General features: G+C 39.7%; 3 protein-coding genes across 4 annotated transcripts; 2 read left to right on the forward strand and 1 right to left on the reverse strand.

Annotated features, from left to right (window-relative positions):
* The first annotated feature begins 9,612 nt into the window (after window positions 1–9,612).
* Window positions 9,613–15,894, forward strand: LOC120495991 (zinc finger protein 91-like). The gene is made up of 3 exons (XM_039696006.1): window positions 9,613–9,737; window positions 9,962–10,564; window positions 11,203–15,894. The coding sequence occupies exons 1-3, from the start codon at window positions 9,647–9,649 to the stop codon at window positions 13,842–13,844; spliced, it is 3,336 nt and encodes a 1,111-aa protein (XP_039551940.1). The 5' UTR covers window positions 9,613–9,646; the 3' UTR covers window positions 13,845–15,894.
* A 1,440-nt stretch (window positions 15,895–17,334) lies between these two features.
* CDC5L (cell division cycle 5 like) lies at window positions 17,335–48,526 on the forward strand. Its single transcript, XM_039696002.1, has 16 exons — window positions 17,335–17,644; window positions 20,788–20,891; window positions 21,720–21,881; window positions 22,710–22,837; window positions 23,707–23,806; window positions 23,890–24,108; window positions 25,258–25,402; window positions 25,523–25,711; window positions 27,089–27,237; window positions 28,967–29,129; window positions 30,172–30,336; window positions 31,954–32,034; window positions 32,340–32,585; window positions 35,365–35,562; window positions 46,561–46,773; window positions 47,886–48,526. Exons 1-16 carry the CDS (start codon window positions 17,600–17,602, stop codon window positions 47,988–47,990), a joined length of 2,412 nt encoding a protein of 803 aa, XP_039551936.1. The 5' UTR covers window positions 17,335–17,599; the 3' UTR covers window positions 47,991–48,526.
* Window positions 48,527–226,893: 178,367 nt separating this feature from the next.
* On the reverse strand, window positions 226,894–483,455 carry SUPT3H (SPT3 homolog, SAGA and STAGA complex component). 2 transcript variants are annotated; one of them, XM_039696034.1, is made up of 12 exons: window positions 483,325–483,455; window positions 472,917–473,011; window positions 356,346–356,430; window positions 312,527–312,613; window positions 311,273–311,363; window positions 309,495–309,631; window positions 283,405–283,480; window positions 280,656–280,768; window positions 279,868–279,975; window positions 279,198–279,386; window positions 276,642–276,752; window positions 226,894–228,633 (listed from the first exon to the last, which is right to left on the reverse strand). In XM_039696034.1, the coding sequence occupies exons 2-12, from the start codon at window positions 473,009–473,011 to the stop codon at window positions 228,592–228,594; spliced, it is 1,134 nt and encodes a 377-aa protein (XP_039551968.1). In that variant the 5' UTR covers window positions 483,325–483,455; the 3' UTR covers window positions 226,894–228,591. The 2 variants fall into 2 exon arrangements, with proteins under 2 accessions (XP_039551968.1, XP_039551969.1); XM_039696035.1 differs by having other exon boundaries at window positions 228,203–228,633; window positions 483,177–483,441.
* Between the last annotated feature and the right edge of the window lie 16,804 nt (window positions 483,456–500,259).

Below are 500,259 nucleotides of genomic sequence, written 5' to 3' on the forward strand. Positions count from 1 at the left end.
CAAGATGATCTTTATGGTCCCATCCAACCCAAACCATTCTGGGATTAAAGAGAGCCCAGAGAGGTGTCCTAAATAAGCCACCCAGTTTGAGGTGGCTAAATTTGGTTGATTTGAATCCTGCCCTGACAGACATTCTAAGAAACAAAATAAACGTGTAATAAAGAATGAACTGGAACATATGGTCTTAAATCTTGAGTTAAGGCTTTCAACTGTGTTATATTCCCCTTGTTTCCATTACTGCCAAAACTGAAATTCCTCAGAGCATGCAGTGATCATGAAGCCTGCTTGCTATTTAAAACATAACAAAGTATTTTAGCTGTCCAACTTTAACATTATTTTCCAAAGATTTTTAATTACCAGTTCCTTCCTGTAGAAACATGACCAGCACAATGATGTTATTAGCATTTGGATGATCTGGGTTTGACTGTGAAAGTCACATCACACTGACCTGGACAACACAGTGAACAAGAGTTTGCCCCTCTTTTGATGTAGAGAATTGTTTGTACCTGTAAGGCTTTTCTGGTAAGGCAGTACTGTGTTCCCTGAAGCACTTTGTGGACCCTAAAAGAATAATTTTTCCCAGATGCTAAAAAGGATGTTGAGGCAGTGGGGTGAGTAAAAGTATAAAGTATTGCAAAAGCACCCACAATGCTACAAAAATAAAACAAATACTTAAACTCTTCTGTTTTCTCTCTGAAGTCTTCACTTACCCCAAAAACTGTAACAGCTTTTCAAGTTACTTAATTATTAATTAATGAAGTTTCAAGCTTCAGTTATACAACTCAATACTGAATTTTCTCTTAATAGCTTTCCTTCAAATAAGCAACATCTCTGCCTGCCTGGCAGAAAGGAAGAACATCCAGTTTTTACTCCAAATTTTTTTGTCTATCTTGAATTCTTTTCAAAAGTACTTCCAGCCCCCTCTTTTTTAGAGGTGATTTGTTTAATCCACCAGACTTGCTGAGATGCAGCTTCAAGGTGGTCAAAGGCTGAAAGGACGGAGATCACGTCAGGGAGTGGGGATTGGATGGGGAGGCTGTTCTTTGTAAACCACAGAGCACTGGCAGCCTTGGAGGAGATGGACAAAGGGATTAAGTATGGATTTCTATGATGATGAAGGCTATGGACTAGATAAACCAAAGCAGAGGAGACTCAGGTACCAAGGGAAGGAATATTCTGTTAGGAATAGCACATGCACAGCCTTTATGACCAAGTGAACTGCTATATTAGTCTGTGGCTAACTTTGGTCTGCTAGCTCTGCTGTGAGTGCTGACCTTTGGCAAAACATTGATAATAAAACCCAGGAGAATGATTTTATCTTAAATTGTGGCACCCGACTGCTAAATTTGGGGTTTGTAAAGCCCATTTAAGCCAGTGGAAAGATTCCCTTTGACCTCAGTGTATCATTCTCAAATGGAAATGGAGCTTCGGTTCCAGTGGCTGGTCTCACCTCCATGCAGACTTGTCCTGGGAGAGATCTCATGTCAGCCATGGCATTTTCTGGGTGATAAAGCTATTGCTGATAAGGCCAAACGTATCCTGAAGTGAGGATGGGATGAGTTCCTCCAATCCCATCAGTCACCTGCATCTCAACTAATCCCCCTCTGGCCCTCTAGTACTCACTAGGGAGAAATCAGCATTTCATCTGCAACTCATCACTCCAAAATGGACATCTAAAATAGGTCAGATGACTCACACTCTAAATTCCTGCTTGTTCCCATCAACAATAAAGGGAATAAAGCCTGAAGTAATTTTCTCAGATTCAAACATGTGGTTGGAAGAATATCACTCTAAGTATCTTCATTAAACTGGCTTTGAAAATATTGTCTTTTACAGCTGATTGCTAAATCCAACAGCAAAATCAACACAAGAACCTAATGGAGACAGGTTCAGATGAACTCAGTTGGTTTTGAGTTGTCTTGCATGAACTACAGAGCTTTGTCTCAGCAGGATTTTTTATTACCAACTAAAACATATTCCAGTGACAAGACAGACTTTGAGGTACCCTGCTCTGGTTACATGTTCTGGATCACAGGCTCAAAATGGTCTTATGCACATTATAAATACAATAACTATAAATGGACAAGAGGCTTCGAGTTATTGGCAGTAATTAGTTATCAGAAAGCTCTCATCCCACTGGTGAACAGAACAGGGGGAAATTCAGCACCAACTTCAAACCTAAATGGACATGGCTACAACAGTCTAGACTCCCATTATGCTTAGTGGAGAATCACTCAATGCAGGCAACGGAGACAGGAAATCACTTGTGTAAGTAGAGGTATGTAATTTAAGACTGACTTGGAATACACATTTCTGGCTGTAGAAAATTCCTCTCCAAATCAGTGATTTGGCCACCAAGCTCCAATGTAGTCATGACATAAAAAAAAACCCACCTAAAATCAGTTAATTGCTGATGAATCTCATCTACTAGAAACTGCCCACGTGGCTGCCCAGCAATAGCATCCTTACCTGGTTCTTACCCTGACAGGACAGAGTGTGATGAGCTGGGCCACATCCTGAGCCATTAGAACTGTTGTGTCAGGAGAGAATCCTTGAATCACAGAATTGTTTAGGGTAGAAAAAGCTCTAAGATCACTGAATGCAATCATTAACCCAGCACTCCCAGTCTGTCATTAAACTGTGTCCCCACGTGCCACATCTACACATTTTTTAAATTCCCCCAGGGGTGGTGACTCTACCACTGCCCTGGGCAACCCATTCCAATACCTGGTAATCCATTTAATAAGGAATGTTTTCCTAATATCCAATCTAAACCTCCCCCAGTGCAACTTGAGGCTGTTTCCTCTTGTCCTATCACTTGATCCTTGGGAGCAGAGCCTAACTCCCACTTGGCTGCACCCTCCTGTCAGGGAGTTGTAGAAAGTGAGAAGGTCCCCCCTGAGCCTTCTTTTCCCCAGGTGAGCCCCTTTCCCAGCTCCCTCAGCTGCTCCTCATCAGACCTGTGCTCCAGACCCTTCCCCAGCTCCATTATCCTTCTTTGGACATGCAACAACACCACAACCTAAGATTAGAAACTAAACAAAATAAGCTTTTAACTAGTAATTGAATTTTGAAGTGAAGTTTCTCTATACATATTTAATTTTTAAACCACTTTTCTAAATGGGCAGGAAAGGTTTTATACTTGTGGGTGTGTTCCCACTGAGAATGAAAACATAGTTTGAAACTTTGACATTTGCCATGAAATGGATATGCTGAGTTTCAGATAGCTCAGGAAAATTCAGTAATGCCCTGCAAAGTGTTCAAAATCTTTAGCAGAACCAAACCCATAGTGTGGCTCCACAAGAGGACATGTGAGCACCACTGCCAGTCTTTGTTGTGCCAGTCTGATCCTCTTCCACCAGATGTTTCTGGGATGACAGTCCAGACAAATTACCTCAAACATAACAGACCCCTTGAGTATTTGAAAAACTCTATTCAGAATCACAGCTTCTAACTTGGCACTTACCTAAAAATATTTCTGTCACCAGCTATTAAAAACAATAATAACAATGGTTATTTCCATAATAGCTGTATTTTGAAATCTCAGAGCACTTTGTGAACTTAACAGACATATCTAAGATGTATGGATTCATAGCATCTATCAGGGAATGCAGATCTCTTTGGGCAAGATCTGGATTTCTGTTTTTTAAATATTCCATAAAGAAATACAGATAAGGAATGAATACAGACAAGGAATGAGATTCCTGAAGGTAGGAACACCTTCCACTATCCCAGGTTGCTCCAAGCCCCATCCAAACTGGCCTTGAACACTTCCAGGGATGGGGCAGCCACAGCTTCTCTGGGCAAGCTGTGCCAGGGCCTCACCAGGAAAAATATAAATACAATGCCTTTAGACTGCTCAGTCACCCTAGTAATGATCCTAGTTTAATGAGAAATCCAAACCACTTGGTGAATGTCTCGATCACTTCCAATGTGCTGTGTAACTGCCACTTGTGCAAGGTAAAATTACAAAAGAAACCCCAATGTTTTGCACTTGCAAAAAAGTGCAAAAATTACCTAAAATATTTTAAGATGGAATAATCTAAGCTGGAAGGAAATACAAGAATAATCCAGGAGGGACTTGATGTGTTTAGCTGAGGAAAAGGTTTCAAACACCAATAAGCTTTGGCTTCTCCTTTTCCATAATTTTTCATTATTTTCAATCTTGTCACCATGAATAATATTGTTGATTTTTGCTGTGATTTAGAAGCAGTTGCAGAATACAAAACAAAGTTGAAAATCAGTTGAAAGACCATCCATCTATTTTGCTTTTAGCTGAAAGACTCCTCCCAGCTGCAGACAAGTAACCAGACTGACTATAATTCCATAAACTACATCTGATCACCATATAGTTCAGGTTTGGGGGGACTTTTTAAGAAATCTTTTGAAACACACAAACAAAAAGTGACTTGCATGTTATAGCAAACATCTTTCTAAATGGCATAATGAGTTTTAGAGGTTCTCATCTGATTTTGTACAGGCATTAATCTTCTCTGCTCATTCCTTCTGTTTATTTCTGCTCTGGGAAATTAGCCCTGGCCCATGCTAACTCCTAAACTGTACCTGGAAATTTTGTTTGCCTGCATCCAAGTCAGAGTCACCTGGCTAGTGGAAGGTGTCCCTAATCACCCAGTTTGGGAGGGTAACAGGAATTCACAATAGGGCATGACCAGATCACACCAACCTGCAGAAAAGCCCTGCCGCACAAAATCATAGAGTCATAAATGGTTTGGGGTGAAGGGACTTGAAAGCTCATCTTGTTTCAGCCCCTGCCATGGACAGGAAAACCTTCCACTATCCCAGGTTGCTTCAAGCCCTGTCCAACCTGGCTTTGAACACTTCCAGGGATGGGGCAGCCATGGCTTCATTGGGCAACCTGTGCCAGGGCCTCACTGCTCTCACAGGGAAGAATTTAATGCAAAAACCATGTGAAAAAACAGCTAAATAATCAAAAAAGTAAATAGAACATTCTCTGTTTTGAGTGAGGCACTTTTGCCGTGCTCGTAAAAAAAATAAAAAAGTTTATCATGTTTCCAGGTTGGTCTCAAACCTTGTGCCTAGGAAGCACATTTTCCAGAAATTAATTATGCTAGTTTATCTTATCTAGTGTGGATGTGTCATTTTGAGTTAATTCAAGTCCATTATGGATATAGAAAAACTAATAAGAGAACTTTTATTGTTATTCATATTCAGACAACTGAATTAAGCTTGCAGCCAATATTATCAATGGAGTCTAGAGACAGTTTAGCTGGTCAAATGGAGCTGCTAGACTCCATTGTCTAAATAAAAATCTTACACACTCCACTGAAGAAAATCTCACCCAGATGGTGAATCATTAAATTCCTGCCACTAAGCAAACACCCTTCCCTTCACCTGTGGGTTACCCAGCAACTGGCAATTTAGCAGCAATACACTTATTTTTATGATTTACCTTGTCAATCCAGAGACACTTGCTTCCCCAAAGAGCTGACCTTTTCCTACATATTAGTTTTGACAAGCAATGGCTCATTACCCTCTGTTATTGTCAGTATTTTAATGTACAGTTTTCAAATTATTATAGAAGGCAGAGGCACTAATACTCTCTATTAAGATTTCCTCACACTTTCCACAATGAGGTCTTGCTATGCGGAACTTTCAAGCTGAAATTTCCTTTGTCACGTTTGTTTCTCTCTCAAATGGCAACAAACTCCATAACTCAGTTTTGGGCTAACTTTGTTCAGATCAGTGTGGCCTCACAAAAAACAATCATTTTTGATTCAGAAGTTCTCTGTCTGTCACATAAGAAAGGCACAAGAGAACTTCCCAATCCCTGGAAGTGTTCAAGGCCAGGATGGAAGGGACTTGGACCAACTTGGTCTAGGGGAAAGTGTCCCTGTCCATGGCAGTGAGGTTGGATTCAATGACCTTTAAAAGGTGCTTCCATCTTAAACTATTCCATGATTCTATGAAGACAAAAAGAGCTAAACCAGTGGAATGGACTATGTCCAATTTGCCAGAGAAAAGACTCTGTAATTCCAGGTTTTCCTGAGTTCTACCTTAGATATATTTGTCTCTAGATTAAAGGAAATGCTCCATATGGCAATAAATCAAACTCTGCTTCCAACAGTGAGAGCTGAAAACACATAACAGCACTCCTCTGTTCTCTTATAGCAATGTGAAGAGCTTGAAACACTCTGCAAACAATAGGGATTTTCACAAACCTGCAGAAAAAACAGGAATGCAAATCAAAATTCTGGGTTCCTGTGCCCTAACCATAAGACTGAAATTTTTCCCTAGTCGTGTAGTTTCCACAAGTTCAAGGTGAACTTAGTGATAAGGAGATCTGCTTGGGACAGAAGGTATTGGAAAGAAGAGTGTGCTGGTATTTTGTGTGACTCTCAATCCTCGGCTGCATCTCTCTGTGGGCATTTGGTGTGAGAAGGCTCTGTGCCTAAGTGCTGCTCAGCTCCTTGTCCTCACTGATGTGTTTTCTTCTCTTCCCTCTGGAACAGACTTCAGTGGAGCTGTTTTCAAAAAGGGGCAAAAAACAAAAAAAGAGTCAATGGCAGTGTGAGAAAGAGAAAAACAAACCAGCAGGTTTTACAGTAAAGGAATCCATTTAGTTACTAAGCCTTGATTTGTTACTGCAACATCTGGGCTCTTAAAAAGCTTCCAATCCCTGTAGTTCACAGTCCTAATACAGCTGAAACTGGGCTGAGCAATCCTTCTGGAGATATTTGCCTCTTTATATTAGCTGATATTGACCAATAACTTCATTTGCAACTTATCCAGATCCTTTTCTATGCTTTTCCAGCTGGATTTGCATTCAGCTACTACTTCTTTTATTGCCAGACCATGTGCACTTACGTTATGCACCGACACAGTGTAAGCTTCCCAGGAACAATTCTTTTCCTCTCCCTGTCTAAAAGTGACATTATCTTTTATCACTCAACTTTCAGGCTTTTTTTTCAATATATCCAGCTTGACTTCTTGTTATGTGCCCTGGCTGGTAAAGTGAAGGATACTTGCAAAATTACTGGCACAGGACCTTCCAACCTGCAGGATTAAATCCAAGAGGATAAAACCCACTTGCAGGCTAAGGTGACTACAGTCTCAAGTTACACTTTTTAGGTCAATATCTTATGTTAGTTGAGGTAAGTCTGTGCCACCACTCTGGCCATAAAGATGTCAAAAATCCATACTTCAAATAAGCACAATTTATTGGGGTTGCTTCAATTTCTCATAGTATCTAATATTTCACATGATCACAGAATGGTTTGGGTTGAAGAAACTTTAAGTATCATCTCATTCCAAACCCCTGCCATGGGTAGAGACATCTTCCTCTAGACCAGGTTGCTCCAAGTCCTGTCCAACCTGGTCTGGAACTCTTCCAGGGATGGGGGGATCCTCTGGAAAACCTCTGCCAGGGCCTCACCACCATTAGAGGGAAGATTTTTTTTTTCCTAACACCCATTCTAAATCCACCCTCTTTCATCTTAGAGCCATTTCCCTCCATCCTCTTCCTTACAAGATACTTTCCATCACTTTTTTCATGCAGGAGTGTGGGCACAAGCACAGTTGCAAGCAGGATCAGATCATTCCATTGCAAGCTGAATTTGCAAAACGTAGTTTTGTGCAAAGGGCTTGTAATGAAGAAGGTGAATTTGAGACTGACCAGATTCATTCCTCAGCCATTTCACAGTCACTTTGTTCACTGCATGATGGTATCATTAAGTACTAGGCTGAGAGTAATAGTCTGTTCCTTTAAGAAAAAGAGTAGAAAGAGCCACTTTTGAAATAAAAGGCTTGAATTAACATCTTTGTAAAGTTTTTGCAGAATTTTCAGGTTTTCTAGTGAGGTAGATATCTTTCAAATGAGGTTATTTTAAAGTTAATGCTTTTAAAAAAAGAAATAACCAGTATTTCCAGGTTCTTCCCTTGCAGAGCCTGTGGCTGCAGAGCCATCTTGTGGGAAGATTCAGACGGTTCTGCCAGGAGGAGACTTTTTTACTTTTGTTTTTTTCACGTTGTGGCTTGCTCAAGCAGCAAAAAGCCTATGCAAGATTTGCTGCTCAGCCCAGCACCTGTTTCACTCACCTTGAAGTATCAACAAGTCTTCTCACTCTGTAGAGATTCCCAAACTCCCTCTGAGCTGAAACACAGAGACCAATATTCCTCTCGCCTGTTCCTAATTTAATACTCCCAGTTAGGAGGATTTTGGAAATGCTCCTCCCTTGAGGTTTCATCAGTTCTACTTGAAAATAAAAAGATCCTACCTAAATTTCACAAGCTGAACAATTTTTCCTACAAATGGGTGCAGTTCCATACACAAGAAGTGCAAATTAATCTGAAATTAAGGCAGATAAGTGGTTCCATGATTTTTACGGGGGGAAGAAGACAGGGAATAGGGAAAATTCCTCTCATTGGAGAGGCTAAACATTCCACCCTCTTCTGGAGATATCACTACAGAGTGCTGAGTCTGGAAAATGGAAACTGGGAATCCTCTAGCAGTGCAGAATGTGGGATCACAGCTTGGGCGGGGATAAAAAAATGTCAAGGTGTTGGGAGCTGGGGGGATCCCGAGGATGGCAGGACAAGGAGATACTGGAGAGGCCACAGAGATGATGAGGCCTCTGGAGCACCTCTCATGAGGAGAGACTGCAGGAACTGGGCCTGGTTAGTCTGGTGAAGAGAACATTGAGAGGCGATCTCAACAATCTGTGTAAGTATCTCCAAGACAGGTGCCAGGGTCTTTACAGCGGTGCCCACCAGCAGGACGAGGAGAAGTGGCTATAAAATTAAACACAATTTCCACCTAGACATGAGGAAGAGTTTCTTTACGTTGAGGGTGACAGAGCACTGGAGCGAGCTGCCCAGGGATTTTGTAGATTGTCCTTCTCTGGAGACATTCCAAACCCACCTGGACACATCCCTGTGTCAGCTGCTCTAGGTGACCCTGCTTTGCCAGGGGGTTTGGACTGGATGATCTCCAGAGGTCCCTTTCAGCCAGCCCCAAGTCACAGAATTACAGAACGGTTTTTGCTGGAAGGGACCTTATAGACCATTTCATTCATTATAGACCCTGTCATGGGCAGGGACACCCTGCATGTATATAAATTTCTGTATGTATAAAAAGACCTACATCTCTATAATGTAAATATGCATGCACACAGGTTCATATATTTTCCACTCTCAGCCTGAACAGCCAAGGAGAACAGGATGAAACCAAAGGTGTTGGTCTGTGTTTCCATGAATTTTGTGACTCCTGCCTGCGATTATTTTATTATTCTTTCTGTACCCAGCAAGGGACTGCCTTATTGTTGGCACAATTCCGTTCTTAAGAGTACCATCGGTATTAGCTGAGATCTAATTTTACAGGAAAAGAAGTAACAACCGATCAAAATTGCTTAAACCGGGAATAGGTTTCGCGGAGCATTCGAATAATTCTGCCCAGGGCTGGGGGCTCCCTAGCCCAGGTGGGAGATTAAACGGAGTTTTTAAACTAACTTATAAGCACGTTTAAATCTGAACTTTAACTCATATTTAAAAACCCGGAATCCCAGGCCGCGCCCCCGCCTCTCCCCCAACACCAGGAGGCGCCGCCCCCGCCCCCCTGCGCAGGCGCACCCGGCCGCTGGTTCGAGTCTCGTGGCGCAGCGGCCCGGAGATGCCGACGGAGCCGGGAGTGGCGCAGGCGGGCGCGGGGGAAACCCCGCAGGCGGGCGCGGAGGAAACCCCGCAGGCGGGCGCAGACAGCGGTGGGTGCCCGCAGGCCGGGGCGGGGACGGAGCGCGGGTCCTGCGGGAGCGGCGGTGCCTGAGAGAGCGCGGAGAGCGGGGCCGGGGGGACGGCGCGGAGCGGGCCCGGGGGACGCCCGCGCATGCGCACTGGGCGTGCGCGGGGATTATGGTGGACGCGGCGCCGTCAGGTGTTCGGGGTTTTTTTGGGGAATTACGATATTTGTGTCTGTTTCTCCTCGCAGAGCCCGAGGAGTTTGAGATTGTGCTGCCAATCACTATCTTGGTGCTGAGCGATGAGAATTTTCTCCAGGATGATGATGATAAGGACCAGGAAGTGTCCATTCCCGAGGTGGAGCAGGAGTTTAAATTAAACAACAGCTTTTGCCTAAAAAATGAAGTGGAGCCTTCAAATGACAGCAGCAGTTTAGGGAATTGGGATGCAAACAAGACTGTTTCAAATGAAGATAACTGTATTAAATACTCTGAGGAGAAATGTTTTGCTGAGAGTGTGTGCAAAACATCAGAATTATCTTTAAGTGGTGGGTGTGATGCAGACACAGATAAATATGGTGAAAATTGCACGTTACCTACATTGTCTTGCAAAACAGAGCTTCCAGAGGTGAAATACAGGGCTGGAGAAGACTGTGTTGATAATGATGGCTTTCAGAAGATTCCTCCTCTCCTCTCCTGTGCTGACAGTGACAGAGCTGACACTTTGGAGACATTGGTGGTGGTACCCAAGCACGAAGAAGAACCTGTCAGTATTGCAAGTGTTCTTTTTGATGGCAGTCCACAGACACAACCAGAAATCCACAAGGAGTTTGAGATCATTGTTAAAATGGAAGGTAATATATTAATAAGATTCTAGCAAGAGTTTAAGAAATGTGGTAAACCTCAAGTTTTTTAAATAAAAAATTGTATAGAGAAGCTATGAAATAAATTTATTTTGGAGTAAGCATTTTAAATTAGATTCATAAATGCAACAGAAGGAAAATATTGCCTGGAGTATGCTCAGTTCTGTCACAGACTCCTGCAAAAGGCAGTGAAACTATAAAATGTTGGTACTTTGTCATTCTCCTCTAATGAGAAAAAGGGTGTCCTTTCATCAGGGAAATGTTCTCAAAATAAAAACGCAGAAAAACTGTGGTATTTGTGAGAAAGGAGCATTAGAAAAGTATGGTGTTAGTACTTTGGTAGGAATTCTGCCATAAAGGTGTTCTGGATGTGGTGTTGTCTTGTGAAATTCAGAGTCTTGAGTGAAAACAGAAAGTAGGAGAGAAGGTGGCTTCCAACTAGGAACAACATTTAAATGTTGGGGCAGAGGGGAGCATGAAGAGAGGCATTGGGGAAAAAAGTGGAGAGAGGGAAATAACAAGGAAGTAGAAGTTATGAAGAACAAGCAAGTCATTAGGCAATTCAAGATTATTACTGTGAATTAATATTTGTGAGTGTATGAAAAGTGACTTTTTATATCTCCTTGTAGATCCTGATTTCTCAAATAATGGAGAGCATGAAATTGATTACATGAAAATAATCAAATCTGAAGATGAAACTCTGAGTTCTCCTTTGGAACGTGGCTTGAAAGAAGAGGAGAAATTTACCTATAACTGTTCTGATCCATTAGTTAATGGATGTTCTACTTTTAAGGAGCATCTAGAAGATGTAGGGAAACCTGACATGAATGCTTCTACTTCTGCTGAATCAAATACTACTGGAGAGCATATTTACAAGATGTTAACACCATTCTCTAAGAAGAGATACCAGCAACAAAAAGTTGTTTCCTCTCATGCAAGCCCAAAAGAGTTCCAGAGCCAGGAAGAAGGTTTAACATGGCTGAATGATAGTGTGACCATCACCCCTCTTCCTAAAACATCTTGTTTTACAAAGGAGAATGAAAGATTTCGTTTCAAGTGCAGGTTTTGTAGTTCTGTGTTTAAATGCAATGCACACCTGAAGAAACATATTTATTTAGCTCATAAAGATAAGAAAATACATAAATGCTGCTTTTGTAAAAAAACTTTTTTCTTTTCTTTCAATCTCAAGAATCACCTTAAATTTCATAAGAAGGTTGCTAGGTTGCAAAAGGCAAGAAAAAATAGAATAAGTGCAAGAAAAGGGAGGCAGAAAAGATCTGAAGGAGAATCTGAGACCAAGAAAAAAGAAAGTAAATACGAGAAATTTTTCATGAAAATTGAAAGGGACTTCACACCCCTGGATGTGCCAGTTAGCTTTTCCTGCAGAATTTGTTTTTTTGTTTCTTCCAGTCCTAGGAGTTTTATTCATCACATGAAGGGACACAAGGAGAGACCACCTTACCAGTGCCCTCAGTGTGATTTCTCCTGCAGCAGCTTGTCCTACCTGTTAAATCACATGTACTGGCATGCTGGCTATAAGCTCTACCAGTGCAGGTTCTGCACCTTTTTTTCACTGTATTTTGCAAGCATGGTGAGGCACAGCCACATCCACACAGGGGATAAACCATATTGCTGTGAGCTCTGCCAGGTGGCATTCACCAGCACCTCAGGTTTGGAGAGACACAGGAGGACACATGCAGAGACAGAAATGTGCCAAGCACAGCAACCTGACTGCCTGAGTGGGAGAAAGAGAACTGAAAGTTCTCCAAAGACTTACACATGTGATGAATGTAACCTGGTGTTCTACACTAAAGGACATCTCAGCTTTCACAAGAAATTTCATGAACCATTAAAGGCTAATGGTTGCACGAGTCAGAGCAATAAATACCATACAAGCACAATAGGCAATGCTGATGGTGATTCTCAGGGCCGTGTTTCTCACTCTTTTTTTGGTGGAGAAAATGATTCTCTGGGTGGGGGAATCCTGGCTTCAGAAGTGGAGTTTGAGCAAGAAGGTGATGTGTGGGACAATAAGAAAATATGCTCTGGAAAGAAATTCCTTGAAAACAGCCAAGGAAGCAACAGCTTTGCTGTTACTGGAAACAGACCAGAAGTTCCTTGGAGCTCTTACCAAATGGACACTGTCACTCCTCACAAAGATGCTTTCTTCAAAGCAGAGACCTCTCATTCACAAGTGCAAGATGATGCTTCATTTCATAACTTTGTGGAAAACTTGAAGGATACATACCCTTCTAATTTAAATACATTCCAAACTTACAGATGCCAGCACTGCAGTTATGCTACTGCTGTTCCTAACAACTTCAGGCTGCACCTAAAGATACATACGGATGAAAGACCATTCGTATGTAAAGAGTGCAATGAGACATTTAAAACATCAAACCATTTGCAGAAACACAGCCTTCTTCACGTGAAAAACGGACAGGAGTTTGGAAGTTGCCTCTTTGTAGAGAGGTGTTTAGAGAATCTTGAATTGCATCGTGAAATCCAGAGAGGCACGTATCCAGAAAGGGATTTTGATTCCTGCAAAGGCTCAAACAGCTCCTTGCTTGGTTCAGAAGTTTGGGGAGTTCAGCAAGGTGTTCAGAGGGGCACAGCGAATGATGTGCTAGCACAGAGTCAGCCACTATTATATCAGTGTTCAGAGTGCAGCTATGCTACTGGCATTTTAAGCAACCTGCAGCTCCACATCAGAACTCACACTGGTGAGAAGCCCTACAGCTGCCCCGTTTGTCAGAAGAAGTTCCGTACTTCCAGTCACCTGAAAAGGCACAGACTCACACATTTGAACCTGGGCCATTTCAAGTGCATGAGCTGTGATTTCTCAACCAACAAATGGCTGTCCTTGAAGCAGCACCTGGCTTCGCATACTGAGGAGGGAACCTCCTCTCCTGGCTGCCTCTACGAGCATAAGGAGCTGCCTGTGAAGACATACAGGTGTGAGGAGTGTGGCTATTGCACGGCCCACAACGGGAACCTGAAGCTCCACCTGAGGATCCACACGGGGGAGAAGCCGTTCCAGTGCGGGCAGTGCTCCCTGGCTTTCCGCACCTCCAGCCACCGCAAGCGCCACTGGCTGACTCACCTCAAGCTGCACTGCAGGAGGTGCAGGTATTCCACGGTGGACAAACAGGCTTTCCAGAAGCACATAAAAACACACAGAAAGAAGTACAGGTGTCCAAACTGTAATGTGGTACTGCCCACCAAAAAACTGCTGGAGAAGCATAAGCAGCAGCACAACGTTGGAATGTGAGGTTGAGAATTGGAAGTTGGTCTTGGTTTTGGACAGGTTTGCATGTCCTGAATTTCTTCCTGCTTTATGTTCCTTTGCTGTGCCCAGAACAGTGGTTGGTAATGGATGCATCCAGCATGTTGGTGGAGAGAGTGACACTTGGGGTATTGGTTTGCTGCAGGTGTTTCTGGGAACATCAATTCTAGCACAGGCTGTGCTGAAGATCTTGGAGACACTTTTTCATCCCTGAGTAACCACTTCAGTAGAGGTCAGTTATTTTGGCCAGTGTTCATCTGTGTTTAAACAGTTATTCTGCACCACTCTCCTGTAAAAATTTAATAAGAAAAAAATTTCTCTTTTCTGACCAAAAGAATGCGTAATGGAAGGGAAGGAAGGGAATGTTATATTTTGTAATAATAACTTTTCATATGAAGTTTGTCAGTGTACATGGAGGCTAAATGCTACCTCCCATCTGCTGAAAGTTGCCTCCTTTACTTCCAGGTGCTTTTGCAATACTTGTAAGAAAATGGAAAAAAAATAGTATGTCACCAAATTACAGAAGCAAAATATGCATGTCATCACTGGATAATTGTGACATTGAAATGTTTTACATATGTCTGTATGTATAAGATGTTTATTAAGCTGTTACCTTGTCTGTAGTTTTGATAATTTTTGAGTAGTCTGGCAGAAATGGTAATGTCCAGAAACATCTATTTTATGATACTGGGAACCTTTAAATCTTCAATTTTATGTGAATGTCTAATGTTAATCTAGTTTGAAATGCCTTACCTTTTCTCAGGTTGGTAGTTACTGTGTTGTTTGTTAAAATAGATTAAATACTTCTCAAATAAATTCTGATAATAAGAGCAGTTGCTGATAATTATGAATGTTATTTAGGTACATTGAAAACTTAGCAGTATCTGAAACTTTACTCTTAGTCTAAATTTTTGTGTGTAAGAACCATTGTACTATGCAGCAGCTGGTGCAGGGAATGGTGAACCCGAATGGATGCTGCTTCCAATTTATATTCAAATCTAGACAAATGTTTGTTTTGGAGTTTTACAGTGATAGGAACCCTTGAGTGTGGTAAGTGGTTTAACAACAGTCTGGTATCCCCTTGTGTGAGGAAAGACAGCAGCAAAGGCCTGGTGCAAACTGTCCCAGTGCTACAGCTCAGTCCATGGAACAGCAGAACAAACCTGTGGTTTAATTTAGAGAATGTAAATGTGGAACTCAGTGCTTTTTTTTCTGCTTCTGGATGTGTGTCTTTTTGTAGAAATACAGATAATGTCTTGTAGAGGCTTTCTGGTAACACAGGAGACGGGTTGGGAAGGGCTGCCCAGAGAGGTAGTGGAGTTCCTCTCTTTTTGGATATTTAAAAGCCATTTGGATGTAATCCTGGACAACCAGCTCTGGGTGGTCCTGCCTGAGCAGGGGCTTCTCTTCAGAACCCCTGCAGCCATTCTGCAATTTGGAAGACAGTTTTCCAATAATGGGTTGATACTCATGGACAGATGAATGTATTTAATGCCAGATCAGCAAAGATATTCAAGTGATCCAGTTCTTGGCAGCTTCAGTAAAGTCAGACAAGTATCTGTGCCTGAACCATGGTGGTTACAGATAAATGATTTAGACCTTGGAGCCACCTAATCCATTTCTGAGAAAGAAAAATGTTCTCCAGTATAAAGAAAGAAAAGCATTTCTGGGAAATATTACAGGTTACTCAAGCTTAGAGGCATTTTTACCTGTGTTACATTATAATTCTGATCATTTATTTGAAAAGAACAGGTACAAAGAGACAACAATAATACTGAAGGAATTGTAAGCCTCTGTATCAAATGAGACCAGAAAGGCTAAATCTGATAGAGCACTGCTGTTTAAAAGCATGGTGTACAGCAGTGATGAAAAGAGCCTGGCTTGGGATAAATTAACTGCTGTAAATTTTTGAAAAGGTTTGTAAATACAAGTTTCTTCAAGTTTTAAGTAAGAACAAGAAGGTACTTTCAGTTAGAGCTTGATTTTATAAAAATAATTATTCCTACTCACTGCCTCCAATAAAAAATAAGCAGCTCAATGACTCCTGACGTTGCTTTTTGTTCCTTATGCATTGCACTGAATTTCTGTGGTTTCAAAGGTATTCTCAGTCTAAGTCAGTGAAATTTAAAGGTTGAGGCATATTCAGTTTCATATAAGACATGGGCTGTTGCTGGATTATTTTTTTTTGGTAGCTAGAAGTGTAATATGTTTTATTCCTGCAGTTTAAACAAAAATCAAAGCCTTTCCTAAATCACACTATGAAGTTTCCTATTTAAACCAAAAAAGTTTCATAATTTTCTCCATGAACATATCCTGAATTTGGACAAAACAGGGAAATGTACCAACACAAATTGAGCAAGAGGCTGTCACTTTACCTGCTGTGCATCTGCAAATTAAATGAATGCAAGTTAAACTGGAGGTGATGTAAATGAACAGTAGTGAGTCAGACCTATATGGTGTGGTGGTGCATCCTCCTGTTTGGGCCACACTGTGGTCTCAGAAATGCTCCTTAGGGCTTGGCCTTGACAAGCTGAGCCAAGCTTCTCTTGAGCTTATCCAAAACACTGTGCTCCCAGGAACTTGTGCTGGCTAAGGTGCTCCCTGGCTTGTAAGAGCCTTTGGGCACTTACTTTTCTTACCCGAATAACCACCCAGGTGGAACAACGTTTTTGGTTTTGAACTTTAAGAGAAAGTTACCAACTTGAAATGCAGCCAGGCTGGAAAACTGCTATGAGCTAAGTGCAGTCTGTTGTGACTCTCTGAGTAGTGGTATTTTGGACCCTCGGAGCTCTCCAGACTGCAGCGAGCTGAGATCAGCACCTCCCTCTGAGTGGGGCCTCTCTGAGGCACACAGCTCCAGGCTGGAGACACCTGTGGGAGCACAGCTGAGGGACAGTGACAGATCCTGAGCTGAAATCCCCACTCTTTGAGACTCAGCCCCTCCTCTGTTGAGAGTGACATGAGTACCTGCCTATGAAAAGTTCCCAAATTGGGGTATATACCTTGTACACGCTCCTGCAGTGTGTATGTGACTGTTAATATGCAAATGCACTATCAGTGTTGCTCTCTTGTAGAATCATAGAACAGTTTTGCATTGGCACTTTAAAGATTATCTCGTTCCACCCCTTGCCATGGGCAGGGACACCTTCCCCCAGACCAGGTTGCTCCAAGCCTGGCCTTGGGCACCACCAGGGACGGGGCAGCCGCAGCTTCTCTGGGCAACCTGCGCCAGGGCCTCACCACCCTCACAGCCAAGAATTTATTCCACACAGAAACGCATGGGGCTTTTTCCTGAAATTAACAAAGTATCTTGGGAACACTGTGGAGATGCGATGTCCTTCCGCTGTCCCTTTCCTCCCTCATTTGCGTCCCTTGGGGGAATTTGACGAGTTTAATGAACTCAGTTCCTCTCGGCGCCGGCCGGGCCCCTCCGCCGTGCGCTCCTCCGGCCGGCAGGTGGCGCTAGCGCGGAGCGCCTGAGGAGGAGCTGCGCATGCGCGAAGCGGCCGGACCCGCTTCCCTGGAGGAGCAGCGGCCTCACTTCCCTTGGAAAAGCCGCCGGTCCCGCTTCCCGCTTTTCTGGCAGAGCAGCCGGCCCCGCTTCCCTCACCCTCGGCACCCGCCACCGCTGAGGGCGAGCGTGCGCCGTCTCGGCAGGCCCCGCTGACGCCCGTGGCGCTCCCGCCCCCTCTCCATTCTCTCGCTCCAGGGGTTCGTCCCCACCTCCCTTCGCCGCCAAGATGCCGCGGATTATGATTAAAGGCGGCGTGTGGCGGAACACCGAGGTAAGACTCGGCGGGGTTCGAGCCCCCGTCCCCCCTCAGGGCCGGGCAGGTGTTGGGGGGGGAGCTCTCCCTGGTGCGCAGGCGCGGGAGGGGGGCGGGCGTCGTGGTGCGCCTGCGCGGGCGGCTCAGGGTTTGGGGTAACCCGGGGCAGGTTCGGGTCTGCTGGAACCGCTGTGCCGGGACATCAGGGGGTCTGGGGACTGCAGGAGGGAGTGAAGGGCCATCAGAGGGTCTGGGGACTGCAGGGACATCAGGGGGTCTGGGGACTGCAGGAGGGCGTGAAGGGACATCAGAGGGTCTGGGGACTGCAGGAGGGAGTGCAGGGACATGCAGCACAGCTGGGGAAGGCTCTGGAGCACAGGCCTGATGAGGAGCAGCTGAAGGAGCTGGAAAAGGGGCTCATCCTGGAGGAAAGGGGGCTCAGGGGGATTTTCTGGCTCTGCACAACTCCCTGACAGGAGGGGACAGCCACGTGGGGGTCGGGCTCTGCTCCCAGGCAGCAAGCGACAGGACAAGAGGACATGGCTTCAGAATGCACCAGGAGAGGTTTAGGTGGACGTGAGGAAGAATTTTTTCACAGGAAAGGATGATTAAGTATTGGAATGGGCTGCCCAGGGAGGTGATGGAGTTGCTGTCCCTGAAGGTGTTTAAGGGATGGCTGGATGTGGCACTGAGTGCCATGGTCTCACTGACATGGTGGTGATGAGGTGTAGATTAAACTCAGTGATCTGTGGCCTTTTCCAACCTAAGTGGTTCTGTGATTCCTTGACTCTGTTGGTCCCCAGTAACCTGTGCCTTCCTCTTTCCTGCTGCCTCAGTGGGCAAAGGTCAAAGGTCACGCTGGTGTTGTTTTTCCATTGGGCTGCAGATTGGGGAGCTCAGCCATGTGTGTGTTGTGTCCCTCTGCCCCAGAGAAACTGCTCCCACTGCCACTGGAGTGGAAGCATGGGCTGTGCTGTGCTTGGAGATGTGCTTGTCTCAGGCTGGAGTGTGACCTGTACTGCCTAGGCAGGTTTCTTATGTTCTAGGGGAATGAGGCAGCAGGCATCTCTTGCCCTTAAACATATTTCCAAATGTGGAAATGACAAAAGCAGAGTCATACAATTTTTAGGATTGGAAAAGACTTAAGATCACCAAGTGTCCAGCCATCAGCATATCTCCAAATGTGGAAATGACAAAGGCAGAGTTTCCAATTTTTAGGATTGGAAAAGACTTAAGATCACCAAGTGTCCAGCCATCAACCCAGCACCACCACCATGTTCACCATTTAACCTGTCCTTAAGTGCCACATCCACATGGGTACCTCCAGTACCTCCCTGATCAGCCTCTTCCAATGCTTTACCACCTTTTCCATGGGAAAAAAAAATCCTAATAACTAATCTAAACCCCTGGTGCAACTTCAGTCTGTTTCTTGTCAATGTGTGCGGGCTCTTCATCTGCAGCCCCAAGAATCCTGTACACAGAAATAACTGTTCCAAGAAAGAACAAATCCCTCCAGTTTTGCTGGCACAAGCTTTCAGAACCACAAGTGGCCATGAAAAATAAGTAAATAACATGAGGAATCAAGGATGTCAGTTTTATTGGATGCATGGTTAAAGCAAAAGGATGTACCTGGCACTGTAAAATACAGAACTCTGTTACTGCACACTGTGAACACCAGGCATCTACGTGGTTCCAGGAAACAGTGAGGGAAAAGTAATAGAAGATAAAATGTGTTGTGTGTGCTTTTAAGCACTTGTGCTGTATCAGTGGTCTGCCAGGAAGCAGCTAAATTTGGGGTCAGCAGAAGACAGGAGAACTCACATTGTCTTCACCTCATCCTGAGGGTCTTCCATACTTGATAAATTTTGCTGACAGTTGAAGAGAAAGAGCAGTGCATTAAAAGGAATCACAAAATATCCTGAGTGGGAAGGGACCTACATGGTCCACCAAGTCCAGCTCCTGCACAGACACCCCCAAAAATCCCACCCTGTGCCTGACAGCATTGTCCAAATGCTGCTTGAATTCTGGCAGGCTTAGGGCTGTGGCCACTGCCCTGAGGAGCCTGTTCCAGTGGCCAGGTAGATCCCTATTTCACCAGGCTTTGTGTACCAGAGATAAGAGAGGTGTTGGATTTTTTTTTGGACATTTTGATTATACATACAGCATTAAAGACAGAGTGGAACCAGGTGATAACAGATTGTTCATAAAATGACCCATTACACACAGAAAAAGCCTGTTCATGTCACCAGTACAGCTCCTGTGTGCCACAGAGCACCAAGAAGTTAAAAAAAGCACACAGGGGAGGATTTAGTATTTATTTCAGAACAGTATTCATATGAATTGTTGCCTGTAACAGCTCAAGCCAGATCAAGGGCTGATCATAAGCTCCCAGTTAAAGCTGTTGTTCTCTGGGAGGTGTCAGTGGAGACAGTGTCAGACTCACTGAACACTCACTGGGTGCAGAGGAGGGACATCTGTGGTTGACAGGGCTGTAAGAATAGCTTTAATGCATTTAAAATACCACTTCTTCTGAACAGACCAGAAATAATGAGCTCATCTATCAAGAAAGGGAGAGAAGGATTAATGGATGGATTGACAGACAATTGGTAGCACTTCTGTCTTTTGATCAAACTCAGTGCACACTTCATTGTATATGAACAACCTGGCTCCCAAGCTGAATCTACTACATTTTTATTCCAGTTGTATTAAAATGTGAAAAATATATAATTTTATAGTATTATTTAAAACAAGGCAGCCAGGGATATCTGCCAATTCTAATTTTTTCCCCAGTTGTGGTGTCGTTACCAGACAAACACTTCCTTACCTGTGTTTGTGTTGCTGTCCTTCAGGGAAGACATACAGAGCCTTTAAACATGAGTGCATTAGAGAGCATTGAAAATAATAATTTGGGAAGTTCTGTTGGCTATATGGCATTTGGAACAATAATCATGTGCCTATTTCATCTAGTTTTTATGGATTTAATTGACCTTTGAAATACAAATCCTCTTTTTTTTGAGAATAAAATGGAACAGAAGTAGCAGTGTTATGCTGTGTTAGGTTTCCTCTAGGACAGCCCATGAAATTTACCATGTTCTTCTTTGCTTGAGCTCAGACTTTCTGTTTTGCAGTCCATAAAGGTATTTATTTATGGTTTTTTCAAGGATGAAATTCTGAAAGCAGCTGTTATGAAATATGGCAAGAACCAGTGGTCTCGAATTGCCTCATTATTGCACAGGAAATCAGCAAAGCAGTGCAAAGCCAGATGGTAAGTGAGAGGTGCTGTGCCTGGGAATATGACCTTCATAATTAGTGGAAATTCAGGAAAAAATGTTACCACAGACTGACTTATGTCCACAGACCAGCAACAGTTTTAACACTGTTTGATTTTATCATGGAAACTTCAAATTCTTATTGCTTGAAAGTAGTTGAAAAAAAGTAGCCAGATGTTCTGTTTGCCAGTGACTGCAGTGTTAGCAAATGCAGGATCACTTTAAATTATAAACATTAGTTTTTCCCTTTATTTAAGCATGTTTTAATTGGTGGATATTGCCAAAGAAGTAAAATTGTAAGATACTAATCTCTCTTACATATAATTTTCTAATTTAATGTAATGGAAGTTTGACTTGAGAGTAAATGCTAAGAAATTGCACTGTGAAATTTAGTATTTTATGAAAAATAGGAGCTTTAAACTGATGCAAATACTGATGCAGCATAAATGTATTTGAGAATCAGACTTATTTGAAATACTGAGCTACACATATTTAATGGAATACTTCTTGTAGAGACAACAGTAGTGGCACAGTTGAGGATTAGTAAGATAAGGTTGAAGGTTAAAGGTTGAAGACAAAGAAATTCTACCGTTTCTCTTTCTTTGATAGTTGCAATTTTTACTTTTCTTTTTCAGGACTAATTCTGTGACTCTTTACATTGCCAGAATAGAGATGGGAAAAGAAAGGCGATGTAGTATCTGTATGAAAAATGCTGGATAAATAATACATTTTAAAGCTCAAATACATATGTCATGAAAACACTCTTGAAGACAAATCAATGGATAACTTGGATCTGTCATCCCTAATTTTTTCCCTTACTACAGGTACGAATGGCTGGACCCAAGCATCAAAAAGACAGAGTGGTCTCGGGAGGAGGAGGAGAAGCTGTTGCACCTGGCCAAGCTGATGCCAACCCAGTGGAGAACCATTGCCCCCATCATTGGGAGAACTGCTGCACAGTGCTTGGAACACTATGAATTTCTGCTGTGAGTTTCTGCTTGCCTAGAGGAAAATCTAGCCAAGAATACCCAAAAAGATCTGTGGAGTTGTAGCAGTGTGTCATTCCCTTCTTCTGTGGTAAATTAGGGTGGTTTCAAGTTGACTGAGTCCTTTTATGAGCAAACCTTTAAAGATTGTTTTCATTCACTTGTATCTAGCTTGAAAGAAGCTCCTGGAACCTGGAGAGCAGCTTCGATAGAAATAAGTGTATTTCTGCCTGCTCCTGGTCATTCTGGCTAAGGGATCACCAAGATTTGTGCTTTTATTAGGCTGTTTGGGCATTTTTTGAGTGGCTGATCGGCAGGAGTGGGTGTGTGAGAAAGAGAAGAGACATAAAACACGTGTTGAAAAGGCTGAATGTGCAGATATCATCTCTGCTATAAACAGTTTCTTCTGGCCACGAGAACAGAAAGAATGTGCTGTTTTCCCTTGTGAGCATTCTTAATTCTGGTGCAATTGGTTGAGTAGAAAAAACATGATATAAAACTTGATTTTTTAATTTTGTCACACTGCTGGAATTCTTGTTTTTATTATTAAAGATTACCTGAGGGGATTTCTTTACTAGCTGTATTAGTATTGTATTTTATATAATATTTTAGTGTTGTAATGTAATACCGTGTTGGTTTCTTTCTCTTGTCTTGTTTAAGATTGTGGAACTGTACCACATTTGTGAATTGTATAACAGATTTACTGTATTGTACAGAGCACAAGGTTACTGCTTCATAATCAGTCTTTGGAGACATTTAAGGGGTGGTTATTATGAGTCTGGGGGGAAACAAAGAGCTGGAAAACAAACACCTGCAATGTGTTTTCAGGGACAAAGCTGCTCAGAGAGACAATGAGGAAGAAACTGCTGATGATCCTCGGAAACTGAAACCTGGAGAAATAGATCCAAATCCAGAAACCAAACCTGCCAGGCCAGATCCCATTGACATGGATGAAGGTGAGTTTGGAGTGTGTTTACAATTTTTGACAGAAAACTGATCTGTTTGAATTTTCTGTTTGTACAGCCAGTGTACCTTGGTTTCTTCTTTTTTTTCCACTACCGTCTGGTCGTGATTTACTTGCACATTTTGTCTTATTTCTGTATCTGGCCAGTCAGTTATACTTTTCCAGTTTTCCTTTTCTTGGTGTGTTTTTTGCCTCCTTACCTGTCACCTTCATCTGTTACAATGACTGGCTGTTCTTTACTTTGACAACTGCTCTGCTACTTTGCATTCTTCATGATTTTCCATTAGCTCACACCTCTCAGGTGAATCCATGCTGAATTCAAGCACAGAAGGATTGCCTGACTTCCTTTTTTTTCTCCCTTGCACAAAGCAATGTTATAAACTGAAAAATGAACATTGTTAAAATTCCATGAATGGACCATTGATGGTTTTGAACAGTCACAGATTCACAAAAACAGCACTTTCAGCTCTGGAAGTACATGCAATTAACAAGTTCTCAAGATAATACTCTCAGATAAAGATGAAAATGAAGATTTACTTTCATTAATGTGGTCAGTTGGCCTCTTTATGTAAATAGTTTGATTTGGTGTTGATTCTTATTGATACTCTTTTCAACATGACGCTTTTTTTCTAAAAGTCTTCATTTCACCTGCTCAGTGATTCAGTAAATACATTGGGGTAACTTGGAGATCAGTGATTTAGTAAATACATTGAGATAACTTGGAGATCAGTGATGACACAGAATGCCTTTGATTGATTGATTCAGCTTTTAAAGATGGTTTTCTGATCTTAATGTAATCTTTTTCCTGACTCTCATCTTTTAAGTGCAGATTCATTGCTGTATTTATCTGTACTATTGTAGACGAGCTTGAAATGCTGTCTGAGGCTCGAGCACGTCTGGCAAATACCCAGGGAAAGAAGGCCAAGAGGAAAGCCAGGGAGAAGCAGCTGGAAGAAGCTCGGTAAACTTACATTTGATTTCATATCCTGGGACTTCTTTTCTTTACTCTACACTTTAAATCATGTAGTGTTACTGTTTCTTTAGACGTCTTGCTGCTCTCCAGAAAAGACGAGAACTTCGTGCTGCTGGAATTGAGATCCAGAAGAAAAGAAAAAAGAAGAGAGGTGTGGATTACAATGCAGAAATTCCATTTGAAAAGAAGCCTGCCCCTGGTTTTTATGATACATCAGAAGAAAATTATCAGTCCCTGGATGCAGATTTCAGGAGACTGCGTCAGCAAGACCTGGATGGAGAACTAAGATCGTAAGTGTGTGTCGTAATAAGGAGGGAACAGAGTATTTGAAAAAAAAAGCAACCCATATGTATGTGTGTTAAGTCCTGAAAACATGATGTGGGTGGGAAATGTATTTTCCATGGGACAAATATGAGTGCAGGTGGCCTCTGCCTTTCCAGTTGTCTGTGTTTTATCTTTCCAGACCTTGCAGAAGGTCTGGTTCACCTATTGTCTATGATCACCTTTTTTCTTTCCTCTTGTTCACCTTTTATCAGAATAATGTTTCTCATGTGTGTTCTTGCTCTTTAAGTTGAAATGTTATTTTTTTTGAGGTTGTTTTTTAGCAGTTTATTTGCTTGTGCATTTAGTGTCCTTTAAATAATAATCTTATTATGATTGCTTATAGTAGATTTGTAGTATTACTTCTGATAGAGTTGTTCTTAAGTTGATAAGTTCTTAAGTTGTTCTTAAGTTCTTAAATGCTTAATTTCTCCCCACCCCCACCAAAAATCCCCAAAAGTGTAGTTGAGAAGTTAAATGCCACTCTTGAGTATATATTTAATCATACAGTTGCATTTCCCACTTCTGCCAAAACTGCTTTTAACTGAAAGAGTCCAGTGCCATGTACAATTTGGTTTATTAACTCATGTGGTGTTACTAACTCATTGTTCTGCATGGCTCTTTGTTCAGAGGTTCAGGTAGAAACTTCAGACTGAAGTTTATGATTTCACTGACTGCCTCCATTGCTGTTTGAAGGAAATGCCATTTTTATTAAAGACTGAAGAGAAATTGGTTCCCACTTTCCACAAAAGAAAATGTTCACCTTCCCTTAGCAGCTGCTGGAGAAAAAGAGACTCTTCACATTCCCTTGTTACTATCTAAATTCTTGGCCTGACATTTTTTTATTGATCCAGTGATCCTGTTGTAGTTTTTCAGCCTAAAAGCTAAATCTGTTGGCTAATTCCATGATTTAAAAGCATTACACTGCCCTCTGTAGTAGGTTCTGCTGCAAGACCTGCAGATCACATCTAATCACCCAAAAGGTGCTCCACTCCTCCTGCAGTGTTTTATTTCAGCATATCCAGTGTTTGAAAAGGGCCTTTTTGCTCTTGGCTTGTTTGCTTTGCTTTGTAGCTGTTCTGTGTGTTCTGTCCTGATCCTGTTTTCCATAATAACAGTGAGAGGGAGGGAAGAGAGCGCAAAAAGGACAAGCAACACATGAAACGGAAAAAAGAGTCAGACCTGCCCTCAGCTATTCTGCAGACCAGTGGTGTGTCAGAATTTACCAAGAAAAGGAGTAAACTGGTGCTTCCAGCTCCTCAGGTGAGATGTTTTACTGATGATAAACAACTTATAAGGCTACTAAAACAGTGCTTTATTTTATCAAATGGATCTCATAGTTATGTTGTATCTTACTGTGCCTTGGGATTTTCTCTTTCAAAGATATCTGATACAGAACTTGAAGAAGTTGTAAAAGTTGGCCAAGCAAGTGAGATTGCACGGCAGACTGCTGAGGAATCTGGAATCACAAACTCAGCTTCCAGCACTCTTCTCTCTGAATATAATGTAACCAACAACAGCATAGCTCTGAGGACTCCCAAAACTCCAGCAGCCCAGGACAGGATCCTGCAGGTACAGTATAAGTGTACAGGATGGGTTTTAAGTTTTGGAGCAGGAGTCAACTGAGTAGAAGGTTTAAGTGCCAGAGAAACACTCCTTAGATCATGTTCAATATTGGGATTTGAAGCAATCCCTATCTTCAGGACACACTGAAGAGCATAGAAGCAGATCTGCTTGTATTTGATCAATTGTCAGTGTGTTTCAAAACATTCTGATTATTTTTATTTTAGTCATATATTGTGTGAAGCTTTTAACCATGCTCCTGGGGTCTTGCATAATTTTCCCTTCTCTTGTGTCTCTCAGTGCTGAAGATGTATGAGTTCATCTCCTTAAAACAGTGCATTTTTTGTTGTCCAACTTTTATTTCAAATAACAAGTAGTAATTAACTGTGACAATACAAGAACTTTTTCACAGCACTTTATTGGCTTAAAACTTAGGTTTTGGCCAACCTGCCTTTGCAACCTCTGATTGCCTGGATTTTTCAAAGACTGGTTATGTTGAGTAACATTTTATTGAGCGTGTGGAAATGGATAAATTAAATCAGTGCAGCTAGTGTGTAGGACAAAACAAGACCCCAGAAATCCCACTCCAAAACAAAAAATCCAAAAACCCTCTTAGCTGGCAATGAGCTGTATTTCAACAGTTTCCTATTTCAATAGGAGAAAGTTCCTGGCTCTGCAGATCATAACCTAAGTCTGTACAATATTTGCAGGAATGGTCAGGTTCACCTTCAAATGGAGTTTATTATAAATGTCACAGCATTATCCACATAGGTGGATTAGTGGTCTTCTGGGAATATATTTGCTATTTGCAGTAGTATAATTAGCTCATTTTCAGAAAGACTTAATTCTTCCCTGTAGTAAAGAAAAATGAAATAAAGAAGGGGGCTGTTTATAAAAGCCTCAGTTGAGTCATTGACCAAAAATCTGAATAGTAACCATCTCTTTTGGAACATTGTCTTTGAAGTGTAGTTTGGATAAAAGTTGATTGAATTCAGGTTTCAGAGTTCAAGTGTGCTCTTCCCTTTTAAAATCAGGATTCTTAAGATTACTTGAGTGTTCAGTCACTAACAGATCTTGGAGATTTATGGAGTCTGGCAAACTGAAGGAAGCTGAAACAATAAGTAACACACTCAGTTTTGCAACTCCAGTTTATAACATATTTTACTGGAAATGAAGGTCAAATGTCTCTCAATGGAACAGTAGGTTTTATAAATACCAGTGTATGGGTGTTGAAGCTAAGAAATTTTAAACATTTTCCACAAACTGATATTCAAATTACTCTTCAGCTGTTCTTGCTGTTCTGCTGCAGTAGCTGTTCTGCTGCTGAATCTGTTAACATGACTGTGAATGTTTGGTGAAGCACTGCTTGTGTTGTCTGTTACACAGGAGGCCCAGAATCTGATGGCTCTCACAAATGTGGATACTCCCCTGAAAGGAGGTCTTAATACTCCCTTGCATGAAAGTGACTTCTCAGGGGTAACACCACAGAAACAGGTTGTTCAGACTCCAAATACTGTGCTTTCCACACCTTTCAGGTAAACAGACTCCTTTTCTGATGGGTGCCTGGGTGGGCATGTGTTTGTTTGGAGGTGGGTGAACAGAGCAGATTTTGATGTGTAAAATACTGTCATGATTAGAGCTTCAAAAGAAACTCACTTGTATTTCAAGCCCATGTTGTACAAGTTTCTCCTTCTCTGTGTCTTTAGAAAGCTCAGCCATGTCCTCTTCATCTGTGTTCATACAGCTCACTGGAGTTTTGATCCAAAATGTGGCTTTCTGTGGTCTGGAGCAGTATAAATTATTCTGGAGTAATGCAGGAGTATAAATAGTAAGCTGGAGTGTCATTCTGTATGTGGATCCTGGCCTTTCCAAAGTATTACCTTGGAGTCAAAGATGTGGGAGGTCCCTCAGCCAAACCCACACTGAATTTTTGAAAAGCTGGAGTAAATATTTTATAAGCCATATATATCCAAAATAAAATATTTCTTATATTGCCAATCTAAATAGTACAGAATTGCTGGTTTAACTCTTACAGTGAACAAATATATATCCCACAAATGTCAAATACCATACAGCTAAAACATGTTACAATTGGTACATTTTGCATGTCAGGTTTTTCCACTTAGGTTCTAATTTTGCTTGTATTATGTTAGTACGAAAAGTGGAGAATGAAATAAAAAGGACCTTTATGGCAGCTTTTCCAAAGCAGCTTTATTTTGTTCAGAAACTGATCTTTTAATTAAAAAAGCAGTTCCAGCAATGAGTGCTTTTTTGTAAGATCTGTTGGTGTCAGTGTGGTGCAAAATGAATGTAGAATTTGACCTGGAGTGATCTGGCTGTTGATTTGCATTATTTTATATCTTAAAAAGTAGAGATGTTCTAATTTTGTTATTTGGGATTTTTGTGGTGGTTTTTTTAGGTTCTGAAGTTCAGGTTTGCACATATAAATATGTTACCTGTGGGTCAACTTGGCTTGCTTGCAGAAATGCTCTATCAGTGGGAAAATCCACGTCCTTGAGCAGAGGGAAAAATTAATCAACCCATGAAGTATTGCCTCATTCATGTAGTAGCTCATTGGGATAGAGAACAATATTCCTTCCTAGTCTAGAGGAGAAGCAATTGTGGCCAAGAAAATTTAAGACTTAATCCCTGTTGCCTAACTATAGATGCTTAGAAGTAATTACTATAATGTAATTACTTCTTCAATAGTCAGTGGAAGCAGAGGCATTTTGGATGATCCATTCAATTGCAGCATGGGACAGCTGTTGGGCCAGATGATTTCAGAGTGAATGATTTGCCCAGGTGGTGGGGAAATCAGAGCTTGCAATTCAACCCTGATTACTGTATCCCAGAATAATGCCTGGTGACTGGATAAGCTGTTCTCTCAAAAGCAGCAGTGGGAGTTTGTGTTGGTGGAGTTCCTGAAGCTTCTCTTAAAATGATGATGTGCCTAGATTTCAGCTTGACAGGATCTTGGTTGCACCTTGACAGGCTTAAACAATTTGTTTTTAGTATTCTTGTAATTGCACTTTACAGTTTCACTACCTCCCAAGAACAAAAGAAACTAGATTGAATGTAATAGACTGTGTTTATGTAACTTTTCCCAACATTCAAACTTCTGTAAGTCACAGTTTCACTGCCTCCCAAGAACAAAAGAAACTAGATTGGATGTATAGACTGTGTTTATGTAACTTTTCCCAACATTCAAACTTCTGTAAGTAGAGTTCTTTAGTGAAAAACTAATGACTAATTGCACTTCACTAGAACACCCTCTCAGGGGTCAGAGGGCTTAACTCCTCGAGGAGGACTGACTCCCAAACCTGCACTTGGCACAACCCCTGGGAGAACTCCCCTGCGGGATAAACTGAACATCAACCCCGAAGAGGGAATGGCAGATTACAGTGACCCATCCTATGCAAAACAAATGGTAAGTAGTACTTCAGAAGTGGAAAACTGTGCTCTATTAATTTTCAGGTTTTTAGTTCTCATCTGCTGAAAATAATTTTATTTTATAATTAATGTTTTTTCTTCCACTTGTCTATGGGTCTGTCCTCATCACATAATAAAATGCAATCTTTATTTAAAAGAACAAAAGTCTTGCTGCTTAGAATGGCTTTCAGTGTGCTCAGTAAACACACTAAAAACTGTTTTTTGGAGAAGACATAGTTAAGTTTCCATCCTGTTTCTATCTTTGAAGCTGAGTAGGAAATGCATCTTGAGCAAAGATTCATTTTTCTTGCAATCCTACACAATCCTCAAATTCCTCATCATCTTGACTTCCTGATTTACCTACAGGACCTTTTCATCAGTCTGCCGTGTTGACAACACTGAGCTAAAGGAGTTTAATTTTTGCCATTAGGAGCTCTGGGATTTGAGATGTTCAGAAATCCGAGTCCCATCCAGACTCTTTCATTACCTTTGGCAACAGATGTTTCCATTCTTGGAGATTCAGCCAGATGGGCCCTGCCAATTAGACATGGTATAAAAGGGCATATACCTAATAGGTAGCACCTTGGGAACTCCTTTTATGTGGCTGATTCTGCAGCCTCCACTGTGGCTTTGAGATCTCCCACCTGAGCTATTGGCAGTTTTCTTTTTGGCCTAGCTAAGATATGCCCTCCAAGTGTTTGCCATGTTCTCACAAAAAAAAACTCTTCAAAATTCCAGAGCTTCTCTTAGCTTGAAGGAGAAGGTTTATTTTATGTAGTTATTCTTTGGTTCTCTCTTTTATAGTAAAAAGACTTCTTACTGCTGGAAGGGAAACTGAGGCTTCAAATCCCTGGTGGACTCCCCTGGTTTCCAGATCTGGTGCTTTCTGGCTTTGCAGCAGACTGAGGTGGCCAGGGAGTAATTAGTGTGTTGTTCCTGTCTGTTAATGCAGATTAATGGAGACTGTGTTGCACTCAGGGCTTTGCACTGCATTCAGGGTATGAATCCAGAAGCATCACATCTCCCTGCTCTTCCCACAGGAGAGGGAGTCTCGGGAGCACCTGCGCATGGGGCTCATGGCCCTCCCTGCTCCAAAGAATGACTTTGAGATTGTTCTGCCTGAAAATGCAGAAAAGGAACTTGAAGAACATGAAGTAGATGAAACCTTTGTAGAAGATGCTGCTGATATAGAAGCCCGCAAGCAGGTCAGTGTGTGAGATGTGGATGGTGCTTTTTGTGTAAAATAAAATGTGTTCCTTGTATGGTTCCCATCGTTTCACACTCCCTCTTCAATGGGAGAGGTACAGCTTCTACAGGATAGCAAAGAGAAATTTATCTATTTTTTTTGTTGCTATCAGAGTATACACACACAGAGGCCAAATCAGTTTTCTCTCTAAATAATTTTCTTAATTTCTTAATGCTATGCATTACATCGTTTTCTAGCATGAAGTCTCTAAGAGTGGCTGTGTCCTACCTGCTGTGTTTGTCCCCCCAGAAGATAAAAATTTAATTAAAAGCTTTTTTCTACAGTGGCACTTCCTTGATTTTAAGCACATAAGAACTGTGCCTTTTTTTCAGGTTCAGGTTATTCTCTCAAGGTTAAAAGTTGCTGTTTGTGAAAGGTTGGACAGGTGTATGCAAACTTAAGCAAGCTGGTAGCACACAGATAAAAATCTGCCATGCAGGGAATTGGCACCCGTGGCCACTACCAGAACATTACCCAGACAGCCAAGTTGTGAATGGGTCCCTGTTGTTTTGGTTTGGTTTAGAATCAAGGAAGGCTGGATAAAGTACAAGCCTAAATTCTGCCAGTTAAATGGCTGTACTGGCCAGTAACCAGAGCCACTTTAAATCTTTCTAAAAACAGTTCCTTTTCTATTTATTGCTAAGCCTGAATTTTGTGTTGCAAATCTCTTTCCATTATATACCTTATATAAATATGCATTTTTAATAAAAATAAATGAGATTTTTTGCTCCGGAGAACTTTTTAACAGTGGCTGTGCCTTGACAAGTGAACAAAATATTTTAAAAAATCATATGCTTTGTTTTTTAAATGGGATAAGCATTTCTCAGAATTTGATTCCTCATGAGTCCTATTTGGGGAGGAACATGTTTTATACATGTATTTGTATGTCTTGTGCATACATACCCTAATAAAAAGTCTGAGTAAATACAAGTAATGTATGTGTGTAGAGTAGAGGAAAGAATCTGAGTTATACCATTATACAAGAGAAGAGCATCCTGCCATCAAGTGAAGATGTGACATGCTGGGATTAGAACATGGAAGATGTTGGTCGTTGTTCCTGAAGTTCCTGACAACACTGGCTTTTCATGTCATTTATTGCTTGAAAGTGTATTGTAAAGAGAACTAGCTCTTGTTTTTCCACTTTAACAATATTGTTTTAGCAAAATACGTACTTTAAGTCATTGAAGATGAGAAACAGTCATGGCTGCTAATTTAGGAGTCTTCCTCTTCCTGGTGGATTTAATGTCTGAAGAATTAGAGCAGCTGTCACACAAAGAGAAATGTGTATAGAACCAAATCTTGCTGCAGTTGAGATGGAAGGAGAATTTGATGCCTGGAAGTGACTTTTGAAGATCTCTTTTCTCTTGGAGTTAATCTGCTGTACTCTTCCCATTCACTTTAGAGACAGTGAATTACATTGTCATCACATTATTTAGCTGTGGCTTAGTAACATAAAGTCTGTATACTGGAAGGAATCTTTGCTGCAATAATCAATTAGTTTTTCTATCACATACATTCTTAGGCAGGATCTGATTGTGTTACAGTGGCTGGAATAACACTTGGCTTGTTTGTTTAGGCTCTCCGAGAAGCAGAGCGTGCCAAGGAGCTGAAGAGAATGCACAAAGCTGTGCAGAAGAATCTACCACGGCCCTCAGAAGTAAGTGGAAACAAAATTCACTGTTAAGGAACAAAAATTAAAAATAAAGGCTTTAACCATTATAGGAGGAAATACAGTCAAAGGAAATCATGAGAGAGTGAAATCTTTGACTATGCTGATTTTGAGGAAACTTTCCCAGCAGAGTTGTCATGTGGTATTTTGTCTGCACAGATGTTGAGATTGCTGCATGTGTCACAAGGGTTTTGGCACCTCCACTGGGGTTTAACTAATACATAAAATTCATACTTGAATATTTAATATTTTTGTTGTATATTATATTTACAAACTTTTTTATTTCTGGACAGGTTAATGAAACAATACTGAGACCCTTAAATGTGGAACCACCCCTAACAGACTTGCAGAAAAGTGAAGAACTCATAAAGAAAGAGATGATTACCATGCTTCATTTTGACCTTTTACACCATCCATTTGGAGAACAGTTTACTGGTAAGAAAGGCAAAGGCCCAGGATTTGGAAGCAACAATGCAGAGCACATGGCTTACTTGGAACAAAATCCTTATGAGAAGTTCTCCAAAGAGGATCTCAAGAAGGTGAGAATTGTGTGGCCTAAGGAGACCTAAAGTCTCCTTAGGGCATAGTTCTGTAATACTGGGGAAAAAAGCCTGCACAGAATTCAACTGAGGGTTGTATGAAGGGCTGTAATCATAAGAGTTGTTGGGGTTGGAAAAGACCTCTAAGATAATCAGGTTTGATCATTAACCCAGCACTGTCAAGCATTAGGTAAGGATTAGTTAATAAGTAAGGATGATTTAAGTGCACATTCTGCTTTCTGTGAGCTGATGTTAATCTGGCCTTTCAGCAGAATGATGAGGATGCTGTATTTGCCCATAGACGTTGTCAGTGAGATACAAATTTGAATGTTTTGTGGTTGCTTATCCTTTTAAATAAGGGTAAGAGCAATAATATCCCAACAGTTACCAAAGCTCTACTTTCCCATTTCTGTAAATTGCTGTTAAATCATTGGGGCATTAACCAGGTGTGATACCCACCTTCTGCTGCCTCTGGATTTGAATTAATCCAGAATTACAAAGCATTTTCTTCAAAACAGTGCAGACCAAATAGGACAATGTTAGTCACCTTGTACCTCAGAGCAGCAAATCAGGTTGTTTAATTATGTTGGTCAAGCTCAATCCAGGCAAGCTGTGCTGGTGCAGAGCCTGCTGGGCTGTGGCAGCTGATCTTGCAGCCATACCTGGTGCAGAAGTGCTGAGCAGGCAGATTGGGCCATGGCTGGCTGCAGGGAGTGGGCGGCCTGGGCACTGTGTCCTGTTTTGCATTGTAATCCCAAGTTAAACAGCAGCTCTGGACCAGGGTTCCAGTTCAGGGTGTTCATTTATTTAAGCAGCTACAGATGTTGCCTTTTGCTGCCAAGTGACAGATAGGCAATTCTGTGGTTTAGCTGTTTCAAAGAGCTTCACCTGTGAAGCTCTGCCAATAACCTTTGACCAAATGCCTACAGGAATAAAAATGAGTGAAAAGAGCAAAATCACATGCCACCAAGTTATCTGTCTCTTTAGACTTGTCCTCTGACAATACCTGTTGTATCTCTGCACCTAAATCCCTTACTCCTTTATGACTCTAAAGATACACAAGCAGATTTTAAATCCACATCCATGACCATATCTGACCAATGAATGTAGAGCCTAAAAGGAGAAACACTGAACAGTATGTACTTCCAATTTGCTGTGAAATGAAAAATTATACTTCAAGATCTCTTACCAGGAGACGTTAAAGATGGAAAATACAGTTAGATCATGAATTTCACTGTCCTGCCAGTGTCAGATTGTTCCCTGAGGAATGTTCTCCAACTGCTTTCTCTGGCTGTTTTGAAGTGCAGCAAGAATCAGGTTTGCTATCACTTCCCTTAGAGACTATTACACGGTCCAGTAGTTTTTGTCTGGAAACTTTTTTTTAAAGTCCCTGGAAGTTCTGTCTCCTAACTGATGGGCAGAAGTTTTTTTTTATCCCTGCTCCTACTTGCTCATTAACATTCAGCACAATATTCCCTCTTGTCTAAAATCCAGTTCAAACCAGAAATTTTTCCTATCTCTGTGATCTCGTCCTGAGGCTTTTTTATTTTGCTTTACTTCATTTGTTTTTAGAACATCTTCATCCTAAAACCATTTCATAAAATACTCCTTTCTTTTCCTGATGTGCAGTTCTCTTTTGGGAAGGATTAGCAGTGGTGCTGGGCAAGGTGTGCTGAGCTCCTGGAGCCACAAGTAAATACCCTCAAGTAGTTCCTCACAGTGTACTAATCTTAGCTAATTGAAATTTATAGCTTCTTAATTAGCTAAGATTAGTTCCTCACTAATCTTAGCTAATTGAAATTTATAGCTTTAGCTTTGTCAGGTGTGGTTGTGTTACTCCTGTTTTATCTGTCTTGACCATCAAGAACAAGTAATTAATTTTCTTTTCCCCAGTATCTGTGGAATCATCTAATCTGGTGATACCTGAATTTCTACCTGGTCAGTGTGCAGTTACAAAGCATAACAGCTGTTTGCAGTAAGATAGCTACTGCTGATAGGGAAATTTGTGCTGCACCTGTAAATGCTGTTGAAAGAGAAGACATGGACATGCTCTTAAAACCAAATGAAGTCTAGATTGGCAAAGATGCTTTAGTCTTTTAGTTATTCATAAAAATCAGAAGGACTTGGGTGCCTGTGTAGTTTTGTGGGCCATGCTCTTTGTCAGAAATATTAAGAGTTGTGAGACCAACAGGAATCTTTTTGGTTCATTGTAAACTTTGTAAAGTTAACTGGAAGCAGCAGAGTGCTCATATCTCACCAGTTCTTCAGCCACAGAACCTGTTAGTTACAGTCAGGGTTGTGTTTCCTGCAGCAGAGCTCACCCGGGAATGTTTAGACTTGACTTTCCAGGTTGTGTGGAGAAGGGCAAGCAAAAGGAAATGAAAAGTGATTTTTGTTTCATAGGACAGCTGCTTCTGTCTGTACAGTTCTCCCTCCCCTCAAGGTCCCTGCTTTTATCTCTGTTCTTGTGCAGCGAGATGAAGTATCTTGCTGTGCCACAGCTTTCATTAGCCACGCCACAGTGATGTCAGGTTTGGCCAAATTATTTGGCCAAATTAAAATGAGGGATAGTTGTGCTGTGAGGAGCCTTCTAGCCTGGGGTTCATTTGTAATCCACAGCATCTGTGTTCGATTTCATAGTTAGCTTAACCTGATGGTGAGCTTTGAGTATGAAAAGAAAAGCTGCCCCCATGAATTGCACGCTGAAGGTTTGAAAAGGAGAGAAATTTCCTTGTATCCTGTGTATTGTAACTGCAACTTCTCTCATCCTTTCCAACAGGCACAGGATCTCCTGGCACAAGAGATGGAGGTGGTAAAGCAAGGAATGGGGCACGGAGAGCTGTCAAGTGAAGCTTACAACCAGGTGTGGGAAGAATGTTACAGCCAAGTGTTGTACCTGCCTGGACAGAGCCGCTACACAAGGGCTAACTTGGCCAGCAAAAAAGACAGGATAGAGTCACTTGAAAAGAGACTCGAGGTCAGTGTCACTTTTTTCTGCCTTTTGTACCTCCTGGTTTTTTGAGTTTCCTTGTGTGTTTTTTTATGTTTTCCTTTGTAGGAGTTCAGTCAGGTCTTTTGAAGGGATTAATTTGAAAAGGTTGGTTGTTGAGGAATTTTCCTAGGGAGTTTATAGATGTTGTTGAGGTGCTTAAATCACCTTCTCTCATCTTCCTCCTTACAGTATCCCCACACAGAGTATTCCCACACAAAGTTTCTCTCTGCACTATTAGCCGTAACACGGTTCATCCAGTCCATTCTCTACTGGAGAGAAGATCAGGTTCTGCTGTCTGTTAATTACATGTGGATTTTTTTTTATGTTTTCTTAATCTCTGCTGTGAGTGGATCAGATCTTTCTCAGTTTGCACTTGATTGTGGCCAGTATGAAGAGAAACCTCAGAGAAAGATGCTTAAAAAAAACATCTCTGTGCCAAAGTTCCTCTCAAGTTCTCTTTCCAACTCAGTGTTTGGTTTCTGACTGACTGTTACATACATGAAGGTTAGATAGTCTTGGAATTCTTGCCAGGCTGGCATCTTTTCCCAGTTCCAGAGATTCCCTCCAAAAAAGAGAACAATGGATGTTTGTGATCCCATTTCACTTTGACACTGATTTCCCTTGCCCAGTCCTCCCTCTAGATTTTCACCCAAACGCTCCATACAAAAAACCAAAAATAGACAACATTTTATAATAACAAGTAAGCTGGTCTGAAAGTTTCTTCCCATAGAACATGTTTGTTCTGACTTGCAGTAAGACATAAGTGTTTTCTAAAATACTGCTTTAGCCTAAAAAGTCTCTCTAAATTCTGCAGGAATCAGATTATTTTTTTTCCTATGGTAAAAGGAAACTTTTCAAAAAAAGGTTTTTTGTATTTAACATTAACATAGCTACAATAGCTAGAAGTAAACCTACCCAAACAGCTGCTACCCCAGAAATAACTAGAGAGGCCAGAAAGGCTGAATTTTCACTTGATTCATACACGTGAAATACAACGTGAGTGTGTGTTTTGTGAAGTCTGTCAGTCAAGAGCGCTGTCCAGGTGCAGATCCCTCAGCTGTTAGCCCAGCCCCGGGCCAGGAGCACTTCACCTGCGTGTAGCCCGGTAGTAGGGGTTAAGTATGAACTCCAGAGCTCCTGTCGTGCTGCTGCTCACCCAGCAGAGAGCACCATTGCCCTGCCCAGCGCTGCCTGCCAGGCTCCCACTTGCTCTGCTTTCCCAAACCCGTGTGGGAGCTCAGCAGCAGCCTGGCCCTGCATGGCAGCGCGCCAGAAGTCAGAGGGCTGCACCTAATTTGTGTACAAATCCTTTTGAAATTTAAATATCTTAGGTCCAAAACGACATTAGAAGGGCATTATTAAAGTTGCAAAGTCAAACAGTCCAAGTTAGGGAATGCACGAACAGCCTTAATTTGCCTGTGCATATGCTTTTTAAGACAGTCTTTAATTTCATGATTGCAGCTTAGTTTTTCCACAGACTCATTTACTGCACAGGGTGGATGGTACTTGCTTAATGAGTAGCTCTTGAATATTTTGTTTTCTCTTAATTGTTTGGTGTGTGGCCCTGTGTCTTTATCCTGTGCACTGTTTCTGCAGTCTAAATTGGTTACTTCTGTGTGGGCTTTCTTGTGCTGTTGATTTCTGTCCTTCTCTTCCCAATATTTGAATGAGAAGTTGGTGGTGGAATGCATATGAAGGATACTGAAGCAAAGTAAGGTCAAGTTTATCATTTATCAATCTCATGTATGTTTGTTCTAAATGGTCTTTGCTCTGCAGTCATAAGACAGTCACCCAGGAAGCAAAATACAAATCAGAGGTCTTGCCAAAAAAAAAAAAGGAAAGGTTTTATTTTCTGCCAGCTTTGCATGGGACTCTGTGAAAGACAGTTAACAAAATCCTGTTAGCTGTGTCCCATCAGGCTGAGGAAGGAGATCCTGCCCCTCTGGCTCATCTGGTCCAATCCACCCAGGGGGATTGGACCAGATGAGCCACTGTGGTCCCTTCCAGCCTGACCCCTTCTGTGTCTGTTATCAGTCACTGCAGTCATGAGACTCTGGCTAATGTAGCTCCATCCCCTGGGAGATCAGAGTGCTGCTGGATGAGACTGATGGCTTGGTACAATTCCACACACAATCCTGCTTTCCCATTTTCCTGTGTTCCAAAATACCACCCCAGTGGGGCCAGCAGAGCCCTGTGCCTGCAGGTGCAGTGAGCACTGTGCTGCCTCTCACAAGTCACTGTTGTTGAGTGCAGGTGGACTCTGTGCAAAGTTAAATTTGACCTGAAAATCTCTCCCAAGTGTGTGCAAAATGCAGTTTAGTGCAGCTCTGTGGCTTGACCCTAAAAGGCCCTTCCTAAAAGGAAGATATACAGGTTTTTTAAGCATAGCTCACCTGCTGAATCAATTCTTAAACAATAAATAAAAAGCATAGCAGTTTAATGAACAAATGAATATGCAATAAAAAAGCACAGACTTTTTTTTCCTACCCCATTATCAGCAATGAAAAACCCACCTTCATTTTAATGTTTTTCCAATTAAAATTGTCTGAAAGCAATATCAGTTGAAATAGATATTTTAATGGGAAGTATCAGACAAGCTTAATGAAAAGCAGGGATATTAGATCAGCTTTCGGTACCCCAAGACACTTGCTTGTACTCTTAGCTGTCTTTGTGAGAAGAGAAGAAACTGTAAAAGAGAGTTTACCAGCAGCAGCAACTGATGTTGGTCAGTTTTGGGGGCTGCTTCTTCCCATTTATAGTGCACTAAGATTTTTAGGGCGAAAAAACCATGAGAGTGTAGTGATATTTGGCACAGCTGCACATGGGGAAGTCACTGTCTAATACTTCCATATGGGGCTGCTGACACCCTGCAGATCCTGTGCAAAAAAACCAAGCTGTTTCTGGGTCTGTCTTTGTCACTCAGAGATTCCTGGCTGGATTGATGGTGTGGACACACACTCATCTTCCTCTAATTGTCCTGTTCTCACTGCCTGAGTGGTTTAGTCGTAGCAGCCTATGTTGACATGACATTTATCTTTCTCAAATGGATGCTGATATCACAAACAGATTTGTGCTGTTATTGATGAACTTGAGGAGGCGAAGTGGAGCCGTTGTGGAGAGCTTCTGTTTGGCTGGGTATCCTGTCCAGGATCATCAGTAATGCACAGCTCATCAGTAGTTCTGATGTTGGAGTGTACTGCTGTGTATTAGTAATACTTTTCATTGCTCTGTTTTGAGGGTTTTGGACTCCTTGAATGTATTACTTGATGTGGGTTAAGAGTGTTAGAGGATTAGTATGTGAACTTTCTTGCATTACAGATGGGGAGTTTCAGGTCTATGCAAGTGAGTCCCTGTGCCCTCAGTATACCAGTGTCTCTGGTACACCTTAGCTGTGTGGAATTTTCTGAGCTATCCAGTAGCTTTAAAAATCCAGAGTATTTTTCCAAGGCTAGGCTACACTGCAGAACAAGTGATTTCAGAAATTGAAGTTGTACCATGCTTGCAGTTGTGTTGAATAACTTTTTCAGTTCCCTGCAATACCTTTTACTTCCTTCTCTTCAAGCAATACATTTATAAAGAAAAGCATTCCTACTAACATATGTTAAATTGGGAATATAGAAGATGAAATGAGATAGTAAAGGCATCTATTTAACAAGCTAGTTGCTTCCCTTTGTAGTTCACAACATAGAAACTTCCTGCCATCTTTATTTTTCCTTTGAAGACAGTTAATAAAGTTGGCTTGCAGAATACAAATACTTTAATTAAAATTGTGGTAGTTAACGTTATCATTTCAGTTGATTACTAAATTATAAATGCTGTTGGAAGCCTACAGAGGAAAAGTTCAACATACACTGTGCAAAATCTATGTAAATTAACATATGCAAAATCTAGTAAATTAACTATTCTTTGCATTATACAAGATACATCAAGGTGATGATTTATCAAAGTGTTGATGTTTGCCTTTAATTGCAGCCCAAGTCCTCTGAATTAATTCAGATTAAAACCAACTTGCTTAGGTGGAGTTTTATAGGGTACATGATACACTCTGCTGCAGGGTGTATCACTTTAGTTTATTGGACATTGTCTTTTAATTTTTCTCTAGTTTATGTGCTAAAGTTTGCAGTTTCTTTTGCATTTTCAGGTGTGCTGGTACTCAGCACCCATAGAAAACAAGAGATTTTATAGGACTAGGAACACAGAATCACAAAACTAAAATATGGTGAAAATCCTGAGTAGTGTTGCTTTTATGGTCACATGTTTCATTGTGTGTTAATGTCTTGGATTTGTGAAATACACTTCTTTCAATAAGGTCTGTTGGGAATGTAGTTGGCACCAGAGGATCACATCAGAGAGGTATCAGGGATCTTCTCTGTCAGATTGTTCAGAATCTGGTAACTTGGTCTGCTTAGAAATAAAGTTCAGCATTGACAAAGCTCTCATTGCAAAGGCCTTTGCACACCCTCACTGTCCAGAACTGAGTGCTGCAGGATCACCATGGAGCTTCTGCTGTTTTGGGAATGAGCCAGGCTCTGCCAGGCTCTGTTGCCTGAGCTTCCACAACCTTGTCAGCCTCTGGAAGAAGCCAGTGCAGGCACTCTGGTTGTGCAGGAGTGGTGTTTGAAGGTAATTGCACTGTGCTGGCTGCCCTGTGACCTCACCAGACACTGCAGTAGCCCATGTTTGCTTGTGGTTAATCAAAGCTCTTGGCCTCTGATGGGTGTTGCTGTCTGTGATCTTAAGGCAAGGTTTTTCTTTCCCAATGAATGGTAGAGAGTTTCCAAAAAAGTTTAGTAAAAATAAATTATTCATTTTTCATCATAAACTATGCTCTTCCAGACATGCTTCTGCTCTGATTGAGACAGGATCCTTGAATCATTAAATTTGGAAAAGACCTCTAAGATCACCAAGTCCAGCCATCAACCTTATACCACCATCTTGTTCACCTCTAAACCATGTCCTCAAGTGCCATATCAGCACAGTTTTTGAACAGTTACAGGGATGGTGACTTTACCACTTCCATGATCAGCCTGTTCCAATGCTTGGCAACCCTTTCCATAACAAAATTTTTTCCTAATATCCAGTGTAAACCACCCCCGATGCAATTTGAAACCATTTCCTCTCATCCTGTCATTTGTTACCTGGGAGAAGAGACTGACACCCACCTCAGTACAAGCTCCTTTCTTTGTAGGGAGCATACAGGGTATCACTCATAAAACTGCTGGTCTTACAAGCAGTTCTCAAATAAAAATCTTCAAAAGTGGACTTTAATGTCATGGCTGTAGATCAGCAATGTCTACTGACTTACACAGTAACTTTCCTAGATTATTCTAGTTCTGGTTGGATGCTGTGAGCCCCTGTAGGAACATTTGCTTTTCATATACCCTGTATTGTTTTTACTCAACAGTCACACCAACTCATGGTGTTTAAAGACAAGTCATTATAATTTCTGGAGCATGCTTCAGGGGGAGCATGCTCTTGGGTCATTAGATTTGGCTGTGAATAGAGAGAGCAGCGTTCTGCAGATATCAGTAAGTCACAATGGTACATGATCTACGTGACAAAGTACAATATAGGAGTTTATCTGGGGCTCCCCTATTAAACTGGGAAAAGGCAGCTTTATATTGCTATGCAAGCTCTGAACATCTGGTCTAGTTTCACTTGGAAAGTTGTAGTTGCTTACCAGCAATGCCGTAAATTGAGGATTTTTTTCAAGTGAATCTTTCCATAAAAAACTTTTTGTGATCCCAGTCAATTAGAATTAATTTCTTCTTTTCATGTCTTGCCAGCTACAAGCTCAGTCCCTCTTTGACTGCTCTGATCCTGATCAGCACCTTTACTTCATGATCCTCATTCTCCCTCCTGCATTAAGTAGAGCACCTTAGTGGAGATGAGGTGTTCAAGGCCAGGTTGGGCTTGGAGCAGCCTGTTCTAGTGGAAGGTGTTCCTGCCCATGGCTGGAGGGTTGGAATGATTTGATCTTTCAGGTCCCTTCCAACCCAACCCATTCTCTGATTCTATGATTTTTAGTGCCACAGTAGAAATGTGAAATTGTGTCAAGCTCATGGAGTGGTTCTGGTTGATGAGCAGAGCTAATGTTTAATAGATTGAGGCCTTATTGTTCTACACTGGACATGCAGCTTTGGTTTAATACCAACTACAAGCCTCAGTTTCCAACAGAGTTGACTTATATTGTACTAACTTGGAGGTAACTCAGGCAGGGCTCTACAGAGAGTTTTTGCCTGGTCAAACTCTAGACAGATATAGGAGTGTTTCAAGCCAAAAATGGAGAATTCTATCCAAGAGCTTGGAACTGAAAAAGCATTTTGAAGTAGAGAAATTAATAACTTTTTTTTTTAAACATGCTATTGTTGAGTGCACCATAAGCTTGTAGAGGCAGATGACCCCAGCATGGCCAGACTATTCTGTAGTGTGGGTGTCCTTGTCCCTGTAGTGCTTGGAAGTGCCTGGCCTGGAGCACAAGCTGCTGTCGAGCTGCGCGCTCTCGCCCCAGACACTGCAGCTGAGCCAGCAGGAGCCAAGCTCACAAACCTGCCATTCCAATTAAGTCAATCCACCTCCTGCCAGCAGAACTGAATTTGGGAGGGCCACGTGTGGGTCTGAAGTGAGGAAGGAAGTTACAGTAACATTTAGAGTAGTCCTATGTATGTTCCAGGAGTACTCTGCTCAGCCGGCGTAGCTGAAGCTGGCAGAGGATTTCTCTTCACAAGCGAGGCAGCTTTGTGGTGATGTTGATTCTCCAAGGTCACGGAACAGGTTGGTTTACTTTGTGCCTCTCCTCTGAACATGCAGCAGTTTTTCTTCCATGTTTGTTTAATCCATCCAGCGTGATTAGGAAGATCAATTAAAAGACAAGAGAGCTTAATGCTGTTCAGGGATTACCAGAAGCTCCACATTAAAGGGAAGGAAAACAAACTGGTCAGTACAGCGAAAAAACCCTTGGAACTGAGGAGGGGTGTCCTCAGTAGACCTGGTGAGATGAGAATTCTGAAAATGCAGTTTTTAAGGCAATTGAGCTCTTCCTTCCACAGGGTCAGTTTTTCTTAAATCTTTCCCAGTGGATGTTTGTTCTCATAAGGAGTCCTTCCCTGTCCTTCGTTGTCCTTAGTTCAACCTTGCAACTAACATCTAAAATTTCCTTCCCAAATTTAAGTCCATCTTCCTTTCTCAGTAGCAGTAAGAACAGATGGATTTTTCACAATTAACTTTGGGATATTTAAAGCAGAGTGTTGTGTCTTTCTTATTTTTCTCTTTTTGTTTTTTTGTTAGGCAGAGGAAAAACAAATCAAACAAACCCTGGTTTTCCCGTCAGTCTCCCTTTTCTAGATCATGTTTTATAAACCTCTGGTTATGTCTGTTGCTCTTTCGGCTCTTTTGTCTGCTGCTTGTTTTGGTTTCTCTTCCTTGGTTCTCTGCTGCAGTACTGAAAACTGAACACCACTTTACGAGTCATGAGGGAAGCTTTTACATCGGAGATTTGGGATGGGATGAGGCTCTCACACTTGCCTTAACATCATATATCATCTTACCCTGTGTCTGTACATGCTGTTCTCATTTTGCTATTGCTGGTATAAAAGTCAGCAGAACCAAGGCTGTCCAAGGAACAGTACAAAATAAATAAGTGGAGAAATCTTTCAAATGTCTTTGCCCTTTCTGTTAGGTTCAGGGGGAAATGGTTGTCAGATTTTACTCAAATCTATTTCTTTGCTTTAAGCAAATAATGGTGACTACTGTTTAAACACACCTCTTCATAACTGCTTGGAATTTTTAGCTTGGTATCTGAGCCTTAAAATTTTATGAAGCTTGAACTGAAATTATATGCAGTTGTTGGCACTAATGCAGCAGTCAGCAATTTTTAATAAATAGTATTTGTTACAAAAGCTGAGACCTCCTTTTGACCTTCTCATAGTAGGTCCTAAAATTTTGTAGTTGGGAGGGAGGGGAAAAGGTGGTGAGTGTTCATATTTCTCCCTAAACAGAGAAGGAAGAAGGGGCTGTTATTTCTGGTTTTAGAAACTTGGGAGGCTTTTTTATTTTCTTTTTCTTGTTCTTGTCTTTTCACAGCAGTGAGGCCTATCGTAATCCAAGATGGGACAAGGAACTGAGTAGAAAAGCAATATAGGAACATATAACCTAAGGAGCTCTAGTAGTTAAGAGTCCAGTATCCAGACCAACTCAGAAGTATTAAGTCCAATTCTCTGAAAATTTCAAGAGTGCTTAAATCACAGTCTGATACTGCAATAAGTATTAGACTTGAACTGGCTTTGTTAGAAGCTTTGAATTTTAAAATGCTTTATTATATCTTAACACCTTAAGATAGTACACACTTGGGGTGGGGTTGATCTACCTGGTCTTGGATAACATTGTCTAAACCAACAGTTTGTGCTCCCATCACCATCAGTGAAGAGCTCTTCACTGAGGTGTTTAATCGTGTCCTGAGGCCCTGGGTCAGACAAGCCATGCCCTGGAGTTGCCAGTTTCTGTCCTGATGACAGAAAGATCTTCTGTAACAAACTCAGATGTTGATGTCTAAAGCCAAGCAAAGTGAATCCCAGCTGAAGAGTGTAAAAGTGTGAGACCAAGTCAGTACTGCCATTGCTGCTGGTGCTGCTTGGAACATGGGGATAATTCAGGGCTTGTGACCAGTGCCCTGATCCAGTCTCTTTTCTGTATGGTGGGGATAGTGCTGATAACTGTACTTATGCCCTCAGGTACTCAGTGTTTAACATTTTATTAGAAAATTAGGTTTCTGACAGATCATGGAGTCACAGAATAGTTTGGGTTGAAGGAGGTTCAAGCTCAGCTCATTCCAGTCCTCTGCCATGGACAGGGACACCTTCCACCAGACCAAGTTGCCCAGAGCTCCATCCAGCCTGGCCTTGGATGCTCCCAGGGATGGGACAGCCACATCTCTGGGCAGCCTGTGCCAGAGACTCACCCTCACCCTCACAGTAAAGAATAAGATCTTCACCCAAGATGACAGAAGAGAGGAACTTCTCTAAATGGTCTTTTTTAGCTCTGAAGAGTGACATTGTGATAGGAGTTTCCTTCATACCATCCATACTCTACATTGTCTGTAATGCTGGGAGCAGCATGGACAGTTGATCTTTGTGCCATTAGGCCTCTGTTACAAACAAATTCTGTTTGCCTATGCATCCATCTATTCCATGATCTCTAAATGTCAGTGGTGCTCAGCACACATTTTTCATCCAAGAAACAGTAATTGGAAAATAGTTCATTGACCGCTCAGCTGTATTTGTTGTTGCAGTAATAGCATATTATTTACCAGTGAAGACATTTAAAGCTTTCATACTTTTTCATCAGAGACTATCCTCACAAATTCCTAATCTATTTATTTAATTTTCTCTAGATTTATATAAATATTGAAAAATAGGCGCCTTTCTGTATGCTTAAAGCACCTTGGGCATAGCTTAAGTCTACATTGCCAACAGAGTTTGAAAAGCATAGCAGTCTGCATTGCTCTCCCCAGGAGCAAACTAGACAGCTCAGAAAGTCAAATTTCTCTTTCACTCACCCATTAACAGTTTGCTCCCTTGACCATTCACTTTGTTTATCTCTGCACCACCAACTAAAACTGTTCTAAATGAGTGGATAAATTGTTAAGGAGTGGGAGGGCACGTTACAGAAACCTGCAGCTGTGTAACAGAGGGTACTTCAGTACAGTTGGAAAGCTGATGAAATGCACTTTGCAGTAGCTTGGAGTGTGAGACTGTGATGGCTGACTGTAGTTATCACTGTGAAGGGCAGATCCCTCTTCAGTAGTTCCTTCCCAAAGGAGTTCTGTTTCATTGGTAATAAATGATATATTGGGTAATTGGAGCAATGAAAGATGCTGCATTTTGGTTGATTATTGGTAATTTCTTTGTATGTGAGAACATTCACCAGCAAAACTTTGATTTTTAAAGAAACAAGGCCAGGATTGGTGACTCAAACATTGTGGTTCTGAATTAATCTTTTAAGCTTTAATACTTGAGAAACTTTCAGATCATATTTCATGTCCTGCACTAATATATCATTAAGTGTGGCAAAAATCAAAATATGAGATTTTCGATTTTTTTCTTGAGCTTGGCATTCTTCACACAGTCCTTTCTAAAAAATAATTTTGTTTTGTTGGGTTATTTTTTTTGAGGAAGTAGCATTAAAAAAAGCCTCAACAAGGAACCTTGTGTCCCTGTTCAGAGATGTGAGCTGTTGCACTTCTCCACAGTTATGCTCAGTGGTGGAGGCCTTTGTTCTTTCTTGATTTCATAGGATCATAGAATGGCCTGGGCTGGAAGGGACTGTAAAGATCATGTCATTCTACCATCTGCCATGGCAGGGACACCTTTCAGTATCCCAGGTTGCTCCAAGCCCTGTCCAACCTAAACTTGTACACTTTCAGGGATCCAGGGGCAGCCACAGTTTCTCTGGGCAATCTCTCCCTCCCCACCCTCACAGGGAGCAATTTCTTCCAAATATTTCATGTAATCTAATCCTCATCTTTAGTCCATTTGTGACTGGGATTCGGTGTTAAAGATTTCTTTGATGCCTGGTGGCTATTTCATTCTTTTAGTGCTCCTATAATTTTACCCCAGGTGGAAAAATACACAAAGGCTTCTGTTACCTTTGGTATTTATAAATGTTTTATACAATATTTGTAGCATATTAACACAAGTATGTTCAGTTATTGGTGTTGTGTCCCAGGTGACAGAATTTTGTAATTTGTGTCACTTGTCTGTTTATGGATTTTGTCTGGATTACAATTTTAGAAATGTATTATGTCTGTTATAAAGATTTTAATCCAGAAGTGTAGATTGTTGTAAAATGTGCAATTTGATTATTTTAATAGAAGTGAAAGAACGTGATCAACTCAACACCATTCCACAGATACATTTTTACCTTTTTTTTCCCTCTTGGCTTTTGAATTCTGGGTAACTAAAACAATTCTTGGGTTCCTTCTGGCAGATCAACAGAGGCCACATGACCACTGAGGCCAAGAGGGCTGCCAAGATGGAGAAGAAGCTGAAGATCCTTCTTGGGGGTTACCAGTCTCGAGCCATGGGGCTCATCAAGCAGCTGAATGATCTGTGGGACCAGATCGAGCAGGCCCACCTGGAGCTGCGGACCTTTGAGGAGCTGAAGAAACACGAGGATGCTGCCATCCCTCGGAGGCTGGAGGTGAGATTCCAAAATCCAATACCTGAGGTCAGACACAGGTACCTCGTGGAAAAGATGTTTTTACAAGGCATGAGCTCTGACCTTTACAGCCTGACTTGGTATCAAGTTTTAATGCTCTCTTAAAATTATACTTTTGGCTGTTACCAGATTCATCTGTTTTTTACTTCAATATCAAAGATTCTGTGATACACTTATTAGAGGCTGGGACTAATCTGGCAGTGTGTTCTTTAACTCTGGGTTTTTTTTATTTCCTTGTGTGGTTTATTTTATAAGTCTTCTGCAATGCATATCAGCACAACTTCCATCTCTCTCTTGATTTGGTTTGTTTCTTTTTTTAGTTTGTTTTAATTACTGTTAGAGCTTTGGGTAAATTTAAAACTTGTCTAAAATCTCCTTCTTCCTTAAAAGCCAGCAGATTAAATGCTGGTATATACCTGAAATCACTATCTTGGAGCTACTTTTCTTAGTTTAAGGATCTCCAGGATATTCTCTTTTTATTCAGCTAATGAGACAACCCTTAATCAAGACTCAGTCCTAGGTTTGAATCAGCACCAGCCTTCCTTTCCAAGGAATAAGTGTTTACCTGAGCACAATTTTTATTGTAATGTGGTTTTCCTCCAGAAGAGAGGCTTCCATTGAGGCTTAGATATTCTCAACCACTTGATATAAAAAAGATAAAATGCATCTGTTCTTAAAACTGATTTTGTGACGATTATTTAGAAATGCTGATAGATGTGTCTACAAACTCAGAAGTGATTAATTGAAATATAACAGTTAAAACATATTAAATCACTTGATAGCTGCTAATAGCACCTGTTTTAGTAAATGACAAGGTTCCAATTTGAAATCTCTCCTTTTGAAGCATTTGATCTTAGCTGCTGCCAAAACCAGGGTGAGCTACCTGACATTTGAAGTAAGCTAACTGTGATTCTTGATATTTTACATTCACTGCTCTGTTTTATATTTATATTTAAAGTAAGTAATTTCAGCAACGTTCTGTCTGAATTCTGAGCTCTTCCTCTGGAGGAACTCAAATACAGCCTTTGGTAATGATCTTCATGGGTGTGACTGGTGGAAAACTGACTGGTTGTTTAATGGTGTTTTCCCTACAGTGTCTGAAGGAAGATGTGCAGCGACAGCAGGAGAGAGAAAAGGAGCTCCAGCAGAGATTTGCTGACTTCATGTTGGATAAAGAGACTTTTCAAGCAAAGTATTAAAGCACAAAATTCCATCTGTCACTGATGTAACATTTCTAAAGTGTACGGATACTTCTCCAGCAGCTTTTGCCAGCAGTTGCAGAAATCAAATGTAGTCTGCTGTTTCCATCTTGTCAAGTTTTGTTCCTTCAATGGACTATTCCAAATGCTCTGGGTATGAATAGCTCTGGCCAGTGTTAAAAATGGGATTGAAATGTCCAAACCTTTATTGAAAGAGAAGAAAAATCACTCTGGTATGATTTTAGCCATGTCTTCATTTGCTAGGGTTATCACGTTATTCCTGGTGTTTTACCAGTCTTAAGACCTGTAAGATACATGCAGAATAATGTCTTTTAAATAAATCTGGAATGTTAAAAAACAATGAAGTAATAATGTCTGTCTTTTAACTAAAATTGAATCTTCACATATCCCAGCCCTCCCTTGTGTTTCTGGTCTTCCCTTCCCCCTGCTGCTGCCTTTATTTTCCATGACTGATTTGTAATAGGAATTACCTGTGCAGGGTAGTTGATGTCCACATAATAAATACCATGTTCCCAGCTCTTCTCTGTGCCTGTGAATAAACACTCCCAGTTTTATCTTGGTGCTCTAATGGTCATACTGGCATAATCTCCCCATCCTGGAACCATGGCAGGGATAAATTTTATAAAGACACCCAGCATGGCCTAATGCCTAATGGAACCATAGATTTCAGCTGAAAATGTACTGTTAAATTCTCTAAGTATTCATTTTTATAAATCATCTGCTGCTTTGTTGCCTATGGTGTGGGGTAGGAAAGAAGCTCTGTGTTTTCTTCTCCTTTCACCACATCCAAATAGGATTTAAGTGTCTCATTGCTTTGTCTTGGAGGTTTAGGATGGAATTAGGGAAAGGTGGGAATGTGCCTACACTTTGGATTTTTTTAGCTATAAAAGGTACAGAGAAAAAGGCAAAACTGCACAAAATACAGCAATTAAATACATCCAGTAACATGCATCGTGCAATTTTGCTTGGATATATTTGAAATTTAGATGGGGATGTTGCTGTTTGGAATTTTACCAGACTGCAGTGTCACTTTGCTTAGGCCTTGGAAATGTTACTGGGGAACACTGTCAGGGTTGTGCCTATGTAGCTCTGTCAATGCCGTCCATGGAGATTATTGATTATAAGATTTCTTTAAATGTAACCTGAGTGAGTCCTGCTGTCACTGACAGGAGTAGGGACACAGCCAGCCTTGGAATATCTCTCCCTTTACTCACCAGGACATCATTCTTCTGAAGTATTAATGCAATTATAGACTACATTCTTCTAGAAATGTGTTAAATATTTAACTAAGCCAGAACACATCTGGAATGAAGTATTAAGCATCAATCTTGTAGCATATGGGGTATTTTAGCTTGGATGGTTATACCCAAAAGGAAAAATCATGGCATATCGTGTCAGTTCCTGTGGTTGTGTGGTAGCTGGAGATATTAACAGAGAAACCCTTGTAGGTTTACCAATACCACAACTACAATTGTTTCTTTTCTTTTTAGGGCTGCAGCAGAGCCTCTTTGATGTGCCCTGCATTTTTGACAGCTTTGGAGCTAGACAGGTATTCAAAGTCTGCCTTAAATTGTTTAAATTAAAAATTCAGGACTCATCATTCACAAAAGACTTTTCTTTCTTGAAATGTATGCAATTAACCAGTCGTTAATTGCAGCAAGCACAAGGTGGTTCTATTTGAGAAGTACCTGCCAGAGGTTTGCTCAGTGTTTCTGCAGTACAGTTTGTTCACACAACACTTAAGCTAAAGTTCACAGTTTTCCCTGTCTTTAGTCAGAGTTTTTGTCCTGAAGTTTCTATCTCAGTAATGAAAGAAAACGAATAAAGTCTCTTTCCTTACTTAGAGCTTGGCTATCCCCTGCTTTAGCTTTTTACCTGCCCTCAGCTGCCTGTTCTAGGGCAGCTATAGATCACTGAAATTACCCCAAAACCTTCATGCAGGGTGCTCTGTGCATTTGTTAGCTCCAGAAGGTGTGAATGGGGCAGCAGAGCCTGGATAAAACATCCTGAATTCATTCAGGTGAGGGATCTCAAACTGGAGTGCTCAGGAAATCTGTCCAAGCAAATTTGGATGCTGGTAGATGTCAGTGCTTCCAGCTGCAGGTGATGATGGAGGTCGGGCTTGCCAGATTTGTTTCTTGGGCTTTGGCCCAGTTTATGTCCTGAACAGCACTCCCTGAATCTCCTTCTAAATGGCTCTGTAGGTAAATATAGATGTTGGACACAAGAGTGACCAGCACACCTTGACAGCAAATTTTTATTTTAAAATTCGGCAGCCAGACACTGATTTGATATTTCTTCCCAAGAAGAATAATAAGTGTAACCATAAACAGTGGAAACTTGTGAGCATTTCACTACAGTGAGGAAGCTCTAACCTGTGTGACAGAGGTGGGTTGGAGGCTGTGCTGTGTGTGCTAACAATTATTTTGAGAATTATTTAACATTCTCCCCGAGAAATTCCTCCATTTCCATTCAGCATGCCAAGATATATCTGCAAGCCTTTAAATAATTTCAGTTGATGATTTTCCTCCCTTCCTGGAATCAGACTTGGCATTTATGTATTGGATCAATCCCGTAGCTGGAGCCTGCTTCCAAGTCTGTGGAGTTGATAAGGCTGTCATTTACTTCAATTGAGTTGGATTCCGGTACCTGGGAAAGCCAAGGGGACTAAATTATAACAGCTGGGTGTCTCATCCATACCCGACAGATAACAGAGATCGTGAGCTCCGGGTAAGGGGGAGACTCCTTGGAGGCACAGGAGGTTCCCTGTGAGAAATCCAACAGAGCTGAAGCCAGCTTTTCCAAATCTGGCAAATCTCCAGAAAAAAAAAGCACTGTGTAATACTGTAATTAGTCACAGAAGCCAGCAGTGGCCAAGACACACCAGAGCTCTCTGGCTGCCTTAAAAAGACACTTCCAGTGCCAACAGGAGCATCTTGTCTTTGCCTGTTGCTGCTTGTTTGCCTTTTGCACCCTTGTTTGCTGAGACAAGCATTGGGGCAGCACGTTTGGGTTAAAATATATTAATCCAGCTTGATTGTCCAATCCCCTGTACAGGGCAGATGTGAGTTGGGCCACATTTCCAGGTTGGAAGCATAAGTGAAGGTGGAAGTGGGGCAGAATAGTCCAAAGAGGGGCAATGGAGCTGGGGAAGGGTCTGGAGCACAAGGGAGCAGCTGAGGGAGCTGGGGGGGGCTCAGCCTGGAGAAAATTTGGAGGCTCAGGGGGGACTTTCTGGCTCTCCACAACTCTCTGGCAGGAGGAATCAGCTGGGTGGTGGTCAGGCCCTTCTCCCTGGTAACCCATGATAGGGCAAGAGGAAATAGCCTCAAATTACACCGAGAAGGGCTAAATTGGGTATTGGAAAAAATTTCTTCATTAAAGGGTGATCAGGCATTGGAATGGGCTGCACAGGGAAGTGGTGCAGTGACCACCCCTGGAAGTGTTCAAAAACCATGTAGATCTGGTGCTTAGAGACCTGGTTTAGTGTTGGGCTTGGCAGTGCTGGGGTAATGTTTGGACTTGATGATCCTAGAGGTCTTTTTCGACCTCAGTGATTCTGTGATTGCTTCTGTCAGAGGATGTCCCACTTCATTGTCTGCCTAAAGTGAGTGTGAAACATGGGCTGGGTGCTCCAGGGCCAGTAGCTGACATGAGGTAACTACCCACAATTAGGTCCCCTGGCAGACTCAGCTGGATCTGTGCCCCCGATGAAAACTCTGGAAATTCATTGTTTTTTGTCATCATGGCCTGAACATAGATTTCTAAATAAAATGCATAAAAACCCATGTTTGAACTTTTGTTTTGGCTGCAGACTTGCTAACAGTATCATAAACCAGTGTGTGAACTTTGGCTTGCCTTCAGTATCCTCGGTCAGTGATGTTGCTGGAGAAGAGAGATTATTGTGGTCTGGACTTAATCTGCCTCACATTCATCTCTGGAATCCAGCTTGCAGTTATCTTCCATAATGTGGGTTCAAAGCAACACCTGTCTCCCAAGCAGATTTAAAAGTGGAGTATCAAATAGCATTTCCCCCATTTTCCTAGCTGAGTGAAAAGCACATTGAAAAATAGCCAGATACTCATCTCAAGGCAGTGTCCCTGTAACTGATTCCAGACCTGTGTGCTCTTGCCTTTCCAGGGCTCCAGTTTTTTCCTTTCCTTACCAACAAAAAATACCTGGTTCTGCTGATCTTGAAGACTTGCACTGACATTAGGAGTGAGATCAGACCCTGAAAAAGACTTCAAAAGACACATTTGACACAAACCTAAGCCAATGCAGCCCTGTATCTCCACTAAGTACATGCAATTGTCTCACCGTTTGAAAGTTCCACACTAAGCACTTTTGAGACTTTGATATTTTGAAGCAAAAGGGAGTAGCTGTGGATAAAAATGAGGAGCTTCACTTTTTTAGTTTCATACAGGACTTTAGGTGAATCATCTCCCCTCCAGCAAGCCTCATTAGCTTTTTATGTATTTAAATGAGGTGGCTTTAACCAATTCCTGCTGCCTCAGGCATGACTGTGATGCACACAGTAGGTGAAAAGGTAAAGAAGTGGGTATGGCAGTGTTTTACAGCATCACTTCTGCTGCTGGTCTGATTACTCATAGTGGGTTTGATGGTTTGCCAGTTGTTGGGGGTGTTGTCTGGGTTTACTGTGATTCACTGGGAGATGCCTTAGTGTCAGGGTTAGAAAAGTCTTGCTTTCAAGTCAGAAGTTTTTCATAGATCAGATTAGACAGGGTCTGCCTCATTCGATGACTTTCAGGTTTCCAAGTCACAACCGTGGTGCTGATGTGTTTGGATTCCTCAAGGATTCCTCAAAGGAAATGCAAGTTCGTCTTTTAGGATCATTTATGTGCATCGAAAGCATTTACGAATTGCAACATAAGGAAACACAGACTGTTTTGTTATTTATTCACTTCATACATCACATCTTTTGCCAAGTACATGCTACTGGTAAATGCCTCACAGGATCAGAGTGATGTGTGTTAGGTTCCCCTCTTCTCCTCCCTCTCCCTCTCCCCTCCCAGGACAGAAATGTGGGGTCGATTTTGTATAATTATCAGGCCAGTAGCATTTTTAAGTGTGTTATGCAGTTTAGGTGAGACTGTGGCCCCAGTGAATTCAATGGGAGATTTGGCTTCAGCTTCAATGGAGCTGAGATTTCCTTTCCTCTCCTCTCCTGTCTGTATTTGATGAGAAAGCCTTTCTGTGAAGAGAAGAAAGAGATCCTGTTTTGAAAAATAGTCATGATGTTTAATAAAGCTGAATGAGCCAGCCAGGATTACGTTTTTAGCTCCATAGCCAGCAAAATCTATTCCAGAACTAATTCTGATTAAAAGAATCCACTGGTTGAACCTCAGACACAAAGGCACCCCTGGAGTAATTCAACTGTATGATATATTTATTTTTTTAAAAAACCTAATTATTGCATTGATCTTTGTAATATCTGGCTCTTGTGTAAAACATTGATTTCAAAGCTGTCTCTCTCTTATCTATAATTGTTCATGAATTATCTTGAGGCTTGGGCAGGACCATCACTGCAGCTGAATCTTAAAAAAAGAGTGAGTTTACTGACCACATTAATTAGACTCCATGGCAGACCATAAAATAACTATAAATAAAAGTTGAATTATTCCTTAGATTGTGTTCTCCCACTTTTTTTTTTTTTTTTTTTTTTTTTTAAATTCTGATTCAACCAAATCAATCTGTATCACAGAACAGACTTATCCCTTCTTGATCTATACTCCTGCCAAGCGCTTCCAAGGGTCTGGGAAGAGGTAGGGTCTTCTATTAGAAAGGTAGAAAGCACAGATATTTACAAGACCCTGAACTCTGAAACTCACCTCCCTGTTCCAGCTGGTTTATTCAAAGATATTCTCCCTTCAAACTGCTGCTTCTACATCCTTAGCTCATTCTGGCTCCAACAGTGACCTCCAGGGTTTTTGTTCCCCATTTTGCTGGTGCTTTAATTGAAAAGAGACACTGCTGATCATCTTGCTTCCAATTTAGAGGAAAACAAGACAAAGCCAGGAGCAGCAGTTTGGTGGGAACACCCATGAGGTGTTTTCACCCCACATAATAAATGGTTGGGCATTGCTTTAGAGGGCCCTGAGCAGTTTCTGTCCCTGTTGCAGCAGATTTTAGTCACACAACTGTGTCATTTTGCTATGACAAACTGCATCCCCCCCTTTCTGGGAGAGATGCCAAACTTTCAGCCATGTCATGGACTGGAAGGTCTGGACCTTTTGTCACACTTTTGCCAGTCCCAGAGGTCAACCCCCCAGCCTGGAAAACACCCAAATTCTGGTGAAGGCAGATTTTTTTTGTGTCTGGCTTCCTGAATGGTCCCTAGAGAGGAAGATGGGAGTATCTGGCCACTTTCTACCTCATGGAAGGATTATACAGCAGGGAAAAAACCCTATTTTATGTATTTAATACTTGCTGTAGCACATCCTGTGGATTTTATAGAGTCACAGAATCATCAAGGTTGGAAAAAATCTCTAAGATCCTCCAGTCCAACCTGCACCACAATCACATTCACCACTAAACCATGTTCCACAAGGCTACATCCACACAATTTCTGAACACTTCCAGGGATTGTGACTCCACCACAGCCCTGGGCAGTTCCAGTATCTGACCACCCTTGCTATGAAGAAATTTTTCCAAATGTCTACTCTAAACCCACCCCTGTGGTGCAACTTGTGGCCATTTTATATGCCATTAATAATGACAATTTTACCAAAGTCCAGGAGAAAAAAAAGGGGTCCTTGAAAGTAAAATCAATATAAAATATCCCACCTAATCCTAAATCACATAAATTACATTAAGCTGGGGGTGAACTTAATCATGTGGGTGAGGATAGAACAGTGAATTTGATTTCCTAGCAGGTCCTGTAATGTGTTGTTAGCAGCAGAACAACCCCTCCAGCTCTACATTTAACTTCCTTTCATTGCAGATGCCTTTTGGTTAACAGCAAGGATCTGATTTAATTTTACAGTTACCCGGTGACCACAGGACGGGGATTGTGCATCACCAGAGAATGCACAGACGTCTGCCTGCCTCCCCTTCTTCCAGCAGGAACCAGGCGTGGCAGGAGCACAGCCAAGCCCCTGTGGCTGTGACTGTAATTGGCAAAACTGCTGAATCAGCCAGAAGGACAAGGGTTCACAGAGGAACTTGGGCCAGGCAGACACATGGCCTTGGAAGCACCAAGCAAGAAGTGACCACAAACAGTGGCGTGGCCAGGAGAGGTTGAGAGACGTCAGCTGGGTGGGAGGCACCTTCCTATCCACTAGGACAGTGGTTTGCATCTTCCTCAGGGGAGGAAGAGGAGGGGCAGGCACTGATCTCCTTACTGGTGACCAGTGACAGGACCCGAGGGAATGGCCTGACACTGTGTGAGGGCAGGTTTAGGTTGGATATTCGGAGATGGTTCCTCACTCAGAGGGTGTCTGGGCACTGAACAGGATCCCCAGGGAAATGGTCACAGCACCAAACCTGAGAGAACTCCAGGAACATTTGGACAGTGCTCTCAGGCACAGGATGGGCTCCAAACCCAGAGTCAGGCGACTGCTGCAGAAGGCAGGCAGCAGCAGGGATCAGCCTTTCCCCACCCATCCCCTTGGTTTGGGGAGCAGGAGCCCGGGAACAGCTGCACAGCGGCTGAGAGCCTGTCACAGCACACAGCTGGAAGCAGTTTTCCTGCAGAGGCTGAGCGCAGCTTCCAAGCCCCAGGGTGGAAGGAGGATACTGCAGGGAAGCGGGGCAAGGCAGAGGAAGGGAGGGAGACAAGAAGCTGTAATGAAGTGCACACATGTGCATGTGTGAAGGAACGACCTGACACGCAAGACGTGTGCCAGCAAGATTTTTAAAAAATAATGAAAAGTGAGTCCTGATACTTCTCTGCTCATGTAACACATGCAGGGCTGACCTCAGATGCCTTCTGTCTGGCATCACCACACTCCCAGGGATGATGGGACTCAGGTGACGTATTTGGTCTTTGGCCATCTCTGGCTCAAGCTCCTCAACGGAGAACTTGGCCCAATAAAAATCAAGGGAAGGGACAAGCACAGCTGGAAGAGAATCATCATCATCATCATAACTCTGCTGCTGAGCAGTGCCTGGACCAGGAGCTGCCCAATTTTGCACTGTAGCAACAAGGCACTCAACTTCTCTTCACCCCTTCCCAGGCCAGACAGACAAGAGCACTTCAAGGAAGAGGTTGGGAGGCTTCAGTCAGATTTGTCTTTATTAGATCCAGTCACTGTTAAATGAAAAATATCTGAGCAGTCCTCGGGCTTGGGTGTGGAGTCCAGAGCTGCTCCCTGCTTGCTGGCTGTCCCTCCGAGGTCACAGGGAGCTCTGTGCAGGACATGGCCACGTCTGGAGCAGCTGAGGTCACTTGGTCTGTTCAGCCCTGGGAAGAGGAGACTGAGGGGAGGCCTCATTGCAGTTACAAGTTCCTCATGGGGGGAAGAGGAGGGGCAGGCACTGATCTCTTCTCTGTGGTGATCATTGACAGGACCTGAGGGAATGGCCTGAAGCTGAGTTAGGGGAGGTTTAGGTTGGACATTAGGAAAAGGTTCTCCAGCCAGAGGGTGGCTGGGCCCTGAACAGGCTCCCCAGGGAATGGTCACAGCACCAAACCTGAGAGAGCCCAAGAAGCCTTTGGTTAATGCTCTGAGGCACAGGATGGGATTGTTGGGTCTGTCCTCTGCAGGGACAAAAGCTGGACTCAATGATCCTTGTAGGCCACTTTGAACTCAGGATATTCTTTAATTCTGTGATTCTACATTTCTATTCTACAATTCTATGATCTATGCCAGGAAACTAAACCACACCTATCTCTGTCTCTTGCATGGATTATGTCCATGACCTTATTAAACTGGCTCTCCCAGGATGATTACTATGTCAGAAATTTGCCCTGGCCCCTGCTAACATCTGAGGAAAGCCCAGGAATCCATGCTGCAAAGGGAGCACACAACACAGACCCTGGATGCAGCACACTGGTGACACATGTGTGTCATGTTTATGAATTTCATGCTTATTATAGCACATCCTGTGGATTTTTATAGAATCATAGAATCATGAAGGTTGGAAAAGACCTGTAAGATCATCGAGTCAAACCATCAACCCAGCACCACAATCATGTTCACCACAAAACCATGTCCCACAGTGCCACTTCCACACAATTTCTGAGCATTTCCAGGGATGGTGGCTACACCCTGGGCAGCCTGTTCCAGTGTCTGACCACCCTTTCTATGAAGAAATTTTTCCAAATGTCTGCTCTAAACCTCCTGTGGTGCAACTTGGGGCCATTTCTTCTTGTCCTGTCCCTTTTCCATGGCTGCACCCTCCTGTCAGGGAGTTATAGACACTGAGAAGGTCCCCCCTGAACCTTCTTTTCTGCAGGCTGAGCCCCCCCAGCTCCCTCAGACCTGTGCTCCAGCCCCTTCCCCAGCTCCGTTCCCTTCCCTGGACACTCTCCAGCCCCTCAATGTCTTTCTTGTCATGAGGAGCCCTAAACAAGACCCAGGATTGGAGGTGTGGGCTCACTCCCCAGCCTGCAGCAGGACAGCCTCCCCTGAACCACGTCTGCGTGTCCCTAAAGGCAGTGCCAGGCACTGGCTTCTCTGGTTGTGCGAACACCACCAAGACACTGAAGATACTGCCATTCCTCAAAATCATATCTCTACTTCTACACTGAAGCTAGAAAATGGCAAATAAGATGCAGAATTTGGCTCCACAGTGTTCACTGTTGTCATGACTCATGAGTTATTTTTATCTTTTTAGTAACAGAAGAAATGGCTGCAGTAATTAATCTCTGTCAGTTCTGACAATGGCCTGGCCAAAACACATTATGTTTTTGCAGACAGTGTAAGAAGAGAAGCACAAAGCATCATGTGTGTGAGTCAGTACTTTAAATATTTTCCTTAGGTTTGCTTTTTTACATGCTTTAAAATATGCTTATATACTGCATTCAATGTATTAAATAAAGTGAAAAGGAGCAACAAGTGCTGTTGCACAGGTTAGCTGCACAGATATAAATCTCTGTTTTGAAGCTCAACTACATGTGAAACAAGATCTAATCAAATCATGGCAACAGCAAAATTAATTTGAGTCTTTTCAAGGGGATCCAATCCCAGTGGAGGATTTTACTTTGCCAAGCTCCTTCCAACTTTATTGGATGATAATTATTTCTGTAGAAAGAAATGTTGCAATCAAACGCTCTCCCAACAGTACTTTTGTTTTCTGCAGAGCTGGTTGAGCAATGAAAAGATTTATTAGTGGAGAATGTATTAACGAGGAATTTGTGGAGAAACGACCAAAAAACCAGTGAGTGGAATTTCCACGAAATATCTCCAGGGTGTGAGTTTGCCAAGCACAGTTTGCAGATGCCCAGCGCACCCTGTGGAGTAACAATCATACCCCAAACTCTGTAAACAAGTATTTTTACCACCCAAAATGCCTAAGGGAGAATACCAGTTTACAGTAGTATCACAGAATCACAGAATTATTGCAACTGGAAGGGGCCTTACAGATATCTTATTCCATCCCCTGCCATGGGCAAGGACACCTTCCACTATCCCAAGCTGCTCCAAGCCCTGTCCAACCTGCCTTTGCATAGTCCAGCTCTACAGAGCCCAATTCATTTGTGAGCCCACAGGAGCAAGAACTTCATCTTCTGAGTTCAGACTGTCCCTAATTGTTGGCTGAACTAAAAAACTGCTCATCCCATAAGCATAAAGTATGGTTTCTTGTCCCTTGTTATGAAGCTCCACATTCTCATGGTCAAAAGGATATGAGCCAGACAAGCGTTACACAGGCTTACACAAACACATACTAAAATAAGAAATATCCATTTTCCATACCCATTATTCACTTACCATGTACTCTCTGAACAGTCCTGCCATCCTCCTATTTAATAGATTTTTCATTGTCGTGATCCATTAAATAAGACAATAATTAGGCTTGTCCTTAATCATTTGAAGCCTGTTGCCCAACAGGACATTTGTATAATACCATCATTTTGGAGATCTCAGGGAAAAAAAAATCTCCAAGTCTCTTGTAGCAGCAAATCTGCTGCTTTGCTTCCTTCAGACTTTGTAAAAGTGAGAGGAAAGCTTGTTTATGGCATTAATTAAACCTTTCATTTTTGTTTATCAATCAAATAATCTTTTCTGAACTTGTCTTTTTTCCCCACCTATAGGAAAAAAATGCAGGCTACATATCAAAGTTCTTCCAGTGCTGGAGTATTTGTGTTGAAGATAAACAGTGACAAATTTATCTTCTTTGTAATTTACAGAGAGTTTAGACTGATGTATTTTCTGGAGTTTAATGGAACTGATGTGTTTGATAGAATTCAGGGGATATTTTTGAACCGTTAAAGGAAAATACACAAGTATTTCCTGAATTTGTTTCTTCTTATCCCATAGTTTACATGAGCTATTCAGCAAAGGGAAGCAAAAGCTGAGCTTCAACCAAACCCAGACCAAAGCAGAGCTTCTGGTAGAAACCATGTTGGGATTAAATGATTTCCTTTGGTTTCCATCCAAATCCAAGCTGAATGTGGATTTCTGGGTTGAGTTTCACTTTGAATTTTTGGTTTTATTCAGTTATGAAGAATTAAGTGAAACTTGGGAGGTTCAAACCCTCATTGAATGATCCTGAAAAATGATCTGCAAAACCCCTTGCTATGGAGTCCAATTTCATACCTTTGATCTCTGTGGATGCTGGGAGCAGCACCAGTGTCTCTTCCAACCTATAAAAGACAGACAAGCGAAGCCATTTTTTTAATGTAGAGATTTAATTCAAGAGACAACATCCAATCTCAGTCATCACTCTGGGCCAGCTGGAAAGCAGGAAATCCCAGAATTTGCCCTTCTCCCAGACAAGGTCCATCAAAGCCAGTAGGTACCACCCTGAGCAAGCCAAGAGCCTCCCAAGAAATATGGAGACGAGCACAATAGTCTTACTGACTTTTTCCCTGGAAAGAGGAAAGGATTTACCTTCCTCAGTTCCCAGCCTGTGCTGCAATCACAGGCAGTACTCTTTGGGCTCCCCATCATGGTCAGGATGATCCATGAGATCCCATTTAAGTGCTGTAGCTGTCACTGAGCAGCACATCCCATGCAACGGGAGCAAAAGGGCAACCACTGAGCTGGTGGCCATCCAATAATGACCATTTTACTTCTGCTTATCTACCCAGCTACACTCAGGGGAGTAATCCCATGTGCGCCAGCTTTGGCAGGAGAGATGGTGCAAGAACTTCCTGCCCCCAGCATTTTGAATCTTCATAGCTTGTTTTTTTTTAATGGGAGTAATTTCTATGATCTGACTTCAATCCTGACCCACACAAGTTGGTGTGATGAAACTGGCGATGGGGTAATTACATCTCAGGCAGAGAATCTTTTGGGGAAGAAGAAGCCTTTGAAGCTCCTGTCTCTCCCAAAATATCCTCAGGTACTCCCGTTAGACCCTCCTTATGGATGTGTGACACATGTCTCCTGCTTAAGTCATCTTTATGGAGCACGTATTTCCTGCTCCCTCATGTTTTTATTTTCTTCTCCCCCTTCAAATACTTCCTGCCTTTGGCTGTCTGTGGCTGAACTCCCTGGAGCCTTAATAGTCTTGGAATCTCTCCACTTCTATAACTTGATTTTACTATTTAGGAGAAAGTTTGATTCATCCCCCCAGACCAGAAAGAGAATAAAGGGGGAAAAAAAAATCCTGTTCACCCACCAACAAAGGGGCAAAATACAAAAAGACAAGATTATTCTCATTCATCTATTCCTGGCTTTGGAGTGCATTTCATTTCACTGTCTGCACAGGCCTTTGTAGCCACCATCTGATTGAACATTACTTATACTGCATATTATAGGCACTAATGAGAAAATGATTCTAAATTGCCCCTAGGGATGGTTATGATTAAACTATTTGCCTTTGCTTCCTCTAGTAAATTAAAGCAACCAAAAGTGGTTTGGTAAAGTTCCTGAATTCCTAGGAACATTTTTACCCCTAACCTGGCGATGGGCTGTGTATTTCATGCTGCAATTTGAATCTAAAGCTGTGACAAATATGTGACACGGGGAGGCATTTTGGAGGGCTGAACTGGGCATGATTTTCTGTGTTGTCAACCAGCTCGAAGCCCTGATCAGCTTTAATTGCAGCCAACTGAAGCCGCTAAACCCCTCTCTGCCACCAAGGAGCAACTCCAAGGCGTCAGGCGTCTGTCTCTTAAAAAGAGCATTTCAGAGCCTCACATACTCAGAGCCTCATTCAGATGTTTTATTTAAACTCTTAAATCTTTTGAGCTTCGGATGAATAAACAAGTCCCTGAAATGCAATCCATTCTTGCCGGTCAGGGTTTTGCAAGTGTTTTTCACGGGGAAGAAACAAAATGTCATTTGTGTTTCCTTTGGCCATTTTAAGCACGGTGGGGTTTGGGGAGCTGGGAGCCGCATTCCATTGGATGTGCCTGGGCCTGTGTGTGCTCATGCACTGGGATTTCAGTGGGACTTCTATCTGTGACCATCCACGGCTGTTGAATTACCTGAGGAATTAATTAAATGTGTGAGAACTCAGTGGGGCGAGTTGCCAGGTCACACATCTTCTGCTGAAGCACTGGTTAAAATATCGGCACTGGCGGGCCCCAGACAGGAGCCCACACCTCTCTGGTGGTCCCCAAGTCTCTGCAAGGTGGTCCCCATCATCTTCACACTCTCTAGCCCGGACAGTCTCACTTCCATCACCCAACCCAACACACTGGAGTCAATTACTCCTTGTGGTTTGTGGCTTTGTGGGTTTGTGGGTTTGGTACCAGTGACTGGGAAAAGCCCTGAGCTGACCTGTCTGCCAACACCCCAAAGCACCTCAGATTCTGTGCTACAACCTGAGACATGCAGAGCCCCAACAGATGCCTTGGGGGTTCCTCAAAAGATAACAAGGTGCAGAGCTTAGAGACCCAACAGAACAACCAAATGCTGCATTGTTGAGTTTTAATGTAGAACTAATGTAGAACTAATCCAGTGATTCTACCCCGGATTTCAAGAGTGTGTCCTAGGTTTATTGTCTATATATCACAGGGACATGAAGGAAAATTATTGTGAGATTATCTGCATGATACCTGAGGTCAGATGGAGCTCCAATTGCTTGGGATGAGAGGAACCTGTTCTTCCTTTCCTCTGGACACAAAGAAGGGATCACTGAGAAATTCAAGTGCAGCTGTCTGCACCAGCAACCTCTGAAGCTGGAGGATCTTTGTGGATAAGCTCCATTTTGCTGGGGTAATGGAGACACCTCCAGGCTCAAATGGTCTCTGAGGCTCAAATGGTCTCTGAGGTACCAGGCAAGACCTTGGCCCAGTGCTTGTGTTAACACAAGCATGAGATGGTCACTGGTATTTGTTCATACAGTTTAATTTGGGATCCACATCACTTTGCCCCAGTGTGTGCCAAGGTTAGAGGTGTCTAATTAATTGGTTTCCTTAAAGCAAGACCTTTCTGCCCACACAAAATCAGTGGTGAGGGTGAAAAAACCAAACAATTTTTTTGAAGGTTTTTTACGGAACACAAGTACCCAACCTACCTGCTCACACTAGCCAAGCTTTTCCCTTTAGAGACTCTCTAAGGTGCTCGCCATTAACTCCCCAAAGAAATGTGGATCATGGTGGCAGAAACATCTCAAATTTTGTCATTTTTTGGATGTCCAAATAAGACAGGATTTGGGCTACTTGTCTTACTCCAGTGCTTCACTAGCCCTCAGAGGAGAGGGCTAGTGGTGAGACACTGCCAAAGGTTGCTCAGAGAAACTGTGGCTTCCACATCCCTGGAAATGTTCAAGACCAGGTTGGATGGGGCTTGAAGCAATCTGGGATAGTGGAAGGGATCTCTGCCTGTGGAAGAAGGTTGGAAGGGGTTGATATTTCAAGTCCCTTCTAACCCAAAACTTTTATGAATTTATACCTCTTGGTAAACATGGATAAGGTCTAATTTTATGTATTTGGCTGATATAAGTATCTGCATCACCAGGTCACCCCCGTGGAGTCTGGACACGTGTGTTTCTGTGCACGAGTGCAGTGGGGTGGAATGAGAGAGAGGAGGAGACAAGACTCTTCTGGACATTGTCATAACATCCCAGAACTGTCACTTCAGTGTCCTGTCCCCTTGTCCTGAAGGACTGTGGCTTTGTTGGCAGAAATGCATTTCCAACTGACCCCAGGCTCAAACCTGAAGGCAGAGTGTTCTTTGTTTCCTGCACACACTGCTCCCTCCCTATAACTGGAAGGTTATGTGTTTCTTAGCTACTGGTCAGACTGGTGGTGCCTGCCAAGAAGCTTTCACGGAATTTCCTCACTATGTAACAAATTTATGAGTCATATGAAAATCTGGGAAATGATTCAACCAGCTGTCTTTCGTTGACTCAAAGATTTTTACAACACCTCGGAGCCTCATCTTTGATTTGAGCCAGCAGAATGGTTTATTGTAACATCAAATGGTCTTATTTTCACTGGAAGGATGCTTCCTACTACCAAAAAAAAAAAAAATGCTGTAAAACTTTTGAAGGCAGGCTGTCATTAGGTGAGGGATGCACAGAGCAACGGTGGTCATTCCCTATGAACTGATGAATGTGGCTGGATTGCTGCCTCCCTGCCACAGGTACAGCCTTTCTGCATGGCAGAAATCAGACTTGCAGATACTTTTGTTAATATTTGGGTTTCAATGGCTATTTCAGTGAATTTTAGCAAATCCTTACTGAGCAGCAACACAGCTAAAGCCAGGGAATGTTATTCTGTTACGTAGCCTTTCCAGGTGGGAAAGGCAGGAAGTGGACCAGGACTTTTCATCACCATGGAAGATGCTCACTGCAGGAGGTAGGAACAAAGAACATTCTTTCCATCTTATTTTTTGGACAAAACCACTCAGAGCTGTTCTTTGTTGTGCTAGAATCATTGGCAGCCCTGAGCAGAGATGCAATGGGCAGCCCCATCTTACAGGTGATACTGTGCTTTTTAAAAACCATGTAGGGGGATAAATCCCTGGCACTAGAGATAATCAGTGAGTGGGAAGCAGAAGTAGAACAGAAGCAATTCTTCCAGTAAGAGTTAAATTGCTGCAAACAGAAGAAGAACTGGAATTTATTATTACAAAGCTAAACTGACACTCTACATAAAATATCCAAATGAATTTAATTATTAAAACCATGTTTCCAGCATGAGTTTCCATGTCCATGAAAGCAATCCGCCACACAAAGAACTGCTCCCACTAGCCTCAAATCCTTTGTTTTAGACACTCAATTTCCCTGCCAAAATCACAGAATTATTTGGGTTGGAAGGGCCTTTTAAGATCTCCCATTCCCAATCCCCTGCCATGGGCAGGAACACCTTTCACTAGACCAGGTTGCTTAAAGCCTCATCCAACCTGGCCTTGCACACTTCCAAAGATGGCACAGCCGCAGCTTCTTTGGACAACCTGTGCCAGGACCTCACCACTCTCACAGGGAAGAATTTCTTCCTAATGTCTAAATCTAAATCTACATAATCTATTCCATACAAATGGCTGTAGCCAGCAGCTCTGAGCAGAGCTGGAACAAATGCACCTCTCACAGCTGTCACCAGGCACTTTGCAGGTGCAATGTGGCTTACAAATCTCGAAATGCCTTGTGTCAGCACCTGGAGAATCCAGTGTACCAATGGGGGAAGGCGAATAAAATATACTTGAAAGAGACAGGACAAGAAAGGGTTCAGAGGAGAGCAGTATTACTGTGATTTATTGAGGGTCACAGCCTGTATTCAGTGAACTGAACCACCTTTCTCAGTCCAGGGACTTAATGCAGCTCTACTCTTTGGTATGCAGGTAAGCAGTATAAATCCTGGTCAAAGTTTCTATCCATATTACAGACACAGACATGCTTGCGTGAAACTCCTGTTTCTATCCATTTCCAAAGGATACAAACCTGGGAATTGTGGAGGATGAGGAAAATAGAAATTCAGGGCAAAGAAAAAGAGATCCTAAATGGTGATATGGTCTCGTGACTATTTTCTGGTTGTGAATTCCCCTTTCATCTTCCCATCCCCTTCCCATTGAGCGGCTTTTTAGCTTCCATTTGTAACAGGCAGAGAGTGGAAAAATATCTGACTTCGGGGGATTTGGCAAAGGTTCTGGCCTTGAACCCAGCAGCAGATACAGAACACTTGTAACATTCAAAACAGGCCCTCTCTTTCTTGACCTCTGTGATTTTTATTGCTTATCTGGGTATACATAATCATTTTAAGATGTCTCCCCTTACCATAAAATAACCATGAATTATTTTTAAAAAGGTAGATAATAAACTTCAGAATAACTCTTAAATGTACCCAAGCAGACAAGGGGAATGTGAGGTTGCTGTCATGAAGGATAGCTTCTGGCAACTGATCTGAGGGAGCCACTAATGATTTTAATTAGCTTTTGGAAGCACAATCCACCCATTCTGAAGCCAGTGCCCTGCTGGCAGCGACGACGCTTTGGAAGATCGACAGCATAAAACATTTTCTGTAATGAGCCTTCGTACAACTCCATGTGTCAGGCAAGGAGTGATCTGTCTCCAGCAGAACTGCAGTAGGAAAGCTGTAGCTGGAACGTTTTCCAGGCTGAGGACTTCCAGCAGGTAACACTCATGCTCCCCTGGGGAATGGGGGATTAATGACCAGGCACCGAGACCTGGCGCCGTCAGGTGCAAATCCAAAAATCAGCTTTTCCTCCTGGCAAATCACTTCACCTCCTAATTTATTTCATCTATTTAGGTTATAGGCTTCTCAGAGAGATGTTAATCTCTGACTACATGTTTGTACAGAGTTTAGGATGTAGCAAGGGATTAATCACTGTTGGGGCTATCATCCTACAGGAACAGGAAGGGTGAAGTAGCAATAAATTGGGCAAAGCAGCAGTAGATGCTGATGCCTTGGAGGCGGTTGGAATAAGAACCAAAGCTGGATCACAATTCAGCCAGGAACAGGGAATCTATTCTAGTGAGGAAACTGCAATAGGAAAAGATATTTAAGCTATTAAAAAATAAATTTAAGCCTACATCAAAGATCTTTACCTACATGGATTTAAGATGTAGGAGGGTAATTTAGATTATATGTTAGGAAGAAATTCTTTACTCAGAGGCTGGTCAGGCCCTAGCATAGGTTTCCCAGAGAATCTGTGGATACCCCATCCTTGGAATTGTTCAAAGCCAGGTTGGACAGGGTTTGGAGCAACCTGGTCTAGTGGAAGCTGTCCCTTCCCGTGGCAGGGGGTTGAGATGAACCTTCTGGCCTTTCTCAACCCAAACCATTCATGGTTCTGTGTCCTTGTGTTCAACAGGTAACAGCTGCTGCCCTCCCAGCCTCTGGAATATTTGAAGTATTTCAGAAGAGAGAAGGAAGAATCAGATCCTGAGGTGTAGTCATCAAGTATTTCAAGCTCAACATGAATATATGCTGAGTGATGAAATAATAGATAGGTAGATATTGGACATACTATTTAAAACAAATCAGATCAAAGAAAAGAGGGATTGACCAGAATTTTCACTGAAATTGCAAATGAAATCTGGGCTTAGTTTTTTTTACAACTTAGAAGAAATCTGGGTTCCTTTTATACTTTCTATTATAAATCATGAGTCCCAGAGCACATGTTCAACTACTTTGTTGAATCAGGGTCATTATGAATTAGAGCCTGGCAATGCTCCTCTGTTAATGAGCTTCCAGGAAATGTACAATTGTTTTTAGAAGAAGTCTAATGAAGACAGATTTGCAGATCTCATTTGATGCAGCCAGAAAACCCAAACTCATCAACCAAACAAAATCATGGGAGTAATTTTTTTTTGTCTGTGTGTGTATGTGTGTGTGTGTGTCTGATTATCCTTCCAGGAGTGCTGGTGTGTAACACTTTCAAACTTTCATTGAACTTTACTCTCTCGCTCCAGGCGATTATTTTTCCTTCATGTCTGATGTTGAATGATATACGTGCACCTGTGTGATAATGGCTGGTTGGATATATCTTTACTGAGCTGGGAAAGCCCAGGACCTCACCTCCACACTTAACCATTTGATTTCTTTTATGGCTCTGGTACAGATCCTTGTACTAAAAGCTACCGGTGGAGCTTACATTTGTCAGGGGAAATGTGGGTGTTTTATCATACCAGCTGTTTAAAGTCTCCTACAACTTTGCAAACTGCTTTAAGAGCCCTTGCTTTTATCACTGCTCAAACTTCCAAGCAGTCACCAGAACAAAGGAAGGAACAGCTGGGAAGTTTTAAAAGCAGCAATGTTTGCCATTGCACTCAGGTTTAAGTACGATAATTAATAAAACTTCCCCTCCTCTTCCACATCATCTCAGTGTGCAGCACATCAGTGCACAATCATTTTGGAACAGGACTTCTCACTGGCCCCTTCTGCTGAGTTTCAGCTGTTATATTTTCCTTTTCCAAACCAGCAAACTTTTTTATTATTATTATCATGGCACATCCATATTGCTCTAGTGTCCTGCATCAACCTGCTAAGAGGCAGCATGCTTGGGGCAATTTTGTATTAAGCAAAAACAAATCTGGAATTTCATTCATCTGAAGGAGAACTGATGCAGATGGTCAGGAATGCAGCACCCATGGCCAGGAGAGATGAGGAATCTCTCACCTATCTCCACTACAGCCATAAAGAAATTTGGAATCTCACAGGGGTGAATCATATGGGCTCCACCTACAGAGCTGGGCCTCTGAAGGGTGATTTATCCTGGCTGCCTCAGACACCTCTCCTAGCATGGGATGAATCATCCCCTGACCCCCTCCTACTCTCTCCACCAACTAAAAAAATATATCTGGCATCAGCCAAGCTTGCAGGCAGCCACAGTTAGGTCAGGTGAATCCTGCCGGGGCAGCACAGTGGTCTGTCCAGCCTGGTTTTCTGTCAGCCCTTCCATCACTGGATGGTGATGGATGCTCCTCAAGGATGCAAAATAAAGAGCAGCCCTGAGATCTGTAAGTATGGAGCTGCACAGTAATAAAGTGTGAAGAAAATTGCTTCCTTCCCCTCTGTGGTGATTAGCGTCGGCTCAGGAGTACGAGCACTGGATTGATGGCAGCTGTAATTTTATCCAAACTGAAGCTGCTGGAGTAGATTTGAGGGGTGGAAATAGTGCTGCTGATCCCTGCAAGATGGAGCTGGACCCTCTGAAAGGACCCAGAGGCTTGAAACAGTGGTTGCAGAGAAACCAAATTGTGGGATTTGAGCAGAAATAGCAGGCATCATGCTCTCACACAGTCCATGCTTGCAGAGGTAGCAGCAGAAAGTACAGTTCTGAGTATTTCTCAAGGTCATTTAGAAGTCCTACTTCCCACTGAATACAAATAAAGAGATTGAAATGACTGGACATTTCCTTTCTCTAGCAGTTAATGCCAGGATTTCTGCCTTTGGCTCCTAGTTCAGGGCATTCCCATGGCAACTGTTCACCATCCCAGCAGGACCCTCTCTGTGCCATGAATTGAATCTCACCTCTGGCAGGTGGGATGTGTCCTTTGTTCACACCACAGCACATCCAGCTGCAGGTGCAGCAGGGACCTGCCAGGGATTGTCCTTGCTCAGAAAGGATCTGGTGAGTTCCCCAAGGTGTTCACCTCCCCAAATCCCAGGGCAATGCCATCTGCTCTCCTCAGTGACACCCTTATGCCACTGAAGAAATGGATGTGTGGATGTACCACAAGACCATGGCCATTCAGCTGAGCATTGTTCCACTGAGGCCACACAGGGCCGGGGCACTGCAGGCATTATTGGAAAGGAAAACACTCAAACACCTCAGCAAACACAGGGAAAACACCTCAGCAAACACAAGGTAGACATCTCAGCCAAAACAAGGTACCTGTGTTTCCCAGCAGAGGCTTCTCCAAGATAGTGGCATCGGCCCTTCTGAGAGACAGCATTTACAAACCATTATTAACCAAACAAAGCTCTTTAAAGACAGTCACCCCAGGGCACTCTGGCCTCTGTTAAAACAGACTTTTCAAAAACATTTATGGACTTAAATAAAACTCATTTCAGAATGCCAGCGAAATTGCCTCCAGGTTGCACTCTGGCTTTGCTACCAGTCTAGTCCTAAAATTATTCACCAGGAAAGATTTTTTTTTTTCCCAGCTAAAGGGTTCCCGTGTGTGCTGCTCAGCTGTGAGAGTCCTGCCAGAATGTAGCTGGCCAGATGCAGGTGGCTGAGATTTGATACAGTATATAAGCCAGATTTTCATTATTATTATTATTATCATTATATTATTATTATTATTACTAGTATTAGTATTAGTATTTGTATTACAGCTTTGTGTGTAATTTTGCATAGGCAAAGGACAGGAGTTAGAAATGTTGTAGCAAAGGGACTGAGGCACAGTAAGCTCAAATGGTTTGCCCTGGGACACACGGGAGGTTGGTGGCAGAGCTGCGAAATAAACTCAGCTTTCCTAGAACCAAACCAACCTTTTTAGGTCTTACTACAACATTTTCAAGGTGTCCATCACACTGACACCCAAGAGCCAACCTACACAGAAACTACTGTGCTGTGGAAGCTGTTCCTTATCCTTCTGCCAGTAAATGCAAAAGCCTCATCAATAACAGGGGGAGAAATGGTTGCAGAAATGCATTTGCTGGTAACTTTCACTCTCTAGCTCATATTGTTAACACACACAACTCCAAATTCTGGATGGCAGATGGAAATACTCATTGGCCTGATGGATTTATGGATGTCTGAAGCCTTGTGGCAGTACATATTGCCTTCAGAACAACATTTTCTTCACAGTGAGCCAAGTCCTGGTGCAGTTGAAGTTATTGAAAGTTTTGCCACTAACGTTAATGAGATCAGGATTTGGATTTGTGTCTGCAGTGACAAAAATAACACACTGTTTCAAATTGGAAAGTAAGAGTTGAATTAAATGGGGTGAGGCTGAAAAAAAGAGAGACACTTGCTCTGGTAAGATTTAGGATGCAGTTTTGCCCCATCTCTCTGTCTCCTTGTTCTGATGAAGGCAGTCCCACAACCACGGAGATCTGCATATGGCCAAGGAAAAAATGTTTTATCTCCCAGCAACGAGATGTAACCCCAGCCCCACCACTGGTGACCAACACTGTCACTGGTGTGGCATTTGCCTGGTGCCCTGTGTGAAACCAGGTGTTGTTCTCTGCCTCACTTACACCATGTAAAAATTCTTAAATCCAAGTATAAGATGGATACACTGCTGGATCATTCCAGGTAACAAGTGATGGGAAAAGAGGAAACAGCCTCAAGTAGTGCCAGGGGAGGTTTAGGTTGGATATTATGAAATGTTTAAAATTTCTTCACTGTAAAGGTGCTCAGGCAATCGCAGGTGAGGCTGCCCTGAGAAGTGGTGGAATCACTATCCCTGGAATTGTTCAAAACACATGTGGATGTGGCACCTGGTGACATGGTTTAGTGGGGACAGTGGCAGTGCTGGGGTAATGGTGGCAGTCTTAGCAGGCTTTTCCAACCTTAATGAGTCTCTGACTCTAAGATATAGCAGGGGACTGAACTGAACTTTGCCCTAAGAACAGCCCAAACACTTTCTTTGAAATAAATATTTAGAAGAGATAAGAGAGAAAAGCAGAGACAAATGACCAAAGCATCATGACCCTGCCTGACTCACCTGTAAGAGCTGCCCTGGGGAGCATTGCTTACTGAGCAGATCTGACTGGGAAAATAATAAGGAGCACAAGGCATTCCAGACAGCTGACCCTTCTGGGGTGATTTCTAGCCAATTTGGCATAAAAGCAGGGTTGTAAAACTCTCAGCAATCTAAACTGGTGTTTGCTGGCAGACAGGGAGGCGAGGATGCTGCTTGGGTGAAGGTGGGTTTTGTAGTCATAGCAAACAAACAGGAGCTGAGAACAGCTGGGCCCAGCTCCTGACAGTGCCTTGGTGATTTTGGGGCTGCTCTGAAGCCAACAGAAGAGCTCCACAGCTGCATTTTAGGGGTCAGGGTGCTGTGTTACTTCCTGCAGGCCACCCCAAGGGAAGAACACTTCACCTAAAAAAACATCAGAAGCTGAAGCAAAGACCAAAGACCACCAAGTTCACTGAGCACCTTCAGTCTAGCTGGAGAGGAAAAACCCATCAAGTGCAAGTCTTTTCACAGCTCTGCCTTGAAAGGAGAGACAAAATCCTCCCTCCCGAGCTGCTGGGCTCGGCCAGCTCCAGCTGTGAGCTCGCAGCCGCCCTGATCCTGGCCAGGGGAGACAGCGCCGCGGAAATCCCGCCCGTGGCTCATCACAGGGGGCAGGTGTGATGCCAAGAACGTCGTCACCCCCCCTCACTTGCCAAGTACCTGGGTGCAGCATGAGCAATCACATCCTGCAGATAGCTCCATCAGCGATGAGCGCATCCCCCTTGGAGATAGGATGGCTGGACATGCGAACTAATGTTCCTGTGAGCCTTTCATGTGCAGAGCTGTAACAGATGTTCAAAGATCATCCTCTGGCACTGGGAAAGTGTCTAGGAGGCCCTGGATAGGAGTTTTCTTGGCACACTTTTTTTTTTTTTTCTTTGAGATGAGCTGGAGGGGAGAAGTTCCTGTTAGTGATTATTTTCTGTCTGTGAGCAAAGCGCTTACAATGAGCGTCCCAGCTCATACATCACGGAATGCCAACTAGATAAATTCAGCTTTCCTCTTCCCTGTGGGTCCCTATCTCTCCCTAGGCTTTACAAAGACCCAGAAGACATTCTTTTTGGTGACACCAGCAATTAAAAACTGCAGCTGGAGGCACCTCACACTTTTTTTCTGACACAAAACTGCGAATCTCGACGCAAAACTGCAGATCACAGGGGATGCCCACAAGAATCTCAAACAACAGCAATGGGATGCCCCATGCAGCAGGACCTGTTCTTAGAGCTTGTTAGGGGTGAAAACACAGAATCATTGTGGAAAAGACCTCAAAGATCATTGAGCTGAAATGGAGACCATGACCCTGCTCTGATTTGTAAGTGTGGGCACCTGAGCACCACCTTTTTGTGACACTTGTGGCCATTCTGTGACACTGGTGGCCAGAGATGATCACCTCAGGCACCAAGGATTCAGAAAGCATGGCCACTTATAGGAACACCTAAAGGGTGTATGCCACTGGTGCTGGCTGTGGAGCTCATTGCAAATCTGGCTGGATGTTCCTCTGACCCTTTACCTACGTGCAGAGGGGAGATGCTCACAGCTCTTCTCTTAGAAGCACAGAATTATTAGATCATTAAGGTTGGAAAAGACCTTTAAGATCATCAAGTCCAGCTGCCAACCCAGCACTGCCAAGCTCACCATTAAATCACTTCCCTGCTGTCACATCCAAATTTCCTGGGATAGTAATTCCACCACTTCCCTGGATGGCTGTACCAGTGCCTAAACAACCTTCCAGTGAAGAAATTTTTCTAATATCCAGTCTAAATCTTGCCTGGCCCAACTTGAGGTTGTTTCATCCTGTCCCTTGGTACCTGGGAGCAGAGCCTGACCCCCCTGGCTGTCCCCTCCTGTCAGGGAGCTGTGCAGAGCCAGAAGGTTTCCCCTGAGCCTCCTTTTCTCCAGGCAGATCCCCTTTCCCAGCTCCCTCAGCTGTTTCTCCTCAGACCTGTGCTCAGGTTGGTGTTGCCCATCTCCTCCCATCTTCTGCTGTGCATGGTCTCGCTCCAGCTGTGGATATATCTGACTGGCAGGTTGATGAGGTTTTGAAGTCTCTATTTACTCTTTCAACTGAGCAGTAAATGCCTGGCACAAGCAATCAGGATCACATCCAGGGCGAGTCTGTATTCCTGCTGTGAACCCCTGTAGCAACCATTTCAGCTGCCTTACCAAGGGCTTCCCATCCCACCACGGGATAGTGCCTGCAGGGCACAGCTGCATCCTGCAAACCTATGGGAGCCAGTGCTGTTTAATTAATGAGGGCTTCTTCATTGGGCAGCTGAAACATCCTCAGCTCACTCAGCGAGTTTGGCCAGCTTACTGCAGAGCTACCTGACTTTAAATTAACTAAAAAGGAGGAGGATTTATCCTCAGGGTCTGAGCTGGAGCCACTGCAAAGCATGAGGACTCTTTTAACTGATTACACAGAGCTGGGAACAGCCCCCGACTGACTGCTGGAAAATGTAGGCCCTTCTCTTTGTTTTTGAGTAGAGACAGTGAAGACACAGACACAGATAAATAGGGCATAAAAGACATTTTTTTCTAGTATAGATCAGAACACCACAGGAAAACTCACCCACTCCTCCTTCATTTATCAGTGGTATGTTTTGAACACCATTTTGGTAAAGGGATATTTCACTATTAAGTTGTAAGGGGAAGCCTAGCATTGAAGGGACATCAAAGTTAAAGGGAGTTTTGTCCCCGGTGTCCAAAGAAGGACAGAGCCACACAACAGGCCTTTTATAATTTCTAATAAAACTGGGCTGGTTTGGGCTGGTAAAACAGGGATTTCTCTCCTACTCTTCTGGATTTCTTTCTAGAAATGGGGCTATAGCACTGTAAGCTTATGCACCTTGATTGAACACGGAATTTAATTCATTAATGTTTACACATTGCTTTAAGATCTGCAGCTGGATAAGTGCTAAATAGTTTAATTGCTGTAATACAGATGAATTTGCTTATCTCCCATGTAGATCAGCTTAAAACATTGCCCTGAAATTAACAGCTCTGGGGTTAACAATGGGCCCAACCACGCACTAGACTGCAGCACTTATCGCATCACAACTTTGCCCTTATTAATTACACACCCTGCTGTGGTTTTTGGACCAAGATCAGCCACAGTTCAGATACGGGCAGGCGGACAGCGCAGGGAGGAGAGGGTTTGTGAGTGCGCGACACACGCGCTAATCGTGAAATTAAACAGATGGCCCACTCACTCATCAGTGAAAGTCCAGCAGGGGCTGTAAGAAAAAAGGAGATTTCCTATGTAACATAACAATTTGGACATCAGAAGGTTTCGGGTTACGAGATTTTTCTTTATCCTCCACCTGAAACTTTTAAGGGGAAACGTCAGGGAATTCCATCCGGTCTTCAGATACTAATCCCTTTTTATGCTGGTTTGATCTGTCTGCTGGGAGCTGGCAGCCAGCTCCTCTGACTCCACGTAAGTGAACACCAGGCAGCAGATGGACCAGCCCTCTGCAGCCACTGAGAAGTGTCTGGGGCTCACAAATCCCCGCTGTCTCCAGAAATCCTCACGTGTGATGAGCTCATAAAGGAGCCAGACCCAGCACTCACTGCATCACATGCTGGCAGGATGGGTTTAGGGACTGAGATGCAGGGCAGAAAGAGCAAATATTCACTTGTTGCTCATCCTTGCATCTCCACTGAAGCCACGAGGATCAGATGTGGTATTAAAGCTGATTTCAGGCTGTGTGACCACTAAGCTCACACCAAACTCACTCTGCAGGTTTTGCTTACTCTGAGCAGGAAGCACTAGTTATACCTGCTGCCTGATTGCCTGAAATAAAACCTCAAAAACAGGATAATAGGACAACTTAAGTTGTCCTATTCTATAAACTCAGTTTATAGAATTATTTTAGTAGGAAGAGACCCTTAGGATCATCAAATTTAACTGTTAACCCAGACCTGCCAATCCATCACTAAACCATGTCCTCTGAACCCCCCCTGCAGTTCTGTATCCAGGTCTGGGACCCCCAAATCCAGAAAGACATGGAACTGTTGGAACAAGTCCAGAGGAGGCCACAAGTTGATCAGGGGAGGAGCTCCTCTCCTGTGGAGGCAGGCTGGGAGAGCTGGGATTGTTCAGCCTGGAGAAGAGAAGGCTCCAGGGAGAACTTGGAGCCTCTTCCAGTGCCTAAAGGGGCTCCAGGAGAGCTGGAGAGGGACTTGGGACAAGGGATGGAGGCACAGCACAATGGGGAAAGGTTTCAAAGTGACAGAGGGCAGGGTTAGATTAGCTATTAGGAAGAAATTCTTTACTCAGAGGCTGAAGAGCCACTGGAACAGGTTAAATATATAAATATTTGTTTGTATCCTGGCATTTAAATGCCTACCAGTGTTTCTGAAACTTGACATCTAATTCTCTTTGAAAAGCTGTTCCAGATTTACAGATGTGGTCAGCTCTCCAGAGCTCTATCCTCTCTGAAGTTATTCTGGCATTTAAATGCCTACCAGTGTTTCTGAAACTTGACATCTAATTCTCTTTGAAAAGCTGTTCCAGATTTACAGATGTGGTCAGCTCTCCAGAGCTCTATCCTCTCTGAAGTTCTGTTTTCACAAGAGCTCAGTTGCTGAGGGGAGATCACTCAGACAATGGGCAGATTTTCAGAAGAGCCCAGTGTGGGACTTAGAGATGTTTTGGAAAAGGGGAATAAGAATCAAAACATGAACTCAGGGTGTGAAAATCCAGATTTACACATCCTTTATCAGTTGCAGCCTCAGATTATACATTTGGACTTAATAAAAAGTCTTTCTATGAAAAAATTATTCATACATTTTCATATGTTCAATTAAGCAAGTATCTACCATCTTCCTCTTCTGCAACACAAAAAACCATGGATAGTCTTTTCTTCCCGTGACATCCTGATATCAAGTTTCCTAAACAGAGTTTGGAAACAAGATATATTTTCTCTCTCTGTTTAATATTTACAGAATGGAAATTTTATTTTATTTTATTTTATTTTATTTTATTTTATTTTATTTTATTTTATTTTATTTTATTCTCAAGTGATATGAATTTTTTTTCTGAATCTTGAACATCTTCACTTTTCTACATTACTTCTAAAACTGACTGGTATTTAATGGAAGCCTTAGAGGTTCTATTTCAAAAATATCAATGAGTATGAAAAAATGTTTATTTTATTTATATTTTCCAGGCAGGATAAAATTATTTCTCAATAAGCCCAGAAAACAGAGCTGCAAAAAATAAGCTCTAGAAAATAAGCTCTAGCTCAGAGCTGCAAAATGCAGAAAAAGACACATCTGTGTGAACTTTTTTTCACACACCCACTACAGGCACAATATTGATTTGAATTTTTGCTATATTTATTTCAAGTAGAAAAAAAAAAGCAGAAAGATCTTCCTAATGAACAAATCAGATGTTCAACACAAATATTTCACTGAGACAATTTGTGCCATAAGAAATATTCCCCCTTCAGATGGCACAGAATTAGTCATAGATGGTTTGGGTTGGAAGGAATCTAAAAGATCATTTACTTCCATGCCCTGCCATGGGCAGGGGCACCTTCCACTATCCCAGGTTGCTCCAAGCCCTGTCCAGCCTGGCCTTGGACGCTTCCAGGGATGGGACACCTGCAGGTTCTCTGGGAAACCTGAGCCAGTGTCTCACCACCTACACAGAGAATTAAATAAAGAATATTTAATCTAAATATCTTTTCATTTAGTTTGAAACCCTTCCCCCTTGTCCTATCACCCCATGCCTTTGATAAAATTTCTTTTCCATTTCTCTGTAGCCCACTTAGGCAGTGAAGGTGCTCTAAGATGGCCTGAGAGCCTTCTTTTCTCCAGGTGAACACCCCTGGCTCTCCCTGCCTGCCTCCAGAGCAGAGAAGCTCCAGCCCTTGGAGCATTTTCATGGCCCACATATGTGTTATGCCTTCACCTGACTGCCAGCTGAGAGGGAACAACAACTGGACACACAGTCAGTATCACTGCAGCTTTTGTTAAGCACTTTATATTTTCCCCTCCTTCCCCTCTCCTTCCTCATTTTTCGCTTGCAACACCAAAAGGTGTTGGAACAAAGGCTCTCTGATGTTGTCACATGGCAGAGGGTCAGATAAGATGATCCCACGAGGTCCCCTCAGCCCATTTATCCTCCACTTCTGTGATATGACTCAGTTTCCTGGGGATTAATGAGCAATGGTGCTCAGCTGCAGCAGAAAGCCCCCAGCTCCTTTTAGATGGTCAGTGTTCATCCTTGCATGTCAACCATGCATGTAACTTCTGGCCTCTGGGTTTCAGAGCCCTGAAAAAGCCATCAGGGCTTTCCATGGCCACCTGGGAAGACATCCTGCCCCAGAAAAAGGCTGGGACCAAAGCCCAGAGGTAATGACTTCTGGACAAGCCCTGCTGCATGTGGTTCTTTTATGTTTTGCCCTGCTAAGTGAGATGTTAATCAAAGCCCAAGTGCTGCAGTCATGGGCATCTTGCAAAGAATTTCTTGTTGTTTGGAGACATCTTATTCCTGGGAATGCTGAGACAGCAGGTAGCATCAGTCCTTTCTCAGCACAGGGAATTCTTCCTGGCACCTCACCATCTGCTGAAGGCAGGGCTTGGCTTTCTGTGCCTGCACAGAGCTGTCCTGGCCATCAGCACAGCCTGGTGCCAGGGTGTCAGCACAGGAGTCCTGAAATGCCCGAGCCTGCAGCTCAGTCACTGGATGGGGACACAGGAGGATGGCTCTGGCAAAACTGGGATGCTGGGATGGAGCCTGCAGACAAAATACCCAGGAGGCAGCAGGGATCCCACAACACAGGGAAGACAACACGCCTCAGCAGTTCTCAGTAGCCCAGCCTGGAGAAAACCTTCACTAGATCTGCCTCAGCTGACCTGGAACTGAATAAAACATTTGCTGTGCTCAAACCTATTATTTATCAGGGTCCAGGGTGCTGCCCTCATCCTGGGAATGTGTGTTCCTACCTTGTCCTTGTCCTCCACTCCTGCAAAGTGCACCCATCACTGGGGAAAAATGTTCCAGCATAGAATCAGAGAATCAGAGAGTGGTTTTGGTTGGAAGGGACTTTTAAAGGTCACCTAGTCCAACCCCCCTGCACTGAGTGGGGATGTGTTCAGCTAGGCCAGGCTGCTCGGAGCCCCTGCCAGCATCCCACTCACCTCCTGCTCTGGGAGCTGCTCCCAGCAGGAGCCAGGATCTGAGTGGGATGGGGATTTCTTGCAGCAGGAAAACCAAAGCAGGGCCTGTGCCAGCCCCCAGCAAGCCACAGGCACAATTCCTGATCTTCATGAAATCATCAACCCTGTGTCCTGGGAATAGGGGCTCAGATAAACCGCCCAGAGGAGCTGCTGTGCAAACAGCAGGGAGGGGGAATTTCTCCCCTTTAGTAGGCAAATTACATAGTTTATAAGAAAGATTATTTACCTAAAGGGATTTACCTATTTCAAACCTTGAGATGTGGAGCATCTGGGCCATGGAGCCCCATTGCCCTGCATGCAGGCAGGGGGCACAGGCAGAGACACCCCCCAGCAGCTACCACGGCTCCTGCAAGGCAGGACAGCTGCACGTAAATGTGCAACTCATAAAGCTGGAGGAGCTCTGCAAGCTATTAGGTAATTAAGCAAAGTGAGGGCTCGGAGCGCTCGGCTGCTCCTTCCAGCCCATGGCTGTGCTCTCTTTAGAGTCTGATTGGATGAAGGATTTTTATTAACTTCATATTTTTGCTTCTAATTTTCCTCTCTTTGCCTTTCATATTGCAGGCCCTGAGCTCCTCTGGTCTTGTGGTGATGTTTATTGGCACTGGCAGGTTGCAACACCCTGCAGGCTTCCCACAGACAGACCCCAGAGTGCAGACCACGAACCAAGGCAACTTCATATGCTGCCTCTGCTGTGAAATTGCTCAGGCACTTCCCTCATGGTTTTCCTCTCACCCTCCCCACCTTCCCAGCTGGAGCCTCCTCCCCCCAGCTGCGCCTCTCCTTTTCCAGGAGAAGAGGCAGCAGGCCCAGAAAATCAGCTGGTTCTCAGGGCATCACCAAACTCATCTCTTTGCTGCTCCTTGAGGCTGCGGCTCGAGACAGAAGAGTCCCTGTGGGCTGCAGTGGGCACCACCTCTGTGAGGGCAGCACAGACTCCAGATGAAGGAAGGATGGAGGAAAGAGGCTTTGAAACATCAGCAAAAGCCTTGGGCATCTACTTTTGACTCCACCCTGCCTCATCTTCAAGGTTGTGTAAGTCCTGGCACCAGAGGGGTGGCAGTTTGCCCCATCCCTGGAAACATTCAAGGCCAGGTTGGACGGGGCTGTGAGCAACCTGATCGCATTGAAAGTGTCCCTGCTCCTTGCAGGAGATTGGACTAGATGATGTTTCAGTGTCCCTTCCCAACCCAAACCACTCCATGATTCTATGATTTTTCGGTCAACCCCATCCAACCTGGATACATGGGTAACTTCACTTTGATCCTTTAAATGTACTTTTCACTCTCATTATCTTCCAGGTGAGCTTAAAAATGCAAAAGTTTATTTTTGTTGCCACAGTGCCAGTGTTTGAGCACCTATTATTTGCTTGGAGATCTCCCCAGCCTCTCTTGCAGCAATAAGCACCTTCCTGGAAGCTTTCCCCAGCCTGAAACAGTTGTGCCCTGGGATTTATTTAACCTCCTGCAGTTGCTTGTTGTGCCCCATCGAACAATGGGCTCCACTTTGCGAGGAGTCTGGATCGGCTAAATTGGCTTTTTCTGCGATGCTCACAGGCACATCTGGCAGCAACAGCTGGCTGCCAGCCCAGCCTCCCCTTTTTAATATTGCCTTGGGGTTTTACTGGTAGTGTCTCTGGACAGTAGGAGGCAAAGAAAGAAGCGACAAACCCCCAGAGTGCCACCAGTGAATCCCAATAAAAGGCAAGCGGGAAAGCGCCTGTTTGGCGAGCATGGTGCCCGGGTTTGGTGGCCCTCCAGCTGCTTGTTATAATAGCAGGGGAGTGGCTGGGTCACTTAATTATTTATTCCAGCGCCTTGTCCTGGTTGCAAGGAGACATAAAAGATGCTTTGTTTCCACGAGCAGGAGGTGGGGAGTGCTCCAGCCTCCAAATCTCCCGCCTGCCAACAGAGCCTGATGCACTCCCCCCATGTGGGATCCATTTGAGCCTGAAAACTTGACAAGGAATGCCATAGGAGCACCAGGATGTTCCCCCGTCCAGCACAGCAGCAGCTGCTTATTTGTTCAGCTCTCAGCTGCTGTGCACAATCAGTGCAACGCGGGGCGTGCGACGGGCTCTAAAGACGTGTGGGCAACCTCTGGCTGTGCTGAAAGGATGGGCTGGCCACAGGGAGTGCTTTTGGAGCCACACTCCGCATTGTTTAAGCTCCCAGGCATCTTGTCTGGCTCTCACAAGCCCTCATTCCTCCCAAGAACTTGTAAAACTTTCAAGCTGAGCCATTTCCACCCTTTTGGGGCTGCCGTGCTGTTCAGTGGGAGTGCTCCAACCCAGACTCCACAGCCTCTTTAGGTTCCTGCCTTCTTAACAGACTGGATTTAGGGCCCAAAAGGTGATGCTGCATCTGGCTGACACATCTGGGATTATCTGCTGCTCTTTATGGCTGCAAATAAAAGGAGCATAGAGAGACATAAGCAATGCCTTTGGCAGTTTGGGAGCAGCCTGGAGCAGTAGTTCTGAGCAGCAGTGGCTGCTGCCTTCACCCAGGGAAGCAGACAGGTTCATCTTTGGAGAAGGGCTTATCCAGGGTCCCTTTCATCACATTTGTGCTGTGGCACATGCACTCAGAGCAGCCACAGGTGGTTAACCCTATGCAGTTATACATTTCCTTAAAAGAAGTTTATGTTGAGAAATTCAGTGTTTGGGGGTCTTTTAGAGGATGTGCACTGGCAGCAGTCTGCTTTATTGCAAATATATGTGTATAAATAATTCAAATAACTTTTAAAGTTTATTGGGCAGAGATCTGTGTATCAGGATCTGATCTGGATTTTGTTGTCACTGGTTTATTCTGAAGAGACACAGGGTGTGGTGTGAGATAACTCTGAAATATGGGATTACCCCAAGAAAGTAATACATCATAATTTAAAACCATTTCTACACAGTCCTTTGCAATCTCTGGACATTGATACTGTTCTCTCTGATCTGCACATTACTTCAGGGAGGCATTTTCTGCATTTACTGAGGCTACCTGGTATTGTTACTGATACTTTCCAAACGGAAAAGCCCTGACAGGTTAAAAGCCCACAGGCCTACCCAAGTCAGGTACATAAGAGCTCAGAGGTGAATTTCAGGTTCTGACTTAGGAGATAACCCCCAAATCAATAAATATGTATTGAAATACTAAAGTGATATGTTTAGCTGCCTGATCTTTTCTTCATGCCATCCATCTCACGATGTCTTTGCCATAGAGAGTCACTATAATGAGAATTTTCTCTTACCTGCTGGAAGAAACTTTTATTCTGGAAGAAGGGAAAAGGCTTTGTCCTGTCACAAGGCAGCCCCCAAGGGAACAGGCTAAAGAATGTCTTGGTGAGTGAAAAGCTCTGCTCAGAAATTACTCAGTCCATGCTGGAGAAGACAAAACTGAGTTTCAGTGACTTCGCTTTGCCATGTAATGCTCATTCATCCCGGGATGTCATTTGGGATTTCAGGTTGGATATGGCCCTGAGGAATCTGGTCTAGTGGAAGGTGTCCCTGGCTGTGGCAGGGGTCTGGAATGAGATGATCTCTATGGTCTCTATAGCCCAAGACATTGAAGGATCCTTTTTTTTTGTGGTTTATCAGACTGGGCAGAGCCAAGGGACATCCACATCCTTCCTCCATCCTTGCTTCCAGGACAGCACCGGACACTGATGGGCAGGGGTGCCCAAAAGCATGCCAGCCTTTCAGGATTTTGGTTTTCTACTGAAAAGGAGCTGCTGTATTCCCATGGTTTCAGGATCACCAGCCATCACAGATGACCCCAGCACCACTAGCGTTGGTCCTTCTTGGTCACAACTTCTGTCACTGTCATCAAGGCTCTGTCCAAGCAGTAGGGTTTTTTGCCCAGATTATAGAAAAATCCTTGTTGGTTATGGGACTCCCTACACCAGCAGACGGTCAAGCCCAGGCTCCAGCTGACCTCACCATGCCCATCCAGGTCATCCTTCAGCTCCCTTCCCTATGGATATTTCCACCTCTGAAAAACTGCCACCCTCTGACAAGCAGGAACTCAAATGAGCTTTAATGACAAAGGGAAAACCCCCCACTTTAAAAGCACCTTTTTATTGTTGCTGTTTCCTTTAGTATTTCCATTTTCTTGAACTACCACCTGGTGCAGCCCAAAGATGCTGTGTGGCTGCCTGGAATGTGCTTAGCTCTCTGGAAGCACTGCCATTAACAACTAATAAATGTCGAGATAAACCCCATAATCGCCGATTGTTCCATCCAGACCTGAAAACTCTCTGGATTGCTTTACCTTTAAGCAAAACCACCGCCTAGATGGATTGACACATATTTTAGGGCCAGGAGGCACTATTACATTTTGAACTTCAACCTCAAGGGACAGATTTCAGGCAGAGACATCTTATATTCATGGCTGGCTTGATGGTAAGCGGCCAAGGGCAGGGCTTGATGTGTTGCTATGACCTGCCCATGTTCATGAGCTGATCACCATCATAAGGTGACTTTGGAATCCTGGTCACCTGCTGGTCCAGTTAAATTATGGACATCTGCAAAATATAAGTTGAGAGACTCCCCACGTCCTTGTGGCACACCAGTTGTGTTTTATAATGATTCCAAAACAGCTCTGAGTGAAAATAAGCCAGCCGGCACAAGAACTAACGCAGGCAGGGTGCAGAGCTGGAAAAGAACTGGAAAAAATTAACTTCTGGTATATATTTCCTATGGTTCCTTTCAGTTAACTCACTGCAATGCTTGAAATGCTTCCTTGCCCTATGAATCTGCTGGGGTGTATTTAGCATATTACCAGTATGAAATGATGCAAGTGCGAGTTTCTTTTATCAGCAAAGTCCAAACTGCTTCCCTCCCTCTAAACCAGGGATGGAGCTGAACCAAAACCACAGATCTGATCACTCCCTGAACATTTGGGCAAAGCTGGATCTTCAACCTAGCATCATGTGCATTCCTAACTTGTTAATAGGCCCACACCTATGTCCTAAATCAAAAAATTTCTTGGATGTGGAGTTTGTTCCTTTTAACAAAAGTGATCCAAAAATTCATTTCTAGGAGACAGGCTATGAGGGAATTTGGTCCTGACAAAAAAGTTCATTACTTTCTCTAAACAAAACAGAAGGGAAAAATTGGAACTTTACCCCTTTTGTGTTTGGACAGAGATTTCATTTTATTCCAAAATTCTCCTGGCAAACATCATAGTTTGGGGCAAACCAGTGAAATTTTACAAGGTGAGGAAATTATATATGTCTCTGGGGATTTATCTTAAAAGGACCTTTTTTTTTTTTTTTCTTTTTTTTTTTTTTTTTTTTTTTTTTTTTTTTTAAATAAAGGAAATTGTACCAGGGTTTGGGTGTATTTCTGACAGGTACAACCATTTTCTATTGGTTTTGGTATCAGCAGAGTGAGAACTAATGGAGAGAGATGAGCAGTCACAGGACAGTTTGCTCTTTATCTTGGTCACATTAGGGACAGCCAGGTCTTTGGACAGATCTCCCTGGTGGTTTCCGTGTCAGTGGCCCTTGCCAGGTTGCCATATCTCTCCCACTGCTCCCAAGGACAGTGCAGGGAACAGGCACACTTCTGGGGCCACTTCCAATGTGGATGCAGTTTTAAAGCTGACAGAATTTCATAGAGCGGAAGTAACCAGAGTGTCAGTTTCCAAGCACAGGAATGAATCCTGCCAGTGTTTGTTTTATTAATAGAGACGTAACCTTTGAGGTCAATGAGACAAACTGGAGAGATGAAGGCTGGAAGAAGATAAAAGTCTGATCTATAAATCCTCTGCTTTTTTACTACATGGGAATAACACAGCAGCATCACTTAATGCTGTAGCACTAACCCAAAATCATAATTCTGAGAAAGATACTGAGTTTTTCCTCTGGCTTCCAGACCCAGTCATTTGCTCTCTTTTGCCAATGCTGTCAATGAGACTCATCCAAAGCTCTGGAAATCCCTAAACTCTGAAAGGGAGCAAGTCAAACACATGCCACAGAGTCTGACAAAAGAGATCCTTTCTGTCTACTATGCCTTGTGTTATGATCATAGAGCCATGGAATCATGGAATCACAGAATCATGGAATGGTTTCAGCTGGAAGAGACCTGAAAGCTCATCTCATTCAACCCCCTACCATGGGCAAAGATACCTTCCACTATCCCAGGTTGCTCCAAACCCTGTCTAACCTGGCCTTGGACACTTCCATGGATGGGGCAGCCACAGCTTCCCTGGGCAATCTGTGCCAGGGCCTTGTGGATATTCTCAATTCAGTTGAAGAAAGAACAGAGATCATTTCTCCCAGGCTGAGCTTGGGAAGCTTAGAGAAAAGTATTAAAACAATTATCATCTCTCTTTCTGCACCTGTTGTTTATAGATATGACTCTCCAGAGTGTGCTATTCATAGTTCACCAGTAGTGTGAGAGGTTTCCACTTTGAGACCAAACAAGTCTCAGCTTACTGAGTTGGGCTATAAAAGACACACTACTTTCCATTAAGCACCTTCTGCTCACCTTCTGAAGAATGAAGTCTTTCCTTCCATCCCTGACTCAACAGCAACAGGGCCTCACCACTCTCCCAGGGAACAATTTCTTCCCAACATTTAATCTAAATCTCTCCTCTTTTACTTTAAATCCATTCCCCCTTGTCCTATACAATCTGGGTAAAAGTGAGTCAGTTTGTACTGACTCACCAAAATGAGCTGCCTGAGAACAAGAACAGACAGATGGAAGAGCAATATTTTAAACCTCCTTGCACAGCTTCCCAGAATAGGCTTGTAAGACTCTAATCTTTATGATTTAAAACTCAGAGTAATTTCTCACATCAGAACACTTTCTGCTCTTGTTTGCAGTACTCAGAACACTGTGGGTTTCCAACAGGTTCCACAGAAGCCAGAGAGCAGATTTTTTCTGTGACATGTTATTTTTGTGCACCTATTTAGCAGAAAGGACCTACTCCCACAAATAACCTAACCTATGCGTGGAAATCATGATTCTGCAAACCTGGCTTCACGCCTGTGCAATTTTTGTGCACCCAGAGCCTATTGGAAGAGGATGCTCAGCTTCTGATGGCAGATGGGACCCGCTTTGAATCCTCTAGGTGGAAGCCAGACCTCAGAGGGGTATCCTGACCTGATTTCAGAGTTTCTCCTCATCTGTTCCATCTCAGATCTATAAGACTGAGACAAAGAAGGGAGAAAACTTTAAAACAAATCCCAAGTAAGACAACATTACTGTATTTTAAGTTCCTCAGTGTGCTCCCCATGGCAAACCCTTCTGTGACAATAAAATGCCCCAGCCTCCCCAGGGCCTGTACAAACAGAGGCATCTTGCTGTGTGCAGGTCACCAAGGCAGTGCTACTAATATTTCTGCTGGATTTTTTTGCTTGTTCCTCCTTTTCCCCTCTGAGTTCCCCTCTTGTTTTCAACAGCTTTCATCTCCCTCTGTCTCTTGAGCATTGTCTCACTGTGCATCTGTTTTCCCTTTGCATGATCTCCCTTCCCCCTCTGTTTACTTTTATAAGCAGACTGTTGTTTTTATTCAATTCCCCTTGGTTTTCTTTGAGTTTTTCAGTTCTTCCAATCTTCTCTGCAGCTCTCCTATTCTCTCCACTTGCCTTCCAATCCAGAATGCTGCTGAGGGGGCCTGTTTCCAATTAGGTCTGTTTTGTCTTGTTTACTGGAGTTTCCTTCTCCCCTATGTTTTACAGGAGCCACCTTTTTTTATATATATCTTTTTCCATTTGCTGATCAGAAGCCAGGACACTACTTCTTCTTCACTGCTGTTGGGTTTATTCATTTAGGTATTTTTCCTTCCCCAATAATTAGAGTAGATGGTTGTTCAAAAATGTGTAGACTCTCATTGTAACAACTGCTGTGGAAATTACTTTAATGCATATTAAATTGGGGGAAAAGCCCATCTTGGTACCCTTTCACTTTCTTTTTCACCTCAAAAAACCTCATCAAATACAGACCTAGTCCTATTTGCCACCAGATTTCCTTTCTGACAGACCCACAGACAGTGGTCACTGAGCACCACAGTCCTCATCAAGCCTTCTTAAATCTGCAACTAAAAAGTAAGAAGCATCCTTCTGAGCCAAGAGAAAATACACAAATTTCAAGTGCAACTTCTTGTTTAGGTCTCCTGCAAGATTTGCCAAAACCAAACCACCTCCAGGAACCATTCAGATAGGAGCAAACCTGCCTTTTCTAGCAGGAAAATGATCTGAGGGGAGAATTTCTCACTTGGTCTGGTTCATAGTCAGTGTTACCTTGTCCTGGGTAGTGCAGCAGGGAAAAGTGAGAATCACAAGGGAAGGAAAATTTCATTAAAAAGAAAAAACTGAGGGAGCAATGTGCATTTCATCTGCTCATTTCCTTTTATTTTCAAGGAAAAGGAAACGAAATAAAAGTTTCTGCACTTGGCAGCCTTCTGTCCCCTTAGAGCTTAAGGTCTCTTTTCAGCCTTGGGGGCTAAAAGTGGGGCTGACCAAGATGCATAATGGCAACAAAATCAAATTCTACAGTAATAAAATTTGTGGGGAAAATTATCCACCAGTTTAGAGAATTCCAGCAGTGCTCAAAGCCATAAATGTTTGGCAATACAAGACGTTCAAGAAATCTGAATGGGTGATGTTGGGCTTGGTGCTTTGAAAGCTTTTTTTCTCACTCCCCTTTGTTGTACTCTTTTTGTGCTTGATTCTTATGAGCAGAAGTGGTTAACTCAGGAGTTTATGAAACAAGAAACTTGGCTTCCATTCCTGGCTCTTGCATTCACTTTCTTCCTACTCTTGGAAAGTCACTTAGAACTAGATCTGTGTGCAGACTCAGGCTGTCCCAGGCATCAGACACTCAGGATCTCTGTAAACAGATTACATGAATGGATAGGATAAGCCCAAAACAGAAAGGAGAGCTTAAAAATATCTGGGGAAACTGGCAGAAAATAGGAAGATGGGCAAGACTCAGGGCTCTGAGATTCCTGGTCCTGGATGAAGGAAGATATGGTGTTCAAAAGCTAATTGTTAAAATTAAAAAAAAATAAAAATGTGTCATTTTGTGATATGATTTAGGGGTCCTGGTGGGATTTGTTTGAAGGTTGGACTTGCTGACCTTGGAGGTGTTTTCCAGCCTTAGCAATTCTGTGAATCTATGGTTCTATGGCTATCTGGGAGTCTTGAGCTGGGATATTCAGCTATGAATCTTCTAGATTAGGTACCTGCATCACTCTAGCCTAGTTTTATGGAAACCTTCAGGACAATTAATTGGTTTTTTGACAGTGAAAGAAGACTGTGAAGAATTGTCTTCTCAGACATCCCCTGCACTCCTTTGAGGAACATAAACCCACAACTTGGCTTTTGGGGTAGTTTTTTGAGCATCTCTTCATTGGGGTGGGCAAATGAGCAGGAAACCTGTCCAGCTCAGTCACCGGCCTGTGGGGTATGGTGAGGCACACGTGGCAGGATTAGAAAGTTCCACTACTTCCTTCTGGTTGGGAAAAGCCAAGCATAACATCTGTTCCCAGAGAACTACAATAACTGTGCTCAAAGTACAGTGTTCCCTGGAGCAGGTCCTCGAGGAAGGAGCAGCCTGAGAGCTCTGCTTTGCCTCAGATGTGGCACAGGGGGCTCAGCAGGACGACAGCTTCAAGGCTGGTGTAGTTTCTCTGGTGGAGACTTGAGGCCCACGGGGCTTTGCCAGCGCTAATGTGAACGTTCATAGCCCTCGGCCACAGGAATTTGAAGGATCCATGTAAAATACCAAGTTGGAAGTAGCACTCAGGTCCTTTTTTAGCTTTAGCTCAGAAGGCTGATTCTGTGATCTGTCTGCACCCCTGACTGCTGGAATGCTTTATGGAAGACGTGGATATTCATACAATCCAGTTGTGTTGAGGAGGTGAGCTGCAGTCAGGCAATTGTGTAGTGTGTGTGTGTGTGTGTGTGTGTTTAAACATTTCCTCAGAAGTTTGTTTTGGAAAGCCAAAAAAACCATCTCAATGTTAATAAATAATCCTATCAAATGTTTATGATGCCAAAGCCATAATATAAATCAATATGTTTAGATTTGAGTGTGATAAATATGCCTTAAAACAAATGAGTTAGAAATAATTTCCTTATTTCCTTACCTGCCAATTTTTCTGTAGAAAGGCCTTTGTTTCTCCAGCTACTCCTGATAACATCAGAGCCACCTGAAACAGCTCTTGGAGCAGACCTCAGAAGCAAGCCAGACCTCATGAATCATGTAGACATGTGTGCACAGAGAGAATGGGCCGTGCGAAAATGCTGACTAGTAACAATCCTTATTGTTTTAAACTGGTTAAGGAACAGGGACTTGTGTGTCATCCACTGGTTGGGTGACAAGCCCAAAATCTTGGCGACCAGCTGTGCACAGGCTTGTTTACTCTGCTGACCCCCTGCAATGGGATGAGGATAAAATGAGAAAAAATAAAGAAAGAGAGAATGGAAAAAGCAAGATGTTTCCAGTGACTGGTAAAACAATTAAAGGTAAAACAATTAAAGGTAAAACAATTAAATCAAAATTAAATGGTGTCTTGCCTCAACATTAGGGGCTAGTCATGGGGCTAGATGTCTGCTTTGCCACTTTCCTACACAGCTTGCTTTTGTTTCTGAGTACAGAGCCAGGGTTACACGGCACCCACAGCCTGACTGTCCCCAGGTCACATCTACCAGGGCAGCAGTGGGGATGCAGGAGAAGGCACGAAGGGTAGACCTCTGTTTTGTGAAGAAACCTTCTATAATTGCATTTTTGGAGTCCACACCACAGTTCTATCACTTTATGCCAATGATCTTCCAGTCATTCTGTCCTATGGCCATTGATTGCTTGGACCAGAGAGCTGCTCCTTCCTGTCTGAAAGCATTGCTAGACTAGAATGACCCCTGTTTTTCCAGGATGACAAGCAGATGAAGTTCATGTCCTAAAGCTATGATGGCTTTTCCTTGTTTTAAAAACATCCAAGAGCAGATATTTTGCTCACTCAGTATTTTAGCTACTGGCAAACATCTTTAGCCATGCTCAAGATTTGATCATATCCCTCTCAAGCTTCCAATTTGGATGGAAAAAGCCCTAGTAACAGTTGCTAGCAAAACATTCTGGAATGGATTTGTTGATAGAAGATGACTGCTGTGCTTTCAGAAGGAAAATTAAACTGAAGAACAAGTATATTTAAGCATAATTGCTTTAAAAACAGAACACATGCTGTATTATAATCTGTACTTCACTGGAAAATGGAATAATCCAGAAGGCTGAATTCTGTATGGTACACTGGAAATGTTAATTTGCAATGAGAACTGGTTTATGTTTTTTATCAGAATATGTGCATAAAATACCTCAGCACCACTGGAGGACAATCTGCTTGGACTCTGATAGCACAGTGCAGTAAGACTCAGATGTAATTTTCAAGAACATTATTTTGCAAATCAAGATAATCTTACCAAAACCTGTTTATTAAACAGGATCCAAATTCATTTGGTGGCTGGATAACTTAAATATGACACGTATGGTCCTGACTCAATACTAATGACCTTGTCTGTGGTGCAGCCTCTCCTCGTTGGGCTGTCTTAGCCATGACACACTATTAGAGTTGTAATAAATGCTAATAACAAATCTTTCCTGGTGAAGCTTTTATCTTCCATCTGATACTACCAATTTTCTTCAATTCTGATTCTCAAAAAGAGGGTTTTCATTCTGGAAAACTGAAGCTTCGCCACTTTGTATGTGAAATACAGGCAGACTCAGACAGATCCATTTGTCAGCAGGTCTGAGCCCTGAAGGTCTCAGACATGCATGAGCCTAAATATTATTTCAAACCTCCAAATACTCACTGATTGCATAGCTCAGAAATTATTTACTGTAGCAAACAAATAAATAAACCATGTCAATCAACTCAGCAGTATTTTGCTTGCCTTTTACAGTTACTTTTTTATCCTTTTCTCTTACTGCTTATTCTTCATCGTATGGTTCTTGTGCAAAATGAGGCTGCCTCACAGGAATGGACATTGTAACAACTCTCAGTGCTCTTGTAGGTCAAAATTAGCACTTTCTAAACAGCAAAACCAGATGTAAGGCCTGACAGCAACAGCAAACTCCATTATGGACCTGAGTGCAGGAGATGCCAGCAGGTAAATGGGCCTGTGCTTGTCAGACTTCACCACACTGCAGCCTCACTGTGCTAAAAGTAAGCTTTTGCAGTGAAATGTCAAAAGATACCAAATCATGAGCAACTCCAGCCTTCTTGTAGCTCTGAAGGAAGGAAATAATCCATCTCAAGATGCTTTGAGCCTTCTTGTGTATAATAATCTATGTCAAGTCTCTTTGGAGCTTGTAAACCAGGGAAGAATAACAAACAAGTGGAGGCTGAAAGGAGTTAGAAGGAACCTGGTGTATATAACAGGAATTCAGCTTTGCTGCCACCAGGCTTTCAGCAGGCCTGTCATGACAGCCTTACACTTACAGCTCATTTCTTCTCAGTCCAGCGAGTTTTGAACAATTTTCCAAAATTCTCAGATGTAATTTTTGAAAGGTGCTTTAACATTACATAGCACACATCACGCTATTTGTTCCCACAGGGAACTGCAAATGTTCAGGTTGGAGGGGGCTGTGAGCAACCTGGTATAGTTGAAAATGTCCCTGTTCTTTTTCAGGGAGGTTGGACTAGTTGTCCCTTAGAGATGCCTTCCAACACAAGCTATTCTATGATTCTAACTGCATAATTTTTTTTTTTACTACCTGTGGAAACATCCTGAGAAAATCAAGATACTCAGGGAAATCAGTGCACCAGCTATCTCAGGCAGATCTGTCAGTGAGTCTGAGACTGCTCCCTGGGTGATGGAGGGCTCATTCTCTTCCTAGGAACAGTGGTGCTGGGCTGGCATTAGATGAGGTGTGCTCCTTTGGGACCATGATGGCTTGGGGACAGTGCTGAGCCATACCCTGGGGACATGTTTGACTCCCAGCTTTCCCCAGTGTTGAATTTAGGTGGCAGCCATGTATTCTGTGCTGCACCCAAAGGCCAGCAGGTTGAGGAGAGGATTGTCCCTATGTATTCCATTCTTCTGAGACCATGCCTGGAGTACCAAATCCAACTCTGGGATCCCCAGAACGTGAAGGACATGGATCTGTTGGAGTGAGTCCAGAGGAGAACACAAAGATCTTGCAGGGCTGGAGCACCTCTGCTCTGGAAACAGGCTGGGAGAGATGGGGGTGTTCCCCAGGAGAAGAAAAGTCTCCAGGGAGACCTCAGAGCCCCTTCCAGTGCCTAAAAGAGGTCCAAGGGAGCTGGAGAAGGGCTTGGGACAGGAGCTTCAAACTGACAGGGCAAGGGGAAATAGCTTCAAACTGACAGGGTTAGATATTAGGAAGAAAATGTTCTTTGTATGGATGGTGAGGCACAGATTGCCCAGAGAATCTGTGGATGTCCCATCCCTGGAAGTGTTCAAGGCCAGGCTAGACAGGGCTTGGAACAACCTGGAATATGTCCCTGCCCATCACAGGAGGTTGGAATCAGATAAAGTTTTTTTCCAATTCAAACCATTCTGTGACTCTATGATTGTATTCATATTTGGTGGAACTCCACCAAAATTTTGTAAGCACTCAGAGGTATTTCATCCAGGACCCCAAGGTGTTCACTGTGATGAGCTTTGTTCTGATTTGAGGGAATGCATGAGATTAAATGCTTAGATATTCATTGGCATGCTAATTAAACCCAGGAAGCTGTATGTATTAGTATCACATTAGAGTGATGGGTAAACTGAGGCACAGAACAGTGACTGGGCTTGCTGGTGCCATTCAAGAGGCTGGACCTGCACCATGGTCTTTTTTGCAGTTGATCCCTGCTGCCTGGCCCTACAAGTTGTAGCAGGGAAGATCCCTATTGCCAGCAGCAAATATCCCAAGGGTGATAAGTTTATTACTGTCAGACTTCTCTTACACTCCTCGTGTATAGAACCCCTGTCCAGTAAGACCAAGGATTATTTTGATAAGCAGCTGGTCTCAGCCAATATTAGTTTGTGGGAAAGTTTCTTGGATGCAGCAAGTCTTCTCTACAAGGCTCATTAAATTGCATTTTGCTACATTTACTTCACGTGAGCAGTTTCCCTCATATGGATTGACTGTTTATGCTCATTTCTCAGCTGTGTTTATTGGTTAAGTTTCACAGCCTTAATCACAAATGCATAACATCCCTAACCAATACAGAGCATCCACCATTTCTAGTAACATATGGTCTGACCACTCGATAGTTTGGATGCCATGGTTCATTAATTCTCCACAGGAGTAATAAGCATTTGGTATCGTCTTGTATTTTAAGCCAATTTATTGTTCCAAAGGGACAAGAAAAAAGGACCTGTTATAATCTCAGTTTAAACAGCCCCTTGCTTAGTTTTTCCAGATCTGTGCTGCTGTGTGACAATGAAATCAGAGCCACAGAACTTTTGTCTTGGTCAAATAAATGTCACTCCCAATTGATTGAAAGCCTCCAGAGGCAGGACTCTGGTTAATCTCTAATGTCATTCTGATGTGGTTCTTTCCCTCATCCTATTTTGGAGAAGCCCCATCCTTAGCGTAAGAACACAAGAAAGAAAGAATTGTAAATTTAACAACACATAAATTTAGGACAAAATTAATTGCTGCACTACACCAAAAGCTTGGGGAAATCCCACTGTTTGAAATAAAAAACTCAGAATGGTTGAACCTGAACTCATGAGCCTCATCGGACTCCTAAAGTTATGGAAGGAAGATTTTTAATGGGGAGGAGCACTGACTACATCAGTGGACAAGGGAAGCACTATAAATGTTATCTTTCTGTACTTTTGAAAAGTCTTGATGATCTTTCACTTGTCTCTTATCAGTTCAGTGAGATTTGAACAATTTCCCAAAATTCTAAAAGACCTGACTTCTGAAAGAAGTTTTCACAAAACTGAGGACTCATCCCTTTGCTCCCATAAGAAACTGTGGAACTGGAAACATTCAGGGAAGGTGTTTAAACTGACAGAGAATAGGTTTAGATTAAAGTACAAGTAATGAGGAATAAATTCTTCCCTCTGAGGTTAGTGATGCCATGGCACAGGGTGCCCAGAGAGGCTGTGGCTGCCCTCTCCCTGGAAGTGCTCCAGACAAGGTTGGACAGGGCTTGGAGCAACCTGGGATAGTGGAAGGTGTCTCTGCCATGGCAGGGAGGATGCAACAAGGTGATTTTTAAGGCGCCTTCCAACCCAAACCATTCTGTGATTCCATGATATTTGTATTGTAATCAGGCTTCCTGAGGGAATCTTGATTCTGGCAAACTTGAGGAGTCATTTCATGGCACAGCCAACAAGGTGAAAGAGGGAGGGTTGTGTCCTCCTGTGAAACTTTAGTGACTGAGACTGAACAGCCAACCTGATCCACTGGCAGTGGGATGGGTGTAAAGAATCAGCTAAATTGATGTTCAGTACTTGGGCCTCCTTGTCTGGTTCATTGTCAGTCTTCTGCAGTTGCTTCTCATCCTCCAAGGACATCTCCCACCATAAACCCAGAGGTGCAGTCTCCTTTGCAAATGCTTTCATGTGGGGAGGTTGATTCAGTCACAGACCAAGAGGATGAGACATTGTATGGGCTGTGGGCCACACTTTTGGGTCAGCCCACAAGATATGCAGGACTGCAGCCAGCTAATCCCTAAAGAGAATATTATTGTTTGGGTTTCCTAAATTAATTCCTGAAATGTAAAGTACCAATAGAGATGTGGTGATGGAGAATGACGTCTGGTGGCTCCAGTCCACTGCAGTCTTTAATTGACTCCAGTCTGAGTCTTTCTCTGCTGGGCTTTGTTTGTTAAAATACCCACTTGTGCTGCCCCTGGTGGGAGCAGCAGTGAGATCAAACATCCAGTACTCAAACAAGGTACTCACAACCACCAGAATGTTTAACCCTGATGAGGGTGAGGCTGCCTGGGAAGGGAGGTGATGGGTGGCAGCAGGTTCATAATGGTGCTTAGACACCTTCTGCCCCAGAGTAACTTCAGTATCTGTTTCAAGTGTTTCATAGGAATTCTTAGGGACAGGCACTGGGCAGAGTTGTTTACTATAAATATCTCACTTATGGAGGTATTATATCTTCCTCTTTCCTTTTTTTTCTCCCCCTAATTTATGAGGGAAGAGCTGGTAAAATTGAAGTCTATTTGTTCTTCAGCCTTCTACTGGCATTGCTGACCAGAATGAAAAACATCAAAATGACAGCAGATCAGAACTGAGATGAAGAAAAGACAAGGAAAGTTAATTTTTACTTCAAAATATCTTGTTCAGACTTAACTGACACTTTTGAAAAGTAATTTCTCTATCTTGGCAACAGTTTAAAGCCTTAGTCTGAAAGACAACTCTGCTTACTTGATTTGTCTTAAGTTATGTTCCATCTGGCCATAAAAAGAGCTGCTGCCTTCCCTTGAGAGGTGTGAATGAGGTGAGATGTTTGTCACTGTCTGTGTGCTGCAAGACTTGAGGGGTTGCCTGAGTCCTCTCTGGTCTCTTTACCTGCACAACACCCCTCACCAGAGAAACCTCTCATTTCCCTCTCACAGCAAGTTTGTACTAGAAAAGCAACCTGGACACATGGCTGAAGGACATGAGATGCTGCATCCAAGCCTTGAGCCCACTGTGCCCCATTTCTGCTATTAAATGATGAATGAAAATAGAATCATGGAATCATGGAGTAGTTTGGGTTAGAAGAAATATTAAGGATCATCCAGTTCCACTCCCCTGCCATGGGCAGGATACCTTCCACTATCCCAGGTTGCTCCAAGTCCTGTCCAATCTAGTTTTGGACCCTTCCAGGGTTGGGGCAGCCACAGCTTCTCTGGGCAACCTGTACCAGTGCCTCACCACTCTCACAGGGAAGAATTTCTTCCCAATATCCTGTCTTATCTAAACCCTAGCCAGGCTGACAGATGTTGGCCTGTCTGTAGCATGACATCCCAGAATTCTCAAAGGGATGCTGGATGTATCCTGTCTGTGGGACATGGTGCCTGCAAGGTCTTGATTCCAGGCCATGGAGGGACACTGCTTGGGCACTGTCATTGGTCCCAACCAAGAGCAGGCAGGGTGAGTTCCAGCAGTGCAATGAAGAGATGATTGCACTCCCAGGTGCCTTTTGGATGGCTGGTACCCTTGGGATACCAGGCTGTGAAGTCTGTGGTGGGGAATACCCACCCTGCATTCTCCATGTTGCCCTGAGGGCTAATAAAAATCAAAGCAAATAATTCTGTGGAAAATCCTATCTGAGGAAATAGGACTCTTCTGAAGTGATGAGTTCCTTTTTAGTGCATCATTTCTAGGGGCTCTGCTGGAGACAAAGCAGAGCAGGCAATTTTCAGGGAAAGTGTTCTCAGTGCTCCGAGTTTGAGTGCCTGGAAAATAGGCTGGGTTTGGCCTCCAACAAACTGCAACACTCAAAATCACTCTTGAAAACCCCAGCTACAGGCCTGCCTCCAAATGTTTTGCAGTTTTCAAGTACAGAATGAGTGGCTGTGATAGTACACCTGCATGGTGACCTTGAACAGGTTAAGATGGTGTTCCACAAAGAAGGAGAAAGAAAAGAGGGCAAACTACTACTGTTTGTAAAAATATACTAAAGGAAGTAAGAAAAGTAAAGGCTAAATCTCTGAAAAGATACTACAAATTCTTACACACATTGGCATAACTCTAAAGTATCATTGTATCACTCTGGAACTTGTTGATCTTTAAAATGTGTGTTTCAGGACAGCAATGCACATTGATTAGGCTGCCGGTTCTTTTTTAAATGCTGTACAGTGAACCACAGTGTGAAAATTGTCACCTTTCTACTCTAAAGGTTTTGCATGGTAGCCATTTATTTTGAATTACCATAATATTTCACCAATCTTCTTGGCCAGTGAGAAAAAGTGTGTAATGTGTGTTGCTTCTTTGCATGAACATTTAAGCCTTTAAAAATATCTCTCTGACCTTCTTCAACTCTACGTCAATAATTTCCTGTGTCAGGGAATTCCTCAGGGTGATTATATGCTGTAAACAGAAGTATTTATTTGCATTTTGACTTTGTTGCCTGTGAAATGGACCCAGCAAACTCCCCTGTTTTTTGCTTTATGGGGATGGATGCAGAAAAACTTCCCAATGGTTTTTCCACAAAACAGTCATTATTTTGTATTTATTCATTATTTACACATAAACATAAAAACAAAAAAGAAACACACAACAACAACAACAGCACACTTATATAAACAGGAATCATCTAAAAGTTTTTCCAGAACCTTTCCAGTCACTTACATGCAAGGAAGAAAAAAATTCCAGAAGATTACTTCAAAATGTTAGGTGAGCCAAGTGTAAACAGTAAATGGACAAAAACTAGGTGGGCTTCCTCTTTGTTTTTCTTTTCTTTTCTTCTTCAGCTCAAAGTGTATTTGTCTGGGCATCTTTCTCTGACACTGAGAGCTCTGGCTGTCAGGTTTCTCTTGCCTCCTGTGGGTCTCTCCCAAACCTGCCACCACCACCAGCGAGGTTGCTGCTGGAGTACCATGCTTAGGGAGAGCTCCAGTAGCCCAGCTGTGAGATGTGTTTTCATGTCAAGATGGTTAAAGAGGTTAATAAATAGTTCAGCAGTGGAGTCATAAACAGAGCTGACAGCCTTCACCTCAGCCTGCTCTGTAAGTCTGGTGGCTAATTGTGATTAGCAACTGTGCAATGAAATTTACCCCTGTAGGTACGCTAGACGTCAGTAGGTGGGTGAGAGAGCATTGGATGGGTGGGATATGGGCCAGGGAATGGATGGGAAAAGACCTGTGGGAAATGAGTCCTGCTTTACCTTTACTAAAGCTTTTAGCTTCAGTCCAGACCACAGAGACTCCTTAAAGGAAATGCTGGAAATCTACTGAGGAAATAAAAATTATGAAGCAGGAACATCTGACTTCCTCATCAGGAAACATATAATCATATCCCTCCATGGGGCCACTCTGGAAGATCCATGAAGTTGTGTTGGAGAGGACTGGCCTGTTGTGCCAAACAGAAACAGTAAACACACAGTTATAGAATTAGAATGGACTGGAGTTTAGTAACAGACTACTAACTCCCAATTCACCTTTCATCAAGGAAAATGTCTATCATCCCAAATCAGGGATTTCAAAAGGCTTAGCAACTGGGAAGTCTTTCTTCACAATCTCTTCCAAGCTTGTCTCAAAGGTTTTGTGTTTGAAAATCAGAGCCTTTACAGAAAAAAAAAAAATTTTAGCCTCATTCAGTAGCTCAGCTGAACAAGAACCCATCAGTTCTCTGAAGACCTCAGAACTTCAGGATTAGCCTTGTGTCCACCCTTAAGTTGCAGAAGCTTCCCACCATGCCATACTTGCATCAGCATATATGTGTTTAATCAGGCTCTTGACAGGTAAAGACTGTGAAAAGAGGACAGTTTGTTCTCCCAAACTGTTCACTCTCTAAGTCCCCTGTTTATTTTGGAGGTGAATGAATAACATTGTGCTGGAAAAGGAAATTAAAAAAGCAGGGTTGTAATTTACAGTAGAGAAAAGAACAGATTTAGGGTCCTTTTTTTTTCCCCCTCTCCTTCTCCCTCCTTCTTTCCCCCTCTGTTCACTGCCCTAGTTCCAAACATCCAAACGTGCTACAGCTGAAAAAGAGGACCTCAAGCTTTCCTTACTGCTGGCAACAAGAAGTGAGTTACAATTGCCAGTCTCTGTATTCTTGCCAAGAGAACAAACTGCTTCAAGGCAAAAAGAAAAAAAAAAATTTAAAAAAAAATTTAAAAAAAGGAGGTTTATCAAAACCAAATGCCACTGGAAATCCTAACGCTGCGAAGTCCAATTCAAGATGTACATTGAAACCTATCCCCAGCCATTTAAGGAAAGAGAAGAAAATGGATTCTTTAATAGAATATTTAAAATATAACAATTGCTTTGGAGTGAGGAATTCTACTCTCTCTGGTTCTTATAAAAGCTCTAATTTTTTTTTCTTCATCTCTAAGTAAACTCCCAGCAGTTTTCTTTGAAAGTGGATCCTAGGCAGGCACCTCTTTTCCAAAGAGTTCAACATTGTTCTAATGAGATGTGATAGGTGGTTTGGAGTAGGAGCTGGGCCAAAGAATGGAGGTATTGCTTTATTGTGTGTTTGTTTTTCTTTTAAAATTCAGTGATCTGGCTACTCTTCATTTTCACTTTAATGCTTCTTATTATTTTGTTTCTAACCTGTCCCTTGGATCCAAATCAGAACCAGTCTCCTTCTCCCTTCCAAGCATTAACTGCAGAATGGAAAGAGGGAAATTCAAGGCTTTTTATTTTTAGACTAGTGACAGTTTTGAAGACCAGATGGCATGAGCCATTTGGATCATCTATTTAGATTGCTGGACACTACAGACCATAGCATTTCATGCAGTGATTTGTCCATTTTGTATGGAGACTGGAAAACACTTTCTGGGAAACCACCCAAGCATCCACTCCTGCAGGAGCCATCACAACCTTGGTCATACAGACCTAAGGAGTAGGTCTCACCCCTACAAGATGTGCCAAGTTTTTGCCTAGAACTCTTTCAAGTCCTAATTCAAGACATTCTAGCTTGCCATAACTTTAGAAGATACTTTCTGATGTGATGTGCTTGTCCTGAGTGGTACCTTCAGACCACGGTTGGGGCTCCTAAATTTCATTTGAGAAAACATTTGATCTGGCCTGTTATCCTAAGAATCCACAGATGTCAGCTGAGAGGCAGGTGGCATTGGCTCACAGGGGTGCAGCAGTCATCAGCAGATGCTACCTTTGTGTGAGACCAGAGTCTGCAGCCAGGCCACCTGACAGGAATATCCCAAAACTGTGCACAGGCAGAAACTGCAGAGTCAGGCTCTAGCTTCAGATGAGAAACAGGAGAGTTACTGGTGCTTCTCTACATGAAAGCCTTTCCCACCTTAATCCTGCCCCTAGGGAGAAGTGTGTGATTGTAACCCAGCCTCAGGCAACAGCACCATTCCCCATCAGGGATGACAGCTGGGAAAAGGCAGCTGAAAGAGGCAAGGCAGTGGAGAGTCACTTCCCAGGCTGGCTGTGAGCTCAGAAGCCATTGCCCATGGCTCATGTTGGAGCTCAGAGCAGCAGGCTGAACCTTCTGGGTGTATCTCACTTCCCAAGGCTGGCTACAGGCACAGGGGTCTAACAGAGGACACCTGGCAAAAGCCCAGGGTGAGACAGGCCAGCTCCACCATGTAGATACAGTTTAAATCCCCCCCTAGTTTCCCCATAGGCAAAGTAAGCAGCTTCACTATCAGATCCATTTTTCAGATCCTGAATGACTTATATAAATTTTTTAAAATCTATTTACTCAGTCACTTCCTTGAAATTCACCAGATCTGCAAAGCAGCAACAGCCCTTCTAAAACAAATACAGATACAAGGCCATCTCCTATACACTATTTTCCTGCTTATTGTTGAGTATTTTTCCTGATGGGTGCAAGCACATTGTTTATCTGTGGCATTTTAACTGATGTCCACTATCCACTCAACACCTTTAATGTGTGGATGCAATCATTCTTCCATTATCCCACTGAAGTTAATTGAAAACCAAATCACCTGGTTTCAAAGGTTTCAAAACCTTTTTGATTGGTGCTGAAGTCTTATTTACTCCAACCCTTCACTGTACAAGTGAGTGTCTGCAGAGATTCCTCTGCACGTGTTGCCTCTCCCAACAGAAACACAATGAAGCAATCACAGTGCTTTCCTCCACCACCCAGCCTCATGGCTCTGGTAGGGAGAATGCACTTGAGACCCAGAGAGGAGAGTGCCAGAAGAAATAAGAGGTTCTGGATGCAATCTTGGGGCCTCGTACGTTGACGTGAGTTCCAAGTTTTGCTTCCTCTGTAATTGTTACCCTGATGTTTATATTTTCACTTATTAAATCTGTGTCACGTAATAAAATGTGCTATAAATTAAAGGCAGAGTAGGGGCTTTTTCATCTGCTCTCTGCTCCGTGTCAGCACCAGGATGTTGCATTGTGGAGCCTTTCCTGGTTCACCAAGCCTCCTGCTCCATTATGTCAAAAGCGAAACCGGTGAAACACTCCCTTGTTATTAACTGTTAATGTCTGATTTTTTTAGAAGAAAAAGACTTTTTTAAAAAAAACACAATGCCCCGAAATTGAAATCAGAGCTGCAGCACATTAGCAGCTGTTAACACGTCTCCCTGAGCTTGTCCACCAGCCATGGAGCAGCAATTCCTTCTGCTTCGTAGCTGAGCCGCCCAGCTCTGTTTCGAATGAAAGCGCAGCTCAACTTCAAAGTGGGCATCCAGAGCAAAGCTTCCTCAGCATCAGAGGTGTGGACAGGCCCTCACCAAGAGGCACATCAGTCTCGACATCCAGATCCCAGTGAGGTTTCCCCAGGAGCTGATCAGGATTTGCATGAAAGCAAGAAATCAAGGGAAGGGCTTGACGGGATTTACGTGCTGGATTTGAGCGTTATCTGTTGACTTAGCACAGATTTCCACCCTTCCATCCTGACTGGTTTTCCCCAGATTTATGGAGATAGGACCTGAGAGAAGGACATGAAGCTGTGCCAGGGAAGGTGTAGGTTGGAAATTAGGAAAAAATTCTTGATCCAGAGGGTGATCAGGCACAGAACAGGCTCCCCAGGACAGTGGTCAGAGCCCAAACCTGCCAAGGTTCAGAAATTGTTTGGACAATGCTCTCAGGCACAGGCTGGGATTCTTGGGGCTGTCCTGTGCAGGGCCAGGAGTTGGACTTGATGATCCTTGTGAATCCTATCCAAGTCAGGATATTCTGTGATTCTATGACTCTATGACCAACACAAACATTTCCCATGTCTGTGGGTGCACTGTGGAGGTGGTGTAGAAGGGTGGCTGGCTTGGGTGGCACCTTGGGATGGGAGCTGTCTCCTCAGGAACTTCCATAGTGAAGGCAATCATTAAGTGATCATGTATCCCCACTACAATCTCTACAGAGTTTAATTAGGGTGCCAGCAGCAGAATTTCTTCAGGAGTTGAAAAAACTTTAAGAAACTCAGGAGACCATGGAAACAAATATTAGGACATCCTTGATGGCATCTCAATAGAGATTTTTTTATATGTTTAAACTACATGTCTTTCCTGGATCCAAATTCAGATCTGGGTACTGATCAGACTGCGGAACTCCTAAATTCACATTGCACTAGGTCCCTGCCTAGGCTGTGAAACCCTCGAGCCCTTGGGAAAGCTGACTTGCTTCTCATGTTTAGTTTCAAGCACAGGTGCATTACAGCTGAGAAGGGCATGGGAAGCTGCTGCTAATTATTTCTTGGCTGCTGTCCCTCAGCTGATATCAAGATCCAGGAATGATGGGGAGAGAAAAGGAAACAATCTTCTCTCCATTTGACCTGTTCTCAGGGCCCAGCTTTAGGTGATGGTGACACCTGACCTAGAAATACAGGGAAGGAGGATGAGGATTTCTCTTTTCTTCATCTTTTGTGTCTCTGTGCTCTATTCCAGTGGCACAGCTCATACCAGAAGCCAAGACTGCAAAGAGGTATAACCACAAGGTGTGGATCTGAGCTGGGCTGGTGGGACCTGTGCCTCACTGCACATGAAAGATCAGCAAATTCCTTGATAACTTAACAGATTCACAGTGAAATTTGATATATGGAAAAGCTGTGACAATTCCACATCACCTCTGAAGAGACAGTGATCCATACCATCCATGGAGGACAGTGTCATCTTTCTCTGCCTGGCCTTGAACACTTCCAGGGATGGAGCATCCACAGCTTCTCTGGACAGCCTGTTTCAGTGCCTCACTACCCTCACAAAGAAGAATTTCTTCCTAATAGCCAATCTAAATTTGATTGTGATCTGAAAAACTATCAAGCAGCAAAGAGGTCACAGGATTACCTGTTCATTCAGCTGCAGGCTCCTATCACATACACACACTATGCACAATGATTTTTTTTTTTTCTTTTCCATCCCTGAAGATGCAGTTTTGGATCTGACATGCAAGAAGTTGTCTCCTTTCCTGTGACATTATTTTCAAAAGTGTTTCTATAGAATAAATTATACCCTTATTTTCTATGTACCTTACAGCCATGGAATGAAGCATTCAGGGATGTGTCCAACTCATTAAACTCCAGTGGATTTGATGAGAAACAAGTGAAGGGAAAATGAATAATTTTATTGACTGCACAGGGAGTGAGAGGCAGCTGAGTCTGTCTTAAATATGCTTGTTCTGCAAGCCTTGGAAGACTGGAAGCCAATGGCTCTGAATACGTACAGGGGGAGGAATTCAGGCTAAGAAAATGTCATTTCCTATTAGCTTTTCAGTGTAAGAATCACAGCATGGGAGAAAAATATCTGCCTCTAAATCAGCAGAAAGAATTCCATTGGAGTTTAAAATGAATCCGAGCTGTGAATCTGGGATGCTGGGTATGGAGAAAGAGCAGGTTATATAAGAATTTATATTAAAGCCAGTTAAATGTGTCTTCCAGTGCCCAGACAGTGATCAAGAATGCATGGTTTTAAATTTGTGAAGGAAAATTCAGCAGGTACTGCTATAATTAGGGTCTGGGTTTAAGCACTCCTATATTTATGCACAACAGAAGTGTGGTGTTTTCAGGTAAAGCTTAATAAAATTAAAAAAAAAACAAACAGGAGACAAAACAGAGCAAAGTGAGGCTAGTGTGAGTTAGAGACACTAGCAGAGACACAGAGAAGTCAAAGGCCTTTTTTTCCTGTTCCTTTTGGTGCATTATTCTTCAACTATAAAAAATAATAGGGAAATTCCTTCTCTCAGGGCATTTTTATGGAGAAATCTGAATGTGGTCTTGAAAGAAACTCCAAGTTTCAAAAAAAACAAAACAAACAAAAAAAAGGCAAAAAAAACCCAAAAAAAAACCAAAATCAAAAAACTGGGGAAACCTGAGAAGTTAAGGGCAGTAAATCAACAGGAGTTGATGATCTTCACCCAAGGGTATAGAAGGAAATGAAGCGTAAAATAGCACAGATCTGAGTTTATGCAATAAGGGACCATTCCAGAAGCCACTGAAATCAATGGAAAGACTCTCCATACTTGTCTGAAAAGTGGATCAGACCTTCCCAGATTAATTCAGAAAAACAATGAGCACCCAGAGGAAGCTGTCCACCATCCCCTCAGGCCAGGTGTGGGAAGCACAGTGGCACGAGGAGGGCTGTGTTGAGCAGGACCAGCCAGACGAGGAGCAGTCCAGACCATATGGAAAGCTCCCTGTAATTAGAGAGCTCCAGCTCGGCCAGTGCAGTGCGGCTCGGCGGGAGCTGGCCCTGTAATACCGGGAATGCCATGTGACAGAGGGAGCACCGAGCCAAATCCTGCCACCCACACAGCTCCGTGGATGCTCTCAGGCCCTGGCCCATCCCGGTGGCACCATCGTGTTTGCAGGACCATGGGCCCTCAGCCTGCACTCCACAGCCTGCAGGATGGGGGAGATCTGAAAGCTGCTCTTTCTTCCCCAAAATCACCGCTGGCAATCATTTTTCACAGCTAAGGACAACATCTCCTGCTGCTTGGCGATAGGGCCTCTGCACAGGCCATGCCTTATGGACAACTTCAAGTTTCCAAAACAGCATGAGTGCAGAGCACAGGCCAGAGCTCCCTTTGCAGAGACTGGGAAGCAAACACTCCCAGCTGCCAAGGGTTTTTCTTTATTGTCATTTAAGTTGGCTCCTTCGGCACAAGTCGCTGGCGGTCTCACAGTAGCAGGAGTTGAGTAATAATAGTATTTCCAGTGTGCTCACCTCCAAGCAAGGCTTTAGACGGCTGGGAGAACAGGATGAGGACAGTTTGTATTGGCTGTTCCTTCTCTCTTTCTCATCAGACTGTGATTCAAACGAGCATCAAACTACAAACTCCATCACTCATGTCCCCCCTGTGGATTTTCCATGTTGGCTCCTCAGCAAGTGGGGCTAGACTACCATTCATCAGCCCTCAGAGGTGCTGAGAGGGTCTTCTCATCTTGGAAATTTTGAAACAAAGTCATCCACCAGCTTTTCAACAGTCCCATGGCTTTGCTACACAGGGGCTGGGAATTGATATATTTTTTTCTGAGATTTTTTCCAGGAAGCTTGCAAAACCTAGACTCACTAGACCTCTCTCAGCTGAATACACGACACTCCCTCTTCCTGAAACTTTCCTCATGCTCAGAGATATGCAAAACAAATCAAGGCAAGTGTCTGGAAACAGGGTAATGCTACAGAGTTCCAAAATCACCCCCAAAGTCATCAATGTACTCTCTGAAACTACCTCTAAATGCACTCTTAATATATCCCCTGACTGCGGAGATCCAGTGCTCTTTTCCATTTGCTGCTTTGAGAATGCCAGGAGATCCTCCCCCACCTTGCTCTTCCTTAACATTGGCCTCCACATTTCCAAAATACTCCTTTTCTAATTTGGAGGCAAAGACATGCCATTGTTTTTGCAAGCAAGGATGTTTTCTTACTTTTCTGGGAGCCTTTACCTGGAATTAAATCAAGTTGTCTTGCATTTAATTTCCTAGACTGTTCTAAAAAGTAAAGAGAAAATGAAGCATTTCTTATGGTAAATAATAGTTCAGTCAATACATTACCCTGATTAGGCATCAATCCTCACAACTTGAAGAGAATTTGGAGAGAAGGAAAGGACTTATCATTGCAGCCCCAGTTTTTGGGGTTTTTTTGTGGCTGGAAATAGTTTTACGAGACAGTGGAATGAAAGATCAGTTATTGCCTTGTTAGTTTGATAATGGTTTTCTACCTCATAACAAAAAAGAGTAATGAAAATTTACACCACTGGACTCAGTCTTAAAGTTTCCAGGATTTTTTGGATGAAATTAGTGAGCCTGTTTGATGAGAAAGAAGCAGAGACTTCATGCAGTCCATTGGGAATTAGGATGAAATCTTTACAGTGTTGTTTTGGGTCTGGCTGAGCTGCAGTTCATTTTCCCACAGCAGCCCTCACAGTGCTGGGCTTTGCACTGGGAGCTGGGAGGGTACTGAGAGCACACCAGAGTTTTGGCTACTGCTGGGCAGGGCTGGCACAGCATCAGCTCTGCTTCCCCAGAACTCTTCCCATCAAGAGGCTGGGAGTGGTCAAGATCCTGGGGGAGAACAACCAGGCCAGTAGATCCAAATTATCCAAAGCGATATTCCAGAGGACATCAGCTCAGATATAAAAGCTAAGAAAAGGAGGAATGGGGGACATTCATCTTTACAATGTTGGCCTTCCAGAGCAACTGGTCCATCTGCTGAAGCTCTGCTTTCCCAGGAAGCATCTGAACTTTGCCCAGATAATAAAATTTTTGGGTTTTCTCTTTGCTTGTGCGTGGTCATAATTTTGCTTTCGCTTCAGTAAACTACCTCAACCTCCAAGTCATCTTTCATCTTATTATTTCTCCCCTATCCAGCTGGGAAGGGGAGTGATAGGGCAGCTTGGTGGGTCAAGGTCCACCCACCCCAAGCGTGTTTCTGGATCTACAGAAATTTGCCTTGCCCCTGGTTTGTAATGACAGTGAGCAGTTGGTAGCGTGACGTTTCCCACCTGTGGAGTGGGATATCTGGATCCACCTACAATCTCAGTCTCCAGAGCTTCAAAGCCACTCATCCCACCTCCTAGAACAAATCCCTGGCCTGCAGGCTCTCATTTGCACCATGCCACAGACATGAGCCACAGAGTTCTACCCTACGAGAGACTGCCCAATGCACTGGCTCTTCTGGCACTAAAGATCTATTCAAATTCATCCAGGGAGCTTTCCAAGAGGGACAACCCCCACACAGACCCACCAAGATCAAATACTCCTAGAAAGCTTTCCAGGTAGAACAGCCCCTGGGTAGACCCACCAGGAAGATTTCCCCAAAGCCAAGGCCTTCAGCTTTACAGAGTCTGAGGCTGTAGAGCAGGGAGTGATGCCAAAATTTCCAGACAGTTTCTCCTGGAGCCAAGAGCCTGGAAGAGTAGATATAATCTGGGCTCAGCTCCCAGGTCCACAGCAGGGAGCCTGGAAGCTCAGAGAAGCCTGGCCAGAGCCAGAGCTCTCCAAGCACGCTGGTTCCTTGCTGAAAGGCTGTGACTCAGAGCCTGAGCAAGGGGGACAACCTCTAAGGGTGGGGAAACATCCCAAATGCCAGTTGTCCTCATCTGGACCTAGCTGGACCAGATCATGACGTAGGGATCTGTATGCCAGCAGGATGGCATGAAGCCCTGTTGTAGTAGCACGGCTTCAAGTGGTCTCTTCTCTTAGAACTTGCTGGGACAAGGAGAATCTCTGTGTCAAAAAAATCCCATTTTTGCTCAGAACCATCATGTTTTGGGAGCATTGCAAGCAGAAGTTGATTTGAATTTCAAAGTACTCACTGAATTATGTCCAGCTTAGCTGGAAATCAAATTTAAAAGATAAATAAATAAAAGTTGGAATTGGAAAGGAGAAAAAAAATCCCTAAAATTTTGAAACATTACCTTTTGCCAGAACAGTATCTGCTCTAGGCATTGATGGAAGGAATTGACTAATTTGAGCAAAACAGCCTTTTCACTACTTGTTTCTAAATTACCTGATCTAGCAATCCAAAGACAGAAATGTGGGCTGGGTTCCTCACCAATGTGTGAGTCCAGTTCCACTGACTTCTGGCAGGATTTCCTCAAAGCCAGTTATTCAAGAATGAGTGCAAAACCCACCAGCTAAATTATTCACAACTACAGTCCCTGCTTTATTAGGAAAAAAAAAAAAAAGAGAGAAAAAGAATAATTTATTTTGACTAATCACAAATTCAAATCACTTCTCTAGAAAATTACATGCAAACAGCTCTAGTCAGCTTAATAAGGTTTGGGAGGGAAGCCAGGCATTGATTTGGCCTCTTGGAGCTCTGATTTTATGCTGGCCACAGTGCAATGGTTAGAGGAGTCAGAGATGCAACAAGCTGGATTTTTAGAAACCCCTGCCAGTGCAGACAGCTGCCCTTGGGACTGACACCCCCTGAAGTCTCACTCACACAGAGGAGTGTGTATTCACCTGACAAGTGGATGTGTTCACTCTCCCCACTTGCTGCATTGGCTCTGACACGTTGTTGTGTGGACACAGTGCTCAGCAAGCTGCAAAAAGTGCCTTTCAGATAAGGTGAGTCCTTCCCTGATAAGCTCTGTATGGGTCTGGAAACTCTTCCCTTCAGCAAGGAGGGATTAATGGTAATGACTAATGCGAGGTGGGCAGGGCAGGCTTCCCTTCATGTTTTTGTGTTTAGAAGTTTTTCCCTCCTGCTCTTTGACAGGTCTCCACCACACTGAAAAATTGTATATTTAGTGGAAATGCAGGCTCCACCAGCAGAAAAGAAAGGAGATCTTGTGGGACAAACACAATACTAGGAGGCAGGAGATGTTAGTACAGGTTCTGGCTCTCCTACAAGCTGCCTGTATGATCCTTAACAATTCATCCCATACCTCTGTGCTTCTGTTCTCCTGGTAAATGAGAAAAACAAATTGCAGACTTCCTTCCTCTCTTCAATTTGTTTAGCCTGAAAGACTCCTTGGAGCAGCCTGTGTCTCCTATTACACACTGATGCAGGGCCTTCCCCAACAGGTTGTGGACTCAGAGAAGATTCCTAAGTGCTACTGTAATAATGAGTCATTCACCCCCAAACTCCCTTAGCAGGTTATTGTAGATAATAAATAAGGGAAAGACTGACCTTTACTGAAAGCTGAAAACTTTCTGAAGGTTTAAAAATCAGAGCATGCCAGGACAGGAATGTCAATTCAGCTCCCTACAGAAAGAAAGACAATTATCTCCACTTCAGAGATCGAAAACTGGACAGCAAGAACAAATTATAGTTTCCCAGTTCCCAATCCCCTGTGGAGTTTCTGGGAATTAACCATAAATCTCTGTTACAAAGCTCTTACTAACTGTTTTTCTTCTTTGTATTTCAAAACAACAACAAAAAAAAGCCAAGCATTTCTCCCAGGTTCCCAAGTCAGAATGACAGGGTGAAGTGGTTTTTCCAGTCCTTCAATTATTTCTTTTTTTTGAGAAATATTTACAAATTCTAAATCTAGTCAATCATGGGTCATTTTTTATTAAGAAAATGCTAATTTTCTTAATAGCATTCTTAGCCCAAACACTGGGCTACTCTTCTATTACTCAATGAGATTGTGATTAACAGAAATGCAGTTTAAAGTCTCTTACCTCACCATAGAGTCTGGGCAGAGAATGGATTGAAACCAGCCCTCCCAAGAAGGACTTGGCAGTGCTGGTGTTTGAGAAGCTCAACATGAACTGCAATGTGCACTGGCAACCCAAAAAGTTCATCCTCTCCTGGGCTGTGTCAAAAGCAGCAGGTCAAGGAAGGGGATTCTGCCCCTCTGCTTGTCTCTGGTGAGATTCCACCTGCAGTTTTGCATCCAGCTCTGGGGGCCCCAAAGCAGGACATACAGAGGAGCCATGAAAATGCTCTCAGGGCTGGAGCACCTCTGCTCTGGAGGCAGACTGAGATTTGGCATTATTCAGGCTGGAGAGAGAGGGTTGAGGGGAGATCTTAGAAGCCCTTCCAGTGCCTAAAGGGGCTCCAAGAGAGCTGGAGAGGGACTTTTTGCAATGTCATGGAGAAAAAGGAGGAATGGCTTTCAGGAGGCAGGGTTAGATGAGATTTTAGGGAGAAACTCTTCCCTGTGAGGGTGGTGAGGCTCTGACACAGATTGCCCAGAGAAGCTGTGGCTGCCCCATCCTTGGAAATGTCCAAGGCCAGGCTGGATGGAGCTTGGAGCAACCTGGAATGGTGGAAGGTGTCCCTGCTCATGGCAGTGGGGGGGAATGGAAGGGTCTTTAAAGTCCCTTGTAACCCAAACCATTCTGTGATTCTGTGATCCCAGTTCTATAGTACAATGTGTGTATATTTCTATGCATGTCTATACTGATAAACTTATACACTCTGGGTTGCAAATATTTATCAAGCACACTAAACATTGTAAATGAGAACAGCTACATCATTCTTTCCAAACACATGAATAGCCCTTGCAGGATAATATATATGAATCTTGCCTGTGTGCTTAGGCTTCTCCTGCAGATTAATTTCCTGAATAGGGCATCATCTCTGTAGGAATCACAAGGCATCTTTTACACTGCTAGGTTCCAGCATTATAACGTGGTCAGGAACCATGAATTTTTTAGGTACCATTCAGGGGGCATTTTATATTCATTATTCATGAGAAGAGAAGGTGGGAATAATGTTTTTTGGCAGACACTTGCCAGGATATGGATTGGATTCAAGAGAAGATGACTTTTCATACAAGTAGTCAACTCCACTCAATTTAAACCATGGCTCTTGGGAAGCATTTAAAACACAGTGCTTTAATGGAGCTGCACTGTAAGCAGTACAGAGCAAACTGTCCAGAGTGTGTGTGTGTGTGTGTGTATAAATATATATCTATATTTACATATAGCCTGATGCTCAAGGTCAAAGGTACAGAGGTAGCCCCTTGGGGACTGGAGCTATGAAAATGTTTGCTGAGACAACTGGCAGCTCAGAGTTCTGCACCTCTGAGAGGCTGCTCCAAACCAGAATTTGTCCTTGGAACTACAAACAGGCTCTAAGACACGGCCTCAGCACCCATGGCAAGGCACATCTGAGGAGCTCAGGCAGCACATGCAGAGAAAACAATGGTGCAGGTGGATTGGGATTTAAACTGTAAAGTCAGCTATCCCTGTACAGCTGCCCAGGACCTTTCACACCAGGACACCTCCTTCCCAAGGAGCTACAAAGCTCTGATCCTTACAAATGGTGCATACACAACTTCATGCTCAGCATAAGGGCAATCATCCATCTGTGTCTTGAGGCAGCAGCTTGTGAGCGAAGTGGGGGGAGAAAAATCCCTCCTGTACAAGGCACAGTGCTCAGTGAGAGCACTCAGAGGTATCTCTGGTGCATGGCATCAGACAGGACTTGGTGGTGGCATTGAGAGCTGGGGGAGCTCAGCCTGGACAAAAAGAGGTTGAGGGGAGACTTCATTGTTCTCTACAACTCCCTGAAAGGAGGGTTAGTTTTTTCTCCCCAGTAACAAGTGACAGGACAAAAGGAAATGGTCTCAAGCTGCACCAGGGGAGGTTTAGATTAAATATTAGGAAAAAAATTCCTTGTACAAAGGTTTGGAAAGCATTGAAAATGGCTGTCCAAGGCAGTGGTGGAGTCACCATCCCTGGAAGTGTAGGCCCTGAGATTGGCTTGGTTGGTCAGAGCATTGTGCTGATAACACCAAGGTAGGGGTGCAATTCCCCCATGGGAATATATTGACCTTAGAATTGGACTTGTTGATCCTTGTGGGTCCCGTCCAACTCAGACTATTCTGTTATTTTGTGAAAAAAAGTGTAGATGTGACACTTTAGGATGCGGTTTAATGGTGAACATGATGGTGATGCTGGTTTGACAGTGGACCTTGATGGTGTTGGAGGTTGTTTCCAGCCTTGGGGGTTCCATGATTCCATGCAAGTTGAAATCAGTCTTGTCTTCTTCAGGTAGTCAGTAGAAACCAGAGGGATGGAGAGGCAGACACATTTCATCACCAAACCAGAGGCAATGACTCCTCAGGACACTGCAAAGCTACAGGAATTCTCATAATCCAATTCTCCTGACCTCCATGTCCAGACTGCTTCCTATCTGCCCCAGGCACTTGGCTTCTGGCTGGCCCTGAGCAGACTTAGCTTTGTCTTTCAGAACATTTACTATGCAGTCAAGAGGAAGAAAGACATGAAACAGCTTGGCAGTCTGAACTTATTATTAACAGATTAATATGTTATTAACAGATTTTTAAAATAAGTAATCTGAATATAGTTCCAAAACCTATATTTTCCCTGCCTAACTTTAGATTCACAGTGGAGCCACAAAAATTAGTAGCATAATTGCCTTCAGCTCCTGTCTAATTGAAGAGACAAGCACAGACAGAGGTGATCTGACTCTTAACTGGGCCGGAGGTTTATGCTCTCTGCTTTTCTTCTACAGTAGAGCATTTTGAGTGATCATTCTGTGATTGTTTCTCATTTCAGCCTTCTTGAATTTCCCCAGCCCTGTAAGAAAGTACATCTTGGATGCTCTGGGCTATTTCTTTAAAGATTTATCTCTCTTAAATACTTGGACTTATTTTCACCTCTTCTCCAATCATCATCTTTACTTCATTAATGCTCTAGATCCAGCCCAACCCTTTCCTTACCCTGACCAAATCCAGTTTAAGCTCTGTTATCACATCCAACTGTAATTTCTGTGTGAGATAGTAATGGTTTAGCAAATCTGCTTTATTTGTGTGGCTTCCCTGAAAGAACTGGGAATGAAAATTCTCTATAAGGTCAAATACACTGCAAGTCAGCCACACATCCTTGCTTTGTGGGGCATTTTTTTCCTCCACAAATTCACTCTCAAAAAGATAATGAAAGCAAGTTCATGGGAAGAGAACAGATAAGTGCATTACTAAAATGAGTTGTTAAGATTAGTCCTGTACACTTGAGCTTGTTGGTGAGAGCTCCCACCAGCCCCCTCCAGGAGCAGCCAGAAACCAGAAAGCATCTGCCTGGGGACCAGTCAGTCATGCTTCCATCCGATGCTGGCGCCTGTCCTGCTGAGAAAGGGGGCTTGTCTTCACTAATTTCATGATGTCACCATTAGAGGAGTGGGAAGCACTATTTCCATGAATAATAATATGCCATGAAGGGCAATCAGTGCTCAAGAACAACGTCCTTGATCGCTGTCCAGCCAAGCAACCCAAAGAGCTCTCTCCTCTTTGTGTAGGAAAACGAGTTATTGATTTGCACATTGTTGCAGAGGGCAGTTCTTAATCATAATTAAGCCACTGTGAAAAGTCAAAGCATTCAAATCATGCAAGGGCTTTCACCATTGCAATCTGGCATCCATATGTTCAATGGCAACTCAAACAGACTGCTTTAATTTTTCTGTAGGTTTTTTTTTTTCCTCTCTGAAGACTCAATATCATTTACCCCTTTAAATATGTCAGTTCTGTGATTTTGGATATGCAGGCCCATATTGTCTTTCAGAAGGCTAAGTTAAAACATAGCACTCTATTTGATGCACTGTACAATAAGAAATCATTCCTTTAAGAAAAATAAGGCATGACAGTCACCATTGTGTTGTGAGATATTCCCACAAACTTCCATATTTCAATCGCAATATGGGTTGCTTCAGAACCTGACTAAGTTGCTTAAGTAAATTCTGAATAAAAGTAAGAGAAGCCAAAATTTTTTTTAGTTGATTGTTAATCTAGGGCACTGGATATATCCTTCAGATATTTCCAGGCATCTCTCAAATACTTCTAGCTGAAAGGTTTAGTGTTCATATTCATCTTGGGTTCAGTCAAGAAAGTTTAAAAAAAAAAAACTAACTAAAATCTCCTCCTGAAAGGAGTCCAAAAGCAGTTGAATTCTGGAAGTGAAGATCAGTCCCTCTCATCAAGAAAAAGAGCTAATGAGTGAAAGAGGAGGTTCAAGTGTAAATAGGCTTCTCTTGGCTTAGAGTGAATTTACAATAAAAATTATATGTATTTTTCAATTTTTTCAGATAGCTGAGCTGAAATCATCTTACAGTGGGAATGGTAGCAAAATAACTTGGTGGTTTTAAGGAGGAGGACAATCAATTTATTTAAGACTCTTCCTGACAGAAGGAAGAGGATCCCTGAAACTCTGCACCAAAAGTGCCTCCTTATGCTAACCATGGCAGTGAAGGACCTCCTCTAGCTGGTCCTCCCAGCCTAAAGAGATGTTAAACCAGGCCTCAGAAATCACTTCCTGGACACACAGCTTCTTTCCACTGTCTCCTAAGTGATCACAGTGTGTCTAGGTTATATGGACAGAGGCATCCAGAAGAGTTAGATGATCTGAATCCCATCAATGGGACAATATTTAATTTTTCTCTATTGGATATATCAATTTTCTATCCAAATATGAAATTGGAAAAAAAGTCCAGGAATTTTATCAGAGGTTTCAGAGCACAAAGTAGAACTGAAGATCATGTATTGTATGTATTACAGAGGAAAATGTGTCTTAACTTTTCTGAAAATCACTGGAATACATCAAATTCATCAGTTCCGCTTTGGGTCTTTCTGTCCTGCTTTCCTTCAGTTCCCAAATACCTCCCAAGGTGTCCTGCAGAGCACGTACCCCAGGTCCCTTGCTTGCAGAGCTAGCCAGCTTTTCCTCAGCAGCACATCACTCAGCAAATCCAGTAGGAAACAGGAAAACAAATGTCATTTTTTGGTATATGCTCTTGAATCCCATCCCAGTGAGGATCTTCTATTGCCTCTATAAGCTGTGTGAGCAGGGCTGAAATAAGGTCATTGAAAGGATAAGAAAGTAGAAATAAGCCCAAAAGCCCCTGAAATTTCATTATTTAAAATTGCTAAAATGTGAGAAGATCAAGGACACATTTTCAATGCAAGAGAATGTTTAGTCATCAAAAGTCTTAATTAACAACAAAGGGGAGAGTTTTAAATCATCTTAAGCTACATATGAATGGGTAAAATATTAAAAACTTTCCACGTTCACCATCAGTTCCTTAGAAAGTAGAAGCAGGAAATTTCAGCAATGTGAGACCCTAGGGTCACTGAAGGATTGAAGAGCCCTGAATTAAACTTAAAACCAAAACCTCAGTTCCTTGGGTAGGACTCATGGCAGTGTCTGTTTAGAGAGTGATGCTACGCGACATCTCTCCAGTACATCTCCAACTCCTCATGGTGATGAACTTCACAAAATAAAACCCTCTCCCTAGCACAAAAAAGGAGATAGCACTTAACATAACCACACAAATTCCTATATTTATGGTGGTGCCAGCCTGACTTAGATGATGTCTTCATGGCTCTCCAGCAGCTGACAGACCATATGTCTCACCAGAAGAGCTCTTTACTGCAGAGTATTGGCATGACAGAGTCTTACAGGACAGATTGGAAGGACCACCTCTTTCATAAGGCCTTAGCCTTGCAAAGTCTGGAAAGGAAAAGCTGAAAATGCCTAGTTCTCCTGAAATCCCTAAGCATTTAACAGCATGGATAACCAAATTGCGTTCCTGATTTCCTCATGTGAAGCCCAAGCAGGCCATGGAAATAGAAAAGCCTCCTCCTGTGTTTTCATAATGAATTACACTTGTTAAGCCTGCTTTAGCAAATTAATTGATTTGATATGACTTAGAAGGACAAAGTTTTCACTTTCTTTTGGCATTTTACAGCCATGCTGCCACATCTAAAAGACTCATGAAGGGCAGAGTTAAAATGAAGGACAGGAGAACTGGCAGCTCCTCTGGCTTCCCATTCCCTGCAAAAACAAGAACCATTCTGCATGGCAGAGTCCTCTGTCTTACCCCCAGCCCAAAATACTATGAATAAGGACCACAGTTCTCTGTTCACTCAGGAATGCCAGATATGAAACCACAATCAAGCTTCGATCTCTTCAGCACAGCATGCTCCACATGCCAATCTACGTTTGTTGAAAAAAAAAAAGATTCTGCTGGAATAAGTTTCTATTATAAGCTCTCACTGTGTACATTTTTTGGAGTTAGTATATAATTCCTGCAGCAGAAACCAATATCTTTTCTGTTTTACAACTGCACATAAATACAACTGCCTTCCATCTAAAAAAAATAAATATTCACAATGTCTGTTCAGTTTGCCTTCTCGCAGCATCTCTCTCCCTCTGCCCAAATATAATCACACTTTCTAACCCAAATCACTCATGGTGGGGGGAGAGCCAAACAAATCTCACATTCATAAACTCAGATGACAGCCACCCTGAGCCACAGGAATAGCACGGAATTTATTGGAGCTGTTAGCCCAGTACAAAGCAACTGGAGTAAACAGCGGCTTCCAAAGCAGGCAAAGTTATTTGGAGCAGCTCCAGCAGGCAAATGATAGAGACATTGATAGCTGGGGCAATTATTATTTCCTTTCCCCACACCCTTTTCCTTTTTGCAGCTTGGCCAAATGAGTTTTTCTGCAGATGCTGGAGGTGCTGGAATCTGATGAAAATTATGTTGTTTTCTATGGTCGCCCTCAAGTTGTTAATACAAGAATGAAAAAATTTTCCAGCTTGCCCATCACCATGAATTCTTGGTGGGAGTAGTGTTTACACCTATAATAAGTTCACTGGATCTTTGTTTCTTTTTGGAATTGTGAAGCAGGTTGTTGACAAAGTGATTTGTCTGTCTGGAGCAAACAGGATAAGGGCCACTTTGTCTGGAATTAATTTTTTTTAAAAAATAACCAAGCACCCATAAATAAGACCTGAACCCAGATGAGCCCAAGTTTAAAGCTTAGACTTGAAAAATAGGATAATTACTACTATTGGTAATGTTGTTACTGTTCTTAGCAGCCTCACACCCACAGTTACAATGAGAAAGCTGTTACAATGAGAGTTGTGCAAAAGCTGAACAAAAAAGTAGTCTTTGCCCCAAATAACATACAATGTTATGCAAGAGACTAACAGAGAAAGTTCAGGGACACGGGGAGCAATTGTTAGCCCGAATGAGATGAAATAAGGGGTACCCCAGAGTCACCCTTTTTTTCTTGCTGGTTTCTTTCCCCTAGCAGACCTCTGTGCAGGGAGTCTCTCTTTCTGCACATTCACAAAGCTCCAAGCATCAGCTCTGCTCTGCCTGCAAATCTGAGGAGGCTTTCAGCAAGTTTCTAAGTGAAAGGTATGCAAGTGGATAAGACAGACATCCTGGCCTTATTTGTGCTCTTTATTCTTGTGTTGAATTCATGTGTACGTGGGACTGTGCCATGTGTTTCCAGTCAGCCCTCGGACATGGGATTCTGCACAGGCAGGGAAGTGAGAGGTTTCAGCAGCAAAGGGTGCTGCAGCAGGTCCTTCTGGCTCCACTGCTGATATTGATGGCTTCTTTTGTGCTGGGAAGAGGAGGAAAGCTGCCCTGGCAGGACAAGCTGAAAAATTGTTGGGTTTGATGCTTTGGACACAAATCTTGAGGGTGAACCAGTGGGCAGAGCACTGAACCATGACCTGCCTGATGCTGATTCAGTTTCTAACTCCTATTGATATCCTTTAGGAAGTTCGGGAATACACATACACATTCCCATGGTGTTTTGCCCTACCTGGTACTTCTGTTCACCACATTCTGTAGTTTTGCTGCAACCCAGACATCCCTAACCCAAGATCTGTTGCTCAGTTGGAACATTTCAAAGACTTTTGGGCCAGACACAATTATGCAATTGCTTCACGGATCAAAGAGCTAATATGCATTTTTTATTCCCTTTGTAATGCATTATTAATTGACAGCCTAAAAATTGTCCCTCACACAACAGCAAAACTCTCATTCCTTAAACTATCATAGAAGGTATATGACAGCACACAATCCTGTAACACATTTACTTAATGCAATGTGAACTCACAGAATAACTTAATGGACATTATGGACATCATTGGTAATTCCCCAGCATTCTGCAGTGCCAGCCCTGGTCTTGCATCAAAGATTTATAAAGACCAGACTGTTTGATTTTTCCAGGATAAAGGCCAATATTGTGCAATCCAGTACCTACAGGGGCAATGCAGTCGACGGAGGCAGAACAGAAGATTTCTACATCAAAAGGGTCGTCAGCACCTGAGCAATTGTCATGCACTCAGTTTCTTTTATACTTTTCCCAGGTCCAAATTTTATAATATTTGTCTGTTCGCAGGAGGCATTTCAACTATGAAATCAAACTGATCTCTTCTGAAGCGGTCAGGAATCCAGTTCAGCTCACCATCACTAACTGGTTTTATTCAAATTTTAAAACTGGACTTAAATGTATTCTGATAGGATTTGTGGCTTCAGGTTTTGGGGAGTTTTTCAACATAGAAAGCTGCTGTCTGTAATTCTCAAAGCTATTTATCAGCTAGATAAAAGCCAGAAATATGGCACATGGTGTCATCTGGAGCTGTTGGTATGTTGGAAGTCTTCTGGAACCATACTTGTGGGCTGCAGCAACAGTTGATAGCAAAAACCACAAAAAATCTCCACCTAACAGGGAGAAAGACTTACAGTGGCTGAAGAGTAACTTCAGATCAGATCATGCCTTTCAAGCACCTATTTTATCTCCCGGGGCTGCAACGGGAACTTGGCTCAGATGCCAACATTCCCACTGTGGAGCTAAACAGATGAAATGAATTCCAGGATCAGGGTCAGGCTGTCTCCCTGTTTGTCATGAGCAGCCCTGAGAGGCCTCTGAAGGCTGAGAGTCACCAGCCACAGCAATGTGGACCCTATGAAACCATGATATTCTCAGATGGATTCACAAACCTCAACCTCCTCAGCAGAGCTGTATCCTCCCTGGCACTGCCAAGCCTGCCCCTTTCACATGCCTGGGCACTTTTTCCTTATATCTCTGCACACAGTCCCAGTCTACATATCAACAGTTTATGACTCAGGCTCAAGCCATTCCTAATTCCTTTCAGGGTTTTGGTCCCATTTTCCTGGAAGTCATAGAGTGAAATGCTTGGGGTGGAAGGGACCTTAAAAATCACCTCGTTCCAACCCCCTGACATGGGCAGGGACAGCTTCCACTATCCCAGGTTGCTCCAAGCCCTGCACAACCTGGCCTTGAGTATTTCCAGGGATGGGGCAGCCACAGCTTCTCTGGACAACATCTGCCTGGGCCTCACCAGCCTTGAGTATTCGCAGTTATGTTCCTGGAAGCTCTGAATCTTCTCAATCAGTAAAGTTCTGAATTTCTCTTCTCAGCTCCTCCACCTATATGTCTGGTTTTGGGGTTTTTTACACCTGAAATGTTCATTCCCACTCTGTCTTCATGTCAGATCCCTACTGGATCTCAAACTCAGTGTTTTCCATATCTAAAATTCTTGTACTAATTTGTTCTTAATCTCTTCATTTAGCCCTAGATTATGTTCTCTTTTTGCTTTTACGTGACAGCCTCATTGCTAAGTCTGAATTTCACACAAACAATTCCCCTCTTTACTTCCACTTCTTCTCTATTTACTTTCAGAAATACAAAAAGTATTTTTGACAAAGCTTAAAATAGAGATTTCAGAATTTCAAGAGGTAAAGCATGAATGAAGCACCATAAAGCAAGGCCATGAAGATCAGTCAGCTTAGGAGTCATGTTTAGTCATATTTATCTTGACTAATGCATCCCTAAGGACTGTAACACACATACCCAGAGCCTGGCTTTGCTCAACAGGCTTAGAAAAGGTGGCTAAAAACAACCTGACTGGCTCTTGTCCTGCAGGTGTTCAGGCACTGTTTTAAAGCTACCTTTTACACACTTGCAAGAGGAACTGTTTTAATCAGACCAATAATGCAAGAAATAAACACGTCCTTTAACCACTAAAAGGTGGTTTGTAAAAGTCACCAGCACCTTGAAACCATTTGAAACTCAGGCTTCACCACGTTTCCCCTTCAGCAAAGTAGTTGCTGAATTAATGGACACGATTGAATCCAGTCTGGGGTGGGGAATATGAGGAGCTACACTCCTCAGTCAGCAGGAAGCAGGTCTTCCAAGTGTATTTCAGATGAAAATTCTGCTGAAAATTCCAATCTCCATATTAACAATCCCCATGTACTGTGACTCCATACACAAGTATTAAATTCTGCACTCATATTAAAAAAAAAAAAATTGCTTTCAAAAATATCAATGTTTTTATAGTAGCTTTGTGCTATTTTTATTGTCTTGTTCTGGTCACTAATGTCCCTATACCTTAGAAGCCATTAAAGTCTGCAAAATATATCAATTTGTCCTCACTTCAAGTGAAAACTCTTTCCAGCAGGAGTAGAAAAGGTGAACTGCACTTGTTTCCAGAATAATCTTTGCACTGGACTGTTAAGAAACTCTGTTCTTTTGCCGACAGGCTCTGTCATTCCATCTTCCTTTCTCATTTCCAGAAGCCCATGACTCCTACTGATAAATTCTTCACAAGCACAAATGTTTGGGCTCAGTACAGGAATAACCAAGCAAAGTCCTGAAGATCTTTTATGCTGAGCTGTTCCTCAGGATTTCCACAGGAAAGAGACAATGTGGAACAAGCATGTTGTCATCTCTCAGCTTCAATAAATATTTGGAGCCAAACTCTCATGAAACAATAAATTCAATATCCAAACATTCTCTTATTCTCTTAGGTTAATTCCAACTGAATGTCATCCCTACCTTCTACTTTCTAGTAATTTTCCCCATTTTAATGTTATCCACAACCTTGCTGAGGTGCTCCCTGTCCCATTAAAACCCTTTAATGACAAGGTTCAGCAGTATCAGTCCCACTATTCACCACAGAAGAAAAGTGCCAGCAACTGGTCCCCAGTTGCACATCCTGCTGATGCCCATTGTTCCACAAGCTCAGTGGCCCAGTTTTCCCACCAAATTTTCAGCCCATCCATCCAGTTCACATCGCTCTGAACTTACAGTCATCTCACCACAGTGTCACTGCTCCCATTTGTTCCCCATTCTTGTGTTGCTTTAGGGAAACTGGAAAACAGAGCTCTCAGGTAAAGCAAAGCAGAGCAGCAGCAGTTGGTTCAGCTCACATCCAGACTTCTGAAGCATCAGAAGCTATCAGATACCTTGCCTGTTGTAAAGATGCTTGGCATCCTAGGAAGTCAGGAGCTGGCTTTAGATGACTTGGGGTGTCTTTACCTTTGGAGTTTTCTTTTGTGATTCCAGATGTGCATCTGATAAGCATTAGCTCATATTTTCATACCTGTCAGTCTCAAGGCCTGGCAGTGAGCTGTGCCAGAAGAAAGCAGTTCTGCACGTTTTTTCAGTTCAAGGGAGAGCTCTGGGGAGCACTAAAGAAAGAAGTAATCCCAGGAGTCCTTTGGCCAGAAAAGATGATGCTTCAAGTCCAAAATGCATCTTGGGACAACGTCCTTTGCTTAGTTAAATCCAAAGATCAAGGTCTGTGGCATTTCCCTATCATTTTGCAACAGCAAAAGCCTGGATCCACTTTTTCTCCTGCTGAACTAACAGCACTGGGGGTTCATCTCTGTAACCTAAACACTGCCAGGGGACACTCTGTGACCGTGAGATTAACTGGCACACTCTGGTCACACCCCTATTGCTAAATTCCCTTAACTGTTACACAGGGTGGTTGCCTCATCTTGCCCATAGGAAATGGATCACAGACACAAATGTTGTGAGTCTCAAGAGAAGTAAAAAGGCATAAATCTTTCTTTTTCACATGGTACATCTGTATGTACATTACGTACAGATATAAAACAACCAAAATCAAGAGTCAAGGCTTTGGATGCACCCAGCATTGCTGATGATGCAGCTGACTTCAGCAAGGGCCATTAACTTAATGCTGAGCACTTTTGCCTCAAATAAAACAGCTCGATACAACTATTTTGGGAGAAAATGCAGGCGTAGGACTCAAGCACTTTGGAAACCTATTCTAGGCTTCATCTCTTCCTGTGACAAGGAACAAATCAGAACATTATTTGATGATACTACTTTTCCACTTAGCAAAGCACTATTAGTATAATAATCTACTAAAATATATAAAGAACAGGAAAAGCAGAAAACACTGGCAATGCTATCTGCTGTTGCTATTATTATTTTATTATATAGGTATTAATTTTGGATGTGATCCCCAGGAAATGAAATTTAGAAGCACAGATAAAAATGGCAGTTTGACCAGTTCATTCTGGAAAGTTCAAGAGCAGCAAATATGAGACAACAGCTATCAGGCATTATCTCCAATAGTTCCTGAGATATAGGTGAGCTTATAGACAATTATATCAAATTCAGTGCCTATCTCTGAAAACAGGGGGGAAAAGAATTCTTTGACACATGAGTTGGGCTCAACATAAAATTCTAGGACAACCCTAAAATCTTTAACATTTTTTCTTCATTTAAATGAAGCCTATGAGTGGTTGTATCTAAATGTGGAAATTCACATAAAAGTGCAACTCACATAGAAGAATTTACAAGAACAAATCAAAATAAATTAATATCTGTTGTCATATCCAGTTTAATCAATTTTTGACAGTGTTTTATCTGAGTCTCTCATGTATAACTTAAAGTAACATGGACAGAACTACAGTAAAGTGGTTCTGCTGCTGTTCATAATCACAAAGCAGTTAGTAACTGTCACAGTCAAAGTGGAAAAATATATCCAGTAGTTTTCCTCAAGTATCTGATCTGGCTCTGTACAATGTATTCGTTAATGACCTGAATCCTGAACCAGGCTTGTAATTGCTAGAAAGTTTGTAGTTAATCCTGGTTTGAGTTTGGGAGTGGACAGATGACCAGCTTGCTAATCTTTGCTATTCATCTCTTTGCTGTAATACAACCCAGATGATTATGGCAGGAAAAAAAATTCTAAAAATAAATGTATTTTAAATAGGGTATGTAATGCTACCCAAATGCAGGGTTTGAGGCTTATTCTGCAAAAGTATTTGTTCTGTCCATTTGTTATATCCTGAATAAACACAACTGGTTTTCTATGCTGCAATACTTTTCCCCTGAGATTTACAGGGCACTCTTCAGAGCCAAGCAGTTTTGCAAACCCTTCACAGATTTTTAAAGCTGAAGGGAACCATTTTAATTATGTAGCCTTATCTCCAGCCTAATACATGAAATAGATGAATACATGAGAAACAGGTTCAAGACATCCCAAATTTTTTTTAAAAGAGCGGTAATTATCTGGAACTGATGTATTCATCTTCCTCTCAGGCCACCACCCTGGACTCTTCTTCTGCCATTTCCAATTTACTGAGCTGGGCATGGATTTAAGCCATTGCTGACCCTGGAGGAAAACCACAGCTACGCCACAGACTGGTTTAGATTTAGGCCAGGGAGTCCAGGCCCCAACTTGAAATGCAGAGGTCAAACTTCAGTAACCAGAAATAATCTTCAGAGCTTTAAAATGGCAGGGATCCAAGGATCCAGCTTTCTCCTTGGTTTGATAAATGCTGCCCTGAAGTAAATCCTGGAGGATTTGTGTGCTTCTCACATGTCTAGAGGTATTCAACATCTTTGTCAGCTTCTAGCAAAAGCACTGAGGCTGCAGAGTGGGCATCTTTGGAGAGGTGGAGATGGGATTTAGTGCTCTGTTACCATGATGGACAAACTCAGGAGGTACCAGAGCCCTGTCCCTCTGTCTATTTGCACAAGAGATTGTCAGACACCAATCATGCCTCACATTTTCCACATGCAGGGAAGAGGAGAGGCCTGATGGACTCCAGCTCTCAATCCCTTTTATATCCTCGTGATCACAACATAAATGATAAAGAAGCAGCAAGAAAATTTTATGTTTAAGGCAGGTTTTAATTATGAAGGTGGGCAGCACTAAGTTTTCTTTGTAAAAAAAGGAGGGAAAAGCCTTTTTGGATGAATCCTCATAAAGGGCAGCCTACAGCAGGAGAAATCCCTGTTCCCCTCCATTCCTCATCATCCCTCCTACCTTCCCACAGATTTCTCCCTAGTTAAAATGCTCACTGCAGGAAAGCAGGGTCTCAAATTTATGTCTCATCTGAGCTGTGGCTCTTCCGAGCACGATAATGCTCAGTTAACACTGTACCATAACACTAGATCAGGTATCACCTGAGGGGGAAAACGTGCCACCTCTGGAGGCACAAATGCAACTTCCTCAGCACCTGGGCGTTCTTGGAGAGCTCTTAACTTACTAATTTGTTTTTTAATATATACTGCTATTCAATAATGGTAGAGGAGGCTGCTGGGTCTGGGAAGAAAATAAGAAACCTTAGCTGAGCAGAGATGTGGCTTCAGAATGGATATCCAGAGAATCATGTCACACAACCCTCACAAAACTCAAACCCTGCTGGGATTTGTTTTCCTCTCTGAGTAAATTATGTGACATGGAGGGAGTGTCCTGCAGGAAACATAAGCAGGGGATTCCAACTTCAAGTCAAGGGGACAGCATGGAAAAACAAACCCAGAGAGAAACCTCCTCTGTTTTCAGCTGTAGGCTTGAAGATACCTTGGCTCTCCCCAGCCTCTGACAAGAATTGGTTTGGTTTCCTGGCTTCCTTCAGAGCTTGATATGAGAGACAGTGCCTCTATCCCAAAGGAGAAGCTCTGCTTCCTGTTATTCCTGCCTCTGTCAAATCCTCATGCTGTGTGTCTACACACACTGCAGAACAGCAAATACACTGCAGTAACCCCAAAGCACCTTTTGGGAAGAAATTGATTTTTCCTATTATCCATTTCATCTCCAGACTCAAACAAGGAAGTGAAAAACCAAGGAAAATATAAAAATCAGTCAGCCTTGCTGTGGATACACATGTGGGACTCCTGTAGCCTGAAGTGGGATGTGTGTCTGTGCATATCTGGAGCCATAATAAATTTTTGTGAGATGCAAAGCTTGCACTGAAGAGCTTTAATCCAGAGCCAGTTTTGGACTGAAACCATCAAATTATCCAAATACAACAATTTTTTGCTTTGGCTAATTACACAGCTAGAAAGCTGCTAGAAGGTTTCCAGGGTCTGGAGGTGTTTGAGGCAAGGAGCTGCTTACCTCAGTACTGATGATGTGGGAGAAGGAAGGGAGAGCCTTGTTCTTGTTTGCCTCTGGACTTCCCATTTTACCTGTGACTGGAGGCAGAAATGCTGTGCTGCAAAAGATGTTCTTCACATTCATTTCCTTCTTAAAATGGGATATAGTAGCCCTTTCCAAAACAGAGAAAAACTCAACTAAATTCTTTCAGCCACCTCAAAGTTTGGTTCAAGGCTTTGACAAGGACTTTGGGTCAATTCTGATTTCATCCAACTGTATTTGACCAACATTAATTGCACCAGCACATCTGGAAATGCTACACTAAGGTCCTGCCAGCACTTTCATTTATAAACCCTCCTGTTTTCCTGAGTTTGTAACTTTTTCCTGAAGAAAAAAATAAAGGAACAGCAGAAGGGATGAAACTTGATATAAAAACTTGTCAGCTGGGGAGCAATTTTTGTATGTATGTTGCAATATTTCAAGGAAATCAAATCAACCCATTTTGAAAATGACAAAAGAATTAATAGGAAGGGGTGAGAAGGTAGAAGAGAATTTTCTTGAGTTTGCTTTTTTCTTTATTTGAAGTACATCGGGAAAAATATTGCAGCTATAAACCATTTCTCAACTCTGACCTGTGGCTTGGATTAGAGGCTTTGGATGACTCTTTCAAGGGACAGCAAAGAAAAAGAATGTCTGCCCACAGCACCTGCTTAGAAATTACTCTGAGGGACAAAAACCATCAGTATGTCCCTATTATTTGGTGCAAGGTGATGTGAATTGCTGGAAACTCTGGAAGCAGCTGGGATCTCTGCTGCTTAAAAAATAATATGGGCTTGTTTAGTAGCACTATTTGATAGAGGAATTGCTAGAGCACCATCCTTCCAGACATGGAGAGAAGCACTGAGCTCTCTTTCCAGACAATCCTTCCTGGGGTTTACTCCAAAGCCCCTGGCTCACTCACCGAAGCCTGCTTGTGGTGAACACTGAATAATCCACAGGGTGACACTGAGGTGAAGATAAATACAAACATCTATGAATCAGTCACAGGATCATATTACAGGTAATGAAGTTCGACTTTCACAGTTATAAAATGGATTGGTTAAACAAGAAAAGCACACAGGAGCTGGGTCCTGCAGGACATTAGGAAGGTAGTGCTGAGGTGCTTCAGAGAATCACAAAATGGTTTGGGTTGGATGGGACCAAAATTTATTTCCAACTCCCTGCCATGGGCAGGATACCTCAGGTGGCACTAAGCAGCTGAATCACACAATATTTATACATATTTACTACTAACTGAAGAACTTCCTGGACTTCAGTATTTCCACAACAACTTTGTGCCTTCTGACTACAGTGAGAACTCAGACACCTCCACCCAGCTACCTAAATTACCTAGAGCCTCCATCCAGCAGTCTGCATCAGGAACCACACAGTCATAGAAATTACAATTCCTTGGTCTCAAGAAGCAGGAGAAAGGAGCACAGTGTTTTTTCCTGCACCCACTACACTGACACAGCACACATTAAAAATACTTGCAAAAGTTATTACTGCAGATGACCGTTGATCTACAGATCAGGTTCAGCTTCATCAAAACCACATGAAGGCATATGTGAATTCTTCTATTGTTCCAAATTATGGGGCAGATTGTAAACCAACTTGGCTGAAGATAAGTGGCATAAAAATGTTATTTGCAAGTGACCCCCTCTCTCTATTGACTATTGACAGCGCCTCTGCCTCAGAGACAAAGGTCCAGCTGAAGACATTCTCTATTCCATCCCTTTGTGACTGTCCAGACACACATTGCCTGTAACAGAAGCTTGAATGCATGTAAGCACTAAATCTGGGTGTCTTAGTCTGGAGCTTATCAAAGTTAGTAGTTTTATGGAGATGACTTCCAATCCTCATCCACTGCATCCAACAGCTTCTGCAGCACAGCATCAGCCTCTGTGCTGGATTATATCACATTTGCAACAAACACAGCCAACGGTGGCAGGTCAGCTTGCAAAAACACAATAATTTGCTTGTGTATCTGAACCACAACCTTTAAAGAGCTCAGATGTAAATATGCAGTTTGTATTCTCACCATTTCAAAAACACTTAAATTCTCATATAGTTTGATAAGAACTTGATGGAAGAAGGTTTTTATTACAGTTTTTTTAAGCCTGTCACTTGTCTTTATGGAGTTGAAAGCACTATGGAAGCACACTGGGAATTGTATTCATTACACAAACCAGCCTGGCTAAAATCAGAATCTTATTGACATGTCTTCACCTGGGTGAGCCATATGGAAACTGTGGGTTTGGTGACAACCATTGCACAAGTACAAAACTATTTACTTCTGGAATAATAGTCACAGGTCAGGTCATCTGTGACCAGGAAAGATGAATTGGAAATCAGGATGGTGCAGAGAAGGGCACTGGGATCATCTAAGGAACGTGGAACTTCATACAGGGGAGGAGATGCTTGTTTTAAGTATCAGAACAGAAGCTGAAAATTGATATGACTATTTAAACTACAGGACAATTTTGGCATGAGGACAAATGGGTACAAACTGTCCATGAATAAATTTCAGATGGACATTAGAAAAGAGTTTCAAACTGTCAGAAGAGTGAGGGTTTGAAGCAGCCTTCCCATAGGAGTAGTTATGGCATGAAACCTAACCCCTTTTATGAAGGAACACACCAAATTTATGAACAGATTATGTTACATGGGAGGCTGAGGTAGCATGTGGCTGAATTTGTTGATCCACAAGGCTCCGTTCAGGCTACCTCTGAAAAATTTTGGAATTCAATTTTTAAATGCCCTTTATACTTTTTGTATGTAATACTGACTGTAGAAATACTTTCACTTTGCAGCTAGAGCCCTCTATTGTGTTACTTCTACCTTGGACAAATAAAGGAAGTAATTGGAATACCACAGGAAAAGCTGATTTTGTGACGTTACAGACATTAAAACAGAAAGATAAGGTAAAAGCAATCAGTCCATGTGCATTCATGGGGTGATTAACACCCCTCTGTCAGATTTTGGTATTAGACCCTCAGGAACACCTTTTTTTTTTTTTTTTTTAATACCTGGACCCTGAGCAATGTGTGCCAGATTCATATTATACACAGGGAATGAGCACAAGAATTAATGCACAATTCAAAGCATGTCAGTGGCAGGCAAAGCAGCACAGAGGAGAAATAGTCTAGTTTCAGAAATGAAGGCATTATATCTGCATTAGCCCAGGACAGGTGTCTAGAATTAGTCATTCTGGAATGGGACCCAGTTCATTTAGATCCCAGTTCTGTGACAGATGACAAACCAGTCCATATATTTTCCAGAACTGCTCATTATACAGCCCATAAATTCATGAAATGCACCTTTATTTAATCAGAAACTTTTCTGGACTCTTACATGTACCACTCAAATTCTGTTGTGATCCAAGTTCAAGGCTTTCCTAAGGCTATGTGACTTTGTTTTCACCAAAGTTTTCTCAAGAGGGCTTTAGAGTCAGAGGTAACAAAGATAAGGTAGTGTCTTCCTCCTAAGAATCTAGAAGCTGCAGTTTTATAATCAGCTCTTTCTCTGTGGTTATGCTATGCACACCCCTTGGAGGAAGGTACTGGAATTTTTCAGCCGGAAACACACAGACTGATCAGACAGAATTTTGGGTTCCCCACCTCCCAGGTCCTACAGGTTCCTGGATCTGAGCTTCTGTCTTTACGTAGCTCAGCAGCTCTCTCCACAACTGAGAATCATCCATGGTTTAAACAGCCCCTGCAAAAAAAAAAAAAAAAAAATTGTTTTCAGGCTACTTAGGGACCCCAGTTCAAAGCAACAGCATGTCCTGGGCCTGTGCAACAAGAAAACTGACAACTGTTAGAAATAAAAAGAAAGGATGATGATCTAATTCAAAAGCATGAATGTACAAAATAGAATGGAAAAGACCATTCAGATCAGATTTGGCCTTTGGTCATTGCCCTCCAATTTTCCTGACAGCTTTGCTGCCTGAGCATTCTTCAGGAACAAGATTCAGGAAGCAGCATAGTCAAACTGGGTTGTTCCATAAAAAACTTTTCCTTTTTAATCTGTCTCTTTTGCCACTTTGGTCTACTCCAGATTGTGGTGTAAGGCTTCTATTTATTTCATGAAGATGTTCACCACCGTTGATCATACACAGCTATATCCACTGGCTGGGAAAGTGCTAAGGACCATCTTAAAATTGTGAAGAACGCAGAGCCCATCATGTCACTTCTCATCTGCCTCCAAAAATTCCATTCATTTTGTCAGACATGACTTTCTGTTCCAGAAACTCTCCCAATTCCTTTATATCAACTTATATTTTTCCAGATGTTTTGTGATCTCATCCTCTGCTAATGTCTCCAAGACCTTGCCTACTGTCAAAATCTAACTTTATTGCAAGCCTGCAACTCCCTTATTTCATCTTAGTCCTCTTCTTTAGGAATGGGTTTTCACATTTGCATTGTTCTTGTCCCTTAGTACTCATCCCTGTTACAATAAGCTCTTAAGTTTTCTTTAGCTAACCAGTATCCTCTTCCATCATCTCTTTCATGAGATTCAGGTGTGACCAGCTGAGCCCAACAGCTGTCTCCTATTCCTGGTGATTTTTTTTCTTTTTTTTTTCCTTTTTTTTTTTTTTTTTTTCTCCTAAAGATGGATCCTCAGATTGCTTTGGCTTTCAGAATCTTTTGTTTTAATTTCTGGCACTGTATTTTGTTTCTTCCTGGAGACCTACTTATCATTGATGGTAGAGGACTAAGGCTGAAGTAATGATGATACATTAGCTAAAACAATCCACAGACTGACCATTGTTTATAGAGCTTTTTATGTCCAGACAAGACTGGTAGTGATAAAAGATAATGAATATCAGGTGTCTTCCTACTGCTTTATGTGCCAGTGGAAAACTGCTCAGTTTACTGAAATTTTTATCTGGAATATCAGATGTGGCAGATTGTTCTGTGGTCATGTGTGCTGGCAGAATGTGTTCATGTGGATGAGATGGTCACAACTAAGGATGCAATGGCTGAAAATCAGCTAATTTGTCCACCATGAATGTGTCCAGACCCACGAGGAAAGGGAATAACAGATTTGCACTGAGACATCCCCTCTTCTCATCATGGAGGTGAAAAGATTTGGGCCAGTCTTGACCTAGAGGAGTGATTTGAGTCCAGGTGCCTTGCAGTCCTCTAACATCCCCAAAAGATGTCACTCACTTTGGAAACCTCTTGCAGAATATAAAAATAGTCAAACCCAAGGGGATACACAACAACTTCAAAAATGCTTAACATTTAACAAATTGTATTGCCCATTTGCAATTCATCCTATGAAATTTTGTGGACAAGATGTATTTCCATTTTAATATTATGTGCAGTTTTAAGAAACATAGTTACAATTACATAAAACTTATATTTTTTTTACAGGAAAAAAAATAAATCTCATTTTAAAATCAAAAAAGACAGTATACTTGTTGAGTAGCCTTATAATTCTTCAAATCAGGCAAGGACCCCTTCTCATCAGGCCAAACAGGCTTTGTGCTTTGGAAATGGTTTGACTGGGTGCAGGGATCATTGTCTAAACAAAAATCAAGGAACTACACAAAGCTCTTGTTTTCTCTCTTCCTTAACTAACTGTAGGGCTTAGTTTATCATAGGCTTATTATAGTTAGCATCTTTCCTGTGGTTGCAAAGATGAGCAAGTTAAAGATAGAGAGATTGCCTTACAATGAGGGAGCATAAATATTTTTAATATTCAAGCACTCGATTTATTTAAGAAAACCTGAATTCCTCCCTCCAAGATTTTAGTCACAAATGGTGGTTACCACTCTCTTTGTCTTTGCTCTGTTCTCTCAGCAGAAGAGGCTTTTGGGTCATTGTGGTCACATGGAGTCTGATGGTGCAGATTCAAGTCTACTTAGCAGTAGACTTGGACAATTCACAGGGGCTGAGATCCTGCCCCAAAGGATTTAGGGATCACAGCTCTCAGAGATGTAGGACTAAGTTTGATTCATTGCTGCTCTGCTTTGTAGGAAATTTCCACAAGGACTTGCACAAGGACTTTTTGTTTCTTTGTTTGCACTCCTTCTCTCCACCCAACAAGCGTGAGGTTCCTAATATAGCTTTGAGGTTCCTAATATAGCTTTGACTCAGCTTCCTATTCCACCTGAAAAGTGGGGATAATGGCACTGTCCTCCTTAACTGGTGTGATTTAATACAAATGCACTGAGGGCTTTCAGCTGCCACTTAAGATAATGGAAGTTGGTGGCAATTTGGTAGCAATAGACATAAATAACCAGTAGATGGGACCTCACAGGCTTTGAGATTTTAGTAAATTATTTGAACAGTTTAGATTATTCTACCACTCAAATGAGTGACAGAGTTTCCTTGGTTGGCAGCAGGATAAGAATTGTGTAACAGATAAGTGTCCTTGAATAAGAGCCCCATGTATCTACAAGCATTAGTCATTTTTAGCACAGGAGTTATACAGAGTTGAAACTGGTGATAACTTCCCTTCTTGCTGAGTTTGTGCAAACATTTCCTGAGGCTTTCAGTTTTACCACAATAGAAGGCTTTTAAAGCTTGAATGGGGATAACTTGAGTTATTAGCATTGGTCCCCCAGCCCAACCACAAGCATGTCTGAGCAGCTCTTGCTGATAACACACTGCAACAACTCAACTACATTTTCCTCACACATACCCATAAAATAAGCTGATACTCGTGATCACCACCACGTAGGAAATCACTGGTTTGATGGGACTGCTGCCCCCAAATAACCTTTCAGCTTCTTCCCTCCATTTTTAGCCTGACCATTTCAACATATGGTGCAAGAAATTTCTCAGCAAAACCACAGGTTAACAGGTATTAACCACTTTTTTAGCAGGTATTGAGGGCACCTGAGGCCAGTGGAGTCAGTGGGTCTCTGTGATGACTAAAGCAGCAGGTTTGGTGCTCTGTGGCTGCACTTCAGGTGGGGGGGTTTCCTCACACTCGTGGCATGCACGAGTGGCTCTGGAAGCCATTCCACTGCTTTCACCCTGGATTTCAGCATCCATAGCCAGAGGGACCCCACAAGTACAGGAGAGCAGGCTGTAAAACAGACACTTCATTTCCTTCCACCCGTGAGCAGAGCAATGCCCCATCCCAGCTGAAGGCCAGCAGCATGTTCATAACTCAGTGACCTTTATATTTCCTTGCCTGATACTGACTCTCCTCCAGTTTCTCTCAGTGGCCAGCCATGGCATTCTCCTCCCATATGTACACAGGCCATCAGGAAATGCTGACTTCTCCCTGGCAACCCCCTTCCTAGCCCAGCAATTCCCTTTTCATTATTCAGTTATCCCCCCATCACTTTTCCTGTACAAATTCCTCCACCTGAGCTTTCATCTGCTCACATATCATGACAGCAAAGGTGTCAATGAAAGCTTGGCAGATTTCTCAGTTTAGGCTTGAGCCAAGTGCAGAAATCTGTTCAAGGAGCATTCCTTAAGGAACCTCACTGCTAACCCCCTTCCTGGCCCAGCAATTCCATTTCATTATTCAGTTATGCCCCCATCACTATTCCTGTCCAAATTACTCCACCTGAGCTTTCATCTGCTCACATATCATGATAGGAAAGGTGTCAATGAAAGCTTGGCAGATTTCTCCTTTTAGGCTTGAGCCAAGCACAGAAATGTGTTCAAGGAGCCAGCCCAGGTTTGCTAAGGCCACCACACATTTATATGCACCTCTGTGTCCATGCAGCAGAGGACACCAAGGGACAGGTTGCAGCCACAAATGTCACCCATTATTTGTCATTCTTTTCCCACAGAGGTTTCCACATACAATTCCAGGCTTCACAGAATCCTTAAGGGTGGAAAAGACCTCTAAAATACTGGAGTTCCACCATTAACCACGTCCCCAAGTGCCACATCCACCCACCTTTTGAACACCTTCATTGATGGTGATTCCAGCAGTTCCCTGGGCAGCCCATTCCAAAGACTGGCCAGTCTTTCAGTGAAGAATTTTTCTCCTAATATCTAATCTAAGCCTCTCCTGGTGCAGCTGGGAAAGCTGTCTTTCAATTTAACTGAGAAGGCTGAGAAGAGTTTCATATTTGAATATTTTTTCTTTTATTTTTTTCTCATTCTGCTCTGAAGAAAGAGAAAAAAATTAATATTTTTTTCAATCATTTTCTTCTTAAAATATTTATTTTTCCCAAATAGATGCTCTAAAAATCATCATTACGGTGAGCATTTCTTTCTGTCCTAAAAAATTATGGATAATGTTTCATTTGCAAAAACTTCTACAGTACTGCTGTAAAACAGTGGGAGTAACAGGAACAACTGAACACATTTGCTTAAGTCTCAGCAAGACACAGCATCCATAATGCAAAAAAGCAAGGGTAAAGGTATCTGCCACTGTAATGTTTAACTTTAAGAATGAAACCACTTGAAAATGAGGAGGTAAGGAGATTTTTAAGAAATAAAAAGGCACAGCTAAAAGGCTCAAATGACAGCAGTTGCTATGGAGACTTTTAAAAATGAGGTACTGTAATGATTTACAATATTGATCAACTAAAATTCTCCTTAAAATTTCCTCTGATTTTATCTCATTTTAAAAGATCAGGAGGTTTTTGGGTATTTTTTTTTCTTTTTTTTTTTTTTTAATAAAAGGGAGGAAAAAGAGAAGAGCATACTATATTAGGTTAAATATTAATATATTAATAAAGCAGGACAAGAAATAATTTGAGGAAAACTCTGCCAAAACCAATAAAAACACCTTAAAATGGTCTAAATACTTTTATTTGAAAACTATCCTATCAGAGAGCTCAAAGGAATAACAACTGATTCAAAGAAAAGACAGTTCTCAGACAAGACACAGCAGAAAAGCTCAACACTTCTTTGTCAAGAAGCAGTGAAAGGTTCTTGCAACAAAACGTTCCTCTGTGTTGGATTAAGCTCAAGGACTGTGTCAAGATGAAGTGTCATTAGCAGAAATTTTAGAACAAGCCAATAAAATTTAGCAGTAAGAAATGGCCAAGATCAGATGTCATTCACTCATGAATTCTGAAGAAATTCACGTACAAAACATAAAACTTATTAATTGTGATATGGGATCCAACATTTACATAGGACCCTGTGTTAGAGGAGAAGACTACAGCAGCCATAAAGATATCTCCAAAAGCTCCAAGCATCATCTTGGGAATGCCAAATAATATTCCAAGTTCTCTTTAATGCACCTTGGTAGACACTGTATTAAACTTCCCTGGAAACATTCAAGGTCAGGTTGGACAGGGCTCTGAAGAACCTGATCTTGTGGAAGGTGTTCCTGTTCACCACAGGGCTTTGGACTGGGTGACCTTTAAAGGTCCCTTCCAACCCAAATCATTTTGTGATTCCATGAGATAGCAGAATTAGTAGACACTAGATCTGATAAAAGGAACACAGCACCATGTTTCTCAAAAGTCAGGAGTCATAAATTTATTAGAAACCTCTGAGGGAATAAAAGGAGATGTAGAGTTGGGAAGCCAGTCGGACCACTCAGATTTTTTGAAAGTCGTCAAAAAAACCCCAGAGCAAAGTATTTTTAAGAAATTAGGCTATAAAAAATATCTTGACACAGACTAATGGCTGAAAAGTTGAAAATCAGTTTGGTGGAATATTTTTGTTTGCTTGCTTGCTTTTTTCTTTCTTTTTTTTCTTTTTTTTCTTTTTTAAACAGGGAAGGAATTTTTTCATGTGGTCAAAATGAGAAGGCATCTGAATCTTGTTGCTTGTTTTCCCACTCCCTCAGCACCAGATTTTGCTTAAACTTCTCTGTGCCTTAGTTTCAGGGTACAAAATGGAGACAACATGTATTCCCTTTCCTTGGGGCTCCTTATCTCATTGCTCTGTTCAAAGCTGTTGTAAATCTGAATATTAAAAGTGCAAAGAATTACAGTTCATTAATATTAGCTAATACTGCCTTCACCGCACATAACAATTTGACTTTGGAAAGTCAAGTCTACATAAAAAAGAGAAACCCTTCTTTGTACTTGGTGTGGATGGATTATGATCATTCTAGGACTCTAGTTATGTTTGTTGGCATAAACTTAGACAAGTTTCAAACAGCCAAAGTAAAAATAAATCTTATTATTGTACATTTATACTAAGCAGGGTTCACAGTTTCCTCTTTATTTTTTTTAGATTGCTATTTTGATTTTTTCCCCTGAAAAACAAATACTGGAATATAATGTTATTTTAACTTTGAAATTTATGGTCTTCCTGACAACAGGTAGTCACAGTTGCATTCTTGCAAAAGAAAACAAAATTAAAAATATAGACACAGGAAATAAAATTAATTTAAAATATATGAAAACATTTATTCTGTGCATCAGCCCAAGTGAACAGACAAGTCTCTGACTGATACCCACCACAGACTGCAGTTTCTTGAATTGATTGATTAATAGGACAGAAATGAGGAGGTGTGAATTTATTTTGGACTTCAACTGGGTTGAACAAGGTTTGGCACAGTTCAGCTGGACTTAATCTGCATTTTAAAGTCTATGAACAGTGACCACCTACTGGCACCCTTCAATGTGTTAGGTCCCATAGAAAGGAAACATTTTGCACCAGACTTCATTTCAGCTAATGTTCCTGGATTTATAAAGGTACTAAAAAGGCAACAGCAATCTGATTTCAAACTAACAAAATACTCCTTTTCCCTTAGCGGGATCGAAACTCAACAGAAGACCCAGGGAAGGAGGAGGAGGGTAGGTGGGATTGGAGAAACAATTTCTCATTGTTTGGAGGTAGATTGTTCTTTTGAGGGCAACATTACCCTGAAAATAAAATTAAATTCCTTTCGGTGTTTTCACCATTAAGCATCAAGATTTTCATTTAACTGCATGAAAGGTAGTAAAGAAGTAATAAATAACAGTTCAAATGGGAAAAAGCTGCAGAGGAGAAAAAAAATGCTGAAATGCTGAGAATTTTATCTGAGCTAAAAAAAAAATGGAAGCAGAAAGATTTCACTGTATTTTGCAGAAAGGATAATTAAAAACAAAGCCGTCTTTTAAGGCAGAGCACACATTCTCCACCATCTCCTTTTTTCTGGCAAAGCCAAGAAACACCCTCTGAAGTAAAATAACCATAACAAGAAAAGGCATCTTCTTGAAGAAATTTTGACTCATAGTTTACTGCTTTATAAGCAGTTCAATAGAAAGATGTTCCACGCCAAGGCAACAAGTCAAGAATTCACATTTTTAATGCTAGTTTAGTCTCCTATGTGATTATTTTTACAACATCTGCAATTAAAGACAGATTTTTCAGCTCCCTGATTGTGACTGGATAGAAAACGGTTTGCACACACACAAACACAGAGGGAAGGAAAACACCACCTCTCTCTGTAATGGTCTTCATTAAAAACAGCTTTCCCCAGCTTCTGTTTTATTTCATTTTGATGATTTAAATTTTTCCTGTCTGGTAAGTGGTGTTTTCTTTTTCTTCCTTACACTTCACTGGTCCAAAGGAAAAATCTGATAGTCCAAACTCTGGCATTTTCAGTCCTTTTTTCAGAAAAGCGTTGTTGTGCTTATAGGGGAACGATGGGGCTGGGGTGGGAGGGAGAAAAGGAAAACTTAAAACCTGCAGAATCACTGCTCAAACTGCAGGTTACTGACACACAATTTTTGGGGGAATTTTACGCAGGTCCCAGTAGCACCAGAGACTGGGAGTGGTAAAACTGGTCACCCCTTTGCACCCTATTGCACCTGTTGGAGAATTAATGGCTCAAGGCACAAGTTCAGCTTTCAGGCTCCCTTAGCTGCTCACAAGCCTTTTTCTACACTGATCTGCAAACTTTGTCCCCGTGTTTTTCTCAGTTCTCCAGCATGATTTTAAAATAAAAGTATGTCACTGACCATGAAATTACCTACTGTGCCTTTCAATGCTTCGGCACTTGAGTTGCCAGGACTTGCATCTCTCTTTGCTAACCAAAATTGCTTTGTAGAAGAAAAACAGCAGAAAAAAATTACAGGAATCATTTTGTCAATTCATTATAGCATTTTTATAGACATTGACTTGATTCCAGGTAAAATATGACCTTACAAGAAATTATTATTACTATTAAACTACACTCCAGGTCAAAATTTCTGTGAATCCATTTCTTTCAGCGGGGGCTCTGGAGATAAATTTGTTTTCCTGTGATCTAAAAGAGAGGGACACATAAAAGTTATGTAGCCTTGAAGGTTGCTTCTTTTATTACCCTTTCTAGACAAATCTGACTCCTTTCAAGGGATGTGTTTATTCCAGTGCTGGATTGGTGTGGACAGGAGCCTGGCTTCAATTCTGTTGGAAATATCCATGGCACTTCAAGGTGGTTCAGGGTGGGCAAATATATGGGGGCCAGGGAGGGGGCGCATTTGGAGTTCCCATCCTGGTTGCTTGCTAGGATGGGAGTAACCCAGAGGTTTGGCAATGTGTCAGGTGGGAATGAGGATTTTGGGGCTGTGCTGGGTGAAGAGGAGTGGGAATTGGCAGAAAACCTTCAGTTTCAGACCCCAACACCCCTGAATGCCACCAAAGAGGAGCTTATCAAGACATTGTATTTTTATCAGCTGGATCAGCCTTTAACTTGTTGGAGTGACCCAGACCTCAGTGTTCAACAATTTAATTGGGTTTTTTTTAAAAGAATAAACCCAAACCACCAATTGCCCCTTGCTCCTTTAATGCCAAAGTCTTGGAGCCGTAGGCAGCACGAAGCAGGACTGCCATGCTGCCCAGACCTCCTTTCCTGGGCTGGGTTTGGATTTATAACTTGCTAACCCACATCCCAGTGGGAAGGTGGGAGGTTCTGTGTCCACGTTTGTGTGTGTGTGCGCACATGCACGTACGCGGGAAGCGCTGGAGCTCCTGGGGCTCTCCAGGACCCTTTGGAGGGGAAATCCAGACCTGGAGACAAAAAAGAAGGTAGCATTCATGCCCAAGCACATAGTGGGGTAAACATATTTTGTAAATGGAAGTTTGTGACTCACATTGTATGGCGGGAGCTGCTGTTTACCCACCGCTGGTCAGATGCCGGCGTTGCCAGAGGCTGAACGATTCAGCGGTGATCACTTATAAATAGTGCTGACCAGAAACAGAAACAGTGCTGAGTTTTCATTAAAAAAAAAAAAAAAGTCTTGACTATTTTTCATTTTATTTTAGGGGTGGAGTTAAAACTACTGGAGCTAAGACATGCTTTTTTTTGATATTTCCTTTTTTTCCCTCTCAACATTTTGTATCCCTCTAATAATTTTGGTTTTTGGTTTAATTTATTTTGCTTAATTTTATTTTTAATTTGTCTTATTTTAATATTTTATTTTGTATTCTATTTTACCTTGTTTTGCCACTGCAAAAAAGCAGCAAGGGCAGGAGAAGATAGAAGAAAAAAGAAATAATGAAATGCAGGTAGAACCTAGCATTTGGGCATATGTTGAACACTCAAATTCCCATTTTTAAATTAAAAGAGGCTTCAAATTAAAATTAACATATGTCAGAGAAAAAAAATTGTTATTAAAAAAAAGGTTTTAGAATTCCTGATAATAATAATTTCTGGGTGTTTAGAGCCCACTGGTAGATATAAAACCTAATGCCCCATTTCCCTGGAGAGACAGAGTATCTCAGGAAAGCTAAAATTTAATAGAAAAAGCAGAATAACCCCTCCGTGCATGAACATTTTCTGAGAACCTCCCTTAAATTCCCCACTCCGCAGGTCAGCCCTGGATGCCATAAAAGAAAGAAAGAGGGTAAAGATGTGAGGAATCTGGATTTTGCTCTTCAGCCAGTGAGAGCATCCATGATGGAGCAGCTGCCCGTGGTGATACTGGTTTGCATCCTCCTGCCAAACACAGCCAAATCTCTCCATCATGTTGTTCCACACTGAAATGAAATACTGCGAATTCCAGGTCAGGCACTAGCTCTTTTTGAAAGCTAAAGTGATCGTTTCCCTGTGCCCAGTTTTGATTTCCTGAGCATAAAAGTGATGTGTGTTCTCCAAAGCGCTGGCCCACACAAGCTGGGCATGTACCCACAGGTTTTGAAGGTTTCCTTTATGAATCTCACAGAGCAGTGTGGCTTCAGAAACCAGACAAAAGTCTGCCCTAAGTCAGTGGGAGCTTTTCTTGTGCAAGGACTCAGGACCACAGAGCATAAAAGCCAGGGGATATTTCTTTTTCCTTCTTACAGGATGATAATCCATGGAACTTTAGGAAAATTACAAGTTTTGCTTGCAAGACAGTAGGCAGATGAACAGTCCTTGAGAAAGAAAAAAAATCATTGAGTGCAGGCAATGGGAAATAAAAAGAAGAAAATTAAAGACAATATATTTATTTCTGAGAATGAGCAGTGGAGGTGTGGACTCTCCAATTCCAGCTCCTTCCCAGCACATCCTCAGCCCATCGGCCCCTTTCCTCCTAAGGCATAGGACTGTTCTTTCTGATTTGGCAGAAAGTAAAAGGAGGCAAAGCTGGTAATTTTTTTCCCCGTAAAGGAACAAAGTTCTTTCCTGTTCCACAAGGTGGCAACATCGCTTCAGAGCTTGCAGCATCCTGCAGGGTGCAAAGAGTGAGAAACTTCCTACTTTTTAGCTATTTCAAACATGTTCTTTTGGACAATTTAAAATTAAGGAGGTAAAAAAACCCCATTGTTATAATTTTCACCGTCTTTATGTTTTCTAAACATGTGATATAAAATTATATCTAACATCTTTGGTACATTTTATTGTGTGTATTACCTATAGGATCCAATTTGCTTTACCATTTTCTTTACAACACAGCAGAGGGAAAGGCTGGTTTAACACTTTCACTGAGTGGAGGCTCAAATCTTAAAAAAAAATGGACAAAATAAGAAATGGAATAAAGCCAAGCTTTGATCTTCAAGGTTGATAAGGAACCAAATTTTATTTAGCATTTTTAGGCAGAGTTTAACTTTTCATTTAAGTAACTTCTTAGAAGTCAAACTCTGTGTCTTACAGACTATCATTTCATATCTCTCCTTCTTATGTTCCTAACCCCTATTTCTTTTCCTAAACAATCAGTTCTGTTGTCTTAAACAACACCTCTGCATTTCACTAATGGGTGCATGCCTATTTCTTCTGTGGAAATTGAAAGGGAATCAAAGAATCTTATATTCCTAAAAAATTTAACTCACCCCTTCTTCTTGGTCTGCACAGTAATAAGGATATAAAAGCATGACAGATATGAAAAATAAAAGACAATGGATGTTGTGAAGTTCAAGGCCCTTTTTCCCCGACTCTGGATCATGCCAGCTCTGATATAAAGGGTGTGAATAATTTGCCATGTGTACCTAACATTCTATTAGCCCTCTAGTCAGAAGGAAAATGACTTGTGGCCATTCTGGATATCATCAGTCAGTGAAGACCAGGAGAATCAATCCAAGGATCCTACCATAATGAAAATGGTGTGCCCAGGTGGCCAGGAAGGCCAGTGGCACCTGGCCTGTACCAGCATTAGTGTGGCCAAGAGGGCCAGAGCAGTGATTGTCCCTCTGTGCTGGGCACTGGTGAGGCCACACCTCAAATGTTGTGTGCTGTTCTGGGCCCCTCAGTTCAGGAAGGACATTGAGGGCTGGAGGGTGTCCAGAGAAGGAAGCAGAGCTGGAGAAGAATCAGGAGCACAGGTCTGATGAGGACCAACTGAGGGAGTTTTCCAACCTGAATGATTCTGTGATTCTATGATCCTGTCACTTCACCATCTTGTATCTACTTCAGCTGTGGATCCCAGCAAGGCTCCTGTAACATTCCAACCAACTCCCTGCCTACTACTTCAGCAGCCATTTCTTTTACAAGCTCTTCAATCTTTTCAAGTGTATCTGCATTAGAGCAGCTCAAGAGATGTCCCAAGACCATGTTATCCAGCTCTGGGTACTCCACTACTTCAGGGCACCTTCCTGGCCACCTGTAGAGCCAAATGAACCTGCCGTGCCACCTCTGTGCACACTGCATTGCTCCCAGCTGCCCTTGCAACCACGGTATCAGGCACTTTCAGGAACAGTTGCTCCCCGAAATTACCATGTCCTCTGCTACCAGGGCAAATGGGATCAATGGGTAAGCAAAACTCAAGTTGCTTTTATACTTCTCATACTTCTCTTAAGGTCCCTTCCAGCCCAAACCATTCTGTATTTCTATGGTGCGTGGTACTGACTCTACAGAGCAATGTGGCAAATGTGTGCATAATGTATTCAGAGATGAGGTTTATCGTGGATACAGGCTCCAGGTGTGGGTACAACCCTTCCTTCCACAGGCTTATTCCACAGCGCTGTTGGCAGTATCAGGCCTGGTGCTGGTGAAATGTTTCTACCTCTCTGTAGATCATTGCTGCTGATACACCCCTGAGATGAGAGGTCAGTGCAGACTGTGTCTTTCATTAACGCCTCTGCAATCACCAAGTCTCCTGCTGCTCAGAAGTGGATTGGGAGTGGGGGCCTTCCTTTGGCTATGCCTGTCTCTTCCTAAACCAAGTTTCTCCACCATTCCATGGAGAGCAACATATGTTTGTTTTTAGTCAGGCTGCTGGGCCCAGAGATGCCTTATTAATGGACAATCATTTGATTTGTGTATCAATGAGTAACTAGAGAGGGCAACTCAGCTCTTATTTTTTACAGCCCTGGTTTCTCCAAGGAAACCTTGGACACTGCTCTTGATTAACAGCACAGATTGGAGCTCAGAGTTCTGACACAAGGCTGCTCTGCTGTTAGCAGCTGCACAGGCTTTAACTTTTCCTTTCTTCCTCCTCTCCTCCCCCCTATTTTTTTTCCATTGTAACTCAGAGTGCATTTTTGCAAGATATCCCTGAAATTACTATTACTACATCACAATATTAGATCAATGCAGTGGTAACACAGTCCAGATTGTTATGGCATTTGCATCTTGATGCCTTCCATACTGTCTTGTGGAATCTAACCTAATACCACGATTAAAATGCCTTTTCCATTTCTCTAAGACACTCTGCCTGCTGCCATTACATAAACGTCTGCCTATCTCGGGTTTTGTACTGGCACCCAGCACTGGGGTCTTTGGGAGCCTAATGAAAAGAACCTCCACTCATTAAAGGGAGATGGAGGTTCTTGCCAAAGCCTGGGATTAAATTAGAGTCTGCTTGGTTTCTCTTCTCACTGACATCATTATGAATCAAGAAAAACACTCCATTCAAGTTGTCTTAGAGCAGTGCAAAAGCAGTGCGAGTTCAGAATCAAACCTGTTCAGTTTAACACCAGCCTCCCTCCATCACCTCTGGCAGCTTGCTTCCATTCTGCAACTCACCTGCTGAAAACAGCAACTCTTGGTATAATACTCTTCCTTCTCAAGGGAAAGCAACAAGCTCAGAGACAGGAACTTTTCAAAAGCCACCCTCAGGTGGGATGGGAGAGAGGATAAGAATTACCAAAAGGATGAAAAAAGACACATCTGAGCTCCAACAGAGGTAGTGCCACAGACTTGGAGGGTGGCAGAAACCACCTTGGTTGCTGCTGACAAGAAGAGTGGGCTTCAGATATTATGCGACCTTGGGCTCACTGCAGAAGAAGAAGCAGCATCTCTGGTGAGGCGCTGGGACACGCCAGAGAACTTGTGGACACTCCATCCCTGGAAGTGTTCAAGACAAGGTTGGATGGGGTTTGCAGCAGCCTGGTTTAGTGTAAGGTGTCCCTGCCCACGGTGGGGGTTAGAATAGGATGATTGTGAAGGTCATTTTGTACCTAAACCATTCCATGATTCCATGTCCCTTGCTGAGAGCTCCAGCCCCAGTCTTGCACCCCTCTTCACATCCCTGTGAGGATTCAGACAAGCAAAGCAGATGCACAGGGGGAGGCACCACTCAGACCACCAGATTTTCCAAGCCTTTTCTCCAAAGGACTGTACTCAAAATAGCTGAGAATTCTCACTCTTGACCCACCATGAAAGCAGATGAGAGCAGCTGGCAGAGGAGCCTTCATTTTTTGGTGCCCCAGGGGTAGGAATAAACTTGCCATGATATTTAATGTCCATCAGGAGCTGTACTCCTGTAGGCACGACATCCACAGGCTGTAAGGGCATTTTGACACTATCTTGTTCAAGAAGCTCCCACCACATTGAGAGCCAAGGAAGAAAAAAAGAAGGCCTTGATGACAACCCAACAGGTCTTAAATCCATTTTCCACAAATGTGGAACTACTGGCTTCAGTGGAATCCCACAACACAGTTGGCATTCAACTAACAAATCTTTGTTGGTGGTACAATGCCAAGGTTTCCTGCATCACCAGTGAAGAAAAATAAATACTTTCAAGGGGCTGTTTGGGTCTGAGGTGGAAAAAAAGGCTGTTCCAGAGGGGTGGGATGAAGCTGGGCCAAGGAGAAAAAGCCATTTGGGAAATCAAATGGAATTAAAAGACCTGTCCATTAAAATGTTTGTGTTTGTCCACAGATTTTCAAAAATGCCTTCCAGAAGGATCATACTAACATTCCACACAACATCACAACAGCCATCCTGTGCCATTTTCACTTTAAAGCTGAAAAAACTACCTGAATTTCAAGACTGACTCTAGAATGTCTCCTGTCTGCTCTTCTGATATTTTTAAGTGAGGTCAGGTTTCTTATTTTTTCTTAATAAGGGCAGATTTCTGGGAGAATTTTCAGTTTGAGGGATGTTTGTACATCTGCTGCCCATGGCAGCAGTGCTGGCTCATGGAATCTTGAATTATTTAGTAAACTGTGGTGTGGTTTTCCAAGTGGTGGCTCTTGCTAGGTTATCTGTGAGTATTCTCCAAGTGTAACAAAATGGAGTGGGACACTCCCCTGCTTTCTGGGAACCCTGCAGAGGCAGAGAATCTGTTTAATTTGGTTTATGGCAAATGGAAGCAGTGGGACTTACTTGTGCATTGATGTTGGGCACTGGTGATGGGCTCTGTCCCATGCATCAACATCTCTGTGATGCAGATGTTAATGCCAATCTTCCTTGTAGAGCCACAAGAAAAGCCATGAGATACAGTGTAAAAACCAGGGGATGTGGAAAAAAATCACTGTAATGATCAGAATTATTTGTTATTGTTCTGTAAAGGGAAATTAATTCACCTGTGTAAAATGAATAAATGAATAAATTTAATGAAATAGATCTGCAAAAATCCACATGCAAGAACTGCTATGTCTCTCTTTTGTGATAAAGAAAATGGTTTGTTAGAAGAAAACAAAGAGTTCTCATGGCCAAAGTAATATTAATATCAGTGCTTGCAGTAATAATATAAATCATCATACAGATAATGATAATTATAATAGTAGTAGTAATCATATTATTTCAATTGCACCTCAAATTGAGAAAAGCCATAACAAACAACCAGCCAGCAAATCATTCTCACTAATAACCTGCATGGAAAGCTGGTTAAGTTTAATGGAATGGCTAAGTTTAATGGAATTAAATCCTGGTTCTACCTTGAGTCACTACAGAATGCCAACATCTTGTCCTCAGTAATTAAGCATGTAGAAGAGAGAAGCTATTTTTGGCATTACCCACAGGCTACATGGAAGCACTTGGACACACCAGAAAGTCAAGGGCAGTGCAAAGCTGACATGTGTTGTAAATTCATCAGGTGGGGGAGGAAACTGAGGCAGAACTGAGTTGTGCATTGCAATCACACTGCAAATCCACAGTGCTCAGACCTGCACGTTCTCCAGCACCAGCCCTTACCGCACAAACATCAGTCCTCATGCACAGCAGCATTTCCAAGTAAAAGCAACAGATCAAAAGCAAAAGACAGCCTTTCAGATATTCCATTTCATCTGTAAAGGCAAGCGTAGGAAGATTGAACTGATTATTTCTTTTTTCTTGCCCATTCGATTAACATATGTTTGTCTGTGTTTCAGTATTTTACCACATATTTATATGAAATCCCTCTGCCTGTTTTATTTTTTTTTCCCTTGGCCTCTCAAAGGCTTTCACTCATCCTATACCACTCTAAGAAACTTGCCCACAGCACACCATCCTCATCTGCACAACCTCAAATGAGTTCCTACACCTCAGTCAGGCAGCACTGAGTGCATCTCAGCTGTCTCCAACAGGAGCAGATGCTTCTACTTTAACCAACCCACAGATAATCCCCAATCTCCTCAATGAGCTCAGGAGTGCTCAGAAGCATGTGCCACCCAGTTGCAGCCATGCCCCTGCCTCTTTTCCCTCTTGGGAAGGTGCAGTGAGTCACAGCAGATGCCGCTAGGCTCCTCTGGCCAGCTCTTAGGATTGTGGTTTCCAGCGATAAATTCAGCCCGTGGGCAATTTACTGAGGAATTACATCGTGTCCTTCCACCAGTATTCAAACCCCAGGAACTGATGAGGTTCAGTGCAGAGCATTCAAATTTGGTTTCTTTTTAATAACACTTACTGAACGTGAACAGTGTTAATAATCCCCAGCAGTCATTAAAAGCTTTTTATCTTCAAAGTGCTCTACATATGCTAATTAATGCTCACAACCATCCTGTGATGGTATTATTAGACCCATGTGGCAGCAAGGGAAATGGAAGCAATGAGGTTAAGTAATTTGCCTGAGGTCAGAGGGAGCTGATGATGAAGCCACAGGCAGAATGCCTCATCCTCTGCTCCACCATGCATCTTCCTCCCACAACCCTGCTCTGGTTTGTGTTGTGTGAGCATGAGACAGGTACCAGGAAAAGGGTGAGAAATGACATTTTGTCTTGCATCCCCACAGGCTCTGGCTATGCCACCAAGCCTACATGTGTACCAGCCTACATGTCACATTGCTGTTGCGTGAAATGCCACCAGCATAGGTCAATTTTTAGTATAAAGTTACTGGTGCAGCCTCCTAAGCCAACAGAGGCCTAAGCCTTCTCCTCATGTCCTCTAGACCTAGTGGCCCTAAAGTCAGGCACCCCCCAGCTCATCCCACCACCAAATGGCCCATGTTGCCTCTTTTTAACCAGTCTGTGGACATTTTGGCTACATTATTTCTACTAACTAAACCTAGCATTGAAACCAGCTGAGACAGTGGGGATATACTTTTGCTTCAAGTCTCAACTGCTAAGTCATAGAATCAGAGAATCTCAGGATGGGTTTGGTTAGGAGGGACCTTAAGATCATCTTGTTCACTCCCTGGCATGGGAAGAAACACTTTCTACTATCCTGGATTGCTCCAAGCCCCATACAACCCTTGAACCCCTCCATGGATGGGGCAGCCACAGCTTCTCTGGGCAAGCTGTGCCAGGGCCACATCACCCTCACAGTCAAGAATTTCTTCCTAATATCTAATCTAAGTCTTGTTTTTTGTTTAAAACTGTTCCCTCGTGTCCTATCACTACCTGCCTGTGTAAAAAAGTCTCTTTCACACTTTTTTATAAGCTCCCTTTAAGTACTGAAAGGAGACAAAATAAGGTTTCCCTGGAGCCGTCTTCAGTCTGAATGAACATGGGCATCCAAAATGCCCATGGGGAGTAGTCCCTGGCCTGGGCTAACTCCTTAACCATGTGTGAAAATTGCTGATAGTATTTTTCTTCTAGGCCAAAAAGTCTGCCAGAGGCAATTTCAACACTTTAATGGCACAGCCAACCAAGTCTAGTGCTTAGGCCAAGTCTTGATGCCACTCTGTTTTCTAGTCCCTATGCAGTCCATGTGGCCAAAGTGCAGCTACAGCCAGCAATGTGGATACCTCATCCTCAAGGATTTTCCAAGACAAGCTTCACCATCTCTCAACTATATAGAAAAAAACTCAAAACCCAAAAGAATGAGTCATGATTTAGTTAGGATCATGCATTATATTGGTGCCACAAACAAGACCCACTTTGACACGCTGGCCCAAAATTCAAGACCAGATTATTTGACAGGTACCTGACCATTAACCTGAGCACACCAGCTTGTTTTACATCCAACCCCTTTATGATGGGTCCAGCTGCCAAGGATTTGCTTTTAGCCCACATGATTAGAAGCTGATGAACTTCTCCTTCTATTCTCTACCCATTGAAATAAACACAGAGCTGTGTTTTATTTTTAAAATAAACAAAGGCAGGCTGGACTGAAACCATGGTGGGAATGGCCCTAATTCTGCTTTTGGCTGAACTGCCACTCGTAGAAGGTTGTTTTACGCTTATAGGGAGAAATGACTTATTAGTATCAGAATAATAAACTCCTTCCTTTTATGCTTCAAATCAAACTGCAATCTGGCCTGTGCAGAACACATTTCCCACTCCTCCTCCTCATTCTCTTCTTCCTCTACCACAGGCTTCAAACACAGAATCCAGATGCAAGCTATTTTTCCCCCAGCCGAAGGATCTGACTTTTTGGCAAGCTGTGCAAGCTGTTGTGTGGGTGGTTTCAGACTTCCCTCTGGGCCTGTCATGTGGTTAGGGCTGTCTGGGTTGCTCTGAACTTCTGGACACCATTTTCCTTTGACTCACCTTTTATTCCAGCAGAAGCTGGGACCAAGTGTGCCTAGCAAATGGGGCTGCACAGAACTGCTCTGTGCAGGCAGGGCTTGGGCACTTTTTCTTTGCTCATGTGAAGTCCTTTGGCCGGGTTCACTAGGCGATGCTGTCAGGAGGAAATCCCTGCAAATAGCTGTCTCCCTGACTTCGCTTTGAGCCACTTCCTACTCAGTTTCTGAGTGTCTCTTCCATGAAAATTCATGCTCTGTCATGTGCTGCTAGTTAAGTCAGCAGCAAAGTCTGTTCCGAGTCTACCAGGAAGGTCAAATTGCAGCCATCAGGGCTGCAGCTCTGCCTTTCCTCTGCACCAGCCAGCATTTTGTTAGATGGTGTCCAAGCAGTGGTTTGCTCCTGCATCTTTAAACAGATGCAGAGATGGCCCCAGTGACTCCACAGTATCAGAACTCACCACTTTAATTTAAATAATAATAGTGTTCTGCATCTTCCTGGTTAAGAGAAGATACAGCTCTGGTAAAGCAGCCCCAAATATCCAAATCTGCAAGCAGTGTGCTCCAACTGAGCAAACCACCACCTTCTATCTCATCTGGACTCCATTTGACATCAAGAATTCTGGGTAGGTCCCAACCACCAGGTGGGTCCCCAAAAATAGCATTTCAGCACAGACCTCTGAATGTGTGGATCCCTTACCTGCTGACTTCCAGCTTTACAAACACAATCTCTACAGTCAGGGTCATCTCCACTTTAACTGCTTCTGAAAGCAGAAGGGATTATTCCTCTGTGAACAACTTTTTCTTCTTCCCAGAGAAAACCACTGGGTAACCCAGAACTGCAGGGCTAGGATGGCTGGCACTGCTCAGAGAGGGTGCCCTGCATCCTGTGACAGGGCTGGGAGTTGTGATCCAGGGCAGGGCTGTCAGTGCTGATACATTTAGTATATAATTAGTATATATTGGCAGTGCTGAGTTAGTTAACAGTTGGACTTGGTGATACTGGAGGTCTTTCCAGTCTTACAGATTCTAGAATTCTGTGATTATATGTATATAATGGATCACTAACTCACCATTGAGAGTACTGCAGGCAGATGAAAGTAGGTGTATTTGACAAAATACCTCTTCCCTATGATCAGCTGCCTCTAGATGCTCACAAACCTCCCTATGAGTAAGCACAGGCTCTTTTGAGGGCACTTCAAACCCTCAAATGTCCAAAATTATTAGAGCTGGCCGAGTAAAATATTTAAAACCTTGAAATGGACTTGCCCTTCACGTGGAGAAAGATCATTTTCTAAGAGAGGCTGACAATGTGTGATGCAGAAATGAAAAAAATCAAATTCACCAGATCACACAGTCATTATAACATAAAAAAATGTAAACACTGGCAAACAGGCCATGACAAGTTATTCCTGCAACATGCATGAGCAGGAAAAGTTGTTATGCTTTGGAGTAGCTCAGAAGCCATGGAAGTCAATTCAGGACATAAAATATAGAAATGAGCATCTTCACCTTAAGTTATGTTCAAGTGAAATACATAACTAACCACAAATCTTTGCCCAGAGCTTCTTAAATGGTGCCAATCCCATTTTTTAAGGCTCTTAAAATGTTTTGATTAACTTCTCTCAGTCTTCAGAAAGCACACTGCTATCTACTGTGCCCATCCTCGAGCTCTGGGCTCCCAGGAAGATGGTTCTTCCCAGGTATTTCTACACAATTCAGAAGCAAGGTGAGATTCTAAGGGGATTTTTATGTCACTACTGAGGTTCCCATGGTTTAGAGAAACTTCAAACACATGCCTGCATACTAGAATTCAAGTGCTTGGTACGTAGTGCTTGTCTCCACTGATTTGTAAAATCATGGAATCACCGAATAATTTAGGTTGGAAAAGACCTCCAAGATCATTAAGTCCAGCCTTTTACTGAACACTGCTGTGTCAACTAGAGCAGAGCACCGAGTGCCACGTCCAGTCATTTCTTGACCATTTCTGGGGATGTTGACTCCACCACTCCCCTGGGCAGCCCATTTGAATGGACTAATTGTTAACAACCCTTTCCATGAAGAAGTTCTTTCTGATGTCCAGCCTGACCCTCTGGTTCAACTTGAGGTTATGTCTTCATGTCCTGTCCCTCATTCCCTGGGAGCAGAGCCTGACCCCACCTGGCTGTCCCCTCCTGTCAGGGAGCTGTGCAGAGTCAGAATATTCCCCCATGAGCCCTCCTTTTCTCCAGGCTGAGCCCCTTTCCCAGCTCCCTCAGCTGCTCCTCATCAGACCTGTGCTCCAGACCTTTCTCCAGCTCCGTTCCCTTCCCTGGACCCGCTCCAGCCCCTCAATGTCCTTCCTGAACTGAGGGGCCCAAAACTGAACCCTGGATTTGAGGTGAGGCCTCAGCAGTGCCCAGCACAGGGGACAGTCACTGCCCCAGCCCTGCTGGCCACACTGGTACAGCCCAGGTGCCACTGGTCACCTCGGCCATCCCAGCACACCTGGGTCATGCTGTCGCCAGCACCTCCAGGTCCTTTTCCAGTGGGCACTTTCCAGCCACTCTGGCCCAGCCTGCAGCACTGCAGGACATGGCACTAGGCCTTGCTGAACTTCACACTGCTGGTCTCAGTCCATCTCTCCAACCTGTTCAGATCGATATATCAATAATATAGGTTATAGAATTACAGAACAACAGAATGTGTGAGGTTGGGAGGCACCACAGGGATTACCTGGTCCAACCTCCCTGCTCAAGCAGGGTCATCCTAGAGCATATATTTTATAATAAAACATTACATATATATAATATTATATTAATTATATTTATAAAATATAAATTGCTCAACGGGAAGTCTGGATTTGGCTAAGCACAGATCCATTCCCTTCAAGTCAGCTTGACTTTATAGATTGTGAATGCTTATTTCAATGCCTTGTTTTGGATTCAGAAGCTTAACTGGTGGCACTGAGGTTTGAAATCTGACCACAGCTCCCACAGTACTTCCATTTCATCACCTATAAAATGGAGGATACCATTTCCCTACAGGTGTTTTATAAAGCTTAACTCATTCATGTGTGCAAAGTGTTGAGACACTTGAATGAGCAGCACTGTACCAGAACAATGTCTCATTTTGTGAATACAGCTTCCAAAACTTTTCACACCCTCTTAGGCCTTCCAATACTTCCTGCTTCCCACCAGGCTGGGACAACTCCTTTCAGGACACTTATGTGCCCTATCCTGGCTTTGGAAACAGCAGGTGATGAAAGGAACAAAAATGAATAGAGGTGGGAGGAAAAGTAATCCAAATACAGTGGAACCTTGGAAGATGCTTCAGACAGGGTTGGAGTGAAACTGAGAAGATATTTTCATTTTTCCTTTTTTTTTTTTTTTCCCTAGAAAGCTGGTTATCAGTTCCCAACCACAGCAGTGGCATCTTGTTCCCCTTGACCACATCATTTTACACAGGAAGAACCAGAGCACTGTCACCACCTCTCTGAGAGTGGGGCAAAAGGACCTGCAGAGCTGCTGAGATGATTTTGTGTTTCTGCTCCCTCTTGGAGGCTCCAGGAGACAGAAAGAGGAGGTAATGGCTGAGGCCTTCCTGCCAAAAGTCTCTCTGGCTGTTTTAAAGCTCTCTTAGCTGGTGGAGGGTTAAACCAGAGAAAAGGCAGATGGGGAATTTGAAAGGCACAAATGTGGTTTCAATCTGGTTCATCCTTTCTGCTCAGCTTGCATCAAGCGCTTCTGGGGAACAACGGCAGCATCCCTCTAACTTCCCCCATGCCCAAAATGCTCTGATCCTTCTCCCTGCTCAGACAATGTAAGAGCAAGTCCAGAGCAGGAGACAGTGAGTGAATATAAGTACTTTCCCTCACCCCCCTTCCCAGCCCTGACATAATAACAAACAGCTCTCCAAAAAGCACTTAAATTTACGAACAGTTTATAAATTCACAGACGTTGATTTATAGACGTTGGCTTGACCCAATATTAGACACTTTGGTTTCTTTTCTGTTTTCAAAGTGCTGCTGTTATGGCTTGGGTTCTGAGCGCCGTCACACACCAGGAAAGGCCTCCAGGTCCTCCCTGTGGGCTCTGCTTCCCCACAAGGACGGGCTGGAGCTGGGGCTGGGCTCCCACCCTGCCAGGGGTGGCTCTTTCCCTGCTCGGCAGGATGGCTCCCAGCTGGTTAGCAGCAGTGATGACAGGCTTTCTAGGCAGCTTCATTCCGCCTTCCCTGTCTGCAGGAGTGGTGGCTGCAGCACGGGGTGTGAGGAGGAGCCCGTGCCTCTGTGTGTGGCATTCCCTGCCTACGAGCCCCAAGAAGGAGCATGGAATTAACCAGGGGGAAAAAAACCAAACACACACTTCCCCCCTCAAAAAAAAAAAAAAGCCCAAAAAACCCACTCCATACCCTGCCTGCAGCCACTGTTAATTGGCTAAAAGAAATAAAAGTGAGCAAATTTTTACTCCAGGAATGTTAAAATTCCGCCCTGAAAAATCGCAGGGCTGGTGTGTCCAGATTTCTGCTCCTATGGCCACCCAGCATGAACAGAAACCCCCATGTGCAGACCATGCCACCAGGTGAGATGAGGGTGAAGGATAACCGCCTTCCACCCTGTGGAATTTCACAGTCATGTCTGGCTTGGAAACCCAAAATTTGTGGTAACATGCAGAACTGTGGGTTTTGATGGGAGCCATGAGGGCCTGGCTGGGGGATTGCAACATGTTGAAAGGCAAGAGAGACCAATTCCTTCCCACCCCCTCTACACACACACACACACACATGAACACAGAAATAAAAGATATTACATCTATCAATGCCTGCCATTTCCTACTTTCTGCCTCTGAGCAGGTCACCCAAGTTCCTCCAGCTGTGACAAAAAGAAGTGATGGTTCATCCTACATCCTGATCTCAGAGCTACTGATAGTGGAGAGAGCCACCTTTCTTTATTGGTGAAAAAGAGGGCAATTTTAATTACCTGAAAAAAGGCTGTAGCAATGGGGGGATTGGTCTTTTCTTCTGGATAACAAGAGGCAGGACAAGAGGAAACAGCCTCAAGTTGTGCCAGGAGAGGTTTAAATTAGATATAAAAAATGTTTCTTTACTGAGGGGGTGGTCAGGAATTGGAACATTGCCCAGGGAAGTGATGGAACCACCATCCCTGGAAGCGTTCAATGAATGAGTGGATGTGATGCTTAAGGACATGTTTTAGTGGTGGCCTTGGCAGTGATGGGGTGTTTGCAATTTTGCCTCACTCCTTACAGTACCTCAAGTTGCTCACCTTGGTAAGCATCCTCTCATTCACTGCCTGACAGACACTTTGCACACTGCAAGAAAATCTAGTGGGGTTACCTGGAGTGCTGCATCATTTTCAAACCTTTATCCTGGAGTATGGAGTCCATTTTACTTTATTTCTTTTTCCTCATACAGATCATTTTACAAAAGGCTTCACTAAAAATATTTATTATTGGCATTTTAAAGCCTAGGGCTTACCACAAAGATAGAATTTTAATGTAAAATTAAAATTAAAATGAAGGAACCAGTCTACATTTTTCTTTGAGAAACCCATGCATTTTTTAAAAAATTGAAAGAAAACCAGAACACTTTTTTGTTTTGCTTTTAATGAAATAAGACCAGTCATCACCAGGACTTCTATATCTTAGGAACCTTCTTTTCCTTGAGAAACAAAAAAAAGTGCTGGGGAAACTGAAGATTTAGAAACAGGTTGAATTGACCCTGCACAGGCATGGATTGTTTGCAGCAATTTTGCCTCTGAGTAGCCCTTCTCCATTGCTAATCCAGCCCCAGCCATGCTTTGAGGATGTCTGTCACCCTGCTGAGGTTTTGTAACCAGCAACCAACCAGAGATGCACCATGCACCCATGTTAAAAGTGCATTTTAACTTGTGATTTAATACAGGGTCTGAATTCCAGGCCACAGTTTCCTCCAGAGTCAACAGAATTGAAACCTTCACTTTCACGGCTTTGCCAACCCATATTTACATCAAATATCATCCAACCCACCTCAGGAACAGGATCTGTGGCCAAGACAATGGACTGGCTTCCAAGAGACCTGAAAGTTAACCCTGAAAGCAGCAGCTTCTTCAGGTTAAATTTCTTGGGGAAACCACCCCTTGGGAATCAACCCTGTCTCACCTTAACATTTTTTCAATGTGGGGAAGGATGTAGTGGAGCAGTAAAAAAAAAAAAAAAAGTCCTTGTGAAAAAGTGCACATAAACTAAATTGCAGCAGCTCCCATTCCTAATTGAAATAACTCAGCTCTTCTTTTCGTGTGTGCCTGTGTTTAAAGAGAAACCTGAAAGGCACAAATTCATATTATGGACTAATAGCCTGGAAAATTTCAGTTTAAAAAACAAAGCTGGCTTTGAGTTACACAGGAGAGGCCTGAAAAAAAAAAGCATCTGAAACCACTAACTTCTATTTTTTCCTGCACTCTTTACAACATAATGTAGGTGAATGGATTTTATTTTATTTTATTTTATTTTAAAAACTTGTTTTAAAAAAATAATCAGCACAAAAATCCTCTCTCTGGCCTTCATGTGCCAAGTTTCAGCCCAGGGCAAATTTTTTACAGCTGAATTATACACCCTGAAAAATAAGGGGCTTATAATGACAACATTGAAGGTCCCCTAACTATAGTGGTATGAATGGGGAGGGAGGTATAATAAGAATGGTCCATAGTGTGTAGCAGCAGCAATAAGTGAAGGAGCTCTTACTCAGCATGAGGAATTCTATATATCTTGGAAGGCTTTCATGAACCTAAACATTATTGCTAAGAAAGGAATAAACAGTTTGAACTGCTGTTGCCATTCATCCAGTGCTCACACACTGAGGAATACACAGAGTTGTTCTCTCAAAGCTGGAGTGAAATATTCCAGACATAATTCTTTCTTACTCCAGGGCTGGAGAGGATTTTGAGCTGCTGGAAGGGAAGTTGGACAAATACTCTTCCTCTGGGAGAATTATATATTTTTTTCTTATTTTTTTTATAGCAATAATGATAATAGACTGTGTGCATACAGGACACAAAGGATCATTATTGGCCAGGGCTGGTACCTGTAAGTGAAGTGAAACCAGAAGAAAGAGGTGAACAAAATCACTTTTGTTTGCTTTGGGTCATTCCATCTTGAACATGGACCAAAACTGATGGCCCAGAAAACATACAGAAAAGAGTTTTAAAAATTTTTACATTTTTAAGACTCCTACTTCCAAAATCAAGTCATCCATCAAGTTGGAGGCAGAAGTGGGATTTAGGCAGAAAAGGGAAACCGGGTGTCTATGCCAGCACAGCTTGGGCATCTTCTTACAAAAGGAGATCAAATGTCAGGATTTCCACACAGCAAATCCTTTCTCTGCAATGCCATTTTTCCTTCTGCCCTCTAATTACATCAACTCAATCAAAGCATTGAGCTTCTGTCATTCATCTTTCATTTTAATTGCTGCTCATCTATGTCTGAAGAGTTTAAGTTATAAACAGCTGTACCTACATTTATCTCTATATTAAGCATCTCCCCACTGTATTTTTATTTTCTGTTCCTTCACATTTTCTATATCAAGGATCATTCATTCATAGCAGAATTTTGCAATTTTCTGAAAGGAAAATTCATCTGAATATTTTTTAACCAGCTCAGTGACTCCAGTCGTATTTAACTACAAGACTTGACTTTAACATGTGATTCTCATCTCAAAGTGGGCATCTAGAAAAGTTGTCTTAAAAATATATTTCCAGTGTTACTGACTTCCTAAGAGCCTATGCATTGCTAGCTTAATTCCACACGTCTACTTTGGAACTACCTAACATTAAATAAGAAAATTTCTACTTTAAAACTATTTTTTATGGTGCCTGTACCCCAAAACAGCTGCTGCCTTTCCCCTCTCCCTCATTAAAAAACATAATTATCATCAACCACTGATAATCTGGATTTCACACACTTTCATACCAATATGACATAATTTCAGAGTTGTTGTCAAGACTGTGATGGAGATTAAACTTGTGTCTCTTAGCACAGAAATTAAGATTATACCATGCTTCTTTCCTTCTTTCTGTATTACTTAATGAACTCCTCTTTTTTTCTTTTTTTTTTCTTTTCTAATTTACTCCTGCTGGAAATCAAGTCCATGAGAATAAATTGAACTTGCAAATAAGTGTTTAACAGAAAAAGTAGTTCATAGTCTTAAATTCACACTGCTCAAGTAAATTCAGCCTTTAATCTCTGGAACCCATCTTGGACAAACGTTTCTAGAGTAAGTGTCAAGTTTCTGGCAGTAAATTTGGAATAATAAACAAAAATCTCAGGTGAAGAAACTTTCTAAGTCCCAAAACTGCATGAGTTACAAAGTTAATGTTATTAAGAAGAATTCCTGAGCATGATATTTTTTCCATACCTGTGAAAGAACTAAAGTTTAATGAGTTTGTAAAAAGTTTGGACTTCGAAATAAGTAAAAATTACACATAGGTATGATCCTGAAGGTTTGGACATGGAAATTAGCAAAAACTACATACATGAATAATCCTAAAAGCAATTTCCTTGAAAGAGAAGTGAATGAGTAGCCAAGCATTTAATTCTAAATTTTGAGAAATTCCTCCCAAAATTTGCCCTAAACTAGGACAGAGATTTAAGAAGATGCTGGAAAGCTGAAAACCAACACATCTCTCTTGAAAGTTTTGTGAGTTATTTTTTACTTTGTCTCTCCCCACAAGACTGTTAAAAGAAAGTAGGACTGAAGGGGAAAAAAGAACTTTCAATGCACTATCAAAGTCTTTTCATCTTTATCTCATATAAGCAATCCCTTTTTTTTTCATACATAGCAGGGTGAGGTATACATTTGACATAATAGTCCACTGTAAAGTTATTTGGATATAAATTATTTTCTATTTATATCTCTGCAGTAACCAGAAGATTGGTGGATATAATTTTTTTTTCTATAAAGACGGAAAGGCTGAAAGCTTGCAAAATTATGCTGTATTTCTGCTCTTCAAAATAGTGGCAAATTTTAGTAGCAGATATTTTGGTTTGAAACTTGTATACTTAACAAAAAATATGGGGATTTCCCTTCTAAATGAAGTGGAGCAGGATATATGTGCATTGACAATATGTTCCAGGTTGTATTTAACCAAAAAAAAATTTTTCAAAGCTTTTCAGTGAGGCAAAAATATTTTTCCTGAATGTCTGAAAAAATCTTGGAAAGACATTTTGGAGGGGAAGGAAATGTTGTGAATTGAAATGCTGAAAAATGTTTGGAAAGATCTTATGAACAGTACCCTGTCCATGTAAAGTCAAATGTCTTTGTGGAGGCTCAAGTGAAGCCTTACACCAGCCAAAAAGACAGTCTGGGGGCTGCCCAAAACCTCTCACAGCTTTCTCTGTAGAAAGTGGCTGCTGCAATAATTTTTAAAACCCAGGTCAAGCTGTCCATCTTCCCAGGCCTCCATGAGTGGTGGGTCCCCTCTAACCAGACTCCAAAATGACATTCAGCAGACCAAAGTCAGCTTTCATCTATCCACAAAAAGAGGATGGAACAGGGAGGTTAAATGTACATAATCGTGTTCACAATGAAAAGTCATTTTGCTAAAAACTGTCCATCAGGCCTTTGTGTCACAAACACTCTTGTTTGGGTTGTCCACTTTGCCTTGCTCTGCACATGGTGCTGAGAATCCAATCCCCCAAAAAATCAGGTCTTCTTCCCAAGCTGAAATTTTTCACAGTCTTGGCCTCATTTAGTAGCAGTGCGTGCCCACAGTAGCTCACAGGAGCTACTCAATTTCGTTCACCTCCTTTTCTTTACACAGGGATTTTGACTGGTCTCCTTCCTCTCCTTCGCAAGAAAAGTGATTTTCCTAACGACACAGGCTAGACAGATGACAGATTGTCAGGACACAGCACATGTTTTCTTTAAGTGAGATTTTTATTTGTTATTTTAAGGTTATTTCCAGATCCCTGACACTTATTCCAAAAACTCAGGTAACCAAGACGGAGCTCAGAAACTGAAGTTATTCTTAGACTAATCAGCCACTGATCTAAATCCACGACACTAATCTCATAATTTGGCACCACAGAGCTTAACTGGTCACATCTGGATAAGGTATTCCAAGCTAACAGCCATATTAGGCCCCAATGTTTCTAACTTGTTTACCCTGGGAAGTAAAACACCCAGGCTGTTTTATTCTGGACACAGTGAGACCTGCTTGGGTGGAGAGAGGACAATAGTGACCCTCAACGAGATGGGGCTGAAATCACAGCTGCCCTTGGAACATACAGCTCTGTATTATTTTGTAGCTCCATATTATTTTGTAGACTGCACTTGTCTCTTAAAACCTATCACACCCTTCAACGGGGTGTTACAATAGACTGGTGTCCAACAGCCTCTGCTGGGTTCTCATGTTCAGCAGATTTCTGCATGACAGGGTCCCACAGCAGAAGAAATGAAGCTCCTTCCTTTTGATTGCACCCACTGAAGACCCTAAAAGAAACCCCCTTATGGCACCCACTCCATCCTTTCAACACACAGTCCTGAGAGAAAACACGGTTGCTATGATTGTTGCCATTACAGTGGAGCAAGAGGGCTGTGCCAAGCCCAGGTCCCAGCCGTGTCAGGGCTGTGCAAACAAACACGGGGGGCATTCATGCTCCAGGCAGAAAGAGACAAAGGCAATATTATTACCTTGCCCATGAACTGAGGCACACTCAGATTATCCAACTTGCCCAAGGTCACGCAGGAAGTAAGTGGCAGAGCTGGAAATTGAACCCAGATTTCTTGAATTGCAGGCCAGGATTGTAACCACAAGGCCATCTTTCGTCTCTCTCTCTCTCTTTCCTTCCCTGCCCCTCCCCAATCTTTCCATTTTAGCACACTTCTGAAAAAAATTGCTTTTAAAAATCCATTCGGCAATACTTTAGGTATGCTGTGGCCTCCACAACTGTATTTAGCACAATTATAGGCTAAAAGGAACTCTTGCAAATTATGTGCAAATAGATACGTCTTTATGTAAATCCAAGTTCTTGGAACAGAAATCTGCAGCCAAAAAAATACAAAGGTTTAAGGCAGGGAGGAATTAAGCTCCAATTTTTTTCCTCTTCGAAGGTTGGTAACTGAGGTACAACTCTCTCCAGCCAAAGAATGGAAGGCACAGACTGGATGCTTAGGGAGTAGTAACACCAGCTCTAAAAAAAACTGTGATTTCACCTATGGAAGTGTGAAGGTAACAGACACGTGGTCATTGTGTGAGAGATTCTGCCATGTGTATGATTTTTTTATGTACGTGTGCATCTTCTAAACCAGTTACTGCACAACTTGTGCAAGAACACCGACAGCCAGGCAACTTCCTGACAGTGCACAGCCCCATAGCAGACAGGGGAGCTGAGCATTGGAGGGTCGTTTGGCCCAAACTGTGCATCAGGAACAGTCTGTGGCTTGTGAAAACTTTAGGAGGCATTAGGTATCCACTACATACGCCAGGGACTGCAACTGGGTCTCCATGCCCAAATCTCTTTTTGGGCAGTGTTAGATTTACCAGCTAGAAAGGAAAATTCTCAGAGACTATATATTAATTTAATGTCTTAGGCTCAAAATCTTTAAGCTTGGTCCACATGGTGGCCAGTGTCAGTATATGAGAATTACTTCATTTATTTGTCTAAACAAAGCTGGATTAGGTTGGGGCAGCACCAGGAGCAACTGGGGAAGAGGAGAACCATGAGGTTGAACAAGGAATTTTGTAGGAAGAAGACAAAGAAGGGACAATAATTCATTCCCTGCCCAGGACACTTTTCCTGACACACTTTTACTTGAATATATGTATGGTTTTCTGGAAAATGTCAGAAACCAAAGAAATATAGCATCAGTCTGGTTGGGAGCTGGGGGGCAATTGCATTCCAGGACCACTTGTTGGGTGCAGCACTGGGTGGAGTGCAGGATCAGTGGATCTACTCAACTAGCAGCTTTCCTGCTTACACCAGTTCAAATGAGCATCGTGGGCTGTGTTTCTAAGGGAGAATCACCTGGCACTCTCTGCATGGTGCACATGGCATCTGCAAAGGGGGCCAAATAAGAGTCAGCAGTGCCCTGGCAGCCAGGAGGGACATCCGTGTCCTGAGGTGCATCAGGCACAGCTTCACCAGCCAGACAAGAGAGGGGATTGTCCTGGTCTGGTCTGGGCTGGGGCAGCCTCACCTTGAGTCCTGGGGGCAGTTTTGGGCACTGCAATGTAAAAAAGATATTAAACTGTTGGAGAACATCCAAAGGAGGGCAACAAAGATGGTGAAGGGCCTTGAGGGGAAAGTTCATGAGGAGCAGCTGAGGCCTTTGGTCTGTTCAGCCTGGAGGAGACACCTCATGGCAACTACAATTTCTTCATGAGGGGAAGAGAAGAGGCAGGCACTGATCTCTTCTCTGTAGTGACCAGTGACAGGACCTGAGGCAATGGTGTCAAGTTGTGTCAGGGGAGGTTTAGGTCAGATATTAGAAAAAGGTTCCTCATTCAGAGGGTGGGTGGGCACTGGAACAGGCTCCCCAGGGAATGGACACCAAGCCTGACAGACCTCAGTGAGCTCCCAGGCACAGGGTGGGATTCTTGGGGATGGTGCAGAGCAGAGCCAGGAGTTGGACTCTATGATCCTTGTGGGTCCTTTCCACCTCAGCGTATTTTGATTCTGTGATTCTCTTCACAATGAGGATCACTCAGGAATGGCATCAGTGGCTTTAGCAGAGCAATCCTGACCTGCAATATGGTAACCTTTGGCAGTACTTGGACACAGGCAAAGGCTGTGGAGTTTAATTTCAGACTGATCCAGCAGCAGGCAGGAGTACCAGCAGTGCTGGCTCAGCACTTCCACCAGGACTGGTGCAACTCACTCTAACTCATTCCTTCTGGGCTCTTTTTTAAAGTGCCAGCTGGGACCGTGCTGCTAAGCTGTCCTCTGAACAACAACACTTAATAATAATAACAATATTCAGGTCTTACATAGCATTTTTCACCTTTAGATCTTGAAGTGATTTACTATGGAAGGCTTTGGAGGGCTTTAAGAACAGATTATACAGACATCTGTCAGGAATAAACCAGATTTCCTGACCCTGCCACAAAGCAGTGGAATATTTCGATGTTCTTTCCAGCCCAGAATTTCTATGATTTCCCCCATTTTGTAAAGAGACGATGTTAACTCATGCAGCAACAAGGTGACCTCTGTGGATAACACAGATGCTGCTTTCAAGCCCCCATGGCAGCCCAAGATATCATAAATGGTAAAAGAAAAGAACTGAAGCTCTCCCCACCCTAACACTGTGCACAGCAATTGTGGGTGGTCTCTGTGGAAATGCACCAGTATACCTCAGATTGGGCAATTATAAAAAGATAACATTTCCAGTGGTAGGAAACCAGATGTTGTGAGGGAGCCTTGAAGAAGGCTCTTGACAATGGCAAAAGTTGGATTCATCCTTCGGGATGGGGATAGACAGCCCCCATCTCTCTCTTCTGACAAAGGGGAGCTGGGATAAGTAATTAGACTGGACACTTGACTTTTTGGTTGCTTAAGATAGATAAGAGACATCAAAACCAACCTGGGAAGGGGGAGCAGGACACTCTCATGTTTTCTTTGCAGAAATAGACCTCCCATGAGCACCCAGACATCTCAAGGGGTTAATTTCAAAGTCAGGCTACAATGACTCTGAAACAACACTTTACCTGTATTCTTATAAACGTCAGGAGAGGCCAAAATGCTGTCAGAGAAACAAGTTAGCAGAGAAGTTTGAAAAATGCACCTTGGCAGTGGCAGAATGGAGATAATGACAGCAGCCTATGCATTGCTGGTGATGGTTTTGTTACAGTGACATCCTGATGATCTCTGCCTGCAACTGGAATAAAAGAAGCAGATCTCAGTGTGCTTCAGAAAACTGCACCTTCCAGGTGAGGAGCAGCTGGACTGACCTCAGAGCTGCTGTGAAAGGGTCCCAGAGATTCTCCAAATGTCTAACAGTAAAAAATTCAATATTTTTTTTAAATGTTGGATCTTAGGGATTATATTATTCTGATACAGATTTTTGTGGTTTGGGTTTTTTAAAATCTTTTCTTGTTGTTGTTGTTGTTGTTCTGGTGGTTGGTTTTTTGGGGGTTTTTTTGGTTTTTTTTTGTTTTTTGTTTTGTTTTTTTTTTGGTTTTGGGGTGTTTTGTTTGTTTGGGTTTTTTGTGATTTTTTTTCCCAACAAAGAACTTAACTCTTTTGCTTATCTACAACAAAACTTGACTCTGGTTTAAGTTTCTCTAATGTGTAGAGTGGTGACACGGCTACTGAGCATTTTTAGGAGCAAGGGATCCAAGCACATTGAAGGTGCAAACATGCCCCGTGGACACTCTGCAGAGCAGTACATATTTAGTGGCCCTCAAGGGACTGGAATTTCTTTGTAAACATCAGTCTAAGAAGCAAAACCAGCAAGTGCCAACAAAAAGAGGAGCATTCTCAAGCCAAGCACGACCTCATGTTCTTTTGCAAGGGACACAGAACAGTGATGAGAAACGAGAACATTCTGAACTGCAGGAATAAACTCCTCATTGTCACCATTCAGGGTTGGAGTTTAGTCATCATGTACTTCCATACCAGCACAGACCAGCACCTAAAAGGCCTCTGGGAAAGTCAAACAGCAGAACAGATCTTAGCTGAATAGCTGTTCCATTCAGATTTCATGATTTTAAGAACAATTTTATGAGATGGAAATTTTTATAAACTCTTTTTTCAATAAAGAAAGTATTTTTAGTGGCCTTTTAATTTTCATCCAAATTTTGTTGTTTTCTCAAATAAGGAAATATAAAAACAATAAACATCAACCTCTTCTATTCTGCAGATCATTTTTCTGCTTTTGGGAATGTTTTTTATAAAAAGTTTTCAGTGCTCAGTAAATAAAGTTGATGCATTCTTTAAAATCTTATTTTTCCAGGGAAAATCTTCATTTGTGACAGAAGCCCGCTTTTTGTCAAAATCAGGTTTTGGTGGAAAAATTCTGACCACCTGTGGAAATGAAATCTGCGAACGGCGTGTAATGTAGGAGTCGGATGAAGATAAATCCAATGGACTGATTTTTAGTTTCTCATGTTTCAGAGCAAGGCAGGGATCCAGCCCCTCCATGCCAGCACGGCCGCAGGGTTGGACTCTTATCAAAGCAGTCGCCCTTGGGGCTCTCACGAGATCAGGTTTTTACTCAGGGAGAGCTCCACGTCTTCGAAGGGAGCAGGAAGGCCACAGGAACAGCCTCATTTCAGCATTGACCCCAAGGAAAACCAGGGAAATTGAGGGACTTCAGAGTTTTAAGAAATGGCAAACAGAAAACAAGTCCTTGTTTTCCCCATGGATATAGGGAAAAGACGTTCAGACATAGTTTAAAGTTTTTTACCAGTTAAAAAAAAAAACAACAAGGAAAAAAACTCCAACAAAACCCATGTGAACTTGTTCACTCATCACCTTGAATAAAAAAGGGCAAACCCTCCCCATTCCATGAAGCTATTCTTGGCCACTGCAAGCTGAAAAGCAGGGAGGGCAGTTTGAAGGGGGCAAATACAATTAATGCTCCCACTTTTGCCATATTTCTGGGCCCAGGGGACAAATCAGGAAACTTTATGTCAGCAGGAATGTGAACAATAAAGGCAAAGTGGGTTGCATGTTAGAAAACCGTTTCACTCCCTTTTTATACTTGTTTTATTTTATTTTTTTGCCCAGCAGTATGATGTGTTAACAATTTTGTTGGTTTAACAGTTCACACTTCCAGCACATTTATCCATTGGCACATGGGGGTTTTATGCATTTAACAGTTTTCTTCATTAAAGTGGGTTCCACTGTGTCTTAAAAATTGTTTTCCTTAGACTGCGTGTTTGTTGTTTTATATGGTGTGACTGAAAAGCAGGCCAAAATTTTGGCCTTGGAAAATGCACACTGCAGAGAGGAGCCCAGTGCGGGCAGCAGGATTAGCCTCCCTCAAAGCCCAGCACAAATTCTTTTAAGAACTGCTGATTGCACTTTGAAGCTTTTCTCCCCTAATTGCTGGAAGATTCTTAATTTGTCCTGAGCTTGGAAAATAAATTGCAGATGTATGTGCTGCAATCAAAACCCTCTCTGCACAGGATCTTTGTGCCTTGGTGTGGAGACGTCCTTCACCCCCTTCCGCAGCGCCTTCCAACCACCTGTTTTTTTACAAAAACAGTGCCAGCATTTCAATTTCTTTTTTAATTTTTGAAGGGAGGGCAGGGGCTGGGGGAAGGGAGAGGGCGGCTGTTATTTCTACAGAAGCAGAACTGGTTCTTAGAGGCATAAGAGACACCCAGGTGTTTTCACAGCGAGCCCTGTGCAGGGCCCTTTTGGAGCCCAGCTCGATTCCTGTTTGCCAAACTACACTTTCAAGAGGTGTCAGATATCCAGAACCTGTTTCAAATGCCAAGTCAAGCAATGGAGGGGAAAAAAAAAACAAGGGTAGGGAGGAGGGAAGAAGGGGGATGTGGGGAAAAAGGAAAGGGGGAAAATGTTCCTCTTCGAAGAAAAAGGTAGTTGTTCCAACTTGGCTGTTTCTTTTAAAAATAATTAGTTAAGCAGTGCATAAAAACAGGTAAGTCTGTTCTGCATTGCTCATAGCCTTGGCAGGCCCTGTCCTTCCCCACGTTGGAGGAATGCCTGTGAACCACCGCTGCACAGGAGAAGGGAGGGGAATTGTATCGCTGTGACCTAAGGCAACCCAGCTTGTAAGGTTAACCATAATTTTTTAAACTAACATGACCTCTGTTAACCCCTCCACTCCAATCCTGAAAAAAAAAATAAAAAAAACAAAGGTAAGAGAGAGAATCATGTTTACAAACCACTAGAAGAGTAAAGGGGGGAGCAAGAAGCTGAACATCTTGTTCCTTTGGTCTCCCCTCCATCCGTCCCTTACTTGCTCCTTTGTCCCTGTGTGTCCCCAGCAGTACCTGGTGTTTACTGGGCCATGATGCAGCATGTCTAGGGACTTTGCTATTTCTAATGAGTCACAGAATCATAAAATTAAACCATTCTGGGAAGCCAAAAAATCCAGCTCCATGTGTGCATTCAGGGCTTTGCAGGAATGTTCATGTCTGGATGTCTGAGTCGCATGCTCTCACGGTAAACGTGATACATCCTCTTTTTAATGACACCATTGGACTGATTTATTTATTCTGTTTCCCTCTCTCATCCCTCTCCCCTCATTCTGCAGAAGAACACAGGCTATTTCCTCCAGCTGGGATGCCAGGTAAACCCACCTCAGGCACTCTTTGCCCTTCTCTCTCCTATAGCTGCCTTCATTCGAGCAGCCAAAGCCGATGCCAACCCGGCTCTGGGCCAGCCAGAGGTGGCATGGGGCCATGGTCTATGGTGTAGTCAGCTTTTGTGTCAACATTTGGATGCTGAGTTCATCTTAACCAGAATGTGCCAAGCTCAAAGGAATCCAAGTCTGCCACAGAAAATACATATGCAACACACAGCCCACACATAGACATTGGCTCGGGGATGGGACTGATTTATTTCTGGGTCTCAGCATTTTCTCTGTGGCTTATTCCTACCTCGATTCACTGCTGGTCAGTCAGAGTCAGATGTGGCATGAGGAGAAGGGTGTAGGTACAATATGGAGAGACCTGGCTTCATCTCCCACCAATGCACAAGCTGCAGATGCTGCCTGGCTGCTCTTGAATACTCAGCTCCTGTGTGCTCCACCAGTTGACACCAAACTGACTTCACATGGGAAGTGAAGTTAGGCCCCTCTTAAAATATTTTTTCTTTGAAATGCTTCCTTCCTTGCTTAAACAAGCATAAACAAACACTCCTGCTTATGTATTTATAATTATTAAGCATGGAAAATCTACCAGTTAAGTAAAGCTAATGTACAAAGTAAGGGGGACCAGGCCAAATTCTCAAATGCTACAAACTGGCAGACGTTCAAGCCTTCACTGGAAAAATGGGCTTGAACTACCACTCATCCAATATGTAGTCCAGCCCTCCATCCTAGAACGAGCTCATGTACAATTAAATTTTTGTATAGAAACATGGAAAGGGTTGGGTTAGAAGGAACTTTAAAGACCATCTGGTTCTACCCTCCCAGGGTCAAGTGCAGATAAGGTTGCTCAGGCCCTATCCAACCTGGCCATGAACACTTCCAGGGATTTTTAGTCCTGTTGGGGTGCACCAAACATAGGAAGAACTGTATCTACTATGGATCACTCACCAGGAGATGCGCTGAGCTCCACTCTCCCCAAACCCACTTTTTGGAAACAGTAAAAATGGCTGCTGTCAGCCAGTCTTTATGGGTGGTTTTCCTTCATAAAAGATCCCTGTCATCCAAGAGAAGACAAACACCTGCTTCCAAGGATGAAGCTGAGTACCAAGTTTCAGCACCTGCTTTCTGGAAGTACCTCCATCTACACTAAGTGACAGGGAGATCTGCATCCTTATGAATTTAAACAAATTCCTCTCACCTCATAACTGCAGTCAGCAACATGAAGGAAGTGCAGGTCTGAGAGCCAACTTCCAGCCAAGGAAGTAGCTTGGGAGTTGTGTGAGGGGTAGAAATTATCCCAGAGAAAGTCTGGGGTCTAGCTGTGTTGTCACCTTTTTGATCTGAGTACCCAAGGAAGGTGGGTTCTAAAAGCCTTGTAGATGTGAACCCTGTGCTGCTCCTGTGTGTGCCAAGAGGGTCCCATCCAAATGTTGAACAGTCTGAAAGCAGCTGTGACTGGACATGGAGAGGCTGACTGGGAGAGCATCTCAGCCTTTGGCAAGTCTTGAACTGTGTCCTAGGAGCTGCCTGGGGGAGTAATAGCTGGCCTAAGCCCTGCTGGGACCCTTCTAGTAATTTAGCAGTATAACCAGCCAAGCCTTAGGACCAGGTCTTAATACAGAAGCAGCACATCAGGCCACAGCCAAAATATCTCAGTAGGTCCCACTGGAGCACTTTGTAAGGCAGGTCCAAGGATGGGGCTGCAGCCCATTCATCTGTACTTGCATGTCAGCAACTCTTTCCATGGACCATGTGCTTATGATTTCATTGTCTGATTTCAAGAAAACAAAACATTGGAGACTCATTTTCTAAACTAAGCAAAGGGGAAGAGAAACTGCTGATTCTGAAACTGGAGAAGAACAAAATTGTCTCACGCTGTCTCACGCTGAGAACTACAGTTCCTCCAGAAAGGCATCACTGGCACACGTGTATTTGCCCAATTCCCATCCTTACTCCAACCTGCTTTTTCTATTCTAAAGTTGTTTGGAACATACTGCAATTCTTATTCTTCACAAATATTTAGTGTCTCAGAGTTTGAATGAACCTTTGCTGCTTTTACAAATTCACTTTGAGTGGAAGAAAAAGAAACCAGTAACTTTTTCCTGCCTCATTCACTTACAATGTTGATTTATAGTGGTCTTCTGCAGTGGGGAGTTGACTTCATCATCTTAATTGATGGTGAGCAACAAGACATCACTGAGATATCTGTGTTAACAGAGAAAAGAGTTCCTGAGTCTATCTGTCATAGTAAAATAAAAAGCCTTGTTTCTGATACAGTTAATGCAATGAATAATACATGATCATCTATCTGAATATGACTTCCCGGTCTCAAAAAAAAAAAAAAAGTTCTGATAATGAAGTTTCACCCAGGTTTGAACTGTTTTTCAAGGTTTGGGTTTGGTGGTTTTTGTTGGTTTTTTTTTTTTTCATTATTCCTATGTACTATTTACATTCTTATTCTATAGTTGTTCCTATTCTATATGAGATCTGGTGACTGAAGAAAGGAAAGGGATAGGCAAGGGGCTGGGAGACCTGATAACAGAACTCAGTGTCAGTTTCTCATTCCTGGGCCACATTCTCTGCCTCACTGTCCTCTGCCTTCTAATTTCTTTCCAGATTTCTTCCTAATTCACAGCCTTATTCCTTGACATTGTCTCTTGAGGTTTTCTCAGCCAGAACAGACAGCAGTGCATGAAAGATTCATTTGGTCTTAAAACTATTGCTGTAATGAAAAAAATACTCTTTTTTCCTCCCTTTCCTGGAACACCTTGAGATTACATCAGAGCCATGAGGGAAATGAGAAAGAATCTGGGTCATCTTTCCTCACTCTCCCTTTCTGTACATTTTTGCCTGATGATTTAGGTGAAACATCCAGTATGAACAAGAATATGATGGGATTCTCATTCCTACTCCTCAGACTCCAAACTGATGAACAAAAAGCACTGTAATTTGTTCCAGTCCTTGATTTGGACTACTATTGCCTATATGTATTTTGTAGATTTTTTTATGTACTAAAAGGATATAAAATAAAATTTGAGAAACTTTAATAGTACCCAAAACTATTATTAATTTCTCAAAACTTTAAGAGATTTTGTGAAGCTGCTAAAATTATTTTAGTGTTTCAATTTAATTAATTTAAGTTTAAATTGACTTCCTGTAATCCTGCTTAACCAGGCCACAGCTATCAGTAACTGGGCATCTGAAATGATGGTCTAATTTGAGGCAGGTTTTACCTTCACTCTCTTCACAGGAACATTTTAAAGTATCATAAAATACTTTAATGTTAAATAAATATGTGGGTACCACTGTGATGGATACCATGGAAGTTTCTACAAGAGTGTGAAGTATTTGCTCCCCAAGCCTGAAATAAATAGAGCCTGATGTTGAACATCAGAGGAAACCAATCAGTAGGAGCAGCCAAAGCACCCTGAATAATTCAGGGACAGGTTTATCCACTACAGGGCTTTTGCTCCTCTGTAACACCAAGAGCCTTCCATTGATGCCATCAGACTGTCACCCTCACCTTTCCTGGCTGCCACTCAAAGCCTGGAGCTCCATCTCACTGTCCACCACACAAATTTTCCACACTCCCTGCAAGTTCTCCTTCCAGTCTCTTCCTTTTATCCACTACAGGCCTTTTTCTCCTCTATAACACAAAGCACAGAGCCTTCCATTGATGCCATCAGACTTGTCACCCTTGTCACCCCCACCTTTCCTGGTTGCCACTGCTATCTCAAAGCCTGGAGCTCCATCTCACTGTCCACCACAAAAATTTTCCACACTCCCTGCAAGTTCTCCTTCCAGTCTCTTCCTTCATTATGTTGGCAGGACCCTCACCATCAGATTAAGGAGAATTACTGTGAAGCTGCTTCCTTCTGTGCTCTGTATGATACTGGGATGGTGAGTAATTAAAGCATCATAATTAAAATCTTTCAGCTACTCTACATGTCACTGAAATGGATCCACATGGGAGGTGAGAAAATCAGGATCTTCCACTCTAATTCTGAGCTGGATGCTGGTAAATGAAGAGGCACTCTGGGAAAATCAACTGCCTCAATCCTAATAAGCAGCCCGTTGAAGAGATTTTCTGAGACATTTGCCAGATCTGGATGGATTTTCTCTAGAACTGCCAAATCCAAACCGACTTCAGAGAATCTCACACCTCCCATTTCAAATCTTTGCTCCACAGACCAAGTCTACTGGAAGTTCATCATAAAATTTGGTGGGTTTTTTGGTGTGGTTTTTTTTTTTAAGATAGCCTAAAAATATTATTTTTTCCTCTGACATTAAGAATAAATTTAGCTAAAATTTTGCAAAAGAAATCTGCTTATGAAAAGAAATCAGTGATGCTATATACGCAGCTGAGAGCAGGTATGGTGTTAGAACACGTTGATCAAATAAACTTCAGTGTCTGATATTTCCAGTTTGATTCAGTTTGCATTTAGTGATCCAGAAGTGGATCTTGGTTGATCATGAACCCAGTGTGTTTCCCTGTGAACACACAGAATTTTCAGTCCTTTCTGGAGTCCCAATAAGGTGCTGTTAAAGAACTGAGGATGAAAAATATTCCCACTGAATTAAATTGGTAGGAGGAAGAAGCAATCCCTATGGAAAACAAATGAAAATCAAGTCCTGATTCATCTGAGTGGAACTGCAGATTGTGAAAAATGAAAAGAAAGGACATTGATTTTCCCCCCACCCCGAGTAAAAGCAATCAGCAAAACCAAATAATTTCAGCTCACATTCTGCAGAAGCAAAGAAATAAATCAGCACAGCCACTAATAGGATTCCTCTGAATGAACTTGAGCCCAACAGTAGCATATAGGCAGAAGCCTGGATCCCAAAATAGAAACCTCTTGGAATCCACAGCTCATCTGGACAGGATTAGAGAAACACTCCCTGAACATTTAGTGAGCTGAATTGAACTAATTTACAGCAGTCCTGGAACGTCCCAAACACAGAAGCTCTGAAAACAATAGGATAAGAAGGAATTCTTTGTCCACTGCAGCATAAATCAACTATTTCAGGCAACAATATCAGTGACTTTAATGACTGCAACACAATCTTTGGGTAGCTCTGAAGGCACTTCTGAAATCTGTGGCTGGTCCTTGGGTACAATGCTGGAATTGTACCCAAATGAAATTTTTTTTCACTGGTTTCACAGTCTCAGGGGAGATTAGTCAGATTTGCCTCTGACTTGTTTTTTGGTCACCCTGAAGCAGAACAATGCATAACATGATGACAGTGAGGTTTGCTGTGGGGAAATTAGGGTTTTCTTTCAATGGGGTATCTGGAAGGGAAGGGAGAGAGAATTGTCAATATAGCTGAGTTGCTTGCACCAAAAAGCTCCTGAAAAAGTCACTCAAATATGACAGGACCAAGATTTAAATACTGAGAAAGACCAAAGTAATCAATGCCTGTAAAGTAACACAGAATGTTCCCTTTTTCCAAGGCACAATTCAAGCTCACTACCCAGATCCCAGCTGCCATTCAGGGAATGTGCTTGGAGGGGCTGGACTGCACAACTTGGTAGAGCAACACTCTTCTATCAGTGTTACTCTTTCAAAAATTATCCTCTGTTTAAGTAGACTGTAAGTGAAAAAGGGACTTTTCTTATAACTATTGTTTCATCAAGGTGTTATTTGGTAGCTGTGTATCGATATGAAACAGTGAACATCTGTCTCCTGGGAAAGACAAGCAGCCCAGATGTGCTCCTGAAGGAAAGACAACTCACAGGAGCCACACTGCTAACACTCAGATCATGTGAATGAGCAGAGTATAAATGCCTAGAGAGGATGGATGAAAATATCAGGGATGTATTTGATCCCAGGTGGTGTAAATAATGTTCCAGATCGCATCAAGTGGACAAGCTGGACTCTTAAACCTCCTCCTCCTCTGCACTACAGAGAGGCTGCAGCCACTCCATCCTGATCCCAATTAAAAGCTGTCCAGGTTTATCTCCAGCCCTGGGATTTTTAGATTGCATGTTCTTACCAAGAACTCTTTGAAACTGACATTGAACAGAGTTACTCCTGGCTTATGTCAGAGCAGGGAAGATTCAACCCCTAAGAGATTCAGCGGCTCTTTTAAGCTTGTTTTGCTTAGGCTCTGGATGAGGAGCCAATTGTAGTGAGACCAAGAGTGCAGCATGATAAACAGAATATCCAGAGTTTTCATACCAGGGATTAGGAAAAACCAAAGATTTTAGAGGGGTTAAAATTCATTTAGTTGGCAAAAAGGGGAAGGGCTGCCCCATTTCAGATACCAAAAGTCTGATAGTGCAGGGCAGCAATTTGTGTGAGTCTCTAGCTCAAAACTGGGGCCTGGATACCTGCAATTTCCATAGAAACCTTCCAGACTTGGGCTCAGCAGGCTGCAAAATGTCATAACTTATGCCATGAGAGTTTTCCTCAGACAAAAACAATCCTCCCTTGTGGGAAGAGGCTCACTCAGACACACTGAGTCATTGTCTGTGTTTCCCTACTGACAATCTTCACATTGAGGGGTTTTAAGCATTTCAATCAAACTTTATAACAAGTTAGAGGTCTTAGATGTATTACATTCTTTCAGTTTAAAAAAAATAAAAATAGGTGGCTAAGTGGAGAAGGAAATGCCTCTTGATTCTTCTAGAGAAGAAAAGAATCCATTGTGAGCCCAGTTTTTATTAGATACCTGAGACTTCATGTAGGGGATGGTAGGTGCAGAAATGCCAAATGTGCAGAGGCTTCAGCCAGCATTCCTGATGGAGAAGACATCAGCAAACCTGCATCCCACATCACTGGTTTGTTGTAATGTGGATTCTCTGGTGTTAATGCAGGGTTAGTTTACGTGCACCCTCAGTACCACTGAGTTTAAAAGCAAACCAATGCGACATACAAACCCTTAGGAAAGCAGGAGTAACCAGGGCATGTACTTGTGGGTGTCTAGTCTTAATGCAAACAATTGGACAGATAGATGATAATTATTTTTTCTAGAAATTTTTCAGAAATACAAAAAAACCATAGCAGAGAGGAATAACACTTGCAAAATAATCAAGATGATTTTCAGGAATATTATTTTTGTTGAACTCAGTTATGGGCTAAATACCTCAGCTGGTCTTATATGTATTGACTCAAACATCCTTAAAATATACAAATATGACTATAAAGTCACAATATTTACAAGAATAATTTTACTGAATACCTGTGAGATGAAGACACATATAATTTTCTGATGAGCCAGATAAAGTAGCCACAGCAAACACTAAAGATCATTAGAAACACATTGCAGCTTTGAGAAATCACTTCCTCCCTGGCATGAATAAGAGGTCACCAGACATGCATTCAGAAGGTGTGATGCATCATTTCTCCCATGGAAGAAAGGAAACCACCTCAGGGAGGGCTGAGTTGTGCCTGACTCTATTTGGCAAACAGTCGAAATATTTAGAAGCATAGTATTTCTGTACAGAAATTTCTAGAGATGTATGTTTATCTTCTTATTCTTTGCAGTCAGCTTAGATCTCACAGAGGGAAAATTATAACTTTCATTGATAGAAATGACTAGTGCAATGGATTATTTGTTGCAGTTTTGTTCAATGCCCAAAGCTTTCCCATGATTAGTGGAAAATCTCTCACTTGTACACTGTATGGGTGACATTTTGATATTCATCTGGTCAAAAACATCTGCTCTGGCATTGATTTTCATAGGAGGGATTTATTTTAGCAATTAGTGAATTCTTTGGTATCCCAGTCCCAATAGGTCTTCAGCTGTCCAGGCCCTCCATTGCTTAGCTTGCAATATGTGATTTTTGCCCAAAAAACATCACTCTGGAGATGGTCTTGTCTTGGGACTTTCCATGTATCCTCTGCTCTTAGATTCACATGAACAACTGTTTGCTTTAGGATGAATCATGTCATGTTTTTACGATTTCTGACACTTACAAATATTTTGCTTCCGCCTGGCGGTGAAGTCAGCCACTTACTATTATTAAATGTCGTGCTGCGTTATTCCCCTTTTTGGGTGATGATCTCAGTGGAGCCCTGACCAAACCCAGCTTCACACTCTCAGATCTCACAGAAATGCTGCTGCTGTGTCTCCCATTTGTAACATCCCTGGTTACCAGCTGTGTTGAAAACCTGTGCTAATATGTTGGAATTGCTTGTCCTCTCGAGCTGATTCCAGACCTGTGGTTTATGGATTGCCTTTGTGGTTTGCTAAAGGTCAGGCCCTGGATGGCTCTAAATTTTCTGAAGTGGAATTCAAACACTGCAGATGAGTATGTGTTCAAAGGAGCTGTCCTGGGTGGTATGGATTCAGATTTGGTGCTTGTGCTCAGGAGTGGTGCCTCTCCTCTTCTCTGGGGCAGTGATCAGATGTGGGTGCAACATCCACCCACTATCGTTTGGTCAGATCCCAACTGCCTCCAAAATTTCAGGCTCAGGCTAGACCCCAAGTCACATTTCAAGTTGTGCAACCCCACTCCCACCCCATGCCCACACTGGTGCCACCCCTGCCTTTGGCCTGACTCAGTAAGTGCAGTTCTCACTCTCTTTTTGCTGTCTCACAGGCAGTGACTGCATCAGCCATAACTCAAAATTGTGAACAGATGAGTAGATTACTTACTTGAACTGTACTCAATCATTACATCACCCTTGTACTGAAAATCACAGCACTGGCTCCCCATAAGATTTTGCATTCACTTTTGGGTTTGGCTCCAGAGCTACTGGAGTTACTCACTTGCTCCAGTTTACCTAAAAGAGCTGCTTGTGCCTCACAGACATCCTCAGACTCTGAGATCAGTCAGTGCCGATGTATTGATCATCCAACACTCTGACTGAAAACTGCTGGTGTTGAAGCCTTGGTCCCTCCAAATGTATTTTGTGGAAATCCTTACAACCTTCATCCAAGAAGGGAAAGGGAAATAAATCTGCAAAACTGTTCAAACCCAAAGAGAAAACATTTTCTGAAGCCGACAACAGATTGGCTTCAGCGAAGGGAGAACTCAAATATTTCTTTTTTTATATAATTTTCTTTCATAAAACCCTTTCTGCGTAATCCTTGCATTCAGAAATTTTCCTGACTCAAGAATAGCTGTGGATGCTAGACAGGGTGCAGGTAAGAGCAGTGAGGAGCCAGAGAGCTGTGGCACGTAAGTCTGCCTGCCCAGCCACGATGGGCAAGCCCCTGGCAAGGCCCCCAAAAGCAGCAGCTCCTGGGCTGGGAGCTCAGTGCTCCAGGCACTTCCAGCACAGCCATGACTCAGCACTGGGCAGTTTTAGCAGTGATCAAAACCCTTTTGGAGGTGCTTTCCCCACTGTGCTGGCTGACTCCACCTGTCCCACTGTCTGTCAGTGACTCGTTTGCTGTGGGTCACCCTGCTGGCATCAGAACATTGGCCATGATACCCATCTGCTCTTCTCACCATCATGGTGCTGTTTGGAAGTCAAGCCTGACCTATGCTGAGCAATGAGTTTCCTCTCCCTTGGTGAAAATCAGCTCAGGACAAGATCAAGGGTGTGCAAACCATGAGTCAGGGCACCAGAGAGGGCTTTCCAGCCCCCCCGCTGCAATGAGGGGCACTGCTGCTGTCACTCAATACAGAGTGAAATTATCCATAAATATTGCAAACTGAACCTTCCTGGGGGTCACTGCAGAAGAAAAAAATCCACTAAATGAAAACCAACATTTACAACCAATTGGCACCTCCCTAAACAGGCTGACCTGATGGGTCAAAGTCTGTGTGTTCAGGACTGGAGAAAGGGATGATGTCCTCAAGGCAGGTCAGTTCAGCCAATGGGTCAGTGTCTCATCCTGACAGCCCTCACTGTCACACACCATAAATCCTACAACAGAAGGAAAAGGGAGGAGAGGAGAGGAGAGGAGAGGAGAGGAGAGGAGAGAGATGGCTGACAGCTATGGAACACATACCTGAACAAGGGAGCCAAGGGGGAGAGGTCTCCAGCCGCAGCTCACAGGTAGGGGATGGGGGTGAGTTCCCAATCATCACTGAATCATAGAAACATAGACCCATTATGGTTGTAAAAGTTCTCTAAGCTCTTTGAGCCCAACCATTAACCCAGCATCATCACATTCACCACTAAATCATGTCTCCAAGGTGCACACATTTTCCTCTCACCAGCCCCTGAGGACAGGGCTTGGCTCAGTGGCATCAATGGCAGCAGCCCCAGAATCCCAGCCCTTCCTTGCTTCTTGCCAGGCTGAGTTTCAGGGCTTGCCAGCATGGCACAGCTTTGGCACAAGCCATGTGTGTGTCTGGACCTACAGGTTGTCTGCTCCTTTATTAGCTCTCCCCTCTTCCAGACTTTGCCACATGTGCTTTTGTATTCTCCCTTGAAGCTTTCCACAGCAGGGCTGCAGGGAAGCCTCAGGAATGGCTTCATAAGCACAAGATGTCACACAATAAATGCCAGATGTTGTTATCAAACACAGCTCCTAGGCACATGCAGGATTGGCAGAGGTGCTTAACTTCAGGGAGGGCCCCCAAACAGGCTCTGGACATGTTTAGCTGCAAGGCTCCAACACTGCTTCACACAATCCTGGCAAAAATTGTGATAGTGTCTTGGCTCACTCAGGGAAAGACGGGTTTCAAGTTAACTGCTTGGGGCTTGCTGTGAGCCTTCATGTGATCCCCGGCCCATCCAGATGCAGCTCCATTCATTCCCACTCTGCAGATGGCCAGAGCAATCCACTCCCTGTCATGTGTAATGAAGGGCAGGAAGGAGAGAGGATTTTTGACATGTTTAAATATTATCCAAAACAAAGAAATATCTCAAAAGCCAGGGATGCATTTAAATAAAATAAAGCTGCCAGCAAAATCCCATATTTGTTACAGCTCATTCCAATTCATCCTCAGAGCCATTCCTCTGCAAAAATGGCAGCTCCACTAGTTTGGTGTCCAGATGTTCCCTGTCATACACTCTGCACTGCATCAAGAGTTTTTTTTCCTGATGCGACTCCTTAAAAACAGTGAACTCTGATTCTAGGACAACCTGAGTACACTTTTCCATAATGAGGGGCGATTGAAAAAACACGGCTGTTGACTTGGCTAGTGAAACACGGGCTTTTTTGTTCTTCTCTTCATCTTTTTTAATCATCCAGCTGGCTGCTAATCCAGCATCATCAACATCTTTTTGCATTTTATTCCTTAAGCCATTCATATTATACACATTCCTGTTTTTAAAATACAGATTTTAAAAGTTGATTTGATGTGGCTTGGAATAGTGACATGCTTACACATTTATAAAAATTCATTAACTTAGGGGGAAGAAAAGATTGAATCTTTTATTTTCTTTCCTTCCCTTTTCTTCATTTCCAGCATACAAAATTATTTGCTGGTCATTTAGGAACCGCAATGTCAAAATGTGGTTGCCCCATAGGGAGGAAAAAAGACAGTTCATCTTTGCAGTATTCAAGTCAGTTGTTAAGAAGTAGCTTTGGCAAAGGCCAAAGCCAAATTGATCCTTGAGCTGCAATGTGTAAAGCCTATGTTAGCAATTCTGCTCAGTTATTGAGAACACCTCTTCCCACAGTCCTTAAATCTGCCAAATCCTAACCAGAAGATGATGCTCTACAGAGCCTTTGTTCCAACCTTGTGAAATCCCAGTCTCCAAGTTAGAGCTGCCAGTTGCTCCTGTCTCTAAGCTCAGACCATTCCTGGACCTCCAGTGAGATCAGCAAAAAAAAAAAAAAAAAAAAAAAAAAGCTAATTTGGAACCCTCCTCAGGAATACTGAAATACCTAATTCATCAAAGCCATAAGGTGATAACTTGGTGTCCAGTTCATAGAGGGATTTAAGTGGCTCAACTCTCACTGAACTCAGCTGGAGTTTAGGCACCTAAAGGGGAAATCTGGAGTGCAGAAGAGAGTTCAGTGTCCTGTGCTCTTATGTAAAAGTTCTGCATCACTTTTAGAGTATCCTTCCACATCCCTGTGCCATCTCCATCCTTGAGCTTTATTGTGCTTTATACAAAAACATGACAAAATCATATTTAAGGTTGTTGGGTGTTATTTTGTTGTTAATGCCAGGACACCTCACAAATGGAGCAGTATTAAGCTTGATAGAAAAATTTAAAGCAAAAAACATTAGTTCTGTTCAACTTATAATGTATGCAGGCCTCTGGCAAAGATACCCTTAAAACATGGGCCCAATCTCACTAGCAGTGGGGAAAACCCCATTCCAGGTTGATGGTTCCTATGGAAAAGCTTTTAGCAGCTTATTTTATTACCACTGTATTAAGCCATATTCTCTCACCACTACATAAGAAGTATAAACTACTCCTCTCCCACACCAGAGGAAATTTTTTTGATGTTGGAAGCAGTGAATGATTAAATGTTCTGCCAGTTTCTGGATATGAAATATAATTTTTTTAGTTTCCAGGCTAATTTTGTCTTCAGACAAAAACCCCTAAATTCCAGACTTTGTCCTCTAGAAATATTAGAGCCTGATTTGTATTTTTAATTACTTTTATTTGTTATGACATAGTTAAATCCCATGTGATGTTCATATTTATATCCAGACTTATACTGAAAGGAAAATCCACAGGATAAAAATGAAATCTTATCTGACTTTTCCTGTTAATCTGGTCTCTTTTGTTGGAATCCCTGTGTTCTAAACTTGTTATGACACTGGATTTAAAGGACAATGGTGTAGAAATTTAGTCTCAACCCATTTTGATAGAGTGCTGCCTACAACTCAGGTGCACAAGACTGTGAGGAATAATTCTGACTGCTTTGTTTGTGGCATGAATGTCATACCAGCATCAAATGGAGGCCAGGCAGAACACCACATTTATAAAATATTTAAGCACATGCTTCAGTTGAGACCTCAGGAATTCAAGATCGACCTGGCCTTCAAGACTTTAATGTGCTTTAGTTATTTAGTAAATAATATAGAATTATAAAGATGTCCCTTTTTCCCCTGCTGGTGCAGCTGTCAAAATCAAAGCATGAAATATTGCACTGTCCTGTAATATCTGTACCATTCCAGTTTCAGGTCTAAACCAGTATTTTATGCAAAGATTTGATCTCCAGCAGTTTGCCTCTAAAGTGACAGAGATATTGTGTGGAATACAACTTGCATTCAAACAGTATGAAGGCTGAAAGAAAAGAATATAAAACAGTCGTGAAGTCTTATTTTTCATTCACACACAAGGCAGGGTTTTCAGCAATCAGTTATCACTAAAGTGTATAATTTAATATCCAGTGTGTGTAATGATTTCAAGCCAACCTGAAGTAGCAGGATCTGTCATTCACTGGCTTTGAGCCCCTCAGTGAGATGGGGAGAGTCCATTGATTTGCTTCCAGGCAGGGTCTGTGGTTGTCTCACGCCTGTCTTAGATTGTTCACAAGATGACAGTCTAACACCATAAGATATTAATATTTGAACTATCAAAAACTTGGGGCCGTCAGTTTTTGTTTCAGCCTAAAGATGCCTTTGAGATTTTTATTTTTCAGTCCATCTGAAGTCATCCAAAGATGACTTTGAAGATCACATGAAAGGGACACAGAAAGGACCAGCTTTGATCAGGACAACACAATGGAGCTATTAAGGGCTGAGGACAGGGTGAGTGACCCACATGCCATATAGTAGCAGTAACTAATAAAAACAATTAATAATAATAAAGTCAGAGAGCCAGTCAGTGGCTCAGTGACCTCACATAGGAGCAATCATCAACTGGATTGACATTTTGGGCTGCCTGGAGTATAAAGGCTGAAAGAAGATTATCACTAGATTCTTATAATTGTTTTATGAACCCCCTGGTGAATGCAAACAGGGACTGAAAAAGAGCCTTTCTTACATAAGTTGACAATTAAAGCTTTGGCAGGCCAAACAGTAGTTTCTAGTCTTTCAGCAATGAAGCTTAATGCTCAAAGCAGATCTCTTTTTTTTCCTTTTTTTTTCACTATTTGGTCATGTTTTCTCCAGCTGGTAAACATGAGTGAGGATTTGTTTCTGGGGGATGGAAGAACTGGCTGCTTAGACACCAGCTCAGTCTAAAGCAGGACCTCTTCAAGCAGATAAATGTCAAGGAAAGCTCATCAACTAACATAGTTGATGTTACCTCTGACTTTGCAGAGCAGCTGCTCCTGGAATGGGATGAAAACCAGGCCAACCCTGACCACTCAAATAACACCCTGAGTGGTGACCTTTCCACCTGAGTATCTCAGCTGCTTGCAGCCAAAGAAACCTGGTCTTCATTGTAGACCACACACCTACAGGAAAGCTACCCCATCCCACCCTACCCACCTATTTTTCTATATTTTCAACAAATAGTAGCTGGGAATTGCAGTGGGAACTGCAAATGCTTCCTTCTTCTTCATCATCTTCCTCCAAATGAAGCACCTGAAACACTGAGCTTTCTGATATGAAACCTTGTGTGAACTTGTCTTACCTCATGGCTGGCCCTACTCTGAGGAGGTTTACTGAGGTCCCTTCCCACTGCAATTATTTATGGTCCTGTGATATAGATAATCTGACCTGCATAGCCCTTTTCTTTTGTTGTTGACTAGAGAGTCACAAAACCACCATGAACTCCTGACTTTTCTTAGTCTTCCTGTAGCTGTTACACACATTTCTTACAACATCACAAGAGAAATGAGCCCTTAGGCAGTACCTGAAATAGCCGAAGGCAATGTCTTTGTGGTACAGCCATACCACTTTCAGGCTCATCTGTTTGCCAGACAGCTTAACAATGCTTCCTGGGCTCCCAAGGAGCAGATTCAGGTTCTTCTGAAGGTTTCAGAGAAGGAGTATGGCTTAAGGATGATCTGTCAGCCCATAGAGGAGTTTCTGTTAACTGCAGAAGCAGTATGGAAAGATCTGTTGGCTGACTTGGGAGACTAAAATTGGGTAGGGAAAACATTTTACTTTACTACATTTGCTGAGCTTCTTTCCCAAAAATTATCTGCAGGAAGGAAGAAGGGCTCACAGGCAGGAGTGGGAAAAGGAAATGAGAAAACATCTGTCTAGGAGAACTGATGAAGGGAGGCAGTGGAAAAACATGAATAGAAAAAAATATGGGGGTATAAAGATAAAAACTACAGATATGACACAGATGGCCACATTTGTTATTTTCTTGAAGCACAGGGAAAATTTAGGAAAATACCAAACTTTCGTTATTGGCTGGTCTGGAATTAGCTAGACTCTTGAATGGTGGATTACACATTGTGAAGGGAATTTCAAGTAAGAGCATGAACACTGGGACAGCTTCCCCTTGCAAGGCTCTTTTAGGTGAGGAAATCTGGGACTCTGCATCTTCTGCTGACCTGGTAAAGCTGATGTTTGTACCACTGTGTCTCTATGAGCTTTGTCACAGAGAATGGCCAAAAGGAAGCCTCATCTTTTGGGTCAACATCTCCTCACAAAGTCCACCGGTGCACAGGAAACATGAGAGGGACTGGGAACAGCTACAGTCTACTGGGATAGAGAGAAGAAGCAAAGCCCACCTACACTGCGAGGAGAGGATTCTAACAGGGCAGGCCTGACCTCTCCAGAGGGAGAGGAGGTGTCTAGGGGAGGACCAAGGCCTGCTCCTGATGCAGGTGCCAAATTCACAGAAACAACTGAAACATCAAAGAAATGAAAGAAGTTTTAAATGCTTGTCACTCATACAGCTCTGCCTCCCAAGGGACAGAAGGGTTTGGTGTCTACTACTTGGATGGAGGTGCTCTCCTCTTTTATTGGGTTGAAAATGAGTTGCATTAAGAGGTTTTTACTTCAGCCTGTGGCACTCTTTGTCCTTCTCAGCAGGGAATGCAAGTGGCTTGCAGGGAATTGGCAGGGAATGAGCATCTTTCTTGTCATTAGTTTTGTGAGCAGATCTGCAATTGATAGAAACTCCCCAAGGGTGTGGCAACCTGGGCAGAGTTACAGGAGTATGGTGGAGGCAGAAACCTGTAAGGGAACTTTCCATTTTCTCATTAATTAGAGGAGCTGAAGAGACTGGTTGCTGAGCTACCAAAGCAGACTGAAAAAAAAAAAGAAAAAAACCCCACTAAACCATTGCAAGGACTTAGCCTAAGGCAAGTGTTGGGATAGGAAAAGAAGTTACAAAACTAACAAGGAGTTTATGCACCCACCATTTTGCCGTGTAATGTTCTAACATTAACCATGTACCAAAAACGCCGGTCCCTCACAGCTCTGATCATTCCAAGAAGCATTCAGTCAGGCTGAGCTGAACAAAACCCTTCATTCATTACAGCCCAGTAGGATGCAAACAACTTCACAACTTGATAATCCCTTTCAGCCCTTATTAAATCAGCAACGCTCTGCAGGTGGGAAGTCAGCCTGGAAAGGAGAGACGGCCCTTTACGCACTTTGCAATAAAGCATGGTTTTAGTCACCAAAAAAGATTTCCAGGGCTTTCCCTGCCTGCCTCCCCTCCCAGGAGGCAGATTCCCAGTGTCCCGCAGCAGATTACACGAGCATCGTGTTTGCATTACGCGGTGGTGATGATGTGTTTGTTCTTGGCACCGAGGGGCTCTGACTCCGCAGAGCTCCAGCAATGACAGTGGAAATCTTTCAAGCCTCGAGCTGGATTTGCAGCTTCCCCCCTCCCTGCTGCAACTCGGGCTTGCAATGCAGAGCACAAGACTCTTTTGTGGAAAAGGAAAAAAAAAAGAATCCCACTGAGATTTGTCTTCTGTCAAGAAAGAATGGATTTACAGCCCTCAGGACGTGGCCCTGCTTTTCAAACACAGCCCCCGAGCAGTGGTCGGATGCTCATATCAGAAGTTAGGCATGTATAGGCTGATTTTATGTCCACATTTGTAGATTTGATGTTCCATTAATGAGCCCAGCATATGGGAAAGTAGGAAAGGAACAACCCATGGCTGGTTTTATTGGCAGTGCAAATTTTCCCAAGCACAGTGCAGCTCCTGGAGCCACCTACACAGCACTGCTACCCCTGTCAGATGTGGCCAGACATTCTACTGGTTTATCAAAATATGGCAATTATTTTTAATTGAAGATATCATCATTTTAACATACAGCTTTTTTGTTTGTTTGTTTTTCTCTCAAAATTTTTCTGACTTTATTCTGCTTATTACATTTTAGTATTTTCTTCCTTCCCAATTAAAAACTCTCAGAAAAATAAGCAAGTTCTTTATAAAACTGAAGTGTTAAAGGGAAATATTTAATTTGAAAAAATCTCAACAAGGGTTTTGATCTAAAGCCAGTATTTTTAGTATGAATGTTTCCATGGTGGGTTTTTACTTGTTTTTTTTTCCTAAAATAAACAAAATTTCATATTGAATTAAAAATTTCCATACTAGTTGCAAAGCCAGTCCTTTTCTGTTGGAAAAATACTTTGATGCATTAAAAGGGGAGGAAAAAAAAAGCCTTTTGAAAACCACCTGACTTCCATTTAGATGAAAACCAACCACCTGAAAAGCCCCCATCAGATACTAACCCTGTATGCAGTTTGCATTCACACTGGCAGGCAGCAATACCTTTTTCTTCCAAAATGCCTTCAGCTTTCTGTCTGTTTGCAGGCTTGCCTGCATATGGATTTAAGTTTCAGGGTTCCTAATTTATATATCTATATCTATATTTATACATACATACATATATAGACGTGTCTATGTATATATAAAAGTCACTGTGGCTTCATCTCAGACTGTACATAACTTGTGTCCTCTCTTGTTCCTAACATTGGTATTTGGGTCCTACTTGTATGGGGACATTGAGAAAAGGAGCTGGAACAAATTTGCCATGAAGTGTCTTGGGGCCTACAAACAGCTACATATGTTTAAACTTGAATTATTTGTCATCTTGGGTCCAAAGAGGTAGCTCTGTCTGCAACAGAAGCAACTCTGTTTTGGGGTTGAAAAGGCACATTTGCACACCTTGTCGTTAATGTACCATGCTTAGTAAAGTTTATGTTTCATGAGGTAAATCAGGGAACAATGACATTTCATAATCTACAGAGATTTGAAGGACTCACATGCCCCAAAGCACTTTTTCTCTCTCCCCACAACTTTTTCAGATTCAATCAGTGAAGGGAAGATATTACCCTCTCCTGCAAAGTTTGCAGTAACTGAGATTTTAAGGGCACTATGAAAGGATTTGGCTTTTAGACAATGCTTTAAATTCCTGTTACTGCTGTATCCCATTTTCTCCTAACCTTTAGATGCCATAAGAGAGAAGAAAAAGGGAAAACATTACTCTCTTTTAACTGCGACAATTCAAGGTGAAACAACTCTTAGAGGAATCCTACATCAGTGACCTTTTCTTTCCTTGTCACAGCAGTGCAGGCAGAACACAAATGTCTGTATTCCCAAATTGCCATGTGCCTTCTCAGAGTATTTTTAAATCATCACAAATTAACAGAATGGGTCAAATTGGAAGGAACCAAGATTGATCATCTGGTCCCACCTCCCTGATCAAGCAGGGTCATCTCAGAGTGCAGGATTGCATCCAGACAGTTCTGGAATATCTCCAGCGAGGGAGACTCCAGTGGTCTCCGTTCAGTGCTCGGTCACTGCACAGGGAAGAAGTTCTGCCTCCTGTCCAGGTGGAACCCACTGGGATCAGTCCCTGCCTGTTCCTCTGGTGCCATTGCTGGGCCCTGGAGCAGAGCCTGGGCCCTGCTCGGAGCCCTCCCTGCACACAGGGACACCCAGGGCTGAGGGCCTCTCCAGGTCCTATGGTTGTTCTTCATTGCATCCTTTTGGCATTTGGACCATTTGAGAATGGTGTGAGAGCATCCCCCAACAACAAGGGTCAGTCTTGCTGCAGCTGATTCAGGAGCAGAATCACCAGGTAGGTCATACCAGGTGTTCCTGTTTAATTTGGTTCTCTGGGTGAGGCAAGTTCCAGGCATGGGGGGATTCACCTGGCATTGACCCAGATCAGCAATGGCTGGAGCCAGAAGATCTTTAAGGGCTCTTCCAACACAAACCATTCTATAATCCAGTAATACTTACAGATACTGCTCATGATTTATGGATTGGTTTTGGGTTTGTTTTTTTTTTTATTTATTTTTTTTTCTGCTGCCTAGGACCTGATTATAAAATTAATTAATTTTATTTTCATTAAGAGTTTGTTGATTTGTTTCTTTCATGGAAATTGCACCTCCTCTGTTCTCAGCCAGCACAGGGGTTTTGCATCTGGTTCCTCAGAAAAGCTGGAGCTGTCTGGATGGATGCTGAAACCATCCTTCAGTCCTTTCTGTTTGCTCATGGTTGGAACAGAAGCTACTTTAACATTGAGAAAGTTTCACAAAAACCCCACAATCTTGGGGACTTGAGGTAGGGAATTTCTTATCTGCTTTATGCCCCTGCTGCCATTCTGAGACTTTCCTTAGGGAACTTAAGAACATTTTGCCAGGTGAGGTTTGATCTTCTAGTGCTGTTGGGAGGCTCTCAGGTGCCATTACCCCAGGCTCTTTGCTTAGAGCACTTTGCCAAGACACCAGGAAAGTAAAAAGCATTTGCTGAATTTTAGGTGAAGATGGGCTGATTTTGAATCTGTATAAAACTTTTACCTCAGAAATAAATATTTCATTTTTCATATTGGACACCTGTAGTGAAAGGTGTCCCTGTCCATGGCATGGGGGTTGGAACTTGATGATTCTGAGGTCCCTTCAAATGCAAACCATTCTATGATTTTATTATCCTCTTACCAAAAACATAAACAAACAAAAAAACCCCCACAACAACAACAAAAAAAAAAAAAAAAAAACCCCCCCAAAACCAAAAAAAAAAAAAAAAAAACCCCCCCAAAACCAAAAAAAAAAAAAAAAAAACAAAAAAAAAACCCAATCAACAAATTTAAATTCAGCTTTTCCTCTAATAATTTAGGGGGGATTTCTTTCATGCACAAACAGTTTAGCAAGTCTGTCTATAAAAATATAAGATAGGATTTGCCCAATGTGCACAGCACTGAGCTGGGCAGAGCAGCAGGGAGGTTCTTGGAATGTGTTGAGCAAGGCAGATATAAACCAGATGAGGATCTGTCCTGCTTTATTCTCTTCCCCCATACAGACTTCATTGATATGAGCTAAAATATAGTGATTGGAAAAGGCATTTGCAGGGGAAGCAGAATGCAAAAATTCAAACTGGGGCCAAGCAAGGGAGAAAAAAAAAAACCATCACCTGCCAATAAAATTGACACACAATGGGAACAATTGCAAGTCTGGAGAGAAAAAAAAAACCATACATCACCTGCCAATAAAATTGATACACAATGGGAAAAAATTGCAAGTCTGGAGAGAAAAAAAAACCATTCTCACTCTGTTCTCCACAGCATGGTATCTTCTCTTGGAGCAGAATGACTGAATTTATTGAGGTCATTTGGTAATTTGGCTACTGTAATATATTTCACAAGTGAGAGGGAAATGGCCTGATGAGACAGCATGTGAGAATCCAGATCACTGGGGGAGGAGGTTTACCCAAATTTATAACCACCAGTAAGGATGTGGCTTTACAATTCACAGCTACTCTCGCTCTTTCCCTTTACCATTGAGAAATCTCTCCTGTTAATGGCCTGTGCTTGACATTCTGGTGCAAATTCAGATTTCAGTGGTGCTGGAACAAAATCCTTTGAGATTGATGGACTCAGTCTGGAATAAAATCATTACTTTCTCTATATTTGAAAGCTATTTTGAATAAGTGTGAGCTCTCACAGGCTGTGATGCTTTCTCAGGAATACCTAGAATATGAATGAGTGTGGAGTAATCCAACCTGGATGTGGGCAAGCTCACATTTGTATGAGTTGCTCCATGTGTGATTGAAATTGGGATAATCTGTCCTGCTTCTGATTCTCCTCCTGGGCTGCCCCACGCTGCACTACCCACACCATGGACTGAATCTTCTTTGTCTCTTGCTTCTCTGTAGGTCTTCAGGTGGATTTCTCTTCTCCACTTCACGCCTGAAATAAATGGATCATTTTTTTGTCCTTTTTTTGGGTTCTGACTCCAGCTGTCCTGCCACTCAGCTTCCAGGGATGACACTTTTTTCTGTTTATTCTTGATTCCTGTAGGGAGAGCCCCCCTTACTGCCACATGAGACCTCAAGATAACAAAATATTCCTGAGATTAAGAGGTGCCACCCTCTTCCAGGACCCCGGCCAAGGCTAACACAAAGAAAATGGGAAGGGAGATCTATAAAAATGTCAGAGACAATAACAGAACTGATGGCACAAATATTAATTTTTTGCAGTATTTAATGTAAGTTTCAAGAGCTTTTTCATGTCAAAAAAGGAAAATTTTCTTTGTCCCAGAATGAGAATATTCTTTTAAAATTTAGATTCAATGCCAGAATAAAAGATTAAGAAAATGGATGCATAAGCCCCACAGAGCATACAGTCTTTGGGATTTACAGAGCATTTAGAGCAGAAAATGAAAATGAAAGCCAATCAAGTACAGATATACTTGTTTTTTTGCAAAATAAACCACTCAAATTTTGATTGTTAAAATTATTACCCAAAAATATCACAATTCTAATACCTTCCTATTAAATCCACTTTTTTTTTTTTTTTCCGTTGAAAAGGTCAGTTTCTGGCATCAATTACACAGGAAGCCAGACAAAACGACAGTGGTGCTTTTTAGTCTTAAAATATCTATTTATTAAAGCTTTGATTTCCAGCCTGCAATCCCTCCTGCATGGCAACCTCTGTTTGATAAGATTATAACTATTAATTAAGTCATGCTAATGAAGACAGCAAGGAAGGGTTTTCCCAGCTCTCACACTATATTTCAAGCATTGCCAATGTCAGCTCTCTCTCCTATCTCCCTCCAGCTCTGCTGTCTCCTGTGTTTCTTTGGAGGGGAAAGAGGGTTTAAAGCTGCATGCCATAAATCACCAGACATCCTCGTTGTAACAGGATGATCCCCTGTTAGAAGAGGATTTCCCCTCGCCCTGTGAGTGGGAGTAAATTGTTCTGTGGCTCCTGGTTTCCCTTTGAAGCACGTGGGAGAGGAGCATCCTCTTTGAAGCCCAGCTGTGTGGCAGGAGCAGCAGCAGAGGAGGGAGATCCTCCGTGCTCGGTCTGCGCCAGGGAAGTTGCGTGGGAGAGCTCCAACTGTCTGCTCTGCTGGTCCTCTCCTTGGATATCACCACTGGAAAAAAAAAAAAAGGTGAAAAGACAGCCCGCTGTCTCCTGTAAAGGGGATTAAATGGGACAAAGAAAACGGGAATGCAAGGCAAATACCTTGCCTTAAAACACGTGCCTCAGCTTCCCCAAAATTTCTAGGATAACAACATGATCTAATTGTAGACACTGATTGTAGAATCATAGAATCAAAAAAAAAAATCATAGAATCACAGAATAGTTTGGTTTGGAATGGACCTTAAAGATTGTCTGGTTCAAACCCTCCTGCCATGGGCAGAGACACCTTCCACTATCCCAGGTTGCTCCAAACCCCATCCAACCTGGCCTTGGACACTTCCAGGGATGGGACAGCCACAACTTCTCTGTGCCAGGGCTACACCACCCTCACAGTAAAGAGTTTCTTCTTAATATCTAACCTAAAACCATCCTACTTCAACTTCAAGCCATCATCTCTTGTTCAATGAGACTAAAAAACCACAACATCTGGGTTAATCCATTGCCTTCCCTTCATCTTCTTAATATCTAACCTACAACCATCCTACGTCAACTTCAAGCCATCATCTCTTGTCCAATGAGACTAAAAAACCACAACATCTGGGTTAATCCATTGCCTTCCCTTCATGGTACCAGCAAAACCACGACATCTTTCTGCATTTCTGTCCTGTGTTGCAGTCCTGATCCTGTCTGTTTGCTTTAGGTTTGAGGCTCCTCAGACCAGCCCTCACATCTTTACAGAAGTGTAATGTCAGTGCCAGCCCCATCAGGGCCGCAGGTGCTGTCACGTTACCAACATACATATAAAATAATCTTTTTTTTTTTTTTCCTCCAGTCAGTCTGGTGGTCTGAGGTTTAATTCATTAATAAAAGAAGCTTGGATGGCAGCAATGGCAGAGCAGCCAGCCCCAGCCCTGTGGCAGGAAGCAACACACGTTTTTCCTTTCAAAAACAAACAAGCAAAATTGCAGAGAAAGTTCCCCTGGGCAGCGGTGGAACATTTGAGCAAGGTCTATGGAGATTGCTGTCTCCAGCCCCGAGGGGTGGGAATGCTCTGAGGGCTTTCTGCTCTGTTTTTCCCTGTTCGGGCCAACTTCCTATGTATAGGATAAAAATAAGCCCCGAGTCCTCCTCCTTCCGTCCACTTCATTAGAGACATCCCTCTGTGCAACAACAAAACAGGCCCAGAGGAAGCGACACAGACCGAAATACAAGAATGATAATTTTCCTAACACAAATAAGCAGGCAGAGGAACTCATCTAAGGAAACAAGTGAGGGAAGGCAAAGCCACAGATGAGCAAGCAATGGAGCCAAGAGCTATGCTTAGGCAACGCAAGCCTGCCTCCAGCACGTCTCCTGAGCCATCCCCAGCTGGGAAAGGCTGAGCAGTCACCTGGCATGGATATCCCTGCAAGGGATTGACCTTCCCACGAGCAGCCAGACCTGGAGTGACCCTCACCCCACTTCTGGGCAACATTGCAAGGGGAAGAGTCTGCTTTCCCACAAGGTGGACCTGGACTTAGCCAGCCCTAAGTGTGTCTTTGCCGGTGCTTCAGAAGCACCAGGAAAATCTATGAAACAGAGAAGCACAGGTTAACAGGAGGGACAGCAGCTCTCCAGCTCCAGAAAAAAAAAAAAAGGCTGGGCTCAGTTCACTCTATTATTTGCCATTGGGAGGCACTGACGCTGCCGTTCTTCAAAATAACCTCAGCCCAAGTGTTTATTTATCTAGAAATTCATCGTGGATGCTTGCCGTGTGTTGTAGTTCTGTTTGAAAAGCTTCAATCATCAAATCAAGGACAGGAAAAACAAAAGCAGATCTCTCAGCTGGCTGGTCCCCACTGCAAGAAGGAAGCAAAGAAAACAAACCAGAGGCTGAATGTTTCTTGCTGTAAATGATCAGTGAATGTCTCTGAACACTAACTCTGTCCAAGGAAGCCTAGATCAGTTTGTGAATGACTTGTTAGGTTAAAAAGAACCATATTCATAATAAATAGTCTTTGAAACCATTCTTTCATGCATACCCCATTTTCACAAAGTCGTTTTTATAGGTAAACAGCCAAGCCCTCACTACCCAGGAAGTTAATGGCAAAGATAAGGAGACCTGAGGCTGTGTCTCTTTTAGAAAATTAAACGCGGCCTGGACCATTCTCTGGCCTCGAGGCCAACTGGCACAGAAATGCTTGCATCCATTCATTAAACTCTCCCACTTTCCAAAACAGAGCAGCTGTATCCAAGCTGCCAACTGGGAATGGTCCCTGGCTGTGCCGGCTGCCGAACGGTGCCTGGAAACTGTTTGGACGGATGTTAGAGAGCCGAGGCCAAAAGTGAGCAAGGGACCAGTCTGAGGACCAAAAGCAAATTAAAGCACCTGGGAATGCTCCTTTGCAACGTGCAAAGTGTGGACGTTGCCCAAGAAATTGATGTCATGACTTGGAGCAGCGTCACTGGACCCGTGTCATTTAGTCAGAGAGCTTTACTCCTTCATTCATGTCTTGACTCCACTCATCCACTTTGGGGAGGTGATGGGAAACCAGCTGGAGCTTGGCAGGTCTGAAGACTTCAGGGTTTCTTTCACATCTGTATTTTCCTTTACCAGTGGCCCCACTACAAAAAAGGGACACCTGGGACACCATGAATTTTTCCAGGTAGGGGTTCAAACCTCACCTGTGCTAGCAAGCAAAATTTATAGTACTTGAAAACCACAAAAGTTTCGGCACTCCTGGGATTTTAAGTCTGATGTGTCATCCCTGTTAGCCAGCGTGTCAACAGGCAACAACACTCATACTTCACTTTAAGGGTCCACCTGGGGAATGTCTCAGTGGCACAACCACCTATTAACAGGGGAAAGAATGGGAGGGGACTCAAAATGCTTAACAGCTACACAGGCATTTCCCACAACCATGATGAAATTAAAACATTGAAGAGCCCCTCTGGGGCTGGCCGGGGCTTTGTGAGATCCCTCGTTTCCTCTGGATTAATGAATTATGCAAGTCAAGAGGGGTTGGACAGAAAGGTGTGAATAAGAAGCTTACTAACTCCCCACAGTAATCACCTGCAAAAGTGTTTAGGAACAACATCTATCAGGCACTAAAAAAAAAGTAAGAAAAGGAGTAAAATATCTACAGCTCTTTGGGAAGAGACAAGGGGAGACCCGAGCCAGGGAAGTGTCACCTTGACATGAATCTACTGTGGGCACAGAGCACACAGCAGTCATCAAATTGCTCCTCGTGGTCCCAGGATTTGTTCTGCTCATATGGCAGGCACCTGCACTTAGCTGGAAACTCCTTTCCATTCATGTGAGAGAGTCCCAGCTTCAAAGCAAGCCTTGTGATTTTTGATTCCTATGTGTGAGAAGGATATTAATAAATGCTGTATTAATAGATCATCTGCTTGCACGCTTCCTGTCTTAAATAAAGAAGACATTGGGTCAAGCCCCTTTTCCCAGCACCTCCAGGCCTCTTGGATGCTTGCAGTGTGAGGCAAAGGCAAGACAGCAGCAGTAGAAATGGGCTTTGAAATCCAAATAAATAAAACCTCAGACCTTAATGTGAGGAGAGTTTGAAGACCAGTTCATAACTTAGTTACAGAGCATGGATGGATAATTCTCTTGAAACTGTCTGAATCCAAGCTCAAAATCTAATGTTCATCCTTGCAGTTTATGGAAGCTTGGAATCAGAGCCAAGATCCATTACTCTTCTGGGGTTAACACTCCTCCTAAGCCATTTCAGCAGGGAGGAAAACCTTCCTGCCTTCTTATTTTGGTAAAAAGGGCTCTTGCCTCATCATCCTCCACAGAATTTTTCCAGAGGACAGGAGACAAGCAATATCCTAAAGACTGGATCCAGCGATGTCTCTGTGGATGATGTTCTCATCTTACTACCATCTACTGAAAAGCTAGTGATCATCTTTTACAATATCCTCTTTTTTTACAAAGCTTTGTGTGACTAAATTACATAATGAAAATACTGGACGTTTCATTTCATCATCCAACTCTTATCTCCAGTGTTTAACTGTTGATGATGCTATCTTTGCTTTAAGAATTCACAGGACATCGCTGTGAACCATTTTTCATAAATACTAGAGTTGGTTGGAAATTTTAAAATATTTTTTCATAGCAAAACCACAATTCTTAGTAACCAAAACACTACAGGAAAACATTGGTTTCAGTCAATCTCCTGATTCGATATATGTCGTAAAAAGAAATTACTTAAATGTCTTATTGTGACATTACAGAAAAATTAAAGAGGTTGTTTTGAGAAAAATTGACTATGTAAAAAAAAATAATTAAAAATTGTTAAAATAAAAATAAAGTAAGATTTATAATTAGTGACATCAAATATTTAATTTAGTGCAAATCAACCTTTAAAACTTTTGTCCAGAGAAGCTGTGGCTGCCCTATCCCTGGAAGTGTCCAAGGCCAGGTTGGATGGGGCTTGGAGCAACCTGGGATAGTGGAAGGTGTCCCTGCCCATGGCAGGGAAATTAGAACTGGATTATTTTTAAGGTCATTTCTAAGAGAAGACATTCCATGTTTTTATGCAAATATAATTATTTTCTCAAGGTTTAGGTTTTTTTATTAAAAACCTGGATGTTTGTATCTTTCTTAGGGTGCTGTACTGCAGAGTGTCAAATATTGTAACAAAACAGCAAAATTATTTTCTGCACAGCTGTAATATGGACCTACTCTAGGGCAGTGCTACCAACTCTGCTTATAACTACACCTCAGAGGAAAGCACAGGGAAGGCTTCAAGGGCAAGAAAAAGTGGTCTCAGAGAAAATAAATCTGCTCAGCTGACATTTGGCATTGCACTCAGCGCTGTCTCACGTTGAGGGAAACTGCAGTTGTCATAGCACGCTGACTTCGGGGGTTATTGCTGTGCCTTGCCAGCAGCTTTAGCATCTTTTTAAGTCAGCCAGCTTTCCCTAATGCAGTAAAATTCATCACCAATCACAGATATGCGTGCCCTGCCGGCCTCTTTGATCCTCAGCTTCTCTATCCATTTTGCTCTCTCTGTTCATTGGTCACAATGAGTTATGGCAGCTGTATCCTACATATTGTCCAAAGCTCTTTAGCTGTCCAGCACATCATGGAAAGTTCCCAGGAAAGCTCCCTGGTTGAAAAGTAACAACTCTGCAACATAATTCTCAGCGCCATGTGCAGTCATTCATCAACAACACTTCTTCTGTGGAAACCAATGTGCAGATCAGTTACAGAGCAGGGCTGTAATGTGACCTGCCAGATAGATGGAGATCCCCGCAGAGAATTCACTGACTGCACAAAAGAGAATAGAAACTTCTCTAGTGTTTCTGGAAAGAGGAAGAGCTCAGCACTTGGATTAGTCTGGGCTGAGGGTAGGAGAGTCCCTCTCCACTCTGCGCCGCCCTGTTGCATAACCAGAGCTTCTAGAAATAAATGAGAAACAGAATTAAACACCATTATTTTTAAAAAGGAGCTGCTTTCCTCTAGGAATTCCAGTGACATATTAAAAGAAATAATTTACGAACGGCTGGTCTGTGCCTCAGCTTTGGGTGTGCAATCACTCTTAGCACTGTGCTAACAAGAGGCTGCTTTTTAACAGGAAAGTCCAGCCAGGATACAGCCTGACATCCACTTTCTGAAATAACACCCAGGACCAGCCTTCTGTTTTATTTGTGCATTATATACCCAGAAATTTTATCTTCTGAAAAATCAATGTATTGAAGCACTGCTTATTTTCATTACAAGTCTTCATTTTAAAAGGAATTTTTCACTTTTTAAATTTTTAATACACTGTTTTTACTTTTTAACTTTACGCTGTCACATCTCAAATTCTAACAGGTTTAAGCTGTGATGCCCAAGGTAAGGAGGTGCTTGCACTGACCCCAAAGACACAAGTAAGAGGGATATATTGAGAAATGTAGGACTTCTTTCTTATAATTTTGTTCTTCTCATAATTTCCCAGCCATGAGGCTGATATTAATAAGGAAGTCATATTGCATGTATGTTGGTGAGCATTTTGAAGGAAATAGTGTGATATTAAGATTGGTTAATTCGGTGTATTTATATTACAAAAGGCTTTTAAAAAGAAACTGAGATCTCATATTAATAACTGAGTAAAAACAGAACTAAGAGTCAGTTTATGTAATAGAGAGAGGTCACATGAAGTTCCACACAGATGAGTGTTGTTCAACATATTCATGAAATCTGGGAAACAGTGACTCATGAGATAACAGAGGTTGGAGATTATAGGATCTCATTAGGATCTCATGACACTGAGTGATACTTGTTGTTGATGAGATATCATGGCACTGAAAGAAATCCAGTGTTGATAGATGCAAAGACTGTGGGCTAAAAATAACCCTAATTATACTTATGTCACAATATTCTTAATTAGCTATGACTGTTCACAGGGAAAATGGGGTTTGTGGCTAATGTTCTGAAAACATTAACCCAGTGCTCAACAATCATCAAAAAGGCTGATAAAGCACAATGGATTATTAGAAAGAAAACTGAGAACAAACCAGAAAACCTCATGTATCTTATGGTAGAAATCTGTGTGTATTCCTGTCTGTCCTGACTAAGCATGCCTGCTAGGCAGACTTCCTTGGAAGAGTGCTAAGAACTGGAAATTGTGCAGAAAAAGAACTGAAGCAAATTTCTGTCTCACTGCCCAGTTCTGTCTCTCCTGTGCTCTGGATTAACAGGACAATGGGGCTCCCTGGGCACTGCTTTAGACCAAAACCAGAAAAAACAGGAGTTATTAGGATGTTAAATCTGACATCCTCCTCCCCACCTCTTGTTTCCAGTAACCTTTGCAGGACATTCCTATGCTGTGCAACTTGTGTTAGGATTTCTCTTCTGCTGGGGCCACAACATGAACCAATCACTCCACAGGACAGAACAGGAAAAGGTGACAAAATGTGGATTTTAGAGCCAGAGGGTAGAGCTTTGTAAAGGGGAAAAGTGAGATTTAAAAGAAAACTGTGACTGGGGGAAAGCTGCTGAAAAATATTTGCCAGGTGATGGAACTAGTGCAAAGCAGATAAAGACTTTCATAGAAACAACAATCTTCACAAAATTGTTCTCTATTTTTCCTATCACCATCATAGAAACCTTTTTTCCCCATAGATAAAAACCTCCAGATTTTTCAAATTAGCACATTTCTTCCAGTCTGCTTCTTGCTGTGGTCCTCCTTTACACTGAATACAGTAGACACTGAGGTCTTGTTAGAGTAAAAATATCTTCAGTCAAGAATTTTGCTGACATTGGGTATAGAAAAATTTTCTTTTAATCCAGTTAATCAAGCAGCTCTTGCACCCAGACAAGGAAGATGGTACACATATGTAAAACTTGCTTCCAATGAGGTCCTGCTTCCAACAGGTTTTGTGCTGTATTTCCAGAGATTTATGGTAAATGCATCAGGACTGTGTTAAAATCTAGAAGAGAAAGATGCTGCAAAAAAGGTACATTCCCAAAAATCTTTAACATATGGTGAGAGAGACAGACAGTAGGAGAGGGGGAATATATCAGAGCTCTGTATGCAATAAGGATTGAGCAAAAATGAAAGGGATGCTCTCTCAGGGGTGCTTTAATCCCTTCAGGGATGAGTGCCAGGACCAGAATTAACACTTGTGAGATCGTCCTTGGCACTCTGCACTTGATGAAGAAATCTGGCATAAATCTGGGAATGAGAAGGCTTATCAGGCCACAACATGCCCAACATCAAGGAGAGCTCCCAAAATTCAGGAGCAGCTGTCAGAGCTGTGGTCACACCCCAGCAGTGGAACTGGTGCCACCACAGGGTCCCAGTCAGTGTGACCCCTCTGGCAGCACCAGGCTGATCCTGGACAGGGTTTGTGCTCTGCTACACCCAGTGCAATCCCACAGCAGGAAGGGACACGTGCTGGGCCATCCATCATCTCCAGCAGGGTCCTCCTTGCAGCTGGCACGGATCACTCCAGAGCAGATGGGACAGGTCTGTGCCTGCATCCCGCAGCTCAGAGCAAAAGAGGAATATTCAGATTAACAGAAAATTTTGCAGTCAACCTTTTTTCCAACACTGATTTTCCTCCAGGGAAGCATGTGGTCCAGTTCAGGGAAACGAGAAAGAGAGCAATTTTTTTTTCTTTAATTTTACATTTCAAGCAATAACAGTTTTCTGGCTTTTTGTGCAAGTCACTAACAGTGCTCCCCAGTGAAAAAAGTTAGTAGTTCTCACGTCTCTGACTCACTTGGCTGTAAAAAAACCGAAGCAGAAAAGCTCTCAGACCTGATGTGCATTTACACTACAGCCTTTTTTTTCCTTTTCCAGTAGTATGAACTATCCTTCCTGCAGGCATCAATGTCAAATCCTGCACATTATAAAGGGATGTGAGTGAAAATAAAATCCAGTTTCATCAAAGTATATGTCACCACTGTGGGGAAGGATAAGAGAATACTGACTTTGGGTAAGAACTGCAAGAGTTTCATGCAACAGAGGCAGAGAGGAGAATTGAAATTAGGCAGAAATAAATCAGTGCCAAAGCAGAGCTGGGTTGTGTGTGTTCCTGAGGGCACAGGACTGAAATCCTGATTTAAGATTAGCACAATGCAATATCAGTGGAGTGTAAACAGAGTGAGTTTGGGACTGGGTAAAATGGGTCATTAATGGGGACCTCTCAGTCTGTGGGGGGACCCACTGAGGCTCTAAGGAAAAGCTCAATGGTTTGGTACATTCAGCATTTCTGTCCACAAGCTTTGGAAATAAATTTTGCATCACTGCTAAGAAAATGCATTCAAGGATCAATGCAGGGTAAACTAAGAGAAAACAGGAGTATGACCAACAACACATAATAAATCAGGTCAGATTCAAAATGAGCTGAATGGGAATGCAAAGGTTCAGGATCAAGGAATAGAAACCATGTTTTCAAATGGGGGCTGTCTCCTGTCCCAGGTAAAGGCTTCATTAAGACCCTGCCTACAGGAGCTGCGAGTGTTTTGCTCCTGGGCAGAGTGATGGTGAAAGTCATCATGGCCTCAACTTCTCACATGGTTGGGATGGAACCAGCTACATGTCACCACTGAGAACCTACAAAGTCATCCAGTCTGAGTGCCTTTTCTGCCTTGGTGTACCAGTGACATCAGGAATTAAAGCATTTGGCTCTGCTGAAGTGCCAAGTGTTTCTTTCCCCTTTCAGCATAGAGCCCCAGGGGAAATGTAAGGCACAACTGCTCAGTTCTGCTCTGAGCAAGCAATAGCAGAGCAGTGAGAACCTGAGGCCCTTCTCAGCCCATGGCTTTTAGGAAAATAATCAGTCAAAAGTCATTGTAGGATAATGGGAGGAGGAATGGATAAAAGATAAGAAGAAATTTTAATAATTTTTCGCTGTGAGGAGGGTAACCAGTGAGTGCCATGGAGACATGATGGCAACAAATTTTTAAATGATCTTGAAATTTCAAGTGAAGTGTTCATATTTGTTGATGACACAGTATTTTCTAAAATAAAAGCTTGTCCACAAAGAAAAGCAAAAGGGGATATTTCTACAGTTGTACAAGATTAATGATGTAGAGAAAATGGTAGGATTCATTATTCCCCATCTATTCTGATGCACAAAATGTGGAGTATCAAAATTAGCAGTTGGCAAGTCCAAAAGAAAGTTGTTTTTGTTTTTTTTTGTTCCAGGCACACAACAGGTAGGACTTGCCAAGAGGATGCTGTAGGTGCTGGAAATTCACATCAAGGAGAGACTGGACAAATTCATGGAAAAGGAATCCCATCTGCATTACTAAAAAGAAAAAGAGAGCAATCTCCTGAACCACAAATTGTTGCATTTTGGAAGAGCAACCTGGGGAAGTGTCAGTATGTGCTTAGCACAGTCTGCTCTGCTTGCTCTCTGCCAAACCATGCTCCTCCTGTTATTCATCCAAAAGAGGAACATTCATTCCTCAACACCTCCACAGCCCAATGTGTCTCCATGACACAAAGATGAGGTTTCATCCCCTCAGGACCAGCATCCAGGTTTTCCATTTTCATGGTATGTTCTTTGCCTCTTAAAACTGCTGTGCCAAAGGTGGGCACCAGTCTCATCTTTAATTGTGCTGGCCTTCTCCAGAATCCCCACTGCTGAAGCCTGGCATGGTGCCACGTGCCAGAACAGGAACTCCTGAGCATACATGTGCCTGGAGCTTTGAAGAAACTCCAACACAAACCCAGAGATGCCTTCAGCATTAGACACCAAAGAGTGAATCCACTCGGGATGAATTCCACCCCAGGAGCCCAGGCTGTTGAGCTCAGTGACAAGGAGACTGAAAGAGATTATTAATGTGCTATTAATCGTTAATATCTATGAGTGAAGAAATACCAGATACTACAAGGCTTTGTAGTTGAAAATGGGAAAGAAAAAGACCTGAAAGCCAGGGAAATTATAATTAGAAATAAGGTACACATTTCTGATATGGATTGTGGTTAACCACTGGAACAAACTACAAAAGGGAAATGGAAGATTCTCCATCTCTCAGTGTCTTCAAAGAAGAAGAAGGGTATCTTCTTGCAGCACAATATACCATGCTCAGTTCAGGGGATCTGGATGCAATTCAAGGGCTTCATATATTCCAAAACTCAGGTTAAATTATCTTGCTGTCCTTTCAGACCTTTATCTTTACCAGCTTTAACTCCTGCAGAAGCCTTTTGTATGCAGTGGATCTGCAGAGTGACTTGAGGGTGATCAGGTATGGACAGGACTGGGTCTATTAAAACCTTCTCCTTTAGGAAACTGCCCACAAAAATAGCAAGAAGTGAAGCTTTCAAAGACCAGTCTATCATAAAGTAAATGCAATAAAACATAGAACATCATACTGGAAAATCAGTTTACAAAGCTAAAACCACAGTTTATATTCCGTTAGTGCCCAGAGCTCTGGAGCCATTTGTCCCCAGTATTTTTACAGCGACCCAGAGATCTGTAATCTGTGTGTTGATTTCCAATGCAAATGGGAAAAATAGAGATGGCTCATACATGGCTGGGAAACCAAATCCAACCTCTCACTTTCAGCCCACCAACCAACACAAAGCAGCTTCCCTCAAGACTGATGCCACAATTTGCTTCTTCTCTGTCTTTTTACCTATTCCACAGCAGTTGGGTTTTCCCATTGCAGATGTCACCTCAAAACTTGTACCCACCACCCTTCAAACCACACCAGAGCAGCACCAGCTTTTGTGCTTACCTTAGAGAAGGCTTCACACTGCTCACGCCAAAGGATTTAGTGTAATTATATCTGTAGTAAAGATCTGTGATGAATTATGCAGTTCTGGTATCTGCAGATGAATCACACCAATGGAACACAAGGATGTGGTGTCAGAGCCAAGCTTGGAAATGGAAAATGCCTAATCCAGCATTTTAAAGGTTTAATGCAGCCAAGATTTCAGAATTTCAAGTATTTTTTTTAATCTTTGTTTAAGCCTGGATTTGGGGAGGGGACTGGTAATGGTATTTAGATTATTATTTTTGCTGTAACAGGATTATCCTTTTCAGTAACTGTTAAGTTGCCACAAGCTTGTTGCCTTTCAGTGTAGGAATCAGTTAAGCATCACAGATAGAGAAATATTATTATAACCATTTTACAGCCCATTTTGGCCAAGAATGTGACCAGGAATGCTGACTCTCAGTCACCTGCTTTCACAAGTAAACTAATAAATAAGGTAGAAAGCTAATAAATGAAGGCACTGTGTACATTAACCCTCTATAATAGTACTTATCCCATGCTTGTGTTATACACAGGAGGTCAGAGGAGATGAACAGAGAAGTCCCTGCTGGCCACAAAGCCAGTGAACCTATTTTTAAACACGAGGCAACATTCAATAACCTGCATCAGCTTTGATTAACTGTTCTGCAAGATTGAAAGCAACACAAGCAGAACTAACATGCACAGTGGGCAAAAAAGACATCAAAAGCACAGTTCATGATGGCAAGGTTTTAGTGCAGAAATACTGGATGGGAACCTTGGCTGTGCAGCTCATGCTGACCCTTCTGGAGTAGTTCATCATGTCCCCAGAACATTTTGGCCAAGGCTGTTACAGAAAGGCACTGACAACTGGGCTCTGTAGCTTCCTTCAGGTTTCTAGCTAACCTCTTAAATACATAAATACATACATAAATATATATATATATAAGCAAATACTATATTTGAGCTGCTATGAGGCAACTAACTTTTTTAAACATGCAAACAAGCTTAGTATAACGTCTGTAAAACAGCTCTGCTTTTTCTGGTATTGATTTTGCTTATTTTGAAGTTAAGCATATCCATAAATATGCCCTATGGTCCCTTGAGGTAAGTCTCATAAGGTATTTAAAAAGGAAAAAAAAGGACGAGGAGGAATTTTTTGGCAGCAATTACCATCTCAGATAACCTGCCTGGGGTTGGGAAAGTGTGCCAGCAATCTGCTCAGAAATAGCTTTCATTTGGGCTGTTTATTTTCATATGCTTTGTCTGACACTTTACTGCTGTGGCTGGGTACTTAACTGTCAGCTTCCATTAAATGCTTTGTCAGTTGTTTCCACTCCAGGCAAAAACCAAAATTATTATCTCCCATTATTCATTGAAGCCAACACACTGGCAGGAAGCAAGCAGGATGACAAAGGAAATCATCCTTTGGTGCCAAATGGTGAGATTTCCTCAGGGTCCTTTGCTCCAGTGCTTCTCTAGTTCCTTGTACCTTCCTTATCTTGACTGCCCCAGTCACCTGCTTTGTTTCTTTCAAATAAGTGGGGCACCTGGGGCAAGCTGTTTCACTTAAAAGCAAAGCTAGGGGGACTGAACTCCTCTGCAGCAGCTAAAAATAGTCAGCTATTCTGAAAAAGATTAATGTGTTTGCTTCAAATTAGTTTGGACTTTCACAGCTTAATCATATGTGTGAGTATCCCTTCCTATGGCAAGATGGAATATAAAATATGAGTGGGATGTCAATAAAATAACTGGGAGTATCTATTACATGGTTTCTTGTTTTGCTATTTTAGGGCATGTGGATGGTTAATTTTTAAAAATTATTTAAACTAAATTTTCTATGTTCCTTCACAAAAAAAAAGGTGGGGGGGAGGGCGGTGTTAAGCAATTCCAGAAAAGGCAAAACATGTCATTTCAGGTCAAGCAAAACATTTTAAGACAACCCAGACAGATCCTCCCCCTTCCAAATCTGGTCCTTTCCAACCCAGTGCCATTGTCCCCCCAACACTCTTGTTCACCCTTTGAACCAGAGAATCCATTACATGCAATGCTCTAATTATGGTCTGGTTTCTTTTAATGAGCAGATGTGGAACAGTATAATCATGGCCCCAGGCCACGACATGGTGGACTCCAGCCTGGACCTGGACCTCACATAAATTTGCTCTGTGCCCTGCCAAGGTCCCAGACATGTGACATCTCATGAAGGAGGCTCCATGGTTTTTACCACTCCTTTTGGTGTTGTGCATCACCAAGCTTGCCCAGCTCAGGCAAAGCCAGTGCACAGTTCCGTGCTGACTATTCCCTGGTAGGAATTAGCAGATCTCAATAAAATTACCCCATGGGCCTCTATTAAAAATTAAAACCCTTTTGCTCAAGATTGCAAAGTGCTCACCTCTTGAGCAACAAAAGCCCAACCAAACAAAACCAAATGTTCCTCAACAGAGGATCTCTACTGCTGTCCTTCATTCCTAAGAAAAACATTCAGTCTGAATGTATTTGTTCCCACTCATGCTCCTGGGGTTTTCAATGAAAGTCTTGAAACTGTCCAAGCAGCTCATAAACTGGAGCCCCTTTCTGATTCAAGTGTGCCCTCCTGTTCAGATTTTGGGAAACGGGATGATTAATTGATTTCCATCATCAGACTCCCCATAAGTCACAAGCCAAGCTGCTATTTCAAGTTTCCATTGACAAAGATTTCATTATAAGAAGCCATAATTTTTAACCAGCGCTGTGCAAACTTTTTTTTAGTCTTCAGCCTGAATTAGGCCCATATGTTACAGAAAAACACAGTGAGGGCAAGTTGTGGGGGTGAAGTGGTGAGGGGAAGGGAAGGGAGCAACTGGTCTATCTCAGTGTCTGAACAAACTTCCACCCACATCACAGCATAAAGGGGCTCTGAATTGGTCGTCTTAACCCTTATCTAAACAAAATAAATCAAAAATACAATTTTCCAATTGATGCTGAAGGATTTGCTTTCTTAGCCAAAAAGCAATTTTAAACTCCCTTGCTGAGTAAGCTCTGCCCAGATACTGAACTCCACTGAGAGCTCCTGGAGTCCAAGGTGGAATCGCTTAATTCCCCTTCTGGTGTTCTGCTGCTGGGATAGAAACATCCTCTGACAGCACCTGCCACAGGAGGCAGATGAAACCACAGCTGAGTGTTGTATGTAAACCTGGTGGCTGGGAGATCCTCCCTCCAAAGGGTTTGACAAGGCAGTTGAAAAGACAGGAAAAATGGGAAAGAGGCAGTGCTGCAGTCCTTATTTCGCAGAGTCAGACAGGCAAGGTGTATCCCAACAAAGAAAACAGTTCATTGTCAATAAAACACTGAGCTCCAAATCCTGCCAAGAGCACCTGCACTGTTTAGGATGATAACATAGTCTGTGGCCACGAACAAAGCTCTGTGAGTAAAATTTTGCCATTGCCACCCTGTTGAACTCTCTAGCAGGAAGAGGATGGACTAAGGATGCAAAGCACATTCAACCCAACCTGTTTTATTTAACTGCATAGCCAGAGCCTTCAGCAGAGCAGAGGCTTCATCTGCATTGTAGCTCCAAATCAGGGACCTCGAGATAGAGGGATCTGGAGGCTGATAAATGATAAATCCCAAAATGGCCTCTGCTCCATTGTCACGTGTGCTTTGAGCTCTTTGGCAATGTCAGATTGTTGTCTGATGGGAAGGAAGTCCTCTGGGTGACAGGGAAGGAGAACAGCAACATCACTGCAGTGATGAACCAGAAGTAGCAAGGAGTAGTTTAAGGAGTTTACATTAAGCTGTGTGACTGTCTGATGTGGCTAAGCCAAAAACTACTGGATATAGGAACTGATAAGTCTCAGTCTTTTCCTCTCTCTGATTTGCAATACAGCCTTGGACGAGTCACTGCAATTTGGATTTGTCCCCTGCAAAACAGGGATAGATGATATGAACCTGCCTAAAATGTTCTCTGAGAGATGTAAACAGAACCTGATGAACAAGTTCTGTCTAATAATGCTCTTGTATTCCAGGTTGCCAGGGCAGCTTCTTGGCACAGTGCTGTCACACAGGGGGTCTACAGCACTCAACAGCTTGGGAAAGCCAGCCAAAATTTACATTCATATGATGGCTGCTTCCAGCATGACAGATCTATGGCAACAGCACAAGCCATGTCAGGATCTGGAAGGACCAGAGGTTGATTGGAAATTTCCCCAGATAAAGAAATATATTTAGCAGTCATTGAAAACAAACTGATTTTTCTTCTCTGTCCCTTGAGTGATAAATTTAATCATAGCTCCAGGTCTTTCCTTATTTTCTTTCTTTCTTTACAGCCTTAACCCAGGCTGGCTAGAAACCCTGGAACCAGTGCAAATTCCTGTGCTTTGAGGAATTTGTTTCAATTCAGGTTGGATTGGTCAAACAGATGATGTTGCAATAAGGTTGTGGCAGACTGAGAGTAATTCTCCATATCTGACTTGTTTTCTCTCCTTGCTGATACATTGCAGTCTGCTCATGCAGTTCTTGTCCTAGCAGCTAAAAATGTTTTACCAAAAACACAAGTTTTGCTGTGTTTCAAATTTTTTTTTTGCCAAAAATCTAGTTGTTCTCATTTTGGTTCTGTCCTGATAGCAATATATTTGATGTCACAAAAATGTCATCAACTTCAGTGACCTCAGTATTTTGGATAAAGACAGGAAAGTTGGAACAGAAGACAGACAGTTTTGGAGAATTTCAGAGAGCATGAAAGGTATAGAAATGACACCCTTCACATACAGATTTTGATAAGAAACTTCTGGTTTATGTCTCTTGGACTTCAGAAAGATGACTAAGTCCACACAGTCTAAGCCCAGAACAAACTGGGCTTAGACTGTGTATTTACCTAACACAGACCTTCAAAGATGATCCTTCCCTCCTCTTTCTGTGACTTCAATGCCTTGTGCTCAAGTAAACCATTTCTCCACCATGATACACAGCCTGATTGAAAAGACCAGAGATGAAAAATCCCCTATTCATCTCCACAGTTGTTGTCAATTATTATTCACCCCTATAGGTGAAATGTGGCCCTTGCTTCTTGTCAGGATTTGAGCTCAGGTCCTGCTTTTGCTTCCAACTTTTGTTGTGTCTCTGTGTAATTGACCAGGAGGACTCTACTGCTGCTGTTTATGATGTTTCATCTGGCATAACCAAACCACCTCACAACATTGCTTTTCACCAATACAGACCAAGCTCTTCTAAGTTTTCCACTGCAGCACATTTTCTCTGGCCCTTAATTTTTATTTTTTTTTTGCCACTTTAAATATTAAAATAAAAGGTGTGCCTGAAACAGGATCTCCTCTCTCACAGCACGGCACAAGTCACTGGGCAGATCCATCATCCCAGGGATATTCGGCCCAAGATGTCAATTCACATCCCACCTCATGATTCAGACGTGGATCTGTGCTCTCCAGATCACGCTGACATAGGAATTGTGCATTTCTCCAAATTTCCATCAGGTTTCTCTTGAGTTGTGGTTCACGGGTAGTTTCATCTAAAAGCACATCTGAGCCCAAGGTTCAGCATCCCGACCTCAGCAGGCTCTGTGCTGATGTCTGAGCCTTGGGAATTGCAGTCAGTCAGTAGCAAGAGGTGAATTCAGCCAACCCTTTCAGTTCTGGACGTTGGCCTTGCAAGACAAATCTCCACGGAGCTGTTTTTGCATCTCCGGTGCTGGCACACGGACACGTAATGTGGAATATGCCCTTCCCTATGGGACACTCCTCCATGAGTTCATTCCTGGCTTAGTTGGAGGAGCTGGATTTTACATTATTAGGTATTGAGTTGCAACATGAAATTACCAAAATGTAAAACATGGGAAAACATACTGTAAATCACTTATTGGCAGGTCTCTCACCTCTTTACAAGTGCACGACTGGATACATATGAGCCTTTTGGAATTTCCAAATTAGAGCCCAGAAGACTTTCCCAAAGAAAGGTATTTTCTACTGGCACCAAAACAATTTTATCTGAGCTAAACAACAGAGTTAATGTTTTAGCATTCGCACAGCCATTTGCAGGCTACAAATCCAGACTTAATTTCACCTCCTTCTTGTACTGTAGCTCTATTATTATTGCTGTTTTTAATGAATGCTATTTTTCTTGTAATTCCTGCTTTGGCTTTTCAAAGGAATTATACAGAGACCCAAGGGACTGACAGTGAGAATGCAGAACCTTTCACATTCAGGTGAAAACACAGATATCTTGAATGGTGTTATCAGAAAGTGAATTACCTAAATGTATGTTCTTACCCCTGTGACCTCCAGCTCTTCTGTCCCCAATACTTGTGACTCTCAGCTTGTGGCGACAAAGGATGCTCTGATGTGAGGAAGGTGTGATTTTGTGGTTAAGGCACTAAACTGGGAATCAGACATCTGATTATTCCATGCTCTGCCATAGTCTGCCTGTATGCAAGTCACTTAATCCTTCTCTGCCTCAGTTTCCCACCTGATGGAATAAATAAAAATGTTTCATTTTTTAGTTCCTTGCTATTCTTGTCTCTGGGACAAGAAAGACACCCATCTCTGGCAGTGTTCAAGGCCAGGCTGCTCAAATGAGCACCAGAGCCAGCAGTTCACATGAACGCAATGAATGGTTGCGCACCCTAAAGCAAAATTCTTCCTTCTGCATGAAGTTCACCACTAATTCACAGGGGCTGGTCACAGCAGGACACACACTGCAACATTTATCTGAGATAAAGAGTGAAGCCATCACCAGGAAAGGCTCCCAAAAGCCAGAGCATGGTTTGTCCTGCAGCTCAGAACAGAGAAAACACAACAGGTTTGTCACATGAAATTTCTGCAATGTGTGGAGGCAGTGTTTCGAACCCACCTGGAGCCAGCACTGCAAGAGTCTGTCTGTCCATAGCCCATGGAAAGGAGATGAACTGGAGCCTCCCATGTCTTCATTCAGCTTGACACCTGTTTAATTTTTTATCTGCTTGTTTTACTCTTAGAATCTGGTGAGTTGGTGGCATGGAACCTGGTCCTCAGTTCTTACACTCCTGGTTTCTGCTCTCTGTGTTTCAAAGATCTCTCCTGAGCACCCTTTTCCTGCAGGAGGAACTGGCTCACACAGCATCTAAAGAGAGGTTGGGGTGCTGGAAAATAATGATGAACAGAGCCTAATGAAAAGCTCTATCTCTCAATTCTGATCATCCTCAATTTTTTTAAAAGAAATGAGGTTATTCAAAATAAAAGGAGGGACCAGGTAGCTGCACAGAGCTCATTGCTTTCTTGCTGCTGCTACAACTAGTTATTTTCTCCCTAAGTGAGAGAGACACATCTGCTGGCCTTGCAGAGAGCACATCAGATCCCCTGGGTTAGCAGGTCTTTCCATGGATAACTTGACGTGAGGCTGGCGTCCCACAGGAGCTCCCAGATCACAGCACTCATTATGGAGAACACTACACTTTAGTGCTCAACTTGGATGATGTTTTGAGAGATAAAATACAAAGTTATCCATAAACCATCAAATGTTTCAGGCCTTTCAGAATACTATTTGCTGATTCCCTCAGAAATTTATTAGCTCTACCAATATTTTCTTTCTTAGTTTTGTAAAGCAAGCTCCAAGTCAGCTAGTACTGACTATGCAGAGCCCTGAAACCACATGTTTATTTTCCTAAGTTATAAAAAGTTTACAAGGGTAGCTGGTATCCTTATGGGCCACTGTACAGTGATTTGCTACTGCATTCCACACTGATACAGAAGAGCTCTGTGTTTTATACCAGAGGGAAATCCTTGTGATACAGCTGTCCAGCAGCCAACAAGAGTGCAGACACCTTCAAAAATATAACCCTGATTAAAAAAAAAAAAAAAAAAAAAAAAAAAAAAAAAAGAATAGCTGAAAAGGCAGAAAACATCCCTTCTGAGAAAAATCAGTTTGAACAAAGTGATAACCTTGGGCACCATAAGATCTGTGTGGTAATACCCCAGTGAACATCAACAAAGTCCTTTCATCACTGATACAGGAGGTTCTTGTTTGTTTGTTTGTTTGTTTGTTTTTTAACTAGATCACCATTTTAACCTAAAAATGTTGTATGGTCACAATAATTTTCAGAAGTATGATGCAGTGGCTACCTTTTCTTTCTCCAGGTAACATTTAGCCCCGGGCACTCAGTTTTTACAACTTCATGTGGCTTCACTGACATGAGGAGGCTTTGGTTAATTTACACTGGAGAACGGAGAGACTGTTATTCATTTATCTCTTAAAATAGTGAGTACACAGCTGCACAACCTGAAGAATTAGGTCAGTACCTTGCTATGTCTGTCCTGGAATGAGAAATTCAGAGCAAACAAGGTAGATTTCAGGAGAGAGCCGGGAATGTGTGAAGAGTTAGCAAAACTGACACAGATTCATAGCAAAAATAAGTAATTTTGCAAATCCCTAAACCACAATGGTTGGATTAGGGCCCTTGTCATACAATTCTTGGGCATGTGAACAATCCCTTTTTCACTTGAGTTCATTTCATTAGCTTCTCTCAGCTACATAAATACTCATACTCTCAATGGGACTACTCACATCAATAAAGTTCCTCAAGCAAGCAGGGATTGCAACCCAATTTTAGTGGAACAAACCCAACCTCTGACTTTGATTGCATCCCTCACTTTTCTAAAAAAACTTTTATTTCCAGCAAGAATGAACCCACAATCCCTGTGGAGCTGTCTTTCACCACTTCCAAGCAGAATCCCAGTTATTTTTCTCATCAAATACAAAGGCAAACTGGGCTCTTCTAAACGCTCCAACTTCACCTTCCTTTGTGAAAACACTGCTGGGCATTGAGCAGGCCAATTTGGATGTCTTTTAGAGCTCCTGGGCTTTGCTGTGCTCTGATTGATGGATCCCCAACTGGGTTATCCTGCCCACATTGAATCTCCATGTGCCTCAGCCAGCCAGCAACCTCTGAAAGTCAAAATACTGCTCACTGTAATACCACAAGTAATGACAGTAGTATCAAAGCAGAAATTACTCAGATGTAAACTGTTTTCTGATGAAGTTTGTAGTCTCTTTTTTTAAGCCTTTGACACTGTTGGACAGTGTTGACTGTGATTAATTCACTTATAGTCAATACAAATGTCAAGGAAAATTGTCCCTTTACCTATCAGTTCCTGTCATTAGTCTGATGGAGTTTAGTCTAAGGTTTGCTGCAAGGGAGACAGGATTGGCAGTGCTGGAGTGAGAAGTGCATTGCACTGCTGGAGGAAGCAGCAAAACAGACAATTTTTGCCCCCAGCCGGCAGCCACCACCACAGGGATCCCTAAATCTAAAAGCAGCACATATTGAGTTGGACATTTCCTGTATATTTTTCAAGCAGGTTTTTAGTTAGTTCCATTCTGCCAAAAGCAGAGGAGGAATTTCTCTTTTGTCTCCAACTCTGCTTCATCATCCAAAAATACACATGAAGGGCTGAAAAGAGCAACAAGCAGAATTGAAATCAATAAATCGACTTGCTGGCTTCTTGTGTCAGTATTTATCATCTTATCCAAAACAGACAATAAAATCAGGACATCTAAACTCAGCCATTTCCTCTCAGGACTGTGATCTTGCAAACTGCTGACGTGCTTTGCTTCCACAAATACCCACCAGATGTGGCACATTTCAGGTAAAGGCTTCAGTGGAAGGCATGAACTCTCCCATCAGCATCCTCTCTTCCCCTCAAGGTGGAAAAAAAGAAGTGGGAGGATAATGAGGAAGAAGATGAAGCAAAATTAACTCTGTCCCCTCCCTTTCCATTATGTTCAAAGATTATAAGGTGTCTCCAAAGAGCTCTATGAAGACTGCCATGGAAAATAAACACACAAAGGTGTTTCAGTCCCAGAGTTATCAGACACAAATAAGTAAATAAAGTCTTACTCCACAAAGACAGACACATGGAGATACCAGTCTCTAAGTGCAGTTATGTTGCACCAAGCACAGGTTGCAAGAAGTAATCTCAAGGTCAGCAAAGAGCAGGGAAAAAGAGACTTGGTAAAGTAGAATAGGCAATGGATTGCTTTCGGTTTTCTTATGTTTTTTTTTTAAAGTTCAAAGACCGAAACATACAAAAATGTTTTTATGGAACAAAAGGACAAGGACACCTGAAGTACTGGGAACCCTGACCCACTGATTCCCTCAGCAGGGCTTGAATTCAGCATTGCAGCATTCATTCCAACAAAAAGGACACATTTCATCCCGAGCTAGGAGACACAGAAACCATCTGCAGGGTAAGAAAATTCTAGTAACATCCAAACCAGTTTGCCCTCCAAGATCCTGTATGTGTACAGGCTTGTTGTACACAAGTACATGAATGTTAAGATGGTGTTCTCCAGGGAAAGGGAGAAACCCTTTACGTTGTATTATAGATGTAATGAAATGTAATTTAATATATATAAATGTGGAAATAGTCTCTGCCATGACTTTCTTGCACAGAACAGCATCTTACCATTCATACATTCAGATACATATGCAGCATATATATACTCACATACATAAACATGCTGTATTATTTAACTTAAAGCATAAACATGTGCTTAGGAGAGACAAGTCTGACAGCCCAGAGACCTAATCTTTCCATTAGCATCCTTCCATCTCTATTACCTTGTCTCACTGGATTTCCTTCTGTGTCCCAGTGAGATTGGCTTTTGCAGCAGAACAAGCAGAAGAACACTCAGATTTACATAAAGACCTCCTTGATGTTCCAAGATGCAGCCATGCTGTCAGCCAAGGGATGGTTTTCTCATCCAGGAGGAATCTCAGCTGTAATCATCAGCCTTTCACAACAGATTCCTGGGAGTCTTTTACCTCCTTCACTTGCAATTTGTCCAGCTCAGAGATTTACATGAAAATGTTGAACTCAATATTGAACTTCATGAGGAAATGCATGATCTGGAATATCAAAGGGTATCTCTGGAGTACAACAATTTTGGACATGGAAAAAAATTAAATCCTTTTCTTCAGCCAAAATACCACTTACAAGAAGGTCACTTAAGCTGGTTACCACTACAATTTCTTGTTCTTTATCCCATTTGCCTCAAGTGCCTTCAGAACAATTAATACAAATTATATTTTAAGCATTTTAGGAAGTGCTATGCTAACTAATACAGGGGTCCCATTAGTGGATTCTACTCCACTGAGTTTCACTGTCAAGACTGAAAACTGAATTGCATTGCCAGGAGTGAACTTAGGTGATCAGCCTTGACTATTAGGAGTTAGAAGCTATCATGGAGCAGAACGGAGTGCCAGCAGCTGTAGATTAATAATCCAGAAATGCAGATATAAAGTGAGAGGTGGAAGTGAGATGTGCGTCATTTCTAAGGATTAATACTGCAGAAAATAAAAAAATAAAATTATTTCTCTTTAGCCACATGGATGAAGAGAGAACAATGATAGAATTGTAGTCATAGAATATCCTGAGTTGGAAGGGACCCACAAGGATCATTGGCATCCAACTCCAGGCCATGCATAGGACAACTCTGAAAATCCCAACATGTGCTTGAGAGCATTTTCCAAGCACTTCTTAAACTCTGGATAAATGAAATAGAGAAAATATGAGGTACAGACAGACCAGAGAATGACTGAAGATTATTAGGATTAATGGGATATTAGGATTTTCCTTTTGTTTTCAGTGGTGATGATGAAGAACATGCTTGGACTTCCTGGCAGCAGAAGCCTCCCAGGCAAAAGCACATCCATTGTGGGTGACACCAAAGCCTCATTTGGGCCTTGCACCTTGTCCAAAGGCTGGAGACTTTAGCAAGTTTGAGCTTCTGAGAGCTTTCCTACAGACTTTCAGTGCATGTTCATCCTTGACACAAAGGTCAGCCTGCCAGATGTCAAACCCTTCCTGCAAAATATAGGGGGCAAAAGAACCATTCACATACAGGTTGTCAGATTTTTTTTATGCATACATTTTCTGATTTTGGCTGACATTTTCTAAAATGAATTCAGCCTGAGGCACACACTCAGCATGAAGAATTTAAATCCAAATGGTTAAAGCTTGGCAAAGCTCTGAGCAACTGAACACAGGCTCTGGTAATGGGAAGTGTCAGACAACCTCAACAATAGGGAACCAGGCCTGTCTGCAGCCTGCATTGCAACACACTGCTGATGGATGATATCAGACTGGAAATTTCACAGTTAAGTAGCTGCAGCACCATTAATCCCTCCCTGGCAAAGGTCGGTGTTAAAGCCCATCTGGTCTGTGTGTACAACATCAGACTATGTCCATCACAACAAAATGAATTAAGGATGGAATTCAACTTCCCTGTTAAAGTAAGGAGTAAAATTTGGGCACCGGCGATTGACATGACATCACATACTTTGGTTCAATGACAAGTATGAGGTGTGGCAGCTCCCACATATATACATTGCTGAGTTTTGGATTATATTTTTTATTAAGTGAATATTTCTTTTCTTTTTTTTTTCCTAAGGAACTGGGTTCAGCTTCCATCTGGACATTCCTTTGAGTGCATTTCAGAGGCCTAAACATGCAAGGATAGGACATTTTAGGGTTCAATGGAAGAGCATTGAGAGGAACAGAACCTTAAATCTGTGCACCTGGATGTTTGTACTGGAAGGCACTGCAGTAATATTTCAATGACATAGGCATGAAAAGCACCATGTGACTGGCTTGACCAACACATCTCAAATTTTGTTATTTATTAATAAGCCAGAGGGCAAAAAAGTTCATAGTGATATTTGTCCAAGCAAGTACAGCATAAAAAACTGCACTTAGCTCAGAGCTATTCCCTCAGCAGGAAAAAAGTCATATTATTTTTGAATAAATTATTTGTGGTAAATTATTTCATTATCTCTAGTCAGCATAATTCCATCCTGATTTTTATGCAGCATACATAAGAAAATTCTCCTTTCCATATTGTATTTTCACTTAATTTGCTGTGGCTGGAAACAACAATTAAACATTACTTTAAATGACTATGATTATCTGACAAATGCAGATTTCAGCTAATGTTTGCTGCAGAGATGCTGCAAACAAAAGCAAATCTTACACTGAAATTGAATAAGGAAAAATATTTTTAAAGTTATTCATGAATAGCTCTGTGGGAAAAACCAGAAATACAAGGAACAGCACTATGCTGAGTGAGACTCAACACTGTTAGAAGAGTTTTGTGATTTGTTACCTTGTGGAATATAAGAACTTACATAGCATCAGTCTGCAGCAGTTTTCAAAGAATCATGGAATGGTTTGGGGTGGAAGGGAGCTTTAAAAATCACCTCATTCCAACCCCCCATCATGGGCAGGGACACCTTTCAGCAGATCAGATTGTTTGAAGCCACATCCAACCTGGCTTTGAACACCTCCAGGGAGGGGGCATTTATTTTCTGATAATGAAAAATATTTTTAAAGTTATTAATGAATAGCTCTGTGGGAAAAACCAGAAATACAAGGAACAGCACTATGCTGAGTGAGGCTCATCACTGTTAGAAGAGTTTTGTGATTTGTTACCTTGTGGAATATAAGAACTTACATAGCATCAGTCTGCAGCAGTTTTCAAAGAATCATGGAATGGTTTGGGGTGGAAGGGAGCTTTAAAAATCACCTCATTCCAACCCCCCATCATGGGCAGGGACACCTTTCAGCAGATCAGATTGTTTGAAGCCACATCCAACCTGGCTTTGAACACCTCCAGGGAGGGGGCATTTATTTTCTGAGCTCTTTAAAGCAGGCTTGTGTGAAAGTTTAGACAGAAACGCTTTGCCATGTGCTGAGAGAATGCAGGAGCCTTTCTACAGCTTCTGTCCATGGGTCAGACCAGAGCCAAGGTACCAAGTGCTGCAAAGATCAGAGCAGCAAAAGTGAGGAGAAACAGAGACACAGACAGAGCAAAATGAGACTAAAAAATGAGATTTCGTCTGTGGAGAAGCTGGTAGTATTCTTTTGTCCAAGTGAATGAAAGCTCAAAGTGGGGAACACTTGGATGGCACACCCAGAAAGCCACCCCAGGGCTGGGAAAGGCTGAGCTGAGGGGAGGTGAGGTGTGGGGTGATTCACCCAATGGGCAGGTTCAGCCTGAAGGCTCTCATGCAAATCCCTGCTTTTGCTTTGGGTTGTGTGGGATTATGCCCTTATGATTTTTGGTTTCTTGCAAACATTGTAACTCTCAGCGAAGCCAAAGCCAATGAGTTGCCTGGTTCCAGGTTTTGCACAGTGCTCATCTGTAGCCATAAACTGACCCAGCTGCACTCAAATTTAGGCCTACCGCTCTTTAAAAAAAAAAAATCACTTTTTTCATCACAGCAAACCCAAACCAGATCCTAATGGAATCATCACAAGGAGAATAACTGGAAACAGCATGTCCATTTCCTTGGCTTCAAGTAAGTCTGGCACAGTCTTCTAGACAGAAAGGTACAGTAGGTTTGTCCCAGACACTGGATCAGATGCAGTTGCAATTTGGGATAATCTCCATATTATATGGTAGAATTTCCCCGGGTTCTTCTGCACAAACCTGGATGCAATGAAGGGAGGAATCAATCTGGTGATGATCCTTGGTTAATGCCAAAGCTTTACTCTTCCCCCCACTCTTCACTCCCCTGTTCTTTATTCTTCTTATGACTGTGTTGATAATGCCCTGGGATGAAAAATCCTGCAAATTACAACATGTATGAAGATATATTTCTATTTGTATTTCTAGTTCTATTTGGTAACAAACTGACTTCACAACCTTCTCCATGAGTCAAGGCTCTGAGAAACAGATCTTATAAGTAGGGGGATGGAGACTTATATTTTTTCAGACTTTCTTTCTTTTTCCTAGGTTTTGACATTAATACCAATAGCACTGCAAACAAGAACAGATGATAAAAACATGACTGAAAGCCCAGATTCCCTGGTGTGAGTGGCCAGGTAGAATCCTGACTCAATCTTTACACATGTAAATGAGTAACATGTTTATCCAACGTGCAGACAGAGCTTTGGGATGCTCTGCACTATAAAAAAAGGTCAGGTATCCTTCTTTGGGCTGGATTTAGTCTCATGTGTTTTTATAGGTGTACCTATCAACCACAGAATTAAATTCCAGTCATCCAGGCTCCCTCCTCTAGTCAATAACAGTGCAAGTAAGCTGCTTCAGATATTTACCAACATGTGGGATAGATTCCCTGCTAAAAGTCTATTTATTTGCTCTGACTATGAAGAGATTCTACACATGCAGGTTACACCTAGATGTGCATCATCTGTCAGATGCATCCCATCATAAATAAGGTTAAACATGGCTTGAAGGGCAGGCAGCATTCATCTGATCAAGTGCAGACAGCTGCAATGTTGACTACTACATTTACTCTCCTTTTGTACTCAGTACAAAGAAACATCTGTCTTTAGGGTGTAATTCATCTAATATTAGAGCAGACAATTAAAATAGGTCAGATTGATCACTCCCTGAAAACATCTGATTTACACTGGCTGGAAGGGGAGTCTGACAAGGAGCTGAGGTGTGAATGTTGGGTGGGATAACTCCACACTAAAAGTTCATCTAGTCTCTCATTTTGATGGGAATAAGGAACCAGAAGTAGCCAAAAATTAGAAAGTTCATGATGTGATCAAACCTGAGCAGTGTGGGACAACCAAACTTCCCAAGATTTCTTGGGAGAACACAGGTGCAGATGAACCAGCTCAGCACAAACCCCTCCACTTTTGCAGTAATATCATCTTACTTGGGGATCAGTACACAACCATTAGCTAAAGCTAATAAAACAAATTCCTCTGATATTTTGTTAGCCAGGTAAGAATGTGCAGTTGCAGAAGCTGTAATGAGGATAAAACCAATAACAGCTGATTCTGTGTGATATGAATCTGAGGAAATTAATCCAGCTAGAAGCGATTTAAAACATTAAAGCTCCAAACCCTCACGGGATCACAGTATTAGGCAATTCCTTAGCAGAGTGCACATCACCCAAAGATTATGAAAATATTTTTGGAAAGAGCCACAGGAAGTGTTACATCACTGAAGACAGCACAGACTGTGACAAGTCAGGAAATGTGACTCTGAGCCCGTCTCAGCCCGGTGCCCCTGCTCTGCCTGCCTGAATCCTGCCCATTTGTCTCCTGTTGCTTTGCTTGCCTTGCTTGTGTAGGACTGTGAGCTCCTCTCTCGTGTTTATCTAGAGCTGACCCTGTGACAACAAAGACCTCTTGTAAAAAGCAAGGATGGATTCACAGTCTGTCCTCCTCTGACAAAAAACCCCAGTACCTTACTTAGGTGACCTTACGCCTTTGTCTTAGGTAGTCAAAAGATACACTGGGGACACACTGGAGTCCTTTCATTCTTACTCCCACAGGAGCTGCAGATTGTGGCAGGCAAACTGATAAGGAAGTGTAAATAACTGTACTGCAGCTGCCAAATTCTTGCTGGTTTCTGCAACCAGACACATTCCCTGCAAAAATAATTTTGCCAAATTATTTTTTATATAATTTTGTCTGAACAAGTTCTTTCCTGATGTGTTTGAAAGCAGGGAAGGGCAGTTGTGTCTCTGTTGCAACTTCATAGGGAGGAGGGAGGCAGATTTAAGATTTCCAGGTCAATCTGTCAAATCAAAAAATCGCTCTAGAGAGTGACATCCCCAGTGAAGAGCCACAACCAACTTGAATTTGACTCCTCCATAGGAAGCACAACCTTATAATCACAGACTCGGTTTCTAAGTCAGACAACACTGATTATGGCCAGTGGTTCACCTCCACAGAGAAGGGTTTTTCTGTCTCATGCACAGTTAAGACTGGAAAATAATTTCTGTTAGGTTTAAAAAACCAAAGAAACAACAACAACAACAAAATCTACAGAGATACATAACCAGGGAAGCAATGTATCAGAAAAAAAACCATGATTTCCCATCTCCTTTTCCAAATTTCCTTATTATTTCCAATTACACCTCTTTAAGCATGCAATCCCCCTGAGCCCTCAGGTCTCCAGATGCATTGTAGATTTTGCCATGACAAAGATGTCAAACTGCTGACTCAGACTCCTGATTCAGACAAGTGTGATTACAGTGAAGATCTGTGTTCAACATCTGTCATGAAAGAAAGCAGAAAAAATTACTCCAGACTTCAGCATTAAGCTTTAACATGTCAGAGCTTCATGACTCTGGGCTTAGTTTAATCACAATACAAGTGTATTTTAATACAACAATGAGAAAATTGTCCCATGTTTTTATCAAAAACAATGTTTAGGTGGAAATTACATTATAGCTACTTTGCTCTGGTGAAACCCCACCTGGAGAAACATAACATGAAGTTGTAAGATTTTAATTCTGCTCTGTCTGGGTGCAGGTAACATGACAGCTTGGTAACAATGGCTGTTTCAAGGAATTAGATGTTCTTCATCCTCGGTCTGCATTACAAAGAGGAAAAGTTCTTTTCAGATGCACATTCATGGTACCCAGCTAAAGAAATTGAAAACTCTTGAACAAAACAAGCCACTTTTTTTTTTCTATTCCTGCTCCTAGTTCTGTGGTGTGAAGTATCTCATGACCATCAGATTCAATTCTTATCTTTGAAAAATTTTAAATAATGTGACAGTTAAGTCTGTAAAATAGAGTCTTTTATTTATTTAAAAAATGGTAAAGAAGCAACTAAATTACAGGCCATATGCACAGAATATTCATGATACTGTGGTAGGGAGGCATAAATCATTTATCACTCAAAATTAACAAAATACAGTGGCAGAGAAATGGGGATAAAACACAGTTAAAGGAAGGTTTAAATTTTGTGTTGCTGCTTAGTATTTAGATGTTTTATCCAGGCATGAAGAAGTACTTTTTGCAGACCTTACACCAACATTAAAGTCTGTAAAACCCCATACAAAACCATGCGAGGAGAAAGAATCATAGGCCTGGAGTTAAAACTAATTATATATTTGATCAGAGGAAACTCCCACAATGGTGTCCATCAACCTTAAACCTAACCCACAATAAAACTTTTACCCATAGGTATGTCATCTTTTTATCCATCTACCACACCTTATTCTTTACCTTTCAACCAACAAAGAGCGTCATTCTCTCTGTCCCCTCCTATGTGGAATATTTCCTTTCCATCACTTTAATTTCCTTTCAAACCAAGTGTGACACTTACTGCTCCAACATTAATGTTGCTTTTGGCCTGCTCTCCTTTTCCAGTGCCTCTCCCTGTTATGAGAAGGTGAAACCCTTGTTAATGGATGCAGGAATTAGACTGCCAGAGGGATCTTGTGTGTTTTCCTCTTCCCCTGAAGAGCCTATGGCTAAAGGTTGGTGACAAAGATGATGCTCCAGGTCTCGAGTTTGCCACAACCCTTGGAGATGCAGCATTAAGGACTCAGTTCTACAAAGCACTGAGCAATTTGTGCCCCCCATGAGTGGTAAATTATCTAATAAGAACAGGATGGAATAAATTCTTGACAGGTGACAGCTCTGCAGGAAACACGTGTACAACCTGCACACTATGACATGGGCCAGCACCCCTCTGAATAATTTTTTTTATCTTCATACACTGACCACTTCCAAAGGGAAAATTTATCCCTTGCTCCTATCACTTATTTAACACCCAGCTGGCTCCACAGGACTCCCATGTCTCCTGTCTTTTGGACAATATCAGCAAAACCCAGGCAACCTAAACCATATTGAAGGAGTCACTTGTCTTTCTCACTAGGATCCTGTAGGATTTGGTTTTCCCCTACTACAGCCTCTCCATAGCCACGTTAAAAATAGGCTTGGTAATACTTTTCACATTTGTAGGCTGTCACAAATGGTTAGCAGGGAAGAAGTCATTCAAACACACATGACTTTATAATTAAGGCACCTAACTCTTATAAACCCCATTTTTCACAGAAGCAGTGACTTTTAATAAAGTGCAGTGGAGCTGTGGGGGATTCTGTGGTTTCTGTGTGCAGGCCCTGTGTGAATGTTTCGACCCTCAGCCCTGACCACAGAGACCACAGTCATCAGGAGGAATATTTATTTCCACCCCGGCACTTGTCTGGTCTGGTGGACAAGCCCCTGAGCATGGAGGCAAGAATGGCAGTAATTTCCCTTTGCTGGGCCTCATTTTCTCCATTTATCAAACTGGGATGATGATTTCTTCACCTTTTGAAAGCTGCCTGGAGAGCAAGGGATGAACCAAGCAAGATGGTAAGATTCCAGGTGGGGTCACTGAGGTGAGCAGAGGTGAATGTAACACTGATGAAGTTGGAGAGAGAGCTGGAAAAGAAGCCCAGGAGCCCATTCCCAAACGTGCTGTGAGGGATGGAACTCCTGCTAGTCCCTGGCCTTCTGAGGAGTAGTATGCAAAAAATTAAAACCTGGAAATAAAACGGATGAAGCTCTTTTATCTGGATCAGGAGGAGGATCACATGATGAGAGCACTCTGGCTCTCTCCATGCATGTAGTAACAACACACTCAAAGCTGAAAACCTGAGATAAAATTTAAAAAGCCATTAGATAATCACCAGAAATTAATTTAACCTCACTGTCAGCTATATTCTTTCCAGTTCACTGCTGGGCAAAGTCAGGGAAAATACCTGGTTATCAGCATGACAAAAACAGGTCATTCACAGTGTGAATCAGGAAGTCAGATGCTGCAAGTGCTGCCTGTCAGCATTCACTGACCTGTCACAGGTGTGAAAATGGGAAAATGGGATACTGGAAAGACATGGTCCACCTCTTGCAGGTCAGGGTGGCCCTCTCCATGACTCCAGCACCTCAGTGCTTCTGTTGCCCAGTTCACCAGTAGGCTGAATAATCCCCACTTTTAACTAATCCTTTGTCTACTCTGACTCTACACAAAGTGTGACTTTTGGTGGCCATTTGAACCCTTGTTGTGGGACATCTGTGACAGGTGACAAGCCTCAGGGTGAAGGAAAAGGCAATAGATTCATCACTGGCACTTGCAGACTTCTGACACTGTCTCATATTCACTTCCCTAATCAGGTGAGGGAAACATGGGTCTAGATAAAGCTGCTGGAGAGTGGGGACAAGGCTGCAGATATGTGCACCCAGAGAGCAGTTATCAATGGCTCATTGTCAAAACAGAAAGCTGTGCTGGAAAGCCAGAAAGTGCAGCCTGGGAGGACGGATTGATCGAGTTACATTTATTAGCCAAAAGAGAGCCTTGGTGGGATGTAAGTGCCTTTGAGCACAGAAAAGGCTGCTCCAAAGCACACTGCTACAATCTGTCCTCACCGTTAGGATAAGGAAAGTCTTTACATCGCTGCAAAAAAAAAAAGGAAAAAAATTCAAACCAGATAGGAAAAAAATTTATGAGGATCTATAACATTAGTAGACTCAAGACTGTGAAATCTCCATCCTTGGGGGTCTTTAAACACAGGCTAGATAAACCTTTGCCAGGAAAAACAGGTTTAAGGGACTCTGCTTAAGATAGGCAGGACTGCTAAGGGCTTTCTGTGTGCATTTGAATAATGCCCTGAGGCTTGATGTGCTTCTGGCCAGGCTTTGTGCATCAGTATCCCTTGGGTACAGGTTGCTGGTAGCTCAGTGCAGCACACAGAGATAATCCACTCTCAAGTTGCCTAAAAAATAGAAGCTTATTTTACATCAGGCAAGACTGGGGCTTTTCTAGGAGATACTGTGGTTGTGTGATGCTACTGAAATGGCAGCCAGGAAAAAAGCTGCAGTTTAGCCAAGGGCATGAGCCTGGGTCATGTGCAGACCTGAGCCTTTTCTCTGGGATTTCCCCAAGGTTATCTCAAACCAGCTCTGGAACCAGAACTTGGATCTAAGCTGTGTAGACATGACACATGAAGGACTGGAAAACCAGATAAAAGGTTGTCAAATATTGCAACCCACCCTGTGTCTGATGTCACATTCCTGACCCAGCCCCTCTGCTCTCATCTTTTGGCAGGTCAGCTGGTGTGGATTTCTGCAAAAGAATGATTTTGACCTTTGCTGGGCTGCATTAGGAATTTAAGTTGGGTGTTTGGCTTACTGAGCCTGAGTGTAATGCTGCGCTAATCTAGCACCATTGGAGAGTGGAAAAGGAAAATGGAAAAAATCCCCCCAAGAAACACTGAGAGGGAAGATAGCACAGAAATCGTAGAATCAGAGAATCATGGAGTGGTTTGTGTTGCAAGGGACCTCAAAGACCATCTCATTCCACCCCCCTCCCATGGGCAGGGACACCTTCCACTATCCCAGGGTGCTCCAAGCCCCATCCAACCTGGCCTTGAACACTTGCAGGGATGGGGCAGCCACAGCTTCTCTGGGAACCCTGTGCCACGGCCTCACCACCCTCATGGTTTGTAGTTTTTAGGTGGGAAAACTCAGAGTTTTGGCAACCATATGGGACTGAAATCACTGCACTGCCTTCGCACACACACACAAAACATTTAAGCCTCAGATTGGATCTCCATCTGCTCAGTCCAGTGAGTGACCAGGACCTTGAGTCTAGCACTGGCAGAGGGGAGCCCAGCAAGGAGGAACATCAGCCCATGAGTGCCCATCCCAGCAGTGCTCAGGGCTGGTGTTGCTTTGGGATAAGCCCAGAGGGACACAGAAAACATTGTGGGCTCTGCTACAGCTCTTTGGAATGGTGTGGTCCACTCAACACAAACTCACTACAAATAAAGCCACTGGCTTCATACACCATACTACAGGCAAAACTCACCCTAAATTAAAGTTGTAATGTAAAATAGATTTAAATACAAAATAGACACAAAAATGTAATTTCTTTGGTCTCTGTTTCAGTGACCTCATGGTAGCAGCCAACATTGTTGGGGAAGGTGCTTTGCAGGGATTAACAGCCAGATGGGGGTTAACAGGCCACAGCTGTACTGTGATCCCCAACTCCACCCCCAATTAATGATCTTCTGAGGACATATCCTTAAATTAGAGGAAATGACAGGTTTAAATTGGCATGTGCCACACACAGCGCAGTGGCAAGCCCAACAGTTAGTATAATTTTTAATACGACCATAGAAAACACCTTTTTGTACTAATGGAATAAATCATGTTCTCAACACCTGGAGTTTACACTGGCTAACCTGTAATAACGTATTAATGCAGAGCAGTTGCACATCCTGTTCCAGAGCAGCAATAAAATGGTAAGGGACTCCAGGGTACAGGTATTAGCTGAGGGCACGACTACAGATCACCCTCCCAACAGTGCAGCTGCACCTTCTGCACCACACAACACACCTCAAACTTATTGTCCTTCCTAGATGCCCACAGGCTTTTATTTTTCTTTTTTTTTAATTTTTCTTTTTCTGATTAAACATTGCAATTCAGGAGAACATTATTATTTCCAGTCTTCCTTTAAGAGCGTGGTCTAATTACACCAAATACCAAGACAGTTTCAGGTCAGATGGGTGGCAAATGCTGCTGCTGGTCCTTGAAAATGCAATGATGGTGGCAAATACCCCATTCCTGGAAGGGTCCAAAGCCAGGCTAGATGGGGCTTGGAGCAACCTGGGATAGTGGAAGGTGTCCCTGCCCCTGGCAGTGGGTTGGAACTGGATGATCTTTAAGGTCGCTTCCAACCCAAATAATTCCATGATAATATGACTTGACATACTTAGCAATGTTAGGATTCTTCTGAACAGGCTTCATGGAGAATGAGGTGGCAAAATGGATCACTTCCTTCCCTCAAGGAGTTCAAAGATGACAATGGTGTAAGACAGACCGCAGTGAATTAGTTATGTACAGGTTTAAGTGGTGCTCTGAAAGCAACAGCTTCTTTTCTTAAATGAAAGCCTGAAATTCTGATTTCAGCCATGAAGCTGCTCCTTCCATGAGGAGGTTGTTGTACATTTAAAAATATTATTGGTCAAGAAAACTCAAGTATTTCCTTATGTGTGGTGCCTTTACTGTTCAGCAAAAGATAACAGATCTGGAGAGATTAGACCAGGGTATGTTTTGATAATTACCAAGGGTTCACATGACATCACACTTCAATTTTTTGGTTTTCTATTGTGTAGAATAGAAGAATTGTGTCCAAACCACAGTGGGAACTCTAAGCCAGCAGCTGCCTTTATCAGGACCAGTGTCTTCCTGAGGCACTAAAATGTTTGGGGTTTCCAAATCAGAAGAAACAAACACAGCACTTGATAAAGCAGCTGCTGTGCTGGATTCATCTCTCTCTGTGCAAGAACCATACTGATTTTGCAAAGCTGTTGTGGTCAGTTTTTCAGCCACACGGCTACTGCAGCTTCCCTAGCACCATTTCTAATTTGAATTTTAGGACCTACAGTCTTCCTCTTACCATTATTACCAGTATTGTTTTTAAAAGACTGGTCTACAAATTCATTGACACAGCAAAAATGAACTGAGGCACTGAAAGGTCTGAAGGGGGAGCCCAGGTCTCCAGAAAACCATTTCAGTGCCTTCACCTTCAGCACGTGTTGGTAAGGGGTGGGTGAGGGAAGCATCTGCTTTCCTTAAAACAAAAATGATTTGGTAAATGTGCCAAATCTGATATGATGCAAAATCAATGTAATACCAAAGGGAGCAGCACTAGTTAGGAAAAGCAGCAAATCCCCTAATTTCTAGATTTGGAATGATATCACCAATGACACCTTTGACAAGGAGGTAAACAAGAAAAGCTGAGTTGGCTGAAAATCTGTAAGGAATGGGGAGGGAAAAGTCCATGTTTACCACAGGGAAAAGGACAGACAAAGGCAGCACAGAGCTGAATGTTATTTTCAACATTCCCAAAAGATGATGAGACAGAAGAGAGGGTAAAGACACAACAACACTTAAAAAAGACTTTAAACAAGTACTTAGTAGTGTTTCTTTCTGAATGGATTTAGTCTCTGGCTCCCTTTGTCTGCACAAGGCAAGGAGAGAAAGAGCCACCAGATCATGGATGTTGTTCCAGTGGAAAATTTTGGACAGGTTTTGTATTTTTCCTTTTCCATGTTGCAAACCTTTATCCAGCCTGAGAGGGCTCTGATCTTGCTTGTCCCCCACAGACATGTATTTAGGTTTACTGTCCCCACAACCTGACAGTTTTCCTCCTCTGTAAACGCAGTAGGATTCCTCTCCTCATAGTTATATAGACAGGCTGAATTTGGACAAAACAATTTATCAGGAAGTGACAGAAAGACGGAGATTTCTTGGCTTTCTAGGACACAGTTCTGCAAGCTAGATCAATATAAAATAATTGAAATATTATAATAATTCTCTTGACAGGCTGAAGGAATTTGGGTTGTTCTGCCCGGAGAAAAGAAGGTTCCTGGGAGAACTTCCCTTCTAATCAAGAAGAGAATTGGAGAGGGACACCAAGAGAGTTGGAGAGGGACTTTTTACAAGTGCACGGAGGGATGGGACAATAAGGAAGGCCTTTAAACTGAAAGAAGGTAGAGTTAGATCAGGGATTAGGAAGAAATTTTTCCCTGTAACGGTGATGAGACTGGCACAGGTTTCACAGAGAAGCTGTGGCTACACCATCTCTAGAAGTGTTCATGGCCAGGTTGGACGGGGCTTGGAGCAACCTGGGATGGTGGAAGGTGTCCCTGCCCATGGCAGGGGGTGGAATGAGGTGATCTTTGAAGTCCCTTCTCACCCAAACCATTCTGTGATTCTGTGATGGTTAATGGAACACAAGCAGCAGGGTCCTGCATGGTATCCATGAAAACCACTCAATATAAAAAAAAAAAAGATAAATTAAGAATAGCCAACTAGAGTTTCTGAGCAGAACTTGTGCCTCTTTTAATCTGACTGCTTTAGTTACTTGATCAGACATTTCTTACACTGCTTTATCTGCTGGTTCTAAGATTAAACCTGGGGCTGTAAGATGGACCTGGTTACCACAGCTGGTGCTGCAGAACTTGTGCAGCACACACACAGTGAGGAGTCAGCTGTCTTCTCCAAACAGATCATCAAAAAGTGTAACCTCAGACTGGGTTCTGTGGCAAGGAATCCCTTCTACCACGAGAACAACAATTTACTCACCTGGGTGAGCAGAAAACCTACACTCTGAGTTACAGACTGGAATAAACCATCCCACCAACTCCCAAAAACTCCCAAGCTCTGCACCTGCAGGCTGCCAATTGCTGACCTGGGAAATGTTCCACTGGGGCTCACTGCTTTTCCCACCTAACCTTCAAGAGCTGTCATTTAATTCAGTGAAAACAAGGTTTGACCTATGAGTACTTTTTTTAAGGAAAAAAACCATACCTTCTTTTCTGATGTAAGTATGTATCATTATAGCATTCAAAACATATAAGATGATTTAAACTTTTTCTTTTTAAAATATATATATACACTACTTGCAAATTGAGGGACTATCTCTGACCTTCCAGCGAAGTTGAATAGTAATGGTTTTTGCATCCATAAAGTTTTGGGTGTCACTTGCTAGTAAAATGTTGGACAGGAAAAACAGGGAGAAATAGCCTATCCATATGAAAACAATAATCATGTAATATTTATTGTCTGGGATTGAAATGTTTCAAATATTCAAAGCAATAAAACGTCAGGAAAAGCTAGACTTCCTGATGTAAAAAGGCCATAAATTTCTTCTCTCATAAGACGTAAGGAGATAGGGAAAATCAATGTTACATTTAAAGCTAAAGAAAGAAAGAGAAAAAGAAAGAATGAGAGAAAGAAAAGAAAAAAAGCCACACCACACTTAAATCTAAGTTAAAGCAGTGGAGAGCCCCCAGAGGGCACAATGCACTTACCTTTGGGAGGCTGCAGGAAGGAAATGGCAGCCAAGAACACAACTCATGTACTGTAAAATATAAGGACATTTCAGAACAATTTAAGTGAGCAAGAGGTATCTCTGCAGTGTCTGGCTCTGACAACTCTGTCCCAGCTCCTTGAGATCTCTCCCTCTCAAGCCACATTCTGTTGGGCTTTAAAAACCCCCAATAAACTATTACTAAAGGGAAAAAAACCTCCATCCATTTGCAGATTCAAAAATGCCTTTTTCATACAGGTCAACAGTGTTTTTTTTCTAAAACATCAGCAGGTTTCACAATTTCTTAAGGACTCATAGTACGATATTAAACTTTGGGCAAGAGAAAAATGACAGACAGCAAAGAAGCCAAAGGTTACAATCAAATTACTTCCACAAAGTAAAAATATTTTATCTTTACAAGGATAAACCACTTTCATTGCAGAGGGAGGGAGGTATCTAAACAGGGTTATGTTTGCTTTAGGATTTAAAAAGCAGACATGATTTTTGGAATTCAGTCGTCATGAAAAATATTACTACATATATATTCATATTTATTTAATATATATGCATATAAATTAATACATTTTCTATGCTTCTCCTGCCTACTCACCTATGAATAAAGTTTTAATAACAGGCTCTTTAAGTGCTGCATTATTTTTTCCCTTCCTTCAAGACCACCAAAGAAACCAAGATGCAAAACCCCTTCAGAGCATGCACCACAACTACATACCTAAGTGCAAATAAAACAAGCCTCAACAAAATAAAAATGAATCCAGCACCATCTACAAGCCCAACTTCAACACTGTAAAGAAAGCACCTATAAAAGCCAGTCATGGTAAAAACTGGGGAGGTTTGGACATTGGCCAAAAATTCAAAAGTTTGGCTGCTTATACCGAATTTTATCTTCATTACCTTAACTTCAGGAAGACTGCAAGGGTGGCCAGTGGAGCAAGGTGGACTAGCTTAGATGGCTACACTTGAGTATTTGGGTATTGTGAATAAAAACAACCAACTCAGACTCTGCCCCAAAATACAAGGCCCTTATAATGTGAGGTTTTTAACCCACTAGTCAAAAACAACAGCTGCAGAAGGACAGAGAGGTGTTTACCACTGTATGACCTCTGAAAATTGACTGCACATGAGAATTAACTATTCTGAAATATTTCATTGACAAAGTTCTGATCACCAAAGTGTGGAAATAATCATGATGTAATTGTCAAAGTGGAAAAAAAAATTTCCTAAGTGACCTGCTGCTGAGCCCAATCAGACCAAGGTTATTTTATTCTGCCTTACCTTGGAATATTCAGTGTTGTGGTTCTTGATCTTCCAGTGGAACAATCTGTCATGTTTTTCCTCTTATGCTTGTGCCTGATTTACACAGTGAGCAGACAAGTGGGATGCTCATGAGTTTGAGGGAGACCTCAAGGCTGACCTCAACTGTTTGTTGTAGAAGTTCAAGCCCTACAGGAGTCATGTATCAGTTTTGCCACCATCCCAGAGAAATTGAATAAAAGCAGCACCTTCCATGAAGAAACTGTCAAAGATCCTTTCTCAGGTGCCCAAAGCGTTCCTTAATAATTATTTTCATTTATTTGTGTTCTGTCTACACAGAAATCTTCTGAGCAGTGAAAATTTAGGACTATGGTGATACCACTCCAAAACAGAAGAGTGTAAATTCTTTTTATATTAAAGTAAGGGCAAGCTGACATGGGGAACACTAGGCAGATCATGTCTAGTTTGCTAAAATCATTCAGCTGAACCTACAACAAAATTTGTGCACAAGCAGCAGATTTAGGCACTGCTGATCACAGATACGCAATGATCTGAGCAAGGGAGTTCAGGGAGTAGCTCAGCTGGAGCCTCTCTCCTCTAAATACCTTCCTTCTCCTCCTGCAGTGATGTTTCAGATTTGTTTTCACCTCAGCTTGACATGGAGTTGCTGCCATTTCATTTGCAGATCTGAAGAAATCATGTCAGTACAAGAAAGGCAATAGTTTCTTTGGAGTTATTTTGTTTTGTAGATTAATTAAATACTTATGCAAATGAGAGCTAAACAGAACTGGTTTGAGCCAGTTATTGACTGGTGACTATCTGAATCTCACTACAGCTTCTGATATATTACACCTTCTCTTCTTCCAGGTCTGGTTACAGAATGAGGATCAGCCACCACACTTCAGTGGCATTTTATTGGGTTCAGACCCAGTTCATCTACTTAAAATTAACATTTTACTTTATCTTTGTCAACACCCATTGCAGCTGCTGCCCCACTTAAAAGAGGGCATTTATGTTTCTTAGTTGTGTCTCTCCTCTCATTTCTTTGTGCTCTGATGCACTCTGCAAAGGCAGGTTGGGAGGAGATGAAGGTGAGAATGCTCTGGCACTGCCAAAGCAGGATTTTAGTAATGAGTACGTCCCTCATGGTGATTTCAGAAGTCCAGCATAGTTTGGAAGAAGGAAGGTGTCCCACAGTCCATGCTATGGTGAAAACTTTTATGTTTCTGTAGGGGGTCACCAAGTGCCCATGTCACATCTCAGCCAGAAGTTTTCAAAGTCTTGAGCCCCGGATTGGATCCAGATTGAGTGGTTGCATTCTTCCTCATCCAGTTCCTCTCATGGATCCAGTTGGATACTGCCTTTTCCCTTTCTCCCCCAGCCTGCAGGGCTAGGTTATGTGCTCTCTGACACACCTACTGCTTTCACTGCAGAGGGGAGATATTTCAGAACACAAAGCATCCTTATGGATTTGAGAAATCCAGGCTTCTGAACCATTCCAGGTTTCCCACCATGTGGCCCATCACTAAGCCTTTCCCCAGAAGAAATGGAGCTAACAACACATTATTTTAAAGTTGTGTTATAGACATAAACACATGGAAACCTGTGAGGCACTCAGATATTACAGTAATCAAAGTCATATGAGGACCAAAGACTGACAGATCACATCTTCACCAAACCAGTAAGAAAAATTTGCAAAGCATCTGGATGAAGAAAAGTCCAGAAATACACAGATATTGATATAAGATTCTTGTGCCAATATTTTTGTCGGATAGGAATTAAGATGAATTATCAATCACAAATATTGAAGACAGCTATAAAATGTAAAATGAAACCATATTATTATAATTTTAGTTCTTTATTTTCCTTATTTATCTTTCCATCTCTCACTACTAATCTATCTTGTTTAAGAAAAATAGTATGTAAGTATAGTGGAGCTTGATTACTAAGAATGGCTATTAATGTAGTGTCTCAGAGCATTCTCTAGACAGTTGAAAAGCTTTTAAGAGTAAAATATGAAGATTTCCTTCAAATTTGCAGCCATCTGCCTTCTAAAACTTTGTTTCAGTAGTTGCCAAGATTTCAGTGATTTATAGAAGCCAAAGTATCTGATTTTTGTCTCCCCACAAGAGATGAGAACTATTTTTTCTTATTATTTTGTAAAGGAAAAAGTTGAGCTACATTAGAGATACAGCTTTCAAAATAATTTTTAAGGCATCTGGCCTTATTTAAACCATCAAATTTACATTCAATTCCTTCAGGGATGGCTTCGCTGCTTTGTGCTGGCTCCATGCCCTCTGAATAAACCTGGATTTAATGCATGCCACCACTGCATTTCCCTGGCTGCACTGCTGCCCGGGGTAGATATATAGCAGAGGTATAAAAAGTAGAGGTAAAAAAAGCCCAACTTTGGACAAGATGATTCATTCAGGCAAGAACACCCCCAACCCTGTAACTGTTTAAGTTTCAGCTAGAGTTGGACTTGTGACTAATGTAATTATCTATTTATTCTGAATTTATGATTACAAGTGTTTATGTACCATGAAACATTCTCTATGAGCTGGACGGGAAACTATAAACCATTTTATGAGATCTACACACAGCTGATGGCAGAACCTTAATGCAACACAAAGGTTCATCCACACCCAAGCAATGCCAAAACACATTTTTTCTGCTTCCCCCCCTCAGTGAGATGGACACTTGACAAAGAGAAGGGTGCCCTGAAAACCCAGGGGTGGCACATTTTGGAGGGTCCTAAGTGTCTCTTCAGAAACTTCTGGAGCACTGTCAACTTCTCCCAATTTCCAGACAAAGACAGAAGTCTTTTAAAGCATTTGATTTTCTCAAAGGAAAGACTGACAGAGAATGGACCTGGAAATGAGATGCTCAACTAGAAATTTGTGTTGTGGCTTCCTCACCTCTGACGAGTTTTAAGCTGAATTATTATTCATGTTTTGTGAATGGCTGGAAGAAAAACTGAAAAACCAGGTAGTATAACCACAGAGCAAGGCAGGCACTGAGCTGAGAGCAAAAGTCACACTCCCTTATAAGATATACAGTCATATTCTTACTGAAACTGAAGTTTCCCTTCTTCAGATAACTAACGTGAAATAATCAACACAACCTGATTCAGTACCTATAAATCCTGATTAAGAATAGAAATGATCTGCAAGTTGAAATTACAGAAGTGTTAAGCTATTCATATGCAGCCATTAACTGAATCTCAAGCTGAATTTCATATATATAATAAAAATGTGTGGTACCAGCCTAAGCATACATCTCTGTTTCTGCAGCATGGGAAATGGTGCTAAGAAACACTCCAAGTGCAACACAAGTATTACTGGTTGCATTTTTGTTTTAAACAGAGTTAAAGAAAACTCTGAAGATGAGAAAAAAAAGTGATTACTTCCCAAAATAAGAATAAACTGGGTTAAACCAAGATAGGGAGACATAACATACCTTGTTTGACTCTAAATTCAGCTCCCTGACTTGTGCAGAGAAGTGAAAGGTTTTTATATGGGTTTACTGGGCAAACCCAGATTTTATAAATAATTGCCTGTCAGGCTGTTCAAGATAGACAAACACACAGCAGACCAACAAAAACATGATCTGTCATATTTCTGAGAGAAATGTATGTTGAGTCTTCATTCTCTGGGACTTTAAGGAGACCAGTAAAAAATAAGTGCCAGTATTTTTCCTGCTTATGCATATTTTAAAATGTAAAATCTGGGAGAGACAGCAACAGAAGGAATTTTGATTCCAGTACCCACTGCCTGAAATGGTTTCTTCTTTCTGTATCCCTGCAGATCGAAACTAAATACAATAAATGCTGGTGTCCTTTTAAAAAAGTCTGAATGTTTACAGCAAGCATATAATTTTCCATGATTAAGGATGCCAACAAAAATAAAGAGTGATGATAAAAAGAAAAGTTTAATCATATATTTCAAAAAGCACAAATGGAACATCAGAAAACTTCCCCTTTGCCTCATTTAATATATTGTACACATTGCTTTTACACACAGAAAATTTCCAGAAAACAGAAACGTAAGCAGATAAAAGAAAAAAACAATTTATGAATGGCAGCAATACTGGACATACAATGTTCACTTTTACAATATTTTGGTGGTAAAGAGACATTTTTCCATTTGTTTAAAAAATATACATATATTTAAAGTTTTTGCAAGCACATCCAGGCGAGCAGGACAACAAAACCACCTACAAATGACCACAAGAGCACAAAGCAGGAGTGAAAATTAAGACCTCACATACTAAGCACAAAGGAGGAGGATGGCTGCACTATATAAAATACTTTGCTGTTCTCTTCTTGATCCCTTGAGTGTTCTGTATTAACTTGAGGCTTAAGCTGGATTCCAAGCCCGAGCTCTGGGCAGCTGAAGAAGACCCCTGACCTGTGGGTACCACAGGGACACCAGCAGGATGTGCCAGCAGATCCTGGTGACAGGCTGAAGCAGGAGCCCTGCTCTCTGCTCAAGCATCATCGTGGTTAGCTCTATATTTGTACACTTTTTATGGGAAGAAATGAATGTGTTTGTGAGGCCAGCAAAGGCTGGAGGAGCAAAGGGACAGGAACAAGCATAGAGGCAGGGACTGAGATTTTTTTAAAAAAAAATCTTGAAAACAAACAACGTTAGCTAAAATATATATATAAAAAAAGGCAAAAGGAGCTGGTTTCTTCTTCAACCAAATCCAACAGTAATGCTGCCTTTGTCAACAACAGGGACAACATCTGCTTCCTGCAGCAAATGCTGAGCAAGTACACAACGTTAAGCCCTTGCCTACAACCACCGAGACAGACACAGTTATTGAAACACTTTAGAATGTATTTTTCCAAACAGGGGCCCAATCCAGTGCCAAGTCAGTGCAAAGGCTTTCTTTGATATTGAATAATGATGGCTCAAACCTTAGGAGATGCCAACATTGAAAATTTGGGTGTGAGCACTTAGCCCATCTTTGGGCCTGCTAAAACCCAAGTCTCTAGCTGGTGGAGTTTAGTTTACCTGAACTTTTCCTGAGTAACTTTGCATCCAAACTTGGCATGCCTATCATCAAATTCACCTCACTGGATTAAACTGGTTTATACTCTGTGAAAACTCATATTAATTGAGACAAAAAGTGGGAATTAGTAGAAAATAGAGGGGGAAAGCTTTTCTTTTTGTAAAAATTGCAAAGAAAACTATATAACCTTTATACAACCTAATAAACCAACACAACCCTGTCTATCTCTGGCCTCTTCCTGCCCTATCCAGCTTTACAAAAAAACATCTTCTGGAGAACATACAGACTTCCAGACACTTAAATAAAAATGACATGGCAGTCAGAAAGTCCCCTGCAAACTCCAGCATTGTCTGAGCTGCATTCTTGTCCACCTACACCCTATCCCAAACATCCTGCCATTAATTAGCTAAATGTTCCAGCTAGTAAACAAGAATAACGATTGAGGGGGCTGGAAAAAGAGACAGAGACAGCCAGCAGATAGTCACAACAAACCAGCCCACTCACTGGTACATGGAGACATTGGAGCTTGTATTTTTTTTCCTTCCATGGAGGGGAAAAGAAAATCACCTTAATATAATACTGTCTTTCCTGTTGCTGCAGCCACATCCACATCAGCAGGCGAGAAAAGTCATCCCATTCCTGCGGTAGGCACTCTGTCAGGGAAAGAGAAAATCTGCAGTGAATTATCACATCAGCTTAAACAAGGGAAGGAGGCAGAGAGAAAGGCAAGGCTTTCTTCCTGTTTTGTAGGCTATTCTGGCTGCATCTAAGAGTGTGCTTAATCTGAATATTTCTGGTGGGGAGCTGTAAGCAACCACTTTGTCTATTAAAAAATCAGTGTGGTTAACAAGTGGTTAGTGACTATATTTCAGGAGAGCAAGAGATAGGCAAAAATGCAACATCCTCCTTTGTTAATTGCCTGCAAAATAGATAGGCCAAAAATACACCATTATGCTGAATCTATTTGTCCTTTATAAGCACGTATTCTCGATTCACTGTGTTCAAGAAACATTTCTAAACTGCCTGAATACTATACAAATTATTGAATAATTACAGTTTTCCAAGTTTAATTTACAGTCTGAGTCTAAAGTTATATAAATAGACACTGGTATAATCCCCAACATTCCAAACCAAATTAATCTTAAAGACTCTCTGGTCAGTAGGAAAAAAATTAGATATCCCATGTATTGGGATGTGTTTCCAATGGTAAAGAAGCAAAAGAGTTAAGTGGCACTTGAGAAAATAGTTTTAAAAGATCCTGTGACACTGCCTCCCTAAAATACCTTTCATGCATTTTTAACAGCTCTTTCCAAATCAATATAGGAAACTATACCTTTTAATGCCACTAAAAACCCTATAATGTAAGGAGATATTCTCAGTTTAAAAAATACTTTTTTTTTCTATTAACAATATCTTTAAAAAAAGCAAAGGAATTTAAATAGTTTTGCTTTATTTGGTTCACCTTCAGCAGCCATCCTGTTTTAAAAGTGAAAGTGTAGTCATCTATTTCATTACAGTTAGTGCTTCGTCAGATTTATTTTGTACCTCTTCAGTCAAAGTACTTAGGAAGTGCCATATATAACCACCATTTTTAGTGGCTCTACCAATTTCCTAATTAATTTCAGCCAGATCAAGTTCTCCTCTCTTAAACTAGAATTAGAGTAACATTAGGAGTAAAGGATAACCTCAAACAACTTTGAATATAAATAGCATTTATACTGAACTGTAAAGAAACCATTTCAAAACCAGCAAGGATGTATTCAGAGAGACATTTTACAGACAGTGCATATGCAAAAGGAAATATGTACAAGATGTTCATTACAGCATCCTTTACATTAACACCGCACTTCAGTCTGGAGATCTAGCAGCATATGGCATTGAAGTCAAAGAGCAGAACATCAGCTCTGGGATATACAGCCAAGACATGACAGTATCACCACAAACAAAACACAAAATAAATCCAAACACTCTATACCCAAACATAAAATGCCCAAGACAGACTAGCCAATAATTTTGAAAGGATCCAGTATATTCCCACAACCACAAGCAGAAAGTCCAAGGCAATTTGGACGTTTAGCTTGCCCAAACCATTATGGCTGGCATTTGGAAGTCGATGTCAAAGTAATGCTTTTAGCTGCTTGACCCCAATAGTTTCACAGGACTTTATAACCAAGTGAAAACCTTTAACACATAAACAAAATATTCAGGACTACTGTGCAGTTTGCTTGGAGACAAATGATCTTGAGTACAAAGCTGGATCTACATGAAAGATAAATGGTTGAATTTTGCAAAAGGAATTTTGGTTGTGAAGCAAAGTTGGGCTTGGCTGGGCTCACCTGGGAAATAATGAAGTTTAACATTTTCCAACACGGGCAGTGTTGTACAGTCAGTTACATCCCTGCAAAGGTCATTTCAGAAGCCAGTTCATGGCAGGCAGGATAACACCTTCGGAGAGTTGGGCACACCCACTAGTCTATATTTAGTGATATATTATAACAAGTGTGGCTATAGTTAGGATTGAAAACTATTTCCTACTTCACTCCCCCTTTCACATACTTTAAACTTTCTGAAACATTTGCCCTTGGGCTGAAATTTCCTCTGCTTTAATCTCTGCCTGAAGTTCACTTTCTTTGGAAACGACCAAAAAAATTCCTGAAGCCATTATGAAGTTCAGCAATAATGAAAACAACACATTTTTTCCTTCCCAAGCCAGACAAAGTGATTCTGATATATGTATGTTTCGTTATGGAATTTAGCCATAAACTGAACCATTTTACCCAGAAACCATTCGTACCTTCAACCTCAGCATAAAGGTAACTGTTTTGAAAATCAGTATTTCAGAGGGAGTTTGATTCATCCCATTCCATAACAAGATAACACTTCGTTCTCATTTTGATACATTACTAGATAATAAAGGTTAACCTCCAAAACACTTTTATGCAGAGCAAAAGTATTTTACAGACATCCCATCTTTCTGAGTTATACCAGATATCTTTAAGATCTATACAGCTGAATTTGTGATACTGAAAGACAGACCTTTACATGCCAAGAATCATGAAGAGAAACAGCAAGATGTTTCTCATAAAACTCACATGTGCATGTGCCCTTGCAAGAGTTTAGATGTATGTGGCAGACATTTAATGTGGTTGGAGATAATTTAGAGGGTTTGGATGACACTTCTGGGTGCTTTATGCCACTTTGGCAGCACCCACATTTAATTTTTTAAAAAATATGATTATTTGGCTCAGAATTACAGATAGAGGATGATGCAGGCTCTTGATGTGGGATTAAAATAGCTGTATCCATTTTGCTGGATATGTCTTGCTGTAAAGAGACAACATAAGCCCATGGTTCCTCCTGGAGCCCTTTTTGGAAAAGTGTCTACTGCATCCAGATCTTCTGTGTGTTCTCTCTTAAAATTTACTACCAGGCTGTGCTTTGACTTTTCCTGCTGTGGTTGAAGTTCTGTTAGACTCTTGCTGTACCCAATATGTGCAGAACTGGTCAAGAGACCAACTTTCAGACATGGGGAATCACCTAACCTGGCACAAATTAGACAGGCAGTTTGCCTTTCCCAGAATGGCTTCCATGTCCTGAAAAGTTGATCTGATCTTATTTGGCTAATTTAACTCTCACAGAAACTCTTCCTGCTCCTTGATATCACATGACAAGATTTTTCTTCCTTTTCTCTGACCTCCTTGAAGGTAGAAAAACACATTGCTGCCAGCCAGAGCCAGAGGCTGCACAAGCTGTGTCAATGTGACAGCAGAAATATGACCTTCATCTTGTCCAGGCCACTCTTACCACCTGCTCCCATTTACGGCAGAGTTGTGATGATTTTGCTTCTTGGTCCTCGCTTCCCAGTCCTACCCTGACCTAGTGGGTCCATCCCTGCCCATGGCAGTGGGGTTAGAACCAGATCTTTAACACCCCTCCTAACCCCAACCATTTTACAATTCTACCCCATTAAGGCATCTTGTAAAGAACCTGCTCAGGCATCCTCTATGTAGGAATGCTCCCTTGGAAATGTTGTTCCTTCAAGTTGTCAAAGCACTTCGGATTATAACACCGGATCCTCTCTGGCAACACTATCATTATTTAATCAATGAAGGCAGGCTTTTTTCTTCAGCAATCTGAAAGGAGGCACATTGAAGCAGAAAAGATGGGCAGCACTCACTGCTGTCAGTTGCCTAAAAGCAAAATCTTGCTTTGCCCTTAGTTTGGTGAAAGAAGGAAAAACTAACAGCTTAAAAAGCCAGCATGGAACAAGGGAACTTGGCCAAGCAAATCCTGAAATTTCACGAAAAATCATCCATTTTCTACTCTCTTTGTTTTTGGTCCCATTTCTCTTCTGTAGTGGTAGCCCTATAATATCATTATGAAGGACCAAAAAGAACCACTCCAAGAAAAGGGTACCAAAATTCCTGTCCTCACAGTAGGTCCCACGAAATGGGACAGCTTACTGAAGAGTTCATAGCACAATTTAAGGGACCGATAATTGTGTTTATTATCAATTTAGGACTAGGAAGATTGCTTTAAACTGAAAGAGAGTAAGTTTACATTGGATATTAGGAAGACATTGTTCCCTGTGAGGATGGTGAGGCCCTGGCACAGGCTGCCCACCATCCAACCACTACAGAAGTAGGGTTGCTCCATCCCTGGAAGTGTCCAAGGCCAGGCTGGATGCAGCTTGGAGCAACATGGGACAATGGAAGGTGTCCTTGCCCGTGGTAGGGGGTGGAAACTGGATGATCTTTAAGGTCCCTTCCAACCCACACCAACCTGCGATTCTGGGATTTACAGAAACAAGTCCCAGCCAAACATGAAGATGTGTGAGTACTCCTCAATGAGAGAACAGAGCAGATTAGAATAAGAAGACTTCTGAACAGGCACCTCAGCTAGAAATGGTTTCCAGTTAACAATTTACACTAGTGCATGATTTCACAGCTGTAGCATGATGAGAAAGAATAATTTTGGCAGGAGAAAGAAACAGCTGTGATTTTTGAGTGGGCTGAGGCTTAATTTTTATTTGGGATAAAATTTGGAAAGTCTAGGGTAAAACATCTCCAGTGGGCACCCGAGACACCAAAGTTTATTGGGCCAAATCCTACATTGGTTTAAATCTGCAGTTCTCCTTGCATTAAAGTTAAGCACAATGTCACACTTCAGGCCTGTTGTATCACTTAGAGATGTTAAATCCTGAATTATAAGCCCTGTGTAAGAGAGTTACAGAACAGCATTTATAAAACCTGAAGTCTCCCTTTCTTGGTGTCCTCTTGTATGTGTGTGGGCAAGTGGTTTAATTACAGTGCATAAAATGGAATGGCAGACAGAGACATCCAAATCAAAGAGCAAGCCCTGGCTGAACTTCATTAGCGAACATAAATGCAAATAGGCACATCTTGTTTGTGACATGCCACGGTCCTTTCTGCCTTGGGTAATTTTACTCTATTCTCTGAAATTTGCATAAATGTAAATCAAACCATATGACTTGAGCAGGTTTGTGATAGGGGAATCATATGCAAAACTTCTTTCCATTAAATAATTTGCTTCATGCAGCCTTACAATGTTACTGTGAAAACTGGGGAGGGCTGGATCTCAGACAGTGAGAGCCTTTATTTAAGAACAGTGGAGGGAGCCCTGCTCTTTAAATAAGAGACATTCTTGGATCAGACACTGGCTGGCAGGATGGAAAAAAGGATGTAGCATTAACTTTCATTCCATTCCAAATAACCTGGAACCCATAAACTACCAATATTCTCTAATTTTGAATCTACTCCTTTTCTCCCTGTCTCTTCTTTCCATTTTATTTGGGAAATGTTAACTTTAAAATTTCATTAGCTTGCCATAATATCAAACATGTCACCCTGGACAGATTCATAACCCTTTGTACATAAAAACATTTAGATTAAAACCCCTATGATTAAAAGGTTGCTCTTCTAATTTATCCCAGCCTGAACAGACAAACCACATGCAAAGTGTCAGCTTATTTAGAGATTAAAATAATAATTAGTTTAAGAGAAAGTATAAGCAACATTGTTTGAAAAAGAAAATCCATGTGTTGTTTAGAATGAATTGCTTCTGTTTAAGTTTAAATAAATTTGTGTGGATATAAACTCTCTTTATCAAAAGTGCATCCATGTTACAAAAGGAATATAATGGATAATTCTCTCTCCAATTTACAACAATAGCACTGAGGGGTCTAATTCCACAAACCCATCTTTAATCAGTAGCCAAAGCACAGATGTCTGATATAATTCAAAGGATGAGGGAGTACTTTATATAAGTAATGTCTTGTACATGGTCAGTAATGAATTGCACACCCCAAATATGTATCTATGGACACCCAGGTTTAGCACATTACAGACTCACTTGTGATGCTCTGGCTGATCTGCCCTGCTTTGGCCATGAAACCTCATGGATTTCATTTATGATGAGGCCAGACCAATGTGCTGGGAGCTGCAGCATCCATTTATCTATCTCCCTGGAAGCACAACCACATTGGTGCTTCCACTAGATCCCAGGAAACCATTTGTGAGGATGGAGTGACACGGACTCTGCTTATGCCAGCAAAGGAGAGCCAGTTTATGAAAGCAGTTTATTAGTATTTACAGGTCACTACTTTCAAACAAAGTTTTCTACTCTGACCCCTTTGTCCCAGTCCCCTTTTGTGGGAATACCATTCTTCTGATTATTCTTCTTACACTAGTAATGTCCTTTTATTATCTCTTTTGCCAGCAAAGCTGGCAAAGAGCTTTGTCAGAATGGTCAGAGTGACCAGACATGATGTCCCCACTTCTGTTCTTGCCTGAAGTCTATCTGTCCCTCAGCTTTCACTGTACCAGGTGTGAGAAACACCACCAGCAGCATTCCTCAGATCTGTTCCCTGGCTCTTTTGCCAGCAAAGCTGTTGTTGCCTCTTCCTTTGTCAGAATGGTCAGAGTGACCAGACATGATGTCCCCACTTCTGTTCTTGCCTGAAGTCTATCTGTCCCTCAGCTTTCACTGTACCAGGTGTGAGAAACACCACCAGCAGCATTCCTCAGATCTGTTCCCTGAGTCCTCAGCCTGGTGACACACCAGGGACAGCAGCAGTGTCCATGCCAAGAGTCCCCCCCCTCAGGAAAGGGCCAGAGATCACAAGAATGCTGCATGTAGGCACCCACAAACATCTCACATTGATAAAAGCACTACTCCATCACCCATCAACAAAATGCTTCCCAGAAAGTCAGCTCTGGGCTTTGGTTGACCTTTTATCTGCCAGTGGCATAAACTTTTTAAATAATTTTGTAACACTGGGCTGCTGTGTACAGGAAGGGGACATATCCAGGATATATCATCCAAGTTGTTAAAGAACACAGTCTACATCTCAACTATCCAACTTCTTTATTGTTGTTTTCTGCTTCTTGGATAAATGACATTCCCAAGGCTGATGGAAATGTAGGATCACTGGAAAAAAAGGCTCAAGTTAATTTCTCAGACACCCTGTGCAGTACCACAGTGGTTGGAGAACAAAATGTAGGGCTTGTACTGCTGTCCTTCCATGTATTTGGCCAAAACTGCAATGCTGCAGTTAACCAGAAAATGCTGCTCTCAGGGTTGGGCTGGTATTGTAAAAAAGAAAAACAAGGCAAAAGGATCATGGCTTCTGTTGCAGCAAGAACTGGGGTGGGGAATAGGGTACCAATGTCTGCCAAGAGAAAAAAGAACAAAATTGGTGGGGAGAGAGGGATCATTTTAAGTCTCTCAGAGGGTACTATAAACAGTGGAGAAAGAACGAAAAACCGGAACTATAAAACAATACTTGGCAGCCAGCTTTGCAAAACAAACATATTTTCACAAAGTCTTTCCCATCACTACCACCAACTTTAATGGGCTTTATTTGTCTGAGAGCAAGAAACCCTTTTTAATTGTCAGAGGAAAGGCGACGCTGCTTTGCGCATTGATAGAAATTCCTGTTCTGAGCCCTAATTCAACCACATGCTGCTCACAGTCAGGAGAGAAATCCCTTCCCCCAGACTACACAACCTGTAGCAGGGCTCCATCACCCCTATTCCCTGGACAGCATCAGCTGCTTCTCCTGTGGAGAAAGTTGAAATCCAGCAAGTTCCCCTTGCCGTGGGTCTAATGGCCCATAACTGTCTGCCCAGGACACAGTGCTGGCAAAGCACACAGCAGGTCTCCACGAGGCACCAGACCTTGGTGGATATGACCTGTTGGAATGCAGCATAATTAGGAGAGCTCAGTCTCCTCACCTACTGGAAATTCCTGAGTGTCCCTGATCTCCTCATGAGCAGTGCGATTAGTTCACTTGTATTTTTACTGCTTCATATCAAACTGGTCAAAACACCTGGAGTTGCTCAAGGGTCAAATTCACCTCTCCTGATGTGCCTCAACTCACTGCTTTAGCTGCATGGCAACAATAATGTACACAGGGAACTTTATTATGTCTGAGAATTAAATTAAAACCGGAAGTCTTAAGACTTTAGGTATGACTGGACACTGAAACCTCTGGTTTATGACTCAGGGCACTGCACAGTCACAGCACTCCCATGTGAAAATATACCACTAGCAATAAAAACTCGTTCAGCCTGAAAGCAATTCAGCACCAAACAACCTGGATGGTTCCCCATCTCCAGGGATGCCTTTGACCTTTTAAGACTTTCTTCTAGTGCTGTAGAAGCTCAGGGTTTTTTCTGTAGGAAGTGACAGAAGAGGTTAAATTCCCCCTCTGTGTCACCACTGCTCATGACCTCAGCATAGGAGCTAAAGAGCAAATTTATTTGGAAACAATATGGTGTGGTACAGTCTCTGAGCACAAGGGCAGGAGCCAGGGCTGGGCTCTGCTCCCAGCTCTGACACTTACTTGCTGTGTGGCCTCAGACAAACCACTTAGTGCCTCTGAGCTTCCATTTCCCCTGCCTTTGAAACAGAAATACTATCACTCACTAAAAACCTTTTTTTGAGGACTGCTTGATTACAGGGCTAATACACAATACTTTGAATACATTGTATACTATGCCATAATTATTATTTTCATTACATTTTATCTTCCATTGTAATGGCTAAAATACTAGATGTATAGAAACATTGCTGAATTTGGCAGGTATTGCATAGGAGGAGTGGGCATTACTTTGAAATTTAATTATTTGGGCAAACCAACAGCATTCACCTACATTTTCCCCTTAAAACTGTTGAAAGTGTAACAAAAAGCAGCATCTAATGACATTTTGCAACAAACTTCTCCCCCACCTCCTGAAAGCATCTTGCAAACGCTCTCTGCAGAGCGCACAGCACCCCTGCTCTCTCTGATTCAGCAGAGCATTTCAGTGGGGAAACGAGAGCCCAACCAACAGCTCAGGTCTGTGAAGAGAGGAATTTTCTCAGGCTCTGAGGCCCTTTGCTGGTGGCAGCACCGGGGTGTGGCCACTTCTTGCCCTGCTCAGCCCTGACTGATGTGCTCTGTCTGCAGAGGGGCGCTGGCGCACCGGAGCAGTGGGAGGTAAGAGGAATTAAGGTAATGCATCAGTGGTTGTCAGTGAAGGAGATGGGAAGACGGGGGAAAGAAGAGAAAAAAAAAGAGGCAAAAGAAATATACTATTTCAATCAAAGTCTGAAATTTGTAGAAGTGGTTTTGGTCTCAATATAGAAAAAATATTTATCCAAGAAACTCCTACTCGGGTGCGAACATCCTACTTCTAGTGGGATTTTGCTTGGCAAAGTGCTGTGAAAGAGTGGAAGCTAATACAGAACATGTCTATAAACAAATATATTTATTTAGTACAGATTGACACATTCACTAGAGTATTTCAGTGATTACACATGTAAAACTATTTCCTATAGTGGTTTCCTTTTGTGATTCTGCTAATTTATTCAATCCACCCCATTTTCATGCATTGAATGTTATGAGCCATTTCAGCCACCCAGACTGAAACGTGTTTGGAGACTACATGCCTGTTTTTTCATTTCATCATCTACACATAATTATTTGGTGATATTAGGAATTTGAGCTCAAATGGAAGCCAACCAACATTTTAATAGCTTAAAAATCACACAAAATGAAGTCTGCCCTGAGGTTAATGAATAAGAGCCAAATCTTGAGGCTCTTGCTCAGTTTTCACTCGCTCCTTATTCAGGCAAAAGTTGAATCAATTGTAGTTAGACTGATTAAAACCAGAAGAATATATATATTTGGACCTTTCTCTCAGGTAAAACTGAATAAATTACCCGGGATTAGGCTGCAGAATGGCATCCAATCGATCTTTCCCATGTATTTCTGCAACACGCTGGAGAAAAAATCCAAGTGCTGAGGCAGTTTAACCAGTTAAACCAATATTTTAGCAGCAGAATAAATTATTACACACTACCAGGTTTTATGACATTTATATTAGAAATAGCCCTGAATCAAAATAGGTTTCCTGGTCCTTCCTGAACTTCTGAAAATCAGGATCAAATCCAAACTTAAAAAATGGTTCACTAAGTATGAAGGCCAAATGCCCCTATCCTTCAAAACAAACTCCATCCTTAATTAGAACATTATTCCAGGCATGTATTGATATAGGTATTTGATTTTTGATGATGGCAAGCATTTATAATTTAGGAAATTAAAGCTTATTCTTTAATTACATGCAGGATGTCCTACTCCTTATGCAAAGAATGCAATATGCCTGTAAAAAATACAAAGCAGAGCAGTTAATTGCTTTGGACAGTTAACACTTCATTAGTAATTGGTGATAATCACAGAAGGATGCTTCTCCCTTAAGTCACAACCCATTTAATATTGGGCCAGTCTTAGCAAAGTAATGACACATTTATCCCGTTCAAGCCAGACTTAAGCATGAGGATTTGGAAAAGAAAGGAGTATGAATGACTGATTTCTTCAATATATGCAAAGCAAATAGAAGAGGAAAAATGGGTAACAAGAGTGAAGTGGTCAATATGTAGATGTGGCACTTGGGGACTGGTTTTAGTGCTGGGCTTGGCAGTGCTGGGTTAATGGATTCAATTGGATTCAATGATCTTAGAGAGCTTTTCCAACCAAAAGGACTCTATGATTTGTGAGAAACACCAGATACTGACTGGGTCTGGGTGATAGTGGCCCCGCTCACTATCTCCTGAAATTCAATATTAGTGCTGAAATATGCTGAGCACATGAGGAGCTGGACTTGGGGATGGCTTTGTTTGTAAAGGAGTGAGCTGGGGCACGTGAAGAGGGCAGTCCCCTCCTGGCACCACTCACAGTGCATGGCCTGGCCCTGCTCTCCCCAGCACTTCCTACTTGCAGGACAGACAAACTCCTTCCTGTGTTCAGCAGTGTCTGATGAGCACAAACCATGCTAGTGGCACATTGGGAGTATGGGAACACTGCCCAAAGCCTCACAGGCACCTCTGCTGGGCAGCCTGCACAGAGGAAAGCCCTCACTGCACCTTCAGGGAGTTGTGGGCAAGTTATGAGCAGCAAGAATGAGCCAAGGAACTTGGGATCCCAAGGAAGGGAAAGCTTTTCATTGCATTATACTTTTAAAATAACTTCATATTCACAATCATATGTTGCAAAAGTTGGCTCGTAAGTGGACATATACTTCAAGTCTCTCTAATGTACAGCTCAAGTTATCTTTAATCTTTCTAGATGTCTTTCTGTCCATCTGTTTTTTACCTGCTTAATATCTTGGGTAAATGGGTCATCCCAGGGACACTGGACAGTTGCTGAGAATAATAGGATTCCAAAATGTCCTTCCTAGAAATGACTAAAAATGCCTTTTGGTTTTCTGACTGATTGGTTGTGGGTGGGGGCTGGATAAATAATGTTTACTTTGTGAAAAAGATGAAATAACTCGGCTGACTCAGAACCTTCATGCTATACACCCCCTCCACAGACCTAATTTCACATGTCACTTACTATGGCACATGTTACTTAAATGAAACTTATTTGAAATGCAAGGACAGACCAATGACATAAACAATATCTCAGTGGTCTGACCCATCACGTCAAACTCTCTTTTCTTCTTTACCGCATCTCATATTTTTCTCTTGTATCCAGTTTAAGAGACATACATTTATATGCACATCTATAAAAGTGATACTTGTCTGAAAACAAACTGGCCAGGCCATGAGATTCTTCTGGCTGATTGCCATTGTTCAGCACTAAATATGGGTTTAGGAATAGGGAGATGGATTACTCGCTTGTAACCCCACCATGGGCATTTCATGATATCACAGCCCATATTTTTTTAATAACATTGAGGAATATTTAAATCCTGCATGGAAGTTTTTTCATACATACTTTGATGTTAGAATATTTTGATTTGTTTGCATGCTGACACCAGAACATCTCGATTACTGCATGTACATTTATCAGAGTGCACAGTCGATCCCACTTGGCTGTGCAATTATTACATCAAATAGATAACTGGGCTACAGCAACATCCCCAGTTCCAGTGGCTGGAAATGCAAGAACACTAAATAATTACTGTAAATGAAGAGTTAGTCAGGTCTCACTAAATGTTATTGTTAACTAAAACAATAAAGGAGTTTATATTTTTAAAAAGCAGAAAGGTGGTAGGGAAGTAACTGAGCCCCAAACCTAGAACACATTGCAGTTCCTGGATTTAAAGCTAATGGGACCCAGTGGATTCAGGCTTTGGCAAAGAGAGAACTGTTGTCTCCATCACATTATTTATTGTAATGGTGTAACTCCTTTTTCCTTTGTTTCTCCTTTTCTCCCCCAGCAGAATGGCAGTTGGTAAGATTGGAATGTGAAATCCAGGTTTTCGTCTCTCCAGTAGCTCTGAATTTCCTGGCTTTTGTGGACTGAAATCAGGCCCTGAAGTCACTTATGTGCATTTTGTTTTGGGTAATTGACATTAATTTTTAGGTTGCATCACTAACATCAATCAGCACTGCTCTCAGAGGACTAGAGTTAAGGGGCCACAATAAAAGGGCATGATATTGTTTCTTTTATTTTTGGAGCACTTTGACTACTCTATACTTTTCCAGTGGATGTTGCATTTTTTTTGGGTGAGACAGTTTAAAACACTACTGGCTGTCTCATTCAAAAGAATACTTTGGCTTTACAGTGAATGCCTTTCTCCAGAGGCTGGGACAGTCAAGGCTGGTAAAAATTCAAGTTGATACCTTTTGTCTATGTAACACTTTGAACTATGGAATGACAACACATTTCTTTAGAGAGAGCCCTGCTGCCCATTACAGATGTTTCCCATATGGCAAGGGGAAGGTTGGTCCCTTCCCCCTCTACCCATCAGTGTTCTCACATCGAAGCAGGAATCTACAAAGACAACGCGGCTGTAAATGACACCGCACAGAAGCCTCCAGCAGCACGTACTGCCAAGGAAGGAGCTGATTTTCATCGTCAGGGCATGAATACACTCCATTGCAGCCCATTGATGGGGAGCATTTTGACTCCTCAGCTTCCTGTTTACCAGTGCATGGCACAAAAGCCCTGGAGTAAGTGGACAAGAGAAACTGGACTAGGTTTCAGATGCTAAAATGATGAAATGGAGATGATTAAATCAGTAGAGATTATTGCAGATTATCATCCTTTATCAACTGGTGGGCTCAACACCTTCTCCCTCAAATCCTAATGGGTGGGAAGAAAAATTCTTTCTAATGTAAGATCATGATTTTTAGGGAAGAAGAATCTGAGGCACTTCAGTGGGGCTAAGACCTATTTTTTGGACATTGGGACATAGTCACACACACAGGTTCATAGGCAGGTCTTGAAAACAGACAACCATTGGGTAGAGAATTGGCCAGTTGCCCCATATTTTGCCAAGGAGTCCATCACCCTAGCTGTACTGAAGATGTTTCTAAATCCCAATATTTTTTGGATACTGGAGCTATTCTAACACTCAAGTCTTGAATGCAGGTGTGACTTCCTAAGAGTTTAATGTGTAATTGAGACATTTTGTCTTCTCATCCACTCATTTCCCAAACCATACAGTTATCTTATTTCAAAAGTAAACTTCAAAGTAAATAAGAACCTGACATATATGGAGTTTGCGATGAAAAAAAAAAATCCTTTTTGCCTATTTCCCTATGCCTTTGGTTTTAGAGAAGAAATGGGACCATCTGGGCAAGTCTATATTTAATTTATAATGGGCCATTGTTTTTCATGCCAACCAGTCTTAGTAATATACATACATACTAGTTGGTATATTTTGCCATTGGTTAATATATATTATTGCACAGTAGTAACATAATATCTAGTAGCATTTCTAATAAATAGTAGCATTTCTATGAAATAAACTCTAATGCTGAGATATTTAAAACCAGCTACTGATCTTAGCTGGCCATTTCACCAGTAGCTATGTGGTTAAAACTTTACACAGACTAAAAAAATTAACTTTAAATAATATCTAGTTAAATGTTTCTTCATTGCTTTTTCACTATTACTTCCTTCTCAGCTTTCTAAAAGGTGCACCACTATTAAATAATTTCTTAGAAATGACAAGGTATTTCCCAATAAATTGAATAATTTTCTTTTTTTTTTCTCTCATCATATTTTCCTGCTCACCTTTTCCTGTTCCTCACAATAGCATTTTTCCTAGTTCTTTATTACCAACTCTGCTTAACTTTAATTAAATCTATCCTTCTATTTATCAGTCTTTGCCCTCCAGTTCAGCTTATCCACCCTTTGGTTTCCAGCCCATTCTCCCATCTTTCCATAACTCATTATTTCTACTCCCTTTTGACCAGCCTATCTCTGTCTCTGCTGTTTTTCTTTCCAACCTGATTTCTGCAGATCTTTGTCTCTTTACCAACATCATCTCTTCTGTACAGAAGTGAAGGGCTTCTGTGTCTTAAAATAATTCCATCCAAAATTTACTTCATCCTCTCCCAACCACATTAGGGGTCTAAAATATATCTGCAGTTGTTGCAGAAACTGTAGAAAAACAGATCTATTTCTTGTTGTAGGACACATGAAGAATTTTGGCATTACCAAACAGGGCATTGCCCACACAAGAGAGAAACTCAGTGCTTGGGAATAGGAGCAGGAGAATACTAAATACTATTTTGGAGCAGCCAGCAGTTTTCACTCAGGGCACAACAGAGCCCTCAAAATCTTGGGGGAGCTTTTCATACTTGCCACAAGCTAAAGTCCAATCTTGGATATCAAATGTAAATGAAGCATATATTTTTCTGTCTCTTTCTTTCCTTTTTTTTTTTTTTTCCTGTAATTATTCAGTTTGCTTAAGGAGAAAAAAGTAAGAAAGAAAGAGTAAAAAAAAGGCCACTTGCCACCTTGGTGCCAGAGAGAAGCCTGCTGATGTCCAGTCCATTGAAGAAATTGCTCAAAACCACTTCACCTTTGTGAAGGGAACATTCTCCTGCTTGAAAGGCTGGGCTCTCTATCCCAGAAAGGGTGACATGAGATTTCCTGAGAGTGGATGAACTCACAAGCCATCTTTACCACCAAACTTTTATTTATTCTTGATAAATTGGTGTCACTTAGTGTTACTTAATTGCTTCATATTTCCTTCATGTGTCTTTAGCTGGGCATGATTCAACTGGACAGCATGACTGAGTCTCACAGAGCCCTGAGCAAATGAAGAGATATTGCAGCAGAGCGTGTCTTGGGGCGATATTTATTCCTCCAAGGGTGCTGTTGATGGGGTGAATAATTGATTCTGACCCACCGTGAACCACTGATCTCTGCTGGAGGAGGAAATTCTTTCATCCTCAAGAAAACTACCCTTTTTTTGCTGTGTTCCATGTGGTACTTTCAACAGGCCTTACAGAGGAAAACAAGGGGACGACATATAACATATGTCGACAAAATATAACAAATAAACAAACTAAAAGATAAAAAGATAAATGAGTAAAACATCTTGGTCCTGAACTGGAAGAAAAGGCAGCTGCAGATTCAGTTTTGTCTTTTGAAATGACTGGGCCAGGGAGCCAAATGGGGGGACATTTTTGACTTGTGGGCAAATTTTACCAGGCACCAGGCAGAGTCAACCAACCACTTACTCACAGGCCACTTGCCCAGTCTGAAAAAGGAACAACTTTCAGTCTTTGACAGATTGGACTTGAACAGGCACCAGAAGTGAAAGCATCTATTGTCCATTATCCTTCCCAGCCCCAAGACTTCCAATTTCTCATTTACCATGTAGCCTGTTCAGAAAAGGTTTGTCAAGCAACAGGCTCTCTAAACAAATTACATTGAAATTCCTTTTACTGTGCCACATACTTGACTTGCTGTTCCAGAAAGAGCCACATAATAAGTTTCTAACAAGGACACTGGTTATTAAAGCACTCTCAATTTTCTAGGTCAAAGAGGTGAAAGGCAAAGTCAAAATAATTGAAACAAAATATTCTATAAATCATGGGTATTTACTTACCAAAAAAAAAAAAAAAGATATGAAGAGACCTGCTGCTACACTAACCAAAACTCAGCTAGCTATTTTGAATTACCATGTTCTTGATGAAAGCAAAATTTAAGGCGCCAGAGTTGGCTTTTGGAGATACCCAAACAGTTCAAAACCAAACAAACCAAACAGAGCTTAGCAGCAACTGGATCCTTCTCTCTTTTCCCACTTTCTCCTCCAAAATGTATAAGACAGACATGGGAAAGAAATACACTGGTAATGCATACCTTTCCTTTTTTACTTACTTAAATGTGAAAAGTAGATACCTTTTTAAACATATATGTTTGCTGAGGTAACCCAGAAATTTAAACTGAGAAGTGCAAAAGTTCTTAATGCATTTTGTGAAGAGGATATTTTTTAGAATTGCCATCTGTATCTCCTACTTTCGAGAAACATTAAAATCTGAGCTTTCTGAAAATAACCTTGCATCACCTCAGTATATTTTGAGACATTCTTTTTCACAGTGTTGCATCTTTATATTAGTACACAAATACTAATTTTGCTGCAGTTTTCTTCTTTAAGAGACACACCTTATTTATCAACTTCTGAAATGTATTTGAATCCACATTTACTGTGTAGAAGACTAACACAGTTTATCAATTTTTTTCCAAGGAACATGCTTTTTCAAGAATACAGTTAGAAAGATCTCCCATTTCTTAGTTTTCTGAGTTTTATCTCTGATAAAATGATGATTTTTCAGTGGTTGAGTAAAACTCATTGAGAATGCACATGCATTTAGGTAATAAAATCATAGAATCACTGAATGGTTTGGGTTGGAAAGGACTTTAAAGATTATCTTGTTCCAACCCCATGCCATGGGCAGGGACACCTTCCACTAGAACAGGATGCTTGTTGATTTAACAATAAAAAGAAAAAATGAAGGGGCTGATTGAGGATCTAAAAGCAGGGTAAAGGAGCTGCAATTTGCCTTCTGATTGGGGCATGGACCAGCATAATACAAGTGACAGAGTGAAATCAGAAGGAAGTGGGTAAGAAGAACCGTGGATGCACCCATTCCAAGACTCAGAGCAGCCACTGTTGGTGGGCTCCAGGGACCCCCAGATGTGATCCTACCCCATCCCACACTTCCTGGCAAGAAAAAAAAAAAAAAAGAAAAGAAAAAAAAAAAAAAAGAAAAAAGGAAAACAGTTGGGGTTGGCCGTGGTACCACTTGCCTTCCTTCTGGGTGAATCCAGAGGAGGAAGGGATCAGGATAAATTATAGGTCCCTGCAAGAGCTCTGTGTGTTTCTGTTGACGCCATCTGGAAGCAGTGATAATGCCACTGTTAGTGGGGATGTTACTACAGAGGATCTGCTGCCTCTATTGAAACCAGCCATGCTGTGTGCTGGCTCATGATGCAGGTTTGCTCTAATTTTCTCCCTGACATTTAATTCCTAAAGCTGTCAATATCCCATTAACCTTCCTGGCACTGAAACTCTAAAACCAAGTCCTATTTCAGCTCTGATTTTGAATCTCAGTTGTGATAAGCAATACCTAAGGTTAAGTTTACAATATACCTTTGGCCTAATCTGAATCATGCTATAGGTAGGGGGGATTTTTTCTTATACACATCATAAAGGAGAACATAACAATGTGATATCCTGAAATGAATTCCTTGATTTGATGATGAAATAGCAAATGTTCTTTACTGGTAACTGACAGATCCTGCAGATTTCAAAGGCCAGAAGTGTCCTGTAATCAGGGGAATTGCTCACATTCAGTTCATACAGTTTAAAGTTAGAAGGGAAAATTAGATCATCTAGTCTGACCTCCCACATACCACAGACCACAGAATTTCAGCCAGTTGCCCTTATTTTGGGCCAGTAACCAGTTTAACAAAAGCATATTTTCCAGAAATTCATTTGACCTCCACTTGGAGTCATCAAGAACGAGACAATACAGAACTTCACTTGGTACTTTGTTCTACTGTTCATTGGCTCGTGCCTTATTTCTAAGTTGAATTTCTCTGGTATTACTTTTCTACATAAATACAAGTTGCATGAACAGCAATTACAACTGTCTCCACAATAATGGTGACATTGATGTGAAAAGAGCATGTCCAAGTGGGATGCTAAGAAGCATTTTGGCCACATGCACAGAAATATTTAAGTACCAGCTGATCCATATGAGTCCATTATTTGATTTACTGAAATGTCTGAACCAAGTACGAAAGGATCCATCTGTGGGGATACTTTAGTTTGGATCAGGGGTGTGTTTTTGAAACAAATCTCCCATTCATTCTCACTTGATGCACATAATTTTGTACTGTAGAATGATTTCAGAGCACGCTACCTGCTCTTTTTTTGGGTAAAAGCAAATCAAAAGATTCACTCCAAACAGGCATTCAGTCAACAAGGCCAGACTGGACCTAGTGCTGGACTGAAAGTACACCCTACTGAAATGCTCATTGTGTGTATGGAGGGTGAGCACCAGCTGTTTGTCTTCTACACATCTGCTCTCATTTGTACTGCTGGTAAAAAGCACAGAATCATGGAATCATAGACTGGCTTGGGTTGGAAATTACCTTAAAGTTCCAACCCCTCTGCCATAGGCAAGAATACCGTCCACTAGATCAGATCACTCAGTCACAGCCTGATTCCTAAAATTCCTAAAGCAGTCAGAGTCTAATTCCCCTCAACTTTAAGGAACCTCATGCCAGGAGCAGCAAGCAGAGAATAGAAAATCAAGATTTAGCAAATAATTTCAGAAGAACAGTAATTGGTGGAATTGATTTTACTGAACAATAGCTGGGTATTAATCCACAATCTGAAGAATAATGGCAGTGATCAAAAGGTATTTCAGTCAACAGAGTTTCTATTTATTTTTCCAGAGGAATCCTTACTTCTAGAAAATAACAAATATTATAGACAAATTCACCTAGCTCATCCTGAAAAGATCAAGTCAAAAACTAAGGAGTTCTAGGAGTACCACTAGGAAAAGATAATAGGAGACACTGATATGGAAAGAGGACAACAAATCTGACCTAATAAATCACAGAATTCACAGACACGGCTATTCCACATTATTTTAGAGATAATTTGGCTAGTTGTTCTAAGTCTTTGTTACCAGTCAATTACCTTCAATACACTCTCCAAGGGAAGAATGAAGTAACATCTTCAGAGCTTGCATCCATTTACCCAGTCCAGAGACACAGGCCAATTAAGCACTTTATGCTAAGGAAGGCTTAAAATGAGACATGCAATTCCACGCAAGACCACTTAAAGAAGTTGTTTTTTGTGGATGCCAGACCAGCAGTGCTATTGTCAGCAATAAGTGCTCCTGTGTGGGGCAGAAACTACCAAGAAATTATCTAAGAGCAGCAAGAAGATGGACAGATCAATGGCCTTCAAAATATTTTTTTTTAATTTTTGTTGTATGACACATCCTGGAAAGAGTATAAAAGCCAATGTATGAGTGACCATGGCAAACCAAGATTTATTATGGAGCTCTTGAGGGAAAGGATTGGCACTGCAGAAGTCTTAGTTCACCACAGTTTTCTCCATTTTTCAAATCACAATTCCTGTAAGTATTCCTTTGCAGGAATTGAAAGGCAGAAGAGGTATCAGAGTGGCCAGTATCACCCCTTTGATATCTCAGTTCCTAATTATCCCATCTTTCAAGAACACAATAATAGTATATAACTTCTATAGAGGAAATCCATAGAAATTTCAGCTTGCATTTTCAGAAGAGCACAACCTCTCATTAGATATATTAAAAAAAGAAAAATCTATTTTCTTCTAATATTTTTAACTTTCCAAATGATTGATCTCTTTCTCATTTCTTTTATTTTTGGGATTTCTCCTTTCTGGGATGAAGAAATAAAGCATTGAAATATTCTAAAAACAATGAAAGTACTTTTTCCAGCTAGAGCCAAGTACCAAGACAAAACACACAAAAGCTTTGCTCTCAGCCTTCCAGCAAAGGTCTGTCAATCCCTAAGTCTGAAATACACTTCAGAAAAGTGCAAATAAAGTTCATGCTGATCTAATCAAGGACTCTTTGAGATATCCAGGACAGGAAATAGGTGCTAACTTAAAATGAGATTTAATGTTTTGTACTGTCTGTGAAGGTAATTAACATCTACAACTACTTTTCAAAATATAAACTTGGCCTTTGAATACTGATACAACTGAAAGAAAAAAGAAATTCACAACAAAATGGGGAATCTGAAAAGAATAACAAGGTGATTTTGAAATCCTTGTAAGATTCCGAGAAGTCTCTTTGGTCTTTGACTCTTTGGCTGGTGATGCTGGATATATGCAAACAGTAATCAGTTCCAGGCCTGCAGTAGCAGTGCTCACTCATAATGGAATAAAATTATAGCTTACATAGGAACTCAGAACTGAGAGAAATCTCTGACTATTTGGCAAAGAAAAGTATCAGGAAAGCAGAGGGGTGGAGAATAAAGGTTGCATGGAATAAGAAAAGAAAATTATACTGTTCAGACTAATTACACAAAATAGAAGAGAAGAGGGGCAGAAGGACAGCAGCAGCAGCAGAAGGATTACAAAGAAAGCTCAGGAATAAATGGATGTGGCACAAATCAATAAATTTGACAATGGGGACATTCAGGGATCCTGGTCCACACATCATTACTGTTGGAGAAATGTCCCTGCCACTGCAGTTACATTTTCACGAGCAGATCAACACATTGTCTGATGGACTGGCACATGTAATGGCAGTCTTCAAAATGAAATTCAATATACTCCTGTTGCCACTGGAAACCTCACCTTCTTACCAGTCACTGCTAATGCAACCAGTTGGTCTGGAAGGATGCCATGCGTGATCATCCCCTGCATTACAGCTTTCTTTGTTAATGCTGGAAATGAAACCTCAGGCATGATAATACCAAGAGTTAACACACACCAGCACATCTATGCCAGCTCAAACCAGTTACATTTTTCTGACTCTGTGGTGGTTTTGAGTTTTCCTTCTCTCCTTCCACCTCCTCTGATCAAGGACACACATGGATACCCAAAAGCAGCAAAGTCTTTCTACCAAAATTACTCTCCTTTAGTAACGAGACCACAAAAGGCTGAAACACACACAACACTCTCTGCCACCACCCTACTCTGGCTGATTGTCTTTTAATAGCTACAATAATGTTGTGCAAAGGAATAATATTCCACATCCTCAACTCACTGGGGAAGGGGCTGGAGCACAAGTCTGATGAGGAGCAGCTGAGGGAGCTGGAGGGTTCAGCCTGAGGAAAAGGAGGCTCAGGGGGGACCTTCTCACTCTCTACAACTCCCTGACAGGAGAGTGGAGCCAGGTGAGGATTGGTCTCTTCTCCTACGTAATAAGTGACAGGACAAAAGGAAATACCCTCAAGTTGCACCAGGGAAGATTTAGCTTGGACATTAGGAAAAATTTTGTCATGGAAAGTGCAAAATACTGGAACAGGCTTCCCAGGGCTGTGGTGGAGTCACCATCCCTGGATGTATTTAAAAGATGTGTAGATGTGGCACTGAGGAACATGGCTTACTGATGGACTGACAGTGTTGAGCTCCTGGTTGGACTCAATTATTTTTGGGGTCTTTTCCAATGGAAATGATTCTTTGACTCTCCCAAGCAGTACATGGATAATTCCAAAGGAAAGTGTGCATTAGCTGAATCTGCTTCTTTATGACTAAAACAGGAAGTTCAGTCCCCTTTTATCGTACCTTTTTATTTTTGAAAGACTGCCCAAACAGTTCCAAGTTGAGTTGAAGCAAAGTTATTGATGTCAAGAAGCCAAGATCTTTCGCCACGCCTTGCTGAATGAGGAAGGAAGAAACTGTTTGTGCTCAGTTGTCCTTTGCCTCTCCAGGCTAACTTTGAGCCAAAGAAGCAGGAAGAGGAGAAAGATGAATAAGTGAAAAGGGATAATGTTTATCTTTTAACAAAATCACAATGTTCTGCTCCTAGCTCTAGCAGCCAAGACTCACTGTTGCATCTTTAAGACAGATAGTCTCTTCTCTGAGAGACGACAGGCTAATTATAGCCCTCCTGCCAGAGGGAACTCACACATGCAAACCATTATGTAAAATATAATTTTTTTCTTTAAGAATACTCAAGATCATTAGACATGGTTTTTTCAATGCTAGAAAATCAAGCCAAAAATGAAAATAAACAGTTTCAAGTATTCGCAACATAATTCCCTCATGCATTTATGGAAATATAGTAAAAAGGGCCTTAAAAATGTGGTTTGACATTTCATGCTGCTCTGTTTTTTTGTTTTTCCAGTTCTCAACATTTGCCCTCTTGTCCTGTATCATTTCAGTTCCATGGCAGTTTGAAAGAGATGATGATGGCAGCCTTTGTCATTTCTACTGTGCTTTTTAGCTTTGTTTCAATGGGTGGGTGACAGGAAACATCCCAAGGACTTGGCATAGATGACAAAAATGCTTTGTAAACTTTACTTTGCATAAACCAAATATGAATTCATTGTATGCAAACACGGTAGCACCATTCACTGAGATAATTACAGGTACAGTATTGCTTCCCTAACAATGCGCTTTGGTAAATTCAGGTTAAAGAGATGAACAACTTAATTTAACTGAAATTTTTTTTCTGTGCTGCCCTGCCTACAGAAGGTTGTCTGAATACACTACCACCTTCAAGAGCACTTTTAGACAGAGATGGAAAAATATGGAAAAAAATCCCCAAGTCTGGCTATGATGATGTGACATGGCTTCATCTCTTTTTTTATGCAGTGAGAACTGAACTCCTGCCTGTCTAAACTAATTGGTATTTTAAAGGTTTTGTCCAGTTTATAAAGGATGGGAGTATTGACAAACCAAACACCATGGTCTAATGGATTAAGCAAAAAACTGCATGCCACAAATTCCTAAATTTTAATCCAGACTCTCTTGGTGCTCACCTTCTTGTCCATAAAATTGAGATAATATTTATACTCTACTTCACGAGGGTGTTGTGAGAGTGAGTAAATGTTTGGACAGCTCTTCAAAAGGTCAAGTTCTAACCAGGCACCTGTATTTTACTGAAGTAATCTGTTTCCTCAGATTCCCATTATATGATCACGACATCTTCTCCAGAGCTTCTCAGATCACTTCAGAATAACCATCCAATTCATAACCATCCACATGCATAAATCACAGAATGGTTTGGGTTGGAAGGGACCTTGAAGATTGTCTCATTCCAGTCACTCTGTCATGGTCAAAGACAAAGTTATTCACTCATCTAGGACTTAAGAGTGATCTCACCTGTAAAGTCATGTATATAAATTATCCCCCTGACACAAAAATAATTCAGAAAAGCTACATGCCAAGAAACTTTTAATTCATTACTGAAGCAGAAGTGCCACATCCCAAGGTGTTGCTAATGCCAGTTGATTTTAAAAGTGCAATTTTAATTCAATATCTGAATTGCATAAAAATATAAAGTGGAAAAATAATTTATTTTTTAAAAAATCTTTTAAGAACCACTCGATATGTCAGCAACTAATACCCTGTAAAGATATAAAATAAAATCTTTTAAAAATTCCCTGTTTTATTAGAAGGGCAATTCCAGAGACTTGACACACTGTATAATCCCATCAGTGGTTAGTTCTCAATAAACAAGTCACACATACAGAAAAAATACTCTAGACCAAGGCAGGAGGCAAAAAGAGGTTAAATCGGTCACAAGCCAGGTTTTTCCTCAGTTTTAACTCATAAGTGATGACATAAAACCCAGAAAAAACCCAGCTCTGACTTGAAAATGATTTAAATTTGCCAGCTCCAGCCATTTCTGGAAGTGAGCCAGCCTTAATTTGGATGTAAGCTTCTCAAAATTTGCACAGCTCTAACTTTAACCTGCTGCAGCCTAAAAAGTGGACCTGGTGAAGAAACACACAAAAAATATTCCACATAATCCTACACAAGTGATGGTCTGTTCTCTCCACGTACCCGAGCTCAGGATCAGCTGCTTCGTTCCAGGAGCGGACGGTGCCGTGTCTTTATGAGCAAAACTGTCCACCTTCAAAATTCCTTCTGCACCAATCTAATGCTGCATGAGGATAATGCTCACAAGAGGGAATAGGACTTGTTTTCCAGGAGGGAATATTTTCAGAGTCGAGCTTGTAATTTCTATTTGCAAATCTCCAAATTCAACAATTTCTCAGCCTCTATAAACTCGCAGATGGAAATATCCTGTATTTGGAATAAATAATGTCTGAGCTTCACCTTCATTACAGGGCATTTTCTGTTAGAAGAGTGCTATATCCTGACTCCTGGAATATACAGAAGCCCTTTGTGGTAAAGCTATCACACTGGGCTGCTCCAAGTGTGCAGCTAGGAGGTTCATATTAGTGGTACCATGGAAGGATTGGGGGGAAAAGAAAAAAGAAAATATCATGACAAGTATCGATTGGGAATCCTGATAGCTCTCTCAGGATCTTGCCTAAAATCAAGGGTATTTTTTTATTTAAATATGTCAAAATGAACTTTTGTACTTGTTAAAAAAATCTCAACTTGGAAATATAAGTCCATTTATCATTTTACTATTTTTCCAGCCCTTTCCCCAAAATCTGCTGGTTATTAAAACACTGCTGCACAAATGAAAGTGGTTCTGCTTCATAACTTCCTTTCTCTTTTTCTTGTGTACACACACAATGAGGTCATTATTTGCTCATTATGTTCATTCTCACTGGGGCAGGCTTTGATGTCAAACAGCAAGTGCTGCGACTTCACTGTAGGTATCCAGACCACAGAAGGACTGTGTGAAAACATTACCAGTCCACACAAGAGATATCCAGTGCCTGGACCTAAAGCCAACAGGAGCTTTGGAGCAGGTCTCTGGCCATCAGGAACATAAAATATAGAGACCACACTGGGGCACACAAGGACATCCACTGCAGCCACACAGTGTTTGATCAGATCTGAATGTATGGATTGACATCAATCCTCCCACTCATGGGATCACAGAATGGTTTGGGCTGGGAGGGACCTAAAAGGTCATCTACTTCCAACCTCTGCTACGGACAGAGGCACTTCCACTCAATTAGGTTGCTCAAGGCCCCTTCAACCTCGCCTTTAATGAAATTAAAGAAGACAAAAGATGCTCTTATATGAAAGTAAAATGGAAAAAAATAAGTATCACCAACATCTGCAGTTCAGACAACCCTGAGTTAAGCAGTCCTAATGTCTGCAGTGTGCAGCAACTACTATTATTAATAAGCATCATGTGGAAATGGACTCAAGTTGTGCCAGGAGAAGTTTAGATACTAGGAAAAAAACTCTAAAACCTCTTCACAGAAAGGGTTGTGGAAGAGGCTGCTCAGGGAAGTGATGCAGTTACCATCCCTCGAAGTCTTCAAAAAGGTGTGGCTATGGCACTTGAGGACATGGCTTAATGTTGAAAATGGTTATGCTGGTAGGTGGACAGTTGGATTTGATAATAAAGCTTTTTCAAACAACAATTCTGTGATTCTATATAACAAGATGCATTAGATACTGAATGCTGTTGAAGAGGATCTGAAATGCCAGTTCTTCAAGACAACTGGAATTGCTATATTTCAGTAGTTAAGAATGACTTATTTATAAAATAGAATTGACCCCATAAAGCCACTGAGGCAAAGGTACCTTTTTTCATAGCTCAAACAGCACGTGGTAACCCCATGAAGCCATGTCTGTGGCTTCTCTGAGGGCCAGAGTTTAAGACTTCAGCTTTAAAGCAGTCAACATATTAAGACTTGACCTCAAGTTCAAAGAGTCTCAGGGAATATTCCTGGACCCTCAAAAAAACCCTTTACACTTAAACCACTTTACTAACCCCAGGAATGCAACTACAATTTCCCAATGCCAGGACACAGTTCAGAGGTTTTTGGAGGCCAGAAGTCATTCTCAAAGGCAGCCTGGAGATGGCCACCCTATTTTGGAGAATAAGAAGATGGAATAATATGAGCATGGGTAATGCCATGCTTGTTAGCCTGAGTGCCAGAGAGCACAGACACAGTTAATCACCTGGTACAGACATAGCTTTATGCAGTCAGCTCCTCTGAAAAACCTCAGCCCAGACAGCTGGAGAACTGTCCTGAGTAGCTAATAATCACAGTGTCAGCCAGCAGACTTTCTACCTTAAAAGCTTTTATTTTAATAGCCATACTAGAAATACGCTTTGGAACAGGAGTTAAATGTGAGGCAAAACAGGTATCTTTGTGTTGCCTTGCAGGCTGTGTTTCTATGCTGATAAGGTCTTGTTTCACTAATGATGGGGAAAAAATAGCCTGTATTTCCAGAAAAGCTAAGGGCTTTATCTAACACAGCCTCGCAGGAAAGCAGTGTCCTTGTGCCTCAGGATGGGCAGCCAGCCAGCTTGGACTAAACTGCCTACAAGGCAGAAGACATAATATTACAATTCATATCAGAAAACACTGTAATTTGCTTTATGCTTACAATTTTATCTGACAAAAACAAGGCAGCTGAGGAAAAAGAAACAACAGAAGGTGTGCCTGGCTGTTGGCTACTCCTTTGGCCTGTCTAGCGGGGAATGCTCTGCTTGATTCAGAGCAAACTATCACAGGGCTGATAAGGACAGGAACAACAAAAACACTGGGCTAAGATAGCTGTTCATCAGGATGAGACAGAGAAGAGCTCGGCATGGCAGAGTCCAGAGGGAATAGCACCAAAAGTTAAAGAGAAGGTAAACAGGGATCTGTTGTTTAATCTCTCATGTAAGAGAAGACAGGAAAAAAAATAGATAATGACATTTCACAGAATCACAGAGTTGTTCGGGATGGAAGGAACCTCTGGATATTATCCAGTCCAACACCCCTGCCAAGGTAGTGTCACCTGGAGCAGGTGACACAGGAGCTTGTCCAGGTGTGTTTGGAATGTTTCCAAAGGGACACTCCCCAACATCCCTGGGCAGCTGTCCCAGTACCCTGCCACCCTCAGTGGAAAGAAGTTCTTCCTTCCTAAACTTCTTGTGTTTCACTTGATGGCCATTGCTCCCCATCCTGTTACTGGGCACCACTGAAAAGTCTGGCACCACCTCGGACACCCTCCTTGGAGATATTTATATGGATTGCTGATATCCCTCTAAGTCTTTTCTTCTCCAGACCAATCAGGCCCAGCTCCTGCAGTCTCTCCTCGTAAGAGATGTTCCAGACCCTTGCATCTTTGTATCAATTATTTAATCCTATCGCGGAGAAAGTTTAATACATGAATACTTAAGTCAGATAGAGTTCTGTTGCAGGAAAACCTCTTCCTGAGAAGCATAACTCAGAGAAAAATCACAGTGGTGGTGGTAGACTTTTAGTCATTATTTATTCTTCCATTTTCTCTGTTCAGTCTCAAATGCTGTGAGTGACATTCTTTACACTTCACTGCGATATTCACATCCCATATTTGAATGTCTCAAAGCATAAGAGACACTTCTGGGATGCAACACTCTGCTGAATAATCAAATCCAAAAAGAAGGGAAAAGAGAGAAAAGGCAAAGATCATGATAATAAGATCACTAAACACAGAAGCAAATGACATTGCAAGCTACCAAGGACTTTTTGGAGCTATTCTGGATGAGTGGCAAATTCTCTCTCTAGCTTGTGGAATAGCATATTGAATACGCTCCATATTCAATCTAACATATCCATATTTCTTTCTCTTTTTTTTTTTTTCTTTTTAAACATGCACATCACATAACCTGGTTAAATCTTCTATTTTGAGAATATGTGTAATGTACTGAATATTTTGGTTTAAACCGTAATTCACAACAGGCAGGGCATTTCTAGACAATTATAACATGTCTCTGGTAGCATTTTGAGGCATGAAGCCAAAAGGCTGGATCAACTGAAATACCTAAGATGTGCAATAATCCCTTGGAAATGCTCTGGATTGTCTTACAGCTACTACACAATGTCATACTTATACACATACATTATGTGTATAAAACCCAAAAGTTTGTCTGTGTATTTGGTAAGCTTTACTCACAGTATTCTGCCGCTTTGGATATGGTCAGTTATATATCTGGAACAAACTTTATGAGAGTCTGTTGTGATAGGACAAAACAAACTCATCTATTTGTTTTAAAGCAAAAGAAGGTCAATTTAGATTAGATATAAGGCAGAAGTTTTTCACAATGAAAGCAATAAAACAATGTCACAGGTTGTTCAGAAAGATGGTGGATGATCCATCCCTGTAAACACCCAGGGTCAGGAGTCAAAGGGCTCAGAGCAATCTGATATAGGGGAAGGTGTCCCTGCTCATTGCAGGAAGTTTGGACTAGATAACATTTAAAGCTTCCTTTCCCCACAAAACTATTCTATGATTATGCATCCTTAAATCCCCAGCCTCCTTTACCAGCTGTGACTATCTCCTCTCCCTCACTCACCATCCACTTCCCATCATCCCTTTAGGATTTCCCTTTAAAAAACTTGCTTCTTCAATTTTTTTTCCCTGATGTCTACAATACTTCAGTCTTCTACTAGTCTATTTTAGGTTGTTTCTGTGCTGGCTTTAGCTAGTGACATGTGTATCAACAGGGCTTACACCTGTCTTCAGACCGCTCACTCCTCTCTTCTGCCTGAGCCTCCCTCTCCATCACCATCCCTGGCAGCTCCAACCAAACATTTCTCCTTTTATCCCACTTCACACACCTCAGATGAGAGCTGCATTCATGCTCTGCTCAGCTCTGTGAGGCTTCAGGTTGTAACTAAGGGCCTTGGGGTGTGATTTTAACAAATGTGACAACAAACGAGAGAAAATACCAACAGTGCCATGGATTTTCAAATACCACCATTTTCCAATATTTGGGTAGTTGCCGTGCAAGTAAATATCTGTCAATCCATAACATTGAATCCAATTCCAATGAAGCATACTATCTCATTTTTTTGTCTAATTTTTATTTACTATTCTGTCTAATTCTGGACACATAGCTTGTTTAAAGGCTGGGGATGTATTAACATTACATTAAAAAAAATTAAAGAATCCATAAAAATACTTAGAAACAAAATATTCTGTCTGTGTAGAGTTTTCAACTGTTACTACTAACATGAGATGGAAAAGCCCAACAGAAAAAATAAACTTTTACTTAAAAGTATTTTTACCAATTACTTTTATAAATGAGAGCTCCCATAACTGCAATTGAAAGAAAGAATGTAATTAACAAAATAGGATTATAAAATTGGTAAGGAAATGCAGAGCCAGAACAGATACCAAACTCACTTTTCAAATGAGTCACAATCACTGAGATATGAAACAAAAAATCAGCAAATAGTATTTTAAATATAAAAATTACTTGCATTATAAGTTTTAGGCTTCATAAAACAAAATTTGTACTGTATCATATATAACGCTATCACTAACACCTTACAGTGCTAACATCACCTTCTATATAAAATAAGACATCCCAAAATATTTTTTACTTATTTAATGTGCATTGATATAAATTAACTTTTTTCAGGTTTGACCACAGACATCTCTCAGCCTGAGATAAATCACCCCCCTTCACTTACAGTCAGTGCTGAGAAACATCTTGTTTAGAAGGATATGCAGATCTGAAAGTACTCTCTCCTACATGCCTGCATTTGGCAAGATGAAATACAAACTCATTTTTCTGGAAAATCTAAATTTCTTTATTTTAACCACATGAAACTCCACAATTTATTTGGTTGTAGATGTTATTTGAACCTTGTTAACCCTATGAAGTTGACCTTGTTGCAAAACAGAGTGGCTAATCACAAACACTTTCCCCAAATGACACATTATTACTGTTCTCCTTTAAATATCAAGTCAGTTGTCAGCAAATCAGACTGTTAATGGAAATGCCTAGAATTGTAGATCCTGTTTTTTCAGTTACTGACAGAGGGCAGATTTAGTTCAGGCATTAGACAGAAATCCTTTCCTGGGATGGTGGTGAGGCCCTGGCACAGGTTACCCAGGGAAGCTGTGGCTGCCCCATCCCTGGAAGTGTCCAAAGCCAGGCTGGTTGGGGTGTGGAGCAGCCTGGGACAGGGGAAGGTGTCCCTGCCATGGCAGAGGGGTTGGAATGAGATGGTCTTTAAAGTCCCTTCAAACCCAAACCATTACATTACTCTAATTCTAGACTTTACAAACAGCCCTTCCAGCTTGCTGCACCTTAAAGACAGGAGTTGCTCATATGGAAACGAGACTGTATTGACCTATATTTACAAACTGAAGGAATTAAGGTCCCAGAGTATGAACCATTATGAATTTATATCCCTTACAAACTGAAAGTGAACAGTTCAGAAAAGCAAACACCTTTCATTCATATGTAGGATGACAAAATCATTACTTTTATAAAATCTGAGGCTATAATGAGGATTCAGAGAACCATCCTTGTGACTTGCTTAGACCCCACCACCACAGTATATTCAAGCTGAGGCACTAGACTGCATCCTCTGCAAGTGCATCCCACAATACCCACCAGCCCCCAAATGTTGTTGTATCTATGAACATATGTAAGATTGAAATGAGCTGCAGCAATGCCCTCCTACACCAGGAGGTTCCTGCTGGGTGACAGCAGCTGGGTGGCCCTGAAGCCTGGTCCAGCTTGGGATTCCTCTCTGCACCACCTGGGATGTGTCTCATGCCTTTGCAGGACAAACAACACCTGAAGTCCCATTTTCAGCACTCTCCTCTGTCAGTCCTAGCACTGGCATTAGTAAAGTGTAAAGGGAAAAAATTAACCTGGCTTCGCAGCAGAGGAAAGCAATGTTCAGATAGAATCAATAATAATAATAGTAATAGTAATATGGAGTCATTATTATAATTTTAAATTTTTTTAAAATCCATTTTTCTGCGAAGGGCAGACACACAAGATATATTTTATTAACAAACACTCTGCCAAAAAAAGTGCACAACTAAGTGTTAAAGCCTTTTAGTTTGGCTTAGAAAGAAGTGACAAGCAGATAACCAAATTGGTCCTGAAATATTTAATCCCGGAAATCGTATCTCAAAAAATAACCTTGAAGCCATAAAATAACTGTTTACCAGGGCTTGCTCCACTTTGTTATGAACACTTTGAGTCGGTGCTAAATTAAGAAAGCGCCTCAACAAGGCACAGTCCATAAGATACGTTATCGGGTTTTAGGGCAAAAACAGGCATATCTTGGCACCAGGAACAACAACCTCATATGAAACCCTCTCAGAAAAACATGTCTCCAGCTTTTAGTTTTGTAAAGGCTTGTTTTCCTATGAAACACTCTCAGGAAAAAAACATCTATGGCTTTTAGTTTTGTAAAGGCTACGTTCTGACTGACCTTTTCTGAAGCACAAACTCCTGCAGAAGGGCCAACTAAACTCCTCGCTGCCCATGGATCCCTGTACTGAAATCAAGGTATATTTTGTGCTGCCTCTATAGAATCTACTTCATAAACATGAATGACATCCAGGATGCTCCAGTTACTTGAAAAGTAGAATATGACAGCAAATTTAGCCTCTTGCACATCGGTTCAAATTTCAGGCTTATAAAAACCTACAGTTCTGGAAGGGGAGGATCATCTTTAGAGCATTCTGAGACCAGATGATGACAGGCTGGCTGAGCTTCCGGAGAAGTCCTATCAACACTTTGGTGGTTGGCAGCACAGCTACTGGGACCAATTAGGTTAATTAAAACTACATGGCATGCAGGCTCCAAGTGCAATTCCTAACATGGTTAGAAGGGAGACAAATATGCCACAGCATGATTTTGACTATAATGGGTACATCTATAAAGCCTTTGGAATGCAGGTCTTGAATCCAGGGAATGATGAGAAGACAGAAAACCTGAATTTACACAATCCCTAAATAGGCACCCAACAGCACTGTGAATCTCAGACTCACTGGGGCTGGAAGGCCCTTCTAGAAATTACCTAATCCCACCTGAGCAAGTTGCTGAGGGATGTGTTCACTCAGACAAATGGCCAAACTAGGTGTAATCCTGTCTCACTTATATACCAAAATAATACCATACATAGAATTTTCTATATAGATAAATTATTCAAAGAGGGGCACGTGTGTGTGTGAAAGAGGTCTCTATTAATTCACTCCCATCATTGCCATGCATTTGGTCTACACTTTATGCACATTTTTGTGACCATTAAAGGCTTCCATCAAAGGAGACATGGAGTCTGAGGTTCAGCAACATCTTTGACAACTGGTCTATCCACCTCAAATTATGGGAAATTTTGCAAATCACAGAACTACAGAATTATTTAGGCTGGAAAAATCCCTCTGGTTGTACCATTTCTGGCTCCTGAGGACAAAAGAGACATGGAGGTACTGGAATGGGTTGAGCAGAGGGTGACAAAGATGATGGAGGGACTGGAGCATCTCCCTGAGGAGGAAAGGCTGAGGGAGCTGGGGCTGTTCAGCCTGGAGAGGAGACACAGCTGAGAGGGGCCCTCAGCCCTGGGTGTCCCTGTGTGCAGGGAGGGCTCCGAGCAGGGCCCAGGCTCTGCTCCAGGGCCCAGCAATGGCACCAGAGGAACGGGCAGGGACTGATCCCAGCGAGTTCCACCTGGACACGAGGAAGAACTTCTTTCTTGTGCAGTGATCAAGCCCTGAACAGATTGTCCAGAGAGGCTGTGGAGTCTCCTCACTGGAATTATTCCAGAACAGTCTGGACACAATCCTGTGTCCTGTGTGCCATGTGCTCTGGGTAATTCTGCTTGATCAGGGAGGTGGAAGTAAATGATCCACTGTGCTCCCTCCAACCTGAACCATTCTGAGATTCTGTGATTTCCTAAAGCAGCCATGGTCACTATGCTACCTTCAAAAAGCAGGTGCTTGAATTTCTCCTCCTGCTCTGCTACTACAAATCTATTCCAGCATGATTAGCATGAAGACAAAATAAGTTTTAAACAAGGACATTATCTTGTTACTGCTACTTGTACAGAAATTCCTACCATTTGTGCAGAAACACAGCACACAATTGCTGATGTTGCAACTGAACGTGTTCATACCTGCACTTTAGATGCACCTCCTCAATCCCGCTGTCAGGATTTGGATATTTTATCACAGTAAAAATGAATGTACATGCTCAGTATATTCAGCATTTACATCTATTCATAAAATAATAATGTATATTAGGAAATAATACTGAGCCAAAATGTTAATGTAGTCTCTTCCATGTGCCAAAAACTCGTGTGGGCATGTGCATCAAGAATGTACATACTCAGAGAGACACTAACATCTTGTAATGCAATATGTTTCTGTTATACACACTCCAGACTTCCTAACAGCTGCATATTTTAATATACATAAACCCATACTTGAAAAATAATAAAATGTATTAGTTTTCCACATTAGGCATTTATGACCTAATTTAGGAGAGTATTACATCTTTATAACTTTTAAAAGACCCATTTTGATAAAACATCCCCATAAACAGACTGAGAAAATCAGGGTAACAAGCATCTGTTGCTGCATTGTTTTCTTAATGGGGTAATAAACTAATAACACATTTTTATAACTTTTCACAAGAATATAAAGTATTAAAATTGAAACTGATATTGAAAAATGTTCTCATGGTCCATTTTATTTTATTTTTCCACTATGTAAAGTTACAGTACTTACCAGATTAATATTAATATATCTTAATTATGTTGACAAAATGGAAATTTGCCAAAGACATTCAAAGAATGGAAATAACTTGTTATTTCCACTACTCTAATTAAGGTGGTGTATTTAGCCCATTTTACTCATAATATAGGAGTAATATGAATATTTATAAGAATGTATAGAGATGCCACATACAGAAATAATAACCCAAACTTTTGGAGGGTTCTAAAAAAGTGTTATTCCATTGACTTTTAAAAGCAATTGTGATTTTTTTCTTTCTAATCTACCTGTTTTAATAAATAATTACCAAAACTTTATTTCTAAAAACAAAAGTCAAAAATTACAAAATCAATATCTACTTTCCAAAACCTTATGTTCTACTTTCGCTCCAAGCCCTGTCCAAGCTTGGGATGTTTATTTTTCCTTTTAGAAAAAAAGATCCGACTATGTTGTGTAACACAAAATTAACAAAAAGATATTGAAAATTGTAACTCTGAAGTAAAATTGCTATATTTAGGAAGGCAAATTTTGACTTATTTCCTTTGAAACTATTAATGTGAACATCAGGAATTTAAACCAAATAAGCTGCTGACCTACATTCAAAGTGGATTTTCACATTTACAGTTTACCAAAGCACCAGCAAAGGATGATTCATAGCTCTTGGGGATGGAAAGGACCATCTAACCTCACAGTGCTCATAACACAGCCCACACAAATTTCTTGAATTGGCTCTCCAGAACCAATAGCTGTGGTTGAACTTAAGCATGGCTTTTACAGAAACATCTCCTCTTGATTTTAAATTTTCCAGTCATGGATAATCTGTCACAATCATTGGCTAAGTTATTTCAGCACTTAGTTATGTTGTTATAAATATATATGCCTTATTTCTAGTTTGAATTTGTCTTGCTTAAATGTCAAGCTGCACTAGAAGGACTCCTCACACACATCATCCTGTCAAGGTAGAGAAAAAGGCACTTCCACAGCATGGTCCATTTGACCCCCCTTAAACAGCTACCTTAGGAAGAGATAAATTACAGCCCAGAAATGCTTGTTCCTCTCAATTGACTATAAAGGAAATCAGAGAATCATGGAGTGGTTTGCATTGGAAGGAACCTTAAAAACCATCTCATTCCAACCTCTGCCACTGGCAGGGACACCTTCTGCTATCCCAGTTTGCTCCAAGCCCTGTCCAAGCTGGCTTTGAACAATTCCAGGGATGGGGCAGACACAGCTTTTCTGGACAACCTGTCTAGCTGTGCTCACAGCTGTTTGTCACTGTGCTCAGATACAGAAGAATCCCACCCCAAATCTCCATATAGGTTTGCATAGAAGAACTGAAAAACCCTAAAACATTACATTTTTCTTTTTTATGGGTCCTTAATAACTGGCTACACAACACATTCTTCAGTTTGATGCACTCCTGTCTCTGTGTTGGTATTTTCTAGTATTTCATCCAATTGTTGAGGTTCTCACTAAAACACAAGCACACATTTTAGCTGTGCTTGTCTCATACAGCAGAAAACTTCTATTTCCTATTCCCCTTCCTGCCCACCCAAGGACTGCCTGAGGACTGCCTCAGCCCCTTCAGCTACAGCACTGGATTGGCCCCATTGCATTCAAATGATTCCTCAAGACTCCAGGACAATCTTTTAAAATCCCTACTTTGCAAGATACAGCCCCAGAGACTGTAAACGTTGCCCATTTGCTTAATTTTCAGATGAAATACTTAACATCTGGCTCCTCTGGAACGAAAAGAACTTGCTTACACTTCATTTATCAAACGGTAACTCAGTAACTCTTTGTCACTACCTTGTCCTCTTCATTATTTTACAATCCTCAATTAACTTCACTCCAAAAATATTTGACAAGGAAACTAGACTTTGAGTAAACTACTTTTGGAGAAATGGAAAGTTGAAGAGTTTGCAATGTAAATTTTCCAAACCTGCAACACTCACTATGAAAGCAGAGCTCCAGCCACTCTGCCTATATCATAAAATACAGCAGCATAGGGGATTTCTCAGAGCAACCAGCAAAGCCTCATTCATACAATCTTAGAATTATTTAGGCTGGAAAAGACCTCTGAGATCATCGTGTCCAACCATTAACCCAGCACTCACCACTGAACCACGTCCCCATGTGCCACATCCACACATTTATTCAACACTTCCAGGGATGCTGATTCCACCACCGCCCTGGGCAGCCTGCTCCAATGCCTCACCACCTCTTCAGCAAAAGAATTTTTCCAATGTTCAACCTCAACCTCCCCTGGTGTTCTTCGAGGCCATTTCCTTTTGTCCTGTCTCTTGTTACCTGGGAGAAAAACCTGATCCCCCACCTGGCCACAACCTCCATTCAGGGAAGTTTAGAGAGGGGCAAGGTCCCCCTTTATTGCCTTTACATTGGTGATATGAAGGCAGCCTCAGTTATAATGGTGACAGGCAGAACTTCCCAATATCTAGGGCTGTTCTTGGGATTTATGTCAGTAAGTAGTAAAGCCAAACAGTTGCTGCTGACTTCAGGCAGCTGAATGGTGCCACATCACTTTAATGTAAAATATTACTTTTCTTTGGAAAAAGACATTAGTAGAAATGTTTAACCCATAATTTCTTGAAAATAAACTTTATGAAGCTGGGAATTAATTCTTTCCATGAAAAAATAAGAAATATAAGGGTTTGCTTCAGCAACCTAAAAGGAAATTGTTCTTTGATGAATTGGGAAGTATGTAATAAATTAGGGGAAGCAAATAATACTCTGCATTGTAACCTTTGCTTGCAGACATGGCTGTAGGTGTTCCTTACCCTAAAGAACAACCGATAAAGGTTCCAGGCCAAATAACTCAGGACTAGTTAGATTTTTATGCTCCTCTGAGAGTTCTCATGTCAAGCTGCCAGCTCAGGCTGAATGTGGATAAACTGGAATTCCTCATCTCCCACCTAGTCCAAATCCTCCATTTCTGTTCATCAATAACCCTGTGTACCCCACCATCATCAAGGTGTGTAACATGGGTTTTATCTCTGAGATTGGATACTCTGTTCACTCCAGGATTGCAGCTGCATTTTGTATTTTTCTGTCCTGGTAACAATCCTAGTGGCATGTAACAGACTTTCTTACCCTCCATCCAGATTCCAACCTGCAGAAGTCACAGAAACACTGAGGAATCTAGCTTCAAAAAACATTTTCTTGTTTGTACCAAGCCATAAGAATCCTGCCAAGCTCATTTCTCCCACCCATCACTTTGATTTTCCTCTCAGCCACATGCGTCAGAAGCTGCTTTCCATTTCCCCTCGTGACACATCCTCCTCCTGTGCAGCAGCACATCTCCCATCAAATGTCAGATTCCAACCTGGATCACCTCACTTGCCACTCTGCTGTGCACACACCAAACATTCATGCCAGCACATCTCTTGCAGCATCTTTTTGGTAGGAGAAATCAAACAGCAGATGAACATCATCATCCACTGCCACTTCATTCTTAAATCTCTTCTGTGCTGACTCATATAGGAAAAAATCTCTTACTGACTGGATAATTTATATACTGAGACCACTTCCTCAGCAGCTAAACAACACTATCTCCTTTCACTCTTCTGTTTACCTTATCAAATCTTATAATTTGTCATGTCTCTATATTGCAAAATCTATTGAGCCATCATTAACTTCTGTTCTGCATTCATGTAAGATGAATAATACAGAAATATAGAGGAATCCTGGATCTTGACTCATGTTCTTACACTGAAAAGCATTACTAATGAGATTGTTTTTCCCCTTTTTTGAAATTAAATGACAGCTTACTTCCGTTATGGAAGTTGAGACTCCAGGAAAAAAAAAATCCCATTTTAAAGAAATGGTATCACATACCTTTAAACTTTTTGAAATTAAATGACAGCTTACTTCTGTTATGGAAGTTGAGACTCCAGTAAAAAAAAATCCCATTTTAAAGAAATGGTATCACATACCTTTAAAAAACTACAATAAAACCCAGTATTCTTTTATGTATTTCAGGTTAAGCATTCAAAATGTCTCATTACTTCTGATGATTTAGAACTGGCTGTAAAATGATACATTCAAAATTAGTCTTTCTTGATCACATGAACAGCTTTCAACATAAAGAGCTGCAATTAGTAGCTTTTTATCTATCTGTTGAGCTATTTATTTTCTATTTTTTGTACCTAGTTAACTATTTTTATCACCTAAATATGACTTTAATAAATTATGGGCAAAGATGGGCCTCATCTACCCCATGGGATATAAAATCCCACGCTTCCTAACGTGGCAACAAGCATATACCTTCCTTCTGTTACCATCTGCTCCTTTTTCTTAAAAAAAAACCCTCCATGCACAATGGTGAGATTGTTTTAACTTCTTGTTAACAGATGCAGAAACAGCTGAATGCTTTTTCTCAGAAGCACTTAATCCACACTCCAAACCTCCACTATATCTTCTGAGGGTAATTTAAGCATCATATCTAAACACCAATTAGAACTAGAGTTTTCTTGATGGTAAATATTAATAACCTGTCCTTCTTGCAAGGAAAAAAAATACCCAAACCCCAAACCCTTCACCACTGACAAAATTACCTCATGAAATTACTGTTTCTCACTTCCAGGCCGTTTGCATTGCAATAATTCTGCACGGAGACTGCTTGCTTCCAGCAGTTTTAGCACCTTCTGCAGTAAAACTAACACATGTGGATCTCTGGAGAGTCTTATTTTTTTCCTGTTGTCCCATTTCTTTGCCATCAAAAATGACAATCCTGTCAGCACATCAACACATTTTAACACTGACCTGTGCCAGCACACAGCCTGGAATATTGCATTAGTACAATTCCTCCAGGTTGGATACCAACCTTTCCCCCATCAGCCAGTGTTAGGAACCCTATGCAAATATTTATTATGTGATTTTTCTTCTTATTTTTATTGGGTTTTTTTTTTCCCTTATTATTTCTTACTGTTACTTATTCTCATTTTTCTCCTAGCATTATTGGAATTTAAATTATGTGAAATTAGAGGCATGTAATCCTTAGGCAGCTCCTGGCTGTGGAATTCATTACAAATTAGTAAAGCAGAACTGGATGGTTTTTAATCACTCAGGTATACTCCAGATTTCATGGTCATTCTGCAATTGAAATCTGAAGGAAGCCACTTATTTCATACATGTTCTCAGGGTTTTGCAGAAAAACTCAGGATCTTTATGAAAGCCCAATATCTTGTATTTTCATCCATGTGAATATTAAGTATCATAAATATCCCCAGAGACAGAAAAGTGTCTTATCAAGGAAAAATCCTTTCTCATATCTCCTCTCCTGAGACTGTCATGGAAGAAAGGGTGTAACTTCTACCAAAGCAACTAAAGAATTTCATTGCTGCAAAGGGAACTGAATTATCCAGGGGGATATAACTGGGAGGACAAGGTTTGGTTTAAAAGCAAGAAAACCATCTTGATTATGAAATGTTGTCACTGTAGAACAGCAGATACAAGAGATGTACCAGAAAGCCCTGGTTGAAGCCTAATCCTAAACTGGAAACCACAGTCACAAATATAAGTACAGCAGCACACAGCACTAAAAAAATGACTGGTAGTTGTTTAACTGTTTTCATTTTCTGAAGTCTGATATCCCTTTCTAGAATTTTCCTTCATGTTGTAATTTTTTTTCTTAGCTCTGCTAACTCCAAAATATTGACAAGTGCTGTATCTTATTTAAGTTTAAAGTCTTTAAGTATCTTCCAAAACTTTCCAGTGATCAAATATTACACAGTGAGAAAAGGAATCTGATCTTAATTTCATCCCATTTAATGTCCTACAAGTATCTCCTTCTCTCCCATGTGCAAGAAATTAAAAAAAGCCCAAAAACAACCAAAACTGAAATAATAGATGAATCAAAACCTACATTACTAATAATACCAGATGCCTCAATTTAGTCCATGCTTTTGTCAGACTGTAGGTATAGTTTAAAAATTAAGCAGATGACTGCTTTGCTGAACTGAGGTGTACACAACCTTGAAGTGAAAGTCAGAAAGCTGGAATAATGCAAAACCCCCAAGATAAAAGTAATAAAATGTGTTTGTTTGCCTCAAGCCTGGTGTTTTCACTTGATTTTCCTAGAGAAATATTTCCAAGCAGTACCAAGTGTGCAGCCAGGCTCCCTGAAATGAGTCTGGTTTAGAGAAAAGTAAAACTTTAGTGTTAAAGAGATTTTTCTAGAAACCAAATCAGTGTTGCCTTCTGATGCCTGGAGATGTATCAGAAGGATGAGAGGAGAATGAGTACCTTTACCTCAGGGCATGAAGATGACAGGGACAAAAATGAGAGGCAACCAAACATCATTTGTACTGCTGCACATTCAGTAACTTTTTTTGTTGTTAGCAGTATCAAAGATTTAAATGAGAAGTGACACGTCACTGAGTGGGACATGATAAATGGAGTGAAACGGAGCACAAAATCCCAGCTTTTATTCAGGAATCTTTTGTCTTTTCCTGTGCCAAGCTGAACAAGTACTTGAGTTTGAATACTGTTATAGGACTTAGGGAACAAGAGTAGGCAACTAAAATGGAAAATAACAGATGATAAGAGTTACAATAAAATATCTCCACTTGGTTTTGGTAAAAAATATGCTCTCATATTATTATTTGCCCCTTTCCAGATTTACTCTGCTATTCTAGAGGTTCTACATTCTTTATTTGCAAAGTGACTGGTCAGGGATGCCAGAGATGTCCATGGGTAAGACCTTCCATCATGGATTCTCAGAATCCCAGAATGGTTTGGGTTAGAAGGGACCCCTGGCTCCATCTCCACAGGCAGGGTCACCAGCCACTAGACCAGTTTGCTCCAAACCCCATCCAGCCTGTCCTTCTATCCAAGCTCAATACAACAGGACACGCCTGTCAAGTATCATTCGTACAAGCAGCACCTAAAATAAAGACCCTGCTCCTGAGAAATTATTTTTCATGCAATTTTTCTCCAACTGTAGGTTAATTCCAAGTCAAACAGCCTTATTACATGATCCTAAAGTTCTCATAATGTTACATCCAGACAGATCACATCCTGGGCTAGAGCTGGGCAGCGCTGCTGCCGGATCACAGCTGCTGCGTCTCAGTCTGAGCTGGCTCAGAGCAGCACTGAGAGTGAACTGACAGCCACGAGCAGCCCCAGCTCATAAAGCACTCTCAGATCTTTCAAGGAGAAAAATGTGAATGAATGCTCACGTTCAAGGGAAATCTGAAAGAATGGTGTAAGATACAACTGCAACTGATCTTGCATTATATAATGGTATAAGTCCATGATATTGTCCATGACCTAACAAAAGCACAAAAACATGAATCCTGCAGGGAGCTGCACTGTAATTCTGTGCAAAGACAAGTAAAAAAATCCATTTCCCTTTTCAGATTCTTGCATTTTCTTCTCAGGATTCTTCAACAACCAAATTTCTATTTAGTAATTTTTGTACCAGAATATACCTGCTGCATGGATGCAATGCAATGTCTTCACAAAAATTAATGCAAATTACGGAAGAAGGACATAATTATTTTTGTGAAATATCTTGGAGTACTAAATTAAGTTACCTTTTTGTCTCAGTCTCTGCTCTAGAATTAGAGTTCTCACCTAACCATTGCAATACATATTTATATATTACACATTAGATTGCCTTGAGCAAAGTACCAGAAGTCAGATTTTCATCCATACTATGGTTTTTTAAGCCTCTCAAGAGGCACATAAGAACATACACTTTTAGAAAGTAACATATTCTTACCCTCAGATTATTTTGCATCAGTAGAACTGTGCTTGAAATGCCTCTGCTATGTATTTGAATCTGGCCACACAGTTAGAAAAAAAAAAATATAAGGTTTATGAGACTAGGAGTTGCTTTGGTTTATATGACAGATTCAGGTGATTGCGAACCTTATAATTAACTTATCTTCTCACTAACAGAGCTAGCAAATTACTCTGACAAATAAGATTTTTTTAACCATTAGATATGAAAAATGATAAAATTGGACAGTGTGAGCTCCTGTGTAGAGCAAGACAGGTTTTGTTCAGCAGTTCCAGCATAACAGGTTTGAACAGGCGGTGACACAATGGAGCACAAACCCTCCATGTGGTTGTACAAACTGCATTAGCAGAGTCACTCCATGCCAGTGTCTCCTGCCTCAACAGAACCACATCTATGCTGCCTGAAAGCCTCACATGCTGCTTGCAACAATTCATGCACTGTGTTGTGTAGCAAGACACTGATGTATGTGTTATCCAAGAATTTTAAATATCCCCACAGGATATCAAATACTATCCAGACCGTTTGTAAATACTTTCCTAGTTCTTTGCAGAAAGGGAGTCAGTTCTTTTCAAATCTACTTCAATAACTTTTTTTGTCTTATCTAAAAATCTATGTTCCTGTTTAATAAAATCATCTGGGCAACTTACTGCTTCATCACTCCTGTGAGCTTGTGCCCTCATTAATAAATTCTCTTGGAGCGTTAAGACTACCCCCAGTAGGGACAGCTGGGAAACTGCAATATAAAGTCAAGCAGCACATTTAATGACCAATGAACTTCTGGAAACTTACTCCAAAATGATACATCATTGTGTCAGACACTCTTAAGCATTATGCAGCTTGGTCTCCCTCTTTAGAAACATGAAACCCCCTGAAACTGCTACCACAAATTGGGAACCTTTTAAATTATTGCCAAGCCACCTGCTTTTCTCTGAGAAACTTCATAAAACTCTCCAAATTAGTAATGTCATTAAGTAAAACTTACAGAACTGTTGTTATTCTGAAGGAGTATTAGCTGTTTAGCTTAAGGAAACCAGCAGGGGCTTTTATCATGGAAAGAACTGTCATATATATGATATCATCTATTCCAAATGAAATGCTTTAATATATTCTTGAATATGCTCTTCGTTAACATTTTAATCTTTCTGGGAGAAAACCCTGTTAAACATATTATCAGGATTAAATTTATCTAATGTAGAAGTTCAGTTCAGGAGAGGAGATGTGAAAGATTCTCAATCAGTTTATGGATCTTCAGATGGTATTAAGAGCCATATAAATCAAATGTCCCATTTTACATTTCTGAACAACACTGGAAGAAATAGTGCTGGAATCAAAGAGGGAGCCCCATTTCCCCTGTTCCTTCTCTTTTTTCAATGGCCCTACAGAGAGCAGGCGAGGATGGATTATAGGAATGCCTTCTGTTGAGGAGTCAGCCAGAACTGTGCCATCTCATCTTGGAGCAATTTATCCAATAAGATGATTTAAAGGACAGTTCAGTGGCACCATTTTTGGAGGCAAAAGCAGAAGGGAAGGAATATAAATCAAAGGTGACTGGCAGGTAAAGGATATATGCAGCAATCAGCCAAACCATGTGCACACTGGCACAAATTCAACAAGATCATTTATAAAAATTTTAAGTCAGGAGTACACAAAAGGGGGTCTGGTGCTAACTAAATCCACAGATAGATTACACGCCACTGAAATAAACACTTCCAGATGCTGGCATACAAAAACCTTTTACAGAAAGAAATGTTTTCTTTCATAAATCTGAAAGGAGGAACCTTGGGATGGGGGTTGGTAGAGAAGGGAACAAGATTTCCAAACTGAGATTTGACTTCCTACTGGTTTTATAGAATAATAACTCATCTTTTTCAAACACAAAGTGTTAACACTGTAGAATTACAAATAACTGCAGACAACAGCTTGAAGTATAGACAAAGACATCATAAATATGTAACTGTTTAATGAAATAAAATGCCCTTTTTTTTGCTTTCAAAATGAGAAGAAAGCATGAAAATGTCAATGTGACTTTTTCTATATCAGAAATTGAATGTGTAACAGAAGGGAAAGTTTTCAAATGCCTTTTGACATAAACACATACATTTCATTTTTGGGAAGTGATTAAGAATGAAATCCTGACTTCTTCAAAATCAGTATCAATTGGTTCAGAATATCAATATGGGCAGTCTATATTTTACAGGACCCTAAGTATCAGAGATATTTTATTTGGTTTCCATGTAACTAATTTCTTTCGGAAACAGTATTCAAAACTTTTTATCATTCAAGTGCTTTAGAAAAATTCAGCTGTACTGTATCCAGATTGTGTCTATTGAAGTAATTATTGAATATTATGTTCCAGAACTACTTCTCACTACTACTTTGATCTGAAACATGCAAAAAGAAATTTCTTTCAGTTAAGAGGACTAAGTTGCAGATCAAATCCTCTGGGTGACAATTCCAGGTTGTGGAGCCTCCTTCTGTGGAGATATTCAAAAGCCTCATGGACATGAGCCTGTGCCCTAGGGGACCCTACTTGAGCAGGAAGCTTGGATCAGACAACCTCCAGTGGTCCCTTCCAACTGACCCATTCTATGACTCAGTGAATGTGAAGCTGAATTTTTCTTGAAGTCTAAGGCACCTAAACCAAACTTGCTTTCCAAAATGTCCTCTTCCACTAATATCATATTGCCACATTATCCCTGGTATTTTAAAAACTTGCTTCCCTTCTTTCTACTCCCTGAATCTGCTAGTTTAGTCTCTCATAAGCTCAGCTTGCCAGGTCGTCAGCTGCTATTCCACAGATTTAGTTTTTAGGGGAAATTAATAGAGCCAAACCATTTTTATTATATCGAAATTATTAAAGATCCATTATGAACCTCAGTGTTTTTCACTACAGAAATTGATTTAAGCATTTGCATAAAAACTGAGCTCAATCAAGATCAATAAAAAGCATTTTAGAAACATCAGAAGTAAAAGACCTTGACTAAATATATAATTTGATTGTGAAACTATGATTACCATGTACATGTACCCTACTGAAGTCCACATGGGATACTTGCATTTATTATTTAAGAACTCCTAAGAGTTATGGGCAGGGCTCTGTAAGGCCCAAATAATCCAAGTCTCTGCCAAATCATATTCTCTGCTGTTACATGTTGTGCATGCAGGGAATGTCACAAGCAATATTATAAACACAGGTTTGTAAATACTCATTGTTTTATGCTGCATAGGCAATTTTATGAGACTGAAATATTTAACAAGAGAAGGTTTAGACTAGAAGACCTTTTCATACTGAAATGCCTGGGAGGCTCAAGGAACATTCTCCCCAAAACATAAATACTCAAGGAAATGTTGGTTATACCCCTGTTAATTCAATACACCCCATTTACACATGCACAAGCTGCTGAATAATGGCCACTTTCTGCCATGAGCCTGTGCAGGATTACAATTTACATTTGTGAACTCAGTTTCTCTTAACTAAACATCTGAAGCACTTAATTTCAGAATTGGCATAAACTAAAGACAAAGAATCTGCTTTGGAAACATTTTCTTGTTCTTTTTGCCTGTGGTCTTCTACTATTGTAGCTGACCACTTTGCTTTTCATTTCAGAGCAAAGGATCTCAGCTGTTCTTTTTGCTAGAGCTGTTCTCTTTGCTACAGCTGTTCTTGTGGTCACAAGCACTACTTACAGTCTGTTCATGCACTGCTTATAGCTGCTCCTATCAAGACCCCAGGTAAGCACTGTGTGCTGTTCACAGAATAAATACTCTTTAAAGAATTATTTTTTTGCTGCCCCAACTGTCTGAAATACAATCAAATCAAGTAACTTAAAACAATTTCTCTAGAGACATTATGCTTGTGTTCATGGTAAGAAATATCCACCTAATATTTCTGTGAACACCTTGGCATAATAAATATTATTATTTGGAAGACTATTAGGATTATTCCTACAGGCCCAATCAAGACTGGACATCAATTCACTATGCACTTCCTTAACTTAAATGTGCATAGAAATCCACACAGGTCCAGCACACAGAATTGCATTATCCCATATCATGGAGAGTTCCATAGTTCCCATTCCTGTCTTGCAAAATTACATGGTGCTATTGCTTAATTTCTCTGATTTTTGGAAATTTAGACTATGCTTCAAAGTAAGCAACACACCCAACACTGTTGAAAATATTTAGAAAAAAGATATGTCTAAACTACCTTAGACATGATACAATGCAGAAGAATCCAGAGTACACTTGCTGCTTTCCATTGTGGCTTGCACTTGGAGACAAAACCTATATGCTCTAATTATGTTAGTCATTCTGACATAACTATTAAGGTCAAAATAAATGCAAAGGGATCATTTTCACTGGTTTAATGTTAGTTCTCATTTACCATATGATTATGAAACTTTCAAAGCATTGTTTCTATCCAAACCAACATTCATCAAATGCTGCTAAAGAATAAATTGTATAGCTTAACTCTTCTTCCAAAACCAACTCCTTAGGAACAGTTATCACCAAATCAGATGGAAGAAAGTGACAATCATGATGAAACAGCAAAACAGGGAAAGATGTGAAAAAATATCACTGTTTGTGCTCTACAAATACATAATTATTACCTTAAGAAAACAGAAGTATATGTTCTTTAAAAAAACCCCAAAACATTCTCCTATATTTTATTCCTACAAAAATTAAATCTAAATTCTCTGTTTGGGGCTGAGCTATTCAGTAGCTTGAAAAGCATGAAGCTTTTTCACTCCTCAACAGTATTTTTTAAAAAGTGGCTTTCCATAAGAACTGCTGGGAAGCAATTGGCAGCTCTCTTTCCACATCATCCATCCTTGTGTAGGACAATTCAACTGTTAAATTTCATTCTTCCTGTTAGAAACCTATCCCCTGGTGGTTTGGGTTCAGATATGAACTTTCTGAATGCAGCAGCCCCTTGACAACTGCCAGTATGTTGATTATTGCACTGATCCATAAAAATATCCCTTCTAGCTGCTTCAAAGAGTTAGGCAGGGTTTAGATCCCTCTGATACAATTTTCCCTTCAGACACTGCAGAGAGCAGCTCAGACTTCTAATATTTTACCAAGGTTTTGCACTGCCTACATGGGCTCTGTCACACAGGTTCTACTGCTGAGATCTGAGGAAATGGCCATGCTTGATTACATAAAAATCTGCATTACTTCTGTTAATTCATTTCCTCAGGTTTGGTTACTCACACACCACCAGATCTGGCCATCATTAAATTGTATTTGTGCTGGAAATCTGCATTAATGCAGATTGCAGAGGGTATTCAGTGCTCCATCCACATTTGTGCCACATTAAGACCCAGAGTTTCTGGTTGCTGCATTGGCAATTGTCATTGCCAGCTGTCTCCCCAAAACTCCAATGAGGGCACTCACAGAGGGAAGGACCTAAATGCAGACTCTGCAATACCTCTCAAAATACTTTTCCTGAGCCTTCTCATTAAAAGCAGAATCATGTTACAGCTCCACAACATCTGTAGGCATCCAGAAGCTGACCCAAGATTCCCTCTTATTCTTGGCTTGTTCAGAGGGAACAAGATCTGCTCCTCTCATCAACCACGTTGACTGTAGGTAATGTTAACAAATTAAATTGTTCAGTTGCACTGTTTGGGAAGTTCACAAGAGTGGAGGACATTAAAAAACCCCAACCCAAACCAGGGTATTTTATTATACCTTGTGGTTGAAGAAAAAATTTGAACTTTGGTTAATAATTGACCAAAGCACTTTTAGTGAGGGTCAGGGAGGGAAGATTCACCTTCCTGCAGCTGTTTATGTGAGCTCTTTACTTTTTAAAAATAAAGTTAAATACATTCTCTGCTTTCAGAAGCTATTGCCATATTCTTAATGACATCTCTTAGCAAACTTCTGCTAAAGACATTTTTCTGTTTTGGACTGGAAATTCTACCAACACTTTACATGATATTAATCTAGCATTTCTGAGTGGCAAAAGAGAAAGGCGGTTACATAAAGAAAATTCATTGCAATTGTGTACTATCACTAATAAACCAAACTTTCACTACCATCTATAAAAGCACTGATTAGTTTTGTCATTATAACTAATAAAATGATAACTTTTCTCTTATCTTGTTCCTTGCTTCTGAAATCCCACTATTTCCTTTATACTTATGGCCTTCATATACTTCTGCATTGCTTTTATGTAAATTAATTAATCCAAATTCAGAATAAATTTCCTTTCCTAGAATCTCTCAGAAACTGAACAATTTCTTCCTGATTTTTAGGAGCTGAGGTCCTTTTTGGTGGACTTTGTTTGTTTTTTCCTATAATGATTTATTTGAAATTTATTATTTTCTAAATGCAGATATTCTGAAGTAAGCAGGATAAATGCCACACAGAACAGTAGATGAGAAGAAAATTACCCCAGTTTATGACATTGGAGATGGACTGCTTTCACATTTTCATCAGCTGAGAATAAAGAATTTCTTTGGCTGCTCTGAACAATGGATTTGCAATTTGCATAGAAAAAATGATGGCAAAACCTCAGAACCCATCAGTGTTTTACCACAAGATCAGTTCTATTACATTTCAGTGGAGGTTCAAAGTTGTCTAAAAAAACCCATTCTCTTCTTTCCCCAACCGTAAATGTGTCACTTGAGAGTTCAACATCCAATGGGAGCAGTATCTGACACCAAACTAATTTTAGAATATAAAGTGCTCTTCACCATATTGGAATACATATAATTTAAAATAACTGTAAACCTAAACTTTGGAAAAACAGAAAATTCAAGCACTAACAAAAAAGCATAATTTGTAATTGAAAGAAAATAATATTTGAAAGGAAAAAAAAAACTTTTTTTTGTCCTTCCAAAAAGAGACAGAAATTACTAAGTTTTATTTCCCAAGAGAATTATGCCACTTTTATAAAGAAAATTACAGTCACCACAAATTGCTCTCAACAATTCCAAAGCTTCTTCATTCGACCACTTGAAAATCAGAGTTCTTTCAGATTATAAATATAACTTTTTATAACTCTGTTATTACGTACTGTGAATGGGGAAAGGGGGCCAATCTTGTGGCCGTAGCGTCGAATGGCCTCTCTGATGTGGCTGGGCTGGATGGCATCACTTTGAGCCTCCATCCCACAGGCTGCAGTGCTCTGCAACAGAAAAACACATAAATTGTTACTAAATCAAAAACACACAACAGACCTACAGTGCATAAAGTATGAAAATAAACCTTTATGAAATGGACCAATTTTTTTTTTTCCTGAGGATACACATCATTGGTGCCACACACTACATCAGAGAAAAAAGCTATTAACAAATTAAAGAGGACTTTTACATGAACTTTGCTTAAGAGACCCAAAGAACACCATGTTAGTCCTTTTAAGTCTTTCACTCAGTGCTGCTCTATGTTGCAATTGCAAAGAGCAGAAAATGTTCACACTAAAATGAAAGGGTTATATAAGTCATACTGCAATAACCACAGAAACTATTTTTGAAACATTTCAGGTTCTTATTATGATGTCAAGGGGTGGGGAAAATATTGAACAAGTACCTGAAGTGGAAAGCAATCTGACACCAAAATCACCATTGAATTGTATCAACTTGAAATTTGAAGTTGAAACATGTGACATAAGGGTGTTAGAAGGACACAAAAAATTTTTAATTACCTCAAACTGGAAAGTTTTAAAATTTCAAGCGACTTTTTTGATTATGGACATTGAATATGCAAAAATAAGAGTTCACTGCTATTGGCAGATTGTACAATAATTTTCCTGAGATTTTAGAAGAAAAAGTTATTCTTTTTTCCTTGCTAGCCAACTTGAAATATTGATTTAGGCTCCACCTAGACACAACTGCTTGTCAGAATTCAGATGACTTATCTAATGATGGATACTTGGCAATAAATGAATGAAAACTGTATTAGTGAGTGCACTGAGAATGACAAAAACTTTAATTACACACTGAAGTTTAATGTACACACATCCATGGCCCCCTCATACATTCACATCATATCCTAATTCTCTCAAACTTGGGATGTTTTTTACAAAAATGTTTTATTTTCATGAGCGTGGAGTCCACTGGAGCCTGTGAGTACACACAGAATTATTCATTATATGATGGCAGATTCTTCTCCTGCTGATCGACATCCATAAAGGGAATATGAAACTCAAATATTTTCTGCTGGACTGGGCCTTCATGGCCTAAAAATAGTATTTTTCACCAAGCTAATTGGTTTGCCACATTTATATCCAGTAGATACCTAAGCAAATTGAGTAAGTCATAGGAACATTTAATTAAAACTGTGCGCTTTTTGGAATATAATAATTTTCAAAGGCATTTAGTCAAACACTAAGAACTTAAACTCTCAGCATCAATAAAATATAATGTATCAAAAAGTGCACCTCCAGCTAAATTTCTAGTCCTAGGAATTATAATGAATATCAGCCACAGGAACAAAATATAATCAAATATAACATAAAAAAGGAAGAGGAAAAAGCAGAAGTCCTTCCAGGATTCACTAAAAGCTTTCTAACCAGTGTATAATAAGGACAGGAGGAAGTTGAACACTTCAGGACTATTCACAGCATTGATGACACCAGGAGAAAATACATTTTTTTCCACCTTATCACTGTGGAGATCAGCAGTTTTACCCTTAAAAGTGAACATTTTTTAATAATAAAACTCTTGATAAAATCTCAAGTCATTCCATTGCTTTTCAACAAAATGAGCACTGCCATCACATTTTGTCAAAACAGCCCCAAGTGACCAGCACAGATTTTCCTATCCAGTTTATTTAATCACATTGATTTCTCTTGTGGGTTTTAGGTACATATATCCCTCTCAGAACACCAAGACTGCAACAGCAGACAAGAATTGTAACACATATTTCATAGTCTGAATATAAGACATCCCTGAATATTTAGCTTGAATGCAAACAACTGGTATAAAAACGAAGCAAGTCAGGCAAAGTTGTTAAAAGCAAGGGTGGCAGTCACCTCAGACTGCTGGGATCAGGAAGATCACAGGAACCTCTTTGCCTATTTTGCTCATATTTTGACCCTTAAAACTTGTGCTTTCTGCCCCTGTTAGAGAAGGGGATGATCATTTGGGGTAGTGACAATTGCTGTGCCTGTAGAGGAGCAGGTTATCTTAGAAGCTGCAGTTGTCACCTTAACAAAATTCAGTTTGCAGACATTATTAGGAAAATTTAGCATAATTCTGATTAAAAAAAAACCACCAAACCACACACTTGGCCCTGCAATAACAATGGCCATTAATATGTGATATAGGTTTAAATTAATATTTAAGAAAATACACATTATTTACTGTGAGGAGGGTGAGGCCCTGGCACAGGGTGCCCAGAGAAGCTGTGGATATCCATCCCTGGAGGTGTTCAAGGCCAGGCTGGATGGGGCTTGGAGCAACCAGGGCTAGTGGAAGGTGTCCCTGTCCATGGTAGGGGTTGGGAACTGGATGATCTTTAAGGTCCCTTCCAACCCAAACCATTCTGTGATTCTGTGATGATTTCCTGTGAATGTTTTGGGGGGTTTTTTTCTTTCTTATTTTTTTTTTTCCCAGGACTGCACACCAAATACCTTTTTTCTTTTCCTTTGTTTGGATTTGGTGGAGTCCTGTCCAATTCCACCGTTCCCCAAGGCTCCTGAGGGCGTTTTCCCAAGGTGTTGCTGCCCTGCTGATGCTGGCGGGGTGGGTGTAGGGGGTGGTGTGTTCTCAGGGGAGTCAAGACTCGTCTTCGCACTTGTAGACTGCCCTAAGAGATGTGGCTGTAAAAGCAAGATGTCAAACAGCCACAAAATAATCAAATCACGAATAAACCCCACCCCAACTATTTCCTTCTCAGATTCCCTGTTGGAAGAGATGCAATATAGAATTTGATTTTTTCATTCTTGAAGTTACTATAATATCTGTGTAATATCAATGCATGCAACACAGTACTTAATGCACTTGACAATTTTGAATATTTTAATCTCCAAATCTGTAACAGAGCCTTGAACACAGAGAGAAGAAATTTTCACCAAGAAAAGAGGATTTTTATTTAATTTAATTATAAAGGCGCTTTTAAAAAGAATTTAACATAATGAATTATAATTTAATATCTTTGCATCTAAATCCATAACTTCAAAGTTCATAAACTCCGTAACAGAAGTCTATATAAACATCACATTCAATAACGACAACTTTGGAAGAAAACACATTTACAAGCAAAACATAGAATGCATTAATATGTGAAACAGCAAGTTTTACCTCAGTAGAGTTGTGGTACTGTATGAAGGTGGCAGATATGGCATGACTGAATGGGTCACCAGCTTTGGGAGTCATGTCCTGTTTAACCAAGAGGGCCAAGTCCACCAGCTGGAGGGGCAAAACAGGTGGGGTTACTGACCTGGTACTAAAATACCATTGTAAAAATGGGAGTGAGGGTTGTGGGTTGAAGTAGAATATTCTCAGTGTTTCTCAGATGAAAATAAAGTTATTCAGATATTTCAGTCTAAAGAACCTTTTTCTTCCACTTCTGTAAATATATGGAGCAATCTATCTACCCAAGAGGGCTCGGCTTGGCACTAGGGTAACATTTTGTTTTCCAGGAAATCCTTCTTTCTAATCCAGTTGTGCAATGGGAGTGCAGTGCACTGCCAAAGGTCACATAGCAAAGTGTGTGGTTTCAGCTTGGACTTGAAAAAGGCTCGTGCTGGACTCCCCTCTCTCCTGCAGCCATTATAAAACATTTCTGTTTGTTCATGAGATGGATGAACGCAGCACAGCACTCATCTGTCACACAGCAAATTGAAAGACAGCCTGGATTTTTGAGCCAGTCTCGTGGAAGGTGTCCCTGCCCATGGCTGGGGTCTGGAACTGGATGAGCCTTAAGGTCCCTTCCAACCCAAACCACCCCATGACTCCGTGAATCCGGTGAGCTTGGAGAGCTGAAGTAGTGACTGTATTTCTGAAGGGGCTGACAACCCAGACCCTGAGGCTGAAGCACCTCCGAGAGTAATTAATTCATTGTCACTAGAGTTCCATCAGTCCCTTACCTGGGCCACAGTTTCATATGCTAAATATGCCAAAATCTCCATTGCAACTGCATTTGGCTTTATTTCCATACTGCTACAGTCCAGCCAGTCACGGAACTTGGATGCTTTCTTTGCTGTCAGTTAAAACCATAAGGGGAAAAAGAAAAGTTAATCACAGATAGACCAAAATAATCCATTTTTTTTTTGGTCACAGAAATACTGCAAAACTGAAGCAATTAGTGTGAGTGTGATTTGATTGGCCAAAGAAGGAATTCTCAAAATGGAACCAGTGGGGAAAGACTGTTATTTCATACATTTTGGAGACCCATAAGCACATGGAATAAAGAGAAAAAAACAAGATAATTGATCACACGGGAGATTTCAGAACAAGGAAGGGTCAGCCACAGAGGAGTGTAGACCAGACAAACTTCCTTTAGAATATATTACTGTAAAATACATAAAATTATTGCATCACATCTTTGACGAATTAAAAAACACTAGAAGAAATGAGCACAAATATGAGTCCAGATAACTTTGACATAATTATATTAACAATAGCAAAGACAAATGAAGGGCAGAAGAACTTGGAGGTCCTGGTGTTAACTTTACAGGGCTGAAGTGCTGACAAGGGAGCCAAAATTATTTGTACAAGAGTGTTTTTTAAGTGTGCTTTGGATATAAAGAAATAAGGATAGATGAAAAATCAACATTCATACAAGAACTTCACGCTGGTAATGGGTGAGATCAATTCAGAAAAAGGGCAGTGAAAAATATGGGATACTGAAATTTCATATTTGCTCAGAGAGTAACAGGAGGGAAAAAAGATGATCTTACTTAGGTCAGTGGTGGACAAGATGATCATAGAAATCTCTGGATGTGAAGGAGCTACTGAGACAGAGATCTTAATGAGGGCTATTTGTGAGATAGGACAACCAAAACGAAGTAAATACAAGGTGGAAATATCATCTGAATGAAGAGGAAACAACTCTGAAAAAGAGTTTTCAATCAGGACTAAAGAGCTACAGAGAAGTCAGGTGTTAAACAGAAAAAAGGTCAATGGAAGGCTACATTGCATCACTAAAGAAAGAAAAACAAACAAACAAAGAAAAAAAAAAAGAAAGAAACATGATAAGTATGAAGGTGATAAATTGATTACAAAATGTTCCCTAGAATTTAAGGTCTTCAATTCTATAGTACTTGATCCTTTGAGGGACCTTTTCCTTTGCCTGTCTTTAAAAGTGCAGAAAAATCTGGAACTGCAATTATTTATATATATTTTTAGAACAGGTTTCTTGAAGCCCCTTCCAGGTTCATTCTCTTGTGACACAGTTTTTATGGGCTTATATTACAGCAATACACTTTGTTAAACATAATAACACAATCAATTTTTACTGAAATAAACAAGTAAAAAAAGTCTTTGGACAAATGTTCTGCATGGCCTTCAGTAAGTTCTGTCTAATTGAGCTCATTTTGTGCAATTGAATTTGTGCCCATGTCTCTCTTGGTAGTATTTTCTAACCACTGTAATTCTCTTTTTCTTTAATGATATTAAATGTCAGTGAAAAAGAACTATATAGACATGGTCATTTAAAAACACTGTGAAAATAACACTGAGATATTTTTATAGATCACAATCTCTTGGTCAGCAACATTCTATTTTATTTTGCAAATTTAAGATTTTTATTTGTTCTGTCTCCAGATGGCAATTTTGGGGTTTTAAAAATGACTTTATCACAAACCTCTAATTTCCTGAAGTCACCCTAATCTGAAGTATCATTTATCTAATGGTTCACAGATGTGTGATGCCAAATTATAACTAAACATAAAAAACATATTGAATTAGAAAAAGAAATGCTTACAAAACATGTTTTCCTACGTGTGCTGACGTTTGCTGATGGAGAACAGTATGTTAAATGTGTCATTTATTTGCCATAAATGAGTCACTTTTTCTTTGAATTTAAAAGGAAGAACAAGACAAGGTTTCCTTTAATGACACCACTGTGTTCAAGTCTGTGTTGTAGGATCATGTGCTGTTTTGTCATGATTTTTACTGGCTCCTTCACCTCCTTTTCTCTGACATTTGACCTAAAACCTTAGTCATCACTTAACCACTTCTGTAATGATATTTTACTACATGATCAAGCCCATTAATTTACAGCTCATTATAGCTGTGACCCACAAGTACTTCTAGTAAGTTGGTTTTCAGTGCTAGTAAAGCCCTAATTCTGTCATCATGTTATTAGTGTTGGAATGGCGTATACTGATGAACTTGGCTAATGGTGAATAAATTCCACAGCAGGAGCTTACAGCTTAAAATAGAAAAGACTCTTTAGTAAGTTCTTTGTGTCTCTGCGGATCGGGAAATAAAAGCAAAACTTGCTGCTCTTCTCTAATTTTAGAGGCATTCCAAAAAACCTGCAGCCATGAAACTTTGTTCATGCGCCGACTTTAGCACCACCACGACAGACTTTGAGCAAGTGTGGTTTTAATCAATTAACTCCTCACCAATCCTGTCTTTGCAGTATCCCCACCAGCTCAGTATTTGAGCACATAGAACGCTTGGTAAATATTCAAATAAAATACTCTGCCTGACGGCCTGAAACCATGCTAAATTAACTGTTCCCAGGAGTTACACAGACAAAGAATTTAAAGTTTTATTTCTGTGGATAAAACAAAGGCGCTTTCAAAAAACATGAGGTTCTGGTGTGCTCTCTATTAAATGAAATAATAATCAAACATCTTACTATAGTGAAGCCATTATAATACTTACAAAAACTCAATTGCCGACTTTCACAGAATTCTGCATACTGGACCGAGTCCATGGCTCGTGTTTGTCTTTCTGCTCTCTGACAAAAGAGTAAAAGTACATAATGTACCTTATTCCAACAAGACTGCATTCCACAACAGAAATTATAGCACCAAAGCGCCCTTGCCACAACCTTGAAGCAACCCTCCCAAATTAAACATGCATTGAACAAGTCAAGATGCAGAAATATAAACCACAGATGGGTTATTAGTCTTGTGAGTTAAATTTCCCAGAGGAGAGTGTCAATTCCTATTTTCAAAACCTGGCTGCACACTGCTCACGCAGCCCAGTGGTGAGGGCTGAGAGGAGAGAGGTGCTGAGCACTGCTGCCCTGACCAAGATGCACATTTAAACTGAAGCACACGAGTATTCTGCCTGTGTGTTTACAGATGACCAGAAAAGTAAAATGTTCTCCTGGACCAAGGCAAACACATTCTGCATTGAGCAGAACTGAATTTGTGTGCTTCTAAATTGTGAAATTAATAAATTCCATCACACTGATGTGCCAGACAGAGAGGGCCATTGAAGTGTCCCTTCCCACCCTCAAATACACAGTAATAAATTAAAAAATAAAATGGCGCATGTGTCTGTTTCTTTTTTTTTTTTTGCACTCTCAATTTATGCTTCAATTTTTATACTTCTGAACACTTCAGGAAAAGAAAGGAAATGAGACTGAATTAGAGCTTGTGGGAGAAAAAATATCTTCAAATATTTACTACTGCATTTAAGAATGTATTTCACATGTAGTCCAGTGACAAGCAAAAGAATGAATCTCAAAAGAGTCAAGTTACAAAACCACAAACACTATGCACACCCTCCCCATCACACATACAGGATGCAGTAATTGAATCATGGTTGAAGCAGGTCTGAACAGGTGCTTGGAAGTCAACCCCTTCAACAGAGCAGGGGTGATTTTCACAAGGTAAAGATCTGGTCTCCACAAGAGATTCTTCCTGCTTCACATATCAGAAGCAGGAAGCAGTAGTTAGATTATAAAGAAGGATTGTCTCTGTCAGAACCAAAGAGCTTAGTCCAGTCTGTCAATCAAGCAGATTATTTTAAACAACAAGGAAAGGAATATAAGTGTCTTCCAAATTAATTCAATTAATAAATCATTACACCTGAACTACCACTACGGATACAAAATGGTGTCAGGAGGGGCTGATGGCACTGAGACTGTGCTCGTGCTGTGAGCCCATGAAGATCAAGAAACCATCCACAAAGAGTGACAAAACAGGTGTGCTCACAGCCAGGACAAAAAACAAGGGAAAAACCACACACATAGACACAAATTTTGACGCCCTGAACAATTTTACATCTGATGAAATGAAAATCACAGTCTGATTTAATCAGTCTGATTTAATAGAAGACAATAGGGCTATCGGTAAGTGTGCACACATACATATATATATATGTGTGTGTCCATGCTATACAACCTGCATTTGGCTTTATCAGCTCTCAAATCAGAGGAAAAAACAATTAGATAAAATTAGCATTTCAAATTCACAGTTTCTCCCTCTATTCTATGCCTTTTAGGTCACTCACCTACAACCATCCAACCCTTCACTTATGAGATTGGCTTCACAGTCAACATATTAAATTTAGCTGTAAACTAAACCACAAACTGACCAGGAATACACCTGGATTGTCCTTTCCTTTTTTCCCCAGTAAATCATTTCAACTATATTTGTACCTTTAGTCACCATGGTACAAATTGTTCTACTCAGGCATTTTCCACTTCTCCTATGCATGGCTCTGGCAACCTGACTACATTTTGAGGAGCTGCCATTTAATATTAGTAAAAATTTTCAGTTAATACATTCCAACAAGATGTTAAGTCTAAATTGAGTTTTTATTCCTTTAAAAATAATTTTCACAACCCATGCTATAACTTCAATCCATTACAGAACGTAACTTTGCCCCTGAATTAATTCAGCTATACTTTTGAAAACAGAAGGCATCACAGAGATAATCTAATCTGAACTTCTGCATAGCATAGGACACTTCTCATATAATACATCCTAAAACAGCAGTCCTAGAATTCCCCATGTAATTTTACTAAACGTTTTATAAAAGCCTCTAATTTGGGGTTTAATTTTTCACATATTTAGGAGGTATCTTCAAATAATTTTAAAAGCTGTGTTTCTTTGAAACATGGTTTAAATTCTGTAATCCTTTTTTTTTCCCTGTTGCCACCTATATGTTAAGCCATTGGCTATTACCCTTCACATCCAGCCCTCCCATGGATATAAAACCCCTTGAAACAACAAGGAAGGCATAGAAAAACAAAATCATATGACATGGTAATGTGAGAAATTATTCTTCAGAGTCCACCCTGAGATGATAAAAAAAAACTCCAACATGTAGAAATTTGACAAGGATACTTTAACTTTCACAGGCATCCCATAATGTAATATGGAAACACCAAAACCAGATTAATCCCAAAAGCAGTAATGTTAAATTAAATGATTCAGCAATGGCTACTCTCAGCAAGTAGACCACAAAGCTCTGAAAAAGCAGACTGTCAAAGGCTACAGGTTTCATTATAAGCATTACAAGTTTCTTTATAAGTGAAAAATCTCAAAGGTTTATTAAAAGAAAGGTGCTGCTGAGGGATTTTTCCAACAGGGACTTAATTTCTCTCAACAAATTATATGCAGTTGTCTAAACACTGGATTTAATGTTGTTCTTATATACTAAATAAATACTTTCAATTGATTTCTCTCTGTACAAATATTTTTATTTAGCAAAATTATTTACATATATGTTAAATAGAATTCTTTTCTTTCTTCAATTCTCTCTTTAATCCTTTCTTAAAGGAGGATTCCAGTGTGATGCTCTAAGCCACCACCAAATAAAATAGTGTTTGTCATAAATAACTGGACTTTATTTTGATGTTAAATAGAATTCTTTTCTTCCTTCAATTCTCTCTTTAAAATAATTCTTTCTTAAAGGTGGATTCCAGTGTGATGCTCTAAGCCACCACCAAATAAAATAGTGTTTGTCATAAATAACTGGACTTTATTTTTTTTCCTAATTCACTTTAACAAAAGAACCCTCACATGATGGCATGGAACCTCACAGTTTGAAGGATAAAGACAGACATTCCTTCAGTCCTCCTAGTTTTAGAATAGTCTATAAATAACCATCAAATGCAGCAGAAATGAACAGATGAGTGGCACAGCTGGGTCATCTTTAAGGAAACACCAACCCAAAGACAACATCTTTTTTCTCTTCACTTCTCAATACCACAAGCAGTATTCTTTTTTCTTCTGTATCATCCCTGCTTTGAAAAATGAAGCAGATACAACAAATGGCAGCAATGACACTGCTCAACTGGTCTATCAAAAGAATTAAAAATAGATCGTTTTTACTCCCTTTCTAGTAGTACTAGTCACTCTAAGCAGTTAAGAAGCTGAGTTATGTGCTGTACAGCAGAGTTAAAATACTTTGCATGCTTTCCTTGGAACATGCTGAAGGATGCAGTAGATAGGACCTGGCACAGTAAACGTCTGCTTAGTCTTCCAAAAATGTGGTGCATTATATCTTTCTTTCAGCATAAAGAACTAAAAAGGGAAAGGAAAGAAAAAGGTAAAGAGTTGCACGTTGTCACCTACCATCCAGGATGAAAAATAATCTTATTTTTATTCCGTTTTGAAGCTTTCACACTTGACATACAAAGCTCTTTGTGTGGGGGAAGAAGGCAGGAGGCCAAGCATTAATTTGCTCACCGACTGCTCTGTGTTTGGAGGAATTGTGCCCAGGAGCTGCTAAGCTGGAACATTTGAAAAACGTATGTGGCATGGCTGGACAGCCCAGTGCTTGGCAACAGTGTTGGGATAAAGGTGCTGGCTTCCCAAACCCTCACATTCTCATCTTGTGGAGTGATTCCCTGATTCCCTCTGCTCAAGAACTCTCGCTGTGGGCCTATCATGGTTTCAAAGCAGCCAGGCGCTACCCCAGGGAAAACCAAAGCTGCCCTGCAGGGGCTGATACTACTGACAGAATGCTAAATAATTTATTTTTTATTTAGACTAGAGAATAACAGAGCACTGCGTGCTGTGCCTGACAGCTCTGCGGTGGGAGGACAAAAACTGCAGGTTGGTCAAGGCCCGAATTGTTGTAGGGCAATGGAGATGCTCCAAGGGCTGGAGCACCTTTCCTATGGAGCCAGGCTGGGAGAGCTGGGGGTGTTCAGCCTGGAAAAGGACCCAGGGAGACCTTAAGGCCCCCTCCAGTGCCCTAAGGGGCTCCAAGAGAGCTGGAAAGGGATGTGGGACAAGGAATGGAGTCACAGGACAAGAGGGAATGGTTCACACTGACACAGGGATATTGGGAAGGAATTCTTCCCTGTGAGGGTGGGGAGGCCCAGGCCCAGAGAAGCCATGGCTCCCTCATTCCTGGAAGTGCCCAAGGCCAGGTTGAACAGCCTGGGAAGAGGTCCCTGGCCATGGCAGGGGGTTGGAATGAGATGATATTTTAAGGCCTCTTCCAACCCAAACCTTCTGTGATTCTGTGAAAAATAACTTATATTTAAAAAAACAACAAAAAAAACCAAACAAAAAAAACCACAAACCAACCAAAAAAACCCCACCAAACACAAAAAAAAAAAAAACCAAACCAAAACAAAAAAACCCAAAAGCCCAAGAAATCAAGCACAAGGTAGCTCAGTATTGAAGTATTTACAAAATATGCTGAAAACACATTTTTATTCTTCTGAATTTTGACATTATCTGAGGATTATCACTATCTGAAGGCTTCGGTTACACAGAGGAAAAAAGGTATTTACTGTTCTGAGAATCCCTTGAATTGGTAACTTTTGAAGTCTAAGTTTACTCAGTAGAAATGCAGAAAATAAAAATGTCATTCAGGGAAATATCAATAGGTTTTGTAATGTAATACTTGATTTGGTTAGAAGTACACACATACAGGGTTTTTTTTTTATCCACCTCTTACAGAACATACCATATATTCTATAGCAGCCATTAAGCTGAACAAATCTGCACAGCAAAATTAGGGCCTTTGATTAAATAAAGGCTTTGAGTGCTAATGTGATTAGAACAATGTTCACAATATCAGAAGAAAAGATGAGATCTTTTTCTGGTAAACCAAGCTGATCTTAATTTTAATGTATTTTCACAGTAAAAATAGCTTTGCTTTTTTCTCTACATTATTATTAGTACAATTCCTTACAATAAACAGAGTTTAATACTTTAAAAGCTTAAAAATCTCAAATATTACAGAGATTTTAAGGATCTACAACTGTAAATGACAAGATGAAAAGGGTGAATTATTAAATATTAAATATTAATTGAAATATACTTAAAAATTATAATCTTCCCTGTAGAATTTCTGTCCAGAGACAGAAGATGGAATTCACTTGAAGAACTGAAGACCTAATTAGTCATCTAGAGTCCTTTTATTGCAAAAAAGACATTAAACACTTTCAGTGAGTAACTTCACCCTGAATTCAGTGTTTAAAATGTCAAATGAATGACATCTCTGAATTTGTCTGAAGTTCATCAGCTGTGGCCATCAGCAATGGAGCTCAAGGGATGCTGGACTGGGTTTACTCTGCACAGCTCAAGCATCCTCACAAAGCCAAATTAAATCCTCCTCTGATGAGTGAGGGGTGAGCACCACCAGCACCAACAGGGAAACAACTTCCATTTCAGGGCCAAGCAAGGGCCAAGAGTAAAGAATGACTCAGTAAATTCAGTTCCTGCTCTGATCTCCAAGCAATTCAAGAAAAAACAAGGGAAGCTTTGTGCCCAGCTGAAAGTCAACTCCATTCATCTCCCTGGAACTATGGAACATGTAATCCAGCAAAGTATGTGCAGATAAGCAGGGGGAAGGGAGCTGGCAGGTCTATTTAAGATTATGTAAAATTTTCAAGGGAATTATGAACAAACCAAGCAAATGAAATTGCACAGACAATAACAAAATGAATGGATTAATTCCCAGCAGTCATGATCTCATTGCTTAAGGAATAAATAAAACTGACCTCCTGATAGGGACTCACTGGCCCTGTAATACTTTGCCCTTGAACACATGCAAAATCTACACATACAGAATTTATTTGAACCAGTTCCATATCATATCCAAATTCCTTGTCTAAATTTATTAGTGATAGTCTGAAATGTGGGGCAGGAACCTGGAAACAAAACATTTCCATTTCATGGAATACCTTTGATTTCTACAGGAAAAGATTTTTTCTTCTATAATATGCATCATCATGAATTTTGTAAAACTATGTGTTAAATTTATGGCTATCTTCTGTCAGTGCTTTCCAAAAAACATAAAATAATTTTGGATAAACTATCCTACCAAATGAAAAAAGTTATGTGGGATATATTGATATATTAATATATCAAGACTACTAACTTCCCTCACTTTTCTGGTTGAGGACATTGTAGCACTTTCCTGTGGTTTCCAATTGGCTGTACATCAAAAACTTTACATACCATGTTAATGTGAGGATACCTTTATATCTTCTGGATAGCATTCATCTGAAACCTTACCCTGACTCTGTATCCATTCATGAACGAGGTTCATAGAAACAGCTTTAGCACCCCACCAGTAAATCTTGCAGTCACCAAAACAGGGATCACTGCAAGGCGTGGGAGACACAGACAGCAAAGCAGCCTCTTTTGCATCTTGAGCTTTAATTTTTTTCTCTTAGTGGCAGTCAAAATCAGCCATCACATTCTAGTTTTTAAATATTTCTTTTAGCTGACACACTGTTTGGACTTGTGGCCAGAAACTCAAGGAGTAGGTTTTGCCCCAAGGCTGTTTACAGGGCAAAATAAAGGCAAAACACACCTCGCACACTTCCTCACCAACCTGGGTGTGGGAGAGAGATGTGGGATCCAGTCCTCCTCCTCCTGATCCAAATGGAATAGCAAGAGGTGAAGGGAGTTGTTTCAGCCCCAAGTTAACCTGGAAATCAATCCTAGACATATCCAGTTTAAGTGAAACTCAATTCCCAAACATATTCTATCTATTCACCCAGCTACAACATGGCCAGAATTACTCAGTGTAGAGCCAAGACTTGTTGAGAAACACATTCAGTAAAGTCTGTAAACTGAGCAGTAGGGAAGTTTGGGAACAGCGTGGGACCAGCCCTCTCTCATTCACTGGCTTTAACTGGTAAATGCAAATAAAAGAATAAACCTAATTAAAAAAAAAATTGCATGGCAAAACTCTGCCCTGTTAATAGCCACCACCAAGACATGGTTCTAAAAAGACTTCTGATAGTTTCACTCATGTTAAATGAGAAATCAAAGGAAGTCTTCAAGAAAATTGTTCTTACACAAGTTGAAAAGGAAGTGAAGCCAAGGTACATACTAGTGAGAAACTTTTGTGATGAAATTCATTGTCCTGTAAGATTAATTCTGTTAATCAGATCTGTTGACAGAGACTGTGAAATGCCCTCCTGAAACTTCACTTTAAAAAGAGGACCATAAGAAGATTAAGGAAAATTCTGACTGGCAGAAAGCAGAGTAAGTATCAGATCACATAAAAAATACATATTCTTTTGAATCCTCTTATTTTTAATAATTCTAATTCTGTCTTTTCCCTTGGTCTTAATACAACAGACTTGTCTTGTATTCATTCCCAGTTGAACAGCCAGTTCTCACAGTGCCTTTCTTTTGTCATTCTGCACAAGAATAACTGTAATTATTCTTGTGCAAGAGATTCACAAGCCATATAATGCTACAGGCATATACATGCAGGTATGCTTGGCAGGTGATGCTCTTTCAGTAAGAGACTGAAAAAGGTTTATAATTAATGAGGTTTTTTTTGAGTTAGGTTGCTTCTTAAAAACTTTTTTTTTAAAGACTACTTTCCAAGACAATGGCAAAACACACAGACAAATTAAAAAGACACAAAGTTTTTGCTATATTTTTAAGTAATTTGGTGTGCAGTACAGAAATCCACTTGTGAAATCAAGATTGGGTCTTACAGTTTAGAGGTGAAGTCCTGATTCTGTAGTGTCCCTTGCAAAACTTCAATTAACATCAATATCTGTAGGGTGTCACCCTACAAATACCTCCCCCAATTTAAGGTTGCACCTAGAATATATGAGTAAACAGTTTAGCTCAGCCATTTTCCATGACAAGTCCAAATCTATCAACTTTTATGATGAAATTGTGTAAGTGTATTCATGAATGTCTGAGAGAAAATCATAAAAATTAATTAATTAAACCTAAAACACATGGTACTAAATACTCATAGATGTTCCCTCCTTGGCATATGACTGGAGAATGCAAATTACTCGCATTTATTTTGTGTGGTAGAGTCTGCTATAACCAGAGAACAATACAGAGTGGTACTCCAAAATGTATTGCTTCCTTAACACCAGAAGCATGGAGACATTTCTCAACTTGTGGTATTTACACCACTGACTCGAATTCTGTGGTTGGGGCTTTAGTCTTTTGGAAAAGCCTTTCTAATTTGATAATTGCAAGACATGGAACTCCAGATAAAAATCACATCATGAAATTCAGGGAATATGTGAGTCATACACTGAGCTAAAGGGGAAATGCTTCCCTTAGAAAAACAGAGACCAGGAGGAATTGCTTGAGATGTGCATGTCTCCAATAAAAGGAGGATGTGGACTTGCTGGAACAGTTCCAGAGAACATGAAGATGCTCAGAGGGCTGGAGCACCTCTCCTATGGAGCCAGGCTGGGAGAGCTAGGGGTATCCAGCCTGGAGAAGGCTCCAGGGAGGACTTAGAGCCTCTTCCAGAGTCTAAAGGGGCTCTAAGAGAGCTGGAGAAGGATTTGGGACAAGGGATGGAGGGACAGGACAAGGAGAAATGGCTTCCCACTGCCAGAGTTAAGAGTTAGATGGGATATTAGGATGAAATTCTTCCCTGTGAGAGTGGTGAGGCACTGGTATAGGCTGTCCAGAGAAGCTGTGGCTGCCCCATCCGTGGAAGTGGCCAGGCTGGATGGGGCTTGGAGCAACCTGGGATAATGTAAGGTGTAGTTGTCATGGCAGGGGGTTGGAAATGGAAGATCTTTGTGATTCTGTGATTTCTCAAAGCAATTTATAACACAGAGATGCCCCAGCTCTACTGGCTGAAATTGGCTGTTCTTTGAACAGCTTTTTGAACAGTCCACACTTCCCAACCTAAAAGAGAACCAGACTCAAAATTCAGAACTTCTTCCTTGGTTCTGCTACTAATTTGACATCCAAGCACGGCTGAGTGCAAATGAAGGCTGAATTAATAACATTTAAGGCTCATTTCAAAGATGACGTTTTATTTGAATAGATCATGAAGTGGCACAAAGCTTGTGTGTGGTGGTGGTGATGCCATGGTGCAACACAGCTGTGTATTCCCAGCTCGCACAGGCTGGGGGAGAAAAAAAGCACAACCAAACCTCACAACGAGCCAGGTATGAAGAGTAAAGAAAGAAGACACTAAAAATTGCTGTCTGAAGTGACAGGCTTTGAACAAAAGCATTGTGCTCTTTTGGCTTTAAATTGAGACTCCCTTCCCAAAACAGAACAGAATTGACCAGACGTGAATATTTGCTTTATCAGAAGTTAATTGAAATATTTAATATTATTATTTAACGACACAGAAAATGTTATGCTGCTGTTCATTATTGTTTCTTAATTTCTTTAAATACAAATTTGTCTTCATAGTAGCCTTATGAGAATTATCTCCACTACATACATGAGAAATAGAATCATAATAAGATCATTTTCCCAATGGCAGTTTGTTTAATTGGCAAATGCTTCTTTTTTTCACCCTACTTTCTCTTTTCTGTTTCTAATGTTAGAGAGGAAAAAGAAAAACTTGAAGATTCTGGCCTTTAACAACATGATTTAGCATTTGGAATTAAGCTAATTTAAACCATCAGCTAATTTGACTAATTTGGAACAATCTCCTTAGTTAGTCTCCTATACCATGCACATTGATAAATATACCACAAAATTATTAAGCGTTTACATAAAACCAAAGAAACATATGCTCTCATTAATTCAAAACAATCCCCACCATCCAAAGATTAATTCAAAACAATCCCCACCTCCAATAAGAGGAGTTCTCTTGTTAAATATCCCCATTCCCTTCTTTGGAAGAAAACAAAGAAAAACTAAAAAAAAATAAAAATGCATGGAACTTTCACAACAATACTTAAACCAGTTACATTCCATTTTGCATCAGAAGCAGAACTGAAGCTTTTCAAAGAAACTTTACTAATGTATTATTCAAAAGCAGAAAATTCAAGATTTTAATTCATGAACAGTTTTTTTTAGTTAGGCTAAGACTGGAGGATGAAAGTCAAACTCAATGACTGGTGAGAAACTACGCAAGCATAGGGTGACATTATGTAATACAAATAGTAAAGTAGCAAACAGTTTTTTAAAAGTGATCTCTCCATGAATTATCTCTTAAATAATCTCACCCATTTCATAGCAAAACAAACCAAAAAGTTGTTTGGGGAGCCTCACTGAGGCATCCCAGCTCACCTTTGAGAGAAGAAATGGTTCTGCATATCCTGGTCTCTTGTTCTGCCCCCCCAGCACCATTTCCTACTACAGACCCTTCATGCATTTATTAAAAATGAGGCACCATGACAATAGTTTTGATGCAAATTTCTTTTTCTTTAAGTGCTGAGATGAGGGGAAGGAGAGCAAAGAGCATCTACTGTATATGGGTTCATTACCATTAGCTTCACTGATAGTTTATCCTGTTTCCTAATGAAAGCAAAAAACCCCCACCATGTCTCTATTAAAAAGCCATCAGATTTGGTATCCTGGTGACACTTTAAAGAGCACATTATGTGGGAAAACAAAATAAACATTTACCCTGGCAAATGGAAGTGAATTTGGGTTTTGACATACTTGGCAGGAAGGTAGAATTATATTCATGTCAAGTATGCAGAAAAACTAATATAATATTTAAATATTTGCTTAAGTAATATAGAATTTAAACCAACGTTACATTAGAAATAACATTTTTCTGAAATATTTTAAAGTTTTTTAGTATTGGACATGCCATGAAAGTAATACTTTCAGCTGAAATTTCAGCCTTCTGCAGCCTTTGTTACAAGCTCCCTTCACTTGTAAGGTGGGAAAGAGTCCTCATCTTCTACTGACAAGTTTTTATTTATATTTCCAAGACAAAGGCAGTTCTTGTGCTGATGGTTTAAACTGATAATGAATATATGTAGCTTTCCAAAGAAACAACCCTGGAGAATCTGAATCTTACAAATATTGATATAATGAGCTAATGTTAACACCACCTCAGCTCAACCTTACAGCAGACTTCTACTGTTCCATAGATGTGTGTGATTATTTTAAACATCCTTTAGTTTGCAACAAGACTTCATTCATTGAAGAGAGATCTTTCTATCACTCTGAAAGTACCAGAAAGCCAATGACCTCTGAAATTCTCAACTACACTCAATAATGTAGTACTAATTAATAAATAGAGCTGGCTATGGGATGCTAGTTTTAGTTCCAAAAGTAAGGATTTTGATGTACTGTCTAAATATAAAACTACTGCACTTTCCTTTTTCTAAATATGAATTCATATTAGCTGCACATACCCACAAAAATAACTTTTACCAGTGCATCACAACTATAATTATGAAATTTCAGGTAGAATATTCTGATTTACTAAGAGTATTTAAAAATATTTATTTATGATTCTACAGTTTATTCTATTCCTTTCATTTATTCTATCTATGACTCCATAAGTTAAGAAAAAGCTTTGCCTAAATTTACTTCATTTGGAGGCACATACATAATTAGAAAATATCTTGAAACATTTTAAAATTGCCATAATATTATAAAATTCGGAGCAACAACACCAGTCTTCAGTGAAATTGCACACTGTAGAATTACATAAATTTACATCACTTTAAAATAATTCATTTAAATGAAACCCGATTTGCAAATTTAATTGTGAACTATTAAACTAACTGCTGGGATTTTCAGTTTTTCTAAATCAGCACAGCCCCTCTGAGCCCCATCGTAACAGAGAAGTCACTGTTGTATTTCTAATCGTCAATTAAAAGTGACATAAAGAGTATTCAGACTGTCAGAAAATTTTTTTAAAAAGCAAATTTGGGGAATTTTATTTTTCATCTTCCTAATTTGCAGTGTCTGATACACAATTTTTTATGCTGCAATTATAATGGCTCTTGAATATAATATTCATTCAATCACTCTGTAAAAAGAAATAAACATCAGGACACAATTCCCTGTACACATTCTTAAAATTGCTTACAGTGAAAAGAATCTCTTCCAAAGGAGTTAGCATCTTTCAATTCAGCATGTAAAATATTTAGTCAATTCCAGAAGGGGAAAAGAGATACCATATAGAAAGAATTCTTCTTTTTTAAATTTTTTTGTTCTATTTTTATGCTGCAGTTGGTTTTTTAAAGGTAGAAAGCTTTGAATTCAAGAACTTTGCAAGAATTCCTCCTTAAAAAAAAGCCTCAGTTTTAATTCCTGTTTAAAATCAGCTATATAAATATTAAATATATGCCACAGTGAAGACTGATATTACTATTGATGGTAATTGAAAACTTTATAAATTTAATGTAAAAACGAAAATGATTTCATTTTTGGAATGTCAAAACCTGTTCAAATTTCTCGGGATTTCTGACATCTATTTAGATTTTTCCTGGATATCTAGGCTAACTGAAATGGAGCATTAGGCAGTTTTAGGGCGGTGGAGAGGTTCCAAAGTGAATCAAAGATCTATGAAAAAAAAAAAAATTAAATAGCAACATAGCCCTACTCAGAAAAATGCAAAAAACATTTTCAGTTCAAAATATTACAATAAAAAATTAAACACCATTAGGATGCAAAGAACAGCATCTTTAATACCGAGATTCCACGGCACAGCTTGGAAAGTTGAAGTGTATTTAGAATAAAAGGTGTAGCAACATGAACAGCCACAGTCTGGCATCAATTACTTGACTGCGCTGTTAGAAGTTGCTGTAGACTCTCATGCCATCACACAGCCTGGAGAAAAATTACTCTTCAGTGGTGGTATCTTGAATTTCTCAGGTTTTCTGGACTTTTCTGACTTTCTTTGAGTCAAATTTAGCATTTCTCAAAGATGCCAGTGTCTCTGCAGCATTTTTCTCTCTTTCTTTAAAATACAGCTCAGGGTACCAAGGCTGGCAAGGCACAAGAGCCATCTCACCAATGCATTCCTCTAAATTCTGGAAGCAGAAATCAGATCTCCAACTTGAGGTATGTCAAGAGTTAACTCCCCTTTTAAGAAGGGTGTGATTAGTAGCTGGAAATCTGCCTGACTTTAGTACATCTGAGGATGCCATTACAATTTTCAGATATAAAATAATTGGCTGATGATACGAGCTGACAGCTAATATATCTACAATAAACACCAAAAAAAGTTATTTCCAAGCGGATGTAGGGAACGTGTTCCGTTTCCAGACTGTTTGATATGGTCTGTGTAAGGAGTGAGGGCTCGATACCAGATGCTGGATGTTCTACAAGCTTTTTCTGCAGATGTCTGCAGCCTGAGAAAATCAACAGTGCTTTGAATAACACCCCCAGTAAAAGCATCTTCTTGTCAGAGTCGCTGTATGATATAGGATATGGATCCCACACAAGTGGATGAACTGATTTTAAATAATACCATCTGACAATGGGGGAGAAAAAACTCTCAGTAGGTCTGACAAAGTCCTGGAAATGGCTGTTAGCCTTGGGAAATAAAATCCAGCCCCCTGACAGAGACTACCCGTCCTTCTTTTGTTTGATCAAATGGAAACCCAAACTTAATGATTGCTTCCGAAGTGCCGGAGGCAAAGTTTCAACAGCACTTAAACACTGCTACCAGGAGTCCCTGTCCCTGCCTCTCACATGTGCCACTCAAAAGCAGAGCATGGAAAAGATGTTAAGGAATTATCTGAGAATAAAATACATGCATCAGTGTATTTTTTTGTATGCATACATGATACAGACACCAAAGAAGATCCTGTGTTCTTCCAAGTGCCAAAGAAATTCCAAAAGCCTGTCACTGCCTGCATAAAAAATTAAAAGAGATACCTCTGAACATATAAACTCACACATTCAACTGTGGCCCCCTACTTCAACAAGATCTTACTGAATTCAAATGAAATATTATCTAAAATTTCCTCTCTATCCAAAATCAGTATTTTTGCTAGTGACAGTATATTATGGTCTTGTCCTCCATGAAAATTTAGGTCAAGTTGTAGATGTACTTTGTCAAGGTAAAGAGGGAGCAATGTCTAATTTCTGTCATGTTTTAAAGTTATTTTAATGCAAATCCCAGATTATTAAAAGGCACAAATGCTGATTACAAGAATGTCTGTAAGAATAAACTCTGCATATGCACTCCATGCACTTCGTTTATGTAAGTGAGATCTGCTACTGTTCTTCCTGATTATATGAATTAAAAGATTTTTTTCTGACCCATTTAATGAAAGCGTATACCTGACTAGGTATCCTCAATTTTTACAAAGATGGGAGAGCAGAAAGGAAGACTAGAGAAGACGAAACTTAAAGTTTGAGGGGGCTAAAGACCCAAATGGAATCATGCTGCCTTGGATCAAGAGAATAAACTATGGCGGCATATTACCCGTGGTGTTCTGCAGGAATGTTGTGGATCCTTTTTCTGGTGGATTGGGAGTGGATGCATCTCCCATTTTACAACACGCAGAGCTTAATTGTATTTTACGATTTCAACAGACACTTAGGAAGCTTAAATCTTGCTGCTCCTGGTTCCTTTGCTGCAGCAGATGTGTGAAGTTCTCCCCAAGTGTAATTTTGCACAGCAGCCAGATCATATTCTTACGGAAGAATACAGCAAGCAACACTATAGATAAAATAAACCACAGCGACCGAGACAAAATGAAAGACAGAAAACCCTGTTCCTTATGTACATAAAACATCTATTCCAGGAAATACCAGCAGCTACAGATTACAGAAAGTGCAGAAACTGGAAAGTCCAATTATATGCTACCTAGATTTTTAAACAGTTCTTAGAAATCTGAGATGGTTTGTCATCTATTTGCTTTATAAAAGCTCTTCTATTTCCACTCCACCAGCCATTTTAATATCTGAAATGGGAAACTTCAGTGCAGGATCACAGGATGGTAGAATAATTTAATCCAGAAAAGTTTTGGATCTTCCAGAGATCTCTAGTTTGACTCTGCTCAAAAAAGGACCAATTAGATCAAGTGGTTCAGCACCTCGATCAGCCAAGTTTGAGATATGTCCAAAGATGGAGACTTTCTCATCCTCTCTGGCTAACCAGTTCCAATCTTTATCAGGACTGCTTTTCTCCTATTAGGTATCCATTCAAATTCTGTCCTTTACCATGCACATCCAAACACAGTCTGGCTCCATCTCCTCCTGCATTAGTTGGAAACAGCAATGAAATTTCCCTTTTGCCTCCTCTTTTTCAGGCTGAGCAAGTTTCTCAGTCATTCATCATATGCACCCCCTCTATTTCTTGGTGATCCTCTGCTTCAGTATTTCAAAGTCCTTCTTGTACTTGGGAGCACAAAATAGGCCACAGATTCCAAATGTGGTCCCACAAGTGCCAGATCAGGGGGAATCATTGTTTCCCCTGACCTGCTGGCAACCTCTGCTGACACAGCCCAGCACGTGGCTGCCCCACACGCTGCACCCTTGTATGGGGTTACAGCATCCACATTTACTATTGCTGACCTTTGTGTCAGCCTATTTCTCCAGCCTGTCAACAAGGTCCTTGTGAATGCCAGGCCTGCTTTCCACACATTTGACTGCTCTGGATCGTGACTCAGTATTTATTTGCCATGCAATGAATTACTGCTTTTATTTAGTTTATAAGATCCAGCAGCTAATCATGTCTGAGTTGAATGCATAAAGAGAATCACAGAATCACAGAATAGTTTGCATTGAAAAGGACCTTAAAGATCCCTGGTTCCAACTCCCTGCCATGGGCAGGGACACCTTCCCACATGCTCAGGGCCCCATGCAACCTGGCTGTGGACACTTCCAGGGATAGGGATGACTTCCCTGGGCAACCTCTGCCAGTGTCTCACCACCCTCACAGTAAAGAGTTTTCTTCCTCATATGTAATCTTAATCTTACCTCTGTCAGTTTATGCTTCAAGAAAATGCAGTGCAAGGGGAGGGAACTGCTCTGGTTCTGAAATGTCCTGTACTCACTTTAGTTCCTGTTAATTTATAAAGAAAACTGATGAAAGTAAAATCACATTAACCTGCATACCTTGTATTTTTCATTGAACTTGTGTTCTTATTCTTCTCTCAGTACTAAAATCACATTCCCTATGAAAAAATCTGCCATAGGGTTCCTATCTTAGGGATAGCCTGTCATGTTACAAGGGCAGCTTGTAGTTACAAGTCCTAACAGAATGAGTTTTTAAAAAAAAATGCTGGTATTTCTCATTCCCTAGGAAATAATGTGTTTACTATTGGATTACCTTAATGACCTTCACTGTAGCAATAGATCTTTTGTCTTTCTACATGATAACTGAACTTCAGTGTGAATATAGGTGGGAAAGTTTGGCAGCTTGTGGCTTTGCAAATGTGAACAAAAAATGACAACATTTGACCATAGTAACTGGGTAATAGGTAACCAAATTTTTTAAATGCTGGATTTTGGTCTGGAATTCACTGAAAGGAAGATGACAATATGGAGATAGAGACTATTAAGTGAATCAAGTGATTCTCAATTTTTTGCTTAAATGCCTGCAGTTCATGAAATCCTCTCTGACTTCAATGAAATAGTAACATTCACAAAATCCTATGTGAATGAAATCAAATACTATAGACAACATAGCCCAGGAACCAGCAAACCGACCTCTTTATTTCCAATGAGAAAAACTGCACTAATCTTGGCTAATCCTGTGGTCAGATGGAAAAACAAAAAAATAAAATGCCAAACCAAAATTAAAAGCAGAAAAAAGAAGAATTAAACATACAAAAGGAGAGACAGACAAATCTCTGTTTTTTCCAGGTTCTGACAGCAGCAAGGTATAATCAGTATAACTACAAAACTATCTTATGATAATTATTTCTTCAACAGTCATACAGCACCCAGTGACCTGTAGCTCAAGCACTTCTTTAACCAAATGCAACATCTCAATAACTCTCTATAGATTTCTCCCTCTGCTTTAAATGGTGCAAGTCAATAGATCTGAGCTCATTTTGGCTATATTTAGCTGGAGTGCAGCCTGAAAACTACTTCCAATGCTCCTCTATGCTGTCTGTGTGCTGCAGACTGGCTGGAGAGGCTCTGATGACACACAGTTTGCTCAGTCTGCTGTTAGAGGGCAAATTCCAGTTAGAAAGAAAAGGATTCTCAGTCATTTTGTGGGAGGTATTTGCAGGGTAAACCCATGGGCCTGATTCAAAGCCGGTTTTAGTTCCTGGCTGGAGTTTAATACTGGGGAAGACAGTGCTAATCCCTTAGTGGATATACAGGGTAAGGAAAGGGAAAAGGGCTTCTCTGCTCTACCTGTGATGTCTAGAAATAGCGGATAAATTAACCTTCAGATGAATGAGCCTGGCACAACCTTGGGCCAAGGGTCTTGCATCAGCCTCCTACGGATGAAGAAGAAAACATTCCTTTCCTTAATATTGGCTTGTGAGTGTTCTCCCCTCTTTGTTAAATCCTGGACCTTGCCTGTTACACCTCAGACCCTGCTTTTCTGCACCAGTCGAAACAGAAGAACACCCTCAACCCTCCCCCTATTTCATGCCATAGAGAGCCTTCCTCTATTGTCTTCATATGTTAGAAGGTATTATTTTCTTCCAGATAAAGATTTTTGTGATTTGAAACTTTAAATGGAAGGAAAGAGAAATTCAGGGGTGTCCTGGAGCTTGGTCACACAGCGTCTCAGTGGCTGACAACCCAAGGTGCTCCTGCCTATGGAGTTTTCCAGATGTGAGTGAGAGAAGCAAGTGGTTGTGAAGATTTCTGCCAAAAATACAGGGTCTCTGTGCTGAGATTTCAGTCTCACTATTCACAACAGTGTCAGAAAATCTCTTCCTTGCAACAAATAAGAAGTAGAAAGCTTACAGAATAATACTGTGTTTGAAATTCGTATTAACTTGTGTTAAAACTCCATGGGTTTTTGAGTTTTCTGAATCCTGTGCAAAACATCTTAAAAATGGTTTTATGCAAGTGACGAGTTCCTTCTGAAAAACTTGACAGGACAGAACTATTCACAGTGTAGACCTGATCAACATCTTAACATAAGAAATAAACAGTTGTTGTTTCCTCTTCATTTAGAAAGCACCTCAATATTAGACTTAGTGGAACTTAAAGACAGCAATTTGCTACATAAAAGTTCAAAGATCTGAAAAAATAACTTCCACCCTAAAGTATCAGCCTGTCTTGTAGACAAGATTTGCATTACTGCACCTCTAAACAACTTCAAAAATACAAATCGCTATTAGCACAAATTTAATTACTTCAAATTACAAGAGTTTTAATAACCTCCTACCAATGCGACCAATGTCAGACTTAGCATCAATCCTTGCTCCCAATTCTCCAAAGTTTACATAAAAAATAACTCTGTTGTGAGTACCAATACAGGGTGATTAGTAGAGCTAAGCAACATATTAAACATGTTAAAATACACTCAGAAGGAGAATGTTTTGTTAGTCTTGTATTTGGCTTCTAATCAAATGCTCCACAGAAATACTGTTTATAAGCATGTGTGTCTACATTTAATCACAGATGTAAATAATATATATATAAAGTTTCCTTCCAAAATTTGAGACAGAGCCATTTGGGTGTCAAAACTACAGCAGCCCCGGATCTTCCTCTTCCTCAGAGAAAGCAAGCAGTGGCAAAAAATACTCAAAGAACTAAAAGACAGAAAAGCAAGTAACACCTTTCCCTCCAGCAAGGCTGCCTAGATTTGCAGTATGAGCAACATTCATTAAAATGCTCAAAAACCCCATGACTGAAGATCCAAACAAACAGGCCACTCTATGTAACCATAGCAAGCAACCCCAATGTGAGAAAAAGCCAATAATGTTAGATTTAGCAGTGTAAAAATCTGATTGATACTGGCTGTGACAAGTAATCTTTTCCACTCAAGGGCTTTTTCCCATTCCAAAGATAAGGACACAACATTTACAGCCATATAGATAATAATGCAAAACTGTTCCTGTTTATTTTCTGTTTACTTTTAACCAATTCAATCACTACCCAAGAGAAACAGTGCTTTTCCACTATCCCAGACGTTCCCAAGCAATGTGTAATCAGAGAAACCATTAATACCACCAGGCTTATTTTTATACCAAATAATGCTTACAGACAATTTCATGCCAAAACAGCAAATTTAGAGTTGAGTAGCTACCAGTTGTGCTTTGCACTCATCTGGAAACACTAGGTGGACTGATGCAGTGGAATTAATTCCTTCTATATTTGCATTCCTAACTTCCATTTTGCAGTATTGAAAAAAAAACCAGCCAACCCCATTGCCTACAGAAAAAAAATAAGTGTGTTTTGTTGATTGATGTTTCATCTATGTTCTTTTTAATCTTGGCATTTCTGTAAAGCAAAACCAGTAGACAGTTTATAGGGAGCTGGTGTGACCCTAAAGTCTACTTCATATCATCATTACAGGTTGTTTTTTTTATATCAAGGTCCCACAGCACACAAAGATCTTGAGTCTCTAATGAGAATCATCCTGGAGGCACTGGAAGTACTTTTCTTAACATCTGATGAAGTACACTTTAATGTAACTTAGATGTTTCTAGGAATAAAAATTGGGGAAAAAAAAAGTCTACCTTTGATCTAAGAAATTAACTTGCCCCTGGATTGTTTCCCTCTCATTTCTGAGTAAAGAAGCCAGCCTAAGTTTCTGGAATGTTTAAATTTTTAGGCAGGTACCACTAAGTGAAATTCAGCCCAACTTGTGGAAGTGATGAACAGAGCTCTCAAAACAGCTTAAGGGAATGGGAAAATGAGATCCTGGTCTTGCTTTCCTCACTGTACCAGGACTCTTGTGTCCTTGGGCATGAACTTTTCCACTCCTCTTTGAGCAGGTTATTTAGCCACTATAAATCCTTTTCTGCTCTTACTTGGCCAGAACTCACAGGTCAGGATGCTACTGGTTTGCATTTAGGGCTGCAATTATTCAGTCCACAGAAAATGTAAGATTTAAGGGATCTAATGTTATAGCTTATCCTTCTGTCCTGCCACTGGCATCCCTTTGCCCATATTTGACAATGTTTGGTAAAGAACAGCATAAAAAACCCACAGAGATTACACTATCAAATCTTACCTAAGGATGCATTATTTCCTGAGGTGTAGATGTTAAATCAAAGAAGGTTTAAGGTCAATAAACTGTGATTCTAAAAAGCAACAATTTATTTGATTTGGGCACAATATTGTGAGATAAGAGAAGCCAGCGCTCAACTAAATCCAAAGATTCTGTCCCAAAATATAGACTCTGTCAACATCAATCTGATTTCAGCAAGGAAGTAAAAAATAATTCTTTGAAAAGAAAAATAGGTATAGTATCAAAATTGGAGAGCAAAAGAGACATGCACTGAGAATCGATGCTTAGTAAAAGAAAACTTCTTAGTTTGTCTTCCAGCATGCAGTTTCTATTAAGTGCGTGCTGTCCCTAGTTTTCATATGGGCTTTAAACCAGATTCTCCCTAAAGAGTAATGACTCCCCCTCTCCAGCACTTTCACTGGCATAATTTTGGCTGGTGCAATGAGCACAGTGGTACTAAAAGGTTTCAGAGTTCTTCCTAAATCACTTCCTTCTTATTTTCTCTGTACATCTTTTCCAAATTCGTACAATGAATTTGAGAACTTCAACACCAAAAAGAAGAGCTCACAGTCATTTACTTCTGATTTACGCCCTCCAATTTTCACTCTCTCCATTAAAAGATCCCAAGTCCATGCCCTGTGTCCAAGGGCAATCACCACAGAGCAACCTCTGTCCATGCTAATGCTCTCCTAGGAGAGTGGTCACATCCAAACCATGTGGTGGGGAGAGCTCCTGGCCTCTGCTGCCTCCCAGGAGTTTACAGTCATAGAATGGTTAGGGTTGGAAGAGATCTTTAATGGCCACCTAGTCCCTCTGGCCAGCAGAGAAAAGGGATATTTTCCACCAGATCAGATTGTTCAAAATCTCTTCCAACCTCACACTGAATGGTTCTGGGCAACCTGTGCCAGTGTCTCACACCGTCATTGTAAAAGGCTTCTTCCTTATGTCTAAACTAAATCAACCCTCCTTTAGTTTAAAGCCATTCCCCTTGTCCTGGCACTCCACAAGTCCCTCTCCAGCTTTCCTGAAGCCCCTTCAGGCTCTGGAAGAGGCTCAAAGGTCTTCCTGGAGCCTTCTCCAGGCTGGACACCCCCAGCTCTCCCAGCCTGGCTCCACAGGAAAGGTGCTCCAACCCTCTGAGCATCTTCATGGTCTCCTCTGAACCTGCTCCAACAGCTCCTTGTTGTCCTGTGTTGGGGACGTCAGAGTTGGACACTGTTTGGGACAACATGGCCTGGCTCAGGTCAAAGTGTGATCACTCAAAAGCTGATGATGATACTCCAGCAGGAAGGAATCTTCTTGGTCACTGTGTAGTTTAATAATTTACTGTAAGTCCAACATATTTCTAAGACTGAAACAGAGTAAACTCCCAGAGCACAATTCCCTGTACCTCAAGATGCAATCTGGTGTGTTCAGGGGTCTTGTGCAAATACAAATTAAGTCTGTCTCAAAAAAGACAAAGTTAAACAGGAGTAATTTAAAAAATGTTAAACACTATATATTCTGCCCACATTTTAATGCCATTCACCATCTTTTGCACAGAGCCCATTGCATTGCTGTGAGCTTTAGAGATTTCCCACTAAGACAAGAATACTGGTGAGCAGCACCAAAAAAAATGACATCTACAATGAGCCTCCTAGAATAAAAAATAAGTATCTGCAGTTTTTAAATATCAATTCAGCAATTGAATTGATATTTAAATATCAATTCAGCAATTCATAGGACAGTAGACCTTAAATCATAGAATCATAAGATAGTTTGTGTTGAAAGGAACCTTAAAGACCATCTAGTTCCAAACCCCCTGCAACAGAATCAGAAAGTAGGGATTTAACTTAGTTTTTACCATTTTGCTGGCTTCAAGCCTGCTTTAAGATAGTCTATTCTTGTAGGGAAGTTATTTTCCCTCCACTGTTTATTCAAACTTGCAATGTACTATGAAAGCATTATGGTAGATACTGCAACTGAATTATTGCCATATAACACGTGAGTGTTGGAAATGTATCCTTAAACTAGCAGTCAGAGTAACAGATGAATGGTGTTTCCCCTAATCCTATGGGAACAGAAGTGAAACAGAGCACTCACAGCATGATGCTCTATGAATTCTTTTGTGTGTCAGTCCAGACTTCTGATGGGAAGACTTTTTTTTTGTGTGGGGGGAGAGAGAATTAAAGCTATAAAACAAATGATTAAAAATGGGTATTTACAGAATGAGAGAGATGTCAGCTTTGCAGTGACGTTGACTGAAGTTTTTAAATAACTACAGTTGATTTAATGACATGACATGAAGAATGTGATAGTGGTTCTCACAGAAAAAAAAGCAGCAGAACTGAAGTTACCATTCACAAAATTACAGCCAAACCTGCAGTTGGTTTAACTATGGTCAGGAACCTGAGAGATTCAGAGGAGCAACATAAGGACACAAGCACCTAAAACTCCAAGTCCACTTAAACTGCAAAATAAGGAAACATTCAAAGATTTTAAATGAACAGGGGCCTTTTTGCCCCACCAATTCAGCCACATCCCACAGGAATACTACCTCTCCTCTCTAAATGATTTTTAAGAGACAGAGAAAAGCCAAATGGCCATCTTCTTGCAAGGTGTCAGTTACTGTGGATTCTGCCACAGAACATGCAAAGGAAGGGAAGTTGAATTCCTGAGCACCAGCAGCTCTGGCTATTCCACAGCCCAACTTGTGCAATAAAAAAGGAGTGTGGGTAGATTGCTATTACATGTGTTATTCTCAAGAGACTGGCACACATTATGCAGACCAGTTCTATGATCCATTTCTCCTTCCCATGCACAGTTCAGTTACATCCAGGAATGGGAATCACTTTTTCATCTATAAATGTTCTTACTCTGAGAAGCAGCTCTGGTGCAGCAGTAGCTGTCTCAGGAGAGCAGGACAGGAACTGCCACAAAGTGAGACAGAGGTGCTATTCCAGTTTTTATTTTGTTTTGATTTTGCCAATACAGTTGGCTGCCAATACAGTTTGCCTCTACTTAATGCTATTATTGCAGTTTTTATAAAAAGTCATCTTACCACAACGTATTGATAAAATAATCATGTGTTATGACAAAGTAGTGTGAAATCTGTTCTTAATTTCTGCCCTGTAGAAAGAGTATTTTAAGAGTATTCCACCTTGGATCAATGTCCCTTTGCACATTGCTGGTATTACTGTTCCAAAGACATTCCCTTTGCTTCAAATTTAAATCATCGAATACATCAGTAAATTCTATAGACAATCCTAGATGAGTGTCCTTTGCTTTTAATATGACAGTGCTGGTGGCTGTATTTCAGTCAAAGAAGTGTAGAATTGTTTGTTCTCCTTTGGTAATGTCCCAAAGTGGCTCAGAGCTTTCCTGACTCCTCTGTGGTACAGATATGGAATGGACCTCACAGCACTGCAGGCAACAACATAAAGGCTTAGCCCTAATTTTATGAAATGCTTTAGAAGGAATGAGTATAAACAATATTTGCATTTTGTATCATAACTGAAACCATACTGCTAAACAATCATATCCTGTTTAGCCCATAATGACATCAGAAATATATGTTTATCATCTACTCTGGACAGTTTAGCATGATTTTGGCCCAAGGCAAAGTGGAACTGAAATCATTTACGGTTGTCCAAACCAAGATAACCACACATTTCTGAGGTAATTGATACCTAAAAGGAACACTGCCCTTAGATTGAAGTTCATGATTTAAGTACACTAATTCCTTAAAAAACCCTGTTAAATTATCTATTGGATTTCCTCCAGAATTTAGTGTGGATTAAACAATCTACTGAAGAAAGAAAATGTGATACAGGAGATTAGCCCATTCACTAACTCTTCCTTTAGCAATGGATCACATTTCCTACTATCTTTGCTTCCTTTCCACTCACCTCAAAGTGACAAGAAAATCCCAAACAAAACAAAGCCAAAAATACATTAAACATTTTGAGTAGCATGTTTCAAACAGTCTTTCATGTTTTGTCATTAGATTTAAAGACTAATAAGAAAGCAAATAGATAGTACTGGCTTAATACCTGTATATAATTCATCAATATATTCTAAAATAAGACCTTGATTTTCTTTTTCTTTTTTAACATAAAAACAGGTCGAGAGTTCACAAAATGTAATGGAGTCAAGCAACAGAGAGAAGAATTACTTTTTATATTTAATACACACACATACTACAATTCATGGATTACAGTGTAGTGATAAAACCCAAAACATACAGTCAGATGAAAGGCAAGTATTTGATTACAGACACACATTCCTTGACAGACAAACAGAGATTCAGACTGGACATTGTCTACAACAGAGAACTTCATACTTTTATCAACTTGAGAAGTTCTTTAGACCTGAAAAATACTATACTGGAAGAACAGAAGACAGTGCAAAGTCAAGCACATAACCCATTCATTCAGAAGAGTGCTGTTATCTATTTCTGTGTGTACAAGCTCAAAGGATTGCCCTGTCTTTATGCAAAACACAACATTTTGCATAAATAAATAAGTAAGAGGTTAAAGAAGAGAAACCATCCGTTTCCAAAATACAAACAGTGGTTGGATACAACTGTTCAATGACACAGATTCTCAGCTGGGAGGAAATGGGACTTGTTCCTAACCAAGTTCTTACAGAGAAGTGGTTCTTCATTATGTTTTGATTTCTTCCCATTGCAGGGCAGAAAGGAGCAGAAAGCAGACTGGAAATGCCAGAGTTCTGAAAAGAGGCTCCATTAAGAACAAAGAAAGTAGAATCCTAGCACAGGATAAAAATTCCATTATTTCTTATAATTTTCCATGAAATCTTGAAAGGGAAATGAAGCCCTAATAGCCAAATATTACATACAAAAATATTACCAAAATATAAGCCATCTCAGCATTGAAAGGGAACTCAAACCAAAACCCCCAGCTTCCAGCACCGAAAAGATATAGAAATCACTATGCAAATATCAAATTTCCAACACTCCTGGCCACTATGTTGATGTCTGAAAATGGATGGAAATTGGTTCAAATACTCCTCTGGAATTGTGAGTGTGCTCCCAGCACAATTTTGCCCTTGACATCCAGTTGCCTACAGAAAACATGAGGAAGAATTGAGCAACTGAGCACGAAGCAGGATGAAGGACTCTTCCCTGCATTCATTGTGGACCAGATCACCAAAAAAACAGAGTAGTCCTGCCCACCCACAGAAAATTAGTCAAAACCACACACTTCCATGCTAACACAGCTACACTGCTTCTCAGTCCTACCTAGCTTTGTGGAGGTCATGTAGCACTGCACTTTTTACTGCAGATAAAATTTTTCATAACTACATAATACAGAAAATAGGACTCAAAAGGATGGAGAGAAGAGTTTATACTCAAGCGTGTTTGCACAGAATATTTTAATTTAATGTGTAAGCTGTGTCATATGAAGAGTCCTCAAATGGTATTGAAACAATTTGCTAAGAAGATAAATAATAAGAAAGGAAAATACTGTTGTGAAAAATGTGCATGGAATTTTTATAAATAGAATTTTCTTTCTACAGGAAAGAAATACAAATACACAGCAGACAGAAAGATTCATAACTACCATTCTGTAATCTTCCATCTCAGCATGTGTGCCTAGATATCAAGAAACATTTGAAAGAATAGGAAAAATATGGAAATAGGATTTCTTCAGACCATCTGGGCAAAAGAAAAAACATGTAACAATGATTTAATATGCAGCATGAAAAAGGCATCAGACCAGCATGATGTATTAAATGTTTCACAGTTTCTCTGCTGGGTATCAGTAAAGGGAAAGAATTACCTCCATGCGCTCCTGCTTGACATCGTCAATCTCATCATCTTCAAACATGGCCAAGAGCTCTCCGGTCTGGTCAATGGAGTTGAGGAAGTCCTGGGCCAGCTTCTGCCGCTTGTTGGTGTTATTGCTGTTGAATTTGTCTTCAGAAAGACAAGCAAAGAACAACAAACTTAACCTATTTGTCTTCTCCAAACATCACTCAGAGTGACACGATTTAGAACCTGTGCTGAGCAGGGAAGGCCTGTTCTTATTGTGCCCCTCACACAAGCTGTGCTATCTGAACAAGGTGATGACACTGCTCTGCTCCAGTAAGAGCAAAACATAATAGTTAGTATTTTTAGTATAACCAAGTAGTTTTTCATAATCTAGAGAAAATTAATCTGCTGCCTGGATATCATTACTTCTCACCGAAGAATCTACAGTGGACACAGCTTCTCTTTGCTAGAAAGAACTTAAGTTCACAGAGCAAAATATATTGAGGAAATGTTCTTCCCTGAACACATGCAGAACATACTCATTACCTACAGCCTCAAGCAAACTCTAACATGACCACTAAGATGCAATTCCAAAGGTGATGGATCATTGCTCTCTGCAGTAAAACCTGGATAATGCTGACAAGATGATCTCTGTTGTTCTAAACAGCAGAACACCTAAAAAAGCATTAAATTCACAAAAGAAAATTAATGGCTTTAATTATGAAAGCTTACTAGAAAAGGCATTCTTTAATTCCAGGATAAACTGCATTTAGGAAACTTTTCATGAACATCTAAAAGGCTTAAAGGAATGTTTATTTGCTTTAAGTAGTGACACAAGCTAAAGTAGTAAAAGCCTAAAGCTGCCAGGTAAGAAGATGTACTGCCAGATTGCTTGCACACACGAAACATGAAAATAAAATGCTACAGGCAAATTCAATCTCAAATGAGCTGACAAAAACTTCTCCACAGCTTGATGAAGTCAAAGTAAGAAGTACGTTTACCTAGCATCAATGTGGATGCTCAGAGGAATCAAACACAAGGAATTCATTGTATGGGAAAAAAATAATAAAAGACTCTGAGAAAGCAAGTAAGTTTAATAGAGAAAGTTGTGCATGGACATTGCTAGATGTTATAGCAGTATGGTAAGGTTTAGATTTGCTACGATAAGTTTTAACTTTTTACAACAGAAATGTTAGTTCTAATATCAATATAAATCAACAAAATTTTAAACCAGGAAACTATGTGGCATAAATTCATATATTTTTTAATTCAAAGAGCTTTTCCTTTAAATGCATCGGTTATAAAAACTGTGACTTCCTCAAGGAATGTAGAAACAAAAGTGTTTCCCATTATTTAAACTAGAGATTTAAAGTATAAAATGTTAAACCACACTGAAAAAAACATCCACATCATATATTAATGTTCAGACTATAAGGGTATATTTTTTTAAGGCATGTCAAAAATATCAATATCAAAACCTTTTGATAATAATTTAACAAATGTCTATTCAATTGCAGGTGGTGCATTTAAAATACAGATGCTGAAATCAATAAGCCCTTTAATCAGGACCAGTTTCTTACTTCAACAGAGCTCTGACATTAAAGTCTTACTGTTCATCTGGGCGGTAGATGCAAATGCTTACATATTTCAAATGGAAAAGCAGAGATTTTCAGCAAAATTCCTCTAAAGAAACTATTTTTACTATTTTTGTGTCTCTATCAAGCCAGACATTAATACTTTGCATTGAGCTATTCAGCGCTTTTACAAGACATCAAGCCTCTCCCAAATTAATTTCTTTTTTTCTACCTTCGAGGAGGTCATCTTCTTCTATTCCTTTGACAATTTTAGATTTGTAGTCTCGAAAAAACATGTATTTAAGTAGCCTTCGAAGCTTCTTCTACGAGAAAAAAATACATGTATATTAATGACTATTACTATTTCTTATTTAATAAAATTTGTAACGCACATACAAACGTGTAGCACATTACTCAGTACATATAATCTTTAAAATATTTGTCATTTTAAATTCTGCAGAAAATCCACACATAGAAAGTACCTCAAGACAGTAGCAAATCCATATTAAAAATTATTTATTTGAGCTCTTTGTTACATTGCTGTGAGACAGAAAGGAGTTTGACTTTCAGAAAGAATAAATACATCTATTGGGCTTCTTTATGGAACTCCACAATGTTTGCTTACTTTGGAAACTGTAGGCTAGAAATGCACATTTCCATGAACTTTGACTCCATATCAACCACTGTTTTCAGAACAGCCTTACAGCTTTTATCAGATAAAGAAACTGCAATTTATTTTCATGTTTTAGTGGAGTTTAATTTTGAAATAGTTTTGTTCATTAGGTTTCACCTGTCAAATGAGGAAAGGAAAACAAAGGAGAGAAAAGGGTGAGAGCAAGAGGGAAACTAAGGAAGAAAATGACATAAAGGAAGAACAAATAATGTAATTTAAAACAGTTGAAATTTTTTTTAATAATTATTAAATTTGAGGAGAGAAAATTTTTTTCCTGTGTTGACCTCCTGTACTCACTATCCAGACAAAGCAAGGCCATACCTAAATTTGGAGATTTTAGGAGGATAAAACACAGGAAAAATATTATGAAATAAAATAAAGAGGATTTATAGACAGTCTAAATAACAAAACTGTAAGGGTCACATTGTAAAATGTCACACTGACACCCTTCATAACCAGGGGGAAATTAGAATGATTGATTTTTAATTAAAGGGACCTAAAATATAGGGACCAATATTCATATCTTATTAAGAATTTTTTTTTGCTCTACGGTACATTATCTACCCTACAGCTTTCTGAAAAAAAAAAAAAAAAAAAAAAAAAAAGACAATCTAAGCTACAGGAAAAAAAATATAATTTCAGATATTACAGAATTATTATAACATGTTCGATCACATACAACTGCAGAGCACCTATACTTTTAAAATAAAGGTATTCATGATGATGGATTCCTTTACATAGGTTAAGAAAACACTTGAAAACACAAAAGCAGCTGCCTACATAAAATAAGAAATTTCTGTCTAATTACTGTACCTTATCTTTGCGCATTAAGAACAGGAGATCCTCAGCAGAGATGACTCGAGCCCCTCTCATCTGAGAAACTTCAGCTGCTTGCTGCAACTAAAATAAATGAATAAATTAGGATGGCCTTTTCAGTGTTAAAAACTTTATTCACTGGGTTTGTTTTAAATAAATTCAGATAATATTTTGCATGGTTGTCCATAGCAAAATACAAGCTGTGCACTAAAACACAAGCTGGGACTCTCAAAGGTGTCACTCACTCGAGCCTTGTTTGCCAAGAAGTGAATAACAATTTTATGAAAAGCCTGGAAGACCTTTGACAAATCTCAAGAAAAAGCTTTTTTGTTTATACTTAAAATGATTGCTTTTAAAAAGTCCTGCTACCTTTTTTTTTTTCTTCTCTTAGCAGAGAAAATGAACATATAATTCTCTCAGGCAATGTAAAAATGCCAAATTCTTGCCATAGCACTTTATCTGCAACTGTGGAAGGGCGGCTGATCCCTCTCCCAATTTTTTAGAATAACAAATATTAATTTTAAACAGCTTACCTAAGTATTTTTTGAAAGAAACTCTACCCCTACTTGACTTAGCATTAGTACAAACCAGACTCACATGAAGAACTTTTTTAGGAATGCTCTTATTTCATTTGGGAGAAAGAAAATGAATTGATAGGCAGCACCAACTCCATTAATGAAAGAATTGCAAAATCTTATTGAACAGAACAGACCATTCAGCTGTGAAAGTAATAAAGATGGGACTGAATAAGGAATGACAAAAAACTGATAAGAGGTGGCCAAAGGAGTGTGAAGCAATGGACTGCCCTCACATCCATTGTGACAGAGCCTACAAAGGCCCCAAGCACCTCAAATTGTGCTGTAAAGAGCAAAAATCTCTTTGTAAAGGAGTAAGCACATCAGCTCTCAATAAGTGCAGGAAATGGGGTTTTTACACAAAACCAGAACAGGTTTAGAAACCTGGTAACATGGGTTATCTGCACAGGTGATGCTTCTCAAAGTACTGGGCTAAGGAGGTTCAACCCAAATGCGCACAGTCAGTGGGATTTGCTCCGTTCACCTCACAAGCGTTTTGTTCTGGCTTATGAGGTGAAAGGAGCAAATCCCATCATCATCATGGAATCACAGAATGGGCTGGAAAGAGTTTTTAAAGATTATCCAGTCCACCCCCTGTAGCAAGCATGGACCTTCAGCTAGACCAGGTTGCTCAGAGCCCCATCTACTCTGACCTAGAATTTTTCCAAGGATGGGGAATCCATCACCTCTGTGGACAAGCAGTTTCAGCACAAAACATAATGCTGTATCGACTGAGCTAGAAGGGATGCTTCACACTTTATCCTCTAAATTAAAAAACATAATCCAAAAAGCAAGATTTAATTGTAAGGGGTTTTTTTTCCCTTAGCCTTGTTAACCCTCTGATGGAAAATGGACAGTGAGCACAGCACAAAAGTTATCAAAAGAAGAGACACCTCCAAAAATTCTTGATATTAAAATTCATACACACCTGTAACATGATCAATACACAGCAATTTAATTTATGTTCAAATAGCTCTATATTCTTCTTTAGAAATGCATGAATGCACCTGAAAATAATTTAAAGAAATCCTATCCTTCATACTCACACTAGCAATGGTTTCACTCAGTATCACTGGCTGAATAAGTATATTATTAATCTGAGCTCCCATGATGCTGTGACTTGAAATAGGCCTATTCAGAAGTTAAAAAGATCAACAAAAACAGTAGCTGTTTCTAATATCCAAAGAAGAGGAAAGGAGGGGGGAAGTTTTCATTTTGGCAAATGTTCAGTGGGCAAAAGATTCAGTCCATAAATCATAATACTGGACTGCATTAATTTTTTTCCACACTAATCACATGCACACAAAACATTAACTATATCTGGTATGCACAACACAAAAAATACTGCGTGAAGAGGTTCAGATTTTCCCGTTGAAACCCTCTCTTGGCCCTTGCAGTCACTGAGACCAGAGAGATTTCAGGAATTCAGAAGTCACAGTAACATAATCTCACTTGAAAAATGTAAGAATGTGAAAAACGATAGCTCTATTTTTTGGCATAAGCAAAACTGTTTCTTATTCTGATTAGTTTGAGGGCACGCAAGCTACTTATGTTTCTAACATAAAATATAAAGAGTTGGATAAAAAAAAAAAATTACCAAGAACGAGCCAATATTCCTCTCTGGTGTAAATCTATTGCAGCTAATGGATTTATGCCAAGGCTGACTTTGGCCCCACTGAGCTTAAAAGTGTTAGAAAACCTGACCTTAGCATGGTGATAACACAACACAGCTTTCTGAAATATCATATAAAACAATGGCAGAAATATCCAAAGGGAAAGCACGCCCTAGGTCCCAAACATGCACAAGGATGATCTCTTGGCCCCTTCCAATCCAAACCATTCCATGACTCTATAAGACATAAAGTTCAGGTATGTTAATTTCCATGTGTAGCTGAAATGCCTTATTTTTCCAAATTATAAACATGTGACAACGACATTTATAGCAAAGGTTGTGTGTGAGCTGCTTGCAGGAGCCTTGTGATGTAGGAAGGGAGAGTAAGGAGCAAAGGCCAAATTCATGTCCCATTTGCATCTAAGTAAATCCTGAATAACACTGTTTACTTTAATGGAGTTATTCTGGGCTAAACACAAGATCAAAATCTGGAATAATATTCTCAGTTTCTACCAAAACAATGAAAACTTTATTCTCGTATTGCCTTGACTTCTGCATCTATTTTATTTTAAGGAATGGACACACAGCATTTAATTTCTTTGGCTTTAAGAAAGCAAAGTATGAAAATAATTACTTCCTGTACAGTTATAAAATATGGATTATTTATTCAAACAGACCATAATGAGTTATGCATTGGTACACGTATTTACCTGGGAAACCAGGGTATGCTCAGGTAAATATGTATCCAAGCAATTAAATAAAAATTACGTCCCACACAGCCGAGGCTGGGGGAAGATGTATTTATAGTTCAACACACACATAATTGACTCATTCAAACCACAACGTGAGTGCTTTGCTATAATTAGTATTATAACAAACTGTCTTATTTGACTGTCCCAGGGTTGCCATTAATATGCAATAAGCCCAATTCCTGAATTTCTGGAGCTGAAGGCCCTGTTGAGTCATTACGTGATGAAGGGGGATTTCAGGAAGCCGTGCCAAAGAACCAATCCATCTCGGAGCAGCCGAGCATTTGTCATTCCAGAAAAGCCTTCTCAGCTCTCTGAAATCAGGAGGTGCCTCACCCCTGGCTGCAGTGGGAGCACGGAGGGTTTCATTCAGGGAGCAGCACTGCGTGTGACTCCAGATGAGGGGTGGGATAGAAATGCTGCAGGAACTGTTCATACATGAGGTTAGCACACGGCAAGGGAGCAGTTATGGCAAGAATTTCCCACCATCTCCCTTCTCCAAGCCTCAGTGCCAGTCACAGAATTTGGGGCTGCAGCAGTTCCAACATACTCACTTCTCTTAACTTTTTTAGCTTTGAAATTAGGTCCACATTACAAAATATTTTGTTTGGGATGATATTGAAGAACAGCAAACAATCTAAATTACTCAGCTTTTTTAAGAAAAACAGACTAAATTCCCTAATACCAGCAAACAATGTCTGAGACCTCAGAGTCTGAATATATATTTTTATTACAGCTGAATTATGAACCCCTAAAAGTGAAGTTTAAATAACGGAAGTGTTGAAATGATTTTAACTATAGGAGCGCAAATAGCTCTGTTAATAATTAGGAGTTTATGAAAAATAAGTGTATTTTACAATTTTTCGCATTACAAAGAAGGTAGTATATACAGTAACTATATTTTAAAGCCTAAGAAGAAATGGCTGGGGAATAATATTTTAAAATGTAATCATGGGTTTAATGACTTTATGAAGTTAACTTTCTTGGCAGGATGAACTGAAGTATGTTAACAGTCACCTTACGGCTATTTTCTTTTTGCAACTTCTGCAAATTATAGATTTGTTGAAAGGAGTATTCATTCTCCTGTGACAGAAGCACAGTTACTTCAATGGTACTGTCTGCTTTTTTTCTTTCTTCCAGAATTATTTTTTCTTCCACTACCTCCAAAGTCAACAATCACTGATACTTCTTCTACAAAACCGTCCTGATGGACAAACAGACAAAAAGCTGGAAAACAAACATACCGTGTTGTGACATAATCCTTCCAGTTAAACTGCAGGACAGAGCTGGAATGGTGATGTTTGCATGCCTTGGAACTGCTGGGAGCCAAGAATAATGCTGCAGGAGCTACGATTTTGTTTTCATTACACAAGAAAATTCACCTGGGTGAATTTTTTTTCAGAGGCAGGAAGGTTGTTGTGTTATTAAATATGCATTAAAATGTCCCATTTTTCTCACCTTTTCTACATGAAAACCACACTCATATAAAATTACTAAATAATATTCTGAATTAAGATAGAGTCCTGTAAATACATTCCAGAGCATCCTGATACTTTTATGAAGGCAACTAAATAGAAAAGGCAAATACAGGGTTTCACGTCAATCTTTCTATGTAATATCTCACATGCTACTAATGGTGACACCTGAGCTTCTTATTCTAACACACAAAGAGGGAAACACTGAATTTGTTTCCAAAACTCAGCAAAGGGATGTGCTTTATGTACTTAGCACATCCTGGGAGATAATTACATTATGTAGCTCATTAGAGCACCCTCACAGGTAATGATTCAGGATCACTGCACAAGGGTTCACCAGCATGACTGAATCATCACAAGCTGTCTAAAACAAAAAAGTCCATCTGCAGATTAAAAGATGATAAATTTTCTTTTTAATAGGTACTTAGTTTCAAATGTAAATATTTTTTTACTGAAGACCATTTAATATAACACCAGTTGATTATATGTGACCTCTAGAAGATGAAGCTCCGTATCACATTTTGAGGCTTTAGAAAACATAGAATTGTTTAAGTTGGAAAATACTTTTAGGATCATCGAGTCCAACCATTCCCCCAGCACTGCAATGCCACCACTAAGCTATGTCCCCAAGTGCCACATCCACACATCTGCTAAATCCCTCCAGGGATGGTGACTTCACCACTTCCCTGTACAGTCTGTTCCAATGTTTGATCACCCTTTCACTGCAGAAATTTTTCCTAATATCCAATCCAAACCTACTTTGGCACAACTTGAGGCCATTTTGTCTTGTCCTATCACTTGTTACCTGGGAGAAGAGACCAATCCCCACCTGGCTTCAGCCTCCTTTTAGGGAGCTGTAGAGACTGATAAGAGCTTTACTTTATGTTGGACATACAGTGAATCTCAGTCCATACAGATCATGAGAATAAGAAAACACAAGTTCACACCCCATAGGCCCTGCCTTCTACTAAGATCTCCCTTTCAATGACAAAATTTACTATTTTTATTTTTGTCTCTTTATGAAAACTGAACCCTCAAGTCCCTGAAGCAATATTGACTGCTTCACCTCACCTTCTCTTGGCTTCCAGTCCAGGCAGCCCAGAGAGCTGGATCTGGATTCAGACATGAAGTCTACAGCCAGTTCCTCATAGCTGGAGAGGAATTACCCCAACAGCATCTTTGGCAATAAGCAGGTTACCCAGGGACTCCCTACTTCCAAAAGCATAAAAAACACATCTACAGATTCAATACTCAATAGTTTCAAAGTCCGGGGTGACAGCAGCTGATATAAAATTAAGAACACAGATTGTCTCCAGTCACAGGAGAGATCAGCCCTTCCTTCAGCTCCCTTCAGAGTGAAATTGGGTGAAAGTCAGTCCCAGGAGCTCCAAAACAAAGCCCCACACCTCAGTCTACAGGGTTTTTACCACACCACTGCTATCAAAGAGCCCCCCAGATCACTATGATGAAAATATTTTCTGAATATTCCCATCTTTTAAATTGAATATTTAATATAAATTTAGACATCAGCATCTCTCTTCATTTGACTTACACCTTATATACTTCTTCTGATCATAGAAAAGGTCAGAGGACTTTTCTTGATTTGTTCTTTGTGGTTTTTAGCAACATATTCAACACAATCAGAGTAGAAAAAATACAAAAAAAGAAGCTACACACTCAGAGGGAGCAAAAACAGCAAAAGAAGAACACGTACAGCTTGTTTGAGTTTACGTTCCTAATGTTACAAACACGATCTTTCTAAAAATACCAAAGAAGAAAACAATTATAAATATGTAAGAGCCTTTAGAAAACTACGTGGAGTCAGCCTTTGTAATGGAGTGGGCCAACTGGAAAATGCACCATGTTCCTGGGCTGTGTTACCTATTGGAGACAAAATTATTCCTTTTAAATTATATTAGATTACAAAGGAAAAGACATTCAAGTAAATAGTAAAATTAATGCCTCTATTTTGCAAAAAATAAGCTTGAATCAAAGTAGTTTTAAAAAAATCTCTTCTTTATAAGTAATTTAAGCTTAACTTCTTAAAATAGAGCTTTTTTTTTCCCATTTTCTGACACACAGGGAAGAGAATTTAATGCATTTATGAACAATAACTACATTTCAACTTTAGCTTCAGGTGTGACTTTTTTCTATTTTTCCTTCTTTCAATTCAAATTCCAAAATCAACATTTTGGACCAACATTTTATAGCTGTAATTCTTCTACTCTCCAGGAAACAAAAGAAACCCTATTGCACACCTGACATTTATAGCAGGTAACACTGACCAAACTAAGTGAATTTATACCAACGTTAAAACCATAAAGTCCCCAGGTACAGAAAAGTATTCAGACTCGCTGAACTCAGTTTTAATGTGGTCAAATTATTCACTGGCTACAAAGGTGTTAATTCAAGATTTGGTGTGTCACTGGGGATGGCCACAGCTGATGTTCTCTCCCACTGCTGGTGGTAACAGCAGGCAAGAAAACAAACTTGGAAACTTCTACTGCATCTATTATTATTACAAGGAAGAAAAAAAAAAGCTTGAAAAATATCATTCAAGTGGAAATGATGGAGTAGTGTTCTTTAGAATGAGCAAGAGACTGTGAAAAAAGCTTTGTGAAGTGTGAACTTTATAGATATGAAAGATTCATTAGCCAACCTGAAACTGAAAATTTCTCACAGCCAAGAGGCCTCCAACCTCCGCAAACAGATTTCCCCACTTCTGAAGATGAGTGTAGATGTCCCCTGTTATTGACTGTCCCTGTTCTAGGATTGTCAGGATACTCAAATGCTGAGGTAAGTGGCTCCATTCCATTGTAAATCACTGGCATCAATTTTTCCTGTGTCTAAACTATATAAACGATGAAGTTCTGGAGGAAATTATTGTAGAATCATTGAATAGTTGGAGCTGGAAGGGACCTTTAAAGGTCATCTAGTCCAAATTAAAATAAAACTAACAAGATTTGGTCTGAAATTTTTCAAAGGGTCTGCTTCTTTTTCACAGAAGCATCACTAAAAATATTCCAAGTAGAGAATCTCAAGAATAACTACTATTTCCATCTAAGTTACATCTTTGAATACCTTTATGGTACTAAATGTTACTTTTAAAAAATAAGAACATGCGAACTATTTATCAATAAATGCATTCACATTTCCTTTAGTAAAAAACAAAAAAAAAAAATAGAATTTGCTATTCTTAAGAACTGAAGATAACATTATTTCTGAATATTTAGTTTATTAACTCATATTTATTTTCTATTCATCAATTATTTCTATTTCTTTTATTTCCCTAATATTACTGTGGCATGCAAACCAGCAGACGTTTATATTATCCCTCAGCTTCCTGTCCTTTGGTTTCAAGTCTCAGAAGAAACCACCACTAAGAATTATTCTTACACAGCTTCCAAGGCTGCAAGCAGAAAACCCCCTGTTCCCTGTTGATTGAGAGGCCATCTAATATAAACAGGTTCCTTTCTCCCCTTGCTGTTGAGAGCACCATTTGTTTAAATCATGTATCCTTACATTGCTCACACAGGAAAATAATCATTGCCCTATATTAGTTTCACCAGAACACTAAATAAATACTCTTCCTTTCCATATGACAGCAAATTGGAATCAGGCGTCACTGTCTGACACAGGGAAAATAAGACATGTATTTACCCACTCCAGGCCAGAGATAAAGTGCTTTTAGAGGAAGCCTCAGGCTAATGAAGTATTGCTATGAAGAGCTGGCAAACATTAGTGCTCTGAATATAGGGGACCTTGACAGGTTGGAGAGATGGGCAGAGAAGAACTGTCTGAAATTCAACAAAGGGAAATGCAGGAAGGAGGAAAAACCCCTGGAACTGGTACAGGCTGGGACTGACCTGCTGGAAAGCAGCTCTGCACAGAAGGATCTGGGGGTCCTGGGGGACAACAAACTGAGCCATGAGCCATCGTGTGCCCTGAGGCCAAGGCCAGTGGTGTCCTGGGGGCATCAGGAAGAACATTGCCAGTAGATCAGGGAAGGGATCCTGCCCCTCTGCTCAGCCCTGGGAGGCACATCTGGGGTGCTGTGTGCAGTTCTGGGCTCACTGGGACAAGAGAGACATGGAGCTCCTGGAGTGGGTCCAGTGCTGGGTGGCAAAGATGATGGAGGGACTGGAGCATCTCCCTGAGGAGGAAAGGCTGAGGGAGCCGGGGCTGTTCAGCCTGGGGAGGAGACACAGCTGAGAGGGGCCCTCAGCCCTGGGTGTCCCTGTGTGCAGGGAGGGCTCTGAGCAGGGCCCAGGCTCTGCTTTTGGGGTGCAATGAAGGATAAAAAGATACTTTAAAAATCTGAATCTCAGAACATACACAAAACAATGCTCTGAAGATTTAGAGTTGGAGACAAAAGGAGAAAAAAAGGATTGAGGTTTAAACAAAAATACAAACATCAAAAATACAAAGTACAAAAATACCAACATCTCTTAGCTCTAGAAGTTTTCACAGCCCTGGTGAGATATGCAATCATGTTCATGCTAGGAAATACCATGGTAATGATGGAAGACTTTGTATGTTAAAAGATTTTACCTGAAATGATTCACATTAGACTTTCTTCTTACTATTTAATTCTCATCTACTCAAGTGCATATACCAACCAAGTGAGAGCTTCTCAGTCTGGATGGGGACTTCAAGTGAATACTGTAGGATCTCTCAGATTAAACAGTGAGACATGTAAGAGATGTAGAGGACTATGGGTTTAAATGGTTTTGGATGACAGACAAATAATTATAGTAATATAATAATTATATAATTTAAGACACCGCAAACGTGTCTTGGCTCCAGGTACATTAAATTGCCTGCAGAATTTTGACACTGAAGTGTCACCTTGCAAGATATATCCAAATTATTTGTAAAAAAATTCTATCCAAAAATGCATCCAAATTATTAGTAGGAAAAAAAAATCAAAACTATATAGTTTTAATATTTTTTCAATCACAAGATATGCAGTGTACATTATGACATTGGAGAAAGGCTCATCTTGTCCTGTAATCTTTAATGTCGATGAGGACAAGGTATAATCAGAATGCATCTCAATACAGGCAGTTCTATGAACTTTTTTGTCTTATAGCAAGAAATGTCTTTCCAGGACATTTCAAAATGGTTCCAATATTCTAGATCTGTAACTACTTCCAAGAATCTTCTAATCCAACAGAAAGGAAAAAATACAGGGGAAACAATAGTCCCCGTCTATGGCATAACCATTTTCATGTAAAAATGAGGAAAGGAAGTCCAAATTTTTCTAAGTATGTGTTGCCTCGCTGCATTTTCTTACTCACTGGTATGAATTGCAATTCTCAGAGCTTAAAAAACCCAAACAAGGTAAATTGTACAGGTAATAGTGATGCCTTAAGTTTTGGCTTTTATATTTTTCAGATTCTGTACTGTATTGGTGTGTGACTCTGAACTTCATATAAAATGTTAACAAGTTCTCCTCACAGTTTAGTCAGACAAAACCATCCTTTTCCAGCCTGAGAGCCAAGGACACTGTTGCAGCTTCAGGCCCAAAAATTAAAACAACAGTGAATTGAGGAGAGCAATCTGGGAAGATGGGCCTTCATAACCTGAAGCTGCAATTGGACAATTAACCCCAACATGTAAATGGACCAAAACTTATAAAAGCATGAAAACTCATGACCAGTTTTCCATCTTGCATCCACCTTGGATAGAGCCATGGCCAGGCTCTTGTACTGCCCAAGGTGTATCCTTTGAAGGCCATTCAATAAACACCTATTTTATTATTTAACTTTGTCTAGCCTCTGTTCCAGGTAGCCTCTCCAGGCATCAAGAGCATGAATGTGACAGATTTTGTCTTGGGAAAAATCAAAGAAAGCAAAAAGGAGGGAGCTTTGCTCACAGAGAGAAAAGAAAGCACCATGAAGGAGCATAAATATAAAATCTGAACAACAGATATTTGTGTCTGAAAAAAGCCCTGATTTCCTAACTCCTATTTAATGTTCATTCTTTAATTAACATTCATTTCCCAAGGACATAAGTTTGAAAAGGCTGTTTCACATTACTTTAGCACGAAGAGAAAGAATCACTTCTAAGCCATGAAAAGGCTGAGGAAAAAAAATAAACATGCCTTCAGAACATAATTTCCTCTTTATTGCTACTGCAAAGTTATGAAATGAAATCTATTATTTAATTACATTGGATCAAGCAACAGGAAGGGAAGGGAGTGTTTGAGTCACAACATCCCTGTAAGGATAAATTACTACACTTCCTCTTACTAAAAGACAGTTTTAATGAAAATGTGAAAATGGTTAAAATCAAACTACTGGGAGGTAGAAGGACCTTGCTAACATAAAAAACACATAAAATGCACTCTGAAAATCTGAACAGAAATAGTGATAACAACAAAGGGGAAGAGTAATAACATTTCTGCCAGAACATGAATAGTTTGAAAATTATTACATTTATTCAGATTCCGAAGACAGTTTAAAAACTATACAACAGCTTCTGGGCCTAATTTGTTTAATGCTCTGCATTGGAGATATTTAGATAATCTAATACAAAAACTTCAAACTTTATCTGCTATTACTACCAAAACTTTATTAGCCATGTGGGATTTACCTTAGCTCTGCTTCATAATGTTTACTAGATCCTTCAAATTGAATGCAACTGTTGGAATAGTCAAAGCATGTTATTTCTTAAGTAGGTTCTTGACATAAAAATTTGTGCGGGCTTTAAAGTCTAATGAACAGATAGACTGAATTCTAAAATCTTGGAGTAGTTCACCTGGCAACTGATGAAGAGCCCACAACTAGGATATGAACGTGCAAATACCGTGATCTTCAATATAATTTAAATTCACTTTGACTTGGGTGGAGATGCTCTGAAATTATCTTTCCTGGATACACTCTCTTTTCTCAGTGTTAGAATACACTAAAATATGAGGGCATTTCACAAATAATTTGAATACCAATGGAAAGTATCTTTGAAGTTTTTCAGAAAAGCTCCTCCTAAGCCCATGGGTGGTATGGGAGACATATTTCTTTTAAAAAGTTATCCTGGAGGCAGCAGAGACTGATTTTCTGCTTCAGAGACTGGATTGACTTCTCAGGAGTGCAGGGTGGACAACATGAAAAGGATGAGTGTAAAACATGACAGTTTTCAAGAAAAGATGCAGAGAGGTTTTGAGACAAATAAAGGAAACAAGATAGAAATATCTCTTTGCAAAAATGTTCTAGATCAAAGACTTTCATGGAGTCCTCCTAGTATTTGGTCCATGGTTTACTTCCAAACTTCTAACAGTCCATAAAAGTGGTCATAAAAAAACCCTTTTAGTCATGCAGTGTATTACAGAACCCCATGACTCTTGTATTATTTAAAGAAGATTAATTTTCAATGAAAAATGTAGGAGGTTACCTGCTCTTCATGGGTAGAACTTGGACTTTACCTGTTGAATGTAGCAAAACAGAAAATGGGTCATGAACCTCCTTGAACATTGTGTGTATTTCTTACTCCTCTCTTGAAATTCAGATTATTGGCTATTGTCAGACTTGAACTGACTGGAGAAATTTTGTCACATTCAATGTATTTTTGAATATTTTACCTACCAATGCTTCATAATTTGCATATTCTCTAACTGGGTATGAACTGGAAAGGCTTTGGCACACAGTCAGCCCAGTCAATCCAAACCAGTGCTGGCTGACTGAGCCAGGAGTCTGATAAAACTGAGGAAGTAGAGATTCATGTCAAGGGACAAAAGTACTCAGTATTTTGCAAAAAACTCTGGAAACTGGCAACAGGTCCAAGCAGAGAAGACAAGTAATTTCCTCTACTCTGAGGAGAACTCTGCTTTGGGAATCCAAATGTACAGCCTTTAATTAAGTGCAGCTCCACTGAAACTGCTCACGTGTTAAGTTACAAAGCCCAAAGCCAGGATATCCATTACTGGTGACAGAGGAGTCAGAAGATAATGCCAGTGATGCCAGTGGGGAGGAGGAGAATTAGTGTTTCCAGCCTTTATGAGGCACAAAGGAAAGGGCCAGCAGGTCTAAGTTCCAGAGAAACAGCACTGAAATATTCAAGAGAAGATGAGGGTCTCAGGGCAAAAAAGCAAGGATGCAAAGTAACATCTTGATTCGGTGATTCTGTCCATGGTAAAGGCTGAGCCTGAGCACAACCACCAGGATTCTGATGTTTATCTCCTAGAAAAATTGTAACACAGGTTTCTATAAGAAGAAATCTTTATGTTTCTGCATAAGTGCACAGTTTAAAGGGGTTGACAAAAGGACATTCTTCTCTAATTATTAGAGATATTCTCTGCAGTGTTTATAGAAATAGAGGGAAGACTATAGATGGTAAAGTGCAACAAACAAAAAACTCACAAAACAAACAAAAAAAAAATGAAAGCACATGACAAATAAATGGAAAAATACCTTAATTCCTGAAAACCAATAGGACAATTCCATTTCTCTCATGCATTTATAAGAAGGTGAACTCACATATTAGTCACAAACTTTTAACTATATTTACCAAAAAGACTGTAAAGAAGAGTGAGTGAAACCAATTCAGGTGTCACAAATAGAAAGAAATCTCTGTTCTCACAATGACAGAGTGAATGATGCTTCTGTGAAGGAAATGAGGAAGGAGCAATCCAAAGGGAAATGTACAATGTTGACCAAGAGGTAGCATAGAAAAGATCAAGGCTGGGTAAAATTTTAGAAGGAACATTGATTATTGAGGGCATTTATCAGGTCAAGAACGTAGGGGTAAGACTTTTAACAATCAAGACAAAATTGTCCATTAATACAGTTCACTCCCCTTTTGGGTTGCTGTCAAGGCTGGCTCCTGTACTGTGGAAAAGGTAGGTTATCTATGTGAATTTTACATGCTCACATGACAATGATATCTGCTCTACATCCAATTTATAAACGGGCCAAAGGAGTCAGAGAACCACACCCCACACACATGCAGGTATTTGCCTTCATGTGCCTCCCTCCCCATCCAATAAGCAGCACTCCTTCAGTGCCAACGTTTCATCTCTCATGCAATAGGAAACAGCTGCAAAATAATGCAGAAATATATATTTAAAAAAACCCAAACCAACCAAACTTCTACTGAGCTTAAATTTCGAGTTTGTTATATCTAAACTTGTATGCATCCCTAAGCAAAAACTATAAATATTTCCCAGAAGCTAAAGCTGTGAAATGCAGAGGTGATTTAGCAGACATGCAAACCATAAAAACTGTGCCCGATACATTTCTCTTCTAATTTAGAGTAAGTGGGCCAGTCTTATATCATATAGAACCGTAATTCTCAGTGACATTTAAACCAAAAACTAACTAAACATTTAAACTAAAAACCTGCAAACCTCCATAAAGCTTTACAAACAGTATCAGTCATTTTAATATAAAGCTAAGAGACAGTAGCATAAACAATGTCAACATAGTAACTACTTTGCAGCTCAAAACCTGCACCTGGAACACTAGAAAAGTAAACTCATATTCATAACAAGTCACTTCTCAATCAGTGGCTTTATGAGAAGGAATAGGATCTGTAGCATGAAAGAAAGCCACACTATTAGAAGTCAAGAAGTATAGGAATGAAGGACTGTCTAAAGTAAGGCTTAATTAGGTTTGCAAGTCAAATTAAGAAGCAAAGCAAAGGAGGCTTCAGACATAAACCAGTATAAGAAAAAGATAATTTGTGCTGAATGAAATAGAGATGGAAAATCTAAACATGGCTCCAAAACAGGAGAATCATTTTCACTGAGCATTGAGAAGAACTGAGGTTTTGAGCACGGGAGAAAAGGCTGCACAACTCATGGAAGAGATGTATTGGATAAAATTATTTCTACTGTACTGAATGGAAGTAAAACTCAAAGATTTTAATTCACTTCAGTCATCAACACTGGATATCTCTGATGTGAATGAACTGTAAACATAACAATGTCTGCTGGTATTAATATTAAAATAAATCAGCTTTGTTTGGGGAAGCTGAAGGGATCAAATAATTATATGCTGCTGCCTATGAATAATTGAAAAGCAATTAAAAAGATGAGAGATCCAAATTTTTCTTGTTAATGCCAGATGATTTAATGAGGGATGACAGCTGCAAACTGCAATTTGGAAGGATCGAGTAGGATGTTAGGAGAACCTCTCTCATGGAAGGACAGAGCAGCTCTGCAACACTTAAACATGAGAAGCTCTGAAGAAATTCCTTGGGGGAGTTGCCAAAGCATGAGCTGAACAAGGCCGTGGCTGAGCAGATCTGGTACTGGTGATGGTCCTCATTTGAATGGGTTGGATCAGATATCTCCAAGGGTCTCACTGCATTTTGTATATTCTTGCAGAGTTTTTGAGTAGAGAAGATTACTTCTGTTCCTACAGGTTCCAGCACAACAGCCACCCTCTCCTCTATGTGGAATAGACTTCCCTATCTACTGCTACACCAAAATTAAAATTCTGATCAAAAATAGTGTGTCAACAAAGTAAAAATGGAGAAAGAGCCTGAGGATTGCAAGAGACAGCATAGAGGGAGGTGAGAGCATCCTCACAACATTTTTGAATTGCTGCTACAATTGTCAATATCCTCAGTATCTACCAGGAGGAAAAGCCTGCATTGGCACTGTTAATCAGGAGCAAAAGAAAGGACTCCTCCTTCACCCCAGGCATTCCACCATGCACTGAATAAGAGGTAGGACTGGATGAAATTTGGTGCTTCCTTCAGTAAGAATAAATAAATGCATAAAAATAACAGTTTTAGTCACAGCAAATCATTGAGGCTGAGAATGGCAGTTGTGTGTAAAATAAGTTGAGCAGTTATTGGGGTCTCTTTTGATACAACTTGAATGAAAATCAGCTTCCATGATGGTGTAAGTATTCCCAGAGTAGACTCCTTAATTATTTACAGCCTTGGTTCATTCAGATAAATAGGCTGTGCTAATATGTGTTTGAGCTTCACTTAGGAGAAAAAAAATGGTTATTTGTTACAGATGTGAGTATCTCCGTGCTGAGTACTCACCACATGCTGCAACCAACAATAAAATGCAGAGTGGTTGAGCTCGTGCCTCACAGTAGACTTCAGAATTTCATCTAGTTAAGATTTGCCTTCTTAAAACCCTGTAAGCTAAAGCCTAAAGACCTAATGCACAAGGCCTTTTTAATGGATTCATGTACACAATGATTTAGGGTTGAGTTACTATTGTTAATAAACTTAAGGCTGCTGGAGTTTTTACATTCTCTTTAGATAGATTTCCCTTTATAACTTACAGATGTAATAAACTGTAATGCATCAGCTAATGAATGAAAGAGATGAGTCTCATGAGATGGCAGCATCATAGAGAGTGTTTCTCCTTTTTAGAGATGCTTGCAGTGAAACTGTTGGCAGAGACAGTGGAACTGATACAGAGATTCCCCCACCAGGACAGATTTCAGGTTGCAAATAAACAGACAACACCACCGAAAGTATATATTACAGTGCCCTTTTTAATAGTCTGGAAGTACTTTATAAGGAACATTATGCCCATTTTTCTAATTTAATACCTGACACACAGAAACAAAAATCAATTCATCTACGGTCACTTTACATTTTACTGATTCTAGGTCATCATTTCACTATTTGAGTATGACCAGTGGGGAATACTTATAACTTTTATCCACAACCTGTCAATGTGAGGGACAAACTGTATTTTTGATATGTTCCTACAATCATCTGCAATCTAATCAGTGCAATGGCAATCTGTGCAAATAATTCTATAGAGCACTCTGTGATGTCCACGTTTGGTTGTCCTATGGTAAGTTCAGTGACATCTAATGTCAGTTGATGAGCACTGGATGTTCTATTAAATGACATTTAATGTCAGAAACTAGACATAAAAATATAATTTTCTGAGCAGATTTCCCATCTCACAATGTACAGAAAATGCATCTGAGTGCTTCCCATTTCTTCAGCCTTCAGTCAGTTGTAAAAGTTCAGGCTCCCACAGTCAATGCAAACAAAATCAGAAAGAGAATTCACATATTGTGGCTCCAGGAAATGCATCATCCATCATGATACACGTCTGAGATGCACAGATTGCCTAATGAATTTGCATTCATTCTCTAGAAGACTTTATTAAACAAAGTTAAAGCAAGGCTGAAGTTGATAGATTTGGCCAAACACAAAGTTGAGCACTGTAGCAGTAATGGGCAATGCTTTTGAAATACATTATCTCCTGACATGGGGTGAAATAGTCTCTAGTTTGAAAATCTAGCTTAATTTCAGTGGATTTATATGCTTATAAGATAGACAGACTTTTGTTAATAGCCTCTTATAATGAAAGGGGTTTTAATTAAATAGAAATAGTGTTGTATTATATCACCTACAGAGAAAAGCAGTGCATCTGATCATATAAGTGATATTATCTTAGATGGACAGTGACACATTCCACACCTAAATATTAATAAGTAGGTTCTACTAATAGTGAATTATTCCTTGAGTGCATACAATGGCATTTCTGGCTGCAGTACAATGATATGTATGTGAGTCCTAGAAAATAAATGTGTTCATTCTCAAAATTTCCCTGTACTCCTGCTTCTAGTCTGTGAATGCCAAGTATTAAAGTAAGTCTAGAAATACTACTTTCATTTTTGGGCTTTATATATAGATCAGAAGGAGCTTCCTACAAACCAGCAAGAGCAAAACATTTGAACTCACTCTTACTAAGTACAAATTGAATCTCCTTGGTCCCAGCAGAGCTAAAGACTGAAATGATTTCTTGTCCTGGCACTCCATTTCCTATTTATTTTCTGCCCCAATATTTTACAGAGGTGTTATTTCTGAAAAGTTATGCTTCAGTGCAAGTTCACTTTTTGTAATAATGGCATAGCCAGCAGTGTGCTGGAACACCCACTTTATAATTACATGTTGTAATTTCAAGCGTGCCATTCTTGCCACCCATCTGATTCAGAATAATAATGTGTCATAGTTTAGCTCTCTGTCAGGGAAAATAATATAAACAGTGTTCACTTCGGTGAGGGAATAGGGAATCACAGTACTCCCCCTTCAAAATATTTTAATGTATCCTCTTTTCTTTCCTAACCGTGTTCCCACCTCCCACATCAGTGGCTGTCTCAGAACTGAGCAGGGTTGGGGAAAACTGAGTGGTGCATCACTGGGACAACAATTCAAACCCGACCTAAAGTTCTAATTTACATCAGCACTGGATCTTTAGCTGCCATCAACCTCACAAAATGCCCTGTCCACAGCTGCACATGAACATCAGTGGCTGCCTGGGCTCGGGAGCAGACAAACACAGCACAAATCACCAAGCCTAAATTGTACCTCTTGCTCTTCAGATTTCTAACACCACGTTTCCACAAAGCTGAGACCCTAATTTTCTCAAGTTCATCTGTGTTTTACAATATTTTCAAATATTATTAGTATTTCCTCAATACATCTCTTCCAGTGACACCAATGCTGGCTAGTAAAACACAATCTCTATTCAATATAGTCATACTCCTGTTTTTTAAAGAAAAAAAAAACTGGCTATGTGTGACTGGATTTGTGACAGCTAAACTTGAATGTCCATCAAGTTGCATTTTTTCAGCATTCTAAAACTCTACTTTTCAAAACATACCGCTGAGTTTTTAAAAGCAAATTTTACTATAAATTCCTTCCTCACTATTGTTTATCTGTAATTAGCCTTTATTTTGACATGTTCTACACCCCATTTCACTTAAGAATAACATTGTGATTTGAATATGTGAGAAAAATGTACTTGGTCATTTTCAAGTTAGACAAGACAAAAATAAATTTCTTCCTTCAAAACGCATAAGCCTGGAGTATTTATGTACTCGAATAATGACTTTTGAAAAAAGTCAATCTTCAGTGAAAAATCGTCACAAATATCTAATAAATGCTCAATGAAGTTAAAAATAAGCAAGAATTAATCCAAATTTAAAAGGGGTTTCCTGGCATTTTACTTTTCCCTGCTTTCCTAGTTTTGTCAAGAGGTTAGAAAACAGTTGCAGAATAAATGTCAAATAGTGTTAAACTGAAAGTACAATTTTGCTCACAACACTAATATTCTCCCTGAACTTCCGAAGGTTCAAATCTGACTCAAAACATATAAAGGGGGACCTGCCCAGAGAAATGGTGGAATTGCCTTCCTGAAGTATCCAGAAACAAGTGGATCTGGTGCTGAGGGTCATGGTGTAGTGGTGGATGGACTTGGGCAGTGCTGGGTTAACAGTTGGACTTGATGATCTTAGAGGGCTCTTCCAACTTATTGATTCTGTGACTCTAAAAATCAGCACAGTTTAGGTATGGCACAAAGGAAGATACAGAGAAAAAAATGGGCAGAAGGTCTCGGGGAAGATTAGGGCTTTAAGCAACTCTCAGATTAAGGGAGGAAAGATAAGGAGCTTGGTTTAATCCTCCCTGAATTTCAGTGGATAAAAAAGTACTTCTAGGGAAACATGCCAAAATGCAGTCCTGAGTAAACACAGACGAGTTGAGAGTGGAGAGAGAAATATTCAAAACACCAGCGCTAAGATGATATTGAATCCTTGAAAGCAGATGAGGCTTGAAAGCCCACTGATGAAAAGGAAACAGGGTAAGAACAGAAATTTGTGGGATGCCCAAAGAAAGTAAGAAAATTCTGTTGAAAGATACATTGAATTACATAGTGGAGGGAGAGGAAGATTAGAAGAATATGGTGTTTCTCTTTGGGCTGAAAAAAACCTCTTCACTTTAAAGTAAGATTTAAAAATGATGTAACCACTGTGAGGAGAATCACTTCACAGTTAGAGGACTGGACATCAAAAGAGCCTCAAAAATAGTTCTTTGCTCCAAATGTAAGGAGAGCCATGTTTTCCATTTCTAATGTGTAGTATTTGTCCCAGACTTGATGCACTCCCTGGTCAGTTCTCCTTTCTCTGTAACAGTAAAAGAGTAAGAGTAAGCCCATTCATGTGTATGTGTATTTCTGATGGAAACCACCAACCCACTCCCCTTCTTACAATGTTACACTTGTCAAAGAGTTGTACTGAATATAAACTTCCATATTACCTTTATCTTCTGTTCAAGTAGTACAGAGGCAAACTGTTTTGCACCTGCAGCTTTTATAAGGCTGGAGTGGGATTTTAAAGGAACTGCTGAAGTGGTTGAACACTTTACGTGTGAGACCCAGCCTGTGCTCTACATATTTATATTTGTTTAACAAATCATTATCAGCCAAATTAAACTGAAGTGTGAAATATGGCACCCTGGAAAAATGACATATACCACCCTTGCCCACTGGTGGAAAGAATAAAGCAAGAAAACAGGAAGAGCTCTCACACCATTCACAGGATTTTGAGTGTTAAACAACCAGGCACAGAGATGCATAAATCACAGAGATGCACACATGAAAATGGGCTTTTTTAGAGAAACAGCCATACTTCTTCAGTAAAATAATGCTTACCTCTTTTAATCACACAGCTAGTGGGTTCAAGCACCTCCATCTCCTATCCATTCAGGAGTGGACATTTTCCTAATGCTTCAGCATGACCAATTCTCTTCACAATCATCTTTGTGGCCTCACCTCAAGTCCTGTATGCAGTTCTGAGTGCCACAATGTAAGAAGCACATAAAGCTATCAAAAAGCATCCAAAGGAGGGACATGGAGATGGTGAAGGGGCTGGAAGGGAAGCCTCATGAAAGGCAGCTGAGGTGATTTGGTTTGTTCAGTCTGGAAAAGAGGAGACTGAGGGGAGACCTCACAAGGGGAAGAGGATGAGACAGGACCAGAGAAAGGGCTTGAGGAAACAGCCGGAGCTGACTCAAGGGAAGTTTGGGGTGGCTATAAGGAAAAGGTTCTTCACCCACTGGAACAGGTGCCCCGGGGAAGTGATCACAGGAGCAACAGGGGCAGAGCTCAAGAAGTGTTTGGACATCACTCTCAGGCACAGGGTGGGATTGTTCCAGTTGTCCTGTGCTGGGCCAGGAGTTGGACTCGATCCCTGTGGGTCCCTTCCAACTCAGGATATTCTTCATATCTGTGACATTCAACTCAGAATTGTCTACAAATAGAGATCTCTCTCCAGGACCTGCCAGTAAGAAGGAATGTAAAGCCAAATGCAAGGCTTTGATGAATTTATAAAGAATGGGAGCACCATGGATGAGCACATGCATCACACCAGTGCCTGTTCCCAGCTGGGCACATGAATGTTCTGGAAAATTGCAACAATCAAGAGCTTTGCCATGAGGATGCACAAGATCCACATGGAAGCAAAAAGGACACATGTAACTTTAAGTTAAATTTGCCACCAATTTTCTGACAAAGTGCATTTTGCTTTGAAAATACTCATGTTCTAAAGCTCTTTTAGAGGAAATACATATCAGAGATTGATAGCAGCCATCACTGCCAAATGCCAAAACCTGACCATGGAGAACCAGCAATCTTTCTCACTCTCTCTTTGAAGGACACATGTTTTTATTACTACCTTCTTAATTTTTTTTTTCTCAGAAAAAAACCTTTTTTCATTTTTTAAATTTTATTAAAAGTAGTATTACTACCTTCTTAATTTTTTTTTTTTTCTCAGAAAAAAACCTTTTTTCATTTTTTAAATTTTATTAAAAGTATTTTTCATACATACATGATTGGCCAATAGACATTTATTTAATTCTTCACAAAAAAGTGAAACTATTCACACAGGTTAAAAAAAAAAAGAAAGAAAAATGAAACAACAAAGGAGAATGAGGCTTTTATGGCTCTCATCTAGAAGAGAAAAAGCTTGAGTTAAATTCCCTTGCCTGAACTGGACAGGAACTGAAGTATCAACCTCCTGTGTACTCCAGGCAGCTACACAGAGAACTGAACCCTGGTGTAGAGGAGGTTTTCTTCTGTATTTCAAAGAAATCTTAAAAATATTTTAGTGCCATTCAAATACGGGAAGGATCTCTTTTTCAAACTTTATAATAATTATTGTTCTGGAAACCTTATAATATAAACTTCTGGCCTGATGGTCACTGAGTGCCAGTGGATTAATTAATTTCTTTTAGGTTACTCACAGAAAAGAAATAATTTACCTACAGTCAGTTTAATCGAAAATGAACATTGCCATAGTCCAAGACAACACAGACACCACAGGCAATGCAATATTTTGCCTGATAAGATTCATAAATCAGGCCATAAGTCTTCAGTGCTAAGACAATGCCATACATAAGCAATGCACCCACATTCAGTCACATCTGAAGCTTTTTCTGCATCATCTTTCCCCACTAAGAGTCATCAAATGCACATTCAGCAAATCTGGTACTCAGAAATAAATGACACCCATAGGCACATGTTCCAAATCCCCCCATTTACCAGCATGGGTTGGAAAGTTCTCAAAACCTTCCTTGGGTCCTTAGAAATAACTGCCACCTTCAATTTTATTTTCTCAAGATCTTCACCACCTCCAGTTGCAGAGATGTGAATGATGAATCATTGAACTGACGTCCCAAAAAGGATCATCTGTAATCTGTTAAAATTACAGGCTATGGAGGTAGGGATGTCTGCAGTTAAGCATAGGTCTGATTTCCTTTCTGTAATTTTGATTCCTTTAAAAAAAACTTGAGATAAAGTGCAGCAGAAATAACTTAGTGCTTTACTAGTATTGGTTAAGTGAAAAAAATTGGCAAGTATTTAAAACCTTTGTATTCATTTTTGAAGAATTATAAACATCTTTATTCTGCTGAATAAAATGTTGCACTCATTAAAAGGGTTTTGCAATACCTGAGAAAAATCAGGCACCAGATGTGGTTGATTGGACTTATGAAAAAAATTGTAGTTGCACATGCCAATGGATAATTGTTTGGAATTCAGAAGCAAAATCTACAAAGTTTCCATCTGCAGCAGCCAGAGGGCTGGAAATGGAACAGGATTTTCCCTACAATTTCTTCTCCTAAAAGCTCTCCCTGGCAGCTCAGGGTAGCAATGGCCATATGAAATGAAAAGGGAATGAGGTTTTTTTCTTAAGTTTTCAATGCCTTCCCTTCTGCCTCCTGAGCAGCCACGAGAGTGACAAGACTGGTAGGAGAAACCTGTTAGGTGTCTCCTCCTACACTGATGCTTTCCAATTAGCACTTACCTAGATCTTATTTATGGTTTTAAAGACATAGAAATATTCCTCTCCAAAGACAGTGAAATGCAGCCCAGAGGCACTGTGTAACTCGTGCACTCACACAATCAATAAATCACAAAACCCAGTGCAAACCTCAGGAAACTGGTTCTGTCTCCACACATAGGAGACACAGCACTTCCCCATCGGCAGAGCAACAAAAATCAGAACAGCTTTTCTTGTGATTTGTGATTCTATCCTGAGTATCCTGGGGGATTATCAGAACAGGCAGTAGAAGGCCAAGGATGAATTTTTCAAGACTTCAGCTAAATAATGGAAGGAAAAAGATGGTCAGTTGACAAGGGAAAAGAACCAGCTATTGTTCTGATGATGAAAGATGCACTTCAATAGGCAGGCAAGTTGCCTCCACCCTCCATTATAGCCCAAATAGTTTTGCTGGTGGTTCTTTTATAAGAATTCAATTGTTCCAAAGATATAGAAATTCCAAGGAAAAATAAAGCAAAAAAATCTTACCTTAAGAATTTAAAATCTGAGAATTTTAATGCAGCATTTTGAGACAAAACCAAAGTCTTTTCATCAGCCAACACTTAGTCAAGCATCTTGAGAGATCAGACTGTCAGTCAATCCAAAAATAATGAACAGGGACAATGGCAAGGAGGGTGAACATAGTGGGGAATTTCATGACAGAGGAAAAAGAAGTGAAAAAAAACAAAACAAACTGACAGTGGGGATGAAGCACGGCACATGTATAATATCTTTCCTCTATTGGGGCCTGCACAGATTTTATTTTTAACTAAAAGCATTATTCATTTTAATTAGCACTCATGATTTGTAAGTGATGCTATCTTTGAAAAATAGATAGAGCAATGACTCCAGACTATCCAGTTGAATTTATGTGTGATATGCCTGCTATACAGTTTAGAAATAAAGAGATAAAAATGCCCTGTGAATGAAGAAACAGCTAAAGGATTATATGAAAGTCATGTACAGGAAAAAATCCATTAATATTTTAATATTATTTTCATCCTGACAATTAAGTTCTGAAAGAGTGGAATCAGTCTAGTACAGTTCCAAAAGATCTGATAAACAAAGTCTGAACTTAAATGAATTCAGTTTTAACAGGTTTGTAACCATGGCATCTTTCAAGAAAAAAAAAAATCATCCATTGACATGGATACGCCTGCTATACAGTTTAGAAATAAAGAGATAAAAATGCCCTGTGAATGAAGAAACAGCTAAAGGATTATATGAAAGTCATGTACAGGAAAAAATCCATTAATATTTTAATATTATTTTCATCCTGACAATTAAGTTCTGAAAGAGTGGAATCAGTCTAGTACAGTTCCAAAAGATCTGATAAACAAAGTCTGAACTTAAATGAATTCAGTTTTAACAGGTTTGTAACCATGGCATCTTTCAAGAAAAAAAAAAATCATCCATTGACCCATGCTGTTAAATTCAGGGTTCTAATCCAAAATCAATTGTGCTTCAGCCAGCTTTCTATCAGCTGAGTCTTTTTTTTGGCAAAGACTCAACTCAAAATGAAGGGAATGCATTGGGGTGATAATTTGCTGTATGAGCACCTATAGGGTTGTTAAAATAAAGGTGCTGTGCCATATGCAGGTGTTCCAACATTCTTAAACAGTTCCTCCAGTATCCCCAATGCATTGCAATTTCAAAGTAAGCAAACCCAGCAATTCTTCATCTCAAATTTGGGTTGGAGCCCCGTCTGGCAAACCGCTTGGATCCCTGCTCTAAAGCACATCCCTCCTGTGCGAGCGGCGATGATGGACTGCAAGGAGCTGCATTAAGGTCTCAGACAAGTAAATTACTCTGGCTTCAAACTGTCAAGTAAACTTTGCAGCTTTGTACTTCATGGAGTACAGTTGGTGATAAAGACACAGAAACCCCAGGCTTCTGGTTTTGGCCATAAAAAGGCCGATTGAAGTAATCACCCAGTACAGCATGTGATGAGGAATATCACTTACGCAGCAGAGACACACACTTGGTGAACTGATACACTTCCAAACACTCTGAAAATTGCTTTTCCTCACCTACCCCCAAAGTCCTTCCTTTGAAGCCTTCACAGGACAGGAATGTGAGACAATTTCAAACCCAAAATGCAATAACTATCTGATCATAACTTTGACAACTGTATTTTTTAAAATTAAGTATCTGCTTACACTCCTGTTAGTTCATTCCAAAATTATGAGACCAAGTAAACCAAGCTGATAGAGGGATCTAGTGCTTAATCACAGAATCACAGAACAGAACAGGCAAGGTACAGGGATGTGCAGCTGCAGCCTCACTTCCTCTCAGGCTACGAGATCAACTCCAAACACCTCATGCAACACCAAAGGCAAGCAAAAGAAATGATCACAAGACATTTTTTCTTAAGATACATTTAAAACAGAGCATTATTTGTACTCAGTTATTTAATAAGCCACACTATCAGTGCTGAAACATACATTCCCAAGTGGGATAGTGAGATAAACTGCAAATTTGACTACCATGGCACAACATGTCTTTTTATTTTTCAAAAGATAAAACACCTCATTGCCTTTTCAGCACACAGATAAGATACAGACACCTCTCAGGATGGATAAGGGCACTAATTGATGAAATGGAAACTGTTCATGTTATGCTGCTCTAAAAGATGTTTTTGTGCTGATCCAGTCTCCTTGAATAAAAATAACTGCATATACATACCATAGTGTTTGTTCCACTAGCAGTTTTTATGAACTTGGGTAAAAACATTATAAAAGCAAGTACTCATACTGGATGAAACTGCTTTGGGTAGGAGTCTGCGTGTTAGAGATGAGAACTGCCCTTGGCCATTCAGCCCGCGTGGTATTTATGAGCAACACTTCATTTTCACAATCTTAGAACACTTACAATAAACAATAATGATAATAGTTTTCAAAATACTTGCTGAATTTCAAAATATTTTCCCAGAGAGCAGTGTTTGCCTCTCTCTGTTTTGATACGTGCCTTGGAGTCAGGCTGTTGCAGGGAACTGTGGAAAGGTAAGAATTTTTTGCTTATTATATTGAACAGTAAATCTTGAGCATTAGACTCTTAGATATTTAAATAATATTTACTATTCCTATATGCATGGCTTTATAAGCTATTTTAGAAAGTAATTTGGAATATGAAGAACCTAGATAACCTTTTTCAGTTTAACTCTGAAATTACAATTGCATTCTCACTCTAACTGCATAAATAACACCTTTCTCTGTCAGTTCTGGGATGCACAAATCCTTCCTCTCCATAAAATTTACCAACCTAATAAATACTGACCTAGAATCAGCAATTTTGGTATTTACTAGGGACTCTAACTAAATTCATAAATCAACATAATACCTAAGTGGGCAGTACTACAATAATTTTATATATTCTATATAACTATTTCACATAATATATTTAATGGTCAGAAACATTACACATTTAGCTGGCAAGTCTCTCCTTTAGCATTCAATAAATGCCACACTTTTACATAAGAAAATGTATTTCAATCTAATGTTTATATTTTGACTGCACCTAAAATGTACTTATTGTAGCATACTGCATCAATAAATGAACAATTATTTCTCAGTGGCATGTAAAATACATAGTGATGTCAGCAGCATTAAATTCTAGTGCCAAGGAGGGAAACAGTTAAATGTAGTTTAACTATAAAATTAATATTATACTAATTTTAATAAAAGGAAAAGATTTACCTTATTATTTTTAGTTCAGACATGCAGTCATGTGCAAGGTAATTCAATACCCACTGTATAAAATCTGAACTATGGAAATGTTTTACAGATGTTTCTAATCAGCTTCCTTTGTTTAACATTAGAGCTAACCTCCAGAAGATACATACAAGCTGCACATCCTACAGGTAATGCTATCCAGATGGGATGTTTTCCCTTAACATTGTGCTCACTAACACAAGGAATAAGGAATAACATAAGGGATATGCTGTGAAGAAAAAGCATCTTGGCAAAGCATTTCTAATGTCATTTCAGATTCAGTGCCACGACACATCTTTTCCAGCTTGCCTGAAGTACTTCTTGTGGAAAACTCCCAAAACATACAGCATAAAAATGTCTTGGGTTCAGACAGCTTTATGTTGATTGCGGGGCTCTAGCAAATACTAAACACAGTAGTGATAGCATCTTAATTCTTAACTTCTTCCTTTGGTTAAATTGTACAATTTCCCAGCTGTTGGGTCTCCAGAATATTCCTGCAGTCCTATCCTATACTGAATTTTCTCTGGATACACCAATTTCATCGGGAAGACAATCCTGCAATGAATGCTGCAAGGATGTCTTTCTTGGCAACAAGGAATGAGCTTCCCTTGCCTGGATGCTGGTTGGCAGGGAAGAGCAAAATATCCCAGCTCCTTAAATTAATTCTTCTCTCATGAGTTAACAGCAGTGACTGAGAGAGGAGGTCTCCAGCTGAGGCATCACAGTGAAGTGATTATTTTTGTGTTAGACCACTTGATGCATCTGCTGAACATCATCACCTCAATGCCTTGTCCAGATACTACTGACTTAGAGTGGGAAAAGCCCTGGAATGCCCAGAGAACTCCAGGGATGCTTGCAGGAGTGCACCCTGTGGCCTTTTTCTCTGATGATCTGAGCAAAGGAAGGAAACAAAATCTTCCTTTAGCTCTCCAAAGAGACAACTCAGGCAGGGACCATCATTTGTCCAGTGTAAGGACTTAACCCACACCCATGAACATCAAAGGAGCTCTTTAGTAGAACATGGGGGGAATTGAGGCACGTAAATGCAGACCCTCTCTTGCCAACTAGGACATAAAGTATCTAATTCCAAGTATTTTTTTTTTCAACTGACCATCCACCAAACATAGGTGTAACCATCAGGCCAGGCTTGCACAATAAAAAAAAAAAAATTAAAAAAAATAATAATAAAAAAAAAAATAACATGGGAGCTCTGACACAAATACATTTTCAAAGAACAATCAAGGACATAACTATATTTTCCACCAGGCAATTTGATCTTCCCAGAAATGATCCTGGCACCACTGTAAGAGCAGCTGTGTTCAGGGTGGCTGCAGAAAGATGTGGATATCCACAACAAATATGCTATAGATCCCTTCCTTGAGTACATGAAATTCCTGGTCTACAGTCAGCAAAACAGAAATGAGATCCACAGTCCAGTGTTCCTGAGCTGACTCTTGCCTACCTTAGAGAGATCACATCCCTTTGCAGAGCCTGGCTGGGAGTTCCAGTACATCTAACTACCAAGCACTAATAAACACTAATTAAAGTGTTTCCTGCCCCTGAGAAGGGCAGCTACTCTTGTGTATGAACGCAGCCCTGTCTCCTATACTTGTATTACTGAAGCATTTGGAAGTTTAATAAAAATTTGGATTTTAAATGGCTTGTGACAGGTTAAGATTAACATCCTCCTACTGCAATTGCTTAGAAGCAGGGAACTGGCAAGACACAAGCTATATTTCAACCAGACAGGCATGTTTCTACTGACAGTGACAGAAACATTTCCACAAAATAGCCTCCTGCTGTCTCCAGCACTAATGAAACGCACAGCATACGGCGGCGGAACGGCACTACATTTCCCTCAGAATATGAAATGTAAACTCTGCCTTAACCATCCTCCAGAAATCCACCAGAGCTACAACTTCTGTATAACATTAAGTCTTTGTTAAATTAACTGCTGGAGAGCCTAATGGCGCACAAAAAAACCCCACCTCCTCCAAAAAACACCCCCAAAATTATGTCATGAAGGAAGAGTTGAGATGGAAATCCAGTCAGATGTAACTCCTACCCATCACTTGGGTGTATGGGGTAAAAAGGGCTGCAGGCCCTATAGCTGCAAGGAAGAGCAAAATAACTAATTAGATCTACGAACAAAGAATATCCCAATCCTGCTCCCCAAAACAGGTGTTTGTACATTTTCACAACTGCAAGAACACAAATTTTACACACAAAATGGATAATGGTGAGGTGTCAAACCTTTCACTTCCATGATCCTGAGCTGCAGATTCAAACACACACAGTCCTGCAAGACAGTCTGTTGCAGGTTTCACAGCTTAGTTTTACTAGACCACAGTTACACCAAAACATCTCAAAGGGCATAGTCTTTTGATGTCCTTAACTTGAAATTCTGTTATCCTCAGAGACATTGAATTATGCAGTCAGTCCCATTTTCACTTAATTATTCATTTTTGCTATGTATCTACTCTGTTTTTTTATTACTTCTACCATACAGCTATATGCTATAGACACTGGTGAGTCATGGAACTGCAGTGTTTGCCACCATACAGTCATGAAAAAAAGGACATTGTCAGACCAGGCTGAGTCAGGCTGAGAGATAGCAAATGACAAACACACAAACAAAACATGCAGTGTGGACAGTAACAGTCTCAAAAAATCAACTGGTATGAGCATTTTTGCAGATATCAAAATAGATGGGAAGTTTAGCAACTGCAATTGGAATTTAGAAGAAGACATTATTTGTTTCTGAAATTAAAGAAAGTGCCTTCTCTTCATAAGAACATATAGGAGAGAATCAAGTTTACAATACTGAATTTATTCTAACAGAGAAGATTGACATTATTTTTTAAATGGATGTCACCAACCCACCTTGGGGACCTTCATGACCCTCCAACTCAGGATGTTCTAGGATTTTATGAAACAATATAGCAGAGAATTGTGACAAAAGATGCAAATGTGTAGCATTAATGCAACAAGTCCACTAGCTTTAAAGTTTGGGTGTCTTTTTTTAACACAGAACATTTGTTTTTCCCTTCAGAATTAAATTCACTGAATCACCGAGTGGTTTGAGTTAGAAGGGTTATCTGGAAAAAAAAATCCATCTCTAAATGAGACTACAGATGGATATATCTAATGTTGAATTTGTTCACTTGGCCACATTTGGTGCTGTATTATAATAATGTAACAGAGCTAAACCTGCAAAACATTTAAAATCACTTTTTGTAAATAATGAAGTTCACCACTAATATGAATTAATTACCATTAAAAATGAATAAACAAAAACAGTCAAGCTTTTATGAGACCCTGCAGCTATAGCTGAAGCAATAGATTTATAAAATTTAAGCTGAATTTTTTAACCACAAATAATCACTATTAAGGATTATTTTGGATTAAATGCACATGTGAAATATATTAATACTTTAATCATGAGTGCTGGACAGAACCTTGAAAATAGGTATTTTCTTTCTATTGGGAAAATCATATCCCTTGAAATAAACAATTCTGCATGAAAGTACTGAGCAATATTTCAGTGATCATATAGAAATATAATAACATTAAAAGATGTATTCAACAGTCTTATTTTATGGCACTCACTCAGCATGTGGGACACTCAGGCTCAACTTTACATTCTTCCAGCAAGTAGAAACTTGAATATTGGTCTCTCTTCTCCAGGGCTGCTGTCCTATACACAGGACTACCAGCTAGACAAGATTCCTCTTCATTTCGATAGATTTCTACACTTTCAAAAAATGAGCTTTTAATTTTGTTCTGATGAAAAAAATAAAGCTAATGTTGAAGCCTCTAAATTTTTCAAGGAAATGGAATTTTTATTTTCCAGCCAAACACAGTAATTACAGAGCCCTCTGAGCTGGACACAAACCCTGTAATGCTTGAGCAAGAGTCTGAATTTTAGACTTGCAGTACTTGAGCTGAAAAACAGGCAGCATGTGAATCAAGTCTAACAGGAATATAATAGAAATGCCACCACCTCCTATTGTAACTGCTCCCATACTCACAGATTTGAAGGAGTTTCAAATGTATGGGTAAATACTGGAAAAGGCCCAAAATGAACACAAAGGAAATTCAAGTCCCAAAAGCTATACTGGAGCAATCTGAAAGGCTTGCTTTAAACCTGTTAAAGGAAGGAAATTCACAGTTAAGACTGAAAATCCTGGCTGGAGCTCCAGCCTTCAAATACATACACTGCCTTGCAGAAACAAAAAGGGGTAGGCAAACCATACAAATCAAGACCACAGTGTCAGACTGGATTTCCAGTTTTAACTATGATTTGTGACATATTAGAGAACACTTTATTTCATTCTGTTTCCATAAAGTTGTAGCTCTTAGATGGACAGGCCAAGAATAGTCAAACTAGCTGAGAGTTTATTATAGCAGCAAAATCACCACCTTACTTGGGTAGTGAATGGATTTTTTTGCTACAGGTCCATAAAAAATAGAAAAAAAATTAGAAGAAAGGAAAAAAGGAAGACAAAAACAAAGCAAGCAATACTTTCAGAAGGCACAGCACTAGATTTAACAATAATTGCCCTTTCCAGTATAAATATCTTTGTTTTACTTCTCACAGCAATAGCAATCATGATATTCTGTACAGTATTTTAAAGCAACTTCTGGTAGTTTACATCAAACTTTGATTAGGCAGTTACTCATAATTCTTTAAAAAATGGGGCTTAATTTAATAAATAATTGTATATATATACATGGATACACACCCATTTATATGTGTATATTTAAGAGCTCTCCTCAACAAAGGCCAAAATTAGTTTGAGATCAGAGATATGGCTCAGATGACCTCTTGAGGCTCCTTCCAGCATAGTTCTTCCACAGTTCAGAATGGAAATTCCAGAGCAATCAGGGTAAAAAAATGTGTCATTAACCAAAAGGAAATGCCCAATTTATAACTGGCATGCCACAAAGTCAGTGTATGGAGAGGCCAAGGATCAGCCTGGGTAGTGGAGACACGGAACAGGCAAAGTCCTAATAGAGGTGTTAGAGCCATTACACAATTTTTGGGATGTCATCGAGCTCACTTTTCACCTGTGACCAGGAATGACAGTGAAATCCAGAACCAACTAGCAGTTGTTATTACAAAGTGCTTTGAAGAAAACAGGTGCTGAGTAAAAAAGCTGTGTATTAGTGGGATGACTAATAAAAATGGTTAGTTAAAAGGAGCAAGAATCTACAGCAAGGAGGGTACCACAGAAATCCAAGACATCTGGGGAGGAGTATTGGTGTAATAAAATGAAAACAAACCAACCCGTGTTATTTGGCAATCCCACATGCAAACCACTTGAATTTTACACTTCTGGAGCTTATGTCATCGTTGAGCTTCCACCTTCCACTCTGAGAAAGCTGCAGTTTAGAGAACTAGTACTTTAAAGCATATATAAGGTGGCAATGGGGCAGCTATTAAAGAAAAAAAACTCTTCTATATAGTCAAGACACTAACTGGGACACTGTTAAATTGTTTTACACCAGAAATGAATACGCCTCTTCCAGCATTTATAAGAGGGGATATAGAACACCACAAATACTCCTTCACATTTCAAGAACCTTTGGTATAGTTAGAGACTGCAAGTGTATTGTGTATTAAACAAAGAAACGATCCAAGTTTTTAAAAATATCATCTATAGCCCTCCATAAATCTCCAAACCCCTCCCATTAATGGTTACTGCGTGATTAATGCTTGTACTGGGCCATTTTAATTAGTGAAACAATTCAGAGTTCTACCTTAAAAAGCAGCTTTGTGAAACTGCAGTAGTTGCAGAATATTTCACTCCTGGGCTTGATAAAACACTAAACCAGAAACTGCTTTCAAATAACTGCCTGCCACAGCACTTTTAGCCAACTTTTGCACCTGGTGCTGAGACGAAAAGCCAAGTGAACTTTCACTCACTTGTTGCACGTCAGCTTCAATGCAATGTCTTTCTTCTGTTGTGTTTGGGTTTCTAACTGGAAGAGACAAGTAAGCTAAACTAGCAGCCAATCAATCCCTAAATTCTAAGAATGCAATAAAATTTGATACCAATAAATCTTTTATTTTAACAGCCAAAAGAGATTAACAAAGGTATTTGAAATTTTATCCTCCTCTGTACTTTCAATAGGACGATTACCTGACAACCCTGTTGAATCAAACAGCAAAATTAAAAGAGACACAATTAAGCTTGTATACACAAGGAACAGGATATGCATTTATGCATATCCCTAGTAGGTCCTCCATTATATATTAGCCTTGATGTATTTTTCTTCCTCTTACAATAAAAGTTATTACACCTTTGGACTGTCAAATAAAAATCCAATTGGCTGAGACACGGACCGTCAATATAAAATAGCTTTGCCCAGCTTCCCTCTTGCTACAGCCAGTCAATTTCTTCAGCTCTGTCATTAATTTGTTTTATTACTTGAGGAAAATCCACTTTGTCTTCTTTGTACTTTCATATCACATCAGTAAAGTGATCCATTTTTTTCCCCAATTTGGAACGCTGATGTCGGCACAAGATTATCAAAGACAAAAATGGTAAACAATATAAAAACACATTCAAGAATTAGAGATAATAAAAAAGTAGTTGCTGAGTATTGTGAGAATGTTTGTTAGTAACAATATCTGCTGAGTATACTGAAGTTGATATACTGGCATGAGACTGTGTGTCACTATACAAGTGCTCATTATTTGTCTATATATAAGATACATGTTTGCTCGTATGTTATGGTGCACAGATGCCAGCATTCACATCCCCATGTGTATGATACTGTCCACAGAAGAAGCATTTGTCACAAGACCTTCCACGTTACCATGAATTCTTTCCTAAAATGTAGAATCTGTCCCTCCCCTTTCTTCCTCATCTTGTGCTCTCCTTCACACACAGACACCAACAGCCCCATTCCACCTGTTCCATCATTATCCACTTAAGTTCCTCTAGCCTCATCCGAAATTCAATTTGGAAGTAACACATCTGCTGGCTCTCACTCCATTTACTACTTCTTGATGACTTCTCTGTCATCAGCACTTAATGTCCTGTAAAGCTACTTCCCAAACTCATTCTCCAGACCAGACCTTCTGCAGGCTACAATGCACCAGCCACAGCTTCTCTTTCAAACTGCCTCTTATTTCAATTATTTCCATCCTCTTGCTACTGAACATTTTGAGAAAGTGTCATGGGAAGCTCTTCCAAACTCTTTCCACTACAAGGTTTTCATCTTCCTTTATCCCACTACTTTAAACAACTCTTTGCTGAATCTCAGGCTTTGCATTCCTTATTCACAACCTGGATTCCACTTTAAGCTCCATAATTCTTCTGCTACAGGAGAGAAAGCAAGCATTCCCACAAGCAGCTCTTAGTTTCTGTTCCTGAACACCTTCTCTTGTCATAAATCTTTGGCCTTTTTCCCAATTCTGACCCACCTCAGTAGCATCATATCCTGCCCACTGAGTTTGCAATTTTTCTTTGCTCTCTGGTACTTTCCCTCAGTGTGTACAGATGACCTCATGCTATCCTCTCCTTTAAAGAAACTGTATCTCAATCCAGCCCGTCTCTCCGAATCTTTTCAGATTTGTTTCTTTCTCTTCATCTATTAAAAAACATACACCACGAAGTTTTCATCTAATGCACAGACTTCTAACTCTGTCTTGGATCAGCTCCAAGATGACTTTTCACAAATCACATCCCTTAAAACTGTTCATTTTTGGGACACTGTGTGCCTCTTCCTAGCCATAAACCTGGGCCTGCAGCATGTCTTTATTTTCTCTGACATTCCTACTGCTTTTAACACTGTTAACATCTCCTTGGGACATCACAGAAATTCCTGTTTACCTCCTTTCCTCTAGCATTGCTTTAAGACTTTTGCTTAGGGGAGTTCTCTCTTAGTTGGGAGCTCTGACTAAACACAAAAATCTACATCTGAGCTGGTCACCCAAGGCATAATTCACAGTCACTAGACAAAAATCACCCTTCTGGCTCCACATTCATCTCACCTTGAAATAAATCACGGAAACCATAATTGGTTTGGGTTGGAAGGGGCCTTAAAGATCACCCAGTTCCAACCCCTTGCCACGGGCAGGGAAACCTTTGACCACACCAGGTTGCTCCAAGCCCTGTCCAACCCGGCCTTGGACACTTCCAGGGATGGGGCAGCCACAGCTTCTCAGGGCAACCTGTGCCAGGGCCTCACCACCCTCACATTTAAATGCCTGAGAGAAGCCAAATAAATGGTACCCTACAAGTAACATTTCTCTCTATTGTCACTGATTATTTCTCCAATAAGCAGACTCTGATTTACAGGAATATCAACTATTGATAACCAATAATGTACTCCTATATACCTCCTATGTCATGTGCCCACACAGAGGTACAATGCCTTTGGCCAAGATATGACAAAATGGGCCTGGGCATGTAGTGACAGGACAAGAGGGAATGGCTTTAAATGGACAGAAGTGGATTTAGATTAGGTGCTGGAAATAAATTATTTACTGTGAGAATGGTGAGGCATTAAAAAGGTGACTTTTTGGTGCATTTACCAGAAAAATCTTAAAACCAAAAAGGGAAGCATTCTCAAATTAAAGTGAAGTTTAATATACATTTTCTGTGCCTGTATAGCTTTCATTTTTCTATAGAATATATGAGTAAAAAAAATTAATTTATACTTTTCAATACAATCATAGAAAATTCCTAATATATTATTTTACACAATGGAAAGTTTTTCTGCTAACATACAGCAAAATCACAGGTAAAGCAGAGAGTTAATTTTATTCTCAGTTGTCATCTTTGCCAGGAATGGGTTACAGCCCATACTTGCTTTGCTCGGTTTATTTGCAAGTCTGAGATAAAAGACTGTTTGTGCAAGTTTTTGTGTGTAAGTTATTTTCTGTCTACTCAAGGACTGTGCAGCCATCAACACTCCTATCAGGTAGAACTCGTGGCTTGAAGATAAAAGAACACAGAAATAAAAAGCATCGACATCTCCCACAATTAAATAAATACTGATCTAAGGGTTTCTGCTTTTATCGCTGTTTTTCTTGGCCAGTGACACTTACAGACACAAAAGGGCTGCATTTGCCAAAACTAAAGCACTTAAATTTTAAGAAAACAGATTTTGCAGCGCTTCAAGAAGTAAAATAGATTCTGCCAAGTTTTGCAGTACTTGTTCACTATTTGTATTTCCAAAATAAAATTGTTTTGAGTGATGGTAACACCTTTGCCTTCAGCTACTGTTTCCTTTTGCAGAAGAACAGAACTGGAAGATGTTGAAAAAGGTGGAGAACTTTGGTATCAACAGCTGTCTATTAATAACCAAGTGCAGTATTAGAAACTCAGGACCTCTGAACACTAGGTGTCAGTGTAAGAAATGGAAAAATATCAAAAACCTGTTGTTTCCAATCAGGTGGATTAGCTAAGAAACCAGGAGCAGCTGTGACCACATTTCCTTGTAACGCCGTAACACTGTTAACAAGCCAATCTTCCTAAAAAATGTTATTCTGAAACTATCAGGTTTGCTTGAAATCAGATAAGGTGATCTAAAAATTACAGTGAATTTGCTCTGTTAACCACTCTGAGATGACCTTTAAGGTTTATGAGTTACACTTGAAGACCATGCAGAATTTTACACTACTCTTTCCACCACAGATGCCCATAAATCAGTTGTGTCTTTCGCAACTAAAAGTTTATAAATTGCTTGTTTTGTTGGTTTTTTTTTTCCCTCAGAATCAATGAAAAACTACATATCTATAAAAGAAATACAGCTAGGGTGTCTTTCGCAACTAAAAGTTTACAAATTGCTTGTTGTTTTGTTGTTTGTTTTATTTTTTCCCTCAGAATCAATGAAAAACTACATATCTATAAAAGAAATACAGCTAGTGCCTGAAGCCACAGAGGTGAGATGTCTCCCACTTCACTTAAGAAATCTAGATTTTAAATGCATGGCCAGAATTTTAAACAACTATGTTAAACAACAACTTGTCCTAACTATGTTAGGACAAGAATCACATGCTTGAAGTGCCCATTTATCTCTTGTGACACAAAAGATGATCTGGTGTCATTACCTCAGCTTTAGGAAAATATGTTTGTCATATTTGTTTGCTTTTATGTTCTACCACTGATAAATTTCTGATTCTTTTAATGTACTAGTTTCTGTCAGAATCAGAATATTAGGCAAGATGGGGTTTTGTGTGCAGGATGGACTTTACACACATTTTCTTATAATATTCTATTTATACCATACAAAGAAGTTAAAGAAAGAATGAAACCCTGAACATCAACTTTCCATTTGGCTTCTGGAGCTTGTAATTTAATTATGGTTCCTCAAAATCATAATCAGAATATTGATTTACCAGAGTTTACCATATTGAGCAATACAAATGTAATGATTACTCTTAAATGTCTTAAATTCTTGATTTGTTAATAAGTGACATCAATAGAAGTAGGCAAAGACCCTGAACACTGCATTTGTACACTGACTGTGCCTGCTCATCCCAGCTCATCCAAGGCCTTAACAAATGTTAATCTCTTCTCTTCTCCTAAAATTTTACATAAAAATTAAATAAAGGATGTATCTGTGTTTTGGAAACATGGGCTGGATTCAGCTTATCAACTGTTTCATAAGAGCCCTAGAAGTCAAGAGTATATATATATTTAAGAATGCCACAGATTCCAAAGCCCCCACGAGTGAAATTTCATATCTACTTCATTCCTCTAGCCCAACAGCCTAAACAGGAATTTGATGCGTGAAGGGCGGTAAAAACAACCATGTAAATATAGAGACATACATTCCTATACATTTACAGTACACATAAATCCATGACATTGTTATTAAAGGCCCAGCCTGATACAGAAACCCAGCAAATACTGGGATTACTGCTGCCTGCACTACCTTCAGTCTTTATATTTTATGTGTTACAACACAATCTTTAAGCACTGATGACTTTTTGTTTTCCATTTAATCTAGTCTATGCTTCAGATCTTCTTCCTCACTACTGAACATGCTGGTACAACTTTGAAGGTATAAATACTCATTTCCTTCTGTTTGATAATTTAGGGTTTTAATAACAATATCTTAGTTTCTTTCCACTTGTAAGGTCAGTGAAGTTCATCACCATTGGATGGATGATGAGCAGCATCTCCACATGATGAAGCAAAAAGCAGCAACCCTGTGTTAGAGCATATGATGACCCTGCACAGAGATCCATGGAAAAAAAAAATCTGACCAAGTCACTAAGTTCTCAGTCTCAAGAGAAAGCAGAGAGAGATCCCAGAATCCCTAACTCCTGACTCATCTCTTGAAGTAAATTCTGTGCTTGAGAATAGATCTGAATATGGTGAGCAAGGGGCAGACAATGTTTAAAGTAGAAAACTCAGGACATGTCTTTTCATATAAATTACCATATAAATCTGTCATATAAATCTAAATACTGACCACATTTAAATGCTGCAATGGCACAGGGAACAGTTAACTACTTGCTAGATATAAAGCCTTATTTCTCCTTTTCCATCCTTCATGGGGAAATGCAGACAAACTCACAGTGCTGGTACCCAGGGAAATTTTTATACTACAGACTTATTTTCCAGTTTGATTTCTTCCAGTGCAGGTGTGCCACGTGTTTGCTGCAAATATATGCATGTTGTTTATTCGACTCTACAGTAGGAATAGAATTAATAGGGATGGATTTCTCCCAGATGGTTTTTGTGAACTCCCTTTATCCCATCCATGTAAACACACAGCATGTTCCGGCTCGCCGGGCTGTACATCCACCCTGTGACTTAGTACAACTAAGTCTGAATGTTTAGTTAGCCAGAAGATCGTTTCCATCCTGTGATTCATTAGGTCCCTATGGTACCCTCGACTTCCTTTCTTTTGTACAATCACAAATTATATTAGTTTGTCTTATTTTGATAACCCCTTTAATTAATATCCTGCACAGGAAACTGTATAACTGTTTTAAAACAGGCTCATAAAACAAGGACTTTTCCTGTTGCTGGGGTGGCATAAGTGACAGTTACACATAACTCTGGGATATCAGTGGGCAATTCCTGCCCATAGAGGAGCTGCTTTCAATTCTTTCCTTCTTAAATGGAACATCAGATATGTTACAATTATGTATATAAAGGTTACAAGTCGAACAGTTCCAAACTGTAGTAAGCAAACCTGGAGCTGTGTGAGGTTACACACGTTCAAGTGACAGATCCAGTTTGTGAACAAATAACAACTGTCATTTTATTTTAAAAACCCAAGAACCTCTACAAGCAAAAAACCTGCAAAGGACCAAGACAGCTTTATCCTTGCTTCTGTTTAAATCTTCATTTTTCCTACTTGCCTCTCCCACTGTCATAGTCTTTTTCTCTGGAAGGGCAAGTGAAGGTGAGATTTTCCCTTCTTTTGTTTGAAACTGCAATAAAAGAATAACAGCTGCAGGAATAAGGCTGGGAAGAGAAGAAAGTACATCATGATCCAGAAAATATACAGCCCTTTGAAAATATAAAATTCACACTGCTTATGATAAGTAACTGCATTTTGTATCAGTAAACTTAAGATTGTCTCTGTATTTTCAGCATTCCTTTTCCTAGGAAAAAGTGGCAAATGACTACCCAATCTTTACTAAGCTCATTATAAAAAGAAATTTATTCCACAGGATAAATTTACTACAGATCTGCTCAGGACTCAGGCACACTGCTGAATCTCTACATCTCACTCCAAGTTTGATGCCTATGAATTACTTTTGCATTTTAATACAATCTGCATATGCCAGTATAGACTATTCACCTGCTGACCTGTGCTTTGTGTTTTGTTTGAGACTAAAGGACTGATTCTGAATTAAATGTTGTGTGTGTAAAAGATAATTTATTTCAAATAGTAAAAACAACAACAAAAAAAAAATTATCCATGTGTACACTCAAAGTGTTATATGCATTTATGCATATAACTCAGGACCCAAATCATGTTCCTACACAGGGAGCAAGAGTGGAATATTACTAGCTTTAGGTATCAGCATAAGTTATATGAAAATAAATAACACAGGAAGATAAAAGTAAATGACAAAAGAAATTCCAACAGACATCATGTACAATATGATTAAGGGCAACTGAAGTTCCTTTAATTTGACACTACTGAAATCTAAAAAAAGGCAACCAAGTGGGTCTGACTTCAATCATTTTACATCAGTTGGAGAGAACAGAGTCCATCTTCCAGCAGAGACACACATTGGCTGACAGGGAGCAAACCACAATTCTATTAACATGAATTCTACCATTCATGATCATCTCCAAAAGGACTTATCACACATTACAAGGAATTACAGCAGATAAAACATTTAAAGGATGCAGTCTGAGGCTGTTGTGATGTGCTGTGGCCCTGCCTCTGAGCAGCCACTCTTTCATGGACAGACAGAGTTACTTACCTGTATTTTTTGGTGTGCATATGTGTAATTTACCTATTCCTTTGTTGAACTCCGTCCTACTGCTAAAATATCTTCCATTTTGTAAAAACAAATCTAATCACTTCCCAAAAGCTATTTGATATCTCTGAAATGAAATGTAAAGGACTGAACTTCAAATCTAGTGCTACACTGAATAACCAAACTTTGTGAAACAGGTGCCTGCACTACTCCTGCCATACCTAGTGTGCCTAGAGAATAAACTGCTGGTACTTCATCCTGATAACAAACACCCAGCTGACACATTGTCAACATAAGAAAAGTAGCTCCTTACCAGCTCTTCTGATTTAATCAGTGCATCATGACCTCATTGCCTATTTCCCTTTGAACATGACATCTGAAGCATGAACAAGGAGCTATGGCCCTAACAAGAGAAGATACTAAAAATATTTAGCTTTTAATATTAGTCTAATAATACTACATTTTCTTATGAACTAGCCCAGAATGATGAAAATTTTGGAGAGAGCTGGTTAAGGTGAAGAGGGACTTTTTCATAAATATTACATAAAACAATTTCCACAATTTTTATATCTGTGTACGTGCAAGATTTAGGCGATTTTGATGGCAAATCTCTAAAATGGTAGTTTAATGATGAGCAAAAAGTCCTATTCCATTCCTCTTAATTACAGGTTTGGTTTGATTTTGGTTTGTTTTTGTTTTTTTTTTTACACAAAGTGCTGAATAATATACATTTGTCCTAAAGGAGGATCTTCAAGTTTCCTTTCTAAGGGTCTGAATAGAGATGAATAAGTTATTATAGAAAATGATGCTTCAAAACCTTCTTAGTGCACATGGAAATTGTATCAGATAAGATGGAAGAATGAAATAAAAGAGGTCTTATTCCACTTCAAATGAGCAGTAATTGAAAAGTTTGTCCCCTTCTGATTAACATTTTTTTGCAGTCCTCGTTGAACTGTTTTTGTAGGAAGAACTTTGCTTGTATTACTTGGGCCTAACCATAAAAAAATACAGCTTTGATTGGAACCTCTAGTCTTAGCCCACATAAAGAAATACATTTTTAGGGTAACATGAAAGCATCTATAAATTCCTTGAACATTTACCTATAAATGAACACTTAAAACTGTTACCAAATACTATCAGTCAACTATGAACTTGATTTCAAATTAAAACTTAAATTCATTGTGCTAATCAAATACATTGTGCTTGACCAAAAAATGTACAGAACTTTCTAGTGTAGGGGCTTTATGATTTTCTGTTGCTTGATATGCAAAAAACAAAGGGTTTAATAATTACAATATAGGCATAAAAAATTCAAACTCATGACACAAATATGATAGAATTTATCTCTCACCTTTCATGCCTATCTCCTAGATATTCAAACCCAAGCCAGCTGTCAAAGGATTCATTTCTTAGTCAGCTGAGAATACAAATTCCTTGATAGATACAAACCCATTCAACTCAGAAAGTAATTTTAGGATGAAACGAATCTTCCTCTGGAGATGCTCATTTCCTTCTATACATTGCTATATACTTTTAGTAGAATTTCCCTTTATGCAAAGCAGTGTGCATATTATTCAAAATACACCCAAAAATGGATCATAAAATGTGATGAAGACTCTTAAAAATCTGCTTTCCAGGAATTTGCCTTGTTAGTGCACTCATCTGCTACAGCAGCCGAACTTCATGAAGTGCACAGTGGTTTGAAGCAGTGACTGTATAAATCTGCCTAAACCAGATTTTGATTTAATAGAGTTCAGATCAACTCTGAAAATAGGAAGCTGGAACTATAAAGCTGCAAGATATCAAAAGTCAACCAATCAAAGGTAATCGTGCTGGAAACTTATTTTTTAATGCAGAGGCTCAAACCTGGACTTAATCAACAAGAACAAGCTCTTCTTACAAATGCTTACTATGAAAGATGTGTGCAATGTGCCAGCTTTATTGCAGGTATAAAAATAATTTCTACAGTTTCGCTTTATACCTGTATTATGGATGGAAAAATGGACATGAATTAAACAAGAAATCATTAAATTACATAGTGAGAACTGCGTAGTCCATTAATATGAGCAATATGACAAAATCCAGGTGGTAAGCAATAAATTTACTTCTGCAGTCAGCTTCATTTATAAAAATAGCATTTTTCTAGTACTGGGTAAATACCAGCAAAAACACCTACAAGTAAAGTGAAAATTTCATGTAACTGCACAGAAGCTCAATAAGGATGTGCAATTGAGGATGACAAATGTGCAAAATTCCCTATCAGGAGCCCGGGGCATGTAAAATGCTACTGATTTAAGAGTTCCGGCATGTGAATGTCAGAGGTCAAAGCAATGAGCTATTAAAGATACTTTCAGTTCCTCAGAAATAAAGTGCTGTCTTGGGCTGGGAGGGGAAAGGTTAGAAAAGCTGTTTATCTGCTGCTCCATTCCCATTCTTCCTTCTGTCAGGAAATCCTACAAGCTCCTGCACCCCACTCAGGGTTAACCCTGGGTCACATCCAGCCCCCGAGTAAGTTCCCGGCTTTGATTAAAGTGCAAAGACCACATGGCCGCAGGTTGCACTTTCTCAGCTGCAGGGGTTAGTAAAGCTCAGCTCAGCTGAGGGACAGAACAGCTCAGACTCCAGCACGTTACTGCTGAGAGAAGAGCGAAGCCGCAGCCTTCGGTTTGCATAAATTACAGGGGTCATTAACAAAGAGAAAATGTTACTTTGTCAGAGCTAAAGCTGGAATAAGAACTACAAATATCTGCCCAGGACAGAGTGTTTAACCAGCGGAAAACCTACAGAGAGGGGAGGGACATTGTCCCCTCCGAGGAGCCACGGGGCATGTTCAGGACAGCCCAAGAGGAGTGTAATAAGGAAAGAATCCACAAAGATGCCAGGAGACTGTGGAGACAGGGATACACTGCTGGGCTGCAGAGGTATGAGCAGAAAGAAACTGCCTGGAGCTGGAAGGGATGCCAAGGCATTTGCTGAGATGCAGGAAACTACTGAACGGCTGCTGGATGAGGTGCAAAGCTGAAGGAAAACACCTGCTGCAGGCATACAGTGGGCAAGGGGAAGTCTGATTTTAGTATATTTCTATTAAAAAACATTAATGTCTTATATGCATGAATATGTAGAAATATATACAAAATATATTTTTATACGCACATAAATATTTCTAATATGTGCTGTATCCGGTTCTGAATTTCTCATTTTACAGAAGTTTTTAGCTCTAGTTAATGTAGTACCAGAACCTACCTTGAAACTCAAAAAGCCTTGTCATTTCTAAAAGAGCTTATTACAAAGAAGAGGTGTAGGAACTTGCAGCTCAAAGTTTTAGCTGATCCAAGGACTCACCAGATGTAAATAAATATTAGTTATAATATGTATTAGTATAATCTACATATGTTAGTTCCATATAATGTCCATTCCCACACGTGCTGATAATTTAATTCAAATCACAGAATCATTAAGGTTGGAAAAGACCTCTGAGATTATCAAATCCAACCATTAAACCAGCACTGCCAAGACCACTAAACCCTGTCCCTCAGCGCCACATCTACATGTCTTTTAATGGCTATAATAAGAAAACCACACTTTTTATGAAGCCACAGGTGGCATATCAGATTATACACAGGTATAGTCATTTGTCAGATGGCAAATTCATGCCATGGTGTAAAATGCCATGATTTATTTCTTAAGAGGAGCTGTTGAACTTTAATAAAATATAAAGAGGTTCGAATTTAGAATTGTTTCTGAGAGATGTGATTCAAAACAACCTCATTTATATAACACATTCATTGGCTTTCAGTATATTAAAATATTCCATTTTTTGGCGGGTTTTTTTGACAGAAATCAAAACATCTCATGGAAGGAATATTAAGACATAAATCCTAAGCAAATAATGCATTAACACAAATAATAGAGTATAAATTTAAAAAAAATGTCAGCAAGGCAGTCTTTAGAAGAATAGTCAGTTCTTCTAACAACTTAAATTTTTTTTAACAAAAAACCCATCAGATTTCTTCCCAGGGTTAGGTGGGGTTGCATATCTGGTTCTACAGATAACTGAGACCAGAGCATCACCCTCGGATTCTGTATTTCATTTGTTCCTGAATCCTGGACAATCTATTATTAGTCATTAGATCATGAAAATACCATGTGGATTGAAGGAGTTTTAGAGTGCAGGCTATTCTGCCTGTTATGTTCTTACCAAGTTTATCAGCTGAGTGTGGACAATGTCTTCCACCAGAACTGCAGTTTCATGGAGTGGCCTGCGAGCATCTCCCAGGGAAAACCTGAAACAAAGAGGTTTATTGCAAGGTTATGGAAATTAGTTAAAGAGAAAACAAGTATTGGTCTCCTGATAGATAAAAAAGAAGAAAATATGAATAATAACAATGAGGTTAACACACTTGTATGTATGGAAATGGATCGCTCAGCCTGGTGTAAGAATTATAAACCAAAGTCATGTGATTTGTGGAACAAAAGAGCTGCAAGGATGTACACTAAAGCATGTGTGGAGACAAACTGAAAGATTGAGGAAACAGAGGAAAGTCCAGTTTGTAGCAACATTTGTGTACACCCATCACCAATAAACAATACTGGTAAACTTGTAACAATGGATGAGGAAAAGACTGAAGCACTCCACTTTTTCTGCCTCAGTCTTCACTGACAACCTCTCTTCACACACTTCTCTGGATGATCTTTAATGTCCTTTCCAACCCAACACATTCTATAATTCTATGAGAAAAGAGCAGGCAAAACTGCAGCATGTGCAGTACCAACTCTGCATTTGCAGCCAAAATTACCAAGTAAGTATTTGAAAACGTAAAACGCCAATAGCTTTTTTATCCCACATCTAAATGCTGGTGCTGAGATGTGGAAGAAACAAATCAATGGTAAACATTTTTATACATAACAATGTATGTGAGGCTCCAAAAGTCTACACTGCAATATGAAATGGCAGTAGGTCATAAAGAGATTATAGTGTTCATATAATATTACAAACAAAAGGCAAGATGAGGTGAGCAAGGAGCATAAAATGAGGAATTGTGACAATGGACTTTGGAAGGCAATTTTTCCTCTTCCTACCGTTCTTATACTTCTTCTGCTATTTCTTATTCTCTAAGAAACACCAGTCTTACATCATTCTAGAGAAAGACAACTCCTATGCTGTTTAGTATTTCCTCAGAACACTTCTGAGAATAAAACATTTTCTCTCCTCCTAAAGCTGAGTTTTTAAAATACAAAAACTTGCATAGTAAAATACATTCATTGTAAATTAAATAGAACAGGACAACAATAACACTACAGATTCTTATAAAAAGAGTGAAATTTTATTTCCAAGCAAGACTCAAATGTTTATAGGTGACTGAATATATAAATTATTTCCTCATGAAAGTATTAGTCTACATGACAATACAGTAAAACATTATTTTATCTATAAACAACTAAAGAGCTCTACAATAGGGTTCTTTTCTGTTATCTAATAATGAAATTATTTCCAGTGTTCTGCAAACAGCATTCCAAATTCTAATAAATAAATAAATAAATGTCAGCCTGATACAAGTAAGAGCACAACAAGAGCTACTCAGGGAAAATCTGATCATAATCCACTGTACAACACTGGTCAAAGCATGAGGAAATTACACTCTGTATTTGTCCCTTATCATTCGTCTCTCTTGTTGGGACTATCAGCATCTTAGAGACACAGTTGTGTTTTATAGCATGTTGTACATTTCTAAAATGAGCACAACTCAAATATTTTTTTCTCCATTATGCAGGGCTGCACATGTACATGGATTAGAATGTCAGGCACTTCCTAGGACTATAAGGACAGCACAGCAACCCATCCACAGACTATTAAATATCTTATAAACTGCAAATACATTGAAATTATATAGGAAATAGATAGAAATAAACATTTATTATCATAGTACATTTGAAGATTAAACAGTATTTAAGCCATCACAGATTCAAAAAAAGTGCTCATACAGGATAAAGCTCAAGTTTTTATTTTTTTCTCTTTTTTTTAACAGTGAGGTTTGTAAGTAAATTAAAATGACAATTAATAGTTGTTTTTAATCACACAGGGTATATAAAACCAAACAGAAGAGTTATAATAAACATAATATACTGTTAATTCTTAACTGATGGTCTTCTATTTTTTAAAGGTAATTGTTATTTCTTTTTAAAGCTTCAAATACAAAATAAATCCACTATGCAAGACAGTAGTAAACACCTGGTGTCCCACATGATCAGCTTAGACATATATTTCTCACATTCACAGTTTTACTCAGCACCACAAATGTACAAATTAAAGAGCTTGAGGTTCCTTTTCCGAAGACAACAAGGTGCAAGGAGCAAAATCTATTTCTGAGGCAGGATGCTGCCTTTACACTGAGCTGCCTTCCTCATCTGCATTCAGAAATCTCTCTTACAAGTAATTCACAGTTCCCCAAACGGCAGGAGGGGCAGAGGAGTTGCTATCATGATGCAGCACATTGATCCAAAAGGAGACAAATATAAAATCTTTTTTGGTCTATTTTGATGGACCACTCAGGATGAGGGGCAATGGCTTCAAACTGAAAGAGGATAGATTTAGAAAGGTGCCAATAGGAAATTCTTCCCTGTGAGGGTGGTGAGGCCCTGGCACAGGTTGCCCTGAGAAGCTGTGGCTGCCCCATCCCTGGAAGTGTCCGAGGCCAGGTTGGACAGGGCTTGGAGCAACCTGGGATAGTGGAAGGGGTCCCTGCCCATGGCAGGGTCTTGGAACAAGATGATCTTTAAAGACCTTTCCAACCCAAACCATCCTGGGATTCTGTGACAGACAGAGTTGATGCTGAGACATGAAGAAAGGTTAATGTCAACTGCACTTCTTGATTTAATAGAAACTCAAGTTCCAGATGCACCTTCTTTCTTCCTCCGTCATTTCCATCCTTTCTACCTTCCAAAGCTATTTCTATCTCAGTTTGCCTTCACTGTTTTCCCATGTAACTTCTGCCAGCTTCTTTCCCACACACAGAAAACTAGATACTGGCATGGTGGTTTCAGCAAAAAGTAAAAACCACCACACCCACCCACAGCCGCTTCCTTTTCCTTTGCAATGGATCCAGGATTTTCAGACACTAAAATAAAAGTAAAGCTTCTTTACTAGTTAATTGTATTTGTATAGCATTTGATATGTTTCTTGATTCTAACATGCTTTTAGGATAACATTCTTTAAGATACCAAACACAGCCTTTTTTTGCGTCTTTCTGCTACCAGAGGTAATATTTAGAAATGCACAAATAGCTTATTACTTTAACTTTCTCATTTTTTTCCTTCACTTTTGCATTGTACCTCTCCACAGCAGAATAAACACTAAACTACGAGTCAGATGGCTCAGATTTTCCCAAGTGGCAGAACACAACGCAGTTTAAGAACTAAAAGAAAACACTTTAAAAAAAAGACCCCCAATTTTGGTGCCCTTGCTTCTGGGAAGTGAAGCTGAACTTGATGCTTTAATATAAGTTATGAATTTCATTTCACATGTGCTTTGCTTTTATGGTTCATGAGAGTCTTTTAAAGAACCTTCTATTCATTAGACATATTAATAAGTCTTCCTATGAAACACATAAAAATTCTATTGAAAATAAAAAAAAGAACTGTTTCTCTACAGGTAAATACCGAAGAGGAAATATATCAAAATACAACATTAGCAGGGCATCAAAGCAGTAAAGTATTATGGAAGACAGTCCTGGTAAGAGAAGCATCAACCCATTAGACATGTCCTACAATAACAAAGCCTTCTTAGAAGATCCTATTTCAAAGGTTTGTCTGTTTTAAGGAAACATTTTTACAAGGGGGAGATCAACTTACCCAGATTTTCACAGGAGGATTAAAATAGTAGCATGGAGAAAGAAAAGACTGCTGCAGTGCTTTTATTGTTTACTTTTAGCTTCTATTTCTAATTTATTTAAGTTCCTGTAATGATGTTTCCAGGCTCTTCAAAAGGGTAAATGTCCAAGCCACTAAGTGCCTACATGAAGTATCATGGTACTGTGTGTAAACACACGCTCATACTTGGCACATGCTAAGTCCCACTGCTGTTCATGGTGCAGGGACTGACATTTATAAGAACTTCAAAATGGGCAGCTACAGAAATAGATAAAGAACTTTTTGCTATATTTTCAGGGTTTTAAGTGCCTCAGAAAGGTATAGGGGCAGGCAAAGCACAGGCTTGGTTCAAATCCCCTGATGCAGAGCTCTCCAGGTGGCCAGACCACCAGGAGAGCAGACTGTGGAGACAGAGAGCTGCTGCAACCTCCCGTCCTCCACAGCCTTGAAAAGCTGTCCTGGCCAGAAAGGAACTATAACCAGGGTGGCTGGGAGTGCACTGAGCTAGAATAAACAGTTTCCCTCATTGGGGTTTCTACTGAGTTCACACCATAACAAGGCTACCCCAACGCATTCAGAATTTACCACCTCAAATAAATGTGATGAATCCAGCCTAGGGAAAGTGCAAAAGCAGCCAGGTAGTCTGGTGGGAAATATGTGCTTTTTTTGGTTTGTTTTTTTTTCCCTCTACTAGAAATCCCAAAAAACTCTAATTTTCTGTTTTTACACAAAGGATGAGCATGTGCCCAGATGGGCAAGAAGGCCACTCGGCTTCTCTCAGCAGCAGTGTGGCCAGCAGGACCAGAGCAGTGACTGTCCCTGTGGTGGACACAGGTGAAGCCACACCTCGAGGGCTGTGTCCAGTTCCGAGCCCCTCATAACAAGAAAGACATTGAGGGGCTAGAACATGTCCAGAAAAAGACAAAGGAGCTGGGGAAGGGTCTGGAGCACAGGTCTGGTGAGGAGCAGCTGAGGGAGCTGGGAAAGGGGCTCAGCCTGGAGAAAAGGAAGCTCAGGGGGGACCTCCTCACCCTCTACAACTCCCTGACAGGAGATGCAGACAGGTCAGAGACAGTCTGTTCTCCCAGGTAACAAGGGACAGGATGTGAGGAAATGGCCTAGACTTGTGTCAGGGGAGGTTTAGTTGGGTTTTAGAATAATTTTCTTCACAGAAATGTTGGTCAGGCACTGGAACAGGCTGCTCAGAGCAGTGGTGGAGTCACCAGTCCTGGAGAGATATAAAAGATTTGTAGAAATGGTTCTGAGGGACATGGTTTAGTGACTGACCCAGGTTAATTTTTGGACTCAATGATGCTAGAGGATCATGATTCCATGATCCAAACTGCCATAGGGCAAGCAAATACTTCTGTCCTCAACACAGAGGTATTAACTTGCTCCTGTCTACAACCAGACTGGGACTGTGGATCACAGGGATCTATGTGCCTGCCATGCCACAGTGACCTGAGAGGGTGCACACTGCGTATGTGGGCGTGTAGCCCATGACCTGCATGAGAGGCTTGGGATCCACATAACAATCTGGACATAAATCTGGGCTGCATATTGGAGAGACCAGAGGGTTTGAGAGCTGGCTACTGGAAGGACCAGCAGGTCCACAGCAGCTGATGGGGAGACTCTGGGGTTTGCCTGTGAGACCCACTTGCTCTGTGTCTCTCTGCAGGTGAGATTGAGCCCTCCAGCATAATGGCTGAGCTTGAGACTACTGGGTTTAGCAATGACCAAGATGTGAGTGCTCATCTCATAGAGAACCAGCTGATTCACTGTTATCGAGCCTAAAACCAGGCAAGGATCCCACAAAATCACATAGGACAAAGCACTACCAGATATTTGTGGACTGGGTAATATGTGGGCTCACATCTCCTCAGCTCTGTAAGAACACACAGCAAATTTCTCTTCTGTCAGCTGTTTGGCGGGAATGCACCTGGAATATGCAGTGTATTAATTCTCACAGATGTTTCCATATTATAAGGAAGCGTGTTCTGAAATATATGAAATACTGGAAACCTGACAGCCAGTTCACGACAAAGAAAATCAATTTTACAGTACTGGGCACAAAAATGTCCAGGAAACTTCCAGCAATTTGAACACCTGAAGGATAAGAACTGCAAACGACTGCAAAACAAGAAAAAGAAGCTTTGGAAAATCAGTAATACAGTATCTTGAAGTAATTCTCTTTCATACCAGAGGATGACAACTGCGAAGACAAAGTCAAAAATGTGGAGATCAGGTCCCTTAGATGACAGAAAATTAGGAGACTGCTCTGATGAGCATGAGAATGAGCCTGTCATTGCAACAGACAACCAAGAGAAAATAGCATAAGGATAATACCTTTTTCAAAGATAACTCCTGTCTCTGCTTTTTTTTTTTTTTCTGCTGAACAAATTAAGCAGAAGTAAAGACTGAAAGGAAAGAGATGACTGGTGCCAAACCAGAAAATTGATCAGACACGCACAGGAGGACACACTGTACGGAGAGTGGAAGAGGAAAGAACAAAGTCCAGGAGGAAGAAACTTCCCTGAGTAAAAGGATAATTTCAATAGGGGAAAAAGAGATAAATAACAAAGTCTCAAAATAATTTCCATTTGACGTTAAGATATGTTGTATCAGAGAGAAAGTGGTGAGATTGCTGTTTTGTAGAATTCCTCCTAATGTCTGTAAACTTACTGAGACATTAATTTAAAAAATAAATAATCTTGCTCAATATATTGCCTAAGCTAAAGAAAAAAGGGAACAATCTAAAGCACTGAGTTCTGCTAAGTAACCCAGCAATGTCTACAGCACTACCTGAAAAAGCACTGGAGTTTATATTGCTATTTATATGCTTGTTTGCTCATCAGGTAACTTCCACCAAAACCCTTTTAAAAGAAAAGGTAATAATTCCATCAGAGTTCATAGCTGATATATTTATCTGCTTGGATTAATGAAATCAAGTATGCAGAGGTTTCACACAACATGCTGAGCAAGGTTCTTTACCAGGATTTAGTGCAAGTATGATATGTAGACTCAAACATCTCTCTATCCTGACAATGTGCACAGCAGTAACTCCCCACTTTCCTACTTCTACAAAGACCAGAGATGCTACAGGAAGTTACAAAAACTATCACCTATTTATGCAGCAAGTGAAGACATCTTACTGACTTATTTAAATGCTATAATATTAATTCAAAGAATTTGATTATTAAATTATTGAATCTTTACTACAAGAAATTCAGCTAATAGAAAACACTTTTCCTCAAATGTGTATGGCAATGTAGAGATGCTACAGGAAGTTACAAAAACTAATTATCACCTATTTATGCAGCAAGTGAAGACATCTTACTGACTTATTTAAATGCTATAATATTAATTCAAAGAATTTGATTATTAAATTATTGAATCTTTACTACAAGAAATTCAGCTAATAGAAAACACTTTTCCTCAAATGTGTATGGCAATGAGAAAGGCAAGTACAGGAAGAACCTGAAATGTCAGATACAAAATGGGGCTTTTTCACTCTAAAATTAAGCTGTGGTGATGTCTGCAAATATTGGAAAAGCATAAACAACAAAAAGAGAAACATTACATAATACCACTTAATTATTCAAAAGTACATAGTGACACGTAAAGGGATAAAATTTAGAACAGGAACATTTAGAACAAATTAGAAGGAAAACATCTGAAAACAAGAATTAAAACCCTCTGTAACCATCACAGAAGGAAGAGAATCTTCACTGCAGGAGACACAAAAAAATCAGCTTAGCTAAGAACTGGGGAGGGGTCTTGTGATGCTAAAAAAGTACACAAAGGAAATCTAGATTATGTAAATAAAAATAATTTAGAACGAGATATAACCCCATTCTATTATGGTACATCACTTGCAACTCTGTGTGTGGAGTCTGAAATAAACTTCATTGATGCCTATAAAAATTAAAATTCTGAAACCAATAAAAGACTACATGATGAATAATTACTTTGAGCTTATTGAAAACTTTATAATGCTTTCTTAATGGTTCCCTGCAGATAGTTCTTGATTACCAGGGTGGAAAGAACCATCCAAACAAATCACTGTTCTCCTGAATTAAGACCTAAACAAGGCAAGACCTTTGTTAGAGCAACTTTGTTTACCTGAAAATGGAAGTAGTTTGTTGACACCGTGAGTTTTTAAATGGTGAGGTCTGCCAGGCAGCAGGATTAACAATGCCTAACATCCTGCCAAATGAAAAGTCCAATTCTTCTCACAAAAAGACAAACCCTGCCCTCAGGGACGCCACCATAAATCAAGAATAACACAAAATCCTCAGGGATATTTTTCAGAGATGCTGAAGTCTCCCAGCTCCATGGGAGGTCATTCTATTTTGACTCAACAAAGTGTTTCAAGCATGAACCTCCTGAATTATATTCTTAGGCTGATTTTGAATGCTTAAATAACTTGCAGAAACAAAATAATATCCTACATTTTCCCTTTAGAAAATGCAACTTTTGTTAACGTTCCCTTACATGCACTATAAAGTAGGCAGGAAGAAATGTATATCCAATTTTTTTCCTTAATAAACTCATCTTCATGACTGCAAAATGACACTCTTGCAGGCCAGAAGAGGGGGGAAAAGGGGAAATAAAGAAGACACCACTTCATCACTTCTACTCCATGAATCACAGACCAGCTGAGGTTGGACATGTGGAGACATCCAGTTCAATTCCCCCACTCAAATTATTTCCTCAGGGCTGCATCTACTCGAGTTTTGACCTTCTCCAGTGATGGATACTCCACAACCTCTCTGCACAAGGTTCCCAAATCCTTGGCCATCTCCACATTAAAAAACTGTTTTCTTTATTTTTAACTGGAATCTCCTGTATTTCAATCTGTGCTCAGTGGCTCCTGTCCAGAGACTGGCCACCACTGAAGGAAGCCTGGCTTTGTCTGCTTTGCTCCCTCCCATCAGGAATTTATAGCAGGAATTTATAGACATTGATAAGATTTCCCTGCTCCTTCTCTTCTCCAGGATGAACTGACCCAGCTCTCTCAAGCCTCTCTTGTATGAGATGCTCCAGTCCCTTAAGCATCTGAATGGCCCCTCACTGGACTTGTTCTAGTATTTCCATGTCTCTCTTGTACTGAGAAGCCCAGCAGTGGCCCCAGAGATCCAGATGGGTCTGCCCAGTGCAGAAGGGAAGGATCACATCCCTCACCTGCTTCATGCAGCCCAGGGTGCTGTCCAAGAGCAACTGCTGCCACCTGCCCACCTTCACTGCTGCCTCTAGCCTGTTCAGGTGCCTGACGTTATTCCTCTCTTGGGGCATTACTTAGGATTCCTCTTTACGGCACTTCAGGAGGTTCCTGTTGGCACATTTCTCCAGCCTGGTGGGAATTACAACACCATGACAGGCTCCATCAGTCACTCCTAGTTTTGTATCCTCATCAAACTGCTGGGTGCAGTCCTGTCCCATCACCCAGGTCAATAATGAAGACATTACACAGTGCTGAGCCCAGGATCAACCCCTGGGATCATCAGAAGCAACAGCCCTCCAGAGGGACTTCACACTGCCAGTAATAGCCCTATGAACACAGCCCTCTGTCCATCCCTTCATCTATTTCATCAGCTTGCACAAGAGGATGTTACAGGATGGGCAAAAGCCTTGCTCAGCTAAAGGCAAACAGCACTCCCTGCTCACCCCTCACGCACTGCACTGTTATTCCATCAGAGAAGGCTCTCAGGTTGGTCACAGATAATTTCCCCTTCATAAATCTGAATCACTTATGAATCCTTAACAGGATTTCTAGGATGACCTGCCCAGGGGTCAATGTCAGGATGACTGGTCTGTCATTTCCCAGATCCTCCTCCTTGTTCATTTTGGGGACAGAAATGGAATTTTCTTCCATCCACACCTCAGGAATTAACTTCCCCCAGTTGCTGTGACTTCTCTTCACAAGCAATATCATACATAAAATCAAGGCAGAATCCTGTATATTATGTCATTTGAAGAGCAATTATGTAAATTAAAGTCTGATTTCAATCAGAAAGTGCAAAAATATTATCTGTACTTAAACTTTTATGACTACTGTTAAGACATGAAAAATGATTTTGTGTATATAAAAACTCAACTTAGAAGATACATTTGAGTAAAAGGTTTTTAAGTACTTTTTCCTTCCCCATGGTCAATATGCAAAATGTTGCCAATTTTGATGCAAGATGCTATAGAGGTCTACTTTCAACTGACTATTTATAGGTAACTATGTTTCAGAGTGAATATGGATAAATTCCATCCAGGCCTAATTTTCTAAGTTTTGCTAAAAGCTCTGCAGAATAATCTTTCTACATGTGGTCTTCACTGAACTCGCTTGGTTACTGTCTGTAAACTGTGGGATGTACAATACCCACTGGCTGAGGAGCAGTGTGATTTTGTAAAATAAGTAAATGCTTGAATTTGGAAAATCGCATCATGTAGGTATTTTTAGAAGTCCTGTTATTAATGAAAAACAACAGACTTCACCCTCTGGGTTTTTTTTTTTCTCTTATATTATAACTAAATACTTATATTATAAATAAATACTTTCTAACTGCTGAAAATGTGAAGATTTGTCCCAATGCAAAACTGTGGCAAGACCCCTTTTCAATGCCATTGTGTACTCATCAAAATACATCAAACTCTAACAGTTAAGTATCTTAAATTAATTTTACAAATCCTTATGACTGGCCAAAGAAAAAGATATTATTTATTACAGTTATATAACATTCCATTTGCTCATTCACAAAGGGTTTCAGATTTTCAGGAAACAAATGAGACAACTGTCTTTCTCAACCATGCAGACTGGACTATGATCAGTCACTTCTGCTCTAGGAAAAAGTTCATCTCAACAAAATACCCAAACACAACTGGAATTTAACAAAGCCAAGGGAGATGAATTCTCAGCCTGCTCTCAAGAGGACAGGGCAAAAAAGTGATGAGGAGAGCAGGAAGTCAAAACACAATTTCACTGTATATATATATATTATAAGTGTTAACCAAATGTGGAAACCTCTTGCTATTTTAAATCTAGATTAAAACCACAACACAATTTAAACTAATCCACAAGATACAAAACATAAATGAGGATGAATGTCTTATGCTAATTTTTAGAGAAATAATATTATTCTTTTTTATATTCTCCAAAACATCAAGGCCATTTTTCATTGTTTTAAAAATTCATGTCATGATTTTATGAATGAGATGTGTGGGTGTTGAATGATGATAATTATATCCAATTCTCAAACAACACACTTCCTTATCAGATGGTAACATGTTTTATAACATCAGTTTTCATATTTTACTACCCTTCCTGAAGTCAGTGCCTGGAGAAGGGAAGCAACTTGTCCACTGTGGTCGGTGTCAGAAAAAGCAAGTTTTCCCCCTGGGCCTCCCATTGCCAGGGGGGTAACAAGTGCTCTACTGACAAATCAGGCTTTGCAAATTAGAGTTATTTTAATAGTAAATTAGCAAATTAAATTTAATTTTAATAGTAAAACAAAATGCTATGAAAAGTCCACCCATGCATGTAGGGAGTCTGTATTTTCATTATTTACCTTTGCAGTACTTGTGTGAGAGAACTGTTGCAGTACTCACTGTAAGAGTTAGAAGAAATAGAAAAAAGGTGTCAAAAAACATAACCTATCTCAAAAATACAGAACTGTCTGAGAGCAAAAGAAGTTTAAAAATATCAGCATTTCTCATTAACACTGTAAAACCTAACAACGGTATTAACAGTCACAGTATTCTACACCTACATTTTAAAAATCTATTACATAAATAACAAAACCACTTCAAAATACTTAGTACAACTTCTGGATCAACAGCATTCAGAGATCCTAGCTTGGAAATCTGTGCTCTAAATTACAGATAACAAGTTTGGGGCAGAGCCTTCTAGAGCTATGAAGCACCACAAGCCCCCAGTTATCAAAAATCAAACCCACTGTGAGCTGGTACAGGGGTTACTCTGTGTTACGAATGAATGTGAGACTCAAAAATAGAAACTATTTCTCCAGAAACTATTAGGCACAGGTAAAACACATCCACTAAGAAGAAAAGAGACACAAAAATTAAAATACAGAATAATTCTTTCAAATAGTTGTGTTCTATTTAGGTTTAACTTCAGAAATTTAGGTTCAACTTCAGGAAGTACTGAACAAACCAATACTCTTACTTTTCTGAGAGTAAAATTCTACCATAAGATAAATCAATTTTACTGGATAGGACAACGCTTTAAAAATGCATTTTATTTCAGAAATCGAACTATGCAACCTTCTCCCTAGAGTAAGAAACTGGAAGTTCTCTGATAAAATCTTTTCTGGAAAGTCAGGGCAATTTCATATCAATGGTGTGCTCTTTTTCCTGCTTTCAAATGGATTACTTAGATGTTTTAAAATGTTATAACCCACAATAATCTGTTCCAGGCACCAACGAAAAGGAAGAAAGAAATTACAGAAGTCAAGATGTCGCCTGGAAGCACTTTATGGCAAACATTATAAAGATAACACAGAGCAGAGAAGCTCTGGCTCAATCCATTATAAATACCCCATTCTTCTTAAAATCACAGGAATGTATTTATAGTAAAGAACTCTTACAGGCTTTTTCCTCTGAAGACTTCATTTAAGCACAATTTGGCAGAATTTTTGGAACAAGAAGAGAACAGATTTATAAAATATTGATGTTTTACAGTCATCCTACTCTCGATCTACTTGCTACAAAAACAAATGCAAGGACTTTGGAAGATGACCACATCCGTGTCTACTAATTACACTTCAGCTTTTTATTTTGACCAAAATGAGCTGTCTAGCAGCTAGACTGAGAAGACACTAAATCATCACTTAGACAACTAATTAAAAAGTCTCATTAAAAATCACAAGTTATTGTTCTCATTTTGTTATGGCACAATATATTTTTAAAATAAATACGTGTTATATTAACCAAAAAAAAAAAAAGGAAAACCCAAACAAAAAAACCAAAATACAAACCCAAATGGGCATACTGACAAAAGATACTCCTGTACACACAATGTATAGGTCAACCTTTTTTCCCCTATGTCCAAAGGACAATGAGGATGTTTGTCCTCTCTGCTTTCACCCCAGGTTCCCCCCATGGCTTCATGAAAGGGACAAACACAGACACAATAGGCTGCACTGACTGCCCTAATTTGCACTAAAATTATTAAATAATCACTTTGAGTTGCAGGGATGAACAAAAGGAAATAAGAGACAACTTTCTTGAGCTTCTCAAAAGAAATTATTTTCTTTTTTTCAATGAAAAGTGGTCCAGTGGAAAGCAGGAAGGGGAAGATGACAATATATGGGCTTTAGAAATATTTTTGGATAAGCAAATTACAACTGAAACAAGAGCACTTCACAATCTTCAATAAAAAAATTCATGCTCAAATATATTAAAAGCATTTTGTTTACAAAGTAAAGAAGCAAACCTGAAAGTACCAAATATTAACTGTTTCATAATAATACAATTTAATACATTTAATGTAATACATTATTTAATAATAATACAATTTAATAATAACACAATAACACTAAAAAGAGGGATGTGAAGTTATAGTCCCAGTTTGACACGAGTCAAGAATAAAAGACAAGTTCTCCAAGACTTGTTCCCCAAGTAGGGCTCAAAGGAATGTCCCAGGGAAGAAATTCACAGTTAATTATTTCATTTCATTGACAGCAGTTTAAAAGGGGTCAATGTAAAGCACAAGTTGGCATCCATTTAAATTTGCCTTTTAAAAATAGCATCTTCTGAGCTTCCTCAACTATAAAGACAAACATGAGGTGTGCTCATTCAGGTGAAACATGCATGACTTGGTGTTTACTGACAAGTATTTCGATTTAAATAACTGAAAATTTGGAGAGAATTTACGATAACATTACAGGTGGATTGAATTAATATTAATACACAAATTATTAATTTAAGAATTCCAGGCTGCTGAAATAGAGGCAAAATCAGCAATCAAATAGAGGCATTTAAAAAGTTGGGGCTTTTTGTTTGGGTTTTTTTTCTTGTTCCTTTAATATACAAGTTCACCCAGCATTATGCACAGTAATGAGTTAAAGCAAATCATTACCACGGATATTATATTTTGCTTTCTTATCTGTATCTGCAAAACACAATGTAAAATGATAACAGGTAAAATCCTAAATCTCTTATTTATAAAAACAGACAAACCAGGCTAAAAAAGTTTTTAAAAAAATCCACATCACAGTCCAAAAGTCAATCCAAGTAACACTTTTGATTACTTGTTACTTATTTCTATGACTGCAGAAGACAAAATTCTTGAAAAGATTAAAAATACAGCAACCTAAACAAAACCCAAAGTTGCTCAGTATCAAGCAGCTTTTAAAAAAGAACCAAACTTCCAAAACAAGAATTAATCTCCATGGACAAAAGTGAGGAGTTGAAATTCTCAAGGGAATGATGTTCAGCATCCCATCTCCCCCCTCCTCTTCTTCCTCAGGAGCAAAGGAAGCAGTGACTGGATTTAGGGAAAGAACAAATTCTCCAAGAGAACCTGTGGTTTTCACTGAATCAGACACCACAGAGGCAACAGCAAATGCAATCTTTGGTATCAGAAAAATCTGTTACAGGAGAGTAATTAATGTCTCCATCCTGCAGTTATTGAGCACCCCTCCTCTGACTTTCAGAGAGGAAAGAGCACGAGCTGCATTCCTGGGTATCCCAGGTGCCACAAAGGAGGCAGCCACAAAACACTGAGCTATTCCCTGGTATTTTTCCTCTTTAAAACACCCTGACTGTGCTTCTATATCAAGGCACAGTCGTTGCTTCTTAGAGCTGCAGCTTGGCATCACGCAGGAGCCCAGCGATGGTGCTCGTGGTCGGGATCTGTGTGGTCTAGGGAAGCTCTGCTTCCTCGGAAATGTGGCATCAAACAGAGTTTATTTAGAGCCCGAGTCTCTCGGGCACACTATGTAAGTTTATTGTTTATCCCTTGCTGGGGAAGTCTTCTGAGGTCAAGGTAAGAAGCAGGAGGTGATACTTGATATGAATGTTCCAGCACACGTTATGTGGTCCATGGCTGCAGCAGCCCCACGAGCACTCTGCTGGTGGTCCGTGGAGATCTGGCCAGTGGAAGGTGCTGGCTTCCCCTGTTTCCAGCTGCTATATCATATTTGATGTATTTTTAGCCTAACTTAATATTTTCCTAATATTCCTTTTCCATGTAAGCAATTAGTGTGGTTACCAGGGATGGCAGCAGAAGTGGTATTTGGCTGCCAGGGGGAGAAGAGGTGGTCCTTCAGCTGGGCACGGGAGCAGAAGCACAAAGTCCTTCTTAGGAGGTGGGGGAAACCCACCCAAGAGGTCTTAACACCTTCATTTTTCCATTCACTGAAGTGAACAATTTAATTGTTCTTTTTTTTTTTTTTTTAGAAAATTCTGCTGACACATTAATTAATATCACTGAGGAGGAAGGAACAAACCAAGAAGTTGCACTTTTTAACCTTACAAAAGAGACAAACAAGGTATAAATGGGTTTTAAAAATATGTGGCATTTCTGACCTTGAGTTTTGCAATTCATACATTTCTTTTTAAAATCTTAGCACCTTGAGGTAAAGCACAAATTTCTGCAGTTAATTCACTAATCTAAAAAGCAGAAAAATGTCTTCCAAAATAGATTTGGCCATGACCTAGCAGAATTGTGCTATTTTAATGTTTATTTTTAAAAAAAAAATTGAGAAGTTTCTAGTATTTAAATAGTATTTAAATAAATTAGCCTGTTAGCCTCCACTGCCTTAATTCATATTTGCTGACTTTCATCTTGCCTTTGACTAATCAAAAGAGACTCATCAATTCAGTTGGAGACAATTTAAATAATACTATATTAAATGGTGAACATTTGATGAACAAAGAAAAGTCCCTTTGTATACTTTTAAAATTTTCATTCTTATTTAATTATCCATGAAACTACACTGACTTCAATTTGCTCACGAAGGTCCAGCTGAGAGCAGTCAGTCCCTAACCATGCAAGCACAGTTTATATTACCTTTAAGGGAAAAAAAAATCAAATATTGAGAAGTTACAAATTAAAGTTATTCAGTTTCCAAATTCTGTTAACAACAATGCTTATGAATGAGTGACTCTTATCTAGGAAAACAGTCCCTGGAGACAGGGATTTTATGTATTAAAAGGTGTCCTTGTCTCCCTTTGAAATGCAGCAGAGTTCAGGCTCCTTGCATCTCTCACCTCCTCCAAGGAAGATGGGTATTTTTTACAATTCTCAAGAGCTTTTTGCCTGATGCCTGGAAAACACCAAATCCCTTATTGGCTTTAGATGTCTGTAAGATTTCAGTAAAGCAGTCTGAATCCCCTTCCAAGACTTTGCAACTGAGGGCCTTCCTAAACCTCAGCTTAAGAAGGATTTACGGAGACTAAATTTGCTCATCAATGGTTGACAGAATAAAACACAAAATTGCATGAAACTGAATGGAAAATCACTTCCATGTATGAGGGTTTTCCTCCCTTCTCTTCCCCAGAAGTTTAATCATCATCTAGTGGTTGCTGTTTTTCCATCACTTTGACAGGGAGCAGACCATAATGCTTAAGAATTAAGCAACAAAAATAATAAGGTGAGGTGTTTTTTCTTTCTTTTCAAAATAACCCCACTGACTTGTATATGTATATCCTGACTGGCAGGAACTTTTTCTGGCATCTGTCCAGACAGCTAAAGGAAAGTAAGGAGTATAACATGATTTTAGAAGTACACGAAGAATTCTTTCTCCTTTTTTTCCCTCTCCATTCCCATAAAGGCATTATCTACAAAGGTAGGTATGGAATAACACCAGTCTTGAAACCTCAGCCTATTAAGATAGAAGGAAATGTAAACTGCATGGAAAGCTGTTTTCAGGGACATACCGTGCGACCATGAGCCCGCTTTGTATGTTCAGGAAATTCTCATGAGTTTTCTTAATGAAAAAAAAAAATTACTAAAAAAAGATTTGCTGTAAATATCTCACAAGCCATGACAAAGTACCTTATAAAATATAACTATTCATAAACAGTCTAGCCTCTGGAACTAAAAAACACTGACACTTTCTATTAAAAGGTGCTTAGTCACGGTTCACTAAATATTTACAACGAATCGTTTATTCTCTAATTTCATTGACTTTACTGTTGTTAGCAAAAGTCAAGAAAACTTCCTGCATGAGTGTGAATGGCTTGTGCATGTAAACCACAGCTCCCAAAATCTTTTTTATGGGAGCAGAAAGATCTCCACAATATACAAGTAGGTCCTCTTCTTCTGTAGAAAACTATCTGCTTAAACTTCCATTGGATGCAAGTATTTGAATGAATTGGAACCAGAAGGCACAAGAGTAAATGAACATCACATCTTACAGGATAAAAGGGAACATAAAAATATACAGTTCCCCAAGTTCTCCAGCTCCTGATTTCTATCAGCAAGTTTTCCAGCCAAATCCTGGCATTCTTTCATTTTTTCTCTAAGCCCAGCCAAGGAAATAGAAGCTCAAGAAAGGAGAGGGTGAAGGAAAAGTGCATAATGCAGCATTACAGAGCTCATGTTATCACAAAGCAGTGTCAAGATGTGAGTTATTGGTATTGCAGACACTTCACCAAATGACAGCAGGAGGTTTTCTGCTCCTGTTTGGGTGAAGATGGAATGGGAGACTTAAGGTTTGTTTTCCAGAAGTCTGATTGAGCTGCTGATCAAGCAAGGGAAGCTCAAAGGCTTTGCAGGGAAATGGGGTGCTTATAAGAACACACAGATATCTGCCAAAAATTGCAGGCTTTAGCACTATAAGAAACAGACAACCTCCCACACCCTGCATTGACAAAACCATGATTACTTTATTGGATTGTCAAAGACAGAAGACTGTAAAATGCCATGGTTTATCTTTACAGTAGAAGCCTACACTGCAACTGCCTAATAGAGTTATGTGAACACTTACACCTGAATGGAGCCTCCTTACCAAGGAGTTATTTCTCTTAACCCTCAAGTCTTTCCACAGTTTGATATCATAAATTTGTATGGTAATAGCAAGGTTGCTGTTCTCCTCTTGGTAACACCATTTAGAAACACAAAATCATTTAGGTTGGAAAGACTGAGTCCAACCATTAACCCAACACTGCCAAGACTACCACTAAACCATGTCCCCAAGTGCCACATCTACACATCTTTTAAGCCCCCCAGGGGTGGTGATGGATCTTTTTCCTAAGATCCAATCTAAACCTCCCCCAGCACAACTTGAGGTCATTTCTTCTTGTTCTATCACCTACATGTGAGAAGAGATCAACTCCTACCTGGCTCCAACCTCCTTTCACAGGGAGTTGTAGAGTGTAAGAAGCTCTTCAAGCCTCCTTTTCTTCAGCCTGAGCCCCTTTCCCAGCTCTCTCAGGAGTTCCTCATCAGACCTGTGCTCCAGACCCTTCCCCAGCTCAGTTCCCTTCCCTGGACCCGCTCCAACCCCTCAATGTCCTTCCTGAACTGAGGGGCCCAGAACTGAACCCAGGATTTGAGGTGTGGCCTCAGCAGTGCCCAGCACAGGGGACAGTCCCTGCCCTGGCCCTGCTGCCACACCATGGCTGGTACAGCCCAGGTGCCTTTGGCCTTCTTGCCCACCTGGATCATATTCAGCTGCTGTCACCAGCACTCCCAGGTCCTTTTCCACTGGGCACTTTCCAGCCACACTTCCCCCAGTCTGCAGTTCTGAAGGGGATCGCTTTGACCCAAGTGCAGGACATGACATTTGGCCTTGTTGAACTTCACATAATTGGCCTCAGCCTGTAGATCCAGCTGGTCCAGATCCCTCTGTAGACTCTTTCTGCCCTCCAGTAGATCAAGAGTCACATACAGCTTGAACTGTCTGCAAACTTGCTGGCTGTGCACTTGACCTCCTTGCCCAGATTATTGATAATATTGAAACAGTTTTTCTGAGACCAAAAAAACACAAACCCCTACACCATGACTTTGAGGCCTTCATACTCATCCGTCCTCTTTTTATGGTAACATGGATAAGACAGAAAGACCATCAAAAATCAGGAACACTTCTTGCTAACAGCCTAACCTCCAGCTGGTAAAGGCAGAAGTTTCACATTAAATACATCAACCCATACTTGCAGGTAGCATTTTTTGAGCTCTACTTCATAAAGATTTGGACATATTTGACCACAAAGGTTAAGCAGCTGAAGCAGATGCTTCTTTGTTAAACTATTCCATTGACTATCTCACTGTTAAAAATATGCTTTGGTTTTAATATTAATTTACCTTGCTTTGGTTTCCAATCAGTATCTATCCTACTTGTGAGAGACTGTGTGATCCATCAAAAGATTAAGACAATGCAGCCACTGGAATCCTGACAGCAACTCAGTTAACCAATATGGGTAAGGTCAATACCAGAGTTAAATGACCAGATTTTTAAGCTGCACAAACTCCAAAAGGATTTTAGACCTCTACAGGATGAGAACTGGGCACTGTTTTTGAACCCTCTTCTCTGAGATTACAGACCTGAACTTTCCATGTTAATGGTGGCCAAGCACCTTCTGACATTCTACTTCATAAAACACACAAGTGAGAGAATGAAAAGAAACTATGTATGATTTGGAATCATTCCAGCCACTGTTTTCACAATACTCCTCTATTCCCAAAAGCCAGACAGGAGTATTTAGATTAAAACACAGACAGTTCACACAAGTCCACCCATCAAATGATCAAGATCTGCTACTGCCTCTACCATTACTTTTGATTCAAAATAAATCTCATGTAATTAGTCTGTTACTTATACTTTAATCTACTACACTCAACAAAAACTAATAGTATTTAGTCTTTACTGTCCTTACATATGATTTTAATTCTGAATTTCTTTGTAAAATAAAACAAGCAGGGGCACTTTGCTTGGGAAAACACCATGTAGGAAATATGGATATATGACTTCAGATGGCTTTTCACCAACTAAAAAACCACAAGAGAACTGCTGGTGAGATTGATTAATGTACAAGCACAATTAATATATAATCACATCCCTATATTTCTATAACATTCCAATTCCACATTCCAATTGATGGAGCAGCCACACAGGTAAGACAGAAAACCCAAAGGAAAGACTGGCATGGATTATCATGTTGAATGTGGGGAACCCTGAAATTTCAGTTCACTAAAAGAATGTTTTGAATCACTAATTAAAACTCTCATATATAAGGTTCTTTAAAAAAAAAAAAGTACTACATTGTTTTTTTCAAACAATGAAGCTAATTATACTGGTTTTTAGCTGGTATAGCAATAGTTCTAAAAACTTTTTCTCTACTTCCTATTGCTTCCATACTCAGTTATATATTTTAAGTTCCCTTTCCTAAATTGTGTCAGCTATTCTTAACATTGAAGGTACCCCTTTAAATCAGTCACTTCAGATACCAGAGATGCTACTCTCAGTGCAAGCAATCTAAGATGGATGAGTTTCTACAATTCAAAAAATAGACTCAGTTTGAAAATACATCAACTCACATCTTTAAGAATATGACCTCCACTGCAACTTCAATCCATGCATGTATAAATCCAGTGATATTACATATGTATTAACTTGCTGTAGTCATACTTGAGTGTTAGATGTTTGTACACAACTTGGAAAAACTTGAATAGCGGCATTAATCTAGATACAAAAATGCAGAATCACAAAAATAATTAAACAGTGCCAAAAATATACTATGCTAAAATTAAAGGGGAGGAGAAAAAAAACTGTCTCAGTTATTGAAGTTTTGCAATTACTGCTGTGGTTTCTCATGCTTATCAGGAACAAGGCAGGCATGAGCTCCAAATATCACACAGACCTTTACAACAGGCAAAATCAAATCAGGTTAGATGAGGATACAAAGGGGACTGTTTTAGCTCCTCTCTTGACTTGGTTTTCATCCAGCTGGTACACTCCAAAGGCCTTTAATCTCTTAACTACCTGCCTCATTAGCATCTCTACAGAGATCCAGGGTGTTTATAATATCTGGGAGGCTTTCATGTGCTATGAGTTGAAAGCTTGATATGAGGAACCAACAAGCCCTAACAAAGTAAACCTTGGCACAAAATACTGTATCATTTTGAGTTTGTAACGTATGAGCACCTTGTTCCCATGCCTGGCACTGCAAAACGCTGTAAAAGAACCATCCCAACTTGCTGACCAAAGCCATAAAGAACAGATGTTCAATACAGAGTGTTAATGCCTATAATCACCTCACCAGAGGAAACACAGACAACCCACAGGCCTGAGCTCTGCTGGAGTACCAGGGAGGAGCGGGCACTGTTATAAAGCTTTGCAGCAAATATGATTTAGGGAAGATGTTAAAAGTTCTTGAGAAACTTTTTTTAAAGCCCTCAGTGAAGAACACACTAAGTACATATGCCCTGAAGACCATTTGTGTGTGCTTGGTCTTTACTCAGCACAAGAAGCTCCCCCTGCCCCTTTCAGCTTTCTGAAGATGCCCAAGATTATTCAAAATGTTTGTTTTGCTTTAAAATGCAACCTTTGCAAAGAGAAACTCATGTGGTGTCACACATGTTCATTTGCAAAATGCTCATTGCTAAAATAAATGAGCTGTAACATGATTTTTAGGCAATGGTATCACTGGGGGTGAGACAACGGAGTCTGTGCTGCCCTCTCAGGAAATGCAGGAGAAAATTTGTAGTTTGGGAAACGAAGTGGGAAATGCCACTGGAAAGCCCTCTTTGTGCCAGCCCGAGCTACAGGCTGCAATCCTGTCACCAAAATACCCCCTTGCAATTCTGGGACTCAGAAACCATTCTCAGAAGAAAACCAATCAGCCAGCAGGGCTCACACTGCCTGCAAGGATTAAACTTTTCAAAATCAGCTTTCAGGCAAAGCAAAACTCATTATGTTTGGTTTTTTTTTTCTTTTCTTTTCAACCTTCTTCCCTTTTTACGTGAAACAATGTTCAGAAATGTTCAGAAATTTAATTGTGTTTGTAAGCACCTACTCCACAAATCCAATTACATGGCACATGGTGAAAAAAACCCCAAACATGAAAATGCCAGTACAAATGCTCAAAACCTTTTTATGATCATTAAGAGGTTTACACCCTGACTAAGACAAAGTACAGTTTTTTCCTTACTACATTTAAGTTCTTTCACTCTGAAGCACCTCAGTAAAGAGTAATCACTGAGGAATAGAGTAATCAGAATAAAACTGCCCTCAAATATCAAACTGCTGAAATGGCAAGTGACTAAATATCTACTACAAGTTTTGCCCTATTATCTTATATTCTGGAAAAAGTCACTATAATTTTAGAAAAAAAGCTGTTTGATGTTACAGAAGCATATTCCTTTTGTAATACAGTTACTACTGATTAATTGCTAATAAGAGACTCTTGAGAGAGAACTACCTTGAATGTGAAAGAAAAGAAAAAGCACAAAAAACCAAGAGGTTTCTACTCATAAGACTAAACCTGATGAAAGACCTTTAGAAATGCCTCAAAACCAAGACGTTACACCTTCTCCTACAACCTGGCCTGGAGAATTTACTGTCAGCCACCTACAGCACTGACAATATTGAGTTGCCATGTCACTGGAGGACAAGTCACAGAGGTCACCCACCCAAAATGTATGCAAGGACCACAGGGTGACAACAGGCAGCCCCACTGCCTGCCCATTTTGCATACCCTGCCTGCTTCCCCTGCCTCATATCCCACATCCTAAGCCGCAGGCTGGCAGGCAGCTGGGAGAACTCTTTAAAAGGGCTTCAAATTCACCCATGTCAGGTGGATATCCTCAAAATTTGGATAGTGTTTTTAAATAATAAAATTACTACATCCTTCCTGGCCTTTCCTACAACAACAGCAATGCAAAAAATGGAGTGTCTCCTTCCGCAGCCCTCACCATCAAATTTGAAAAGGGAAACTGTCAAGGGGGGTAAAAGCAGAAGTTTTGCTTACTATGCTTCAGCATAGATTTAATGAAGACAAATGACCCCTTCATAGTGTCACATCTCAATCTCTACATATTTTTAAAACTCCATGATGCTCTAGAGCAAGGCCAGAGGAGGCCATGGAGATGATTAAAGGGATGGAACCTCTTTCCCATTAGGACAGGCTTAGATATGAAGGAGGAATTCTTCCCTGTGAGGATGGTGAGGCCCTGGTAAAGGTTATCCAGAGAAGCTGTGGATGCCCCATCCCTGGAAGTGTCCAAGGCCAGGTTGGAGGGGGCTTGGAGCAACCTGGGATAGGGGAAGGTGTCCCTGCCCATGGCAGGTTGTGGAACAAGATGGTCTTCAGGTTCATCTTTTATTCTCTTCATCCAACTCTGTTTACACAACTAAGGTACAAGACGACTTTGAGTGTCCATGTATGATAAAAGGGTATTTAAAAGAAGAAATACAAATGATGTCTCCTTCCACCCTTACATACATCAGTGAAATTTATTATTAGGAGCACTAATGAATGATTACAAATTATTCTTCATACCTAGCTTGAAAAATGGCATTATCTTCTGCAGAGTTAAACATGTCTGTTATTGAAGTAGCTAATTTCTAACTGTTCTATAACTTCTGAATTTACTTCCTTGCTCCTGAGAAGACAAAAAAAAAATTAAAATCACTGCTATAAAGATGTAGAATTGTATCTTCCTCCAGTCAATAATGCACAGGGCAAGTATGTAGCAAGAAATCTGTTCTTAATCAGCTTGATTGAAGAACTTCTGTAAATAAAGTATGTTATTAGTTCTTACTTCGAGGGCTATAAGCAGAAGTTGCCAAAAATAGTTTTCATGGTGGCAAATTCTGTCAGCTCTCACACATTTTACTGAAAAATATATAGTATTTTGTTAACTTTCTTGCAAAAACAAAACGTGGCAAAGTGTCATGCTTTGTTACACAGTCAAAGAATCAGTTTCCAAGCCATTCAGGAAATCAAAGAAAGGTTGATTTTTATTTTACTTCAGGTCATTTGGGTCAGAGACCAAATAATAATTCAGTAATAACAACAACTAAATGAATGTATTTGTTTCATGTTATCAAGTAACTTTCTTACTTGGCCTCTATAGGCCTTTCATTTTTATATTTGCCTTCAGAGAAGCTGTAAAATCTCTCAAGAATGAGACTTCTCCTTGGCAGAAGTACACACTAGAGATGATATGTATCACTTCCTAATCAGCCTAATTTTTAAAACTTTTCTCTGTAAGCTGAAGGTTTGGAAGAACATTAATTTGAACTTGAAAATCAGAACTTATTAGGAATTGGAAATATTTGTAGAAATTAATTTGAAAAACTGCACCTAAAAAACACCAACTTTGCAATGCTAAAAATGTTATAAATCTAAATAAATATGAATATTTGTTTGTCTGTGGTTTTACTTTTAAACAATAAGCTGTTCAGGCCTGTTAGTTATTTATCCCTGTGCTAAGCTTTGCTTCCCTCACGAAGAATGACCTGGTTAGCATAAATTCAGTTCTTGGTATACTTAAAATTAAACTAATTCTACATTTTTAGCATAGACCAAATGTTCTAAGCCAAATGAAAAAAAGGAGAGCAAACTCCCATATCCAAGTATGCACTTTCAATCGACTCTAAAATCAGATTTCTATAAACAAAAGTCTTGATGTAAAGCATTTCTATAAAATGGATGAGAACAAAATTGGTGGGTTTTGCAGAGCATAGCAGAACTGGAAACTAAAAATATTATTTTAGGTGGTGAAAACAAAACTTTTTGCATATGTAAGTGAATTATGGTGGGTTTTCCTGTTGCCTGTAATTTAGCTTCAGTAATGAACAGCTTTTTGGGTCTTTATGCGTTGTGCTTCTTTTTCCCTGGGGAAGAGGGGATTTCAGCATTTCTTAGAAGTCAACTGAGAGGTTGAAAATTATCTGAAAAAGACAAATTATCTGAAAAACAACTACTGATAAAATAATTTATTCCTTTTCAGCACAGAGGCTATGGAAATGCTGCTGGAGAAAACCAAGCCAAGCGTGTCTTTATTATACACCCTAATCCTACATTTAATTGTTTGATTTCCACAGATTTCAAAAGTTCAAAGTACACAGCACAGAACTTTCAGTTATTTCAACTGAACCAGCCTATGAGTGAACTATTACGAGTTCTGCAGTTTCTAAATGATGCTACTATTCTTATTTTATATTGCCCATCTGTCATTATAGAGAGAGTTTTTTTTTTAATTCACAATTCTTGGCAGCTACTACCTCTTACTGAAAAGACTGTACTGAAAATCACTTCTTTCCCATTCTATAAAAGAGTAGGAAATAGTAATGATTGTATCTAATATTTTGATTGTAATTTTTTTAATAAGATCATAATTTATTAGAGGTGAACAACAGTATAAGTACTGTAAAATTCAATTAAATTATTTTTCAACAATCATGTAAAAATAAGGAAAACAGAATAAATTACTAGTAACATCAATTTTCCAAAACATTTTTCTTTTGCCAAATATAGACCATGCAAGACCAACAAGATTTTAGTGGCCTTTTTCACACTCTTATTTTCAGCAAAAGAGTTTGTGATGCATAATTGTTCACGAGAACAGAAGAAACCATCAGACCCCTCTCACTAGGTCAGTTGATCACTGGCAGTAGAACTGTACACATTGCACTGCTGCCCAGGAGAGGCACCAGCACTGGCAAAAGGCAATTCACTCTACCCCTGCAGTTGCATCTTATAAACTCCTTCATTGCAAACTCCTACTGGTACTTCATAGACATCACAGATTTACAGATCAAAGGGGGAGGTTCTGAACCATCTCCAAGACTTAAGCATCCTTGGTGGAAAAGTTCACATACAAAATGCAGTAAAAAGCTTGTATGAAAGTTAGATTCAATTTCCTTTTCTGATTAAGACACTATTTTAAAGAACACAGAGGGCCATTAAGATTCTAAAAACCAATCAATACTCAATGTAATTTTTTTGTAAACAGAGGAAATAAAAATAAATCATAATTGTGAACAATGAAGTTTGGGAGTGATATCACAGGTATGATTTACTACAGAAGAGACATTTTGGTGTTCCTCAAAAACATTGTGTCTATCCCCAGCTTCAAGAATTATTTTTTCTCAAATAACATTTCAAATGCTATAGTTTCAGATCCATCCACTCTGCTCATTTTTTATCTCACAGTGTATTTAAATTAAATGTATTTTAAGAGTATCTCAATAATTTCTTTAAAGTGACACTTTCTTCTCGAAGTAAACTTTCATTGAGAACCATGTAATCACCCAAAGCAAACCCATACTTAGAGAGGTGTGTTGATTGTACTCTTGGTGGTGCATTGGTTGCCTGAAAATGACTCTGTATCCCCTGCAATGGGTGACCAGTCCAGATTTCAAAGTGGCAATGCTTTTGTATTAAACTTTACCTGAGCAACAAAGTCCTTACAAAGCTAGAAGTGTTATCTGTATAGACCATGTATAGATTAGACCATGTATAGATTAATCTCCTTTTTTTCCCTCTGTTAATGTCTTTTAAAGTGACAGTTACTAAGGCTGCTGATTTCTGTGCAGTGAAGCAAGTTTTTCCGTGGACTATTTCAGAAGCCATTGCAAGACTTCCAAGGAGTCAAGTCTTAAAGGGCATTTTCATTAAATCACACAGATGCTAGAAGTATTAATTAAATAATTTCCAGTAGAGGTAAAATCAAAAAAACCCATAAAAATACAAAATACTGCTCGAGAGTACTTATCCTGATCAAATGCCCATATGCATCAAAACACAACATTTCCAAGCTGGTCCACAACCATCCTTATTGATTCTGATTGCTACAAGGGTGGCAACAAATTATCCTGTTGAAGTTCTCACACATCAGCCATCTCAAATGCATTTCCATACCTGGAGCAAATCACTGCTGTGAAAGCAGAACTCCTCTCAAGCAGGAAAAGCAGCAAAATTGGAACAGTGGCAGGGTAGGAAGCAAAGCCAGGGTCTTAGGGGAGGGCCATAAAGTAAGTGCTGGTGAGCAGTTCCAGGCACACAACCACAGCCAGAGCAGCACAGGAGCCTCAGCTCTGAGAGCTGCCCTGAAGAGCCTGTGAGATTTAGTTCAGAGATGTAGATTTGGAGCAATTTTTCATAATTGTTTATGGTAACTCTTGATTTGTTAGAAGTTCATCTTGTAGATGCAGATCTGTAAAAATTGCTGCAGCCTGAAGGAATGAAAAATATTAGAGGCTCAAAATTTTTAAAGAGGGAAAGGGAGAAAAGAAGGATAGAAGTCTGTTGCTTACATGCCTGATCCTAGACTGATAAAATCAGAACAGTTCTTCAGGGAGATCTTTATCCTCAGTTCATAATCTGCATCACTCATCATGTATCATCACCCAGAGAAGGTCTGAAGAACAACTTAAACACTCAAAAGCTTCTCATTTGTAATCAGCTGTATATCTGCAATAAATCACTTCTCCATACAAATCCTGCTGCACCTAAATCACCTCTCTACATACTCAATGATCACTCAAGTCACCTAATTTATTTCAAAGTTATGGAAAGAGGCCATGTGACTAATTAGTAAGTCTGTTAGTGGATGCAAAAAAACCCCCCCAAATTCAGTATAAAATCACAAACTATTCTTAAGACTCCTTTTACCTTCCTCCTATGTAACCATTCTTTTTTATTTTTCACCCTCAGTAATGTTCTGATTAAAACCATCACTGCTACAAAACAGATGAAAGTGATTCCCATCTTGTCAGCTCTAGTGCCCAGCAGTACCTGTGGCCATAAAGATCTTCTCAGAGATCCAGAGCAAGACTCAATATTTGTACTTTTCAAAGTCCTACCCTGTCTCCTTAGCACAATGAAAACATGGTTAAAATATGTCAATGATCTTAGTTGTCATTAGTAAGACAGTGTAGCTGCATAATCTCCACCTCGCAGCACACCATGCCAGAATGGAAAACCTTAGTTACAACCACCCTGCATGAAAGAGAATTTCAGTGTTCAGTAATAAAAGTAAATAATTATGTCTCTTAATCACACTTTGATGTTTTCTGTAAGCTATAAAGCATGAGTGTCACACACCATCTAATTTTTATCTAGTTTTTTTCCTATACATATAAAGTTACTTTAGAGATACAAAGTGTTACAAGCACAGCTAAAAGATTTAGTCAAAATTACAACAATCACCAGCAATGCTGACATAAGGACACCTACTTGAGGACAGATAAATGCAGACATCTTAACCTGAGATCTGAACTTTTTAAGTAGCGCTTTTTCTATACATATGAAGTTACTTTAGAGATACAGACAAACTGTGACAAGCACAGCTGAAAGATTTAGTCAAAATTACAACCATCATCAGCAATGCTGACATAGGGACACCTACTTGAGGACAGATAAATGCAGACATCTTAACCTGAGATTTGAAGGACACAGTTTCCACTTTATTTGAAAATCATAGTAGAGAAAATATTTCAAAGACCAAGATCAGGGACCCGATTCTCTTCCTTCCCATGGGAATATGGCATTTTACTTGTTCCACCTTGTGGTTTGTCACTAATTATCTCAGTGTATCAATTGCAACTTGTGTAAGGCTGCAGCCTGATGGAAATTTGGTACAGGGTCAGGAGCCTGCACAAGGCACTTGGGGACATCAGTGACAAAGTTGTCAGTGCTGGATTAGAAGTTGGACTTGGTGATTTAAAGGACTTTTCCAAGCTAAAAGATTCTGTGATTTCTGCTCCTGCACTCCAGTACCAAACCACAGGCTGTGCTCAGGGGTGTTCACCAGTGAGATGTTCGGAGGAGGGAGAGCTGGGCAGAGAGGTTGGTTCATTTGCCTTTTGGAACTGAGGAAGACAGGACACTATTTCACCTAATCTAAACACAAATCAAGCTATAATTTGGTTTCAAACATTCAAACATGGCTCTGATGTAACTATAGAAACACTGCTGCATTTTAAAGGTTTCTCTCATTTTTGCCGTTATGATACCAGGCACTCATTTAAGCCGTTGCTTGCTATCGAAAATGATCCTGAAACTCCCATTTATGATTAGGTATCTGGGTAAAAATTACAAGTAACTAAAAAGATGGGAATGAAAAAGGGATGTCTATAGCTGCTATTTCTATGAAAAAAAAGGGCAAAGGTGTTTTTTGTTGATTTTTTTGTTGGGTTTTTTTTTTCTCCCAACCCTCAGGCATCAGACCACACAAAGACATTTTAACTGGTCAAAGCTCAGAAATTTAAAGAGGAAGTCCTCTGGACCAAAGAAAACAGCATTCCTTCCAGAAGAAACTATGGTGGGTCTAACTGAGGTCCTTAAAGCTGAGACCCTTTCTAAGATGCAAGATTAAAATATGTTTCAGAATTTAGAGATAAGTTTATTGACTTCATAGAATGCTTTGTATTTAATGAGTAGGGACCAACACAGGGCCCTTAAAAAACCCTAAAAAACTGTGGTTAACTCCCCTACAGATTAGTACTCATCAGATTGTGCCAAAAAAAACCACATTTCTGAAGCTACCCATTTGAATAGGACAAAAGTCATACCACAGATCACAGAACATACGCACAAATAAGGTCCACTTTGAGATCACCAAGACTTGCTAGATCCAAACTTAAGATTCCCTGAAAAAAAGCAATTATTTTTTTTTATAATTATACTCCCTAAAAAGAAGTAATTTCTCTCTTAGGACTAAAACCAGGATGTGGGATAAGATTTGCTTCAATACTGAAATTTTCATTACTGAAAATGTGAATATAACATAATATGGGATAATCAATTTTCAGTCACTGCAACAATTCCCATCTTTACAAAGAGAGAAGTAGGGGTCACCTTTGTACCTAAACGGAAGGCAGACCCAGACCAAATCACATGAGCTGAGTTGTAGGATCAGAACACCTCACTGGCAAACACAGGGAGTCAAATTTTAACACCTAATCCAAGTAAAGGGTCACTGTCAGGATCACACATCTGGCAAACTGCTGCAGTTCTGCCTTATCTGTAATTATGGGATAAAATCCATTTGTCATAAGCATTACCTTGAATAATAACTGATATTCACATATTAATCTAAAATATACACATCTAATTAAAATACCACTTTGACAGAAAGCTAAATATGAGCTATGCAACTAATTGGCAATTATAATTAGGAGTAGAGAATATATTATGTAAACAGTACTAGAGTTTCTGCTGAGTTAGTGTAAATCTTTCTTTTGAAGCAGTGACATGATAAAACAATCAAGAGTATAAGATGACTTAAACCTTGTCAGATACAACCTAACACAACAGGAATGCCACATCAACAGTAAAGTTTGTTTTGCTATATTTGAGTATATTTAATTTTAAATTTTTCTTCTAAACTAGGGCATATACCAATTTACTGAAAAATACAGTTAGTTATTTCCTTAAGGTATCTACTAACAGCTATTCCTTTCACACAGGAGGAGCACTGCCATTTTTAAAAGATATTTCTAACTCAAGATCTAACTTGAGTTGTCGGTCCACAGAATTCAAGAATGTCTGGATTTTGGCATTCAAGTCTGAGCACAAATTAACATAATTCAAAGAGCAGCCAAAACACAGCTGTTCTGAAATTAATCTCCCAAAAATCTGTATTTTTATATTTGACCATCTGAAAGGTCATGAAAATTGCATTAACAAAACTTCCTGAAAAGGCAGCAAAAACATTTTGTCAAAACCAGCTCTAAGGCTGGTACAGCAAATACCAGCTTGATACTAAACATGGCTTTCACTTTTATGGAAAGCCATTATTGACATTAACTACTATCAAGAAGGTTTTATGGATCCTTTTAATTATTTATTTTCTATTTGTGAATAATTCATATTGTCTTTTAATTAAAGCATTTGTTATGTTTTATTTCTAACGTAATGTTACAGCACCTTTCATTTAAAATTATTCACATCTCAGTAGCATGTATGTATGTATTTGCATGGATATACAGACATACATACATAGATTATCTTGTGATAGACAACATACTTTAAAAAAAAAAATGAGGGTATTTTTTTAATTTTAATCATTTTTGGGACAACAAGAAGGGTTTAATGCACCTGAATCAGAAGGTTCATTGAAAAAGCAAATTCAACACAAAACTGTCATGTTTATGTCTAAAATATTATTTTTGGCAGCAGAGTTCCTTGATAGGCAGAAGATGCAAAGAATACATGCACTGCCTGAGGGCCATGTAGAAAGAAACACTATTTTATCAGTGTTTAGTGGTGATGTGGGTAATAAAACTATGATGGAAACGAGACACTACCTAATGCTACTCCCAGATTATCCCTTTCTCTCTAAAACACTTTTGAGCATAGAATCGTTACCTCCACGAAAGTACTCAGGGAAACTTTTCAGAAAAGTAACTTTATCAAAGTGTAACTCAGATGAGGGAGTACTGTATCTTCCTCTCCTTCTTAAAGAGAAGAAGTAAAAAAATTCACTGATCCTTTCACCTTGTACAGACAGCAAATATTCATTGAACACAGAGTGTATTTTCTGGACCTGAGATGAAGTGCCATTCATAGTCTGAATTTGAAACTAATATTAAATTTACCTGCACATTAAAAAAAATAAGGCTTTTTTAAAAAATTGGAATATTTTGTATTTTATTACAGTAAGATAATTCACAACCTCATTTTTACTCCTGGCTGAGTGTAATCATGCACAAGACCATTTCAACACAATCACTACTTGCTATTTGTATATTTAAATATAATTACGCAGTAAAAACTACTACATTTACTGGTGGATCCCAAAATACAACAAAAAGATCATATGTTCAGATAAATTATTTCTGTCGAACTTGCATTGAAATGCAAATATCCCACCCCTGGAAGTGTCCAAGACCAGGCTGGATGGGGCCTTGGAGCGACCTGGTCCATGGAAGATGTTCCTGCCCAAGGCAGGGGGTTGGACAAAATGATCTCTAAGGTCCCTTTCAATGCAAACCATCCTATAATGTTCACCTGAAATCAAAGCAGGAAGGCTGGATCCAAAAGCTTCACACAACTCAGGACTACAAATAAAAAAGTAAATAACCCCTGAGGCTGCAAGATGAGGGGAAAAATGTGCTCCCAGTAACCAGCACAGCACAATGACAGGAACAGAATTCAGTGTCATCGCTGAAACAGGAGGTGTAACTGTATTTCTTCTGTTCACTGGAAAATGACTTTGCAACATTTGAAATGGTTATATAGTTATAATTTGAGTTCTAGGAAGAATTAAACTTTAAAAACCTGTTTTAAGTCAGAATTCCTTTGATTTTAAATTTATATTAATTACACTTAACATCAATGAAAGGCTAGATCAAAAGCTCTAGGATCAACTACTTACTGCAGCTAAAATCAAAAGTAGCAATTAATTAAATTAGCAAACCATGGTACATATTATGAGTGAAGTTACCAAATTCATCAGCCTCCACAAAGGAGCTGCCACATTACGAGGACACACTTACACAGAGGGTTACACCATGTGATCATTTTGGATACTTTCCAGGTTTATAATCTAAACTAATTATGTAATTTAATTAATTATTTGCAATGAGTAAAAGCAAAACTTCTGCTATTTCTGAAATGCTGCTATGCAAAAATATTAAAAGCTGGAGGGTTTTTTTTTAAACTAAGAAAAACAGGAATGACTGGTTGTTTTCAGAGCACTATATCCAAAGAGTAGTATGGTATTATCTGTGGCACGACCACATTCACCATTCAAGTGGCAAAGAAATGACACATATCTATTTTAATCAAGTTACTAAAAGTATTAAACATTGTTATAACTGGATAAATAATTAACTATGCAGGATACATTTATGGAACAAATAGAACTGGCATGCCAACATGAACAAGAATTGTAACACTGATTTTCTGTCTTCCACAACCTTTTGTTACCTCTACAGATAAGATTATAGTCAATTATCTATCTTGTGTATTTATAAGGAACAGTTAACTGGATATACACAATATGATACAAGAACTGTTCAAAATCACTCCACAGGGGCAGCATGAGAACACAATGATGAGGTTACCCCTGCAAGTAACTCTATTTGTCCCAGAGTCTGATTATCCCAGACAATGCTGCCAAAGGTGTGAAGTCAACACAATTTGGATTTGCTGCCACCTCCTCTGCAGCTTTCCTGTGTGCAGAGACACAGTTACCAGTCTGTCTTCAGAAGGACTCCTGCCATTCTAAAAATACTGTCCCACAGCTGTTTAAAATTTATTTTTTTAGACCATAGCACCACTGTTTGGTTGTTTCCAATTTCTGAAACCACAAATAGTAAAAGTGTACTCAGTCTACTGCAAACATAAATAGCAAATGCACGCTTCAGCACTTTTAAAAGGATATGGAAATTGGCAACAAAAATGCAGTTCATGTTGAAAATTTACGAGGGCCCTGCCATATTTCTTCAGAAATACAATCAGGTAAAAATTAGGAAGATCTCTACCAGCTGGGTGGCATTTTTGTGTTTTCTTTACTTATATTTTTTTTTTTTTTAAACTGAAAGACTTTCATTATGCAACTTCTGGCACTTGATAAAATAGAGCATGGTACCTTTGCTCAAACCACAGCTTCTTTGGTTATGTTTAGCATTACACAAACATCTTTCACCTTAGATATCCTCTTGCATTAGTGTGTTTCATTTCAAATACTCTCAGGCACATTACCTTTGGACAAAATTATTTTAATGGCGATCAGCAAATGAGATGTACAAATTATTCTTTCCCTCCCCCTATTTTCACAGGTCATTTCAAAACAATCCAAGCCTTCACAATTCTACTTTTGCATATTTGAACCTTTATGCACATATTTCTATTAAAAGCCAAAGCAGTCTGAAAATATCATATTTTTACATGGATTTCTTTCAAGAAACACAGGACATAATGACAAAGTATCATCTAGTTTAAGGTAACAGTAGACATGTTAGCAAATGTGATTACACTTTTTTTCAATGAACATCAAAAGTCTGGAAACCTGAAGGAAATGTCAATATTTTTTCGCCTGAAGTACACTTCTTGAAAGAATTCAGGATCCCAAGGAATTTGATGGGAGTTTAAAGTCACTGGAGCTGAGATTTCAGCCCTGGCCTGTGTAAATTCAAGTGAGCTCACTAAGAAAAATATCTATTTCAAGTGGTATTTGTGAACTATTTTATCCTGACATAAATGCAACTAAAAGTAGAAACAGGTAATAATTCCTTTTGATCAAATATGGTCCACAGGAATAGACTTTTTCTATCAGTGGCTTGACACTAGAAACCTGAACCTTCCCATGCAACAGCCTTAAAAAAATAATAATAATAATAAATCAGTAGCCCATGAGTTCACATCATTTTTTTATGTGTAAATGTTTTATAAAGGATGGAGAGAAAAAATATTTTATCTTTTCTTTCGCTTGCAGCTAAAATCAAGCTAGAACTATACAGAACTTGTTTTGGGATATATACAACTCAGGTTGGGATGAATTTCTTTTGGTACAGAGGTAACTTACTACAAGCTTTATTAACCACATGGTTTGGAGGCACCATGGACATATATTTACTTTTCCATATATTTATAAAATATGAATAAAATTATATATTTAGAAAATATAAATAATATTCCATATTATATAGACATAAATACATTTATATATATTTATATGTAAAACTTCTATCTATTTATATTTACTTATTATATATATTTTTTTAAACAGGTCCATATAGTTCTGTAGTTTTGCCTGCCTTGACATTTTGTGTATTTCCTAACAACCCTGAGTGAATCAAAGACACGTATGTATAGATATGCATGATTTTATCATGTACATTATAAAAAAAAAAAAATAAACAAGCTGGGGATAAGACAAACCCAGCCAGTCTATGAAAAAAAAAAAATTTGTCCAAAGCCATGACACACTCACTGTATGAAAACTACATGTTAAATACTCTCTTAGATAAATTTCTGCTGTTGACTTGGTAAAATTTTTCTTTCCAATTTACTAAATCTGAAATACTGCATGTTTCTGTCAGTAGGATACTGTGATTAAAGCAGACCTAGGATGATTTTTTTCAGCACCAAAAAACCTGGAAATGGGTAAGAGTGCTCTTGAACTGAATTCCCCACTGCTATGGGACACAAGTAAGAATTCCCAGGCTTGGAGACGAAGGCTCAGGAGGGAACAACAGCAAAACTGGGATCATGAGCCTGTGAAGGCTCCTGGCCACAGCCATGGAGGCAGGTCACAACCCTTACTTTTAGAAGGCACCCCAGCAATTTTGTACTCTTGGTTTAAATTAATTCAAAATTAAATCGCCAACAGGCACTTATCTCTGTTATTTACCCTGAAGATCTTTTATATCAAGACAGCCTTACACAGTTTATTTTATTTTTTAGTGTTTAACTATGAAGGCTAGTTTGTTGGGTTTTTTTAAACTATATAATCTTTTCCACTAAAAATTATGTCCTGCATAAATTAAAATAAATTACAGAACCTATTCTTAATAATTAAGAATAAGCTGGTGTATACATCACACTGCATTTCTACAGAACTATCTGTAGTATTAGCAATTTCTTTGCTTGGAGGTGCAGCAGGGACACTTGGCAATTGCTTTGCTTCATAAACATTGTGTTACACAGGTATTTTTCATTGGCTATTATGCTTTGTGATGGAAAAGTTTCCCAACTGCTCATTAGAAGAAAAATATTAGTTTAAAATTTAAACTGTTTGCAAAGTATAATTTTAACTAGGAAAACTCCTGCTGTAAATATAGAACTGGAATGCTGTGATGTGGTTAACTGCACCTGCCACCCAAAAGCGTTTTGCAATATTATGCACAGACTTTAAAGGAAAAAAAATTATTTGAGAGATGCAAATAACAGCAGGAGTACTAATAAACGTTTGATTGCATTTATTTAGAGGAATAATTTCATTTTCTTTTTAAATATGTCCTCCATCCAGCTTACTAATACCTACCTGTTCTGAATTTAAGTGTCTTTTGCACTTACATTAAGAATAATATTTAAATAGATGGTTTTCTTGAAAGTCATCTTCAGGGCTAAGGCACACAAAAATGTTTAACACAGAATGAGTGGTTTTCTCATCCATTAATATGAGTTTAAAGGATGAACTGCATTTGTAAACCACAGCCTTGTACATTATAAAAAAAGAAATTGAGATAGTAAAAAATACAGCCTAAGCCCACCGAAACCAGAGAAAGAGATGTTTGATCCTTCTAACCATAATGTACTAAACAACAAAATGTTTTAGTCTACAATCTGTATTTAAATAAATTATACACTCTGCATGGTGCAAAAATTTACACAACTCACACAAAACAATATGAGGATGCATGTAAGAAGTATCAAACCTTTATCTTAACTACAAAAATATTATTTAGAAGAAATAATGCAGCAGAAGGGTAAAGAAGTGAGATGCCACTGGAAATATTACAGAGTAAGGAAAATGTTTCAAGTCTGCCTTATTTCTTAGGGGGAAGTTGGGGAGAAAATGTGTTGTAGAACCACTGTAGCCATTGGCTTTCCCAGTTCATTTTTCTAAGGGGGTTTCTTAATGAAAAACAATTTTTTTTAAACCTCAGTCTTGTTTGATTTTTTTGTTTTTGTTTCTAACAAGGAAAATATTTAATTCAAATACTTTCTTCAAATTATCCTAAACATTAAAAAAAAAAAAGTTAAGAGAAATCTTAATTTGTATAGGAATAGTCAGACATTTGGCTTCTAGAAATACACCTGTTTAAAACCAGGAATTGGTCCTTCTTCCAGAAACAATATCTCAGCAATATTTACAGTTTAAGCAAGTAAGCTGTATGGTTTTTCTTGAACACTTTTCAAAATTTCCTAAGCAGATTCTTGAGATGCAGCAGGACAGTTCTGCAGCTAAATCTAAAAAAACTGAATAAATGAAATTCATACATTGTACTGAAGAGCTCTTTGGTGCTGAACATCGCCATAAATTCTACCTAAAAAATTATTTCCTTAATTTGATGCACTTGAATGTGCATTCCCTGTATTCATGATGTATGACAGGAAACAGCACTGCCACTAACAACAGACAGCAGGCATGGATTTCTTAATTTTAACAAGATGCTTTCCTAAAAATGAAAAATCTCTTCCCCACTAGCAAACTCACAGGCACAACAATTTGGGCTCCAGTCCTTCAAAGCCAGCACAGGTCTGTACCAGCAAATAAGGAGAAGCCCGTTAGAATTTACTGGCACAGCTCCAAGGGTTGAAGTTCAGCTTGTTCTTAGGGACAAACCTCTGCTAACTCATCTGATTTTGCTCAATTTGAGCCATGTGAGCTCACCCACCCTCTCAAAAAGGAACTACTTTTGCACACAACATTTGGTCCATGCCAGGGCTCAGGGTACAAACCTTGTGGAACAGGGTCTCTCCTCCCAACTGCATAAAGCCACCATGTCTGTGACTGGGCTCTTTGAGTGCTACCACAACACAAACAAATAAAACTACACACAAAAACTGCATTAAACAACATTTAGAGCCACAAAAGCCTGCATTCATAACTGTGGAAATGTAAATCTGAAGATGGGCTGCTTGTGTTAAGATGACATGTATATTTTCCTCTTTCAATGCTCTCTGTACAAGCTGGTCAACAAGGCCCTGATACCACAGCATTGTCTTCCCATCTTGGTTTTTTACCCCCCTCATCCAGCAAAGTGTGGTGCTTCCCCCACAGTTATGCCTCACCACCTTCCAGGCAGTCTCCAGCTTTCACAAATAATCACTTACAGAAAAAAAAATAAAAATTGTAAGAATCCAGGGTAAAGCCAAAATCCTGGGTTATTTCCTTCATGTCATGGAGGGAAGTATGTTCTGCCGAAAACAATTTTTTTTCAGTCCAGCAACTTAATATATGGTCTTTATGTGCTATGGTCTATATGTGCTTTAGCACAGTCCCATTCCTCATACAGCAGATGCCTTCCCTCATTTTATTTTAATATTGACTCTGTTTTAATCACGGTAACCATTTTAACTTCCCTCTCTGGTCCTGGAGCACGAAGAGGTGTCACTCATAGACTCTCTGAGCTGCCAGAAAAAGCCCCTGCAATACCCCAAGAGCCTCAGGTTCAAAAACCTCCAGAGGGATCAAACACTTTGATCCACTTTGAGCATTGCACTGCGCAGCTGAAACCCTTCTGTTGGTTGGTGCAATCAGCTGCTATTCAGGACATCTCTTCATATGGGAAATATCAACTCAAATGGTTGGAGGGTGGCTACTGAACCAGAGGAACCACAGCAGACGTCAAGGGACCTTAATTCAGGCAACAGTGCTGATCCAAGTCTTCCTGACACCATGGCTGGGTTATTTAGATTAACACATGGATGTGTTCCTGCTATTTTAGATCATTAAAGAAACACAGTAAATTTCCTAAGTGAGGTTGAATCATGTATTTTTTTAGGTCAGTATGAACATGCCAGAACATCCAATATGAATGACAAGAAACATTTCACAGGATGAAGCAAAATTAATGTTTGATTTTCTTGGTTTTTTAATCATAGGCATCTTTCTGCCACACAGGAGATAGTGCCATGGAGATATGGAATAAATGCAATAGCAGAAACACTCCAAAATAAGTATTTTGTTAAAATGTTGGTACAGTCAGTGAACTGGTGTGTTTGTTGCTTTCTTGAGGGTGATAGAAATTGCAGGGCATATTTAATACCTAATGCACTGTTAAAGTATAGACCAGTTCTAATCAAGCATAAGTTAGTACTTAAAAATAAAAAGAGCAAGAAGAGTGAAAAAGACATGCAATCACTTAACTATACTATTTCTGTCTGTTTTTACAAAACACAGAGAAATGCCTAGGTAAGGTATGACAATATTTTGTATTATTTAAAAGTCACAGCTTTTATGAAGTATATGTTAAGTAAACTCTACTTTGACTAAACACTAGGAACCATGTCATCTATACTAAAATCTGTACTAACTAATGCCTCATGCATTTACTCATTTCTTACTTCTTCTCACTTACACTAGAGTTGTTTTTTCAGTAATGAAGTAACACATCTCCCATTTCCCTTTTCCTATTTGTCTTTACAAATTCCATTAAAAAAATACCTTTTCCTATTAGGCTTATAGAGCTTATGTAAGTCAGAACTTCTGCAAAACTGAGCTTCGGAACTCATACTTTCAAAGATCTGTTAAAAAATATGTTGCTCTAAGACCAGAGTCTTATTTATATGAGTTTGTGGCTTAACTGACAAGTATTTTTCTGTGACAAGTAAGGGCAGACAGTTTGTATCTTAAACACCATAATCCAGTTTTCAAATAATGTAGACGTCTGGAAGGGAATCAGTCAGTAAAGTAAATTATATTATATCCCACTGACAGTCCAGATATAATCCATGAGATTCATTACTTCTACCCAACACAAAAGAAAAAAAAATATGGGAGAGGTGTGGGAGGGTCAAAAATATTTGCAGCTCACAAGATTGCTTAATCAAAGTAAACAGACTTCTACTTTTAAAAATACAAACAGCAGTTAGTTCTTGGTTTAAATGCAAAGTGGGATATAAGCAATAACTTGCTGCATTTTTATGTGAGGCCATAGGCTAACTGTTTCTGTTTTACAAGCCGCCAGCAGTTTGACCTCTCCAATTTGCTGGAAGACAGGGAAACAGCACCTTGAAAATTATATTTTTTCACTAGGATGAATATTTTCCCTCTGCATTTCTTTTACATGAGTTTGTGTAGGATTTATTCACAACAAATTTTCCAATTCTTAGACAGTGGTCTCTCACCCATGACAGCCTTCACTGATGTAGTAACCAAGATGTACCAAAAATTGCAGTCAAAGATGCAATTTAACATTTTTAATTCAAAAGGAACATCTGAGAAGGAACATTTCTGCATGAATTAGAATCTGAAGCTAACAGTAGTTTCCTTTCCTTCAGGATTTTCTTCAGCTAACAACCCAAAGTGGACATTTTCAAACTGGATTTCACCTTTCCCATAAGTGTTTTCATATGAATGAAGACAAATTCACTTTTTTTTTTAATAGGAATTATGAACACAGTATAATTCCATTAGTTTATTAATAATGTTAATTTTAAAAATAAAACTGAGCTAAACTTTGTGCATACAGAACATTACTTATCTTCTATAAGATGCAGTCAGTCCCTTCTCTCAGTTCCAAATGAGAAACCAAGAAAATGACATTTTTAATTATAATAGTTGACTGAATTTCCACATTAAGGTCAAACGAGAAACTGAAAATGAGGCACTAAATATGCAGCATTAATTTTCTGTCTTAACTATACTCTGACTCCGGTCTATCAGTAATGTGCTCATAGTTACTAATGTTGTTGCATTTTACAAAACTACTCATTGTTAAAAAGTTTTACAAATAGATAATTTTCCACTGAGCTCTACCTTTTCCTCTGAAAAAGCCCCTGCAGCTATCATTTCAGTTTGGTCGTTTTCATATTTGTGCAGCAATGGGGAAAAGTTTCTTTGTTTTGACTGAAACAGGGAAGTGAGGACCTGGGTATGTCTTTGGAGCTCGTAACTCCTTCAAAAACGCTGTGAGCATCGCAGCACTTTCAGCAGTTAAGCTGAAATTTATTTCCATAACACACAAAAATGTTCCATTTCTGGTGAAAGCAGGAGAAACCTCTTTACAAACCTGGTAGCTACAACTGTAAAAATATTTTAAGTTGATGCAGAAGAGAACATGTTTTTATTCCGTAGGCTTCTATTATGGAAAGCTTAAATACAGATTATCTCATTCAGTAACTCCCCACTTTACAGTAGTAGCAATTCATTCTAATTGCTTGGGTAGCACACTCAGGAAAAAGAGTATTTTTCCTTTTCACTGAATAATGTTTCATGTTCGGTTAAATGCAGGAAGTTACACCACCGTTGGAATGTGATTGTCTGCAACGGCAGAGTTACTTCGTATTCATAGGTTTGTGTTTAGATAAATATTAAAATGTTGGTCACTCGGCAGCACGTCTCAAATATCTTGAACTCCTAACTAGCTAAACTAAAAAAGGATCTATCTGCCTCAATCAGAATTGCTTTCAACTGTGCATAATCATTTTTCACAGAAATTTTTAGCCTCCTGCATGGAGTGGATTATAGCAAATGTAATTCACACATGCTGTTTCTTATTCAGAGGAAAATACAGACTAAGCATGTGGAGAATTTCTAGCCAAATCTTCATTCAGCTCCAAGATCCACGGACGCCACTGTAATTGAGAGACATTCACAACCAGATAGCTGTAGACTTCATTTTTGTTTAAAATAATACCTCTTCTACACCAGCTCCAACCAAAACATTAATGTTATTTAACTTCTAGCAAGCTGAACTTACAACAGGTTACAGGTTTTTGGTTTAATTCTGTTCAGAAAAGGACACTGCTTAAAGCCATATATTTATACTCACATCTAGATCATGTCAATGTGCTGCTACTTTTCAGACTACTTTAAAATTACGCGTTACTTATAACATTCTTCCTTCGGAATTTGACTTGCCTGGCAGTTCACAATGGAAAATGAACTATTCCTCCCATACCTCAAAATGCACACTTTACTCTGAAAGTTGTTTGAGCTCACCGTGTCCAGACTAAAAATGCCTAATCATAGCACCCAGCCTCTCAGAAACCCCAGAGGAGGAATCAACTGCCCAAAAAGCAGCTTTATTGCCCTCAGATTTCAAAGAAGTCCTGATTTAGTTCCGCTGTTCTGACATTCTGCTTCATATCAAAAATTATTATTTCAAAAGCCATGTTAAAAATTTTATAATAAGTAAAACTTTTATAAATACTAGTTTTATATATATATATATAAGAAAAATAATGTTTTAATTTTATCATATTAAAACATAAAGTATAATGAACTGTTGGAAATATTAAATAAACCCCAGGAAATATTAAAATATGCAGACTTGAACAGTGATGTTTTTTTATGAGGGCTCTTCAACTAGATGCTTATTTTAGTTTTTAAAATATTATCAATTTCTTACTATTTACACCTCTAGCTTGACCAAAAAAAAAAAAAGAAAGAAAACAAAACCAAAAACAACCCAAAAACCTAATTAAAGCACAAGAATAAAATTATTTCTAAGGCGACCTTTTTTAAGATTAACTCTAAAATAACAGAGCTGCTTCCTCAGCTATTCCATACACACTCCTGCGCTGCTTCTTGGCTGCACCAAAGGACACTCCCCCAATCAGCTGCAGCTGCCTGGAGTCACTTCAGTCCCTTGATTTCTGATTTGAAAAATTTACACAACTATTTACTGAGTTCAATAATGTTAGAACTTTAACAAACTTTTGTTACTATGCTGTGATTGGAAAATGCCCCTAGAGAATCACATTTTAAAATTATTTTATCCATTCATCCTGTTTCTGATATTGCAGCCATAGAATCTCTGTAAAATTTTATTTGCTAAATCTATTTCTAATTTCAATTAGCCATGCCACTTTCTGTATAATTTTTAAGCAATAGAACACACATTAAGCTGCTGTTTAGATGCCAGAATAAGGGAGTTTGTATTATGCAGTTACTTCTGTCCAGTTACATTGTAATAACAGAAGGATCCTGCCCCTCAGAATCCACAACAAAACCAGCCTAATACCCTAACAGTGCTTTCAGATATTCAGCTTCATATATTTCTGATAAAATAGTATTTAGAGTAACTATACTCCTTTCAGCAACAGAATCAACAGCTTTTGATACACAGTACCCATGCAAAAGCATTTAATACTTGGAATTCTGTAAGAATAACCTAAGATGGCATCAATTTCTGTGAGTAGGAAGGGTGAGAACGGGTGAATGATGATGGAAGGATCAGTAAGTCCACATCTCTCCTTCATGACAACATTTGTAGAAAATGAAAAATAGGCTGCTTAAGTACTAATTTTCCACAAAAATATTTTCCTGCTGTAATAAAAATAATATAAAATTTCTTTTCTGAATTTTAGCATTATGTCTAAGGTAGCAGTAGCTCATACTACCCTATAAGCTTGGCAAATGTTCCAGCATATGTTTGAATTTGATTTATTAAAAATTATTTTATGGGTACTTTGCTGAGATAAATTAAATGAAGTCAAATCACTGAAAATTCCACATTGCTTAAACACTGAAATTCCAAGGAGTTACTCCAAGAAGGAGCCTTTTTTCCAGTAATTTTAAGCATCCAATAATTCCCTACAATTTACTAAATTATGACACTAATTAATATATAAATTCACAGTTAAGTAACAGAAAGAAAAGCTACATCTTAATGTGACTATCTTGTAATAGTCACTAAACATTTTTCTCCTCCATGAGCTACAAAACAAAGTTGTAACTATTACAATTTTAATTTGGATCTATATGGACTCTATTTATATATAATGCATCTTTAAACTATGTTTTTATCATGAAACAAAAAATTTGCTTTTTGGTACGCAGCCTCCTTTAAATGCTTTTTATCTACAAATATACGAAACCCAGAAGTAGCATTTCTGAACTAAATATTATTATTATTATTATTAAAATAAATAGCAAAGGGAAAAATAGTACTTGAAAGGAAGGAATAAAACAGTACTTGAAAAACCAGTTTCTTCTTTTGCACCTCTTAAGAGAGTTAAGCTGTAAAAATACCTACAGATATAATAAAGTAGCTAAAAATGTATTTAAAGTTATTTTCCACTGCGATCAGCAACTTTAAAAGTGAAAATAAATGACATTATCACGTGACAGGCCAGCATGAGACATGCAGCTTTAATATTGATTTGAAATAGCCATTTTCAAGGAACAGTTGAAATAACAGGGGCGAAACGTTCAATGTTTAAAGTAAGTACTGCTAGAAATGGCAAAAAAAGTGTCAATGGAAATTCAGCCACCACACAGTCTCTTCATTTTCCAACATCAATATACTCAAGAGAAGGTCTCAACTTCAATACTCACATTCAAAAATTATGTTAACAGCCCAGAAACCTATGCATTTTAAATTTCTGCATTTGTTAAATTTGTTTTACTTTCTCAGCAGTACATTGCCCAGACAGGAAAACAGAATTGGTAACCTCTCAGTACTTTAATTTATGATGCCACAATTCAAATCACAGCACGTAAGATTTCACATAGTCAGCACTGAAGTAAGATCTGCAGACACTAAATGAAACATGTCTTTAAAGAGAAAAGGAAAAAAAGAGATACCATGCACAAGGTAAACTCTTAAAATGAAATGAAAAATACACACTGTTATAAATCAGACTAAAGGTATTAATTACAGTATGTTTGACTATGAAACACACTACCCAATGATTTTTAAATTGTAGCATCTCAAAAGAAATTTGAGTTAACAACAACAGAGCAGCTTTTAGAGGGAGCCAGTACTCTATAGAGAATTAAACCACCAAAAAAAAAAATCTTGATTCTTCACAGTGGCCTCTTGTCTTCCAATGTCACACTGGCTCATTAAATTTATTCTATCTTTGCCTCTAATAATTTTCTTTCCTCTGATGACTCCACACCAGTAAGATAATACTATTCCCAACCCATGCCACCATAGATATGTGGGATATTCTGGCAGGGGGGTACAAACTGGTTCCAAACCACCTCCTACCAAATCTAAGAATATTCACTTTCAAACCACAGTTGGATAAAAAAGATCTCTATGAATAGGTATCACAACTCCAGAATTCCATCATTTCTCCACAAACACACATGCCATGAAGGGTCAAGTTCCCAGTTTGGTACTGAGGACCAGTGTCCCTGGTGGCACCTTGGTCAAGCTCCATAGGATCAAGGAACAGAGCAATCCTTAACAGCCTCTGGAGCCTGATCCCCATCCTATGGATGCATGGCAAATCCCTGGGATGCAGGACCCATCCAGGTGGCTGCAGTCCAGGCTGCAACTCCTCCCATGAACACCATGAAGAGCACTCTTGAAACAAATGGGCATTATTAACAAAATAGTCTGTTCTACACTGAACTTTTATCTGGAATAGAGGACCAGAATTCAGGTGTCTCTTCCTAAACCTGTTTGTAGGTAGGAGACAGGTGGGAGACAGATGCCCACCTTCTGGAACAGGCATTTTTGAGCACATGTTAAGGAAGTGAAGCTAAGTAGGCTATAAACCATCAAACTAAATACAACTATAGCATAATTTGAGTAGGAAGGGACCTCCTATCATCATTTAGTGTAAATTTCCACAGGAGATGATAAAGTATGTAACTTACAAAAAAAGACCAGGAAGTCTTCAAAAGCTTATAGCACTTTTTGCTGTCTGAGCCTTAGGTAGATTTCAGTGTCCAGATCTCAGTTCAGGCTGATTAAATTCTAATACTGAGCTTAATTTTTCATTAATGAAATCCATAAGTTCAGACACATTGAAATTTCCCCTTTTCTGCCTTAAGCATTCTCTATGAAGGCCATTAATGGAAACCTTCTTACTTGCACACTTGGGTGTCTTGCCATTGCAAATAAACATCAACTATAAAGCCAGCTGCAATTTGAAATGCTCTACCTTCATTTCTAATAGAGCATAGCAACAACTTGTATATTCCAAAATCCATCTGTCTTTATCCCTACTAGCAAACCATATGCAGTTCATTATCCACCTAAACTCCTTATGTTTTTCTGGCTGGTTCTCTTCATCCACATTTTAGAAGTGCTGATGAAACCACTGTACATTTCTATCATTTCAAAGCATCACAGGTATTGCAACTTTTCAGCAATTATTTACACTCGCCTTCACATCCAAATTTTCTTTAATTGACTCTTGCACTGTAACTATGCTCAGGCAAAAATTTGCTGCTCATTTCCTCCTGCTCATACCTTCCTTCTGCGCTATTCTTTCTCCAGTACTTCATTTTTTTATCACTTCCTTCCCTAGTCCATTCTCACCTCACAATTTCCATGACAACTCCTACACAATACCCTTAGGTTCAAACTGCATGTTCATGAAAATAATTTTTAAAATTTTATTTGGAAGGCCAAGTACAGATGATTCAGCAAGACTGAGAAATTGCAATCTACTACATATGGAATGTTACACTTCTGGTGAATAGCAGACTTACTCAGATACTTCCTCTTTAGTTTTATCATCTGTTCTGGACAATTTTTGCTAGTTAGCTATTTAAAATGACTACGTGAGTAACAGCAATAAATAACCAAAGCTGTAAGACAGAATACTCCATGAAAATCATTATAGTACCAAAGACTTTTAACTGTGTTTTCTTTTAACTTCATTCTGGGGCTTAAAACTAATAGAAAAGGATGATCCTGACCTTACCAAAGAGGTTTATATTTAAAAACATCGCAACATGTGCTAAACTGAAATCCCTACATCATATACCACAAACAAGATCCTACCAAAAATTTTGAAGTGTTTACAAAGCCAATATATCTGTCTTGCATGGAAAACTGGCTAATTCCAGCATCAGCCAAGGTGCCTCAGACCATCCACACCCATCCTGGCAGGGAATAGAGTACGCAGGCAAGTCAAGGTCTTTTCAGACTGGTTTTCAGACCATAGATCTACAAGCAGGGAAAAAATGTATTTAAAATACCAATCTGATCTACTGCTGTCCTAGATAGCAGTGCAACATTTTTGTGAACATTGCTAATCACCTGAAAAGCGTGGTTGATAAAAAGATGCTGCAAAACTATTAACAGAAACTGTACTGCCAACCATATAACTTGACATCATTCCTTTGTATTTTAACAAATTTAACCATGACAAGAACACACTGCAAGAAAACTTTATAAACCTAAAAAACTAAACCTCTGTAAATCAGAAAAATGTCAATATAATGAGATCACTTAACGACAGGAAGAGATTTCAATCAGTAATGCTATGTATAAATGAGCAGCATGGTTCAGGGCAACAGTATCTGACCATTCAACAATCACCCACATACAGGGGAGTTTAGAAGCATGTAAAGTATTTCCTACAACAACCTAAAAGCTTTCTGGCCACACACAGGCTGTGCAGCAAAAAAATAAAAATATTAAGAAAAATAGTCTAAAAATTTAAGTAAATGGAAGTTCATAAATGTGTTTTATTAAAAAATCCTAATTGATAACATTCAAGATCCTGAAATATGAGTAGAAAAAGCCATCTAGGAAAGTGACATTAACATGGGGGTGATATAAATTATTTCTCACATTTTATTGAAATCTTCACTGAAAGTACTGGAATGTTATAATGAAATTTAATTACAAGTGAAATTAAAATCTGTAGTTATTATATGCATTCTAACTATATATGATCAACTTCAAAGTGCATTGAAATAATGCTATACAGTACCATACATAGAATATATACAGTTGAAAATCTGTTGTATGAGAGACCTAAAAGAGCGTCTCCAATATTTTTTTTCTATTAAAGTAAGAGCACAAAGACTTAAAGCAATCATAAAATCAGAATAGTTGGTGTTGAAAGGGAGCTTTCAGCCATGGAATCATAGAATGGTGGTCATCTCGTTCCAGTCCCACTGCCACAAGACACCTTTTACTAGAGCAGGTTGCTCCAAGCTCTAACACTTCCAGGGATGGAGCATCCAGAAATTCTCTAATTTCTAAGCCTGTGCCAGGGCCTCACCATCCTCATGATTTTCAGTTACAACCAACTACCCCTTGAGCTATCACAAAAGGCCCTACTAAAGCCTGTTTTCGCCATCCTTATTAGTCCCCCTTAAATAGTGAATGGCCTCAAATAAGGTTCTCTAGAGCCTTGTATTCTCCAGGCTGAACACACCCAACTCTCTCAGCCTATCTTCAAAGGAAAGATGCTCCACCCTGTGAGCATGTTGGTGGCCTCAGCTGGAATAGCTCCAACAGGTCCATGTCTGTGTTCTGAGGGGTCCAGAGCTGGACACAGCACTCCAGGTGGAGTGGAGAGGCAGAATCCCCTCCCTCACCCTCCTGCCCATGCTGCTCTTGGAGCAGCTCAGGATACACTTGGCCTACCAGGCTGAGAGGCTACAGCAGCAAGCTCAAACAAGAACAAAGGCAAAGAGAGGCTTAGGACAAATCATAACAGGAAACACCCATAAAAGATGACAGACTGGTAGATAAGAATAATTTTAAAACAGGCAGATTTGTTAATATCAAGAAGTGATCACATCTTGTCACCTGCCTAATTACTTTCAGCAGTGGCCTGTAGGCATTACAGCTAGAACAATAAAAGAAATTTAAATTCCCTAAGAACTGTGCTTAGAAAGGTGCATGCTTCTCACCTTTGTTACTGCTTTCTAGCGCTCCAAAAGACATATTTTCTTTTGGGCTGCACTTCTTGGAACATTTCTGTTTCACAAGACACTTCTGTTCCTCTATCTACATTTCTTTCATTATATAGAAATAAGGTTCTTGGAGGACCACAATTTCATTGGCTGTTGTGATCACACTTTATCTTCCTTCATTTTCATAGGATGCCAAGCACTTAATGGCTAATACTTTATAGTAATCTTTATTTCTCCAATGTTAAAATCTATGTATTACATTAAATACAAACCTCTAAGTGACAGGAGCAAACAAGTAAAATTGAAGAGTAGCATGAAGATATGGGAGATTAAATTATCTTATACATACTATGATTAAACAAGAAGTCTTTAGCAAACTCCAATTCTGACATACACTATACATGCCTGCTAGAATATATAATCATATTCTTCAGCTATTTTTAATGCACAAATTAAGTACTCAAATTTTGTTATAGTTTTACATAGCACTGTGAAACACAATACATCCATATTATATATATTGGATACTATTTGTTTCCAAAATATGGTACTGTAAGCGTACTACAAAATACACCAAAGTTGGAATTTGCTAATACTTTAACTGCACATATGCAGACGACTTCTTTTTCTTTGTTGAGACTTGCAATTTGAAAGTTAGGACTATATTTATTTTCTTCTTCATCCATATATATTTCCTATAACAATATTACACTAACTATATGCAAGTGGATAATTTTATTTATATTTCAAGCCCATAAAAATATGTTTCTAGTTTAGAATTGGTTTTCTAATACACAGAAATGTCTTGTATTACCTGCAGTACACAATAAAATACACCAAAAATACACTTCTACTACTATGGCTCACAAACAGTTTTCTGGATTGGCCAAGCCCCTCAGAAAGTATGTAAAGATACCCTGGTTTTGTCAGCACTGTCTCTATACCTGTAAGTGTTAATATAAATTAGGCTACAATGAAAAAATATCTTTTTACCTTCATAGGAAAATGCCCTCAATAAAAGCACTAGAAACGCAGGTATCACAAAAGGTATCAACATTTTAAAAATACTATGAATATTTAGCTTTCACCCATGAAACTGCACTAATGTATTGAAAATGTATTTCCTGTCTAATGTATTACAGAAACAAACTTGCCATAATTCATTTTTTGTCATTTTCTCAAGTCTGCCAATGCTGATTCATTTAATTCAAAAAAAAACCCCAACAATCAAGACTGTCAAGTACTGATTTTCACATCAAGCAGGTATTCATACTCATCCTTACTTTGTGGTAAACTTGCTGAAAATAAAAACTATTATTTCAGATCACTTAAGTGTTTGCTTAATTAAATACTTAATCAAAACCATCTCCAGTCTTCCCAAACATGCCAGAGAACTTCCAATTACTATATAATACTCTCTGTCATGGAGCATAGTATTTCTGTCCCAGAAGAGGATATACATTAAAAACTAAATATTACCATGCAATTCATCAGCAAGACTAATTTCATATCTTAAGAAGGAAAACTTTTAGGAAAGAAAAATCTCTTAACTTTAGGATATTGTCTCTGTCTTAAAATTCACCACACACACAATTTGATCAGAGGTCTTTCCCTCAGCTATTGACCAACATATTGCTGTGTTCAGCATCTGAAAGGGAAAAACTAACAACCTGTGGTGTACTATTATCCACTTAAACTCCAGCCTAGAAACAGGCAACTCTACTATAAAAATAAAAGTAGCACTCTTGATTATCTCAGACTAGCAGAATGAGCAGAAAGCTTGAAAGTGCTTACAGGGTGGTTTCCAAATATCCTGATGAGGACTATTTACAGGTTAGTTAAGACTTTATTGAATGCCAAATTTAAGGAATAGGAAAATGTAAATAACTGAAATGTAGCAATGGTTTTCCACATAATGATCCAAGAATGGAAATTTTGAATAAGCCTTTAAATACCAACATGTTGATATGTATAAAATATAATGGTCTCTAACAGCCAGTACAAAAAGAATGGAAAAACGTAATCAAGCTATGCTAAATAAAGCCTCCGAAGTAAGCAAAACAAATTTTACACAGCCTTCAAAGGGACGCATTGCAAGAAAGGATCTTTTATTCAGACTTTTTCAAATAAACAATGTCTGGTTAGAAAGTTCAATCAAGCTTAAAGTTGTGTAGCAACTCCTCTACAGAATAACTGCACAATATAAACATTTCTAGAGAGCATGTGATAAAAACTGATGATCACAAACAGGAATTTTCATTCAAATATTGAGAACATGGACCACTTATGACAAAACAACAAAACCCCCACAGCATTCTATCATTTATGGAAGGACTGAAGGTCCCTAGCTTACATAAATATCAATTCTGCATCTTCATTTGTGGTTTTCACCTGATACAACACAGCATCTTAATCAGTGATGTGGTAAAGATATAGCAACCATTATTTCTTTTATGGTTTTCCCCATAAGAAAGAATCAGCATTATGGATTCCAGATAGCAGAGAATTTGGGACATGATTTGCCAAACCACTGTCTTTGCAATGCAAGAGCTGCTGCTTCAGAAGAATTTGCTGTGGCCATGGATGGTGATTTCTTGTCAATACATGCTGAGCAGAGAGAAACAACCAAGCACTACCAAAACTGGAACAGGAACCTGGAAAATCGCTACCACCACCTCTGGGACTGACAGAGTAAAATGGTCAGGGGCAGATTTATCTGCACAAGTAGTTCAGTATTAAATACAAGGTATCAAGTATTACCAGAATAAAAGGTAGTTTTCTGAAGTCAGAAAGTGGGAGAGATGACAAGTCAGATACAAGAAGGGCAGCATTGTTTAAAAAAAAAAATCCCATTCCCATCATTATTCTTGGTAGCTGTTTCTGGCAAAAGTTCAGTCTGGAGAACTAGAATAAATCCTCACTGTTTGCATGCTATGAGATAATAAGAACAAGTGCATTTCACTGTTTGGCACAACACTTTAATTTAACGTGCCAGATTTGGCAGAACTACATGAAACATGATTCCAGTAACTGACTGCTTGAAGATAATTCAAAAAATCCTTTGAGAGAGGAAAGCCACATATCGAGCTTATCAACAGTGTGACTGATCCCATAAAAGGCCTTAGCAAAGGCCTTATGTCTGGGTAAGTCAGTCAGATGGAATTATCAGTGCTGAGGAACTGCTCCAGCTTTGCAGGTCATCATCGTCACAAAATAAAGCAGCAATTAGTGCCAGCTCATTCTTCACTGCACAAGGATATAAATCACAGTTGCAGAGATAACCTTTCCTGTATTATTTCCTAATTTTTATGCTTCATTTTGCAAAACTGACGTTCTTTTAACACAGCATAAAAACCCATTTTGAACAAAATAAAAGTAATAAACACACATGTTAATCTCAAGGCAAAAAACAACTGTGTGCATAAATCACGAGCGATTTTGCAATCTTTAGAGACAAGAAATTATCACCTATTGATGATTTAATGCAGCTGCATGTAAAAATGAAAGGTCATTTACTACTTCCAAAGTTTTTTAATAGATTTTTTAAGGATCTTCTACTATTAAAAAGAAAGGAAAGAAGTATTGAGACTAAGAACTAATCTTTCCAAATTCATTAATGGAGATGCCCCAGAAATTAATTTATTCCTTTCTGTTTCAATCACCATTTCTGCTGTCCAAGAATGAAGGGGAAAAAAAGCTTACAAAGGTACAAAACTTAAAAATCCATTGCTCACAGCAGTCCAAAGGCCTGACACTCCTGTATTTGACTGTTTGTTGCTCTTCCATTGTGCATTTTATGTAGCCATCCCTGCTAAATGACAAAGCACTTCAAATTATGTTTTCTTGTAGGTTTTTCTGGCCTCCACGCTAAATACTCTTCTGAAAAGAAAACTCTTATTATTTCACTTAAAAACAAGTGTCATCCAATAGAGCAGGAGATAAATGAATTAAATTACTCACTTGAATTTTAGTAACGAAAATCAGAGCTTACACAGAAGCACAGAATGGTTTGGGTTGGAGACAACCTTACAGATCATCAAGTTTCAACCCCCTGCCAAGGGCAAAAACACCTCCCACTAGACCAGGTGACTGGATGAAGTCTATCAGAGGCCCTATTTCACTTCCTTAAAGATAAAAATTTGAAAGTTCTGCTGAAAAAAAATCCAACTTACTTCCAAAAGTTTCTGCTCTTTGCATATACTAAACATTTAACCCAGTCAATTAGAAAATGGCTTCATTTCACTGTCTTCAAAGCTAAAGTGAATGGAATTCTGTGCCACACGAGTGATTAGTATTAACTTAACTTGCTCAAAATTCAGCCAAATTCCATAAAGCCAACCAGTGATAAGACAGCATCTTAAATTTCATTTGGGGAAGTAGATGGGCACTGAACAACTTTATAAGGCATTGGTAAAAGATTTTACTTTGTGCTTACAGTGGTACTTTCTTGTGTGCACATGAGGTTTAAGGAACAGGTTAAAAAGATACATTTTCTTATGCTAATTGCATGTTGAAAATAAACACTGAGCTTCAGAGCATTACAGGTATTTTTATGGAATTTATACAATAGGAAGGTAAGAAGAACATATCCTAAGTGTAAAGTATTAAGCTCTTTTTCTAGGCTTACTGCCAGCATCCTCCAATTTTTAAAAACATGACTCAAGTGCTGATGCAATTTGCATAATTTAAAATATCTAAAGATGACCCACAGACCCACTGTGAGAGTCATACTGTAATTTCTTCACATGGTCCAAAACCACTGAGTAGCTCTCAGAAAACTTTCATCCATAGTTAGAGTATAAGTCCTCTGGATTTAGCCTACCCAGTGTGAGCCTGATGACCTTTTCATTGTTAAAAAATAAAAGAGAAATAAAGTCATATCTAGTTAACAAGAGTAGGAAGTTATGCACTTACTCTTCTCAAAACAGGTGGGTATGAGTCAGTCCTGGTGCAGAAAACACTCCCCAGCATTAGCACACTAAGAGTCAGTACCAGGATATTACACTCATGGAAAGTGACATAATATGACTGGGATTCTGCAACTCATCAGCCAGAGAAAGGACAAAGAAAAATTGATTATTTTTTTTGTCCCACTCAAGTTCTGGTTGCTTTATTTATCACACACCAAACAGACCAACTGCATTTTCTAGACTGTCTTACAGAAATAACAGATAAAACCCATCAGCTCTTCCAACCATTCCCCCTATCCAAAGATCATGGAATTTTTGTAACCATTACAAGCCATGCTGTGTAAGCAGGAAGAGGAGACCTACAGAATTCAAGGGCTTGCTGCAAGCTACTCCTCAAATTTTAGACAGGTTCAAACAGCAGCTGGGTAAACTCACTGAAGAAACAGCTACTAAAAACAAAGACAGCTCTAGCTCAGGAAGCCTGAACTACACATAGCAAGAGGTTAGGAAAGCATCCTGTGGAAGTATCCCTGTATTTTTCCTCTTTTCTTGCATTCCTTCCTTGAGGTACACACTGTTAGCCAGTACTACAGATGATAACAGTTTAAATGAAGCTTTGGTCGGATCCCAGAACAAAGTTTAATAGTCTTACTGCAGATGCCTCAGGAGTAAAGCTTTACATTTCTAATTCTACCTTTTAAGGTAGTATTAAAATCTATCACTACAGTATAATTTTTTTTCTCACAAGGTATAAGCTAGTTGATAGTCTTTCCCAAAATTGTCTAATAGGTCCTACTGTTTTATGGTATTTAATAGCATTTCTAAATAGGAATAAATCAGTGTTTGATTTAGTTTAGTGGACTTAAGGTCATTTATCATTAGGTTTTGAAGGGACCTTGAAAAGGTCCCTTGTACTTATCATCTTTTTAAAATAAATTATGAAAGCACCAAAGCCAAGCCTTAAAGGTGGTTTGCATGCATTTTCCAATTTTGTGGAATATGTATTTTCATGAATACAGATAAAATTTGGAATTCAGATTTGAAGCTCATTGTCCCAAGATATCTTTAGGTCTCCCAGTTTACACTGGTCTGATACCCAAATAATGCAAGGAAACTAAGATTAATTGTCCTAAAAATACTGAGTTTTGAACTACTGCATGACCAAACATATTGTTTAAATGAGAGTATAAAATCAGAGTTTTCTCTTCTCAAAGAAAATTTTAACTTTACATTTATTACTTTAAGTAAATACTTTACTGAGAATTTGAAGAATCTATTACACTATATAAAGAAAAAGTTAAAATTGTTTTTGAAGCTGACACAAAAGTAATCTAACCTCATAAAGGAACATCAAAAACCCTTTTGTATTGCAAACCAATTTGTTAAAATGCTTCCAAACTCTATTTGCAATACACTATTTAATATTCTATTGATTAAATAAACTTAACTGCGATGAGAATCTTATGAATTTGAGTCAAAAGCATTGCTCAATTTCAAAGTGTGCTCTAGTGTTAAAAAACAAAAGCCAGCAGATCCCAGAAAGTGACCTTTGAAGATTACAGGTTCATCTGCCAGATCAAAGTTCAAAACCTAGGATCCTTATGGATATGAGCTTCTTCCCCCTATGGAAGGGGAGAAAACATACTTGTTGAAGGGCAGGTATGAAGAGGATTGGGCCAGCATCTTCTTAGTGGTGCCCACCAACATGAAAAGGGGCAACAGGCACAAAGTGCACTACAGGAAGTTCCATGTGAATATGAGGGAAAATGTCTTTGCAGGTGGCAGAGCACTGGCACAGATTAGCCACAGAGGCTCTGTGGATATCTCCTCTGGAGATATCCAAAACTTGCCTGGACGTGATCCTGTAGAATCTGCTCCAGGTAAAGCTTCTCCAGAGTTCCCTTCCAACCCCAGCCATGCTGTGAAGGCTATAAAACATGTGCCAGCACATCACAACACCAGGGTCAGGACACCCACTCACAGAATTCACATGTAGCTGACTGCCAGGAAAGGACTGTGCTGTGATACCAACAGCTGGAAAAGGTGCCAAACTGACACCCTTCCTTCAGTGCACGACCCTGTGCATCAGCCTGTGTGCAAAGGACAAGTGAGAGCACTGCTGCACCCTGCAAATGCCCCAGAGGCTGATCCCCAGCTGGCAGGAATGAGCAAGGTAAAGGTGGGCTAAAGGAGCATCGCATTGAGGGCGGGACACTCTGCAGGTCTGAGAGCTGCTACAGAGCCAAACAAGGAACTAATTCCAATGCCAGCAGTTCACAGTATTTACACTCCAGTTCTGGAAAAATAGTTTAAACTGACTTCTTCATACTAAATACAAAAATCATTCTATATATTAGTAAAGCTGTTAGTAAAGGATAGCTTAGCACTCCATTGTATCAATATAGGGTTTAAAAGTGAGAGATTGAAAAATAAAACCCAATTCATATTTAGTCTAACTAAATTATTTCTCCTTATTCTCCATACTTGTAGAGCAGGTTATGCCAACTATAGCAGGAGCATGTTGATGTGACTGACCTCATTTCGCCTCTCCCTTGTGCTCACATGAACCTGCAAAACAGCACTCTGCTCTCACGTGGCATCAACATGTCATAGAATCTTAAAATTGCTTTTAAAATAAGAAAAAAAAATTGAGCCCTGAGAAAGTGGCTGTTATTTCTGAGAGAACTGTTCTCTCCCGAAGTTAAATTGAATTAACCCTAGCAAAAACAACTAATGATATATATAAAGCTGATGAGAAAACACCACTAAGGGCAAAGAAAAACATTTTAAGCTTCAACTCATACTTGGGAGCTGCCACTTCAGAATACTTTCTTTCAAAGTACCATTTTTGGAGACAAATCACAAACCAAAGCTTTAGAGCTCACATATCAGCTAAATATTCATGTGTAACTGAGATTTTCACATTACTTTTAAAACACTGACTAGTATAACACCACAAAAATGAAGATTAAAAGATGGCTACTTGTTACTACATTTATTTTCACAAGACCATTACATTTAGTTTACTTGCTGTGTTCTTCCCTTCCTGATCATCTATGAAATCATTTTCCATCTCAGTTTCCTGTCCTCAAATCATCTTTAGAAACAGTGAATTCCCTTACCAAGGGTGAACTCTGTAACAATAAGAGATATAAACATGAAACATCTTACAGAAGTTCATAAATAAAGGTCCTTCTGTTGCTCTTGGTTGAGCTACATCGGCAGTATTCACTACAAAAAGCAAATGCTTGAAAAAGAATAAAGGACTGTTTTCTATGGGACTGAAACTATTCCAGAATTAAGCTGACTCCAAGTTATTGAAGCTGTACAGTAACTAACTTACCTTTACTCTTCTCATTCTCAACCCCCTTTCTCTCCCTTATCACATAATGATTTTCACATCTGATTTTCCATATAGTGCCACATTTTCTGGCAATGTTTTAAATTCAAGTATTCTCCCCAACAGGCTGAACCTCCAAGGAAGTTTAAATTAATAACTCTAGCCATCAGAAACTTTTCTCATATAGGCTTCTGAACTGTTCATTTGAGCACTAAACTGTGAAGAGAAGTGGGAAAACACTCAATATTCTTTGAACATCCTGAGAGCAACATAACCAGGAGACCAGGCACTGCTCATTTACACTGATGGATGGTATCCATCTCACAATGATCATGAGACCTACAGCAACAGGATCCATGGGTGTGTGCTGGTTTTTACCATTTACCCTGAAGAAACTAAATACAGGAAGGAAACTTGAAAATTAAATAAACAGGGGAACCAAAAAGAAAGGAAAGACAAGCATATAAATGCTTCTTATTTTTGCTCCAAATTTCTCTCAATTTATGTGGTCAAGCAACAGTTTATAAAGATCCCAATATTTTGGGCTTGTATTTGTACAGATTCATTTCCTTTGCTTCTCTTTTAGAACACCTCCTCTCTATCCAATTATTTCAATAACCCTTACTTCTGTTAGAAAGGCATTTTAACTTTGCTTTTATCACTAACTCCCCCACACTGGGAATGCCATTTCTCTCCTGTCCACAGGGAGATGTGACTACCTGCTTAGCCAATAAGCTAAGCATGTACATAATATGTTTAAACGGGATTTAAACATATTATGTACATGGAAACAGATGATGTTCCAAGACATCATTTACCCCATTCCAGAAACTACCTCGGTTCAAAAGGCATTCAAGTATTATTTATAAATTAAAATTATCAATAAAAAAAACTTTATATGACATTCTAAGAGTCAACAGTTTTCCGAACTAGTCTTAATCCTACTTTCAGATAATTCCCTACATTCACCAAGTTTCTGACTGCGAAGGAGATCTCAAAAGTTAAAGCTTTCCAGGCATGTGTTGGTGATAGATCATTACACAGTCACAGCTGGGGAGAAGGAGAACACAACATCCAGATCCAAGCCCATGAAGTCAAGTTCTGTCAGAAGAATGGGTAAAAAAACTGGATCACTTCTTAAAAATAAGAAAAAGCCTGAAACAATATAAGGCAATAAAACATGTTAATGTTCATCTAATCATCAGTTCTATTCCCAAGTATTTTCTTAATCAGAACTAACTTAAAACATAGCACATGCTGCTCTGTATTTACCTTTGTTTATCTGAATCAGCATTTCTAGGAGTGGCAAAGAACTGTTTCCAAATTATTAATGCAGCTGCATAAAGCTCCCTTCACATCATCATCTCTCCAGTGATGAAGACAAAACCCAGTAGATTTTGCCTTGCAGGATTTATTGTCAACTAAATCTTGTCACAGCTGCACAACTAAAGGAAACAAAACTGTCAATCAGAAGCATTGCTTATGAGCATTTTGGCAATTTTCTCCTTTATTTTTTGTTTTAACTGTTCCACACCGAGGTACGAGACAGTGCCTGACCACAAACCAGCCAAGCAGAGCAATTATCTGGACTATTGGTAATAATCACGTCTGCATAGCTGCAGTATAAATCTGTAATTACACAGGCAGGATATCCCCAAGGCTTGGGAAACAGCATTAGTTTTACAATATGAATTTAACAAGACAAAACTTATTCGTGATTGAAAAAAAATTCAAGGAAAGTTTAAACCTTGCCAATTACAACTGAAACACTAAAAATATATCGGGGACAAAGAACAGAATGTGAGGACAATGATACAAACTGTCTTCAAGAACACAAGGCTACAGAGGTAACCAAGGAGTACAGATCTGGAGAGATGTGTACAGGGGTGTGCAGGAGAGCTGGCTGACCTCCTTCCTCCAAGTTCAAGAAAATGGCCCATCTCAACAAGCAGCTAATCAAGCAAAGGAGGCAAAAAACCTCTTTGGAAGAGCAAGGAGCTCCTAACCTAATGCAAAGAAAGGAAGGAAGAATAAGAATCACAGAATGGCTTGGGAAGATAATTTCATTCCAGCCCTCCTGCCACGGGCACCTTCCTGTAGACCAGGCTGTCCAAAGCACAGGAGAGCTGGAAGTAAGGAGAGGCAACCCAGGAGGAACAGAGGGATACTGCTCAATCAACAAGCCAAGGCCCAGCTGGAGCCACCTGGTCTCACAATGGGCATGGGCTGAAAGAAAGAAAATTCATTTAAACATAAGGAAAATAGATGTTTTTTTACTTTGAGGGTAGTCAACTTCTCTAAAAGGTTGCTAAGGATGCAACGTCCATCCTTGGTGATATTAAAAAACACAACTGGACACAGTCCTTAGAAACCCACTGGAGCCAGCCCTGTTCTGAACAGGCTGACTGAGCCAGATGACCTCTGGAGAGTCATCCCAACTTCAACTTCTTTGTGTTCCCACTTGCACATGCCATAAAAATGGTGGGGTTTTGGCTTGTTGGTCTTTTTTCCCCCCACAAATAATTATTCATCACACTCTATATATAAACTGGGCAATAATGATTACTTTGCAAAGTTCTTACAAATTTAACTAGTAGTTAGTGTTATGAATAACCCTAATTTATATCAACAAGGTCAAAAAAATAAAAAGGAAAAAAAAAAAACCCTTTTCTTACTTACTTTCTAAAAAACATAAATCTTGGTAGGGAAAAAAAAAAAAAACAAACCAAAACAAAATAAAGCCCCCTAAGTCTCTTACTAGGCACAGAAAGTAACATTTAAGAAAATTTAAGAAAGAAGACCAGGCCAAAAAATATTCCTGTCCCAACAGTTGAGTGAAAATGGCCTAGCCAATTCAAGTATGTACAAAAATCACTATTTTTGTCTGCAAGAATTGCAATAACCCACCAGTCCCCAAGAAAGGCTTATTAACCCAAGTAAGTGTATATACCTGCAGTAAAAGTAATGGAGTAAGAGTTACACCTTTCACATATTTAAAAGGTGTTCTAATTTTTCCTAATGCTGTAATTACATTGATTAACACCGATATTTATCAACTACCTATGACACAAATAGAAGACAAGGAACAAAAATACAGCACATTTGGTGTCAGCTCATCTTTGATCTAGAAAATCTAAAATAACTTTACACAGCCTTGCTCTGTTCAACAGCAACATCCTTGAAAGTTAAAAAGTGCAGATGAACATAAAAAATGTAGAAATGTATCACTCCCACTGCAATGACATAAAAACATAAAATCTGTCCTCTATCTTCATGAGTTTCTCCTCTCAGATTTGCAATAATTAAGTAATATTTAAGTTGACAGAAAAACACGGTAAATTCACCAGAATGTGAATTACATGCCCTCCAATTCTTTAAGCTCAACTGGACTCTTTAAGAATGTCAGCATCACTACATGCTGTTGTAGGTAGCAAAACACTTTCATACCCCAGAAAAAAATACATTATCAAAAAATGCATTCCAGCTTGTCTATGTTGAAAAATAGCAATGGTTAGAGGATTGCGAGTTTAAAAACAAAATAAAGGAAAAGAAAAAAAAAAGAAAAAAAAAAAAAAAACCAAACAAAAAATCCCAACAAGAACAGCAACACCACGGAGCATTTCAGCAAATAACCATAACTTTCTCCAGGCTAACTGCTATAAGCAGGTCTGTCTGACATCATCTCAAGTACTGGAAATAAAAAAACAATGTGTGATCATCTGTCTTTCACCAAGTGCATGTTTGAATATGGTGGGTTTTTTTAAACAACAAATTGGCATTTGGTATCAACCTTTGTTAATAAGAAACACCACACAAAGTTAAGGCATGGAAAGTGAGTTAATTTCTGCCATTTCATCCAGCAAACATTATTTAAAAGATCCTGAAAGGATGAACTTTAACAAAAACCAAAGTCATAGAATTCAATGGAAAATACAATGAAGTTAAGAAACTAAATTGTCTTCAGCAATGTCTATTTGGCTCCTGCTACAAACATCCTCTGCCCACGTTTGCAATTTCTGCCTGGAGCTCAGGTGCCCAGTGTGCATTAAAAGAGAAGGGAAGTCACTGAACACAGCGAGGGTGTCTAAGCTGCGCCTGGCCATACGGACACCATTCCCTGTCCAGAGGAAAAGCTGGGAAAGCCCAGCTCCTGCTGAGGTCTCACCACAAGACAGATGGGTCCACCAGAGGTGTAACAGACCACGCCCAGGACATGGATACGAATCAAATACAGACAATCCTCCCTACAGCCACTCTCAGTTTATCTGAGCCTGTACTTTGCTACAGACTTGCAGATAAATTCACAATGAGAATTTAAAACACTGTTAAGTAGTGCTCCAAACTCCAAATCTTTCTGAAACCCTCATGTTTCAGTCCTACACACTGCATTTATACCTAACACCATTTATAAAACCAGATCAAAAACATTTTTTAAAGGAAACCAACTTCCATAAAACAGATTTTACAAGAATTTCTTTCTTGCAAAATTACACGTGCAATGTACAAAAATCTTGCAAAAGAGCAAATTGGTCTTAACAGACTCATTTTTGTTATATTTTTAACATCACTACACTGATACATGAGTAGTTTCTGTCCATAGACTGACGTTCTTCTGGGCACTATAAAGTGAACACAAAACTGCTGAGAAAGAATCACTTGTTACAATCTTTTTTTCATATTAATTAATCTAATTTCTATTGAGAAGTAAACCTCAGAAATTATTAAATTATTCAGAGAGAAATTTATTTGATTATATGAGTTTCAAATATCTTCTGTATTGCTGGAAGTTAAGCACACACATCAGCAATATTGGTAGTTATCTATGATACTGAGTTTAGGTTTTTAAGCACTGAAGGGTTTTGATTTGACAGCTGTGAAAGGGACTCCTAAGACATCAAGCTCTACCTGACTACCACGTCCCAGCACTGAAAGAGAATCACAAAATCCTTTTTATTACCTAAGTCCTAACTAAAACATTCAGGATAAAAGCAGTATATACAAAATAAGCTATTAAATGATGGGAGAAGAACAACCCTTAAAGCCACAGATTTAAGCTTCAGGATGCTATGCTGAACATAAAGCAACAATTTACATGAAGGAGTACACTCCTAAGTAGTTCAATACTGATTCAGAAAACACTGAAGCAATCCACAGTTCCAAGTAGGCAATTTTGTCCTCTCTCCTTTATCTTCTCAGTCTGAGATGTGAAAGTGACTGTGAAAAATACTGCAGTTAAATCACATAAACAAACCAAACCAATTATAGGTTTTCTTCATGTCCAAGAAAAGTTATTTTTCCTGAAGTTTATGTATTCAATTTTTAACTTCTTTTACTATGACTGCAAACTCCATCATGTAGCAGATCAGCAGAAATGCTGCTGCAGCTATGGTACAATGGCTTTTTATGGAACTGGGCACTGCCCAATTCCATAAAAATGTAGAAATAGTGGTTTAGTAGACATAAAGCCCTTCTTATTAAGATGGAAATAGCCAAACACAGTAGGCGTCTTGCAAAACTCTGTCCTAAACTCCAGAATGTGAAAATTTCTCTCATGGGAATTTTCAAAATTTAGGCACAAGGACAAAGAAATACTTTGCAATTAAAAAAAAAATTCCACTATAATTATCCCAATTGAAAAAAAAAAATCAAAACCTCAGAGCAGATTTGAGAACACCAAGGACTTTAAATAACACTGCAAACAAGGTGCTGATCCACACCTTTTAAATACTTGTGAATATGAACTCTACCTATTAAAAACTTGAAGAAAATAAAACCAAGATTTCAAAGGAGAATTTCAGAGGGCCTTAGGGTCAATATTGAGTTTTTATGGGGCCACCAGGCTCTGCCTCTGCATGTGTGTGTGTGGCATGGAGGCGGGTAATAGAGAGGAATCTGTGGAACTAAATAGATTTCAGGTATCTTTAAATACTTATTTATGATCTCCAACTTCTAAGAAGCTGGGACTGTTGATACAGACGGGAGAAAAATGCTGGCTTCAGAGATGGAGTGGGATGGAGCTGGGATCAAAAGCTCTTCAGGATAAATATAAATATTTAATACTGCCTTCCTGAAATTAGCAGCAACTACCACCATAAACTTTCTGAAAGTGTTAGGGCAACAGTTAACCCAAAAAGTTTCACCTACGAATGCAGAAAACCAAATGGAAAAATATTAACATCAACTAGTAGTACCATTTTGGGACAAAACACAAAGATACATTTGCTTTACAGGGAAAAGCTGACTCCTTTTCCTCAGCCTGGTCATCCCAAAATATCAACAATTAAACCTATTTCTTGGTATGTCAGATAAATCTCAGCAATTTATACTGTTCTTTCTATAAGTGATTTTTTTTCTCTCCAAATTCTGCATTCAAAATCCACTGGATAGGCCCATAGATCTGCCTACTCTAAAATCACCAACCCATTTTGCTGGTGGTCCAAAGGTACAGATACCACACACAAACTTTTCAAAAATTTGGATTTGGATTTTGTACAGTTAACATTTTGGCACAGAAATAATCTGTAGCTATAATTGTTTGGTTTATGAAAAAAAAGTCAAAAGAAAACCTAAAGTCTAAAGGAAAAAAGTCTAAAGGAAACCTAAAGATGGAAGTGGATGCTCCTTCCTTTGTTCTGCTGAGAGCTAAGAATTCCTTCTTTACAGATTTTTCTCCTTCCCTCAAGCTCTTTTTTACTCTAATCCTTGTGTAACAAAACCAGTGGTCACCAACTGGCCTCCAAGGGCTTGGCTTCAATTAACCTGCACCTCACACATGCTGCAGAAAGAATACAAATTGAGTATAAACATAATCATGTGCCTTTCCACTGTTTCACTCAGAGCTACATGACTTAGAATCGTCAGAAAATCAAAAACATGTCAAAAAAGAACATGTCCAGCAAGCTATTTCCATTTTCAAATACAACAAATACAACAATACTGTGTACAGACTATCTCAGAGCTCCACGGAAAACAAAGACTGGGTAGTTCTTGGAAAATCATGGAGCCAAAGCCATTGCCCAGATAACATTCAAGGGAACCAGGTCACCCCCCCAAGTGAATAAACTCCTCAAAATATTCCTCAGGTACAGAGAAGGATTAAAGTGTCCAGATTAGAAGAAATAAAATTATACACAGTGTGAGCAAAGATGGATGAGCTTCACTTTTTCTTGCTCTGTCCCTTATTTCTAAAATATCACAGGTAGTCATTCCAAAAAGTCACATTCCAAAAAGTGCCACTCAAAAGAGGCACTTTTCTTCTTGTCTTCCATTCCTGTATCTAACTGCCATTCAGTAGCTCATTTCTTGGCAACACTTAAGAATTTGTTCTCTTTATTCACCTGAAATGTTCTATGAGTTTTATTCAAATCAAGTCATAGCAGACATTTTGATCATCTGATGCTAGCACCAAAAGGTGTCAACATTAACTGACCCACAGTACCGTTAATGGGCCAGTTTCTTATCAGGTCATTCACTGGCAAAAGTCCTAAATGACAGATGGGCAGCTCTGAAACTTTAAATCATAACCACAGAAGAAAAAAAATTTTATCCATGTATTCAATTTAATTCTCTTCCAATCCCTTCATAATTAATCCTTACAGACTGAAAGATTATCACAGCAGTAAAGAATCCCTGCCATAAAACAGTCCTGGTGTCTGCTGAACCTCAGAATGCTACAACCAGCATCCAAATCTGCCAATTTATTTAAATTTATTTAAAGGCAAATTAACAATGTTAACAATCACTGAGCTGCATCAAGCAGCATCTCAGAATAAAAACTCAAATGAAGGGAGAAACTTATAGTATTGAAGAACTGTATTTCCAGTGCAGTCTCTGGGGATGAAGCTGCTTTTGGCTATCATAACCCACATTGCTCTGAAAGGAGGTAAACAGCAACTTCATGTGCAAATTGATCTAAACAAATTTCTATACAGCTTGTCATCAGTGAAAAATTAAAATGTAACTCATGGGTTGCTCCAAATGGATTTCACAAACAGTTCTGTTTACAGTCTGATGGTGCTTGGCTAGGGCAGCTATCCCCAGAGAAAGGGGTATGTTTCATGGAAAACACTGCTGGTCCCTGGATAAGATGGTTACCTCCTTCCCCAAACTCCTCTAAGTTCTCAGTCCATGGTGTCAGAATAAAACAAGGCCAATAGTGCTAATGCACAACATCTACTTATAAAGCCAAGAATTAGCCAAACTAGAAAACAAGTTGCAAGAACTACTCTGGGCATTATAGAGGAATTTCAAAATTAGCCCAAAAAACTCCTGATGTTCAGAAAATACTGGAGGAGATGATGTCTGAAAATTATGTTGCTCAGGAAGCATCAGAAAATAGCCATTCCTTACAGCAAAGAAAAGAAACTCACGCTTAGAGTCCTTTTTTACACTTCAGGAGATTTATCTCTACCACACTGTCTTGCATGTCTTGCAGCAAGAGACCACCCCAAACGTCTTTTCTAAGAGCTTGGTTTGCCCCCTGCATTTGTTCCAACCTTCTACTAACATTAAAAGTCCTCACATGCCTTTACACAGAAATGTGAGCATATGTAACTGGAAGTGTCAGTGTGAAATTAATTTCTATGCTAATCTATAGACACAACCTTTCATCATGTCAAGAACAAAATATTTTAAAGAGCTAGAAACAAAGCTAATCATCTCTAGAAGGTACTGTCTCATCCTGTTCAAATGCAGCATCAGAAAGCATCCTCTCACTTGTACAAAATAAAAATGCAATAATTTAACGTTAGTCGGTACACTGCCTGAAGCCTACTTTCTGATCACAAAGAAATACATTTCCATGAACAAAAAAAAAAAAATCAACAACAAAAAAAACCCAAACAAAAAAAATTGTTGATCTTCTCCAGCAACAAGAAATCTGAAAATTAAATCTTTTCCTGACAGAAAGTTTGATATTAAGGTAGGTGGCCAGGATAACTTATGGTATTAGTGAATGCAGCTTTGATTTTTATGGAAATTAAAAGGAGTTGACTACAGACCTAACAGTGAATTTCACAGATACTTTAATCACACTCTTTTTTTCTGTTGCATTCCATTGCTGGGCCCTGGTTTAAAGTATGTGATGATCCCTAAGAAGAAACATTACTTAGATTTAACTACATAAAATGGATCCAGAGAATGTAAACAAAGTTCCCTTTATAGTAACCACAGTTTGATTCTATTAAGCCCAGAAGCGATACATATGGGCATACATCTGAATAATTTACTTTGTCTTTGGAATTCCTGCACCACCTTGACCCTGAGGACCTTTCATGCAGTTCTACTTCTGAGACAACTTAGCCTAGCTAAAAGAAGAAAAGGAGTTTTTCCCAGTATCTCTGTTCACATCAGAATTTTGAGGAATGCTGAAACTGAGACCTCATCACATTCTCGTCTGGTTTTGCTGAGAAATGAGGCAAAATGAGTAATGGCTGTTCTTGAAACTTCCTTCTCCACCTCTTCTTTTTCACCTTCTATTCCCTTGACATTTAATCCACCGCTTCCTTTCCATTCAGGCTTCCTTCCCATTCTCCCATCAGCCTCTGCTCTCCTATAACCTCACTCTCACCCTGCATCTACACACATCTATGCATCTGCTTCAACCTTTGCCAAGGGTTGAGACTGGAATACCTGAAGATGTAGTAGGTTGATCCCAACTGGAAGCTAAACCTTTCCCCATGTCCACACTGCCTCCACAATGGGATGCTTCTGTTCATGCATCACCCAGGAAAAGAAAGTAAAACAATGCAGATTACCTGGAAATGAGGAGGACATTACAACAAAACCATTTGGATATAGATCTCAAAGTGGAGCCACATATTTCAGAGAAAAATGCACACCACCCTGCAAAATGGGTAACACTGAACAGAAGTTAAGATTTAGCACAGATAATTCAGTTTATTAGGAGTACCCTCTACCACAGAAAATCAAAAATGGTTGTGGTCATCAGCTGTAAGAGTGGGAAGTTATTTCACTTCTCTACACCCCATTCATGCAATGGATATTAGAATCATTGTCCCAGTCCCAGGATCCATCTTGAACAGATAGGACAAATAAATTAGTGACTAGAAAATAAAGCAAAAGAGGAATAATCAAACTTTTCCAGCTTGGCAAAAAACATCAAGAGATAACTCAATATTCTAATGAAAGTAGTTTTCATAAACAATGGCACCTCAATTAAAAGGTATGGCAAGTTCTGCTTTCTGTGGAGAAATAAGAGATGATACAGACTGGTAATGGGAGGAGCAGGACACTACAGAAGCAACAGGGTATATGATTAGTCACTGTACTGGAAACGCAAAGTATTTGCAAACAGGAAACAGACTTCATAAAAATCATTAAAAAATTAGTAACCAATGTAGTAGTATATCTATTATTAAATTATACATTTGGTGGTTTTGGCAAATGGAAAAATCTCAAGAAACACCAATTTTTATAAATTCTTTTCCTTTAAAGCCTAAGATTGAAGGGTATTTTCATATAAATCTAAGCAAGCAACAATATACATAGTTTCAGTATGAAGCAAAATAATGAGCAAATTTACTAAGAAAACATATTCACAATATACACATAAATAAAAGTTTCTGAAGTTCCCCGTACATTTATTAAAAACTGTATCAGACTCAATCTAAAAGAATATTATACAAAAATATAAAACGAAAGTATCTTAAAGTTATCTTCCAGTACCTAAAGGGGGCCTATGAGAACACTGGGGAGCAACGTTTTACAAGAGCATGGAGTGAAGCTGGAGGAGCAAAGATTTAGGTTATATATTAGGAAGAAATTCCTTAACTGTGAAGGTAGTGAGACAATGGAATAAGTCTATTGTAGTGGGTTGAGAAGTCTTGTCTGCCCTATCCCGTGTTCAAGGCCAGGTTGGATGGGGCTTGGAGCAACCAGGCCTAGTGGAAGGTGCTCCTGTCCATGGCAAGGGGTTGAAACTTGATGGTCTTTAAGGTCCCTTCCAACCCAAACCATTTATCATCCAATGATTCTAAATTTAGAAAGAATTAAATGTAACAAATTAACCTATCTAAAAAACCCAACAGCCTCTATTTTTCAGAAAGTAGTTATCTCATTCATGTAACTCTCAATATCTGTAATCTTGATTTTTCAAGTATTAGTGCACGTGTTTAGAAAACTAAATGGAGTAGGTCTCATTCGCAGAAGTGCTGAGCATTTGCAATTTGTCACATGAGACATGTGACATTGCCAGAGTTCCATACCTATGAAAGTCTTACCACATTTCTGTGGATATTCAAATATGGATTTATCTCTTGAATTTCAGGCACCCACAACTGAAAAAATGGGACTTTCATTTATAATTCTATTATTATATATTAATTTTTTATTGCTTTGATACTGTAATTGTAGTTATTACCTCAGCATCTCTCCTGCACTACGCTTTCTTAGGATAATAACTGGTTTGAATGTCAGTGGACCAAATTGTTTTCATTCATTGCAATATTCCTTTCACATGTTAATACTTTTTAAATTAAATCATTCCCCCTAAGCTGACATCACAGATTTAACAGTTACTTCCTGATTAGAAAGGAGAGGAAGATGAATAAGTCAGACTTTTCAGATATGTATGAGAAATATTTTCAAAGTATACCTCTTGAGCTCCAAAATCCCAACAGTTAAATAATTACAAACCAGATAGTTCTTTACACAGAAGTTTTATCATATAATTATGATGCTCATAATTTAGAACTATCGAAAATGTCTCCAGCGTTTTTAAACAGCTAAGCACAGTTATTTTTAAAATCAAACATATGTGCTTTTTTTCTGTTTATGTCTTCGGAAAGAACATTCTGTATAATGAAAAACATGACCAAATTTTTCACAGTACATCACTATAAAACCCTATAATTGACTTTTTGGGTTGGTTTACTCTATATCTATTTTTGTCCATGTAGAAAACAGCAATGATGTGGTGAAAAGACCAAAATGTAGGTCCCATTGCAGGATAAGGCTCCATCCTGATTAGTGAAGTATCATGTTTTTCCTGGGAAACATGCCCATTTTGTACAAGGGAATTCAGTCCACATGAACCTCCTCTTTAGAGGAGGAAAAAAAAAAAAAGAAAGAAAGAAAACCATCCTTTTAAGCAGCACAGACTGTAGTGATTGCTGTCAGCTTTGGTTGAGCAGGAGTCACAGAGCCTTTCCATTAAACAGAAGGTATCTCTGCTCATTAGAGCTGTCCCAATATGAATCCTCTGCTTTTAAACAATATCATTCCAAGTTTAAGAGCTCAGACTTGCTTATATTTTTATTTTACTTCAACCTGAAATGACAAAATGTTTAATATCACCTACTTTCTTCTCAGAAGAAATAAACGTCCTAAAATTAACATAAGTGCTAATATCAGTTGCTACTGAGGACAATAATGCAATTTCAATGAAAATAAACTTGAAATAGTAACTCAGAAAAAAATAAGTATCTGCACCAAAATAATTTCTCATCTTAACTCTATAATCTGCCCACAAAAATTAATTTAGATTGTGCATTTTATTTTACAATCTATTCTCATTTTTCTTGAAATGGCCTTTAATTTTTATTATCACAAGATTACTTTCATGCCCCAGTCACAGAGTACAAAGAAACTGTGCAGACACATTTCCAAAGCATTTCACATGCCAAAGAAAAAAAAAATCTAAAATAATCAACTTCTTTCAGAGTTAATTAAAATAAATCACAAGACATTAAACTTTGACTTAAAAGTTTGAAGAAAATACTGTTATCTTGCAAATTGTTTAGCAGCAAGATATGCCATAATTGCTCTGAGGTAAATCTTTGAGAAATTGAGGATGACATCTAAATCACAAGCTTGGTAGAGGGGGAACATACCATCCACAGGCAGAAAGAGAGGAGATGCTTACGAGGAAAGGTAAGCTGTTCCCTTAGCTCAGAACTCGGTTAAACTGAAGCTGCAGTCACTAAAATCATCACTACTATTAGATTCTCCCAAGACATCAAAAAACTAAGGGTCTGATCACAAAGTCAGAAGCTCCAATAAACTAAAAAAGTGCTGTAAGCCAGGTATAGTTTCTCCCTTGGGGAAAGAGTCTCTTCAATGGGCTGCTCTTACATTTGTAATACCTCAGGAGATGTTCCTCCTCAGCCAAGCCTCACTGAATTGCTTCCACAAGCAACGATGCTCATTTAAAAAAGTTACTGCAGGATCTGCTTCAGAGATGAAACATGATCAATGTCTTAAGGCCTTAGGATTGACTGATGAATTATTTTCATTTCTTTGGGGTTTTTTTAATTACCAAAGGAAAAAGAAAGATGACACAGATTACCCTAACAAAATTTAAAATTCTGAGCTGTATTTATTTAAGAAGCTTTAATGGTACAAACATGGTATGGAAATGGAACAGAGGAATAAATTCAATTTTAACTAAACTATAAGAAAAGTGGTCATATCCTAAGGAAAAAAAATAAGTCAGCACATTTTAAAAAGAAAAAAACACGCACATCTGAGATTAGGGTCCAGCTACATTTCTTAGAAAAGAAGCTTTGAGGTCAATAACACTATTTTGCACCAAACACACAAGAGAGTGGAAAAACTACTTCAAAGACCCACTCCAGAGATAAAAACCAAGTGATAAGTACAGCAACACACATTTATGGCAAAAAGTCTGATGGTAACATCCAAGTACCAAACTGCACTTGCTGGCCCTGCTCTCCCTCAGTTTCAGTGTGAAACACAGACACTGTGGGTGATGTTTCTGGGTGGGGGGTGAAATACCCATCTCTGAGTCAGCCTCTGCTTCCTTCCAGGCCAGTGGAGAGAAACGTGTTATGATTCATCTGACTGATTTTAGACCGTTCTTTTCAAGGAAATCACTACGTAAAATTGCTTGTTTCTTGCTGCTGGCTACAGAAAGAAGGTTATGCTTACTCGCTCAGGTGCATATGCTGACAAGCAGAAATGTGAAGTTAATGAAATGAATCCCTTACAACTATTCAGCCATAAGTGAACAGGAAAAGGAGATTCATGCCTGGTTAACACCAGAAATAAAATGTACTTAAGAGTTACAACAGAAGTTTCTGCCATCACTGAGAGATTTACCACCGAGGAGGGACATGGGCTTTAACAAGACTCATCCTCTGGTCCAGGGAATACTGTAATGAGAACCAGCAAGGTTCAGACACCCACTGTCCTGGAACTGAAGACAGTGAACAGCCCTCAGCAACAGACCCAAAAGGCTTTGGAACTAGAACTGCCCCAGTGTTTTTAAAACTCTATCCAACTTTATGAGATTAAAAAATATATATGAGTAACAGAAGGTTTCAGAGGAACACCAAATGCTCCCCTTCACCCAGTGGAAAGACTGCACTCAGTTTTGCTCTTAGACAGGAGACATTTCTGTTGGCATTCACAGCAAAAATCATTGATCTGAGGGTATTCTCAAATACTGAACACAGCACAGGCATTAAAAGCAAATCTCTCCTTGTTTATATCAATGTGAATCAACAGTGTGGTGAATAAAATACAAAATCATTCCATCAACATGAGATGGAAGGGCCATAAGTTGAAGTGCTACAGAACGGATTCCCTCTGTCACTGCAGAATCTTTTGGTGATAGCATCAAACCCATGAGATACAGTATTGTTGCACATCAGCTGTATGTCCCGGCCCTGAAGGAAAGCAGAAAGACTTTGCAGAGTTGAATTAAAGAATTCCTAAATTCCTGTTATATATAACTTATAAATATGTTTGTATGTCAGAAACTCAAATCACTGACTGATGGTCATGTGGAGTTTTCCCCCTTATCTGAGATGGCAATTGCACAGCTGTCCCCTTGCACAAAGTTTCTTCTTAAGTAACCAGTTCTGGTGCTGCTATAGGCAAAATATTGAAATACATGAACAAGAGACTCAATAGGGGTTTGTTATAACATGACAAATTCCTCCCAATTAAACACTTTGCTTACATTTTAACAAAGTTATTTACTTGCTACTTCTAGGGAGAAAAACCCCAAACACATATTTGCATGACACTTATTTGGAACTACTAATGATGCTCCACATATGCCAATATTATGCTAATTGTCTGGCTCAACCCATACTCCAGGCTTTTCCAGCAATCAGCAGGCACATCTGGATGAAGTGGTTTCAGTTTTACATTCTTTCAAAATATTCACACTGCTACAACAATTAAGCAAATGAAAAATGAAACAACTTCTGGCAAAATCAAAATTAATTTGCTGTTTAAGAGAGGATTATATTTTCTATTAGTTCATTTACTACAGTAACATCAGACACTGAGAAAGCCCATGAAGTCAAAGCTTCTTAAATAAATATCATTTCCCTTTTTCACCAAGAAAAAAATAATTTAATTTCTAATGTCCTCCTCCACCAGCTTCACATATAAGCATGCATGTACACTGAGTAGGCAGGTGATCATTCAATGAATTTCACCCTACTATCCAGCCCTGGAGCCCTTATTAAAATATAAAAATACATTTGTGCTGATGGGAATTTTTCATGTCACTTGGTGAAATAAAAACCTGAAAAAAAAATATCAATGGACCATCTTCAAAACTTCTTTGGGGATGGGGTAATTCATAGGCAGGAGGAGGAGAAGAAGGAAGAGCCTACAGGTAAGCCTGTTTTACTACAGATATTCCATTTTTCATCTAGGAACAACAGAAAGGAAAAGCAGCTCAAGTACCTCATTAGCAACTGACAAGTACAAGGCTTTTACATGATCACCTGGTGATGTGGAAATCAATCAGACCACAAAACTGCTACTCTTTAATGGATGAGAAAGAGGAAGGGGAAGTTAGAAACTTTTACCTACTAACATTAGAAAAAATCAAGATTCAGAGAAAACAGGTCTGCTTTTTATGCAACAAATATAGAACCACTGACTATGTGTGGTCCTTCTGCAACTCCCAAACATGGCACCAACGGTTTTGAAGTGAGTTCTGATTATGTTTTAGATAAGATTAGACGCATTTGCACCAATCAATCTTACAAAATAAGTTCAATTAGATTTATTACTTTACTGTGTTGAAATGTCTAACAAAGCAAATACTAAGTGTTTGAATAGTACCATCATAAATCTGTGACAATATGAAGATAAATCAGTCCAGGTGGCAATGTGATAATTTTTTGTTTCTGCTCCATAAAGAGATGTATAAAGTCCACCCTCAGGCATATATAAAAGTGTGTGGTTGAAATCTAAGATGATAAATGCTGGATGCAAAACCAAGAGAAAAGAAAACTCTCAAATTAGGTGCTTAAAACCAGATACACACATCATGATTTCAGTACATTTTGTCTGTCCAGCATGTTAAGACATTACAAACTATCATCTATGATCTTATGCTTTGACATGCTACTGGAGTTTTCTCATTATTAAGCCCACCTTAAGGCTTAAATTTCTTTCATACCCAAGGATGACATGGAACCAAATTTATGCCCAAAGAGATTCATCAAAGCACACTTTTAGGGGGAAAAACAAAAGAAGTAGGATATACTAAACATACAAAATTATCTTCTCAAAAGTCGATAATTTTAGATGAATTAATGGAATTTCAGTAGCCTTATAGGTATTGACACATTTTTCAATGGGGCTACATCCTACAGAAAAGGATGGCAGAGGTTGCCCCAAGAAGCTGAGTCTGCCCCATCGCTGGAAATGCTCAAGGCCAAATTGGACAGGGCTTGGAGCAACTCAGTCCAGTGGAAAGTATCCCTGCCCTTGGCAGGGGTTGGAACAAGATGCTCTCTAAGGTCCCTTATAACCCAAACCATCCCATGATTCTGTAAGAATAAGGTTCAGATTATTTAAAATCAGCATTTTCCAGACTTTTTGAAGTAGTAATTTGTCACGTACGATCCTTGGGTTTAGAACACAGAGGATAGTTACATTGAGGACAGTCATACAGCTTTTATTAGGCCAATTCTTCCAGGAAGATGCAGGCAACATCATTAAAAGATCAACTGGAGCACAAAATAGCACCAAAAAACAGGCTTTAAAATGTTAACAAAATAAAAATGAGCTTAAATGGGAAAATCAGAACAAATCAGAGTGACCAACCTGATAGAACTGGGAAACTCCTTACTGTTTTTAAATTCACAGTGAAATATTAACATGTGGATGATCAATAAATTACAAAGCTGGTGAATATTACTGAGGTTAAACACTTTTGAAAATACTTCCACAGAAGCATAGCCTACTTACCTTTATAGGCAGAAGAAATTAAAACTTTTAAGTTCCTATATCCTGATTTCACAGCACTTCCTCATTTACACACTTAGATAAAATCTTTGAAGATTTGGTGACTTTCCCCATGGTAATACCCTTGTACCCAGCATGTATCACTATCTCACAGTGCTTTTATCAGCTCATCTATACACAAACCCTTTAGAACAGGGATCAAGTTCTCTCCATAAAGGCCAGTACTGAATGCTTAGGAAAAACCCCTCCTTGGTTTTCTCTCCAACAGACCTAAAGTGTTGCCTAAGGTTATGACTAGACAACTGTGTTTTATAGCTATAGATAAACTTCACCTCCATGATCTCCTCTTAATCATTTTCAACTACAGTAATTTTTGGCTTCTTCAGTGACTTGTTGATGAATTCAACGCTTTAATTATGCACTGTTAAAAAACTACTTCCTTGTACTCATTTTAAGCCTGCCATCTGATAATTTAATTAGGTGCCCCTACTTTTTGTTATGAAAAAGGGAAATAATTGTTTCCATTCACTTTTGCTGCATTGCTCATAATTCCAGATTTCTATCACATTCCCCTCCCAGTTGTGTCTTCCCAGGTTTTTAGGCACCTTGCCAGTTTAGTTTCTCCTCCTTGTACAGAATTCATTCAGTTCTAGAATACTGTTTTTAATAACTGGATGAATACAACAGCAGAACTATTAGTAACACTGTTATACCCAGATACTCTCAATTCCTCTAAACTCCAATCTATTTTTGGTAACTACTAAGGCTCTCTTTTAGAGCTCTCCATGATTTTTTTTTTTTCTATGACAATAAACAGCACAGAGTTCACATGGGTTTATCAGCAATGGATTTCACCTGTTTTGTCACCCACTCAATTCTCTGCAATCTCTGGGTGACTCCACACAACCATCATTTCACTCTCTAAATAACTCTGCCATTAGTTTTCTGGCTTCTGCAGGATGTAGAGTGAGGATTTCTTAGGGCTGTCCTGTACAGGACCAGTAGTTGGACTTGATGGTCCTTGTGGGTCCCATTCAATTCAGATTTTATGATTCTATGAAGATCCTTGGTAGACCTTGGAAGTGACTTTAGTACAAAAATTAATTCTTTCCAGCTTTACACTTCTGACCTTTTATTTGGCCAGTGTCTTAAAAAAAGGATCTCTTCTTTACATTCCACTACAGATTCTAAAGCTACTGAGGCTACTAAATAGCCACTGAGTAATTTATCAGAAGATTAAAACTGACAAAGCTGACATTAAAAATTCCCTGACAGTGTTGCAATTATTTCTTAGCAGTAAGACAGAACCTGAAAATGTCAGTTTGCAGTTTGACAAGGATGTTCAACAGCAATTATAAACACTTTTGTGTTGAAATAATGTCCTGTATTCACATTTTATTGACAATCACTGATTTAGACAGTTACTCATTCTTCCAAGAAACCTTATTTTTTGTCAATAGTTGTGGTCATTAATAAGTCCTTACTTTGTGCTAGATGAGGAACAAGCAGTTATAAACCACATTGAATGCTGTTTGAATAAATTAAGTGGCAATACTTGAAAATAATAAACATTTCTGCTCTTTGCGTATTTTTTTTAATTCAAAGTACACAGAAAGGATTCACATATGGATGGGGGATACTGATAAAAGGGGTGATCAACTCTCACATGACAGCTGAATTTTGTGTTTAGTCATGAAAGCTCTAAATTGAAGTTACATAAACAGAAAACTAATGCCACTGGCAAACAGCCCCAGTCTGTAATGTTCTATTTGGGATTCACTGGTTAAAGCAGAGGAGACGCTGATCTCTGACAAAGAACGATATGGGAGATGACATCAACGTCTTTCGGCAAATGAGCTCAGCGTGCCAGCAAGCTGACAAATTAGCTTCTAAAAACCACTAACAGTAGCTTACAAAGTCGCAGCTGTTATCCTGTTTTGAACAACAAAATGTTGATCTCGGTTGAAATGTCTAGTTTTACACAAGATTTATTTAAGTGCCCCAATTGTTTTTTTCTTAACAAAGAAATGAGTTATACTGAGAGACGCATGAGGGACAGGCAATGTCTGTACCCTGATGACTCCATGGTGATGTTTAATGACACAGTTAAGTAGAACACTTGCTTATGTTCTGCACCCTTCTTAAATTTGAAAAACCCCCTAGAGACACAGACACAGTAGCAACATAAATCCACAAATACAACAGTACCATAGGCACTAGCAATTTCTTCAGCTAACTCAAGCATTTCCCAAGATATTAAGACTGATAGTGGGAAGAAATGCATCAGAAAACTTGCAAGAGATTCCATTAAGGGATTTAAATCAATTGAAAGACACTAATATTCTACAAAACAAATGCTCCTCAGTGCTGATTGTAGACAAAATTTAAAAAGAAAAAAAATAGTATTACTTTGCTTTTCACCTATTTGAGTAGTGCAAATCTTCACTTTCATGGCAAAGTATCAGTCAGCCTTCTCTGTTCCTCAGAGGTACAGGGGATTAAAAATTCTATCAAATGCAGCAGATGCAAACTCAGTTAATCTTGGTACTTCTGTGATCCTCATCAGTGGCATCTGAACAGCCCTTAAAAATAAATTTGTTGATGTTTAACAAAAAAACAAGACTATTTTACAGATGACCAACTGAAAGACAACAATTTACCTCAAGGCCTGAAGGTACAAACAGGGGTCTCATCTCTCAAGCATCGGATCACAGCCCTTTATCACTACAGCAACATCAGTCTCTGTTTTTTTACAGCTCTTGCTTTCATAAAATTGCAATAACTTCAGTGTAATCATTCCTGATTTATGGTAAATGAAGGAAATAATCAAGCCAGGACAGATGTGTCCCAAGTTCAAGTGACTACTCAAAGCCAACAAAAAACACCAAACCACTGGACAGGCATTGGATTGAAATTTCTCTGATTCTAAGTTTAGACAACTAATAAAGGCCTTTATTTATTAATGCTACATAAGGCCTGTTCCTATCAACATCAGGTTTTTGTTTGGGGTTTTTTTTTTTCTTTTTGTCTTTACCTAAAATGGAGCTAGAGTGTAACAATTACCTAAATAAGACTGCGGGTACATGAAGAGCTGAACAAAACCATGTATTTTCAACAGGAACTTACCCAATAACTACATAGTCAACATGTCAGGCATTAAGGCCACATAATGCTCTGGTACTCGGGTGCAGAAGACTTGTAGCCTCAATCAATTATTTCCAGTGCTGTGATGAAATCTGGTCTCCACTGGCGTCTATAAAAGGTTGCACAGCCTCTTGATCATAATCGTGGACATGCTGAGTTCCAAACCAAAAGTTTATGTTTGGAAAACACAAGCAATGAAGCTCATTCTATGCACAAGAAAACAGAAACGTCACAGTAGACTGGAACACCCCATTCAGCTGTGCCCCCTTTCAGAGGCGATCAGTAACTATCCACTCCTTAAGCCATAGTATTGGATTTTGGCAGTTCACACATCCATCACTGACAAAATGAACTGGTTAAACTTTGAAAGATGTAGAGATAAAGCTAAGCATTTTCCCAAGTACCCTCTAGCTGTGTGCTGTAGAATGACTGAGAAGTTTGGGGTTATATTTATATTTTACTTCCTTTAATTTTGTTCTCTGCATAGCCCCAACCAAGCTATATGTCTGACACAGAGAGCAACATATTTCTCCCCAGAGTACTATGAAGAGAAGAACATAATTAACATTTGTTAAGTATTCTCATAGTGTGACATGAGCCAGCAGAGCACATGAAAGTTAGTAATTCTCCATACTAGAGTTTGAATACTGTTCAGGAAAGATGGCAAACAGCCACGGAATGAGCAATCAGTAACAAGAAAATCTCTGAGTAACCAACTCTGAAGTGAGCAGCATTCCTTCCATGCAAGAAGTCGGGAGTTCTAGAGATGGGAAAAAAAATGCAGTCAATCAACACCATTATAATGCACCAAATACAGTTGGGCTGGAAGGACAGTCACTGGAGACCCTAAATTGAGATTTTATGTGCTAACTTCTCCAACTTTTTCTTCACCTGAAGTTTAGCTAAGCTTACTGTTTTAGCAGAGGAAGACAAATACAAGGGAAAACAGGTAAACAAAAGAAAACAAAACAAACAAGGAAAAGACCAAAACCCACCCTATCAGCTGGGAATAGTTCTATTTGCAAGTTCTTCAGAATCTACCACTAAACAATTAGGAAATCTTACAGAAAATATTTATTATTTTCACTCTGTATCTGTGCCATGATCAGTCTAGGAAAAGTTACTGCTGAGAGCAGAACAGAAAAGCACTCAAAAAGTAACTGTTCTGTAAAACTCATAAATTCTAAAAAAACTGGGCATACTCATGTCTGGCTCTTTAAGTTTATTTCAGTTATTCAAAAGGAAAAATAAAGCTTGAATTACTGTAGCTTCTATGCACAGATAAAACAGATATTTTCTACCCACATCAGAAAATGAGAAGATTGAATTGCATTCAGTTATGAATTGGATTTGTTCTTCAATTAAAAGAGAAGAAAAATAAATCATGCTGAAGCTAAATGACAAACCAAAGGCTATTCCATTGTAATTTTGTCCAAAAGACAACTAAATTTGTTATTTCTTCAGCTCTTTGATCATTATGTTTAGTTTGTAAGGATGCCACTTACTACTGCAAATACTCCATTTCTGAATAGACTGGTATAATTTTTCCCAAAACTGAAATATAAACATTCAGCTGCAAAGCTGCTTCAAACTCACACCGGGCACAACTACCTGGATTTAAAAAGCAACAAAACATTTAGATGTTCATTAAAAAAAAAAAAAAAAAAAAAAAATTAAAAAAAATTAAAAAGTGATTTAAAAGATTTTTAAGAAAGAGAAATTAGTAATTTTACCAAATGAGCAGGATAATGATGACAAAATAAATTGAATATTGTGTGGTACTCCCAAATTCCAATTATGAAAGTTTGTTCTTAAAATTAGACATACTCTACTATGTAGATATAGAGGCACAAACTATGAAAGACAGATGTTTTACAGTTTACACCTTTTAGAGATTACAGTTATTTCTGAGGGCCCAACACCCAAGCCCATGTCATGGGAATCAACTCTGGCTCATGAAAAGCCACATTTCCTTCAGCATTGGTTTTGGCAAAGCAGCAACTGCCCAGAGCACTGCTTGAGCTTAAGAAACAGTCTGGTAGCCTCAAGCCTTACATCCCCATGGGTTCCCAAAATACACCAAGAGTCTGGCTACAAGGAGCTGCTCTGGCATCACAATTACAGACTATGGAATCCAGAGGACACAAGTGTCGCAGAGGACAGAACTCATGCAGCCAACCTCATCTAATAGATTTTAGTACAAAGTACGTGTTATTGGAAATAATCTAGAATGCAGATCCCATACGCCTCAAATAAAGATTTCTTTAAAATGCAAATATTAACCAATTAACACGATGTGCGATAGGCAGGTACATGAAACAGAGATTGCTTTGCTTCTTGAACTAATCTTCAGACAGTAATAACCTTGATTCCAGAGTCTTTTTAGGCCTGGAACAACTGAAACACTGCTCCAAAAGCAGAATGATTACAAGGGAGAATTTAGAAAATACAAGCAAACACTACCTCTTTTTCAGGCTGGATTGACTTGTGACTACATGGCAGAATTTTCCAAAAACACTGGGTTTTAGTGCTCCTGTTCCAACATGCTCCTATTCCACTCACCAAAGGAGTTTGGCCATTCAGCTCCAAAAAGAATTGAGTTGCCCATTCATACCTACAACTTATCCTCAAATAGGCAATATCCAGTCCATCTGCATCATTTTGTGCCAAAACAGAATTTATTCTGCTTAGCGCCTCTGACCCCTCAGACTAAATACAGCCAAGCAGGAGACCCAGAACCTGTGTTCTGAAATGGAAATGTAACAATTTACTTTCATTATGGGCTGGGTCTCCATGTTAAAACAACCCTGTTTATCCAAAAGTCAATATTCCACAGAAGTGATTCCTTTGATTGATTCCTAGACACTTCCCTCATGAAGCCAACAAATATAGGCAGTGATTTATCTTCTAAAAACAAATTATTAATTATCCATCTAAAGAGAACAGAAATAAAAGGTTAAAGTAATAAAATAGCTAAGTATTAACAAGCAACACATATACTATCCTATCCACACAGAATATTTCCTCAAAGCTTGCATTATTTATCTTACAAGTTACAGGTCTGGATTCTGGCAACCAAACCACAGGGTCTCTCTAAAAACAGCCCAGCTTCCTCGCTTTTGAGGTTGGAAGGTCAGAGGAGGAAGAGGTATGAGTGGAAGGAATGATTGCAATTCATTTTTATTTTTCTTCTCCATTACCACCCTTCAGTTACAAAGCAGTCTGTTACTGAGGGCATGACAAAAAATGTGTATTAAAACAAACTGACACCTGCTTATCTGGCCAACACTGAACAGACTGTCTGTAAATGCTGATTGCTTTCTCCTCCTGAAGTGAAAAATCAACCAACTCTTCACGACACAACACATCAGGCATTGGAAATCTCATGCAAACATCTCCCATAATCTTTCCAACATCCCCCAGGTTCTAGAATTCTTCAGGCACACCTCCACAGGCCATTTTAAGTGCTATGCATAGACAGCCCAATTCCCTCCAAAGGAGCTCAACACCACACTGAGCACAGCTGGGCACTTCTGAACAGTTTGCTATTTCAGAGCAAACTGGGGCTCACACAGCCTTGGAGACCAGAGGGCAATTTTCTCCTATGTTTGCTGTCCCCAGGAAAAGGGCTGCATCTTCTGGTTCTTCATCCTGTTTCAGTATCTTCATTTCTCCTCACCTTCTGTACTCCTTCACTACAAAAGGGAGTCATGCTGATTAAAACCCAAAGTTTTCTTTTTAAATCTCCTCCTTCCAATTTTAGTCTTTCCATTCTCTTCTCAACCTCTTCTCAATTCTCCTCTTTCATGAATGATACTCAGACCTCTCCTCCAACACAAAACCACAATACATTTTTAATTTCAAGGGAAAGCTTAGACACTTGACAAGCTGTGAAAAAGCAGCAAATCCAGCTATTAAATAGTTTAGAGAAAAGAAAGAAAAAGCACATGAAAAGAAAGAGGACACAGGATGGAAGCACCTGATTTTACTTCCTTTTTTTATTTTTCCTAAGAAATACTGTGTACAAGACTGAGGATCTCAAACTTAAGTGAGAATCATAAATAGCAGAGAAATATTTCCCTATGCAATCACTGCATAAGGAATTGTTTTGGGGTTGGTTTTTTCCCAAAATATATTCTATAGTATTTTTCAAAATATTTTCTCTAATATTTTTCAAAATATAGAGAAGGAACCATGATGATCATCTATCAAGCTCAAGTTCAAGCAGAAAACAAGACTAGCCAATCGAATACAAGTAATTAATACTCTTTATAGTAGAATATGTGGAGAAAGTTAATAATAAAATTACAACCATTTACCCTTCCTCATGAAGTTCTTCACTTATTTTTTATTGCTGTTCATTATAATGGGGTTTTCCCCTCCCTCTTTTTCATACTTTTCTTAAATGGCTGGTTGCATATATTTAATTGTATATTCCTCAGGGCAGGGACTATTTCCTTAATTGTCTGTAAAGTCCAGTGCTATAAACAACGGTCCTATGCAATGTTAAGTAATAAAAAATGAGGAATGTTTTATTGAGAAATAGTCATGCATTAATTATGCAAGATAATCTGGAAAACACAGAACTAGGGAAAAAAACATGTTCTGAATCCATAACTTATAAGCATCACTACCCAATGAATGATTTATGATACTACTTTTGAGTATTATATTTAATTTCTCTTGGAGTATTTAAAAAACATCTGCTCTGAAAGTTAGCAAATGGGTATTGTTTACTCAGAAATTCTACAGGGTGCAACCCCCTTCCACACTGTCAGTTAAACACACAATATTTTAAATACACATTACGGAGCCAACTGTTGAAGCAAGCACTTAGAATGCAAAGAATATTCTACATATTAAAATATACATGAAAAATACTGTTCAGGAGTTATAACATATAAAATACAGATTCTAAATTCAGTATTTAATAAGTATGCAATTTAAAAAAATTCGTTTTTATTACTTACTGAACTAATTTCATGTCCTAAATCGACATTGCTGCAGACTTATACAAGCACAGAAGCTACTAAAATTGGTATAACTTTAAAACCAGAAGCAAATTTTTATTACTGAACTATGCCCCTGAAAATGGGGTTGAATATAAAAACAATGACACCAAATCTGGAGAGCATAAATACTCTGTCTTAATATCTTTTAAAATCTCTTCTCTAATCTTGACTGAGGTTTGAAAGTAGCAAGTCTGTATTTTTCCAGTGTAAATGTTGTGCAAAAGCTTTACAAACATAGATCTAAATCTGCAATCGCCATTACTAAAATAAATGAAAAATCTATAAGCAGCAGTGAAACCGGCATGCAAATAAAAGAACTGTCAAGACATATACTGCCTAAAAATAAGCTTACAATAACTATTTTAAAGACTGTGTGTGGTCTTACCCATATATTTTGGCAAGATGCACTTTCTCCAACCACAGCTAGATTCATCCAAAAGCAGTGGCACTGGAGAGTCTCTGTCTCACCTGTCAAACTTGAAGAACGTTGTTCAGCAGACCACCATGAGTCCATGGATAGGATCCACAGCACTACGGCAGCTGTTCTTGATAAGTGTTCTCTAACTAGAGAGGCAAGCGCTTCAAAAACGTTCTGTAAGAGGATCACCCTTCATATACATGCATTTAAAAACAAACAGAAACAAGAATATATCCAGAACAAGACTTTCAAGACATTTGTGGTGCAGCATCAGAGATCTCATGTGTATATCTGTCTGATATTTAGAAATATTTGCAGAAGATTTGAGGCGATTAAATTTATCTTAGAATTTAACCTAATTATTTGCCTCTCACAAATTACTACACTGTTCAAATTGCACGCAATCAAATAAAATAACTGGAACTCCTAAATCTTCAGGGTTGAAGAAAGTGAATTTTCCTCTTTTCAGTTCCTTTCTCACGTATGACATGGAAAATTTTCATACCAACCTACAAAGAGATGAAAAGTGGCAAGGAGAGGTAAAACGCTGCTTGGCCACAATAAATGTAAGATTCAGTGAAAATGGGATGAAGCACAAAAAGTTGCAAGTTTTAAAATTACCTAAGGGGATATTTTGCCAACAAGAAAAACTAAGAAGAGAATTTATCTGAATTCTGTTTGTATTAAATAACTTTGACTGTTACTAGAAGGCACAGAATCATTAATTTCCAGAGAAATATGAATATTTTCTAAAAATAGGTCACTGCTTTTAACTGCTGAGATCTGCTCTGGTTTAACTACTAGTAGCATTGTATCCCAGAAGCAGGAAAGGCTCTAGAGAGATTACTTTCACTTTTCCCTAGATATATTTAGTGTACTAACTAGCATAGTTAGGATATTATTTTTCTTTGGTTTTGTCAGTAGCATGTTTGAAATAAATTTTATTAAGTGGTAGTGTATGTAACATTGCATTGTGGGTAGCAGTTTCCTGCCTTAACCTAGCCACATCCTCAGCTGTTATATGAGACAAGTTTCCCATATTTTCTGCAAGTTGACTTTAAAAAAAAAGAAAAAAATACAGACAGGAGAAAATAACTAGGAGGTTAGGGTGATCTTAAGCACCATATATTGGCTGTTTCGAATGGGTGCATCTAATCAAAAGGACATTTTTCTCAGTTGCTGTACAATATAGAAGATCTAGAAACACAAGGAAAATAATGCTTGTCAAAAAAAAAATGTCTGAGCAGGAAGAATCAAGATGAGACACATCTGATCATTAAATCACAGCCCCTTACTCAAAGCCTGATCAGGAGTTAGATTATTTCACTGGAGAGTAACTGTGCTATGATATGAAGAAGTGAGAGAAGTGGAAACTCAAAGTGAATGAAATTTTTTGACTACTTGCTATTCCATAATGTACTCACTGGTTAAGAGGTGACCATATTTTTAATTTAAATAACAGTTCAGTTTAAGGTTTAATGTGGCCTTCAGTAGCCTGACTGCACTGTAGAATAAACAGACAACACTTGTTTACCCTAGAAAGGTAACAGTACTTTTTCCCCCCTCTACATCAATGGTTCCAGGCACCATCCACTTGAAACCATATCTTACCTAGAGAAATGTTGTGAGAAAGGCAGCAGCAACACTCAGATGCTCACTGCTACTCTTGCAATAAGTGCCATTTTAAAATGAAGGAATGCTGAAATATCCTTGCTGTTGCAATTTTTTTAATCAACTGGAAGTTTTAGTCTTTGCTGTAAAAGGTTAGTATAAAGTGGTATCAACACACCCTACTCTTGCAGACATGATGGAAATGAGAAGTCTACAAAATACCCAAGTCTAACAACAGAAGTTTCCCAAAATGTGCAAGCATTTGAAAACAAACAGTATTTTAAATGTACTGGCTGTGAATCTACAGAAAATACAATTTTCTCCCTCTAAAAATTATTACTCCTCAGTTTGAAAAACACAGCCAAGGAAAGAGGTTTCACTTAAAGAAAAAAAACCTGCTCTAGTGGAAACAGATATGTTAACAACTTCTACAGTGAATACCTGCATCTGAGGAAATTGCACCAGGACTTTCTGAATTACAAAAATCAGCATCCTGTTATTGTATATATTGTAAAACTTGTAATGAAATGCAATCTAACAATTGTCATCACACTGCTCTAAGCGGAGTATTTATATCATTCCAGTTGTAGCATAGAAGCAAACATTTAAGTACAAATAAACTTTCAGCAGGGCATCACACTGTTTATACACTGGATGAACTTTTGAGTGACATAAGGCAAAATGTTTGGAAATAGAGCATAGCTTAAAAGTTCCAAAACACGTTTAAAGAACAGTGGAAGATGTAATTATCTTTTAGTGTTGCCTTACAATTGACTTTTAGATTTCATTTGTCATCAAAGATCAAGCTCAAAGTTTACCAGAGAAATTCCTTAGCATAATACTTGCTTTGTAAGTGTAATTGGGACTCAAAGCATCCCCTGTGGAACTCAGAAGTGAACTTCCATTTTTGTAGAGCTACCTTTAAACAAGAGCCTGTCAAGCATTAGTCTACAATCAAGACGCTGATTTACACAGTGAGTTTTCAGGATTCTTGCATCTGCGTCATCAGAAGTGCAAACTATACCAAAAGAAACCACCAGTTTCACAGGTATTTGGTCTCAGTTTTGCTTTATAATGTTTCTATATTAAAAAACCCTGCATTTTTATCAGTGACAGTTTTTACAAACTACATCTAAATTACTCAGTTACAATATTTGCTTTTTTGTTTTTAATGGCTTTTGCTTTATTAGATGAAGACGTCTTTGTAGTGCTCTTGATTTGAACAGGTGAAAAAGTAAAAAAAAAAAACACCTTAAAGATATCAGATCAAAGCACAACAACAAAGTTAGAGAATAACTCTGCATACACAAGTGAAAGCATGAAAAAACCATTCTGGAGAAAGCATGAGAACAGCATTTCAATGCAATAAATTTTCATATCCAGACTTCTGTAGGAAGTTCAATATTTAATACTAAAGACATGACTAAAAACAAAGGGCAGAGTTTTGAAAATCAAACTTTTTTTCGTATCAATGGAAGTAAGTATTTAAGGTCAAGAAAACAGTTACCTATTATTTAAAAATACTGCGCATACCGGCCATCAAATAGAAGTTGATCAATACCTTCAATATGTATCTGTAGTTGAAAACTCCAAACTTAAAATTTAAGAATTCCCCAAATAAGAGGCAGCAACCTCCAAAAGCTTTTGCTGCATCATAAGTTGATTAAAACTTTAATGCATACAAATATAATTTGTATATGAAAAGATTAGTACTCTTTCCATTATTTTTATGTTCTTAAGATTGTTTCATTGCTGCTCCTAACCATACCAAGTAAACAATAATAAAAGCAATTAATAAATACAAGAATTAAGAATTAAATATCACCCTTATTTTTAAGTGAAATGGGTTTTTTGTAGAACATTCCTTTTTCATTTTATGGCAGAATTCTCTAAGTTTGGCAACATGTAATGACTCTCAAAGTATTGAATGAAGACTAATGCAATTTATCTCACAATAATTATTATAAAAAAGTTTTTATGAAGAAAGGTCTATGATTTTTTAATAATTATGTAACAAAAATCAAAACAGGCTCTTTTTTACTGAAAGATCTTCTCATTTGTCTCATCCCAAAAAACCAGAGAACCTGGTTTCCACCCACACCTCCAGCTATTCATATCACACAATTCCTGGCCAATTTCTAACCAAGAAAGCTCAGGACAAAGAGAAAAACAAAAAAGGAAGGATGGCAGCATCAAAAAGATGGATTTTATTTTACAAATAAAAGCCAAACAATATCTAGAAAATGTTTTACATGGTTCTTCTGCTCCCCCCCCCCAACAAAAGGAAAAATAAAAAATAATTAAATTCATTCAGCTAAAACTTAAAATTACAGTGCATCTGTGGCACAATCAGGATAATATGAAAAGTTCTAGATATAATGTCCAAAGAGGCAAAAAATGAGATACTTTCTCAAAGATGTTTCCAATTTTGTTCTGAATCTGAGTGAGCAAATCAAGACTACTAATACACACTGTCTGTGCACATTATTCCTTACTACACACAGCATTTTGCAATTTATTTCAAAGCCTCTATTATAAACAAAAAAATACTGCTTTTGTTAACCCACTCCGTACTGGTACAGTCAGGGCTTAAGTTACACAATCAAAGTCAAAGTTACAATACTTTAAGTATATTAAAAAATATCACACACACATGCACACAGATGATATTAAGTATTTGAGCCTTACATATGCATCAAATTTATGTCTCATTTTAAAACTAAGTGTTAACATTAACTGGTGAATGAAATTATTTATAGTCTCCCCAAAAGTTTAAGACTGTTCTATTTCCCTTAAACACCAGAACTACAATAAGGAATTAATGTAAGCACAACCAAACCCTCCCAGCTCACTCTGTTACACAACGTCCACGTTAAATCCTCCCAATGCCGGTGTTCCCAAGCATCACTCGCAGGCTGCAGCACACAACCAGTTATGATATCCAAATGACATATTTTGCCCCAAATATAAAAGAAACATAATTGCCCTTAATTTGCATCACATAAAACTGCCAAGTAGTTTTGAAGGCATGCAAAGCAAGGCAGACATGATTTAAGATTTGCAAAGGAATCCCCAGACTAACACTTCTGTGACAGCCAATTACAGTGAAAAACACAACCCCAACAAGCAGCCTGCTACTAGACCTTAGGAAAGGTAAAGTTTCTTACAATGAGTTACAGATTCACAAGTATAAGACGACAAGGAGAAAAAGTAAAACAGAAGGAATCCAGCCACCCAGCAAATATGAAGCAGACCCAAGATCGTGATACAATCCAAAGATGTAAATTATTGTAAATCATCACTGTTGTTCAGAATTTCACACAGCCACTTGTGCCAATTTTGCTCACTTTTCCACAGACACAATAATAAAGGAGGGAGAGGGAATGGGAGGAGGAAAAAAAAAAAAAAAAAAAAAAGGAGGGGGAAGAAGAGTGGGGGGAACCTGAACTGAGAGTACAAATAAAGTTCTGCTGTCCATATGCTTTAACTGCACAGAAGTTTGGCCTCTTAGAGCATTTTGTACTCTCTCCAAAGCCTCATGAGTCACAAAAATTAAAAAGCTATGTCCCTCTGAATGCCAGGAAGGGCCTTACACGGGCCTTTTGTCAAAATATAAAAAAAAAAAAAATTAAAAAAATTTAAAAGAAAAAAAAAGAAGAAAAGGGGAAAAAAAAAAGAGGAGAGAGAGAGAGAAAGAAAAAGCCACAGTGTAGGCAGTCCTACTTGGAGTCCTCTGATGTCACAGCCACATGACTCGCTCGCTCCAGTAACAGTGCTTGCAAAAAAAAGGAGTTTTAAAGCTTTTGCTTTTTTGGATTGTGTGAATGCTTCATTCGCCTCACAAACAACCACAGAACCACAAGTGCGGTGCAAACTTTCTCCAGGAGGACAGAAAGGAGTCTCTGGTTTTTAAATGGTTAATCTCCGCAGGTCACTACCAGCCACTGAGACCAACAGAGTCAGTAAGTGCTCTCTAACCACAGTCTATGCAGTAATAGTAGGTCCTTCAAATATTTGCTCATTCTCCTTTTTTTTTGTTTTGTTGCCTTCCTTTTCACATGTTACCAGCACTACACAATTTTTTGACAGAGAAAAAACTAACTATAGAGTCTATGCAATCCAGGGACACAGTAAAACTAAAACAAGGTTTGGCTATGGTTTGTGTTTTCAGTTTGAGGATCCAAGAAGTATTTGCACCAGAAGGTGAAAGCTCTGCGTGAACCGAGAGGGACTATGGCATCAAACAGCCTGTTCAGTTCAGTGACACCATGTCAGCAAAACTTCTTTTGGGGTAAGTGCTGCAATATTTGAGCTTCTGTTTTTCGCTGTTGAGAGTTTTCTTACTTGGAACAATACTGGTTGTGGTTATCTAAGCAAAAAAATGCTGAATGGGATGTTAGAATGTTGAGATAGTATACCTGGTTGTTTGGGGTGGTTTTTTTTGGAGAGGGAAGTAACTGTAAATAGCTTCTGCAGATATAAGAACAAATTTGTTAGCTGGCAAGCTGAGCAAAGGGAAGTTGGTGGCTCAGTCCTCAGTGTTTGACAGCAGGTGTGCTCAGCTGTCACCAGGGTCAAGGTGTAGCTGCATGAAATTTGACAGAGCCTAATGGGATCTAGAAAAATGTTTAATATTATCTTCAGGCAAAAGATAAAGTAATTAGTGAGTTAATCAACAGCAGCTCAGAAATCTCATTAAGAACTCTGGTAACACTTTTAGATATATCCACTATGAGTGGTTAATGAAAGATACTGTAAAAGACTTAAATCACAGAGTTCAGACTGCTTGCTCTCTAAACCTGATGAAAATTAGTAGCTTGTAGCGTACTGCAGCCTATCCTACCCAAAACTGCCCTATAATTGTCCCAGGCATCTTATTTTTATACATCTATCTCAGATGAAGTTATCAGTGTAAATCTGCAGTTTTCTAGTCCTCAGCTGCCCTCATTTCACAGCAAAGCTTGTTTGATAATATATTCAATTGTAAAAGCAAATTCTTCTCATTACACTTATTATGAACAAGGCAAAACATTCATGCATGAAAATATTAAACTACGAAATAAAAAATACATGATCTAACATGCTGCTGAATTTTAAGTTTAATTCAAAGTGGGATGTAAAAAACTCTGTAGAAGAGCACTGCCAAATATTTACTTCAGTATTCTGAACTGTAAACACAGATTCCTTTAAGAAATCATATATGTATATACTGAAGTAATTATTTATATGCACTGTACATATAAATGCTCATAAAACTCATAAATACACTATAAAATTGCACCTCTATCTTTGCTTACTTTGAAAAGCTTCATCCTCTCAGAGACTTAAAATCAGTAGAGAGCATCTCACTCACAAATACTAAATAGAATCAAATAAGACTTTAACTGATTTATCTGCAAGTAAAATGAAGTTATATTTTAAAATGTACTGGAAAATGCTTTATTATCATCACACTTGATGAACTACAAGAAGTGCAGTAACAAAATTTTTTTTAAGCATCTTTAAATGAGGCAATGCAGACAGACGAACTGAAAATTCTGAAAGCTTCAGGGGGAAAAATAAAAGTGAAAACTTACAAGATTTTCTTAATGGTGTCCGTCATGTTGAAATTATGTTGGGACCGTAGCTAAACCTATTTCTTTCCCTCCCTTGCCCCCCTTCTATGAAAAACAACAATGCTAGAAGCATTTCCATACATACATCCCCATTATTGTAGTGACTGGGGTGCCTTTTACCCCACCTACTTCACACGCTTTGACTGGTTCCCAGTTAACACATGAAGAAGCTCTGAGACTGGGTATAGGAACAGAAATGAAGAAATTGCTTTTTGCAGGAGGGTGACCAATTTAATATATGACCTACAGATACCAGATGAGATAATATAACCTGTGGCTGGTCATGCAGCTGTAATACCCTGAACATTGAGCTGAAATGCAAACACAGACCCGGCAAAGCAGCTTTTCTACCCAAACTGGTGTCTGAGCAAAGCACAGCAGAAGTGTAGCCAGACCACATTATCCCAGTGTTTACAACAGGAAATACAGTTTACATGTATAGGGACTTTCTTTTGCTTTTACTTCCAAAAGAGATTAGAAGAAATTTAGTTGGCTAAAATTATCAAAACACCAAGTCTGACTGCTTAATTCACCTACTTCTGATAATTCCTAAAGCCACTGGGAAGTACTGTGATACTGTGCTTAATACTTTTCCTGAACTTCACTAAATAGGGTTGGATACCTGAATTTCACTTTGGACACAAACAATAGATGTAAGGGACTACAAAATCTCATCAGCTTTATCAATGTGTAAGCAGTGTAACCTGAGCTAAAACCAAATTTTGGAAAACCGACTTTTATAAAAAGGAGGCAGAATTTATTGTTTAAAAAAAAGCCAGAATACCCAAGCTGCTCATGAATTTGCCGTTCAGTGATGCAGCAGCACCTCAGAATGCACGATCTATTCTTCCTTTCTGTGCTGTCCTTCTCTTCCCATCTCTAACTCATTCCTTTCAGGACTGTTGAGTTTAATTGTTTCTCTTCAAGACTGAACTAATGAAACATAATGACAAGTCATGACAGGGCAGGAAAACAGAGCTATGATTAACCCGCATGGTTGCTAATCTGTGCTATTAACCATATTCCCGAAAGCTTTTATTCCACTCATTTTTGTCTACATTTTTGGAGTTTGTCTTTTGGAAAAGAACAAGAGTAGCGAAGTGGAAGAATCCTTTCCTATTTCATGCAAATACATATATTCCTTTCCAATTTAGTACATTTTAATTAACTACAGTCTGGGTTTCACATCCAGATTTTTCTCTACCTTGTGCCACTCGTACACAGGTTTTGACTGCATCGAGCCTGTGTAAACCTTCTCAGGCTTTTAAATCAAACAGGATTCATTTCAACCAGCAAATGCTATTATGTTTACATCCACAACATTTGAAGGGGAAAAAAGACTCAAAATAAACACTATGCAAAAAAAAACCCAAAAAACCAGCATATTTGGTATAAAATTTGGAAAACATTGTTTACTCAAAGTATTTCAGACTGAAAACCTTCTTAAATGCCTCCAAAAACAATTACAATATTAAAATAGGAAAAGGCATCTTCAATTACATTCTGTGCATCTTCAGAGAAAGAATCCAATGAAAGAAGGAAATAGGATCCCAGTTTAGCTGATAATTCAATCAAGTATTTCACACGTAATTTCTGGAAGCTGATCCCAATGGAGATAGAGTAAATCTAACGCCTTCCAGTTCCGCTTCTATTAAAATACTCCTCAGTATATTCTTCATCAAAAAATGCCAAACCTTTTGTAAATTTCAATTCTCATCTGCTTTACTGTTTGGTAGGGTTTGTTTCAGTTTAATTAGGAGACTGATAAGAGAAACAAATCCTTTTTGATTATCTGTATATAGAAAGCAGTTTACTGTATGTTCCAGCTCCTTTTAACATATTCATACTATTGTGAACGCTAAGCAAAATGTCAGGAACCACTTCTCTTGGCATAAAATATAATTTAAAATACCAGAATTTAAAAAAAAATAATAATGATACTGAAAACTATGCAGGAATGAGTATTCTCACGTGCATTAAAAAAGCTGCAGCTTCGCACAGAGGCTGCCGCTATCTGAAAGCCCCAAACCCTGCAGGATTGCTCTTCATCACTCACAAGGTCTGTAGGCAGCAAAATGCACTGATCTGTTCAATTAGCTACCTCAAATGAACTATTAATAGCCAATATTGTTTAAATCAACTACATCAATGTAAAACTCAGTAAGATCAAAATGTTCCAGTTTGTTAGGAGAATCTCAGAGTATCTGGTGGTTAAATAAACTGGGAGAGGAAAAAAAATCCTATCTCATTAGGGGCACTAAGATTTTATCAAACATACAGGATTAATCTCTATTGAATAGGACCATTCACAAATCAAAACTCACTGCACTTCAATACTTTCATGCAGTGCTAATCAATTACAACCTTTTCTAGTTATTCAAAATCCATGTGCTTTTAATTTTATTCACTGGTGGTCTAAAATATAATATTCAGGCCAAGCTAAGTCATTCTGTGTTGCAACTTTGCTTTTTTTCAATAAATATTCATCTAGAGGTTTTCTTAGAGAGAACTGCTCATATGAAGACTGTGGTAATATTTTTATACTGTACCTCCTTGTTGAAGCAAAAGGTTAGGGGTTACCTAAATACCTCAACTGTATATACAAAAAAAGGAAAAGGTAAGTATTCACATGAAAAATCCAAAGGGACTATATTATTTATTTTTGCATTTCCTATGATTAATGATGCACCAGTGCATACTTGAAAACTAAAGTCAAAATAGGGTAACACCTCAAATTCCTTTACAAACTGTACAAATATCAAACTTCCATGCTGTATTAACTACTCTACCAGAAATATTTAAAGGCTCTGCCACCCCACATTAAGAGTAAAACAATAATACTGAAATTCCTCTCAAGCTGTGTGATTTCTTGGTCATGGTCAGGCTAATATTAATCTTAAAATTGCACCTTATACCTTTACTTTCCCAATTGCTTTCAGAAGAGAGTCGTACTTTTTAATGAGTAACAAGAAGCTTAGAGCAGCCATAAGTAACTAACAAACATCTAATATCATTAAAGTAAAAAGGGAAAAATAAAGAAGCTAACAATTCCAGCAAGAGATGCTAACTAGGCAGTGCAGCCAGTGCAAGAAAGACAGATAATAACTGTATTTATGTACTGTCACACCTTGTGGCAGACACCATCAATGAACAACACGAATAACAACTAAGAAATACTTGCTAGAACTCTAACAATGCAAAAAGCTGAAACTACAAGCAGAATCTGGCATTATTTTACGCTGAAGTCCAGCACACTTCTATGGAAATTGAAGCAGAGAAGGGAGGGAGGAATTATCCTGTGCTTGTCAAGCTGCAAAGGTGCTGAGCACCAGTTTCTCCTGCCTGAATACAACAGGAGCCAAGGGCAGCTGTCAGTGCCGGGCACCTCCTGGAAATCAGACCATCTGCATGTCTCCCTCTATGTACCCATAAAAACCAGCACTGTGTGTTGTAGGGGAAGGAGTCGGTTCTGAAAACTCATTAAATACACTCCATTAATAAGAGTTACAATAAATTGCCATGTTTAATATGCCCTAGAGTATATAATATTTTAATTAAATCAGCCTCAAGATAAATAGTGAGTTTAAGATGGTAAAACTTGAAACATTTTGGGGTCTTAAACTCAGCACTGGGAGAATCCAAGTTTCATACAAGCAGTTAAGAAACTAACAAGAAAACATACAACTGTTATTTTCAAGATAAAATTAATTTGTCTAAATGGAATAAATGCAGTATATATTCTGATAAGCTTACACAGAAATAAATTAATAGACTGCGTGCCATTTCAATGAGACCTTACTTGGAAATTTTGACTTAGGAATTATCCACAGATTTTCATGCGGAGACAAAAGTCACCCACAAAACATCTACTTCCTCCACCACAGAACCCTCACAAATATCCACTCCTATCAACAAAATTCATTTGTGCTCACGTTACATACAATAGCTTTCACTTCTATTAGATATCTTCATTCCAAACTGCCTTCTAAATTCTTATGGGAAACAGGCTAAGGAGGTCTATCTTCTGCTCTCAGGTGTTTTTGTTTTTAAGTTAATAAAGCCTAAATCTAAGAGCACGTTTCCTTACATAAACAGGCTCTCTTCTACAAATAAATATAAGACCTGCCACTTAACATACTGAAAAGCACACCCTAAAGAGAATATTTTAAAGATGAGCATAAAGACAAAAACTCAGGTTACTGTATCATAAAGCAGTTTAATACTTCCAATTGAAAAAAAAATCCATTATTCATGCATCTGTTTCCTGTATATATTTTTTATTTTGCTTGTTACCATACTGTGTACTGTTTCTAGCCTTCTTCGTGTAGCTTTAAGTTTCCTATTTCACGTAGGAACTTGCCCTAGGAGGGAAAACTCTATAGGTTTTCTCCTCTCTCTCCTGAACTGCTGAAGTCACTTTAATCAGAGCAATTAAATTATTTTGCACAACCTACTCCTTATTAAATGTTTTTATTTATAAAAATTAATCTTAGAACAGCAAAAGATTAAAGCAAAAAGGCTACATTCTCTTTTAAGTACATAGAGTGCTTTAAAAAGTAAGTATTTTAGTACATTATCCACTGTATTCATAATAGTTTTTCTTAATATTTTTTCATCTCCAATAAAACTACCTTTATTTTTACAGTGAAGGGTAGAAACAATTTCTTCTGCTGTCTGTCTCTTAAAAATGCCATATTCATTAAGATCAGGCAGTTCTGGAATTAACAATAGTTTTAAGTTTTAATATGTTGTAGCTAAAAACCCCATGGCAAAATTTTTTGGCAGGAATTCATTCAAATATGATTACTGTATTTTTGATAGACAGCTTATTTTACATATTATATTTCCTCCGAATTGCTAACATTTCATAATGACTTAAAATTTATTATCATTCATTTTCTTGATTAAGGAAAGTTAAAAGCTGATGACCTTACATACATTTATTTTCCCCAGAATTTATTTGAACCGTAAGTGTGCCAAACCATTGTTTACTTATCCCTCATGGTCAGATATCTTAGATCTAAATCTACTCTGTGGTTTACTGAAACAGAAAGACAGAGCCACTGCCAGTTACATAATACAATACTGTTCAGAGGAACAGGATCCGGCCTTGATCTTAATGAAAATTAACACTAACAAGATGCATTTGCATCTATATGCACAGACACACATGTACATCAAGCACCATATGCTGTGTGCAGTGGCTCTGCTGGAACAAATAGGAGCAGGGGGATGTTACAAGTCGTTAGTAATTACTGAACTGAATTTCTCTGTCAGACACATTTAATATATTTGACCCTATACACACAAGCAAAAGAAAGGGTTACCTATGAGTTCATTAAGAAAAAACAATATAGATAAATAATTACGCCTAAGTATACTGACTACCAAATAGTGTTAATCCCTCAAAAGACCTGTAATTCATATAAATACAAATCAGAAAAGACAGAGTTAAAAACACAAAATATTCTGATGTATCCGTGTGTGGTATTAGAACAGGGTATTCTTTCTTTTAAGAAATGTTAATGAGCTGTGTATGTGCAAACACACGCATGTATACAGTTCAAGCCTCTAATTCCTATTAACTTACACTTCTAAAATTGTGAAATTCAAGTTAAAGAAGTCAAACTAGCAATAGCATAAATTTAGAAGACTTCTCTATCGATACAATATTTTCCACCCTAGCACTGATGCCATAAAGGAGAATGTGCTGCTGCATTCAGATTTGCCAGCAGTACCCCAAGAACGGTTGCCACTCTTCACATATCTTGCTAACATGCCGTGGAGGAACTTGTCAGGGTCCTGCACTAATATTTGTTAAAAACTGTGTTTATTAATACTACCACAGGGTTCTAGATAAATTTTAAGTGTTAGTGTTTGTAGTGAAATAACAAATGCCAGAAGTACTAGTTTTAGAATACTTGGTAAAAATCATGACAGAGACATGTCTGGTGTCAGTCCCTTCACACCCTCTTACTCCTTTTCCCATAGTCCAGTGACAAGAGAAACTGCTCTTGTGGGCATCAGACCAGCCACTCTTAACTCACCTCAACTTTAAAAGTTAAAACATATTTCAGCCAAAGCAGTCTTATTTGTAGGTCAGCTGGTGTTTTTGACACAGTGTAATATATTTCCATTGAAGGGGCTCACAAAAAAAAAAAGTACAACCACATTGACATGGAAAGATCCCAGATACAAACGCAGAGTTGTTCTGCCAAGAGCTGATAATCATCCACAACTGCATTTTTGTAATAATACACTACATTAATAATTTACTATGAGCACAAATCTTCATCTAGAATCAGCAAGGATAATTTTACATTAATTAAACAGGATTCAATGGAAATTAAAAGGCATTTTAAGACACGACTTGAAAAAAAATTTTGAGGACCATAGTGTCAGAATATGCTATTTTAATTTAATGTGTCTCCAAAAGCCTTTCAGGTGAGCCATAACACTGAACTGCCCTGATATTTATGTCCTTGCAGCATTTTGTGTATAAATTCCAGGAGTAACTTTCACTCAAATGCATCATCTATTCACCTTCAAGCAGAAATCTTTTAAGAAAAAAGAGAAGTGTCACATTTGCTCTGTAACACTGCAGGGACACATCTGGTCTAGCTTAGTGACTCAATATTAACAAGAGTTTGATGAATTAATTCTACCAGCTATTGTACAATACCCGAGCACAGGAGCAGCTTTGTGACAGAGTACTTACAGCCTGCAGTATATTTACTTCCTAACACAATCTGCAAAACTTATTTCCTCTAAGTAAGACCATCCATATAAATTCACACTAAGAGAGTTCATCATCTGCGTTTTTCCAATAAGTGGTATCAAAGTTTAACTCCACTGCATTTGGGTATTTGTAGAATAACCAATCCATAACAATGAATGGTTTATTTAAAACTGACAGGACCAGAAAGCAGCAACTATTTACTTAGGCGCCGTACCTTAGTGTACACCAGTAAAAATGTTCTCTTTTCCCAAAAGGATTTTCTGCAAAAAGGGCATTCACTTTGCTTCCTTCCCACCCCTCTTACATCCAACTCTGCACATTCAAAACTAAGTGCTATATTTTTCTTGCTATTCAGTATATTTTTATTTCCCCCCTTTCTGATTAAACGGCATAAACAGAAACACTATAATTCAGAAGTTACACTCTTTATACTTATATTTTATTAAAGAAATCAACATTCAGAAAAAGTGCAGTCATTTCTGGATTAAAAAATAGCATCTAAGTAACAAATAAAATTAATTTAACATTAAATGGGAAGAAAGTTATCTTCCACACTGCAAATCATTTTCATACTGGAGCTAGAACAGTTTCATTCTAGTGCACCACTGTGTATTGCATATGCAAATGCTAGAACAACTTTTAATTTCAGAGTGTTTCAGGAATAGGACCTAAAATCATGTTCTGTTATTGTGAATGGTAATTAACTCAGTCATGACCTTGTAATAATTTGGAGTTTTACGCTCATTAAAGTAAAATTTTAATATTACCTTTAAAAGCAAGAACAAAATCTTAATTACAGCTAAGCTAACTGTGTATTAATCCATCCTAAAAGAAATGAAGACCTGAGCTTGCCCAGATAAAAAGATAAATTATAATAATACTCATTAAGTACAAAACAAAGGCTTGAAAAGTGTAATTTTATTACTTTGAATTATAATATTAATTTACTAAATAATTTCAAGGCACATGTGTAGTGCACATGTGTAAAACCTACTCGAGGGAGGTAGCTCACATAGACACACACACGAGCTGGAATGTTCCAATTCCGATCAAAGATGTGTGTAGCCGGATGTGCGGTTAATTCACTGATCAAATTTTCACAACTGAAAAACATCTTGAGACAAAGTCCCAGTTACCAGTAGTGTGGGCTCTGTGCTTTATCATCAGAATTATTCTTCACTATTTTACATTTTATTATATAATTTAAAAATAATATAATCTCTCACTTAAAAAAAAAATTTAAAAGGAAGAAGCAAAGATAAAAAGGCACTGGTTTTTGCTCCAGCATTCTTAAAGGGCACAGTGAGACTGAGAGAAATAAATTTAAAATACCCATAAGAATCTGAACTCTAATCTTAGTGACATGTTCTTACAGTAAGCTTCTACTCCATAAAACCTATATAAAAATGTCAGGAGCGTAGATGCATAGCACACACACTCACCGTAAGACACAAATCTGCCCTGTAACAATAATATACAGTAGCTCTTCAACGTGCCTGAAAGATTTTAAAATGCACTAAATCTATAAAAACAGTCTACTGTCAGACTTCAGCTCTGTCTACTAAATCAACCAGATGTATGGAATAAACACTATTTAATAGCTACTAAATTTTTATCAGCTTTGTATAAAGTTAGACAAATTTGAAGTAACAGTTTGAAGTCTTCTACCGTTACATTTCATAATCTTACTTGCTTACTGAACTGGCTAGATACAGTAAATATACATCATATAATGGCTATTCCCCTTCAGCAGATATCCATAAAAGAAGAATAATCTAAACAAACTAAAAAAGATACTTAAATGGGCATCAATTTTACTAGTCTTAACACTGATTTAAAATATGTCTCTTTCTCTTCTTTACATACCTGGTTGTTACCAATTACTGATGTGTCTTCACCCCTTCTTGTTGCAAAACTTCCTTTAAAACTTACAGCACACACAGCACAACATTTGAGACCTCTACACATAAAAATGCTCTTTTTTTTCAGTAGCAAAGAAAATCTGAAGGTTTTTTTAGGCTGACGATATCTTCACATAGAAACACAGAACGTCTGCAGACAGTAAGAAGCCTTTAGTAAGCCTTTTTGCTGCACCATAATAATCTGATCCAGAAATTCAAGGGTACCTTAAACAACGGGCTACCTGTTCTAGCCATGCTTAGGAATGTGGCCAAATCATTTTTATTGATTTAACCTTTATAGGAATGCTACATATCCTCAGAGCAAAACATTTCTAATGCATTTATAATATGATATACCTCTGAGAAGCTATGAAAAAAAAAAATCTTGTGACATAGGCTAGCCCCCCTCCACTATTCTGTTTTTCCCAATTTAGTAATCAATAGACATTCAAGAGTTAGGATATTTTCTGAGTTTACATATGTCTTATTCATAGGATGAAGCCAGAAACTAACACTTACAGAGGACGAGACTAATATCTGACCTGTCTTTGTTTAAGGAATAAGAACTGGTGAACTGATAGCCAAGACTCTAAATACTCCTTTCATTCTAGAGTTACACATCAATCATGTTACCTGCAAACATATCAAGTTAAAACTTCCAGAATTTACAGTCCTTTTTTGAATAAACTGAGCAGCATGTTAGTTATGTTCAGAGAGCTTACAGAAGGTGGTTTGTGTATCTCACCAGAATTCTTAAAGAAGTATTTCTCAAATTCCCTCTTCATCAGAAATCTATTTCATACACATTTCAAAGCAGCATTTCTCAATGCCAGATCCATATTCTATTATTTTGAAGCTCAGGTTGGAAAAAGTAGTGTATTTTAGTATTTGCTGGTTGTGGAATGTTACAAACCACACTTGAGCATTACCAGGAGTCACTTGTTTTTCAGAAAGTAAACTGTTCCGAGCTGCTCATTATGGTAAACTTTAGTGTAAAGAAGAAGGGAATACACTGACTGAAGAGTCAGTCAAACAACAGCAAATATATTTATGTTACAAAACACATTCATTACACTTCTTATAAAGAAAATTATGTGAGAGGTGTTTGGTTAAAAAAGGAAAAAACAAACAACAAAAACAAAACTCAAGCAGAAACAAACAGAAATAGCTCCTAGTTTGAAATTCCAGTATGTTATTCTTCACAACAGCAAGAACCCCAGCCAGGCACAGTTTCAGCAGGCAATATGCTGTAACACAAATCACCAAGTTTAGGAAGATTCAGTTCTACATTTTTTCTGGAAACAGCAATGTCTGGTTATCACTAATATTCTCTCTCATCTACAAAAAATATTAATCAATTCTACAAAGAAAGAAAAAAACAATTCCTTTGTGAGAAGGAATAAGGTGGACAACTTAGTACAAAAAGTACTAGTATCAAAGCTCTGAACTGTAATGTATGGCATATGGAAAAAACATGTACTTGCCAATTCTCACAAACTGGTTTTGTCTCTTCTCCATAAGAGTTTGGCTTTTGATTATCACATCACTAATTTGATTGCAAAGTTTTACATCACTCTTTGTTTCTTCATCCACTTTTTCTAAGAAATATTCTAAAGATTAATCCATATCCAAAGCACACAACAACCACACAAAATATATCATGGCATGAGCCTTACACTTCCTTAACCAGATGAAATCAAGGCTCTAATGTGAGGTGCAGCAGTGATTTCTCCAAGGGCAGAGTAGTTCTACCTTCATTCATGGTGCACATGATGAACGTGCCCAGGTAAGTGCCTGCATTCATGCAAACTCAGTTGCTTGGTACTGCCACAGCCTGAGAGCATTCAAGCAGTTGCCACACACAGACCAGGGACAATATCCATAAATAAATAATAACTCCAGACCAGATCCCAGAAAGTTCATTGAAGCACGTCAGATCACACTCACTTGATTTCAGCTTCATTACATGTAGAATAACAGTTCATGGAGCAAGGGGAAAACACAGAAACTTACAGATTCTAGAATAATAACAAAAAAAAAAACCCATTGGATGATACACATCCCAACATCTTGGTAACTAACCTAGTGCCCAGAGCTGTATCCCTCTTCCACTGGCACCTTACAGGACTGTTGCCACTTGCTTTTCTGGTACACCTTAAGGAAGGATCCAGGCAATGCTGAAAAGCAGTGGAAATGTTAGAAATGCAGATTTTTACAGACAGTGATGATGGAAGAAGGCCTAGCTAAATGCAGTTACACCAATACAACTGCTTACAGTAGAACACTTCTTTTAATAACATAATAGATACTTTTGTACAAGAGGGTTTATTAGCAGAGTTATTCTGACAAACAATAACATCTTTTGATCCTACAGAAAAGCTGCACTGTGCTAGCATGTGAGAAAGGTCAGATGGTGGAAAACTTACTTCATACTCTTAACCTGTAAACTCTTTCCTTTCCTGACTACTAACAAATGTCCTAGCAGGGGAGATCCACAGCTTTTCCAAGAACTCACGTAGGGAACCTTTTGCTCTGTTCCGATGGAACAGAACTTGTGCACGTTCACCTCAGGAGCGCTGCCCTCCGTGGCAGCTCTCTGAGTAACTCTGTCTGCACAGGTCTGCCACAGAAAAATTACCTCCAGATTTTCACTTCATTACAGTTTTATATATACACAAGCATGTATCCATACACATCTGTAAAAAGCAGCAAACTTGACTACTCCAGTCTGCATGCTATTAGAGAAGCAACTGTGATACTTCAGGAACCTCTAACTTGATTTTAGTGTTTGGAATAAGGGAAAACCAAGTCAGGAGACAGCAGCCTCTGAGAACATATTTTGCAAGGCTGTTTTATAAAGGACTCCAGTGGGCAAATTGCACTCATAGGAAAAGCTAGTTTAGACTGGGATTATGCATCAAAGAGAGGAGCACCAGAAAATATTTGTCCTTGATAACTTGCACAGAGGCTCAAGGGTGGCAGGAGCACTAAGGCTCAGGCAATGCACATGTTTTGTCAACGTGTAATTCATATAACACAGCTTGTTTTCATGGCATTCTAATGCTTCTTTCACATTTCCCTGTACATTTTTTTGGTTTAAAGATTCTCACACATTTTGTAATGGTAAAAGTAGTAGGAGAATGTCATTTCACAGCCAAATATTTGACTCTGGCAAACTTGTCTTTCAGCACTCTGCCATTCATGTCTCATACTTCTGATCTTCTCAGTCTCAGGTTTTGACAATAAGGAGCATAGGTCTGGTCCCATTTTCAAATGCCAGTTCTTGGCCATTGGTCTTCTCTTTCAAGGGTGCTTCTCAGCATCACCACACTTGTCTACTGTTCCACTATCTCATTCATTTTCTGATGGAACAGGGCATGGCTCCCACAAGAAGCTGACTGCAAACTCACCAGAAGCTCTTGTGTTGATCATAGATCTGATTCTTCTACTTTCAAAAATCATCAAAAAGAATATGAGCACTTTATTAAAAATTTTGCAACTGTCTGATTTTTACATGGCAATGGTTATCTAGTATGCCTTTTAAAGTTCCTGGCCCCAATGGAAGAGAAAGCCACCTGAAAATCCTAGACATCTTAAGAACAAACCCTAAATCCCTCACTTCTTTCACAGGAATTGTGAAAATTATGGTTTTGTCATACATTTGTTCAGCGCCTACCACAAAAGACTGATCCATAGGTGTGACCTTTATAAGACAACATAGATCAGTCACAATAGCAGAACGTTTACAAACAGCATCATCAGTTAAGTCTTGCTGAGAATGTGTTTATTCTAGCCCCAAATAAAGTTGTCTCCAAGGCTAACTTATTCTGATATATAATTGAGAAGACTGTTCTTAAACAAATAAATATTAAAAAGTCATACTTATGACTCACAACATCACGACTTGGTAATTTTGGTTCCTGCTGGGAAAATGCTTAGCAAATATTGTCAGCAAAACGCTTCCATTTTCTTTGTGTAAGCATATTTGAAATCTGAAAAAACCAATGCTAACAATCGTGCCATCACCAAATATAGCTGCTGCCTATTTTGGGTTAGAACTTAAAGGTATTTCAACTAGAAAGCTGGTTTTGGCTGCAACTGAAAATTAAAAAAAAATTCAAAGCATTTTAAAAACTCACCAACTGCCTTGGTTATAGCAACAGCACCATAAAGGATTCTGAACAAAAAGAGCTGTGCTCTTTCTCAGCCAGCTTCTGAAAAGCAGCGCTCACATGCTATGCATGGTATTGTCCTGCATCTGGTCCTGATACACCCACACTCTTCACTGAAACCACTGCCAGACCTGAGGCTGAAATAGTCAACCCATGAAGATGCAGGGTAGCAAGGTGAAAAGACGACCAAAATTGATTAATTAAGAATACATACAGAACAAACTGGTGGCAGGTGTTCAGTTCATTCTCACAGATACTATCAGGCCTGCCACATACAGAAATAAATAGACAATTTCTGCCTATCTCAGTGAGGAGAGCTCAAAAATAACTTTTTAGTTTGTTTTTTTTTTTTTCCCCCCCATTGGACACCACCTTTCAAGGGAGAAGGTTGGGGGAGGGGGTGGAAAATTCCAAAACACAGAAATTTTGGCAGAGAAGATGTTAGCAACAGTTTGAGAAACCATGATCAACATGAAAAGGTTGAACGAGCTGAATAAATCACTGTAAAGCGAAAGGTGACCAACTCTTCCTTCCTCAGTATTGTGGTAAAAGACAAAAACAAATCAGAAACAAACGAGTTCAGTATTCCATGGCAGATTTCAGCTATGGCATGTATGCCACAAAAGAGGCTCCCATCTTGGATTATCTGGGTGCCTGTTGGGTCTATACTCTGCCTATGTATTGTCTAAAGCCTGTTGGTGTCTTCAGATATTTACTTTTTTTCCTTTTTAAACTATTATGAATTGATAAAATACATCCTCCACATCCAAACTAATTTTACATTATATCCAGAGTCACTCATTAGTCCTACTCTGTTTACAGTCTTGTACAACACAAAGTCATTTTTTCACAGCCATCATTTCTCTAGAGAAACAAAGGAGTAACTATCCAAAAACCAAGTTCAGGCAAAATTGCCAAAAAATTTTCTTCACTAGAGATTTTGGCACAGATGAGGCAGCTGGCTGTCAGGAAGTTTTCAGTAGTACAGAATCCTGTCCCTGACTCAGACAGGAATAAGTGGATTCTTTTAGTTCCTACACCTCTTGTATTCAATGAGTAACAAGTAACACTCACTGATAAAGGTAAGGACTTTGGTACATAATCAACTTCCCACATGGAAATGTAGGATGGAAATCTTGCAGTGACTCAAGCTGCTGTGAGCAACGTGCTCAGGTGCACACATTTATTCAATTGGTTGTAATATCCTTGAATGAAAAAGGAATGTACAACTTTCCATTCAGTGTGGGAAAAAGCAGGTATAAATCCAAGTGTGACAGTGAACAAAGCAGTACAAGCTGACATCCCAGTTTATCTACAGGGTATATGTCAACATGCCCAAAATCTGGCAATAACAAATATGAATCTTGTTATCTCTAGGCTTCAGTGACAGGTTTTATTTATAAAGAAAGGGGACTTAATGCGCAGTTTTTCATATCTCATTCCCAGCAAAATCAGTGATATTATAATTTTCAAAATCTGAAATAATCCAAATAATCTGCTGACACTGTTCTTGCCATGCAAAGTACATATAAAATGCTTCCAGTTTCTATTACTGAATTTGGTAACAACTCATTTTTAATTTGCAATTCCAACAAAAAAAGTCATAGAATCACAGAAGCATTTAGGTTGGAAAAGACCCAAGTTTGAGTTGAACCATTAGTTGTCAAAGTTTTTCAAAGTTTCAACCATTAGCTGAACTAAGTCAAACAAGAATAGGAATCAGTTCCACTATTTTTTTTCTTGTTGAGAATAATATTTAAATGTCGGATAGATAACTTCAGTCAAGATTTAGAGCTGACAAATGTAGATTCCACAAACTAAAGTACAGGGAAAGATAAATTTTTAAAAATTAAGAATTGCACATCCTAGTTGTAAGAATACACTGATATTTTGACTAAATAAGAAAATTCAAAACCTCCACTGAATTACCTGGTAGGCTCAGTCCGGCTTCAGTGACAAAACAACTGAACTGTCAGTTTAACTAAGGAGGTAAGTCATGTTTATGGCTAGTTTTTTTTACAGTAAGATGTAAAAAGTGGCTACAAGACTCTATTAAAGGTCAATGCTGTAATTTGGTTTGTTCAAAATTTTCACAAAGTATCTCAGATTTCTGAAAACTGACACCTTTACAGGTAAATTGCTTCCTGGTCAATGCTGTAATTTGGTTTGTTCTGGTTCAAATAAATTTAAAAACTCCTAAAATAGTGTGCTGCATCTTTGGGAAAGGACTATCCCTTCAAAATTTTCACAAAGTAGCTCAGATTTCTGAAAACTGACACCTTTACAGGTAAATTGCTTCCTAGTATTTCAACCCTAAGTAGAATTGAATTTAAACCACCTTAGTTTGGATGATAAATCTAGTGAGTGACTTAAGGGTAGAGGTTCTGGCCTAAACATAGAAGAAGTGATTCAAATTCTTAATCCAAGAGTGATCATGCCAAGTCCTAAGGTTAAGAAGATATGAAGACAGTCACATAGTTCCTTCTACCAATAGCCTCAAGAGACCAGACCTGAGACATAGTGGTGAAACTCATGACTACCCTCATGAAAAATAAGTGTGACCTTTCCATTTGGCAAAAAATAAAGACTACATACATATATTGTTACATTAATTATATGCAAGCCTAGCAGAAGAACTTCAGTAATTTAAAATGTAACTACTCTACTAGGCAAAACCTGAACTGCAGAAGTGGCTGACACTTATTCCTTCAGTCCGAACACACTGAAAGCTTTTTGAAGTTTAAAACTCACTGCAATAAATTTTTCTCCACCCTTGATTATAATAGGTGGACTACATTTTGAATTTCTCAATTCCAGGAGTGCAACTATATTCTTACAATCAGCACTGAAATATCCTCAACATCTTTGTTTTCAGCTCCAACAAGAAAGAAATGAGTCTTTCACCAACCACAAATAAAAACACATGAATATTACCTCTCTTATAGGATTAAAGTAGCAGCAGCTGTTCTTCATGCTTTCATCACCCCACATTTAAAGCAACAAAAGACTACCAAAATAGCAGCAACAGCTCTCATCAGCTGGAGAGGATGTTGGCTTTTCAGTGTAGGGCATGTGAACTGTTAGTGATAGAGCTACCAACACTTGTATTTAATAGTAGATGCTTATACAAGAAACATGTGGCACACATGGAAAGCCACATGGCAAGCTAACGTGTAGTAAAGGATGATAGGAAAAAAAAGTCTAATTCCTACTTTATTTTTATTAAGACAACTATCTTCACTTGTGTGTGAACGGAGGAAACAGCATTGCCAACAGAAAAATCAGACATCCTTACAGACAGCAAACACATTTCACTATCACCTACTTCAATCAGACTAGAAAATCTTTATTAAAACAGATGAGAAGACAAAGGGCTCCATTTAAAACTAAATGATGTCCAGAAGTTTCTGCCCAGAGCCTTAATTTGCAATTTACAAAATAGTGTTACAACTTCCCTGTTTCAAAAGGATCATGATAAATCAATTAATAACTTTCCCTAAAACCGTATGATGCTATACAGAGAAGTCTTTCTGCAGAAGAAATTAAATGCCCCTTAAACAGTTCAATCAATCTGTGTTTAAATAAGCCATTTTCAAAATTTTGGTCTATTTTCCTGGATTAATCTAAACATTAAAGAAAAATAGCTGGTGGTTTGGGCTTTTGATTTTTATCTGTCTTAAGAATTCAAAGATAAATATTACCATCGCAATCCTGGCTCCAGAAAAATACTTTACTTGATTATTCAAACACTGCGCTGCTTTTTCAAAAATAATTCTATAATTCATTAGACAGAACCCCCTAGAGTTTCATCTCTCCTTCAATAACTTGATCACTTATCTTTTCAGTCATCTGAAGCATAACAGGACACAACAGATACCGAGTTGTCACTTTAAAGTCAGCTCTGGGCACACAACTGCAGCACTATGTGAATGTACCTGGGCAGGCAAAGCAGGAGATCCTGCCAGTGCAAACTCACAGGCAGAGCTTGTTTTAATATATTGCTTTCCAAAAGAGAGTTTCATTCTTGAAGGAATAAAACTGGCATTTAACTGGGAAACAGAGAATAGAGAAGTCTGCCAACCTCTACAGAGCTTTTCTCTTGAAGTCACCAGATATGCATCAAGCCCTGTTTAACTTATATTAAAGCTGGTTCAGCTGAGTAGATTTTCAGTTTTCACTGCATAGGGCTATTTCCTTGTAATTCCATCGCAGTCGGCACAAACAGACCTAGAAGGGCCTAGTCCAGGACCAACACTTCTTCTGCAACTCTCCCAACACATCCCATTCAATGACAATCAGCATTTATACCTTTACACTTTTTAAAGCAAACTTACATACAGCTAATTTTATTTGTATTAAGTGTTTCAGACCTAGACAGATGTTGATCTGTCAAAAGCAAAACTGGAATTACTGAGACTCTACATAAAGAGACAAAGTTATTTGTCTGCCTTACCAAATTATTAGATAAAATGCAGGAGAAAGATCTGATTGTAGTGAATCTGCCAACTATACACATGCACATTCAATTGGAAGTTACTAAGCAGAGGAGTAGAAGGATGTTACGAAAATGTATTTCCACAGATCACCCTCTTCCTGCCTCCTAACAAATTTATTCCTATGTTTCCTCCCAGATAGCCAAATAGTCATATGAACTGGAAATCAGCAAAGTTATGCTTGTATATAAGCCTTTATATACACATGTAGAGAAAGAAATAGACAAAATTTATTTTAAAGAAAACATGATTACACCTTGTTTTCCTAAAAAAGAGGAATAGAGGGATATTTTTTTCATCCTTTCCAATACTTTATTGAGTCTCCAGGTTTGCTCAAACTCCTTACTTAAAAAAAAATTCTTTCATAGTAACCGTTAGCGCTATAGTGGCCATATAAAACATACTCTGCTTTTAACAGTAACACAAAACATTTTATCATAATTGAGAAGCACGACTGTACAATAATAATTATCCCTTCTTTTGTGCAGGTTCTCCAGAAAATTAGATAACAGACTGTTTGTGGGGGGAGGAGGGTGTTTTTTAACATTACATTGTATTTTTTCAGGGAACTATGCAGAATTATTCCACATTTTTAAATACATAATAGCAGGAGCTTTGCAGTCTAACAGAAAAAGTAGTCATAGGTACGGAGTCACATATTAAACCACATTGATACATACCTTCCATAAAGACTATGTATTTTCTCTTCTTAACTTGGCTAGTGAAAGGGACTTCCCAGAAAATCAAAATCTAATTTTATTTAGTAATTTTAGACGCTGCTTTAATATTAAAAGTCTAGTCTACATTTAAAATATTTCCAGAATAATTACAGTAGCTTGGCTATATTGGAAAAAGCACTCTACTACTGTAACTGTACAGTTAAGCCAGGTAGACTATAAAATAAAAGTCCATTTCTCTCACATAGTTGTGGAGCAATGAGACCTAATGTTTGAATCTGGTAGGTTGGACCAAATGACCTCCAGACATCTCTTCCAACCTTAATTTTTCTATGATTCCATGTGATGGAATTATTATTTAACTGTGCAGGAATACTGGCAAGGCATTGGGAATGAGTGTGTATGCATCCACTTAAATGAAAATACACACAATATAAGCAGTACAGGCTGACCCCTCAGGTTGTTGATTGCCTCTGAGTAATTCAGAATATAAAAGCTACAAGATTGGTTTTGAAGGGAACTACATTATTTGCAGAATTAACAGGGATCTTTTTTTAATACAAAAGTATTAATTACTTTAATAGGAAAAAAAAATAATTTGCCATCAAGTTCATTAGCCTTCTCCCACACTTAAAACAACTAAACACATTTATTTATACTTTGTGGAATTCAAGTTTATTCCTGTAAGCCTTTTTTAAATCAGTATTTATACATCAGCTGTTCATGCTATCTTGCTGTGCTTCACCAAAAGCACAGCAAGATAACAGTACTTAGACTTGTACTTGATATGCTAAAGGCTTTAAACCCAAACAAGGAGTCAAATATAGACTGATACACAATGAAGTATCACTGTAGCTTCTAAATGGATAGTCATGCTTTATTTCAGGACCAAAATATACTCCCTCAAAATGTTTTATCCAAATGGCTCTGAATCATAGTAAAAACAAAACAAAGGACATCTGCTAGCAATATACCATTGGTACAAAATTAAGCAAGTACTTAACACACTGTCCTTTCCAGGGTCACAATGCAGTCTATTAAGGGTCTATAGATTTTCTGCTTTTTTTCAGGGGGTAAAACTGTCATGGCTGTTGCCTTTTTAAGTAAGAAAAAGGCCCACTCACAAGCAATCCTGTGCTTCTTCAGAAATACTCATTCAGTCTAGAAACGGAGGATGATTCAAAACCACAACTACTCAATTTTCTAAAGGTTGTACAAATCATGTTGGGGGAAAGGGGAGAAAAACAATCTGAGCTAAAAATAAGTAACAAAGAAACATTATCGTTCAGAGAAGGGTACATTAGGTCAGAAGCTGCTGCTTTTTAACACCAGAAAGTCCTTAGAGCTTTTTGTCCAAAAACTGAAGCAAAAGAAGCCACCAAGTCAAGAGAGCAAATAAGTTGTTTACTCAGCATTTTCTACAAAAGCAAAAACAACTTTAATCACAAACTACATGTCCTTGGTAGTGTTTTCTTAAAACTAAAACCAGGTCATCATTAATACCTTAAAGAAACAGCCAATATTATTTTGTATAATAAATTAGCATGTTATCATTAGATTCCTTCTTGTCCTTTCTCCACCCACTTCCCACTGTCCTTACTCTGGTTTCTGCCATCCAGTTTTATCACAACTGTGAAATTATTATTTACCATTTCTAGAGTCAAGCCGCAAGAAACACTGTTCAGTTACTTCACAGTCCTGGGACTGTGGAGGGGAAGGTGGGTTCCTTCTAATCACTGCAATGACTCCATATGTCATTAAAAAAGGTCCTACAGGAACACAAGGAAAGATCAAATACTGCTCTATGGGATTTAAAATTAAACATCATATAAAGAGACATTTTATATGTAGTATATTATATAGGGTTTTTTTTACCTATCTCTTATACATGTAACAAAGTCAAATAATAGAGTAAGATTAACCTGATGAAAATTAAAAGTACAATAAAGCTATTTATACATTTACATTTTAAAAAATGGATGGTGTTATATACTCAAAAGTACCAGACTCTTATGTAGGAGGATAAATATTCCACCTATCATTATTTAGCTGGTTCATTCTAAGTCCCAGAGCCAGTGTGGGATCCAGGGATAAACTAATCACCTTCCAGACCAATTTAGGGAGAACGTCATAGTCTAAATTACTATGTTGAACTCACAATGATAGAGAAAAACAAGCACATTTCTGTAACTGCTCAGGGCTGTCAGGCACCTCCGAAGAGAAGGACACGTAACAGGGGGACAGACTTCAGCATCACTCCAGCAAAATCTGGGGAGGACAATACAGCTTTTGTTCTTTAGGAAAAAAAGTAAAAAATATATATAATTAAAAAGACAAGTAGTGGTCTCCAATGCCACAGAGCTGAGAGCTGAATGAGCCAGAAATAGCTGCAAGGGGCAAGTTGCTCAGAGTCAGACACCTAGGACACGGAGCAACCAGCACTTTCCTTCTTCTAACTCTGGTCACCTATGAACATCCAAACTGTACATTTTCAATGAACTACCCAATTCACCTGGAAATAACTCTATGGGGCAGAACAACTTCAGAAGAATGAAAAAGCCAAGCACAGCTGTAATATCCACCTTGCTGCTGTTCTCTATAGATGAATAATGTCCTGTAACAATATTGGACACTACATACAATCAGTAGTGTCAAATTAAATGTGACTAAAACAAACTGATTGCAAATGATGCAAGAAGCTGCAATTTAAAGATTTCAGCAGCATCTGCCAGTTATGGTCACAGTTACAGCTAAACTGGATTTTCAGGTTCAGTCTGCTAGAACTAATGTATTACAATTTATTACACTGGGGAAATAAAAAAAAGTTTTAAAATGCTGAATTTAATTATCATATTAATTTATGGCTTAATCAGTATTTGGTTATAACATATATGTCTTCACTCAAGTAGGGTAAATAGTTTCCAAATTTTATAATCTTTTACTTAGGTACTAGATGATACCTTAAAGCAACCTGTCAAAACCTGAAACCAGAAAAGTTTCAGGAATCTAAGCTCAAAATCCTGGAACCATATATCTTAAAATATTTCAATTCAAAACAAAATTTCAAACACAGGAAGCTTGAGAAGCTGTATGCAACTCAGAAAAAACTGAGTAGAACTGAGCACACAGTAAACTTAGAGAAACCGTTCTCATACTTAGCAAAACTGATTTCACAAATGAACTGCAAAACTTACATTAACTTTGAACTGACAAGAGAAAAATAAAGTACTAGTAGAGCAGAAACACAAGACACACATAACCCAGACTAATGCTAAACTTCAGCTAATTCTGTTTATAGAAAAAGCTGTTACCCAGATTAATATCTCCAGTCTTCCCTCATAAAAACATCCTTCTCGTGTTTCTTCTTCAGACTGAGTACAAATGTAATTTTTAAATCAGTTGCAGAAACGTTCCTTCATAATTCTGTACAGACACTCAACAATTTCTTTGCTCTATGTGTGCGTACTACTCAATATGTTAATTAAGATACTCCATCACCTCTTGCTCTTTCATAAATAGGGACAGGATACTCAGCAAAAACAAAGAAAGAAGCAAGAGATAAAATGAGTGTTTTTCAGACTGTTTGACACTAATAAGGTCAAGTTCAGGTTATATTTCAAGTGAACTCTGCTACTAAAAGGTAAAATGAAACTGTGCTATTACAAAAGAGGTCTAAAATAACTATACTTTAAATGCAGTACAGTAATGTGGAAGCCTGAAAAATGAATTTTCAAATAGCTTTTTTGAAACTCACTCCATTTCAGCTCTTACATCTTTTATTAACAGTTCTGCAAACCCTATCAGGCCTCCTCAGCAAAATCCTGTTGACCTAAGTGCTGTGCAAAGAAGAGACTCTGCCTTTAAAAGCTTAAAAATACCACATCCGCATCAGAAAAAGCTGTAGTAATTTCTCTCTAATGAATTTCCTTCCTGTATTTCATCCTACCTATAAAAGGAAAACTTAGTTCTGGCCCTAGTTTTCTATCTCATACCACTCTTGCCTCATATATTTAATGAGGTAAATAGGAAAAGCCACACATGATCTGATAACCACGTACCACATCTGCTGCCACTGCCCTTCCATCATCTTTACCCAAGAGGGAAAGTGCTCCCTGCGTGTTTGCAGGGAAGGGTTTCAGCTCAGTAGGCTAAACTGGTTATTTATTTTTAAACAGTGCAATCTCAGCACAATTCTGGGTTCAAATATGGTAAACAAGTATGGGACAGAATAGAGAAATTCTTTACAGTCCCAAATTACAGTTTGGTTAACCAAAGCACTCCCTCAGCCAGGTCATTACTGATGTTTTCTTCCACCATCATGCCAAACGAACTACCCAAAGTCAGATGATTTTACTGATCAACTTCAAAGCAAAGATGGATAAACAAACAACCAAAAGAAGCCATAAGGTATCAGTCACAGGTGATTTACACAGCAGGGCAGTGTAAATACTACCATACCTCATCATACAGTGTGATATAATAAATAATTACTAGAATTCAGTTTAAGCACATGCTGATTTCGTGATAGATAAATTCTGGACTATTTTATTAAAAACAATCATCTAGACTGTCTATTCAGCATAACTTCCTAGTCTCTATAATCATTTACTTGTTTCAAGTAGAATCAAGGCCTGCATGAGCTCAGCATTCCATGAAACCTAAGACATGTGAAAGCCAACACTCTAAAAACTCTTTTTCCTGAGGAAGAACTGAACCTGGCATGAGGTGAAACCCCATGAGGAACCTGGCATGAGGGAAATGCCAGTTCCCATATTTGTATCTGCCTCATAGGGTGAGCCAAGGTGACACATTTAGAAGTAACAGAAAAATAAAAGAATAAAACAACAAAATAATCAAGGACATAGTTTAACAACTGTAAACTGGACTTGCAGCAACAAAACCCATTGTCACAAAGAGATATAAGAAAGCCATTTGTGTTTTGAAGATTAGATGACAAAATAAGATGTTTATCAAAAACCTGGTAGCCAGCTAACCGTAACAACCAGCAAGAATGGCAAAGATTTTGTACAGTATCTAGAAATCAGAGAATACATTTTAAAAGCTATCTTAGTAAATCACACAGTGCAACCCTTTGGGTAAAATGTTCAGTGGTCCTGTAAACAGCCTGAAATGCATATTACGTATCTTTTTTTTTGTTAGCATGTAATGTGAGTAACTCGAAGTATTTGGGTGATTATGGTATTCACAACTGGATTAACACACAAACACAAACCAGTCTAGCAAAGCACAGCTCCTGAATCACAGCATTTCTTTACTGATACATGCAGTGGGACATTTCTTTAGCACTGAGAAACAAGTTCCCAGAACTTTCTAACTGATAAGAAAACACTGTTTTACCATATGTAAGAACTATTGTTAAACACAATTGTCATTTCTGAATATGAAAATAAATTTAGCATCAGATATTAGAAGAAATCAATGAGATCTTCCAGGGATTCAGTGGTGAACAAACAGTAATTCAAGCCAAGTCAGCAGAGGTTATCCAAATACATTGGCAGGAGGACAGATCAGTTCAGAGGCCATCCTTCCTGTTATTCCATGGCACATTCAAAAATTTAGAATGATATTCCCTAAGATGTTGTCATCTCAGAATGGATGAGAAATCCTAAATAAGTAAAACCCCCAAAGACAATTTATTTCATTGACAAGTTTGCAAGGTTGCAACAGGTAATAAATAGGATATTTTATAGCTCATGCCTTATATAGGAAAAAAAATACCATGTAGTGTTTGCAAGCCTGAAATAAAAATACCTTTATTCTAGATACTCCTTGAGTGACCAGAGGTCTTGAATCACTATTTACTACCCAGTCTAAAATGGGAAATATTATTGACAATGTTACAAAACCATTCAAATGCTTTAGTAACAGAGATAATGTAAATATCCCAAGAGTCAGGGAGACAGGTTCAAAGAGTCTTAATAAAGATTTAAGAACTGGCCCCAATTCTTACTGAAAAAAAATATTATAAATAATATATTAATTTTAAAAGGGAATATGAAGAATTTATTAGTAACTCTATTACACACTAACACAACACAGAAGTGTAACAGAGGTGAGTGTAAGCTACAAGCTGGAGGAAGATGAGTAGGAACTGCATCTGAAATACCTGAACACATGTTCACTGTCTGGAAAGACACAATCAATTAGGAGCAGTAATTTGATATCATAGCAATGCATATTATTGTTTTAATATTCCCTTCTGCAAATACAGTCAATAACCAGAAAGACATAAACCAAATTAAAACACTGCTTTCCTCAATACTTTCACCATTAAAATGTATCCTTATAACCCTATACCATCAAAAATTGATTTTTGGTATGACGCATACCACAAGATCTAATTAAGAAACTTCAGATCACAGTAATTAAAATTTTTGTAAATACCTAAGATAGCTTTGAGAAGTCAAGGCATTTTACTGAGGGGAATTAAAAACCTCCTTGTGTAGCTGCAAATTGCTCAACTTAAGTCTTTAGACTGTCACAGGTTCCAGAAATTCACTCTGCAAGTAGCGCTTATACTAGAAAATAGATGATCTCTACCAAATTATGAATTTTAATGGCTACGGTGAAATCAGCATGGTTGTGAATCTATTGGGCAGCTGTAATTTAAGTGCAACCCACCTAACACGAGCAGTTAGCTTGGAAACAGGCGGTAGATCAGCCAAAGTTAGTAAAACACACCTCAGCAAAATGCACTAGATGTGCTGAAAACTCTTTTTTAAAATTATTAACACCTACTGCTGTACACTCTGTGGTACCATAATAAAAAATCCAAGTACAAATAAAGAACGTAGAAGTTGAAGCAAGCTCTACACAGCACCTTTTCTCTTTTAAATTAGTAAAGAGACTAATTAATACATAAACATAAAGTAATTCCAAGGGCTAAACAATTAAAAGCAAATGTAACTACGCAAAAGGTAGTGCACTGCAAATTGACTTGTGTTTGGATGATCCTTGACAATCTGATTAAGAAGCATTCTTCTCAAGGTAATCAGCACATACAGTATCACCAATTACACAGTACTATTTAGGCATCAGATTCTTTTCTCAACAAACACAAAAAATTCTTCAAATCCAAGGACATATCTTATATATTCTTAATGGAAAACCAGAATAATTTCATTAGTAAAGTATCTATGTATACACTGAAAAACTTGTACACATTTTGAGACAGCTTTTTTTGCAGTATTTTATGATTTCAAGACTCCTATATACTTCTTGCCTTCTCAAATAAATCAGAAAAACCCTTCTGAGCTTATCATAAAAACACAATTCTACAACAGGATTCAGTTCATTCCCTTACAATGCCATGGTTCAAAAATAGGTGTAGTGTATGTAACAGATGTAGCATATGAATAACCTCCTCACCTTAAGTGTGATTACTCACAAGCTTAATGTTACATGTAAATTTAAACATTCCATGGAATCAAACACTGGCTCAACACTTCCGTGCTGCAAATTACTCACTAATCAAAGATATCACCTTCAGACATGAGATATTCTTATCCAGAGATTTCCAGATCTTGCCACTGGATTAGAACAGGATTTGATATTTTCCTCCAAAAATACACTCTCTGCCTTTTAAATCCCTGAAATCCAACAGCCCATTTTTAAAAGCAACACAAACTACTACATGACATTGTGGATTAGCACTTAATGTCTCTATATGACTTATTTCTCAAAAGTTCATCTTCTTGCTGCACATGTTTTGTTGAAAAAGGCAGGGCCAGTTGAAGTTACTCTTCATATTACTCCATGAAATCTACAGCAAATAGGTGACCCTTCTCTTGACAATAAGAAATTAGGCAGAGATAGCCTCCATTTTCTTTTCTTTAAGAAGACGTTACCTTTTTTGCACTGCATTGCTCCAGTCTTAGCTATTTCCCAGGATCTTAAGATGTCAGCAAGAATTTGTTATAAATCGCCTAAACAGGAGAATCCGTAACTTCCTAAATCACATCGTTTATAAAAAATGTCAGCTTCTGTCAGAGCAGAGAAAGTTCTTTTAAAGGCATAACTTTATTTTATGGCCCTGGCCAAAGGAAACAGTTGTCTTTTTTTTTTCGGCATGGTTCATCCCTGGCACTCTATCATTTTTAAAAGTCTCCTTTTTTTTCCACAGCAAACAATAAAAATTTAAGTTTCAATGTGCTCATTGCAGTCAAGGAATTTCCTCAGTTCCTACTAGTTTAATGAAGCTGTGAAATATGTTACTCTGGAGCACAGATGATCTGTTTGCACAGCTTTCAAAGGATAACTGCACCAGTTCTGAAGCAAAAGGAAAATATCTATTCCTTCCATTTATATGGCCAACAATAACTTCTACATTCTGACAGAATTGTGTGTACACTGGCGGGGAAGGGGAGTTTCAAAACACTTTATCAGGAAGTCCAGAATCCAATAAAATGCAGGCTCCCCAGATACTGATCCAAACTGATGTACAGGATTTGACTCTGAAGTTTTGTTTTTTAAATACAGTTACAGTTATTTTTCTCAACCAAGAACAACAGTTTTATTTTTCAGAATAGATGACCTTAATAGATGTGAACGAATAGCAAACAGAATTCTCTTGAAGAAGAGAGAGCAGTAATATTGTTCTATCCAAAGAGAACTCAATACAGTAGAACACCGGGTCTGTCACAAATGTACTCCTCTATATTAGAAGATTCAATGCACAAAGAAACACTCTTATTTACATTATACTGAAAAGTACTCTCAGTGGAAGGTATCTCATTATCCATCTGACAACAATCTAGTGATCTCATAAGGGCACTTAACTGAAAACAAATTGCATATTTCACTTTTGCAAAGGGAACTCTTTGTAGAATTTAAATGGAGACAAGTAACTCCTTATGCATCTACTGCCCATGCAGTAAATCAGGTGAGAAATTGTTATACAACAGTAAAGACAAACCTACAACACCTGACTAGAAGCAGCACAGCTTTTACTCTCACCACCAAATTACAAAATCATATAATATCACAGCTTGAACCTGTGTTTCTGAGAATCCAGCATTCATTTAAAAGAATAACTTATTTTTTTAACAAATTTGCTTCCTGTCTGGCAAACCCCAGTTATTTACAAGCATTCCATATCACAATTTCATCAGCAATATTATGATCTCAGCAGTTTATCTCTCTGTATTAGCACTGAAGGATGTTAATAAAAAGTATTTATTTAAAAACATATCTACAACAACTGGAAGCTTAGCTTTCTTTGATGAGGGGCTGAGAAATACAGGACTCTAAAGACTTCTAAAGTAAATATCAAAACCACATTTCTTTACTCAGCAGCATTTACTGTCATTTCAATACAGGATGTGGGTTTTATTTACCCAAGTCATCTCTGCATGTTTTACAAATCAGAAGTAAAACACTAACAGCTCCATCACTAACACCTGCTCTTCTTTCCTCCATCACCCTTACTCACACATTCTAAGAAAACAGCTAAAAGATGAATACACAATGCAGATACTGCCAGATAGTTTGACTGACTACTCACATCATACTCTGCAATTCAAGTGTAAAGCTTGTTGATTTTCTTCCACTGCTCGAAGAGGCAACTGCTGACATCGGGCTGGCCACAGTGCTGCTCATCTGGGTAAACAAAGAAATAACAGCACTTACAATACTTGTATTTAATTTCCAAGAGAGCACATATATGCTTCACACTAGATATTTAAAAGGAAGAAAAGGTATTTGGAGTGACATGGAAGGTAAAGGTTCTGCATGCAAAAAAAGAAGCAAGAGGTGAGGCAATAGCTGAGTTGATGTTTACTGTAACCAAAGTATTGGAAACATGTACTATTTCTAAAATAACCATTCAGAGGTATCCTAATAAGTAGCAGTGGAAAAGCATTAAGATAAAAACACCACTATTCAGGAATAGATGGTATTCACAGACACCAGAATCGCTGCTGCCCAACCATCCTCTTATATTCCTGCATATCCTAAGCACCAGTAAATCACATCCACACGATCTCCAACAAGGCCAACAGAAGTAAAAGAGATTCTCACAAAAAGCCAGCTAAAACTTTATGAGCACAGAGATCAGAAAGTTCCTTTATAAAACACTCCCTTCACACACACAACTTAAATTCTTAAAACAGAAATGCATTAGAAAGAGTGAGACCTGACCACCATCACAATACTCACAGCACTGAAGGTACTATCTTTACACAAAGTATTTTACAGCTTTTCTATATAAATATCTTATTCAAGAACTCCAAAGCAAATCTAATTTTCCTTATATTCTGTGAAGTAATTATAAATCTACATTTTCCTCTTTAATAATATGCAAGCTTTTAGCTATTTAATTTTTTAAAAATAATTTAAAATTTTTATTATGGAAAACTCCATTAATATGGACAAGGGAGTCTCATTTTTCCCTTCAAAAAATTAATACAAAACTGCATACTGTGTAAATCGCCAGATAAACAAGATATATTCTCACTATATTTCTTAGCCTTCTAGTAACAGTTGTCACTAGTAACAGTTGAGTTATACTGCTCATTTCTTGCACTATTAGTAGCAACCATAAAAGCTTTATACTGCTATAGCTTGCTGTGCTGTAAGAGATCCTGTCTCTCTCCATTTCAAAACTCCAAGGGTAAGATTGTTCTCTAGAATAGAAATCCACTCCACCACTTCCTTGGGCAGCCCGTTCCAATGTTTGACGACCCTTTCTGTAAAGAAGTTTTTCCCACTATCTGAACCTCCCTTGGCACAATTTGAGGCTGTTTCCTCTTCTCCTACAGCTTTGCACACAAGAGAAAAGCACAACCCCACCTGGCTGTCTCCTCCTGTCAGGGAGTTGTGGAGATCCAGAAGGTCCCCCCGAGCCTCCTTTTCTCCAGGCTGAGCCCCTTTCCCAGCTCCCTCAGCTGCTCCTCATCAGACCTGTGCACCAGAGCCTTCCCCAGCTCTGTTCCTTTCTCTGGACCTGCTCCAGCCCCTCAATGTCCTTCCTGAACTGAGGGGCCCAGAAGTGGACACAGCCCTTGAGGTGGCCTCAGCAGTGCCCAGCACAGGGGACAGTCCCTGCCCTGGCCCTGCTGCCACACCATGGCTGGTACAGCCCAGGTGCCTTTGGCCTTCTTGCCCACCTGGGCACAGCTGGCTCAGGTTCAGCTGCTGTTGACCAGCACTCCCAGGTCCTTTCCCACTGAGCAGCTTTTCAGCCACTCTGCCCCAGTGTGCAGCACTGCACCAGGTTATTGTGACTTAAGTACAGCATCCAGCACTTGAACTTGCTGAACCTCATAAAACTGGCCTTGGTCAATTAATCCAGCCCTTCCAGATCCCTTTGTACAGCCTCCCTACCCCACCCAACTTGGTGTCATAAGTTTTTTTATTAATGCTTTCATGTAGATTATCAGACTTCAGTTCGTCTTCAGGCAGATTCTAATTTAGGTCCCCATCCTGCAAGCACTTACGCACATGTGTAACTTGAATCACAAGTTTACTCCCACTCAAGTCTGATTTTAATCACATGAGTAGTTACACACAAGACTAAAGTGTTGTTAGGATCCTGCCATAATCAGCAGTTACCAGTCATCTAACCTAAACAGTCAAATTAGTGAATTTAAAAAATAAAAAACAAGTAAAAACCCTCTTTAACAAAGAAAGGTGCCAGTATTTATAGGAAAGCTCCAGATACCTATGGAAGTGAGTTAAGAGGAAGCTGCCTTTGTACCCACCATAGCAGAAACAGCCTAAAGATTTAGAAATATATATGTATTTTACTGTTCATCATTTTGTTGGGACTCATTAGGATTAATTTTAGTAGCTATATTTTTATAGCCAATACCACAGTACTAATATTCCTAAATAGAGAATTAACAGTGTATACATTCAAAAAGTGAATAACATTCAAAGATTTAAGGAGGTTTTTGCTTTTGGTTTGTTTTTTTTTCTTTTTAATTTAGAGCTTTTTAAAAGCAATACATCACTTGAAACATGTAACTATTTTTTTTAACATCCACGACAGAGATTGTGCTTTATCCATGAGGTTCTGTTCTGCTCATTTATGAAACATTCTCCCAGAATTCCCAAAAAACCATGGGGCCCAATTCCACAGCTGCCTCATCAGAGCATAAGACCTGTGATTCATGCATGTCCTATTCTAGATCAAATCCTTTCTTAGGTTCCTGCCCTCCAAGCGGACAAGAACAGTTCAATTAAAAAAATTTGAAGGGCTTTACATCTCAGTGGTTTGAGAGGTGAAAACTTATCAGCTACTGCTTCACTACAAACTTGGGTCCTCCTATTGCAACCAAACTATTTAACTTTCAAATCAAGCAGGTGTACAGCATTTTCTTGACATAAAAAACCAACAGCTTGTCAGGCTTCATCAGACCCTTTACAATAATTACTTCCACAGCCCACATTTTGTTTGATGGTTTAGATAATTAACTTCTTTACACATCAAAGTCCCATCCTCCGTATGTTCTATTTCCTTTCTTCCGGACATTAAAAAAAATAAAATAAAATAAAAGATAATTCAAAAGCAGAAGCACTCTCAAATAAATTTTCTTCAGTAAGTACAGCTATCATGGAACTGAAAAGCCTACAGTGATCTTCAATGGGTCGATATACTGTATTTGTTTTAGCTCCAAACTGAAATGCAGCTGTTTGCCATATTCTATAAAATGAATTCAGATGTTCAGATAAAGTCACAGATTATTTCAATGTGCTACATTTTAATCATGAACTCTAGCAAGCAGACAACTTCTGATTAACGCTATTTGGACTGGTAATTTTGAGTTCCTATCCAAGTAGGCCCAGCTTTTATAAATTCTCTTCTCCTAAGTAAAACATTGCAACCAAATGTATAGTAAAATACACACATTCAAAGGTATACATAATCACTAATATAAATGTTTAAAAGCATCTGCTGTAATCTCTATGTCTTTTACATTGAAGAGTCATAACAGAAAACACTTGTTCCATATGAATCAGCAGAACAAAAGTTATCAGTTGAGGGAAACAAATTTTAAGTCATTTCTCATCAGGTTTAGGCCCATCCCTCTCACCATAGTGAGATACCTGGGTAGATTTCTGTTTCAAAACCCTCCTTCATATTAATATTCACTCTGAAATTATCAAGCAATATTAACTTACACTAACTTATCTGCAATCAATAAGTGATCTGTATAACCCATATATTTATTCAAGATCCAGCTGAGAGACATAAAAATTGGAATTCCATTGCTCCTAAAACATGATGTAAGGGTTATACATTTAGGCAATATCCTATACTATATCAACATATGAATAACATATAAAATCATACTTTCTCACCATTCTGTAGTATCTTACAACTCATCTCATTCCAACCCCCTGCCATGTACAGGGACACCTTCCACCACACCAGGTTGCTGAGGACCCCATCCAAGTTGGCCTTGAACACTTCCAGAGACAGGTCTGAAACCACTCCTCTGTTCCAAAGCCTCACCATCCTTATAATAAAGAACTTCTCTTTTTCTATCTTAACCTCCCTGTTTCAGCTTCAAACCATCCCCCTTTGTCCCAGCACTGCACACCCTCTCCAACTCTCTAGGAGCTCCTTTAGATACTGGAAGGTGCTGTGAGGTCTCCCCTTCTCCAGGTTGAACAACAGAGACTCAGTCAAGGCTTTTGAGACACTCTCAGACACCTTCACCAATCCCCATTACTGAAATGTCACACGAAGATCAAGGAGAAAGATGCATCCAGTCACTACAGATCAGTCCTCTAACAGACAGTCTGACAGCTGATCTAGACTCACTCAGAAAGAGCAAAAGTTAATAGTAATACAGTTTCCACAAGGAAAAAAAATACCTAAGTTTGCACTGGGTCAGTTTAAAACAAATGTGGATTTGCAGAGATTCTCTCTGATGTCTGTAGGCTAAAGAAGGTGCAGGATTACAAAAAAAAGCAGCATCCCTGCAAAATTTTTTACACTGAATAACACAGAGTAGAAGTTACCATTACAATGATTTAGTTCATCAAGCATACATCTAACATGGTTATCACATTATCTTTTCTTTTCATAAATACATTTTGCATATAACCCGAAACCATGCAAAAACTTAAAGACTGAAAAATTTTCATTTATATAAACTCAAACAAAACAGGAAGGAAAGAAAAGCCAATATAACTATGAATTAACACAAAATCAAAATTAATGCTTTTGCTTCCACACCCTCTACTTCAGAGTAATTCAATTAACTAGTCTGTTACCACTGAGTATTTCGTGGCCTCACCAGCTGGCAAGAGGTCAGCTTGTAGGACTGGAGATGTAAGAACTTAATTAACTATAGGAAATACAGATTTTTGTTACTGCACTTCTTTTAAAAAACAAAAACACACCATAACCCTGCTGAACACATGCAAGATTGGCTAAGTGTATGCTCAAAACTCTTATAAAAAATAAGAGAACGTTTAAAAAAAAACAATACCCCATAACCAAATGCAAGATCACATATACGATTTTGCTTGTTATCCACTTGTTATCCACTGTCCCAGTAGCACAAATTAACTGAAAATTAAAACACTAAGTGTGAAGCCCTTAAGTACTCCTGAGCTGTTCAAGCAGGCTGGAACCAGAAAGGGTCTCAGATAAGCACAGGGCATGTGTGATCTAGGATTTTCAACAAAATAATGACTGATAGTATAGAATGAAATTACTTTATCATCCTCTAACCCATTCAGGTCAAAAACTACCAGCTGTATGGGCAACAATTAAGAAATGTTTTTGCTTACAGGAAACAGGATGAATAACTTTCATACACTCTAAGCACAGCACCTTTAAAAGCCAAGCAGATAAAGTAAAGACACAAACTTTCAGGGAACAGTCAGACCAAATACAGGATTAGAAGCAATCTGTGGGCAGGCAGGGACACATCTGCACCAGGTCTGCACACAAGAACATTGTTCAAAGCTCGGGCGGCAATCTCAGCTTTCTTTCATTTTTAATTAATTAACAAAGTACCACAAAGCAGAATGCATACACTATTCATTCTAAGGATAACACGTTACATCTGCTGCTGCTGCTTCCATTTATTACTTGATAGACCAGATTCTTAGGGTAGTTTTATTTTAAACTGAATACCAGAAAGAAAAATTCATCTCATAGCTGTCAATGCACAGCCCAGCTTTCACCACCCAGAAAAATAACCATCTCATCTTTAACCATGACACTCTCTTGGAACAGAACATGCTTGGAAAGCCCACACAAATACAAGGAATACAACTGAACATAATTTCCCCTGTCCATTTAAAAGGCAATTAAGTCATTCATTCCCATGTAGAAGTTAGAGAACAAACATGCATGGCTGACAGCAACAGGTAAAACAAATCTTCTAATACAGGTAGGCGCAGGTTTTCATCCAAAGAATAACACATATCCTAATGATTTTATCTTTACAACTGTCCTGTTCAACATTCCTGACGATAAAATAATCCGTCTTCGTGTCTTTGTGCATTACTTTTACTGAAGACCTTACATGAAAGCAGTAAACAAGCACAACTTTCTCACTGACTTAGCAAGGAAAGGAGAGTCAGTAAAGCAAACTCAGATTAAAATAAAACCTTCTGACTCCACTGTGTGCAATAACTGCTGTGCTTTACTCAAAATGACTCTGCATGTCCTCATATTTGAAGCTACTATTTGTCCATCCCCATGTTAGACATGACAGTTACTTAAAACTTCTTCTGAACCAGACCACAGAATGGTCTGGACTGCTGAAAGAATACTAATGCACACATGTGACTGTTTTATTTGAGACTGGGAAATACAGAGAAGAATTTTACATGAGAGCTCTGCCTTCCCATCTGGAGGTGTTTACAAACACTTCTCAGAGTTTCCAGCTCCAGTCTCATCAGAGCTCTGTCCTTCTCCAGAAGTGATACATTTGTTTTTAACAAGGAAGCAGGCAAAATGAATCTAATATATACACCCACCTCCCTCTGAACCGAATGTGCACACTTTTTTGCAGAGCTTTGTGACACATTGGCAGTTAATAGCACTGCAAATTAAGCACAAATGACTTTTTCCTTCCTTCCTAAAAATGCTTTAACAAAACAGTGTAAAGACCAAAAAACCTGAAACTAACAGCCAAGTTCTCACAGCTTCCAGAATCTGACTCCTATAACCCTGAATTTATTTCAACTAGCAGTTGTTTTTTCTTAATACACTGGTGTTGCAAACCTTCTATATGAATGATTTAATAATTGTACAGAGATGCAATTCAGTGGTCGTGACCTCCCCATGGGAACCACTGGCCATTTCAGTGAAGAAAACACAAGGTGTGCTCACAGGTCTGGCGATAATAAAGCTTCCAAGGCATCAAGGATTTGCATACTTGATTTCAGCATGCAAGGATGAACAAGGCCCAATTATGACTTGCTCAGTATTTTGCTTTTTCTGACAAGTAAAGCATTCCTGTATTAATATGCAGAGGTCAGGTTAGCCCTGTCAATATATTTTACTGTTCATTGGCCAGCAAGCAACTCCTTTAGTGAGCATGGGTTCCCGTCTGTCTCTAGTTCCATTTAAAGTAAATTAAAAATTAAGGGTTTACTAACAGAGGTGGATTTTCTGCAAAGCATAACCAAATTATCATTACCTTTAAACTGTATTTTCCTTGGTATAACTTTTCTGTCTAAACCTTCACCTCCTTTCAAAATGGCATCTTCCCAACCTATCACACTGATTACATCGACCCTTCTCCTCTCATATCACCCTGAGCTGTGTTTGATTCACTATGCGATATACAATTAAAATCATTTCATAATATAGTTCCACCCTGACCTTAATTGAACATTCTAGCATATCAGGAATATGATCAAGTTATGGCATCAACATATGTATCCAAAATTCCTCATCAAGAATGAGCAGCCAAATCTATAGCTAAGATTATTTTTTGCAATTTCCAATTCTTGTTATGGGGCTGTTCCTGTTGCAGAAATCAATGCTTGCCACCGTACGTATAAATTCTCTGGAGGAGAAAACATTTACTCCCATTGTTGTTCATCTATTCAACATCTAATTCAAGTAAAACTACAGGAAAAACAGCCATGGCTTTAATATAAGGTCAAAGCATGAAAATTAGATCTTTAGAAGTTGGTCTAACAACGTGTCAGTAATACTGAGGCCACCCAACCCCTTCCAAAGATCTCCTAGTCACACATGATATCCAGTAAGGTCCTGCTAAAATGCATTCTTGTTTACTCAAAACTGAACATTTCTCCCAGGTATACCTCACTACTGGGCTTAATCAGAAGAATTATCAATAGAGCTCTTCATTGTTAAGTGCTTTTAAAAATCATATGTTTGAGTGACATTTCAGGTAACAAAACCTACATTTCAGCAGAAGTCTATGGGAAATCACATCTTCCAAACAAGCTCCTGGCCCCTTTTTTCCATTACTGTACTTCTGTGATGGCTTAAGGAGCTGTGTGAACTAGAAACTTTGCAGCTGACTCTGTGAAAGTCTGATTGTAATCAAACACGATACTTCAAACATATGCAAAACACGGGGTAGAGAAAAGCCAAAGATTATTTATAAATAGAAATTTCACCTGTGACAGCTTGCAAAAGAACACTTACTAAGATTACTTAAAATTAATAACGACTCCACGTAGCACTACAAATGCCAAGTACCTGAAACACAGATAGCAGATCAAATCAATACCATTTTCAGTACCTTTGACAGGCAGATTCTTTTGATCAGCTCCAGATAAGCTTGTAACTGAGTCACCACTGCATGGTTCCATGAGAACATAGGCCTAACTAATTTCCTTTCCCTTCCATGCTTATGTATCTACACATTTGGGTATTTCACAACTGCAACAAGAGCATTAACTCAGTTATTTTCTACGGTATAATTAGGCTGCCTGGGTTTGGCCTCGTGCCTCAGAACACCCTTGCAGTGATGACCTAGAAAGACACTGTCTAGCTGGTCTCACTGCTCCAGGGCACCACAGCAGAACAGCACCCACGACCTGAACAATGCTGCTCTACGTAGGCAATTCTTAAAACACTTGTAGCTTGCTAAATTACAGCTTGCTTATGCTGACAAGTTACTAATTGACTAATCAACCCTCAAACAGCTCCGTTCTGTGCTACCCAGAACTGAGCCCAGGAGAGTAATTCAGCTGATTATGACAGTCAGAGGCTCTAAAGGCCACAGAATCCTGTAAAACCATAAGAAATGTCTTCAGATCCATAGATTTGAAAATCAAAAGTTAAATGCTACTAAAGGGATTTCTTGTCTACTTCTCAGAGACACAACTTTGAGCTTTTCCTCCTGCAGTTTCAATATATGCTGGTTAGACCTCAAGTGTTTCTTCAGAATCACCATAACTAAGAACCTCTTTATCTAACAGAAAAGAAAACCAACTTTTTTAAACTTCCACAAGCAGAGATGGGGCTTTCAAAAAAAAACTTAATTTTATCCTGTTACAGTTGGAAATCCTACTTCTGGTCATCAACATTCCCACCTACAGAGCAACAATACACAGGATAAAATAGAACCAAACTAAAACCAAATATGATTTGTATATTAGTAACATGCAAATAGGAGCCTGTGTAAAATCCACCAGAGTTAACAAAAGGACTGACACTGCCTTCCACACCACTTGGATCTGGCCAACAGTGAAGAAAGATATGCAAAAAGGGAGAGAGGGTGGCTGCACTGCACCCTGCCAAGTAAGCACTGCTGCCCTAAGCCAAAGGGAAAGCAAGGCCCGTACCAAGAAAGAGATTGATGTGGGAGTTACATAAAAGACTTCAAAAGAAAAATTTAGCAAAACACCAACACGGCGGCAAATCTTGAAACAGATTCACTTGTAGGAAATCAAGTGTCTCATAATAAATCACTAACACTAATGCCATACAGCAAACTTGCACTGTCTGCAATACCAGGTTCCTGCTCCCATTTGACAAACACAGTAATGTATATTTTGCATGTATATGTGCTTTGCAGTCATTGACTGCAAATCATCATTTGTATAATTTCTAGAAACTTCGAAGCAGTTGATCGGTAAACAGAAAGTATAAAAATACTCTAAAGTGGAAAAATCACTTATAACTAACACAGAGAAATATTCTTCTGGACTGTCTAGTCCTAGGCTTTTAACATTTACCAGTAACTTCTGTAAGGACTAGTACTTTCTATAAGAAACACTATAGATCTTATGAGAACATTCTGGCATATCAGGAATACCATTAAATTATGGCACCAATGTATGCATCCAAAATTTCTCATCAAGAATGAGCAGCCAAACGCACAGGATACATAATAAGAAATATCACAGGCTCCAGTTAGGGAATCACCCCACCTGTTCAGGCAAAATAAATAAAATCCATTTCCTCCAGATGAAATTTACAAGCTAGTCACATTTCACAACCTCAGTGACACGAAGAAATTAACAACACCCAGCAGTACACAGTGCACTGCAGGCCAAAGCTTGGCCCCTGTCACATAATTTTAAAGAGTATTTAAAAAAAAAAAAAAAAAAAGTATATTTAAAAAGAAGTCCTAGGAACACCTCCTAGATTAGCTGCAAGACGACAAAACGAACAGGACGGGGCAGAGTCCACCAGAAAACGCCGCGCCCCCGGGCCCCCCGCGCCCCCGCCCCGCAGGTACCGCGGGCAGGAACCGCCCCGTTAATGCTCCTGAAGGCCCCAACAACGAGCAGCCTCACTAAGTTAATTAATAGCAACACACTCTCTAATTGCGTGCTCTCTCTGGTGACTCACTCAAAGGCTCACCCCTGGGGATGGATGGATAGATGGATGAGGAGGCTGAGATGTGCAGGGGAGGAAGGATGGAAGGAAGGTGGGAGCAGCTTGTGGTGCCCGGTCCCCCCACCCCGTGTGCGGACAGCCGAGAGGGGAAAGCGAGGGGCAGGCACTGAACCTCGGTCCTTCCCCTCCACGCGCTGCCTGGACCGAGGCGAGAAACGAGGGGGACGGAAAAGCGGCGACGGCTTCGTGCTGTTCCCCCCGCCCGCCACCGCCGCCACGGCCGCTGAGGGAGGGGGGGTAAAATGGCGCCGCCCGCGCCGGGGAGGAGCCGGTTCCGCCACAGCGGCCGCCCCGCAGATGGAGGCGGGGGCGGCGGCGCCTCCCAGGGCGCGGGGAGGAGCCGGGGCGAGGCGGGGCTGCCGCCGCTTCCTCCCGCCCCCGCCGTGCCCCTCACCCGATCGCCAGGGATTAGTGCGTGTGAATATCTCAAGGGCGGGAGCCGGGAGGATGGTGCCAGGCTCTTCACAGTGGTGCCCAGCGCCAGGACGAGGAGAAGTGGCTGTAAAATGAAACACAACAAGTTCCACCTAGACATGAGTAAGAACTTATTTACGTTGAGGGTGATAGAGCACTGGAACGGGCTGCCCGGGGATTTTGTGCATTGTCCCTCTCTGGAGACATTCCAAACCGTTCGTGTGTCACCTGCTCCAGGTGATCCTACCTGGGCAGGGGTGTTATCTTGAGGTCCCTCCTAACCTTCTAACCCTAACAATGTTGTGGTTCTGTGAATGACACAATGAGTTCTGTTGGAAAAGACCTCTGAGACTGTTAAGTCCAACCTATGAACCAATCACCACCTTTTGAGCCAGACCATTTCCCTCATGGCATGTCCAGTCTTCCCTTAAACACCTCCAGGGCTGGTGTTGTGTGGGCTGCCTGAGAGGCCATGACCACCTTTTCCTTCCCCTTCAGCACCAGGAGGGCAACAGGAAAGGGCTTCAGGTCTGGTGTGAGTGCAAAAACCCAGGGGATTTTTGGGAGACACAGCTGGATCTCCGTGCAGCAGAGAGGTGTGGGCGTACACAGGTGTCTGGGCTCCGCACAGGTGCCAGCACACCCTCGTCTCTGCAGCCACAGCCTTGTACAGGTGTTCAAAAATAGCAGCGCAAACAACAGCCACCTGTGCTCATCTTTACCCTTGGAAACACCAGTGGATCCTGCTACAGCAATGCCCAGTTGTGCTATTTCACCCATGACATTAATAGTTCAAAGCTGAGCCAGGGAGATTTATAGTGGACATTAGGAAGCATCCCTTCACTGAGAGGGTGGTCAGACACTGGGACAGGCTTATGGAGAGGTGGTTGTTGGTCTGCTTCTCTCAGTGTATAAGAGGCATTAGGACAATATCATGATGCTTTAACTTTAGGTCAGTCCTGACATGGTCAGGCAGTCGGACTGGTTGATTGTTGTAGGTCCATCCCAGCTGAAATATTCTGTTCTTTGCTGTGCTGATTCAGTGCATTGGTGTGGTTACATATCCATGTTTTCCTCTTGATTCCTGGAAGTGGTGGCTTTCCTCTTCCTGTATCCTCTGCAAGTATAACAGGTTGGTGGGGAAGGGCTTGACTAGGTGAGCTGGAGCATTAGGCTACCTTTCCTTTCTTCCTTTCAACCTTTTCTTCCTTGGACACCTGCTGATAGTGGGTTTCTGTGAGTTTAGTTTGGTCATTCTGCTCATCACATGCATTTGTTGGGAGACAGGCTGATGTGTGCCATGGTATAAAGTGGAACTAATAAATGGGACTAACAGAGGTAAATGGAGTCACCATTAGTGCTTTGAAAAAAAATCTTTACTTTTCTCAAATGTTTGTGGGATGCATAGCTTCAAAAGTTACACTTTTATTTTGCCCTCCTTAGTCCCTTTTAAATTCAAATTCCTGCCTGCACACCAAGCAGTGTTCATATCATTTTACTAGAATTCATTGTAAGAAACCGACAGCTTAGAAACTTTGTAATTTTATGTAAATCTCAGCATTTTACTTCTTTGGGGGTCTGGATAAGAAAAGGAGGAAGAAGAAAACTTTGGCAACCACTGCAGTGATCTTAACACTCTAGGGATTATCTGAATTCCAGTTTAGTAGAAAGTAATTTTACTTTCTTTTTTCCTTAGCTGACTTCTGCTGCCCTTACTTTTTTTTTTTTTTTTAGCTACCACTCACTTCCCGTCCTTCTTGCTACTTCATATAAACATTCTGTCAGTCCCCTCTGCATTGCTTCCTCCCTGTTCCCACCTCCCACATCAGCCTCAGAAAGACGAGGTGATTCTGCAACTCGCTGCCGAGTGCTGCCAGCCCCTCTCCCTTCTGCTGCTGCTGCTTACCATTATGGAAGTAAAGCTGATACCAGCCTGAGCTCTGACAGCAACAGGGCAAAACACCAAGATATTATCCTGGAGAATGAGAGGCCTCACTCTGCTGATTCTTGCCTGCACAGCAAAGTTTTAAGTCGTTGCTGTGAGGAGGATGGCCTGAACAGTTCCTTCCTGTTATACATTTTAAAATATCTGGGCAACCCCAGCCAAAGAGGGATTATCAATAAGCATTTTCCTGGCAAAAAGGAGAATCAAAACATTCTGTCAGGTTATGAAAAGTACTGCAGAAAAACTCAAGGCAATTCGAGTTTTTAGCCAAATTCTGTGATTTGTCAGAACCTTACATTAAACTGAGGGAGGCAAGACAGCATATTACTGACATTTCTATGCGTATCTTTATATATGTCAGAATTGCTAGGACAGAATAATATAAGAACATAGAAAAAATAGAAAAATTACTACGCCAGTTCCATATGGTAATTTTAATACAGAAATTACTGGGATAATATGGTTGAGCATGTCCAGTGTGAGCTACATAACTTCCAGGAGCTTGGATAGAGACAGTGTGACTTGGTGAAGTGCCTGAAAAAGCACTGACAGAAACATTTCCTGACAAATTGTGTTGCTGTGCAGAACCTTTTTGCCTGCAGGGAGAGGTTACCTGTTCATGAGGGATTGAAGCTCCTGCCCAGTGATGATCTGGGCTGATGAGAGAACATTCCCCCCGTTGCCACTTCTATAGATAATAACTCCTGGCAGAATAATTGAACAAGACAGATACCTACTGGCTACAAAATCCAAAGTCAATACAAGAAAATCTGCTGGAAGACAGGAGGAAAGAGCACTGGGGTGTCCCTTCTAGTACTGTGCCTTTTTGTCTAGCTGGCAAAAGTGCAGAGGCTGTTCCCTGCTCAAGTCTGAATTCTTACAATACTTGCAAAGAAGGAAAAAAAAAATGATCAAGTTTTTGTTATGTATTATACAGAACCGAAAAAGGGCACATACAAAATTGTTTCCCCCTTCTCAGGTCACCTTTCAGATCATGAGGTCATTATGAACTGTCTCAGCACTTTCACAAACTGGAGTCTGCTCAAACCATAATGCTTACAAAGTTTCACTTTGAATAGGCCTGATTTTCTCTGTCATTTGTTTTCACTTTTTATTTCTCTGCAGAATAAAAAGTCAGAAAAAGATTTTATTTTCCCCCTACATAGCATATAATTTACATCAATCATCCCAGGAGGTCAGTACCACTGGGGTGTCATTTAAATACAATGAATATAAAGTAATGAAGCTCTTGCTGGAGTGGATGGCCACAATTTTCGCTCGGGGAGAGAGTTTCCAAAGCATGTGGAGAAAACACAACGGGAGACCGAGTGAATTCATCACACCACAAAAATGTCTCCATCCTGTCGACAAAGTCATTAAAGGAAAATGAACCATTGTTACTCTAGACGCATGCATTCCTTCAGCATAATAACCTCAGTATAGAAGCATTGGGGCAAAGAGAATTTGCACACACAGGAGAAAAAAAAATTCAATCTATTTAAAAAAAAATAAAAATTCCAGATTATGTAATGAAAGAAATCCTCCATGCTCCAGAGAGGAGACGGAGCCTCTACAGAAGCCACAACTAATAAGGAACCTTATGCAGTGGTACAGGGTGGTTTCTTTCCCTCCTGCCAACAAGTCAAAGTAAATGCCAACCCGGACAATTTTTTTTTTCAGATAACCCACAAATTATGTTCTCCTTCAATTACACGAATGTTTCTACCCTTTGCTGATCCATAGCCATCCTGGTTTTTAAGATCCCTTGTTGAGATTTCTCCAGTAGCATTTCCCTTTTCATATTCATTTACTTCCAATATTTTTTTTCAGTTGCCACTAAAGCAATCCGTGAGGAATGCAGGGATTAGAAAAGTTTACCGTGTTCATTTTTATTTACTTTTTGGCAAAGGATGTCCAAATAAGAGAAACTGTCATATGTCTACAGTAAATCATAGCATATACCAGTTTATTAAAATAGATTGTACTTCTGTGGATCCCCTTCAAGGAAATACCACTTTAAAGCCAACCACCGTGCAACCCCTGGTCAAAAAAAGTAGCCTTAGAGAGCTGCAGCAGAAATCTCTCCTTTATTGTAAATTATTCCTTGGTGTGGCAAAGACTTCTTTACCATAATAATTAAAGAAGAAATATGCTAATTAAATTATTGCCTTTAATTGTCAATGCCATATAGCAATGTAATGGATAGATTACTTTTTAAAATTTAAAATACAAAATAACTACCTTGATTTAAGCAAATACTGAAAGGGAAATCTGTTATTTATTTTTAGTAACTGCATGGAACAGGGAGCCTGCTAAAAAGGGAGCAACTTACTGGGGAAACACATGCCAGAAAAGACCAACTCCTACCTGTTAATTACAACTAATATGCTCACAGACAACAGCAAGAATGCTATTTATCCATCATTTACAGCCACTGAAGCTCAGGGAAAGGAATTGGTTTGCTGGCAAATATCCCAATTAATTGGGCGTGCTATTTATTAGGGTGCTGATTAAAGTGTACTCTGCAATGTAATAGCTGAGTATAAAGTTGCCAACTCTTGTTCACTCCTGGCTCGTAGGGATGAAAGCAGGAGAGTAGACTAGCACAATATGAAAATAATTATGTATTCCGTGCCAAAATGGATTTGAGGCAATTCCAATGGCTGGAAGTTAAAGACCTGGAGAGACAGAATTAAGTAGCACCGTGATCTTGAGGACAGAGCTTTGTTTTGTGTAATCCAGTTGTGACCAAGACCTTCAATCTGCAGTAGCCATTTGGGACATGTGTTAACACTTCTCTCAGAAGCCAACTCCATAGGCACGCCCTTAAGTAAGCAGCATATGAATTAAACATAAAACAAGATAAAAGCAGAGGTTTTTTCCCAACTGATCTGAATCAATGCACTTGAAGAAAAACTACTTGAGGGGGGCCCTTTCCTCAGCCACTGACTCCTCCAGCCTGTCCAGTCAGCTGCCATAACTAAGACTATACCTTAAATAATACTTGTTTGCTGTGCCCTTTTCAAAACCATGTCTTCCACAAATGGGGCTGGGAGTTGCCACACACAATCAAGGAAGCATATGCTAATAGTTGTGTGTTATCTGAAGTAATGCTTGAGGTTTGATCTCAACCAAGATAACCACCAGAGCAAACCAAAAATATGATTTGTAGCAGCGAAGAATTTCTCGCTCCTGCAACATTTTTAACTCACCTTGTTAGTATTGAGGCAAGACCTGGGTAAAAGGCCCAACTGGCCATGATTATTAATGAGTTTAACATGCTTTTGTCCTTACCACAGAGGTCACAACATTTTGGCAACATCATGCATTGCACCTCTATAGCCAGAGATACTCAAGTATGACCTCTATGGTTAGAGAGCACCAGAAAAAAAGACTCTAAAAGCAGAAAGTGAGATTTGGTGAAGAGTCTTTCTTATGAAACTGACTGTGCCCAAAAAAACATGCAGCTTTGAAAAGAGATCTCCAGCAGTATACTGGTTATCCTTGTCACCTAAAAATGAGAGCAGTAAAAGCAGATGAAGTGCCAATTATCCCAAGCAGTGTAAAGAGCCAAAGTAAATGCCAATTGCCCTAAGCAATGTAAAGAGCCACTTAGCAGCCAGAGACATCTCTAGCTAAGGGGCAGGTAGCAGGGTTGGCTAAATGTCCAGGAGCTCCCTGAAGCACAACATCAAGAGAGACTCATCACACCTGGCCATCACTCTGGCTGTCCTGCCTGCCAGCATTTCACTGGAACCACTGTACTGCACAAAATGCACAACCAAGGTAGCTCAGGCTGGACTGAACCAGCAGCGTACTGATTACCCTAAAATCAGGATGTATTCTGGCAACTACCATATCAGGAGTAGGTTTCAATGGAAACCCAGTCCCCATGGTCAATGCAGGCATGAAACCAGTTCCTCCAAAAGCAGACCTCTTTGTTTGGCCATTAGATTTGCTCTGTTGAAGCCACTGACTGCATTTCTGAGGACTGGGCTCAGCTATCCTATGTCAAGTCCTCTGGGCTGTATTGTCTCCCTCCACCTGTCTTTCCAAAGCACCTCACACAGATCTTGACTCAGATGTGCCAGCTCCATGGTGATTTTTTAGGTAGCCCAAGGCAGCTGTAATGGCATTGGAAGCTTAATTTTAGGCAAGGGAATTGAGCCTTAGGTCACTATTGAGTATCATGGTAGCTTAAATAGCTAGCATAAATATAAACAGTTACTTTTAGTCAACCAAATTTAGGTGTCTGAACCTGGAACTCAGCTCTCCTCTAGCTGTCATTTGTCCAAGGAAAATAGCAGTTATATATAGTTACTTTTCACTTTAACATGAGATATACAAATTGGAGTATTATATTGCTTGAGGAAAATTTGCAGGTTTCTGAATCCTTTGTATCCTTAGCAAAAACACATCTCGGTCATTTACCAGGGAGAGCAGGTGGGATCCTCAGGTTAACCATTTCCATATGACAAGGTTAGATTATTATGGACTCCAATCATAAGCCTTTGGAAGGTAATAATTAGCCAGAACACTGAGCTTTCTTCTGCAGAAAAAAATACAAGCAGAGGACTTCAGTTCCTTCTGTATTGCATATACCTATAATGAAAGTTTCCAGAATCGGTCCATTCAAAACAGTAATTTCTTGAGATGTAGGAATAGTGCCAGCAATTTGCATCAAATTACTTACTGGACTGCAGAATAAATAACATCAGCCACAGGTTGCTAAAGATTTAATTTCTTTAATGTTCTGAAACAAATTCATGTTATTTGACCATGCAGAGCAGGTAGAATGCTGAGTTTATGGTTCTTTAACACTTCTTACTTCTCAGGGTGGGTGCCCAGTGGTGGTAATCTGTGTACATTAGATATGAGATACAAATATATCAGAGAAACTTTTTTTTTACCCTCTGAATAAATATTTAAATATTTAGGGCCAAATTCCATTGCTAAACATATGAACACAGCTCTCTTTGAGCTCATTGGACTGGTGCATGTGTATCTAAGGGCAGAACTTGGCCCTTAGGTTTTAGATTTTAGCACCAAGCTTCCAATGTAAAATAACGTGTGATCTGTAACACACACAGGAAAAATCAGCAAGACCTGGTTTTAAAGGAAGGGTACAATTACGTATTTCCATCTTTCTTTTGGATAAAAAGTACTGCTTTTAACAGAGGTCCTGAGAATATCCTTACCTCTTGCCCAGACAGTCTTCCTTTTGTATAAGGTGCTTCTCTGGCAGCTTTGGTCATTCCTCTAGCTGAGAAGTAGAGCAGAATACTTTTTTATTTCAATTTCCATTCTGCCAGCTTCAGCTTAGTATCATGATGGAAAATACAGAGCCATTTTAAAATACACTTACACTAATGATTTAGATACGGTTTTTAAATTATGAAAAAGTCAGGATGTTGATTTTAAACTATACACAGTGTGTTCAGATCAGCCAAAGGACATACCCAGTCGACCTTTCCAATGAGCCAGTATTACAGCTGGGATCAGCTAAAGCATTTTTACTGGGAAATGTCTACAGAGTGCCAAACAGAGCTCTTGAATCAGGAGAGATTCTTTCCCTATGCTTGCTACCTCTTTTATCCCTCCTTTTTAAAAGTATTTTTAAAGTATTTAGATTTTTGAGTGGGGTTTTTTTTGTTGTTCTTTGGTGTTGGTTGGTTGGTTGGTTGGTTGGTTGGTTGGTTCGTTCGTTCGTTCGTTTTTTAAGGCTTACATTCATCTACCATCCAGGGCCAGGAAAGATATTAAATGGCTGCATGGTACTCATGCAATATTGTGTGACAGGACATACAGTGTGACAGAAACTCTACCAATGCCATAAAAAGCGAGACAATGCCAAAAAAAAAAAAAACTGACAATGACAAAAAAAACCCTCAACTCAAAAGAAAAAAAAAAATCCCTCAAGTATAAGTGTAGTGCAAGTTTTTCCTCTGAAATTTCTCCAGGATTTTCAAAATTCTTCAAAAATTGCTCCCTCTAATCTAATATAGCTTTGTATTTTATCATTATCACAAAATACTCAGACTGTTATCAACTCTGTGAGCCTACTGAACAGTTCATCTGTTTTGGTGGGTTTTGTAACAGTCAGGATCTTGTTGGGAATTCAAGTTTTTGAGGGATAGAGGGCTTTTGGAAGATTTCTTATAAATTTCACTGCCTACCTTTGATTCCTTTTCTGTGGTAATATGCTAATGCTAATGGCATCCAGCACAGCAGAGAAAGATCTTGCACAGTTTTAAAGTTTTACAGATGCAATTATAAGTGAAAGTAGACTGCTAGCTTACTCCAGCCTTTTTAAAATCCTCTACAGATAGACAGACAGACAGATTAAACATTAATCCTTCTAAAAATGTTGCTCCATTTGTGGCCAAAATAGTATTTTATTGCATTTATTGCAAAGGTCAACTAGAGGTTGTTCTGTACAAAATAGCATCTTCTTTTATCCACTTGAAAAATAATTTCTGCTTCAGTTTCCTTCCTCATATGCCAGTTTATACTTTGCATAATTGCAAAAATAAGTACCATGGAAAAGGAAAATCCCTTGTACAATCCAATTCTTATGCATTATATTATGATGCTTCCACTGGTCAATTACTTATGAACATCTAAGAAATAGAGATACCCGACCCAGTCTAGTTTGGCAAAATAGTTTCTTTTGTTTTTTCACATGGGCTCAGAAGTGTGCATAGTGTGTGAAGAGCCTGAAAGACTCAGCATTATTTAATCTGTCAGCAGCCTCACGTAGTGAGAGCTCTGATCACTTACTTACAGCATGGGTATTTTCTTCCACTAACTGTTCTTTAAATTAGTATCATCTTTGGCAATTGGTTTGTGGCCTTTAATTCTGTATTGATGTAGATGATAAGGGACTTGTACATTGAAAGTCCTGCTCATCATCTGACATCCTGCACAGAAATTCTCAGGCCATGCTGTCAGAGGGGACTTTGCACTATCCCAGGTTAACTGATGTGGGCCTTTTAGAGCATGGATATTTTGGTAGGCATGTACCTGCCCCAGAGAAACCACGTGTTTTTGACAACTGCTGTCAAAATGCCCACCCACTCTCTAAACATCTTGGAGCAGGGTTGAAAATAACTGCTCATCCACTGTGGACAAAGTCAGTGAGTTCAACACCTATTGTAACAAATTCCTGTGCACATTCCAAGGTAAATCCCATGCAGCCCTCAACAGGGATATGGTAAGCAATAAACTTACCTGACCTTATCCACACCAGTAAGGCAGCTACTTTTACTAGTACTTGAGTGGATCTGAGGGGGAAAACTATTTTTGACACCCCTCATCAAAAATAGGTCATTCTTTTAGAGAAGGCAGAGCCCCAGTAACATTACAGGCCCCACATGCTGAAGTACAGCGGGGTGAGTAAGCACAAACAATCATCACTCAGAAAGGTACTTATTCATTTTAAATTCAGAATACTTTTGCTGTGAAATGTGGAATTAATGAAGTTTGTGTTGATAATTTAACACATGATAGAAGAAGATAAGCAAACATATTGTGTGCATCTATTAAATCAGATAATAACAGCCCAGTTCCCCTTTCACACCAAGGTGAATCAAGAGGGGTAGAGCTGGAAGCCACTGAGTTACTTGTACATGAGAAACACATATTTCTGTAAACATGGTAAACCCTCTTCTTACTTCTTATTCTCACTTCTTCTTCTCACTTAGTTTTCATGACTGCCTTAAATAGTCATAATAAATAGTCTCTATTGGATGCAGAACATAAAATGGGAAGAGGAAGGGGAGCATGGAAGGAGCATGATGATGGGATTACAGGGTGGGCAACCAGGAGAAACAGTGTCTGTCCCATTCTCATTTACCCTGAGATACAGAGCAAACAACATTCAGACTTACTAAACATTCTGAACACACTGAGAGCTCTCTGTTTATTTCAGATGAGAGCATGGAAGGAGCATGATGATGAGATTACAGGATGAGCAACCAGGAGAAACAGTGTCTGTCCCGTCTCATTTACCCTGAGATACAGAGCAAACAACATTCAGACTTACTAAACATTCTGAACACACTGAGAGCTCTCTGTTTATTTCAGATGTGTAAAATGCCACAACTTGCCAGTAAATGGAGCTGGGCATGCAAGTGCATGCATGAAGATAACACATTAGTTACAAGAATTATAATTGTCCTATCATTATCTTTTCTTTCTTTCCTGAACCAGAGTAAATGTGCCATAATCTAGCAAGAATCTCATGATAAATAATGTTAGAAATAGCTTTTTTTTTTTCATTTTTAGCTGCCAACTCTCTATTTTAGACATAACATCACCCTTTACTGTAGGCTTCCACATAAAAGCAACACTAACAGTAATGTCTCTAAGCAAGCATGAATGATTGGCTGCAGATTCTTTACCAAAAAGGGAGTTTATTTACTCCACACAGGTCATAAATTTCTTTAGAAAAATGATCAGTGGTAATCTACCTGTGGTGTTTAGTAAATAGAGCTTCTCTGCTTCCCTCAGTCCATGTTCTTCAATTGTCCAAAACAGTGGAAGATGGTTTTTTGGTGCCTAAAAATACAAATTATTCCAGCTCTCTAAAATGTAGTGGAAATAATGAGCTGAAAGACTTAACATGTTCTTCACCAAGATGGACATTGGGACATGGAAATACAAAAGGATAACGTGATTAACTAGAAGCAGCAAGTTAGCTGAAGTCTTGCCTCTGCTTCTCTTACGTGAAGCAGTACCTTATTCCATGGAGGCTCCCATTGAAATCAGTGGAACAGCAGACAGAATAAGCATTTTCTCTCTTTTCTTGACAAGTTTTAAAAAAAAAGAAAAAAAAAAGAAAAAGAAAGAAAGAAAAAAGAGGAGGGTGGGATCTGCCTTTTCATGTAGCGGGCTTTTATCTGCTCAAAAAATCGCGCTAACCTCAGGGTGCCAAGCACAGTATCTTTGAAAGCATTCCAGGGATGGGAAGAGCTCCTCTATCTTCTCCACTACAAAGGGAAGCTTGGTAGTAATGAGAGCTGCTGTGGTCTTCCAAGAAAGGTATTGCATCTGCTTTGCCCCCTCTGAGGACCTGTTGCTTGTTCCTCCTGAATACTTCCAGGTTATGTCATTCTTCTTATATTTCAAATAGAAGAATGTCTTAGTGACTGTCTTCGTGTTGAGTTTTGTGAGAAGATAGAGGATTCTCCCTTGTTTTTCAATATGTGCATTTAATAAACTATATAAATATTTATATAGTAAACTAGAATAACAGGTTTTGGTATTACATCACATAAGCTCCTAATATCATAATGCTCCTAATATCCCAAGGTCAGAGAACCTTGTTCACATTTGAATGTCTACTGTTAATGCTGAAGATTTTAATTATTCTTGATCCTTCTAGGGCCAGACCAGCATTTGAAACAAATAGTTTAGAACGTACCATGCTTATCATAACTGAATGATGAAGTGTGTTGTGAAAGAAATGTCCAGAATTTGCACATAACTATTTTTTCTATCACTTCAAACCAGACTACTGAAAAAAAAAAATCTGTAGAGAACTTTGACTTCTGAACTAAGAGTATAAGCCAGATTTCAGCCTGTAAGGAATTTTTATGGTTGAATTATAGACTTCTAAAAGACACAATTTAAAACTGAACTGCTGACAGTCATTCTGATTATATTTTTTCTAAGCTACTATTAACTAGGATGAGACCTTAACGGAGGAATAGATCCCATCTCTATCTGCTGACTCAAGAGTTTCTTATCCTGTCCTCTAAAACAGTGCAGCCTACTGTCAGGGGCAATATTGGTCAGACTTGACTGACTACAGATCCAATCCAGTCTAGCAAGCCATGGAGGCTTTGCAAAATTCAGCTGCCAGCTCCTCCATCTGTACTGAGCACGCGCAAGAAAAACCTCAACAATTTTCAGCAGCTTCTAATTCAGCCAAGTTCGGGTGGATCCTTTTGGTCAGGGACAACAAAAGGAACTTATCTGCTTTTTACTCCTTATTCCTCCCCTACTCAGTGAAATTTCCCATCCCAGCTCTGAAATAGATATTGGGCTGAAATCTTAAAATGCTCTGAAACAATGTGTTTTCTCTTAATGCCGATCTTAGAAGTAGCAAAAGTATTTCTGCTGCAAGTTTCCAAAAAAATTCAGCTTGAGGCAGACTGAGGATTGAAAAGATCATCCTGAACAGCTAAAAATTGGCAACATTATGTGAGTGAAAACAAGGTCTTATACTGGAAAGTGGTAGACAAGTTTAGCTGCAGATACTGCTGGCAGCTTCACCTATAACATTTTTTCTGCCAGATCTTTGTCTTCTATTACTAGAGAGAATAATTCCTGTGATGTCTAATGTTTTGTCACCTGTCCTTATGGCTTGCTTTGGAACTGGCACTGTTGTCTCCTGTGACTTGGCTGCCAATTCCACAGCACTCGACTTAAGGGATTGCTCCTGTTCTGCCCCCACGTTCAAGGGCTGAAGGCCACACCTGATGTGGAGCACATTTCTGTTAAGATGTATGCTCAGCATTTTCAGGATTACATTATGTCACACCATATATATGGTTATTCTTGATGCCTTGTTATGGCCTGTATGAATTTTCAGGAAAGAAAAGGCAAAAAAAGTCGTTATGGTTCCTTAAAGTGTTGGTTTGCTTTGCCCATTATGCTTGTTCAATATTTGCCATTACCATATGCTTCCTTCTATTCCACTCCTGTAGATTACACCATCTCTTTCATAGTTGTCTGTTTTCGTCCTTTTTAGAACAAGCCTGTCACTATTCAGTGTTTTTCTAATACTTCAGCTTCAAGTTATTAACAAATAAATTTTCTGCTGCCATCCATGCTATTGAAAATAGATTTACAATGGGAATCGTCACCATTGCAACACTGAGAGAGTAAATGCAAGGATCTGGTGCTGTGCTTGTGGTTAGAAACATTAAAAAACCCTCTCCCACTTAAGACTGATTTACATCTTGTAGTGTCTCCTGCGTGAGCTTTATGGAGCTTGTATCTGGCCAGAGAGCACTTCATTAGACTCCTAAAAAACAGCATGCAAATTTAGGGACTCTGCAAGGTTCCAGAGGTATAAACACTTTTTAATTACAGCTATACCACCCACTTTCCCCACAGTTAGTCAAGAGAACCAGTTTTCACTAAAGTCAACAGAAAAAATAACCATGAACTTCTGGCTCGTGCTGCTTTTACATATGCTGAAGTAAGAAAAAAAGAAGTTATTATTTTTTAGCCTTTATATCTCTAACACAATATACTGATTTAATCTGAATTCATGCAAGGGAAAAAAAATCTTTTCCTTACTCTGAAATTATTTAAACTGAAGCTGGAAGGAGTATTAATGGAAAGGGACAAAGCTGGTCTTGCCATGAAAAATGACAGTTTTTCCCTAACTATGAGGACCGTAGCAACTTCTTAAATCTAATTTTTAGTTTGCATTTTGCAATCAAAAAAAAAATATTTGAGAAAGACAGGCCATACATTTTTCTAATCCTACTACACATTCAGATTTTTAGTGCCAGAAAGCACAGGTCATACTTTCTCTTTCCAACACCGTTACAAGATGACAAGTAGGCCGACATTTCTTGCTCCTCATGATGATGACATTGTCATTTGCTGCTTTAAACCTCTCTGAAATACATGCAATCCCAGTGGGGCATAAGAAGCTGCAGGCAGGGAGGGAAATGGGAGAACTCTACAGTAGGACCCACATCATACGCCTGCAGTCCCTACTTAAGAGAAGCAGAAAATATATCATTTAGGAAAAATTCAGAAGCAGTAAACTTTGTTGTTTGTACAGCCCGTGTTTCACTGCGTGCTGTGGAAAAGCCAACAGTTTTTCAGTAGGGACAGGGCAAGTTTCCTACCAGATTTCCAAATTTCTTTTTCCTGTTATTATTGGGTGCCAAGCCCTGCTCATCTTTGGACCTCTCAGAATTTATATATATATTTTTCTATGTTAAAATGGGTAGCAGTTAGGGCCACATTCTACACTGAACAAAACTTGCTAAAAGTCTTTTCTTAGATCCCGGAACATTCAGCATCAGATCCCGAGACAGAACACAAGAGTCTCAGCTCTCAGTCCTCATTTCCTACGGAAAATGCTGGGGGAAAAGCAAAATTCTCTAGTTCATTTTTTTTTAATGCAGTCATTTTGTAGCCTGTCTATCAAATCTTTATGCTTTTGTTTGTATCGGGGACTATAAATGCTAAAAAACAGTGCATGATGCTGAAATATTAAATGCTTCAACTAATTTCAAGACACAAAGAATCTTCTTTTATCTGGGCTGTAAATCAGTGGGGCAGGGATACAGTAGTTAAACAAACCATAGTAGTCCATAGTCTGAGTAAGAATGCTGCAGTTACAGAGCTCATTACCACACGCCTACTTAGCAGACCGAATAACGTGCTAATCTGGAGTTACTATTTGTCATACTTAAGAAAAAGCAAAGAATAGCTGGGCAAACAGTCAACTTCCAACCAAATCGAAAGTAAAGCGCTGCCAAGAGACACTGGAGCTTATCTCGCCCCTACTGAAATGAATGGAAGTTCGGGCAAAACCTGCCCTAGCATTAAGTTTACTTAAGTTCACATATTTTGGCTCGATGCAGACTTTCACGAGTGAATTAAAAACTTGGGGAAGGTAGATGTTGGAAACAAGAATATTGGCAATTCTTTCACTATAGTAATAATTGCTGACATTGCTGTAGTCGCCCTGGCTAAAAATATCAAGTACAACAACAAACCCAGTGAACCCATTCATTTATTCCCGTTTCACAAAGGCTATTTACATACACAGGGAGGCTCAAAATAAATTCTGTATTCATCATATTTGCAGCACATTCCAGCCCAGCAAACTGGCATCGAAACTATTTATTTAGGGAATATCATCCAGGTTGGAATCTTTCATATCTGATAATTATTTTTCATCTTGAACACCCAGTACTTACAACAGGAGCATACTGGGCCTATGTTTTAGAAATGTGATGGTAAACAAACTCAGTGCTCTTTAAAACATTACCTTTTTTTCCAAAAGCAGTCTAATTATGGCTGTATTCATAACACAGTTAAAAGTGAAAAAGCTAAAAGACAATATAAATTGCAGCAAGCGCAGCCATACTAATGAAAATTCGATACCGTAAAGTGGATCTGAAGGTGTTTGTTAAGATATAACTTGCAGCGCAAGCACATTTTTTCACCAACCTCCTACAATTCTCTAAGATCTTAAAATATGACCCATTTTGCAACCAGTGCTAAAATTCCGAGAAGTTCTGAAATAAAACCCGAGGAAAGCCGAGCAGCAGGGTTGCTCTCCATTCCAGCCAAATCCAAGCCAACGTTCCAGATTGTATATATCATAACATGAATGACTTATTCTGAAAAATCCCATCCAGCTTTTATGTAGGTCCATAAACATTGCTGGTACTTTTATTAATTTGTCCATAACCATTTAAATAAAATTCTAGAACTCTGAGCCGTGATCTGTTCCAGACTGTAGTAAGTTCCTGTTAAATGTGTAAATGTTCAGCAGAAAGATATTTTTGCATGGAGACTGAAAATCAGCTGTGCCAGATACCTGAAACTTTGTTAGGGCACTCAGTGGAAAATTTTATTTTGACATTATAAATAACTCTGCACTATTTTAAGTGACCTTAAACTGGTAGCTTCCAATGACTTATTTTAGTTTATCCTAATTAACTTTTTATTTTGTTTTAGTAGGAAGAGAGGTGACTGTAAAATTTTTAGTGTGACTAATTAAAAGTGGAAAGGTATCTTCTTGTTTGAAATTAAATAAATCATGATTGTCAGGCTTATATAGCATTTGGATATAAAACAACTCTTTGCCTTCTTTCTAGCGCCTTTGGAATGGCTCTTTGGTAATGTATTAGAGCCAGCTAAAGGGGGGAAGGAAGCCAAAAGAATCTATGGACATAAGTATTTTGCCAAAATAAGTATGCAAAAATTTATTTTTTGTATCACAACCACAACAACCCTGAGCTTCTGCATATATATTAATCCGTATAGGTGATGAGTAATTGTGCCTTGGAAACGCCTGTGGCCGCTTTTGGGGAACGGCAGATCCCTGTGGTTGTCGGGAGCAGCAGGGCGAGCTCAGGAGGGGTTTGCGCGTTACCCACATGGATCGCGTCTTCTCAACGGGATAGAAAACTTCCAGAGCCCTTCCAAAACCTTGGGCCGGGAAAAGAAAAGGAGAAAAAAAAAAAAAAGGAAAAAAAAAGTGGAGGAAATGAACACGCGGAGGGCACAGATCCCTGCGAGGCAGTGGGTCGGGGGTGCCGCTCCCCGCGGCAAGCGTGGGAAAGCCGCGGAGCGGAGGGAGGGAGAGATGGATTGGATGGATGGAGGGATGGATGGACGGACGGAGGCGCGGCTGCGGAGCGGGGCTGGGTGGGCGCCCGGCGAGCGGGGAGCCGCAGCCGCGCTGCGCGGAGCGAGAGCTCTCCCCTGTGACCGATCGGCGGAGCTTGCGGGTTGCTCTCTGCTCCGGAGCCGAGCGGGGCAGGAGCCGCCGCCGCCTCTGCACGCACCTTCCCCGGGAACAACCGGGGTTTGCCCAAAATTTGGGGGTGGCGGGGCAGGAAGGCGCGGGGGCAGCGGTGCCGCCCGGCAGAGGAGGGCGCGGAGGCTCCGCGGGTGCAGAAGCAGCCCCGGAGGTGCCCG

This window comes from Passer montanus, unplaced genomic scaffold (assembly GCF_014805655.1).
Source record: "Passer montanus isolate IOZ18808 unplaced genomic scaffold, ASM1480565v1 scaffold94, whole genome shotgun sequence".
NCBI classification, from domain to species: domain Eukaryota; kingdom Metazoa; phylum Chordata; class Aves; order Passeriformes; family Passeridae; genus Passer; species Passer montanus.

Coding starts and splice junctions, on each gene's coding strand:
- LOC120495991 (XM_039696006.1), top strand. CDS start 9,647: ATGCCGACGGAGCCGGGAGTGGCGCAGGCGGGCGCGGGGGAAACCCCG. Junction 9,738..9,961: donor GCAGGCGGGCGCAGACAGCG/GTGGGTGCCCGC, acceptor TTCTCCTCGCAG/AGCCCGAGGAGTTTGAGATT. Junction 10,565..11,202: donor GATCATTGTTAAAATGGAAG/GTAATATATTAA, acceptor ATCTCCTTGTAG/ATCCTGATTTCTCAAATAAT.
- SUPT3H (XM_039696034.1), bottom strand. CDS start 473,011: ATGAGCAGCACTGTGGCCAGCCCGATGTCAGCAGTTGCCTCTTCGAGC. Junction 312,614..356,345: donor ACACTCAGCTGATAAACTTG/GTAAGAACATAA, acceptor CATTTATTTTAG/TTGCAGCAAGCAGCTGAAGT. Junction 276,753..279,197: donor AACAAAGGAAAAGAAAAAAG/GTATTTGGTGTG, acceptor TTTCTGTTGCAG/AGCACTGCAGCCTGTGGGAT.
- CDC5L (XM_039696002.1), top strand. CDS start 17,600: ATGCCGCGGATTATGATTAAAGGCGGCGTGTGGCGGAACACCGAG. Junction 22,838..23,706: donor TCCCATTGACATGGATGAAG/GTGAGTTTGGAG, acceptor GTACTATTGTAG/ACGAGCTTGAAATGCTGTCT. Junction 25,403..25,522: donor TGGTGCTTCCAGCTCCTCAG/GTGAGATGTTTT, acceptor TCTCTTTCAAAG/ATATCTGATACAGAACTTGA.